The sequence below is a fragment of the Emydura macquarii genome, unplaced genomic scaffold (genome assembly GCF_026122565.2).
Source record: "Emydura macquarii macquarii isolate MOO-44397 ecotype Brisbane River unplaced genomic scaffold, CSIRO-AGI_Emac_v2 contig_719, whole genome shotgun sequence".
NCBI classification, from domain to species: domain Eukaryota; kingdom Metazoa; phylum Chordata; order Testudines; family Chelidae; genus Emydura; species Emydura macquarii.
In genome coordinates this window covers 10656753-11145697 of record NW_027130856.1, presented here as the reverse complement: position 1 = coordinate 11145697, position 488945 = coordinate 10656753, and the positions used below count along the sequence as shown (strand labels likewise).

Below are 488945 nucleotides of genomic sequence, written 5' to 3'. Positions count from 1 at the left end.
ACTGTTGTATTTGTAGTTGTATTAGTTATTAGTTGTATGACAAACACCATGCTTTAGAAAGTGTAACTCGCACATTATTTCAAGAACAATGGAGATTAGAGATAGTTAAACTAGAAGGGATAAATTTGGATATCTGCAAAAATGAGGTAATGAGAATCCCAAAGAAGAGTATTTATTTGACTGTCCACACACACTACTTTGCCACTAGGCTGAGTACCCTGCAGAGCTTGACCAAATTTCCCTTGGAGAAGCCTCACTTAATTAAAGGCTTCCTATGGCCACAGAAATCATTTTTCAGCCACCTGTGATCTCTCTTCTGCTTATCAATACTGACCACTAATTTACCAATTCACCTGAGGAAGAGCTCTGTGTAAACTTGAAAGCTTGTGTTTTTCACCAACAGAAGCTGGTCCAATAAAAGATCATACCTTACCCACATAGTCTCACTAATTCACCATACAGTTTTCTTACGTATGTCTGTGTGTCTCTGTTTGCAAAACAAGCATTTTTAGGTCTGTAGTATCAGGTAGGAAAAAAACTAAGAGCTGAAAACACTGATCTCCTAAAAAGGGTTATAAAATTGCTTTAAAAAGTTGTGTTGAAAAATATACATTCTATGTCTCCAAACAAGTTTAAAGCAGTTCATTGAGGTGGCTAGAGTACATGCCTTGCACTAATGGAAGAACCTATGCAGTAAGATTCTACTCAAAGTAAGTAAACATGATAGAATTGGGACCTACATTTGGAGGATGCTGCATAATATTGTACAACTATTACAGATTTTGGCTTACATGTAGTTTTCTACTGGCATCCACTCACTGTTAGGAAATAAGTACCAGTTAGGAAATAAAAAAACAGTAAAAAGTGAATGAATGGGTAATCTAAAAGAACAGATGAATCTAGGTCTCTTTGCAAACCAAAAAAGTTTTAGTCAAACTTAGCCAGGATGAGTCCCAGAAGCTTTCTGCAAGATTAGAAGCTCAACAGTAAGCTCAGAAGAGGAGCCGTGAAAAAAAAAACACCGAGGATTGTGATGTGGGACACTGTACTGCACAGATTTAATAATACTAGCAAATCACTGCAAAATCCTTATATCAATTTAGGCATCACTTCGGAGTTATGCATTGTTTGTACAGCTAGATGCAAATGATCAGGAACAACATCCAAAATATTGAAGAAGCAGCAAATAAACCAAAAGGAGAAGAATAGATTAAATGTCTGTTGCAACCCAAAAACAAAAAAAATCTTTTCAGGTGTATTGATATATACATACATGGCACATCACAGTACAAGAGTATGTTTGAAACACTATGCGTGATTACATGACATCAGTACATGTAAAATGAACAATGGAAACCCACAACAATATCAATGATAGTTTTTCAGTGGCTTTTTGGCCATGAATTCACATGTAATCTCTGTACAAGCAAGATTTTGAAGGTTTTCATGACAATCTTGTGTATGTTCTGCACCTTTCCTCAAAAAGTGAAATTTACAAATTGTTGTTAACTCTTTCTATTATATAGATCACACTGAGAATCTACTTCTGCCTTTCTAGTACACACATAAATGCTGAATGTTCATTTTCAGTGCTCAAGAGAGTTAAAAGCCACCTCCATGGTACAATGAGCAAAACTTGATTTAGTGATCTTGACCTCCTAGATATTTAAATTCATTGTACCAAGAGATTAGATTTAGGGTAAAATTTTCAAAATTGCCTCAGAAGCCTAAGGTCTCATCTACACTACAGAGTTTTGTCAAAAAAAGTCAGCTTTCGTTAACAAAACAGTGGAGGTGTACACACCACAATTTTCCTTCTGCTAACAAAACTCTCCTGCTTTGCCAACAAAATAAAACCACCTTGACAAGATGCGTAGAGCTTTTTGTGGCAAAGTTATATCGACAAAGTGTCAGTGTAGACACTGTGCTTGGTTATGTCACTGTAAATGGCCTCCAGAAAGTGTCCCACAAGGCTAATCCTGACTGCTCTAGTCAGCAGTTCGAAATCTGCTGCCATGCACCAGGTACACTGGCATCCGCCCCGCCCTCTTTAAAGACCTGGGAATTTTTGAAATTCCATTTCCTGTTTGCTCGGCATGGAGAGCTCACATCACATCTTCTCAGCTGACCATGGTGGCTCAACTCAGCAAACAATATCCTGCTTGTAGCACATTGGAGCTGTTGGATCTGCTGGGTAAATGGGGAGAGGAGGATGTGCAATTCCTGCTCCATTCCAGCCATATGAACTTTGATACCTATGGTCAGATTTCTCATGGCGTGTTGGAGAAGGGCTACAAATGGGACCTGCATCAGTGCTGTGCGAAGATAAAGAAGCTGAGGAAGGCATACCACAAGACAAGGGAGTCAAACTGTCACTCTGGTGCTGCACCAAAGACCTGCTGTTTCTATAAGGAGACGGACTCCATTCTCAGCAGCGACCCGACTTCTACCCCCAAGAGTCCCATGGATTCTTCAGGGGGGCCAGAGGCAGTGGATAGCGGACTCAACCCTGAGGACAAAGTTGTGGACAAGAAGGTCAAGTTGGAGAACGAGATGGGACAGGCAACAGGGTCATCCAGTGCTGTGGCGAGCCAGGACTTCTTCTTGACCCAGGAGGGTTCGAGCCAGTCCCAGCACGCTGTTTCTGGCATGCATTATGCAGAAGAAGGGAGCTCTAGTATGTGATCTTTTTGAGTTGATGCTGCTCAGTTATATGAAGTAGAGCTGTCCTTTGCTTTGTTATATTCTGGAAGTGGTGAAGGGACAGAAATGTACAAGACTACCTGTGTTTGCACGTGTTTCACATTCCCCTGTGCAGCTAAGCCGTGCAGTGGAACAGTGTGTTAATGAACACTGAGATTTCACAGGAATCCTCCAGAGATCTCTAGGAAACTTTCCTGGAGGTATTCGCGAATCCTCTGCCGAAGGTTCGTTGGCAGAGCTGCTTTGTTCCTTCACCTGTTGTAGGAAACTTTCCCATATCAATCAGCAATCACTTGTGCAGGGACCAAAGTGGCACACAGGCAAGCAGCATAGGGACCTGGTCTGAAGCTGCATGCATTCAGGACAGGCACCCTTGCATCCTGCTTACCCTCAGGAGTGAGACATCGGCTTCAATGACCCCAACCTGTGGAAAATGGTGGCAGAATTTACAATTTTGTCTCTAATCACCTACTGTGATCCCCTTAAAAAACCACCTATATCCTTTGCCCCATCTTGAGCACTCCCACTCTGCTGAACTCACCATGTTTAGGGTGTTCATCGATGCACTTGCCAAGGGACAGTGAGAAACTGATTCGTATTTAAAAAGAGGTGTATTTTACTTTAATGGTTTGATGCTGTGAATGCACTAAGAAGCATGCTTCTGTTCTCTTTTGTTTCTGCAGATGTGGTCTTCAGGGGAACCCCCTACACACTGGCAGAGTGCCCCTGCCAGATAAGGAAGCAACCGAGGATGAGCAAGGAGGACATGTTTTGAGAGGTGCACCAATCCTCAAAGGCCGAAAAACAAGAGTGCAGGATATTGAAAGAGACTTTAAATGAAAATTATAAATAGACAGTCAGGACAGAAAGGAGAGCCAGCAGCGAATTTTCAGAGGACCAAACGGAGATGTTGAAGTCCCTAAACATGCTGCAGGCAGAATACATGCATACTCGCTGCCCCCTCTGCAGTCGATACAGAACTGCTTATCTCCCACACATTCCTTGCAACCTCCCAGCCTGTCACGGTACCCCATTCACTCCACCCCTTCGGACAGCTTCCAGAATGATAGCTGGACTTACACACAGCTATTAGAGCCTACACTGCCCTTCACTGTTATCTCCCTTCCCACCAAGCATTTTGTGTGTGTTGTTAATTGGTCTTTAATAAAAACATACCCTCTGAAAGATAATCAATCTTTATTTGTCCCCTACACACAGTGGTTGCTGCTGAAATTAATACACAATGGCAACTGGATCATTTGCAGACTACAAATCACGGTCAGGAATCATCAAAATTTTCATGCAAGGCAGAGAGTTAAAGCATGGCAGAGTGCTGCTTAGAAAGACACATTAATGGTGCTCATTGTCAAAATGGTGCCTCAAGGCCTCCTTAATTCAAATAGCCCCCCATTGTGCTCCTCTAATAATCCTGGTATCTGGCTGCTCAAAATCAGCCGCCCGGTGATCCACCTTCGTGCTCCACCCCCGCGGGAAACTTTTCATCCTTAGTCTCACAAATACTATGGAGTGTACAGCAGGGTGCTATGGGAATATTTTCCTCATTTAGGTTTAACCTGTCAGAAAGGCAGCACTAGCGTGCTTTTTATCTACCAAACGCACATTCTACAGTCATTCTGCACGTGCACAGCCTATTGTTGAAGCACTCCTTGCTGCTGTCCAGGTTACCTGTTTAAGGTTTCATAAGCCATGGCAGTAAGGGGTATGCTGGATCTCCCAGGATCACTATGGCATTTCAACATTGGAATCTTTTGGTCTGGAAAGAAAGTCCCTGCTTACAGTTTTCTCTACAGGCCAGTGTTCATGAAGATGCATGCATCATGCACCTCTCCTGCATTGATGTCAGTGAAACATCCACGGTGATCCACAAGCACCTGCAATACCATAGAGAAGTACCCCTTTCTATTGATGTACAACATCACAAGATGGTCCAGGGCCAAAATTGGGATAGGCATGCCATCTATCGCCCCACCACAGTTAGAGAATCCCATTGCCATAAAGCCATCCACTATTTCACACATATTTCCAAGAGTCACAGTCCTTTGTAGCAGAATGTGATTAAAGACCCTGTACACTTCCATTAATGCAGCCCCAACGGTGGACTTCCTGGCTCCAAATTGATTCACGAGTGACCGGGAGTAGTCTGAAGTTCCAGCTTCTACACGGCGATCACCACGCGCTTCTCCATTGAGAGGGCAGCTCTCATTTTGGTGTCCTTGCACAGCAGTGCTGGGGCGAGCTCCATGCAGTTCCAGGAAGTTGGCTTTCCACATCCGAAAATTTTGCACCTACTGCTTGTCATCACAGATTTGCATAACAATACAATCCCACCACTCAGTGCTTGTTTCCCGAGCCCAAAAGCAACAGTGTGCATCTGCTCTGTGAATGCCAAAAGTAATCTGGAATTGTTTCTTTCCATGGCACGCAGCAGGCCAGGCACATCTGATTCCTGTTCAGATTGGGAGTTCATGATATAGTGCATGACCATCCGCAATGTGTTCATAAGAGTGACCACAACAGTGGAGAGCACTGCAGGATCCATCTTTTCAGACAAATGAAGTCGGAAACCCATGGAATGATGGGATGGAAAAATATGCATCATGGGACATTGAGCCCACACCCAGGAGGCACTGTGATCCACTCCATCCTTCCACAGCTCCTAGCTGCAGAAGGTGGCAAGTTGCACAGTGGGATAGCTACCCATCGTGCACTGCTCTCACTATCAATGCTATAGCACCAACTGTGGATGTGCTATGCCAAGAGAAGGAGAGTTGTGTGAACATGCACAAGTGATGCAATTATAGTACTTTTTGATTGTCAGTATAACTTGCATCGACAAAACTCTGTAGTGTAGACAAGGACGAAGTCTCATTTTTAAAGTGATTTAGGTATTTAGAAACCCAAGTCTCACTGAAAATCAATGTGATTTAGGCTCCTAAAGCCTAATAAAAAAGTGTGTAAGGTTTATTTTGCTGAAAAAAAATAATATAAAGTAAATTCATTTAATTAAGATAAACAATATAAGTCAGGTTACAAGAACTCAGTAGTAGCATCATGTAGCTTAAGTTCTTGGTTTAAACAGGGGAGGGCAGGGGGTTTCCAAATTCAGATTGGCACTGGGCCTCAAGAGACTTTAATCTCCATCTGAATTCCAGGATTATGTTCTACTCCAGACAGATAGTGACCAGCCAAGACGTTTAGATTCAGATCCAACTTTCTCCTAAAGTTGAGATCCAGGGTATTGGTTCAGGCCACTTCCAAGTAAAATGTTACATAAATGTAATGTTGTATTTTTATAAAGTGCAGTTTAATGTCCTTATATCAGAACCACCTGCCAGACCAACAACTGAGTTACAGAACAACAAGCTGCCAATATAACCTTGTCATTTCAATTTTATTTCACTTTTTTTCAAGCTCTCTTCTTTTCTTTGTGTCTATTATCTCAGCAAAGTCTTATCTCCCCAGTCCACTTCCAGAGGTTCATAGCTGATAACAAAGACAGTCTCAATCTCAAACAAAATGGAAATAAGGGGGAGAGAAATCACACAAGAGAGAGAATATGAATGGCCACAGGCCCTGCTCCAAATTCCGCTAACAGGCTCTCTGCAGGTCCTTCTGGTTCACTGAATAAACCAGAGTAAGAGAAGCCTTCTGCCTCCCTCTGATGCTCCTATTCTTGCTCTAGCCAATGTCACCAGTACACAGCCCATCAAAAGAACAACTCCTGAAAAACATCATGTCAGTGCTGACTTCCAGCTTGACCAAAATGAGGCATTATAATATTGCATGCTACCATTATTGAACTGCCACTGTCCTAACTGTTAAAAGACCAGAAGAGTCGCAGAGAAGACCCAGTGATGAAGAATTTGAGGAACGTGATGGTTAAGTATGCTAGAAAGAGCACCAGCAGAAGTCTGTCCAGATGGTGAATGCCAAGAGGGCAAAAATGAGTTGCTCTGTAAAAAGGTGTAGAGAGAGAGAGAGAGAGAGAGAGAGCGCGTGTGCACATTTCCCTGGCACTAATAAATGTGCTGTTAAATAAGTGCTTTTGTTTATTTTAAATATGGATGTTTTCCCCACTTATGCTGGCACACAGCCAATCCTGTATATCATTTGCAGCTGCTAAGACGAGGAGCCTAACTGCAATAGAATAAGGGGAATTTCTAGACATCTGGGTTGGCTCCTGCCTTCATTGAAAGTCTTTTGTGAATTTCAGTTTGTTCCTATGAATTTCCTACAACAAGGAAAAAGAGGGTCAGGAATTAGTGGATGTTGAAATACAACGGATAGCACGTGTTTGCAGGGGCGTGAGTGCACATGGATGCACTTCCAGGTGCCCATGTCACTCTTCCTCTTTCCTCTACTGGATAGAATCAGAAGTGCTGAATGGTGTCTCAGAGGCCATGCATTACTAACAAAGATTCTCCTTTACCTCGAGCAGGAGGATTTGAGATCTATCCCTGCTGTTGCTGTGGAATTCTGAGGGACCAGCATCCTGACAAACAGTAAGCCTTAGGTTTTCAGTGGTAACCTGATTTGAAAATTAAACGAATTGTAGCTACAGAGAATATTACCCAAACTAGGATTCACATACTTCTTACGCAGCTGCCAACAGTCCTGGTTTGCTCAGTATCCCAATTCAATGGCAGCAGGAGGCAGCAGTAGCATTGCTGAGCTCATGGAACATCCAGCTCTTCTGCCAGGTGCTCAGAAGCCCGTTAGCTGCTGTTCTCTCATAACTCCCTGTCTCACCCTCCTGTCCACCATCTATCAGCTTGACTCAGTAAGAAAATCTGAGAAGCAGCTGGTTGGTGGCCAGAACGTGGGATGGTTGGGGTATTTTAAAAAAGGCTTTTTGTTCTTTAAACACAAACACTGGTTTTTTATAAATAAAAATCCCTGGGAATGCCTCAATTTGGCCTCAGCAAGGGAGCCTGAAAATGTACTGTAATGTTTAGAAAATCAGAAGTGAACTGGTGATGAGCCAACCTACGTCTAGACAAAGCTGAGCTAAGTTGCAAAAGGGGCTGGTGCAGTTTGCAGGTTGGTTTAGCAATTTGATTTTGCCTCCAAAGCCAGTGCCCACTCAGATCACACCACTCCAGGGCACACACTTCAAACATGTTAGTTAGGAGTGGTTTAAGAACATGCCTAGGCATTTTCCTGTGCATGAGCATCTCCCTGCTGCTCCCTAGTTAAGCTCCTCTGGTTTCCCACCAACTCTCACTGACGATCTGCTCAAGCCATTCTGTGTTGTTCTGCCAAACAGCTCCTCTCCCTTCCCCACTTCTGAAACATATGACCAGAGTAGGGACCCAAGCTCAAGTCACTGTCCTGTACTCTGTTCACTATGTGAGCACTTCTGTGGCTGGAACTTTAACCATGCATGTCAGGCAGAACACAGAATGCTGATGATGTGACTGACCGAAGAAGAAGAATGGTCTGGAAGCTTTCATGTGTAAAGAAATCCCACACAACCAGCAGGACTAGCGGAAGGTTAGGAACAGGGAGAGATAGGCAGATTCAGTTGAGGAAGGAGGAAAAAACAAGGGAAGAAACAAAACATCTCCCCAGATATACAACTATTGCTCTCCAGGGCAATGCAAATCTTCCTCATGCCTCTGGCTGGAATTTGGCAGCTTTGCTACAGGCAGGAAAGCTGGTCAAAATGGCAAATTCAATCTCCATCCATCATCATTTCTGACAACTACTACTTTATACTGTGAATATACTGATGTGTTACCTCACCTGTATCTTAAAGGACTAGTAAATGACTCAAAGAAGCATAAATCTGCAATACTACAGATACTTCAAATGAATAGTTTCAGGGCATTTCATAACTTCTTATAACTGCATATGTAAAAGCAAGCTAGCAAAACAGTACCTTTCTACAGGATACATTATGCATGTGAAAATCAAAGACGCACAACCCAATGAATTTTGAAACACATTATCTATTTGAAGTGTTAAGTATTTTTGTTGCCTGTTGACTCCTGCTAGGAAAGGTGAAGTGGAACAGTTGGAGGACACTGCAACCAGCATGGGCTTAGTTTCCTTTGAGTGTAGCAGAAAAAACACACAACCTGTTGCAGAGTTCTACAGTGCCACCTGGATTTGATTTACATTACAGTTTATTCCTTGCATCCTATTATCTCCAGGCACCATACCAAGAATACTTTCACTTAGGACATCCTTTGGATTGCAGACTACAGATAAAAAGCCAAAGTGTTGACAATTTTGTGTTTTAAAAGCAAACATAAAAGAAAAAACTTTGTTGGTAATGTAAACTATGAAAGGAACTCGTGAAAACCCTTTTATGTATGGTCAGATGGGATTAGCTGGAATTAAGGTAGAAAGATCAGATGCAAGTCATCAAATGTATACGCATAGTATGAGTATAAGGGATTGATTTGTTGATTTTGCAGGCACTCTAAATTGTAGCAGTAACATCAATACTTGGTTTAGTTCAGACAAATGTTCAAGTGGATGCAGATTACTTTCCAAACTCTCCCCACCACCAAGCCATGTAAGGAAGATATGGTTTGACTCATGAAGCACCTCTGAAATATATCACAAAATCCCATGACATGTTATACGATGACTGCTAAGTATCTGTTAAGCTATATGAATAAAACAAATTCACAACAATCACGATCTGCTCATGGATAGCTAGCAAATTTTAAAAGGGCCAAATCTGGCAAATAAATTGTTTGTAATTGACTGTTCAGCCATCTCTAGCTGTAACCCTCATCCTCCTGCATCTCAGGTCTTTGGAAACTGACAACCTCCTCCTCTTCACATGCTGTGTGCCAGAGTTTATATGATATAGCATATTTCAGTATTATTCTCTTTTGGCTAACTTTTCATTTTACCCAGGGTCCTCCAATTCATAGCTAAATAAAGAGAACAAAAGACCAAAAACAAGACAGTTCTACCGAAGTATACAGTGTGCAATATGACAGATGTGCATGAGAGCTGATTTGACTGCAAATGGATTTCCACAGTTAGTTATTGCTTGTAAAGTGTTTTGAAAATGTACAGAATTATATAAGTGCAAGGTATTTTCACAGATGAAAATATAAATAAATATAAATCTTACCGTCCACTGCATTCAGAGGATCTTTAGGATCACCCTGAGGAGAAGAAGATTTATAACTCAGCATCTCTGAACTTGGTCCGAGCACTACAGCTCCAGGTCTCCACAGGAATGGCTGCTTCTTTTTAAAATCTTCTGTCTCTTCTTTGGCAAAGGGTCCATCAAAATGGCCAGTCTGAGATGGACGGAACCTATTAGCATAGAGGTGAGACCATTTAGTCCTGCCAATGGAGCTTTTATCGTTGTTCCGTGCTGCCGTGTTTTGAGTGACATAGGCATGTAGTGCAGCAATCAGAGTGTTTCTGTCGAGCTCTGCATCTGACTCTGGTGGGAAGTTGTCCATCTGAGGTTGATTGAAGGTCCTCACTGCGGGATTCTCAGTATACTTTTGATGGGTCAAAGCGGGTGTTTTTCCTTCGGACTTCTGTCTCATGTAGTCTATAATGCGGCCAGGCTGGATATTATCCTGGAGTGAAAAAAATTATGCTAGGTCATTATTGCAAGATACACTGTGTCATAATGCTTACTTGTTATTCAAAAACATGAGCACACATTCCATTGTATTTTAATGACTAGGCAAAATTAATCAAGAAATCAGAATCTGCCACATAACCACACATACAAATGTTCAAATTCTGATACACTGGTATTTTGTTACCAATGTTACTAATATCACTTTAAATTATTATTGTAAGTGAGGAAATTATAAAATTCAATTTGCTTGCAATTATGTATGCTCTGTTTATATTCACCTGGACAAAGAAAATGCAATAAAGTTCATTTTCCTTCTGTTTTTCTTCATCTCAGTTTCAGAACCTCAGTGCTTTAATGACTGGGTTTCAAACATTGCTGAGCAATGCCTGTTTGTTTAAAAAACTGTTTTCATTGGATTTTTTAAATTTGTTTTTTTAAATTACATTTTAGTTGTTGGTATCCCATTTTAAATTATAAATGGCATTAAACAATAATAAGAGACTCATCTAATTTCACATTTATTATAATTAAATGTTAAAAGTATTTTTGTTAAGATCATGTGTTCCCCCTCTAAAGGGTAGGCGTGACTTGAAGACAGGCTTATCAGTAACAAATAAAAAACAAAACAAGTCCATGGACTTATATTTATGTAGCATCTTTCATTTTAAAAGACCCAAAATATTTAAAAAACTTAAACTGAAATATTTAGATTGTAAAATCTTATTTAGATTATAAAGTCTTTAGGAAAGACTGTTTCATAACCTGTACAATGCTTTATACAATGGGACTGTGATCTCAGCTGAGTTACTAGGTGTTACTATAAAACAAATAAATACTAACCACAACAATAATACACTGGAATTCTCTGCATATATAGTATGCTGATCATTTTGGCTCCTAATGACATGAAACACAGCTGATGTGTTGGGTTGCTGTGAACTGCTAAAACAACAGTTTAAAACAGGAAGTGTAGCATTCTGAATCCAGATTGCAGAGGAATATATATACTCCAGAGGAATGCAAATAACTAGAATGTAATTATCCAAATTGGAATTGGGCCAGAAGGCCAGTATTAACACACCTCCTCTCAGACTTCATAAAGATGAAAGATGTCAGGAGCGGACCTTAGACGTTCAAAAGATGAAAGAAGAAACTTCAGCTTTTATCCAGTTCTTCATTTGAGGGCCATTATTTTATTCTTCCCGACAAGTAACTTTGTCCCCTCTCTGCCCTCCATCAGAGAGATGATTTTGCAATACCTTTCCTTTGCCAAGAGGTAAATTCTCCCTCAGAGTAATCCTCACTCCATGAATTTCCTAGAATTGTTTATACTTGTAGAGAACGGAGGGCTGTAATCTCCTTTGTCAGTGAAGAAAGTGCATCTGAGTTCCATGTCTGTGGCCCACTAGCACAAGCAGATTTACCTCTGAGCTTTACCTCTTGTGCTGATAGTGGCAATGCATTTAGCTGATGCTCAGCCTCTGGGCTAATCATAGAATCATAGAAATATCACGCTGACGGGACCTCAAGAAATCATCTAGTCCAGCCCTATGCTGAGGCAGAACCAAGTATAGCTAAACCATCCCTGAAAGGTGTTTGTCTAAACTGTTCTTAAAAACCACTAATAATAAGGATTCCAAAACCTTGCTTGAAAGCTTATTCCAATACTTAACTATACTTATAGTTAGAAAGTTTTTCCTAATATCTAACCTAAATCTCCCTTGATTCACATTTAACCTATTTCTCTACAGTCAAATAGGGTCTCTCTTAGGGAAATCACTTCTGGCTAATACAGGTACTGGATGTTCTTCCCCTTAAAAGTCCTGGGACAGCACCGCACCTTGCCCCACATCTGAAACATCCATGTGGAGTATGAACTGATGGGTGAAGTCAATGTGGAAGAGGACTAGCACTTTGCTCAGAGGATCTTTCAAGGTCCTGAAGGCTTTGTCACAGGCCTCAGACCAGCAATCTTCTTGGAGCTAGAGTTCTTCACTAAGTAAGTGAGAAGTGCTGCTATTGTGGTGAAGCTAGGTATGAACCGTCTATAGTTGCCAGCGAGGTCCCAAAAGCATCTAACTTGTTTCTTTTTCAATGGAACAGGGCAATCGGTCAATGAGTGGACTTTTTCAATCAGAGGTCTAAGTTTGCCCCTCCTGACAGAATATCCCAGGTATGTTACCTCATGAAATCCTAACCAGCACTTGGGTTGGTTTGCCATGAGGCCAGCTTGCTTGAGGACCGCCAGTACATGCTCAAGGTGTCTCTCTCAATTACAACTATGTGGGTCCTGCCAACTGACACTCCAGGCATGACACACAGCAATCCCTCACCTCATTGTAGATGCCTGAACAATGGAACCACTTGGTAATTCTTTGAAGGGTTTTCTCCCTTCCCAGGTGTTCAGTGCATGGTACTGAGTGTGTAAGCCAGTGAAAGGTACCATGGTACCAGAAGTTGGAACCGTACTTCATTAGTCTGGTGGTCATGAACCAATGGATAGAGTCATTCCTCTCTTATCTTAAAGTGTGACCATTGTTCTAGCTTCTCTTGGCTGATTATCACCCCATTGACAGCAGCCAGCTGTTCATGTGCCTGGCACAAGGTGGCCCCTATAAAATCCCTCTTCTGGGTCAGCCATTGTGTATCCAAATTGTCTTGGGTTTGCTGACCCCGATGGCCCTATGTGGGCCCTTCCTCAGTTTGTGAAGTCCCCTCCACCAGGTCTTCTCGCACTCCTGCATCAACCAGTCCCATGGACCCTGCCTCTTCCTTGGCCTCAGAGGTATGGTTATACCCTGCAAACAGATTCTTCTCCCACATCTGTAACACTTCATTAAAGCACTTCCAGTTATGGCCTAGGACCACTGGGTAGGCAAGAGAGGCTACCACTCCCACATGGAGAGTCTCAGTTCAGTTCCCCACCGTCAGCTGTATTTCCTTCATGGGGTCTGAAGTCATGTCTCCATCCATGCATACACTGTAAGATGATCATGGCAGCTGGTTACCTGTGGGCCTCAACCAGCTTTTCCCTTACAAAGGTCTGGCAGCACCCTGAATTGACTAAGCCCATTACTTTGGATCCATAAACTCTCACTAGGACTAGAACAATCTTCAAATATGTTTAATGTTGTTATAAAGAGGAGGGTGATAAATTGTTCTCCTTATCCACTGAGGACAGGACCAGAAGTAATGGACTTAAACTGCAGCAAGGGAGATTTAGATTAGACATTAGGAAACACTTCTTAACTGTAAGGGTAGTTAAGAACTGGAACAAATTACCTAGGGAGGTTGTGAAATCTCCGTCACTGGAGATTTTTAAGAAATGGTTAGACAAAAACCTGACATGGATGGTCTAGAATAATACTTAGTCTGGTCCGTAGCCCACGGACTGGACTAGATGACCTAATGCGGTCCCTTTCAGACTTCCATTTCTATGATTATTCAAGCAAAACAGCACAGAAACAATAATATCAAACATGGCCAGTAAAGGAAGAGGTGAAAAATGTAGATACCAAATTAGTGAATGAGACACAGGTAAAGCATATTGGACATATGAATCAGCAAGATCACTGTAACTGGAGTGATGAGGAGTAACAATGGCAAGAAAAAAATTACTTTGGGCTTACACAGTGCCTTTTATTTGAGGATCTCAGAGTGAAAACTGGAAAAGGGCTTGGTTTCTTGCGGGTCTAAACAGTGAGATATATAATGCTTAAAATCTTACAAACTTAAAACAAAAAATCATAAGTTGGGGGAACACTAGCACTGTTTACAAAATAAACCAAAACTGAAAGATTTAGGTCAGGTATCAGGGCTAGATTTTGAGAAGCTATGTATCTAATACAAATATGCTCAAATATTAGCAGATTTGTGATTTCCTGCTCCTTTTGTAAACAAACACACACACCTAGAAAAACAAAAACACCTCAAGCAATCTTATACAAATTGGATACAAGTGTCAACTTCAGGCTCAGAACTGATCCAGTATCAAGAGGGGACAGTCTCTCAACAGCTTGACAGGTCACAGCTCTGGTAGTTGGGGATACAATGCCAAAAGTTTTAATTAAAAATACAGTAACAGCAGCTCACCTGTCTTGAAAGTACATTCTGTTGCCAGGCAATCTGAGCTAGTTGGGTCTGACTTAATTAAAGAACCCTGCCAGCTGTGTGCAAGTCTGGTCAGCTTAAACAGAGAAACAAAACCCCTGAGATAAATTAACACCACAAGGACACTGTATGTGCAAATAGAAACATACAGTCTGAAATCCCAGGAAAGACAAGGCATGGGTAAGTAATGCAATACTAAAATACAGTGTCTAATAAAGAATACGCATTTGCTATGTTAATTGGCATGAAAGACAATCTTTTGATTTTATGGAAGGGGGAAGCAGCCGCCCTACACCATGGAGCTTTGAATCTGGTAACTACTTTTTTTTACTTTATTTTCAAATCTAATAATAAACATTACAGGCCACTGTGATAGTCCTGTTTAAAGTGTTGTTTTATTCTAGACTCATGCATATGGACACTGCTGGTTGTCTCATTTCAAAGTTAAATGAGTTTGATAGGGTAACACCTGAGCAGGGTAGTGATTTGTTTATTTTTTGTTTGCTTTTTTAATATCCTGAATTGCTATTGATTACAGGGATTTGTAAAATTCTTCTGTGCTGCTTTTGGATACATGACAATAGACACTGTTAACCATTATTATGGAAATAATAAGCATTGTTTTGTAGATATGGTACTATTCAATTCAGTCATGTCATTGCTGTAAGATCCCTAAAAATTATATTAAGCTGTCACAAAGCGTATTTATGAAAATTCTGGCTCTCCTGCTTTAAAGAATGTTTTTTTAATCCCATATCACCCTTCAAGCAGTGATGCAGATAATTCACAGGATGCACTATCAAAAATACTGTAAAACCTACACATTAACCTTTTTAAAGACAGAATTATCAGGGCAATGACTAGTGTGGTTTAGTTAAGTAAGTAAGTGACATTTTCCCTATGAAAGTTCACAGAAGGGCATATTACACACTTGTAGATACATACTGAGGTAGTTTATGGACTATGCATTTTCTTTTGCAAACGGCTATGAAAAAAAGAGAAAGCTGAAGTTGATAAATGTTAGTTAATTTATAGGTAAGAGATGGAATAACTTTTTAACTTCCAGTTCAGCTACATGAGGGAAACAGAAATCAGAGCAGTGGTGCATTGATTTGCCATTTATGCCTAAATATGCCGTTCTTTGGAGATCCATTTGCCCAATGTGGAAGAGAGGTACCATTGGTGAAAAGCCATTTTCAGAATATAGAAAGACACAACATCACAAAAAATAATTGTAGTGAGCACTTTCACTTTCAAAGTGCTTATAAATATTAATTCATCCTTAGCACCCATTGACTTCAAAAGGGCCACAATAGCTCATCCCATTAGTTTAACACCGAGTTCACAGTGCCTATTTGATAAGGTGGCAAAGTAAACAACATAAAACACATTCAAACCAGAACCTTTTGTACAATGAGAGAGAATAAGTTTTCCAAAGGCTATCAACAGCACAATAAGCTAAAGCTTTTCTTCATCATATACATTTAAATAGATGTACATCTTTCTGTTAGAGCAAAACTCAGTACTGAGTGAACTACACACCCCTGCATCATAGGTAAAAGCACTATGCCAGAAATATCATATACTCATATCAGAACACGACCACAAACTGTGTAGTCCAATTACTAGATCAGCATGTGGGATGAGAGTTTTACAAAAATGGTACTCAGTGTTGTGGTATACTTTCATGTGAAGAGAATGCAGGCTGATGAGACACTTTGACACTCTGGACCAAATTAGGCCTTAGGATGCTTATGTATAATTACAATTAAAGTCAACAAAAGAATCCACAGGCAGAATTTAGTCCTCTGGGCAAATATGAATTAAAACATCTTCTGTCCTCATTAATGACTTGCTTATATGTAGCAGTGACGTGACACCGTACAAGAAACTACTGCATTTAGTTCCAGTACACTGAAACGAGCTAAGGATCTAAAGCAGATCCCTGTTGTAGTCCAACTATGATGGAAGACAGATCACCATGCTCACTATCTATATAGATTAATAGATTTTAAGGCCATAAGGGACTATTATGATGATCTATTCCGAACTCTCATATAATACTAGCCAAAGAAGTTCACTAGGAATTCTGCCCTAAATATCTTTTGCTTTCTTTCTGAGAACTGTAGTTTTGAACTACATTTAAAAGCTACATCAAAGAATGTTAATTTATACCCTGTAGTTAACAGCGTAAAAAGCTTACTGATGATCAAGCAAAATGGCTCCACAGATCAGGCTCTCTTCTGATCAGAACTTTGCCTCTGAATCCTGATTGTGCAATTTCAGTGTAATAGGATGGCCTAGTGTCTGATTGCACATAATTTAGTAGTCTGCTCTGCTGTAAATGTAGTTGGCACAGATTTGATTGCAAACTATATGTTCTATCATTTTTTAAGCAAGCAAGCAAGCAAGCAAGCAAACAAACAAACAAACAAAAACAAAGAGAGAGGATAAGTACTCTGGTTTCCTTTGTGTACAAGTTCTTACTTCAGTTGTGTTACGAATTTTAAGACCAAAGAGCTTGCAGCCCTTCTTGACTTGTGTGATGTCCCAGCTCTCTTGTTGGCTTCCCAAGTCATCTCCACCAGCCTAGTCTTCCTAGATGTTCATCTTTCCTTCTCAGCTGTGCTTTCATAAACCATTCTGGTTAACTATTATGGAACTTCCTATTCTTTAGCCTTCACAGGTCTATCCAGTGATACTCTGTAGCTCTGTCTCTCTATCAGTTCTTCCTCCTATTGGCTAATGTTCTGGATTATAGATTCTTTAAAGGAATGACTTCTGCAGGAAGTGGAGGTGCCAGTTTGTCTTTGTTTCCATAGCAAACAGAGATGATGTGAGCCAAAGAATTGAATTGTAGGAGTTGTACATCAAGGTATTCAGTGCTGATATATTTATTAATATATATCAGTTCTCTTTCCTCAAAAGAGTTTGCTCAACTGTTGTAAGTCTGTCACAGAAGTGTAAGACTTTAGAGAATGCTGTTTAAACAGTTTTTCTGTAGGGATATCATGGTACTGGTACAGTGAGCTAACTCATTACCTAAAAGCTGATTTATTGTAGGCACCCATAATAAACAAGTCTTGCAGGAACATACACATTAAGGATTTGATTTGCCTAAGAGTTGAGCATTCTAGCCCTGATCTGGCAAAGCACTTCAGCACATGCTTAATTTTAAACTGAAATCAATGGATCTACTCATGTGCTTAAAGTTAAATGCATGCTTGATTACTGTCCTGGATCAATATCAGACTACTCAGAATCTTGCAAAATCAAGCCTTAAACTTATAGTAAAAAAATTTCCATCAACTATACAAAATTGTTTGCAATATGTTTTTCACAAAACCCAAACATGATGCTGTTATATTGTGAGCAACAACCTTTCCCCCAACACACACAATTAAACAAGACTAACATTAAAATTGCTGGCAACTTTACCTACTCCCACCTGAATCTATGAGCTAACACTAAATAAGGAAGACATTTTTAAATTTGCACCATCTCCACCATCTGCTATTTACTGAGCTGCTCATGGTGAAGCAGCCAGCCCTCAGCACTAAAGCACAACATGTGATGTTTGCATCATAACACAGCAAAGTAGTACCACATTACAAGGTACCAAACTCCAAATACTTGGGTTTAGCAGATTAGAAGATATAAGCCTGAGAGATGCCGAACAGCCACATAGATTGGCCATCCAACCAGACTGTCTGACTAGTAGTGATTTTAAAGCAAATCATTAAATCTGAGTAGTGTTCAGGAAATGACTGAAAATTAATTACTGGGCATTTTGAATTAGTGCCCTGTGTCAGGAGTAAGACCCTGCAGCTGCGCCATCTCAGTCTCCTGACACCTAACGTGTACAGCTGGGCTACATCAGCTACCTTCCCCCTCCCTCCCCCCGACCCTTATGAATTGCCCCTTCTGATTGCTGAGGAAACCAGCAGGCATCTTCTTAAGCCCAGCAGCAGCACTGCTTAATGCACATGCCTGTAGATTCTCTATTCCTGCCCTCAACCTTTTTCCAGTCCCAGCCTCACTTCTGTGTCAGAACCAGCCCTACTTCTACCTTTCTTGACTCAAGGTAATGCTTTGACGGGCAGCTCTAATTCCTGGGTCTGACTCTGGCTCAACCCTGGGCTCTGGCATTCAGACCCTGCTTTGCCTGCTAGGCCTTACTCCACCCAGTAGGCCAGACTGCCCATGACCCAATCTCCTGACACCATTAGCTGATACTTAGCACCTATTTATATAGCACTTTATATCTTCAGAACATTGTACATACTTTAATTAATCCTTATCTCACCCCTGTGAGGTAGGGTAAATTATAATTCCTATTTTACAAATTGATGAGCTGTGAAGTCTCCTCAATGAAACCGTAGATTCTTATGCTCAGTAAATAGAGCTTTTTCCCCTGAGTAGATCATGTTGTTCAATCTTTTGGGGGTAAAATGTTCAAAAATGCATCAACTGGCCTCTGACTTTCTGTACTCCATTTTTGTGCTCAAAACTCAGCATTTACATGTCTAATTGCTTGGTTTTCTTCCATAATCAGGTAGAGGTAAAAGTACTCAAGTCTGTAGCAGCAATTCTGCTGAAAGCACAAAAATATATATAAAAAAAATTCTCCCCTACAAAATTTGCCCCTTAAAGCAAAAATGAAAACAGCAGACAGAAGGAGGGCCCCGGGGCTAGGACTTGAGAGATGGATTAAATTCCCTGCTCTATCTCAGACTTCTTGTGTGACCTTGGCCAAGTCAATTACTCTCTCTGTGTAAAATGGGGATAATACCACTTCCCTACCTCACAAAAGTGTTGTGACAATACAGACCATAAGACATTCCGGTACTATTGTAAAGAGGGCCACATAAATATTTTAGACTGACAGACAATCTGTATAGTCTTGGGGAGATCCTCTGTAATTTGCATCCTTATATTTTCACTAAAGAATTCATTTTATGTAGTGATTACATTACATATTACTCATTTGTATTCTGACAGCTAAAAGCAGAATTTAAGTTCATGTTGCATAAGGGTTTTTGATTTTGCAACAGTCATTCAACAGCACACCAAGAGGTAGTTGAATACCAAAACCAAGTTCTGACAATTCTGACTCCGATACAGTGATCCACATTACATCAATAAGGGCTCTTCTCTTTTGAGTTAATGCTCTGGATTTTAAATGAGAATGCATGCCCCATAGTCTCTTATTACCCTATCTGTGTTAATGCTGTTTATTTGTGCACTCAGATTTTTTTAAGACAGAGATATACTAGATATTTCACTGAAGCATCCAGCAATTGGTTTTCAAATTAGGAAAATTAAGATTCATATAATCTGTTGTGGGTGGGTGCACTAGTAGGGAAAGAGTGCATAAGAAACGTTACCATTCTATTCCATGTAAACATCAGGCCAAGTGGTCTACTGAGCATTCAAGAAATCACAGTAGGAAGGAGGACTCTGCTTCAGCAAGCACTCCACAGTCCCATGTTACTGAAGTCTGCTAATCAGGTTCTGTAGTCAGATAAATTACCATACTCATGTTTGGTAATCATTAATCATTTGATTTCAAAACTGATGGTCTGTTTGCATAGTTAGAAATAACTACATACAGCACTGAAAACTGACAAACAAGTTATCAGATGCCTAGTCCACCTTCCAGAAGCTTCAAGGTTCTAGCAAATATGAGTCTCCCACCAACAGTTCACAACTGCACCCACTCCCCTCTCCAGCATCCAATGACAATGGGTCAAACTCTCTCCAGTCACCCATTCGCCTTCCCCTCTAGCTTCTGCACAGTTCTATAATTTTTCTTAACAGGCATACACAAGGATCTTGACATGCTAAACATTCTCCTTTACACTTATTAGAATAGCTGCTAATTTTATTTGCAGACCAAAATTAGGGTTTAAGGTTTCCAGTATCAAAAAACATTCAAATGTAGATTATGTTGGTGTAAAGACTTCTAGTGACATTTAACAACACAGAAAATCTGAATAAAACTCAAAAGCTTCAGTGTGTTAGCCACTAGGGCTACGTCTTCACTGATGGGAGCAAATTTGATCAACTTATCTAGATCGATTGAGCCGTCAGTGAAGACCTGCTCAGTCAATCCAGAAATCGATGTATTAAGACCACCTCGTCAAGTGGTGCAGGGCATTGAAGACAGAGTGCAGAACAGAAGCACAGAAGTCAACGGGAATTACGCAAGTTTTTTGCATAGTTTGCATAACTTCAGTCAACTGCTGCCGAAAGGTAAGTGTAGACAAGCCCTAGTTTTTTCTAGGAGAAAAAAGTAGTCCATTCTCTCCCCCACACCCACTGTGAATAATATGTTGAGGTAGGCAGTAGCACGCCAAGGGAAGAGGTGGACAGCATTCCAGAGCAGACACTGCATCTATTTGAAATGAGATTGGTTTGCATGCCAGGCCAGCCCAACATTGAGGCAGCAGATCAGCACAGCAGGATCATATGGTCTGCCAGCTCCCAAAACTCCTTAAACTCTAGCAGGAAGCCCCTCTGAGCCCAGATGCTACAAGCAAACACCACTGTAGGAGTAGCAGGTTGCTCTTTCATCACCATACTCTGACCAGCACAGCTTCCTTCAGGGCAAGAGAAATGGAACCTCCCTCCCCTTCCATTCTCCAGGGGGCTAAAGGAAAAGTGGGGATTTCCTCCCACCAACAAGGGACTAAAGGAGCAGTGAAGGCTCCCTCTAACTCTCATTCACCCAAAAGGGACTAAAGGACCAGCTGTTCCCACTCTTATCCCCTAGCATCCACGGGAGACATGACAAGAGAGCCTCACAGTCCCAGCAAGCACATACAGCACAAAAGCTCCTGAACAGCAGATGACTTCCTCTCATCTCACGCCCAGGTGGAAAACAGAGCATCTTTGCCCAGTACATTTACCTCTTTAAGGCAAATATCTATCCACCAGGTATATGGATAGCCCCCATCTCTCTAGTATCAAAAGCTAAAGAAGTGCTTCCATGACTGCACAAAGGCATAAATAAGCCCTACTTCCATCTACTCCTGGTGCCCTCCCACCATGGCAAATGGAGACACAACTGTCTCCACCTTATGTCCACTCAACAGAAAGTCATGAATCCTCAGATGCCCCTCTCTTCCTTCCGTTTCTTAGAGGCCCTTTGCCTCTGTAGTCTGGCACTTTTCAGATTCTGTCCTTGCCATGTTGGTCTTTGTTCCTTCCCCTCATTCACATTGGTGGAAGATTTCATTCCAAGGCTTTCCAGGAGACCCAGCTACAGGATTATTATAATACATATCCACAATATACCAGCAAGGCTACTGTGAACAGCAAAACATGTCCTTTAATACCAAAATGTCTTTAGTGATATCAGATATGTCCTGGGCATTCTAATCCAACAAAATGAATCACCTATCTAGGTTTCACCAGAAACAGGGATGTAAATTAGTCCAGTTTTCTCTGAAAGGCTCCAATTTAGGGGGGAAAAATCCATAATTTGAACTCTGTGATTCTTTAGTTTCAGCTACCTAAAAGCCATACCTTTTCAGAGAGCGAGTGAGTGAATTAAGTCCAGGATTTGATTGAAAGGCTTCACAAATACTGACAGCGCAGAAGTTTGCAAGAAAGTAAAGCCCTCATTAAGCCTCAGTGAAAAAAATGCCAGCTAATGCCTAAGGGACAAAAATGCCACCAAGTGCTCATTTTCTGAATAATCCCTTTCAACAGAACTGCAGCGAAATGTTCTTTAGATCCTTAAGCTCTGGGAAAAACACCCCACGCCTTATGGATGATTTGCTGTTTGCCTGCTGGAGAGGTCATTATCAAATACCAAAATATTGAGCTTGCAATGGATAGTGTCTAAAACAATGCTAATTTTTTTTTTAAAGTTATGACACCGAGGTAGTGGGGAACTCAAACTGCTCCAAGCATCACAGTCACTGGGGTTTCTGTAATTGAAGGTAAACTACAGAAAGTTTGCCCTGTCCCATGATTTAAGCTTCAATATGGTTATTACTGCTGCTGTTGTGTGTGAGGTGAAACTCCAGCTGATTGGTATTTGACCATGCAAAGCATGGAATGCTCACCTGTCTCTGAGGTATTTTGTTATATGTGCATTTTACAATGATGTCGTACACAATTGCTGAGTTGCAACTTGATGAATATGCAAATCAACCACTTTATTCTGCTTAATATAAATATATTTGGGAGATGGAAAGAAAACTACAGACCAAGATGGTCAAAATTGGGTTCCTAAAGTTAGCTTCATAACGTAAATCCCATAAATAAGCATTTAGGAGCCTAATTTTAGGCACCAATTTTTAAAAATCCCAAGACACTATTAGGGCCAATCAGAATATATTCAGGAACCATCTCAGACCAGTTTTTCACATCCATGAAAGCAATTTCACATTATCTTATTTGGCCTACTGTTAACAGTTGTTTTATTATATTCCATGCTGTTCCTACAAACTTCACCCACACCTCCCCACAGCCAGGAGAGGGAGGTAGTGCCAAAGTAGCTAGGCTTAGTGTAGTGCTCCCTGCCAACACTACAGGCAGGATGGGATGGCAGAGGACAATAAATAGCTTTTTGGGATCCAACTGGCACATGGAAAGGACATGGCTTGGTGCCAGGGACAGAAAAAAGAGGCCAGAGAGGACCATATATTTAGCAATACAGGTGGCAATTCTAAGTGAAAGCAGAATATGGAACTTCTAGTTTTCCTGTATTTTTTAATAAGGAAAGTGTAGAAAATGAAAAGTGGAGTAAAATTATTTAATGTTTGTTCATAATTCATCTATATTTGGAGAAAAAAATGAAGTTGTGGAGTTTCTATTGTAGTATGATATCAAAATTGAGCAAAATCTGCATGTTTTCTCAATTTGGTAAGTGGTTTGACTCTATTAAATACAGTTCTTAAAGTTACTTTCCTTTTCAAACCATGAAGTTAACAGATTCTTAAATACACTTGCTTGTATTTTGTTTAAATAATACTCCTTTTACACAGGAATACATTATATAAATATGGAATGTTCCACTTATTACTTTTTGAAGATCAGCTGCTGCCTTTGAATTTTAGAGATGAGAAAGGTCTTGAAAAGAGTGTAAAAGGGATAATTAGCCTTTGAGACATAGCTGCCTGTTTTTTACCTCTATTTTGTATTGCAGATAATGCAGCCTAAATCACTATCAGTTGTTTTAAAATTCTCTTCAATGGAAAGAATCCTACAGTTTGTTTCTGTATGTGCTTCATTTCCAGATTTTCTGCTCTTTATCCCACTCCCCCAGGCTTCTAAGTACCTATCTCCATGGCAACACTCAATAATGTTGGTGGGTGGTGTTATCACAGCAGGCTTCCCTACAGACGATCTTAGACATATGGATTATTTATGAACTTGCATGACAGCACCAGACCTACTGAAATATCTTTTGGGCAAATTTTCACTTCCTTGAAAGATAGAGGCTTCAAAGAATGAAATTCTCACTCAGTGTCCTCAAACTCAAAACCTGAGACTCAAAAAGCTGAGTTAAAGCACCGGGGGAGTGAGTCCATCATTAGTTCCCCACACCTATTTTGCTGCTGCCAAAAAAGTCTCCCTTACCCCCGATAAGTACCTGTTGTCATATCACATAGATTCTAACTTACTGCTGTTCACTTAACATTTGAGATATTTCTGATTTATAACCAGTATATTTCAATGTTGTTGTAGCTGTGTTATTAGGACATTAGAGAGACAAGGTGAGGGAGGTAATAATGTGTTATTGGACCAAGTTCTGTTAGTGAGAGAGAAAAGGTTTTGATCTTACCCAGAGCTCTTCTTCAGGACTGGGAAATGTACTGTGTCACAGCTACAATGTGAAACTGACTTTTTGGCATAAGATATTTCAAGGGACCATTCAAGGTCCTGTTACACTCCTCCACTGATATCAGGGAAAGGAAGGGGTGGGGGAAGGCAACTGGGGGGTGGGGTTAAGTGAATTAGAGATTGTTGTAATAAGCCACAAATCCACTGTCTCTATGCAGTCCATAATTTTTAATATCTAGCAAAGTTATGAAGTATGACAAGCTCCCAGGCTTGTCTTTTGAATGTGTAGTGCAGGTTTCCTTTGAAGATGAGAACAAAGATGTTGGATATAGAGTCATTCGCTTTGTGAAAAGTATTCACCCACAGGTGATATGGTGTTTTTGTCTTTTATCATTTGTTCATTGTGTAAATTCATTCGAGAGCATAGTGATTGTTTAGTTACACCCATCTTGTTACTGGGGCATTTAGTGCAGTGGGTGAGGTACACCACATGTTGTGATGGACCCATGAATCTTGAAAGGTGCATTGTGGGGGTTGTCGGTCATCATAGCAGTGGAGCTGTATCTACAGATTTTGCATTTGTTGTTGTAGCAGGCTCTGGTGCCACTTTGAGCTGGTGTGTCCTAGTTTGTGGGGAGCTTGCAACTGATGAGCTTGGCAAGTTTGGGGGGTTGTTTGAAGGCCAGAAGAGGGGATTCAGGAAATATTTCTTTCTGAATGTGGTCCCCATCAAGTATGGGTAGTAACTGTTTAATGATACCCCATATGGGTTCCAGTTTGGGGTGGTAGGAACATAAATTCATAACCTCACCCATCTTGTCTCTCCAGAACATTTCGGACATATGACAGTTAAATAAAAAGTCAACTACAACATGTACCACTGTTGGAAGTCACCAGATGATGTAACTGCAGATGGTCTTGCTAGTTCTATGTATATGAGTCATTAGATATTTGGGGGAGGGGAGGAGTTTGTCAGCTATGGCAATTTGGTTGAGACACCGAGCATATCACCAATAAAGTCTATTTTTCATGCCTGACTCTTTAATTCATAAGAGTCTTTCTTAGGTGCACGTGGTGCCTCCAGGTTGCATTCATGCAGACAGCCAACATATTAAGACTTTACATGGCGCCAAAACATTACCCACGAGGCCAAGAATATCTGCCTGTTTTTGCAAAATACCATATTGTATTGCATGAACTTTTCAGAGACAGAGTTTTTTTTAAATTGGGTATGCCTCTTGACTGTGGGCAAATACATCAGCCTTTATGTGTCTACTGAGAGTTTATTAAATTAGATTTCAGTTGAGGTATATTAATATGCAGGAAGCAGACCCTGCAACAATACAGCACATAAGAGGTAGGTTCTTAATCAGCTCAACTTTTTTGGTGGCTGCTTTTATTCAGTTTCCTATGTGTCTTAAATCAAGCAACAAAGGCCAGTAGCAGTGTGTAAAGGGAAAGGGCAGAGGAGAAGGAAGGAATTAAAATTAAATGTAGAAAGCATCTAAAGGTACAACCTTAACAGAAGCTTTGTCATTCTTCATCCTTGGATATAAATTTGGAGCTGCAGACTGGGAGAGAATACCTAGATATGCAAGATATTGCTGAAGAGACTTTGTCAAGTCCACATGCTTTTCCAGTTCATAATTCCTTTCATTATCAGCACTCCGCTTTGAAGACCTGCACATCAAAACCAAGGAAAAGAATGTTACCAGCATAAATGATATACACTGAACTCAGCAAAAAAAGAAAAAAAAAGTCACTACATTTCATATTTGAAGTTATAGGAGTCAGCTCTTTGTGAATGTTCTTAGCAAAAAATATCAAAAAGTTTTAACATGAGACTAGAAAATGTGGGAAATTTCTCTATTTCAGCAAAAAGAAAACATAAATTGACTGGTAAGGTAATAAAATAATGGTAATAATTAATGATCTAACCGTAAATCAACTACAAAGCTTGAGTCAGGACAAAGTTTCGTCAAAAGGGGGAAAAATTGTAAATACAAAAGAGCCAACATTACAGTGCACCCTAAAGAGAAACACAGCTGTGCTTACGACAAAATTTCAAAGAAGTTATTTTACAACTGGAATCCATTTCATTTCAACCCCACTGGTGGGTCCCACACCTAACTTGCAGAAGCCCCAGATGCCATGGGCAAAGGACACTGACACCCTGTGACTAACCAACCAGCAGGATTTAAATGAGGTTATGAGATGAAACAAGACTTTTTTTTTATCTGCCCCTGTAATCAGGATTCTTATGTGATATATAGACTACCTATTTTTATAAGTTATATTTATCTTGGCTCCAAACTCAGATTGAGCCAGTATGCTGTGCTAGGGTATATCTGTACCTCTTTGAAGGTATTCTCGTGTTCTTCACATTCTCGCTCCCTCCCCACCCCCTTTTTTTTTTTTTTTTAAAGTCTCCAACTCCTATAGCTGCAAAAAAAAAAAAAAAAAAAGCGTAAACCCTCAAAAGTGATCAAGTGTAGCTGCTCCAGAAGTTTTCTGTGAGTCTTCAGAGAGTCTGGAATAACAGCTCTGAGGTCTGAAAATCTCCACTCATCTATCTCATTGAGATGTTAACTTGAGTGCCTAACGATGATCATTTAAATGTCAAGATTGTTAACTATTTTATTCCTCATATAAGGAAAGAGAGGGAGGTTCTCAGATCTGCATTTCTGTGAGGGATATCTAATTTTGATTTTAACAAGTTGCATTTGGAAGATTCCACCACTCCCCCCCCCAGCCCCAATCAAGGAGTCAAGTCAAAGGAGCCCAGTGGCATTCAGGCTGTACGCATGATTTGAATTTGAACTTGAACATCTGCAGTCTCCTCTGTGAGCAGTATCTCAGGGCAGGTCTACACTTAAAATGCTACAGTGGCACAGCTGCACTTCAGTTCAGTTCACTTCAGTCACTGTAGCAACAGGAGGGTTTATCTTGTAGCTGTAGTAATCCATGTCCTGAGAGGTGGTAAAAGCTGTTTTATTTGAACAGTCCAAGAGGGAAAACTGAGGCAGGCTGCCTGTAGTGTGATCCAGTGGTATGAGGGGCCGCACAGGAGGCAGCTGTCACTACTGGTGTCCAATGAGATATGGTGATTCTGGGGTAATCAGGCTATTGCTGCACAGAGAACTATGGGGGCATTCCCGTAATTTACTGTAGTTCTTGCTAGTTTCACATGCTACTTGCATTCCTGCATAAACATTCTGGTACACCAAAATACCCTTCTCTTGTTCCAGAACTCTACATTGTGCCTTGTCAGACAGGTTGGATGTCCAGGTCAGATTATCTGAATTAGACTGCACGTGGGCATACACGCACGCACGCACACACCATTCCTCCTTATCTTAAAGCCAGTCTAAAATTTCGGCCAGTTTTGAATCAAGTCACTACCACTTCTGCTTCAGTGAGGACCAACTAATCCGAAGAGATAGAAGGCATCACAATGATCCATGCCAAATGTTCATCTCATCTCTCAATTAATCACCAAAGTCACTCTTCTCCTTTCTCCATTTACTTTAAGAAGAAAGGGAATGAAAACCGAAATGCAAGACCAAATTCTGCCCACTGATGTCACTGGGAACTGTACACAAATATCTGAAAACAGAATTTAGATTAGCCCTTTCAAATTCCTGCTTGTAACTGCTGCATTAAGACTCACTCTGATGATGAAAACAGATTTCTCTTTTTCTTAAGGAGATGGGAATTGTTTCACATTGTGTTAAATTCAGCACTAATTGTACTCTTTGGCAATTTTTAAATTTATCTTTTCATATAAATGAACAATTAAAAAGAAAAACAAAATATATTGCATTTTTGTTCAATGGGGACTTTTAAAAAAACTACAATCTTTCAAATAAGTCTGGGGGCTTTAAAAACTTTGCAGTTCACCTTAATATCCTTATTGTTAACTGTGTTAACAGAGAAAGTAAAATGTATTAAAAGAGCCAGTTATTAGCACATCTCTTTTAAATCTGAAAAAAGATATTCTGGAAACGAGATCTCAGATAAAGGCAGTTTGTGATTACAAGGAATAAATGCCAGTTGAGTGTCTGTTGTGCATTTTTTGATGTATTTCATTTTCTTTTAAAACAAGTAAATTAAAGGCAAAGAACTACAGTATATAAACCATGAAATTAACATTGACACAATAATACAAATTATATGTGCACAAGGGTAAGAATTTACTGTCTCTAGAACAATCAACTTTAAATTTTATGACTTCTTTGCTCTTTAATAAATTAATAGTTATTGTGATTGGTAAGTTGAAGCCTTTCTCCCTTTTTGAATGCGAAAGGAAACTTAGCACCAACTTAGTGTAACATTATTTATAAAGCCATCATTATTTTATAAACTGAAGTTTGTAGGAGACTTTTGTGGTTTTACCTAATTGCACCAATGAGCATATTTAACATTTATTCCTTCTGCAGCTAATGAATTTTTTTCTTTATCTAGAGTGCTTTTTCTCAGATTTAATAGGAATCCATGAAATACCATGTACACTACAGTTAACTTCCAAAGAAAGAATTTTTATCTTGAAACCAAGTTTCAAGCACCCAGTTTCAGTTATTTTCTTGCAGATGAAATTCCATGTCTCATTTCCATCAGATTTCAGATACATTAATGTAACCTAAGTCACCTTTCTAGTGCCAGAAAGCCTTGCTAACAACAAATCCAGGAGGTTGAATATGACTTATTGATATGACTTTACATTGTCTTATTACGCATGTTATCCATTCTAAAACTTTCTCTTATACCGTAATATTACTTTGATAATTAGATATATACAGTAAGGGGATTGTATCACTATTTAATTGGTGTATGACAATAGTGTTCAGCACTTCTGCTTGAAAGAGTGGCCATAGAGTTAAAAATAAATAAAAGAAGCAGGAGAAATGAGATCACTGCAGAGAAAAAGATACTGTTCATTAGTTAATATATTTTAATGTATGTATTGAAAATAGACAACCTGAACATCAATGAACACTTTAAACTGTTGCCACACAGGGCCGTATTCTCAAGGGCTCAGCATGTTGGGTGCTGAGAGGTTCATGGACTGTCATTTTGTTCTGTGTTTGTACAGCACCCAACACAATGGGGTCTTGGTCCATGATGAGGGCTCCTAGGTGCTGTGATCATACAAACAATAAACAATAATATATCTGAAAATCCAACCATGAACGTCACATCAGTAACTGATTAGTGCTTAGCACCTTTTAAAAATCTGACCCTTATTTAGGAGGTTAGGTAAGAATCGGGCCATTTTGAAAATGCATTTCTAATTATAAGGCTGAGCATGTAAAACCTGGCTCTCTTGAAAATCTGGCCTATGCTGTGTTACTCATATAAGAGTTTGTGAGATCAGGACATCAATACTTGTTTCAAATGAGAACCAACATTCCTCCTTAATAATTTAAAATGATTACTGACATTACAATGCATGTTAATCCACCGAGAAACGATAGCTAGTTAATATAAGTAGGGAAAGCAATTTTATTTAACATGTACAGGGATGTGTCTTCAGCCCTCTTTTAGTTCTTTTTGTTCAGCATCCTATTCAGAACATGCTTATATGCTAATGTGTTAAGTTAAATTTCTACGTTATTGGACCACTGAGGTGCACTGTCACTATGATTTTAAAAACTGCTATTTTTAATGTAATTTGAAACTAATTCAACTCAAACTTCTACAGAGTTTCTCTCTCTCTCTCTCACACACACACACACACACACACACACACACACACACACACACCCCAGTTTATTTTCATAAGCTCACTCCAGAAGAAAGTTCTCCTATGGGCAAGTTATTTTATATCTCTCCATTATGAAGTTTTTTTATTACTCCCTCTTATGCAGCTGATACTGGGTACAATTAGAGACCAGATACTGGACAAGATGGGCCACTGGTCTGGTCTGGCTAATCAAATTTCTTTCGGACATCAGTGCAATCAGTGGAGAAGATGAGGGATATATGTTTGCCACCAACATTTTCCTATCCTATTAGTAGTATTCAGATTGAGGGTGTCTGCAGTGTTCACTCAGTCTCACCCCTGTTCCTTACCAACTTTTTAAAATCCTGTTGCACCACTAGTTTCTGCTCATCCTGTGGACCGTGTTTAGTGATTTGCATAAGAATTTGGTCTTCAGGACATTCTATTTCTCTGCACATGTAACCCCACAACTACTGCACATAACATCACAGAAGACTTACCTTAATGTTTCGGACCCATCAGATAAGAACGAATCAGGGTGCCAGGGATGGATTTTATGAATGTTTGACAGCTCCAGGGCAATAATGTGCTGCATGTAATCATCTTGCCAGGTAAATCCTGTTAAATAAGGAGACACACAAAAAAACAAAGCTAACTATTTTAGCAACTTGCAAGGTTTGGCAAAAACCTGTCTTTATGTAAACAACTATAAATGGAAGCTCTGTTTGCTGAACTGTTTTTCACTCTCTGATTACACCAGGAGTTGAACTGCAGGTTCCCTACTCCTGCTGACACTTTTATTAATCAGGCCTTTCTAAGTACTATACAGAAATAGTGATCCTGGTGAAGTGCTCTCCTCTAGGAAGACAGTGGATGTTGTGATGAGGTTTAAGAGGAGATTATACTTAATAGAATTTTAGTGTGGCTAGACACTAAGGTGCTAGAAACCAGCTTTACTGTATAATAAAGAGTTATTTTGGGTTAGTTATTGAGAAGAGTTATTTCTAGCTCAACTATTGTGAAAGAGCTTTCAAACTGAATGGTGGTAACTAATGAAAAGTTACTTCTCACAGGCGATTTACTCACTTCTATGCACCTCACAATATATACAGTACACTGCCTGTTCCCTGTAACCTTCTCCTGTAAAGCCAACTATTTAGAATGGTAAGAGGATAGTGTTGTTACAGTGGAAGCAGTTATTGTGAGGCTTCATGTACCACATTTGGGGGCCAATTTCTGTTATCTTTATACTCAAATGTTATGACAAACAGCTTTATAACATGGATGAATTTAGTTATGAAGGCAACTTCCATGTGATTATGCATTAATTAGATGCACTCCTGATCACATGGTAATTATGCGTGGAATAATGATAACTCCAAGAATAATTGTTAACCAATTTGTAAATTTTAAATGTTATGGTAACACTTTAGTTTGTAGAACTACCCCATGCAATTATCTGTAATTATTTAATAATTAAATATCAGGTAACTGCAGAGATATTCTACTTTTATGCCTCACATTATTACACATAACCATAAATCTCAATAAGGGCTGTTATGGGTTTATTTACATTTACCCATTTATCAAGTACTGTGATCATTTGTAAGGAAGAGCCTTGTTATAAATGTTCTGTAACACATCTAACCTGCACACATAAAGGAGGGAGTGATTTGAGTTGGACTTGGAAGCACGATTTCTGTGTATAACACTTACCTATCTCACACACACATTATAAGGCTTAATGAATGTTTTTAAAGTGCTTTGAAATCCTCAAATGAAATACATCATATCCTGGATTCAGCAAGGCATTTTCTGTGCTACTATTCATGGTAAGCTAGGGCTACACTAGAAACATTTGCTGGTATAGCAATGTCAGTTAAGTATGTGATAATTTTGTGACATTTCTTTATCATCAAGTGCCTTAGTGTAGCACTTATACCAGCATACATGTACTTTTGCCCGTGTGGCTTATTTCACTCATTAAACCAGTATAAATTACACTGATAAAAGCTTCTGCCTAAGTACCTTATTGAATATGGGAACTATAGAAGTACAAAGCAGAAAAATTTCCAAACATTGTAACTATGCAGTCCTTCCCCCCTCCCCCTCTTGTCAGTAAAGTTCCTTTTTGGAACTGGAAACTTTTTTTTTTTTTTTTAAATGGAAGGTTGAATGAAACCCTTGGAATAACAACTGGGATAGTGTAAGGGTTTTTAGCAAATAGAAAACTACTTGGATCCATTCTCCATTTCCTCCTTCCTCTTCCATCCTCAAAAGAAAATGATACACAATTTTACTGTGGAAATACTTTGCTTAAAAACATCTTTGATGTTTATCGCTATTTTAAATGATATTGAACACTGAAATAAAAAACAGAAGTCCAACACTTTTTGAGATCTGCTGCATTCTTTTCAAATGCAAATACCACCTTTCCAAATCTGTATTGTAAGTGGCAGGATTCAAATCGTTTGCAGACCGCTAAACCTAAGATTGCTCAGAGAATGCATTCTTGGCTGCATAAATAAAAAATGAGTCATTGTGGGTTTATAGTAATTGCATGGTAATTAAATTATTTTAGGATTAATGTTCCCAATGTGCTCAAGTTTTTTCCACAATTGCTTAGAACTGTTTTTAAAAAGTCATCTAGAAGGGAAAACTAAGAAGAAAATCAGGTTTGGGTGATTATAGATATTCAGCACAATGGATCAGCCAGATATACATTTATGTTAAAGGCATTAACATGTCGGTAAAATGGATAATTTAAGAAAGTGTTTGTACATTTTAACCAGTGGTTCCAAAAGAATTAAGGACCCATCCTGCAACTGTTATCCAACACAAATAGCCCCAATGAAGTCTAAGGGACTATTCATGTAAGTCAAGATTACTTGCATGAGAAAAGGAGGTAGGATTGGGTTCTTAGTTGTAGTCTGAGATTGTGGAATAGAATTTCATCTGCAATACCTTTGCAGAGATATAAAGCTCACATCTGTGTGTTCATTTATATCTAGACGTATGTGTCACTATAGCTAATAGCTATTGCAACAAGCTTTCATCTACACCATCCTTATAAAAAATCAGCCCCCGGGCAAATAGTACCACAGAACAATAGAGTATTGTAATCTTATCTTAACTGGAGGTATCTTGGTCTTATCTGAAGGTTAAAAACAAAATGGGAATCTCCATCCTTGAATCCCTACACTTCTTTCTAAATCAGGTAGAGGTGTTGCATGAGATAAAGATTTGGGTTCCCCACCACTATCAGTTCAGAAAAATCTTCTCTCCTTACACATTAGTCAATATTGTGCTTTTTTTCTTAAATGTAGCTTCCTCAGGAATTTCAGTAATGTCTAAAGCTAACCTTATGCCAATCATGTTCCAGCATTTTTCAGTATAAAAAAATTCTCTCCCACACACCACGCTCAATAAAAAATAACACACACAAGAGCTCCAATACCAAGCTGACAGCTGCAATCAAAATTAAGGTTGAGAAGCAGTGTATGACGCCGTATGGTAATTTCCTGTCCCCTTTGTCTATACCACCACACCTAGTGGCTGTTCCTGGCTCACAACCCAATTATAACAATTTAACTCCACTGGCTGAGCAGGATCACAGTGGTGCTGTTGTACACACATTACTTCCATGTCACTAAAATGGGACACCCAGCTACAGATTAACTGTCCCTGCTGGAGCTCTGTCTAGGCTGTGTATTTTCTAACTGTGAATTCCAACAAATGGAGAATGCAAAACCATACACTCCCATCATGCAGTCTCATGACAGAATGATTCTGGGAGGTGATTAATTGTTGCAAGATCTCTCTTCACTGAGTAATACTGTAAGGGAGGAAGGTTTGAGCGAAAACCATAGATCTGATTTATTTTTCCTCCTGGAAGAAAAACATACATTTCCTCTTGCTGGGTGAGGCAACACAGGGTTTACTTCTATTTTTCCAAAATTGAAATTCCATAATCTAAATTTATGTGGAAAAGAAATGACAAGCCAGAGTCACTGAAAGCCATGGGCTGATCTCTCTCACAGCTGTGTGAATCTGGAGTAACTCCACAGAACCTGAGCTGGCCAACAAAGTGAATGAGTTACATCAATTAAAAGTTGAAGTAACACGGGGTAGCCGTGTTAGTCTGTATACAGTAAAAACAACGAGAGTCCTGTAGCACTTTAAAGACTAACAAATTTAATTTCTGCAGGCTAAGCTTTCCTGGGCTGTAACCCACTTTGTCAGATGTAAGGAATAGAAATCACATAGGAGGTATATATATACATATCCCAGGGTAAGTAACAACAATGGGGAAGGTAGATAAAAGCAAAGTCCATTCAGTTAGAGTAGTTGAGGCCTATCCACAACCATTGATTAGGAGGTGAGACTGTGTGAACAGTGACAATTAATTCTTGTATTGAGATAACCATTCCAAGTCCTGATTCAGACCCAGTTTGATTGTGTCAAGTTTGTAGATGAGTTCTAGCTCAGCAGTTTCTCTTTGAAGTCTGTTTTTGAAGTTTTTTTGTAGAAGTATGGCAACTTTCAAGTCAGCTACATCAGTGTAAATCTGGAAGTGACAGAGATCAGTCTGCTCCTTCCCATATTACCAGCAGGGGGATCTCTCTTGATATTTTCTTTTCAATGTGGAGTTAAACACACCATTACTATTATTATTTATATTACAGTAGCACCCAGAGACACCAGATAGGCCCTTCATGTGCTAGGTACTGAATACTGACTATGCAGACACAGGCTTTGCCTCAAAGAGTATACAATTTAAGAATTAAAACATTGTAAAAATAATGTTAACTTAAAAGCAATGGCTTTGCTATATATTGAAGATACCAAGGGTATTGGAGATTTACACTAGCATGGGCAATCTGACCCTAAGAGTATGAACTCAGTTGTCTTCACATTTGTATTGCAGTTTCATTGTTTTATCTCACATGATTTGCTTCTGCACCCACACTAGCTACCATTCAAATCTACAGAATTATTAAAAAATAATCACAATTCATAGAATCCTTATTTTCCTTGTCTGATTTTTACATTTTGTAACTAACGAATTCCATGTCTCTGTTCTCGGCCTCCTATCTTAGTAAAACTAGGTGCCCATCTAAATATACTGATCCACGTCCTGAGCTGATGTAAATCATCATAGCGTCATTGACTTCAATAGAGCTATGTTTATTTATACCATCTGAGACTCAAACCCACTAACTTCACTCCTGGGGCTAATATAGAAACAATGTTAACATTGTCAAAATTTGCTTACTCACTGCTCAATACATTCCTCTATTGCCCTTCCATCCCAAAACTATTTCTCATTCAGAATTTAAAATCTGCCTATTTTTTGTATTAATTTCATGTTGTGTTAGCCTATGAAGGAAAACTAATGTCTGATCTTGCAAAAGACATGCTGATGTAAATCGGCATAGTTCGGTCTAAGTCAATGGAACTATTCCAATTCTCATTAGATCAGGATCTGGTCCAGTGAATCTGCCCATTCATACTACTGAATTTTTCCTCTCACTGAGTGTGAAATTCTTAGGATTGTGTCCAAGAGACTGAGAGCAAGTCAAATGAACCTGAGTGGATAATGTGGTGGGATTACTTTGGCTTTTGTGCCAATTAAAATCCAAAATGATTAGTTCTGCATCAATATATTGGCAAGAGAGTGATTTTTACACATCAAGTCCATTCAAAGTGACAGGAGATTACTATATATTGGCAGCAACCTATAAACTAAAACCTGATCCTTTGATGTCAAACACTCCTCCTCTCTCTCAAAGTTGAACTACACATAAAGGAGGGAGTGCTTTCTAGTGCTTTGAGTTGAACTTGGTACCTCAAAGCTGAAGCCACCAGAACATGTTACTTATTCTATTTTTCAGTTGTGACATTAAATTATTTTCCACTTTTTGTCCTAATGCAGAATATAGTGAAACAGGTTTTTCTCTGAGTTTCTTTCAACTGCTACTTTATTTCAGTCAGGAAACCCTCTGTTTTGGAGCTCAGAGAATTTCAGCCCCGTGCTATGTGTTGCAAATTGTTAATGCCTCCTTTAGCTGTCCGAATGTTTGCAGAATTGTGTGTGATTGGCTTTCTTCTCTATTTTCACAACAGACAGGTCACCATATAGACATAACTTTCTGCAGGCTGCCTTTCCAGATTCCCTAGAAGAGCAGCACTTGTTCTCATCTGAGGTCTCCATTTTCAGAGCTCAAGGACACATCCAATGATGTTCACATATGTTTACTACTGGTTTGCGTTTAATTGCAACTTTACTGCCTGAGCTGTTGTATCTAAAGCAAGATTCATGCTTTCAGGTGCTACATTGTTGACCTATGAATGCAGCCAAAAATGTTTTCTATTACAATAAAAGAAAACTGGGACTTTTTTTACTAACAATTTTGCAATATAACCCTCGCTGGTAGGTTAATGGCAATAACAACTGTGGAGAAGCTATAACCACCTTTCCACACAGGTAAGGCGGAAGCTATTATTCTAAAGCCCTACCTTATTAGAAACGTTTACTTTTGTCTAAAGTTTCTTTGTCTCCCTTTAGGTTAAAAACACTTGGTTACTGATCTTTCACACTTGCCACAGAATTAAATCTCCTTGTAATTTTGTTCACCAGTTGGATTTTAATATAATTCATACTCATTATGAAAAGTTAATGATTTTGTTGTTTGTATTTTGAGTCCCGAGACTCTCTCCTTCAATTTCAATAGGCATGTGCTGAGTCTTGGTCCCATGAATGTCAATGGGAGCTCTCCTTTAGGGCTAAAAGATTACATTTCCAATCTGAGTTGTGTTTTTATTACGGATAAGTGGTAGACTCTCCATAATTAAGACTGTCACGCTTTTTGCAATGGCTCAAGACTGAGTGCCAACCTCAGGGTATAGTGTCAAGAAGCAGGGCAGAGACCTCAAACTGGGTGTAGGTTCTGTAATTAGATTTCACCAACCCAATAACAAGTGTGAACTCCTTAAGCATTATAACAGTTTTACCATGGAGTCACAGACAGTCCCTTGGGCATTCCAGTCTATCTTGTCACGCAGGCAGGCTTGACTTTGTGATAGTTGGTTGCTATACACCAAAGACCACAAAATAGTCAGGTTGCTTCCAGATCCGAGAGACCAATCACTTATCCCAGGTCAATTTGTACCTTAGATCTGTCACCAATGATAACACTTGTAGCCAATCCTGTAATAAACTAACTAAAGATTTATTAACTAGCAAAAAGAAATGAGAGTTATTACAAGGTTAAAGCAGGCAAACATATAGACAAATGAGTTATAGCCTATGGTTTCAAAAGGTGACAGAGTTGTAGTAATGTCAGCTCTGAATGTCTTTTAGGGCTACCCCCGGTTGACCCTTGGGATTTCTGCTTCGGTTTCCTAGCTCCGGTCCTGTGAGAGTCCAAACAGCAAAAGAAATGAAAAATGTTCTTGTCAGCAATTTTTATCTCCTTCTTCCAGACCTCAAGCTGATGGGATGAGCCCTTTTCACATGGCCTCTTCATGGTATGAGGGGGCAATTAACAAAGTCTTGGTATTATGATGTTCCACCATACCCCATTTAGTTGTGACAGTCCATCTTGATGGGCAGGAAACAATCCCTCCTGACTGGGTTGACAGTTTCAAAACAAATGTTTTTTTATAGTTATAAAGCAAAAACTTAAATATTAGCTTATAGCATGTGAGAAAGATATTGTAAGTTAGATTATTGCACGCAGCAACTCACAAGCATTTCATAAAGTCTCAACACTAATCCCATTGTAATAAATTCAATACCCATCTTAACCATACTATCATACAGGTGAAACAGACTAGTTTCCAGCAATGAATTTGTCAGTGCTCAGCTGAGGTCCAAAACATGACAAGATCTGGCTTTTGTTCTGCCAGCGTCACAAAGACTACAAAAGTGATCCTGCGCCTGATTTTAATTTATCGCTGGTAATACCAAAAAAAAAAAAAAAAATGTGTGGGTGTGGAGGAATCCTCTTCCTTTCAAATGTTTAGAAAGAAGCCTCACTGTTTTCTGGAAAGTTTGGTTAAATTGAGTAAGATATTTCATGAAATTAGGAGACAACAGCTCCTTTTTGAAAATTCTGCCATATTTAATGTTTGTTCCTTTGTATCCCTCCATATGCTACAAAACTGGACATACAGGTGAATCTCGAGACACTAGCTTATGCAAGAGGCAGTTTCCAAGAGCAGACATAGAATATGATTTCCCTATCAGTGAAGTTGATAGAAGTAAATAAAATACAGGAAAATATTTTCACCTTCTAACTCTAAACTTTTCATTTAGGCTACTTTTCAAAAAAACATGGCAAATTCAGTATCTGGAAAGTATAGTTAATTCTCCTCCAATCCCCACCAGTGTTCCCACCTGACTTAAGGGAATGTGCATAGGCACTTTACCTCAGTTGGTAACCAGTACTGCCAACCCCAAGAGTTCAAGAACACCAGATCATCCTCCCACACCCAAAATCTTGAGACTGAAAGAACAAAAGTATTGATATGGATCTGCTATCCGGTTTTTTGAGTTTTGGGAACTCAAAAAGTTGGGGAAACCACCAATCCCAGCAATTCATCCAAATCCCATGCAAAACAGATTACTCTGAATATGCAGTTACTCATTTGTAAGTGCAAAATCCTCTTAAGCATCTGTTTTTGAATGTGTGTCCTAAAGGTTTACATAGAAATATTTGTATCAATTTTATGTGTTGGACAGCAGCAGCAGTCAGACTGAAAGATTATGCAATATGTTTTCAGTGCAGAATATAGAGAAAGCTGGCATACTTAAAATTTTTTGTTAATGAGTGCTCGGCACCCACACACCATTTTCTACCTAAGTCAGCACCAGTGCAAATCAGCCTGGAGAATCAGAGATTAAACAACTGCTCATTTAAAATGATCAGAAACAAACTGCAATAGATATAAGTGGTCTATATTTCATTGTATCCTTCTCTCCCCCACCCTTGTCTGTCACTTTTCTTCTTAGACTGCATATTCTGCCATGTAAGCCGGTGGCATGGTCTGGCCGGGGTGTCACGACCCTTCCTTGGGCCCAGGCTCCGAGAGAGGCCACAGCACCTTCTTTTAGGGGAATAAACAGTGCCCGTTTACAAGTCTTTAGCCCTGGCCCCCAGCGGGGTGGGCTAGCAAGCGGTCTGGTGCCCCCAGCCCTCAGGCAGGGCGGGGCAAGCAAGCAGTTTACAGTCCCTGGTCTTCCCACAGGCGGGGCTGGTAACGCAGTCTGGTGCCCCCGGCCCTCAGGCAGGGTGGGGCAAGCAAGCAGTTTACAGTCCCTGGCCCACAAGCCGGGCAGGGCTGGTGGGGCAGTCAATAGCCCTCAGCCTTCCCACAGGCAGGGCTAACAAAAATAGTTTGGGGACCCCAGCCTCACAGGCAGGCAGGGCCAGTAGAGCTCGGTATCCTCTGCTTAGCCAAAGCAGAGGATCTCAAGCACTCCCGGGGTGGTCAGGAAAGGGGGGAGGAGGACGATGCAGGCCCACCCGTCTCCACTGCGTCCCAGACCAGGGCCCTATCAGTGGCAAAGCAGTTTTGCCACTGAATCAGCAGGCTCCAGTCGCAACACGCTGATGGGGGTTAGCCCCTGACTCAGCTGCTTGCTAGTCAGCTGTCCCTGGGCCACTTCTTCCCACCTGGACCCCAGGTACCTGTATGCATCAGTCTGCCTCTGGGTCGCTGGGGTACACTGAGAGCAGCAGGCACACAAGTCCTTCCCCGTTGACAAGCGGCAGGTCTGGGAACTCCTCTGCATCGTCAGTAGAGGGCAGCTCCTCCAGGTCAGGGCTGGCCTCAGGGGGTATTTTCCACCCAGGACTCCCGGGTGGCTCGTTCCAGCTACTAGGGCCTGGCAGCCCCACCCAATCACTAGGGCCCAGCAATCTGGGCAGGTTTTGGATGTTCCACTTGGTGGGGTGATTGCTCCAAACGACTGCTGGGTCAGGGTCAGGGTCAGGGTCAGGTCAGGCCTCAGCCTCCAGGAAGACACGTCTGCCTCCAGCAGCAGCTTCCTCCCTACTGAGCTGCTAGGCCGGCCTTTTATAGTTCCTCCTCCTGCCTTGGCTCCGCCCCTCTGTTGCTGGGCCTGTAGGGCCTGGTTCTGCCCGGTAGGGGCGTTGCAACCCTTCCTCAGGCCCAGGCTCCAAGGAAGGCCACAGCGCCTTCCTATATGGCTAAATAGCAGTTCTGCAGAAAAGGACCTGGGGGTTACAGTGGACAAGAAGCTGGATATGAATTAACTATGTGCTTTTATTGCCAAAAAGGCTAACGGCATATTGGGCTGCATTAGTAGGAGCATTGCCAGCAGATCGAGGGAAGTGATTATTCTCCTCTATTCGGCACTGGTGCAGCCACATCTGGAGTACTGTGTCCAGTTTTGGGTCCCCCACTACAGAAAGGATGTGGACAAACTGGAGAGAGTCCAGCAGAGGGCAACTAAAATGATTAGGGGGCTGGAACATGTGCCTTATGAGGAGAGGCTGAGGGAACTGGGCTTATTTAGTTTGCAGAAGAGAAGAGTGAGGGGGGATTTGATAGCAGCCTTGTTACCTGTCAGCTCTGTGTTCCTGGGGAACCCTGGCACAGTACCCCCCACCTCTGTCTGAACCAGAACTGATCAGAAGAAAGACTTACGAAAAAGCAATGAAAAGGCAGTGGGAGCCACACCTAAACCTCTCCGGACAATGGTGACAGAATTAAGGCAACTGCCCTAGTCTCATCTGCATCAAAGATGGGACAGGGAGGCATCTCCATTAGCATTCAAAGCAAAGAACAGATTCCTAGGCAAGGACAGCACTGAACTCTGGGACCAGAGAAGCAGGGAAGCACTGCATGATGCGGGATCTCTGCTCCAGCTGTTAATGAACCCATGCCTGAACACACCCAGTTCAGCATTTATCAAACCAATTCTAGTAATGAATTCTTTATTGGTATCCAAAATACTGGGTTTGCCTGATTGCATTGTGAGCTCCCTCAAAGTAACATCCCCCATAGCCAGGAATGATCAGGTCCTGTAGTCCATCTTAAACAAAACAAGACTGGTATACTCCCTTGAGTCATCGTCTACCCACAAATAAATCTAGTGTTCTCCCTTGAACTATTGTTGTTTCCCTACAAAAACCCCTATCCAAGTTCAAAATTCTGTTCTGGCGCTTGGATCCAAACGTTGCACCAGTTCCACTAGGACTTCACCTTTTTCTGACTGAAATACCTTCACTGATTGTGTTGGGGGCTCTGCCTGTCTCAAGCACTCCGGACCCTAAACTGAACTGCTTGTCTATCTGGGAACCTTCCACCCGTTCAAGCTGCGCTGAGTGGTGAGACCCCCAACTCTCTCTCTCTTTGGTTAGAGCCACTTTTTCCCCTCAGACCTAATTTGATCTCTCTCTCACTCACTCCAGGTATAACTTTCTAAACCTGACTTTTGTAATCAAACTTGTGCTAGATTTCCCCAATACCCCAATGAAATCTTGTAATATTGTAACTGTTTGGTTTGTTTGTCTCTCCTTGTACAGCTATTATTACTAGTATCATAAGTTTTATATACCTGACAATGAAATAACTTTTATGGTCAAGCTGGTTGCCAAACTCTCTCTGAAATTTGTTTACTCTTCATGTTCTCGGCTTTCCTATTTGCTCTGCAGCAACGCTTCTCTTACCTAAGCTAAAGAGCTCTGTAATGCCCCAAAATATTGTAGGGCAGGGGTGTCAAACTCGCTCATGGTGACGGGTCAAATTCGCATAAACTGCATTTCACAGGGGCCATGCAATACCCTCCGCCGAAAAATTCGGGCCATCTTCCCATTTTCTGCGGTGTGGCATCAGCCCTTTTCGGCAGCGGGATTTCGCAGGGGACCATGTTGCCAGACTGAGTGCTTTGCCGCTTTAAGGGATTTCTCTGCATCTGGCATCGACGCTTTAAGACATTTCACGGACTCTTAAACCGGCAATGCCGTAGGCAGAGAAATCTGTTTAAGTGCCAATGCCCTCACTTTGGGTGGCAGCACATCTCAAAAAAACTGGCCGGACGTGGGCCGGATCAAAAAGATTTGTGGGCCGGATGTGGCCCGCGGGCCGTATGTTTGATAGCCCTGCTGTAGGGTCTTGCTCAGCAAAGGAGTTACTACTAGGACAAGTGTGACCTAAGATTGGGAGAGGGTACTGAGCCTGGGGCATATGAGGATGTTAGCTTGGAGATGCTGATCGACCCTGCCTGCTCAGATGCTCTGTTAATCTGTGTGCGTATGTCGGACTGTATTTTCTGTTGCCCTGCTGAACTAAGTTCTGTGCTGAGTCTGAGGCCTATGAGGATGTCAGATTGGAAGCTGACTGACCCTGCCTGCTCAGATGTGCTCTGTGTGTGTGGGGGGGTTCGTTCGACTAATTCTGGGGCTGCAGGAACCCAATCCTGTTGAACTAAGACCTGCAGAGTAGATCCATTCAGAGGCAGGGACATGCAGAAGGGAGAAAGGAAGAAATAGAACTCCATATAGAAACACAAGTGACAAAAGCAGCACATTGTTAAAATTACAGAGACCCCAAAATGTAACCCTAATAAATGAGCGTACGCACCCCAAAGGTGACGGGCAAATCTGGTAATAGCCTTCAACTACCTGAATGGGAGTTCCAAAGAGGCTGGAGCTAGACTGCTCTCAGTGGTGGCAGATGACAGAACAAGGAGTCATGGTCTCAAGTTGCAGTGGGGGAGGTCTAGGCTGGATGTTAGGAAAAACTTTTTCACTAGGAGGGTGGTGAAGTACTGGAATGGGTTGCCTAGGGAGATGGTGGAATCTCCATCATTAGAGGTTTTTAAAGCCTGGTTTGGCAAAGCCCTGGCTAGGATGATTTAACGGGTTAGTCCTGTTTTGAGCAGGGGGTTGGACTAGAGGACCTCCTGAGGTCCCTTCCGACCCTAATCTTCTATGATATTCAGCCAGGTAGAGGCCTTTTTGTTGTATCTTTTTGTACAGTGCCTAGATAAAGATTCCCATTCTGATTGCAGCCTGTCAGTGCTACATTAAAAACAAAAATAACGACAATGCTTGTCGTTGTTGTTAATAATATAGCAAATGTAGAAATGAGGGATGATCTCCCTTTGGGAACCTGGGAAAGATCACAGTGGCCAAAAGCCAGAAACTTTCCAGTGAAGAATCTCGACCAAGTTGGTGTGCCTGAAGTAAAGATGAACCTCATGCAGTTCAAACTGCTCCAATAAAAATAAATTAAATACAATACTCGATATACTCCACACAGTTCAGTCTGAACTCACCTGATGCACAGGAAATGCACACTGAGCGAGCTTGTTCAACCCTAAAATGCCACCTACCATTCCCAGCCTGAGTTACTTCCGTTCTCATGTGCATATAATAAGAGACAGATTTTACCTTACTACAATTGCACCAGAGCAGGACACAAGGTACTGTACTACAATGCACTTTTCTTTTTTACTGAGGAATTCCTGATGTGCGTGTTTCAGTCGCCAACTGGTGTATTTCCTTATTTGAAGTCCATTCTTTCCCCCTTGACTCAGCATGGCTAGTAGCTCAGTAAGCAGCAATGGATGTGTCTTTTGGATCACTCCTGGCATTTGATTTATTGAGTGTTACTAATACTTTGTCAAGTGCACTCTGTCTGGTCCCTGAGTAACTGCTCCTTTCTAGCCTCTTTCACTAGTTATTGTCACTTCCAACTGAGTACTTCTAAAACTGGACAGTTGCTGAATTTTGGGTAGTTTACAATGGTGCCTAAAGTTGAGTTTTGATACCATCAGGTAACAACACGAACAACTCAAAGCTTGCTGAATCTCTTTATAGTATCCATATCAGATGAGGGACTGAGCTGTAACATACAGATGTGGAGCCAATCATTCTTAAAATTTGGGAGAATTTGCAAACAGATGATTGATGCCCATCCATGATACATCACTTAACTTTTAAGAACTTTATATTGAGATGCCATTTATTACTTACAACCATGAATTGATTCCTACGTTGTACAGCATTACTGTTAAATTTGAGATTAACACAGTGCTCAAAGTTCATTGAAAAGCTGAGGCTTTCAGGAGAAAATGTACCATATTAAAGTAAAGCAACATATGGCATATAAAGTACACAGCATTCTCAGGTGCATTTTTGTCCTGTTTATTTTTAATCCCTTTCCTTTGAGAGCTCTGTGTCTTTAGCTAAAAATGTAAATATTCTGGAATAGCTCCACTAAATCCAAACCGCTTAAGAACAACATGTTCTACCGAAGTCCAATATGTTTGGTATGAACTAGATTTAACCTGCTTGGATCAGGACTTCCTCTTTGCTACCAAAGCACCAACCACACTGAGGAGAAATAATCACAATCATAATGCTAGCAGCTTTTTTTAAGGCAGGTTATTATTCATTTATATTTTCAGATATTTATAACAGTCAAAATTTTCTGATACAGTTATTTCATTTCAAATCCAGTACTTCTCCCCTCCCCATATGTAATCTTTTGTTCCAGCTATCATTGTAAAAAAAAAAAAAATTGTCTATTTCTTTTAATTTATTGGAGCTTGTATTCCAAAACAAAAACATGAAATTAATATAAAAAAGGAACTTTCCCACAAACTTTTTTAAGGTTCTTCATGCGACTGTTGTGGCTGTGAAAGATGTTGGATTAACAGGTTTGGAAACCCAAGTCCTCATTTGCTCAAAAATTCAGTATAGACTTCCTCACACAGTCCCCTTCAATTTGCTATAAGTCTGACATGGAGAGACCACACCTAGGTGCGTCTTTCAGTGTCCAATCCCACTTTCTTTGCTGAGACTGTCAGCAATTATGCCAATTAATGCCAATTAAAATGGTGGCCTTTAACATGGATGCAGGTCCACTAGCTCATTTCAAGACAAGAAAAATACAAAAGGATTTGGCATCCAGTGAATCCACAGGTATTTTCCAGAATGCACAGCTTGTAAACAAAGCCACATTTGTCAGAGAAAGGAAGATAGCACGAAGTTTGTTCCCACAGCAAAGACAAACACTACAGATAAGTGCTATCTCCATAGCCCTGTATTAAACTGGGAAAATGCATCATGTTAAAACATGTGTTAACTAGCACAATGTTAAACATGTTTTGGCCCTTCATGTGTTTAACGAGGACCTGCTAAGATGTTTTTAGATACAACTGTTCCTGTCCCTATTAAATCATGTTTAACTCCATGCTAGTTAAGACGCGTCAGTCAATACATTTTCTAACACAATGTACTTTGAGTATAAATAAACCCTGTACTTTCAAACCACTAGCCTGAATCTGAAGATTGAATCTGAAGATAATTCCCATTCATCTCTGGTATCAAAATAGCAATAACCCATCACTGCACAAATGAATCAGTCATGTTCCGAAAAAAAGGTTTTACCTTTATGAAACATCTAAGTAATTGTTAAATACAAAAACGATTATTTTAATCTCTATAGTTTATGACTCTCCCATGAATCATTATCACTAGAGTAACTAGATGATATGATTAGATGAGAAGACAGATGGCCCAGTGGTTAGGACATTAGCCTGGGAGATGGGAGACCCAGCTAAAATTCTCTCCCCCACCACAGGCTTCCTGTGTGACTTTGGGCAAGTCACTTAGTCCCTCTGGCTTGGTGCTATTACCCTCATTTTGTAGATGTGGAACTCAGGCCCAGAGGCCCATATCCTCAGAGGTATTTAGGGCACCTATACCCTATACCTATACTGAACTCAATGGAAATTTGGTGCCTAAATAAATACCATTGATTTCAGTGGGAGTTATATGACGATAACAACATTGCCCTACCTCATGGGTTTTATGAGAATGAATACTGAGATACTACAGTAATAGAGGCTGTATAAAAAAGTCTAAAATAGATAGTTGGAACTCATTATCCATTTGGGTTACTGCATTACACAAAACTACAGTCACTGAATATCTTCAACCAAGCAGTAAAAGTTGGTGGTTGCTCTTTTCATCGTCTCAACTTCAGTATATTTCTACACCCTGAATAACAGCAACTAACATATAATAAGCGAATGTATTTCCAAAAATTCTGGTAGTTATAGGAGTTTGTCCTTCACCTTTCTGGATGAGATACAAGCATGCAAAGCTCCATAAGAGTGAAGATTGATATTATAATAATAGTTTAATATTTCAAAAGAGACTAACCTTGCAGATGCAGTTTCAAATGTAGCTGTTATGCTCTGTAATAATATGGATGGAAAGTATTTCTTATCAGTGGCTGCAAGTATTAAGGAACAGTGATATCTTTCTAGACAATCAAGTGCTACACTATTATCATACCTTTGATGTGGTAGAACAGTGTTTGCCTAATTTTCTACCTCCTGAGGGCTTCATGGTTAAATGCAATGTACATTTTTTCCCATGCTTGAGAAAAAAAACTGGAAAATTATTTAAAAGGATGGCAGAAATGTAATTAGGAGTGGCATTGGTTTCTTCATTTGTCTATAAAGCATCATCTTCACCAATGAGCCACATGAACAACAATGAAAAGTGTTAGGCACTTAACCAAAAGTGGCATTACTTCTCTGCATATAATAATGACAGATGAAACCTGTGGCAAATAATCTAATTGGTATGGAAGCTGTTTGAGTTAATATATGATAAACGATGCAAATTAAAATAAACCAGCCTCTCATACTTAAATACTTTACAAAATACTTTTATTTAAGTGCTTTTATTTAAAGTCAGATCTCTGGTTCACTGATTGTTTTAGCCAGTCTGTTTTTATAAGTGAGATTGCAACTATTTAATAACGGTACAGTGAGCAACTGTCAATCTACAGCACATCCATTAGCTAAAGTATCCAAGGACTCCATGTTTCCTTACATGACTACTCCTCAATAGAAGAATGGAAATTTGAAGAATTTCTTCTTCACTTCACAGAAAGTTAGTGGTTCAGGTCTCCAAATCTGCAGATCTGGAAGCTCTTAGCACCCTGGCTCTCACCAGCCTTGGTTATGCTGCAGGGTGACCACAACACACTCCCAGTCATGCCTCTTCCCCCAAAAATGCATATCCTGTACTGCCCAGCCCTCTCCTGGACAGTACACATATATTAAATCTAATATTCCTTTAAGGGAATAATACACCAGTTTATTATTTTAAATAGAGTACTCAGACATTTCAATTTAGACACATTGGATTAGATAAAACAGTAAAACAATTTTATTAATTACAGAAAAAGATTTTAAGGGAGTAAAAGAAATGAGGCATAAAACTTAGAAATGGTTACAAGAAAAATAAAGATAAAACACTTACTAGTGCCTACCTTAACAAACCATATTAGACTCAAGCAAAGTTTCTCATCTCATGTTCCAGCAGATTACTGACCAAACTCTCAGGTCAGGAACACCCCCCCCCCCCCCCCACACACACACAGAGTCCAATTGCTGTTTTCAATTGTCTTCTTAAGTGCGATGCCAGAGACGGACAGGGAGAGAGAGAATGGTGTCTTGGGGCATCTGCCCCTTCTTTTTATAGTCCTGTCCCCCTTTGAGCAGCATGTCTCAGTCGGAGCAAGGCGACAGGCAGACTACTGAAGAAAGGAAATTCCAGGCTGTTTCTTGGCTAAAATGTAGATTTTTGTCCCCGTGTACTTCCTTACCAAAGAATGGCCACGTAGCAGGTAATGGTCCATTAATCTTGTTTATACCTGGCTGAGGCCTCAGTTTGCCCTTTATCTCCAAGGAACTGATTTAGCATACTTCAGTCATGATTTCTGATTATGTTCATAACTTTACATAATGTTGCTATGTGTACTTTGTCATATTATTGATCAGAAGGTATGAATTTTTAAATGATACCTCATAAGACATACTTTGTACAAAGATTATTACAATAGCATGTAGAGTGCAAATAGGGGGGTATATACTGTCACAGCCTGCTTTCATTAATCACTCCCTAACTAAATGTCCAAGATTCAAATCTATAAACAGGCCAGATTTGCCATTCTAATTGTTTTTCAAATATTTTTTGGCACAACTACTTCTCTTGCATATTATGCTGCAGCTGGTCCACTTTAATTTAAAATTGGGTCAAATTTAATTAATTTTCAACTTATTCCATGCAATATCTGGGCCTGTCTTTCTTGCTTTATTTTAAGATAAAAATATCCAATCTCTTCCCAAAAGATTTATTTTTTTTCATCCGTGTTTGATGATGTTATGACTCTACATTCCACCTAAAGAGGATGCAAATATTCAGGAGAGAGAAGAAGATCTTGATATCAACACATATACCCCAACAAAGGAAGAGACCATTCAAGCCATCAAATCTTTAAAAAATGGGAAAGTTCCTGGCAAGGATAACTTGAATGCAGAATTGTTCAAGGTTAATCCTGAGTTAGCAGCATCTATCCTGGGCCTTCTATTTACAACAGTTTGGGAAAAAGAAAAAGTGCCGGATGAGTGAACCAATGGAGTTATAGTGAAGATACCAAAGAAAAGAGCTTGCAGTGATTGTAATAACTGGTATGGTATTATACTTTTTTCTGTGCCAAGTGAAGTATCATGTAAAATCATAGTCTAGCATATATCTGACGCAGTTGAGAGTGTTCTCAGAAAAGAGCAGACCGGTTTTTGGAAAGGACGTGGATGCACAGATTAAATCTTTACGAAACATATAACAGAACAATCCTTAGAATGGCAATGACAACATTACATACATTTTATAGACTTTGAGAAGGCTTTTGACAGCATTCACAGGATCAACCTATGGCGTATTCTCTGGGTTTATGGAATCCTCTTTGTATAATTAACATCATTAAAAGCTTCTATTCCAACTTTACATGTAGAGTTAGTTACATTGAGCTCAGTTTTTAAATGAAAACAGGAGTATGGCAGGGGTGTGTTATATCTGCAATCCTCTTTAGCATTGATTGGGTAATGTGGCATACAATAGAGGACATTCGAAAAGGTATTAGATGGACACCCTTCTCATCCCTTGAAGACCTGGACTTTGCAGATGATCTTGCTGACTTGTCACATACCCATCACAATATACAAAAGAAAACAATCCAATTCAACATATTCAGCCAGTAAATTGGACAGAAAATCAACTGCAATAAAACAGATATTATGACTTTTAATATTTCTTTTCCATTGCCAGTACAAATAGATGTTCTCACTAATGTAGAAACATTCACATACCTGGGCAATACCATCATTCAGGATGGTGGAACAAGTCAGAACATTCAGAACAGAATCAATACAGCCAGGAACTCCTTTAGTAACTTAAATACAGTCTGGAAATCATCAGAATATAACATCAAAACTAAACTTAAGATTTATCAGAGTTGTGTACTTTCAACACTATTTTATAGTGCAGAATGTTGGGGACATGTCCAAGCTGCCCTCATTTCAGACAATCTGCCTCAGGAAAATCCTCCATATCTTGTGGCCCAAAACAAATCAAAACAAGATCTATTCATACAGTGTAGCCAAGACTATATGATATCATAATTACTAGAAGGCGTTAGAAATGGATTGGCCATGTGTTTCTGATGGAAGTTGATTCCATCACCAGAATAGGAATAAGATGGACACCTGAAGACAAGTAAAAACCGAGGCTGTCTGAAAACAACATGGCAAATAGCTGTGGAAACTGAGCTGAAAAACCTGGAACACATGTGGTCAACCACTGAAAGACTTGCCAAAAACAGACAGGAGTGGAAGAGCGTCATTGGTGCCTTAAATGCCAGAGGTGTAATGGGGGACTAACTGACTAAATAACTAACTGTTTGATTGGCAGTATATTAATAACAGAGCCCAGATTTCCAGCCCAGATTTCCTTATAACAGAAGTGCTACTATGACAAAATATATTATTTTCAGGGCTTTAAGTAGATCTGTCTCCTCATCCATTATATTTATTACATCATTCACTTTTGTCCTCTATCATCCCAAATGTAATGTCCATGTTCTTTATTTAAAAGTTTGAGGTTTCTTGTCATTATTTGTTTATTTATATTTAACATTACCTAAGAAACTAAATAATATTGTACTAATGGAGCAAAATTTAATTTTTTTTATATGTAGAAATGTTGCAATACACCATGCAGACACCAGATGTCATTATAAGTAAAGCACCACACACGAGAGCATTGCTGTCAGAGAAATAAATGTCCACAGTGAACATCTTGAATTATTTCAGTGGCATCTGACTTGAAATAAAAAATTCTTATTTCCTGTGGCTCTCCTAGATGTGTAACAAATTATTCTGAAGTGGGGGCAGTGATCTGTGAAAATGAACACGCTGCAAAACTGTTCCACCAGTGTTGGTGAAATTCAAACACCCAGAGTCTGTACAGAGGATTCACATCCATCCTGATATAGCTAGAATCAAGCTGCTTTTGAAAGCATGAATCTTTTCAGTATATGCCTAGAAGCTGGATCCTGCTCCCACTGAAGTCCACAGTACAACTCCCATTTTCCTCAATAGGAGCAAGAGCAGGCCTCTGGTTTACAGGACATTAGAGGATTCTGAAGTCACTCATGCATCTGCATCTTCAGTAATAAGCTGCAGAGGTGCAACTAAGAGCAGAATGCAGCCATACAACTGGAATGCAGCTAGCAATTCTACCGATGAAGCATAAACCAAAACAGAATCACCTCCCTCTCCCTGTTGACTCTAATGCTAACCAGAGTGAAAAAGAAGACTTTTTTTTTCACTAAAGCAAGCAAAGGTGACTTGAATACACACAGGAGGCAGATCTGTTCAGTAAAAAGTTCCCATTCTTTCTTGAACACTTTCCAGAGTAGAAATGCACTGAAACTATTCCACTTTGGGAATTAGACAACATACCAAGAAAATAATTGAGTTGTGGGGCAGAGGAGGGAGCATGAAACATGATTCTCGTTCATGCTAATACCACATTACATAGTTCTGGTATTTAAAGGTGGATTAAAGTGGTCATTGATTATATTTATGCACTCTGTTTAATACCCCTTGATGCTGCCAAAGAAGTGTAAAGCAGCATTCATGTAGATGAGAATCAGGCTCATTTTTTTTTATGTTCTACTTAGGTTCTTACATCACATTCATCATCATGGTAACAGGATTTATCCTACTCAATATTACTATTTATTGCATATGAAAGGTGGGTTTCCCCACCATCAAAATTCTTACAGTTTTTGATAGTTCCACAGCTAATTTGTCCTTCATTCATGCTGTCCTTAATAACTTTCTCTAAGCAGCAGATGTCAGGATTTTTCATGTGGAATGAAGTAAAAGTGAAGCCACATCCCTAATAAATTGCTTACTGAATATTTTCTTTTACCTAGATGACTGATTGCTAGTGAATCTTCCTGCGCTAAAGCCCATGTTTACATGTTAAAGCACAACATTTACTGTAGCAGCTATTCTTGCCAAAAATATATTGCATTAATAAATCTTCAAAACAAGCCCTAGTAAATGTCACTTCTGCTTAAATGTTCTCCAGAATCAATGACAAGTGATGTTGCCATTGCCCTTGAAGAATCTCTCTGTGCAGCTTGTGCTTGGATCTGAATCCTAATGCTGTTTCTGCCAGAATCAATCCTAAACCATTCTAAAATCTTGCTCAGAAACATACAGTAAAAACAAAACAGGAATGCATCAAAAGCCATGTAGAAGGAAAAAGTGAACCTGGGAAATGGCAAATGCTGAAGTACATGCAGAAAAGCAAAACTCTTTTTCTACCCTTTCATTAGAAGCTCCATTACAAAAGAACGGTCATGAAATACATTTGATATTCTGCATGGGAATATTTTGCAATAGACTGTATATGCTACAAAACCCCATAATCAATTAAATTGACATCTTTTGTATCACATTAGACACCTTCATATTAGACTTGTAAAGATATAAATACAATGGCTAGTTCAGCCTGGTACTTTCAAAGTTATAATCTATTTCAGCATGATGTCAGGCAATACAATCTGCTGTGAATTTATTTGTGTATCCTTAACGGTTTTGTAACATCTTCCTTTTCTGTGCGGATTTTTTTTATTTTATTTTATTTTATTTTTAAAAAAGATGAAAAATGGAAGCACAAGAAAAAGGAGCTACATGACACAGGACTTCAAAGTTGTAGTCATTTGCAATAAATAAATGCTACATATGCAATGCTACATGTGATTTCTATAATTTGGAACTATGGAGCTAGGCACCACAGGATGCCCTGTCCTACATACCTTAGAAGGTCTACAGAATAGAGACACTGTCCAGCCTGTTAGGTGCAGCAGTCAGGAGGGCATTTCCAAGAAGCTAGTACAGCTGTCTGATTCTCTGGCTCATTCTGAACCAGCCACAGCTCTGAGGGTATGTCTACGCTGCAGTTAACAACCCACAGCTGGGTTTGTGGGGCTCTGGCTAAGGGTTTTTTTAATTGAGGTGTAGACATTCAGGCTGGGGCCTCAGCTCTAGGACCCTGCAAGGTGGGAGGGTCCCAGAGCTTGGACTGCCGCCCAAGTCCAAACGTGTACACCACAATTAAGGAGAGGAGAGAGGAGTGGAGAACCTAGCCCCATAAACAGCTCACAGTACAGAGCCCCTTTCCTTCAAACTGGACACGGGTAGGTCCTCTCTAGCCCCCTTGCACATGCAAGTTCTGTAGGGACAGACTCAAGAGCACATGTTGGGCTCTAGACTCAGCCTATGCATATCTTCAAATACACTTCCTTCATTAACCATGCCTGTGGAGCACATTTTTAAACACAACTGTTTCTCTATGCTAGGTGCTGTGTCGAATGTATTAATTAAATATGTGTTAGTTGTAAGACACACAATTTTCTCAGTGCAGGCCACGCCTGGGAATAATGCCCACCAAGGAAATCCAGTATTTTATTTAAAACCAAAAACTAAAACCAAGATTTCCTGGGGCTTCCTAGCAGAAATGGTCACACTCAAACAAACAAAGAATTAATTTCTCATCTTCTAGTAGCTGCTAGACTACTGATAGCCTGTGAATAGAACAAAGAAAAACAGCCCAAAATTACAGAAATCGTTCCAATCGAGGTTGTTGTTATGGAAGAATTAACTCATCAATTATGTATGCAGCAAAAAGAGAGGCCAAATACATACTTTAGGTATTTGGTTACCATTTATTTAATACTCAGACAAGATACATTTGTCTGCAAAAATTCTAACACATCTGTCATATTTTTTTTTCATATTAATGTTTGACAGACACATCTGTTTTGATAAATATTAGTTGAGTCAGTAGTTTTACTCAGTTTAATGAAATCTCCAGAGACAACACATTCTGGGTGATCTAAAGAGACTCATACTGTACTATGATAATACCCTGCACCAGCGAGTTTTGATTATATTACTGTATAGCGTTTCTCTAAACAAAAAGATATGTGTTGTAATGAATAACATCCTATTTCTAATGTTTACATGGCAGTGATTTGTAAACCTGTTAAATAAATAAATAAATAAATAGTTAAAATTCCCCCACTTGCCCCCATGATCTCAGATTGCACTGTACAATCTAATTACCTATCCTTGGACCTTTCCAGTGGAAATAAATTATATTACAACCATTCTAAAAACCAGCAAAACTATCAGACTTCATACAAGAATTCAGAGCATGTAATGAAGAGCTTGACACAGTCTCTCATTTCAACTACTCAGAGACAACTCCATTGATAGAATGAAATAAACCACTACTACTGTTTGTAAATATAAATCCTTTAAGGTATGGAGTTGAAATGCACTGGAGGAAGAGCTGGGAAATTGCGCTTTCAGTCTCTTTCTTTGGCTATGTTTCAATGAAATTAGAGACTGTTTGAAACATTTGATGTTTCATTATGAGGACCTTTTCAGCCTCAGTTGCTCAAACCCCATACAAAATTAACTGACAGGCTTTGATCTGGAGTATGTGTTCAAGAAAAATATTTTATGTCATTTTAAACAATGCACTTCAGAAGATGTGTAATACACTAGCAGGAAAGTGCCTTAAGAAACCACGTCAAAGATCTATTTTTAGTTTTGAAATAATTTATACTAAATATTTTGGACTGTTTCATAACTGTAGAATTATAACCCTGTACTACTAGGGTTCAGTCCCTACCTAGTGCTAGGACTAAAGAGCTCCTGAATAAGACCAGAAGAGAAAAGGAAATAATGTGTTTGCATTGAAGGTTGTATTGAAGCTCTATAACCTAATTTATATAATCATTTATAATTACATAAGGGGATGGTTGGTCCCTATTCTTTCCCTAAAAAGTATTTACGGTTGTATTTGGGGGAATGAAGGGAGAGATGACATGCACCTAATATTGTAAGCCAGCTGGAAAATGTTACTTATTTTTGTAAATAATCCCATATTCATCTGCTGTCCAGTGCCTAATTTAGGATTTACCAACTGGCCAGCCAGCAACCACATAACAAAGATTAACCCAGTGCTGTTTCAAAAGAGGAGACAGTGGCCAGATGTTATGTGATTTCTGGTGACATTCAGTTTTACTAATAGGGGATGAACCTCATATAGTTTGGAAGTTTAGTTCATATGTTTAGTCAAACAACCTCTGATTTAGATCTCCAGATAAGAATCTTGAGAAAACAGGTTCTCATAACAGTTCCATACGTCCCAGTTTCAGTTGTACCAAGAAAAAATATGAAAGTTTTCTCCTGTAATATTCCCTCTACCATTCTCAGTCAAAAGCAGAGATGTGTAGAAGCTAATTGAAAATTTAAACTATATTAATAACAACAGAAAATTTACCAGACTTTTCTGAACCTTGAAAATTATTCAGATTAAGTTTGAGTTTTGGGTGACAGATTCAATTCAATTCTTATCTCCTCCAAGCCCAGTTCATTCATCCCTCCTTTTTACCAAATAAATAGGTCTAATTAAAAGGATGTTGGCCATGTGAGCAGCAGGAAAAAACAAATATTCTGTACAGGCAATGTCACTTCATTAGGGGCATTCTCCAGGCTTTATTGTTGTGTATCACACACAAAATCAAACACAAATAGCATCCATTATTTTTCCCCGATGTTAGCTACTGTCGTTTATTCTGACTGAGAAGTCATTTACCCTGGAAATTATTTACACGTTTTGAAGACATATGTGGCTTTTACTTACTGCTACCTCACAACAACTCTACTTTCAACACTCTTTGTTTCCCCTGGAAAATATTAATGCACACAAAAAAATATCTGTAGCAAATGTTAAAGGTCTGAATTAAACCTGTAAGTGAGGAAATTCAGAATTTGCCTTGAATTACCTATAACTAATAACAAACCCCAGGTTGGTGTCTAAGGTTACATCCAGCATATAGAACAATGTTGCAACCTAGGCATAAGCAAGATAACCTTAACTTTGAAATCATTGTCTCTTGTCAGTACAGGTCTGGACATGAAAACAGACATTTTTAATGAATTCACTAAGGGCAGGTCTACACTTAAAATGCACCAGCAGCACAACTGCACTTGTGCAACTGTGCCACTATAGTGCTTCAGTGAAGACGCTACTACGCCGATGGGAGAGCTTCTCCCATCAGTATAGTTAATCCACTCCATGAGAGGCGGTAGCTATGTCCATGGGAGAAGCCCTCCTGTCTCTATAGTGGTGTCCATCTCGGGGCTTAGGCTGATATAACTGTGTCATTCAGGGGTGTGAATTTTTCATACCCCCGAGTGACATGATTATATTGATATAAGTTTATAGTGTAGACCTGGCCTGAGACACCGTTAGCTGAGATAGCAATAGGAGACACACGTCTATAATGTTGGAAGCAACTGCAATATTGTGTTTTCATCAGCAAAGGGACAAAAGCTTTGTTATTTCTGAAGACTAAATTTTATTCAGTGTAATAACTCAAAGTATCATTGCCTGACACTATTAGAAGATGGAGGTCAAATATGTCAATTTAAAAAAAAATTACTTTCACTGGCCACACAAAAGAGTAAATAGTCTCCAATTGTTATGAAGTGCAGTGCCATTATTTAAATGTCTTTGTTAATCAGGGTCCTGACATAAAAGATGATGCTCAGAGATATGTTCTTCAGACTCTTCTCAGCATGGCTCAAATCTGCTTAATATTCCTAACTTGCTGAGCCTAGACAAACTACTTTACCCTTATGTGATCTCTCCTTTTTTCCCTCCGTCTTCTCTGAATTCTAGATGCACTGGTATTTTCAGTTTTCATTGCTGCTAAAGGGCAGAGAAGCTACAGTAATACACAATGAAGTTATTTTCAAGCCTTGTTTATAATGATTTATATATTATACAGATGCTACACCTGCAGAAACTTTCACAAAAATGTCAGCATGCTTTCTAATTCAAAGGAGCTCAGGAATATTTACTTTCAGCCCTAATTTTATTTTTTAAAGTTGCTTGATAAGAGGGAAAAAATGGTATTTTTATCTGCTGATTCATACATAAATCAGAATAGTGGTTCTCCTTGTACACAGTTACAATAGCATAAAACCGATGTAAAGGGCCAGGAAAAACAGGTCCGTGGAGTATTAGCATGCAAATAGTATTATTTATATACCTGAATTAACATTCCAGTATTTACAAATGTGTCTCAGCCTCATGGAGGATGTGTCACAAACTCAGTTGCCACTTCAGTTTTTCATAACCGGGTAAGGATGGGCAAAATACTAGAGAGGTTCACACACTTCATTGCTTATGGATGATGCGATGTATAACCAGTGAGAGAGAGAGCACCATGTTAAATTGCTGCCGGTGACACATATAGACAGCAGTGGGAGGCATTAGAGAGATTCTTCTGCTTGCAGTGTTCAAAAAGGTACCATGTTACAGCCAGACAGAGAAATGCCATAGAGTTGAGTGTAGGGCCTCACTTCTTTTGACCAATTACTAAATTGCCTTCTTGAGTCATTCCTTCTCTCATATCACTAGCTGATCTTCTGTGGAGGAGGAGGAGGCCGCTTCAGCTCTCTCCAGAAAGGGGAAGAGAGCACAGTGGCTTTTTTTTCACTCCCTCTCTCTCTGGAAGGGTTTCAGAAAGCTTGGTGGTTCACACACTGCCAAAGTCTATCTACTCAGCACTGTCCTCTCACAGTTCCTATGACCAGTGCTCAGGGTGCTCTGCCCATGGTAAGGCAGACTGGGTGAAAAGGCCATCTGCATACTTCTGCAGATTGTCTGCGCCACTGGGGAATAAGACACAGTTAATAGTGGCTTAGTGGTAACTTCCTTTTGTTTACTGGGGCAGCTGTCTTCCACACAAGCTGACAACACCTAGAAATTCAGGGTTAAACATGAAAGCTCCCCTGCTATTTAACTTTCAATGCATCTCTCTCGCTGTGACTAGATATTGCAGCTGTTTTGGTGTACATAAGATCACCCTCTGCTCTAAGGCAATGATGTTCGGGTACTTCCCTACTTCCCAGGTTTTCTATCCCTGGTTTCTTTTTTCATAGCTTATGTAACTATATTGATAGACTTCTTAGACATGGCTAAAATAGATTAGATCAGATCAGAAGGTAAAAATTAAGAATTAGCAATTGAGTTTGGGTAAAATAAGAATCCATGTCTTCGGCTATCAATCAAACCAAAGCAAACTTTTCTCCTCCTACATTATGTTGTGAAAATTGGGCTGACAAATTTACCTTAATTGTGAGCTTACATGGAAAATGTATGTAAAAATTCATAAGATGTCATCATAACTGTAACTACAAATGTTGATAGGAAATGGTATGAAAGGGAGACAGGCTAAATTTGTCTACATAAAAGATCTACTGATCTAAGTCAAAGACTGTATTAAGATCATGCTTATTAAACAAGAAATAGTGCATCCAAAAATTAATAAACCAAAAATGGTGTGTTAAAAACTAGGCCTAACTTGTGGACAAAATAATGAGGGTATGGGCTATCCCACCCATCACTACGTTTTTGGATCCTCAAAGAAAATGACTTTGGGGGGAAAAAACAGAACAACAAATGGAGGCTACTGGGGTGAGCTTCACCATCTTGGTTACCACACCCACCATTTCCTGGGATCCTGAACCTTTGTCTTCCTGATCCTGAGAGATGTTCCGGGCAGACCAGGCCAGAGAGAAGGGTCCAGATGGCATCCCTGCCTCAACCAACTCCAGCTGAATCCCAAACACCATCCAAAATGAAACATGTTAAATGTATTGCAGTATTGCCACAAGACTTTGGTTGGAATCCTGTTGTACTAAGAGCTGTACAAACATATGTCCCCATGATTACAGTGTGAAGGCCCATACTCAAGAATGGTGAGGTTGTAGTAGTCAAGCTTAGATTTGACCAAAACAAGGACAAGTGTTTTAGCAGTAGGGATGGAGAGGAAAGGACAAATTTCAGCGCTATTATAGGTCATAGAATCATAGAAGATTAGGGTTGGAAGGGACCTCAGGAGGTCATCTAGTCCAACCACAACTAAATCAAACCAGCCAGGTCTTTGTGAAGCCGCACCTTAAAAACCTCTAAGAATGGAGATTCCATCACCTCTGTAGGTAACCTATTCCAGTGCTTTACCACCCTCCTAGTGAATAAAGTTTTTCCTAATATCCAACCTAGACCTCCCCCACTGCAACTTGAGGCCATTGCTCCTAGTTCTGTCATCTACTACCACTGAGAACAGCCTAGCTCCATCCTCCCTGGAACTCCCTTGCAGTTAGTTAAAGGCTGCTATCAAATCCCCCCTCATTCTTCTCTTCTGCAGACTGAACAAGCCTAGCTCCCTCAGCCTCTCCTCATAAGTCATGTGCTCCAGCCCCCTAATCATTTTTGTTGACCTCTGCTGGACTCTTCCCAATTTGTCCACATTCTTCCTGTAGTGGGAGGGCCCAAAACTGAACACAATACTCCAAATGAGGCCTCAACCAGTGCCGAATAGAGGGGAACAATCACTTCCCTTAATCTGCTGGCAATGCTCTTACTAATGCAGCCCAATATGCCGTTAGCCTTCTTGGCAACAAGAGCACACTATTGACTCATATCCAGCTTCTTGTCCACTGTAACCCCCCTTTCTGCAGAAGTGCTGCCTACCCAGTCAGTCCCCAGTCTCTAGCAGTGCATGGGATTCTTCTGTCCTAAGTGCAGGACTCTGCACTTGTTTTTGCTGAACCTCATCAAATTTCTTTTGGCCCAATCCTCCAATTTGTCTAGGTCACTCTGTATCCTACCACTCCCCCCAGCTTAGTGTCATCTGCAAACTTGCTGAGTGTGCAATCCACCCCATCCTCCATATCGTTAATGAGATAAACTATGCTGATCTTACATTGTTGTAAGATTTGAGAATGTGTAATCAAATGAATGAGCCCTATTCTTACATGGTTCCTTCTCAGACAAGGAAATGGATTTAATAAACCCACACAATACTGAAAAACACTGGTCTCAAACCTGTTTCCAGCATATCCCTGGCCAGAGTCACAGAGCAGCAACCTCTGGCTATTTGAGTTGCTCAGGAATGAATTCTTAGCTTTTAGCAATTACTGTTTATGTTTTTGGAATTTGCTGACTGAGATTCATGAGGGTTTGAACTCTGTACTTAACTCCAAAATGACAGCTTTTCTGAATTCGACTGTGAGAGGTTTAAAGTGAGATGATCTCACCAACTCTATATAGGCCAGAATTTGGCTTCTCAAGCACAACCCTCATGGGACAGCTGATCTATGGACCAGGCAGGAGAAATTCTGGGCATCCCAGCGAAAGCCTGCTGCAGCAACTCAGCCATCTTTTCAACGGGTGCAAGGTACACTCCAATGTTTGTCCAGTGAGAGGTCAGCCATCCACTCCTTCCCTCTTCTCTCAATTCTAGATAGCTAGTGCCCATAAAGATTTGAGGGACTTGATCCCAGCCCCTGCACAGAGAGGAGGGAGGACTTCCTGAGCTCTCTTCTCCTTCCTTACACATGCAGCAACCCAAACCACAATCATGTGTTATGTGTTGGCAGTGTTTTGAGAGTGTGCTACACAGTATAAGTTTTACTGGGGAGATAATACTTGTAAGTGAAGTTACAAAAGGGTATCTGGAAGTACTTCAGGCAGGTCTGCACTCTAGGAGTTATTCAGATAATTAAAGGGCTGCCCCCCAAAAAACGTATGAACAGAGCACAAAGGGTGAAGCAGTGGAAGAACAAGCCATAGGGAAAGTATGGAATAATGCCTAGTCAGAGAGCTGCACAAGGGAAGCGGGTAGCAAAAAGTGAGTAAGAAGAGAGGGAAGGCTTCATTCTATCATCACTTCTCTTCCTGCTCCCTCCCAATTTTCCTACCAGTTTGTTTTCCAGAATGGATTACTCTAAGCCAGAAGTGAAGAGGTGGAGAATTAGGGGGAAACTCTTCCCAATACGTAACCTGTTTTGCCTGATGCAATGCTGAGAGATACCATACTGTTACTATGTGAATTTGAGATGAACCACAAATAAGCTAAAAAGGTCATTTCTCTCACACAGACACCTTTGATGACTCATGAAGAAGTTTCCATAAAATGCAACAAAATAGATACAGTAACACATTCCTTCCCTCCAGCATTCATAGATATGGGATTTCGAAAAGGTTTTAATTCCTTGTTAAAAATCTTGACTCAGGAATATTAATTGCTTTGATTTAACAGACTCCCAGAACTGTAATTGTGGCTCTGTGCAGTTAGAAAATGCCAGAATTAAGGCAGGGATCCCTGCACTAAAAAAACAGTATGTGACAGTGATAATCTGCTGGAGTTTCCAGAATTGAAAGTTACTGTGTTATCCCTCTCAAGGCTAGTCTACACTAGATGTGCTACATTGGCATAGCTGCACCGATGCTGCTGGTCCATTGTAGCACATCTGGTGAAGATGCTCTATGCTGATGAGAGAGCATTCTCCCGTGTCAGCAGAAGAGAGTCTCCCTCTGACATAGCGCCGATGCGGACAGGCTTAGGTTGCTGTAACTTGCGTTGCTCAGGGGGTGGCTTTTTCACATCCCTCAGTGACATAAGTTACATCGACTTAAGTGGTAGTGTAGACTTACCCTACATCTCAGCAGTTGAGAGTTTTGCTGATGTTAAGCTATCTATCAGGTCCCTCACACATCCACTTCTCTGCTCTGCCAACAAACTCTTCAGGACTCTGCCAGTCCATACCTTGCCTGGCAGGTAACAACTCCCGAGTTCCTAAGAGACATTTCTCTGCAGTGTCCATCCCTCTCAATGAACACACACTCCCTGCTCCCTTAAAGAGACAGTACCCAGCAGTTTATTACCTTAACTGGTGTTAACAAATATTCTACTTTAATCAAAGCACTGAATTGGTTTTTAGTAAATCACGTTAATTAAACAACAAGCCATAGGTTTAAATGTTACCAAGTATTAGGAATAAAGATAGAAAGGGTTACAAATAAACAACAGTAAAATATGCTTTAAGACTAAAACCCAATGTAACAAATGAGTGTCTCTTATTCAAAGAAGTGATTCTCACCCAGTCTCTTTTGCAGCATGGCTGTCTAGACTCTCTACAGAGCCTAAATGCTCAGTTCCTTTGTCTCTTCAGGTGAAGAATAACTTCGGGGTTCTGTCCCCCTCTCTTTATATCCCAGTAAATCTTTGCAATATTTTCTTCTGAAGGGTACCTCCATATAAAGTTCCTTTCCCTTGCTAGGTGTAGATTCCATATTGGTTCCTTCCCCACTGGTGATTTTTACAATGCAAATTATGTTCTCCTTCAACCTCTGATACAAATGAATAGCCCATGGAATTTGGCCCCACCTGATTTGAGTTGCTGGCCTCTTTCCTTTGTCTGGAGAAAACGTGTTTAATCAACTCCCTCTCACATTCCCAGGTTAAACACATTTTAGTCACATATTTCCAACACATCTATAAAGTTATTTGGGGGCTTACCGTACATATATCATGCAAGAATATTAATGATTACTGAGTTATTAGTTTTCCAATTATATATTATTACATGCAACCTTTTGGGTAAATATCATGACAACAATGTGCCATTTGGCATTCGCTTTTAGGGTCACAATGACCATGCAGTTAAAGACTGTATCATAATGCATACACATAAGCAGGCCAAATTAAGATTGCACAGGCAACATTAATTCTGGCATATTGTAACTTCTGAGTACTTGGCTTTGCAACCTTAATTTTTTTTATTATAGTTTTTTATATGATACGATATATGATACAGGGTAATAATTAAAACTCTTGTGTGCAGCTTCTCCTCATTAATTAGCCTGGTATTTTTCTTACTTGCACATGAATATTTCTGTGGTTAATGATATATCTTCTGTATATCAGTTCACTCATGCGAGTGACCACTTGATTGCCTCTCATAGACCGTTTAATCCAATTATCATAAATACCGATATTGCAGGAATTCACTATAACTCCTACATATGCCATGCTTAAAACAGTTGTAACTCTCTAAACTGCACATAGAACCAGATCCTGATTTCAGTTAAAAATGAGGTAAAGCTGAGCTATGCCACTGAAGTCAACATCTTGATTCAAAACTGATAAACCCAATGGAACCCTATTCATCAATGTTCTGCACCTTATGTTGTCACATACAGCGGTGCAAAATGTAAAACACTGCCAAGTTCAAAATGGTAGTGTTTTTCCATCACCACCACAAGGTATAAGGCAAGCATAAATCAGTGGTGTTCGTACAAGCCAGTAGCAGTAATACCAAGCAGAATCTGTCATGATGTATAAAATATGAACACACACACACACACACACACACACACACAGTGGCCTGACTTTCAGTGGTGCCAAATGCCTGAAGCTCCGGTTTAATTAAACCAGAGTTCAGAGTGCCCAGCACTTGCGTAAATCAAGACCTTTATGTATATAAGATTGCAATGCTCTGCTGACTGTTCAACAGGAAATCACTTTTATCATCCCAGCTGTTAAAAGAGATGATAGAAAAGTCTATATTCAAAAATGGTATTTTTATCTGCTGCATCTCTCTGACTGTTTGTATAAACTATTTCTATAGGAAATAAATATGTAAAGGTGGCATCAATTACTAAAGTTTCAATTACAGCACAGAAAGGCAGGAGAAGCCAAGCACAAAGGAAATGACAAATCTGAAATGGGAATAAAGTACGTTTTCCAGATAAACTGCAGTAATTTCATTTCTGAAGAATTTAGGCAGGATATTTATTCACTCCCCAACAAAGGAGATGACAGAACCTGTGTATGATAAAAATCTTCTCACTTCCTCTTTTGGACAAAGATGCAGTCACAAGGCTGCTTTTCATATTCAAACCCTCTCAGTTATTAGCTTTACTACCTCCGCTCCCTTTGGCAATTGCCTCAGCTTTCCCCATAGTCTTCTGCAGATCAAAACAAAATATCCTGAAATACGTGGTCCACATTCCAAGGTTGGAGGGCAAATATCCAATTACATATTTTTTAAAAAATCACCAGAAATGATTAGACCATATATGTGAGATTGCAGATCTAATCCATGTTTTACACATGAAACAAAGGTGAAGAATCTGATTTATGCCATTTTATTTTGGTTCGGCAGGGGACCTAGGAAGGCAGCAGAATGATCTTGCAGAAATCACTAAGACACTAAGATTCTCTTCTCCATGACACCCCCACCCTGCAATAAGCAGCAATAATCAGAGGGATTGGCAGGCTGCCAACAGCTTGTCTGAGCTAGTGGATGTCTAGTTCTCAACAGTCCGACCAATGTGCAACTTAGGTGGACACACACACACACACGAGTCTCTAGTAACCTGAACTGAAATGCAAAGGGCCTTGACCCAGCCTGGCTTCTTCGGTTATGGTAAAGAAAAGATTTTTCCTCACTCCCCTGGTTTCATCTAGGGACTGCCATTTGATAGATGCAGCCAGCACTTTTTATTTGGCCTGCTGGTTCTGATTGGCTGCTATTTGCTCCAGCTCTTCTAGCTGCTGGAGGACCAAATCTTGCTGGTTCCACCAGTAGCTGACTCTGGAAGATCTTTCTAGGTAACCCGAGAGGTCCAAATATTGCTTCTCTTCTTTTCCTAAATGACTGCTTCCTGGGGAGGAGCACAACAAGGCAGGGGGGTCTCTAGCAAGGGGCAGTGAATGCCCGGTATACCCCATCACATAAACCAAATCCTGAAAATCATTAAATAGAGTGATACTCCATTAGGTGCAATCATTAGGTGGAGGGATATATAGTGCCTGCATCCCAAAAAAACTCCAAAGTAATTCACAAATTATACACACAGGGAATCCTGCTGCCACAGCTGGGGTAAGAAAGATAGCTAAAGTAGACACCCTGCTGAAAAAAATTACTGGTGGTGAAACTTTGACTAAGAACATTTATACTAAATTCTGCTTTTACAAAAAGTGCCATAAAATCTTTAATGGTCCAGTAGAAAAGAGACTCTCTCTGATCTCATCAGAAAGAACCATTTACATTTCACTCCAAGGAGCTCCATCTCCTCTCATGCTGAGCCTTCTTTTCCCTGCCTACTTCTCTCCAATTTTACTTCTTTTGCCCAATGTACTGCAAAAATATATGAAAGGCTTGATTTTCATGGGTGCTGAGCACCCTCCACTCCCACTAACGTCCATGGAATCTGCACATCAATCCATAGCTGTACAGGGGAAAAAAATAATCATCTTTGCCTTTGCTCCCTCGCCCCTTCTCTTTCCCTTTGTGACAATACAGATCACAGGCTCGCTAGAAACTGATTTATTTTAGCCACAATACTGGCACTTTACATTTTACAATAGCCAGTTCATTTTCACAGCCCTACAGCAAATCTCACTACATAGTTAGAATGCTAACTGCAAATAAATAAATAAATAAATAAATAAATAAAAATCCTCTTTACGCTTCAGATCATCAGAACTCTGGGTGGGTGAATGAAAACGAAACAATGATTACTAAAAAACAATACAGGGATGATTTTACTGTTATGACTAAAGCCGCAAACACAAATATACACCAGTTTACCGCTCCAGTTCAGGAAAGCACTTAAACACATGCTATGTTCATCTCTATTTAAGAAAATATTTAAGCACATGCTTAAATCCCAGGACCAGGGGCGTAGCTACAGGTGGGCCTGGGTGGGTTCTGGCCCACCAACTTTGAAAGCAGGCCCACCTAATCTGTTGCTTCTGCTGCCAACACTCTGCTGCTTTCGGCTGGCGGCTACCCGAATTTCCTGCTTTCGGCCATGTGACCGGAAGCAGGATGTTCAGGAAGTGACCAGTGGAGAATCACTAACCTGGACGGAAGCTCCAGTTGCCAAGGTAACTGGAACGTCTGGCAGCTTAGTTTCTCTGCCTGGTTGCTTCCTTAACTTACTGCTTCTAGTCACGTGGCCGGAAGCAGAAAGTGACCCAGGCCCACCCGAGTCAATCACAAGCCCTGCTGGAAGATCACTTCTGGCTACGCCCATGCCCAGGACTTAAGCAAGTAAATAAACGCTTTTTTTGAATAGGCAAGTTTTTCTGAATTGGGGCCTACTACTTTCTTTTTTCTTATTCAATTAGAAGGGCCCAGGCTGCAAAGTTCAGATCTGGATCCAAATTTCCCACAGTTCGGGAATATTCCAAGCTGTTTCAAGTCCATCATTATTTTTTTCTTAAGAGCTATAAAAGTTGATTACAGTAAGTGTGCCATAACTTACATGTCTTAGCTCACACATATTACAGCACTCATAATATAATGGCATTGTCCTATCCCCTGGCGTTGTATATTCTCAATAATTATGTCTCTGTAACATACAAAATTAATCATCAAAACATATTTTAGAGATCAGAATGCTATACATTTCATTTTGCTGCTTAAACTCTTTCATGTTCATCTCCCTCCCACACCACACTCTCCTATGTCTCTTCTGGAAGCCCCCCTCCACTTCCCAATCCTAGCGCAAAAGCTTCATTACCTCTTATTTTATTACATTTTACTCAATGAGAACTTGTAACCCGAATTTACCAACCTCTCCCCCATTAGTAAAAACAAAAAAATCCCCAACCCTTAGTCACTCAATTATTTTTCAACCTCATTTACTTTCCATTTAACAAATGGCTGGTGTAGTAGTGAGGCACTACAATAAGAACAAAAGTTGGTGCTCTGTTGCCATCTCTCCAGGGTAACATTAAAAGAGAATTCTCTATCACAGAAAGCCACCAATTGTCAATATTTCAATCACTGCATTATTATTATACAGCTTGTCTATGAAAGGGTCTCAGTGTCATGAACTCTCTGAAAATTTCTAGTCCACAATGCCGCTCAGAAAAAAGGAATGCTCCAGAGAGAAAATAACGTTTGTGTAAGGTAAGGTTTGTTCTGCAATATTTTGTGAGCACTGGATTTATGGAGAAGGGATGAATCTTCTCATTAGCATCATCTGGGTACAGAAACCAGCACCGAAATTACATCACATTGCACGACCCTAGCTATGCTGCTCTCTCCATTCTTCTCCCCTGACTGATGTACGGAGGGGCTGAGCATGATTATGGAGTGTATGATTCCTATTTAATTGATACAAGCCCATGGCAAAATGGCACAATGTACAAAGCTGAATCCTACAGTTGGAATAGTGTTTATTTTCAGTGATATTCTTTAAAAAAAATCTCCTTTGTGATGTCTCTTCTGAGATAGAATTTCAAGGATAAGGAAAGGGACAAGGCACACTGTCAGTTTCTAGTGGCGGATTGTTCTCCCATACAGCTGCCCCCAATTTTAAGTAGATTTAGATGCCAGCAGAATGTTCCATACTGGCTCTTGCAGGTCTGCACATAGCAGCAACTCATCAAACCTTAAGACAACAACACTTCTCTTAGCATCCTGAACTGCAAGCTCAGGATATAAGAAGGCAACCTCCAGGCAGATACCATCAATAAATACTGTCATGGGAAAAGGGGAGATGGGAAGAGACAAGAATGATACATCCTGCATGGAAGAAGAGGAAACAAGGAGGAACAGTCTCAGCTGGTATAAATTATTACAGGCCCAATGAATTTACACCAGCTGAGAATCTGCCCCAAAGAAATAAAAAATGTCTCTCAACTTGCACCTTTCTCCTGTTTCGCTGCCTGATTTTCATTACTCAAAAAGTCTGATTTTATAGCTAGATCTATCTATCTATCTATATACACCCAAAATTCACCTTGTTTTTATGTATTTAATTGGCCTTATCAAGGAGGCTTTAAGGCTTTTTGTAGGATCTCAGACATTTTCATTATTTGATGTAAATGGAGAAAAAAGAGTGTTGAAAATAGAGTACATGAAAGGAGGGTAAAAAAAAGCAGAAGAAAGGAATTGGGAAATGCAAAGAAAAGAAGAGTAAATGAGCCAGGAAAAAGGCAAGTGTTTATTTTCTTGCATATAGTTTCAAAGAGTAACATGATCAAATTCCATTTCCCCAACAACAATTCCAGACTTATCAGAGAAAGTGACAATTTTTACACAGTCATTAAAGATGTTTGCAAATTGCATTGTCATATTGGAAATTATAGGGCCAAATTTCACCCTAAAGGAAATGTGTATGGGCTTATAGATTAATGTGAGCCATCCTCACATATAGGGGGGAAGAATTTGTTCCTTAAAGAAAAATAAACCCAAGTAAACTTGATACTGTCAAATATGTTACCTAAACATTTTTCATAATGTGTACATATATTATTGAGTTATCCCCTGCCCCCACAAACTAATCAAAGTATACAGAGGTCATAAAACATTTTTATTTTGTCTTAGATAAATTTCCCTCGGTTATTGCAAGTATTCCATAGTATTTTCCTATCTTTCCCCAGAGAATACATAGGCTGCATGGCAAATACTCGTGTACTTGGGATATTCTTAGTGCAGAGAATCCTCAGGGTAGATGCTGAGGTAGCATTATTTAACTGTCTATAGCAACAGACAAGTTTTTAAAATGCAACTGCTATAAGTCAGTTGCACTTTAAAAATAGCAAGGCCAGGCAGGTGGTGAGCTGTGATTACTGTGATTACTGCTACTGATTGACTGCAAATTGTGCACACAGTGAGTCTATGGTAAAACAGCCTGTTATTTTTGTTACTGCATATTCTGTCTTTTCCTGCCGACCACCTTCATCCACTTGTGTGTTTCAGCTATCTGCTGTATCTTGTCTTTTAGAATGTACGCTCCGCGGGGCAGGAGTTGTCATTTACCATATGTTTCTATGGTGCTTCACACAGTGATTCCTAGGTGTGAACTGAATTTTCAACTATGAAGTTTGGTTATGAAGTCAGTGAAATTATTCTCACCAATAAATTCAGTCTCAGAAGCTTACACATGATCAATAAAAGATTAGTTATCTTTGCTACAATATGTTTCAAACCTAAATGCTAAGGATAATAAATTAATCCAGGAATTATGTTAGTGAAAGGAGGAGTCAGAACATACAGCTAAAATTCTAGGTTTAAAAAAAAAAAAAGCATAATATGTTGCAGCCCATACGTATGTCACACTTGTAAATTTTGCAGTCAATCATTTGTTAAATTATCTCCTATTTGTAAAATTATTTGAAGTTTGAATTATATAAAGGATGAAGATGGCTTAACATTAAAAATGCTGCCTAGAGCAGTTATCTGCCGCATCTCACCATTCATTTCCAGAACATTTTGGTTTTTGTACTATATGGCTCTTTTGTATAGTCGTGTGGTTTAGTACACCTGACCAGCTCATCATGAGGGTACTTCTTCAGTATGATTCAGGAGAAATCATAAGAGGCTTTTAAAGGGAATAAAAGGAAAGGTTTTCAGAACAATTCCAAAAAAGAGGGGTCCAGAAATCAATTTGTAATTATCTCCCAACACAAATCTAAAGGCTTTTCTGTGATAAGGGCTGTAATACACAGGACTGTAATGTGAATTATTTCAAAGAATAAAAGACTGATTGTCTTCATGACCTATACAGCTTTTAGTGAGCTTTAGAACAAAATTACATTTTATACTGCTCATGAATGGCTTTTTCTCCTGATAAAAATACATGGGTTTTGTCTCATCTAGTAGGCTTTCAGGTTTAAATAGGACTAACTTTCTTCCCGTGTTGATACATTTCGTTCCCCTGAAGGTGAAGGCTCTGGCTTTGCTAGAGAGATGACGCTTCCTCTGGACAAAGGCCACCCATTTCAGCATGTTTAAAAGCAGAGTACAAATCTTCTTGTTATGTTGCTTTTCCACAAAAACTCAACATTACGATGAAAATATTTTTCAGAGGGGAAACGTTTCATGTTTCAAAAAATGCAATCGATAAATATGTATAGGACAAGTTAAAAATATATTCAAATTAGAAATGCAAGAAACTCAAAGGCCTGGCATTTGCAATTCATTAATGCAGGGATTGAAAGTAATATTTTCAAAATGACACAAGCTCAGTCTCCTTGACTTTAAAAAAAAAAATGAGACTTAGGAGCTTTTGAAAATGTGTCTTTTAATGTTTGTTTGCAGGAGCCTCTGGGCTTCTATCGTATATTGAGTAATATTAAACTTAAACTCATTGAACCTGAGCTGGAACTTGCTGGAATGGCTGGTCTCATGGGTTTTCTTTGCCTGCTCTTTTGGTCATTCAAAATAGGAAGGTTACTTACCTTATAATAATTGAAGGTTTTCACTATGTGTGGTCCCTATTGGTATTCACTGCAAATGCTCATGCACTCCACGTGCCCAAGGCTGAAAACTCTTCAATAGCAGTGTCCATTGATCTGTATCTGCACCATCTGCCTTCTTGTGCTCCCATAAGGGGCGACATGGACTGACTACCTCTTCAGTTTCTACTTTACTGTGAATAATCCTAGTATTAGGATCTAAAGCAAAGGGGAAGGAGAGTGGGTCATGGATAGGGACAAATCTTGAAGAACTCTAGTAACTATAAGGTAAGTTACCTTTCTTCGAGTGCTGATCCCTACAGGTATTCACTATGGATTCACCAAGGGCAAATCATGCCTGATCAACCTGATTCCCTTCCATGATGAGATGAGTGGCTCTGTGGATGTGGGGAAAGTGGTGGACGTGATATACCTTGACTTTAGCAAAGCTTTTGATATGGTCTCCCATAGTATTCTTGCCAGCAAGATACAGAAGTATGGGTTGGATGAATGGACTATAAGATGGATGGAAAGTTGGCTAGATCATCAGGCTCAACAGCTTGATGTCTAGTTGGCAGACGGTAACAAGTGGAATGCCCCAGGGGTCAGTCCTGGGGCTGATTTTGTTCAACACCTACATTAATGCTCTCGATAATGGAGTGGATTATTACCCCTCAGCAAGTTCATGGATGACAGTAAGCTGGGGGGAGTAGTAGATACCCTGGAGGGTAGGGATAGGAGTGATCTAGACAAATTGGATGATTGGGCCAAAAGAAATCTGATGAGGTTCAACAAGGATAAGTGCAGAGTCCTGCACTGAGGACAGAATGATCTCATGCATTGCTACAGACTGGGGACTGATTGGCTAAGCAGTAGTTCTGCAGAAAAGGACCTGGGGGTTACAGTGGACAAGAAACTGGATATGAGTCAACAGTGTGCCCTTGTTGCCAAGACGGATAACGGCGTATTGGGTTGCATTAGTAAAAGCACTTCCAGCAGATTGAGGGAAGAGATTATTCTCCTTTATTCGGCACTTGTGAAGCCACATCTGGAGTACTGTGTCTAGTTTTGGGCCCCCACCTCAGAAAGGATGTGGGCAAATTGGAGGGAGTCCGGGAGAGGGCAACGAAAATGATTAGGGGCTGGAGCACATGGCTTATAAGCAGAGGCTGAGGGAACTGAGCTTATTTAGTCTGCAGAAGACATGAGTGAGGGGGTATTTGATAGCAGCCTTCAACTATCTGAAGAGGGAGTTCCAATGAGGATGCAACTAGACTATTCTCAGTGGTGGCAGATCACAGTATAAGAAGCAATGGTTTCAAGTTGCAGTGGGGGAGATATTGGATATTAGCAAAAGCTTTTTCACTAGGAGGGTGATGAAGCACTGGAATGGGTTACCTAGGGAGGTTGTGAAATCTCCATCCTTAGAGGTTTTTAAGGCCTGGCTTGACAAAACCCTGGCTGGTTTGATTTAGTTAGGGTTGGTCCTGCTTTGAGCAGGAGGTTGGACTAGATGATCTCCTGAGATCCCTTCCAACCCTAATCTTCTAAGATTTTGTGGATATAGTTATCCTTCAAAACAAGAGCTGCAAGCCATTCACCTTTGATTAGGGAGGGGATTATAGCAGCCAGTGTAGTCATGCTGTATCTTGAATGGCAGATGAACACATTCAATGGTCTTAGGTTCAAGATCCCCCAATTCCCCTTCTTTTTGTGGATTAGGAAGTATTTGGAGTACGAGCCCTTTCCCCCATGTTGGAGAGGTGTGGGGTCTTTAGCTGGATTAAGAAGTCCATCTCTTTTTGAGAACTCTCTTGTGAGAGGGATCCCTGAAAAGAGTCAGAGGGAGGTTTTGGAGAAGGGAAAGTCTTTAGGCCAAGCAGCCGCCAACCAGGATGGAGTGGGAGGACTTATTGGCATGGACTGGTTGACAATTCTTGAGCATATTTCTTGGTAGGCAGCTGGGTCAGAAAAGGGAATGTGTCTGGCACACTGTACCCTCTTGCACTTTCTCAAGGGCTCATCAGTCCTCTGAACACAGAAGGGCCGGTCCATACCTATGAGGTAGTGGCTTAGAAAATTTCCCACAAGGTACTGTGATGTATATTCTCAAGGAGCAGAGGGTGGCACGACAGTCATCAAGGGAGTTAATTGACTCAGTCTTTTTACAAAACAGGTTGTTACCCTTGAAAGGGAGATTTTCAATTGTCACTTTGACCTCCTTGGGGAGACCTGATGCAGCCAAGACGACCATCTCATAATGACCGACATCACAAATGAGCATGAATCCATGTCCACTGTATCAAGTGACACCTGAAGAGACAATCTGGCAATCAATTCCCCTTCATCCAACATGGCCTGGAATTGAGGCCTACATTCCAAGGATAATTTATTGCTGAACTCCAACAGCTTGTTGTAAATAATAAAGTCATTTTGACATGAGTGCCTGGTTGTTCACAATATGGAATATTAAGCTGGCTGATGAAAAGTTCTTTCTGCCAAAGATATCTAGTCTTTTGGCATCTTTGTTTGAGGGAGAAGACCTGGGCTGGGGCAGACTGTCACTCCATGATTGCCTGTACAACTAGAGACTTTGAGTAAGGGTAGGAAAACAAAAATTCCACTTCCTTGGAAGGCACAAAGAACTTCTTTTCAGACTTCTCCAGGGTTGGGACACAGGTGGCTGGAATGTGCCATATAGCTTTAGTAAGATCCAATATGACCTCACTGATGGGGAGTGCCACCTTGGAAGGAGCTGTAGAGTGGGGAACATCCAGAAGTTTATGTGTGGGATCTTGAACCTCTTCCAGGAGGATCTGCAACTGTCAGTAGCCCCATCTGTACATCTGAGGAGTAGGAGCCCTTTGGCTTTATAGGTGAAGTCAACATCTGTGTTGTAGCAGCATGGCCAGAAGCATACAATGGCAAATAGCACCTTGATGGTGTTGAAGCATCAATATCCTGGCTAGTACTTGGGATCAGTGAACGGCATGCCAATGGTGTGATGTCTCTCAATATAACTGGTTCCGTGAGGATCAATGACTCTGGATTGATATAAATGACCAGGTCCCTGAGAAGGCCTAGAGGGAGGAGAGCTGGCAAGAGTTTTAGATACAAATTGGTCCTCCTGTGCAAGCTTGTGCACAGCAGGATTGGTATGGTGCAGTACCACCTGTGCAGAAAATAAATGCTCCTTCCTATCCTTGTGCAATGGGTTGGTCCCAACTCCTTCATGGATGATTTTGGAGAGTATGAAGCTCCCGGTACCATTGGTGCCAATCCGTATTCCCAATGAGATCCGGATGCACCCATTCTGGGGCAGGGAGTCTCACTCAGTATTGAGGGGAGAGGAGAGGCAGTCCTTTTCTTGGAGAACTTATGAGGTGAGTTCTCTGTTTTTATGAGAATGTTTCTCCTTGCCCTCTTCATGTCTCCATCTACAGGAATCCCTGGGTTTATTGGAGAATTCCAAGCTGAAAAATATCAGTGTGGAGAGTCACTACCCAGAAGCTTGTGTCGAAGTGACAGAGAGCAAGAGGGACCCAGATCAGAAGAGGGCCTCATGGAAAGCTCCATTAGATATCCAAGGAATCTGAACTCCCAAGACTGCCTACTACAAGTGGGGAAAGGAATGGAATATATACTTGGAAGGAATGTGTGATTCTTAGAGGCAGTACAGGTAGCTCTCATGTAGGTCACTCACAGGGAAGCCCCGGGAGCAGGTCAGGCAATGTTTGAAACCTGGAGTCCTGGGCATACTAAGTCCCCATGAACAATGTGAAAACAAGGGGGGGGATACTTAATCTCCAAAGTATCTAAATAGAGCTAAACTAAGCTAACTATCTACAATAAACTATTTACAAAATTATTTATAAAATCAAAATTTGAAAGAAACACTAACAGGTCAGTTTGCATCTGGTTCCAGAAATGGGTAAAAAGCCATAGGGTTTGTAGCCAATAATTTTAGTTTATTATTCATTTATTGTATGATGTTATGATTAATTAACATGTTATGTCATGTGTAATCATTGGATGTTAAATACAGTTAAATTGTAGGTTTATAGATGTATAAGACTGATTGGAATTTAGATGGAATAATCATGTATGAGATATCTAAGTAAGGAAGGCTGAAACTCAAGTCCTAGAGCTGAGGCCTGGAAGATTTTAGCTTAGCTATTTTAGGCCTTGGAGATAAGAAATGCTGACCTAAGTAAGTGACTGAAAAATTGCCCAATGACCTAAAGATTATGGGAAAAGGTGTAACAAGGGGTAATATTGCAAAAATTAGCCAAAGTATTAATTTTGAATCACAAAAATGCTATAGAGGCACATATACCTCTAACATGTGTCTTGAGCATAGGATAAAGGTGTGCCCAGTGCTAATAAGAATAAAGAGAACCTACACAATCTATAGGAATTGGGGTAACTTAAGTTTCTGGGGACACCAGACCAACAAGAAAAAAGAGTTGACATTTTCATGTACATGCACAGAATGTAGGTATAGGCAGAATCACATTACAAAAAAGGGTGCCCAGAGTGGGAAAATTGAGCTTCCTATCAGAAAACTCCAACAGGAACCATTGCTCTACTGATGACCACTCCATGAGACCCCCATTGGACCTTAACATTATCTAGGAGGATGTGAGTGTGACTAACTAAACCTGGTGCATGAAAATATCTAAAAGTTGTATATGCTGTGACATTCATAACTTTGTTGGTAACAGTAATAAAATTGATAAAAGATAGTAAACCATGCTCTTGTGATTGTATGTGTAACTTCCCTATGGTTTCATGTGTTTCTATGAGTTCTATATCTAAAACAGGCAGAGATAACTCTGTTGAACTCAAGATTGTAGCCACCAGAGCCAAACCCATATGATATTACTAAATTTACATTAAATAAAAATAAAAGGTTACATGTTAAACAAACACTGATTTTTTTCCCATATTAGTTCACCCATCTCCAATCCAACTCTACTGTGAACAGCAACAGCAACAGCAAAGCTGACTTGTAGAGTTTTGCCAATCCCTAGGTTTTTGTTCCCTTTTAGGATTACTAAATTGCACCCCCTCCGTATCCCCCAGAAAGTCCTGCTAAATGGGAGGCTCCTTCAACATTTTCCTACGTCAGCAAGGTAATCTTCTCCTCTGCTCCCATATTTGAGACAAGAGCTGAGAATAGAGAACACTGACAAAGAGCCTAAAGAAGTCAAAAGGAACGTTTCCATAGGCTTCAGTGGCATTGCATCTGGCAGGCCCTAGATGTAATAAGACTGAAATTCAAAGAATACTGGAGGTCTTCTATGATTGACTGAAAAACCTATTTAATTAAAAATGCATTAAGAAAAAACTTACCAGATTAGGTGCAATAATTAATAAATTATAAAAATAAATGCCCAAATATCCACTACACATAACAGGGTAGGTTCTGAACTGAGACTTCACTGCTGAGTACGCCGGAGAGGTGGCTATGTTTCAGTGGTGTTGGACATATGTAGAGTTTGTAAAGAAGTTTCAGATTGCTAATGATGGAAGTTGCTATGTGTAAGGTTAAGTATTAATATTCAACATATGTTTTATTATGGTCACTGACTGCTTTTAAAATTGCACTGCATATTGGTAACATGTCTCATTGTATGTTTTCATAGCACTTAACATAAAAACAAAACCATTTTTTCTTTTAAAAAACGTACAACTTTTCTTGAATGCCAGCCAAGTGCTAGCTGTAGTACCCTATTTTGTGTCACAAAACTAGCCTTATACATATTATACAGTTGGAATTGTAATGAGTCCATGTCTATGAGAACTATGAGTTCATTGGTATTAATTCTTGCCACAATTCTATTGATTCATACAAAGTATTCTGAAAAGTATTACGTGTTCCTTGAATTACATTAAATTCAAACCCTACTGGCAGTCAGTAAAGAACAACTCACTTTGATAAATCTGTTGCAGAGCTGCTAGCAATCAGCTAGTTTCATCTCAGCACCTGTTTTAGCATATGTTAACATTTCCTTGCCTTAGCAGTGGATCCATCTTGGGTAAAACTTTATATATGATAACAGTACTGGGTTGCTTCTAATTCAATTTGTTTCCTATTCTGTGTACAAAAAACCTATCCCTATCTAATTTGCCTCCTGGAATTTGAGGACAAGCTTTCATGATCAAATATTCCCATTACGTGGGTTTTGTTTTGTTTTGTTTCTATTGATCAGTCAACTTTATCTACCTAATTGTGTCCTGGAAATAAAATAGCTCTTTATTCATCCACTCCTTGCAGAGATTAAACTAAAAGCTCCTTGCTGATATTTAGTGTAGCCCTTAAGCAGATTCTTCTCTTCCACTCAAAACCAGACTGGATCTTCTCATCCTTCAGCATCCACAGCTGCTCAGATTCTTCTGAGAGGTTTTTTTATAGTATCAAATTGCTTCTCCTTATACACAATGTCATATAACTTGAAGCATGTACCCTATACATTTGTACAATGCTTATGAATGAGGCCTTAATAAGAATATACTACCAACATATACCTGCCAACATTCCTACTACTGGCAAACACCATTCATTTAATAACTTTATTCTTCATAGTAGAATAATCAAATCCCCCAAAGACATATGTCTTTTTCACCATTTGTTCCATTTGAACTTCATTTCTGAAGGGACAGTACAGTACCTAATGTCACAACCACTAGCTAATGCTTCAAGCAAGATTGCACTGTCTGTTCTCAAACTCCAAATGGGTTCTGTTAGGACAAAAAGGTTGAGGGAAAGGAGGAAGGACAAAATAGCTGAATATTTCAACTTATTTCCCAGATGCTTGATGCAACCCGATACAAAACTACCTAAACGTCTCAGGTAAATTCTTTTGTGTGTTATGACCCCTTTATACTGACATAAAGAGATGGGCCAGGGGCATGTCAGGGTGAGAGGGAATGTGGCCAGAACACAACATTCTCTGGCTATACTCAGTTGGCAGACATCCCTTTGGGGGCTTTGAGACGTGGAACATTAATATAGTAGTAGCTCTGAGGAAGAAGCAAGGAAATGCAGCTATGCTAAAAAAAATTATAATGAAAACAGGAATTACAGCTAGCTGCTCCAGAGAGCAGAGGATTCCATTTGGATTGTGTTCAAATTTAGTTTCAGGTTAAGTCTGGTTATTTGAAGTAGCTCACCTACCCTCATCACCTGTGTTATTTAATTGTTTTGTTTATATGCCTTTTTTTTTTTTTAAAGCTGTTCTCTTTCATTTGCTTGGTTGGGTTTAGGCCTGATCTTTTCATAAATATGTGCCAATGCTGCCTTCTGCTGCTTTACAGGCTTCCAGCTATGCATAAAGTTGCAAGAGTGACAATAAGGCTGATGCCGAAAGCTACTGCACTCCTATTTAATTCAGCACCTCCCATGAAACACTTAGCATCCCATTTAATCAGGCTCACAATGTTCAATAGCAGCATTTCCATCCTGTGAATAGAACGAAACTATGTTCCCTTAAACCTTAATTACTTGAACATTCCTTCCAATAAAACTGAAGACAGCGTGCTCTCCTTAAATAGCACTTTATTCTATATACCAACACTATTCCATTGCAGTGATCAAAAGAGCTTCCTGCTGAAACTCTCAGTTTCAAGACTCCTTCTCCTGTTATATCCTATTTTTCTTTATACTTCTGCTTTCCTTTATCTCCACCATTCCTTCTGTACTTCAATGCTAAGTAGCTCATCATTTCTTTTGCTAAACAGTGTTTACTATTTTGTTTAAATCCTATAACCTCTACATAACTTTCCAGCTACTATAATCTCGCTCTAGATATTTATGCTGCATTTATCACCATGGTGTCTGGACTATGTTCTTGTTCCTTTCCATTTACTCTCCTGAAGTTGTCATCCTGAAACTCCCAACAGCGATGCAAGAGCAAGAATACCAACCTCAGGATGAACTGTTAAAAACAAGGGCACAAACCCCAAAATGGTTGAGAGTTCTAAACTTTAGATTTTACCAATCAAATGCAAACTCTTCAGACACTTTCACAACCTTAACACAGAGTTACAGACAGGCCCCTTCGTACTCTGGTCTGTCTTGCCACCTAAGTGAGCATAGCTCTGTGATAGTTGGCCCCTTATATCAAGAATCACAGCAGTACTCAGATTATTCCTAATCCCAAACGACCAGTCACTTACCACAGGTCAATTGCACTTTAGGTCTCTTACTAAAGATAATGCTTGTTGCCAATCCTGCAGTAAACTATACGAAGACTTGTTAAATAGGAAAAGGAAATTAGAGAGTTATTTACCAGGTAAAAGCAAGAAAACAGACACATGAATGAGTTACTGTCTTAGGTTTCAAAAAGTAATCAGCAAGCTCTATTTGTCTTTGAGGCTTAACCCAGCAGCTGGGGATCTCTTGTTTATGCCTAGAAACACCATGCCCTCCCCTTCCCCCAAATCCAAGCAGCATAAAGATCCTTAGTTCCTTTGGTTTTGGATTTTTATCCTCCTCCTGCCATGTGCTCTGCACTGTAAACTCGCTGATAGGAGGAGTCTACTTGTATGATTCATCTTCAAAGGGAGGAGAGCAGAACTACAATAAGAGTCTTTAGTTCTTTTGTCAACAATTCCTCAGTCCAAATGTAGGAAGCTCCAATTGTAAGATCCAATCCTAGCCTGTCTGGTATCAATAGGTCTCCTTTTTTGGGAGAGGCATAATCATTTTTGTTATGAAAAGCAACTCTTCACACTAATTAATATCCCTCTCCTGTATGATAATTCATACAGTCACAGAGGCTCACAATATAACTGTTCAAATATTATTCTACAATATGGAACACAGATACTACAAATAAGATTGATGCATGCAGCAACTCTCGAGCATTCAACAGAGCCTAAACACCAAACACTTTCTTATAATTCTAATACCTATTTTATCAATATTAATTCACAAGTCAGCCACACAGATTCCAGCTATGTATCTGTCAGTGTCCAGTAAGACATGGGCATCTTGACATGAGCTGGTACCTGGCCTGCCAATATCACAGTCATCCTCTTAGCATCACATTTCTAACTTCATCTTCCTGACTACTTCAGAGATTTGGGGAGCTGAGATAATAGAATCATAGAGTTGGAAGGGACTTCAGGAGGTCATCTAGTCCAACCCCCTGCTCAAAGCAGGACTAATCTCAGCTAAATAATCCCAGCCAGGGCTTTGTCAAGCCACAGCTTAAAAACCTCTAAAGATGGAGATTCCACCACCTCTCTAGGTAACCCATTACAGTGCTTCACCACCCTCCTAGTGAAAAACGTTTTCCTAATATCCAACCTAGATCTCCCCCTCTGCAATTTGAGACCATTGCTCCTTGTTCTGTCATCTGCCACCACTGAGAACAGCCTAGCTCCATCCTCCCTGGAACCCCCTTTCAGGTAGTTAAAGGCTGCTATCAAATCTCCCCTCATTCTTTTCTTCTGCAGACTAAACAAGCCTAGTTCCCTCAGCCTCTCCTCATAAGTCTTGTGCTCCAGCCCCCTAATCATTTCTGTTGCCCTCCGCTGGACTCTCTCCACATCCTTTTTGTAGTGGGGGGCCCAAAACTGGACACAATACTCCAAATGCGGCCTCACCAATGCCGAATAGAGGGGAATAATCACTTCCCGTGATGTGCTGGCAATGCTCCTACTAATGTAGCCTAATATGCTATTAGCCTTCTTAGCAACTCGGGCACACTGCTGACTCATATCCAGCTTCTTATCCACTGTTACCCCCAGGTCCTTTTCTGCAGAGCTGCTGCCTAGCTCATCGGTCCCCAGTCTGTAGCTGTGTATGGGATTCTTCCGTCTGAAGTGCAGGACTCTGCACTTGTCCTTGTTGAACCACATCAGATATCTTTTGGCCCAATCCTCCAGTTTGTTTAGGTCCTTCTGTATCCTATCCCTACCTTCCAGGGTATCTACCACTCCCCCTACCTTAGTGTCATCTGCAAACTTGCTGAGGGTGAAATCTACCCCATCCTCTAGATCATTAATGAAGACGTTGAACAAAACTGGCCCCAGGACCGACCCCTGGGGCACTCCGCTTGTGACCGGCTGCCAGCTAGACATGGAGCCATTGATCACTACTCGTTGAGGCCTATGCTCTAGCCAGTTCTCTACCCATTTTATAGTCCATTCATCCAACCCATACTTCTTTAACTTGCTGATAAGAATACTGTGGGAGACCATATCAAAAGCTTTGCTAAAGTCAAGGTATATCACGTCCACCGCTTTCCCCACAGATATACAAGTTCCATCTAGAAGTTAAAGTTTTCTCAGTTTGTGAACAATTTGCTCCATACAGTCAATGTAAAGTGAACAAAAAGCTGTATAAGTGATGACAAATTAGAAAACACGTGTTCTTTTCTCCATCGGTATCTACCACAACTGTAAGTGATCCCAACAATACCAGTTCAGACAAAGATTATTAGGTTTGAAAATACATCACACACTGTAAGTTCAAAGCTGCAATGCCTGTTTGATTTCTACTTCATCAGCCAAAATTCTTGAGCATACTCCCTGGCAGCTATTTGAACAACCTAATGAGCTTCTCTTAGGTTGTTATGATAATCAGTAGCTCTAGGGTTCCTCTACTCACTACTGGGAAAGTGTCACTGGCAGGGCAGTGAACTGGAAGACTGCCTCAGTCACTCTAGGAGTAGATCTTTTTCTCTCAATGAGTGGCAGCAATATCTCTGAATGGTCTACAAACCAATTGACATTTTTCTTAGTACTCTTTCCAGAACTCTTGATAACCTCATTCTACATACTCGTCTTCAGGACTTCCTGTGCATCTGAAGAAGTTTCACTTGTTCCAGTTGTTGTTGCTACTTCTTCATTAAAAAGCCATTTCTTGTCAAGATCACTGTTTTTGCACAAGTCAATACAAGGTTCTATGACAGTTTTATTATGGTCGATCTTCTTAGCTTGAAATTTCACTTTGCAGCAGACAAGAGAGTGGTCTATGTCACAGTCTACACTTTGGAAGAATCATGTATGCGAGATATCTTTCAAATATATACATCTTGTCAGTAACAAGTCCAGCTGACGCCAGAGCTTGGACCTCGAGTATTTCCATAATGTTCTTCTTCTGATGTTACCACCAAAGAATGTGTCAGTCACCAATACGTCTTGACTGACACAGAGCTCAAGAGCTGTCTGACCATTGTCATTCATATGTCCAATGCCAGAATCCCAGGTCACATCTCAGCATTGAACCCAACTCTTGCATTGATGTCTCCAAGTACTAGGATGGGTTCCTTTCATGGAATCCTGCCAATCAGTTCTTTCAGTTGTTGGTAAAAGCTATCCTTCTCCTCGTCAGTAGTCTGCAGAGTTGGTGCATAGTCACTGACAAGGTTAATGAATCCCTTCTGTAGACTAACTCAAAGTTTCATGATACGTATGGACACTGCAATCAGAGTTTCACACAATGGCATAAGTTCATTTCTGATAGCAAAATCTACACCATACTCTCTTTTCCCCTTCAGGTTTGCCAAGTCAGTAAATGGTGTAATCCTTCTCCGTTATCAAGCCTGTATCTGAGAGCCGAGTTTCCATAAGAGCTGTAATATCAATTCTCAAACACGCTTTTGAGGGATATAGAAAAAAATAGCCCATAGTTGCTCCCTGGAAGGAGGAAGTACAGAGGCCAGCAAACCAGAGAGAGGGGGGAGTGCCACATTAAGAAGCAGCCCAAGGAGAAGAGGAGTAAGCAGCAGGCAGCATTTTGCATCCCTTAGCTGGAACCTGGAATAGAGGATGGGCCTGGGTTCTCCTACACACTATTGGGAAAGTGTCCTTGGTAGGGCAGTGAACTGGAAGACTGCCTGGGTCACTGTGGGAATGACAGAGACCCTGGAAGAGGGAAAACTGGCCCAAGGGCTGAGCCATGAAGAGGACACTGTGGTTCCTGGAGTGAGAAAGGGGCTGCAGACCAGAGAGAGTGAGAGAGTGATGGCATGCAACCACAGGAAGGGGCGTTGACTTTGTGAGCTAATCCCCAGAGCAGCCAGGAGGAAGCACCAGCCTAGCAGTGAGTGGACCAGTCTCTGTCATGCCCTGGAATAAGGGGAATTGTGGATGTGGAAGGCAAAATTTATCTGTGAGGTAGCATCTTAATGAAAAGAACACATTAGCTCTCTGGAGTATTGCAGCTGGAATTGTGCTGCAGAACCAACTGTTCAGTAAGAATGGAAATAATTATGCTGATTTCCATTGCTGGAAAACTCAATCAGACTGTCTGAGTTTGAACAGAAGTTGTCTTGATAGTTTGTCTTGCTAAAATTGCTTCTGGGATCAATGAACTCTGCAAGCGCTGCTACATATTTGAGTTTCAGGTGAACATTAATGATTATTATAGCTCCTCAATAGTTTTCTTCCATTTCTGCTGTTTATTTCCTCTTTTGAAAACTTCCTTGTTGCCAGTGTACCACCGACCAATACTGCAAAGCAGAAAAAAGGGATGTGTAACTGAGCATCATACTTGCGATCACAAGGGTTGCTTATACAAAAACCATGAAAACCAGGGCTTTCTGCAGCATCCATATGATAGAATTCTTCATGTTCACTTATTTTGATCTTATTATGAACTGTGGACCTAGAGGTGAGAAGCTAGTGACTAATCCACTGATCTATTATATGGCCCATTCCCTCCATGAAGTCAGTGGTATTGTGACTCTTTACAGAGCATAAGGTATGTGCCAATGAGTTCTTTGATGGCTGCTGAGTCTGATGCACGAGTGACAGTCCCGTCCACAGGTAGGGCACACCCATTCAGAGCACTAGCAATGTTCTGAATCCAAGCAGCAGACTCTTAAGTGATCAGGGCAGATCTGAGTGGCCTTGGGCATGACGTTAAACTGCATCCTTCGCTGCCACGTGGATACTGCTTGGTTGAAGAAAGGCTAAGGAATCTCATCCCAACAGAAGAGGCACTCATACTGAAGTGATAGGCAGTTAGCAGCTCCCTAACCTTGCTGTTTCCTCCATGGGCTGCTTCCTACCCTGGCACTCCCTCCTCTCTGGGGTTTGCCAGCCTCTCTGCTCCCTCCTCCCAGGGAGCAACCATGGATTACTCGTCTCTATAGCCCCCAAACACACCTCCCTTCTCGCAGGAAGTGACTGCAGACTAGCTCCCTGCCTTTATAGAAGCTTTGTCTGTTCCTGCACAGGTGAGCTTTCCTTTATTAGGGCTCTCCGCTCAGCCTTCAGCCTAATAGGTTAATTAGCCCATCTGGCTTCCATTAACCACTGGAGGGCGAGTGTGGGGTGGACACCCCATCACACAGGGTCAGAAGTGAGGAATTCAATTTCTAATTCAATCAGTTTTTTACCTGGCTTTCCATTTTGCAGAAGTGCCCAACACAGTGTATGACAAGAGGTGACAGTTTAGACAGGATCCAAATTCTCCACCTCTTAAGATTAATTGCCGCTTCCCTGGTGGGGAGGGAAGCACTTTGTCTTTTAAAGACAATAAGTTGATTATGAAATCCTGAGGCTTCTTGTAGTTCCTGGATCAGATATGTGTTTGTCAAGTTAATTAAATAAGTGTGTGATGCATGTTTCTCAGGGGTCAAATTCAGACAGTTTCAAAGTCTCTTGCCCTTCCAAAGTTCTTTCCCCACTTGGGAACTTTACTTCAAGACTTCTTAGGATTTCCGTTGTGGGGGTGCTTCCTGTGCTAAGTTCTGTTCTGTGCTGTGTTCCTGTCATCTAATAAATCCTGCTGTTCCCAGCTGGTGGAGAATGACTTCTGACTGAGGGTTGGGGTGCATGGCTCCTTTGGGGGCATGTAAGGCTTCCCCAGGTGTCCCATCCAGGGGGACTCGCTGCAGGGAGCTTACGGCAGAACAGGGGTGGTGAACGCTCCGAAGGCAGACTGTGAAGCACTGAAGCCCTGGTGTTAGTGAGCTCTGAGGGGAGACCCACTTCACTAATGTCCTGACTGGCTTCATCAGAGCAGTTCTAGACTGTCGAGCCTGTGACATGGGTCTCCAGCTTATAGAGACATTCAGGCAGGGGCGTACCATGGGTCTCTGGCGCCCACAGGCCAATACATGTGTTTGCGCCTCCCTGTCAGTGCCAGTGGAGGCAGTCTGCGGGCCTGTTTCCTACTCTCCCCCACTCCCTCCGCTGTGGGGGCGGCGGGTGCTGCGTCAGTGGCGTACCGAGGGGGCCATGCATCCGGGCACCGGCCTTTGGGGGGCGCCAGCCAGGCCCTCTCCTCAGAGCCGTCCCCTGCTGACATCCCCAGCGGCCGCACCAACCCAGCCCGCAGCTCCCTAGTTGAGCCCAACGCAGGGGCAAAGAAGATGAGAGGAGGAGGGGCTCGTCATGAACTTGGCCGGTCACAAACTCTGCCAGTCAGAGTTTTTGGCACTATACTTGGTTGGTGCAGTCACTGGGGATGTCAGCCAGGGGGGCGGTTCCTCTGAGGAGGGCCTGGCCGGTGCCCTCCCCAGGCCAATGCTCGGGGACATGGCCCCTTTCTGGTGCCCCCATCTCCCTTGGTATGCCACTGGGTCAGGATCTGAATTCCCTTATAAGAGATTGCTTTGTATATGGCAGCCTGTCACATCTGGATTCCAGGTCAGAGTTTACTTTCAAGCCCCTGCTGCACATTGATCAGTTTATCCTTGGTCTGGTAAGTCCTTGTGGGCAGTGGAGGCTTGTCAGCTGTTTCCTTCTTGGCCATTCTGTAGAAAGAGTCAGATACTTCTGAGGCACAGCAGCTTTTCTCCCACTTGCCACCCTTTCCTGTGAGAAGCTCTCCTTCCTCCAGCTGGAGCAGGGTCTGTATCTATTTGGTACTAGTTGAGCCCAGAGGAACTCGTTAGCCTTCTCCTGATTGGGAGGGTGGGTTGTGCCCCATCAGAGTATTTGAGAGCCTTCCATTCTCCCTAAAAACACTATCTGATGTGAGTTAACAACTTGAACTTGAACTTCATGACCAACATTTAACATGAAAATAAAGGGAAGTCCTACATTAGGTGGCCCCATCACCTCATAGAAAGCAACAAAAAACATGACAATTATTTGGCTATTTGTTTGTCAAAGAACCCAGCACCTTCTTGAAGTTCTAGCACTAGAACCGTTCTGTTTATTTTCTCAGGAAAGGCAGTGTGGCCCGCTGGACAGGGCACTGGACTGGGATTCAGGAGATCTAGGTTCTATTTCTGACAGATTCACTGACTGAGTTTGTACAATGTTTAGGTACAATGAGGTCTCTAGCATTAATCTTCTTAGTTAATTAATATTTATAGTAACCATTACACTCATGCAAAACTTTTCCTGTAACACCTAAGAAGTTCCTTTTAGTTCATTCATATGCAAAGTTATGGATCTTGCCCTATCAATATACTTTAGTAAGACAGGTATAAACCGATCAGGACTACTTTTAGTAGTAATTCATTTAAGATTTTACCTAGTCCTACTGCACTCTTAATTGACTTTCAATAAAATGTTCATGCTCACAGCCAATTTTTACAGTGATGTCAATGCAGAACAATGTTGTTTAATGAGTGATGGCTGTTGATTGTTCAGTTTCTCAGCAGGATCAGTCTCAACATCCTAGACTCTAACATCAAGCCTTTGAAATCAGTATTGTTTCAACAGTGAATCTGTGGATTTTGAGTCATTGTTAGAAGATGACAAAACAAATATTAAATTGCAGAGAGATGTGAAAATTCTGTCTGTTGTATTTTTTGGCTTTTTGTACAAAGCCACACAAACAAAGCCACACACAAGACATAATATACTGTCATTGGAGGATGTCCCCTCTAGTAACTGAAGACTCTGATGGTAACAGCAATGCTTAGTAAGTTCCTGGTTTACAGCACAAGTTTATGTTTAACTATTGATCACAGTGCCACATAACTACCAGCAGAAGCTCAACCAAAGCATCGTCTACAATGGAGTTATCAAAAAGCTAGTCAGCAGTAAATTTACCATGAGATCATGGCACCATTATCACACCATTCTTGTTTACACTGCAGTATGATTACGTTCTAGTGATCTCCCCCCTAATCTGTACAATACCTGTTTTGCCTATTTTCCAGGCAAAATGCCTTGTCCGATACAAATAAAATTTAGAGTTTAATGCTCCTTCACACAGGGGCTCCTTCTCAGAAATAAACAGTTCTTTTTACCCCATTTTATTTGGAGCTCTATTTTATCTCAAGGCAATTTAACACACCTGAAGTGTCATTTCTCACCCACATTTGAGGGAATTGTTACAACAGGTCTGCAAGCAGACTGGTGAGACTTTATGCCACTATTTGACAAAAATGATCAGATAAATATAACACCTACGATTGCCCCTAAATAGATAAAATCATTGCTAAGCAGCAGCTATCAAATGGATCTGTTGTCTTGCAATTCATTCCGCTTCAGGTACTGCCATTATGGCACGACTTGATTTATTTATTTCAAGTTCAAGTGGCGGCACATTTTGATACATTACTCAGAATTTAGGCAGACAGCTAGATATATTCATGAGATCATAACAGTCTTCCCTTTGAATCATAATGCAAATGCATAGGTGTTCACAATGTGACAATAGCACAATACACTTAGAAGGTGAAATATACTTTTAGTGACAAGTTGGCTCAATTTTCAGAATGATCAATGAGCTCAAATCACTGTCAGACATTTATGTCCTTGTCCCTCTGCTTTTCTTCCCTCCCCTCCCCTCGATCTAAGCACACAAAAGTCTACTTCAGTTAAAAGAAAACTACAGCAGGAACAGCAGCAAGCACTATGAACTAGTGTACCTATTTTAACCCCCTGTTTTCACTTGCTAATGCCTTTCTGAATTTTTCATCTTTTGGAATGATATTTTCCAGGGTTGGGGTTTGCCCAAAGGAGTTTTTATTTTATATCTTTAAAAATATTTAAGGTAACTGATCAGCCATTTTTAAGAACATGTCAAATGGAAATAATCCCATCCCTCCTTTTTTCCCTAAAATATATACTAGCAAGGTTTGGGGGTTACAACTGAAATCACTGATTTGAAAGTTGAAAATTGGCACTGTCTTTCTGGATGCAGTTGGATTTCACCAGGTTATCATCATTTGATAATTCTGGCTGTGAGTATGCATAATATGTGTTTTTTGCTAGGTTTGTAAAATATACTCCTAACAAAGGATGCGCTAAGTAGATGTGAAGGGCCTTGGGATATGCCACAAAGGCTGCTCAGATAAATTTGTCTTGCTGCAATATCAATGGGAGTGTAGATGCATTTTTTTCAACAGCGATTTCAACAGTTTTCTGAGCCACAGCTACTGTGGCAAAGGAATTCTTAAGCAATCTTAGTGGTAAGACTACCTACATTGGATCAGACCAGTAGGTCTATCTAGTTTAGTATTTTGTTTCCAACAATTGCCAATACCAGATATTTAGAGGAAGGTGCAAAAACTCCGTAACAGACAATTATGTAATAATCTAGCCATAGAAGTAGTATAGTCCTAACCACAAGTCGTTACTGGTTGTCTTATGACTTGGAGCATGAGCCCTTTTACATTTCTATCCTCTCTTACATAACTGTGTATGTCCTCATTAGTCATATAAGTGTCTAATCCTTGTTTCTTAACCACACTAAACTCTTGGTCTCATTGGGAACGTCTACACAGGGACAAAAGACCTGCAACACAGCCACAGCTGGCCTGGCCTCGCAGGGACTGGGCTACAGGGCTAAAAAAAATCGCTGTGTAGATGTTCGGCTCAGGCTGGAACATGAGCTCTGGGGTCCTCCTGCTCAGGGACTAACCTGTGAACTTAATGGTCTAAGAAAAAACTGTAGACTGTTCTATTATTTGCGATTCAGTATGTGATCCTGTAATTAAAGACTGCATTGTAATGTATACTCACATTAAGGTCAGAGTCAAGGCTGCAGATGTAACTTGTATATTGGAATTTCCTGACCACTGAGTGCTTATTTGTACAATTTAAACATTGCAGGAATGTGATTTCTGTATTTAATGGGGTATTGGTTTATTATATTTTGTGAAGCCAGTTGGTTTGCTTACACTGCAATTTAAAAAAAAATGTATTTATAAAGGTGTGTGAAGAAATTGTGTACATGCATTCATTTGTATGAGAACCTTGATAAAGCTCACTGGTGTCCCTTAAGGCAAATTAGATGAACTCTCATTTAACAGTATTGATGATGGATGCAGTAAATAGATTTAGGCCTGGGAACATATTCTATGGCTAGTAAAAACTATTAGTGAGGCAAAAAGCTCATTTACAGCTTTCCGATAGCACTAGCTATCAGTCTATGCCATGTCAATGAGCAGAAAGAGGCTGTATGTTGGAATGCAGAGCATTCTGCAAAGAGTAAAAGGGATATACTGCTAATCAAGTCTCTCCCTGGTGTGTACTTTAGCTCTGCTGTGAATGATGTGAATAGTTGGATCAGTTATCTAGTAATAACACTGAATTCCTTGGAGACTTGGGGGGAGAAAACACCAATCGGTGTGAACACTTCCCTTTCTTCACATTAAAAAATTCAATATTATTTGCTCCACTGTAATTCTTCCAGATCTGAATTATATAGAGTGAAATTCACCCCTGTGTATTGGGACAACAAAAGGCCTATTTATCACTTATGTCTCTTTTAAGTCCTATTTTGAACTGGCCCTTTGAACACAAATTATTTAACAATCTCCTTAAATGCATTTATGACTGAGATCCATACTCATATCATCTGGAGGTTGATCTAAGAGATAAGATCTGTCCAACTCTAATGGCTACATGTGTGATCATGAGAATCCATAAATCACTAAAAAATAGTAAGTTTAAATAAATATAGAAAATTTAAAAAAATCAGGAAGGTGCCATCTTGAAAATCTAATATAAATTCAGACAAGTGCAGCTCAGCATTTGAATGCAGAAAAGAAAAGATGTTCTACAGTAAATTGTCCTATCTAGGAGGGAAAACAATTTGGTTATTTTAACAGTTTACTTTAAAATTACAATTCCATACCCCAAAATACGGAATTAGAGGGTCTATTATTCAGGAAGTACCCCAGGCACTTGAACTATTACATGGGAACTTGTTATGATTAGGATTTAGAAGAACTTTTAACAAAAATAATGAAGCTAAAAAAATGATTTAGAAAAGGAGGAAGAGTGAGAACAGCAAAAGAGCAGGCAGAGACTGGGGAGGGGGGGGGGGATGAGATTTTTTTATGCGCAGCTGCAAAACTGGCAGAGTTACATAGGCCATATCACTAAACTTTCCAGTGAAATCCCAGCAATGAAATGTGTGTGTTCAATTCAACATCTCTAACTGCTGCTGGGAAGTAGTGAAACGGCAGCTATCATTAAGCAACATCAGCAGCATACACAGCTTCAGGGATAGTGGCAGTTATTTTTGAAAATTGAGTATTTAATTACATGGCCACTATCGGGGGAGAGTGTGTAGGAGACAGGTTGGAACACTGTCGTAGGCGTGCTAGAAGATTGGGGAACTGTTGCAGAGTTGTCTGTACATTCTTTTTGTTTTTTAAAATGCAGGTTCTTGTACTTGCAGTTCTGGGCAAGCAGCAGCAGAGGGCACTAGACCAACTGCTCCCAGCACCAACCTCTCCACATCTCTCTCTCTCTCTCTCTGACCTTGCCATTTTCATTTAGCAAGAGATGGGCCGAGGCAGAAGGAAATACGTAGAGGGGCCAGCTGAATTTCTAGGTGCTTCTTCATCAGTAGGGAGAGGGGAAATCAAAATCTTGCCCAAAGCCAAGTATATTTTATTTTATTTTTCTTATCTTATCTTATCCCCTACACTTCAGAAACCAAATAATATTTCTTTCACTTATCACTTGTGTCTGTTTCCATGTATCAAACACTGGTCTTGGCTCTTGGGGAACACAAGCTTTGCTTAATTTGTAGCAACAGCATCTATGATGTCAGCACAGCCCAGGAAAAAGGTTGTATCAGTTTATCTGCCTGTAGTGGCTATCCCTGCTATTATTACTACTTGCCACTTAGAACTAAATGTTCCCTTGGCTGAAGTGACGAGACCTGTACCTATGGTGCTGAATCTTTAGGTTTCTTCCTGATAGCCATGGTGTCAGTGCAGTCATGGTTCATTAAAAAAGGTAATTCTTTGTTCATTTATTAATTTATTAGAATTGTTTGCAACAAAGAGGGGAGGGACTTTAAAAACAAAATCTTTCTGAAAGTCTTTTATAGCACCTATACAGTAATGTCAAAACACTTGGAAAGCTTTTTTAGAATCCAAAAGATTCACAATTAAATTACACAAATTTTACAAGGAGGCAAATTTTAGGCCCAATCTACTTAGAAGTTCCCTTTTTGATTGAATTTTTAGCTACACATGGAAGGATCCCTTCCCTTATTGTCTCTAACAGGTTGGTTTCTTTCATGCCAGCATAATGCTACCAACCACTTTCCTTTTGCAATGACAGGTCATTTTGAAAGCCTGCCCATCCTGCCTGTATCTGATATTCTTGACACCAGATGCACATACATTTTAGCAGAATTTCTACAGGGCTGTTGGAGAGAGTAACCTGACAGGAAGAGAATGTTGTTGCTAGAAATTTTTCAAGGCACTCTCCTGGGTGTTGAAAATCTGTCAGAATGCCACACGAAATCTACACATGCTGTTACAGCAGCCAGTAAAAACAGAAAATGGAGAAAGGGGGAATATGAAGAACCACCTGGAGGGGAAACAAGAAGTTTATCTACCCCCAAAGACAATCTAATATTTATCTAAGAATGTGATTACCTTTTATGCTATTAAATGTGTTACTGTACATCAGGATAAATAATTAATAGAGAAAATATTTTGAAACAATAAATATGCTGTTTGGTTTCACTTTACATATACTGCAGTGATGAAAAGGTGAAAGCAATAAAGCAATATCTAAGGATATTGAGCAATAAAGATCAGAAGATAAGGTACAATAAGCATACTGTACTGCAAAATTTAAAATAATTATTAATAGACAAATAACTAAAAATATATTTTTTTTAAATAAAATTATTTGGGAGTTTTTACTGTTACCCACAAATTCCACCTCAAAAAGCACTCTAAAAATATACAAAATTCATTTCACTGATGCCTGAAGTGCTGCCACCTCTGGGGTGGAATGCAGTGCTCGTCTAGCAGTGCACGGTAAAACTGTACAATAGTTAAGGACAAGAAATAAAGAAGAATACCGTATGCATAGAAGCATAGGGGGAATTTAGGTAGGTAAAATGAAAATCACCGAAAACTCAACTTGTACCAGCTTCTACAGTTACTCTTACAAAATGTGCATTAAAGACCACAAGTGATCAGAGCCTTCTGTCTCACAAAAATGACTGCACCTACAGCAGCATAGACCCTCCTAGAACTGTGCTAGATTACTGGTTTAAAGTGACTCAGAGGGGGAAATAGCTGATTCAAAGGGAACACAACCCTTTCTAGAGCAGCCTCGGTTTTCTTGGTGGTCTCCCATCCAAGTACTGTCAAAGACTAACATGGATTAGTAACCTTTTCAATATATTTTGATAAATCATACTCATAAAGAACCTCAGCAAACCCCTCCAGCTCAGGCCAAATATATTCCCTCCTCCTTACGAACGACATTATTTTTCCAGTGCTGTCACAGCTCAACATCTCTAACAATCAGTGCAGCCAATTTCATATTTTAGTTTTCTGCTCCATACTGTTTTTGGATTTCTTCATCTCTTCCCCTTTAAGAAATTATGGCACTTTTTGCTTTTGACATATTGTTCAATACTTTATGTGAGTCCTGCCAGGAAATAAATCCATAGCTGTTTTCATGACAGCAAATTACATGCCAAAGTGTGACATTTAAATGCTGAATTTTAATGGCTTGTCAGCAGAAGTGAAATGTATTTAAAAAAATTAATACGTGAGAGAACAATGTGTCTGTCTATAAAATAATTCTGTTCATAGTAGACAAGGATGGTAAATACAGTGTCAAACTTATTCTATTTTTCAAAGCATATCTTCATGTAGTGAGAAAGAACCTTTTATGAGTAGGGAGATAAAATTCTCCTCTCCCATCCACACTGTGAATCTCTACTGTACGTTCTGTAATCATACTGGTTGTGACGCTCCCATTGACATCAATTTTAATGAGAGTTCAATGTGCACAGAAATACACAGAAGGCAGTAAAGAGTAACATGCAGACAGGAAGGCAGAAGTTTACCCTGTATCCCTCATAAGTAGACAGGATTGTCACATATTTGCTACCTACTAAATTATTTTGGACTATAAATGCTCATCTGATTAGACAGTTATTCCAGACTGTGGAAATTAAAACCTTTAGGTTAAAAAAGATTAGAAAACACTAAGGAACTTCAGAAGGTCCCAACAAAGTTAGGTGAATAGGCAACATGGCAACAAATGAATTATCTTTTGACAAATACAAGGTAATTCACATTTCAAAGGAATAATCTGAACTATGATGGGTCCTAAATTAACTGTAGTCACTTTGGGAAAAAAACCAAAACCTGAGTATCAGTGTGGACAACTCAATAAAACTGCTGCTTAATCTGTGGCAGTGCTCAATAAAGCAAACAAAATGCTAGGATGCATAAAAGAATGGGATAAAAACAATACTAAAAATATTATCGCATTATATAAATCAATGGGATGCCCTCACCTTAAATCTGTGTTCAGTTCTGATCATCTGAGTTTAAAAAGCAGAAAAAGAAGAGGTTCAAAGTCAGGCAATCAGAATGACTAAAGGCGTGGAACAACTCCCTTATATAGTAAGTAGGGTTGGGAGAATTAGATTTTTATCATTAAATGTTGATTTCACCACCATATACATAAAAACCAACGAAAAATATATTGCCATTGATAATAATTGAAATCTACAGATAGGCAAAGTAAAAAAAATGCTGCTTGAGAATTTATTAGCATTTGATTTAAGGATATTTACTTTGTATATTTTGACATGATGATGATGACAATTTGTGTTTTAATGGTTGATAACATTTTAATGTTTTGAATCTATCTAAAGTCATTAAATAATTGTTGTCTGACCCACACTGTTGTCTGATTCCCCTCTGTAATTTCTGCAACTGTGAAAAAGTAAATCTATAAAAATTGGTGGAAAATGTTTAAAACCTATAATTTTACACAACTGTAAAAACTTAAATTGATAAATATAGGAAAAAATGTTGAAAATAATCAATGTTATCTGTTGAAATTATAAAAAAAAAATTGAATTCTACCAAACCTCCTTATAAGGAGAGATTGGAAATACTGAGAGAGTTTAGTTTAGAGAAATGACCAAATTGGAAGGGATATAAAAGTGTACAATAATAGTGACAGATACAAGGAAGGTAAATGAAGAACACGGGAATGGCATTATGTACTTCCCTACAGTGCCTCACCAATGCACCTCTATCGAGGAAGCATCTCATTGTAGCCTTCATGCCTATTCAACCCTTCCCCTTTCTACTGAGACTAACTGGCACCAGTTGTGATGGTGTTTTTTGTATTATTATTTTGTATTATTACTATGACAGCACCTGAAGGCCCCAAGACCTGGAAATCAGGACCCCCTTGTCCTAGGCAATTCACAAACACATAATTCAAAGAGTGTTCCAGCACCATAAAGTTTATAATCCAAGTGTGAGATCAGAAACAAGAGAATACAACAAACAGACATAGTGTAGGACAAAGTGAAGTGCATATGTGCAACAGAAACTAAACTAAGACCCTAATTTATTTCATGTAGACCAAACCATATTACAACTCAACTGATTTTTGATCACCTGCACTGGAGCTGATCTGGTTACCACCAAGATGAAAGAATTCAACTCAGATTATCAATCCCTAAAACAGCCAGACCTCCAGGAAGCATTTTCTTAATCTCCATCCCTCCTTTATTTTTCTTTAAACATCTATGCTGACTAATTCTATTTAGTTATAGGTTCCAATTTTTTATCAGTGCAGGCCCTGCATCAAGCTGTCCTATTATATCAGCCTTCCCACTGCTATTCTGGTACCCATCAACACCATTCCTAGGTCAACCAGAAAGGGTTCAATCTTATAAGAACCTCTCCCCCCTCTCTCCCTGCACTCATATTATACACACGTTAGGGCTGGATATGCTACTTCCACTACTTCACTTCTGGCCCATAAAATCCGAGATAAGAAATTATGGGACCCAAAATCAGATCTCAGTGCAATGAAACGTCATTAAACAGTCATTCTCTCTGTGGTGGCTTGAAATTACATTTTCACAAGATTTATAGTTAAAAATGTACAGACATACACCCACCAAGCAGTTAGCCAATTTACTAGCAAAATATCATTAATTCCTCTTTGAAAAAGTATGTTAAAACATGCATTACATAATTAGGCATGTCAAATTTCTGCTTTGCTTTATATTGCAAGCTTTCTAGTTAAGAACAGTGCATGGAAAATCCTAATTAGAATAATGTCTATTTTTTTTTTTTTTTTAGCATTCAAACTGCAAACCATGTTCCAGTGTCACTGGTGAAATCTGCTATTTGAAAAGTACAACTATTGGGGAGAAGTGTTGAAGGCAACGATGTCTAATTAAAGCAGCAGTAACCTGACAGAAATGTCTTCTCTACAAACCTCAGCCTCAGCATTATTTAGAGAACCTTCCTAACCTAGCACACATAAAGGCAATCCAGCTGTGAGGATGAAAAGTTGTCAATACAGTGACATTAGAAAGCACTTTTTATGTTCTTTACCTAAACAAGATTACACATTTTTAGCATTATAAAGGTAATATCAAGATATCAAACAAACAGAATCCATAGCAAAGGCAATGAGGCTGCTGAATGGAATTTTCACTATTAAAACTCACAAGCTGTCAGTTTTCTCCTGAACTTTTCAGTGGAAACTTGTTCTAAAAGTCCACAGGTGACCTATTCATTCTTTCACCAAGTCCTCTGGAATGTGTACAAACGACCGACATAGGACCCTGGCAGAGCAGTTGGGGTACTTTCCTTTCCTGTCTGGAGCCACAAGTTAAAGCTCATAGAGCATCAATTCATCCTCTCGGGTACATACACAGTAACTTGTACGGAATTATTTCAGAGTCTTTCAGCTCATCTACCAGGTCATTAAAGAGGCCACTTCCCTTTTCATAAGAGTACATCTAAAATGTTCCCTCCACCCCAGAGGTGGAAGTATCTCAAGAGTGCTGTACGGGCTGTGTAATAAGTGTGAATTTCTTTGCTATCCTTCAAGATGAAAAGGGCTGAATAAATTATTATTAGAGGTAGTGCAACATCATAATCTAAATGGACAAGAATAAGTCATGCATTATTTCCCTGAACTCAAAGGCCATACGTGGTGGCAAGTAGCATTTTATTTGACAGATATGCCCTTGATTCTGCTTTCACTTAACACAGAAAAGATTATTCCATCTCATGTAGGGAAAGAAAAAATCCTCATTATGACAATAAAAGTGACCTTATTAGCTTGCATTTTTTGATGTTTGCATTCCTCTCCAGAATTAAGGTAAGCCTTGCTACCATACATGTCCCTCCAACAAATGGAACGCGGAAGACTTCATTTATGTATTTATTTTTAAATCGTATCTGTGATCCCAACTCGGAAAATTGAAGGCTACTGTAACAGTTCATCATCATCATCATAGTTTGGAAGTCATTTTGATTGCATGCTACTGCCAATACTGTGAGCCTCCAAGCATAAGGGACAGGAATACCAGCAATATCTTCCTTTTTTTTTTTTAAAACTGATACTACATTCATTTTATCCCCCAACAGTGATTTTATAATATTCCCCAGAGACTTGATATCACATTCAGACCACCATCTTTCCAGGTGAAAAAAACCCAGCTCTATTTAGAGCCAATATCAATTGTACCATATGCTCCCCTAGAAGGCAAGTCATCTTGCACCCCGTCCTTAGGGAATTAGAGCTTAACCACCAACACATACTCAGCCTCTTTTGGTTTCAATTGTGCAATAGCACAAAAGAGATTATAAATATTCAGGGGCTATCATTCTCCCTCTCCCTCCCCGCCTCCCCCACATCTGTCCCTCTCTCTTAGTTCTTCTTGTATTGATTCTTTTAACAATAGGCACAGCAATTTTACTTGGATACATGGATTCTGCCCTGGAGCTGTGTCTATTCCAGCTTTTGATCCAAGAGCAATACCCATCTCCTGACTACTAAGTTGCTTGTAAATGCCTTCTTTATGTTATTTTAGTTCTACCATGCCTGAGGCAAATACACGTTTGAAGTCGTTAGTCGCATCTCCATCCCATTACACTAATACTGGCTCAGTGAGGATTCAGAATTAGACTCAACCAAATTCTAGCAAGTGTGAAATTCCAATAATTGTTATGCTTCCCTATTGGAAGCAATAAGATGAAGAACTGACAGAAGACTGAAGGGTGTGGACAGAGATGCAGAGAAGACTCATGTTGGGTGACCTAGGGAAATAAGATGAGAGTCACAGGAATGCAAGTATGAGAATACCTGTAAAAAACACCGTAATTGTAATTAGGCAAAAATAAAGAAAGAAAAACAGATGTCCTACACTGGCACTTGCTCCATACACAAGTTCTTATTTTTAGCAAGGATAGCCTAGTGGTAATGTGCTAACCTGGGATTTGAGAAACTGGGTTCTAATCCATGCTCTGCTATAGATTTTCTGTATGAGCTTGGGTGAATCACTGTCTCTCTGCCCCTCATCAGTGAAATGGGGATACCAATACTTCCCTATCTGGGAGAGGTTTTGTAAGAAAAAAAACACATTCAAGATTGTGAAGTGCTCAAATACTCTGGTAATACGGATCATATAAGTCTCTAAGATAGATAAGGAACTCACTAAAAGAAGATGAAAAGAATCAAATTTATGACATTGTCAGATTAGCATCAAGTAAATTAAGCATGCGCAGTAGCTGGGACAATGTAAACCTCCTTAAAGGCATAAGCACTTATTAAAAGGTACCTACCCTACCACTATGACTGTCACAAAGTTCAGTAAAATGTGGGTACCCACCCTGCAGTGTTGCCGCATCAGATCTCCGTGCTGGAACATGCACTACACAGTATGGGGCTCTACAGCCTCATGCAGACCTCCCAAATGTCATGAGTTTTTAACTGAACTGTGATTTTTATGGTTTTATCCCATTTGCTGGCTTGTCTATGCTGCCTTAAGCATAAGTGTTTAAAAATTGGATTGTTCAGAGGACTAGGGATCTGAAGGATTAGACAAGGCAGACAGGCTGGCTAGACAAGGTTCCTGTGCTTATTTAGTGTGCTTGCATCCTATTCCTTAGGGGTTTCTAGATCATTCTTCAGACTCCAAAATAATGCAAAAGTACCTATCTTAAGAAGGGGGGGATCACTGTATCACATTTGCCAGGATACCCATGGGTCCCTCATCTGGAAACTGGGCATGCTAGGTTATTAAATTGCATGCTGGGAATGCCACAGAAAAGTGGGATGCTGTCAGACTACCTACATCCTAGTCTGACACCAAGACACCCTACTATCCTCTGTAGGGATAGCACCTAGAAAAAATAGACACACTTTCTCCTGAAGTCACAAAAAATACCATCTCATCTTGTATTAATAAACCAAGACAAACCGTCTCCCAGCACCAGCTTTGATGGAGTTTCTTTACAGGACAGAATATAGACACTCAAAAGAAAAAACAAACAAAATCACACCCACATTTTTTTTAAAGTAATCAAAACTCCTTAAATTTCTAAGGTGAAATCTGACCCCAGTGATGTCAATAGAAATTTTGTCACCAATTTCAGTGGGACCAGTATTTCACCCTAATTCTTTCCCAGAAAACTATGATTAACAACAAATAAGAAATTAGGGGTGAAAAGAACCTATTAGTATACTGTGAATAAAAAAAAAATCTTACGTTTGTCTAATAGTCAAATTATATATAACATGGCACAGCCAAACTGAATCCCAAAGCTGCCTATCTTTAGTCTATGTAACACCTCTCAGTGAAAAGTAAGACGGCACACAGATTTCAAGACAGATGGAATGCCAGTTTCCAGTGACTCAGTTCATAGAAGATTAAGGGGGCAAATTATTGGTTTCTTTCCACAGCTGGATCGCAGTTAATCTTGGGATGCCAAACAGGCTTTGACAGGGATTCATGGCAGATTCTTTTCTATGGATAAACATTTCAGCAAAATCAGTCCACCTGTTTTACTACCCAATCAAAAGGTGCTGCTGTTCTTATCCATTGAAAGCACAAAAGCATGATGGATGAAAAATTCAGTGGTGATACTGACAAAACAAGAAAACAGAAGTTGCCATCCAAAATCTCTGTATGAAACCCTGACAATATGGAGGGACTGGCACAGGCCTTATAGAATACCACTATGAATACTAAAACAAACCTCCTAAAAGATGTATCACTAATTAGTATTCTTCTTACTTGTAAATATGATTTCAAGAACTCACTTATCTTCACAGATAAGCAAGATCAGTCAATATTTCTAATGGCCCAAATGACATTAGGGTAAACTTGTAGATCCTAGACTCAACTATGTCACATTGCAATAAAATAGACATTAAGGAGGAAGTGGCCTTCATTGGATAAGGCAATGGATTGAGTTCTATTTCTGGTTCTGCTACTAATTCATTGTGTGACCTTCACAAGTCAGAAGCTCTTTGCAACTAAGTTTATCCAACTAAAAAAAGGATAAAACAACTGCAGTATAATGCAGGGTCTCATGAGGCTTTATCAAGGAATGTTCACAAAAAGTTCTCGGAGTCTGCATGAAAGAGTAAAATATTAGTTATTATATGAAGCATTCTCATGGAATACAAGGCAGCCATTCCAAGAATGTGCTGCAAGTTTTTCTTATGGGAACATAACAGTCCTCACGCATAGAATAATAAGGATTATTGTGCTTCAGGAAAAAGCAGTACCTCAGAAGATAGTTCTATGGCTCACAGATTGAATTGGAGCCAAAGACCATGTTAGATCAAATTAAAATGTGACTTTTAAGGGAATGGTATCGATACTGATTGGCCCAATCTTTTATCTACTTTTTTTCCTTTCAGGCATGGGGTTACAAAGTTCATTTGATTTAGGACTGTTTTGCTTTGAACAATGAGAATTTACAATTAAATTTAGATTCCACAGCAGGATTACAAACAGGGCAAAGTTTATTTTAGACAACATACGATTATAAAAAGAAAGTCCAATAATGTGATGGAACTCCACCATAAATCCTCTACTTTTCCTTCAACTGCCCTAGGAGCAGAAATATTTGTGTCTTTCTGATATCTTCATATATTACTGACAAAATCAAATTTTTACTTTTCTTTGCCGATCAGAAAACAAGCTGAATTTTATTCCTCTTTCGTCAAACTATTAGCTAAGTTCCAACTACAGAATCTAGAACAGATGTTTATGCATGCAGCACAAAGAACACAGTTTGAAAAATCTAATCACAGGCTGAGTCTACAGTGCTGGAAGTTAAAAATATTGGGTGAAATCCTAGCCCAATGAAATCAATGGCAAAAGTCTGGGTATGTCTACACTGCAACATAAGCCCAGAGTAAGTAGGACTCAAGTCAGTGGTGCCTGGGTTTGAGAACCCAGGGTTTGAGCATCTACACTGAATGCCAACCCTAGGGTAAGAATATTTTAACCGAGGCCCAAACCTGGAGCTCTGGTGTTCACACTGTTGTATGCAGACCCAAGTCAAACCAACTGCATCTCAAACCTCCTAGTGCCCTCCTGAAAGACCGCTTTAGCTTTACATTCATAGTACAGTGTAGGAAACTTACACTGTCTACGCCACACGATGCATGATGTTTGAACAGCTGACAAACACATCCTGCCTCGTCATCATTTGGTCTCTGTGTTCCCAGCAACCAAGCCAGTAACATGGAAGAGTCATCATTTCAAGAACTTCTCTTGCTTGGTCTTGCACTTCTGTTTCAGGTCACAGGCACAGCTTCTACGAGACACTAGTGGACAGTTCAGCCACATTTTCTGACCCATGGAAGGCACCTAACCGGGCTAATGACAGGAAGGAGGAGGAGGACGACACAGACATGGCAGACTTGAACTGGCCGATACTGCTCATGACTAAAGATACGATTTTGTCATAGAGATCATGGATTTCATGACTTTAACGGACCTCCATGACTTCCATCCCTGCCACTGCGGGGCTGGCGCAGCAGCAGTCAGCCCCTGGGGCCGGAGCAATGGCTGGCCGTCAGCTCTTGCCACAGGAGCAGTGGCTGGGCTGGAGTAGCTGTGACACTGTAAGGAATATGAGTGACCATTTATAATATTATTTATACTAATATTACAAAATTGCATTGACTCTTATACCAGATATGCCATGTAAGATATCAATGGGAAAAGTTATGATTTGCTAAATATGATAAGCTTATTTATATGTACGTATCACTTTTGTGTCATGAGCTAAAATATATATGTGCAGTATATTGATATCTCAAACTTGTGCTGGGTATCTGGGTGACACCCCCATACAGATCGTTATCAGCACTACCTAGTCTCCTTTATGGCCCATGAAGGGCAATCAGCTGTACAATGAACCCATTGAAAGAAGACAAGGGCTAACCTTATGAGTCAGAAGGACATATAGGGACATACCTATGGACAGGGGACTCAATACTTTCCCATGCCCATGTGCTGTGTGCTTGCGTTTGGGACAAAGGATGTACAAGTCACATAGCAGAGAATATGCAGCTGCATCACCTCCATTTTGTCTTCAATACTGCTTCTCACCTCTGGAATAACTTCTCTACAAACTGAAACTTTGAACAAATGACTAATTGAGCCATCCAAGCTTTGGATGTGTTCCAGAGGGAGTTTACAAGCCAACAAACTCACCAATGCTGCTAAGAATCTGATAGCTATGGACTTTGGAGTCATATGTATGTATCTGATTGCTTTGACCATATAACAACTCTCTTCTCATTCTTTTCTAATAAACCTTTGATTTTAGATACTAAAGGATTGGCTGGTAGTGTGGCATTTTGGGTAAGATCCAAATGAATATTGAGCTGGTAATGTGGCTGGCCTTCCTGGTATCAGAAGATCATTTTGTATACTGAATAGAGTTTTAGGTAACTTCTCGCTTTACTGGATTTATTTACTGATTGGAAGCCAGAGACTGGAATGCAAGAGGGCTATGTGATTTTTTTCCCCAGCTACTTGATTACCACTGTGGGGGATCAGGAGCACAGTTTGTGACTGGTTGGTGAATCTAAATACCATGTTAGCCACCAGTCTGGGGGGGAATCTGCTTTCCTTTTTGCAGACTGCCCTGACCTTGGCATTTTCAGTGTGGCCTACCCTAGGCACTTCGGGTCACAGCAACGGCCAGCGGTTAGCTCCCAAGGCTGGAGCCACAGCTGGCAGTTAGTTCCCACGGCTGGAGCTGCGACTGGCAGGCAGCCCCTGACAGTGGGGCTCAGATTGTTGTTCCCCTCTCCCCAGTATTTTTAGTAAAACTCATGGCCAGGTCACGGGCTTCCATGCATTTCTGTTTATTGCCCATGACCTATCCGTGACTTTTACTAAAAATACCTCTGACAAAATCTTAACCTTACTCATGACACTCAGAATAGCTGCTGATAATTCTTACGTAGACTGGCGCTTCTCGAGCAGGACCATCAGCACAGACTGGTGGGACCACATCCTCATGCAGACCTGGAATGACCAGCAGTGAGTCCAGAACTTTTGCATGAAGAAAGTTTATTTCTGGGGCTTTGTGAGCAGCTTTTCCCAACCCTTCAGCATAAAGACACACACTAGAGGGTGGCAATGCTAGTCCAAAAGTAGGTTGCTATAACCGGCTGGAACTTGGGCTTCAGGTCCCTTGCCAACTACTCTGGTGTTGGAAAGTCAACTATGAGTAAACTGGTGGCTGAGGCTTCTGAGGCAACCAGGTGTGTGGTTTATCCCAAGATAGGGTGCATAAAAGATATTCCTGAAGTAATTGCTGGCTTTGAGAAAATGGGGTTTCCAAACTGCGCTGGGGCCATTCATAGGACTCATGTGCCCATAGTTTGCTCTCCCCAAGAAGCACCTGTCCACAAACCACACAGAGTAATACTCCATAGTTATGCAGGCCCTCGTGGACCCCACAGGCCGATTTATGAACTTCAGTGTTGGAGGCATTTTAAAAGTTTATGATGCCAGGATTTTCTGATGAGCAGGAGTTTATATTCATGAACAGCCTAAGATACTATTCCCATTACATGACATCATCATAAAAGGAGTTACTGTTATTCTGGGGTACCCCTTTTTGCCTTGGTTTATGAAACTGTACCCTGATCTCAGAAGCCCTGGCAAAAGAAAATTGAATTATGCTCTCAGCAGGTGTAGAATTGTGGTTGAATGCGCATTTATGAAATGCCACTGGCAATGCCTACACAGACCCATTTGGATTCCAGTGTCGTCAGAGCTGCCCACATTCCTGTGGCTTGCTGTGCTCTTCACAATCTCTGAAGCCAAAGGTTGAGCCATTTCCCCATGAATTGACCTATGATAGTGAGGGGCCACAGAGCCGGTACACTCAGCCAGAAAGTGCAACTACCGCAACTGGAGCAGTACGCACTCAGATAGCAAATCAGGGACGCTTTGTGCTCCCACAGAATGGGTTTGCATAGACCAACAGAAAGGGAGAATAGTACCTTTATTAATGTGCTGCGAGGTAGGAGGCATGTTGATTGCTTATGTGTGGGGGGAGGGAGGGTTGATTACCATACGTTGTTCTTTTGAGGACATCACTGCTTATGAAATAGGAATGGGGACAAAAACAGTATGTACTGATGTAAATAATGATGTATGATTGTACGGATTGATCTATATAGTTGTACTGAGACATGGGTTTTGTATACAACCCTCCAGTTATCCCTGATCATATGTTTACCATTATTATTTGAAATACAGATTATATGATGTGTTGCGGTGATAGCAATACAATTTCTTTATAAAATACATATATTTGTACACAATTTTGGGAAAAGTACAATATTAAACCATTGCCTGGCAGGCCAGCTGCCATTAGCACACCAAAACACCAGCAGTACCAAGTACCGTATTGTATAAAAATAACCAAGAGTAAAGTGCAAACCACTTTACCAAGTGCAAACCATCAAACTTTGTACAAAGACATGCCCCTGAACTACTGCATGTTCTCTGGCCTCCCAGTCTCCTTTTCTTTCCTTCCACGCTTGCCACACACATGGCGCCAGCACAGGGGGTGGAGGCATCCACAAGGGAATGGTTCAGCACTGAGGACTGCATGGGGCACATTTGCCCTGTCCAGCCACTCATAGGGCCATATTGCATGAGCCACCCAACCCTGGAGTTGTCCATGCTGTTTCTCGAATGCAGTCCAGGGTACCATGAAGAGGACGCAATCCATGGTGCAGGTATGGAAGATGCCTGCACTTTTCCAACCATTTGAGACAGCAGCCACTACCCTGTCCTCAAGCTGCAAAGCCAGCCTTAGCCTTTCCACTTGCCCTTGGCAAGTCTTTCCTCTTGCCACAAATCCCTTTGTTTTTAGTCCTCAATGTGCTTGTTGGCCCTGTCCAGAACTTCAACCATAAGTTCATCATAGAAATGCTTCCTCTTGGAATGGTCTGTGATGGTGGATAAGCCAGGCTTCCGCAGTGTGGGCGAGCTGTGGAGGTACTGCAGCCAGTAGAGGTTGAGGTGCCAGGAGAAGGACAAGACACAGAGGGTTATTGATTCGAATAGCTCAGTGCAGGAGCAGGGAAAAATAATCTTGGAATGTCAAGGACAGAAAATGTTGCTTAGCTTCAAAAAGTTTCACTATATTGGTAGAAGGCTGCTTCAGACCCCATACAGCCGGGTTAATCACAGTGAGAGAAGTGCTGAGAGAATGGTAAGTAAGTTAAAAATCAAAAAACACAAAAATGGAGCCAGAAACTTACCAGAGTCTTGGGCAGCTTCTCCCTCTTCTGTTTCTGCTGCTGGTTTTATGAGAGGCTGTTCCTCCAGGGGAGCATCAAAAGCTCCTCCAACTATAGCCCCAGGATGTGCTGCAGCTGAGGCAAAGCTTCCAATGGGACCAGTTTTATCAGCAGAGCTACTTCATTTCCCTCATTCAGTGCCTGATGCTGGCTCTCATCAATTCCGATGCTGGCTTCTGAGGCTAGCAGGTCACCATCCCAGTAGTTCAGTGCAATCCCCAGCACCTGCTCACACTCATCATAAAATGTTCCCAGAGATGTAGTTCTGGTCCCTGGTTTTCCAGTACCTGGTCTCAAGCCGCTTAATCCATTCCCTGCACTGGTTACTTGTCCACTAAATTACCAATGCTACCAGCTTTTTCGCTATTTGCTAGTATGTGTGGTCATTTCTGGTACTCTTACTAAAAAAAAAAAAAAAAAAATCAATTGTTTTGCTGGCTTTGCACCAAAGATTAACCAAGATCTGGCTGTGCTCCCACAACCACAATGCAGCGCATTTTGTAAAGAACTATTTCTGGTCTGTAGCCATTGTAAATGCCAACAGTTCTTCTAAGGTGTGTTTGCACCTCAACAGTCAGAATAAAATGGAAGGGTTAAACGCCAAGCTGCTCTGCTAGAACAAGGGGGATGCTTTCATTTCCCTGAAGTCAATTGGTGATTCTTGGGAGAAAAAAGGACAAAGGAAGTCAGCTCATAGCATTGTGGGAAACTTTAGGCAGACTCCAAGGACCAGTATCTGGGAGCAGGTGTGGGCTGCGTCTACATTGCAAAACAATAGGGCTCAAATGCTGCGTCCTGACTTGACTCAACCTCAGATGCTCCATCCTCACAGGGTTCTAGGACCCTGGATCCAAGCCTGAGTCTGAAAAATGTGTGCGTAGATGAAATGAGGTTAGGGCTAGAGTCTGAATGTGAGCCTGGATTTACATTGCAAAATAGACATAGCCATTGCCATCATCAGGAACAGGATTTTACCCATCATTTTTTACTTTCAAATGTGACTAAACAAATTTGATATATCAGTCTTTGAAAAAAAGAATCTAGGACCTGATAATGACATTTTTACAATTTTTATCCTAAGAATAACAACTTTATTTCTAAAGCTATCAGTTAAGAAATAATAACTTAACTATACACTCTGAACTTTTAGAGGAAATTTGCATGGACACAGAACAGTTACGAGAACAATTCTCATGAGATGCACACCTATCGCTTACCACCAATGCGCTTGGCTACAATGTGAGAAACCCATCATTGTTCCCAATAACATATTTAAACTGTGTAATTAATCAGGAGTTTGTGACATCTTTGTTAAAAAACTCGAATGATATAAAATTAACATAGGGCACATTAAATGGACTAAAGAAGGCTAACTGATAGGTATTATAATGTAATTTGTAAACTGGGAATCTCATTGAGCAGGGATTGGTTTTTGGCCCAGTGCTTTTTAACATTGATATCGATGATCCAGAAGAAAACAAAAAATAATCACTGATAAAGCTTGCATAGGACACAAAAATTGGGAGAGTAGTAATTAATGAAGAGAACATGTCACTGAAACAGAGTGATCTGGATTGCCTGGTAAACTGGGCACAAGCAAACAATGTGTTTTTTAATATGGGCATGCATTTAGGAACAAAATGTAGGTCATACTTACAGGATGTGGGACTCTATCCTGAGAAGCAGTGATTCAAACAGATTTCAAACATAAGCTCCCAATAAGATGTTGCAGCTAAGGGGCAAATGGGATTCTTGGATGCATAACCGGGAATTTCAAGTAGAAGTAGAGGGGCTATTTAACCTTTGTATTTGGCATTGGAATGGCCGCTACTGGCATACTGTGTCCAGTTGTGGTGTCCACAATTCAAGAAGGATGTTGATAAATTGGTGAGGGTTCAGAAAAGAGCCACAAGAATGATTAAAGAATTAGAAAACATGACTTACAGTTATAGACTCAAGAATCTCCATCTATTTAGCTTAACAAAAAGAATAATAGAAACACAGAAATGTAGGACAGGAAAGAAGTTCATCTAGTCCAGTTCATCTGGTCCAGCCCCCTGTGCTAAGGCAAGACCAAGTATACTTAGACCATTCCTGACAAGTGTTTATCTAACCTGTTCTTAAAATCTCCCTTGGAAGCCAATTCCAGTGCTTACCTATCCTTATAGTTAGAAAGTTTTTCCTACTATGTAACCTGTATCTCCCTTGCTGCTGATTAAGTCAATTACTTATTGTCCTACCTGCAATGGACATGGAGAACAATTGATCACAGTTCTCTTTAAAACAGTCTTTAACATATCTGAAGATCATTATCAGCTTCTTTTCTCAAGACTAAACATGCCCAGTTTTTTTAATCTTTCCTCATAGATCAGGTTTTCTAAATTTTTAACATTTTTGTTGCTCTCCCCTGAACTCTCTTCAATTTGTTCATATCTTTCTTAAAGAGGGGAAACTCTATACTGTACTCCAACTGAAGCCTCACCAGTGCTGAGTAGCGTGTGACAATTACCTCATAAGAACATAAGAACGGTCATACTGGATCAGACCAATGGTCCATCTAGCCCAGTATCCTGCCAGGTGCTTCAGAGGGAATGAATAGAACAGGTAATCATCCCCTGTTGCCCATTCCCAGCTTCTGGCAAACTGACTCTAGGGACACTTTCAGAGCATGGTTTTGCATCCCTGCCCCTTCTGGCTAAGAGCCATTGATGCACCTATCCTCCATGAACTGATCTAGTTCTTTTTTGAACCCTGTTACAGTCTTGGCCTTCACAACATCCTCTGGCAAAGAGTTCCACAGGTTGACTGTACGTTGTGTGAAGAAATATTTCCTTTTGTTCGTTTTAAACCTGTTGCCTATTCCCATGTTTTAAATATGACACTTCTATTAATAAACCCAGAACAATATTAGCCTTTTTTGCAACTGTATCATACTGTTGACTCATATTCAATTTGCTATCCACTATAACCCCCAGATCCTTTTTTAGCAATACTACTGTCTAGCCAGTTATTCCCCATGTTGTAGTTGTGCATTTGATTTCTTCTTCCTAAGTGTAGTACTTTGTACTTTTCTTTATTGAATTTCATCTTGTTGAACTTAGACCAAATTCTCCAATTTGTCAGGTTGCTTGATTCTAATCCTGTCCTTCATAGTGCTGGCAACCCCTCCCAGTCTGGTGTCATCCACAAATGTTATAAGCAACTCTCCACAACATTATCCAAATCATTAAAGAAAATATTGTATAGTACCAGACCCAGAACAGATCCCTGCAGGACCCCACTGGGTACGTCCCTCCAGTTTGACAGAGAACCATTGATAACTATTCTTTGAATATGGTCTTTCAACTAGTTTTGCATCCACCTTATAGTAATTTCTAGACTGCATTTCCCTAGTTTGCTTATAAGAACGCTATATGGGACTGTGTCAAAAACCTCACTAAAATCAAGATATATCTCCTCTACAGATTCTCCCATCCAGGAGGCCAGTAATCTTGTTAAAGAAGAAATTAGGTTGATTTGGCATGATTTGTTCTTTTAAAATCCATGTTAGCTATTCCTTATACCCTATTATCTTCAGGCTGCTTATAAATTGATGATTTAATAATTTGCTCTAGTATCTTCTCAGATATCAAATTTAGGCTGACTGATCTATAATTTTCTGGGTCATTTCTGTTCCCATTTTTAAAGGTAGTATTATGTTTATCCTTCTCCATTTCTCTGGGACCTCACCCATCCTCCAGGAGTTCTTAAAGATAAATCACTAGCAGTTCTGATACTGATTCAGCTAGTTCCCCAGGGTGACCTTCATCAAGCTCTGCTGACTTGAATACATCTAACTTATCTAAATACCCTTTAAACTGCTCTCTCTCTATTTTGACTTGTATTTCTTCCCCCATGTTGTTAATGTTAATTTTCTGGTCACAATTAACCTCTTTAGTGAAGATTGAAGCAAAATAGAAATGAAACAACTAGATTCATAGATTCTAAAGCCAGAAGGGACCACTGTGATCATCTAAACTGACCTCCCATATAACACAGGCTATAGAACTTCCCCAAAACAATGTCTAAAATAGATCTTTTAGAAAAACATCCAATCTTCATTTTAAAATTGCCAGTGATGGAGAATCCATTGTGACCCTTGATAAATTGTTCCAATGGTTAATTAGCCTTATGGCATCCAAGAAAATACTAGACTCCATAATCAATTTCTTCTCCCAGTTGATATATCCCATAGGCCCTGAACTTTGACTAACTGCTTGGGTCAAAAAGGGGCAACAATGGTGAGAGAAAAGGATCTGCTCTGCACTGGGTGTCGATCAAAACCTTGAGAGGGTTAAAAAAAATATAACTAAATACTAATAACCTTAATAACACTATTTACAGTACAGAAGAACATAGTCCACTGAGAGACATTACAAATGCAAGAAGAACAGTTCCAGTGACCATCACGGGTGGAAAAAGGAAGTGAAAATGCTCAGGGTCAGCTGGGCCCTTTATACCGACGCCATTTGTGCATGGCAGCAGAGGGCACTCGAGCCTCCGTGACAACTAGCACTGAGAGAAAAAATTTCTGTTAACTGCTTGCAGAGCATGTGCATAATTGTGGAATGCATATGTGCAAACACTCAAAGAAGAAAGAAAAAGCTGCTAACCGCCACAGTGCTCATAGCTTATTTGTTTGCTGGTTATTCAAAGTTTAATTGATTTCACATGTACTCTACATTTGCCACTGATTTTTTAAAATAATTTTAACCTTTGGAGACAAAAAGAGGGCAAATGGAAGGAACCCCTCCCCCCATATACTTGTGTTTGACAGAAGACAGAGGTTGTTAATGCCTTTCCTATCTGAACATCACCAGACCTCAAGTGTAACTTACTCAGTTAAACAGAAGGGAGTTTTAGCACTATAAGATGGCAAGTTACACTGTAAAAATTAATGCCTCCAACAACTCTGCAGAGAAGTGGTGATATATATATAGAGAGAGGCTGGAGTAATATTTTGAAGTTAATGAGATAGCACCAGATAAGGGAGTTCCAGTCCTACTGTGTTTAATGGCAGGGAAAATGTAGTACTTATTGCACAGTTTGACTGCTCCAGTAAAATCAGTTGCACAAACTATAAAGCCACTGAAACAACTTTTATCACCCAAGACATTAGTTATTGCTGAAATGCCCAGGTAGCTGAACAAAAATCAACTGAATCTACTGCAACAGCTGATGTGATCAGTTCAAAGAAACGATTAGAACAATGCCAGAAGTACAATGAGAACTGGAATGATTGGAATACAAAGGTGTATAATCAAGTGTAGCTAGTCCGTTTTAGAGAAAAGTGGCAAATTACAAGGGCATAGAGATTTCAAGTCATTACATTATTAATTCAGGGTCGAGAGGCAAATCTGCTACCATGAAGATACTTTTGCATCATTAGGTGTCAGGAAAGGTGCACTAAGACTGTCCTGTCAGACTTCCTTCAAACAGAAGTTAAGATGAATTCAGGACCTGCAATCATGAGTTACACTGAAGAGTTTATGCCATCATAATAGGATTCTATATAGGATGAACATCTGCTATCCAGCAAAAGTCTTTGGACCAAGTATTCCAGAAATTCAGTGTTGCTTAGATTATGCTATTACAAGGATAAGTGATGAGCACCCAGGGGATTTCAGCAAAGTCATGGAAGTGTCATACGAGGAAGAGAGGTACCATAGATGATTTATTCAATGCTCCAGGCATTGTGGGTATGTAAATGTAAATATTTCTTAGGCTTAGCACAAATTGCATAGGAACACTAAAGCTGGGCTGGATGTTTCTTACGCATAAAATGCATGCATCCAAATGTCAGCTTGTCTGATAGTCGCTCTGCTGGACCTGAATCAATGCTGAACTTAAATTTCATGTGTTATGAGGCAGATATAGTTAGAGTGCACACATTTTAAATTCAGCTGCAGCATGGTCCAACACAGTGCTTAGACACACTTGGGCTATTTACTGATGCCAAGAAAAGCATGGAGGAAAATGGACTAACTAGTCTTCATGCCAAATATATGCTGTTATGAAGGGGAGTAGAACGCGCGTCCTCCTCACAAATTTAGCAGACAAGGAGGAGGAAAAAGCAGACTTCAGGTCTCCTCTCCTCAAATAGAGATAATGTGCTTGATCTTCCTATGATTAGCCGCTATTAGCTGCTATTCAGAGACTAGGAGATGGATCTCAGCTCTTCCCAAGGTTCAAAGGTTGCAGAGAAAACTGGTCACATGGGAGGGACATGGGACAAAGTTCATGGAAGAATCACTGGAACTAAAAAACCAAGGAATGGTCCAAAAGGAGGAAAAGATAAGGGCCGTAAATAGCTTGAGATAGAAACAACAAAAACAATACTTTACACAACTGTTAGAAGTATAGATTGTCATTATGTGGAGAAAACAGTCATGCCCCTAAAATTTTATAAACACAGAAATTGTAAATAGACCTTGATGTCCTATGTTTATATATTTAGAGTAGGTGTGGGTCTGGAGATGTGTATTTATAATCCATCCGTGAGTAGTGTCACGTAAGTAATGTTTCCTGCTTTGCTATTGATGTTTGGCTGAACCTTCTAAGGCATCATGGCTTTTTGGCATAATGCAGAAAGGAAATCTTTTGGTTCCTAGAACAGCTGACTATACAACCAGGGGTGAAATTATTAATTATTTGAAAAGAACTCAGCATAACTGATAAGTGTCCAATCTTGTCTAAAATCTTCTGACTGAAACATAAAACGGGATTTCTCTTGAACCAAGAATAAAAGTTAAATGTCAATAAATAAATAAATAAATAATAAAAGTTGGTCAAATTTGGGCAGACAGAGCTTATACATTAAACCATGGATAAACATACACCACAGTCAGACACTGCAGCACTAAGACTAGATAGGATGATGATGGCCAATATACCTTTTAATTCAAATGTAAAAGTAGACACTTTTGTGATGACACCAAGGAAAGAAGCTTGAGTTTCCCCATGCTAGTTTCAAGCTTACTTTCCTCTTTTGCTGAACTGAAATTAAAATCGTGGCTGCCAAATATTCTGCTTGGTCTCTCAGAACTTTTCCATTTTAAGCTGTCCACCCCTGAGGCCACAACTCCAATTTTTATTTATTTATTGGCAGTATTGCCTGATGTGCTACAGCTAACACACAACAGGTGGTGCTACAGAGTCTTTAGTCAAAATCCACATTGACTCCAGCCTCGGGTCAAGTCAGCATTAGAGTGTTCTCCTCTCCCTGTTCAAACCCTCAGCCAGTGGCAGAGCAAAGTTCATTCTGATGGAAGAAAAGAGAAGAACACAAAGCCACAAAATATCAGGACCAGCCTTGCAGAGTTTCTGAACTGCAGATTGTTGGCGGTGACAAAGATGAGAGTTAAGAAAATCAAAACACAAAGTAAAGCATTTCTTTGTTCCTCTGTAGACCAGGTGATTTATTAATTGTTAATTTTATGGTAAATTTAGCCCTTCTTCTGTCCATGAATTGTCTTCACTCCAAACCTGATTTCTGTGAATATATTTATTATTCATAAGTATTCGATGAATGGGTTAGGTGAATAATTTTTAACCTATGGACTGTTTTCAAATATTTCTATTGATTGTTTGTTTGCTGGGAGTGGTTGGTAATACACTTCGCACAGTATTGTTTTTGCTATCCAATTCAGTAAAACATGTATGCACAAGCTTAAGTACATCATTATTTAGCAAAGCATTGAACATATGCTTAATTTTAAACATCTACTAAAGTCCCATTCTTTAATAAAACTTCAACCTGTGCTTAAAGTTAAGTATGTTCTAAAGTGCTTTGCTGAATATGGATGGACTACTGAAACAGGGCCTAAATGGATAATAAACTTGTCAAGGTGAAAAATAATAAATGACACTAAGCAAACAGCAATTTTTGCTGGAGACTAAGTGATGACCAAGGTCATTAGAACTTGGCCCTTTAAAAAAAGGGGAACTATGAAGGGCAGGGCAATGTGGGGACAGGGGGACATGTAGTCCAAAAGAGGTCACATGATACACATATGTTGTGACAACCCAATCCTCATATAACAGGAGCTGCTTGTGCTCAGTGGGTGAGAGGAGATGGCAGGAGAAACAGCTGATAGGATCCAGGAGAAACCTGTTGTGAGCAGGAAGGACTGGGAGGCCTAGAATAGTAAGGCCATGTGGAAGTGGCCAAGACAGGAGTGAAACAAAGATTCAATAACAGTCCACATAGCAATTCACAGTCTAGGGACTTTGGATAGGAATCAGGTTCCCTGTGCCTCAGTTCTGCCCAGGGTAAGGCAAGCTGATTGCCAGCAGGAAACAACTGACTGAAGAATTATATTCCACAGCCTCCTTTTTTGTTGATTCTTCAGAAGCCGAAGGACTTTTCGAAAAGATTCAGTCACAGGACTACACCCCAAGTCGCACTGAGGCAGCTGACTTGTGACACAGTGAAGGAAGCGAACCCTATTACAGGGAGAGATGTTCCTTGGACATTCATACCTTTGTTCAAATGTGAAAAGAGGAATTTGTGCAAAGAACAGACATTCCCCATGAACATTTTGCAAAGAGCATATAAAAAGTACATGATTGAATCAAACATCTGAATCAATGTTTTTGAACTTTTTTTGCAGTATTATACCATCTATTTCCATATGAGATGCTGAATATAACAGGGCAGCTGGTTGCCTGCTAATGGAACCTGTTAATAAATTCAATACAAAGGTTTAAGACACAACACCATGAGTCTGTTAATGCAAAGTATTCTCTGAAATGAACATACATTTGGGTAATAGCCTACCTGCAGGGGCTGGAGCCTCACCAGGCTATCTGAAAATGCGAAGCAGGACTGCTGAGATCTTTTCACTCACCATTCTGCTTTTACTAATTAAAGAAAAATCTCTTTCAAATATATAAGCCGCTCCCATAAATACTGGAGAAAAATAAAACCACATCCCTACTTATCAGCCCAATCAAGCATTTATTATGGGGCAATCCAACCCAGGGACTGTCCATTGGCATTCATTAATTAACACAAACAACAATACCATGGAATAAAAATCTTTCTTGCAACCATGTCCACTTATCTATCATTTATAACTTGCGTAACCCCTTCTATCCAGAGGGGGTAGTTTTAGCACTACACCAGCTCAGACCCTTCTATCCATCTTATAGTCCATTCATCAAACCCATACTTCCTTAACTTTCTGGTAAGAATACTGTGGGAGATTGTATCAAAAGTTTTGCTAAAGTCAAGGTATATCACGTCCACCGCTTTCCCCACATCCACAGAGTTGGGTGCAAAGTCAGTAGTGTTGCTTTTGACAGCTGCTGCATGCATCTGAGGTACTACATCAGCTGGGATCAACTAGGCAATCACAGTCTTATGCTGAAGGATCATTTTTTGAACAGATACATTTCTAACAGTAACCCTGATCTTCCTAGCAGACACAACAATAGCTGCTTGCACCTCAGGTCTGACCACAAATCCTCCAAATCAGAACGTTTCCTCCAGTGTATTCACTAGCAACAACTGATCAGTAGGCCGAACAGGAAACTTAGGGATCCCAGTTGCTTGACAGGTACCACCAGATAGTATGTGAACAATTCTTTTCTGTGCATACCATACATTGCCATATCTATTAGCATCCTCTTGAGAAGCAGAGGGAGATTCTCCTGGGAAGCATTTATAGGCATCACAGATGTTAGGGTGGACAGATAAGATATGGATTCATCATTCCCCCACGGCTTCTCTGCATACTTTGAAAAACTGCTGGACCAGACTGGTGTTGGTTCCAACGAAGATTTCTACATTACTCTTGACACAGAAGTCTGGGCACACTAGAACTAAAATGTCCGGCTTCTCAGGAACTCCCACGATGGACCCCAGTAACTCAATCTGAATGGACAAGTACCCCTTATATGGGTATTTTTGATTACTCAACCCCCCATACTTTCAAATTATCTAAGGGTTGGATGGGCAAGTGACGAAGGTAGGTGTTGTAAAATGTCTTATATAGAATGGTGACCCTGTGTTCAGAAGGGAATGAGCATAAATGCCTTCTACTTGAACAGGAACAATAGGGGCCCTTCAGGCAAATCCCTCCAGGTATGAGCAGCATTTAGCAGAGCATGTCTTCTTTGAAGCACCAGTTCGCTCCTTCACTGGGCTTCTCTGAAGTTTCCCGAATTCTTTCTGAATTGGATGAGCTTGTGGGTGACTTTCCACAAATCCTCTTCTGCTTCACAGTCTCGTTTTGTATGACCATCCTCCCCACACTTGAAGCAGCAGATGTCACTTCTATAAGTAGTTTCAACAGAGCCTCTTAAACTACAGGTGGTAATACCAGCCACTGCATCACTGGTTCTCACAGGGGCATCCCTCCTTTGGAATTGAGGGGATCTGTCAGGCTTTTCCACCACAGTAATCAGCCAGAGTAGCTGATTAACTTGGTCACCTAGATATAGCAGGCCCTTCTTGAGATCAGCTATTTCATCATAAGGAACAGCAGAGGTGAGCGTGCAGACAGAAACCACAGGTATGTGACCAGCTTCCTGAGCAGTCAGTCAATCCTTCTCTTCCCTGACATCCCATACCAGGCTGGAGAAGGAGGGAGGATTCCAGACTGAATCAGAAGGCTACAACTTCAGAGTTATTAGATTGCCAGGACAAGCACCATTCAGTACTTGCTACATCCTCACCTGATCCAAGCGGGTAACAAGTTACCCCTTCTTTACCAGTACCTTAGGTGGCAGCCTGTACAGATGGCACATGTACTGTGAAAGTTTTTCACCTTTTTCTTGATACATGGACCAGAAGTGCAGGTACCACTCTTCCCACTCTCAGTAGTCTCATACATATTATCCAGAGCATTTAGATACTCCATAGCACCAGCAGAGTGATTATTTTTGCATAATGATCTGAGTACATCAGAGGCTGGTCCCTTCATACTTTCAGCTAGTCATTACCTTTTGATATTATACGGGCATTGCCATTCTTCCATCACTTGGGGAGCTTGGTCCATCCAAGATTCAAAGTCAATCTTATCCCAGAGAAGATTCTTAGTTTATGGTACTCAGCTCCTTCATAGGGTGGGCAAGTACACTGCTCCACAAGTTGTCCTAATGCAGTTATCAGACCTTCATTTGTAGCAGCTGAGGGAATAGATGTTGGGGTAACAATGGCCCTCAGGTCTTCCAGTTTCTTTCCTTCTTACAGCAGCAAAGCATTCAATTTAGCCACAAAATCAGTGGTAGACACCCCACATGATGGGCAGTGCTTGAGGTTTAGCGAGCACATGACACTGGAGCCTCACACCAAAACTAACAATCTAAACAAATAAAACAAGTAAGGAAACTAGATACCGAGTGCTAACTACTAACAAGCTAACTATTAATTAAGCAAAAAGGCAGAAATCTAACTCAATGACCGCATAGACAAAAAACCATGAGGTACACCACACAGGGAACTCGGACTCAGGAGATGGTTGCTGAGAAGGAACTGAGGGAACAGAGGCATATATAGCCTCTGGAGGGGCCATCATGCTGCACAGGGCACATGCGCCACCCCAACGGGTACTGCTCCAGTTCTGGCACACCAGCTGCACATACTTCTGAGTGGAACACACACGTGCAGTCACTCGAAGAATGAAATATGTTCTACCTCCTTCTCATGGGTTATAGAAGGATCAGTGGCACAAGCAGTTTATGACATAAGTTTCAGCCACCATAAAAGGGCTTTTTACCAGCCACATTCGAGTTCATAAAATTTTGAGAAAATCTTCATAATGGGCATTGCCAGAGTCTTGACAAGAACAGTATTAGTGAAAATGCTATGAGCAGCAAAAATTTGCGGGATTACAGTATTGTAGAAAAACAAAAATTCCCAGCAGGGCACTGCACTGCACTGACAGCTGACATAGACAGAAATACACTGCGTGGGTAAAGAAGCCATTAAAATTGTACCCTCATGAAAATTTAATTCAACATAAACTCAAGATCCTTTATTAAGGAGATTAATATTAATAGTCTGACTCATCCAACTTTCTTTTGTATGCTTTGCTAGTGTATTGTACATATCTAAGAGTAGCAAAATAAACTGTGATGTGTTATTTGTGCTACATTCTACTTTGTGAAAAGTTCCAGAGGGGTAGATGTGTTAGTCTGTATACAGCAAAAACAACGAGAGTCCTGTAGCACTTTAAAGACTAACAAATTTAATTTCTGCAGGCATAAGCTTTCTGGGTTGCAGCCCATGAAAGCTCATGCCTGCAGAAATTAAATTTGTTAGTCTTTAAAGTGCTACAGGACTCTTGTTGATTCTACTTTGTTTTATTGTATCTGAAAACATAACCTTTCCTTTTGCTTTGATCACAAACATCATTTGAAAGTAATTACCACCACCAAAAATAAAGAAAAGTGATGATACTCTATTAGCAATAAGGAAATAGAGGTAGGCACTCTACTAGCAAAGGAAAATGAGGAAGTTAGTACTGACAGAATGTAAAATCAGGAAGAAAAAAAACCAACCAAGACCCATTGTAAAAATTAAGACCAAAGGTACTAGAAAACCACTTAAGATAACGAGCAATAAAAAAAACCCTTAATTGACAATATGGCTGATGCAGTTCCTAACAGGAGTTTTACTCATCCTGAAATGAATTATAATTGAAACATTGTACAGTCTTTCAGGTAAAATCTGTGTGGCATGTTGCTATGCCAGTAACGAAGGGTGACGTTTGATCCTGCTCCTTTCATGATAGATGTAGTCTCAACTGAAGTGGAGTTAGATAGTAATGCTGCTGAAGGACAGCGCAAAACTGGAAATTAGAACTGCTCATGGAGTGAACTTTTGGAACAAGTTAAGGCCTTCTTTGAGTATTTCTGGACCATCTTTGTGGCCTTAAATGGGTAAGTTTCCTTTATGTCTGTATTGGATTAAAGGGACATGATATTTTGCAGAGCGCACAGAAAGCAATGTTAACCATGCAAATGATCATCGCTACAACTGACACACATGGGTTGGAAGTATTGATCTTCATAGCTATTAGGGATGTAAAAGCCTAAACGTTTAAACAGTAATCAGCTGTTTAAATATTTTAAACAGTTGGTTACCATTTAAACTAGGGCGGGGAGGTGAGCGGCAGCTGGACTTGAGCGAGAGCAACTGGGCAGTTCTTGCTCGCGGGGAAGCAGGGAGCCACAGCTGGGCTCAGCTGAGCTCCCTGCAAGTGAGAGCTGCCCAGCTTCGGCTCTGCATGCGTGGCAGGGGGGAGCGGAGGGAAGGGGAGCCACAGCTAGGCAGCGAGGAGCCAAACCCAGCATGGCTCCCCCCTCCCCCCCCCCATGCTTGTAACCGTTTAACCATTCTACTTTTAGAATGTTTTAACAGATTCTTAATTAAAAGAATTTTTACATCCCTATAGTAGAAAACAAGGACTGCCCTCTAAGCCTCATTATAAGTGTAATAGATTGGGTAAACATTGCTAAAACTAACCTAGCAGAATTGTCATTACAGTGGTTGTATTTTAAACAGTTCTAACAATTGAAAAGTTTTAATTGGTTCTGTTGGCCCAGTTCTTTGTGCACAATGAATACTCCAGCATTTGCCAAGGATGGGCGGCAGGGGAATAGGGAAGAAGGTTATTTTAGCATGACAAGCACTGAATATGTGTATTCTGTATATCTGTTGTAGATATTTTTAAGGTGCCTATGGTACCTAAGTACTGAGAACTTTAGACAAGAGAGTTCAAACTGACATGAGCGCAGACAGGCATCTGTGTGTTTGTATAAGGTTCCTGAACCAATTTTAATAGTGAAAGACCCAGGGAGCTTATCTCTTCCTTCCCCCACCTGGTATATAATATGCATATTCTATGCCAGTCTCTTTCAATGCACTGAGCAAGGGGGAGTCCACACTTCATTCACAAGATTTCTTAGGAACAATTACTGCATGCCCCTTTACAAGGATAAAAGTGCAGCAGAAATGCCAACATATCTTCTGGGAGGATAGTGGGCTACAGATAGAGATCCTGTGCAGAGAAATTCTGCATCAGAACAAGCTCAGTGATGGCTCTCTGTAGAAGACTATGGGGATGGCAGGTAGATCAAGGGCAAGTTAGAGAGTGGTGGGGTCTGGCAAGGGGTCCACAGACAGTGGAGATCCACCAGTCCCAAATCCTGCAGGGGGGCTGAGAGACAGAAAGTAGTCAGTGGGTACCTGGCTACACAGTTGCCTCACACCATACTCACAGGTGAGGAATCCATCTCCCTTGCTCTTATAAAGCTTCTCTGAACAAAGACCGTTGCCTTGGGCTTTACTTGCAAGACCATGATTTAGCCCATAATGAAGGGCAAGCTAGGGTGACCCAAGCTATATTTGTCCATTGACATCCTCCCACTACATGCAACCAGGCATTGATCAGTGCTCACATCAATAGGAGGCAGCTGGACAGGAAATAAATCCACAGGCTATTTTTGAGACCTGCAGGGGTGTATAATAAATCATTCCAACATACATTTTGGAACAATTAAAAATTAAAATGACAAAGCTTTCCTGTTTTTACATCTCTCTCCAAAACAGATGTTTATTCACTTATGCACGTAAAGTAGTTTGTTCAAGTTACTGTTCTTAATTTTGTTCAAAGTTTTGATTTGTTAATTCCAATTAAGCCGTTCTGAGACCAGATCCTCCCTTTTCAGCCTTTCCATTACCTTAGAATGAGTGTAGAGATTATCTCAAGGAAGATTCACTAGTCATTACTGGAGCCATGCTAGATTTAGTTCTTAAATGAAACCAGAACAATTCAAATAAAGTGCAGGAATTAATTAGGTTAGGAATTTCTCCTAGCTGATGGAAAGTTAACCTCTAGCAAGTTGGGTGCCTCATACATTTTTATCCTGCAATGTGCTATGATGCATTCAAATATATGCAGGCCCACAGATGGGGGGGAGGGCAGCAGCCAAGGGGCCCAGCAATTTAAAAGGGCCCAGACAGATGGGAGGATAGATAAGTATTCTCCTCTCCCACAAAATCCCTTTATCCTGAGGCCTCAACCGCTCATGCTCTCCATGTCTCCCCTGAGCCGAGCTTATTTGCAGGTTCCCAGGCTGCTGAGGAGATGGTATCTGCTACTCAGCTTCCCGGGTTCATCAGTAATCTCCCTGGGGAGTCCAAAGGACCCAGGAAGGTGAGTAGCAGATACGGCCTCCTCAGCCGCCCAGGAACCTGCACATGGCCATAATAAACAAGTACAAATTTCTGGCAGAAGCCCACTCAGACCTCAGTCATCCCTTTCTAGGGGGGCCATTGACTGTTCTGCCCTGGGACCCAGAATTGCTGTTGGTGGGCCTAAATGTATGACAAATTATTCCTCAGCCATTAATGATTGACACTAGTGTGAACCATGTCGACACTTGTAGAGGTACAGCAATGGCTAACATTTCAGCATAAACAACATTGCAGGCATAAACAACATTGCAGGCATTGCAGAGGAGAGACAACCTTCCTTCAGATGCTTCATCAAAACACTGCTACATATTCACTGGCTCGGGGTGTGATCTGCCTGGTTAAGAACTGCAGGATGAGGCCTGAAACATACTGCTCTAAATTTGCTGTATCACACTATACCAAAACCCACAGGAAATAACATTTCTCTATGCCACTGACTATTGCTCCTCTGCCCCACACATTTCTTGGGTCCACTCTCATTCAATTTGTACTGTACCTCTGTGTGAAAGCTTCTCTAAGATGATCCTTAGGTGCTGAAGAATGGAAGGTGAAACTTCATATTTATATACATTCATCACCGACACCCGCTGACATCTCCCAAACACTCCATCTGCAGAAAAAGGCAAAAGGGGAAAGAAAAAGAAAAAATAGTTCTCATTCTCTGAAAGGGAGAAACACATGATGAGATGCGCACTTGCAATATGTCCTAATTATATACCACAGGAACCCTTTAGAACACAGCTTTAAAAAGTCATCAAAGGACTACTGGAATTTAGAAGGAGTCATGAAGCAGTGCATTTTCTATCAGAATAAATAATACTGGAAGAAAATTACCCTGGTGGGAGTAGGGGTGGAAACAGAGGATCCACTGTATATTATATAAGACTGCACTTTTTAAAAAAAAAATAGTAATGTCAGACTTCTGGCTTCCAAATCTTTTGATGTAAGGCTTCTTTTCTGACAATTGTGTGTGGGGGGAGGGAGGAGGGAGAATTAATGTTCAGTGTCTCATACTTTCCAGATGAAAAGCAAAGCACCCAGAAAATATAAATATTAATTTTCAGGAATAATGAGGATTTGTTGAAATATTTTTAATGTAGAAATTGTGCGTTAGGCATTGGTAAATGCATGCTGAATCCATAATGGCCAGCAAAAGCTCATTTCAAGTAGTACCCTCTAATGAATGCAGTAAAAGAAAACTGCTCACAGAACAATGAGATATTAATGGAGCCTAATTTATTTAGCTCCATTCTATTTGTCTAAAATGACAGACTTCTCATCAATGTCTTTTCAAATCACACCTTCTAATTAATTTAGGCCCTAATTAGTCTTTATTTAGAGAATTGTTCATTTTGAGACAAGCTTCCTGTGTATGTGTGGGTGGAACCTTCAAATTACCTCTCTCTCCTTCATATAAAAGAGTAATTCAGAGTGTAGGTGCTTCACATACACTCTGACCATCTGCAGTTTTAGGTTTCAGAGAAAAAAAAGAGGTTTCATTTATTGTTGAGTACAGTTTTGCTCTGTATAGTGATCCAAAGGAAGCCATTCAGATGCAATGCATTTAATTAGTAGAATATTCTGCATAGTGCTAGTTTTAACTCAGTAATTATTGCAGGTCTGATATCACATTTATGTTAAAAAAAGAACAGCTCCATCTAATTAGCAGAAAACAATACTAAGTATTAATTTGCAAGCATCCATTCATTTCTTTGGAACTTTGCAAAGCCAAAAGAATACAGAGAAACAACTGGCCCAGTTGCTAACAAAACATAAGTAATGCTCATATAGTATTCTAGAAAACAAGCGACTATGTGGGGTAGAAGAAAATATGTAGTATTTGTCTTCATTATTCCATGTAAATAAGTAATTGAGACAACAGATCAATATATACATATGGTTGTCATTAAAATGCTATAATTTGTCAAGCGTTGCCACTAGAAGTATCCCTTCATTATCATAGTTTCCCCCTATACTTATACAGAAATATCTGTGTTAACTGCATGGCATATGTTGATTTTTAGATGGCTTCTACTTTTGCTTCCAGAGGAATATTTCCATCCAGATAGATGGAGAGATGCTTTTTATTGTATTTAGTTGTGAAAGATTTCACTACCAACTGAACATAAACCCTTAAAAGCCATTGTTTAAAAGCCATGGACTAGGACAACCCTTAGAATACAAAGACTGCTGATGAGATCACAAAAGTAGCAAATTAACATAAACCAGGCACCAGGTAAAATTTTTGTTATGACAGATTCATTATCTAGGGCACATGTATTCAGAGCATAAAACAGCATAGAACAGGATATAGAAACACAGGTACATATGCTTACTGAACACCTACCAATCTCTACAGAAAAAATATAGAAGGTGACATGAAACTGTGATCATGACAAACTACAAGTGCTGCAGGGATGACTCTTGAGGGAAGGAAGGAGGCAAAGGGAGAAGTCTCATCCCCAGCTCATTATTACTGGTCTGTTTGTGATAAATTAGTGTATATTGGTGATTCAATTCTTACAGAAAAATGGAGATTCCATTCACCACTGAGGAGAGAAATGCTATGTTGCATTCATGAGGAATATTTAGGTACTGAATTATGTGAAAGGAGAGCCAGAAAAATCAGAACCTATGGTATGGTTTTGTCATGTTAGTTGTGTCAAAAAGTTTCAATCACAATAAGCTAAACAATCGTCATCACATTCTCAACAGGTACCAAAATAGCTTTTGGCAAAATCTATTGAGTGACCTCTTTCAGCTTGAAGGCATATCTATTTTTAGTGGCATCTGACTCATTCAGTTTATTTTAAGAAAAGTCTCCTAAAATATACCCTGAATGAAATAATGATTCTCCATCTGAATTTTCTCTTCACAAAATGTAAGCAATTCTTGGTTAAGTGTTTTCAGATGATTATCCACCATATACCCTGCAAAGTTCAAAGCTTTTGTAAAGCATTCAAGTTCTGAGCTTGTTACACTGAGCCTAAAGTTAACCAAGGTAAAATGAGCTAGCAGAAAAAACTGTTCAAACTATCTAAAAACACAAAAACACAAGAGCTGTATTAATCAGGTTCCTTCTTTGGCTATCCTTGTGTATGAGAAACCAGCCTGAAATCATTCTTCACTTACTAATGGCTAGACATCTAAAAATTGTAATTCATTTAGTTAAATCAAACAACACTGAGTCTCTTAAAATGAGGAGAGTTCATAAATAGATGTAGTAAAGCAATTATGATGGGTTTCTGCACACAGGGTTCTGTATAGCACCAGTAAAACTGATCAAAGTATTGGTACATCGACTTTGCTGCTGCTGAGCAATGTTGAGCATCAGCAGAGGCCCTGGAGTTGTCAGTCTGTGTCTATCCCTTATGCCTTCATTTGACTGCAATCAGTAATTGATTACTTATGTCTCCATATAGTACTGACATGGGAGTTAATTTTGCAAGCCCTTAAATTAGGAACTTTGGGAACTTAGGAACAATATAACTTCCTGTAGTGGTCAGACAATTAGTAGGCCTCCCAGATAAGAGTGATTAATCGAGTTAGAGGGTATAGGTGGACCAATGCCCTAGCTCGTTTACTAGAATTACCTGATGTTATAAAGTTAGAATATGTGTAAAACTGAAATTTGTACTTGTGTATTATTTATAATATATACACCTAAATACACAAAACCACATACAGTGATGTTGTTATGCACATGACAAAATGTATGTGTGAACTTGACTATCTTACCTGCACTCTGTCCTATAATCAAAGGACTTATTCTACTATTACAAACCTTCAAGCAGTTTCAAAGAATGGCCATTTTTTGGTAATTCAATCAGCCAGAAATATGGATTTGTTTTTTCCCCCCTAAATGAGGAATTTCTCAAAAAAATGTACTGGCTATGGTGGCAGAGACATTAATGTTCTGTCCTGGACTAATGACAACGAAGGGCCTGATATAACATGACCCTACATAGTTAGAAACAGAACTTTTATACAACTAGAAAGGGGAGATCATTAGCCTTCCATCAGAACACTCAGTACCTGTTTCTAGACATGGAAGATATTGGACTTTAAGGTCATGAATTTTCTACGCAGAGAACAGCAATTATAGGAAATTTTGAGGTTATTAAAATATATATTATTTTTCTCTCTCTTTGGGTTCTGTATAGTAATGTACATGTTTTTAAAGTTTTTTATTAAAAGGACTGAATTATGATTTCTCGCACAGGACATTAACCTTGCATGTCAATGGCTTTTTATTTCAAAAGACAGTGAGCCTACAATCCATATTCAAGATTTACAAGTATGGTACACCGTAAATGGCATTCTTATAATGTTTATTATAAGATAATTTATTAAAACATTTTGTTCTAGAGAGAACAAAACATATTTTGTACATCCATTTTTAAGTACACTTCACAAGAGAGACGTGCATCTAATACCTATTAAGTATCCCCCGTGCAATGTTCCAAAAGCTTACCCCATGATTTTAAAATGCAAATGCTTTAAAGTTTCATACAATACCTCTTCAGAGTAACTCATGCTTTCAATCACTGAAGCTGCATGCCATACCTGCAGAATTTTATCATATAGTGCTTTGCAGAGAATGCTTACTTCCTAGGAAGCACCTTTCCATGTTAAACTTTTAAAACTGATTTATCATTTTACTCTGCTTTTTTCTAGGTTCAGCCTCGTGCAGCCTCAGTAGTCCTGTTTTGCTTCCATTTCTGAACAACAACAGTGGCACCTAGTGGACAGCTTCATCCCCAGGGCTCAATTCTGATGTCAGGCTTGCAGGGGAATATTGCAGTGTAGCTTATAAACTTAGCTACTTGAGAAATATGTGGCATTTCATCTGACACCTATAGGTATCCATTTACCCAGATCCAAACCTTCGCTAACATGTATGGTAAACAGACTTGTGAAACAGCGTTTAATGTAGCTGTGTGATTATAAACATGAAAAAACTTGGAAAAAACCACATGTTGGTTGATCAAAAAAAGGAGGATGGCATTAAAACGACTGTGGCCCATTCACCCACTGACTGCTTTGCTAAGACTGCCTACAAAGTGTATATAATGCTAACTGCGTCATTTGTTTGTTTTAAAACAGCATTTAACAGGGATCTGACTTTACTATCAATGGCATAACATACTGCAATAAAAGTTAAAATCACCCATCTTAAAAACGGTCAGTAAAAGAAGGCAACAGCGCAAAAATATATATTTCTGTGTTAAGAATGTGTGGGTATTTAGAGGAATCACTGAGGCAAATAATGCTTCCATAAAAAGAATCCTAAATCTCTGAGAAAAAGCCTTGTTCCTCAAAAGCCACAAATGTCCACCCCACCAATATACTCCAAAACAGAACTTTGGAGGGGAGGGTCGCTCTACATTTTGAATGATATTTCATTTGTTTTCTCCTTTCCAATTTCACAAGTGGTTTAGTCCCGCTCCCATTCACATTGAAATGGCTGCTGGAAGGGCCACAAATTCCGAGTCAGAAAGATGACATGGCAAAGGAGTGGCTTTGGTGGTAAAAAGATAAAACTTCTGTTAGCCAGAGTATATGTTATACATATTACACATCACATTAATATGATATACATTATTATTATATATGATGTCAGCACAAAGTTACGCTAAGTTCTATTGGGTTCATTCTTGCTCACTTATGTCAGGACATATATATCTCACAATAATTTGCAAAGAATAAACATAGCATTTGGCATTACACAATATAAACCTTCTAAAAATCAAGAAACATTAGTGTTCTACTCTGTTACAAGGTAGGAAGAGTCTTCATGGCCCAGCTGTTTGGCATGCTATGTTCAAAAACAAGAGATAAGGGGTGTGCATTGGAAACAGAGAAATGCAGAAAAACAAGGTAAAAAGCTGATTGTTGAATTTTAGACTTGGGTGATGTATAGAGGATTCTCTAAGATGTACAGAAAACTCTTATAAATATGGCTAATTTTGAATGTATGTATTTGGGGAGCGCACTTTCTATGTAAGATGAACTGACACTGAGAAACAGCTTCCCAGGTGGATTGGTAACAGTAGCTTTTTCTTTCCTATACTGTTGTTGATTTTTAGCAATAAAATTGGCTGTTTGGTTATTTGGTCTCAAACGTTTTTCATAATAAATCACATGTTTAATCAATCAACTGGCTATAATATTAATCAACACCTCTCTAGGGTGACTTTACGCAAGAGTTGAAAAGTGCCTAGTTCCTGAAAGGTCAGTATTCCTGGTACTGTAAGGGTAGTAAAGCACAAAACACATTCATGGATAGGCATCCAGTATCTTTAGAGCTCCCTGGACTTCTATGAACCATTTCAGGCAACATGTGGAGAAACTGAGGAACTGAGTGCTTTATTAATCAAATAAATGTTATTTACAGAAGTATGATAAACAGCCACATTTCTGATTAATATGACAGCATTGTATGATTAGCTATATAACCAATATTAGGACCCCAGACTTTGTCCGAGCAGTACCAATGTCCAAAAGCTACAAACATACTAACAACACTGGATGGATTGAAAACAGACAAATCTGTCTTTAAGACATGTAGTTAGCTCACTGAAATCTCCAGATTCAAAAGATTTTTTTCTTAATATAATTATCCTTCTCTATTTCATCATAGCATCCAAACTCATTAGTAATAATCAGGATGATGAAAAACATCCAGCGGACCCCCTATTAGCTAGTATCACCAATGAAACAGGAATATCAGCAAGTACTTGTTCTCTCTGATAAGCTAGGTACTGTTGTCTGAGGCAAAAGTAATATTTAAAGTGATACTACTGAATGCCAGATCCCCTACAAGTCCCACAAAATGGCTTATGCAGCGCTTAATGGCAATGGCTTTCCTAATCTTCTTGGAAACAGACATCCTGAATATTTTGGGACTTAAAAATAAAACCTTGTGGTCTGTCTCCAACCATTATAAACAAATAACAGTACCAATGACCAAACCTAAGAAAAACAGGCCGGCACACCTTGGTGATTTTCAGCATGCTGATGGTCAAAGCTGAATGCTGGCACGGAAAATATTACAATTTAGCAATTACATAAACACTATTGTAGTGCTGAGTGTTGGCCAAAGATAGTCACTAAAAAGGTGTGGCTCCTCTGAGATGTGAAGGACCCTTGTCTCAGGAAGTAACTCCTGAGGAAGTTCATGGGTGTACGTGTTCTTCCCGCCTCTTCCTGCAGTTTTTAGCTGCAACATCAGCAGCAGGAGGACTGGCATTCTGGGGACTGTGCTGTTTGCGCTAAACTGCTAATAAGCAGTTTGCAAGGTCCCATAACACTATACAAACAGTACCTCAATTAACTGAAGAGAGATTTTTAAGGGACTAAAGAACTATGTGCAATGGCAAATATCAACTGTAAAATGCTGAAATGTTAAATACCAATTGTAAAGATCTGGGACCTCTCAATGAGGGCAACAGATGGAGAGAAGAAACATAATTCTCTGTGTGAGAAAGGTTTTCATTATCATGAGAAAGGAAGCAGCAGTTTAAAAAACAGATGAGAGAAGAGTAGGCTGACCAGACACCTGAGACACACAATGGTGAACTAGATTTTAAGGCTGCTGTTTTTTCACTTGAGAAGACACTCCAAACAAAACCACTTGTTCACTGTAAACGATGTTGGCTTGCAAAGGCTTATAGTTAGACTTACCTGGACAACTGCTCCCTACTTTCAGGATTGAGAGAGAGAAGAACAAAATGGGAAAGGATTACTCCAACTTATCCAACCTGCTACAGGAAAGATATTATAAACTCCGATATGAGATTTATTGGTAGGCTCACAGTGAACTTGGCCTATGCATGTCTTCTGTAAAAGCACTTTCAGCAGAGATAGTGCAAGACTATTGCTAAAGTGCATGTTTCCTTTTCTAATTTACAGTTTCAGGATGGATCAATACTCAATGGAGATAAGTTTGAGGAACCTGTAACCAGTTGGCAAAAATAAATGAGAATGAGATGTGGAGGATACTAATTCTTTCTGGGAGAAAGCCCATATTGAACTAAGTTATGGGCACCTATTACCAGAAAGATACAGACAAAGTGGATGGAGAAGACAGACAGACAGACAGACATTTAGGAGGCTGGATGGACTGATATGAAAAAAGGTCAAGAGAGAGAAATATGTATAAGTTGGCTAACACTAACTTGATTTAAAATAACGAGGGACAAGATACAGTCTACAAATGTTTGAAGCGTGTAAAAACAAAAGTGGGAGAGGAATTATTCATGATATTATTAGGAGAAATGGAAGCATATTACAAAAATGAACAAACTGAATATCTGAACATGCTTCTTGACAGTGAGATCTATTCCAGAGGCTGTGGAATAGTCTCCCATGAGAGTAATGGGACCCCCATTGCTTAGAATATTTAACTTAGGCTAGACTGTACTGGAGAATGATGAACAGTGAATAATCCACCCTCTCTACTAGCTATAATTCTATAGATTCTATATATAATTGTAAGAGGTGCTGGTAACTGTTAGAGCAAGCTGGAGGGACACCCAGACTAAGGATTTATGGAAGCAATAAGATGTAAATATAATAATGATTATTTATGTACACTAATTTTTCCAAATATCACTAAAATGTACTTCAATCACTTCAAGGATATCCATTAGATTTTTGGTTGGTGCCAATGCTTTGGTGCCAAGAAATACACTGGAACTGGCAAGGCCTTCACTGTGTAGTCAAACTGTATCTATATTCCCAGGGCAAAAACACTTCTGCCAACTAACTTGCTTAGCAATGTGAAGTATTATTTATTTCATTTTGTATTAAAAACAAACTAGTGACTGCAGCACACGTCAGCCAAAGTTCATATGTCAAAAACTATTATTCTGGACATGCAAGAGGGAGGTTCCCCTCATGTTAAAGCTAACCTGAAGAATGTTGCCTTCACATCCCACACAAGTGGCATCCAATATTTGTGGCAAGCTTGTTTCACTTCTGACTTAAGCCAAACTTGGATCTTTCTATATCTTCAAGGAAAAATGCCTAGTGCAGCAATCTACAAGCAGCTGTTAATTGTAAACTATATTAGTGAATTTACTGCTCAGGAAACTAAGGAGCTAAGAGAAGTGGCTTGAGACATGCATAGTTCAGGCAAGTATTGTTGAAGATGAAAATTTCTCCATATAGTTCTGCCCATGTACTGCATTGCAATACCAATCTGCAAAACCTTCTGTTCCTGCGCCATTCTTCAGCAGAACCTGTTAGTTACGCTCACTTTTATTTATTTATTTATTTTAAGGGAGCCATTAGAAGCTGACATAGGTTGGAGTAGACCAGAGCTTGCTTTAACTTACATAAGGTTTATATCTGCTCCTGGCAGCCCTGAAAAGTAAAATGCAAAGGTGGCTTACAGCACAGCTCTGGCGCAGCTGATAACCCAGGCCTAGAACATTGTGTTCTCAAATGTTGGTGGAGTGGGAATAAGAGCAAGGACAAGGCAATCAAACAGAACAATCTGGGTAACTTAGTAGACTGAGCCCTTTCAAACAAAATGAGTTTTAATACAACCAAATGCAAAGTTATACATCTAGGAACAAGGAATGCAGGCTATACCTGCAGCATGGGAGACTATCCCAGAAAGCAGGGACTCTGAAAAGGAACTAGGACTCACTGTGGACAAACAACTCATGAGTTCCCAGCGCAATGCTGTGGCAAAAAGGGCTAATGAGATCCTTGAATGTGAATGGGAGTAAAAAGGAGGTTTTCCCTCAGCATACGGCATTGGTAAGACCAATACTGGGATATTGCATACATTTCTAATGTCCACATTTTTAAAAGGATGTTGAAAAATTGGAAAGGGTGCAAGAAAAAAGCCACAAAAATGATTTGAGGAGTGAAGAAAGTGCCGTACAGTGAGAGATTTAAGAGCACAATCTGTTGAAAGGTGACTTGATTATGGTGTATAAGTACCTTCACAGGGAGAAAATACTGGGTACCAAAGGACTCTTTAACCTAGCAGAGAAAGGCATGACAAGAACCAATGGCTAAAAGCTGAAGGTAGGCAAATTCAAATGGGAAAAACATCACCTTTTTTTTTTCTTCTTCTTAAACAGTGATGGTGATTACACATTGGAACAAACTACCAGAAGAAATAATTTGGTCTGGCCCTGGCGGCGGGGGGGAATTCAGCGGCAGCGCGGTTTCCCGGCGGTGGTGGGGTTCCGTGGGGGGGCAGTACCCGCCGCCGAAACCCTGCCGCTGTTTGCCCCTTTTCGGCGGCGGGGGGACTTCAGCGGCGGGCACTGCCCCCCCCATGGAACCCCGCCACCGCCGTGAAACCGCGCCGCCGCCGAATTCTCCCCCGCCGCCAGGGCCACCATCAGGCCCTTGATAGAAAAAAGGTTCCCCACCCCTGGTCTAGATGATCTAGTGTCCTTCCTGGTCTTGAACTCTATGAATCTATGAACTTGCGGTGCCTCCCCAGAAAGTGTGCAACCGTCTACTGTGTAGGATACTTTTTTATCATGTAGAAACAGACTATTGTGATCAATTTAAGATTTATTTAAAAGTTTTATTGATTTCTAAACTCTTTAACTGAAAAAGTATAAATGTTGTAAACATATCGAACAGTGGAGAAGGAAGAGCAAGACACACCATTTGTAGAAAGGACTCATTCAGGCATTTTATGTCTGTCAGCCATTCTCATTTGCCCAGGAAAAAGCTAAGGCTTTGAACCATAAGGAACTGGATTTCTAGCCTATGACCTAGACTCGTGGTAGCTTTCACTCTGTTCTTCCTTCCATTGATGGCAGCAGGGGGTGGCGCACAGATCAGGAACAGGCTTCTATCCTCCCCTCTATTCTTCCCAGCTCTTTTCTTTGTTAAAGAAGGATGGAAGGAGCAGAGCGGTTTTCAGAATTGTTATTGTTCTCATTAAGACACAAAGAGCTTGTGTTTAACAACTAAATTATTTTAAATATTATATAACACAACAGTCAAGGCCTGCTGAAAACTTCAGCCAGCTACAGTCTGTTCTGCCCACTCCAGTACAGAACCTTGCATTCCAAAATTAAAGATGAACTTTATCATCCGCAGCCATATGCTTACATAGTAATAGCAGCTGCTCCACACAGAAGTTATAGATGGAAAGGAACCAGGGTTATGGGCAGGTTTCAAAGTGTTGAATTCACATTGGCTATTCTCCTGAATCATGCATAGTGGGAGTCTTATGACATCTGCCAGCATCTGGAACTATAGCCACCAAGATCCCAGAAAACAGGCCCTTTCTGGTTTTGCAATGGATACCCAAGCTTGCAGGGATGTGGTCTTGATTTGAATCTGAGGAATCTAATTCAAATTTCCCTGCTCCTCTGGTCAGGGTGGAGGAGCACCCGGCTGAGGATCCATTTAATGCCATTTATAAATTGTTACAGGCTGTAGAAAAATAATGTATGATATTACATTGCATAACTGAATAAATCAAATGGGAGCATGTAATTAAAGACTGTTGTAATAATAATACCGCCACTGAGCTTTTAAATAGCATTTTGCATCAGTAGATCTAAAAGTGCTTTAATGAAAGCGGTAAGCCTCTTCTATTCCGTTTTACAAGTGGAGATACTGTTTTGCTTATGTACACAAGGGGCAGAGTTGAGGTTAATCATCACTTTGGCATTTCCTGACACTTGAGTGTTTAATTGTGTAATCTTAATGTATTTTTTAAAACACACAATAAATAATGCCATATAATGTTGCACAATACAAACACACAGAAATCTGAGAGAGGACATAGCTCACCATAGGTGCAAAATAATGGTGTTCGGTTTGCTCTTTTTTTTATTATTATTATTACAATAGAAGACTTGAAAGCCAGGATAATAAGATTTGAAAGGAGTTCCTAAGATGAGAAAACACTGGAATATTTCATTTAATCCAATTAGTTCCTTATTTTGCCTTTCCATACACTTGTGCAATACCATTACTTCCATAGTATTGGACAAATGGAATTAAGTGCAAAATGTGGCCTTGTGGGTATTGTTATTCCATAGTACTCTTCTCATCTCTCTCTCTTTTTTTTTTTAAATACCGTTTCAAGATTTAAAACATGACTATCGAAATGTGAACCAGACTACAATAGACAATTTCTTTTTCCTATATAGCATTAAAATCTGATCTTTTAATTCACATCATACAAAGAAGCAAATGTTTTTGCTAACGTTATCTTTGTGATGTTCAACTTAAATGTGATACAATACTCAGGAAGATTTGGATTTTGGGAGTTACTATCGAAATGTAGGTTCAGTTTGGCCAGCTTTGAGTTTGGGGGTCACAAAAAACATATAGAAAAATGTATATCCACCTGTTGTCTCTTAACTTAGACTGAAAACTCTTTGGGACAGGGACTCTCTCTTTGTTTTATGTTTTTACCATGCATGGCACAAGGGGGCTGCAGCCTCCATGTAGGCCTGGGACTTAACTCACCCCCATACTAAACTAGCCTTGACCAGTCTTGGGTGAGACTCAGGGATTTCACCACTAAAATTAATAAAAAAGGCACCCCCGCCTCAGGAATGCCCCTAACAAGTGTTATAACACCCAGGGTTGTAAAGTACAGGCACCCAGGGGCCGGATAGTTTTAGGGGGGATACAGAGAAACCCAACAAGTGGTCAAATAGATAAGATAAGCTCTGACCAGTGAGCTTATGCTGACCATCTGCACAAACAAAATAAATAAGCTAGAATTTGGGCATGAGAGATAAAATGTAAAAAAAAAACTTGAGCAGGGAGGAGGAAACATAGGTGCCAGTGTGTGATTGGTTCCATTTTGTTACCTAGGAGAACTGAATAATGTAATAGGTTTAGTAAATTTGAAGGAAGTAGTTAGTTTTACCTATATAATGTAAGTGAAAAACAATGCTTTTTGGGGAACCATCTCCGGACTGCAGTTCAACATCAAGCTGCCAGAACTCTTACTCCTCTGTATGCCCGTGATGTGCAGAGGCATCACCAGCACTCCCAGATGAGTGGATCCTGACTGGCCATCAGGTGAAGTCCGTTTGTATATTGGGAGTGTAAGCATAATAGATGTGCTTGCCATATATATTCTCTCTTTGTTGCTAATAAATAAATGTTTAGAGCACAGCCATGTAAGGCTCTTTCACTGGGAAAAGGTTCCACAGGCGCATACAGCCGTGAGCCCTGTGGGTAAGGGTGAGTGCCTTATACCCCAAGCCCTCGGAAGAATGGGGCTGCCTAAATTGACTGGGTCACGCCTTGAGGTCTCGGTAGGGTATAGGTGGGGTGCCCTAGATATTTACACGCAACATCTAGGCCTTCCATCAGTTAAAATAAGGAGAAAGATTCCCGCCTGCAGATCTCATTCCAATAGAAGCATCACAGTGTTTCATATTCTTTAAGTTAGGCATATGTTTAAATATTTTGTTCAATTGGGATTGCAGCATGAAGACCACTTCCCTTGAGTGCATCTACCTGTCACAGCTGGGCCATAGGCAACCAGCATGCATCAGTCAGTTACCAAGTTGCAATAAGGAATCAAGTAGCAGGGACAGTGACAAGCTGGGTCAGGTTACAGGTTACAGATAGATCAAGCAGGAAGTCAAGGTCAGGTACCAGGTTACAAATGGCAGGCAGGTAGCTGAGTGGGCTTTAAGCCAGAACAGGATATCAGGGAGTCAGAATTAGGCATCAGGTTACAGACAGCAGGCGAATGCAGAGTCAGGGACAAACCTGGGTCAAAAGCCAGAGTCTAGGGCCCATAGTAAGCAAGGTCTGGAGCAGAAGCAAGCAGGTGGTCTGCATCATTGCTCAACCAGTTGCCCATGATGGCTTCCTGGATTACATACCAGCATGAGCCAGTCAGGGGGGTGGGGGAGCCTACAATGCTTCCTGCAGTGCCTAACTTCACAGGGTCCTCCAGCAGAAGCCCAGCCTAAGCTTCTAATGACAATGAGGAAGTATCAGCTGCCGAGAACCCCACTGTCCCAGGTTCCAGTCCTACATGTTATTACACTACCTAAGAATTTCATTCCCTTGCCAGACCTTTACTTGCTAGACTAGTGAAGTCTATTTCTTTCCCTCATAGTTGTCCATCTTTTACTCAGGATGAGGCAAGTAGAAATGCTGCAAAAGTACAGCTCTGAGAGTTCACCTATCCGTGCTTGACAAAAGATTTCACCAGAGGTGAAATTTTCTACAAAATTGTACAAATGCTAATGAAAACAAAAATAATAAAGCAGTATTTCTTAAATAAAAAAGGAATGAACATTCTGAGGAGGGAAAAACTAATGTCACAAAATTTGTGATTTATGTTCATCAACAACAAAATATTTTCCCATAAATATAACTTGAAGGGATTAAAATTAGAAATCTTTGAATGATTTTTACATCTATTCATTGTCATCTTTTCCAAAGCCAAGGTTGCATAAGCCTGACTTTTCTTGGTGTCTTGTCTTTGGTAAGTCCCTATACTGCCAAGCACCTCTAGTCTAACACACATCTATAGATTTAACCTGAAGTAACATTTCCCACAAACCCATCAACCACAACGTCTTTTTATGCCCCTTAATCCATCTTCTGCATGTAGGCACCCTCTACTTGGGGCCTTTAATTGGGAGTTTTACAGTTGAGAAGATCCTGGGAGACTACAACTCCCATGATGGCTTGGGGAAAAAGGAGAGAGACTCTTCCTCTTGCAGGGAGCTCGGAAAAAAGCATGTGTGGACTTCATTTTGGTGCTGAGGTGGAGCTGGAAGCTGCTGCTGACGGCAGCTGGGGGTCCTGAAGCTGCTGCTCAGAGTCTGCTGGAGTTTTTGATTGAGCAGGGAGCTTCGGAGGTTGGTGGCATTGGCCAAGCCAGAGCAGGGACTGAGCCTGGAGCTGATTGAGGTGGGCCTGCAGTGATGGTGAGTGCCTTTGTTTGGGGCAGGGCTTGTAAAGGAAGGGGCACAGCAGAGCGACTTTAACTGGGCCAGAGAAGAGGCAGAGAGAGAGAGTCCCTTCAAGCAGGGCCAGGACTGCAGACATTTGGTTGGGCCAACTCCAAATTGCCAGCTTGATACCTGGGCTGAACTGATACACTGAACCAACAGAGTGCTGTCTCCGTCTTCAGATCTTCAAGCGCGCCCACGCAAGCAAGGGGTTAGGGCTCTCAACTCTCGGGGAGTACACACTCCGGAGGTGGGGTAAAGAGTGGCAGTGTAAATGGCAGCTAGACAAGTTTCATTTAATACTGTATACTGTATTTATTAATTGATTTATTCAACTTCCCCTGTGGATTTAAAATAGTAGTGATGTTTAATTTCAGTCTGTTATGCCATATTTCCTTAATTTGTTAAGTAAAGGTGTGTTAACTCTAACTTAAGTATATTGGATGTATGGTTTGCATAATTGGTATTTTTGAGTTAGACCCATGCCACAGATTATTATTATTAGCAGACTAGGTTTAGTCCTAGAAGCTCCCAACGCCCGCTATTGAGCATGTACAAGGTCCAGCCAGGTGGAGGCACCACCAATGTTAAATTCTTTTAGAGATAAAGGGACTGCAGCAGAGGGGTGGATAGAGGATTCCTACCTATCCTACATTGTCACTGGGATACTCAGGATCTCCTTTGTTGTCATCAACCTTAAATGCCCTTGCAGACAGGTGAGTGTTGCCTGTTCCCAAGTAACCGAGAAAAAAAGGGGGGTTACATGCATATTTAGCAACTGCATTAATTTTAAGATATGCTTCATTTTGCTCTTTAGTGGCCAGCATGGAGAATCGAAGCCATGAGTTAAAAATATTTGCTTCCTCATTTCAGTGTTTGCAAAGGGCAATGTAGGCAAGACACCCCCTTTTCATCACAACATCTGGAGCATCCTCCTCCCAAATCAAAATGTTCACTCTGAAGCTGTGGAAGGACAGCCTAAAAACAACCCACACATTTTGGTAAATGTAAATATTTTAAAGGCACAATTCTAAATCTTTTGTACAAACTTCATTTGCTCCAAAGTTAATATTCTACCTAAACCACAAACTGCTGTCATTTTTGTGCAACTTGTTATGGATAGAAAGATAGCAGTAGCTCAGCAAAAAAGAAGTTTTATCTATGGCAGCTAATCTCCTCAATCAACAGCACTCAGCTCTGCTCAACAGTCGTTGCCAAGTAACGGGGGCCAGCTTCTCTTATCTGCTTCATAATGTTTCATTGACTATTCAGACAAGAATAGAGAGCGGTGACACTCAGGGTTATAAGCAGCACAAAATGAAAATGGCACATTATGTGGGATGAAGAAAAGAAGTCTTTTAGCCTTCACCTTATCTGGACTGTGATTGTTGCTTAAAAAAAATCACCTCTCATTTTCTGCTCTGCTCATTTAAATACTACAAAGCAAACGTACATACATACATATATAAACAAACAAGATTTTTAATGCTCCTTGGCAAGTGCTTAGCAACTCACTGACATCACGGATAACTGCCATACAGAGAGGCAACAGTTTCTCACTTCCCTATTACACTACCTAAAACCAGATATTCACCAGTTATTCTTACATTATTGCAAGCAGATTCAGTGGGTTGAAAGATGCTCTCTCACAGCAGGTGGAAAATCCTTGAAATCTTGACAGCCATTTTATGTGTGACCATAAGATTATGATCATTGCGAAACTCAAAATATTAAATTTCATTCACAATATCATCTCTTTCTCACAGAGAAATTCTGATTTACAATTCAAACACTGATACTCTTTATATTAGCTTATTTCTCCATTCATGCATCATGTTAGCTGCAGGGAATTCTCATGCTGCCTTCCTCAGAGCTGCTTTGATTGTACACGAAGGACTAGAAATTTCAGAGCACACGCACCAATCTTTGAAAATCAAGCCTTCAGTCTAAGCCTGTCTCTAAATATGATGATTCCTAATTGTCATTCTCTTTGCAATGTTACAATATCTCAAACATGCACCTTGACTCGTCAAGAACCAGTGTCAGAATGCTTGCATCATCACAGTCACAACATCCATCTTGAAATAATTCTCTGAATGATATAACAAAATAATTTCTGAAGCTTTAGGTATGTTCATTAAATAGAAGCTATTTCCTCCAATGAATTTAACTTTCTTGGAATTCTCTGTCTCCCTAATAAAGTTTAGGTTTGGATTCAGATGTGAGTATTTAGTGCAGTCCAAAGACTGCAAACACATCTAAACAGTTTCACATTATTCAGTCTCCTACTGTACAGTATAATTCTAGAGTTTTATCTGGCTAAGGTATTTATATGATATATGTTACCATCTCTAACATCTGCCCTAAATATATTTTTGTATTCAGATACACATTTATTTAAACACCACAGCAATAATTTTATCAGTATCACAGTCCAATGATGTTCAGTTATTTGTATGCTTTTGAGGATGGAGAAATTTTGAATAAAGCAAGACAATTAGCTGTAACAAAAAAAAAGAAAGTTAATCTTTTGGATTTAACTCATGAAGACTGAATTTTAGGGAACTGATACCTCAGGGTGCATAAGACCAAAATGCTTTAGTGCAGTGGTTCTCAATCAGGCCATAGAGATCTTCCAGGGGATATTTCAATTCACCTAGATATTTGCTTAGTTTTACAACAGGCTATATAAAAAACATTAGTGAAGTCAGTATAAACTAAAATTTCATACGGACAATGACTTGTTTATACTCCTCTATATACACTATACACTGAAATGTAAGTACAATATTTATATTCCAATTGATTTATTTTATGGTAAAATTGAGAAAGTAAGCAATTTTTCCAGTAACAGTGTGCTGTGACACTTTTGTATTTTTATGTCTGATTTTGTAAGCAAGTAGTATTTAAGTGAGGTGACACCTGGGGTACGCAAGACAAGTCAAACTCCTGAAAGGGGTACAGTAGTCTGGAATGGCTGAGAGCCACTGCTTTAGTGAATGGAAATGGCCTTAACAAACAGCAAATTGTAAACACTTTTCAGTTCAACCTTAGTGTTATTTCAACTATCATTTTTCAATCTTGCTTGACTTTTCAACCAATAAATATTTAAAGAGAAAAAAACAAATATTTAATTTCACTAAATTAGAGAAAATAAACCAATGTAAGAGACAGCTCAAACTTAGACCACAAAGACATTGGTATCCTCTCAAATAAAATATAAATCTGCAAATTTATAAAAATTAAATTTGGTAATTAATTTCAAAATAAAAATTTTAAAACAAAAAAAGAAATGGGATCAGCAGTGTAGTTTTAACACATTAGAGACTGCACTGACATATCGATGTCCCTCTAAATATTAATTTGGGTGGCAATCTGGAAAATACCTATGAACTAATTAAGTAAAATTTGTACTGCTTTAAACTGGAGCATGTCAGTAGCATGTGAATTCATGTTTACAAAATTAGCTCTAGCCACACCATTCACCATGCTTCTATGCAAATATTTAATATATTTTTAAAATAGACAAGTTACATCATGGAACAGTGATTGTCTTGGTTCCTTCTCCTCTTCTGTTTCTTCCTCTCAGCCAACTGTGTTGTGATCTTAGTCATAGCAAATCTGAGGAACTGTCCCAGATTGAGGCATCAGTAGAATAGGTTTTGGAACAGATCAATAGATTAAACAGTAATAAGTCTCCAGGACCAGACGGTATTCACCCAAGAGTTCTGAAGGAACTCAAATATGAAACTGCAGAACTACTAACTGTGGTATGTAACCTATTGCTTAAATCAGCCTCTGTACCAGATGACTGAAGGATAGTTCATGTGAGGCCAATGTTTTAAAAAGGCTCCAGGAACAGTCATGGCAATTTCAGGCCAGTAAGCCTAACTACAGTACCAGGCAAAGTGGTTGAAACTATAGTATAGAACAGAATTATCACTCACACAGATGAACACAATATGTTGGGAGAGAGTCAACACGGCTTTTGTAAAGTGAGATCACGTCTCACCAATCTATTAATTATTTGAGTGTGTCAACAAACACATGGACAAGGTTTATCCAGTGGATATAACGTACTTGGACTTTCAGAAAGCCTTGGACAAAGTCCCTCATAATCTTACAGTACAAGAGGGAAGATTCTCCCATGAATCAATAAATGGTTAAAAGACAGGAAACAAAGGATAAGAATAAATGGTTAGTTTTCATAGTGGAGAGTGGTAAATAGCAGGATCTGTACTGGGACCCATGCTGTTCAACATATTCATAAATGATCTATAAAAATAAATGAACAGTGAAGGTGGCAAAATTTGCAGATGATACAAAATTACTCAAGATAGTTAAGTCCAAAAGCAGACTGTGAAGAGTTACAAAGGAATCTCACAAAACTGGGTGACTGGACAACAAAACAGCAGCTGAAATTCAGTGTTGATAAGTGGGAAGTAATGAACATTGGAAAACTATAGACACAAAATGATAGGGCCTAAATTAGCGGTTACCACTCAAGAAAGAGATCTTTGAGTCACTCAAGATAGTGTCCTGAAAACATATGCTCAGGGCCGGATTAACTCTCCTGTGGGTCGGGGGCGATTAGATATTGTGGGTCCCCCAAGTTGGGACCGAAGGGAAAACCGGAGCGGAGAGGAGGGGGAAGGGAGAACTGGAAGGAGATGGGAGGGTTTTTTTTGTTTGTTTGTTTGTTTTTTAAGGGAAATGAGATCTGGTAGGGGCAGGTTCAGGTGGGGAGCTCAACCCCTCCAGCCCACTGCAGCTTGATCGCAGCCCTGCCAGGAACCGGGCCGGCCAGGGCGCCTGGCGATGTTTTGCAGCACAACTCCCCAGCAAGGTGGCAGCCTCCCTTCGGCATCCCCGTGGAGACTGGCTCTGGAACTCTCCACACTGTGCTTTGGAACCATTGCCCAGGGCAGCCCCTGGGCTACCTCCCGGTCACATGGGCTCAGCTGAAAGCTGGCCGGGCAGGCTACATCCTGGAAAATAACAACCCCCTGCCTACAACCCCTGCTGTCTGCGAACTGAGTTCCCAAGAAGCCGGTGAAACTTCTGGGGCACAGTGGCGCTTGGGCTAGATGCTCCCCTGCTCGGGTAGGCGCTGGGAGGAAATTCCTGGGATCCAGCCATGACGTGGGTGCAGCGTGTGACCTGCCTAGCAAGGCCTCTGGGTGAGGTAGGCACCAGCTGGCGCCCCAGCAGCCAGTGCTACAGCTGAGCTGTAGCTGCCCTTTCAGTGGCAGGTTTCTATAGGGCGGCAGCTGGTGGGGTCTCAGCCCTGCCGCTGTGAGCTGATCTCTGAGCTGCATGGCCCTGGAGAGCGCCCTGCAATGGTCCAGCCCCATGTGGCTCCCTGCAGCTGAGCCCAGAGAAAAGGGCAGCCATAAGCTGCAAGAAGCGGGAGCAGCCACCTCTCAGCCTCTTGAGCCCCCTGCCCGTCGTGAAGGGCCGGCCTGGCACACCGCACTTACTCGCCCCACAGCCCAGCGCCAGCTTGGATGGGGAGGCCTCTGGGCATTGGACCAGCTCTTCACAATGCGCAGAGGATGGGGAGTTCTGGAGGGGCTGGTGCCCCCTGTCCCCTGTATGTCATGAATGGCCAGCCCGGCGTCCCCCACCAGCAAGGTTCCACAACTGTCTCGCTGCCCCCCCGCACACTGTGAGTGGGACCAGCAGTGGCCAGCGCCAGGCTCCCGTCTCCATCCACAGGTCCTTCTGGGGCACCCCTTAGCCTGAGGCCCTGGGCTGCAGGCCCTAAAGCCCCTGTGTCAATCCTGAGGCCCTGTACACAGCTGCAGTTTAAAAAAGCTAAAAAAAAGTTAGGAACTATTAGGAAAGAGATAGATCATAGGACAGCAAAGATCACAATGCCACTATGTAAATCCATTGTATGCCCATACCTGGAATACTGTGTGTAGTGGTAGTTGCACATCTCAAAAAAAGATGCATTAGAATTGCGAAAGGTACAAAGAAATGTAACAAAAATGGTTAGGGGTGTGGAACAGCTCCCATATAAGGAGAGATTTAAAAACCTGGGACTGTTCAGCTGGGAAAAAAGAGGACTAAGGGAAGATATGACAGAGGTCTATAAAATCATGAACAGTTTGGAGAAGCTGAATAGGGAAGTATTATTTACCCTTTCACATAACATAAGAGCCAGGGATCACCCAATGAATTTAATAGGCAGCTGGTTTAAAAGCAAACAAAAGGAAGTACTTCTTCACACAATGCACAGTCAACCTGTGTTACTCATTGCCAGGGGATGTGATGAAGTCCATAAGTATAACAGGGTTCAAAAAAGAATTAGATAACTTCATGGGAGAATAGGTCTATCAGTGGATATTAGCCAAGATGGTCAGGGAAGCAACCCAATGCTCTGAGTGTTCCTAAACTTGACTGCTAGAACCTGGGACTGAATGACAGGGGAATGGGTCACTTAATAAATTGCCCTGCTCTGTTCATTTCCTCTAAAGCATCTGGCTCTGGCCATTGTTGAAAGACAGAATACTGGGCTATACAGACAACTGATCTGACCCAGTACAGCCATTTTTATGTTCTATTCTTAGTCATGGAGAGGTGACAGGATTCATTGGAGGAAATGATTGTTTGTTGAAAAGGGACAAATATATTTAGTACTTTCATTTGGGGCCAGGCCTGGTGAAAATGGAATGAATTCCATCATCTATAATGAAGAAACAGTATAAAAAAAAACCCTAATCCTTCATCCACAGTACATAATGAGTATCTTAACTCAACAATCCGTTCAAATAACCTTTTCAGAATAAGCATCGTTGTTCCTTCATGCTCATGTAGTACCAGAAATACTAGTGATATTAATTTGCACATTTGCAAATTGATTTCTAAGGGCCAGATATCAACGTGTACTGCGTATACTTCAGATACTTACATAGGCACAAACATACCCAATATGCAGGGGTGCTGGAACAATTTGTATAGTGGGGGTGCTGAGAGCTATTGAACCAAACTGTAAATCCTGTATATGATAGAAACCACTTCAAGCTCCCACTACCCCAGACTCCCTAATTCCAGCATCTATGCTGCGTGCAACGCAAATCAGGAACGTTTGCATGCATAAAGCTCAATAATGATGATATGGGAGAACAGATATTAAGTCACATATGTACTTCATTGTGCACCGCAGTTTGGCAAATGCAATATATGCATGCACCTAACTTTGAAAACATTTTATGACATCGTAAGTCTTTCATGATGACAGGACATCAAAAATTACCTTTGAGACTTCACTAGTAGCTGTACATATTAGGAACAATACAGGTACTCAGAAAGTGAAATTCATACTTTAGGTTGGGTTCCCCTATGATTTAGAGACATTCATCTGTTATGATATGCAATCTGAGCAGAACTTCTAGGCCTAGAGGGATTATGGGCAGAGTTCACGGTTACTGTTTTGGTTTTATCTGTTTTTCCTTCTCCATGGGGATTCAGAGCTAAACCAGTAATATTTTTGGAACTCTCCAGTGTTGTTTAAATTATCACACATACAAAAGACTTTCAAGCACTGGGAGGGGAACTCAACTCTTGATATTACTCAGTAGAAAAATTGGGACAAGGGAAAATAAACTGGTCTGTCTAAGGGTTTTCTTAAATGCTAACATACAAATCATAGTTAAGACAACACATGCTTCTTTTTTTTTAAAGACTTGAGAACAGGGCTGACTGGGAAACATTTTAACATTCTGATGGAGAATAATTTGGATCTGTCATTAGGGTTAGCTAGTCGAGAAGCACCATTAGAAATGCCCCCTTTTTACATACAAGCAAAACACTATGTTAAGAGGCATCCATATATTAAAAGTACTGATTTAACAGTACTTCGTGTTTGTCTTTTTGAAGATTTAAGAATAACATCTATAAAATCAATATGGATCATCTTTAATTATGGCACTGCAACTATGGCTATTTAAAAATCCAGTCTCTCAGCAAAGTAGATGACAAACATTAATGAGCAGTAATGCACACATGGTAGTGTAAATGAAAGGATAATGAAAGCAATTTATTTGAAAATTAAAATATGATTAAGAATGGCAGCCTGTACTAAGGCCCAGATGCCGAAGGAAAGCAACCAATGTGTAACCAGACTCTCATTAATTTAAGAACCTTATGAAATTGATTTCCTTTCTTTGACAGTTTTTAATATAAAGTAAGTTAACTAATACACAGCGTATGTGCTCAAGAAGTCCCTAGACCCTTGGAGATGTTTAGAAAAAAATGTAGTACAATACTGGGAAAGTCTCCAAAGTACTGGTCCTGTTCAGCTAAAAATCAGTTGGCTCCCTGCCATCTGCCCCATTTCTTGAGTTCAGGGTAGTGAATTCTTCAAAACACTTTCAAACATTATCTAAATAGTCCTCACAACACTTCTTGGAGGAAGGTATTTTCACCACCATTGAGTGGCTGTGGGTCATGCCCTAAAGAGAGGCACTTACACTCACTTCATATTCAAGCATCTAAATAAAGATGCCCTTATTTTTACATGTGTTGATAATTCATAATTTCCACTGACTCCAGTTTGTGCTCAGGGTGTTTAGCAGATCTGAAAAAACTGCACTTTTTATTTAAGTGCCTAAATATGGATTCAGGTGCCCAGCTTTCTACACCCATATTTGTAAATGTTCACCTACATGACTTGCCAAAGGCAATAGTGGGAATCGGTGTCAGAGCCAAAGTTAGTACTCACGAGCACCCCATTCCCAGTTAGTAAGGTGCACACCTGTCCTTATGACCAGAATTAAAACCCTGAGAGGTTTCACTTTTACCAATTCCTTGCTGTAAATAATGACTTGAAAGAAAAGGAAGACAAAAAGACCTATATTGACAAAAGAATGAAGGACTAGGCAGTAACGTTGATACTAAACTGGCCTCCCTGGTTCAAGTTCTAACATGATAGGTACAGACTTGACACCCTGATCACACTGAAATCACAGACTCAAAATTAAATATGGGCCCTTGAAAAGCAATTCTCAGGGAAAAGCAGGTCCTACTAAACACTATTTTCTGTTATAAGAGCCCAGTTCATAAAAATATTAACTAATACATAAGACTTGCATCTATTTACATCAATTTCCAACTCCCAGGGAAAAGAGTGTGCTGCGCTTCTATCAGCAAAATAGTTTCACCATTTGCATTGCATTCGGGCACATAGTTACAGATACAGAGTACAAGCCAATGCTTTTTGTACCCATACTTAGTTTCCTTTATTGTGTACAGAATTTGAGCTCAGTGTTCCAATCAGAAAACTAGGATTTACACACTCCAAAACCAAATAACTAAACACTCCACAAAGCTGTTTGTATAGGTCTTGAATGTCTTAAACAAACACAAACCAGCCATCTTATTTAAAACCTGGCCACTGGATATTGAAGCTTTGGCTTTTAAAGCCTTTTTACAATATATCAAAATCATGATTTAATGATCTGTTTGTTTCAGATGATAAAAAAGAACCAAAGGAAAAATACAACTGTCACTACCAAAAATACGGCATAATGTCATTACTTAGACTGTAAGTTCTCTTGGGGGCAGGGACTATCTTTTTGTTCTGTATTTGTACACACCCTAACATAATCGGGTCTAGATCCACAACAAAGGCTTCTAGGGACTACAATAACAACAAACTATAACAACAATGTGCAATGGTCTAAGCAGTATTGTTGTTTAAGATTCTGGTTTATATCTCATGGACATTTTTTATTTTTTGATGATAGCTCTAATTTAGTCAGTGTCTAGTTGAAAATTTTCCATCAAAAAGTCTTTCAGAGGGAGAAAGACAATTTTGTTGAATCAAATTTCTGTAGGAAAGGTCTGTTGTCAATTATATTTTTCAAGTTTTCATTGAAAAAATGAAAACCAGAATTTTTCCAATGTTCAACAAACAAAAACTGAAAAATGCCAGCTGTTCAGAACAAAATAAAATTAAATAAAATTAAAAAAAAATCACTAAATCCAGAAATTTTTGCCCAACTGGCTGGCATTTTTTTTTGGTTCTTCATAGTTCATGAGGCACAACTTGCTTGCTCACTCCTGACATGGTCTTGAGGAAGAACAAGGCTTGAAAAATCTGGACCATCTACTTGTAAATCTCAGTAAAAAACAAACAAACAACCAGTGCTTCCCTGCTCCAAATTCATATATATTGGGACATTTTCACTTCCACCCACCACACAAATAAATCAGCCCTGCTCCCACCAAATAAATCAGTTCCTTTCCTCCTACCCTCCGAAATAAATTTAATTCTCCCAGTATAAATCAATTCTGTCACAAAACTGAAACAATTAGTTCTGCCCCTTAAAACAAACAACAAAAAATAATCAGTTTTGGACACCAGAAAACAAAAACAATTAATTTGTCCCACCCGCTACCCCCTACATTTTTCTTCCATGCACCAAGATGGTCAATTTTGCCCTCCTCCCTCCAATCACTTTGCAGCACTCCTTTCCTGTTTTTCCTATTGCATAAGTATGCATGGCCTCTAGTATCTCCTCCCCACTTGAGCCCTGTGCTATTCACCCTCCTTCTCCTTTCCTTTGAAAACAGCAGCATCTCTGTGTCTGCTCTGCTCATTACTCCTCAGTCCTAACCTGTGAAAAACGTAGCCATTCTCGTGTATTCTGAAAGTGAATTTGAGCTGCTCTGTTTCCACCTTTCTTTTCCTATCCTTCTACAGGGATAGTATCCATAAGTCCTCTCCTTTCTTCCAGAAAGAAGCCAGCAGCTGCCTACACGAAATTTCTGCTTGCATAACTCTACCTTCTTGTGAGGGACTGGGTCCTTCTCAGTCTGAAGTCCCTACCATTACAGGTTGCATTGCAGCATGTGTAAACGAGCCCCAGCAGTGGGGTTAAGAGAATTAGGTGCAGAACTGGGCATTAAGTGATTGTAATCCAGGGTCTGCCACTGACCTGCTGTGTGACCTCTGTGTAAGATAACTGGGAAGCATAAGTGTTTCTAAAGCACTAAAACACTGAGTTCCTCAGCCAAGAGAAGCTATACAAGTGTAAAATATTATTACTAAAACCCCCCAGGGTGACAAAGACAGGAGCAGAACACAGCCATACCCTGAACCAGGCAGGAAAAGGATGAAATGACTGTACAGGTTACAGATATGAGACCCCCACCAGGTAGGAGAGGAGGTTTATCATCTTGCCCATACGGCAAGGCTTGCTGGAAGATTCTGACTGCAGCACCAGCACCAGACCCTCCTATGGACAATCAGGGTGAGTGCCTACGGCTACATCTGCATTTGGGCCTTGAGACGGTGATTCCGAGCTGGAGTAGCCACACTCAGGTTAGCTCTCACGAGCTAGCAGGCTAAAAATAGTAGTCTAGCCACAACGGCATGGGTAGTGGCAAGCAATGGCACAGTCTAGTCATTCAGAGTATGTACTCACAGGCTCTGGGCAGGTTTGTACTCAGGGCAGCTACTTGGCACTGTCCATTGTGCTACCACAGCTACACCACTATTTTTAGCACGCTATCTTGATGACAGCTAGCACAAGTATGTCTGCTCGAGCTGAGCATCACACATCCCAATTCCAAGTGTAGTTGTAGCCTATATATACTCTAACACCCTTTTTCCTCAGAGCAGACTCTGCCTCAGTGTTAACCAAATGCTGCTGTTTTAAAACCAGTACAGCGATTTCACCACCTTTTGTTATAAACAAACAGTAACCCTTATTATCTAGCCAGGAGATGTGCTCTGGTCTACCGTTTTGCCTTAGATTATTACATAGGGAATACTACAGATACAGAAGTAAACATCTAATTATCCAAGAAAAAAACTGGCAAGATTTTAAGGGCAACAGCTGTACTACAGTTGATCTGCAAACAACACCTTTCCACCATTAACGCCACAATAAAAACCAAAGAAAATTGCTCTGATCTACTGAACACATGTGCCATTTTATATTTTCATCTCTTAACAAGAGGCTATTTCTTTAGAGGCAGCATTGCTTTAATTAATCCAGGATATGACTAAATTTTACAAAAGAATCTTAGAATTTGCTACTGCTAACTATTGCTTTTTTTCCTGACAGTCAAGCCAATCATTCAATACATCGCCTCACAAACTGCTTCAGTTTCCAGCTAAACTGGAACAATACCACTTTAAATTAGGTGACAAGGGATAATCATCAATGGGAGAAAAAATAGAACCAATAGCTGCTTAAAATGTATATTTTAATCCTTAAGAAATCCATTGGGATATTAACAAAAGGTGGTTTTGTCTGCAGAAAGACATTAACATAGCCATTTATAAAACTAATATGAAAAAGAGCACAGCTCTAATAATAAAGCAAGTGCACTGCAGAATAACATTATGGAAATAGAATGACAAATTGACCTTGGCTTATCCTGGATGAAGACGACTTGTGAAATGAAAATTTGGCTGTAATTTGTTCTTGCTTTTCCTAAAAGGTTGAAGGCATTTCTATTTCAGCTGACTAAAAATACTGTTAATGTCAAATCATTGGGCAGGATGCACTTAAAGACAGTTATTTTAGTGCATTCAAATAATTTTCAGACTTTTTTTATTCTTAGAAACACTGCACTGCTCTGCTACTAAAGAAAAATGAGTGGGTGTGAGCTATAGTACAGCCAATTCCTAACACTTAATTTTTAAACCACTTCAAAAAAAGGCATATCTGCTACAACTGAATCATTTGGGTGCTCTACACCTATATATCAAATATTTCTTCTTGACTTTACAGGATCCAATGGTTTCAGCATTGGAGGCTCATTGCAACACGGAACAGGATGACAATTCCTTCAAACAAATGTAGAAAAATAAGCAATTATAGATTCTTATAGGGGAAGTGTAGATTTTTGAGTTTTCAACCGTATAACACAGATCCCTTCCCTCGGGGAGATCAGCACATCCATTTCAGAAAATGGATTCACTTTATGACATATATCCTGGTGACTAGCAGATTTAGAGTTAGAATTTACGAAAGGGAACAGAGCAAAATCTACAGATGTACTGTACCAAACAGACATTCCAACTTCTGCATTCAGTACTGTCCTTGAGGACAACAGACATACACCAGACAGAATCAGGAACCAACAAGAGGAAGACATGCTCCATATGACCTAGGAGCCTTCCCACCAGTGCTACTTAACTCCATGCATTACTAATATTATTTATGTGTAATGTGGTAGTACACAGGGGCCTCAGTCATGGATCAGAGCCCAACTGTACAAACAAAAAAATGTCCTCCTGTAAAGAGTTTACAGTCAAACTATAAAAAGAGAGAACAGGTGCATATAGCAAAATGGCCAGGGGCACACAAGGAAATAATCTGACAAAACTCACCAGCATGATAGGCAGCGGTGACAGCACACCAACTGTCTAGCCATAATCAATTTTTTTGCAGGCTTAATGGTAAAGGAGAGTTTCAAGAAAGAATTTGAAGGATAACAATGAGGTAGCCTTGCAAATGTTTACAGAGAGCTCCTCCCATGCACGGAGGCAGCATGGGAGAAAGTGTAAAAGTGCTTGTTTGAAATTTTAACACATGAGAAAACTATCAGAGTGTATTGGGTTTCAACTTAAAGTGAAAACTCATAAAGTCAGGTCCTTAAACAGTATTACACTCTAAATTTCTGAGGTACTATATCAACATTTCCAAAAAAGAGATTATTTTTCCTGATTAACAATTAAATTACATAGTCTTGCGATTTAATATGTCCTCGCAGAAAAAATCATTTAATTATCTGGAACCCAACAGAAATTGAAAACTGCTCAGAAATCAAAGAGATAACTCAAAAGTCAATAAGAGCTTGTCAGAATTTCTTCTGTTTTCATTTTTTCTATTGACAATTGATAAATATTTTGACACATTTGTTTACAACAATACAGATAAATATAAAACACATTATTCATACTATGTACATTTATGAGATCAAATTTGCATACAAATAGACCATGAAAATCTAAGTTATACGAGGGTAACTGAGATCAGAATTTGTTCCAATATATGTAAACATGTAGTTCTAATACTGGGTACTAACAAAATAAGATATATAAAAGATTTAAGAAATACTCCCTTTCAAAACTAATTGGTATCACTGAAAAATATTAAGCGAGATGTAATGGATAGTAGCATTTGGGTTCAAATGTAACAGGAAATGTAGTTGGATCAGTCAAAGAAACACTACACACAGACTGCAGGAACCGAAACGTTACAGCTGTCAACCGACTGTCTGGTGGCCTCCCTTCAAAACCTCCAGCTGCCAGATGCAATGCACTTTGTAAACTTACAGCTACACTTACCAATTGGGACTTTTTCTGAAGCACATTAATTCTGCAAATAATATACATTCTATTTACCTGCTTCTCTGCCTCTATGATGAAACCTTTTATGTCCAGAAAATTAATTACAGAAATGTTTCAATAATAAATAAATTGAGTAGCAGCAATTAGCAATGCAGAAGGAAAAAATAATATATAGTCTGGTGACTATATTAGTTTTGCCTACTCATCCCTATAATTTAGAAGAATCATCAGAAAGAATAAGGAAAGAGAAAGATGAAGGAAGCCTGGGTAAACAGTAGAGAAGTTTGTCACCAGACAGCAAATGCAAAAATAAGAAGCTGGAAAGCATTCTGTGCTTCACAATACAGGAGGTTCGGACCTATTCACTCAGCAATACCACGCTAATCACCATTCAATCATTTTCAAAATACTGCATCAGAAGCAAAGTCAAGACAGATAGCAGCTTGCCAATTTTGCACACCTACAACTAGATATCTTATAATCAGCACTTACCATAGCTACTGATTTCTCATATCTAGAACTATGATCTTGATGACTATTAATCTTGATACCATTATTTTTATGCTTTTCCTATGCTGCAGTGTTTGGGGATATTTCAAAATTAGAGTTATGCCTTTACCAGTTAGAAAAAAGTACAGCCCCTAAATACAAAAAAAACCAACAAAACACTTGTAAAAAGAACAAAATTAATAGAGATCAAAGAGGATTTTCAATGCAATTTATATTATTCACTGCTGGAGGATAGTATTGAGGCAAATCACTTTTAAGAAAGGAATTAACTGCACATGCTATTTGAATCATCTTAAATAGGGTTAAAAATACAAGAGCTATAAATCAAATTTCATCTAAATATAGCTATGGTCAGGAAGAATTCTTCCCTCTGAAATTTTCAGGTGTACTACACTTTGGTTTTGTCTGTGTATTTTTTTGTTTTTGTAAGATTTATACATACTTTCCTATGAAGAATCTCCCCAGTAGGAGAGGGGATAGGGTAGAAATGGACAGTTGTTCTTTGCCAATTTGATATTTCATGAAGACCACTATAACATATGCAAAAATATAGAAAAAAAGATATTAAACTGAAATAGAGAGGCAACTTTTTGTAACATTTTCTTTACTAGAAGCAAGCTCAAAGTCCAACTAAAACAAAACAGGAAATCTTCTGAAAAACAGAATTGACAAAAAATAAATGACATAAAAAAGTCTCTCTTCAATGTTTAGATCAGCTAATTAACATATTTATTGAATTACTCTGGCAATGAAGACAGCAATATATTGAAATCCACTGATTTTTCCCCTCTCTTGATTTAAAAGCAACACAGATGCCTGTTACAAAACAGCAGTTCCTCTTCTCATTTTTATCAACCCTTTTTTTAAACAGCCTGACATTAACAGTTTCAAGCTTAATTGTACATTCAGCATGTACTGTTAATTACATTAGATAAATGGATCCCATCAGAAGAGTGTATTCAAAGGAGATCATGTGCCAATCTTACAAATTTAAAATCAAACAAGCAACTCTGTAGACCCCAACTCTTGAAGCTGTTTATCAGCTGAGTACTAGAGAATATTTTGAATGTCATTATACATCAAAAGATGAAAGACGTGTCTCTCCCTACCATAGTTGGTGTTACACAATGCAATGTAATTATATGTTATAGTAGTGCATGCCTGGAACCACAGTAGTTAAGAGGGTATAGAATGTCAGTTTTTTATCCACTGTATACCCTCTTTTTCCAGTCATGCAAATTTACTCTTTTATAAAAGAGAGGCATGTCTGTCACACCTGGTGATACTTACTATAGTTGTGCTAACAAAGAAGCAGTTGAACTTATTTGCACGATTGGTGGAAGTGCTATGTATGTTGAAATCAGCATCAAAATTGCTGCCATGCTGAAATTTAGTACAGGAGACCTCAGATTAGGAGCAGTTATGGCTAATGTAGGTGTTTGTTTGTTCATAACTGTAATCAACTCTCCAGACATAAAACATCCTCACCCTCATACAACATTTGCTACACCATACAATAGCTATAACATTCTCTCGGTCTGATACCACCCCTGTTATCCACACAAGTGGGGGTCTACCAAGTAACTGGGAACTTCTGGGACTATGATATATGGGGCCTGAACAGCAGGATGTCTGATCAAATTTTCACCTCATACAGGTGGTTGCAAATTGCAACCCACTGTACCCCCATGAGCCGCTGAGCAAAAATACAGCAGCTTCAGGGAAGCAGCTTTAATATAGTGTCTGTGTTCCACAGGAGCAGGCAAGAGACTGCCTTGGAGTGGTGCCAAATTACCACATCTCAGATTTTTACACACACTCACACTCACTCTTCCTGTCATTAACATTATCCACCAATTTGTCTCTTTGTGGGAGGCAAGGGAATTGTAATCCCAGTGGAACAACAAGTACCACTGAAATCATACTGGGTAAGAGTGCAGGGGATTTTGAGGACCTCGTTATTGGCAAAATGGTATTTTTCCTTTAAACAGATGTACAAAAGCTAGCTAATACTAAACAAAGCTAAAACTTGAACCTCGGTCCACTGAATTGTGCATCTGATTTGTAGCACCCAAGACTCAATCACCTAGAGTGGAGTGAGCCTGCTGTACCTAGACACAAAAGGAGAAACCTAAGGACAGGTTCAGCAGACTTCTATTTTAAACACAATGTTTTTTGTGTGTGATCAAATCAGTATCAACCCAATTATGCCTAGGGTCTTCTATCTTGTTAGGTGGCAGGGTCAGTCACAAACGAGCAGCCTCTTGCAATTTTTCATCAAATCAACCCCCGTAATTTGATAGCTAATGCAGACAAAAACACCTCATCAGACAGTATGGTGTTTTTCCTCCCCACTCCAACCCAAGCATTCTGATTTTTTTTTAAACTACTCTTTTTCATGAAAACCAACACAATATAGAGTAAGTAATAAGAGGGTTGTCATATCTAGACCTCCACGTAAATGCCAGATACTTGCAAATATTTTTTCACAGCAAGTTTATTTGGTTCACTAAAAGGCAGATTACTAGTTTTAAGTATAATGCACCCTCTACCTAACCGATTTGTGGGAAGCGAGGAATCTGCATGAAATTGCAAAATGTGTAACATATATTTATAAAGTCCTTTGCTGACAGCAATCTATAAATGCATTAAAAAAATACACAAACTTTGTTAGAGACTCCTTGTAACTCAAGAAGATCTTAAAAGATTTAGAAAATGTTGGGTTACTTTCAAACAGGGGAAGGATGAGACTGAGTAACCAACTATCAACAAGCATAAAGTTATAACTATCTGTACATTCTCCCAACCTCTATCTAACGAAATGAGCAGCTGAATCTACACATCTAAACTGACAAGGAAAACAGTGGAATAATAAGGAAGATTTCTAAATTATTCAAAGTGGTTTCCATGCTTCAAAAGATTCATATACTTTGTTCCTTTATATATCTACAGCTATTTAAGTTTGCCTCTGGCTCTGAGACAGGCAGCATTGTGTCTGTGATGTTGAAAGAGAGAAAAATGATATTAAAAGTTTGTGAAGACAGTCTTCCCACTGGGATGCTGGTGCAGGGGTAGAACAAGTTGGCTGGTTTGGCAGGTATTGAAATGCACGAGTCCTAACTCTAAAGAAATCAGTCCCTTTATGTTTCTCACCCCTCCAATCCAATGGCACTTGTAAGTATTCCAGACAGAGTCTGCCAATCTCTCTCTTAGGAGAGCAAAAATCAGGGTGTTACTAACACAACTTACAGCTTAATAGCATACATACGAGAGCTCCCAATGGGGCTTCCAGGCTGGTAAGGGGAGACAAAACCATGGAGTCAAGATGCACTCTTCTGAGGATCTGGGAGGAAGATCCTACTCTAATTCACAGGTAAAATAACTGGTAGAGACGCTGAAGGATATGCTGCTTTACTTTGCTTTCCCTAATGACAACAATTTCACTTTTAATTGCAGATAATCGGCTGATAGAGACAAAGTATGTGAAAGAGTAGATGTTTCAAGTGCATAGCCTGTGGGATATGGATTCCAGTATTCTCCCTTCCCAAGTTAACAACAAGAAGAATACTCTTCCAAGATCTGCCAATTACTGGCAAAGGGCTTGCATTCTTGCAACCTTTACTTCCCTAAGTTGTTTCACTTAAGTCAATGGGATGACTTGCATATTTAAAAATGATGCACATGAATACAAGTTTCTGGATCAGGCACTCAATGGCAATTGCAAAACCAAGCACTCATCTGCTAATTAACTTAAAACTCTGATATGAATCGGAGAATGTACCTCTATGCATGCTGCTCATGTGGTTCCCATAACGCAGGACCAAGCTGTGACTTTAAGACGCTGGCCACCTTAGGAGGTGTGGATTAAGAGAGACTATGCTGTAGCAAGAGCATCTAAACGTTTCTGGTTCCACTAGCATTGCTTCCTTTGGAGAGGCAGTGCTACTGGCACTAGCAAAGTCGCCGCCGTCAGATCGACTTATCTGGATTGATTGAGCAGTCAGTGAAGACCCACTCAATCGATCCAGAAGTCGACACTGGTAAACCACCCCCCTCAAGTGGTGTAGCGCTGAGTCAACAGGAACGCAATTCCCGTCAGCGCAGTGCAGTGAAGACGCCGCGCAGAAGGGAAGCATAGCAGTCAACGGGAGTTACACAAGCTACATAGCTTGCGTAACTCCTATCGATTGCCGCAGACTCACCAGGTAAGTGTAGACCAGGGCTTATTCTAGCATACGGCCTAGACTTTTCAACTATCTGTGGAAGTCCCATGCCCTGTAAAGCACCCTCCACACACACCTCAGCTCCACACATCCTAATGATCAGCTTCAGTCTGATCTATCGAGAAGATGGAGAGAGGTAACCAAAGAAACAATCCACAGGACCACTAGGCTGCAAGTATTTTTGTTTTCCCATTGTTACTTTCCTTTATCTCCTTTTCCTTCCAATGGTCCTATTTTCCCTCTAGCTTCCCCTAGGAGTAATTTTGATTAGCTAATGCTCATTCAAAGCCACAAGTCATTTTCAAGTGATAACTGTGGGCTCCTAGCACCTGATCTGCCAGAAGGTCATTGTGTTGTTTGGCATTCATGGAGAAGTGAGAGTGAGTACTGACTGGATATTTCAGTTCCAGACTTTGCTAACTGCAATTTTACCAATGTAGCAAGAATATCTCCACCACTCTTCTCTCAGATTTATTTGATCCTTTTCATTCACTAAGCCTTTCCTACAATGCCCTGATATTTTATAGTCCAGTATTTATATTCAAGTGCAGTAATAAATCTATCTAAACGTTCCCAATGTACCTGTCACAGTAGTTTGTAGGTCCAATATGTGAATACTATATATTCTTATATGTATTGATATACATACATATTGTATATAAAAACACACACAGACACACAAAATAATGTATATTTCATACACAGAAATAGCATACCTACAGAATATTGTGTTGGGGCAATATACATGTACACCATGATGTAGCACAGTAAAAGCATTTTAGCAGCATCAGCTTGGGAAGAATCAGTTCTACACCAGTGACTGCTTTTCTATGCATAAAAACGATGACTTTAAAGTCTGTTCTCCAGTAGGCTAGAAACTGGAAATTTGTACTATCCAAAAGGGGAGATACTTACTTCTAGATCTTGAAGGACCTCAAGATACATGTCAGATCTTAAAGAGGTCACATTTGTAAGGACAGAAAAGCTATTATAGATCTTTTTTGGAGATTTGAGTCCTGGATTGTAGGATGCAAAGCAACTAAGACACATAAATTTACTACACTTGTAAAGCTAAGAAATAACCTCCAAAAATGTTAAGGCTCTCTACAAAAAGCATTTCTTAAACAGGTTTTGTGTAATGTGTGACATATACTGAGCCCATGATGGAGAGGTATGGTATAAAGGTTTTAACAATGCTCATTTGAGATGACCTAATTTCTACACACCTGAATTATGCACCAGGAGCTAGCAGAGTCTCTGTGGTCATGAAGATCACTGCTTCCTGCCCAAGCAGACCCAAGAGCACAGTTTTTCATCATGACCCCTTTCATGGGAAGGAGAAAAAAGCTGGAGGATTTCACACAAGCTTCAGGGGCAGGACCAGTCATGCGGGCTCTTGTCCCTGCACCAAAAACCATGTTTCCATCTCTGGACACTTGGAATAAAATGAACACTATCTGACTGGCTGTTTGTTTATTCACATGGAGACCTAACCTGTCGGGTTTGGTGAGAATTGTGGAAGAAGGGCTTATTTAACATGAGCAGGCAGGCCAGCAGGACCCATACATAAAGGAAGGAGATTTCTATTTTTTAAAAATTGGACAAATATGTGGTATGCTTCAAATGGCCATAATTGCTTTAATGCCTATTGTTCGCTTTAATGCCTATTGCTTCCCAACATTAATCTTTTGTCTTGTCTACTTAGGTCCCAATCCTATAATCAGATATGTGCTGCTGGACATGTAAGCTTACATGGAGCCTTGGTGAAGCCAACAGGATGCCACAAAGGTTCACACATGTGGATCTGAATGCAGGTTCAGGGCCCTTGACTGGCTCTTTGCGTAATTCTATGTTTGTAAGACATGTAGCACACTTATGGGCACCAGATCATAAATACCGCCCGCCCCCACACACATATGTGATGCTGAGAGCCCTGTCAAAGTGAATTTGTCACACCCCTTTGGGCACCCTACCAAGCATGCATATTTGTCTGGATTATTTCTAACATTGCCTACAAACAGCCACCAAATGTTATTACAAAAGGAACTAGTCCACAAATGGGATATCTAACTGCAAAATTACATTTGCCTAAGGCACAAAATGGAAAATAATCAGTCTTGGACAAATTACATTTTCAGGTTCAAGATCTCATGACCCAACAGATCTGAAACTGGGAACTTTATTTTAATGAACAGGGGAGATTCCCATCTTACTAATGGTATATGCAATATGGGATTTTAACCCTCAGAGGTCATAACCTACCTAACAGGGACATTGTGAGGATAAGCCCATAAATACTTGAGAAACATTCAGACAAGAACCTACATAGATTTTAGAGTGCTGAACTTTATATTAGTGACAATTAGATGTTTTGTGGGAAAATTATTTCAGGTCACTCTAGGGATATTTTAATTGTATGCAAAATTTGCAAAAGCTAGCTCACTGCCTGTAACAACAACTAAAACAGAAATAACAACATTAATAAAAAAAACCTCTTTATCAGAACCACAAGCAAGACTGTAATTCTAGCAGATTATGCTGCAGAAAGAGCTAGAAAGCACAGAGTGATCAGTTTGCTTGCTCTGTCTCAGATCCTCTTTCCAGTATGTTGTATGATTATCACCACAATATCAGCTATTTTTCAACCCTTTGAAAATGAGAGAAAAAAACTCAAAAGAACAAAAACTTCTCTTGATTGCTTATGTTAGAATTTTTCAGTTTTTTTAATAGCTTCTCCTTTGACTAGAAGCACTGTCAGTTCCCCAAGGGCAGAATTCAGTCCTCAAATATGCACACAGAATACAAATCTTCCAATAATACTGCCTTTAATAGTTTCTTAAATTCTGGGATGTGTCATCTATTGAAAAGCATATATGTGTCAAGACAAACACTGATGTTGTTTATATTGAGACATTGCAGCCCTTTATTAGGTACATAGAAAATGCCAATATTTTATATAAACAGCAAAACCTCGCTATCTTTCCTTTTGAATATGGTGACTGTCAATTGCAGTTATATTTCCCTTAAACTTTATATAATAACAACTCACTGGACATCTTCTCAGTCTCTATATCTCTGGTATGAATCGAGGTTTTGTGCATTCATGTGTGACATTTTATGCAAATCATGTTAAGGACTAATTTGCATATCTGCAATTAATTTGCATGCAACAATTAATACCAGTTTTTTTAAAATTGTGTGGATCTACTTCTAATGCAGTTCTAGTGAATAAAGACCTGGGTTATCCAACGAGGCTGCAGCAAGCCTATCTTCCAACACACGCACCTGGTCAGCCTACCACAACCCTGAACTTGGGGAGGGACTTCCTCTAGTGATCACAAGGCAGTAGTTCAAAGTCCCATGGCCTATGAAGTTCTCAGACTCTGCTGAATCTGCCAATGAATGCAAAATGTGGTAGTGAGTTTTGGAGCTGGGATTGAGACCTACGAAACTAATCTCATTATTGAGATTACATCTCTACATCTATTATATTGGAACAATTTTTAATTCTATGGAATTAGACTAGAATCAAACTCCTGACCTATAGGAAATAGGCAATGTATCTCATTAGCACTAATGTGACACATCCAGTTCCCTAATAAGTGCCAATACTGTACCATCAAAAGTGAAGCTTTTTTTCTGGAAAGGAGCTAATTAAATCAAGTTCTGACCTCTTTGAAGCTTGCACAGGCAACATTTTCTGCATATTTTCTCCGTCTCTTAAAACTAACCCTATAATATGTGCCCCAACCTGAATCTAAAAGGGACCACTCCCATTAAATACAATAAACTCTAGCCTTTTATTGTATTTAAAGTGAATTGAGTGATGTTGTATTACACCATCATGGGTTCAGCTCCAGTTGCCATAGGTTCAATCTCAACAGAGTGAAATTGCCTCTGGTGCTTTTCTCAAATTTGGAGACTGTAATGTTAGGAACACACGAAGTTCAAGGATAATGACCACAGAGACCATCATAAGTACAGAGAGTCTTATCTGTACTACAAGTTCTATTAAAGCAATAAGTAAACTTACAATTACCCATGCATATAGAAATCCCACAAAAAACCTATGGAATAATTATAACTGTAGTCACACTCACATCCTCAAAGACCTTCAAGGGTCCGATGAACCTCTCAATAGATGATCATTGCTAGAGGGATGGTTACTGATGGGGTTTCCTATGGAGTTGTCCCTAGGGTCTTCTCACTTTTACCCAACCAGAGAGCCCTGTTTTATATTGTAGTTCTGACCAGACCTAACACCTATGCATATGCATGATGATATAAACCCTCTTTTCCTTATCTATACTTCTACACCCCACTGGGGTGCCCCCTTTTGATAGTTTGTAGTTCCTCTTATTCTCATTACCATGTACGCATGTACCCTGCGGTCAGGACAGACATTCAAAGATGTTACAATCAGGTGTCTTGTGGCCTTGGACAATACACGGCAGTCTACTGCAATCTATTTTTCCATAATGTCACCTATTTTGGCATATTTTATGCAGCAACCCTGTGACCTTGCTGGCACACAGTTATTCCTATATCACCCGCTCATGTGAAGTATTCTTATGCCTATAGCCTAATATGGCTAAGCTATAATATTACAGGTCTCAACCTGTAGACCTTACATTTCAGCCATGCTTTACTTATATACCTAATACACATTCATCACTCCTAAATACCTATCATTTCTATAATCCTACAACTTAAATCCATTTGGCATACATTAATTCTATATGAAATTGCATATGAGTAGACCATAACATCACAGAACACAATGATAAATGAATGGTAAAATAACCAATTGGCTACAGTACAAACACTAAAAATGCAACAAAATAAATATTAACAGAACATCCAAATTCACCTCTAAATAAAATGTTGTTATATAAAATCATTTCCCCAATTATTCCATGGTCTTCGCACTTACAAAGTATCTACTCAGCAAGTTACTGTATGGCCAGCCAGGTTGTGAATCTACAACGCACTAACTTGCCATGTTCTAATTCACCATGTAGACATTAAATCCCTCCCTGTAAAGTTGAGGTACAAAAGAGAAAATAGGAAATGTAAGTAGAAAAGCAGAGATTAGCAATCATGAGGCGTGTCTACGGGTATATCTACACTGCGGAGTGAAGTCGCAGGAGCATGATCACACCACGCTCATTGTGTTTGGGGATTGCATCCCCCCTAACCGTGCTTGGGTTGACAATCAAAGTAGTGCACCACGGGTAGCTATCCCACAGAGCAACTAGCCGCAGAGGCTTTTAGGAAGGTTGTCGCCCTCCCATAATGCAACATGCTCCCTCCCCCTTCCTTCTTGTCCCAGTCCAAACAAACAGACAATCACCTTTTTGTGTCATTTTTTCAAACCCTTCACTCTCTGCCACGTGCACGCCATTGCCTGAGAGGAATGGAGCCCGCTCAGGTATGCACTATTATTGTGAGCATTGAAACACCTCATGACTTATTCTGCAATATTTTCAGGGGCGAGACAGGAGCCGCTGAAAACTGCGATGTTACAGAGGCTGCCTTGTTTCAAACCATAGAATGAAACAGTTCCCATTTGTGCAGGCTGTCCTCCATCATCTGCAGTCAGTGGAGCACAACTTCTGGTCCTGGGAAACAAGCAGTGATTGTTGGAATTGCATCGTTATGTAGATGTGGGATGATGAGCAGTGGTTGCAGAACATTCGAATGCGAAAGACCACTTTCTTTGAACTTTGCAGAATGCTCTCCCCAGCCCTGAAACACATGAATACTCGCTTGAGACCAGCTCTGACAGTGGAGAAGAGAGCAGCCATCACTCTCTGGAAGCTAGCAATGCCAGACTGCTACTGGTAAACTGGGAATCAATTTGGAGTCGGTAAATCCATCGTGGGAACAGCTGTGATAGAAGTGTGCAGGGCCATTAATAGACTTCTGCTAAGAAGAGTAATGATTTTGGGAAACGTGGAGGACATAGTGGAAGGCTTTTCTGCAATGAGATTCCCAAACTGTGAGGGGGCCATAGATGGCATGCACACCCCTATCTTAGCCCCAGACCAGCTTGCCACAGAGTATCAAAATGGATACTTCTCTATGGTGTTGCAGGTCCTTGTGGATCACGGGAGATGCTTCACTGATATCAGTATGGTGTGGTCTGGAAAGGTGCATGACACATGCATCTTTAGGAACTCGGGTCTGTTTCTTCCCTGACCAAAAAATAAATATTGGAGATGTTGAAATTGCTAATAGTGATCCTGGGGGATCCTGCCTACCCCTTGCTCCCCTGGCTAATGAAGCCCTACACCAGGCATCTGGACAGTGAGAAGGAGCATTTTAATAATAGCTCAGCAAGTGCAGAATGGTGGTGGAATGTACATTTGGATGTTTAAAGGCGCGCTGGCGCAGTCTGCTCACTAGGTTAGATCTCAGTGAAAAAAAAATCCCAATAGTTATCTCTGCCTGCTGTGTGCTCCATAACATCTGTGAGACAAAGGGGAAGAAGTTCCCATTGGGTTGGGTTGTGAAGGCAGATAGGCTGGCTGAAAATTTTGAGCAGTCAGATGCCACTGCAATGCTGAGAGCCAATCATAGAGCGCTGCACCTCAGGGAAGCATTAAAAACCACTTTTGCAATGAGATAACAGTAACGTGCATCGCTTGTCTGTGCTGTGCTTTCACTTTGCATCCCTGACCCAACCCCCACCAATCCAGTTCCTCCTGCCCCCTCACCCACCATTCCAGTCCCCTCTGTTTCCCCCTTCATTTGTTCATATATTCCCCCATCCAATCCCTTCCCCCCCACACAAACACTTCCTCCTCCCTTTATTCCCTTTTTATCAATAAAGAGAGTAATGAATTGTAAAGCAAGGATTGTGTGGGGCCAGGGATACAGAGCCCATTTTGGCTATGCACACATGAAAAAAAAAATCACACATTCCCACTCCTTAAGGGGCCATCTCCTCTTTCTGCTCCCCTCAACTGGCGAGGAGTGCAACACATACTGCACGCTGCTCATCCTCCTAGACCACTTGGTGGTGGGGACTAGGAAAAAGTGCGTTAGCTCAGAGTTCTACAGGGGCTGCAGAGGGAGTCTCTCTTGCCGCTGAGCTTCCTGAAGCCTAACCAGATGCCTCAGCATGTCTTACTGATCACGTATTATACGCAGCATCTCATCTTATGTTGAATGCTCATGCTACTCTGCTGCCTTTCTGTTGTCCATGTCCATCAGCCTGTCAGATAATGAAATCCTCCATGCTCTTAGCTCTATGTCAGCAACCGTGGAGGTGTTCATTATCTCATTAAACATGTCATCCCAAGCGGGTTTTTTTCCTGCCTTCTTATCTGTGACTGGTGCTCTGCTGGAGTATGAGACAGTGTGTTGAAGGCCACGTTGTCCACCGTGAGGAAAGCAAAGCACAAGGCACCCATTGTTAACTTGTCCCATGGATGAAAAGCAATGTTACAATTTAAAAATAACTCCCCTTAGCCTTCCCAAGAGAAGGCTACAACCACATGCTATTGTCTGACTATTGCAGGGATCGGAGTGCCATTCCAGCCATGATAGGTAAGGGGCAAGTGCATCTATGTTAGGGAAATCCCTGGTGCCCATGCTGCACAAGTCCATGCCCCCTAGAGTAGCATGGATGTTGGGCTCCCATTAATCAGGATTTTAACAGGCAGTAGAAAGTGTGAGGGGTGGGTATGGGTTAACTGTCTCTGGAGAAAAAAAATTGGAACCAGTTTGCGGATGCCAAAGGCCCATAGCAACAGTGTCCTGCTTAGGGACTTGCGTTGTGCTGAACCAAGAAACCATCCGTGGCTGTGGAATAACACACACTTTAAAAAGCTTTCTTGGGTGGGTACTGTAAATGTGTGCCATCTTCCCTAGGTAAGCATGAGTGATATCAGCCTGCTGAGGGTCACACAGGCAGAAAGGGAGGATTTGCTGCAAGCATCTGGCTATAGGCCTGACCCTTATGCTGTGTTCCAGATGCCTGCATAATTAATAACAGAGTGGTGGGGGAAAGTGTCCTATCGTGGTGGAAGAAATAATGCTGCCCTCTCAAGAAACCTTCTGCAAAGGATTGCAGAGTACCTGCATGAAAGCTTCCTGGAGAAATGCATGGAGGATTCTCAGAGCATCCCCGTGCACATAAATAATCTTTTCCGAGGTGAACCCAATGCTTAAGCACACCAAGTACGATGAAGCACAGGCCTACTGCCACACACATACCACTTTTTCCCGCTGGTACAAAATTACGGATTGGGGATATAACCAAAGACATACAATTTGCAGTACATACTCACCAGATGTGCTTCCCCCGGCATCCCGGTCAATCCTGCATCTGGGTGGGCTGCTTCTATGTTGCAAACAGCTCCTGGATTTCAGTGAGAAGGGATACCCCACTCACCTGCCACCTGTTCTCCTCATCCTCCTCCACAGATTCGTTCTCATTCATTCTGGCTTCAGATTCCCCCGAGGTATCAACCCTGTGTGGTGGCATAGGGGTGGGGTCTCTGCCGAGAATCGCATGCAGCTCCTCATAAAAGTGGCATGTTTTTGATGAGGAGCCAGAATCACTGTTAGCTTCTCTATTTTTCTGATAAGCCTGCCTCAGCTCTTTGATCTTAACATGGCACTGCTGCACGTCCCTGTTGTGCCCCTTCTCCAACATGCCACGAGAGATCTTCTCATAGATATCCAAATTTCTTTCACTTGCTCAGAGCTGAGCGAGAACTGTCTCTTTGCCTCACAGACTGATGAGATCCAAGACCTCAGGTCGATTCCAGGCTGGAGCATGTTTGAGGCATGCAGTCGCATGATCAGTTGTGCTCACAAGCTCTCTCCATGGTGACCAAACAGGAAATCGGAATTCAAAATTTCCTGGGGCTTGAGGGGAGGAGTTATTTCCTATTTACGTGGCCACAGTGCAGCAGACTGTGAAAGTGCAGAGCGGTCACACAGAGCATTATGGGATACCTCCCAGAGGCCAGTGATGTCAATTTAGGTTGCGCTCTGCCTACACCGACGCCCATTCGACCCACAGAATTTGACTTCAGCACTACGCCACTTGTGGGGTGGCTTTGTTGAGTCAAATTTTATTGTGATTTATGTCAGCAGAACTGACATGCCAGTGGAGATGCATACTTTATGTGGTTGATGGAAGCTGCATTCCATCAACCTGCATTATCAGCGTACACCAGGCCTACACTGCATCCTTCTTTCAGTAGTGTGTAATGTACATACACACACAGTGCCCACAGCATAAATCAAAATAGCAATATAGATAGTGAGATATAACTTTGGTGAGAAGAGTGAAGACACATCTGAAGGGTGTGGATATGTGGGTATATTTACTTGCAAAGTGTCTGCCTCAAGCTGAATTAAAAAACAAAACAAAACAAAAAAACAACAAAAGTTCAGCCATTTCCAAAAACAAGGTTAGAAGAAAATATCTTGTCTTGACAACGTTAAAAATTCTTACCACCATTTTGTTGGAAAGATCTAGCAATTGCATTTTTTGTAGAGGGAGTTGACATTTGCTAGGGGGCCATCCTGGGCTCAGAGACGTGCTTTTGGCTGTTCTCATGCAGATCCACCCAAATATGGCTGAAGTTGTAAAAAAGCCTTTGAAAATCAGACCTTACAGATGCTCATTTTTGAAAATTTGACTTTTATGTCTCTGTGCCTCAATTCCCAATCTATGAATTACAAAATTACCTCACAAGAGTGCTGTGAAGATAAATTCATTAATGCCTGTGAGTCACTCAAATACTATGGTGATCAGCACTAAAGAAAAGCCCATGAGGAAGTTAATAACTCTGTATTCAGTACATGGTTTAGTGTGTGGTATATAAGATCTAGGTTATATATTGAATAAAGAGAATTAAAATATGAATTTCATAAGAAATATGAAATAACTACCCATTCAGTAAGCAGTATAAATGAGATTTAAGCAGATTCTTAAAGTTCAAACTCAAGTGCTGTCCTGAAAAGGGATAGATTTACTACATAAATCAATTGCTTTCATGAAACAGGACCAGACATCGCCAGACTTTCTTTGAAAATTGGGATTACTGAACAGATTAGCACATTTACTCCCTTTATCCCACTCATCCTCACCCATCCCTTCTCCTATACTCATGCACCAAATCTTTTCTATAGGTTATCCATTATATAATCAATATAGTTTATGACGACATTCTAACGGGTAAGCAGCTGTTTAAATTTATGACTAGACAGAGAACAAATGTGGCCTTACATAATATTCTGAATGTCCTCATCTGAAAACCAGAACTCTAAAATTAGTAGAAAAATCCAGGGTGGGTGGGGGGTTTGCAAAACATTTTCCATAAGCGTAACTGGAATCAAAACGTACACTTGATAACATTTGGGTTAGATAACTAAAAAGATTTATCCCTTATGCTCCATATTATCTTTTAAAAGGACAAATGTCTTGGATTCCCTATCAAATATCAAAGACTTTTTTGAAAGTGCAAAAATATAGTTTTTCTGAACTTCTAAGTGCTGAGATTATATTAACTCCATTGGACTGATTTGGATATCAACAGTATAAAGTTTCAATATCTACCTCTGCCTGAACTGTGAACTCACTTTGGTTTGGACCCATATTAAAGTAAATTCATTTAGGCAGGCTTTGCAGCTTGATTTATGGTTGGGGCTGGGGATTCTGGACCATGGTTTTGCATCAGTCAGGTAAGGATGTGTAGAATCAACCCTCAGAAGAGAGAGCAGTGAATGTTTTGGAATTTTTTTTAAAATAAAAGGTTCCTTGCCACTTTCATTAAAACAAAACATCCAAGGCACAAATTTCCGTAACATTGTTCGTTATAATTCCCTCTTTTGAGATTTTTAGACATAGACAATTCCAAGTGAGACCATACTGACTTTCAAGCTGAGACAGAGAAGAGGGAAAGGGGATCTGGGTTATAGCCAGACAAATACCAAGTAATGAAATGTTATTGTTCTATGCCTTGCTATAGACTTACTGACTGACAGCATACAAAAATTATTTTGCTACGTGTTGGGTTTTTGTAGAAGTTTAACAACCAGAAATCAAGAGACTGTCTTGTTCAATCCAAATTGTTTCAAAAAGTAAAACAGAAATTAAGACTTGTGACTATCATGATGAGCATGAGAAATGTTTTGGTATGAAATAAAATGAAACAACTGCATTAGTAGGAACATTGCCAGCAGATCGAGGTAAGTGATTATTCCCCTCTATTTGGCACTGGCAAGGCCTCATCCGGAGTACTGTGTCCAGTTTTGGGCACCACACTACAGGAAGGATGTGGCAACAAAAATGATTAGGGGGCTGGAGCACATGACTTTTGAGGAAAGATTGAGGGAACTGGACTTGTTTAGTCTGCAGAAGAGAGGACTGAGGGGAGATTTGATAGCAGCCTTCAACTACCTGAAGGGGGTTTCCAGAGAGGATGGAGCTAGGCTGTTCTGAGTGGTGGCAGATGACAGAACAAGGAGCAATGGTCTCAAGTTGCAGGGCGGGAGGTCTAGGTTGGATATTAGGAAGAACTTTTTCACTAGGAGGGTGGTGAAGCACTGGAATGGGTTACCTAGGGAGGTGGTGGAATCTCCATCTTTAGAGGTTTTTAATGCCTGGCTTGACAAAGCCCTGACTGGGATGATTTAGTTGGGGTTGGTCCTGCTTTGAGCAGGGGGTTGGACTAGATGACCTCCTGGGATCCCTTCCACCCCTAATCTTCTATGATTCTATGAGGGGGAGAATTTTGTAGCCCCTGTGTTAAGTTCTTTTTCTTTGTTAGTTTGTTTTAGATGTTGGGGGAGGGGGGGGTAATATTAATTTTGCCTTAATTCACACAACGATAAGGGAGAAATATGGGAGCTCTCTGATTACCAAAATAATTCCCCTAAATTTCAATAGTTCTTAACCAAAGACTTTGTAACTTGGGGGATAAAGTGTCTGTGAGGTACTTCAGTACCAGTGAGTTCAAATCCTACTGGGATTTTATTTTTCACTATATATTTTTCATCTCATGGCCAAATGGCTCACTATGTTTTTAACACGCCAACATCTATATTTTCCCATGGCTACTTTATATTTAATGAGAATATTTTAAAAAGGCCTTTTGTTCAATAAGCAACAGAGAGGAAAGAGCAGTGAATAGAGGAGAGAAGAGGCAGCAGACACAGCCAAGCAGAGAAATCAGAAGCGCGAAAGACAACATTTCCCACCAGAAGCAGGATCTCTTGTCATTCACACAGGCAGCACTCTCTCCAGAAAAGCCAACTCGGGTATTCTGAAGAGGCAGAAGCAATACGTCCAGTGACCTGAAACTTCCTTAAGGTAAGAAAAAAGAGAAAACAAAAAAAAAGAAAAGCAAAAAAAGAGGAAAAGGGCCCTGAGCCACATTTACACATTCTGGTTCTTACTTTTCATTGTAATCACATTTAGTCCCTCCTTGACATGTTTGCGAAATGGACCCTGAAAGTGTCTAGAGTAGCAGAGAGTAGCAGGCAAGCAGAGAGTAGCAGACAAGCCTTTGCACAAATGCCTGCCCCTCTCAGGCTACACCTGAGCTGATGGTTGCAAAGCTTCTTATTTTGGTATTGGGGCTTCTTGACCATAAATGTGTTGTACTCAGCTGGGTTCCTAAACTACATGAGATCTGCTTTGTTCTGCTCCCTTTGCATGGCTCAGACAGCATAGAGGAAGCAGAAACCACACACCAGTCCCCTGCTGGTGTAGGGTGTCCCCTGTGGATGCAGAGTCAGAGAGTCAGTTCCTCTGCCACCATCCCTACAGTCTCCAACTTAAAGGACAGGGAGGGAGCATGGAGGAGTGAGGGGAGGGTGTCCAGACTGCACTCCCTTGATGTTCCATACCTTGCTGCATCCACAGACTTTAGCCCCTGTGATGGGATGCCCACACATTGAAAGAGTTCATGCAGCTGAGAATGGGGTCAATTAACTTGAAAAACTGCATCTGAAGACATAGGTACTGGATCTAGGTGCTGGTGAGGGTGCTGCTGCACCTCCTGGCCTGAAGTCGTTTCCATTACATACGGGGTTTACAGTTTGGTTCAATGGTTCTCAACACCCCTACCTGAGGGAGACCCAGGGATGGAAAAACTGATTGGAGATGGAGCCCTAGCTGAGAAGGAATGATATAAAGCTGGTATAAAGATAGGAAGTTGGCAGAAGAAAGGGGCTGCAGATGAAGTAGTCTGCAGTCAATCCCTGGGAGGAGGGAAGTGTGTTTGGGGCTACAATGCCAAGTAGCCTGCAATTACTCCCTGGGAAGAGGGAGTTTGGACTGGTAAACCTGAGGAGGGGGAGCCAGAAGGTAGAGCTAAGATATAGGAAGGAGTCCAGGAGAAGATCAATATAGTCTGGGTGTGAGCAGGCCACCATTGCTAGAGATAGGGTCCCTGAACTGGAACCTAGGGTACAGGGCAGGCCTGGGTTTCCCTACCAGCCACTGGAGGAGTGGCACAGTCGGGGTAGCGAAGGGAAGACTGTCATTTTGTATAGAAGGACTTTGATACCACAGAAGGGCAAGACTCTAGTGACCTGGCTGGAGGGCTGAGTCATGAAGGAGCACCCCAAATCCCAGAGGAAGAGACACATCACGGAGAGAGGAACTGACCGAAGGGGGTGTCAGACATGTGAAGAACTAATCCCTAGAACAGCCAGGAGAAGGCACCCTAGTGATAAGTGGACCCTGTGACAACCCCATATGGGTGAAATTCAGGCCCAACTCATGTCAAAGAGAGTTTTGCCATTGACGTCAATAGAACAAGGATTTCACTGAATGAATTTTAAAGCAAGCCTAAGCAGGCATATCAATGTAACCAGACATTTATGAACTTCCATATCATTTTCCTCCTAACGGCCAAATAAAAATGTTGTATAAAGCATTTCTTCAAACACAATGAGGCCTCATATGGCTGCCAAACTGTCTGCTATGTCTACTGTAGTTTCTTTCATGTGTAAATTAAAGTTTATATCTTACTAGTGAAATCCAAGGAGAAAGATGACTTCTGTTATACTGGAGAGCTCCATGAGCAAAGAAGAACCAGTGTTTGAACACAAAAATAGAATATTCAGGGGATAGAGGAAAATCTCAGAATGTTGCTATTTTAGAGCTCAGTCTAGTCATCATAACATCTAGTCATCTTCCAGCCAAAAAATGGAATAATTGACCCAAGAATAAACATCTGTCATATACTTCAATATGAGTGATAGAGGCTCAGTTCTCTCTCATTTTCTCTGTTGCAAGACACTAAACTAGAGTTCATTAGGGGACTGTAAACATCTTGGGGTAAGTACACGATGGTCAAACTGAGATGGCAAACTCAGTCAAGTATGGCCAGTGATTTATTCTACCTCCTATTCATGTCAAAATCACCATTTACAGCAACCTTAAAGATTTTATTTTGAAACATGGCTGATCTCTACAGCCACCACTGCTCATAGACAAAACCCATCGCAACTTCCACATGTGCTCATGTAAAATATTACTGATGATGACAGGAGATCAAATTAATTTCTATTGGAACTTCTTTGACTAAACATTCTTATATACGGCTGGTATAATTTTAAAAAAATACTCCTTGTACCTATTCTCTTTCTTGTTTAGAACACAGACTGGCATGCCATTTTTTTTCAGACAAACTAAACCACAAATAAATACCAATCTCCTTTCTATTTGTACAATACATAAAATGTTATCTTAAAAATATAAGCTTGAAACTAAATGGCTGGAGAAGACTACTCAGTAACTTCATTAACAGGATGAAGTAAAAATTATCTAATTAAAACATTCAATAACCTCTGCTCTAAGCTTTGAAAACGCAAGTTTATTATATAGAGATTTATACTATCTTCTTTGTACCCTGGCACATCAATTAAATCCCCTGGTTGCTGAAGAATGGAAAATATCAAACTGTGGAACTTTTTTACTTTAAGATACCAAGTAAATGTGACTGGTCACAACTTTGATCTGAATTATGAAATACACACCCTTTCCTTATTAAATATACACTTAGTAAAACAGTTCTCAGAGATCAGATCAAAGGAAGAATACTCAGTACAAAATGAGATGCAGGGAGAGTGTGAGCTAATTTGCAACAAGTCCTTTAACGGAGTTTCACGAACAGGATACTGAAAATGTTGAAAATCACTGAAAGATGGCAGTAGGATTTATAGTTAAATTTTCATTAATAAATAAAATTGTAACATTCATAACTGACACACAGAATAGACTTTCCATAGGGAGAATTATTCTTTTGGATTTTACCCCCTTTATACAAAGTGATGAGAGTGTCAGAATCTTTCCCCCATTACCCCCAAAACAAAAACAAAAACAAAACAGCCACAAACAGGGTTATTCAGTGGCAATGGCCAAACCTTCAGAGGTCTGGAGGGTCCATTCTGTTTGGTTCTTTTAAACCTTTCTGGTCTGGGTATTGGGATGGAAATCTGTTATGAGATCTAATGACATAAGTTTTCCAGTAGTGCTCCTGTTTTCCGCAGGGCTCAAATAATAGGAATAGCCTTGGGGTGGTATTTATGGTACTCTTGCTTCTGATCTGATGCAAAACCAGAAAGCACAATGTGAGGGGAAATGGGGGTGGGGAGTCAGGAGGAATCAAACTTCATTAAGTTTTCAGTTTGGTCTGAGTTGATTTTTATTTGACAAAACCTGATTCAAGCATGCCCATTTTCTATGCAGACTTCCAATCCGCCAAATTCACTCAACTTTCAAATTAAAAGCACGTGGGTCTAGGAACCTGGCTTAGCCTAGCCTGGGCGTAAGAGTCTAATCACACTGGAGCCATACCCAAATTGCCACATCCACACTGAGGCTGCACTCACATACGAGGTACTAGGTCTTCTTGGGTCACACCCTGTGGGTCTTAGCATTTCACTGCACCTCATCACTCTGTGAATTGTTTCACAGTGTACTGTTAGATAACCTGTCTGTCCTTTGGCCCCTGAGCAGAAGTGTTCTTAGCTCACTAACTCAGTAAACAACTTCCAGCTTGGCACGCTCTAGATTTCTGTCTGCAGCCTCTGTTCCAACCGGGTTCTGCTAAGATTGATGGCTGTTCTGTTGCTGAAATGAGTTGAATGAACACCAACATCCAGGAGGCAAATGCAGGACATGACACGCAGTGCAGGGCATTATGACAAAAGCTTCTTACCTGGTGAAGGCAGTGTCTTGCTAAGGAGATAACAGAGGCTACATGCAGATAGCAGGGTGGAGACAGCTGATGCAGGTTTGAATGGGTGTGGATTCCCCCTACGCTGTCACCTACTATAACACTATTTAATATGGGTACACCCAATGTTGATGTACAGTTCAATTTCTTGATGTTAGTACATTTTACATTTTAAGAATAACTGAACATTTCTATAAGCTTAGAGGCAATGTTTTAATTTGCTTATATATGGCATGCATAAATATTGATTTACAGATCCTAGTATGCAAATTTATCTTATATGATGGGGATAATTATGCAGGCAAATCATGCATCAAAGTCCTGAAATGGGCTACAAATGCAATAAAAAATAAGGTATTCAAAAGTTTAACAAATGGAGGGGGTGCGCTGAAAACTGATAGAGCTTGAGATAGAGCTCAAGATCCATTTAGAGATCCTCTGAGAGGATAAGCTTGACTTCAAACACTTTTTGTTGCAGCGACAAACAGCCTGAGAGAGCTTCTGATTGGCTTTTATCCTTCGCAGGTCAAAAGCTAAGGTTCATTGCACGTCAAAGGAATGAAGTCTCCTTGCTTCTTCAGATTTATGTGGTTTCAGAAAAAAAACACATAAGTGGAATGAGTGGTTGAGGTGAAAAACTATTTTGGGGGTGAACTTGAAGATGTAAATGTAGTGGAATATAAAGGTGTAAGATGGATCTGCCATCAGTGCTCTTGAACTTGCCCACTCTCTTGGCTGAGGTGATGGTTACCAGGAATATAACATTCATAAATTGGAGAGAGATGGAATTTGTAGCTAATAGTCTGAAAGGAACCTTAGTGAGCACCAAAAGAACAAGCTGTAAATCCTGTTAAGGAGTAGGTTTCCTTGCCAGTGGAAAGGTTCTGATGAGGATGATACGCGCCCTGTCCTGACACATTTTCTGTAAGACCTGAGGGAGGGGTGATAAGGGAAGGAAAGCATAATTCACATTGTCTGACCATGGAAGAAGAGTGTAGTCCTAATAGTTAAGTCATAGGGCTTGTCTGGAGCTTTATATGTTGCACTTGGTATGTTTGAGAGATGAATAGATCTTGCGGGGGTTCACCACACAACACAAATACTGTTTATGATGGAATTGTGTAACTCCCATTCATGGCTGATAGCGAAATGCCTGCTGAGGGAGTCCACCAGCATATTTTGATTCCCTGCAATATAAATTGCCAACAGGGTGATTTGCTTGCTGACGCACCAGTTCCACAAAATTACCACTTCTGCACAAAGAGGACTGGACCTCACTCCTCCCTGCTTGTTGATGTAAAAGACTGTAGTCATGTTCTCTGACATAATGCCAGAAAAGCATCGCAAGTCTACTGGACTGCCCACAATTCCAGAATGTTGATGTACATTCTGTCCACTCAGGAATGACCAAGTGTTCTGCGCTGTGCAGCTGTCCATGTGAGCTGCCTTACCCAAAAGGGAGGCACCTGTATTGATCACACCATCTGGTGAGGGGAAAAGGAAAGGAAAGCCCATGTATATCTAGAGCAGATTCTTCCATCATAGTAGAGATGATTTTACTTTGGTAGGAACAGTTACTATGACAATCATGAACTGTTTGTTTGGTGAGTATATTGTTTGAATCCATGCTTGCAGGCAACAAAGATGGAGTCTGGGCAAATGGTGTGACGTAAGTTCATGAAGCCATATGTCCCAAGAGAGACAAAATTTTGATCAGTGTTTGAGGATTGTTCATTACCTGATCTAGAAAGTCATTCATTGCTTAAAACTGGTCCATTTGCAGATAAACCCTTGCAGTGACTGAATTAAGGGACACTCCAAGGAAGTCTGAAGTCTGTGTGGAATGCAGACAGACTTTTCCAAGTTTACATTGACCGCAGGGAAGACAGGAGTTGAAGCACTGACCAAGTCAGCTTGTAGGCTCCTTGTCATGTCTTGGCAACAAGAAGTCAGGCATGAAGATAGGGGAAGACAGCAAAGCCACAACACCTCATATGGGCTATTACTACAAAAAAGACCTTGTAAAGACCCTGGAGGCAGTACCAAGGCTGAATGGTAACACTGTATTGAAAAAATGATCAGGGCCCATCATGAATCTAAGAAAGCATCTGTAAGCAGAGTGACTGTCCACATGAAAGTATGGGTTCTTCACACTGAGAGCTGTAAACTACATGCTTTTTTCCACGTTGGGATTATAGATGCCAGTGTGATCATGCCAAATTTCAGATTGTGAATAAAGTGGTTGAGGTGGCAGATATGGAGGATGGGTGTCCAGCCTCCCTTCTCTTTGGGTACTAGGAAGTATGTTGAATAAAAACCCCTTTCCTTGGTACTGAAGAGGTAACTGCTCCATTGCTCCTCATTGTAAGATAGATTCTACTTCTTAATTTGAGGATCTCCTTATGAGAATGGCTCCTGAAAAGAGATAGGGATGAGAGTTTTGGAAGGGCAGGGAGGTAAATTAAATTGCAAATCCAGAACTGACTACATATAGTACCCACTTCTCCATTGTTATTGCACTCCAGATGTGGAAAACGAGTGGTACACAACCCCCAAATGGTGCATGGGAATCAGTAGGTGGCAGCTGCAGTTCTCAAACTTCTGCCAAAAATATCATATCATTTAGCAGGGGGCTGGGATGATGATGATGTTGCCTCGGAACATGCAGGGAAACACAACTTCTGAACCCTTTGCATCTTACAGGGTGGCTCATAAGGCCACTGATGTTAAAATTGTTGAGCCCACTTCACCTGTTCCCCCTGTGCCGCTCTCTGCCTGCTCCTCTCTGCCTTCTCCTCCCACGTCACTTGTCCTTAAGACAGGAAAAAAGTGGGAGGGCCTGGCCCTCCCACTTTTAAAAATGATAGGGCCATGTCCCCCCTGTTCCAGCACCTCTTAGCTTAATTGCTCCTGCATCAGCACACATAGCCTCTCACTGGCAGGTCCAGCTGTGGGATGACTGCTCCTGCACTGATGATGCCAGAGCAATTCAAGTAAGGGGTGCCAGAATGGTAGGGGCAGGGGCCATGACCCCACAACTTTTTTCCTGCCTTAAGGGCAAGGGATAGGGAAGTGGGGGAGAATAAGAGGGAAGAGGAGCGAGTGGTGGAGCAAAGGCGGGGCCTCGGGGGGAAGAGCATAGGCAGGGCCTCGGGGGTATGGACACAGTTCGTGCACCAGTGGCCCCCCACTTCTAGGGAGCTTCTGGTTCTTGCATAAAGCCTCCCCCAAATGAAAGGGTCAGGCGCCGCCCATGGTTGCAGTTGCACCACTGTACTGCTTAAGGAAGACACTACCTATGCCAATGGGAGAGCTTCTCCCATCGCCGTAGGTACTCCACCTCCCCAAGAAGCAGTAGCTGTGTCAATGGAACAAGCCCTCCCATCATCATAGTACTGGCTACATTGGGATGGGGGTCAGGTTGATATTACTCGTGACACCGACATAAGGTTCTAGTGTAGACCAAACCAAAAAGACTGTAAGCTCCTCAGGGCAGACACTGTCTCTTATTTCATGTTGCACAGTTCCTTGCACAATAGGGCTTCCATCTTAGTATCCTCCCGGTGTTACCATATTACAAACAGCGCATCTTTCCGTTAATGTCTAGGGAAGCTGCCCCCTTCAGACAGAAAGCAGGCTCTTTACTTGAAAGGGAGTTGAACAAGTGTGGTTCTGCTGTGAAGTGGGAGGGGAGAGATAATTTGCATTCTGCATGGAGTTCAGCTTCGTAGTGGCTCCCTGTGCATCACCACTCTGCTTCCAAGGGGAGCCAGGGCAGCTCAACAGGATCACGAAGGAGCACATTAAAACAGATGCAGAGAGAATGAACAGCTTATTTTATGAGAGAAGACTGAGAGAGCTTGGTGTGTTTAGTCTAACAAAATGAAGGCTGAGGTAGAGAGCAGTCCTGTCTCCCAAATAAATCAGGGGGCAGAGAGGTGGTAAAATCTAGAGATGAAGAAAAGCTATTTAAGCTAAAGGACATTGCTGACAGAAGAACAAATGGATATGAACTGGCCATAAGTAAATTTAGGCTGGAAATTAGAAGGTTTCTAACCATCAGAGGAGTGAGGTTCTGGAACAGGCTCTCAGTAAGTGTAGAGGGAGCAAGAAACCAAACTGGTTTTAAGATGGAGCTTGATATATTTATAAATGGGATGATATGATGGGTTTGCCTACAACAGAAAGGGACAGGATTCAAAGACCCAGGAGGTCTCTTCCAGTATTATGTTCCTACATAGGAAATATAAAATCTGCAGTAGGGTAGTGATTACACACTGGATTCACAGTCTGTGAAAGGGGGAGAGAGACAGTTTCTGACTCCCTGGCCCCATGTGAACGATTATTATTTGTACTGTGGTAGCATGGATGAGCCCCGTCGTGGACCAGGATTCCACTGTGCTAGGCACTCTACAGACTGGGATATACCCAGCACACAGACTGCACTTGAGCTGTTTGCTGTATGGGGGATTTGAGCTGAAGGGCATAACAGGATATTGTGGGGGGTTTTCCCCAAACACTGAATGGTTCCGTTTACCTAATTAATTCTTTAGAGTGTGCACCAGCAAAAATTCATGAAGTAAAAGAAAAAATATCTGGGCAATACTGGAGACATCATGCCTTTGAGGAAATTTCAGTACATATACTTTGGGAATGTGATAACATAAAAGATCTCAGACAAAAACATATAAGCAATGTAGGGAAAATATAATAAAGTGAAGTTTAAATCATACCATCATTGGCAGCAGTGAGGGGGAATAAAAGCACAAAATGATTCTATAATAGGTAGGTATTTAGGCTGTCACATACTCTACTAGTCCATGCCAGACAGTGTATTATGAAGCACAGGAGGATTCAGTATGTCCAAAACCAAAGCGCATTATGGAGACACAGCACACTGCTACCTAATGAAAAAAAAGACCACATGAGACCAGGCGATAGATAGTACTTTACAATCTGCCATGAGTGGTCAGAGTTAATGGAAATATCTTAATTGGTTAAAAAAATATCTGACCACCAAAACTTTGATGGAATTAACACTGAAAGAAGTCTGCACAAAAGAAAGTGTGTGCTGTTCCGTTTGATATGTATATTAAACAAAAGTCGTGTATTTTCATGATAGTATGCCAATCATTCTTAGAAATATCTGCAGGAGAACCAACACATTCACAAGTGCGACCACAGTGAAAACTCTAGGATATGTAAATAATAATTCACCCCAAAGGATCCCAAAGAGTTTTACAAACTCTGCAACCAATTCTGCAACTCTGACTCAGGAAAGTAGCCCCATTAACTTCAGCAGGACCCCTCAAGTGAGCAAGGATTGCAGGAGTGTACCCAACAGCACCCTCAGAAAGGCAAAGGTAAGACTCTTGCATGAGGTCTGTTATGGACATTGTGATATGGATCTCATCTACCTATTCAAATATTAAGATAATATATTAGCGGGAAAACCCCCTAAAATACATTAGATAGAAATAAAGCTACTTCTAAGGTAGAGTACAACACATTGGTGTATGTATGTATATGTCTGCATCAAACTATGACTGTCCTTTAATGGACATTGTAACCACTGTTTTCAAGAATGTGACCAACATTTTCAGTATGTACCTGTAGCTGCCTAAAGCTGTCAAGGACAGAATCAAGGACAGCATATTGTAAGGCCTGGTACCCTCCCTGAAGGGCTAACACAGTCAAGTGTCATCAAATTATTGTCCTTCAATCAAGGGGGTCCTCCACTCCTAGAACAATGGTTTCACCACAAAGAAGAGCCATGGTGAGGAGAAGTGGATGTCAGAGTTTGTAGTACAGGGCAGCAAGACTTTCTGGCTAACCACACAACTGGAGATCTGCAATTGATCAGTTGATCACATGACAGACAACACTCGACAGAAAATTTATTTAAGGGCAGGATCTGCTCCAGGCTTCTGGTCTCCCCCAAGCCAACCATCCCCAAACAACAGGATGACTGCAGGTGGCAGAGGTCAGGACACACCTGACACAATGACTGGCCTGGGATTCACAAGAACTGGTGAGTCTAGACTGAGGGACAGAGTGTTATAGGCATTTGTTGTTTTTTCTTAATATCTGTAACTCTTGTATGCTTTTAGAGTAAGAGTTACTGTGGTTAAGAAAGCCTGTGTTCCTTGCTTTACCTGCCATATGGTCCCCAAGGAGTTAAACTATAAATCAGAGCACCCATGGCAGAGTGGAACTCTGGGGAAGTGTGCATGAGCAATTGGTGAGGCATCAGCCTAGTTTCCAGTTCTAGGACTGCAGAGTCCAAAGCCGAAGGAAGGGTGACAGATAAAGAGTCTGCACTCAGGAGTGTCCCGTAGGGTACATCTACACTGTGAAAAATACCCCACGTCTGCAAGTCTCAGAATCCTGGCCAACTGACTTGGGCTAGCAGGGCTCATGCTACTGAACCAAAAACAGCCTTGTAGACTTTCCCACTCAGGCTGGAATCCAGGCTCAAACTCAATGAGAGGGGACACAGACTCCAGCCCAAGTAGGAGCAACTTCACTGCTAATTTTAGTCATGTAGTGCGAGCCCCGTGAGCCTGAGTCAGTTGACCTGGCCGCTGAGATTTGCTGCTGAAGTTGTGGGGTTTGGTTTGTTTTTTTGTGTGCAGTGTAGATGTAACCCTTCAAGGCCCAGAGCTAGAAACAGTGACTGGACTCTGCCCAGACCCAGCAAGTTTGGAGGCACATGGGATTCAAAGATCAATCAGGTCCAATTACAAACTAGTGACTATCCAGTAGAGGGACTCAGCAATGTCTATAACAGAAAGTAGCAGCCAAACGATCCATAATATACCACTGTGCAGTTCGAAAAATTATGATATGGAACACCAAAGTAAACCCCTTTTCTATAAAACGTCGGGGCAGAAAAGAGTGGACCTCTCTTTCTAAACACACCCGCACAGTAGTCTGCATGGAGCTTCATTTTATCTAAGTCAGAAGAATAAAGAACTGAATCAACTCTGCTGAGATTTGAACCTGTGGCTGTTGGTATAAACCTCTGTGGCATGCCCATGGCTTTCCACAGGCATTCTGCAAAGTAGAGAGGTTTTGCCAACCTCTAACTGTGATGCTACTGATAGTAAAGTCACCTTCTTAAAACAAACATTGCTGTAATGATCCAAAATGATCCCCACTGACATTACTGCAAGCTGTAGTGTTTTAGACCATGTACACTTCTCTGAAATTAATAAAAATAACTGAAATTTATTACTACAAACATCTGAAAATAAAAAAATAGATTTTTAAAATGGTATATACCACAGTAAAAAAAAAAAAAAAAAAAAGGTAGAAAGTACCTGGATGCTAACGTAACTGATTCTCTAGAATTCCCATAAATAGATTACATATAGGTCTTGTCTACATAGCCAGTTATTGCACATCAAGGCAGAGTGTAAATTTAGAGCTTACCACTCCACCATGCACTAATTGGATATGGGGACTTTGGAACCATGCCCTAAAAGTTCTGTGGTGTGCTTTGATCTACTCCCATTTCAAAGCAAAGTCGGTCGAAGCACACCGTGCTTTGAATTTTCAGGGTATAATTGAAATTACACAGCCAGGTACTGCATGATAGGCTGGTGCACTGCAGATTTACACCCCAGCTTGCCATTCAATAACTGTGTAGACAAGCCCATAAACAGCCAGAAAGAAAAAAAGACACCACAAATTCAAAGTCCATTTATTGTTGGGGTTATTTGTTTGTAACTAGACCCGGCTGTAGCACTGGAATGATGCAAAGAGATTAAATTAATCCAGAGTCTCCTTTAGGAAATACTGTAAAACTTTCCCATTTGATTTCGCTCCACACCCCTCTCCCCCATAACCAAAAGGACATTCTCAGCATTAACCATTTCCCTCTTTCACCATACAATAGAGAGACCCTAACCAAGCAGAGCTTTCTATAACCAAAACAGATAGAGCGAGAAACTATAAAACCACAAGTAATCTGGCTATTGCTAATCTATTTTATGTGCAAGGTGCACAGATACAATGGTGATGGACTTCAGTACAAAATCTTAGATAGATTAGAAAACACATTAATTCAAAGGGGAACAGGGGAGAGATTTTCTTGCTCAAACCTTAAAAGTGTTGCTCATAGAAAATTATTATTTATTTGAACAGGGAGGGAGGCACCTGATAATAATTGAACACTTCATCCTTAGCACACGTTTCCATTTTCTACTCTGCCTTTAGAAAGAATGTTGATATTGTCCTGTGCTCTATGCTGACAATCTTACAAAATGGAATATTGGCAGGGTTTCTCCGATTGAAAACAGCCCATTCTAAATCCAGCCTGTGAGCTTGTCTGATGTTTAACATGCAGTAGCATCTGATTGTTGCAGATAAAAAAAACAGTACATCTTGCAAAAGCTGATGGCGTACCAGGTGCTTTGTGAAGCTGTGACAAATAGCCCACTCGATTCCTGACAAAATACTCCCTCTGCTGTACAACATACAATGTTGCACAAGCCTGAGGCACACACATCAATACCCACATACATACTAGTACATAAAATAAGAAAAGGTCATAGTGTGAAAGCGTATAGATCAGAAGCCTAATTCATACCTCCAGATTTTTCTGGTTGGCCTTTGTGAAAAGAGAAACACTGTCTGCTTCTACCAAATAGCCTACTGAGTATAGGGAAGTGATATCTGAATGAGTCAACCAAAATAGGCAAGAGGTTGTCTTTTGGTATAGCCTGATAAATTAAGGCGTGGTCTTCAAAAATACACTAACAATAATAGATCAAATTAATAAATTATGATTATACTGTATACAGATACTGGTCCAGTCAAAATAATCAACTCAACATGGGGTTAGGATTATATACAAGTATAAATATATTTATGTCAGCAATATCAAACTGAGAATGGGTATGAATTTAGCCACGGGGTTCTTGTGCATGTGTAATTATAGTACAATAACTGGATTGTATTATAAATCCCTTCTGTCACATTTCATCATCTCTCTACAATAGACAGCTAATTTGAAAATATTGAACAGTTCATAATGTTTTGGCGGAAAAAGAAAAGAAATCCATAGAAAATTCTACTACAGGATGTGATGTAATATAAACTACAAAACATGATGCTGAAATCCAAAGAAAGTCAGGCAACAGTTTCTAGAACAAATTGAAATTGTTATGTTGGATGAAATCAGAGCACGGTATTACCACCTCCAGGAAATAGCCAAACTTTCAGCATGTGAATTCTTGGAATTGCATGCAAGCACCACAGATGTATAAGGATCTCAGTTTTATGGGGTGTGCAACAGCTCTTTGAAAGATGACACGATCAATAATTGTTATCCTTTTGAGCACATAAAACAAAGCAGCAAGCTCAATGTTTTCCCAGTAATATCTGCAAAGTGAGAAAACTTAAGGAAACCAAAGTAGAAACAAAGTACATTTTAAAAATGATCCAATATTACAACATGAATATGTAATATGTGGATATTTTAAACTGCAAGTTTCAATTATATTTTTACATTTGTGAAGTTGATAAATCATGTCATGAACATACAACCTGCAAAATTTGGCTTTTGAGTTGTACAAGTTGAAAAAGACACCTGACTGGAGAACTTCCATTTTAAAAAGCATCAAACTCAAAAGATGGATTTTATTTACCACTCATAATAATAATTTTTCTTGGACTCTCACACCAACTTAACATGTTCTACATCGGCTGGCTTCACTATATTCTATATATAGTTCCTGACATCAAAATACTTGAGAAAGCAAAACTGCCAAGTCTAATCAGTGGTCTCAGACACAGATGTCTCTGTTGGATTGGTCTTCTGCACCAGATGGATGAGGGCTGCATTCCAGAAGATGTACAGAGACCTTGCAGATGGACTAAGGCCACTAGTCCAACCTAGGTGCGGGTTCAAGGTCATTTACAAGAGGGACTTAAGAACTTTCAACATCAACACCAGAAGCTGGGAAACGTAGTTAGCAACAGGCTATACTGGAGGGCAGTGCTGCTCCAGGGAGACAAACAGGCTGAAGAGAGGTAGATGAGAGAGAGGAAAGTGTAGCAGGCCTAGAGCACTGGTAGTGCGCTGACTTCCTTCTGCGGCATTATTCCTGCACTATTTTTGTCAAGGACAGTAGCCTGAGAATTGGACTTTTTAGCCACACATCATGCTGCAGCATGACACAAAGAAACCTGAACTGCTTTGGCACTTTCACCATCATCTTTCAAGACAAATGGCTGCTATACTGAATGGATGTATCTAATAGTAATCTCAATGGGCAGGAATTTAAGTACATAAACACCTTAAACTATAATTAGAATTATCCTACATTTACTGCTATTTTTCCCCTGAAAAGTTCTTTTTAGAAGCAGTTTAAATTTTCTAATCTGAAATCTATGACTGATGTGTACAAAATTATAGTAAAAAAATCAAATATATCTATATTTAGAAAACATCTAATTGAAATTAGCAGTTTCAGGGGCAGGGAGGTAGAAATTCAGTGAAAATGACACTGGTCATAGATCTGGAATACAAAAAGTGGGTAAAGGGTAGTCTTTCCAACAATTCCACAATAATTTACATTTTAATATCCATTAACCAGTCCCAAAACTCAAGATCAAACATTTCTAACTGACTTACTAGTAATGTTCTACTTTACAATGATCCTATAGAGTTACATCATGCATATATATTCAGTAACTTAACAATTGGGAATACATAAACTGTCAGTACAGGAATATCCAAAACAAAAACACAATAAACTGTGTTTTCTTTGAAAAAACAGTTATCACCATTTGGTTGCTGAAGCACACTAGGGCAGACTATCAGCCAGCTGCAGACTGTGATAAATTCTTTATATAGGAAAACATTTCCACAGCATATATAACATCTGACTATATCTGTCATATAAAACATACTAGGAATAACAACTGCCTCTGTTCAAAAAAACAAGCATCTGTGCATCATTCAACTCAAGCACCAATATCAAATTATGGCCCATATCTAGACTTGACACTGTGATAACATTTGTAGTACATCAAAACCACCACTGGATGGCAGGAAAACCAGTTGATAATTTCTTCAGCTTCATAAACTCCCAAGATGCTAGTGAATGACTGAAATGGCAGAAGCTTACACAATATTGTAGGAAGCCTTAAATCCCATAAAAATGTTTTTAATTTTACTCATATTCAAAATCATCATTTGTGAACAGCTACAACAAACAAGCTGTCAGTGGCAGGGTTTGCATGGTAATCTTGTTATGTACCACAGAATAAAAATTGAATTTTTAAGTCATCATTAATGAGACCAAGGCAGATGTGGCACCTCGCTGCATACAGTACTGCAAGGTTACAGCATGTCTCCTAGTACACAGTCTCACAGATGAAAAGCTGCCAGACATACCCAGAGGACTCGTTTTAAAGGAATATATGTTACTTCTATTTAAAGAGAGGCAGCTTCCAAGAGGAAACAATAGAGACTGAATTTACAGTGTACATAACACCAATCAGCATTCCACTCTCTCCAGCTGAAAAAGCACACTATAATTTACTTCCCCTGTATATGCAACTTTGCTTAATGCCACCAAAACTCATTCAAAAGATACAGAGTGACCTAGAGACAATCCACTGGTGACTCCTTGGAACAAGGCAGCTGGTCCACTCAGCCCAACTTCAATGCTACTAGAGCAATGTATAAAACATTCAATTTGTGAATACCTGGAGGATAAAGGGGTAATCTTGGTAATTTACCAAGAACAAATCATGCCAAACCAGCTTGATTTTCCTTCTTTGACAGGGTAACTGGTTTGATGGATAGGGGGAATATGGTGGATATAATATACCTGGAGTTCAGCAAGACTTTTGACACTGTCCCACATGACATTCTGATAAGTAAGCTAGAGAAACATGGGCTTGGCAGAACTACCATTAAGTGGTTAGACAACTACACAGTAAATATTAATGGAATGATGTCAGTTTGGACAGAGGTCTCAATGGAGCTCCATAGAGATCTGTTCTGGGGCCTGTGTTGTTTAACATCTTTATTAATAACCTGGATGTAGGAAGAGAGAGGATATTGATAAAATTTGCAAATGACAAGTCTGGGGGGAGGAGGGATGCCAACACTTTGAAAGACAGAGCTAAGATTTAGAGGGATCTTGATAAACTGGAGAACTGGGCAATAGACAACAAAATGAAATTCAACAAAGACAAATGTAAGGGAAGAAAAACCATATGCACAAATACAGCATGAGGAATAACTGGCTTGGCAGCAGCACTGCTGAGAAGGATCTGGGAGTTGTGGTGGATCACAACCTCAGTGTGAGTCAGCAATGCGAAGCTATTGCAAAAAAAGCAAATGCAATTTTAGGTAGCATTAACAGAGACATAGCATGCAAGTCACAGGAGGTGATAATACCACTCTACTCTGCACTGGCTAGACCTCTGCTGGAGTACTGTTTCCAGTGTTGGTCACCAATGTACAGAAAGGATGCGGAGAAACTGGAGAGGATCCAGAGGTGAGCGACACAGATGATCAAAGGGATGGAATGCAAGCCATATGAGCAAAGGCTGAAGGAACTGTGTATGGTTAGTTTGGAAAAGAGGAGATTGAGGGGGGACATGATAGCAGTCTTCAAATACTTGAAAGGCTGCCATACAAAAGATGGAGAAAAGTTGTTCTCTTCTGCCACTGAGGGCAGGACTAGAGGCAATGGGTTCAAACTACAGCATTGCAGATTTAGATTAAATCTCAGGAAAAACTTTCTAACTGTAAGAACGGTAGGAAATGGAACAGACTGCCTCGGGAGGTTGTGGAAGCTGTTTTGATGGAGGTTTTCAAAAAGATGCTGGATAGCCATCTGTCTTGGAGGGTTAGACCCAACAAATCCTGCATCTTGGCAGGGGGTTAGACTAGATGAACCTTGTGGTCCCTTAGAATTCTATGTCCCCCTGAAGGAAAGATTAGGCCACTTGGCAGCTGTCTGAGCCTGAAGCCTTGCACAGATCGCTCCTGCAGTCACCTCATTAGCAGCTGCCATGGGATCTGAGAGGGAATACAAGGTGGCTTTCAAAGAGATGGCCATCACTTTGTCTAGAGTCGTGGGTACATGTTTACAGTGGTGAGATGGAGTGGATCAACGATGGTGCAGCAGCTGTCTCATTTTTCTCCACTGTTCCATGCCCTCCCCGTCTCACACCAGACTAGTCTGGCACCACCCCATCGGTTGAGAAACCTTAGTTTAGAGGTTCAAACAAGTAACTTTACCCAAAGCTTGCTGGATCATAGTTGAATCTCTCTGATCTGGAAATCACGCTGAAAAAAAGAAAACCATGAGCACTAATTCTGGCATGAGATTTCTGGTTCTTGCCATAATGGAAGTCGTCTTTTTATTATGTCATTTTGATGCTTTAGATCAAGATCAAGAAATAGAGAGGCACATAAATTAAAATCCAAAGTGTTGGTCCATGGTAAAATCTCCCTTTCAAGAAGGCAAGTGGTTCCAAGTATGTCTGCTGGAAGTGCACAGTTGAGGCACACCTGCCTTGCTCACGTTGTCTCAAATAGCAGCCTGCACTCATTCCAATTTTCCTTTTTTCCTTTGGTCTCCATCTGTGAAGGTGAAGAACTGTAGCAATGGAGCTGCTACATCTCTTCCCTACAGAGGCAGAGAAATAATTGGTCAAGGAGATTACAGCTCCACTGTGACATGGTGATGAAAAGTAGAAAGTCCTTTGCTTTGGTTACTCATAGTTGCTGCCTACTGGAGGAAGAAGGATCTGCATTAGTCTCTGAATCGAGGTACAGGACTGAAGATGAAGAATGGTTCAATTCAAGTTTTGGGCAAATGTTGAGGTCTGGTGATTATTTTACCCAGATGAGTGAAACCATCCCTACAGCTTCAGGTGAGTAAAGCTGGGTTTCTATTTAATCTACTAACAGACTAGTTTTCTGAAAGACAAATGTCATATCCATGTCACTTATTCGTTTAAATGTTAAAGAAACCCAGAAACCCAAGTCCCAGGAGACTTGGAATATAAGAGATGATAGTTATCCTATGTAATATTTAAGATAAAAGTAAGCTGTCTATTAAATTTTAATGTTTTTTTACAACAAAATATAACTAAGAAATCACCTCTCTCTTTTTCACTTGTCCATTTCTTAAAATCCTTGTATTTGTGGCTTAGTTGTTAAGCATTTATTGATTGCATGCACTGTCTTTCTAATTACACAAAGTAATCAATACAAGCACACACTGCTGTGTGAACGCCCTTTGTTTGATCAACACCTGGGCAAAACATTTTCCTATGTGTAACTTGAAGTGTATATATGACAACCCCATGCTGCAGAAGTCTACACACCTTAATATTTCATTTCTTCAGTGCGGAAGCCAAAATTATTTTTGTTTCCAAGTAAGAAAATTATTTTTCAAAAAAATCTGTCAAGATTGTTTTCTATACCGAGTGGTAGTTTAGGTCATTAAACTATTAAATGACAACTGATAATCTATGAGTGAAATTAAAATAAAGTGGGTAAGATTTCATAACCAGAGTTTGACTGCAAGACACTGAAGAGGGGTGAGAAGGAAAGTCATCACCTTTCTCTGCTAAATAAATTCTCTACTCCTGTCCTTTGCTTCTTCTGCTATCATGCTAGTATATGTTTCTTACAAGAGCTAGCAGACCAGCTCTACCTTTCTTTACCTTCAGAGACTATAGCAATAAGGGCCATAAATGCCTAGAGAAATTAAATAGGTAGGCCTGCAATTAGAGATGGTCAGGAACCTTTTTTTAACAACATGGTTTATTGTCTGGTAATGCCCATTTGTCAAAACCAAAAACTTTTCACCAGATGCTTCAGAGGGAATGTACAAATCAGGGAAATTATTGAATGATCCATTCCCTGTCATCCAGATCCTGCATCTGGCAGGCAGAGGCTTAGGGACTCCCAGACCATGGGGTTGCATCCTTCACCATTTTGGTAATAACCATTGATGGACCTATGCTCCATGAACCTATCTAATTCTTTTTTGAATCCAGTTATACTGTCGGACTTCACATCATCACTTGGCCATGAGTTCCAAAGGTTGACTATGAGTTGTGTGAAGAAATACTTTCTTTTGTTTGTTTTTAATCCTGCTGCTATTAATTTCATCGAGTGACCCATGGTTCTTGTATTATGTGAAAGGGTAAATAACACTTCCTCTTCTCCTCCTCCTCCACACCACTCATGATTTTAGACCCCATCATTTTGTATGTATAGTTGGGATTATGTTTTCTGATGTGTATTACTTTGCACTTATCAACATCGAATTTCATCTGCCTTGTGTTCCCCAGTCATCCAGTTTTGTGAGATCCCTTTCTAACTCTTCGCAGTAAGCTTTGGACTTACCCATCCTGAATAGTTTCGTATTGTCTGCAAACTTTGCCACCTGACTGTTTACTCTTTTTCTAGATCATCTATGAATATGTTGGACAGCACTGGTCCCAGTACAGACTCCTGCGGGACCTTGCTATTTACATCTCTTTACTGTGAAAACTGACCATTTATTCCTACCCTTTCTTTCCTATCATTTAACCAGTTACTCATCCATGAGAGGACCCTCCCTCTTATTCTAAAACTGGTTACTTTGCTTAAGAGCCTTTGGTGACCTTGTCAAAAACTTTCTGAAAGTCCAACTACACTATATCCACTGGATCATGCTGGTCCACATGTTTGCCAACCCCCTCAAAGAATTCTAATACACTAATGAGGTATGATTTCCCTTTACAAAAGCCACATTGACTCTTCCAACATATCGTGTTCATTTATGTATCTGATAATTCTGTTCTTTTCTATAGTTTCAACCAATTTGCCTGGTACTGAAGTTTGACTCATTAGCCTGTAATTGTCAGGATCACCTCTGGAGCATTTTTTAAACATCGTGGTTACATTAGTGATCCTCCAATCATCGGGTATAGAGGCTAATTTAAGCAGTAGGCCACATACCACATATCTCCAATTTCACATGGGAGTTCTTTCAGAACTCTTGGGTGAATACCAGCTGGACCTGGTGACTTATTACTCTTTAATTTAATTGATTTGTTCCAATACCTCCTATATTGACACCTCAATCTGGGTCAGTTCCTCAGATTTGTCACCTAAAAATAAATGGCTCAGATGTGGGGATCTCCCTCACATCCTCTGCAGTGAAGATCAATGCCAAGAATTAATTTAGTTTCTCTGCAACAGCCTTGTCTTCCTAGAGTGTTCCTTTAGCACCTCAATCATCCAGTGATCCCACTGATTGTTTGACAGGCTTCCTGCTTTTAATTAACTTCAACAAAACATTGCTGCTAGTTTTGTCTTTTGCTAGTTGCTTTTCAAAATTCTGTTTTGTCACACCTAACTATATTTTTACACTTGACTTGCCAGAGTATGTTCCTTTCTATTTTTCTCAGGACCATTTGACTTCCAATTTTTAAAGGATGCCTTTCTCCCCTTTAACTGCCTCTGTTCACCATGGCAGCACTTTTTTGGTCCTCTTACTTTTTTTTTTTTTTTTTTGGCGGGGGTGGGGGGGTGTATTCATTTAATTTGAGCTTCTATTATGGTGTTTTTAAATAGTCTCCATGTAGATTGCAGGCATTTCACTCTTGTCACACTTCCTTTTAATACCTGTTTAACTAGCTTCCTCATTTTTGTGTAATTCCCCTTTTTGAAGTAAAAATCCACCATAGTAGCATTCTTTCTCCACCACCACAAGGACGTTAAATTTCATTCCATTATGGTCATTACTACTGAGCAGTTCAGCTATATTCACCTCTTGGACCAGATCTTGTGTGCTACTTAGGACTAAACCAAGAATTGCCTCTCATCTTGTGGGTTCCTGGATTAGCTGCTACAAGAAGCTGTTATGAATGGTGTCTAGAAGTTTTATTTCTAGATCCCGTCCTGAAGAGACATGAACCTAGTGAGCATGGGGAAGGTTGAAATCCCCTATTACTGAGTTTTTTGTTTTTGTAGCCTCTCTAATTTCCCTGAGCATTTCACAGTCATCATTGCCATCCGGATCAGGTGGTCGGTAGTATACTCCTACTTCAATACTCTTACTATTCAAGCATGGAATTTCTATCCCTAGAGAGTCTATGGTACAATTTGTTTCATTTAAGTTTTTTACTATATATGACACTCTGCTTTCTTTCATATGTAGTGCCACTTCCCCACCTTCACAATTTACTTTCATTCCTATATATATTACCCTGCTATTGCCATGTCCCACTGATTATAATTGTTCCACCAAGTTTCTGTGATGCCTCTTCTAACAACCAACTCAGTTCATTCATCTTAGTATTTACACTTTAACATTTGTACACAAACACTTCTAATATTTGTCACTATTTAGTTGTCTGCCTTCATGTGATGTAATTGAATGGAACTCTTTCATTTGACTGTTTCTCTTCAGATCATAGCTGTACTTTTATCACCTTCTCTCCTTTTATTTTTACTAGGATATAGAGAATGCCTCTTAATAGATCCTCCCCAAGGGATGTCTGTTTGAACAATGTGCTCCTCAGGCTTTTCCCCACCGCTTAGTTTAAAAATTCCTCTATGAGCTATTTAATTTTACATGTCAGCAATCTGATTCTGTTTTTATTTAGGTGGAGCACATCCTTCCTATATAGACTTCTCCTTTCCCAAAAGGCTCTCCAGTTCCTAAAACACTTAAAATCGTCCTCCCTACACCATCGCCTCATCCATGCATTGAGACCCTGCAGTTCTGCCTATCTAACTGGCCCTGCATGTGGAACTGGAAGCATTTCAGAGAATTCTACCAATGAGGTCCTGGACTTTAATCTCTTACCTAGCAGCCTAAATTTGGCCTCCAGGATCTCTCTCCTACCCTTTCTTACTTCATTTATGCCTACATGAACCATGTCCACCCTCTTCTCCCCAGCACTGCACATAAGTATGTCAAGATGTCTCAAGAGATTTGCAACCTGTGTACTCAGCAGGCAATTCACCATACAGTTCTCCTGGTCATCACAAACCCAACTATTTCTAATGATTGAATCCCCCATTATTATCTGTCTTCTCTTAATAACTGGGGTTCCCTCCCCTGGAGGAGTATCCTCAATCCACGAGGATACTATGCTACCATCTGGAAGAAGTTTCCCAACTATGAGATCATTTCCCTCGGTTTCAGCTTGAGGTTCTGCTTCCCCAAGACTTTCATCCTCCCCAAACACATCAAGATTGTCAGACTGGGTGGGGGACCGCTCTCCTGTGTCTCTGAAAGTCTCATCTATGTACCTTAGTCTCTCTTAGCTGTTCCACTTCAGTCTGCGCAGCTTGCACTGAATATAAACATATGCCACTTATGCTACATTCCGTGCAATAAACTGGATAGCCCTCACTCCACTGCTGGACTTCTGCCTGCATTATTTTTACTGCAGCAGGGTGTTTTTGTTTTGTTTCATTTTTTTGGGGGGTGTTTTTTGAACTAAGTTTAGAAGAGGTTTGTTAGGTGTATCTGGCTCTCACACTCCCTATCTAAACTCCTCTGCAAAACTCCCATTTCCTAGCTTCTCTGGTCACTTATAAGCTGGCTTTTTAAATGCCTCTTCTCCTCTCAGTAGCCCCACACCCTTGTTAAGAGATCCTAAAGGGATTAGGGATCAAAGGATAGCAAACAAGAGACTCATTAGGAAACTCTCAGCCTTGCCTAGCAGGCCACTAGACTCAGCACACAGCCCTCCGAACAGACACATTATAAACTTCAATCAAGCAGGCACATGGCAAGCAGCAAGCTAAGTAACAGACAATAAATGCACCCCAAAGGTCACATAGTCGTTCCTCCTTTACCTGGAGAATTTTCTCACAAAACGTCCATTTGCTCCTCCTGTTCACCATCTCCAATAAAAAAACCCTTTCATAGAGGCAGATTGATTCAATGTGCCTACTTTTTTTGTACTTTAGATTTCTGCCTGGGTTGGGGCCCAGTCTCTCATTTTGTAAATGCAATTTGCACCCAGAAATCGGTCTCAGCATTTTTCCTTTTGCAAATGTTAGCAAATGGATAGACTCTCCACATGATTTGCACCAGTAGAAACAGAAGCAGGGCAGAATTGGTTAAAAAACTGTTCCCAGAGAGTAGTTATTAGTGGTTCACAGTCAAACTGGAAGGGCACATTGAGGGGGTCTGGGTCTGGTTCTGTCTAGTGTCTTTATCAATTATTTAGATAATGGCATAGAGAGCATACTTATAAAGTTTGTGGACAATACCAAGCTGGGAGGGGTTCAAAATACATTGGAGGATAGGATTAAAATTCAAAGTGATCTGGACAAACTGGAGAAATGGTCTGAAGTAAATAGGATGACATTCAATAAGGACAAATACAAAGTACTCCACTTAGGAAGGATCAAATCAGCTGCACACATACAAAATGGGAAACGACTCTCTAGGAAAGAATACTATGGAAAGGGATCTGGAAGTCATAGTGGATCACAAGCTAACTATAAATCAGTGTAACACTGTTGCAAAAAAAAAAAAAAAAAAAGCAAACATTCTGGGATTTAACAGCAAGAATGCTGTAAGCAAGACAGAAATAATTCTTCCGCCCTGCCCTGTGCTGATTAGGCCTCAACTGACGTATTGTGTCCAGTTCTGGACACAAAATTTCAGGAAAGATGTGGACAAACTGGAGAAAGTCTAGAGAAGAGCAACAAAAATGATTAAAAGTCTAGAACTCTAGAAAACATGACGCGAGGGAAGATTGAAAAAAATTGATTTGTTTAATCTGGAGAAGAGAAGACAGAAGAGACATGATAACAGTTTTTGAGTACATAAAAGGTAGTTACAGAGAGAAGAGTGAAAAATTGTTCTCCTTAGCCTCTCAGGAGAGGACAAGAAGCAATGGGCTTAAATTGCAACAAGGGCGGTTTAGGTTGAACATTAGGAAAAACTTTAAGCACTGGAATAAATTGCCTAGGGAGGTTGTGGAATCTCTGTCACTGGAGATTTTTAAGAGACGTTTAGACAAACATCTGTCAGGGATGGCCTAGATAATACTTAGTCCTGCCATTAATGCAGGGGACTAGAGTAGATGACCTCGAGGTCCCTTCCAGTCCTACAATTCTATGAAATCACAAATGTGTGTTTTTGCAGGAGAAAGCTTTTCCACATCTATCAGATATGGGAAGAATCTTGTACTGCAGTCTCTGGGCCACCCCATCAAAATCCCAGGGTTAGTTCCATACCATTTTGCAACTTTGATATAATACAATTACCTATAAATGTAAACAATGTCACAAGAATAACCCCACTGATCAACATATGTTATGTGTCCCTCTCCTGTGCCTGATCCACAATGGATATAACTCTCCTACAGCCCCAGCAACAGATTTTGGTTCTTCAATGCAAGCTGTAAATGTTACTATGTTTTGCAGTAGCAGTGCCCAATTCAGTCACCAGTGTGGGCCAGGATGTGGGCCATCACTTAAGCATAATAGATACATTTTAACGAATCCAACAACATTTATTTTGGACACCCAGAAAAAAGTGTTGAAGATAAACAAAATTAGAAGAGGGGTATGAACCAAAGCCCACAAATCTGGAAGGAAACAGATCTTTGTTAAATTTCGCTCTGGACCAAATTTTACAGCTGGCACTTTTTCTTTAGTGGGACAAGTCAACACCCCAGATCTATTTATCTCACAGCTGGGGGGAAATAACCTGACCCCCCCCAACTATGGCTTTTTAAAATAAATCCAATACTCCAGCATGGTGATCTTCATATTGTGATCACCTGCTCACAGCTGCCCTGTGCCCTCTGATATGCAGTGGAATAGTTTGACATATACATTATCAACACCAGGCTTCAGGCTTAACAGCAATCTGAGAGAAATTGGGGCAGTTCACATCTTACCAAGCTATCATGTGAGGCTATCCACAGACTGAGGAAGACTGCACTGCATTGATTTATTCTAGATTCACAATTTAAAGGGCATCTTCACAATCATAATGAGTAAAGTCAGGTTTTTTTTAAATGGAAAGATTTTTTGAACACAAGATGGCATCCTCACAAAAAAAAAAAAAAAAAAGGAACAGCAAAACAGCAAGCTGGCCCATGTCTTGGCTAACGTTAAAGGGCACTTACAACCTTTTTAATAATGTAAATATGTTTGTGTGCACGAGAAAGTTAAAAACTACCACCACACTTTTCATCTCTCTTATTCAAAGCAATTGCTGATAAAGCCTAAAAAAGAGGCCAGTCACATTTTGGAAAGGCTTTGGGAAAAGTTGGCATGTGAATAAGAGAAAATATACAAAAAGAGCAGCCCATAACAAATCTTGCATGCCTCAGCGTGATCTGTCTCTAAAAGGTTTCTGTGAATTTGATTGTTGCAAGAAAGGTCAATTTTGACACCTCTGCAATTTGTAACTAAAGACCTTGTTTTCAAAGAAAGTGACATACTAAAAAATGCAGACAGCTCTGATTCACAAACAAAATTGATGTATGGGAGCTCCTACACCTGCACTCAACTGCATTCAAGAGCTGGGGAATAAATAGCCTCTCTTTTAAAATGGCCAAAAATATTATAATCCTTGCATTTTGAGGGCCTGAATGTGACAGTACAAACTGGGCTAAGCAGGGGCACAGAGGGAGGGAGACCGGGACTCTCACTCAAAATCTCTCTTGCTTTGCCCGCTGAAGGAAGAAAGGAAACTATGTCAGGCATATATCCAGCACATTGTGCGTTCCCAGGCATGCCAACAAGGTGAGTGGAGTTCCACCAGGCATGAATGGGGCTTATAAGTAGCACAGTGTAATTTACAGAGAAACCAGAACCTTTTAGAGTCCAAAATGAAATTTATAACTCAGACTGACATGTTTGATTCTACAGCCAAATGCTCAGATGCTTGGGTGATTAACTGAGTCTTCCTGTTTTGAGGCTGTGTGATAGGTCTCAAAGGATACATCTAAACAATATTTTGGAGCGAGCCTCCCCGTGCAAGTTAACGGATTCAGGCTGGATAGACAGCACTTAACTGTTTCTGCTCAGGCTGGTAGGGGGAGCCTCAAAGCGATGTCTTTAAAGCTGTTTTTAGAGCACTAGTGAAAGCCTTTCCAGCCCATGTCTGTCAACCTGGGCTAGGAGGTTCACTCCAAAATACCCTTTGGGAAAATTAAGCACAACTGGCAGCATCTGCTCTGGTTGGCTCCAGTACTGCATGCCTTCTAGACCAGGTTTACTAGGTAAACCATGTAATGAAATGCATAGCACCTTCTCATACAGTAATTTATACAATAAGTGTATACATTTCATGAGAACTACATTTTTTTTAAGTGAATTGTTTCAAGGCAGCCTCTGAGCCCAAAGCCTATACACATCACTGAAGGAGCACAGATGGTAGCAACAGGGAATGAATGAAGATTGTTTGAAGCCCTAAATCCTAACTATTAAAAAAATAATTGCTATTAATTACGAGATCAAAAAACTAGTTGCAATTAATCACAGTTTTAATCACACTGTTAACAATAAAAGACTAAGACCTGAGGCTTATTTTTTTAAATTTATTATCAATATTTTTGGATGCTTTTCTACATTTTCAAATATATTGATATCAATACAACACAGAAAATGTAACAACTCATTGTAGCCAAAACACACTTATTCTGATCAAATCTCTTATCTGCCAAAGAGAAGAATAAAAGATTGCAGTTTCTTATATATTTTTATTGTAGCTCATGGACTGTTAGCAGCTTCTCTCCCACTGAATAATGGCTGCGAACAAGATTTTTAAAATACACATTCTGCAGGGGCATTTTCCCTAATCAATAAAATTAGGATTAATAGGGCTTTACTCATATTATCTATAAAAAAAATTTTTTTATTTGTTCCTAGACTCCCCAAAGGCAAAAATTAAGGAGTAAAGTAGATGTAAGAACAAGGAAAATACAGATTGCAGATTACAACATTCCATATATTCCCTCCAGGTAGGGAATGATCTACCTCTAATTACAAAAGGTTCCAGTAATCAGATCTAGAGAGGGAGCTGATACAGATCAGACCAAACTAAGACATGGAAGGAAAACAGGAGCTTACAGGTCTGTTTCCAGTAAATCAGCTGGGAGGAGCATCTCTCTCGTATGATGCCACCACCAGATTTGATCAGCTGAGGCTTTTACAACAATAGTCCCCTAATTTAAAATGGAAGGTGCTGGTAGCAGGGCATTCCCTTTGAGGCATTTTCAACTCAGACTCACTTTCCCTCTTAGTCCATCAGGATCCTCATTTGGTAAACTTTCAGGACACCCTGCAAGATGCATATGATTATGCAGATTTTCCTGCAACAAGGGGGAAATAGAAGGTAGCTAGCTGGGAATCAGGAGTGATGAAACATGCAGGTCTGTTGTGTGAAGGGCCATTTATTACCAGTCTGAACTTTTGGCTTGTTTTACATTTTTGTACCACACGCAGAGCACTGGATAGGTACTTTGTAAATGTAAATAAGAACATACAATAGCTCAAGGCTTAAATTAATGTTCATTGCCAAACTGCCCAAAACAAAAAGATGAATTTTCTATTCAGAAAGTCTCTGAAATGGGAGAGCTGCTTATTTTTGTGAATGAATAATGATCCAATCTCACACTTAGCCTGCCAGAGTAAAGAAAGGATTTAACTGGTCTCTCAAGCTGCATATACAGGACACAGTATTACAGGAGTTGCCATTCTTCCTCCTGTAAACTTCAAGCAATCTGAGCAAGCCTAAGATGAAAACTATTGAGCAGTTTATCCACCTTTGAATTCTCATCACATCATACTCGCTCAGTAATTATTGCAGAGAGGCAGATAAAAGTTTAGGCTCCTTTTCCAACTCAATTACTTAGTCAAGCTCTCCATTCCAGCAGGCATTCGAAGAGGTTATCAAGACAGGCTCACTTTAATCACACCTAAACCTTCAAAATGGATTCAGCACGGTCCGCTCCAGCTGCTAGACTGTCATCCGAAGTAGAAGGATAATTACTGTAAGAGAGGGACACATGTCCCCCTAAATACTGTCAGTCTGTGCTATATGCACATGCACCCTTGTGTGCGCCCCTATGCACATCATGTGTATGTGCACATGTGACAAACCCTAGAATGTATTTCTAAGAGATGCCTGATCATTCATTCTTTAAGGATTTTTAAATAGCACTTGAAAGAAACCAGAATAATCAAAGAAAAGCAAAATTTGTAAATTAATTATTAATCTTACTAGTCAGAGTTTAAGAGATATAAAAGCACTGCTTATAATTTCAAGTTAGAGGGTTTTGGATGTACAGATTATATAATAATACCTCTAGATTCAATATGTATGAGCTAGGGATACTATTCGCCGACTTGTTCATCCCAAACATCCTATCTTACAATATAAGGTATAAAGGAACAAGTTCAGATCATTTCTGGAGAAAACAGACTGATGCAACAGATCAGTTTTCAGATGATAAAAATACCTAATCGCTTGCTATGCACTTTGTATTATTGTTTTTTAATAGTGACAAAATTATATGGAAGAGCTTTTGATAATCTAATACCCAGGGGGCTTGGGGAAAAATGAGGGTGTGTTCCTCAATAGGACAGGGGATCAGATACCTTTCTCAGGCTTTTTATCTAATTATTTAATGCATCTGGCTTGTGGAATTCACTTGTATATTAGTTGCTGGGTGACTATCATCATTATACGTTTAATTATTGTTAGGGCATGAAGTGCTTCTGTATGGACTTATTTTATTAGTTAATTCTAAATAAATAAAATAGCAGCAAGAGAAAAACTGCTAAAGTGAATTGCAGAATTTTCACAATGGAACATTTAAGAAAGTAATATAAGAAATTGGCAATCAGTTACTATATCACACACTGGTTTCCTTGTAGATTCAGGATATATAAAGAAACAGAAACTTGGCTCCAGCTGTTCTGGTTTAATCACTGCTCTCTCAATGAAAGAAAAACTACAGGTAATTGTCTCATAGCAAAATTACCCTACACATCAGTACAAGAACACATCTTTCTCATCATTGTCAAGACATTCTTTCCTTAGGCTTCAGTTTGTATTATACAGCACATTGAATATGAACTCTGTTTCCACCATTGCACAGCAACTGCTCTTGTCTACATAACTGGACAGAGCAGAGACTGTAAACTCACCACAGTTGTAATTTTAGTTATTGTTACATACAAACTGCTTAAACACCCGCTGAAATACACGGGAGTCTTTCAATGGATAAATAGGAAAGGGATTGAGCCCGATGCAGACAACACAATTCAGCTAATTTCCTTCTCTGTCAGAATTCTTATTACAACTGTGATTATGAAGAATACACAGACTACAGTAATGTAAATGGCCTGAAAGAAACAACTCTCCTAAAGCATTTCATTATTTTGCTATTAACCACAATCTTCTTCACTAGCAAAGCTCTTATTTAAAGAGTTTGGCAAGCTTATCTTTTGAGAAACACGTGTTTAATTTTTTCTTATAACAAAGGTTCTAAAAAAAAAAAATCCAGATTTGTAATTATGACCAAAAATGTGCTCATCGCAACTGAATGTGGTAAGTTTTTACCTGGGCTGCAGGAAAAGGTGGACAAGGCTCCTTTAAGAATCCCTACTGCGTTTGGGATACAAGGGAGCGGCAAGGGGAACAGAGTTATCTGAACAGAGCTGAGGGGGATACTGGCAGTGGTTGGACAAGGTGGGGGCACTGACCCATCATGTGCACTGGAGAAGGGTATTTACATCCCATGCATTCCAGAAGGGCCTCTCAAACACCAGTCAACAGCACCCACCTTCCCAACCCTGGGATCAGAATAGAACCGGGTTTTATGATCTGCTTTGGGCTTGTGCTAGTTGCCTTTTCTCTTTTGGGGCTGGGAAGCAATTTTCCCTCACCACCTGACTTGCCAAGGAGGGGAGGTTTTTCCCACCTTGCAGACCTGGTGAGATAGGTAAGGAGATTAGGTCCAGGTACTAGAACTCCCAAGGCAGCAAGTGTGGTAGGTGTCCAGCACAGGTATTCATTACAGAGGGATACCATTCCCTCCTAAAACAGGAATTGGACGTGGATTTAGAGGGAAACATCCCCTAAGGAAGTCAAAAAGGGGGTAGGATGGGGCTCCTAATGTCTGGTACAGGGGGGAGACAACCCCCTCCTCTTTTCTAGCTCTGCCTTGAATGATATCCATCCAGATTGTAGTTGCATCTGTTAAAAATGCACCATGTGGACAATTTTTTTTTTTTTTTTTTTTTTTTTTTTTTAAGATAATACACAGTAACTTCTAGTGACTTCAGAGAAATGAACGAAACATAAAATTGCAGGGCCATATGCAGTATTTGCAAAAGCATTAGTATCAGGTTCCCGTTAGCATTCAGTGTAACATTACTAGATTCAGGTTATAATGAACCAAAAGACATATCTGAGGGCATGTAAAACTTGGGAAAGCTATTGGCATACACAAAAACAAGAGCTGATAATGTTAAATGAAACTGAACTGTTAGACAATGGTTGAAATAAAATCAGGTGAGAATTGATCTGTTTATCAGCCCAAAGCTCTAGATATTATAACGCTATACAATTACAACACACTGGTATTCAAACACAAAGTCTCGTCTGCTTTCCTGCACAATCTATGCTGCAGGTAGGCTGGAAACAGTAAGTGTAATTGGGAGGACATAGAACAGGAGGCTAAGATTTAGGGTTCAAGTCTCACCTTTTTTATGTGCTGTACGCTGAGTATCAGGTTTTCAATATATTTTGAGTTTAAGAATTGGCCCTATTCTCCTTCTTATCCAGATTAGATTAACTCGTTTTATGTCTGACTAGAATTTGATGCAGATCTTGAGATAGCAGATCTGACAGAGAAGGGAGTGCTCAGTTCACATGCCCAAAAGGGAGAAGAGAAAGTGGTTCCCACTCCCCCCCAAAATCACTTTTTTCTAAAAATATCCTAATTTTTTGATAAATTGATTGCATAAAATGAAGCTCACTCTTTCTTTCCCTACTTCTTAGATATAAATATACACAAGCAGCACTTAAAAGATCTAATTTAATTCAAGTACCTCAGACACTATTAACTTTGCATCAGCACTTCTTCACCTTCCATCTATTTTTCTTTAAGAAAATATCTTCCACTAACAAGAAAAAAAAAAAACCTACCCTCAGAGTTTGCATTAAGGTTTGCTTTCCTTCTACTAGCTATGTAACCTTGAACAGGTTTGCCTGTTTGTAAAATCGGGATAATACATCTCAGACACCCTATTGTACTACCAAGGTCTTAAGTTTAAAAAAAAAAAAAAAAAAGCAGCAGACAGGCACACAATCCTTTGATAAGCAGCACAGATTTATAACCCCTGTTTCAAAAACAGCTCTAGGAGAAGAGCACAGCTGTTTATTCTGTGACATTAGTGAGTCAAATGTGCCATCAGTGTTAAGTGGACACAACTCCTCTGAAGTCAAAAGGGGTTGTTCTCAATTACACCAGCAATGAACTTGACCCCTGGGGGATTTTCACCTTTTCCAACAGTGTTCATTAGCACCAGCACCAAGAGAGACAAAGGCAGCAGCACTTCAGGCCTCACAAACCAAAGAACCACAATCCCCAGTGCATCACAGACTGTGGATAAAATCCTGACCTTATTGAAGTCAATAGGAGTTTTGCCATTGACTTCAGTGGGGCCAGGATTTCACTCTGGGTTGACCCATTTCTACCCCCTAATTTCCTATGGATAAATGTGATGGGGCATCTGCCCCACACTGACAAAGAAGGGATTAAAAGCAGCCTAGAGACGCTATTCAGGGAACAGCCAATCTGAGAGAGGCTGCAAGGAACAGCCAATCAGAGCCCATCAGGCCCATACAAAACAAGTTGCAGGGCCAGAGGTGGTCAGTTACTCCCTGGAATTCAAGGAGGGAGGATTGGGGGCCTTGCAGGTAGAAGGAAGCTAGCACTCTGGACAGAGTGGTGCTTGGCAGCAACAGAAGCGCAAGAGGGAGCTGCTGGCTGGCTGGCTGGCTGCTAGGACTGGCATGCTGAGGCCCTTGGTGCTTGGGCCACTAGGGAAGTGGCTGGACTCTAGAACTGAGATATTTCCTCTTTCACTTCCCTCCCCCCCGCCCCCAGCCCACTTCCTCCTGAAGGGGGAAAAACATGGACAGTGGCACAGCTGGAGGGCCAAGTCATGAAGATGACGCCACAGAACTTGAACTGAGGAGGGTCTGCAGGCACTGATGACAATGGGCAAGGCAGTACCAGCAGAGGGTGTGCTGGCTAGCAGAGCTAATCCCCATCACAGCCAGCAGGAGGCACCAATGTGGTGAGTGGAGCCCCGTCAGAATATAAGAGTCTCTGTTACATTAGTGGAGGTTGCTGTTTATGGGGACTACTGAATGCATTTTGTGTGGGAGACGCTTGCATTGTTTTCTATCATAAAAAATAGGAGGAGGATACCTCTGTGCTCTCTGCCATGTCAGAAAGTGTCTACGAATAAATTGTTGGCCAAACCCTATTTAGAAGAGGCTGTTGTGCAGAAAATTTGCAGGAAGTAAGAGGTGAATATATATGTTAGTTTTTAAATGTAGTAATGTTTCTAATGTGTGACATACCCTTAAAGTGAACTACATAGGCTATTGGCAGAAATTGCACATCTGCCATAAAAATATCAGATCTAGTTGACACTGGGGAAAAACAGTTATTGGGGCAGCTGGCTGTAGATGAAAATCCTATAGAGTGTTCATTGCAAGATTAATTAGTGAATGCAGTATCAATCAAACGATAGACCAGCTCACAAATTCTTGTACTAGTCCTTAATACTGGTACTTCCAAAGAAGTGTAACCAATATTTTACATGCATTTTGCCAAGATGAAAAATGTCAAATTTTGGAAACTTAGTTTTGCAGTTAATGTTTTGAGATTCACATGATAGCTAAATACAGAAGCCTAAAAATGGCCTCTTACCCATTTTCGGTGAATGGTGAAAGCATTAAGAAATCCTAGAATCCCTCGAGTAAGATGTTGTATAATAGACAGAAAAATTAAAAATATTGGCTACCTTTTCCAGACCTGAAAAAGGAGCTCTGAGGTTTGAAAGCTTCTCTTCCTCCAACAAAAGATTGTTCCAATAAAAGATGTTACCTGACACACCTTGTCTCTCTCTCAATTGCTAAAACATAGTGGCCTAGTATACACTTAAAATTCAGGTCAACATAGCTATATCACTCAGGGGTGCCATATGGCACACCCCTGAGTGCCATAGCTATGCTGACCTAATGCCCAGTGTAGACACAGCTGAATTGATGGAAGAATGCTTCTATCAACCTAGCTACCATTGCTCTGAGAGGTAGCATTCCTATCTGTAGTGAAGGAAAAACCCTTTCGGACACTGTAGGCTGTATCTACACTATGGCATTACTCTGGTATAGCTACAGTACTATTATACCTATGCAGCTATAGTCTCTGTAATGTAGACATAGGCTTAGGCCCTGATCCTAAAACTTATCCCAAGGGGGACACAGTTTTTACATTACTTATTCAGCTAGCTTCTTGTAGGTGTCACAGATGAAGTTGGCCTGCAACAAATTAAAAGGAAACTTCAATGAGTTTAAACACAAAAAGGAAGCTTACAAGAAGTGGAAGCTAGAACAAATGACTAGGGGGGAGTATAAAATATGGCTCGAGCATGCAGAGGTGAAATCAGAAAGGCCAAAGCACAATTGGAGTTGCAGCTAGCAAGGGACATGAAGGGTAACAAAGGTTTCTACAGGCATGTTAGCAACAAGGTGGTGGTCAGGGAAAGTGTGGGCCCTTTAGGTTGCTTCCCCCATTCAGTAGTGACAGATGGATGTGGAAAAAGCTGAAGTACTCAATGCTTTTTTTGCTTCTGTCTTCACAGACAAGATCAGCTTCCAAACTACTGCACTGGGCAGCACAATATGGGAAGGTGGAGCTGACCTAAGTGCTGAAAGATCGGGTTCAGGACTATTTAGAAAAGCTGAACATGCACAACTCCATGAGTCTGGATGCAGTGCAGCCGTGGATGCTGAGGGAGTTGGCTGATGTGATTGCAGAACCTTTGAAAACTCATGGTGATCGGGGGAGGTCCCAGATGATTGGAAAAAGGCAAATATAACGCCCATCTTTAAAAAAGGGAAGGAGAAGGATCCAGGGAACTACAGACCAGTCAGCCTCAATTCACTGCCCAGAAAAATCATGCAGCAAGTCCTCAACAAATCCATTTTGAAGCACTTGGAGGAGAGGAAGGTCATCAGGAACAGTCAGCATGGATTCATCAAGGGCAAGTCATGCCTGACCAACCTGATTACCTTCTATGAGGAGATGACTGGCTCTGTGATGTGGGAAAAGCGGTGGACGTGATATACCTTGACATTAGCAAAGCTTTTGATACGGTTTCCCACAGTATTCTTGCCAGCAAACTAAAGTAGTATGGGCTGGATGAATGGACTATAAAGTGGATAGAAAGCCGGCTGAGTCATCGGGCTCAGTGGGTAGTGATCAATGGCTCAATATCTAGTTGGCAGCCGGTATGAAGCAGAGTGCCCCAACTGGTTTATTCAACACCTTCATTAATGATCTGGAGGAGGGAGTGGATTGCACCCTCTGCAAGTTTGGGGATGACACTATGCTGGAGGGAGTGGTAGACATGTTGGAGTGTTGGAATAGGATACTAAGTGAGCTAGACAAATTGGAGGATTGGGCCAAAAGAAATCTGACAAGTACAGAGTCCTGCGCCTAAGATGGAAGAATCTCATACACTGCTACAGACTGGGGACTGACTAGCTAAGCAGCAGTTCTGCAGAAAAGGACTTGGGGGTTACTATGGGCAAGAAGTTACATGAGTCAATGTGCCCTTTTTGCCAAGAAAGCTAATGGCATATTGGGCAACATTAGTAGGAGCATTGCCAGCAGATCAAGAGAAGTGATTATTCCCCTCTATTCAGCACTGCTTAGGCCACGTCTGGAGTACTGTGTCCAATGTTGGGCCCCCCCCCTACAGGAAGGATGTGGACAAATTGGAGATAGTCCAGCAGAAGGCAATAAAAATTATTAGGGATCTGGAGCACATGATTTATGAGGAGAGGCGGAAGGAATTGAGCTTATTTAGATTGCAGAAAAGAATGAGTGGGGGATTTGATAGCAGCCTTTAATTACCTGAAGGGACTTTCCAAAGAGGATGGAGCTAGGCTGTTCTCAGTGGTAGTAGAGGACAGAACAAGGAGCAATGGTTGCAAGTTGCAGTGGGGGAGCTCTAGGTTGGATATTAGGAAAAGCTTTTTCTAGTAGGAGGGTGGTGAAGCACTGGAATGGGTTACCTAGGAAGGTGGTGGAATCTCCATCCTTAGAGGTTTTTAAGGCCTGGCTTGACAAATCTCTGGCTGGAATGATTTAGTTGGGTTGGTCCCACTTTGAGCAGGGGATTGGACTAGATGACCTCCTGAGGTCCCTCCAACCCTAATCTTCTATGATTCTATGAAACAAATAGGGCTGCAGAACAAATGTTCAAAGCATCCTGTGAAATTAGAAATGAGCCTCTACCTTGAGAATGGATATTTATTGGGAAAAACTCTCAAAACCAAGACAGTTAGAAATAATCTTAGCACGCAATCTCCTCAGATGCTTTAAGAACTGGAACAAATTTCATATTCAGTAATTGCATCAGGGAAAGCAAGACAAAGCATGAAAGATCAAATGACATCAAAGCCCAGATGTAAGTAGTGCATCAGAGCCACCTACTGAGAATTTCCATTAAGAACTCACAAGCTCAGGATCTGCTATGAATGCACAAGTTGGAGACAACCCCTCCTTTATTTCTTCACAAAAGTGTTCAAGTCAGCAGAGCAGCACAATAGTTTCTCTCATTGTGAAGCTATCATTGCCAAGTCCGCATCAATATGGTTATCTATTTGAACATTCCATGTAACCATCTACTTCATGCTAAAAAATGACAACACTACAATCGATTAGCTGTTAAGAGCTATTTCTATTGTACCTAATTGGTCATGTTAATTGACCAAACCGTCTTGTTTACAGGAAAACTTTATTAGCCATCCAGTGTCCCCTTCTGCTGCAGTGACAACAAAGCACAAGAAATTAATAGTTTCTGTTGGGCTAACAGGTTTATTTAACAACCACTTGGCAGTTTAATAATGCTAAAAAATCAGTCTAGCCCAAAAAATTGTAGGTATAGTTTTAACTTTTGATTTCTTTTCTCCCAACAACTCCTAATTATCTATGTAACAGAAATAAAACACAGTGTGGGAGGAGGAAATGAGGAAATGAAGCACTTCAAGCATTTGACACCTGGCCATCTGGTATCTTAGAAATTCTTACCAACAAAATGGAAGGAAAATAGAGCTTAGAGAGGAGTATTCAGTACAGCGAGGAAGTGTTTATTCCACCCAAAGAATGTAGCAGGCAACTGATACAGAAGAATGTAGCCATAAAATATTAACTTAATGTTCTACTTAATAAAGAGATTACACCAGTACAAGTAGCACATAAGAAACCAGTGGTAGAGGGCTGTCAAGAAACTCTCTCAACTTTCCTGATGTGCTTTGTGGCTCTAGCTTCCCCTTCAATTGCTCTGGGACTGTGAGAAGGAAACCATTTATGTAGCCACGACTCCTCCTTTTCACCCAAAGTCAAGCCCAAGGCAGTGGTACTAAAATGGATTGCACATCCTGAATTAAGTTTTCCCAGTCTGCTTTGATCTCAGTGAGATTAGCTGGACTATATTAACATGTCTCATCCATCCCTTCAGTTGCTGAGGGAACTCCAGTCCACCCTACTCTGGCATAAGACCTTGGAGTCAGGGATAGAAGAATGGGATACTTGCATGTACTACACTGAATCCCTGAGATCATTTTACCTCCATCAGTGTAGAACTAAATTTCATTTGGACAAAGTAAACGTTCTTAAAAAGAAGCAGCAGAGGTCTTTGTGCAAAAAATGGTATATTGCAACACCTAAACTTTCCATCAGTTCTACATGCTAATGACATTTCACATGTAAATAGCAATTTAAATACATAACTAACATATACAAGTAATTAACTGATTTATACATGCAGTGTGTGTGTGTGTGTGTGTGTGTGTGTGTGTAAGCACTTTGGGGGACAATTCTGGGCCTTTTAAAAAGTGTGGCCCTAAGTGATTGCTGAACATAAATATTAAAGTCATTAAAATATTATTTTGATTTCTAATAACACAACTATCTGTAGGCAATGACTTTTCCAAGCACTTTTGGGAGACTAGCTATAAAAGATAGCTGAAGTGGATAGTCAAACTAACGTCTTATTTACTCCAGCTTACAATTCCTAAACGGTTCACAATAGCTGGAACTTTTTACTATTCAATTTTGCTGTAACGGGTGCCATTTTGCAATAAAAAATGGTGATAATTATCAAACTGCAGTTTGCATCAAGATGAATCTGCCATCCTGCCATAAAAAACAATAATGTACAATAAAGTTTGTGGTCTGAAAGAATCAGTCTGGGGAAGCAGGCTCATTATGGAGACAGGTTATTTTTAGAACCCAGAAAGTAACTGGTTGAGTTAAAGTAACTTTAATAGAATTTTACTGATTGTTTAAATCTGGCAGCAGGTGTTAAATTCATTATTTTTCTCATGAGTCTCATGAAATTTGGTCTTTTTCTTAAAGCCACAGGCTCTTGTAATCATGTGCTGACAAGAGAATCTCACCTTTTATTTTTTAAAAAAGGTAACTTTCTAGCCCTCAGCTGAAGACAGAAGCTTGAAAATGTGGATCCTGAAGGCTCAACCACCAGTGTTCAAATAAAAACCTGAATTTTTATTTTAAAAATCTCATGCTTTTTGGGGCCTAACATGATTTTTGAATGCTTGGGCTTAGAAACACTAAATATTGTTGAAGGACTTCTGGCAAGCTGAAACTGCTTTGATCCACATAAGGTGGATTTAGAAATGCCATGCGAAAGTCTTGCTTTCCACTGGCAAGAGGGTCATGTTACGAAAGAGTATAATTTTACTTCAAATTGTAGATAGACAGCATTTGCATCATACAGTCTTTCGTTCAAATCTTAGCAGATGTAGATTCCTCACAGACAGAGAAAAGGCATTTTTCAGATTAGCAGGGACTGATTTAGTGATGGTAAGTCACTGTTATGCTTTGTATAAGCCTTATGGAAATAGTGTTTCATGTAAGGTGTCAATGGAAAAGTGCTAAAAAAAGCTAAGTATTATTATCCTTTATATGCATGTATCATCTTTGTATCTGAAATTATGAATATTTGCTGTGTATTGTATTCCAGATTGATTTTGCATCAACATATAGCTCTCACAATGGGTCATTGAAGAATCTCATCCCATCCAGGTGACTTCCTGATAATGCCTCAGACAGTGAGGAGCCAATGGCCACCTCCTGAGAGTCAGCAAACCATGTAAGGGCATGTGATATGATCATGTGACCTGAGACTCCATCTTGGCCCACTAACTTTCCAGAAACAGCAGCTCTGGGCTTTGTATGGGACAGTAATATTCCATGCACATGGTAGAAGATATAAAAGACTCTGAAACATTTTCATTTTGTTTTCATTTCCTGCTTCAGTTCTCTGGATTGGACTAACAAAGAAGCTCTAAACGAGGATTGAGGACCCCCAATCCGTTTGGGTGATTCCAGAGAGACTTTTGCAAGCTAGCACTGTATTGCATTACTGCTGTGATCCTGATCTATGAACACTGAAAATCACGTAACCATTTATAACTCCTTTTCTTTTATTAATCTTTAGTTATGTACTAAAGATTGCATGATATTTGTAAGATCTGAAATACTCAATATGTAAGTGTCTGATCCTTTGGGATTAGAAAGAACTTTACCTATGATGAAATGGATTTTCAATAACCTCTCACTATACTAGACTGGGTTGCCTGGATGGGAGCCAAAGGCCAGAATGCCTAGATGGTGTTTGGCTTCTGGTTAACCAGTGTGGTGCTGCAGAAGCTCTCGTTACTGGCTTGGTGAATCTGATTATAAAAAAAAAATCACCAGTTTCGGGGATTGTCTGCCCTATTTCTTGCAGTCTGCTCTGAGTGTGGCATTTTCAGTGTAGCCCATCCCAGGCACCCGGTCACACCAGCAACAGCAGTGGCTCCAGAATTTATTTATAATGCACTTTAAATGAGTTAGGCATTTTCCAAATACACAAAATGCCTGCTCAAGCAAAATGAATATTTTTCATGTGTGATTCAATCATGTTGCTTAATGCACTTCTGGAAGGCCATCAGAGGAGGGCAGTATAAAAACCTGAATAGATGAGAACATAATACACCCTAACAAGAACAAGAGGTTAATATTAAAATAAAGGTCTGGATCCAGTTGTGGGTGCATTATACTCATATTGTTTTCATATGAAAAGATTATGTGCTGTTTCTCTTGCAGCACTATTTCCTTCTGAGATTGCCACAGGGCAATATGGGGATTTATGCAGCACAATGATTTCGCTTCTGGAGTTCTCTTTCTAGGAGGCTAAGTGTTTTCTGTGCTTTATAACAAGCCAACAGCAGCATAGTTCAAATCATTATACCAATTTCATGAGATTAAATTTTAAGATATCAAAAAATACCCAATTTCCCAGCTGTGATTTGCAGTTTAGAGCTAAATTTGGGCTTATGTTCAGACACAGTACACTACACATTAAGTGATACATCTGAGCTAAACCTCATTAAAATTACCCATCGCTAGCTTCAACGTCATTAGTAGGAAGCAAACATTAACCTTCACTATGTTTGAGTGCAAAACAATTGAAGAATAAATAAAAGTCACTTCCAGACAAACTTTTTTGCACTCAGTGTACATATATACATTTGTGTGTATGTACACATCTCATATATATTTACACTGCCACAGAAGTTTCTTTTCTAGGTTTCTCCTGAATATTAACTCCACCAAAAAAAGATTCCATTAAAAAAACCACAAAACTGAAAGCAAAAGGGCACATATAACTATTTGATACCTCCTAGACTATGATACAAGTTTGCCAAAGGTCATCTGTATGAACATAAACTCCATTTCCCTTGTAATTTATGGTCAAGGCACAAATACACAGTTTAAGGTATAGAAAAAAGTGTTAGTTTTTTAAGGCTCAATCAAGTAATTAATATACATTCATATGAGTTGAACACCCAGATATTCCAGTTTAGCTGAGCTGTTCTCAACACGGTAAAAGATTAGGTTGGGATAGGAAAGGTGTCTGCAATCTTCATGGTCTACTGATCTTAGGCGAGTGGAAGAACAGCCATTCTCACTACCGAGGATTGCTGTCACATAAGGAACACTTTGTGTGTCAGAGCAAAGAACAGCGTAGAAGCCACAAGGGCAAGCTTTATGCCATCTGAGGATTTCCCCTACATAAGGGAATCCTTCAAAGACCATACCTACAGTTGTGGCTGCTTTGTGCCACGCAAAGGAACAGGGATGGGGACTAGGTTCTGACCCATAATAAGGAAAATAAAAGTTGGAATTTCTTGTAACATTCCCAATAATAGAACATACTGTGCCTTGGTATGTGACAGAGGTGTGTGTCCAAATTTGGATCCATTTAATAAAATTGATATGCAAGAAGAAAATTGGTTTTGGTATAAAAAGAGTTGAACATTTCCATTTAATCCAGATTTTGAAAAATTAAAAAATTGTCTCGAGAAGATTCAAACCACCTTGAATTATTCTATTTTAGAAAAGGTCTTAAAAGCTCCTTTTTAAAGAACTATATACACTGGCAAACTGAAAAACTTGCACCACGTAAAATTGACATTATATGTTTTCCCTAGTTCCTTAGAACAAAAGTCTCTTACAACCAATCTGATCACGTTTATAAGAGGTATGAAATGAAAAAAGCAAAAATATAAAACAAAACAAATACACCCCATAAACCACTTTCTAGTCAAGATGGAACAAACCTATTACCTGACTAAGCTTCCAGAAAGGATCGATCGCTCAAAAGTGGACTCTTAAAAATAGAAAGAAATTATTGCATTTATTAGAAATGTGTATGGTACAAGATTCATACAAGTTCCTGATAATTTTTATTCCAGACATACTTCACTACACTTCAGATAACTGATCTTTGAAGAGTGGACTTTGATCTCTAGACAAAATACTGTACTTTCTTTAAGAGGCTTGATAGTTACTGTTACAGAAACAAAACTTTTTAATACAAATGATTTCTTTTGAAAAAGTTTATTCCAGAAATTCAAGAAACATCTTCACTGTGATTTGCCCCATTTAAAAATAAAAGTGAGAAATGTAAACAGATGGCTGGGTTGTATCTGAATAGCAACATTTTTTTTAGAATAGTTGAGTACCGCACACTCTGTAATGAAAATATGATTATGAATTAAAATAGGGTTTGTGATTTCCACAAAACAGAAAAGATTGAATCTGTAAAGTAATATTTTTCTTTTAGTTTTCCACCTGATGCGCCATTTTGGAGCCTGTCAAGTGGCATGTTGGACAGCTGAAAAATACTGAACATCCCGACCCTGATTATGCTCTTACGGTTTACACTGGGGTCGCACCACTGACTTCAGTGTAGCTTCTAAAATGAATGATTTCGATCGAATGTGGCAACTGAATCTACACGAGTGGACGCTGGCACTCAGAGGTTCAGTTGCAACATCAGAACCTTATACTGGTGTGAGAGAAGAATCTGGCCCCCAGACCTTTCAGAGCATTGCCAGACAAACATGTTTTAGCCCTTCTTTGTATTTTTTATAAGCACCTGTGATTATAAAGATGAAAGTTTATTTATTTAGTTTTAAAACTGAAATCTTTGCAATATAAACTACTTCAGTTTCCCATACTGTGATCTACAGAAGAATAACTAGAAATCAAAAACTAAAAAAACCTAATCCCATCACCAGTACAAACTACCCTTTGTGGTCTTGAGCAAGTCACTTTACTTTTCTTTTTATTTTATAAATCTGCAGAAGAGGCTGCAAGGCCTCATTTATTAATGTTTGTAATGTGCTTTGAAATCTTCTAATGGCAAGTGCTGTCTCAGATTGGTCAGTTTATAGTTAGTTCTCATGTACTAACACAGATGCGCTTGGTTTTCCAACACCAACCAAGTTGGTTTTCCAACTTGGGAATGTTTACCTTTTTTAAAAAAAAAGTTTTAATTTGCTATATATCTTTAGTGTCATTACTTTTTTTAAAAACCACAAAACCTAAAATTACATTACGATGCTCTCTTGACAAATTTACTTATTTCATTTACACTGACATTACTTCACTGATTTCAATTTAGTTAATCATGATTTACACCAGTGTGATAGAAGACTCAAGCCTGAAATACAACATTTTAAATTTATATTATGCACCATGCAGAAGAATGAGAGGAAATTTACACCTGGTCAGTATATTATTTAGTGACCGCAAATAAACAAGAAATCCCAAATCATCCCTTCTGATATTGACTGCAAAGATTCCTCTGCAGTGTTTCCTCTGTTTTGTTGGGAATTGTCCAGGCAGAGTTATTGTTCCTGCTGTAATTTGACCTCACCAATTGCCAATTAACTTGAATTCAACACAATTATAAACAGTCTAAACTCCAAAAAATGTTTGTTCCAGGACACAAATGTTTGTGGTACACCCTAGGTGTTCTGATGATAGACAACAAATGGTTACATGGAGTCAGTCTGATCCAGTCTCATCTCCTGTCTATCAAAGGCTACGGTTACACTGACGGCAGCAAAGTCACCACCATCATGACAATTTCTCTGGATTGACTGAGTAGTCAGTGAAGACCTGCTCAGTCAATCCAGAAATTGATGTACTAAGACCACCTTCGCAAGTGGCATAGCGCTGCATTGACTGGAACACGGTTCCCATCAGCGCAGTACAGTGAAGATGGCGCACAGAAGAGGAGCAGAGAAGTCGACGGAAGTTGCGCAAGTTTTTTGCGTAGCTTGCGTAACTCCCGTTGTCTGCCACCAAATCCTGGAGGTAAGTGTAGACAGGGTCAGAGACCCATAAATTGCCCCCTCCCTCCATTCCCATTATCACTGTAGTAAGCCAAATAAATTGGGTTTAACTAAAGCATAATGTGTTTGACTAAACCACATTTTCCAGAAAGGCACCCAGACTTGATCTGAAGACCTCAAGAGATGGAAAATCCACCCCTTTCTCAGTATTTTGTTCCAAAGGCTAATCAACCTCACTGTTAAAATTCTGTGCCTTATTTGAATTTGGCTTCCAGCCATGGGTTTGTTATACTTTTCTTCACTAAATTAAGGAGCCCAACAATATGCAGCAATTTCTTCCCATGAAATGACTTATATGCTATAATCAATCCCCTCTCAATCTTCTTTTGGATAAAGAGCTCCATCTGTTTAGCACAAAGTTGCACACTGTAAGGCCATTTCGCCAGCCACTGAATATTTTTGTGGCTCTTTCCTGCACACATTCCAATTTTTCATTATTTTAAAAAAAATGTGTTCACCAGAACTGCATGCAGTATAGCAGTTATTAGTCCAACGCTGCATACAGAAGTAAAATCACCTCCTTCTCCTACCTACCACTCCCATTTTTACATCCAACAATCACATTAGCCCTTGATTCCAGCAGCAAAAGCAAGGCAGGGAGTGAAATGAGCTTGAAATGAAATGAAATAGCTGCCTTGGGAGCACTTCCCTGAACCCAGAATTGAGCAGGGTAGACACACCCCACTCTGATTTTGGGGGCACTAGGACCCAGGTGGCACCTCCCCTTCCTGCTGTGTAGAGGATAACAGCAGAGAGAAGAGCCAGCCAAAGTCCAGTCGGTAGGAAGAGAAGCAGCCAAAATAGGGATCTTTGGTCATTCAGAGAACTTCTCCAGTTTTAAATGGACAACCCCCTGCACTCCTCCCTCTACAGTCTCTTCACTCCACAGCTGCCCCTCTTTTCTTCTCCCCTGCCCTGTCCTATCACAGCCCTTCTCTTCAATGTCCCTTCTCCCTCCCCTTCTCTTTCCATGTAGCTTATCCCTTCCTAACCTCACCCCACCCCCCAAAACCACCCAAACATTGCAGAACTATCACCATCACGTTGCTCACTCTGCTTGTGTGTATCATAGCCCTGCCCCCATCCTGCATCTCTCCTGTCTATTTAAATTGTCAGTTCTTCAGGACAAGGACTGTCTACCACTCAGCATCTGAGCAGTGCCTAGTGCACAATGGGGCACCATTCTTGATTACATCATGGGCACCATCTGTAGTGTTAGTTCTGAACATTTAGAGTTGCCACTAAGAGGCATAAAGCAAAGAAGGAATTCTGTGTAAACAGAAAATAAAGACAGGCCGGCAGTCATGCCAACCACAATGTGCCGTGTCTCTAATCTCTTACACTACTGTCCTAAAAACATGATTAATAGTACTAATAATTTGTTGTCACATCACACTGGAAATTCACATTGAGTTGTTTGTCCACATTTACCACTAGATACTTTTCAAAGTCATTGTTTTTCCGGGATCCAGTCCCCCATTCAGTAAGTATGGTATGCATTCCTCATTCCTAGATGTATAACTTTGCACTTGGCTGTATTAAAATACATGTGTGTGAATGGGCCCATTCTACTAAGCAATCCAGATTGATTTGCAGGACTATACTGCCCTCATTATTTACCATTCCACCAATATTTATGTCATCCACAAATTTTATACTGTATATTTACTTCCAGATCATTGATAACAAATGTTGAACATCTGGCTGGACTCTGATTCCTGCAGAGCGCCCACTAGAAACACCCCTTTTCAGCAAGATTCCCCTCTGACTATTACTTTTTGAGAACCATCAATCAGCCAGTTCTTAATCCATTTAACATTTGCTTTATTGATATAATACAGTGCTAATTTTTCTTCAGAACGTCATACCTTTATAAAAGTCTATTACATCTGTGCTGTTCTCCTTATTCACCAAAGTTGTAATCTCCTCTAAGAACTAAATCAGGTTTGTCTGACAACACCTATATTCCAAGAAACAATGTTGATTGGCATTAATTATATTCCTACACTTTAAATTCTTTATTAACTGAATCCCATATCAGTTTTTCCATTATTTGCAATAGGATTGGTGTCAGGCTAACTGGCCTATAATTACCTGGATTTCCTGCTTGCCCTTTTTTAATACTGGCACAACATTTGCACTATTCCAGAATTTTCCCAGTATTCCAGGATTTATTAAAAATAAACAACATTGTGACAGATCTCCTCGGCCAACTCTCTTAGGACTCTTGGCTGCAAGTTATCCTGGCTTGTGAGTTTAAAAAAATATTTATTTCTAGTAAATGTCATTTAACATCTCCTTGGTTACTAATGGCTTGACAAGTACTTCATCATCCTTATATGATAAAATATCACCCTGCTTCTTTCCAAATACCTAATAGAAATATTGAACATTTCTGCTTTTTCTGCATTATAACAATATTACAATCTCCATCTAGTAATGGGCCTATGCCATTGCTATGATTTCTTTTGTTCCTAATATACTAGTCTAGGTTTCCCACCATTGTTACCCATGGTGGAGCTGCAACTGTGAAATTTTTTTTTGCAAATGACAACTATAGAGACAGCCATACATTGCAAAAAGGAAAAGAATATTCTGTACTACAGGAAAAAAAATACCTTTAAAAAGAGGTGGAAAACAGAAGGTAAAAACAAAGCAACAGACTGAGACCTGGTCTACACTTACCTTAAAATTCAGCAGCAGTTGACAGGAGTTACGCAAGCTATGCAGAGTAACGCCTGTCGACTTTTTAACAGCTGTTGTGTGTGGCATCTTCACTGTGCTGTGCCACTTGAGGGGGTGGTTTTAACAAGTCGACTTCCAGATCGATTGAGCGGGTCTGACTACTCAATCGATCCAGATAGATCGATCTGACAGCAGCAAATTTGCCGCCTTCAGTGAAGACATACACTGAGATATGTGTATTCGTGTGTCAATCACTACCGCTGGATTAAGTGTCTTGTCCATCACGTGGGTTATTACTCCTGAGTTTTGTATTTTTCTTGAAAATAATTTTTTAAGAGTGGATATTATATTTAAGTGAAATAAAGTTGCAAGTATGCTATACATTTGTTCATTCCACATTTATACACATGCACACGCGCATACACATACACTATAAAAATGACTGTAGGTAGTATTAGGTGAACTTCAGTTGTCAGAAAAAATAAAACCAGTATCCAGTTTGCTTCTAATTATAATCCTTGCTAGAATTTTCATATTTGTTTAGCTTCCTAACTTGTTCTTTGAGACTTAAGTTAGTACTTAACTTTAATTTAGGGGAGAAATCTCATTCAGATGTTCTGCATCCAGCCCAGGCAGTGCATTTGCAATTAATCTGTAGGTCTATACTTAACTGTCAGTTCTAATGTCAGTAAAGCAGAACTAATGTCTGACTCAATGTCATTCCTGCCCTCTTGAATTATGCATAAATCCAGCTTTTTGCTTTATGTTAAAAATAATCAGTACAACAGCAGCAAATTAATGAGTGGTTGTTTTTTTTAAATTTGAGCTTCCACACTTCAGTGAGAATTTTTTTTTTTTTTTTTTTTTAAATTTCCACACCTGGTCATTCGCACAAAAATGCTTGTTAAATTTAATTATGATATTGTGCACCTGTGCCTCTTCCTGCTGCCAGGAAACACCAAAAACAAGGCAAGCATACAAAAAGCTGTTTACTTTTTTAAAAGTTATTTTTTGGCACTTTTGCATTGCTGGCAATATTTTCTTGTCATTATGGCACAGCCTTTAATTAAAACTGAATTGGCAGCTCTGTGTTAAACTTTAGTGTCCCTCAGGAGTGAGCTCAGCTCCTATGGTGGTATAGTTTTCAGATCAATAGGGTGAAAGTTACATTTTATGATTCTCTTAGAATTGGAGATTCTTAGGAGAACAAGAACAAATACAGTGACCACAAACACAGTTGTATTACAAACAATTTTTTTTACTTGCAAATTATAAGTTACATTCACATACCCATCTGCACAACCCGAGAAGCCAAGCAATAGCCAATGCCATAGTCGTACTCACTTACCCAAAGATGTTAACGAGTCTGGTGGATCTCTCAACTGGTGGTCATCGACAGAGAGGTTGTTTCTGCTGGGGCCTTCCCAATGTGGTCTTCCCACCCATCCATACCACACCTAACATCTTATGCATATGCATGAGGGTTCCAACTTTGTTTTCCTTATCTGTACTTCTACACCCCATAAATGTCGGGGTGCCCCTTTTTCATAGGCTGTTCTCTTAGTTCCCCTTATTCTCATTAGCATTTACATAAACATGTTGTTTCCTTGTTAACTTGTGGTCAGAGAAGAATTTTCCATGATGTTACGATCAGGTATCTTGCACTCTAGTTGAGTACATTGTGACGTGTTTTCCTAGATCATCACCTACTGGCACATCCTTTACAGTAATCTGGTAACCTTACTGGGACAGGGTCATTCCTGGGTCACCCACTCATATCAAGTTTTTTTAAACCTGAGGCCTTGTGTGGCTAAGCTGAAATCTTCTGGGCCTTAGCCTGCAGTCTTGCATTACTCCTTGCTTTATTTATATACCTAATACACACATCACTCAAACACTTGTCAATCTTATACTCGTCTAATCCTGTAATTTAAATATATTCATCAGACATGGATTATGTATGAAATAACATGAATTAAGCAGGACAATAGATAACACAATTAAATGATAAAATGAACTCATTGGCTACAAAGTGGGGTTAGACCAGTTTCTAAAAACCATAAATAACTGAGGGCCTGATCCAAAGCCCACTGAAGTCAAACTCCCATAAACCTCAATGGCAGATGGTTTCCATGGCAGGGATGGATCACATGTTGATAGATTTCAATGGGATCTAGATTATACCATGAGAGCCTAGTCCATCCATTATCTTGCCATTTTTACAATTTATTTCACTTTGCCAAATGTTAAAAATAATGAAAAAAATCAGATGATCATCTCTGCTTGATCCTAGAAGAGATCTTCTCCCTGCTACTGCCGCCACACCAAATTACAACTGGCACTAGTTTATTGATAGTAGATGGTTCAATGAAGGCCTGGGCATGGAAACTGAACTACCCTTTCATTTTTGGCAGGGGACAGGATTAAAATCAGAGCATTTCATTGCACTCTTACCATCATCTATCACAACCGTTCCCAACCTGAGGGTCACGACCACAATTGGGGGTCACAACAGCAGGAGATGGGTTTGCTGAAATCCCTACTGTGCAGAGGACACCATTTTGCTCCACACAGCGTGATCTTGCATGTACAGTGCATGTGAGGTCACAATGTCTGGAGGATGCCACTTTTGCTCTAAAAACGGTATCCTCTGCACAGAATGACCTTGCACGCACTATATGTATGAGGTCACAGTGTGTGGAAGATGCCATTTTATAGAGTATCCTTCATGAAGTGTGACCTCGCACAAACAAAGTGTGAAGTCATGCCATGTCTGCAAGGTCACATTGGGCAGAGGATACCCTTTTGCTCTTCAAAATGGCATCCATGCTGTTTTGGGGTCCCAGCAGGAAAGACATCATTCAAGTGAGGTCACACCAGCAAAACATTTGGAAGCCCCTGGTCTATTGATTTAGGAGGTTTCTCAGAACCCAGACATACAGACTTCCACTAAGTGATGAACAGCCACAAAAACTTAGCTACAAAACCAAAGTGAAACAATGAAACTCATTCTAAAAATAAAGTGTATCCATTCAACGACCACAGAAAAGTTTCATTTTGAGTTTTCAAAGGGGTCTTGTTTCTTTTCATTGTTTAGCTTCAAACTAGCTAAATTTCACATTATTTCAGATTTTGAAATTAAACCTTGTACTGGTTCTAAGGCTGTTCATTAATGAGATGAGGGGATATATTAGTCAGCATTGCAAGCATACTCCCCCCACATCACCTCTTCCTGTGAGCCAACGACATGGGTACATGGTTTAATCATACTCTTGGGGGGAGAAAAGGGGAGGAAGGAGTAGCAGTCGTCAGAGCCTATGAACTACGTACTGGATCTCCAAGGAATGAGAAAATTCCATATCATACTTCATGAAAATACACATTACTTACTCTGCTTATATTACGGAGAGATTCTATTCTAGGAAACCAAGATTTTTTCAAAATGATTGATAATTTAGGGTTCCAATTCTGGGGTGCTCCACTTGAGACCTCCTAAAAGGACCTGTTTCTAGACAGTGCAGAGCATCCATACTCCCTGAAAATCAGGCCCCTTTAAAAGGTGTCTTTTGGGTTGAGCACCCAAAAATCATTAGTTACTTTTGAAAATTCTGACCTAACATTCTGAGCTGGGTCCTCTTTTTGGTGTTCTGGTCAGAAGCTTTCAACATGATTGATTGTTAAACCAATCTTTAACCAACAGGTACAGCTGATTTTCCCCACAATGTAACTATGTATTCCTTCAACACACTCATTATAAAGAACAAGGATACATGGCTTCAACAATGGAACCCAAAGAAAACTATACACAAAAAACACTTGTGGAACACCACACTTACCTTCACAGATCCAGTAACCACTCCGAGACACACCAAGTCATCTCTTATCTAGAGCCAGGCCCTCAAACAACACTGAATATACTCTGAGGAGAAGGTTTGGGATACACACCTTACCACACTTAAAACCACTTTCACCAAACAAGAACGTTTCATCAGAGAAATAGATTGGACAATGGAAGAGGCCACACAATTATCCTAAAACCATTTGTTCAAAACAGAAATAAAACCCCCCTCCCCCCCAACCACACATCCCTAGTTATCACCTTCCTCCCCACACTGGAACCCATATGGGGTATCATTAAACAATTACGACGCATTCAGGATGTGGTTCCCATTGAGTAAGATTTTTCCTGAAGCCCCTCTTCTGGCCTTCAAACAACCCCTCAACCTCTCCATGAAAGCAAACTCCCCGTAGGCCAAGATACACCAAATCATGGTGGCACCAGACCCTGCCAGAACAACAGATGCAAAACCTGCACGTATATCTCTTCTGCTGCAATGGTCAATTACCTCCTACAACACACCTTTCAAGATCCAGGGGTCCTACACATGCCTATCATAACATGTGGTAGGCACCCAGTGCACTAAATGCCCCAATATCAACTACGTGGGTGAAACCAGACAATCACTAGGCTCTCAAATGAACTCAGAAAAGCGATAAGACAAAAACACCCTATCTTCTATGAGTGAACACTTTTCACAACGTAATCACTCTATATCTGACCTATCCGTTCTCATCCCCAAAGGAAACCTGCACAACACCTCCAATAGACAAGCCTGGGAGCTTAAATGCATAACTCTTCTAGATACTAAAAATCATTGTCGTAAGCCATAAATCCATTGCTTTTATTATTACAACAATCTGTAGCCCATTAACCCCCCTCTTTTTGTCCTATGACAGCAGAAGCCACTTCATCTTGAATGTCCCTTAGAACTATTTATGCTAGGCAATCTGCTCTAGCTTGTATTTAGCTGTGAAACTGCACATTTCCCAGGCCTGAAGAGAAGCTGTGGGTAGCTCAAAAGCTTGCCTTGCATCAAGAGAAGTGGGTCTAATAAAAGACACCATCTCACCACCTTGTATCTCTAAGGATACACTGTGTATTAGCCACAATTCCATCAAAATCCATCATTACTGCAGAGAATGATTAGCTCCTGAACATGTTCCCCACCTAAAGCGGTGTCCAAGGCAAGGAACTGAAAACCCATTTTTTAAGAGCTAGTAATGACCTAGTTTATTGCTTAAATCTCTTCCATTCACAGCCTCTGAAAAAAGTGCAATAATCAAAATCAAATTTCATTCATTGATCTATTTCACTTATACCAACTATCTTCTACTTGAAAAAATAAATCCTTAGATACCAGAATTCCTTTGGCAACACCAACACTTTATAATGCAGATTAATAATCCAGCTTGTTTTCCTATTTGTTTCCAATTAAATTGTGTAGTCTTAGGAGCAGGGACTATGTCATCCTATGTGTGTATATAGCACCTAGCACACCAGGGCTACAATATTTACCTGGGACACTATTGCAATACAAATAGGATTCTTTCTCACTGGAAGAAAAGTTAAATTGGCACAGACATAACAAAGCATATTCCTGGTCTTGATTTATTGACTTGAATAAAGATCATAGGTGACACAGGCAAAGGGAACTTTGCATCTGGCAGATGTAACACAATACTTTCAGAATTCCAACAGAGTTTAAATTCAGCCTTCAATTGCTGCTTCTTCCAAGTCACTTCCTCCACCCCTGCATCTCTGTGTCATTCCCCCAATTAAAGTCCTTTGTGTTAAAAACAGATACTTTGTGTCACTCTAAACAAGACTAAACTTGTATTGGCATCAGCTTTTTAAACATATGGGTATGCATTGTAACTTACTAAAAGACAATGGGGCAATGATGAATGGTGAATTTAGACAAGTTGCAGTGAGGGAATATCTACTGCGGAGTGAAGTTGGTTTATTTTAAATTGACTTTAACCAACCCCCGTCAAATTTTAGAAGTCGTAGGAGTGTGATCACACTACACTCATTGCGTCAGGATATTGCATCCCTACCAGCATCGATAATCAAAGCAGTGCACTGTGGGTATCTATCCCACAGTGCAACTAGACACAGACATTTTTGGGAAGGTTGTTGTCCTCCCATGATGCAATGTGTTCCCTCCCCCCCTCTGTTCTTGTCCCAAACAAATGGGCAAACACTTTTTTGCGCCGTTTTCCTAAACCTTTCAGTCTGTGCCATGCACACGCCATTGCTGGAGAGGCATGGAGCCCACTTAGCTGTGCACTATTATTGTGAGCATCACAAACACCAGAGGACTTATCCTGCAGTACTTTCAAGGCCAAGACAAGAGCCACAGCATGGAAAATTGCGACGTTAATGAGGCCGCCCTGCTACAAGCCATACAGTGAAATAATTCCCATTTGCTGCAGGCTGTCACACAGCATCTTCAATCAGTGGAGCGCCAGTTCTGGTCCCGGGAAACAAGCCCAGAGTGGTGGGATCACACCGTTATGAAGGTGTGGGATAATGAGCAGTGGCTGCAGAACTTTCATATGTGAAAGGCCACTTTCCTTGAACTTTGCACAGAGCTGTCCCCAGCCCTGAAGCGCATGAATACTCACTTGAGACCTGCTGTGACAGTGAAGAAGCAAGTGGACATTGCTCTGTGGAAGCTAGCACCCCCAGACTGTTACCGGTCAGTTGGGAATCAATTCGGAGTTGGTAAATCCACTGTGGGAGCTGCTGTGATGCAAGTGTGCCGGGCCATTAATAGACTTCCCAAAGTCACTACTCTTCTTAGCAGAAACCTGCAGGACATAGTGGACAGGTTTGCCGCAATGGCGTTCCCAAACAGTGGCGGGGCGATAGATGGCAGGCATATCCCTATCTTAGCACTGGACCACCTTGCCACATAGTACATAAACCAGAAGGGATACTTCTCAATGGTGTTGCAGGGCCTTTTGGACCACAAGGGACGTTTCACTGATATCAATGTGGGGTGGTCTGGAAAGGTGCATGATACACACATCTTTAGGAACTCAGGTCTGTTCAAAAAGATGCAGGTTGGCACTTTCTTCCTGACCAAAAATAAATATTGGCAATGTTGAAATGCCAATAGTGATCTTGGGGAGTCCTGCGTATCCCTTGCTCCCCTGGCTAATGAAGCCATTCACCAGGCACCTGGACAGCGATAAGGAGCATTTCAGTAATAGGCTCAGTAAGTGCAGAATGGTGGTGGAATGTGCATTTGGCCACTTAAAGACAAGATGGTGCTGCTTGCTCACTAAGTTAGACCTCACTGAACGCAACATCCCAACTGTTATCTCTGCCTGCTCCATAATGTGTGTGAAACAAAGGGTCAAAGGTTCCCCCAGAGTTGGGTCATGGAGGCTGATAGGCTGGCTGCAAATTTTGAGCAGTCAGATTCCAGTGCTATGCTAAGAGCCAACCGCAGAGCGCTGCATCTCAAGGAAGCATCGAAAACCCCTTTTTGGAATGAATCGCGGTAATTTATGTCTCTGTCAGTGCTGCACATTCCCATCCCCCACCCTCACACCATCATCTTCCTCCCCTTCTTTCCCCACCAGCAATCTCCCCAAGCTGGATAAAGAGAAATGTTTTTTAAAGCAGTAAAGTTTTATTGGTGATCAATAAAGGGGGAGAAGGAAGATAATTTAACAGTCTCATTAGGCTGCTTGGGCAGCCATTGCAAAGTGTGACTGTGCAAACAGCAAATCACGCACATTCCTAGTTCTGAAAGGGGCCATCATCTCTTTCTGCTCGCCTCCACCGGTGTGGAGTGCAGCATGTACTGCACCCTGCTCAACCTCCTCCTAGAGTGCTTGGGGGTGGGTGCTGGGAAACAGCTTGTTGGCTGAGCCTTTTTCAGGGGCTGCAGAGGGAGTCTGTTGTGCCACTGTACTTCCTGGAGCTCTACTAGTCACCTCAGCATCCCTCATAATACGCAACATATCTTCTTGCATTGCACGTTCCTGCTCCTGGGCTGATTTTCTGTGTTCCATGTTCAGTTTTTCTGACAAGGACATCCTCCAGGCTCTTAGTTCTGTGTCAGCAGCCATGGAGATGTTCATTAGTTCAGTGAACGTGTCATTCTGAGTTTTTTTTCCCCCTAATCTGGAAAAGGCACTCTGCGGGAGTGGAAGATGGGGTGAAGGCCAAGATGTACACTGTAAGGCAAGCAAAGCACAAAAAGTTTCCATTGTTAGCTGGCCCCATGGATGAAAAATGTTACAATGTAAAAAACTCCCCTTCATATTCACAAGGCAAAGTCAGACCTGCATGCCAATTTGTACCTATCACATGGGTTGGAGTGCCATTCCAGACATCATAAGTAAGGGGCCCTGGCATCCATTACAGGGAAGTCTGTATTGCACTAATTTCCCCAATCCACACAATCAAGGAGAATGATCATTGGGCTCCCCTTTACCACCCAAAGACTGGTTTGGAAGGAGTTGATCGAAAGGGATTGGAGGAGAGTGTGGGTGAAGTGTCGCTGGAGGAAAAAAATGGGGCACCAGTTTCCGGACCCATAACGCCCATGCCAACAATATCATGGCTAGGAATTGTCTGTGTAGGGGCCCAGGGGCACCGTCCATGGCAGGGGAATAACACGCAGTGACTATATTGGTTGGGTACTGTAAACTTGCACCATCTTCCCTAGGTGACCATGTGTGATATCAGTCTCCTGAAGGATAACGCAGGTGGAAAGGGAAGTTCCTGCAAACATCAGGGTACGGGCCTGGCCCTTATGCAGCTATGCTGTGTTCTGCAATGATGCCTGCTGATTTAATAGCAAAGTGGCAGGGAAAATGTGTCCTACCACGGTGGAAGAAATAAGGCTGCTCTCCCCAGAAACCTTCTGCAAAGGATTGCAGAGTACCTACATGAAAGTTTCTTGGACATATCCATGGAAGATTCTCAGAGCATCCCTGTGCTCATTAATAGTCTGTTCAGGATAACCCTCTACTGAATTTTACCAATCCCCAAGAAGCTCATCCCCACAAAAACAAACTCCTTTTTCCCAAAAAATATGAAGCTGGACTGCGGACGTGACCACAGAAATGCAATTTGCTATACACACCCACCAGATGTGCCTTCCCCGGCATCTCAGTCTGTAACGCTGTCCTGTTCCCGGCTGTGCTGCTCTGGGGTAACGAATAGGTCCTGGCTCTCAGGGAGAATGGATACCCCACTCTCCTGCCCCCTATTCTCCTCATCCACAGAGTCCTCCTCATTCATCCTGGACTGGGGTTCTTCAGAGGTATCAATGCTGCATGGTGGCACAGTTGTGGGGTCACCACCGAGAATCGCATGCAGCTCCTCATAAAAGTGGCACATCTTCAGTGACGAGCCTGCCTACCTCAGCTCTTTGATTTTAACATGGCATTGCTGCGCGTCCCTGCTGTTGCATTCTCCACCATACCACTCTATATCTTCTCATAGATAGCTAAATTTCTTTTGCTGGCTCACAGCTGAGCCAGAACAGATTCTTCACCCCACAGGCTGATGAGATCCAAGACCTCAGGTCTACTTCAGGCTGGAGTGCATTTGAGGCGTGCAGTCGCCATGAGCAGTTCAGCTACAAAGCTCTCTCCATGCTGACCAAACAGGAAATGGGAATTCTAAATTTTCCGGGGCTTGAGGAGAGGATCTATTTCCTGTTTACATGGCCATGGTGCAGCAGAGTGCGAATGTCCAGAGTGGTCATAACAGAGCATTATGGGATACCTCCGAGAGACCAATGACGTCAATTTACATTGCGCTCTGCCTACACTGACGCAAATTCGACCCATGGAATTAGTTTTCACTGCTACGACACTTGCGGAGGTGGTTTTATTAAGTTGAATTTTACCGTGATTTAGGTCGGCAGAACTGACATGCCAGGGGAGATGCACACTTTCGGTGGTCAATATAAGCAGCGTTACGTTGTCAGTGTAAACCAGTCCTGAGTCAACTGCATGAATCCCTGAGACTGGGAGAGTCCTTTTTTAGATGAGAATTCCTGCAGAAGGATTATATTTACAGCTAAATATATTTACTTAAAAAAGGGTATTTACCACTTTCAGGGACACAGGACTGGAACGGTCCTGCTGGGTCAATGAGTCCAGTCCCCTTGTATCACAGGCAACCCTGTCATATAATCCTATTCATAAACTTATCAAACTCCATCTTAAAACTGTACACCACAAAGTGTACATCCAACAGCAAGTGTTCATTTATTATAGAGAAGTCAAAGATAAGACTCGCTTTGTATTAAGTTTTAATCAAATTAAAAAAGCTCTGAAAAAGAAAATCATCAGCCACCTCACTTCTCATTCAGGCCCAAATGTCAGCACCCACCATACAGAAAAAACCCAATCAAGGACTGGAATGAAGAAGAAACGTTCTTCACAGCAACTTGGAACAAAACTATTTCTTCAATCAATTACTATTACTATTTATACTACTACTGTGCCCAAGTATGAACAGCCATTAAACTATGAGGCAGCTTCCGGGTTCAGAGGGGTGATTATACATCAATTAAAACATGAAAGACTTTTGTTTTTTTTAAAAAAACAAACTCAAATCCAAAGACAATTACAACCATTAATGTCTGTAAATTCACATTTATCTCTTGCAGCCCACATACTTGTGATGTCAAGACAATATCTTTTTAAAGAAGCAGCCATTATATCCCATTAGAGAAGATGTCAAACAACCTAAAGGACATGTTCTATGCAACAACAGTATGACAACTATTGCAATATCTCCCAAGCTATATATCGGCTATCAAAGCTACATTTTAGAACCATCCAAGGGGCTTCAAACACTGCAAAGATGTGATGATATGAAATGAGTCATTAACATTTTAGCTAGCTCCTTCACTGTAGTCATTAATTGTTTCCAGTTAAATGGTTAATTGATTGTATAAAATTTCCCAAATGGAATTTTAATGTAAAAAAAATATATATATGCATGCAAGCTAATACATTGTGCACACATGAAGATGTACCCAATAATTGGAATATTCTGAAATGTACCTACTGTCCTGAATGCACTAACCGTCTCAGCAAAGGAATTGCAGTAAAGACTCCTTCAAGGGCAACCTTAGAGTGAGTGTTCAGTATGTAAATCACGTGATGGAAAGGAATGTGTTTCAGGTCCAGCAGGTGCTCTACAGCTAATGAACCTGAGACCCACAAAGCTCTACTTTCCTCTATTAACATGCCTTTTCCCAACCTCTCCAGTAAACAAAAAACACCTGTTCAGGTGATTAGCTGCCTTATAGTCCTGAGATAGACATTTATGAAGCAAGTCAGAACTTATATGGGAAACAACTCCTCAGAGGAGTTTATATTCAGTGGAACCATGTTATACAGCTAAAAGAGCAGGAACTGCAAGTTAATACACTTACACCATGCATAGTAATTTTATTTGCAAACCTACACTTGATCTAATCAAATGCACCTCATTCTGAGCCACACTATACTATTCCTGTTGCACCCAAAAGCTACATTAAAGAATATTAAGAGTGCAAAGTCAAGCGCTCAAAAAAGAAAATGTCAAAATTAAGGTTGACTCTGCACCCCTAATTAGATCCTCTTGGGTGTATGCATTTTCATTCAGTCTTTAATCACATGATCACACTATTTCGCCTCCCTCCTCCCCTGGATCCATCTTAGTTAGTGCACAGGCTGGATGGTGCTCACAGAATGAGCCAATATTTGGTTTTATCTTCATTGTTCGATGTTTGGTCTTATTTAATACATCATTCAAATACTGTTCTGAATTCAAAATACTTCAGAAACCTTAATTTATTTTCACAACATCACTTTGAGTTGAGGAGCTATTTTTATTCCTATTTTACAGATGGGAAACAGAAGCACAAAGGTCAAAAGGGTCCACTAATTTTGGGTGACTGATTTGAGGCATACAGAACCTGATTTTCCCAAGTTATTAGCATTATATAGTATTGTATAGATGCAAAATACAACTCCCATTGACTTCAGTTTTCAGCGGAGTGCTTAGTACTTCTTCAAATCAGACCCCGGATGTCTAAAGTCAGACGTCCTGAAAATGAGGAACACTCAAAATAAACTCTTCACACATGACAATCAAGTGACATATCTAGCAAAACTCTGCCTCTGTGGCAGAGGCAGGAGTAAAATCTATTTCTCCAGGAGGGCATTAAACTGCCTCAGCCACAAAACCATCCTCTCTCTTCCTACTTTTCCGTGTTTCATTCATTATATACTTTCCAGTTTCTGCAGTAAAGAAGACAGGGGACCTACAGACAACAGCCTCATTCACCACACAACTTTGATTGATTCCCTTAGCACCGGGCAACATGGGCACATGGACAACCTTAATGCTGGCATTTCCTAACTTTAGAATGAACTTTACAACTTTAATGTAGTGTGTGGTTTTTGTTTTAATTTAATTTCCTAGGTTTTTATAAAGCTTACTAAAACAGAAATTCCATCACGTGGAACCATATTAACTACCACATGGTTCACCAGCAGGGTTGGAACCTTTAGATTCACAGCTCAAGTGGCAGAAGTCTGTGCTAAAAGAATAAATGACAGCAGTAAATAGATTTTCATCTTCTGTCTGAGCTTGCCACTAGAAGGGTATAAGACAGAGACCCATCTACGTAGGCATGCCATCCATCCTGTTTTAAGCCAGACAGTTCTCTTTCCCTGTGATTTGTCCTCCGTCTGGTATTGAGGCAAAACTGGATGTGGTTTTGTCGGGTATCATGGATGCTGACACCATTTAGAAGACAGTGCCACTCCAGCCTGCCTGGCATGAACCCAGTTTTGAAAATTCATCCCAGAGCAATACTCTTTGCCACACAGTGTTGGGGAGAAATGTGGTTTAGTGCCTCTCCTGGCTGTTCAGAGAACCCCTTCCAGCATCTAACTGTAGCCTCTCTCAACGTCATCCACTGCATTTGCTCCTAAAACCGTGCCCAGCTGAGCAGGCGCACAAAGAGGGCAATAGAGGGGTAGTCAGGAGAGCAGATTACCTCAGTGCAGGCAAAGAAAAAGGCAGCACCCAGGAAGGGATTAATAAAAGGGGAAAAAACAGAAGAGAACAATCCATTGAAGGGGGAAGAACAGAGGAGCAGCCTGTCAGACAGGAAAGGATCTTTTCATAGAAAGTTATGCAACTTCATTTTCCTCCTCTTCTGCCACGTTCATGTATTTATTATGGTATTTTGGTAAAATTTCATGGAAGCTGAAATTCTACTCTGAAAACATGAAAAATCAGAATAATGCTTTTTCTGATGCAACAGTTTTGTTTTAAAGTGTGCTTACTTTCACTGGAACTTTCACTTGTCCTAGTGTAAAAAAAAAAAAAAAAAAATATGAAGTCAGGACCCATTTAGAATTCTCAGCATGGTAAAAAATGCCTGCATTCTAACCATCTGAATTTTGTTGGAAATATTTCAGTCACCTCCTGCTGTTACACACACACACAGCAAGTTGTGAAACAGACTGCATAATTATAACAGCATACATATTTTTGATTATATATTAATGCATTTCAGCAGACAATTGTTTTTTTTCTAATTTTTTATTTGTAATTCTATTTATGATGTAAAGTCAATAACAAAACAAAGGATTTCACTCATAATATAAAGTTGTACTCCATGTGCACAGCTGATCACCAGAAAGAATATTTGAGCTGGCTAAAATAAGCTTGTATATATTCCTGAAAAATGCCAACAGACCCTTAACAATGGCAGGTCTGCTACACACCAGATTCTAATAAATTCATCTTACTTAAGAAGAGTGCCATCTCATAAGCCAGTCAAGCTGAGAGATGCAAAGCAAGCAGAGCATCTCTGATGCCGCAACTGCTCCCAAGAGAATGCTCTCATCAAATATGAGGTAACCATTATCCTATGCATAAATGTATTATAGAATAAATCATTTTAATTTTACATTCTCCAGATACTGAGTATAGCTATAATTCTTCTTAAAAATAAATGGGTTTGTTAAAGCCACAGACTGAGCATGAACACTGCACCCCCTGGAGTGTCTGAAAATGAAACCTTCCCATTTCAAAGTCTGCAACTATTACGGTAAAACAAAACTGCTTAGATGGGGGATGGGAAGTGAAATCTGGATTAGCTGAAGGGGACACATGATTGATCAAATCAAATATACTGGTAGGTACAACAGTTACGTCCCAAATTAAGCTCCCTAAACAATTACCAGAAGCCATCTCACTGCCTTTTTGGTAGTTTTTGTATTTTTCAGTAGGATAGATAACACCTGCAACCCAGAGACTTACGCCTCTCCCTTTGTGCTCCTTCATTATTACATATGTATAAAATGAGCCAGAGAATTGAGACAGACGTCATATCGTCTGCTTTCTTTGCATTTTCATTTCTTTCTCAATGGGATTATTTGTGATATAAGGAACTATTCAAGGTGAGCAAGTGTATCATGATTTGTTCATTTGCAGTCATTGTGAATTAGAAAGGGTTTATTATATCCACATTGAATCCCAATATCATGCATCTTTCTAATCCGAAGGACCAGATTTTGCTCTCAGCTACCTATATACAACTTGCATTGAATCTGAAGACAGAATTCAGTGCACAGTAATATACATAATAGCAGGCCCCTCCCCACCAAATTAATTGTACTGTAGTCCCCCTTTTGATCGAAGGGCTACAAAGCCTCAAGGCTCACTGACTACATTTGTGTCCACTAGGAGGTGATCAGGTCACGGTCACACAAGACTCATGAAGGCAGAGAAAGAGAGCGAGGTCTGCACCTGAGAGAGATCACTTTCCTGGTACTTTTATTATTGTTTTATGTGGTTAAAGAGCTGTTCAATAAAGAAATGGTGAACTTTTGGAAACTGCGCCCTCTGTCTCCACCTGGAATAGTGATATACTAAATCCAGCATCGGGACACATGGAGACCACTCTCTTCTTATCCATGACACGGTCAACTTATTAGTTAGTTTGCAGGGGGAGGAAGGAGCCCGTATTTTTAAGTGTTCCAAATGTTTGGAGAATAGAGTTATGAATCCCAATGGCCATAATGGGTTTTGTCACTTGTCACATTTCCTTTTATTGAAATCAGTCTTTTTTTGAGGCACTCAGAATAGATAAACTTTTGTTTGAAATATGATTATTCAAATTAGCTCCCAGGATCGTATTAAATAAACCTAAGTTTCAGCCAGCACCACATGAAGAGAAATTATAGGCCCAGCAGCAGTTTATGAAAAGTGTTGCTAAAACTAGCTTTGATTATTTGAAATATAATCCTTTAACAATTAAAAAGAAGGGAACCAATGGATTGGTTTACTTTTTAAAGTTTATTACAGGATTCATTTAGCTATAATGTAATCTTTTAAAATGTTGCTGAAAAACATGAATGATACAAAAAGTCATGCTATAATTATCTTTTAAATGAAACTGGGAGAACTAACAACCTATAATTTATCCTTAATAGAGATAAATTTTAAAGAGCTATAGTACTGATTATATCCATTAGCGGAAATAGATATACTTAGTCAATTGCATCACAAGCTTTCTTGTCTTTTGCCTTAACGTAAAATCAGCTATATTCTTGAAAAACTTTTATTCGTGCCTCTGTGCTGTGTTTATAGCAAACATCTTTGCCAACTTCTGACCAATATTTTCCATGGTATGATCTCTTTGCATCTTCATTTATTTTTCAAAATTACCATAGTACCGGTTATCCAAGTTATTGATATAATATGGACATATTTTCTACTGGCTGAATGTCCCTCATGGAAATGTAAAGGCTACGCTGATTTGATAGCTGAGTAGCATAGGTATATCTGGATGTTATTTAGGTAATGGCTCGTTTCAGCTGTGTGGGTTATCAAAACCCTTAGCCCCTAGATATTATGTCATATGTGTAGACAACACAATATGTAGAATACAAAAAAGCCATTTTATACAGTGAGTACAGAACATGTATATCTTTATATACAATAGTCAGACTGGTCACATATCACGCAGCACGTACCTGTGTGGTTATCAGTTTATAAACACAAATTTTATAAAGGATGGCGTGTTATAACATTTTTTAAAAAGAAGTTTCTTTTCATGCGATTCTTAAGGCACCAAGGACTTGAAAAACTAAATTTCCCTATAGCAAGGTTATTGGCCATATTCAAATGAATCAAATATTTTATACAGATGCTCACACTGTTCATGATTCAAAACTCAGCCTCTCTCTGCTGCTGCTAGCAGTTCACACTACCATATTCTGCATTACAAAGTTTAGTAAAAGTACAGCTATGTCCACATATCTAATACACTATCGGTACTTAGATACTTTCAAGATGGCTAAGGTTACAAAATTAATTTGCTTTCAGCTTTCACTTCAGAACCTCCCAGCTCCTTTATATCAGTATACAATCTCTTGCAATCACTGAAACTTTGCCACCTCTTTATCACCTGCTAAAGCCCTCCAAAATCTCCTTGGTCCCCTAGTCTTTCTACACAAAGTTACCTTACCAGTCTCCATTATAGCTTGCTGGTTTCACCAGCCTCTCTACCATCATTGCCTAATCCATTCTGGTCATTATGGAGGAACCCAGCACAGGACAGGGAGTATGGTAAATTAGGTTCTAGTTCTATCAGATTTGCTGTGTAACTTTGGGCAAGTCTCTTACCTCTGTGCCTCATGTGTACAACCAGGACAAATAATATTTACCTTACCTGACAGGGTTACTGTGAGGAAATATTAACTTATGTTTGTAAAGTGTTTGCATCCACCAATGGAGGGCACTGTAGAACTGCAAAGTATATTATTTATTATTGTTGTTCAAGCTCAATTCCAATCCAATTAATAGCATATGCATGTATTTTAAAAATTGGAATAAAGTCTGCAGGAGTAGCTGAATTCTTCTCTTCAATCTTCTCTCTTGCCATTCTCAATCTGCCCCCCTTTTATTGAAATCTTGAGAAAAATAGGAGGAATCTTATAAATAGGATAATTTCAGGCTGGAGCTGTGCTTCTGCCTTTTTCCATTCATGATAGAAAACTTGGAATATAGGATTCACTGTAATAATGATGGGAGTTACACTTGTGACATGAACTGCTAAAATCCAAGCATTGTACTAGAAATAGCCCCTCTTGGCATGAACTGTGCTGGAGTGAAAACTAGTTAATTTTGGAGAGGTGCTATTATTTATATCTCACTTATGCTTCTCTTTAGAGGGGCTTCAATCAAACTCCCAGCATGTCAGCCTGGTCTTTCTGGCTGACAGATCTTCATTGCTAATACTTCTCATTTTTTCTCTGCAGCCTAGCAAATAAGTTGTTTGGATGGGTATAAACTATTCAGGAAGGACAGGCAGAGGCGAAAGGGTGGAGGAATTGCACTGTATGTAAGAGAACTCTATGATTGCTCTGAGATCCAGTATGAAACTGGAGATAAGCCAGTTGAGAGGCTCTGGGTTAAACTTCGAAGCAAGAACAAGAAGGGTGATATTGTGGTGGGTGTCTGTTACAGACCACCAGATCAGGAGGACGAGGTAGATGAGGCTCTCTTCAGTCAACTAGGGAAAGCTTCCAGTTCACAGGACCTGATTCTCATGGGGGACTTCAATCATCCTGACATCTGCTGGAAGAGCAATACAGCAGAGCACAAACAATCCAGGAAGTTGCATCCAAGTGTTGCAGACAACTTCCTGGTGCAAGTGCTGGAGCAACCAATGAGGGGCCATGCTTCTCTTGACCTGCTGCTCACAAACAGGGAAGATTTGGTAGGGGAAGTAGAAGTGGGTGGCAACCTAGGCAGCAGTTACCATAAGATGGTCAAGTTCAGGATCCTGACAAAAGGAAGAAAGGAGAACAGCAGGATACGGACCATGGACTTCAGAAAAGCAGACTTTGACCCCCACAGGAGGCTAATATGGGAGGCTAATATGAAGGGGAAAGGAATCCAAGAGAGCTGGCTGTATTTTAAAGAAGCCTTATTGAGGGCACAGGAACAAACCATCCTGATGTGCAGAAAGAATAGCAAATATGGTAGGTGTCCAGCTTAGCTTAACAAAGAAGTCTTTGGTGAACTTAAACACAAAAAAGAAGCTTAGAAGAAGTGGAAGCTTGGTCAGATGACTAGGGAGGAGTATAAAAATGCTGCTCGAACATGCAGGACTGAAATCAGGAAGGCCAAAGCACAATTGGAGTTGCAGCTAGCAAGGGACTACAGGTATGTTACCAACAAGAGGAAGATTAGGGAAAGTGTGGGCCCCTTACAGAATGGGGGAGGCAACCTAGTAACAGAGGATGTGGAGAAAGCTGAGATACTCAATGCCTTGTTTGCCTCTGTCTTCACAGACAAGGTCAGCTCCCAGACTACTGCATTGGGCGGCACAGAATGGGAAGGAGGTGAACATCTGGCAGTGCTGAAGGAACAGGTCCCAGACTATTTAGAAAGATTGGACATATACAAGTCCATGGGGCCAGATGCAATGCACCCGAGGGTGCTGAGAGAGTTAGCTGATGTGATTTCAGAGCCATTGGCTATTATCTTTGAAAGCTCATGGCAATCGGGAGAGGTTCCTGATGACTGGAAAAAAACAAATATAGTGCCCATCTTCAAGAAAGGGAGGAAAGAGGATCCAGGGAACTACAGACTGGTCAGCCTCACCTCAATCCCTGGAAAAATCATGGAGCAGGTCGTCAAGGAATCCATTTTGAGGCACTTGGAAGAGAGGAAGGTGATCAGGAACAGTCAGCATGGATTCACCAAGGGCAAGTCATGTCTGACCAAACCTGATTGCCTTCTATGATGAGATGACTGGCTCTGTGGATGTGGGGAAAGCATGGATGTGATATACCTTGACTTTAGCAAAGCTTTTGATACTGTCTCCCACAGTATTCTTATTGGCAAGTTAAAGTAGTATGGGTTGGATGAATGGATTATAAAATGGATAAAAATACGGCTAGATCATCGGGCTGAATGGGTAGTGATCAATGGCTTGATGTCTAATTGGCAGCCGTTAACAAATGGAGTGCCCCAGGGGTCGGTGCTGGGGCCAGTTTTGTTCGCCATCTTCATTAATGATCTAGAAGATGGGGTTGATTGCACCCTCAGCAAGTTTGCAGATGACACTAAGTTGGGTGGAGTGGTAGATACACTGGAAGGTAGGGATAGGATACAGAAGGACCTAAACAAACTGGAGGATTGAGCCAAAAGAAATCTGATGAGGTTCAACAAGGACAAGTGCAGAGTCCTGCATTTCGGACGGAAGAATCCCATACACAGCTACAGACTGGGGACCGACGAGCTAGGCAGCAGTTCTGCAGAAAAGGACCTGGGGGTTACAGTGGAGAAGAAGCTGGATATGAGTCAGCAGTGTGCCCTGGTTGCCAAGGAGGCTAATAGCGTATTGGGCTGCATTAGTAGGAGCATTGCCACCAGATAGAGGGAAGTGATTATTCCCCTCTATTCGGCACTGGTGAGGCCACATTTGGAGTATTGTGTCCAGTTTTGGGCCCCCCACTACAAAAAGGATGTGGACAAGTTGGAGAGAGTCCAGCAGAGGGCAACAAAAATGACTAGGGGGCTGGAGCACGTGACTTATGAGGAGAAGCTGAGGGAACTAGGCTTGTTTAGTCTGCAGAAGAGAAGAATGAGGGGAGATTTGATAGCAACCTTTAACTACCTGAAAGGGGGTTCCAGGGAGGATGGAGCTAGGCTGTTCTCAGTGGTGGCAGATGACAGAACAAGGAAACAAGGAGCAATGGTCTCAAATTGCAGTGGGGGAGATCTAGGTTGGACATTAGGAAAAAGTTTTTCACTAGGAGGGTGGTGAAGCACTGGAATGGGTTACCTAGAGAGGTGGTGGAATCTCCATCTTCAGAGGTTTTTAAGCTGCGGCTTGACAAAGCCCTGGCTGGGATAATATAGCTGAGGTTAGTCCTGCTTTGAGCAGGGGGTTGGACTAGATGACCTCCTGAGGTTCCTTCCAACTCTATGATAAGCTAATTTTGGTCATCTAGATCCACAGTATTGAACAGTAAATGGTTTGAAGCAAAAAAATGGAGCATATGGTATGTATAACAAGCTCTTTGCTTGCTAAAAAGACACAGCCATAGTGGTGGTCAGCTGCATAGCTGAGCTGTGGCTGCCTACAGATTTGACTCATAATAGGGAGCATTACTCCAGCTGCTTGAAGGCTAAAGGGAAGACAACATTAAAATACAAACAGGCAATGCCGCACCTATGAGGATTTTTATTCTATTGTTCCATGTTTGTACAGGACCTACCACAATGGGGTCCTGGTCCGTGACTGGGGCTCCTAAGCATTACGATAACATAGATTATTAAACACACAGATCATCTCTTGTAGGGGACTGTGAAAAGGCATGCCCTCACCGTGTTGAAGAGGAGACCAACAAGCTCTTCTGGGCCTGTTCAGCCCTAACGAACACACCTGCAACATGTGTTCAGCCTGGAAAGGAAGCAATTTAAACAGAGAAACCTGCCACGTGAAGGGGTGGTGAACAGGAAGACGGCTGCTCCACCACAGAGACTGCTGAGGAGAGTTGCAGGTTGCACTGCTCAAGAAGCTGCACTGACCAGTGGCAAAGCAGTACCCCCAAGAGGAGGGGCTGGAGGTAGGCCCCACTAAAAGGCAATATACACCAACATCTCCTATAGCTGAGTCCAGAGACTGCGTGAGTAACAGGCCACCTTTGCCTTTCTTTGTTTTCACCCTGATTCTCCTCTCCCATAAGGGAAAGAGGGGAAAAGACCTTTCTTTTGCCTGTTTCACTCAGATAATCCCTCATATGCTTCAAACTTGGGTGGGAAGAGTATAAACAATGGACAGTGGAGGGGGTCACGGCAGCCCTTACCCCCCAAAGGGACCAAAAATAACTAGGTTTGCACTTGCCTAGTGTCTTCCTGATCATCTCTCAGGGGCAAGTTTGCACACGCACGTTCACACACCCTCCTGCCCTCAAACAAGGAACCCTTGGATCATCTGTGCATTTCATAACATCTGTGGACAACAGACCTGTCCATGCAGCAGCTCTGTCTCGCTGCCACCTGGTTCTTTATGAGATGTGCTGCCATGAACTCCCATCCCGGACACTGCCCAACAAAAGAGTAATATACATCATCGCCTCACTTCCCAGTTTCATGTGTTTCCAGGGGTCAGAAACGGTGACTGCATCCACCCGCAGGGCCTGGTTACGTTCATGCAGAACACTAAGTCTAGGAGAAGACTCAAGTTTGAGCCCAACCCCGCTTCCATCCAGATGCAAATCAGTCTGATTCATATCATCAAGCACTTGGTGGTGGTGACAGGGATTAGACCGGATTAGCCCTGCTTAACCACTCCTACCTATCTTTAAAAAAGGAATTTACATATAATTAGTAAACAAGTTTCTTCAGACAGCAAAGGGGCAGGAACAGACCAATCTGCATTTTAGGAAACTACAGCAAAGAACTTATTTGACTGAGAATCCTTGTCTTCATTCTCACAGCGTGAGTGAAATTTATCTACGAGTAACCCTCAGGAAAATGCATTTCAAAGGATGACTGGACTATAAAAATGAAAGTCAAAAAACACCCCATGGTATCTCTCCCTATCCTCCTCTTTCATTGAATAACACAAAAGAAACCTCACCTTTGGGGGAAGATCCTAACTTAAGAATTTGGTCAGCAATGTCGCTGAGAACTTGAGTTAAGAATTGTACTTTGAAGCAAGTCTAGTTCATTAAGTTTAGTGGCTAGAAAGCATTTTATCTGTCTCTTGTAATCATTTCTGATTTTTATGCCTTGTACTCACTTTAAATCTTTGTAATTAAATAAACTGGTTTTATTCTTTAATCAAAATTAATCCAGGGTTGTGGGTAACTCCATTTAAGATAGCAGACTGTGGGATAGTGTCCCCTCACAGGGACAACAGACCTAAAATATCTGAACTGTCCAGTAGAGGGCTGGACAAAGCAGAAGAGGAACTTGCTACTGGAGGTAACTGGAGGTTCTTCGATATGGATGGTCCCTATCTGTATTCCACGTGGGGGCGCATGCATGTCATGCATTCAAGTCTAGAAGTTTTCTCCAAGTAGTATCCGTTGACCCACACATGTGCAGTGTCTCTGCTCATGCTCCCAACTGAGGGTAGAAGAGGCGATGTAGGTCAACATCACTCCACTTCCCCTTCTTTCCACAATGTAATCAAGTCCAAAGCAAAGGGGAAGGAGGGCGGGTAATGGAATAGAGATAGGGACCACACATCTTGAAGAACCTCCCCAGTTACGGTAACCTACTTCCTCTTTGAGTGCATGCCACGTACGGGTGACTTGCGATCATTTGTGGAGGTGGCTGCGAGGAGGCTGGTGGCAGAGCAGTTTGCAATACGGGCCTTCCTACTGCTGCATCCACAGTGTCACTTGAGTCCTTGGATTAGAAAGGGGTTAGAAAGGGGACTTCCCCAGACTGGGAAGAAAAGAGGGATTCTATGCTAACTATACAATACTAAGAATCTATAAGCTATGAATAATTATTTACAACAACTCTTATTGGCAATAAGAGTGAAAGAGGAACATGGTTTTGACTCAGGCCATGTGGTGGTTAGAGGGAACTGGAGTAGCGTGCACTCACACTGCCCCTTATATCCTCTGTCAGAAGCATGAGGGGAGACACTGTGCACATGAGGATCAACAGATGCTGCTTGGAGAAAACTTCCAGACTCAGCCACATGGCACACATGCACCCACATGTGGAATACACATAGGGACCATCATCACTTGAAGAAGAAGAGTTTTTGGGGAAAATTCTGGACTGGGAGTGTGGTGGGGTCACCCTGCAAGTAGTAACAAAGGCTGGTGGAAAGCAGAGTGTGACTGACGTGTGGCTAGCAGACTCAGGTTGTTACCTGCATATTGTTTGAGAGCCATCCAGGTGGGACTTACAGCAGCAAAGCATTGTAAAGCATGCAATGTTGCAGGGCAGGTGGTGACAGTCCTTCAGTGGTCTGGATTGCTCCCAGGAATGTCATAACAGAATTAAAGGGGAACACAGTGCAGTGGATGCAAGTCTTTTCCCCCCGTGCACATCTCTATCTCAGAGGTGAGTCCTCTACACTTCTGGAAGTGAAGGGGACTATTCTCCCCAAAGAAACTAAAGACCTCAAGCTACAGCCCATATTCACACAAGCAGGAGACACACTGATTCATGGAAGGGTTTGTACAATCAGTTCCTAACTCTGTTTATGTATACTTGAGTACTCTACCGCTTTAGTCACAAGATGCTTTGCATTTTTCCCCAAAGCAAGGAACTGGTTTTAAATCCATTTCATGTAATTTTTTTAAAAATTGCATCTCACATTTTACCACAAATTTCAAGAACCTCTTCAACTTCTGTTATATCCTCAGCTACATCAGAGGTATCACGGATTCAAATATAAAACAGTATAAAAGTCAGGGCACTGCTACAGCAAACAAATATCCATGGGCTTTTCATACTGTTCCCAAAAGTATACAAGGAGTCTCAATAACTTATCTTTTACGGATTTACCAAGTGTTCTCTAAGATTGCTGGTGAGGAATAGTTTTAACAAAGTGTTATGCATCCCCATAGGCACATATAAACCTTCCAACCCCTTGAACTTATACATCCTGCCATTCTGCTCAGCTGGAAGTCATGATGTAGTACAAAAAGATACATTTACTCCTGATTTGTGGGGGACTCCTATGAAGATGGAGACCAAAGGGATACAGATTCCAAGTGAATGTTAATTTGGTCAAGAACAGGTTTATCAAAATTATTTATCTTTGGTCATGTGTGTGGGAGAGGGGCCCGCAGGTGAGACACTTGTCCTGGGCTTGGGAGGCGGGCTGATAGTACCACCAGAGTTTGGTGGTGGACAGAAGCAGGGGAATGTGGCTGAGGCCTGGCCTGACATGAGTAATTAACATGAGGGGTGGGGGAGGAGAGGGGAAGGAGGCTCATTTTCTGGAAGATAGCATTAGGGATGCAAATGAATCATCAGGTTGAAAACAAAATCTTTGTGCTAAATAAGATAAGTAAATAGGTCAGTAGGCTAAAAAGACCAAATGTCTAAGCCAGCTAAGATACGAGGGAGAACACGCAACAAACTATCATGAACTAGATAGCAAGAGAAGTTAGGAAAGTAGAGATGAGGTAGAGAGGAATTCAAACCATAGTCAGTGAGTGGGTAGCACATGCTGCATAGAGACTGGTTCCTGCAAAGTAACCAAGCTAATCCAAAAACGTGTATGCAATGTATAGTAAATGCAATGAAATGTGTAATGTATATCAAGGGAGAAGGGTTCTGTGCAAGTTGGGAGTTGATACGTACCCTGCATCCATTCCCCGCGTTAGAGTCTGATCAACTCAGCATAGCACTGCTGTATGTCAATAAAGATAACTCAGTGACGAAGGCTGGAGGCGAACTGAGTTCTTGGGAAGCCGAGTGGAAAAGATCTCCGAGGGAATCCCAACAAGCACCAGGCTGCCTGCTGCTGCAGGTGAACAGAAGATCTGCAAACAACGCAGCTCGGAACAACAGCCAGTAGAGATCACTTCTCTGCCCTTGGACTTAGTGAAACAAGCAAAGGTTCCTCCTGTCTGCCCTGTAGATCCCTATTTCCTGCTCCTCAGTTTCTCTCTTTTCCCTTAAACTTCCTTTTAAAAACAAATATTCATCTTAGACACCCGCAACTTCCCTAAACTGGATTCTGAAATCCCATTGATTTCCATGCCTTTACATTCTACTGAAACCCCTTTACCTCTGCTTCCTTAGAATCTCTTCCATGTTGTCTTCCATGCAAGTTATCACCAATCAATACGGGCTGTCTCTCCAAGCTCTAATGGCACAGTATGCTTAGACGCTTAGTCATTCAGGAAGAGTTAACCATTCAGATCAGAATGCTCACATTTTTGCAGAACTCTAGGATTATCACAAATGTTCAATTCTGCAGCACACAACTATTATGCACAGCTATACCTCATGATTTTTTTAAAATATGTTTTTCCAGAAAATGGTTGACAGTGGAACTGCAGTGCATCTCCAAATCTGTATCATCCTAATTCCAACCAGTATTAACACCCACAGTTATACAATGCTTCACGTTCTCATCTTATTCAAGGCAAAGGACAACACTGCTGCACTGACATATGGTTCTGCTCTTCTGTGGGTACATAAGATTGCCTACAAAATCTCCTAGACTAGGAAGTGATAATGCCTTTTAAAATCAATGACTTGTATTAATTTGCATTTCCACTGAGGTAACTTCACCTATCCTAATAAGTCTTCCTAAACAACAAATAGCTAATAAACATGATACTTTTTTTTTTTTTGTATTTTTTAAATGGGAGTGTATTTACAGAGCATCACAGATGGCAGGGCTACCAGAATTTTTCTTCAGCAAGAAAACTATTCTGAGGGTAAAAACATGAAAAGCGATTCATCTAGATAATTCCTGATACAAAATTAAAAAAATGGTTGAAACAAAACAAAAAATGGCAAGAAATGAGGACTAACTATGGTGAGCTCTGAGTGACTGTGCCTTTTTAAAAAAAAAAAATGAGAACCCCAAACACAAATTCATATTCTTACATGGGGTGCAAGAGAGGAACACACACACACTTATCACTGGTACATGATCATTACTTAAAAATGTTACTAATCCCGAAACCATTTCCACAGTACAGAGCCAACCAAATTCTTTATAGCCCTGGTAAGACTTTTTTTTTTTTTTTAAATCACCTAATTCTTCCTATCTCTTATTTTAAATTCAGCCATAATTTAAGCAGCAATATAAATAACTGGAAAGCCAAGATTCCAGGTTTTACAATTTTATACAACATTCTTCTTTATCCCTCATGGTTCATAAGGTATCTGAATTAAAATTGTTTTGTCATCATCACTGGTCAAGGATGTGACTATAGAAAGTGTAATTTTCATTCCATTATCTATTTCTGCACACCTGAGTGGTGAACGTGAAAAACCTAAATAAAAACCAAAGACCAGATTTAATAAAACCACATGAACAGAATTTTCAAAAGCTCTCAGCATTGACCTATTTTTGACCCTTGACTAAAATGGGAGCAGATTTAGGCTAAAGATGAATGCTTTTGAAAAATCCCACCCTACATAGAAGTATAAGACATATGTACACACTTAAACAAATACACAAAATAGACAATTACCAAGAGAACTGAGGTGTTCAAAATGAAGATAAGTCATGATTAAGGATGGCTTAACAATCAATTTGTTCTATCTTCTATGATGATTCAAAGTCCCAGAACACTGAAAACCTTGTGTAGGGCTTCCATGGCTTTACACATCCAGACTGAACAAACATCTTCATGGTACATGTCTCTCCATTCCCCGCCTCAGACTAACAAATTGCTAGAAAGTGTATTTCTCTTTAAAAATGTTGTCCTGTAAAATGTTCCTATGATAGTAAAAGAACAGCCTTTCAAAAGGAGGCTTGCAAAAGTCAGAAATCCCTAGTGCTAGTCCATTCTTGTGATTTGGCGTGGCACAAACTGATAAGTTCCCCGAGTATGAAGGAAGAAATGGATAGCCACAGGAGTGCTTGAGCCATAGTCGTATCCAAAGCGTTTGATGGTGGTTTGCTCCCAATTTAAAAGCTAGAATTTTAAGATTCTTAGTACCCTTGTTTTAGAAGGATGATGGTCTGGTTTCACTTCTATAATATTTTAGCATAGAAAATTGTATGTCAGCATCACTTTAACCACTGAGAGGTGTCCAGGTGTGACAGTATTGCATGCTTACTAACAAGGTGAAATTCTGCCTTCAGTTACCACCCTGCAATCTGATTAAAACTGGAGTTGCAAGATGTAGCTAAGGACAGAGACTAACCCAGTGACAAAACGTGGGCACGGAATATTGTATAGTGAGGCCTTTGTAACTAGGGGGATACATGGCATGCAAATGACCTGGGTCTTAAGTACAGCCTTGTACAAAAGTAGAGAATTGAATTAATAATTTATTCTAGCATGACAATTTGCTAATCCTATCATATTAATTTCCCCAAAATAGCAAAGAACAGCTTGATATTCAAAACCGAAATGAAACAATTACATTTTTTTTGTGGACAGAGACCTAAGAAAAATCAACACTATGTCTAATAGAAATAAAGTGCCTTTATTTTTGATAGCCAGTAAAGATACAGCCGTATCAAATTTCAAAACTGACAGTATATTTAGCTGTTTTGCTTTTGACAAAACCAGGTCTGCCAATGCCAACAACTCCCCAGTGATAAACAGGATTGACTCTGGATGTCAGACAGAAGCAGATTTGGTTTAGCAAATGCTTAATGTCATTGTCATGGTTTCTGAAAATGCAGCTAGTTGCGCTTACTTTACCATAAGTAATAAAATGCCCACTTCCTATTTATGTCCAGTGCAGGAAACTTCATATAGAAAGGAAATGTTTACTCTGGCACTACAGTACTAGCATGAACTAAATGCCTTAACTGTTAGGTAAATTAGTCCTGAAATTCACAGATAGTCTTTTATTCTGGTTTACAGTGACAGAATTCACCTGACTTTACTATAAAGTTTTCCTTTACAGACAAATCCTCGTCTCATTCAAGTCAATAGAATTCTGAACTCAATGGATTTATGATTTAGACCTTGGTTCTCAATACTTCATTATTGCATTAAGTGCCATATCAGAGGTAGGCATTATTATTAATATTATTATTATTTTATTTATTACACCCACAAAAATTGCAAGAATGGCAGAAGACAGTTACTGAAGGCACAGAAAAATGTGAATAAAGCAGGCAGGATCCATTACATCAGCCTCAGAAGTCTTTAAAGCCAAATAGGGCATAGCATCTGCAGGATTTAGTGTTTTAGTTAAAACATATTGGCAAAGAGACAGCTGGAGAGACAGAAAAGGCTATTTTTTAAGGCAGAAAGGCTCTCTGTAGATTTGTGGAGTGGGGTAACCCTTAAGATGTCTAAGGCATTAAACATTCTAAAATGCACTACTGACCCCTCTTTCATCCGTAATTTATATACAATTACCATGCCAACAAAATGAATTGGACTGTCTAGCTCTCTGTGGCATCATTTCTAGAGAAGAATATTTAATCAAATGCAGAAACAAATTTCCCAAATATGTAATTCCAAAAAAGAGTTGCTCTGTGATCATATGTAAATCTTTTCGGCTAGATTTGAAATGAAACTTGACATTCTAACACAGCAAAAAACAATTACATACAACTGTAAGCACACTAAAACCATAACTGAGCTACTGAAAAGAGTGGGGGAATTTTAATATTAAACCTGTTTTCTCAAATATAACGTAATGATTATAATGTAACGATTAAGTGGACCACAAGGATTTAAAACAAAATTTACTGTAAGACAAAAACAAAAGCTCAATTCAAATTATTTCTGAGATATGTAACACATGACATTTCTGTGATCTGTGTTGTTGTTAAATAATTTTATACTTTATCAAACACAATGGTCCATTTATATCCAACCATTAATCATAGGGCTTTCTGCACTGAAAATGAAATGGAAGCATTAAAAACTAAGTTACCTCCTTTGAGTATTAGTAATTTGGAATCAGCTCCTTTAATGAGCAATTTGAATGGTCTGCATTTACACATGCAACATTAAATAGAAAACAGAATGTACATTTGTATAGTCTGTAGAAGAGCAGTGTGCTTTTTCAAAATATCTAGCACAATTTGCACAAGCCATCAACAACACTTACAATTCTCATTGAACTTGAAGATACTGTATCACCGCTAAGCAGGAAAAGGAATTTTAACTTATTCAAAAAATCAGCTGGCCCTTTGCATCTGGAAATCTGAAATCAACTCATGATTCAGGGAATCAAACTTTTGAAGAAGGAAATATTAAGGAACAAAAAAGACCAAAAAGATTAAACTGGAGAGGATTACTAGTTGGAAAGCATGATGTACATTACATATAAATATTGTACAAACACCACAAAGAAACATTCAAGACCATGTTTTATATGATCACAAAAACACAAAAAGGTAAAGGGTCTGACTCCACTATGCAAAGTAAGAAAATTGAGGAGTTAAGTTTAGGACTCCATCCTTACCTAGCTCCATCCTTGCCTAGGTATCGTAGTTCCTTTTCTCTCCTCATGTCTCTGAAGGTTTGTCAGTAACCATAGTCTTGTTTTCAGGTTGCCTCTGCTATTGCCCCAGCTCTCTTTAAAACTCTATATGGGGTTCATTCTAAGGCCAGAACATTAGATCATCCACTCTGACCTCTTGTATAATACAAGCCACAGAATTTCACCCACTTACTAAATGTGGGTTTGACTACAGCACTTCTTTCAAAAAGGCATCCAGTCTTGAGCTGAACACATGAAGAGAAGGAGAATCCATCACTTCCCTTGTTAGTTTGCTGCAATGGTTAATCACCCTCACTGTTAAAAAATTGCCTTATTTCTAATTTTAATTGGTCTGGCTTTAGTATTTCACCCCTCTAAGTACCTACAATGTAATAATAGAAGCTCTTCAGTCTAGCAGACAAATGTACAAGAAGATCCAATGGCTGGAAGATGAAACTAGAAAAATTCAGACTTGAAATAAGGCAGTGTCAGGTCTCGGTGTTGGCAATCTAACTCAATGGGTTGGAGCTGGGAGTCAGGAACCAGAGTGGCAGGTCAAAGCTGGAGTCAAGAGCTAGGATTCAGGCAGAGGCAACACAGGAGCAGGGCTAACACAAAACAGGAGCAAGATCAATTGCAATTACAAGGCAAAGCATTGAGCAACCAGCAACTTGCTGCTGTTGCTGAGCTTAAAAGCAGGCCCACTGGCTCCCCTAAGGCAATCAAGCCAGCCAGCCAACCAGGCAGTCCTACCTAGTTGAGCTCATTAATCTGCCTGGAAGCAGGGATGACTAAACCTCAAACTCAGCTGAAGGTGCTCACTCCTGACACAGATTTTTACCAGTGAGGCTAATTAATCATTGGAACAATTTACCAAGGGGTGTGGTGGCTTCTGCATTACTGGATTGGATATTTGTCTAAAAGATATGCTGTAGTTCAAACAGGAATGGCCTGTGTTATAAAGGAAGTCTGATCAGATGATCAAAATGGTCTCTTCTGGCTTTATAATCTATGAAAAAGGCAATGGAGCCATGGCCATTTGCTCCAACAGAAGATCTGCCCCATGGTATTTAAGAATGACAAATGCATTAAATGAAGCAGTTGATTTGCTTGCTTGCTATACATTTTTAAAATCTATGCAGACAGTTGCTTGTTCATATTCAATGTCATCTGTTATCAGTATAGGTTCTCCCAGGTCTCAATTCTGCAATAGTTACTCCACTGTGTATACACTGTATAGTTATATCTTCGTGGACTTTATCTTCAGTAGGACTCCTCATGGGAGTATGACATGTGCAAATGTAACTATTTCCAGATTTGGCCCTTAAAGTGTTATATTAAAAGAGATTTTCTAAATGTTAAAATGCTTTGCAGTGTGATGGAAAAAATCATTAAAAAAGCATATTTTGGTTTTGGTTATTCCCCCTTCTATTTTTTTTTCAACTGTGCTCCTGAACCTGTCTCTGCAGCATCTTGTGTATTCCGTGTTTAGACACTACTTTACCTGTTTACATCTAGTCAAGTGTTCACCTTACAATTCCCATTATAAACTCAAAGCATTAAAACATTTTCAACATAAAAATTAGTTTTACACCTGCTGAGTCACAAAATTATTTTCTCTATAACTTGCTGGAAATACCTCTAATGATACAATTCATTCCCTAAAAGAATTGCTTAATCAAAAGCTTTGACTGAATTAAGCTTGGAAGAATTAGACTTTTATCGGTAAATGTCAGTAAACATGGATTTTGTGATACATACACAAACCAATAAAAATATTTCCATCAATAATAACTGAAATTGACAGATAGGCAAAATAAGAAAAATATTCCGTGAGAACTTATTTGTGTTTGATTTAAGGATGATCACCTTGTATATTTTGAAGTGATGATTGCAATTTGTTTTAATGATTATACAGCTTTAATTTTTTAATCCTAATATCTACTGTCATTAAAAAAATATTTTCTAACCCCCTCATAATTTTCCACAATTGTGAAAATGTAAATAGATAAAAATAAAATGATGCTTAGAATAAGGAAGTAGACTGGCTGTGGCTATGATTGAGTCTAGATGTGCCCCTATAAATTCTAGGGTCTGTACTGGTACCATGACAGATTTTTGATAATTTATCTGTAGGCCTAGCTCTTGTAAAGTATTTATGGTTCTCTGAGTATTGTATTCTGCCTCTCTGTAGGCAGAGAAGGCAGTCATCTAGGTAGGGAAAAATTATCACACCTAAGCGTCATAGGTGTGCCATGACCACAGAAAGCACTTTGGAGAAGACACATGGTGACAGTGGACAGGCCAAAGGGTAGTACTGAATATTGGTAGTGCTCCGTATCTGCCGTAAACCAAAGGAACTGTTGATGAGAAGGGTGTATGGTAATATGAAAGTAGGAGTCCTTCAGGTCAAGGGCTAAGAACCAATCTCCCTATTCTAATGCAGGAATTATTGTTGCTAAAGTAACCATTTTGAATTTTTGGACCCAAATGAACTTGTTGAGTGCTCTGAGATCTAGAATTGGTCTCCACCCCCCATTCTTCTTCTGCGTAAGGAAATACCGGGAGTAGAATCCTCTGCCCCTGTATTGAGGTGGGACCTTCTCTATCACTCCCAATTGTAGTAAATGGAGCACCTCCTGCTGCAGCAGTTACTCGTGGGAGGGGTCCCTGAAGAGGGAAGGGGAGGGTGGGTGGGTGGTATGGATATGAAAGGGATGGCATAGCCCTTGTTGATGATTTCTGGGGACCATCTGTCTGTGGTAATGTCTGTCCACTTGGTGAAAAAGGGGTGTAATTGGCGTCCAAAAATGGTTGATGTTCCTGCTAGTGGGGTGTGTCTCAGACCTCAACCAAGCCCTCAAAATGACTCTTTTGGGTTGAGTTGATTGAGAGGAGTTGGAATTGCTGGACAGTTGTCTTCTCCTCTGTGATCTCTGCTTCTCCTTTAACTATCATATGGCCTTTTTTGCCAGTTGGAAGAGAAATCCCTCCTCTGGTATGGTTGATACCTTCTAGGTTTGAACGATGGGTATATATCCCCAAGGTTCTGAGGGCTGTCCTGGAGTCTTTCATGGAGTGTAAGGTATCATCAGTTTTGGCAGAGAACAGTTCATCCTTATCAAACGGTAAATCTTCCACCTTCATTTGAAGGTGTCTCGGAATGCCAAAAGACTGGAGCCAGGAGGCGCAGAGTATAGCAACGGCTGTCACTTTCATGTGAGCTGCCGTGTCTGCTATGTCGAGTGCTGCCTGCAGAGCTGTTTGTGCGATCAGCTGGCCCTCGTCTACCAGTGACTTCAATTGTGTCTGCTTGTCTTCGGGTAAGTATTGTTTCAGTTCGTTGATCTTCCCATAATTATCATGGTCATATTTGGCTAATAGGGCATTATAATTAGCCACTATAAATTGTAAAGTTGCCGAGGAGTATACTTTGTGCCCTAGCATCGGTTGTCTATCGCCTGGGGTAGATTTAGACTGTGATTTTTAGATCTGTGATGTACCACATCTATCACAAGGGAGTTGGGAGGAAGGTGAGTGAATTGGAACTCACTTCCCTTTGATGGAATTGTTCCAGAGGGGTAGCCGTGTTAGTCTGTATACAGCAAAAACAAGGAGAGTCCTGTAGCACTTTAAAGACTAACAATTTTAATTTCAGTAGGCATAAGCTTTCGTGAGCCTCAGCTCACTTCCTCAGATGCAGTTGGTAGAAATGATACAGCAAAATAGGAAATATAGAAAATATATAGAAGGCAACATTTACATATCCAAGGGCATAGATAACAATGGGGAAGCCAGGTACTTGAGGCTTGATGACAACCATTGAGTAGGAGGTGAGAATGGGTCATCAGAGCAAATTACTTCTTGTAATGAGAGAGCCGTTCCAAATCCCTGTTTAAACCCAGTTTGAATGTGTCAAGTTCACAGATAATTTCTAACTCAGCAGTTTCTCTTTCAAGTCTGTTTCTGAAGTTTTTTTGGAGAAACTTTCAGGTCAGCAACAGAGTGCCCTGGGAGATTGAAGTGTTCTCCGACTGGTTTATGGATGTTATTATTTTTTATGTCTGATTTATGTCCATTTATCCTTTTGCGTAGTGATAGTCCAGTTTGGCCAATGTACCTGGCAGAGGGGCATTGCTGGCACATGATGGCATATATAACATTAGTGGATGTGCAGGTGAATGAGCCCCTTATGGTATGATTGATGTGGTTAGGACCAGTGATGCTGTCACTAGAGTCGATGTGTGGGCAGAGTTGGCAACGGGGTTTGTTGCAGGGATAGGTTCCTGGATTGGATTTTTTGTAGGGTGTATGGTTGCTGGTGAGTATTTGCTTCAGGTTGGGGGCTGTCTGTAAGCCAGGCCTGTTGCCTGTTGGCCCGTTGCCAACTCTGCCCACACATTGACATTTAACCAGATCCTTGAAGTGCAAACAATTCTGTAAAGAAGAAAATTGCAAACTGTTCAATTCACCCAAAGTTAAAGAAACTGAACACCTTATTCAGGTTTAAGAGGTAAGCTACAACATTTCCTGATGCCAAAGTCAGATGGAGAAGGAGGTGACGTGAAGGTTCTATAGTACATCTATCTTATTTCAGTAATACTACAAATCAGTGTTCCCTCAGTCTTTCCACATCACTGCCAGCACATTATTCTTTGGTGTTCTGTTCTGTCTCTTTAGACCACATTGTCCTTTTCAGACTCCTGTGTTTCATGATTCATCAGGCACAAATTTTATTGAGACTCCCTAATCTCCTTTCCAAACTGCCTGTACTTTTTCACAGCCTCCCAGATGTCACATTAAGGTTTATTTTTGTTTGTTTGTTCTTTAAGTGTAATAAAACAACAATAAAATTGAAAACAGCTCTGTATATCAATCTTGGCAAAGGCTGCTGAGTAACGTGCTGAGTGAACTTTTTCATCCCACACAGAAGTAATTAGTGTAAGCGGTAAACACACACTAGTACATTAAAACTATTAACAAACCTAGTATTTCCAAAATATTTTAAATTATATCTATTTCATACCTTACAGGGCTTTTCTAAGTTACCCAGCTAGCATGGATTCTAGAAAGTAGCAAGTACAAGAGAATCACATGTTATCCTCTAGTACAGTGTTTCTCAATTAAATTTGGCCACGGAACCCTTTTGAACTCGATAAATAATTGCGGAACCCCCCAAACTCTTAACGGTATTTTTACATATGGGGCCAAAAAAAATGTCGAAATAAGCAAATTATATACAAGCAACTAGGTCAGCGTTTCTCAGTTAAATTTCCCCGCGGAACCCTTTAGGCTCCGCGGGGAAATTACACTCATACTCGATACCCTCCGCCGAAAAATCCGGGACATCTTCCCTTTTTTTGGCGGCGCGATGTCACTTTCTCGCGGAACCCGAACAGTGTTCCAACACCAATTGAGAAACACTGCTCTAGTATCAAAATGACGTACACTTCTGAAAGTGAGCGTCTCATAGCCACCCAAAAAACACTTAACGTCTAGTGCTTAGGCAGTCGTAGTTCTAGCAGAATAGTGCACTTTAAAACATTTGAAATTCTGTCCTAATCTAAAATGACACTAAAATTGCTAGGCTCAGTCTTGGGTGCTCATCTACATCACAATACCACAATCCCTGGCAAATTCCGACCAGGAAAAGACCTAGAATTAGTTGGGGATGGGGGAGGAGTGGGAAGGGGAAGAGGAGGAGGAGAGGTACTAAATAATTCCACATTTTTATTTTGTGATGCCCTATGTTGAAAAGTCACTGGACAACTAATAAAAATGTTTTTAAAACCCTTAAAAACCAAAGGCCTAATATAAAGCCAGTACTGAACCAAAACCAAGACTCCTTTAAACACACATAATCAAAAGACACAATAAATGACGCACCATTCCACTCACCAAAACACTGTCCCACCCAACTCATAATTTACCAAGACAGACTATACGTTCCATGTAAAAAACAAAACTCAGAAGGAAATGAAACCTCCTGGAATTATATCACAATTGTATTTTGCATGTGCCCTTGACAGAGCAGGCTCTGCCTCCCGTCCACTTGAAATAACACTGTGGAGTGTTTGGCAGTAGTTTCAAACATGTCAAGTTTAATCACTAGGACAAGACATGGGGATATAGAGGAAAATTAAGAGTGACAAATGCTATGTTATTTACAGCTTTGCATACTCCTTTAATCTCACTTGCTGCTGCATAGTGGGCAGTCAGTGCAGCTCCTGGAGCATGGGTGAAGGTCCATCAATAGTCATCATGCTGTTGTGTTCTGCAACAGTTACAGCTATGCGTGATTCTCCAAAGTAATTCCAAATAAAATATATCATATGCTAGATGTCACAGAGGGCCTCTCTTTAAGATCATAATTTTCAAATATTTTAGGAACACCATTAAAACTGGGTTTCCTCTTTCAGCTTGTGATCAAAGATGATTCCTGAATTTCTACCCCACTAGTGACATCACTGTCTTGCATCTAGTCAGTTTCAGCCAGTCACTGAAATAGCACCAAGAAACAAACTTCCTGTTTGGAAGAGACACAGGCTTTATCTGCATTGCTAAAAATGGAGTGTTATTTTTTTAACCTAGGATAACTAATGGGTGTGAGCTATCTCCAAGTAAAAACACAATGAAGACAAGCCACCTGAGTTTTACAGTCAGGTAAGCGCTCTGAGGTCAACCAAAAGTGGAGGTATAGTGCTGATTTCACCTAATTTACCTCATGGTAAAACTAAATACTTTAGTTTTAGTTCACTGTGTTTTTACCTGGGGATAGCTCATGAACATTAGTTACCCCAACGTTAAAATCCAAACATTTTAGCATAGCATACTGAGGATAAATGAGATAAAACCATTTTATCAGTTCTCTGAAAGTCTTCACATACATTCTGACCAGCAATAATGACAAAACTGACCTTGTATAACTCAGTAAGAGAGAACAGAGGGCCCTGTAAATAGAGCAGATGGTGCTTTGGAACAACTGAAGAAGAACCTTCTAGAATGACCAGCCAATCAGACACCTAGGTCTAAAGTTAGGCATCCAACATTCAGAGACCAGTTTTGAAAATCTGGCCCAAAGTTAAGTTGAAGATCTCAAGCACTATGTAACTGCTAATTATCCTTTAGATTTTACCAAACTAATGTGTGATCAAAATTAATTTTCAGAGATAACAGTAGACACACAAGGTGCCCCTTTCCTGAATTTAATGTTGTATTCTGACAAGTCTGCCCCACATCCTGTTTACTCAAAGAACATTCAAAATTATTTGAACTCAGGTAAGACTGCCTCCTGATCTCTGTGGATCACAAGTGATTACGGGAGAACCTCCATACGTAAATGGCTTCGTTTGGATACTTATTCTAAACTATGTGTACTTTTGTTCTGAAAGTTACATTGAAAATCTCAACATCAGATTTACTTTTGAGAACTCCCTACTTCCTGAGCTAGTGCTAAACTTCATTTATATCAGGAAAGCATTCTGACATACTTGATGAAAAATGTTGTCCTGTAAGATCAAAGCATGTACCAGTGCTATTTGAAGTATTTCAATAGAAGCTTGAATTTGGATTTTACAAACACGGATGATTCCTAAGAAGCTTTGAAAAACTCATACACAAATTTATACAGTCATTCTACAAAAAATCTGTACCTTTTCTAATAGTAATGCTTGTCAATACAGAGATAGCTGTAGACATCTGTTAGCTAAACAATGTTGAGGTGCTTCTCCCTCCACAATGCCATCCTATTAGCTGATGATCAGGAAAACCTCAAGCACAACACAGTAAGCACAAGAAACTGCTTCAGGGATCCTTACTTTACTCCCTTATCCTCTGTAGCACATGTTTACCATTTATGGCTTGTCATCAACACAATCGCCAACATCCCAAAATATTCATGGAAGCCCTGCAGCTTTGGAAAAAAAAGACATTAATATTCTAAACTATTTGGAGACATCCAAACTTGGAAAGGCTCATGACTCTAAGTTGTCATGCTTGGAAGACTTCAATATATTGTACTAATCTAAGTCCCCCCTAACAAGTGCAGCTTGCATATATATAAGCAATATTGATTCAGCTGTGTTTAATTGTTTATACAGGCTTTCAGGGACACAGCATCTACAAACACTATTTCAGACATTAGACCATGTCTTCCTGTGAGAGGTTTAGTTGCTGTCAATGAGGCTTGACTTAATGATACAGTGTGCCAGCCACTATAGTTAATTAACTTTTTTGGTTCGCCTCACAGAGCTATTTTCTGCAATCAGATCTTATCTGCACAATCCCTGTTATGGTTTCACGCTGCAAGGAGGTTTGTCACAACTGCATCTTCCATTAATAAAACTCTCCTAGCTTTATAAATGCTCCCTTGGTGGGAAGTGAAGACATTGTGGCATCTAAGGATATGAAAACAGAAATATACTGCGACTGACACAAATGACCTGAATATTAGCTAGAGGAAATAATGCCAGTGCGCTATATGGGCAACTCGAATACTAGAGAGGAACACAGAAAGCTGGGGGTGGCTATTTTCAAACTAGCAGCCTTGTCTGCACCTTATGCGGTTTACCTCAACACCAGTATACAGCACATGGTGTTATTTTATAAAAAAGGACAGGACCTGCTTGGTTGCTGTTTTCTATCAGCCTCTAAACTTTTGCTTTAAATCTTGTAATTTGATAACTGCACAGCAGCAGCAAATTGATGTGTTGAATAACTGCTTTACTTACCTGCAATGCAAAATAGAACATGTCATTTTCCAAATATCCAATCAAAAAACTGGGATTAGAAGAACTTAAAATACACAGCTACAGGAAAATTTCTGAACAGATATATATTGAATTTGCTTTCAATGTTCCTCTGAAATCTCCTTCCTGAAGATTCACTCTATCTCTCACATGCGCACACACATACACCCTCTATTCAACTACCTCCAATTCCTGATCTTATTCGCCTTGCTATCCATTTACTGTGCTTACTCCAACGTCTCTTAGCCTCAAGATGTTTATCCATCTGCTTCTTTCTTCATGTAACAACTCAGATGCTTATGTGGGAACATCCGTTCTCCAGCTTTACAGAATTTCAAATAATTTTCTTCAGTTTTCTATTAGTGCCTATAAATAATAATACCATCTAGCTCTTACATAGAGTTTTTCATCCATAGATCTCAAAGCCCTTTACAAATGTGGTAAGTATCTTATCCCCATTCTATAGATAAGGAAACTGAGGCACTGAACTGACTTGCAGGATGTGAAATCAAACAGCAGCTAAACCTTTTTACCCCAAATCCTGCCTCTCAATGAAAAATCCAGAAAGCACACTCAAAGTCTTCTTCCTTGGCTAATCCTCATACCATTAAGGCAAACACTTCTTTTTAACCTCTTGTTGAGTAAGTCCAGTTCAGGAAAACTGATAAAAGGTTTCTGGAAGAAAATGAATACAGCTTGAGTGCTGCAGGAGCCCCTAAGCAAATGTAAATGGGAACTCAGCATTGAGGCCAAAAATGGCCTTTATGCAATATATAACACTGATTGCTACACAGACAAATGTATATTAGCTCCTGCACTGAAAAGTGACATATGGCCTAACAGATGTATGTGATGTGATGAATGGACGTCTCTCCCCTCAGCTATTTTCCACCAGATCTTGTAATCCAATTGTTATTTTTTAACAATACAAGGATATTTTTAATTCTCCTTTTGTTTAATACAGGGGAATATTTGTTACAAACTTGCAGGTATTTCATTTTTAGAAAAAAATCCACTTGTGTTGAAAAACTAACCAAGTTTTTATTTTTTTGGGGTGGGGGGAAAGGGAGAATTTAAATTTTGCAGCTCTCAGTGCTCTGGGTACCACTGTAGTGCACAATTTGCAGAAAAACACAGTTGTCCAAAAAACAGCTTGGGGGAGAGGGACATGCTCAAAAATAAGTAAATCCTCATGTTTTCCATTAAATATAACAAGAGGCATTGCCTAATATATTTTATTTTTAATTTGCCCAATTCCTGTTTTACTTGAAATTTCCAATATCCATCCTCTTCAGAGCCTTGAAACCTTGAAAATAACATTAATTTCCTTAATGACTTTGATCCTGCTCTTTTACAAACTTTGATGATTTTCCTTATGTTTTAAAAATAAGTTGACTTCTTTTTGCCTTTTTTTGCTTTGATTCCAATTTTACTTAATAGCTTGGTTTACTTCCCCACAAGCATTATTGATGACATCAGCACAATTCTGTGAATACCATTTATTAACTGAATCCAGACAAGGGTGCATCAGTTGAAAACATTTGTGTAGGTCCCTCAAAAATATTGCTGCTAAAGTTGTTTTATGAATTTCTCAGCAAAGGTGGCATTTCATTTGTTGCACAGACATTTATAATTTAGAGACTATTCATCCAGATTAGGGCAAAATGAGACATACATTGCAGTGGTTCTAAACAAACTGATGATGTCCCTGCACATTTTTTAAAATTAAAATCAGTCATTGGTGAACACCAATGAGTGAGGTGCTTAATCATCACTGACCTATTTTTATTGACTTTGGCTAAAATAAGAAAATGGAAAAAGAAGAATAGGATTTTCAAAAGAGCGTGGTTGACCTAACTCTGCTCCCACTGAAACCAAGGTAAAACTCCCACGGACTTTAATGCAGCCAAAGTTAGTGCTTTTCAAAATCTCACCATTAGTCACTACATTGGGCATAGAAAGGAAATAAGGCACTATAGATACAGACACATTTGCAATTTTACTGCACTTTTTTTTTAAATGAAGACATGAGTGCAGTTAAAACTGTGTTCCTTTTTGCATAAATCTATTGCGTGCGGTAGACTCTCTTTGCTAGATGTAATAGTCAACAATCTCACTACCCAATTAAAGGTAATACTCATTTGGAAAACTCCATCTAGTCACTGGATAAAAATGAAGTGTAAGATATGCTTGAAAAGCCAACACTGTACAAAACTGTGGAGCTATGCTCTGGATCAGGCACAGAAATCTGACCACATGCTGTTCTTTTGCAGATTATTTTAATTGCCACAAAAGACCAGGTAAGATAGGAAGTTTACTAAAGAATTAACCTTGAGGGAAGTTGGGGAATTTTCTCATCCCTACTTTCTCTGTATTTATTTTATCTTATTTTTTCCATCTCTCTCTCTTGTTCCCTTCCCGAAGTGTAAAAGGACCTGATTCAGCAAGGTATTTAAGCACATGCCTTAACTTCAAGCACATGAGCAGTCACCACTGACTTCAATGGGAGTACTTCATGTGCTTAAAGTTAGGCCATGTCTACACTAGAGAGCTTACAGCGGCTCAGCTTTACTGTGCAGCTGCACCACTGTAAAACCTCCAATGTAGCCGCTCTATGCCGATGGGAGAAAGCTCTCCCATCAACATAATTAATCCACCTCCAACGAGCAACAGTAGCTATGTTGGCGGGAGAAATTCTCCCATCGACATAGCACTGTCCACACCAGCGCTTAGGTCGGTGTAATTTATGTCACTTGGGGAGAGTAGTTTATTCACACCCCTGAGCGACATAAGTTATACCTATATAAGGGGTTGTATAGGCATAGCCTTAGACACATGCATAAGTCTCCTTCCTGTATCAGGGCCTACGGGCTGTGTTATATTAAAAAGATAAAGAGTATTGACTGATCTGATTGAATGCTTAAAACAGACAAGAGATCTCTCACTCTATTTTGTGACACTCATTCATGAAGACAAAAATCCTATGTATTATACTCTGTAAGTAAGCTATATTTATGAATCTATGTATTGTACCATTTTACAGTAATAAAAATATTAAGAGGCATCCCTGTAAAGATACTGCTCCCTTAGGACAGCAGTGATTTCATACAGCACATTAACAATCCTGGAATGAGACCAAAGTGGTTGCTGTTACCACTCTAGTGGACTTTGATCTGCAACCACTCACTGACAGTGTTGCGTCTGTTTTCCTGTCTCACTGCAGGGAAGGTAGGAGGGAGAGAAGGAACCTGCTTAATGCAGCTGTAGGGTGAGCTCAAGCAAAATGAGGAGGAAGCAGTTTATTTTTAAGAAAAAAAAATGGTAGCAGCATGAGCAGAGGGAGAAAGATTCCTTTTGAGCCCTCCTTTTTGTTGTGTGAGGAACTTGTCTTGAAAAAACAAAGACTGATAATTACTTAACATTCTAGGCCAAAAAACGTAAAACTTCGACTGATGAAACTGCCACATTCAAGCTGAACTCTTACGGTTTGAAAAGCTAAGATATTTTTATTTCAATGTATCTAATTTTATTTCTAATTATTTTCAGGAAAGTTTCTTAGTCATTATATCATTTAAAGCCAAGAGGAATAAAAAATATCCATTTAACGCACCTTAACAACTACTTATCAGCAGTCTAATATAGACTACTTCACTCATAATTTAGTTTTTCCTTATTAAGCTGATCATACATGTAATTATACAGAGGACAGAAAGGTCAGTGAAACAAATCACTCAGACTTACCGTTTATGCAGTTCTCAAAAGGTTTGCAAAGGTCATCCTCAAACAGGCAGCCTAAAAACACAACAGAAAGGTAAAATCAATACAGTTTTCAAACTGTGGATAATTGGTACAGAGTACAGACTTCTCAGGCTATTAAATCCTCAGTGAGACACAGACATTTGGTTGATCTTAGGTTTCTAAATGGGGCAGTACAGAAAATCAAGAACATGGAAACAGCCTTGTCAGACAGCTCCTCTCACTAAACATCCACTTGCAGAATAACACTGGGCCCACTTCTCCTCTCCCGGCTCTACAAAGGATTGTATCTTCCTTGTTCCTGACAATAATATGAAGTGCCTCATATTCTGCTCATCTGTTAAGGTGCCATCACAAATTAGAGTATGCTGAGACCGGCACAGTGACCTAGTTGATAGTATAACACGCTACCAAAAGGTAGACCTGAAATTCAGAAGTCCTCCCAAGCCACTCTATTTGAGGTAATCTGAAGCTGGTAATCAGATAAGTATTGCTTTCAGCAGGTAAGGAAACAGGAAGAGGTGGAATGCAGCAGGGCTGGATTTAGGCATTGACACCATAAGGCCCCAGCTCCTGGAGTCACATGATTATATCAGAGTCACATGAGAGTCTGATTATATCAGAGTCACATGATTATATCAGACTATCTGCTGTCATTTAAAAAAAAATAAAAGTAAGATTCTAACCTATATGGTGCAGAGGAAACCTTGCCAATGCGGATGAGTGTGCCAATGCAGCAATGCCTGCCTCACTGCCTCATTCTGCAGACAGCCTGGAACAATAGCTGTGACACAGGTGAACTTCCCCATTCTTATTTCAGTGGGGTTTTAACTCCCAGAGCCATGGTTCTGATGGACTCTGCCATCAACACCCAAACAGAGGACTCTGTATGTGGTTGCAAAAGCAGTCCCAGTCCACCCACTCATGAAAATAGATCCTAACTGCTGGGGTAAGTACTGTCCCCCACCCCTCTCTGCCCCCCATTGACACCATTCTCAGTGGTGGGAGTCCAGCTACCATCCCGGTTGCTTCCCTTCAGAGAGGCCCCTGCTGCTGTTCCTGGAAGAAGAGAAGGGGTCTCCCCGATTCTGCCCAGGCCATGGTTATTCCAAGTAGGGGCCACAGTGCAGGTGGAGAATCTCAGTGTAGTGACCTCATGCTGTGCCTAGGGCCCCAGTATTTTTTAGTCCAGATCTTCAGTGCACTAATTATTCCACCTTCTGACAACCAAACCTGACAACTAGATAAGGAATTGGGAAGGGATGCACTCAAAAATGCTATACTCTGAACTTAGGTCATGCCTTCCACACAGATCTCAAATCTCTTGACAAACATTAAGCTTCACAGCATATCTGAGAGGTAGATATTGCCTTAAATGCACAGATGGGCACGTGAAGTCCCAGAGATTAAACTGACTTGCCCAAAGCCTCACAGTGAGTCAATAAGAGAACTGGGCATCTAACTCTCAGCACATGATCTAACCATTGAAGGAAATTCCCTCTATTCCCAACTCTGCTTGCCTCCCCAGATGCAGAGTGAGTGCAAATATCATCACTACTACATTTCCTTGGTTAGAGGGAGCAAAATGGATTAAGTGATACCTGGTGTTGGCTGCTCTAAACTAGAGTGAGTGAAAGCCTAAGTGCAGGTGAAATCCTGAGTCCCTTCCCTGAAAGGGAAAGGGTTTGGAGGGATATTAACCCTTGGTGAGGGAAAGCTCATACAATGCTCTCTCACTCACACACACACACACACACACACACACACACACACACACACCTCTGCTCAACTATGCTCCTAAACTTGGTATCTCCTGTAGGCTGAGGAAATGGGATGAAAACACTGAGAGCACTTTACACACAACAGATGGAATCTGCATGCACAATATGACAGAGTGGGGTATATCAAATTATGAACTCCATTTTGTATTATGTGTTGAACATATCTTAATTTGCCCAAGGCAAACCTATTTTGATGCATTCTAGACAGATGTCCTACCCAGGAAATGTGTTTGAGCCCTCATTGAAGGACTAACACAAAGAGCCATCATAACAGCAATCTGGAATCATCAGCTGTCTTTCAACTACCAGCCCTGTGGAATAACTGATTTTCTATTCAAGGGCACACAAGATGAGGATGAGGTGGGATGAGTCTACTTAACAGCAGGGTCCTGCTCTGTGCAGGGAGCCAACCATCACTGCACATAACAAGGACTTCCAGGAGAGAGGGGGCAGGAGGGACTCTGCCTAGCCTGAAACAATGAAAAATTTGGGATTCACAGAAGGGTTGAGATCAGCTGAGGGAAGGGTGCATCTCAGGGCTTAAGTGCTCTAAGAGTAAAGTTTCTGTGGTTAAGGAATTCCTTTGCTAAGTGGTTCTCACCTTCTTGCCATGTTATCCCAGAAGGGTTTAAACTAAAATCCTGGAGTGCCCACAGTCTAGGTGGAGCTCTGGGAACAAGTGTAAGTAAATGGGGGGTTCAGGAAGTCTCAGATGCTGATTTCTGGGCATAGGGCACCAGTACCCCACATCCCAAAGAAGGGTGACAGACAAGAAATCTGAATCACAGGAACATGCTCCATAGACCTAGAGCTAGAAAACAGTGCCTAGACTCTACCCAGTTGACTTGGAAGCATGGTGGGACTATGCAAGTGGATCCATTCGTAACAGAATGGTGATTGCACAGTGAGGCACTGAGTCAGGTTGTATCATATCAGCATTCTTAAAAAAGTGGAAAGGCCCAGAGAAGGCCCAAATTAAGATCAACAAAGTGAACAGGTTAAGAGTGAAAAATGGAAACAGCAAAGCTCCATAAGTATGGATACATGACTCAAATGCACTTTGTAATTTTGCTTGATCTATTTTGCATAAAGAGCACGGGGAAAACTAATTATATAATGCTTTACATTCTCTTTTAATAACAGTTGACTATTAGATGCTGATTAGAATGAGGCATCTGATGCAATTAACCCTGAAAGCCTATGTCCTGAAAAGCAAATTACTAAAGCCAGTGTAGGACAAAACATATCCAACCGTGATTACTGTAAAAAGTCTACAAAGACCTCCAAAGCTCCTTGAAAAATGTGATATTTCAATTATTCATTACCAGAGTTGAATGCTAGACATACTTCACCCAGCCAGTCAATATGCTAATTTAACTGCTAATTTATTTTTGTTGTTATTTGCTGTAACATTAAGAAGCACCATGTTTCATTTTAAATATCATCTACCTACTAATACTAATGATGGTAATAAATCACTCTTGAAGAGTGAAGAGGCATTATATCCAGCAGACTCTTCATTCAGCTCATGCATTACAGGATCAAAGATACATTTCATTTTCCAGCAAAACAATTCCCCTCCCACCTAAACTTTCAGCGAAACACGTGAAAAGTTGATGCAGTTACCCCAAGCCCTAATGAAATAAAACACTGTCAACATTTTGTTTAGACACCAGCACTTTAAAACCAGGCTCACCATGAAACTATTCAGCTGGCTAAGGAGGCCCACCCTTCAACTGGCTGAGTAGCATAATGAAGAACCTTTGACAAAAGTCCATGTTGCTCCAGCCGCTTCTCCATACATGCATGAGTACAATGTTCCCATACTGTACAGAGAGGATGAAGGAGTCTGATGAGTGTGGACTGAGGCAATTAGGGACTTCTGGTATTCCTGCCCCTTCAGACATCCCCATTGGGCACTTCTGGCATCCTGGCAAAATTAAGGTTGTGGTGTGATGTTTGGAGTTCACCTATGCGCTTTGTCCTCACAAGAAAATTAATAAGAGTGTTTTTATCATATGTCAACAAATGTGATAAAATCCTGGTGGGTGAGCATGCTGAAGTAAACCCTGGGTGTTAAAACTACAGCTGCCTTGTCTATACCAGGATTTTAACGTTGTTTGTTATTTAACGTGTGTTAAAAATATATCTTTTCTCCTAATGTAGATAGAGCCTCAGTGGTGAGGCACATGTCTCTGGGAAGAGGCAAAGCCGATAGGAAGGACAGTCTACGAGTGGAAAGGGCCCTGGTCTCCAACTCAGGAGACAGGGGTTCAATTCCTAGCTTACCTACTGGCTTCCTTTGTGTTGTGGGGAAAGTCATTTACACTGTGCCTCATTTACTCATCTGTAAAATAGGGATAGTAATTCCCTGCATCACAGGGGCATTTGTAAGGCTAGAAGCCAGTAATGATTGTGAGGTGCCCTGATGCAACAGCAATAAGTACCTGGAGAGATAGGTATGCATTTTTAGATGGCTTAACTTTTCAGTCCTTTGCGTCTAAGATTTTGTGATAGGTATGCTATGTGTATAGCAACCTGCACTAACACAATACAAAGACTTTATGTATTAATAACATAAAAACAGTTAGCTTCTCAATGATTTACAACAGTGAGTGTCGGAAGAGTTTATGTGCTACAAGTAATGAGCCTCTGACAGATCAAATAAACCAAAGCCAATTACAGAAAGTACAACCCTCATTGTGAAGTTCAGATGGTCAATCCAAATCACACAGGCCAAAGGGCTTCTTGCACCCAGAATTCAGCAAGTGAAAAGGAACAGCCAGATTCTCCCCCCTCGATGGGCCTGGTCCTCTGTCAAAAATCACTTGCTCTGGGGGTTTGAACAGTTCATAGTTTTTATAAAACCTTCCGATGGAGGAATTTATGTCGGATGAGCCAAGCATAATCCCTTTCTCTTCTCCCAGCTGGGTTCCCTCAAACTCTCTACAACAAGGGCAGAAGCCTGTGATACAGATTACGCTCTCTGCTCAGGGAGAATCCCCCTTTCTCAACTAGCTAAAGGGCGGAATCAACAGGGCCTTTTACTACACCTCTTGCAACCTCTCTCTTCACCTAGTCTATTTTACCCCCATATATTTTTGTTACCCAGTATTTCAATATATCCAAAGTCATTTCATGGATACAATCAGCAAAGGAATACTGGAAAGGGCTGTTTGAAGCTCTGCAGCTCCTGAGTGCAAAGATTTGGAATTTGAATCTCTTTATGCATAACACATTCCTCTTACTGGGTTCTGACAAAAACAATCCCTTCTAAACCGGCCAGGTCAAAAGGTGGGTCAGAACGTCCTAAAATTTAATTCTATTGGGTTTATTATAGATCTCCTTTCTTAATAAGAAACATAAGAAAGGAAAGGTTTAGACGTTTTTATTAAAAACTAGAATGATATAAAATTAACATGCCACACATTAAATGGATTAAAAGCTGCCTAACTGATAGATCTCCAAATGTAACTGTAAATGGGGAATCCTCACTGAATGGATGTTTCTCTAGTGGAATCCTGCAAGGATCAGTTCTCATCCCTAGTCTATTTAACATTTTTATGAAAGACCTTGAAGAAAACATAAAATCATCACCAATAAGGTTCACAGATGACACAAACATTGGGGGAGTGGTAAATAAGGAAGAGGACAGGTCACTGACACAGAGCAAGCAGTATCTTTTGGTAAGCTACACACAAGCAAGCAGTGTGTTTTAATATGGGTAAGTGTATACATGTAGGAACAAATAACGTAGGACAGCGGTTCTCAACCGGTGGTACGCGTACCACCGGTGGTACTTCACAGAAGGCTGGGTGGTACGCGAGTCGTACCGTGCCGCCGAATCCGCCGCTGGAAGTGCCCTCCCACCCACCCCCGGGAAACCCTGCCGCCAAAAAGGGGAAAACAGCAGAAGGGTTTCGGCGGAGGGCATTGTTCCCCCCAGGTGACCCGCTGCCGCCGAAAGTCGTCCCCCGTCCCCCCCCCGCCGCGGCGGCGAAACCCCGCCGAAAGTCCCCCCCCCCCCCTTTTTTTCCCGAGTGGTCTCTATCCTGGGAAGCGGTGACTGAAAAAGATCTGGGGATTATGGTGGGTAATCAGCTGAACATGAGATCCCAGTGTGATGCTGTGGCCAAAAGGGCTAATGCATAAACATCCTTGTATGCATAAACAGGGAATCTCAAATAGGAGTAGAGATGTTATTTTACCTCTGTATTTGGCACGGGTGACACCACTGCTAGTGCTCAATCTACTTAGTTTAACAGAGAGAAGGTTAAGCATTAGATTACAGTCTAAGTATCTACATGGGGAATAAATATTTGATAGTGGGCTCTTCAGCCTAGCAGCAAAGATGTATAATGTGATCCAATGGCTGGAAGTTGAAGCTGGGCAAATTTAGACTGGAAATAAGGCATACATTTTTACCAGTGAGAGTAACGACCCATTGGAACAATTTACCAAGCATTGTGGTGAATTCTCCATCACTGACAATTTTTAAATCAACCTTGGAAGTTTTTCTAAAAGATCTGCTCTAGGAATTAATCTAAGAAATCCCTGCTATGTTAAAATGTAAGATTATAAACTCTCTGGTCTAAAAAGTTTCCAAAGTAAAATAAGAAGAGATTTCCTGTTGCTGCCAAGATTTCCCTGTCTCTAAATTGCTGTGCCTTTCAATTATTATTCATACACATTTATTTTGTATATTGAAATATGATCCAAGCTTGAGGAATCCACTATGGAATAACTCTTTTTCATTTAAAAAAGCAAAATGTGAGTATTAAAGCTTAAGTCACTGGCTGCACTCTGAAGCCTCAATCACAATATGTATTAGTCCCTTAATTACTTTCTCTTTCAATATTACTCTCCCTTCAACCTGTGCTGATAGGAGCACTAAAAATACCCATGATAAATAGATAGATAAAATAGAATATAAATGCTACACTGCTGCATGCCACAGTGTCTGAGTATATTTCTCAATATGTGAGGGGGCTACTAGCTGAGCTGACAGGTTATTTTCAGCTTGTATGAAAAACTGCTTTCTCTGTTTTCTTGAGTGGGGTTAGTACTGAACCGCCTTTACAATTAAATAATCAAAGAAAACCTATGTGGTGACAATATTATTACAGTTACTTGATTATTAGTCTATTAATACAATGGTGATTACATCAATGTAGTGCCTTCCTGCTGAAGAGCATTGAGAAAAGGTCACTATTAACAATAATTGAAAATGTCAGCAGTAATAATAGCTTCTGAAGCAAAAAGGTGCGATAGGATCAGTGCCAACAGAGCTCCAGCCACACTATTTATATTTGCCCAGGTTTTAAAAAGCAGATGGTATTTTGTGGGTAAATGTATGCCCTCTGGATGGTTCTTTTGTTGCATTTGATAATACATGTTAATATACTTCAGGTTTTTTTCCCCAACCAAAACTAAAGGCCATTTTAATGTGCTTTATCCAAGTCTTTTCTCTGGTGGAGGCCACCAATAGCTCACACGCTTTAAGCAAGCGTATAGCAAATATGGAATCTTTTTAGAGAGGAAGAAGAGAGACCCAGCTCTGATAACATTCTACCTATTAGACCTCTAGATATCTACCTCTAAGAGGCTGGACTCAACCTTTCCTTTAGAGAAAAATCACTGTAGAACACTCTGCCATTGAGGATCACTGAGAATATCACTCTAAAACTCTAAAACTAAAACAATTAATTATTAGAATCAGTCTCGAATTATTGAAAATCAGCCTAGAAATCTGTGCCTTTAACCCACACCTAGTGACCACGCACGACAGCAGGAGTGAAAAGGTGATTTAATTTCACTAAAGCAACCTAGCAACTAAGGAAAGATCTTTATATATTAGTGGGCTTATTGGTAAGGAAAGAAAAGATCAGTAGCACTAGACTCTAGATTGTATGGTCCATTTCTTTAAAAACTAGCAGAGTTAATCAGAGTGTTAAGGTGGTGTATCTCCAGGTTACTGGTCCAAATCCAGGCCAAGTTCTTAACAAGTGTCAGTCAATACCCGCTGATTGCTGTCTGGTGTTATTTGTGAAATGAATTTGGTGAACTCAGTCTAGTTCCCAGTAAACAAATACTTACATCATATAAATCACTACTTCAGACTGGCATCTTTTGTGCACTCTCAGCAAAGAAGTCAAGGGCTGGAGAGGATAGCCAAACACAGTGAACCCTCTCACCTCTAGAGAAAGATTTTCCAGTTCAAGGTTTAAACACATCAATGGGAGAATTTGAGAAACTTTTGCTGTTACTGCCAATTCCATACCTATTCTGTGGAAAGAATACTGTAGCCTTGATGGCTGTCAGTCTAAGACTTTCCATGAGTACTAGATTCTGTCATACACACATATGAGAAATGTACTGGGAGACCATCTTTGGCCCTTATTTTAAAGAGTTCATTGTGTGCTAGAATTTCAGGTTCTAACCATGAAAAAAGAATACTTCTCTCCCATAGTCATGGTTTGGATAATTTGGGTAAGAGAAGTAAGTAATCCTTGGGCAAAGGATGTAAGGAAAAACTGCTCTGGGGCTGCATAGTTTGAAAAATGGGGGGTTTAGTGTAAAATTTTCTAAAGTGCCTAAGTGATTTCAGAGCCTAAATCCCATTGACAAAAGTGACTTAGACACATAGGAGCCTAAGTCTCAATTCACTGAAAATTTTATTTGAAATAATTAGTAGACAATTGTCAGATTAATTATTATTGAAGTTGCCCCTTATGCATTGGGAGAACTCCCATCATTACTAGCCCAAGAAGGATCAAGAACAGAGATACAGTTTATGGACTTTCTTCTATAACTCTATTTTCATTTTGTTATAGGCAATCTTAATTAGTTAATATTTGCAAAGTGTTTAAAAGATGTAAATTCAATTTAAGTGTAAACAATCAGTATCTAGATATCTCCTACCAGCTCCAAAGGAAAGTAATTTACTCATGATGTTTGAGGTTGGAGCACCTCTCCCAATTTCAGTGTGTGAAGTCTTTAGAGAGAGATTTGTAAAACCCAAATTTTGAAAGATGTTTAGTAGCTATGCATTCCAAGTTATTTGGGATCTTATCCTACATCCTTCACTGCCACACCTGTGCACCTTCCAGAAGTGCAATAAGTGATGGGACTATCATCTGTGACATGTTTCCGTTTTTCCCCTTCCTATCTTCAGGTGGAATATTGTTTGATTTATTTTTTCTCTGCTGCACAGGCTAAATTTTCAAATAAATTGGGAAGCAGCAATTTGAGAGAGTCAAAATATGTCTTAGACTTTAGTGGGAAATGATAGGATGAAGATTAGACCAGAGCAAGTCATCAAATGTGTGTTTGTTTCAGGAAAGTGGTTGCCAGACAAGAACAGAACCAGGTTGGCAGTAGGAATGGCACACTGAGTGCTACATTTCACAGCTGAGTATTCTAGGAGAGAGAGGTGGAGACCAACTAGAGCCCCAATAGACAAAATTAATTTCAGAATTTATATTATAATTTTAGAACTCCAGATTTATAGGTCCACTAATTTTAATTCAAATATAGTAAATATTTACCAAGAGCATTTTAAAAAACAGCTTTGTACCCCTATCATATGATTTTGTATCCTTTTGATACTATTATATATAGTGCCACACTCACTTAGATTTAGATATTATCAAATCATAGAATCACAGAAGATTAGGGTTTGATGGGACCTCAGGAGGTCATCCAGTCCAACCCCCTGCTTAAAGCTGGACCAACCACAACTAAACTATCACAGCCAGGGCTTTGTCAAGCTGCACCTTAAAATCTCTAAGGATGGAGATTCCACCACCTCCCTAGGTAATCCATTCCAGTGCTTCACCACCCTCCTATTAGAAAAAGTTTTTCCTAATATCCAACCTAGACCTTCCCCACTGCAACTTGAGACCATTGCTCCTTGTTCTGTCATCTACTACCATTGAGAACAGCCTAGCTCCATCCTCCCTGGAATCCTCTTTCAGGTAGTTAAAGGCTGCTATCAAATCCCCCCTCATTCTTCTCTTCTGCAGACTAAACAAGCCCAGTTCCCTCAGCCTCTCCTCATAAGTCACGTGCTCCAGATCCCTAATAATTTTTGTTGCCCTCCACTGGACTTTTTCCAATTTGTCCACATCCTTTCTGAACACAGTACTCCAAATGAGGTCTCAGCAGTACCGACTAGCGGGGAAGAGAGGGTTACTCACTTTGTGTATAACTGAGGTTCTTCGAGATTTGTGTCCCTATGGGTGCTCCACTGTGGGTGCAGCAGCACCCCTGCGTCTGGAGTCGGAGATCTTCAATAGCAGTGCCCAGCGGACTGCACATTTGCACCTTCCATGTATTGTACATCATGCAGGTAGTATAAATAGCGCTGTGCGGTCCGGCCACCCTTGGTTCCTTCTCTGCTGCAGAGTCATAAGTTAAGCTCCAAAGCAGAGGGGAGGAGGGCAGATAGTGGAGCACCCATGGGGACACACATCTTGAAGAACCTTAGTTACTGCACAAGGTGAGTAGCCCTCTCTTCTTCTTCGAATTATGTCCCCATCGGTGCTCCACTGTGGGTGACTATAAAACAGTGCACCTAGTAGGAAGTTTGGGGCTTCGGAACAGCTGGTGCAGCAGTGGACAGTACTGTGTGTCCAAAGATCATGTCTACCATAGAGCCTTGCAGAATGGCGTAATGTTGAGCAAAGGTATCTGAGGATGCCCATGTAGCTGCCTTACATATGTCAACAATGGTAACATTGTTCAAAAAAGCGATAGATGTTGATACTGCATGGGTGGAGTGTGTTCTAATTGAGGTGGGAGTCTCTGTATTGTGGAGTTCATATGATATGCGAATGCATTGTGAAATCCATTTGGAAAGGTAGGTGTTTGATATGGCCTCGCCTTTGGATCTCTTTGTAGTGGAGATGAAGAGGCGCGGCGGCTTTCTGAATAGTCATGTCTTGTCAAGATAGAAAGATAAAGTGTGCCTGACATCCAAAGTGTGAAGAGCTGCTTCCTGTGAGTTATTGTGTGGTTTGGGGGAAAAAATAGGAAGATGTATAGGCTGGTTCAAATGGAATGAAGTTATAACCTTGGGTAGGAATTTAGGATGTGCCGAAGTGTGACTTTTCTCTGTAAAATACAGTATATGGTGGGTGAACCGTAAGAGCTGAGATTTCTCCCACCCTTGGAGCTGAAGTAATGGCAATGAGGAAGGCTGTTTTCATAGCCAAGTGCAGGAGTGAACATGTTGCCATCAGCTCAAAGGGTGGCGTCCCAGATAGGAGTGGGGGCTCGTACGTGTGGATAAAGGTTCTGAATACCTTTTAAGAAATATTTAACAAGTGGATGGGTGAATACAGAATGTCCGTCTATAAGATGATGAAAGGCGGTGATGGCTGCTAAGTGTTAGATAGCCCACTATGTCTGAGGTGGAGAAGGTAGTCTAGAATAAAGGACAGTGAGGCCTCAGTCATCTGGATATGTTTTGGGGCACACCAGTTTTGGAATCTCTTTCATTTCTGGGTGTATATGCGTCTTCTAGTGTCTCGCCTGCTATGTAATAGGATAAATTTTACTTGGTCAGAGGAATCTGTTTCCAGACCATGGAAAGAAGAAGAAGCCATGCGTTTACATGGAGTGTTTGTGGATTGGGGTGACTGATACCCATTGTTCTGTGATAGGATCCGTGATGCCTGAGGGAGGTTGATCGGTCAGCATACGGACATCCATAGAAGATAAGTGTACCACACTTGTCGGGGCCAAGTTGGGGCCGTTAATATGATGTGAGATTGATCTTCTTGTATCTTGTGTAGGACTCTGAAAAGAAGGGGAAAGGGACGGAATGCATAGAGCAGCATTCCACTCCAAGTGATGAGGAACGCATCCCCCATTGATCCTCATCCCAGTCCTGCTCTGGAGCAGAAACATGGACAACGAGAGCTCAGTGCGGTGGTGAATAAGTCTATTGTGGGATGGCCCCATTGACGAAATATGGGACGTAACACTCTCATGTCCAGTTCCAATTTGTGCTGTTGGGGAAAGGTTCGGCTTAGCATATCCGCAACAGTGTTTTTCTGTTTGGATAGGTATGTGGCCAAAATGGAGATGTTGTGGTGGATACAAAAAATCCAGAGTTTGATTGCTTCTGAGCACAGAGAATGGGACCTCTCTCCCCTCTGTCTGTTGATATTAACCATGCAGGCAAGGTTGTCTGTCATTACTCTTACTGTTTGGTGTTTGAGCAGTGGCAGGAAATGTTGGCAAGCATTGCGAACTGCTCTTAGCTCTAAAAGGTTGATATGAAGAGTGGACTCGATGAGTGTCCATCTGCCTTGAGTCCTGTGTTTTAGCAGGTGGGCTTACCAACCGATGAGTGAGGCATTGGTAGTTAGAATCATAATAGGAGATGGCTGAAAGAAAGGGACCCCTGTGCAAACATTGCTGGGGTTCATTCACCAGAGTAAGGAGTCTTTGACCCGTCTTGGCACTGATAACGGTTTCTGGATGTTGCATCTGTGGGGAATGTATACTGTATGGAGCCAATCTTGGAGACAGCGCATAGGCAGCCTGGCATGTCTTACTATGAACGTGGCTTTTGCCATATGTCGGAGAAGCTGAAGACACGTGTGTGCTGATTCCTGAGCACATACGAGGACATTGGAAATTATAGCCTTTATAGCCACAAATCTGTGGGGTGATAGAAAGGCTCTGGCTCGTATGGAATCGAGTTGAGCTCCAATAAATTCCAGCATCTGAATGGGTCTTAGAGTAGATTTTTCTAGGTTGACGAGGAGGCCCAAATTGTAGAAGGTATTCATGGTTGTGTGAGCTGCTTGAAGAGCTTTGGTCTCAGATGGAGCTTTGAGGAGGCAATCGTCTAAAAATGGAAAAATAGTAATTCCTATCTTCCTTAGGTAGGCTGCTACCACTGCTAGCACCTTGGAGAAAACTCACAGTGCTGTCGATAGGCCAAAGGGTAGAACCTTGTACTGAAAATGGTCGTTGCCGATGTTGAACCTTAGGAAGCATCTGTGGGCAGGATGTATGGTGATGTGGAAGTAGGCATCCTGTAGGTCGAGAGCTGAGAACCAATCTCCTTGTTCCAGTGCTGGTATGATGGTGAATAAGATGACCATCTTGAAGCGTTGTAGTCTGACAAACTTGTTCAGATTGCAGAGGTCCAAGATAAGGCACCACCCTACAGATTTTTTTCTGAACCAAAAAGTAATGGGAGTAAAAACCTTGGCCCCTGCGTTGTGTGGGGACCGGTTCTATGGCTCCCAATTGTAGAAGGTGGTTCAGTTCCTCCCTGAGAATTGTCTCATGAGAGAGGACCCTGAAGTGTGACGGGGCAGGAGAGGGGCAGCAGGATGGTAAAGTTAGGAATGGGATGGAATAATCTTCCTTGACTATTTCCAAGACCCAGCGGTCCAAAGTAATAAGACTCCAGGATGTTAGGAATGAAGCTAACCTGTTGCCAAACTTATAGTCTCCTTGCGGCATAGACTGGAACAGAGGGGGTGTTCTCAGACCCTTGCCAACACCTTCAAAACTATCGTTTGCTAGGGATGTGGCACCTTCAACAGATTGTCTACAGTTGTTGTGGTTATTTGAAGGGTGTTGGCAGTGGCGTTGGTTATCAAGTTGTCTGTGTGCATAGTATGGTTGAGGTCTGGATCTGGAAGTGAGCTGATATTTTCCTGATCTTCTCTTCGGTTGGAGTGGATGCCCAAAGATCTCAGTGTGGCTCTGGAATCCTTCAGAGAATGAAAAGAGTTGTCCATATGCTCTGAAAAATGTTTTTGGCCCTTGAATGGTAGATCCTCAACCATCATTTGTACCTCCTTTGGGAGTCCTGACTGATGTAGCCAGGATGCACATCTGATTACTACAGAAGTGGCAATTGATCTGGCTGCTGTATCGGCTGAGTCCAGGGAGGCCTGTAGAGCTGCGCGAGCTCTGAGATGGCCTTCTGAAATCAGAGGCAAAAATTGATCCTTTTTTGTTAGTGGGAGGTCCTAACATAATTCCTCCAGTTTGGAATAATTCTTATAGTCGTATTTGGCCACGAGGGCCTCATAGTTGGAAATCTGAAACTGGAGTGTGGCAGAAGAATAGGATTTTCTGCCAAATAGGTCGAGTCTCTTCCAGTCTCTATCAAAATGAGAAGATCGGGGTTGCTACGGATGATTCTTCTTGTGCACAGCATTCACCACGAGAGAGTTTGGGGTAGGGTGAGAAAACAAAAATTCTGCATTTTTTGCTGGCATGTAATATTTTATATCCACCCGTTTCCATGTGGGGGGAATAGAAGCTGGGGTCTGCCATAGGAGATTGGCTGGTTCCAGGAATGCCCCATTAATGGGTAGAGAGATTTTTGAAGTAGAAGAGATGTGGAGGATGTTAATTAGTTCGTGTTGTTGCTTCTTGACCTCCTCCAGTTGTATATTTAAGTTGCCGGCAACCCTGCGGAATAGTTCTTGGAAGTATTTAAAGTCATCACGTGCCATAGGGGGAGGTGGCATAATGGCCTCATCCAGTGAGGATGATGAGAATTGTAGCATAGGTGAGGCCTCTTGGTCTTGTTCATCCTCCTGCTCTCTCTCTTGTTCTTCCAGGTGTTCTTGTTCCTCTTGTGTTTGAGTCTGAGGAGGTCTGGAGATAGCTGAGGATGGGATAGACAGTGGGCATTGTGCCTGTTGCAGTCGTGGAAGGATGCCAAACTGAGCTCTATACATGGCCTATGGATCCCAATAAAGCCAAGTTGGTGGGAGGGGAATATGAGGCTGCATCCAAGGGGGACCCTGCCAAGACTGTGTTCCTTGAGATGTTGAGAGGTAGGTAGGTGGGACCAGTGGTAATTAGCCTGAAGTTTATGGTGCAATGGATTCTGCATCTTCCACCTCCTCTTCTTCAACATCGCTAGGAAATGGAGGAGCACTGCCTGCAGGTGAGAATGATGCGTGACTGGAGTTAGGAGATGGTGAGACTTGCATTATGGTACATCTCAGAAGTGGGGATTCTGAGATGTCAGATACTCTTAGATCCAAAGAGTATCTGAATTCTGTGGTATATAAGGCATCCATGGTGTAAGAGGATGTGTCATAGTGTGGTCAGCAGATGGGGCTAAAGGTCTGCTTGGAAGCAATATGTGGCTGATGTTGGTGCGTTGTTTTTATCAGAGCTGAGGCTTTTGCCAGTGCCGGGTCTTAATCGGTGCCAGGGTTTTCATTGGTGCTAGGGCTTTTGGCAGCATGGCTGCTTTCGGTGTCGAGGTTTTTGACAGCGCCAAGGCTTTCGGTGCTGAAGATCTCATCGGTGCCGAAGTCTTTATGGTGGAGGATTTAGACAGTGCCGAGGTTTTTGACAGTGCCGATGTTGGTGCCGGTGCTTTCTTTGCGGTCAGAAATGTCATCGGACCCAGAGGCTGCACTTGAGCAGCATAAGTAGAGGGTGATGCTGGTATTTGTAGATTGGCACTAACGTGTCCCTCAGATCTTCCACTAGAGACTGAGGGAACAGGTATTTTCTCGCCATTGTGATCCATATCAGAAGCTATTGACACCAAGGGATGTCAATTCTAGCCAGGGATGGCATTCTGGAGGCTCAAGCCTCAGATGCTAAGAAGGGGTGGCTTTCTTCATACCCTCAGCCCGGTAAAATGATATCTTTCCCTTTGTCAGGTGTGAGGCAAGAAGGTCAGTGGAAGATCTTGCTGACCATGCGGGTCTCTTGCGGGAGGACTGATACCTGGGTCCAATGCTGGATGAAGGGAAATTTCCATTAGAATGAGTTTTAGTTTAAGGCACAATAGGCACCTTTTAAACCCTGGGGAGCTGGGCATGGGGGAGAGATTAGCCTCCCTATAGGGAAGGTAAGGCAAAATGAAATGCTACTCTAAACTAACAACTGTATAGTAGAAGTATAGTAGCTGAGAGAAAAAAGGTGGGTTTGGGTGGGGCGGTTTATTTTAGGAGGAAAGGATGGAGAGAAAGAAAGAAGGAGAAGAAGAAGAGAGGAAACAAGATTTAACTATATAATTTAAAGGTAAGTAAGAAGGTTTCTGAGGGGGAAAATGAGCTCTGCTAAAGTTCCACTCCAGACTGTAGGTGGCAGAGAAGGAACTGAGGTAAGCCAGACAGCACAGTGTTATTTATACTACCCGCGCGATGCGCGACAGTGGAGGTGTGCATGTGCAGTCCACGGGCACTGCTATTGAAGATCTCCAACTCCAGACAGAGAGGTGCTGCCGCGCCCACAGTGGAGAACCCATAGGGACATCACTCGAAGAAGAAGAATCACTTTCTTCAATCTGCTGGCAATGCTCCCACTAGTGCAGCCCAATATGCCATTAGCCTTCTTGGCAATAAGGGCACATTGTTGACTCATATCCAGCTTCTTCTCCACTGTAACCCCCAGGTCCTTTTCTGCAGAACTGCTGCCTAGCTCATCGGTCCCCAGTCTGTAGCTGTGTATGGGATTCTTCCGTCCGAAGTGCAGGACTCTGCACTTGTCCTTGTTGAACCTCATCAGATTTCTTTTGGCTCAATCCTCCAGTTTGTTTAGGTCCTTCTGTATCCTATCCCTACCTTCCAGGGTATCTACCACTCCCCCTACCTTAGTGTCATCTGCAAACTTGCTGAGGGTGCAATCCACTCCATCCTCCAGATCATTAATGAAGATGTTGAACAAAATGTTGAGCACCGACCCCTGGGGCACTCCATTTGTTAACGGCTGCCAATTAGACATCAAGCCATTGATCACTACCATTCAGCCTGATGATTTAGCCAGATTTCTATCCATCTTATAATCCATTCATCCAAACCATACTTCTTTAACTTGCCAATAAGAATACTGTGGGAGACAGTATCAAAAGCTTTGCTAAAGACAAGGTATATCACATCCACTGCTTTTCCCACATCCACAGAGCCAGTCATCTCATCATAGAAGGCAATCAGGTTTGGTCAGACATGACTTGCTCTTGGTGAATCCATTCTGACTGTTCCTGATCACCTTCCTCTCTTCCAAGTGCCTCAAAATGGATTCCTTGAGGACCTGCTCCATGATTTTTCCAGGAACTGAGGTGAGGCTGAGCAGTCTGTAGTTTCCTGGATCCTCCTTTTTCCCTTTTTTGAAGATGTACACTATATTTGCCTTTTTCCAATCTTCTGGGACCTCCCCCAATTGCCCCGGGTTTTCAAAGATAATGGCCAATGACTCTGCAATCAGCCAACTCCCTCAGCATCCTCAGATGCACTGCATCTGTCCAGATTTTCTAAATAGTCCTGAACCTGTTCTTTCAGCACTGAGGGCTGCTCACCTCCTTCCCATTCTGTGCAGCCCAGTACAGTAGTCTAGATATGTTATTGAAAAGGAAAGGAAAGCATTATGTACATGTAAAATCTTGTAATATTTACATAAAAGAACTTAAAGAAAAGGCAGCTTGGTGTGATCCCATCAAATGCTCAGGAGCAGGGAGACGTATATGTTGCATGAAGACTATAGAGAAGAACAATGAAAAACAGGGTTATTTACCAGTAACTAATGTTCTTTGAGATGTGTTGCTCATGTACATTCCACTATAGGTGAGTGCACACCTCCGTGCACGGTTCCCGGAACTTTTTTCCCCTTAGCAGATCCCATAGGGCCGGCTCTGGCGCCCCCTGGAGCCCCGCGCACGTCGCGGTATATGAGGCACTGCAGGCCCTATGCCCCCTCAGTCCCTTCTTTCTGTCAACTCTGGCAGGGGGTGGGTTGTGGAATGGACATGAGCAACACATCTCAAAGAATATCAGTTACTGGTAAGTAACCATGTTTTCTTCTTCGAGTGATTGCTCATGTCCATTCCACTATAGGTGACTAATAAGCAATACCTTGGAGGTGGGTAGGAGTTACCGGTGAGCTGCCCTCAGCACCGCTCTGCCGAATCCCACGTCCTCTCTCGCCTCCTGGATGATGGCGTAGTGGGACGTGAAGGTGTGCACCAATGACCAGATGGCAGCTTTGCAGATGTCCTGCAGGGGCACTCTCTCCAGGAATGCTCTAGACGAGGCTTGAGCTCTGATTGAGTGTGCTGTGATGGTTCCCGGAAGTGGCATCCTCACCTGCTCGTAGCAGAACTTGATGCATGATGTAATTCACGAGGAGATGTGCTGGGTGGAGACAGGTGAGCCTTTTATCCAGTCAGCCACTGCGACGAAGAGCTGCATCAATTTCCGGAACGGCTTTGTATGCTCGATATAGAATGCCAGGGTTCGTCTCACATCCAGCAAATGCCATCTCCTCTCCTCCTCCGAATCGTGCAGTTTGGGAAAGAACACAGGGATAAAAATATCTTGGTTACAATGAAATTGGGAAACTACCTTTGGCAGGAAGGCTGGATGCGGCCTCAACTGTACCTTATCCTTATAGAATACTGTATAAGGGGGCTCCGATGTCAAGGCCCTAATCTCGGAGACCCTCCTAGCTGAGGTAATGGCCACCAGGAAGGCTATCTTCCATGAAAGCAGGAGCAGAGGGCATGAAGCCATGGGTTCGAAGGGGGAGCCCCGTGAGTCTCGAGAGGACCAGGCTGAGATCCCAGGGAGGCACCAGGTCACGGATCTGAGGATAAAGCCTCTCCATTCCCCTGAGGAACCTGACTGCCATGGAATGGGAGAACAGTGATCTCCCCTCTAGCGGCTGATGGAAGGCTGAAATGGCTGTCAGGTGTACCTTCAGAGAGGCCAGCACCAGACCCTGGATCTTTAGCTGGAGCAGGTACTCCAGGATCGCCTGTATAGGTGAGAGGCTGAGCGGAATGCCCCGGGACTCCGCCCAACAGGTAAACCGCCTCCACTTAGCCCAATACACAACCTGTGTAGAAGGCTTCCTGCTGCCAAGCAGGACTTGTTGGACCTGCATCTAGCAGGGTCTTTCTCCTTCCATCAGCCACAGACCATGAGGTGCAGGGTGTCCAGGTCTGGGTGCAACAGGCAACCATGGTCCTGGAAGAGACGGTCGTGCCACCTCGGAAGCTCCAGGGGCGGGGCGATTGAAAGGTCCAGCAGCATGCTGAAGCAGTGCTGTCTCGGCCAGGCTAGAGCGATGAGTATAACATTCGCCCTGTCCTTTATTTTCAACAGGACCTTGGGCAGGAGCAGAATGGGCGGGAACGTGTACATGAGGGTCCCCGTCCAGTCAATGAGGAACACATCGGAAATCGACCCAGTCTCGTGAACTCGGAGCAAGCAGAACCTCGGGCACTTCATGTTCCAGGCCAACGTGAATAAGTCCAGTTGGGGAACACCCCACTTCTGGAAGATCGTAGTCACTACCTCCGGGTGCAACGACCAGTCATGGCAGGGTAGAAACGACCTGCTGAGGTGATCTGCCTCGTCGTTCCTCACTCCCGGGTGAGGTGAGAGGCAGTCAGGTGGAAATCGTGCCTCACGGCAAAGTTCCACAGACGGACAGCTTCCTCGCAGAGGGCTGATGAGCATGTGCCCCTGTCTGTTTATGTAAAACATGGCTGTGGTGTTGTCCATCAGCACCTGCACCACTCTGCCTGTCAGGAATTGGAGGAACACCTTGCACGCTAGGCGAATGGTCCTCAGCTCCTTCACGTTGATGTGCAGGCGCCTCTCCTCCCCCGACCAGAGCCCCTGAGTGCCTAGGTTGGCGCTGATTTGGGCTCCCCATCCCACATCTAAGGCGTCGGAGATTAGGGTGACCGATGGGACCAGTTCCCTGAATGGAATGCCCTTTAACACTGCCCTAGGAGTCCACCACCAGTTTAGGGACACTAGGACGGGCGGGGGAACTGTGACCACCCAATCCAATGGGTGTCTACTTGGCAATCTGAGCCTCAGGTGAGCTAGTTTCACTATGTACATGCAGGCCGCCATGTGGCCTAACAGCTGTAGTCAGTGCCTGGCTGTTGTCGTGGGGCATCGGTGCAGCTGGGAGATGATAAAGACCATCGCCTCAAAACATTGTTGAGGCAGGAAGGCTCTGATCTGGGAAGCATCCAGGGTGGCCCCAATGAATTCTATATATTGCATTGGGATTAGTGTGGATTTCTGCTCATTTATAAGCAGTCCCAGCCTGCTGCACGTGGAGCAAGTGAGGGTCACGCTTTCCTGCACTTGGGACCTGGACCTGTCCCATGTCAGCCAATCATCCAGGTAAGGTAAATTTGCACACCCTTTCGCCTCAGGTGGGCAGCCACTACCGCCATGCATTTGGTGAACACCCTTGGAGCTGAAGATAGACCAAAGAGTAGGGCTGTAAATTTGTAGTGAGAGCCAGCCAGCCATGAAGCGAAAAAAGCACCTGTGGCTAGGGAGGATGCATATATGAAAATATGCATCCTTGAGATTGAGGGCGGCATACCAGTCTCCTGGGTCCAGGGAAGGGATTATGAAGGCTAGGGAAACCATGCGAAACCTGAGTTGTGTGAGATAGTGAGGGCAGAGGACAGTAGGAGAGTGCTGGAAGGGAGGTATATGAGCCCAAGAATGCTCAGGGCTCTGTTCCCTGCAGATTAATTAAGTGCCATTAGGGGGCAATTAGGGGCAGCTGGGGCCAGTGAAGGAGCAGCCAGGAGCCTCATAAAAGGCCTCCGCCCCAAACAGTCAGGGTACAAGCAGGAGGAGTGTGCTGTGCTGTGCGTCGGAGTGACGTGGATCGGATTGAAGTAAAGGGGAGTGGTGAGCTGACTTAAAGTGGAGGAGCAGAACGGAGTGCAGAGGCCTGTGGACAAACGGAGGTATCCAGCTCAAGGAGCCTGAAGGAAGGGGAAAAGTAGCCCAGGGGAAGACAGTGCAGCTGGGAACACGGTGCCAGCAGCACATAGCTGCCTCTCCTAGGGCCCCTGGGCTGGGACCTGGAGGAGCGGGTGGGCCCGGGTCCCTACCCCCCTCCTTAGGGAAGACGGGGTGACTGGACACGCCTGGCCCACTAGAGACAGCACAAGCATGGGACCCACTAGAGGGGAGCTGACGGCTGCCACAGTCGTTTGACATATTTGTTAAGATGACGCAGCTCTAATATGGGTCTCAGACCCCCCTTCACCTTGGGGATGAGGAAATATCTCGAATGGAACCCCTTCCGCTTTGAGGGACCATTTCCACTGCTCCTATGTTGAGGAGGATGTCCACTTTCTGCAAGAGTAGTTGCTCGTGAGAGGGCTCCCTATAGAGGGACGTAGGCGGAGTGTTGATGGGTGGGGTAGATGTAAACTATAGGGCATAACCCCCTGAGATTATCCCAGCGGTCTGACGTGATCTTTGCCCATTTGGGATAGAAGGGCTTTAACCTGTTTAGGAAGGGGCGGGGCGGATCCAGGAGAGCAGTCTGGGCGCCACCCTCAGGCACACCATCAAAACGCTCTCCTCCAGTTGCTCAACCCCCTGGGGGGCCCCTGCTGGGGGACTGAGGACAAGCTGGGGGGCTGATTCCTCCTTCTAAGCCCCCTATTTCTGTCCCTATTTCTATAGAGCTGAAAGGGCCTAGGCGGAGACCTTGGCTGCTGCTGTGCCTGGGGCCGTGACGGACGTCTGGAAGCCTGGGGCATGTACAGGCCCAGGGAGCAAAGCATGGCCCTGGAGTCCTTCAGACGGTGCAGCTTCGCATCAATCTGGTCAGAAAATAGGGCCGACCCATCAAAGGGGAGATCCTGAATCAATTGCTGCACCTCCTGGGACAGGCCCGAGGATTGCAGCCACGAGCACCTTCTCATGAAGATGGCGGAGGCTATGGCCCTGCCCGCCAAGTCAGCAGCATCACTGGACATCTGGAGCGCTGCCCTAGCCACCGTGGTTCCTTCCTCCACGACGGTGGTAAAGTCTGTGGCCTGGTCTGCAGCCTGCGGTGGTAAAGTCAGCGAACCACCTTAGGGAGTCCCACAAGTTGAAATTATATCTACCCAGGAGGGCCTGATGGTTGGCAGTCCTGAACTGCAGGTTTGCCATGGAATAAACCTCTCCCCCAAACAAATCCAGCTTTTTGTTGTCTTTGTTCTTGGGAGTGGACCCTGGCTGCACTTGCCTGTCCCACTGGTTGGCCGCGTCTGCCACCAGGGTTCCTGGGGTGGGGTGAGTGAACAGATACTTGAACCCTTCGGCCGGGACATAATACTTTTTCTCGGCCACTTTTGATGTAGGGGTGACCGAGGAAGGGGTTTGCCACAGGGCCTTTATGATTTTGAGGACCCTTTCGTAGACTGATAGGGCCACTCTCGCTGGGGCAGCCGCCACCAGCACATTAAAGAGGCTATCATTGGCCTCATCTAACTCCTTCACCTCCAGCCCCAAGTTGGAGGCCACCCTCTTGAGCAGCTCCTGGTGCGCCCTGAAATCCTCCAGTGGCGCCATGTGGTCCCGGGATACTGCCTCGTCCAGTGAGGAGGAAGGACTGCTGAGGTGTGTCCTGCAGGTGCTCGCCCTCCTGATGAAGGGTTGCACCCATTGAGGATCCCTCCATGGGGTCCGATTCCTCGTCTGAGGAGTGGTGTCTACGGGCCTTCTCCTGTGCCGGAGGCACGGACTGCACCCCCGATGACAGGATGGATACCCCATAGGGCCTAATAAGGCCATTGTTGTAGCCATTGACCCTGGGGACCGCCCTCTCAATGCCTCCGACCTGGAGGACAATGAGGACTGCCTCTGTCGCCGCAAGCGGTGCCAAAGACCAGAGGTGTGCTCCAAAGAGTTAGAGGTACTGAAGTGCCGTCTCAGTACCAATGACTTCCAGTGGTGCTTGCCTTTCAGTGACCAAGACCGGCGCTGCTCCGAACTCTGGCCATGCTGGACTCTGGCGACCGGGTTCCACATCGTGGACTGCACGGGGCCGGGTCCTCTGATGGTGACCAGGTTGTGCGCCGCCTCAGTGTGGACGAACTCCTCAGTGCCGGGGATCTCGAGTGAGAGCTGTCCGAGCACCGCCTGGCAGACCTCGACTGGTGCCACCTCCTGGCCTGTGCTGTCTCCGGTGCCGGGGATCGATGTTGGCGCCAACAGGGAGACTCCTTGTCCTAAGTCAAAGCAGGCTGGCTTGACGACGCCAACCTGGAGCGACTGCTGGGGGAGCGTCTTCGCTCTACCCCCAGTGGCCGTCCGGCGGGAAATCTTCCTCCCTGTACTGGGGATCTCCACCGCACTTCAGGGGGACCCAACGTAGGTTTCCCCCATGACACCAGCCCCTTCTCCCCGGTGGAGGAAGGGGCAGAGGTGGCGTACGCAAGGCCAACAAGGCTCTTGCTGCCTGAAAAGCCTCCGGTATCGACGGCATCGGCAGGGGCACTCTCCCATTCCCAAGAGTCGGGGGAGGCTCCCTGACCGGAGATGCAGGCACTGGAGAAAGTCTCGATAGGCCGAGTTCAGTGCATCTCTGTACTCAACCCTGTCCGTACCAATGGCGCAGGGGAGTATCCGCGCTCCATGCACTGCTTCTTTCTCCTTAGTGCCGGTGATGTTGCTCGGTGCCGTGTTGAGGCTGGTGCCGGTGGTGCACTCTGCACCGAGGTCACGCTCGGACGCCGGGCAGAGCGCTGCCCCCATTAGCAGGGTCTTTAACCGGATTTCTCGGACCTTCTGAGTCCTCAGTTTAAAAGCCCTGCAGATCTTGCACTTGTCTTTTCTGTGTGCCTCCCCCAAGCACTTAAGGCAGCGGTCGTGGGGGTCACTGAGTGGGAAGGCCTTCTCACAGGAGGCACACAGCTTGAATCCTGGCAACCGGGGCATAGCCCAACCTCTCTAAGTCCCTGCAGGGATTTGTCTTATCTCTAACTACACTTAACAACTACTTAACTAACCAAACTACTTAGAATAACAAACAAGTTCAAAGGAGGGGAATAGTACTCGCTGAGAGCAAGACTAGTTCCAGCAACCACCATGGGCACAAAGAAGGAACTGAGGGGGTGTAGGACCAGCAGCGCCTCATATACCGCAGCATGTGTGCAGGGTTCCAGGGGGCGCCGGAGCCGGCCTACAGGATCTGGTAAGGGGAAAAATGTTCCAGGAACTGTGCACGGAGGCATACACTCACCTATAGTGGAATGGACATGACCAATCACTCGAAGAAGAAGTTCTTGAGAGAGAGAAATTATTCTAGGCAGGTATCTCAATGCATTACTCCACTGAAATGTGTCTATTTAGCTGAACCTGAGAATATGAATGATAAATGGAGCTGCAGCCTTTCCTTATCAACAACAATATGCGACTGAGGAACCAGGAAATGGGTCAAATAAGGATATGGGAGAATGCCAATGCTAACAGTGCCCAGTGAGGAGGAATAAACCTTTTGCCTTGCCACAGAAAAATGAAAAAACTTGGTAAATGTTTGTGTACTTCATATTTTTAAAAAGCTAGAGAGAACTCAGTTACTCTAATTCAATATGATTGAAATATCTCTTGACAGATAATCAGTATTCACCATCATGTATTTTGTTCAAGTTATGATGTTACTATGGTGTACGTGTCGATGTGTGTATATATATATGATTCATATTGCATTTATGGCTGAGTGAGATTTAGGGGAAGATTAGGGACCATCCTGTACTGTGCTAATGCAAAATTAAGTCCATCTCAGACAGATTCTAACTACATTCCAGATTTTTCTCCAAATTCACTGCAAGTGTAAATTGATGAAACTCCACTGATTTCAGTGGAGCTGCACCAATTTATACCAACAAAGATATTGGTCCTCTGAGTGAATGGGTCTGATTCAGAGCTCCCCCAGTTGTTATTCCGTTGACTTCAATGGAGTAACTCCCAATTTACACTTATATCTGAAATCAGAGTCAAAGCCCAGATTTCCCGGGATACAAAATTCTGACTCCTTCAATTTGAACTCCAGCCCTGCGAACACCAAGTGATTGATGTTCCTTCAACAGACTAACAGCTGGAAGGCAGGCAACATAGAAGCACATATCAGAGCAGTAGTTAAGAAAAAGACTAGAGATTAAAGCCAAGAAAATTAGAGATGATTTAGAAGTGTAAAAACCTGATGCATGCTGAGTTGCAGTAGAAATCATGTTCTAGTTTCTTCCCAAAATATAAACAAAAGATAAAACTATCTCTTTGTAAAAAAGAATAAACCTCCCAAATTTTAGAAGCTCACACAGCTTTTAAATGGTTTTTAAGCCACCCAAGGAAAATGTATCCTTAGGCAAAATTTCAATTTAAAAGGAAAAAAGTACAGAGCTTGGACGGCTTCAGTAATTGCACCACTAAGAGTAACCAAGAGCAGTTATTACCTAAAAGTAGTTCTAAGTCCTATATGTGGGGGAAAAATACCCTAATACATCTGTCAGTTTTACCATTTGAATTTCTCCCTCCTGAAAACGACAGTCTTCACATCATGGGTGTGAAGAATTAACTTGACACATCTTGGGGAACAGAGGAAAGATATAGTTAAAAAAGAATCCAGTTGCAGGACACCAGGAAAAGGATAGTGCCAATCTCCTTTCCCCCAGCAAATGTGGGCTAGTGGGCAATGCACTAGACTAGCAATCAGGAGACTTATGTGCTGTTCCTAGACCTGACCTTCAGTGTGACCTTGTGTAAATCACCTCACCTTTCCGTTTTCCTCCCTGTCTGACTTGTCTATTTCAATTGTAAGCACTTTGGGTCTTATTATGTGTTTATAGATGTCTGGTAGAATGGAGCCCTGATCAGGATTGGGGGTTTCTAGCTGCTACTGTGATATAGCTAATAACCTTCCTGACAACTTTATTCAGCTGTTGTATAGCCTCTAGGGACATCTTTTGAATATGAAAGAAAAAGAAAAAAATACATAAAAATATGCCCCAAGGCCATGCAACAGCTGAATAAAGATGTCAGGAAGGTTTCAGTACGAAGCAAACAGGCATTTTCCTGCAGACTTTTTTTTTATGATTATTTAAACAGCAAAGACAGTGCCACTCCTACTCCTGTTCAAATAAAGCAGAACAATCACAATAGGAAATATGCAAAAGCTCCTTGCCAGCCACTGCACTGTGGACTGCTTGAGCTTTTTATATCTAATCCACAAGAACGGCTGTGAAAAAAAAGGAGAATGAAGGCATCTCTGGGACATTTCCAAGGAATTCTAATTAACCTCCTGGAGAGGGTGAGCTGTAGATTGACAAGGAGACAGCCAGCCTCCAAGTGACGTCAATTGCTCATGTTCCTGGGTTGCTTTCGGAGTGCTACTGCTCATTCTTTTCTTGACTTATTAAATAGGCACCTCTGATAAAGTGATAGATTTTTCCCTAAGACCTACCTCTGATGTTATCATACTGTAAATTTGAGTGACTTATCTAAAACTGTTTGATCTTAATTGAAAGACGAATCAAGGGCAGCTAAAGTGTTTTTCTTTAAAAATTAAAACAAAGAAATAGCTTGTTTCAGGCATGCAGCCATTTCTTATTCCATTCTTCTCCAACGAGAGGGAACTGCAGCCAGTGAGATTGTACTGCAGTGGCAATTTGTGAAGTGGGTACAGTGCACATTATATCCAGCACATTGGAGCTTCCTGCGGTCCTGGCTCAGTAGTAGATCACAACTCATTTCTGGGAACAAGTTAAGGTTGCACACTGTTACTGTCCAAAGCTATAATTAAGTTGCAGGCTGAAATCTGCACCATTTATGTTTCTTTCCCACTACCCACCCTCTAAGAATCATATCTTCCAAACAAATATTCCATACAGAAAACATGAAACTCTTGCCTCCAAAAATGAATCAATCAATCAATAAATGAGCAGGTGCACTTCATTTACCTTCTGTCTACTACTGTCACAGCATACCAGGGTAAAAAGTCAAATAAGTTCTTCTTACTCAGCTTCCTACATCTCTGCTCACATCACATCACCTACTCCCTGTCCAATTTTGCTCCTTCTTTTCCATTCCTCTTGCATCCATCTCCTCCCCTCTCTATTCATAGAATCATAGAAGAATCATAGAAGATTAGAGTTGGAAGGGACCCCAGGAGGTCATCTAGTCCAACCCCCCAACAAATCAGGACCAACCCCAACTAAGTCATCCCAACCAGGAATTCCTTCTGTGCTCCCCCTTTCTGCCTGCCGATATAGGAAAGCCAGGCCTGAATCCACAAAGGGATCCTGGAGTTGCAATGCTCGGACTAACTCCATACAAAACAGTGAGGTGGCTACCCTTTAGCTCAATGGTTAGGTGATTCCCCAGGGATGTGGGAGATCCCAGTTCAATCACCTTTGTGACTGATAAGGAGAAAGTATCTGAACAAGGCCAGGGAGGAGATTGGGAGAGACTTTTAACCCTCAGGGAAGTGGGACAAGTGCCATAACCTCTGGACTATAGAGTCACTCTCACTGTCTCTGGCCCAATTCTTATTTCATTATTTATATAAAGTGCAAATGTATCATTGGAATCTTCAACAGGGGAGACTGAGAGAGACCCACCCCAGAATATCCTGTTGCCCAGTGGTGAGGATACTGACCTCACATCCACTGGGGCAAAAATCTCTCCCAAACTCCTCTACTCTCCTTACAATGGCTCCCTGAACTCAATACCACACTGCCTACTGACTCATCTCCCTCATTAGCGCTAGTTCAGTCCCTGTTCATGGTAAACAGCCCTAAACTAGTAATGGAAAGTCAGTGGATGTAGCATGAGCATAATGCAGAGGGAACTGAGCCCCGCTTCAGCAGGATGGGGGAACAAACAAAGCAAGGACTTTGGAATAAGGAGAGGCAGAAACTTGGGAGAAAAAAAACAGGAGACGGAACAGGTTTGATAGAGGGAGTGGAGGGAGGAAGAGTTTGCTCACTGGAGGAAAAGGGGAGTATCGGTGGGGTGGAAATGGAAGGGACAGAAGAGATGTATGAAAAAGCATGAAAGTAACCTTCACAAGAGAGTTGTGAGGCATAATAATGGATTTAAAGTGTGAAATGAGTCCCAAATATGAAAGGTTAGTCAGTAGCAAAGATAAGAGTGGAACGCAACACGTCCTGGAAGTGTGCTTAACCGACTAGGCCACATGACTGGGGGCAGCACGGCTTCCAGAACTCACAAGTGTGCCCTTTTGAACAAAAGGAGCTTTTTGCATTTTTTACAAGCATCCAGAGAACAAAATGTATTTCACAAATAATGTCATCAAAACCTTTCTACATTTCATATAACTGCTCCAATTTCAATGAAGTTTCATGAATTCAAATTTTCTCAACATATATTTTGTGATAAATATTTGGATTCGTTCTCGTTGTGGATTCTAGTCCTATAAATGGGTATAAAGAGGCAGAGGGGTGAGGTAAACATATTTGCATAGTCACATCTCATATGAGACACAATATTTAATGTGGTGTAGTGTTAGCTTGGCAATTCATGTGTGCACCCTCACAAGAATCCTCAAGTTATTTTAATGAACTGGCATAGTTCAATAAGAAATTTATTTTTTTCAAAACGGATCACTGGTGCTGGAACAATTTTTACAGTGGGGTGCTGAAGGCGGAAACCATGTATTTGGGTTGTTGTTACTACTTCAAGCTGGGGGTGTGGCAACAGCCCCAGCACCAGTACCTATGTAAAGGATCTAACCTGAGCCAAAACACTAAACAGGAATCTTTAAAGTATAGTAAGAGACTCCCCATTTTACCAATATCTTGCAAGTCTAATCTTGTGGTATTAGCAGGTCTGGAATGTAATGCTCTGCAGACAGCAAAGAACAATGTGTATACACAACGTGTAGATTTAAATTATAGTGATTATAAACACAAAGCAAACATCTAGTTATAAGACGCTCCCTTTATGCAAATATTTTGTGAGCTTTACACTCAGGCAGCAACAGCAGAGGAACAAGAATAAAAAATATCCCAAACAATTCAAGTGGGGATTTTACAGTGCCACCTTCCTTTTGAATTACATTGCAAGTATGTTTTCAGGCTAACACAAGAATTCAAGGGGAACATTTTAAAGCTTTCAGCTCTAAATTTGTTTTACGGCAAATTATATCAGAGATATTAATGTGGAAGAGTGTTCTGATATTATGAAATACCGTGCAAGTGCCAGCACACAGTACTCAGCCACCTCTCTTCATTTCACTTTCTTGTGAATGAAGTTTATCTAGTGAATTCACACCAACGTCCTAATCTTTGTCAGAAGCTGGCTTCTCTCTCCTTACAAGAAGTTGAAATATGTGGTAGGATCAAAGTGCAGAGCATAGTTGCTATGTCTGCAGTTTAATTTTCTTTTCTGAAAAGAATCCCTAGCTCTTGTACAGATGCCTGGAACACATTTAATTAAAAGACACTTAGTCTGTAAATTTAAATTATTTTCCATGAGTTACACTGTTACTCTTCTGAGGACAAATTGTACGCTGGCAGAACCCAATTCAATAAATTATCAGGATCATTACACTTAAGAGGTTTCTCCTATCAATTCAATCTCTCTTTAGCTGTTAGCGGGAGGTTTGAAGAGCAGAAAAAATACATTTGCACAACGTTTTATTTTATCAGTGCACACACTTCACAGCTTAACAATTTGTCTGTATTTTTGTAAATGTTATTCCTATTGCTAGTTATCTTTGTGTATAAATCACATGAGCCAACCAGACTGGATCACTACAAGGTATAAAACTCGGTTCTGGAACACCAAGAATCCCTGGAAACCACCAGTTCAAATACCAGCTGTAATAAATCAGGTCTTCACCCTTCCAACCTAAACACAATAATGTACAATTCATCCTCTAGAGGTCTTCCAATGAGACCTTAAAACCCAACATCATAGCAGGTCAGTGTAGAGGTTAAAGATGACACTGCAATTTTTATACAAGTACGTGTGTGCTTCAATGACTTTCACCAAATTTTCAAAAACCTGGCTCACAGTACGGTTTGCTGATGCATTTCAGTAGCACTGTATATAATTTGTTAAGTGGTTTGGCATGAAAAGGAGTATATACACATATAAAACATTATTTGTAAATTATTCTTGATTTTAGATTTTCCTGGCTCTCCATGAAAAGGCACTGTGTGGGCTTCATGGCAGATCTCAGTATTTAAATGGTATATGTTTGTAAATAAATCCAGTTAATGCACCTAGTCAAGGCACCTGGTTACATTGCCATTATCCTTTGACCAAAATACAACATAGTTCCAATTTGCAGTGTATATGGAACTTGGTCCAGGTCCCATAATCTAGACATAGCCATTTTTAAAACACTTTTAGAAGTCTGTCTACATTACACATTTAAAACTAGGTGCCCTGGCTCAGTTGCATTTGTTATGTAGTTAGGACCTTGAGGTGCTACCAGTTCCATTCCCACCAAAATATTTTAGTTACCTGTGCTCCCTGGTGGGTGACAGAATGTCCCTATTTATACCTGTATCTCTGTTGCTATTTTAGTGCATAGCTAGATAGTAATAGCAAGCAGCTTTGGAGCAGTCTCTCTTCTCCCAATATTTCACAGTATTTTTATTTTCCACTGGACAGCTAATTCTTTACAGGTGAGAAGGAGAAAATGGGACTAAAATATATATATCTGAAAGAACAGATTCATTCAAATTCATTACAATTCAAAGTAGTAAGGGTAAAGGTAGGTGAATAAAAGTTACTCGTTATATTTGCAGAAAGCTACCTGTAAGATTTTTAAAGGTGACTTGCAAAAGACCAAGAAAAATGTAACAGTGTGTCTTTTCCCCCTGCTCCCTTTCTCTATTATGTATAAAGAAGGCATGAAAAATATCATAGAGGCTGTTAGGGGTGAGGGGGGGTTATTTGGTTTGGGTTTTTTTAGTTTCTCTGCCTTTTTGTAATGTCACAAGTACAAAGAATGTCAAGAACAGTACGGTCTTTCCTGCTCTTCCAGGAGGACCTCCTGATGGCTCTTCCTCCATCTCAGTGGGAGAGGCTGTTGGTTAGTTCAGCAGGGATATGACACTACCCAAAAGGGAGGGGAGAAGCAGGAGTGCATGCTTGGTGAGGCAGGAGCCAGGCTCCTCCTCCTTCTCAGGCCTGAGCCTCTCATTGGCCAGGCTGCAGGGAGCGAGCAGGCTGACTGACTCTCATGCTCACCACCATCTATTTAAACTCTTCCCAGGATTTTCAAGAGCCCCTGAGCCCAGAAGAATGTGAACACTGGGTCTACCAGGATAATTTTGGAAGCAAGTAGCTCAGTGACCACACACAAGGACATCCAATAGACTGGGCCTGAGCTGTTCAGGGATGATGGAATCTACCGGTTGGATGCAGAGCTGACACTGGGCTCCAAGACCTGCGTGGATGGATCCAGCAGGAAACAGATAGCCAGCAGTGTCGGTGGGAGTGCACGCAAGCTAATGGCTGGTACCCCCAGTAGCCAGGGCAGAGAAAGGCTAAAAGGACCCACTCCGGAGGTAAATGAGACCCAGGATTTTGTTGGTGGTCCTTGTACCTAAAGGAGAAGGGGAAACCTGAAGTCTTAGCAGACTGATGTCCCTTTATTCCCCATGCAGGTGGATGGAAAGAGGAGTCAGAAGTGAGCTGAGTCCAAAGGGTAGGCCTAGGAGGGTTGACCCTGCATCATTGGTTATATGGTGGGAGCCCTGTAAGCCATGCTGGACCCAGTTAAAAGCCTGGTATGTGAAAGCATGGGTGAGTGGATAGTGCCCCTCCCCAGTGTTTTATTACTAACGTTGTGGACTGCCACTTAAATCCATCCCTGTGTTTGTCATTCATTCTCCTCCGTGTCCCAACCAATGTATCAGAGAATATTTACTGTGAAGTCTCACACTTTAGTTGAAAGGAAAGGGGGGTGTTTAGTCTTTTACAAAAGCTTACTTTATTAAAAGGATAATTAGTCATTGACATTGCACAGATTTTTTTTTTAAATTAGAGCATTTTAAACAACCTAACTAAAAATTATTCTCACTCCCAATCACTCAGTTTTAACTCTCAACTCATATGTCATCACTTCATTACTTCATTTGTTCTATAGTCAGAGAGTCTTTCTGGCCAGCTGAAACCTGAATTTCTAATGTAAAATAGCCCCAAGAAGACTCCTTTCACCTCTCTTTAAATTTAAAAAAAAAAATTAAAAATCAGTGTTGTCAACTCTTGTGATGTTACTTTGAGTTTTGTGATACTTGGGGGGAGAAGGTGGAGGTCAGTTTTTTTTGAAGTCGTAGCTCCTGGAAATATGTTTTTGTGCAAGAATCTCAGTTTTCATATTAAAAAATTCTAAATTTTTAGCCCTCATAGTTCCAATAAAAAGTTTGAAATTGTGATACTTAAAGGCTCAAAAATCAGAAGGGAAACAAAAAGAAGCTAAAATTTATTATTTTGCAAACTCTCATTATTTTGAAGCCAATCATGACTTTTGAGGTCTGACTCGTTTATTCTAAACATTTGAGGTTTGCAATAGTAAAACAAACCTTTTAGTCTTGCTTTATATATTACAAAAAAGAAGTAAAACAGGTAAAAGGCTCCTTCCCACCCCTTGCGTATCAGATAACTCGTAAACTACTAATTAACTCAGTATTTTTTAAAACAAATCATCTTCCCTCTTTCAGTCACTCCCATTCACTTTGACAATTCAGAATTACTGCCTCTTTTTTTTTAAAAAGCAGCAAAGTACCACACAGTACCAGTACATACAAACGTGTATGAAACAGCTACTCTATTGAATGAGAGGCAGGCCTGTAACTCTCATTGACAGGTGGAGACTGGTTCAGCAAATTCCCTTGCTGAAATTTAAAAAAAAATTGCACAACAAATTGCAGAGTGGGGTTGACATTAAAGGAAGCAGCGTTGGGCTCGAAGGGCTGTGGAAAGGAAGCAGTACATTGAAACAGGAGGAGTACATTGAAACAGGAGGAGACTTATTACTGCACTAGGCAGGGCAGAGAGGATATGTTGCTCAGCCAAGCCAGGGAGAGAAGCTATCCCTTTGCTTTTATATATTCATAGATTCCAAGACCAGAAGGCCCATTCTGATCATTTATTCTGACGGTCACACCTATATAACACAGGACACAGAACTTCCCCAAAATAAGTTCTAGCGCAAATATTTTTAAAAAACCTCCAATCTCGATTTTAAAATAATCAGTGATGGAGAATCCACCACACTCCTTGGTAAATTATTCCAGTGGTTAATTACTCTCATTGTTAATTTACACCTTATTTCCTGTCTGAATTTGTCTAGCTTCAACCTTCAGCTGTTGAATTGTATTATACCTTTCTCTGCTAGATTGAAGAGCCCATTATCAAATATTTGCTCCCCATGTAGATACTTGTAGACTGTGATCAAGTCACCCCTTTAACCTTCTCTTTGTTAAGCAAAACAGAATGAGTTTGTTGGGTCTAACACTATAAGGCATAATTTCTATTCCTTTAGTCATTTTTATGGCTCGTCTCTGAACCCTCCCCAATTAAACAACATCCTTCTTGAATTGTGGACACCAGAACTTGACATTGTATTCCAGCAGTGGTTGCACCAATGCCACATAAAGAGCTAAAATAATCTCTCTACTCCTACTCGAGATTCCCATTTATGCATCCCAAGATCTCATTAGCTCTTTTGACCATAGAGTCACATTGAAAGCTCATGTTCAGCTGATTATCAACCATGACCCCAAATCTTTTTCAGAGTCACTGCTTCCCATTGTATTCCCCACCATATAAGTATGCCTACATTTTTAGCAGAGGAAGCTGTGCTGTTCTCTCCCTGCACTTACTTGAGCCTCTGAGAGAAAGGGAATGCTTTGTGTCATTTAACAGCAACTACTATGGCTAATGAAGATCAATTCCATATTAAACACACCCCAGTCCTTGTCTAGAAGTACACTGGGAAAAAGGAAGGTCTAGAGCAAGATAAAAATGGGATCCTCTGGGAAGAAGTAGGGAAATAAACCTGAACTTTTATCATTATAGTCTTCCATTGAAAACACTTGGAATTCAAAGTGAATATGAAGAATATGCATAAAAAAAAGAAGTCTGAAGTAGTAAATATGTGTATTTGTATTAAAAACCCAATGCTAAGAATTACACTCATCCAGTAAGGTCATTGAAATATGCCAAGAGACCTGTGTACCCAAGCAAAACACTCCCACCAAACTCAAGAGGTTATTCACCTTGTGCAATAACTGAGGTTCTTCAAGATGTGTGCCCTTGTGGGTGTTCCACTTCAGCTGATTGTGTGCTCCTGCGCCTCCAGAGAATTTCAACAGCAGTACCCAGTTGGGCCACATATGCGCTGTCCCCATCTTGCATCTGTGGAGGTGATTAACTAGCGCTGTGTGGCCAATCCCCCCTCTGTTCCTTCTCTACCGCAGAGGATATTGTGAGAACTGCGAAGTAGAGGAGAGGAGGATGAGTTGTGAAGCACCCACAGGGATACATATCTCGAAGAACCTCACTTTCTACACAAAGTGAGTAACCTTCTCTTTTTCTCCGAGTGATGTCCCTGTGGGTGCTCCACTTTGGGTGACTGTACAGCAGTGCCCCTCAGTGAAATAAGGGGCTTCAGTGTTGGATCTGTGCTCTATGATAGGACCTTGAGTCCTAATAAAGTGTCAGATGTTGAGTCTTGCTCGATTGCATACTGCTGAATGAATGTGTGGTCTGATGCCCAAGTGTCTGCTTTAAATATTATTAAGGAAGGCTACCAATGTGGAGAGCAACCTGGTAGAATGTGTTCTAACTCCTGGTGGGGTTGTAGTTCGTGTTGATGGTAGCAGAGATGAATGCACTCATAAATCCATTTGCAGAGTCTTTGCTTACATATATCTTCTCCTTCAGATCTCTCCATGGTTGAGAGAAACAGTTTTGGTGCCTTCCTGAATGGTTTAGTCCATTCAAGGTAAAAGGCTAGTGCCTTTCTAACATCTAGAGTACGGGGTGCTGCTTCTCACCCATTCTTATGTGGTTTAGGGAAGAATGAGGGAAGATGGATAGGTTGTTGAGGTGGAATAAAAAGGGTACTTTAAGTAGAAATTTAGGATGTGGTCTTAGAGTGACCTTGTTCTTGAAAAAGATAGTGTATGGGGGGTATGCCATGAGGGACCCAAGTTTTCCTATGTGTCTTGAGGAGGTGATGGTGACAAGGAAGGCCACTTTCATTGATAGATGTAATACTGAACATGTAGCCAAGGGTTCAAATGGACGTCTGGTAAGAGAATGAAGTACTAAATTAAGATTCCAGCGAGGCGTTGGGACTCTGAGTTCAGGATAGAGATTCCAGATACCTTGTAGGAATCATTTTGTAATTGGATAGGCAAAGACTGAAAACCCATCCACTTTATGGTGGAAGTTAGTGATGGCTGCAACCTTCTGAGTGAACTCAGTGAAAGACCTGGTTTTTTTTTTAGTTGAAGTATACAGCCTAGGACTAGTGAGAGCGCAGATGGTGGCTCTGATTTGTTTGTTCTGGCACCATGTGTGGAATCTCTTCCATTTGTGGAGATAGGTCAAGAGTGTAGTCAACCATCTGCTGTTTAGCAAGATATCCTTCACCTCTTCTAAGTAGGTCATCTCCTTGCCTTAGAACCATGGAAGAGCTATGCTTTCAGGTGGAGTATCTCCAGGTTTGGGTGAAAATATGGCCTGCATCTTGTGAAAGAAGATGTGGAAGAAGCAGAAGAATGCATGGTGAACATACTGATATGCGCTGCAGATATGGGAACCAAGTTTGTCTGGGTCAAGTGGGGGTTATCAATATGACCCTGGATTGGTCGGTCTTGATCTTTTGTATGGCCCTGGATCACAACAGGGTAAGAAGGAAAAGCATAAAGGAGAGGTGCGTCCCATCTGAGGAGGAAGGCATTGGCCATGGATCCTGGCCCCAACCCAACTCTAGAGCAAAATGTTGGGCATTTGCTGTTCTGACTTGTGGCAAATAGATTTATGGTGGAGAATCACCATTATTGGAATATGTCCTGTATCACCGAGGTATTTATTTCCCACTAGTGATTGTGGGAGAACTTTCTACTTAACATGTCCACTGTGGTGTTCTGACATCCCTGTATATGAGGCTGATATGGTGATGTTGTGATGGATGCACCAGCTCCACAGTCCTAATGCTTTGGTGCAGAGGGAATGTGGCCTCACTCTTCCTTGTTTGTTTATATAGAACATGCAAGCAACATTGTCCTTCAGGATCTGTATGGTTTAATTTCTGATCATGGGCAGAAAGTGTGCACATGCATTGTGAACTGATCACAGTTCCAGTATGTTTAGATGCAGTACTGATTCCAGAGACCACCTGCCCTGTACTATGAGGTTGCTTAAATGGGTGACCCAGCCCACTAAGGCGGCATCCGCTGTGATTCTCATTAAAGGGGGGGATTTGTAGAAAGGGGACTCCTGCACACACTGTAGCAAGTCCTTGACCTTTCGCGATATGTTGAGAGGCTTGCTCAGACTGTGTTCGTGTAGGATATACACTGTTCTAAGCCACCTTTGTAGACAGCACATGCATAGTCTGGCACATTGTATAACATAGGCAGTTACTAACATGTGGCCTAATAGTTGGAGGCAAGTCCTGGCAGATGTTTGTGGACTGTTCACTGTAGTATTGATCAGATTCACTTCGGCGGCAAATCTGTGTGGTGGTACTGAAGTTTTTTACTCCAGTGATTGTAGGTGAGCACCAGTGAATTCTAGTTCTTGTATTGGTGTCACCGTTGACTTTAGAATGTTTATTTGGAGACCAAGTTTTGTAAAGAGTGACATTATCTTTCATGTGGTTTTGACGTCTTCTTCCTGAGTAGGGGCTTTGAATAGACAGTTATCTACATATGGGCATATCATCACCCCTTGCTTGCGGAGGTGGGCTGCCACCACTACTCGAACTTTGGAAAAGGCTTGGGGGACCGTGGAGAAGTCAAAGGGCAGTATCTTGTACTGATGATGATCTTGTCCCAAAACAAATCAGAGGAACTGACTGTGTGATGAATGTTTGGCAACACGAAAGTATGCATTTTGCAGGTCAAGGGCCAAAACCAGTCCCCTTGTTCCAGTGCTGGGATTATTGTTGCTAGAGTAACCATCCTAAACCTTGTGTTTTGATTAATTTGTTTAGGTTTCGCAAATCAAGAATGGGCCTCCAACCCCCAGTCTTTAGCTGAGTTAAGAAATAATGGGAATAAAAGCCCTTCCCTCTGCGTTGTACCGGTACTGGTTCTACTGCACTCAATTGCAGGAGATGGGCTACTTCCTGTCTGAGAAGGTGGTCATGAGAGGAGACCCTGAAGAGGGTCAGGGAGTGAGTATGGCGGGGGGGAATGGAGGTGAACTGGATAAAATAACCAGTAATAATTCACCGTGCTGGGAAGAATGGTGTCAAACAGTCTGTAAAGGGATGGTTGGTAGAAAGTGGCTTCAGCAACTGGAGTTGAGGGAGGTCACTTGGGCCCTTGACCAAACCCTCAAATTTGATGTTTTGATCCAGGTTGTTGTGAAGTAGGAGGTTGAGATGGGAGTGGCCTATGTCTTGTGGGTCTTTGCCTCCACCTCTGGGTATCATACTGCCTCTGTGTCTGTGGGTAAGGCTCTACTTTTGAGTGTTGTGATGGATAATATCTGCCTTATTTTAATTTTTGTGCAGATATGTAGATGTCTAAAGACCAAAGAGTCACTCTAAAGTCTTTCAATGTGTGGAGTGACTCATTGGTCTTATCTGAAAATAATTTTGGACCTTCAAAGGGGAGATCCTCTATGGTGGATTGCATCTCCTTTGGGAATCCAGACAAATGGAGCCAACGGGCCCATTGCATCATTATGGTGGTTGTGATGGATCTTGCCACCGTGTCTTCTGAGTGCAAAGATGCCTGCAGAACTGTTCTTGTCAGTAGATGGCCTTCAAAGATGATTTACCTAAATTGATCTCTTTTGTCTTCAGGGATGAAGTCAATAAATTCAGAAAGTTTGGAGTAATTTGTGTGAATGTATTTTGCCATCAAGGCTTCACACTTGGCCGTTCTGAACTGCAATGTCGCTAACAAATAGGCCTTGCAACCAAAAAGATCCAATCTTTTCCACTCATTATCATATGGGGTGGTCCCTGAATGGTGTTGCCTGCCCTAGTCATTGACTGCCTCTACCATCAATTAATTTGGCTGGGGAAATGAAAATAGAAAATTATGAAAAATGAATGAAAATTACATCTTCGATGAGACGTAATACTTTTTATCCACCCTTTTACAATAAAGGGGGATTATTGCGGGTGCCTGACAGATGGTCTTGGCAGGATCCATGAGTGCCTCGTTTATGGAAAAGGCAATTTTGGAGGAGACATGTATAATATGTCCAGCAACTTGTGTTGGGACTCAGAAACCTCTTCCAGGAGGATTTGGAGCGTCTGCAACTTTTAAACAGCTCCTGGAATTGTTTAAAAATCATCTCCTCTTGTAGGTGGTGCAGGCACCATGATTTCGTTTGGAGAGTAAAAGGTGTTAGTTGCAGGAGTGGCTTCCTGATCTGGGATAGGAACAAATTCTAATTAACTATTCTATTTTCTACACTATACTGCTATCCTATATGTAAAGATAAGTCATGCAAAGGCACTGCCGGAACTCCAACTTGGACTAAGGGCGGTTGAGAAGGAACTGAAGGGGGGTTAGTCACACATCACTAGTTAACCACCACTACAGGCACGAGACAGGGAAAGCGCCTGTGTGGCCCAACTGAGTACTGCTGTCAAAATTTTCCAACTAGAGGCATAGGCGCACACAATCACCTGAAGTGGAGCACCCACAGGGACATCACTTGAAGAAGAATTTGTTAATACCCATTGTTCACAACAAAATGCTTGAGATCAATCTGCAGCCTGGAATAATTCAACAAAGTTATCCAGGAATAATTTCAAATAATGAATAAATCTGTGAAAATCCTGAACTCTTGGACAATTCATGGACAAAACGAGAGAAGAAGTTAGGTAGATCAATTATTAATTCACAATTCTCCCCCCAGCTCTACCCAAATCCTGTGGTTACTTTGTGATTTTTGTGCCTACAGATACCCAATCCATATAAAATCTCTATAGGAAAATACCTGCTGCACAACAGAGTCTCTGGTAGTGTGGAGATTTAGGGCTTTGCTGTATCGTTAGTCTGGGGCACTTAGACCAAGGGGAGTTTTCTTTTGCTTTGCATTCTAGAAGTGTCTTCTTATCTTTATCTCCTTTCCCCCTCAGGTAACTATGCCTGTTGGATGGAGACCCTGACTATTGACGTCAATATGAGTTTTGCCATTGTGTCAATGGGATCAGTCCTTTACCATGATGACTGCTTAGTGATACCATGAGTAGTATCATTATTTACTCACTGTAATAACTCAGTAACTTATATGCCTATCAATAATCATACTATACTATTGTGGTGCATGCAGCATTTTTTTTAAAATGTATGTGTTTAAAATCTAGAAGTACAGAAGTACCACGTCCCATCTCAAACCAAGATGGATACTGCCATCATTGTCTGGATAAATACACTGAATTTCAATAATTTTCCCCTCTCTCTAGTACTCAAATGTACTCACTGAGGGTGGAATCCTGGCCCCATCAAATTAATAGCAAACTCTCACTGGGCCCAAAAATTCATACTGAGTTTTTATTTTACTCAACCAGTTACTGTCAGACCTCAATATTTTTCTTCTAGCTGTACTGAAGTGGTAAATAAACAGAACATTGTCAATTGTAGTAAAAATCAAACTAGAACCATTAAGTTTTGTGTATGACAGACTTCCTGATATTTCTCCTTTTCAAACACACGTCCATCACTTCATTTACATTTATACTACACAATTTTCAGACAATGATAATAACTACTAGTGGGATACAGAAATGGGGCATGAGTGGGGTGTTCTAGTTAACCCCGGTTTTCTTAGTTCAAAAGAATAAAAAATTGAGTCCTAAGGATGAATTTTTATTTGAAAAACAATAGGCTAATTCTTTACCTCTGTACCTGAGCCTGACTGAGTCCCTGAATCACTCCCACAGAGAGGAGAGCAAAAATGTAATATTCATGTACCTTTAAAGGAGATTGAAAAAAAGATGCAGTCAATCTGAGTTGAGATACTGGAGCAGGATTACCTTTTAGTCTCCAGAACTTCATGCAAGTGAATACAAAATAGGAAGGATTTAAATGTGTAACACGTGACGCTGGCTAGATTGGGGAGCGGGGGGCATTTATTATGTTATTTAACATCTATACGTCAGAATCATAATAATTCATGTGAGATATGCCATGTCGGATACCATTAAAAAGGCTCTAATGTGCTAAATAAAATGATGATGTTTATGTTCATGTGTTATGTGTGTAATGGAAGTTATGAATATGTTTGATATATCTGTATTTCAAATTGTGCTGTGTTTGGGCAACCCCCCCCCCCCCAGACAGGATGGCTGCAGCACTAGCCTGCTTAATGGGTCATTAAGGAAATTTGCAGGTACAATGGGCCCAGGGGGAGAAGCCAGGGATATACCTGATAAGTCACCAGTCACTCATGTGACCCTGGACTCCATCTTATTCCTGTACATTTCCACAAGCAGCATGGCAAAGGGCAAAGGACATAAAAGGCAGCTGCACCACATCCATCTTGTCTTCAGTCTTTAGTCATCAGTCTTTACCTACCTCTGGATCAACTCATCTACAACTGAACTGAACTTAAGCTGTGAAACAAAGGACTGAGACCCATCCAGGTACTGGATATACACCAGAGGGACTATACAAGCCTGCAAATTCCACAATTCTACTAGAAAACTGATATATATGGACTTTCCAGTTATTTGTATGTATGTGATTGCTTTAATCCTTTAACATTTCTCTTATAGTTTGTTTCTTTCTTTTTATAATAAACCTTTAGTTTTATTTACTAAAGGATTGGCTGGCAATGTGGTATTTTGGATAAGATCTATACTTATATTGATCTGGTACCGTGGCTGACCTTTTGGGGTCAGGAGAAACCTTTTTGGTAAAGAGCAGAGTTTTAAATAACTGATCTCTTTACTGGACCTAGTGGCCGATTGGGAGCCAGAGACTGAAATGCAGTAAAGGGGGCTGTGTATATTTTTATTTTGGCTTCTTGATAACGAGTGTGGGGAATCAGAAGCACTGTTTGTGGCTGGCTGGGAAGTCTGACTTCAATGTTACCCACCAGTGCTGGGAGAATCTGCTCTCTTTTTACAGCCTGCCCTAACCTTGGCATTTTCAGGTGGCTACCCTAGGCACAGACGGGTCACATAACACAGTCAAGAAGAATATAAGGAACAGTGACAGCCTGAAGTGAGACAGAAGTCCTTACAAGAAAAGGTGGTCTACAAATGTTTCATTCCTAGATTCATTCAGACATAGAAGACACGTGCCCTTGCTCAGATTTACCTGACGATCATGTGACACAGAAAATGAAGGAGAGGTCCATGATCCCACTTCACAAAGAGGAACATATATAAACCCCTTGTTCACTCTACGCCTATGCATCAAATATGGTAATGACTGATGGCTAACTTGTATTTACGCTCCCAGCAGCCGGCGGTCAGCCCCAGGGCTGCCGGAACAGCTGACCAGTGGTCAGCCTCAGAGCTGCCGGAACAGCGGTTCCTGGAACTGTTGGAAGACCGGGATTGGGTCAACCCCACTCATGGTGGAGCAGCAGTGGTCAGCCCTGTCGCAGGAGCAGCAGGACTGGAGCATCTGCAAGCCCCCAGCAGCACTCTATTGGTGTCCTCTCACCCCCAGTGTATTTTTAGTAAAAGTCAGGGACAGGGTGCGGGCTTCCGTGAATTTTTGTTTATTGCCCGCAACCTGTCCCTGACTTCTATTAAAAATTCTGTGACAGAATCTTAATCTTAACCATATCCAAAGAACCTCCGTACAGCTCCCAAGGTCTGTGGAAAGGAGGAGAGTTGAGATAAAGGGCAGAATGTTTGTCCTCCCCTCTTTGCAATACCCGCCATCTGGCCCTCCAAGCTGTCATGAGCACCTAATGATAAAAATTGTACTCACAATTGTTTTGTTTCCCTGAACACTGCTTCAAGGCTCCTCTGTAAGGCCAGTAAATAAATATTATCCCCATTTTACAGAGGAGAAAGAGTGGGACACAGAGGTTAAATAACTTCTGCAATGTCATCAGTCATTGTCAGGACTATTACTGGTATGTATTATTTGGTAAGTGCCAATAGCACGTGCAGTGCTGTAACAGATGTAAGGAGTCAGTTCTTGTACCAAGGAGCTAGTAGTCTGAATAGACATACAACACAGAAAGCATGCTGGGAAACCAGGAAAGAAAGTTCCTAGCTTGAAACTTTAATTAATTAATTATTTTTGGTAAGAATAGGTGACTATGTTTTTGTTAAGTGTCAAGTCTCCTGACTGCTATGGTGATTGCCTGAAACACTAGACAACAGAGCTTCCCAAGCATGTCACTAATCTTCTCAGTATGCCACTCTTCCCCCATGTGTAAAATTAGAACAACAGTGTAGATGTATGTTTTCACCTGTAGAGCTCAAAAGCACTTTATAAATGGGTTAATGTTATTACCTGCATTTTAGCCCACTTATATCATCAGTAAAATGAAGATACTATTATTTGCATACCCCTTTGTTAGAATGTAAATTAAGTTAATAAAATGCTGTATGAGAGCTAAGTATTATTAAGGCCAAAAAGTGGAAGAGGAGGGACTAGAACTCAAGATTTAATATATCCTTTTGCTTTTGAGCAGCAAGATCTCTTTAGATAAAACCAGAGTTCAGCTTCTGGCACCAGAACTCCAGGAAGATTTAGCTCTCAGTGGTAGGACATTTCACTCTGCCCTAGGAAGCTAGTTATGCGTCCATGCACAGAATATCTGTAGTTAACACTGCATCTTGAATGTTAATGGGTTTTTTTACTGTGTATGCACTGGGGAATATTTACAATTGCTCATAACTCAAGCCTTTTACATCTGAGTTTTCTGAGACTTATCCAAGCAGGCATTATATCCTAGGGACAATTTACATGCCCAGTTTCCTGTTTCAGAATTTTGCTGTTGTTTGAGTTATGCTAAAGCTGCAACAATCTTTTTCTTTACAATGGAGAAATGTGTATAGACACACAGAATTCAAACATCTGAAAGGATTTGCTTCGGTCTTTCCAAAAAGTTTAGTCTTCAGGGAGAAATTAAGCTTGGAGAAAAGATTCCCTTTCGAAAATGTATTAGTGTCACAATTTTGGGGTAACTGCGCCTCTGACTCCCTCTGAGATCTGCTTAAGAGATGGCCTCTTAAGTCACAGGCCTCTAGCCATCACCTCTCTCTGGTTAGGGACCAGCATCTCTCTCTCTCTCCACACCCAGGTTTTAGGCTGCAACCCTCTGTAATTCACTGATTATCCTAACTGATCTGACCTAGCTCAGTAACTGAAGTTTCTCTTGCTCTCTCTTTCCAGGGCTAAGCCAATGGTTTACCAGAGACCAGACAGCCTTACCAAGAGCAAAGTACATTTATTTTAGAACAAAAGCATGACAAAGAAAACACATCATAAAACAATAAAAAGTCTAAAAGCATACTTAAGCTTACCAGATGTCTCATTCCTTTGGCAAACCTGGCAGGTTCCAGTCCTTCAAACCCTTAAAGAAGGATTTAACCTTTGTGGTTAAAGATTCAGGTAAGTTTGCTGGATCAAAATCAGGAACCCCTCTCCCTAGTCAGTTCAAGCTGGCCTTTTATACCATAAGCTCTTTCTTTGTCTCCAGAGTCTCTAGAACCCAGTCTGAACCAATATATGCAATTCACCCCAGGGGGTGGTACTTCACCTGTCCTAGGTTCTGCAGTAATTACTCCCCACTGATTTTAAGTTCCTGGACAGAGCTCAGTAACCCTCCCCAACCGGTCTACATACAATCCCTGGCTCACAAAGACACAAATAACTTTTATAAAGTGGATACAATAATCCCAAAATATGCCTGTGTTCATCAGATCTGTCACAATTAGCATATGAAAAAAGTGGGTTAGGATGAAAGCTTTTTTGCCCTTAAGCCTGTGCCACCAGCTTGCACTGTAAAACAAATATTATTAGATATGGCTCTGTACTGTCACACAAGCTTTTGTAATCAGAAACTTTTTAATGAATCTGAGATTTAATATCGGAGTTGTACTGCAGTGGTCCAAGGCATAACCAAGTTCATACTTGGATATTAGAATTCTATGGCATTTTGGAAAGGCAGCTGCTTTTATCAAAGAGCTCACTTTATAGTTCAGTGTCACTCAAGAAAAATGTTTTAGGAAATAATAGGTGCATATAGTTATGTGCATGCTCTCTCTCAAGCTGAGATTCAATAGTAAAAACAAACAAAACAAAAAAAAGTAAAGCTATAGTTGCCAGCATGATGAATCAACTAATAAGGACCAGCCATTCGAATCTGAGATTTTAATGTATATTTGAGGATCTCTTCTCTCTGAATGTATCCAAACCTCATATGCAGATAAAACAAAACTAAAGTTTTAATCAGATCATGTATCCCCCAGATTTGCCAGTGAAGAGTGAAAATTGTTTGGCATATTTCTCTAGTCTTTTTTTTCGTTTAAGAAAAAAATACTATGGGAACCATCTTCACAGTTGCAAATGAATGCAAAAGAACCATCTTATATTTTAGCAGACAGCAAACAAGGCTCCCACCGAGAGAAATAATAAACATTGACAATGGGTATAGTTCAATACATTCACTTGACTTCTCACAGCAGGAGCCTCTCTCATGGACTGCTGAAGAATAACAGTGGATAATGTTTATACCGACTACTACGTATGTGCCTTCTCTGTGCAGATCTGTCACCCACAAGGAGATGTTTTCATATGCAAAGGACAACTGTAAGGATACTATAACAGCTCATTTATTCTGTGAATATTAGTGGCCTCTTTGCTATATGATTAGAATTAGATTTGGGAACCTTGGATAAAGGTGAAAAACATTATTATTAGCAAATTGGAACTATTTAGACTCCAGTTATTTTTAGGTGTCTGTATTATTAATCATGCAGCATCACTGACTTGCATGTTCTACAAAGCATACAAAAAGACAAAGTCCATGCCACTAGACAAACAACATGTGATGATAGATCATAAGTGGTCAGAAAAATAGAGGAGGCAACAGTAAATAGTTGAAAGGATATAGCTTATGGAAAATCCTTGTTTTACAAGGAAAGCAGAACACGCAACATTTTTGGTACATATCCTATCTATTATGACTTTTTTTTTCAACTGGTCAGAAGAGCAGAAGTTGAGATTAGCAAGTAGAAAGAAATGAGTTCTGAGGAAGAGCTTGAAGGAAAGTGAGGTTAGGTGATGCATAGGAAGATATGAGAAACAACCAAACTTTGCCAAGTGTCATTTTGGCAACTTGTGAGGAACACAAGTACTGCAGTAATTTTTGTATGCTTTTAAATAAAAAATGAATGTGCACAAGAATATTATTTGCTTTTACATCCTTAATTAACTCAACAAAAAAAAAACCCAAAATTCAAATTTATCAACAATTACAAATCTGCAGCTGAACAGCTTTGTCCTCACCCTTAGCTACAGGGTGCATCTGGCCTTTGGACTGCACCTTGGGGAACACTACTGCTACCCAAACATATACAAACACACACAATAGAATGACAAATTTTGTCTTGGCTTGTTGCTGAAGTGCATTTTCTAGTAAACCTTTTCTTTAGAAGTACATCAATATGTGAACAATATTTTTCTCAGCATTCTTTGACCTTCATAGTTCCTCAGATGCAAATGTCAATGTTTTATTTTCATCAACCTGTGGCTTGCTCCATGAGAGTTGCTAACCTGAAGCAATTTACTAGGATCTTTTTTCTTGCAAGCAACACAAAGCCACATACTGAGAACAGTAGGAACAAAACATGAAAGGTGCTAAATAATACACACCCTGTGAATGTGACGTTAGAAAGTACAATGATGTCTCATCATACTCTTCAGTACTTTACTGTGTTAAAACCATATTTGAACTCTAAGTGTACTAGTGATGTTGGCATGAAGACAGAGGGAACTATTTCAGAGGAGAATTGTTCCTAGTGTTCCCTTTTTCCAAGTCACATATTAAAATTTTACATTTGTTTTCTTAATTCATATAATTATCTCCCATGAACACAAAGTTGGTTATGACAGATCCAATTACTTTTCCATGCCAAGAGCAAAAATTAATCTATAAATAAATAAAGAGATAACACTTTTGCTTGTGCTGGAAAAAGAAGTGCCTTGTGAATCTAAAGCTACTTGAAATTTTTACATCCTGAAATAAACCCAAACAGTCAGCCCAATAGCTTCTTAGAATTAATATGTGGGACACTTGGTGTCAACCTCCAATCTTTCCTTCTGTGGGCCAGCAAAGCTGAGAGCAAGATTTGCTCACTAAGGGCCTGATCCGAAGTTCACTGAAACCAAAAGGGCTTCAAGACCATGTCTAAACGAGACTGAATCAGTCTTTGTCCAGAAATATGGTGGGGCCAAGATGTCAATTTCGGAGAACACGAGATCTCCAGGACTTTGGAAGGGACTTTGAAGACTCCTTGGGAGATGGTAGAGAATTAAGTCTGCAATCATCACCCTGGTCAGTCCCCAAAAATTTGTGGACTGTGCCAAATTCCAAAACCTACTTATTGAAAACTCTACCCAATCTAGAAGCCAAAGTGTGAAAGAATGAGCAAAACACTATAAACGCTCCCTGATGGTTACTATCGACACTCCACTGCTGAAAACCCCTCTCTGACCTCACTGACTGCATAGATTGCCATGGTTCCCAGACAATGTCAGTGTTATTTGAATTACCAATGAAACTGAAACCCAGAAAGAAGGTGGTAAGTTTGGACTAAATACAGCGTTAAGATTCTGTCCACAGCAGAGTGGGAACTCAACCTGCTTACAGGCCCATTCACAAATTTAGTAGTCATTGAAGTACTGATGATAATCTGGACTATCAGCTGTGATTCTAATCCTTGCCTTTCTTGGCTGATAAAATGACAATAGAACACACATCTAGGACCCCTACCAACTCTTCCTTTTTTGAGCGGGGGGAACTTCTACTGCAACAGAACAGTCCTAAAGAAACTATAGTGCAATAACAAAAAACATCACAAACTATGATCCTGTGTCTAATCTCTCTTTTTCAAAAGAAGCTATTCAGGAAGCGAGCAAATAGCAGCCCCCAGTACTACTTATTCACATGATTATTTTTTAACTTTTGATTTGTGGCAAGCTGTAACGTAATGAAAAATGTAAAAATTAAGACTCTGAATAAATGTAAGCTATTTAATTGCTTAAATAAATGTGTATGCTCCTGGTTAGCAAAAAAAATTTTTTTTAAATTACCAAATTTAGCGTAAAGGCTATATTTAGTTATAAGTCAACACATTTTAATGGTTACCAACTAATGAGAATCAACCTTTCTTCAGGAAAACAACTAAAATGTAAAACATGATTAAAATAAATTATTTAAATCAAGGTTTCCTGCTTACTGATTTAGATCATGTATAAAAGCAGGATTTAAATTGCCTGGATTTAAATCAATCCACTCTGGTTTGTTATTTTTTAAAGAAAAGGCAAATTTTATTATATGCAATCATAATAAATCACTTTCATGTGTTTTATCATTAGCAATCCACACTGTAGTGCAGACCTCTACCACTTGAGTTACAGGGTCACTATATTAGTTGGAAGCAGGAGAAGGTTGTTATATCAAAACAGGAAGGGACCACTGTGGTCAGGAGCTGGGGATGGGAGGTCATTTGTGGGATTCTGGACAGGCTCCCTCCATCACAAATTGTCTCTGCAGCTACTCTGGCAGCTCCCAAGCATTCCCAGTGCACTGGCGGTGAGATGTTGGACTTAGGATGTGAATGTTTAGTTATTTTGCCATGCTGATGAAGTTTTCATGAGCAACACAAAGCCATGCAAGGAAATGGCAAATCTCAGCAATTTATATCTCAGCTAAAACAAAACAGAATTTCATGGGGCAAAAGAAATGCACTTCTCTAGCCCAAGAGCTTTTCCTCATCTGTTTTTAAAGGCTTGTGCAAATGAAGGAGGTGTTCGAACTTCTTCAAAAAAATTGCAAAAATAATTTATAATGAAAAGTATAATGAACAGTAACGAATGCAATCTTCTTATTGGGATCACTACCAGCTCCTCCAATAATTGAGGATAAAACTTAATAGGTGAGAGCAGATCATAACAAAGGAAATGGTGGTGGGTGAGGAGGGATAAGATAAGGGTAATAGTAATTAAAATTCATGATTACATAGACTAGCTTATACAAAGTTTGCATGTTTCTATTTTCTTTGCTTCCTCTACTTCAGCCTCCACTTCTCAGGATATTGGCCCTCAGATTATTAAAATGGTCCCTCTTGTCACCGCAAGGCCATTGAATTCCCAAATAGCTATGGCAGCAAAACAAAGCAAACACAAATGGTTTTGTGATTCACAAGAAGACAGTGCCCTTCTATCAAACAAGGATCTAACCATGGTGCTAATCACAACAGATTCATGACCTCCAGGACTGGCAAAACTAAAGACACTTCCAGAGCTAAATGCAACACTTCTCTTCAAATTAGCTTGCCTTCAAAATGTGGGACACACTCACAACTTGAAACCAGATCAAAATATTTCTCTGCAGGCTGGGAAAGATGAAAGTTTATTTCCATTTCAAAATGTTTAGTGATATTATAGTGATGTGGGCATACATGTTCGTAGAGAGCTTTATGATGAACACTCCCTCCCCAAAAAAATAATAAAATATAAATGCGAATTTCAAATAGAGTAACATGAAATCTTTTTCTAAATTGTAACTACAGCTAAAATAATTCAGTTTACCCTCTTGTAAAGCTCTAATGATTACCTGACCTTAGGAAATGCAGAATAGTTTATGCCTTTCTTAACAAAAATTTTAATCTGAGTGCTCTGCTTGTGCCTCTGCACTTTATAAATTCAACCCATCTGCTCTTTTGTATCCTCCAACTTATCGTTAGCATGATACCGAGTACACTATCTCTGTAATTACTAGTTAGCCAAAAGCAAGTTCTAGAAAGATGATCGACGCCATGGGGCAGCCTCTTACTTAACGAAGTTTTCGGAGACAGCACAGAACAATCAAATATATTATTGTGCTGGGCTTTTTCTTCCCTGAACTTTTTAATTTGTTGGTAAGAGACAGACTCTTTAAAGGAAACTTGAGATTAGCAAATACTTACAAGCCTGATTGACCCCTTCACATCACTCAAAAATAAAAGTATTCCAGCTCTGGAACACAACAGTTTTCACCTTTAAAAGATAACCTCTCTCACAGATGGGCTTTGAATATTTTAGACTCTCCATGAAGGGAAAACCTGGCCAGTTTCCAGCACTGACTGTTACTTACAATATTTTAATGCTTTGGAAGAATTTCTCCCAAGGAAACAACATCACTTCTTGCTGATGATGATCTGTGGCCCTATTGCAGGGGCAGGCATAGCTAAATACGTTTTTTCATGTATCTTTGGGTAGGAGAGTCGGTCTAGTGATAGGAGGGGAGCAGCTTACTAGACCAGAATAAGAAGTACCCCCACATGGGTTTTCCTTAAAGGAATATTTGTTTCAGCATATTTCAGCATGAAAGGACACGGTCAACTTGATACAGTGCCTTTTAATTAACTTTTATTAAAAAGTTTCATACTGGTTTTTCTGTTCTCCTGCTAATGTTGATAAAGGTCTTTCCATCAGGGGAGAGTGGTAAGGCCCTAGAGAAATACCACCACCAGATGACCTTGGGCCCACCTTCTCTTCCCTGCTCTCTCTTCAGTTTCAGTAGCCTGGACCGCAGCTGAGATGTAAACACCGCAACAACCAAACTTCTTCTGGGGACCTCAGGAGGAGGGAATAAGGACCCCCTTTCTACAAGCTCCAACTGAGCTTCATCTGCTCTTTGGGACCCAGGCAATAAAGGCCTCCCCTCCTACTGCTCCCCCAATACAGCTTCTAATGTTCTCCAGGTCTTGCTAAGGAAGCTACATCAGGCAAGGGTATCCCTGCTACCTCCATTGCTCTGCAGGGGCAACCACTTCCCTGTCCTGGCTTCTGCAAAGGGAGCAGAGGCTCCCTACTGGTTTCTCTTCTGACTGTCTCTTGCAGTTGAGGAGCAGGGTGAGAAGTCTTCCCTCTCTACCCTTCTCCTGGCTGGGAGAGAGAGGTCCTTCTAGTTCTCCCAGCTCCATCCCTCTCCTGGCTTTTGGAAGAGGAAGTGGGCCATCCTCCTGGCCTGCCTTCTGTAGATCTTTCTTCAGGAGGCAATCCTTCCTCCTCCAATCTGGTGCCTCCTACCTCCCTCTCTGTCCTGTAGAGGGGGCTTATGGGATCCCAGCTACCCCCTGAGTCAACACATCCTCTCTATTTTTCCAAGGTACCACAGAGCAGCATGGGTGCACTTCCGACCAGGTGCTCCCCAGCGACATGCAGAAGTTCAGAAACTAAAGAAGAGAGATCACCAGAACCTTCCACAGGCTCCTGGTGCTCTTTAGCTCTATACCAGAGAGAAAGGATCACAGAGCAAACACCTCACTTCCTATTTGCCCCCCATCAGGCCAGATGATCATACCTGGGAGTGCCCAACTCCTGTCAAGTTCCATCACACCCAACAGGATTCTAGTAAGTTTAGTGGGGACTTCCCCCAGTCCATGCAGGGGGTCTAGAGGATCCCAAAGGGAAGAAGATGCCAAATCCTGATAAACAGACTCTTGCAGGGCCTGTTGAATAGCTGCAGTGCGCAAGAGGCAGAGGTCAGTGCACAAGAGAACTGAGGTCATCAGTGTCACTAGATGTTTCCAGTAAAATGATATAATCTCTTAAGCCTCTGAAATACCATTCCATTTATATTAGGTATGGGCCTACAGCAAAACCCATCCACCCCCCACCCTCTCATTTAATCTAGCCACATGGACCAGGATAGGTAATAGGTACTGCTGGACAATTTGCTTTCCTGCAATTCTTTCTTGATCTCTATAATACTCGCAACCTCTGTCCCATCAGAAAGTGCAAGAGACCATCAACAGACCCATGTACGTGACTATACACAAAGTGTTGTCATGTGCACAAAGTAAAACTGCAGAACCTAACATCAGGAAAAATATTTCTCCCACTATCCTCTTTCAGTTATAGTGCTCTTACATGTGCCTTGTAACTATAGTAGGTTCAATTTTTTCCAATGAAAATGTGATTTTCAAGTTGAAAGTGTCCCTTTAGCCTTCTTTTATATATTGTAATAAAAATCCTTTTAACATATTAGCAGTACGGAGGAGGCAAAAGCAGATAATTGAAAGGGTACTGCTATTCCTGAATCAAGGCAACTCAAAGGAAAGAGCTACCTCCCTTAGGGAGATTCCCACTTGTCACAATAGTTCCTTATTTCTCACAGCCTGGCTTCTGCCAAACTGCTCAGAAATAAGTTTGCCATTTTGCACATCACTGACAATTCCCATCCTTCACACTTCATTCCATCAATATCCTTTTGCATTATACATCAAAGCACAGATTTTCTCTTAACCAGCATTTTAAAAAAATATGAGACATTCTTATATTACTTTCATTTCCATCACACTGTTACACCCTGCTTCAGATTGTCCCTCTCTTTGGAATCTTATATTGATGTGACACATGAGGCCTTGGATTACAGATGCAACATGGTTCCTAAGAAATATAAGGCACCACTTCCAATGCAAAAATGCTTATAGGAGATCTCCAAGTTTGTCGAGTCACATCCCTGAGCTATTTCTTACTAAAAGGTTGTCTTAACATTTATTTCTTTAGTTTTCACATACCAGAAGAGTGTTGTCGATAATGCTTTCTGCGCATTCCCTAACCCTAAAGTCAAGGGCATAACTCAGCAAGCTGTTGCTGCCCCCTTAGGTTTAGGAACTAGACTGAAATAAAATATCTCTTGAACTTTTGGTGCTACATGCTAGATTATTCTCTTCGCACTGTTTTCTTGTAATAAGTGGCAGGTAATCAAAGACAATATAATAAATTAATAATATAATGGGAATTTTTAAAAAGAGAGGAGACTGGCAATTCCTTTCTGGACTGACCAGAAAAAAAGCAGTAGAGGAAGAGGAAAGGACACAGGCAAAACAAAAATAGTGCTGATAGCTCTGAACAGTGGGGATATGCAAGTAAGTGTCCTTAAATTCCACAAATGTGAGGAACTCCCCTGGGCTCCCACAGAATTTCCATCTTAAAATGTTGGCACCTTACAAACTAGCTGATCCAGTTCTTTACATTACTGTAGAAAGGAAAAGAGCATGAAGCAAACCTTCTTATAATTTGGAATGTTGCATATGTATATGCCCTGATGGTAAGTAGCCTTGAGAAAAGATTTTACTGTGGCTCTGTTTCACTGAGAGAACACAACTGTCCTAGGAGTGGGAAGGAATGAATGATGCTCTGCAAAATAACTCTTCTATTATTGCCAGAATCAAATAATCTTTTATTCTGTAGGCCTATTCCTATAGGAAACCCGAAATTCTCCCCTCAACAGGGCCTGCAACAGTGCAGAAATTGTCCAAATGAAGTGGTCCAAATCCTTGACTATTGGTCATGGCCAGACCATGACTGGAACTTTAAACCCATCTAACTTTCAACTTTATTTATGGTTTTTTCTGATTACCCTACCTTCCTGCTGCCACTTTTCACTCTGTTCCACCTGCAGTCTCAATCCCTTGAGTGCCACATGCCTGCCACACACATCTAGGTCCAAAGGAAAGATATGATCAAGATGTGTCACTCCAGTCCAATTCCTTTTCCAATTCACTGGCTGCAAGCAGTGCTGAATGAGAACTATGAAATATTCCATGACCATTTTCCTGACCGAATTTCAACCCAATCAGTGCAGTTGGTATGTTTGTCCACAAGGAACTTAGATGATCTACAATGATCTTGGCCAGTATCATCATGTTTACAAACCTTTAAAAATTAATGGCTTCTGTTGAACAAATAGCCTTTCTTCTCTGTGTCAATTTACATTACTGGGTAGAGCAGTTATAATTTTGCTTTAAAAACAATTAAGCAACAGTATGAGATATTTGCAAAACTGCTATATGAATGATAAAAAAATATGTGCTGTAGGAGGTCAAAGCATTAACTCATCTACTGTGTGTGTTTCTGCTAAATTGTAAATTCAATAACTAAAGTTAACACTCTAAATGATGTGTTCAGAATAAGATGGCAACTTATCATCTTATCTGTGACATTCCTGGAGGGATGAAGCAAAACACAGAAAGGTCTCAAAGCTGTGGAGATCAAGAGATGGTAAATAATGTTGTGTCATAATACCTTTAGCAAGTAATAATGCAAGTTAAAGAAAATATAGGGGGTTGGGAATACATATCCTGCCAAGGAAGTTAGTAAATATTTAGAGCCAGGGAATTGATATAGTAATTTACTGGAGGTTGTAGGAAGAGCAGGGGATTTCCATGGCTTCCCCCTAAAAATAGATCACTGGTCTTCATGCCAAATAATACTGGGTTATTCCATGCAACTGCTTCTGAGCTGCATTTCATTCATCACTATAATCCACTTCCTCCCACTTTGGAAAAAAAAGTCTTTGGTGCAAAATTTACACTATGTTATAATCAATGTAACCTTTCTCTTAAATGATTAAGCATATCTACTGCTATAGCTCTGTTGAAGCAAATGTTGCCAATCAAATAATAGCATAAGATATTGCGACACATAGGATGAAGACTAGGATGAGTCTCTCACTCCCCATGCTGAAAGAAGATAACAGTATTGCATAGGCAACATGTTCAACCCTTAGGAAGGAGAAGGGACAGGTGAAGAGATAACAGAGTGCGCCTGGCATGGCTCTGTAGTGCAATCCTCTAGCTGCATCCAGCCTCCAGTTTGGCCAATTTAAGGCTTTGGAGACTGGAAATAAAGTGAAGACTCCCAGGGGACCTCCCAAAAAAAGAAATATTATAAATCACCAGTTACTAACTCATCACTGTCAAGCACTCCATTACAGCTCCAAGGTAAGTATATGTCAAATAGAAACAGATCAACTACTCAAAGAAGCCATACAGTCAAAGAAAATACGTTAAGTAATGCATTATATTTTGGATATACCTCAATATTAAAAGAAAGGGACAGTTATTTTTATTTTAAGCAAAATTCTAGTTTTTGTTCTATTTAGACTCTTAGAAGCAAATAAAAAAATACAACCAGGTATTTGGATTACTGTAATAATTCCAGTCAGAAATACAACAAAGTAATATGAAACAAAAAATGGTGCACATTAAGAGAACTGCAGTTTTTACATTGATGTTATCTCTTTGTTAGTAAAGCAATCTATAGTCTCTAGAATTCCCAAGAATGCACACATAATACCACTATTCTCTGAGGGCTCACAGACCCTGGAATCCTTATTTATTTGGACAATTCTGCCTTGTGCTAAATGTTTCCAGCTCAGAGCTCAGAGTACACTAAGCATGCTGTGTATCAGATCCTCTACTTCCCAGTTATTTCATTGGCCCTATAATTTCACCTCCATAAAGCATGACTTCTACTAACCCAGGCTTTAGGGTTTTCTATTTTCACAAACAAAGTGTAGTTCTGTACTCTCAAATTATATTAACCAAATTAGGCAGCTGTATCTTGGCATTTTTAAAGTCTCTAATTTTATTTGCCAAGGCAAAGTGCATTCATTGTGGGCATGTATTTATTGGGGGTTAGGATCAGCATCTAAATGTAACTGGTCCTTTGTCATTTTTATAAATTACAAACAAGAACAATACTAATTTCCAGATTAACATCACTAATTCATATAAATCCTCTTCATCTGGAAATTACTCATATTCTGCAGTAATAGCAAGAACCAAAACATGTCCCTCTCTCATGGTAATGTAGGAGCCTTAAACTGTGTGAAAGACTCCTTGGTCCAGATTCTTTTGAGATTGCCTATAACTAATACATACGAAATTAGATCAACAACATTTAGAATTTACATAGTGCTTTGCAGCATCAAAGTCTTGACAAATATTAACTAATCTATCCTACCAACACAGTGATGTAGTCATTTTCCACAATTTAGATACATAGAGATTAAGTGACAGGCCCAAAGTCACACAGAAGTGAGTAGATGAACTAAGAATATGAATCAGGATACTGAGCTCCTAATCATACTAAATCCATTATACTTTTCAATTTCACGGTAGCATATGGTTACAAAAGTCCAGATAAATAAATGATACTACCCCACCCACCTTGTCATGCATATCCTGGGACCCACAAGAGTACAGCAGTACTACAAACAACAGATAAATACAGAAATTACTAATATGAAAGATCTTATTTTAACATGAAGAAAAATTCAAATGGGTGCTCAAGGTTTTATAGAACTAACATTGAATTCTTTATTTATATGTCAGATATTTATATTGTTAACTGACATGGTGCACTATGAAAAATCGACAGTTCAATGACAGAAAGGGATACAGCATTGATTCCCAGAATGAGATTTAATCTACATTGCCAAATTTATCTCCCGGAGTCTTCCCTTCTGAAGGGTGATTGAGTTTGTAGTAGCTTGGTAACTAGCAGATACCTAATGATTCAAATTTTCCTTGACTTTTTATATTTCAGGAGGCCATTTCCCAATGTTTTAATGTCTTTACTATCCTTCAGCCAGGTTTTGATTATTAGTGCCAATTTATCTTTCCAGTTAATAGCTATTTGATGCGTTGCCAAAAGCAAAATCATGTGTATAAAACATTTTTGTTGAAATGATTGATTCAGGACTTATTTTCAAGATCACCTCAACCCAATTTGCAGATGCTTTGCAATAGGAATGGAAATATTGATGTGTCCTGCTAGAATATTATCACCTTTTACCCATTATTTCCATCTGCATCTTGTCTGGAAAAAACATACAAACCCACCAGCCTTCACTTTCTTCTGAGTCAATATCAATAACTCCTAATCCCTATTCACTTTCACATTAAGGCTGGGAATTATAGAATCATAGAAGATTAGGGTTGGAAGGGACCTCAGGAAGTCATCTAGTCCAACCCCCTGCTCAAAGCAGGACCAATCCAAACTAAATCATCCCAGCCAGGGCTTTGTCCAGCCACACTTTAAAAACCTCTAAGGATGGAGATTCCACCACCCCCGTAGGCAACCCATTCCAGTGCTTCCCACCCTCCTAGTGAAATTTTTTTTCCTATTATCCAACCTAGACCTTCCCCACTGCAACTTGAGACCATTGCTCCTAGTTTTGTCCTCTACTACCACTGAGAACAGCCTAGCTCCATGCTACCTGGAATCCCCTTTCAGGTAGTTAAAGGCTGCTATCAAATCCCCCCTCATTCTTCCCTTCTGCAGACTAAACAAGCCTAGTTCCCTCAGCCTCTTCTCATAAGTCATGTGCTCCAGATCCCTAATCATTTTTGTTGCCCTCCACTGGACTCTTTCCAATTTGTCCACATCCTTTCCGTAGTGGGGAACCCAAAACTGGACACAATACTCCAAATGTGGCCTCACCAGTGCCGAATAGAGGGGAAAATCACTTCCCTCTATCTGCTGGCAATGCTCCTACTAATGCAGCCCAATATGCCATTAGCCTTCTTGGCAATAAGGGCACACTGTTGACTCATATCCAGCTGCTTGTCCACTGTAACCCCTAGATCCTTTTCTGCAGAACTGCTGCCTAGCCCGTCGGTCCCCACTCTGTAGCAGTACATGGGATTCTTCCATCCTAAGTGCAGGACTCTGCACTTGTCCTTGTTGAACCTCATCAGATTTCTTTTGGCCCAATCCTCTAATTTGTCTAAGCCACTCTGTATCCTATCCTTACCATCCAGCATATCTACCACTCTCCCCATCTTAATGTTATCTGCAAACTTGCTGAGGGTGCAATCCACCCCATCCTCCAGATCATTAATGAAGAAGTTGAACAAAACCAGACCCAGTACCGACCCCTGAGGCATTTTGCTTGTTACTGGCTGCCAACTAGACACTGAGCCGTTGATCACTACCCATTGAGCCCAATAATCTAGCCAACTTTCTATCCATTTTATAGTCCATTCATTCAACCCATACGTCTTTAACTTGCTGATAAGAATACTGTGGGCGACCGTACCAAAATCAAAAATCAAAAGCTTTGCTAAAATCAAGGTATATCATGTCCACCGCTTTCCCCACATCCACAGAGCCAGTCATCTCATCATAGAAAACAATCAAGTTGATTCTCAGGAGATTCTCAAAGAAGCCTTAGGGAATTAGGCTCCCAAGTCTCTGAAAATCAATGGTCATTCAGCTCCTTTAGGCTCCTTTGAAAATACCAGATGTATATAAGCTTTTAGAGATCACAACTTTCCAATTCTGCAATTCTGATTTAATAGTGGCAATATTCATCAACAACAGACAATCATAGCCTAAAGGGGGTTACTGTTTCCGCAAGGTATCTAATGGCAGATTTTTGCTGCAGATAGAAAACATTCCCATTTACTCAAGTTGCAAGCAGTTATACTAACCTCAACACAGTCTTTGACAAGAAGCTATGTACTGACCGGCCCTCTGAAACTACTCTTCATGATCAGCCAAGGCAAATGTCACACTACATTCACCAGCCAAACAAATTGTGGGTAAGATTATTATCGTTTCACTTCATTACATGATGTTTCTCTGTATGTAGCTCAAAACTACATTGGCTCTTTTGCTCCATTCTACATTGCAAACTCATTGCTGTGTGTTGTCCTCTCTCATTGTCACCACACTGCATTATACAATGTTGTCCGATATCAACCTTTCAGCACTACTGCTTTCCTGGTCTCTCTGTTCCATCAAGTATTTGTGTTTCACCCCAATATATTATTTTGTAAGGGTCTGGACTCATGGAGGACAATTGGGGTCTGCTTGCCAGGATACATTTGTGGGATTGGGGTCATACTCTTTACTTCAGAAAACACAAGTATTTTGTATATTGAATCTAACAGGACAATGGAACACATCAAAATGAAGTTTTACCCACTGACAAATTTTACTTGCAAAATGCGTTCATCCAGTACATTACAAATACAATTCTATCCTATACCAGCTTCTGCCAGTGTGCATTTTAATTCAGAATGAGATTATATCAGTAATTAGGCCAGGTTATCTGATATAAATCAACATTGAAGTCAGTGAAGCTACACCAATTTACACTAGCTGAGAATCTGCTCCAATATTCTATAATTACTATGTAATGTAATGAATGTAAAATAAAATTTAAAACTGTTTCAAATAATTATAATCTGGTTTCAGTCCATTCCTACTGATTTTCTGATCTGAACAGAGTATCAAATAGTCTCTAAAAACCAAATAATGTCTTGCTCAATGCTCCCTCTACTTCCTCTTTCTTTCCATTAGCTCACTCAATGGAGTCCTTCCTCTTAATCTTGATTTCCTTATTCATTTTTACATTTGTAATTTGAATTCTCTATCACCTTCCCTTGATCTAGAATCCCTTGCATTTCATTCCACCCTAACACCTACCTTTGATGCTACTGCTCCTTTCACAGCTCAAACCCTTTCTCTTTCCATCCTGCAGCCCTGTTCTTTGAGTTCAGTGCAGATCTTAGTCATTTAGAATGCCACTGGCAAAATGCCCAGCATGAAGACTCCCTTTATGTTTTATAATCTCCCTTATCTTCCTTTCTGCCTTATTGTCATTTCAAGATGAGCACATTTCAGCTAAACAGTCTTTTTACCAAGTCCTAATCACATCTCTCATATAATCAGTGTCAGTTTTTCACCAGATCCAGTTCTCTCTTTTGTTCCATTGTTCCCCTGACTTTTTTTTTGTCCAAATCAAATCTCATCTCTAACAACTCCCCCCAATACCTTTGGATCATAGTCAGTGTTATTCACAAAGAACTCAGTTATCTTGCTCCCTTTCCTTTGCCTACCTCAATCATCATCTTCACCTTTGTTTCCTGTGCTATTCTCACTTCCTGTCCTTTGAATTCTCTCTTATCACCTGGGCATGTTCCATCACCTGTTCCCTAGATACCAAGCTCCCTTATCCTTGTTTCTCCCTTTTACCTCTTCTTCTCCTTCTGTTGTGTCTCACTTGTCTTAGGCGCTGTCTCTTTTCTCTTCCCCTACACACTACAAATGCCACCTCTTGCCACTTTTGATTCTGATATCTCCCTTCCCACTACCGCCATCTAAATGGTGGAATGGGCAATTTATATTCAAGTTCTGACGACATAGCACTCACGTACTTATTGTTAAATGACAGAGAACTAAACCCAATGGGCTTCACTTCTATTCTTATTGTTCTTGACTTAGCTGCTTGTGATGCTATAGATCAATCTTCTCTTTTATGACAGAGGAGGGCTTGTTTTTTCTAAACTCTGCCCTCAAATATTTTTTCCTGCTTATCTCATTGATTTTTCAGAGTACCTAGAAATGATAACCTCTCTTGCTCAGTCAGTGGGTGTCTCCCAGGGCTTTATTCTCTGTGCTTTTCACTCAGCTCCTTTTAATGTTCTTTATTCTTAAAGGCTACAGTATGATCTGTAAAGCTGATGACATTGTATTCTGCCTTTCCAAAGTTGCTCTGACATATATCTATCATTCTTTTTCTTCCTACTTTGTCTCTATTTGTTGTTAAACAAAAGCCAACAAGCTTAAAGTAAATAGGAACCAAATAAAAATTCTATTCTCCCCCAATTTTCTCTCTCCTTTTCTACTACCCACTCTTTTCTACTGCCAATACCACTCTTGTCTTTCAGAAGGTTATTGTCATGTCCAGGCCTAGGAGTTCCCAGACAGCCACCATATCCTGGCTTCCAACCAATAGCTACTGAAACCTGGTGGGCTGAGAAGCTACTAGGACTGTTGCCCTAGCCAAAGCAGCACCAACAGGAGCCCTGGAGGATCACCCAGTTCCACCAATTGATCCAACTATGCTATTTAAGCCAGAAGGAAACACAGGAAGTTTGTCTGAGCAATAAAGTGGTTTCCTGTTGTAGCTACATTGGCCCCTGCTTGTGCTTGCATCCAACCCTGTTCCTGATTCCTGCTTTGCTTCTGGCTCCAGTTCCCACTGTGCGCCTGCTCTGTGCTTGATCCTTGCCTGCCCTTAACCTCAGTTACCAGTACAGGTTCTGACCCCAGCCTCTGGCTTTTGACCCTTGGCTTTGGCATGTGGCATCTGACCTTTGCTCTGGCCCTCTGCTTCAATTCTTGGTTCTGACTCTGGTTTGACCCCTGGCTCTGGTAACTGGCAATTGACTCTAGTGCTGACCCTTGGCTTCGTTCCCCAACTTGGAGGCTTGTTCTGCCTCGTAGACCTGACTCCTGCTCTGACTACTAGGTCAGACTGCTTACATCCCAGTCCATAATAGGTACAGCTAGGTGAATTAGTCATAACATTTGACCAACAACTAACTTTCTCCATCCATATTTTTAATTCTAAATCTTGCAGCTATTTGTCACGTATCTCATGTATAAGGTTTCTTATTTCTGATACAACAAAAAATCATAGTCTATATACTTTTGACCTCCCAGCTGGATCTATGTATTGCTACTGGTCTTCCAAATTTGTCCTCTTCATGCACTTCAGTCAGTCCAAAACCATGGAATTCACCTAATTTTTACTTCTCCTAGCTATTCACATTCCTCTTTTTTTCTTCATTTCACTATCCTCTTATCCATCTGCCCTCCACTTTAAAATTCCCTCACATTTAATACTATCATCAGATCTGGACTTCTCTACAGTATATTTCTTTTCTTATCACTTTTTACCTTCCTCTTTGCTCCCTTCATCTATCAGCATGATCTTCTAACAACAGTTCAGTCTGCTACTGCCATTTATAAATATCATCATTTTTCTCTCTTCCTCTCTATTTTTCTGTCTCCTCACCATTATAAATTCCATCTCAAAATCTCTTTCTCCCACTTGTTTAATGACACTTCCAATGACTAGGCAGTCAGTTGCCAATTTGTTCTTGATGCAATCAATTTTTAGTTCATGCTATGGCCTTCTCTTACCTTTACTTGCTTTGAATCAAAGGCAGAAAATAGATAACATTTAATTTCATGCAATATATTTTAGTGTGCATCTCAGTGTTTCCCCCATCTAAAAGCTGTAAGGGTTTTCTAAAGCAATGAAAGTCATTCCATCCACAATGTTACTTTTTCTTTAAAGTTCATTTCTGATGAAGCAGAATACTTATGCAAGAGGGGAAAAAATAAGAATGTAAGTGTACTTTATATTTTTTAAATAGGAACCTCTTTATAATCTGTTAAAGTACACTTACAACCTCATTTTTGTGTGCGGGTTGCATAAAAAGCTGGTAACTGGGCCCTTAAAGTATGTCTTTATTGATTGCGTTTACAGTCATCAATGATTCAGACTTTTTATGAAAGAAATACTATTGTTATAATCTATAATTGTGTAAAATCTTTTGGTATGAGTCATACATGCATGGCCACTCTCCAAAACATTGGATTTACTCACCACAAATCTACTGCAGTGACAAAATTATATATAATGGATTTATATAGCATATATTATGGTTTGAGTCATGAAATGTATACCATAAAAAATACAGAGATGTAAAATGCAGCAAATTCCCAGAAAAACTCTGTAATGAGCTGTAGCTTGCAAAATTTCAGGATATTTATTTTAGGAAACCAGGCTTATTATAATGGATATCTAGCATTATCCTTAACTATCGAGTGGCCACCGATACTCCTTAATAATGTTATACACTTATAAATCGTTATTTCAGAGTACTGATATTTGTTCACTGCCTTGAACTATTAGATGGTTGGAACTGTATCTGGACAGGTGCAGGCAAAGATCAAGCTTGGAAAATGTAATCCAAAAGGTGACGTGCTTTTACAGTACATACAGATATAATATGTATATATATATATAATATACCACCCAATATTCTGAGAAAACTACAGCGCTTATGCACAAAGAGGTAACAATTTATGAATCAAATGGCTACTGCTACTCTGACTTTCTTGCTTTTAAAGTTTAAATTAGACCCTCATTTTAAGATCCTTTTATATATTTCCGAAGCATTCAAATACCATGGTGGTGAGCCCATTATCAGAACTGGAATAGACTATACAATAATATATTTCTGCTTCTTTAAATAAGCTATTTTTATGTCTTAACATATTGTGGCCCAGCAGCATGGTGAGTATTAATTAATGTCTTTTTTTGCACACACTTCTTGATTAAATTAAATTAAATATTAGAAGAAAATTAGTGATTTCTGTTAGACTGATTATATTGTTTATTACCACCAATTATAGAACTAGAATCTAACCTTTTGCAGCTATCTACACTGTGAATTAACTGTCTCTCTTTAAACCTCCTAGTAAAAATCCTAAAACATCTCTGTGTTGTTTTTGATCAGTAGTCCAAATTACACATTAACGCTTCTAGTTTAACAATTGTAGCATATGCATCAGGAAACAGCTGGCCTCTGAACACTATTAAATCAACAGAGGAAAGTAAATGTGTTGGACTAAAGAGAACATTTATGTTGATCATTGGGATTAAAATAGATCAGATTTTGCCACTTTGAGCCAAAAACTATTAAATATTTGGGAAAAAGTGAGGAAAGATGCTGGTGGCACCCCCTACATATACATTCATTCATTAATGCCCAAGAATGTCACCAGCTGAAGAGGGATACACTTTATGCATAACACCTCATGCTGAAAAGGCGGTGTGAATAACGGGGGTACTCTGCCGTCTTTTCTAGCTTTTGTATATATGTTTTTATGATACATGTCTGAAATCCTCCATAGCAAGGCAAACCAACATAAATTTGAAATTTCTACACCAACTCATTTTGGGATACTTGCCAAAAAGAATGCACACTTTCAGAGAAAGCACTTTCTTTTGGGGAAAATTAAGGTAGAGGCCTGAAAATCAGGTTTTTGTAACAGGAAGCTAGTTTCATGCCTTAATTATGAAGCAGCTATTCATAATTATAATTCTTAACATTTACAGATTTAGCTTAACAGTTTAGAGCATTAAACAGTATAGACACATGAGCCCACATAGCTACCAAGTTTTGTGCAGGTCCAGGTGTAGTATCTGATACAAACTATTTAATTATCTAACTTGCATGTTTGAAAAATTGCTATTAATCAAAATGGTGTGGATTTAATGATGATGAAAGGTGTTGGCTTTACAGCCTTCTATTTACCTATAGGGCAAGCCTCCTCTACACACACATTCTCTCTCTTTTCTCTGACAGAATGCCTGAACCCTACGAGGGGAGGTAACAAAGAGTTTCCATGGCCCACGCAGCGCTGACTCTCACCAAACTCATTTCACATAGGGGCCACCAAAACATCTATTAGATGGCAGCAACTTTTTATCTCTGTTGAGCTATTAGATGTAAACTAGTGACTAGTGATGGTCAAAACTTGGAACCTCCATTCCAAGGGAAATTCTGACTTATCAAAATTTCATTTTGTCCTAAAGGAGAAGACTTTGAAATTCCAGCAGAACTGAAATTCAAAAAAATTTCTTTTCAGAAATATTGAAATGGTCTTATTAAAGTGCTTCTTTTCTATAAGGTCCAAAGCTCATTTTGATAAATCTGTCTGAAGGGGTGTGTACAGTGCTGCAAGCTCAAGGGAGCCAACTAGTGCAACCAAAAATGAGACAAAGCAAAACCAGAGAGGAGACACGTTGCTTTGAATTTCCCAGGCAGCCTCAGACACAGATCACATTTCAAGGCTCTCCTTCTCCTGGCTGCACCAGTGGCGCAGCGCAATAGCCCTGTTGGTTGCCCATGTCCAGGTTGAATGCCCTCCCGTCTCTCATGCTCCCTGTCTTCCAGCCAATTGACTAACAATCATGAAAGCATTTTTATGAGCTACTCCTAACAGTGTGGATGTGAAAATCTGATTTTCTCATCTTGTTATTAGATGCCATAACAGCACCACCCTAAAACATTAAGGTACAAGTCACATAACAGAAACATTCTCATCTTAAACAAAAAGTTCTTGTCTCTATAATCTTAAATCATGACATTTATCTCCTCTGTTGCTGAAGACTTTATGTAAACTGTATAAATAAGGCAGAAACTCATTACTTGTTTCTAGCCTTTGGATAGTTTACATAGTTGAAGACTTTTTAATACAGGCTTTTTTTGCAAGATCATAAATTATTCAGTGATTGATTTGTTATTGGATTTGTTCCACAGTGCAACACTGCAAATTTGTTACTTCAAGTAGGAATGGCAATTTGTGTAAACTGCAAAATTTAATAAACTGTTTTAATTGTCTATAGTCAGTTACTGTAGGTCTCATTCCTAGTTCTAATGTAGACTATGATAATTCTGATTTGTTGTACATTTGAGAACCAGTTTCTCATTCATTTTTAGTCAATTTAATGAGCCATACGAGATCTCTTATATATTGAGGGTTCCATGATTTCATTAGATGGTAAGATTTCCACAGGAGTTCATTAGCAATTGATAACCACATCTAACCTTAATTTTCTATAATATTACACAGTTAGTATTCTTCTAAAGATTGGTCTTCATTTCACTAACACTTCCTCTTTTCTTCCCCTCCCTCCAAATATTTTTGTCTTACTAATTTTTAAAAGATTAAGAATTTTCTAGTCCCTACATGAAGATGACTTGCACAGAGATCAATATTGAAATAAACCTCCAAGTGAATTTGTCCTCCAGCAAAGATTGAATTGGCATCACTTGCTATAAAGGCAGATTAGTATTTTCATCTTCAGCATAAAAAGAAAAATTACAAAGAAATTACCAGAACATGACTTATAGATTATCTTAATGTTCATTTTTGCATATGGCATATACTACTATGCAGTATACGTCACATACCCGATATCATCCATAGTTATGTCCTTCACTAATCACAAGTGAAAACCGCAGTATCTTAGAATCCTCTTTGTGGGCAATTGTTTATGTTTAAAAGGAAACCACTGTAACATATCAGAACATATCCTAGAGTAAATGACTATAACACAATATAAGAACATAGAACATAAGAATGACCATACTGGGTCAGATCAATGGTCCATCTATCCCAGTATCCTGTCTTCTGACAGAGGCCAATTCCAGGTGTTTCAAAAGGAAGGAACAGAACAGAACAGATAATCATCAAGTGATCCATCCCCTGTCACCCATTTCCATCTTCTGGCAAACAGAGGCAAGAGACACTTCAGAACATGATTCTGCATCTCTGCCCATCATGGATAATAGAGTTTCACTGTTTTATCATGCGTTGTGTGAAGAAATACTTCCATTTGTTTGTTTTAAACCTGCTGCCCTAGTTTAATGACCCCTAGTTCCTGTGTTATGAGAAGCAATACATACCACTTCCTTACTTACTTTCTCCACACCAGTCATGATTTTATAGACCTCCATCATATCCCCCCTTAGTCATCTCTTTTCCAAGCTGAAAAGTCCCAGTCTTATTAATCTCTCCTCATGTGAAAGCCATTCCATACTCCAAATAATTTTTGTTGCCCTTTTCTGTATGTTTTCCAATTCCAATATATCTTTTTTGAGATGGGGTGACCAGATCTATACGCAGTATTCAAGATGTGGGCGTACCATGGATTTATATAGAGGCAATGTGATATTTTCTGTCTTATTACCTATTCTTTTCCTAATGATTCCCAACATTCTGTTAGCTTTTTTGACTGCCGTTGCACATTGAGTGGATGTTTTCAGAAAACTATCCACACTAACTCCAAGATCTCTTTCTTAAGTGGTAACAGCTAATTCAGACCCCATAATTTTATATATATGTGCTGGGATGGTTTTCCAGTGTGCATTACTTTTGCATTTATCGACATTGAATTTCATCTGCAATTTTGTTGCCCAGTCACCCAGTTTTATTAGATCCCTTTGTAATTCTCCACAGTCTGCTCTGGACTTAATTATCTTGAGTAGTTCTGTATCATCTGCAAATTTTCCCACTTCACTGTTTACTGCTTTTTCCAGATCATTTATGACTATGTTGAACAGTACTGGTCCCTGTACAGACCCCTGGGGCACCGCTATTTACCTCTCTCCATTCTGAAAACTGACTATTTATTCCTAGCCTTTATTTCCAATCTTTTAACCAGTTACTGATCAATGAGAGGACCTTCTCTCTTATCCCATGACAGCTTACTTGGCTTAAAAGCCTTCGGTGAGGAAACTTGTCAAAGACTTTCTGAAAATCTAAGTACATTATATCTATTAGATCACACTGGTCCACATGCTTGTTGATACTCTCAAAGAATACTAGTAGACTAGTGAGGCATGATTTCCCTTTACAAAATCCATGTTGACTCTTCCCCAACAAGTCATGTTCATCTATGTGTCTAATAATTCTGTTCTTTACTATAGTTTCAACCAATTTGCCTGGTACTGAAGTTAGGGTTACTGGCCTGTAAGTGCTGGGATTACCTCTGTAGCCTTTTTTAAAAATTGGCATCACATTAGCTATCCTCAGATACAGAAGCTGATAGAATTTAAATAAGAATAACAAAACAATCAAATTTAGGAGAGTAAATAGAAATGTTTGCCATACCAAACTCATTACAATAAAATCTTTTTGCCACGTAAGCCCATCATATATTATCTCTCCATCCAAATGACAATATCTGTTACACTCCTGGGGGATGAGATTAGCACAAATAGATAGGAAAGGCACCCTTTCCTTTTGGATTCCATGTTGTGACACATTCAAATTGCTGAAAGAAAATTGAGTTCTGAGGGTCCCTTTCACAGTTCCATGTGTGATTTGTACAGTCCAGTTGTTTATTAGGGCTATTTTTACAAATTCTTGCTGTGCATTTATTTGATTTAAGCAGAATGTAACATTCCACGTATTTTATTTAATTTGATATGCTTTAGATCCCTTTCGTTTTGTGCTTCCTTTTCATTTTAAACTGTTTTTCCTGATTATTACATACTGTGTTCTAATGAGTTCATTAGAATTCATATTTTTCTCATGCTGCTGCAATGAATTTCCGTAGTTTTATTTTCCTTCTTCAGCTGATCTATAATGCACTGCTCTCAGCAATGAAGATTAAAACTGTGTTCCACTGCACAGCACACACATGCTTCATTGGGTGCCAATTATTGTTGGTTAACACATTCCATGCCTAACAACTCTTCAGAGGCAAGGACATGAAAAGATAAGCTAACAAACAATATAGGGCCTCTGTTCCTCCACGCAGACAAACACCTCCACCACCAAAACAATATATCACAGAGAACATACCACCACCTTAACTCTGTAAGTAATTCTACTCAGTTTTCCAGTATTCTTTTCCCCAAACTTGAATGAGGCTTCTCAGAACCGTGTAGGCAGGATAGAAGGCAGAGGAGTCCAGTGGTCTGTTTGTGGCGGTGAGAGTTAGGGGAAGGTTGGCATCCCTGGCAGAGTTAAAGTTGCATAGATAACCTTAATTTTGTAATTTCCTCACTTTTGAGCACTTACAGTGGTGATTTTCAAAAGGATTTACAAGAGGTAAGCAATCAACTCCCATTGAAAATTGAACTCCTATAGGTCCCTGTGACAATCTTAGACTAAATGTGCAACTTTAATATTCTCTTAATGCATTTTAGTAATAATAACAAAAGATGGCCAATTTCCTTTATTACAAAGATCATGAACAGACAATCACATATTTACTGAGGAACAGAAGCAGACAATTGCTGAGATCATTCAACATCTGCCAACTATTTAAAAATATCACATACGATTTTTGGGGGGTGTTAGCCTGTCGAGTGAGAATCAAAAATATATGCAAAACAGCCAATCTAGCATTCTTTTTTGCTTCAGGCCTCACACCTAAACAGACTGTATTTTGCATTCCTCTTTCTCTACATTTCTTCAAACAGATAAATGAACATAAAGCCTTTAAGATCTATTTAATAAAGGGCTGCTTTGATTAAAAGAGGTTAATTGCTAACTGGAACTAACAGTTCTGTCTCCCTGCAACTTATTATTGTCCCTGATTACAATTGGACAGGAAAGATTTGGTGTAAATGAGAATTTTGTTTCCTGAAGGGAGAGAGAAACAAAAAAAGAGTGGACATAAATACAGGAAACTATATTCCAATCTAATTTATTGACAAATGTGTGTAATCTGAACAGGGAGATCGGGCAACAGAAAGGAAGCACAGCCTGTCATTCACAAACATAACAACACATTCATTACACCTGCAAAACATTTGTCTGGGCTTTCATCTAGTCAGTGATTTCTCTGAATCTTGTGTTGCTATCAAGACACTGCTTCAGATTGCTATGTTTCTAACTCCTCTCCAAGCACAGTAGAGTTTTTTTCAGAATATGTGCTTGAACAGTCAATAAAATATTTATTGCGCCAGCCAGGCAGCATATATCATTCTCTCCACTTGGAGATGGTGTGTTTGCTAGGCCTTGTCTAGGAAAATTAGTCTCTCTTTTCCAGCAATGGTGCAGCTCCACCATTGCAACCAACAGTGTAAGTGCTAGTGTAAACATGACACAGGATTTTTTGCTAAACAATAATGAAAATTTCTTTTAAAAAGCTATGCTGAAAAACATGCAGCAATAGTCCTACCGTAGGTGCACCGTTGGTGTGAAGCAAGTGGGTTTGTCTAATGTTCTGTAACACAAAACAAACCCACTTAAATGCCAGGCTTGAATGAGGTGGTCACTTTAGTACGTTTGAGCTACTAACTCACTCGTGAGCTGGTTGTATCCACAGTGACCATCACTCCTTCTACTGGTCCCTATCTCAGATAATTTATTTCAACAACATCACTGATCTTCTATCTGTACCCCTTTCCTACACACAGTTTTGAAAAACAATCCCAACTCCATCACCTTCAGGCACTTAAAAGGTTCCAACCAACGTAACATTTAGGCACAAAATACAGTTTTCAGTGAAGTATATAAAAATCTTATTCAACGCTGCTCTTGCCATCCAAGGGTTTGGCCAGTTTTGCTCAATTTCTTCTTTAATCATCTCTCTCTTTGCTCTGTTTTTGCAAGTAAGTTTCTTCTCATTGCAGAACCTGCCTGTTAGCTGTAAAAACTGAGGGTGGGTCTATACTGTAGCTGGGAGTGAATCTTCCAGCGGGGTGGAGAGATTCGGATTAGTGGGTCTCAAGGTAGCGCACTAAAAATAGCAGTGTAGAAGTTGCGGCACCAGGGGAGATTCAGGCTAGCCACCTGAGCTCAGACTCAAAAGGTCAGATGGCCTTGAGAGCCTGACCTGCCATCCGAGCCACAACATCCACACTTTATTTTTAGACTGCTAGCTTGTGCAAATCTGGCTACCCGGGCTGGGAGGCTTGCTCCCATTTGCAGTGTAAACATTCCTTTATGGTCTGCAGCTGGTTCTGATCAATGCCAGTAGGGTTCTCTGTCTGCAAGTTGTAGACTTCCTGATTAATTTATGATAAACTGAGATAAGCCAGATTTAAACAGAAATAAGAGTGTCCACCCTGCTTTTTGTACTGGTTTAACTAAATCAATTTAAAGTCATACCTTAATTTAAGCTCACGCTCATACTCGAATTCAAGAATTTCCTGTCTCTAGCTCCTGCAAGTTACAACCTGGACACTTCTACTTTCTTGGTCTCCAATAAGTGTACCTTTCTTGGTGGGCTACGTGTGGTGATGCAGTCTCTGAGAATACCTGATCACTCAGGGCTTTGAATGTTAGAACGAAGATCTCAAATTGGATCTGAAAATGAATGGAGATCAAGCTGAAGACACGCAGCACAGGTGTGATGTGCTGCCAATAGATAGTCCTACTCAAGAATCAGGCTGAATATGGTATAAGTTGGAGATTTTTTATTAGCCTTGACTTAGAAGGACTAGGTACAGAAAATTACAGAGAGCCAAAGATGTCTATTATACATGGAAACCTGCTCACGTACCCCATGATTTTGATTCTCCATAAAGCAGCTTTAATAATATTTACAGAAAATACTTGTTTTTCTTTTTCTCCTACACTATGATTCCCAGTCTCCTGACTTCCTCTGTTGAGCTGCCTGAGAAAATTTCAAAACTCTGCCCCAGCTGTTTTAACTTTTCAGCCTAGCTCTGAAGGGGAATTCACTGTGAGGCTATAAACCAAATCCAAGCTCTGGCAAAGGCCATAGGTGTTAGCTAAGAACTGACAAACTCATAACTGGAAAAAAAAAGCAGCTCACCTATATATTAGTTTTGTTCAAAATAGGCATTAGTCATATAAAAATGCATTTAGTGTTTAGACTCTATGAAATGCTTGTAAATTGCTGCATGCATTAATCTCATTTGTAATGTCTGTATTCCAGGCTATAAGGAAATATATATGTTGTACTTTATAGCTTTGAAAATGTTTGCTTTGAACCTGCGAATCCAAGCACAGGAATCTTCCCCGCCCCTTGCCCATTAAGGAGGCATATCAAGATTAAACAGGCCATTAAGGAACATCACGTTACAAAGGATTGGTGAATGGCCCTGTCACATCATGGAAATGCTATGTGCCAGGGAGCTTGGCTCATGGATGGGAAGGCTAAATGTATAAGATAAAAGAGAGTCACAAGAAACTGTTTTCATCTCTTTACTGTTTGAACTGTCACAAGGCCAGAGACACTAACCTAAGGCAGAAATCCCCAGGGGCCACCCCTGGATACACTCTGAAAGACATTTTGAATTGGCAAATTACTACATCTCTGTCACCTTTAGGAATCTTAGATGGTAACTCATTTATGTGTAAATGTGTGCTTGCTTTAACCTGTAAATAACTCTCATTTCTTTTTCCTAGTTAATAAATCTTTAGATTTAAAGGATTGGCTACAGGTGCTGTCTTTGGTATGAAATCTAAGATACAAATTGATCTGGGGTAATTGAGTGGTCTCTTGGGACTGGGAATAACCTGAATACTTTGTGATTTTTGGTGTAACCATTTATCACTAAATCCAGATTGCCTGGATGGCAGGATAGACTGGAGAGCCTAAGGGGACTGTCTGTGACTCCATGGTAAGACTGTTACAGTGATCCAGGAATTCACATTTGTTACTGGTTTGGTAAAAGCTAATTATAGAACGTACCACCCGTTTGGGGTGTCTGCCTTGTTTCTGACAGTCTGTCCTGAGGCAGGCACTCAGGGTGGTGATCCACTCCAGACAGCATGATATTGACTACTTATCATGTCCCCCTGTGCCTACCAAGAGGCAGCCACCAGTCCATGTTTCAGTACTTCCTAAAATCAAGCCATAACACATGGCTTCCTCTGCAGCCAGATTTCTAGTTTGGTACTGCATTTTGGAAAGATGAGTTATGAGAACTGAGGGAGACACTGCAAATATTCTATAATACTCTGGTCCCACCAGCTTCCAAAAAAAGCAGTCTGAAATAACCCTTAGGACTCTTGAAAGAGATGCATACTGGAGTATTGGCTAAAGATGGCTGCTCAGGAGGGGGTCTTTGGGGAAAAAAACAATAATGAAAAAGAGGGAGATTTACTAGCTGAAATCGCCCTTCCTGGAAAACAGGGAAGCAGATTTTATGGTTTAGAGCAACAGAGTCTGTCAATATCAGAGGACAAATATGAAGTGGGTCACTGCCAACAGATGTACTAATACAGATACCAACTTTTAATCTTTCTAACTCATTTTTTCCTGCCCAGATTATTATTTGTATTAGTTCCTAGAGACTCCAACCAAGATCAAGGACCCATTGTGCTAGGCATGTAAAGATACAGTGTAAGAAACTATCCCCGCCTCAAACATCTAACAATCTAAATAGACAAGATAAAATGTGGATAGGAGGGGAAACAGACACAGAGAGATGAAGTGATTTGCCGTAGGTTATCTAACAGGTCAGTGGCATGGAAAGGAACAAAAGCAGATGTCCCACCTCCCAGTGCTGTGCCCAATTCACTAGACAACATCAGCTCCTCATAACTTCATCTACAGATAAATAAAGTGGTGTTGTTCTTCTCCCAATCTCAAATAAGCAGAGCATTGTGTAACCCTAAATACAATTTACATTTGATTGTTAATACTGAAACAATAAGTGCTGATTGTACATCCTGGGGGACGAGATGAGAACAGAAGAGAAGAGCTCTACCTTCAAGGGACAAAGAGCAAATAGGTGGAGTTCAGCAACCCAACACTACAGTCACAAAAAAGAGCAGGAGAGAGGCATTGATTCCCACCCCATAGCAGCAGATTAGCAGGTGGGGGTGCCAACTAGTATAAAGGGATAAGAGCCCCTTGACGTAAGGGATATTGTGATGCATTGTTACACATTCAAGATATATGTGCTTTAAATATGCTACATGGCTCCATCTGTGACACACTGACTCCTGAAACTGGAGGTAAAAACTAAAAAACTGGAATCTAAGCTTGAAAATGAAAACCTTTCCTGTTGAGCTATGATCTCTCAGATGACAGATCTTGCACCTTTTTTGTGATATCAGTGGGCTTGATTTTTTTCAAGCACCTAACATAATTGGTTTCATTCTTCAGTTCTTTGTTCTTTTTTGTTCACTGTACATTTCTGGTTCTCTTTCAACTTTTCTTGTCCCTAACAGAAACAGCTGTGGCCCTGATGTGCCAGCATTTCAAACAAGCATTTGCCTACCATGGCTTCTGAAGATGGCTGCGCATTAATACTTTTCTTCTATAAAGGCACATCTCATTTAAACCGAAAGTGCTAGAATGGCACAACATTCTGAAATACCCCAGAACTGTGTTTTAATACTTTTGAAAATGACAGAAACATTTCAAAGCAATCACTGTGAAAGAATTGGGAATGGAAGAAACCTTTGCTGTCTCAGAAATAGGCTTGCTTTTCGCTTTTTCACAGAAGCCTTTTGTATGTTTAGGCACCATAAAACTACAAGATTATTTTTGCATTCTGAAGGCTGATGACTTTCTTTGCATCAATACTTCAATCTCAACAAATTTGCACAGTGCAAAAATAAAGTGTAACTCCCTTGGGGTTTAGCAAACATGGCCCCCTTAAAACCTCATCCTGAGACAGAGGCTGGTTGTTCCAGGAGGAGGAAGTACTGGTTGCTCCAGGGGGTGGAGAGTAGTAAGAGGGAGAGCAACAGGGGTATGTAGGTGGCTGTATAGGTGTCAGTAGTGAAGCAGCCGAAAACCAGCCCAAAGCCTGGGAGGGACAGAGCATTCAACCGGGGATGTCCCAGGATGGGAGCAAGGAGGAAACCCATGCCCAGAAGGAATCACCTGAGAAAAACAATTCGGAGCTAGACACAGTATCACTGTCGTCCAAAAGTGTTTGCACTGGGAATAAAGGGGGGAGATTGTAGCTAGTTAAGTAGGGAGTTTTTCACTCTGTGTGGGTTTGCAGCACAAAAGGGCACCCACGGGATTTGTTGGGGAAAGTTTACTGGTGCTGAAGATGTCCAGGAGGACCTTAGACTCACTAGAACTATGCGCAGGTTTCCAATTCTGAGTCTAGACACAGTACTCAGCATCTATCGTTTTATACCGTGGTACCACTTAGCCCGTAGGTCCTCATGTTGGATGTAACTCTGTTTCACTGCTCCCCCTAATTATTCCCTCTGTTGTTTTTCTCCATCATTCTTCTGTAAATAAATATTTCCCTTTCCTATGTTTGCTGTACTATTCTACTGTGTGTGTACCTGTGTTTACTCTGAGTGGTTTGGAACGGGTGCCCCGGGGCTGGAAGGGAGTTTTCCTGCTGAATTTCTGAGCATGCCTTTTCTTGGCTGAAGCTCCCTCAAACAGAGCAAACTCCATGTTGGCCATGAGAGCACTACAGTTACAAAAGCAACATAAAGTTAAACTATTTTATACAATCAACTTTATTATGCACACAGAAAGAAAAATTTACCGCTACAGAAAAGCACTTAATCTATTCTTGCAAAACACAGCCCGAGCTGCATATAAATTAAACGACACCTTCTAAAGACTGGTCTTCAGTTTTCCTTAGTAGCACACACATGGAAAGGAACAATATTAACTTTAAAAAATCATATTTGTCTGATTTTTTAAACTTATTATTGTTTCAACATCTATGATAATAACGGGAGAAAATATACTTTTCTTTACACTTGGTATATAGCCACTGTTTTACTGTGATTGCTGTATCATTAATCAGTCTGTCATTTTCCCTGTCATTTGTGTGGCTCTTGCACACAGCAACAGAGGAAAGAAGAGCCATTTAAAAAAAAACCCAGAAAATGCAATTGTTTAAACACAGAACTTGGCAGAGGAGCTCAGGAGCAATTACTTTTCATTCATCTTTGGAAGTTGACTTGATTTCAACTTTCTAATGTCCCATTAAGACCTCAGCAAGGTGCTCAGAAGCAGTTGTGAACTACTAAATACAACTGACGGGCACAAAGGCACTCTTATCTGCAGGCTATACATGGACACTTCCTTATTTCCTTTGCCTCAATGTGCAATACAGGATTTAGCAGTGATTTCAACTGAGGAAATACCAAGAGTATAGAGTCTATATAAGGCAATTTACTTACATATGGGGGCTGATCCTGTACCCACTGAAGTCAGTGAGAATCTTTTCATTGTCTTCAGTGAGCAATGAATCAGGCCTATGGAACGCTGCAACACAGCAAAATAACAGGCCACAGGAGGAGTGGCCAGAAATTCACACTGTTTAAGAAGCAAAATCCATTCAGTAAATTAAGATCACAAGGGGTTGTGTTTGATTGGTTTGGTTTTTTAATTTTCCAACAAGTCAGATCTGTTTGTATATAATTTTGTTTGTAGTCATCTTAGAAACATCCAGAACTTGATTCCCCCAAACATTGAATACTGCAAAAGGAACAAAACAGAGACGTACAGAAGAAGCAAAACAGTTCTCCAAGACTTGCCCCAGTTAAAAGCAACTGCTAGGAGGAATATTGTTCTATATTTTTGTAATAGTTTATCACAAGCACTGATTTTTCTCTCATTCATTAACTAGCTAAGATAATTTTTGTTAACTGTCATTCTTAGCCACTATGAGAACCTCAGAAGATCCCACTATAATTTATACAGCAGTATTAAGTAACATTTACATATACTTATTTATAGGCAAACAAGCAGTTATTCAATAAATTATAAATGCAGAATACAAACAGTAGTTTGCAAGAACCTCCTATAACTCATGCCATTACAAGAATATATTAAAAGAAACAGCACTTTGTAATAAAATTAATTTTAATAGAAGCAATGAAGCATTTCCATCTTTTACAACATAATTGGTCAGACTTCTCAGACACCATTATGCAGGATAAATATAAACTGTTTTATTCAAATCAGATGACACATACACATAAAATAATTTTGATGTGGAATGGTTTGCAGATATGTATCAATGTTCATACTGCAAATAGGACAAATAAAGAAAAAACTTACACAGAACAGCATATTTTACCAGAGTTGCATGCGGACATTTTGCCTTTTCTGTTCTTTCGATCCAAAGCATCTGGCATTGATCACTGACAGAAGACAGGATACTGAGCTAGATGAACCATTGGTGTGACCCTATATGGCCATTCTTATGTTCATGTAAGGAACTGTAATGGACAACATTAACAGATGTGTAGATTTACATATTTTTAGGCCAGAAGAGACCATTATAATCATATTGTCTAACTTCTTGCATAACAAAAGCTATAAAATTTCACCAAGTGGCTCCTGCATCAAGTACATAACTTATGATTGAGCTAGAATATATCTTTTAGAAAGACAGAATTACTCTCTGTCACAGGGCAACTCTTCTTTAAGGGGAGTTTGGGTCCAGTCTGCCCTTTACTGCAGATAAAGATCCCACCTGGGGCTAATTAACTGTCCAGGTGGGTGATTAGTAAATGAGTACCTGAACCTAATAAAGCTCAGTCAGAGGGAAACTCTAAAGGGAGACAGAAGGCTTCCAGGAAAAGCCTGGGCTAGAGGGCTGAGCAGGGAGCCTAGAAGGTGAGTTCCCTGGGGAACCCACCAGGATGGGTGCCTGTAAGAGATACTCCTGGAGAGGGAAGCCTCCTAGACAATTAGCTGCAGTTAGCAAGCATCCAAGAGGGCCTGATTTCAGCCAGCTGTCTCCCAGACATTGGTCAGACGTCCAGCCTGACAAGGCTCAATTGCTGTCTCCAGAGAAGAGTTGCAGTGGATGAACCTCCCCAAATCCCTGATTCAGGAGAAGAATGTTACTCTAGTAGTGAAGAGAAGCCTAATTTCAAGGACAGAGACTAGAATCAAAAGAGGTGAGTCAGGTGGGGGCCATTGACTAAGATTGACCAAGTCACCCTGCAGGGATGTTGAGGTGATGAATGTTTTGTTTATGTTCTGTGTTGGCTTTTCTGTGGAGGGGCTCTTTAGCATTTAACTGGCAGTTTGGACTTGTTAATGCCCTGGGTGAGGGGAAAATCAATTAAGGGCTCACGCATACCACTACACCTGCCTGCAAGCTGGTGCGCTGAGTCAGGATGGAATGATGATATCTTTGTTTAATTTTGCACCCTCTTTCTACATTGAGTTTATCTAGTTTTAGCTTCCACACACTGGATCTTGTTATGCCTTTATTTGCTAGATTGGAGAGTCTTCTACTATCAGAAATGGTCTCCTCCTATGACGCTTCTAGCCTGGGATCAAGTCACCTCTTCACCTTTTCCTGGTGAAACTAAATAGGCTGAACTTCTCAAGTCTTTTGTATAAGACAGGTTTTTTTCTAGGCCTCCAACCATTCTTTCAGCTCTTTTCAGAGCTCTGTTTCCCAATTTCCAACAGCCTTTTTAAAGTATGGCCAACAGAACTGGACACATTAATCAATAACTGTCTCACCAATGCCATATTAGGCATACTGACTTCATAATCAATATTCCCCTGCACATATACCCAAAGATCATATTGGCCTTCTTAAACGCTGCATAGCAGTGCGACATAATGTTCAATTAGCTATTCATCATGACTTCTAGATCCTTCTTAGAGTCACAGCTTTCCAAAACACAGTCCCCTATCTTTTCAGTCGGGTCACCCTTATTTGTTCCCGAATGTAACATTTGGCTCTATTAAATTGCATGTTGCTCAAATAAGCCAAGTTTACCAAGCAATCCAGATCACCTTGAACTGGCGAGTCCTTGTCGTCGTTTACTGCACCAGTTAATGGGTCATCGGTAAACTTAATCAATCATTGACTTTATCTTTTCTTCCAGATCAATGATACTGAATACCACTGGGTCAGGAACAAATCCCAGTTATCCAGACAAACATTTAGATTCCGATAAAGATAGCTTAGCCCCAAAATCCTTTTGCCATTAGACAAGCAGCTAAATTATGGCCAGATCAGTAAAATCCATGCTATGCTTCCACAGCTCTAAAGCTTAGAGACTGTCAAGCAAGCTCCCACATCTCCAAATCCATTTCTTTCATACTGGAACAGGGAGGAGCTGCTTACCAGACAAAATGTTTATTGCACATTAGATCATGAATAGACTTCCGCTCACAGACAACAGCATTAGAATTTTCATAAATACTATACTAGGAATATTAACAGCAACTATTTTGCAACAGCCAACCAGAACAGAACAAAATTGTTCTCATTTTAATTTACTGTAGCCACCATCACTTCTATCTTGTCTCAGCTATAATTTCTGTTTTCAAACCTTTTATTTTATTTATTTATTTATTTAGCATCAAGAAATTCATGTGTGGAAAGTCTAAAAGACAGACTTTTCCAAATGTTAATAAAATGGTCTCTTTCAAAGGTGGGTTCTACTCTGTTCTACATACAGGTTCTTATACCACCTTAATCCCTGTAGTATCTGATTGCCTTTCAGTAGTATATTAAGCAATGTGACTATATATGTCACATGCAGTTATGTGCTCGTTCTTGCTTGCTCGCTCTCTTATCCTTTTCCCTGAGGAAAAAGTGTAGTGTGCAGTGTAGTCTTTTGTTCTGCTGGGGTATTTTTGTGTTTTTAATAAGTCAGATAAGCATTGTATTATCTGATTATATTAATGACGGCAAAGTCAAAAAATGCAGCTTGCACTTGGAACAAAAGGCAAGGAGATTTATGATGATTCTTAGTCTTTGTGGGAGTTTGTTCCACAGTCTTGGACTGGCTCTTGAGAAGGCTTTGTCTCTTTCTCAAATAAGTTTTACCTTTGAGAAGGAGTTGTTGATTAGTCTTCACCTCATAGAGATCTTCTAGGTATCCTGGATTCACACCATTATGTACCTTGAAGATAAGGATCGAGGCTTTGAATTTGACTTGGTGTTCTATAGGTAGTCAGAGTAGTATTGAGAGTGGAAGGCAGCTGTGATGTCATCTGTGTTAATGAGAAGATGCACTGCTGTATTCAGCAATGGTTAGCATTTCCTAAGGGCTGATGACTTCATGCCCAATGATATTGCATTGATGTAGTCTACATGGGATGTGGACTAAGACATGTAAAACTAAGGTCCAGTCATTGTCTGCCAAGATGGGATGGAGTCTCCTATCCAACTAGTGATGGTAGACCGCATTATTTGTGGCCATTGTTATTGGAAAGCTGTGTAATCGAGGAGCACTCCTAAACTACAGACTGAATTAACTATTTGTTGGTGTCTCTTCATTTAAAGGAGACTGCAGTGTGCCTGCAAATTCATTAAAGTGCTTTCATTTTATGAACTGGACCTTTGATACAAATTAAAATTAGATAGAAATATTTTCTTTATAAAACTCAAAAGGAGTACCTTTTGACAAAATGAACATGTGCTCATATAAGAATGCTAGAAGTCTAAATACTAAGATGGATGATATAGAACACCTGACATTAAATGAGCATATTGATATAATAGGTCTTGAGAAAATTGGTGGAATGAGGATAATCAATGGGACACAATAATATCAGGGTACAAAATGTACAGGAATGACAGAATAGGTCATGGAGGGAGTGCCACCATATGTGAAAGAAAGCATAGAGTCAAATATAGAAAAAATCTTAAATGAATCAAACTTTGTCACAGAATCTCAATAGATAGAAATTCCATGCTTGAACAATGAGTATAGCAGTAGGAATATACTATTGACTGCTTGACCAGGACAATGCCAGTGACTTTGAAATACTTAGGGAGATTAGAGAGGCTACAAAGGCAGAAAGGACTGTGGTCCCAGACTGAGGTGTCAAAAGAGGAGGTTTTGGAACAAATTGACAAATTAAATAGGAATAAGTTATCAGAACCAGATGGTGTTCACTCAAGAGTTCTGAAGGAACTCAAATATGAAATGAAGAACTATTAACTGTGGTAGATAATCTATTGCTTAAATCAGCCTCAGATCCAGATGACTGGAGGGTAGCTAATGTAATGCCTACTTTTAAAAAAGGCTCCAGAGGTGGTCCTGGCAAATTCAGGCCAGTAAGCCTAACGTCAGTACCAGGAACCTGGTTGAAAATATAGTAAAGAACAAAGTTATCAGACACTTTGAGGATGTCAACAAGCATGTGGGTGAAAGTGATCATGAAATGGTAGAGTTCATGATTCCAAGGAATGGTAGGAGGGAAAACAGCAGGATAAAGATAATGGATTTCAAGAAGGCAGACTTTTTAAGTTCCCATGGGAAGCAAGTCTATGGGAAAAACAGTTTGAGAGATTTTGCAGTTTTTCAAAGAGACATTATTTAGGACACAAGAGCAAACTATCCCACTGAGTAGGAAAGATAGGAAGTATGACAAGAGATAACCCAAGCTTAACCAGGAAATCTTCAGTGATCTGAAACTCAAAAGTCCTTCAAAAAGTGGAAACTAGGTCAAATTGCAAAGTATGAATATAAAAAACAACACAAGCATGTAAGGACAAAATTAGAAAAGCCAAAGCACAAAATGAGATTAAACTAGCTATATATTAATATACCAACAAGTGAATTTAGCAACTTGTTTCTAAAGTGTAAAATTAGACTTCACATGTATCAAAACCACCCCTGGGACATAGCTCTGAAAGACCTTTTTGTGATTAACCCTGCAAGGTTCACAAGAGTAGCATCTTTTTCTAGTCAACTTTTCTATACCGTTACTAGCTGAGAAGCAACCTGAGAGAGGGGAAGCAATGCTCTCTCTACACAGTTCCTGGGACTACACTTCTACAAGATTTGGAAACTCTGCAGGAAAGGAGAAAATAATCATTTTACCTGATGTGCCTCAGTTCTGCAGTAGAGGAGAGTCTCCTAGCGTAGATTAGCCCATGCTGCTTTAACATTTAAAAGGCACTGAGAGGGAGGATCTGGGGTTTTAGAGCAGCCTATTACAGAAGTGTCAGTTGTGAAGGTAAGATATAGTTCTGAACTTTCCCAAAGTTCGGGGGCATTCAGTGCTAAGATATTTGTTTCAATCCTATCTCTCTTGTTTCAATCCTCTCTCTTGTCTCATTGAGGCGACCCCTCTCATCCACGGGACAAACTCCAGCTACTCAGCACCCAGTTGGGGGCCTTATTTATGAGTGATGGTAAGCAGGAACATGAGACTGACTGGCAGATTAGTGCAGCAGCTGCAGTGATGTGGGTGCTGTCCTGATCCAGGGTAGTGAAGCAGGAGCTAAGTTTTCGTACGAAGCTCCAGGTTTACAGGTCAAACTACATCCCCATCCTCACCTATGGTCACGAACTTTGAGTAATGACTCAAAGGAGGATATAATGGGTACAAGTGACGAAAATGAGGTTTCTCCACAGAGTGGCTGGACTGACTGCGAGATAGGGTGAGGGGCTTAGCTATTCAGGAGAGCCTTGGAATAGAGCTGCTACTCCTCTGGATCGAGTGGAGTCAGCTGAGGTGGTTTGGGTACCTGATAAGGATGCCCCCAGTAGGCTTCCTTTGGAACTATACTGGTCATGTAGGTCCTGAGGCCAACGCAGGACATGATGGAGGCATATCTCCCAGCTGGCCTGGGAACGCCTGGTGATCCCCCAGGAGGAGATGGAACCTATTGTGGAAGAAAGGGAGATCTGGTCCTTCCTACTCTCCATTCTGCCTCATGACCCTCACCAGGAAAAGCAGCGTAAAGGAAAAAAGAAGTCCTATATCTGTTAATACTATAGGAGATACAGTATGAAGTCTGTGACTATCAATTTCCTGCTGTAAATTTAGAAGTAGAACATTGCCAAAATGTCTTACTTTAAAAAAAAAAATAAAAAATGGTAAAAACAAAACCAAACCAATGTAAATGTTAAAGGTTAAACTCTAATGCTGATTCTTTAAGGAATATTACACTCCTACCTCTGAAAAAGCCTTTGCCTGCTCATGTGTGTCATGGTATTCATAGAAAAATACAATTTCAGATCAGTGTACGATTTGTAAGTAGTTAAACAAATAGTTATAGAATCTGATTTTGTTCTGTTTCCTTCTGCAGAACAGGTACCTACATAGCTGTGTGTGCTGTTGAAACCTTTTTTGAAAAAAAAAATCACTTTTGTTGCAACCAATATAGTCTTGCCACTTTGGAGACAATAAAAACAGATAACCGGCTTTTTAGTGCTGACAATGCTATAAAAACAAATATTACAGATGACATCTCAGAAAGGTAATGTAATATCTTAGAAATACCATGTCTGCACTGATTCCATTTGCATCCTTCCTACAGCTAAACAACGTGACTGGCGTATTCTAAAAAAATAAATCCTTCTGAGTTTCTTTCATTATCCTAACTTAAAAACTAGAGCTGGTCAGGAATTGCCGACACTTTTTTTTAAATGGAAAATGCAATTTCCATCCAATCAATATTTTTTTCCAAGGCAAACTTGATTTTATTGACTTTTTTTATTTTTCATGGGCGAAATCAAAACAAAATATTTCAGTTTGTCAAACCAAATCAAAATGTTTCATTTCAGGTCAATTCAACACGGCACTGCATCTGCCTGAGTGATGCTTCCTGCAGTGCATCATGGAAACGGCAGTTTGGGTTTCACGTGCCCACGTTCTCCTCTGTGGGCCAGGACTCTGAGGTGGCACCGAGTATTCTCTCTCAGGTGCTTGGCTGACTGGTTCTTGCTCACATGCTCAGGGTCTAACTGATTGCCATATGTGGGGTAAGGAAGCCCACAGATCAGGTTGGGCAGTGACCTTGGGATTTTTTGCCTTCTGAAGCATGTGGGTGTGGGTCACCTGTCAGGATGAGTTGGTTATATCTCACTTAATCATTTCCCTGCCATTGCAGGCATCTCGGGCATTAGTGAACTTCAGTCCCACCTATTCTCTGCCTGTGGCACATAAAAGTTAGTCTCCTGAGAGTTCAGTCTAATTCCAGTCATTGGGTTTAGTGTGCAGGTGCTGGGTGGTGTTGGTGGCCCGTGATATACATGAGGTCAAACTAGATGATCTGGTCAACACTTCTGGCCTTAAACTCTGACTCTAGGAACAGAGTTTCCTGGCTGGACCACATTTCCCATGAAGCAATGCAGTCTCCCTCTGGTTGAACTACTGTGGTGTACTGTGCATCAGGGAGGAGTCTGGCTAGGGAGCCTGGCCCATACAGAAGAATGGGGGCAGCACCCAAACAGGACAAAAACAGATGTCAAAATATCAGAATTTCCTGTGGAATGAAAGTTCCAATTTGTGACCAGCTCTATTTACAAGCTCTCTCTCGCACAAAAATTTACTTTTCACTACAGCTGGGAAATGCAAAGGAATGTACAGAGCCAGAACCATCTGAAAACAACACCTTACAACAGGGGTGGGGAACCTCCGGCCCACGGGCCGGATCCGGCCCGCGAAAGAATTTGATCCGGCCCGCGGGTGGGCGGGAAGTGCGCGTCGCCGAAACCCTGCCGCCAAAACCCTGCCGCCGTCTGCCCATTTTCGGCGGCGGCGGGAGCTCGGAGGCGGTTACTGGCCCACGGCACCCCATGGTCACTGTAAAACCGCGCCGCCGAAAAGGCGGAAACGGCGGCGGCATTTCGGCGGCGAGGGGGTGGAGTTGGCGGCGGCGTGGTTCCGTGGGGGGGGCGGGCAGTTCCCGCCGCCGAAACCCTGCCGCCGTTTGCCCCTTTTTGGCGGCGGCGGGGGGAATTCGGCGGCGGAATCGGCGACATGGCCCGCGAATGAAGGTACGAATATCAAAATGGCCCTTGGCAGGGAAAAGGTTCCCCACCCCTGCCTTACAACAAGCACCATGCCTGTCTCTGTGGGATCTTGCATAACACAACCTCAGCAGCTGTTGTGGTCAGAATAAGAAATACAACACAAAACTAATGGCTCAAAATGATCATAAAAGTTAGCAGTAGCAGCAATGCCTGCATGTCAGAGCAGAACCAGGTTTGGGAGCAACTTCAGCTAGCTTCTTCCCCTAGCAAGAAATGATCACAACCATTGTGAAAGCGACCTGTGGAGGAGCCCAAGATGTGAGATAGGCTATACTCATTTTTTGTTTATCTAAGCAGCTAATAAGCACAGAACATCTTGTTCTGGAATTTATTCACCTGTATTATCTTTATTCTCCATGATATAAATGTAAGTATTATTTTATTTATTTTAGTAGAACTATCTTACCCTGTCCAGGTTAATTTGGTAGCAGTAAAGCAGCATTCAGGGAAGAAGGGTCCTTGCTCTGTTTTACAATCTGCACACGTAGGATATGTCTATACATACAGCACTGCAGCAGCGCAGCTGTACCAATATATAGCTGCACTGCTGTAGCACATCTGCAGAGCTCTCCCGACTGCATAAAAAACCAACCTCCATGAGCAGCATAAGCTATGTCAGTGAGAGAAGCTCTCTCAGCGATATAGTGTTGTGCACATGAACGCTTATGTCGGTGTAACTTATGTCACTCAGGGGGTGTAGAGAGAGAGCATTTGCCAACATAGGTTGTAGTTTAGACATGGCCTTAGATAATCAAAGGTAATGTTACACAAAATGAAGACTCAATATCTCAGTTTGAGATTTCTACCTGTCATCTATTTTTCATCTTCTTGAAAAAATAAATAAATAAACCTGTTTATTAAAGTGACTGTGTTTTTGCAGTAACTACATATTAGCTGTTCTCTCTGTGACTGTTTCTTTGTTTAATGTTACCATCTCTTATCTGCCAGTCTGCACACCGAATCGTTGTAAGAGTTTCAAAATGAACAGAGGCAGTAAGAAAATAGATTCACCCACTGGTTATACTCTCCATAATGGATCTGACAGCAGACAGGCTATTAAAATATGTTCTTGAATAAAATAAAAATGTTGTTCACAAGAACATATTTTCCAAATGCACAACAGATCCACGACATCATTAATTCTAGTTCCTTTTGTATAGTTTAATCTCCCACACACCCGTGTTAATTTTGTGCATTCATAAAGATTTTTTTAATTTAAAAGATAGTCTCCATCTCATAGAAAATGCACAGTAAGTGGCCAAAACTATAAATGATAGAAACTTATTTACTTTGGGGGCAAAAGCCAGCTAATGGGGAAAAAATCCAATTGTGGACTGCTTCATGTTCAATTACAGGTTTTTCTTCTATGCCCTACTACAGCCCTGGCTAAGAATGGGCTCATGAAATATCATAAACTGAGTATGGATGGGTCTCATCAGCACTTTGATGGGAAATGTCCAAGTTAAATTCAAGTACTGCAAGAAGTGGTGGTTGCCATTCTACAAATGACATTCTTATTTCTGAGTCTGTACTGAAGCAGTACTCCAACACAGGACAGGGTCAAGGGGCACAGTCTTTGAGCTGAACAATAAAAGCTCCTGACTACTTCTGGCCCTAGCAGAGGCACAGGCGCTTTTCATGAGACCAAGGTGGTTAGCTGTGATGCTCTAGCCAAATTCCATTTCGAGTCATTCTATTCCGTTATCCCAAAATCCCCGATAGCTCCATTAAAATGAAGTAATCTACACATAATGTCCTAAAACTATGATATAGTGTTTCTGTACATTTTTTAGATTCTGCTGCCTCTCATGCCAGTAGTGACAGCATTTCAATGGTGGGAGCAGTGATCTCTCTACAAATGCAGCTTGTAATATTTGCCATGTGCTTGGGGTCCTATATAGTGCCTTTTCATCTACCTTTCCCTGTCTTTAGAGTTCAAATCATAATATCTAGACATATTTTTACTAGCAATATTGTATATAGTTTCCATGTCCATTCCAGACAGGGAGGAACAGTTTTTAAAAACTAGACACTTGTACTTCTATAACAGTTTTGAAAAACCATTGAATGTGGTACGTGCCCCATCTGTACTAGCAAGAGATCTACTTAATGGTGCATTAGCACTTGCTATTAAAAACTTGTTTAAACATGGTTCTAGCCAATATGGTTTCACCACCAGCATTCCCAGGGCCTAAATACTAATCATTAACATAATTTCTTCAAATATAACATTTTAATTTTACTAAAGGAATACTCTCATAATTTAAATCCAAAAATTTTGCCTCATTCAAAATTGTTGTATTATATCATGATGAAGAATATCTTCAGGACACAATGTCCTTTTCACCCCCTCAATGTATTCCTGTGGGAAAGATGGGGATAATCTAGGGTTGGGGAAGGAAGAGGACCTTCCCAAAAGAAAAAAACTTTGTTCTCACACTGTTTTTTCTAGTTAATGGACATGTACAGACAACTTCAGTGAAGCTGATCAACTCATGAAAATGTAACATTCGCCTTCATCTGACATTCAGAAAGGGAGTACATTGTTAAAGAATATTTTAAAGCTTCAAACAATGGGGGGGAGGGAATCCTTGTATATAAACATTTTAAAAACAAGAATTATTGTATGAAATTATTCTTTTCTTTTTTGTAGTAAGTACCATTAATACTTTCTTATCATTTCCTCTACAAGTACAATATATACCATTAACAGGTTCTTACTGTGAAATCTAGAAAAGAAACAGACAAAAAGGACACTGTGGATTTATATCAAATGTGAAAAATGTTACTTAATGGTTCTTATAATTACCTTTTCCTAATAAATGTTCTTAAATAATTTTTTTGGAGTTTTGGAGAGTGCTGAGGGAAAAAGTGGCTAAAGCTCTTAGTTATTCTAGCAGCAATGACCCCAGAGGGCCTGCAGCACCAGCTGAGGGTCTGTTGGAGAACTGTGTGCTCCACCCCTGCCCCACCATCTTTTTTCCTTGGCACATTAGTTCTGTGGCCACCGAAGAACTCTCATCTGCTGGGGGAATTCTCTTCTGCTTTTTTAGGGCAGCTTTACAGCTACTTTGCACTACAGAGGCACAGAGAATCTGGCCCCATCTATTTTTGGAAAAGAACAGTAACTTACCTGTAACTGTTGTTCTATGAGATGTGTTGCTCATGTCCATTCCCAGATTAGGTGTGTGTGCATGCCACATGCACCGGTGCCGGACAACTTTTTCCCCTAATGATACCCATAGGAGTCGACTCTAATGACCCCTGCAGCAGTGTGCACATGCGCCCACATATAGGGGCTGCCGGCTCCCCCTCCCTCTCAGTTCCTCCTTGCTGTAACTCTGACTGAGGGAAGGAGTGTCGGTGTGGAATGGACATGAGCAACACATCTCAAAGAACAACAGTTACAAGGTAAGTAACTGTTTTTTCTTCTTCGAGTGCTTGCTCATGTCCATTCCCAAATTAGGTGACTCACCAGCAGTGTCTCCGGAGGCGGGCAGGAGTTCATGGATGTGACACTTGAAGCACCACTCTACCGAAGCCAGCATCGTCCCGAGCTTGCTGCGTTAAGGCATAGTGGGATGCGAAGGTATGTACCGATGACCAGGTAGCTGCCCTGCAGATGTCCTGGTTGGGGACATGAGCATGAAAGGCCACAGAGGAGGCTTGCACTATCATTGAATGGGCTGTCAAGGCACGACATGGAGGCATGACTCCGACCTGCTCATAACAGGCTCAGATGCAGGCCATAATCCACTTCAAGATACGCTGTGAGGAAACTGGTAGCCCCTTCATCCGGTCTGCAACAGCCACAAAGAATTGCATTGAACGACGAAAGGGTTTGGTCCTGGTGATGTAAAACACCAGGGCCCGTCTCACATCGAGAGTATGCAGGCACCTCTCTTCACTGGAACTGTAAGGCTTGGGACAAAAGACAGGTAGAAAGATGTCCCGGTTAAGGTGAAAATGCGAGACTACCTTAGGCAATAAGGCTGAGTGAGGGCACAGTTAGACCTTATCCTTATAGAACACCGTGTATGGTGGTTCTGATGTCAATGCCCTGATCTCCAAAACTCGTCTGGCAGACTAATAGCCACCAGGAAGGTGACCTTCCAGGACAGATATATAAGGGAGCACGAGGCCATGGGTTCGAAAGGTGGACCAGTGAGCCTGGAAAGGACCAAGTTCAAGTCCCATTGAGGATACGGCTCTCTTATTGACTATAAAATCCTTTCTAATCCCTTAAGGAACCTGGCCATCATCTTGTGTGAAAGGATTGTTCTACCTTCTACCAAAGGGTGGAAAGCAGATATGGCCGCTACATGGACCTTGATGGACGAAAAGGCCAGTCCCTCTTGTTTCAGGTGGAGCAGATACTCCAAAATTATCAGGATTGATGCCTCCATCAGGGACACTCCACGTTCGGTCACCCGGCTGGTGAAGCGCTTCCACTTAGCCCTATAGGCTGACCTGGTCGATGGCTTCCTGCTTTCCAAGAGCACGCGCTGAACTTGCGATGAGCTGGCCTGTTCCTCCTGACTCAACCATGCCATCAGATGTAGGGAGCTCAGCTCTGGGTGGAGCAGGTGACCTTGATCTTGAGACAGGAGATCCGGGTGCAGCAGCAGGGTCCAATGCCTGGGTCCTGCCAGCTCCACAAGCATTCTGAACTAATGTTGTCAGGGCCATGCTGGTGCTACAAGGATGACCTGTGCCCTGTCCCTCTTCGCTTTCAGGAGAGTTTTGTGTATCAGAGGTATTGGCGGGAAGGCATACAAGAGGTTCCCCAACCAGGGGAGGAGAAAGGCATGTATGATAGAGCCCACACCGAGTCCTTGATGGGAGCAGAAATGAGGGCACTTCGTGTTGTCCCTGATGGCAAAGAGGTCCACTTGGGGATTGCCCCACCTTTGGAAGATGCGGGTCACTAGCTCCAGATGGAGGGACCACTCATGGCAAGAGCAGAAGGACCTGCTGAGTCGGTCCACCGAAGAGTTATTGACTCCTGGGAGATGCATTGCAATTGGGTGAATGTTATGAGTTATGCAAAAGTCCCAGAAGCTCATTGCCTAGTTGCACAGGGCCGGGAATTGGGCCCCCCGCTCATCTGTTGATATAATACATGGAGGTCATATTGTGTGAGTATCTGCACCACTTTGTTGGTAAGATGTGGCAGGAAGACTGTATAGGCTAGACAAATCGCCCTGAGCTCTTTGATGTTGATATGTAGTCACAGTTCCCCTGAGGTCCACATGCACTGGGTCTTTAAGGAACCCAAGTGAGCTCCCCATCCCAGGTCCGAGGCATCAGAAATCAGTGTTACCGACAGCTGGGGCACTTCAAAAGGCATTCCCGAGAGCACCCGACATGGATCCAGCCACCAAACCAGGGAGGTAAGTATTTCCGGAGGAACCATAAATATCCTGTCCAGGTGGTGCCTGACTGGAGAATACACCGATGCCAACCACATCTGTAGGGTTCTGAGGTGCAGTCTGGCATGGGGAATCATGAAGGTGCACACCGCCATGTGGCCCAGAAGGCTAAGGCAGACCCTCGCTGTTGTGAGGAGGTGGGACGAAATGAGGATATATGGAGGGTCTCCAGTGCCCAGGGGCCAAGCCTACATTTGTGCCCCCCCCACACCTCATGCCCCCACCGTACAGGGCAGGAGGGGTCTTGAAGACACCCCCCCAACTGTCCCAACTGTACCTGTGGGGCAAGGAGCACAAATGCAGGCTTGGCTCTGCCACCTCCCCTCCCCATATTTACTGGGCGCCTCTCCCACTATAGTCCCACAGACCAGCGCCAGCTTGGATAGGGTGGCCTTCCCTCCACCCCACAGCCTGGGGACTGGGGTGGCTCTTCACGTTACACGGGGCGGAGGCACTGAGGGGTGCCCCTCAGAGCCTCCTGCACCCTCCACCCATCGCAAAGGGCCATCCCAGTGCCCCCCCACACACACACTTACCCGCCGCTCCAGCCCTGCAGCCCAACCCCCTAGATGGGGGCAGCCTAATCCCCCAACCTGTGGGGTGTGAACCGGGCCAGCCCTTTATGATGCACAAGGGGGGGTGCAGGAGCAGAAGCAGGAGCAGCTGCCCTTCAGCCTCCTGCGCCCTCTGTCCATCCTGGGGAACCTCTTCCATTGCTCCCACCTGCACAAGTGCTCGCAATTCCTGCTCAAGAAGTTGCTCATGAGAGGTCCCTGAAGAGGGACAGGGAGGGAAGGTGAGAGGGAGGGAGTGAGACAAACTGGAGGGTATAGCCAAACACCACCGTGCTGAGCACCCACTGGTATGAAGTGATGGTGGCCCAGGCTGGGAAGAAGCAGGCCAAATGAAAAGAAAACATAAGGGGGGTTGGATCCACAGGTAAAACTGGTAGGTCGCTCCTGGGCGCACCTTCAAAAGGCCTGTTTTCCACCCCGATTATGGCAGCTAGATCCCAGCTCTGAGCCAGCTGATGACAAATGGTCCTGGTATCTCTTATAACCCTTGCCCTTCCTCTTATAAGAGTCCTTGTGGGAGTATTTCCCAGACCGTTGGTGATACGGGGGTTTGAAGTGTCTCCTGGAGGAAGACGGGGTATAGAGTCTAAGGGATTTTAGCGTTGCTCTCGAATCTTTCATGCCGTGCAGTCTGGAATCCATCTGCTTAGCAAAGAGGGCTGTGCCATCAAAAGGGAGATCCTGTATTGACTGCTGGACCTCTGACGGGAGGCCGAGGACTGCAGCCACGATGCCCGTCTCATCAACACCACTGAAGCCACTGACCTAGCTGCTGAGTCCGCTGCATCAGAAGCCGCCTGCAGAGATGCCCTGGCTACCGCTCTCCCCTCTTCCACGACAGTCTCGAACTCCTGTTTGGAGGAAGGGGACAAAGAGTCCATGAACTTGTTTAGTGACTGCCAGATATTGAAATGGTATCTTCCCAGCAGCGTCTGTTGATAGCCACCTATAGCTGTAAGCTAGCTGTGGAATAAATTTTTCGACCAAAAAGGTCCAGTCTTTTCGCCTCTTTCTTCTTAGGAGTCGAGTTCACCTTCCCCTACCTGTCCCTCTCATTAGTGGCGGTGACCACCAGGGAACCCAGCGTGGAGTGGGTATAGAGGTATTCGAACCCCTTCACCGGAATATAGTATTTTTTCTCTTTTCAACATGGGGCCTAGGGGGCCAGGGTTTGCCACAACACTTTGGCTAATTTAACCATCCGTTCATGGACCAGGAGGGCTACTCTTCTGGGAACTGCTGAGGTCAGTATTCCAAAGAGCTCATCCACTGGCTCATTCAACTCCTCTATCTTAAGGCCCAGATTAGAGGCAACCCTTGTCAGCAAGTCGTGGTGTGCCCTGAAATTGTCTAATGGTACCGCTGATGAACAGCCCATGACTGCCTCATCCAGCGACGAAGATGAGGAGGTTGGTAGCTGAGGTGGGGGAGGTGCCTCTGCTCTGGGAGGGGTAGATTCTCCTGGGCATGAGTCCTCACGGTCAGATTCAAAGTCCAAGTGAGGCACCGAACCTTGAGGGATGGAGGACTGTGGCACCGAAGTTCCTCTCCCAAAACCGTGTTGTGGAATCCCTGAGTGAAACCCCCACCAATAGGGCCACAGTCCGGGCCACTGACCTTGTGGCCATGCTTCCATTGGCAGCACCATAGGGAAGCCGGGCATTGGTGCCGCAGTATGCCTCGTATGAGTAACCTCCTCACTGTCCAAGAATGTGCCGCTATCCAACAGCCATGGTGGCACCAAGTCCGAATATCGCACAGGGCCATGTGAGGTGCACTGCTCCGGCACCGGTGAATGGTGTGGGGATCCTGAGCGGTGGGGGTGCCAGGACCTGCTCTTGTCCTTAGATTTCCTGTACGGACTTGGCAAGCGAGGCTGCGGTGTCGGGGAGATGTGCCGTGAGCCCAGTGATCTGCGCCGCTCTGGAACTCTGTGGCAGTGTTCCACACGGTGCCAGTCCTCCAGAGACCAACATGGGGAGCCCAGTCTGACACTGTCTTGACCCGGAGAGTGTGGCCTTTGCTCCAGGGACTGCCTGTGCACCGGTGAACAGTGCCTTGAAGAAGGGGACTGTCGAGCAGATCTGTTCCTCGATACATTGCCCGTCATCGCCGGTGCCGAGTCTCAGAGCAGCCAACCATCCCTTGGCATCAGTGGCATGGGCAATGCCAGGAGGTCTTTCGTAGCCTGGAAAGCCTCTGGGGTCGATGACACCACCAGGTGGTGAGGGCCTCTACGGCTACCCAGAGTCAGTGGAAGGCCAAGTGCCGGGGTTGACACTTGCAGCGGCGAGGGACCCTTTTGAGGTGCAGAGGATTGGCAGCCTGACCCGGGTCTCGCCTGGTCCCCTTTACCCTTTTCTGCAGGGGAGTGACTCCGCGCGTCTTCTTTGGCCTCTTCTTCGGTACCAGAGATGGCAAATGGTGCCGAGGCAGAGGGCGCCGGAGGAGTGCAGCACGCCAAAGCTGTCGTGCTTGCTACCGAGTCAGATCTACCGGGCTCCAACACCAGTCTAAGTGCTGACTCCATCAGGATGGCCTTAAGACAGATATCTCATTCTTTCTTAGTCCGAGGACGAAAACTTCTACAGATTTTGCACCTCTCACTGACACGCTTCTCCCAGACACTTTAAACAACTTTGATACGAGTCGCTCCTCGGCATAGGCTTCTTACACGAAGTGCAGGGTTTAAACCCTGAGGAACAGGGCATGTCCCAACCCTGAGATTCTAACAACTAGAACAACTAAACCACTAGGTATAGCAAGAGGACTTGCAAAGGCAAGAGACGTCCCAGCACCGTTGCTGGCGGCAAGAAGGAACTGAGGTGGGGGGGCGGCAGCTGACTGCACCTATACACGGGCGTATGTGTGCGTCACTGCAAGGGCTACTAGAGTTGGCTCCTATGGGTACCACTAGGGGGAAAAATTCTCCGGCACCGGTTCATGTGGTGCGCGCACACACCTAATTTGGGAATGGACATGAGAAAGCACTCAAAGAAGAACATTAAATTATTCCTGCAGATTAACGCTTGCGTCCCTTGATAGCATCCAGACCAATAATACAAAGATGTTTTTCACACCACTGACCTATTGAAATTAAAACATTATAATGTCTGAACTGAGAAACTGCAGCGTATGGTATAAAATCCTTCTAGAAGTATCGGGGGGGAGAGGAGCGTAGATAGGGAACAGGTTACCACAAGGAATTTTTGTTTGTTTGTTTCATTAATATATGCCATTTGTTGCAATAGCTGGTGCATTCCAAAGACCAAAAAATTGTTCTTCAGTTTGATCTTTATGAGCTATGCATGAAGTAATTCTTGCCAGGGATGGTTTGGCATTATCCAGAGAGAGGATGAACTCCAGAATTGGAGAAATCACCACTTTCAATTTGCATACAGATAAATAGTACCAGCTAATGACTTTCTTGGCACATGCCTAGATTCAGAGGAGCTCTAGGTCATTTTTTTCCCCTACTAATGGGGGAATTTACATAACTTCCCTATGGCAGAATATATTTCAGAGCTTCTAGCTAACTCAGGCTAAAATCTTTTACTGCATTCTTTTAAAAAACTGAGTGGCCGACAGAGACAAGTTATTGCAGGACAGTCCACCCAACACCCTATGACAAAGTGAGTTAGGGAATGCTTTAAATATCCAATTGTTTAACTGAAACAATGTTGCTCTAACTTGATTTCATAAATACTCCCTAAAAGATTTGAGCAGATGATAATGCTAAAGAGACTACCACTGAGATTTTTCATTGTGCAAAATTTAAGAATTTCAAAAATGTTCCCATACCATGGAGTTGAGTACAATAAAAGGCCCAGATCCTGCAAACACTCAGCTACACTTAACTAACTTAAGTTAAAAATTCTAAGGTGGACTAGCCTTTACCATGCTTAAAGCTAAGAATTGGTTTAGTCTGATTTACTTAAGTGATGATACTCCAAGGTTTAACTCCAAGCATGTGCCAAAGTGCTTATGTGATCAGGGCCTAAATTAAATAGACAGACTTTATCATAGCCAGCTCCATGTGTTTGAGTATTCAGAATGACTGTTCTTTAGTGAATTACAATATGCACAGATAGTATCACCATAACAATATCTGGCATAAATTATTCACAAATGAACTGTGACAGGAGAAATAGAGCATAAGAAACCATAGTGGGGGCATGACCCAAACTGGCATGACTAAGCATTAATAAATGACATAACAAAAATAATCTCTTTCCAGTAAATTGCCATCTGGTGATATTTTACAGCATGAAGTTTAGGAAAAGAGATATTGCATGTTGACCCCAAGACAAAAATAACTGAGGAGAAAATCTGTTAAAATAATAATTTGTTAAGACTCAGCTTTAAACTGAGCTAATCATATTGTATTCAACCCATTTCAAGCAAGGCCTATTAAAATATATGATGCCTTGGATCTCCAAAATCCTCAGACTGATATCAGGGCTAGTGGAAATCTGCAAAGCACTAATGGAACTGAAAATCCTCATTCACTCCAAAACACCTAAAGGAGCATGAAGAGAGCTGGTGGGCTGTTCATGAGAGGGGCTTTGCCTTGTGCACTTGAACAACTCTCATAGTTCCCGTGTGTGATGATTTTTCAACTGAAAATAACTTCTGAACATCATTCTAATAGATGGAAAACAAAGATAATGAGAAGAACAACAGCTTAATATTCAGTGTAGATCACTCTGTTAAAAGGGAATTAAATGGCTAATTGTATGCCTTGTCATGTACCCACTGGGGTCCAGTAATCCTTTAAACCACTAAATCATCAGGGCAGCACTGAGATGCAGCTGTTTTGATTTACTTTATCTTCACTATGCACACACATCATTTTAGTTATTTCCTGGTACGTATCATATCAACCAACATGACATCTGCTACCCTGTTGCTTGTATCCATTTTCACCACCCTTTCTCTGATATTTGCCTTCAGATTGTAAACTCTTCTGAGAGGGCATGACAGCTGGACAGACAAACAGAGAAATGCCATTGAGTTGAGTGTAGCATCTCGCTTTGCTTGGCTAACTTTAATACCTGATATAACGTAGTCATGGTGCTATGAAAGCTTCCCCACGCTCCTCTTCCAAATACTACTCAATCATCACAGATAGCAGCAATTTCTGTTGCTCAATAAAAAAGTGTTTGAGTGATTTACTCTGATTGCCACATAAGAATATGATTGAGTGATCTTAATGTCCTAGTCTATCGATAGTTGATAAAATGCAAATGTAACAGTATTCTACAGAATATTACTAACTTTGCTTTTTTCCTTAGAAATCTCTGATTTGACCATTGTCATTTTGATTATAAATAAGTAATTTTTCAACTGTCATTAGTCAATGGGGAAAGTCTGCATCTAATCCAGGGTGCAGTAGTTATGCCAAAAGTAACATTTTAGACAGACAGAGAGCTAGTCAAAAGCTTTTGGAAAGCATGAAATTGCAATCAAAAATTAGGAAAGGGGGGAAATTGCACAATTTTTTTCATAGAAATCTTTTCCCATTTTCAACCAACTCCAACTATATATAACATTAAAAACAGGTTGGAAACAATGGGCCTGATCCTGCTTCCATAGACGTTAATAAGAATTTTACCATCCATTTGAGAATTAATAGGATTAGGCCCAATATCATAAACATTTTAATCATATAAGGACAATGGGACCTAGAGCTCCAATTTTATCAGTGCTACCTTTATAAAAATGTCTCTTCTGCCTGCCATATTGTTATAAACCTCATTTTTTAAAATCACTTTTCCTGTTAAGCTTTGTGCATAACTGGTGAACCTAACATTTCAGTATTTGTAAATTATTTGTAAGGTTCAGTCCTTCAAAATGCTAATCTCTCTGGCCTCAACCCAGCATAGCACTTTAAGCAGGTGAGTAGTCCCAACTTCACTGGGATTATTTGTGCATTTAAAGTTAAGCCACATTTAAACGCTTAACTGGATCAGGGCCTAAGTGCTCAACAGTTTGCAGGACCTTTCCTTTTGTTTGCTGTAGCTGGAAAAGACTGAAGGTCAATAGAAATGTCTTGGGGTCTAAAATATAGTTTAAATAACGTAATCTTTTGCAATATTCTACATTCCTTCATGTGTTTTAGCACTTCAGTGGAATGAACATGTGTACAATTGACTTTAGCTTTGTATGATATGGTACATTACAAAATTGCTTTCTTAAAGACACATTTACTTTACTTTAGTAGCCATGAAAAGAATTTACCAATACCAACACACCAGCAAGATTCAAGCATAATAGGATCATGGGGTTGTGCAAACTTCCCCAGAGTGCTATTCCAGTGCAACTCAATCTTATCCCTGCAATTCCATTCCTGAACCTACTTTGAGAAAAGATTGCAAACTGTAAACAGCAAATTGATCTCAGCTGTGTCAGTTTTTAAAGTAAATTAATTTATTCTTGTGATATCTGCCAGGATGGGAGCTCTGGATAGCAAGGTCCTTTATTGGTCTACACTACAGGTAGGGTATGATTCGGAATAACGCAAGCCTTCCCACAACATTCTGTCAGGCTGTTTCAAACTAAACCTGGCAGACCGCTCCTAGAGAAAGAGTGTAGCTCAATCTACAACTGAAACATGGCCTCTCTGATAAGATTGGCTATTTGTGCCAACTGTGGTGGACATTTTTTTTGCAATGTGGGATCCTTGTCCACTACAAACTGAAGCAGGTCCAATTTATTTCACACAAAAAAACTATGAACAATCAGATAATGATTTCCAGTCATTATTCAGCTGAGCTAGATTTGAACCAGTGATATAAAGGCGAAAGGCTCCATGGCCCAGTATCAACCCAATGATCCAGCAAACCTCCTTTGCTCCTTTTGGAATGAGCTGTAAGTGAAAAATAAGTTTAGTAGTTTTAGTGCAGTACATCACAAATTTTTTTTGATTTTTGTGATGTACTGCACTAAAACTACTAAACTTATTTTTCACTTGCAGTTCATTCCAAAAGTTCTGAATGTTGAGATTACATACTTCTCTCAAGCCATATGTGCAACCACCATTCATTTCTGTGTGAGTTCCATGCATATATTGAGGGCAGCATGTGCTTCCAGGTCTGCATGTGGAAAAACTTTAGTGTATTAACTGGAGATGGCATCAAATCTAAATTTTGGATCTGAAATTAAAACCCTCTTCAGAAAAGCTGCTTGGACCTATCTCCACAAATCAACTGTGATACCAAACCAAAAATGTGTTCATGTGATTATTTGTTTTGGTCTGATATTTTTTACTCCACACTAATAATAAATGAATACCTAAAATGATACTTTTTAGTTTTTCCAAACATTCCATCAGACTGTTAATGTTGCCTGTGAGCCTTCCATTCTGCAAAGATCCCCAAATGCTCTTTGGGTCATGCATTCCAATATTTTATTTACAGCATGATTTTAACGTTATTATGCAAGACAATTCAGCCCTGGAACTTGGATTTCAAGGCCTGAAACCTTTTACTGTCATGCCAAAAAAGACCTTTCATCTTTGCAACCACTGTGGCCACATCAGACCTTGTTCTACTAGCTGTCATGGATGACACATCCAGTCCACAACAACTGAAACACCATCAGTATTGCCAACTCTCCCAATTTTATCGTGAGTCTTGCAATTTTTGGTGCATTTCCTAAAGCCCTAACTCCTGGATAAAGAGACTGCATAAGAATATCAGTTTTCATTTAAAAAGTAAAGTAAGTTTCTATCACTCATGGTTCTAGAGAAAAGCTTGAAAACATGAAGCCAGCACACCCTAAATGCTCAAACTAAAAAACATATAAAAAGAACCCAACATTTATTTATTTATTTATTTTTTTTTTAAATCTCATGATGCTTAAACCAAGCTCATGATTTTGGGGCGTTTGACTCATAATTTTTTAATGTTTGAGATTGGCAATACTGCACCATATATTCTTGATTTCTTATCTCCACTCACATCTAATTCTATGGCAAAAAGCCACCATAGACATTTAATTCCTAATTTCACCATCCTCATTTTTTTTTCTTGGAACATTTGTTTTGGCTCCACATCTTTACTTCCTACTCCATTTAGTGGGGTGAGGAATGTTCACTAGTGAATATAGCATTTCTCACACAGGTGGAGAGGGGTCTTTACCACCTGTAGGTGGTTGCATTAAACCAAGAGACAGCCAATGATTCTTGTGAACACATAGATGCGGAGGAGGGAAGAGGGTTGGTGGGAGGGAATCTGGTCATATTTAGCAAGGACTAGGTGGAGTCTGGCATGTGTTATTTCAAGTAAGGTTCTGCAATATCAAAGCAAGCCCTGAGCTATACTCGGGTATGAAAGAGATCAAAAGCAACAGCAAATGTATAACATACTGCATGATCAAAATTGAAGTTCTATAGACCCACCTTTGCCAAGACAAATATAGTGTAATAAGATATTTTTAAGATTCAGAAAACAAACTCAGATTCCCTGGTGATGAACAAATTGAATTAATCTTTGGTTGTCACCCTTTGAAGCCACATTTTAAATTCAGAGCTGAGAAAAGTAAAACAAAATTAAAAATCTTACTCTACCAGCCAGACATTCTTTCCAGAGCAGATCCACCTCCAGTGGACTTCCACATCATAATTTCATGTTGATCAACCACAGTGATCAAACTTTGTACCAACTACAATGCATGACTGAGCAACACTTGCCTCATAAGAGACTTCTCCCTTCAAGTAAGGTTGGAAATGTACTAACGCAATATGAAGCAGCCTATGCAGTACTTACACACGTTTGTCTAACTGGACTGTGAATGAACGAAAGACCTGGTACCCTCCATGACCCATTGAAACACTCATAGAGTCTCCTAGTAAAATGGTTTTACTCTTTAAAATTTATGGAATAATCTAATTTATAAACATTTTGGTCTGAGGCAAAATGTGACTAGATAAATAGTTTTTAGTATTTCATTAAGACGCATTCTGCATCAGTGAATTATCATTAATACCAAGAAAGCATATTTGTACTAAATGAAAAAAATACAGAAAACAACAGGATACTGTAATTTCCTACAGCGTGTTTTACTTTTCAAAAGGGATGGGTTTCTTAAAGCTAAGCCTCTTTAATCGCCTTATTAACACGATTCTAAATTTTATAATTATTGTTGATAATATAAATATTCTTCTTCTTCTGAACTGTATAATGAGTGTTATCATGAATGCTGAAGTGTATAGAGATTCATTTACACTGGTTGGGATAAATATATATATATTACCACCCAAAGAAATTAAATTAAATTAAATTGTCATCCACTCACATTCATTTCCCTTTCCTCCTCTCCCTGCTTCATCTTTATAGACCCAATCCAGCACCTCTTCTTTCAGATTCCCCTTCCTTCTATCCTTTCCCTCCCCAGCCTTTCTTCCTGCCTTTCAGCCTCTCACTTTTATTCCTACATGCTGCTTATCTCCCTACTATCCTCCCTTCACCTTCTCTTTCTGAAATGTCTTTTTCATTTCTAACATATCCTATGCTGTTCATGACCCTTATTTCCATGCCTTTCACTCACAATCACCAAAGCCTAAGTGTCTCAAAATAGATTTGGTCTAGGGCTGCTGACGTCCATAGATTACTTCACTTTCTCCCCACCTCCTCCCCCCATGTTGTGGACCACAGGACTCCCCTCCTTTTCTTACCACTTTCAAACCTTCCTTTTAACTTTGATTTTGAAACAACACAATGTCATTTCTCTCTCCCTCCTGCCCCAAATTGCCGTAATTTATACCCATCACCTGAATCCACCTTACCACTTCTCTTGGCTTCCAACAATGGACTGATACTTCCAATCACTTGGAATCTCTCAACCTCACTTTCACCATGCAAGGCTCTCACTCTGACTTCTCTGTTTTAGAGCTGCCCTCCTCCTCACAATGGCCTGATTCTCACATCTTTCTTGACATCCTGTCCATTGCACAATATGATTTTGTTGATGCCGTTGACTCTCTCCAAACCCCTTTGTCAATTCCATGGTACCTACCTACAATTTGACCCACTCATCATGTCAGATCTTTGCTACTCTATCCCATGATCCTGTATATCTGTCTAACCCCCAGCCTGGCTTTGTCCGCCTCTTCAATACCTCTGCTTCTGCATGTAGCTCATTGAACATACCAGGAGCAAAGCGTTCTCCCATACAGACCTGACTTCCTCTGGTAAAAATGTGTTGTCCCCTGCAACTCCACTCTCCCCTTTCCCAAATATCTACATATCTTCCACATTTACATTATGCCTCTATTCACTGGCACCTCTCCCGAACTTCTGACTACCAGCACAGAAACAAGCCACTTACCCACATTCTTCTACCTCTGCCCAACATCTAGCTGATTTCTCATATGCAAAGTTAAGGCCACCTATCAGAAACTTCTCGTCCACCAGTCCTCTTCTCTCACAGTTTTTTCTCTAAAACAATCTCTCATTTCTTCTCCCATTTTCATCCAGTCCCACAACCTACCCCTTCCTAAATCTGCCTCTAAACCCTAACGGAGACTTCAGCAATATTAAGGCAGAATAACTATCCAAACGTATAGAATATGTGACAGTCAGAGGTGCCAATCTGTTGATACAAGCACATCTGAGGTCACTGCTAAGGTTTCGTGCTGGAGCGCAAATTTGATGAAGCTGGGATATATATATTGCTTTGGGGATCTGCTGGAGATGGAAGTGGAAGTCTTCTGGAGTCCATTATCAGCAGTGGCACAGACAATGTAAAAACATAAAGGAATGCAAGAAATTTTTCCCTTAACTTGCTATTTCCGTAGTTTTCAGTTTGGTGGGACATGTCCTGATGCAACCTTAACAGTCACTTAACAAAGATTTGTGCGTGTGTTTATAAATTATTTATGTCTTCTTCCGTAAAATAATTTACAAAACAATGGAATAGGCCAGTATATAATTTCTATTGTGTCCAGTTATTTTCTCTACCACTTTTAGTCAAGTGTTATTTTCATCAAAAGGTTCTACAAAGAAGGCAAATCAGCTACAAATGGAAACCCTGCACAATAAAGATGATGGTGGTGAACCTGACAACAAAAAAATAAACTAGACTTTACATGGAAATTAACATTTTTGAATATGTAATTGTGTCATTAAATAAATCATAAATGATCTAAGAGCATTTTACTTGCAAATGTTGGTTTCTTGTAAGGGTAAATGAGTTTGGCATCTCAAAAACTATGGCTACATCTATACAACAGTCCTTGTGGCGGTATGTAAGGATATGTGTAGTTACATGCCACAGTGAAAAGCAGGTTGTGTCCACACTGTGGTGTGTAGCTACACTTGTCAGTGAAAGGCTCTGGGAGGCAGGAAGCACCAGGGAGCTGGGAACCACTGGAGCCTTTCCCTACTGCCTCCAGGCTGCCAGAATCTTTCCCCACTGCCAGAGTCTCTCTCAGCAAAGGGAAGGGCTTCAGTAGCTCCCTGCTACTGGAGCCTTTCCCCACAGCAGGAAAAGACTCCTGCAGAAGGGGGCTGTCTCTGCAGTGTGGAAAGGCTCTGGCAGTAAGAAAACAGAAGGACACTACACTGCTAATAGTGTGATAGAGAGGCACCGCTTGGGTGAGTATACAGCCGTGTAGGGTACATGCCCAGATATATACCTATAGGGTTCAGGAGTTTCTTTACTTGCCTAATCAGTGCATCACCATCTACAATGCTACTTATACCTGTGCTGAGGTGTGTGCAGTGCATGTACTGTACAAACTTCCCAAAAGAGTATGCAGTGTAGATGTACCCTGTAAGGCAGTGGTGTCATGGACCTCTGTCCACTAGAACATGGGGTAAAATAAACTCAGTTCTCCACCAGAACACAATTGATAGTAATCAGCAGAGTTGTTATCTGTCTCAGTACAAAGACTGAATGGTCACAGAGACTGAACTCTCCTCTCATCCCCAGTGGTAATTCCTCTGGGTTGGTGTTTAAAATCATTGCTGTAAACTACAACAATTTAGCAAAATGAGATGTTGATTCTAAAGCCTAAGAACAACAGCTTATTATTAATAGTGTATCAAAATTACCCAATTACCCTAGGAGCTTGAGTTGAGTACCTCAGCTGTTTTCTTCCTAATTCAATGCCTGATTTGGTGGTATGGTAAAGTTCATACTGTGACCATACATGTTTTGTGGCCACAGAGAGGAATTAGTTTTCTAGCAATTTGAGACCTTTCACAAGCACTAAACAGTCTGTGTGGTACAAGCATGGATACCAAACAAAGGGACAGTATAGTTTATAGCTTACAGTTGAAAAAACACATTATTTACCACGGGTCATAGTGGAGTCTCCATCACTGACAATTTTTATATAAAGACTGGATGTTTTTCTGAAAAATATGGTCTAGGAATTATTTTGGGGAAGTTCTACGGCCTGTCTTATATGGGAGGTCAGACTAGAATGATCACAGTAGTCCCTTCTGGCCTTGCAATCTATGAACCTATGAAACAGATAGTATAGAGTATGATGATAATTTATGGACCAATGCTACAAACATGCATATGACTTCAATGGGACTAACTCACAATGCATAAAACTAAACGTGTGCAAAGCCTTGCAAAGTCTGGGCCTATTTTTATTAGTATTTACATTTAAAAACACCTCTAAGCTCTTGCAGAATATAAAAAAGTTACAATCTACTCCAATTAAAAAAAAATATAGGCTTGCATTAGCAGGGAAAATAATGAGAGAAAATGTCCCCTGTCCCTTCCCACTTTTATATGTTATATAAAACAAACATAAGGTATATATTACATTTGAATGTAAAGTCCCAAAGAGGCCAAAAAACCAAATAGGCCAAAAAACAAACCCCAAACCTTTAACATTTACAACACTACAGATGTGGAATCCATTACAACAACCAAGATTGTTTCCCTTGATTTTGTTTATTGTTTAATATTTTGATTGTATGTAGAAGACCCAGTTATTTTTCTTTCCTAATCCTGTTTAAAATGCTCTATACGTGATTATTTTTGTTTACTATTTTTGTTAACCTACCTGAAGACTTAAGGTTTTTGAGCATCTAATACCAAAACTAATTTACATTTTGTGTTTGTTGATATTTGTATTGATTAGTATTTTCTTCAAGTTAATTTAGTACCCATGATGGGGTCCAGGTTAACATCACTGGAAACTGAGGCCAATGTATCTGCAGAACAGGAAATAACAATGCAGGTTTCCCTGCATTAGTCACTCAGTCCTGGGCTCCCACAGAATGCCACCTGAGTCAACTGAATCCCCTCCCTCTGGTCCGTCTCTGAACCGTGCCCCAAGTACACTGTACACAGTTGTGCTCCAAGCCATCCACTTCCTTGCCCTCATAGTCTGCCCTGACACCAAGTGGTGGGACCTGCTGCCATCTGCAGAAGCCAGGGAGCCCCAGTGAGCCAGTCTTTACTCCACTCTGGTTCCATGGCCCACCAAGGATATTAGTTGGCAGTTCCTCCACAGTGCCATGATCACAGGCATATATTTGGTGCAGTTCATGGAAGCCCCTGACACCTGTCCCTATTGCAATGAGAGGGAGATCCCAGCACATATCTGTGTTGGCATAGATGGCCATCCACAAACCAGGAGGAGGAAGCTTAATAGGTGGGTGCTTTGTGACTGTGGGACCTATTTCCAGTAACTCATGCAATCATGCCTCCAAGCAGAATTCCTCTGGAAAGTGTCCACTGACTACTTAGACATCTTTGAGGAGCAGTGGGCATTGTCAAGGGTTCCCTGCTTAGTGTCCTCCTTTGAAGCCCTGATTTTCAATCTTTGACCTTCACTCCCGTCCCAGCTCGTTTTTTCATTTGTTGCCCCAAGAATTAATTTGTGGCCTGGGTTCAATGGTTACTCCCCTCAGTTGAGGGTGCATACCCACAACAGATCCTAGAGGAGGAACCAGGGAGGAGACCCTCATGACAGGTAGCTGGGAGCTTTTTCTCTTGGGCTGAGGGAAGCCTGGGGGGCTGAGCCCTGAGCTGGAAGCCTGACTGGAGGCAGGGACTGACCAGGTACTGCAGTAACCTGCCTAAAGCCCTGGGCAGAGGCAGAATGTAATGGTTTTGGGTAGTGGAAGTGAAATTCATGAATTTGGGCCAGTTTGCAGCCAGAGATAGCCTGCAAAGAAAAAGGTTACCAACTGAGCCCAGCTGGGATGAAGATTCAATTGTTTATGCTATTTTCTGTTGGACTTTAAATGAAAGACTTTGAGACCCCAGGGGAAGTGAGTGGTAGGAAGTGGATCCCAGTGAGGCAACATCAAATCACTTGGCCTTGGCTCCCCTACCAACCTCCCTTTTTGTGGAAGAGGCTGTGATGGAGGTTGGTTCTTGGTGCAATCTAGACTAGTGAGTGGTTGTGTCACCACTTGCCCTGTAACCCTCAGTGCCTTACAATGCTTTGCCGCTGTAGCTCCCAGCCTGGGAACTTACAGCCTACAGGTATATGTGCTATGCAGCCAGTCTTGGTTCAGCACCTCTGAGACCAGCAGCCCCACTCTAGCTTCCATCAACTTTGATTACAGCCAGCAAGATGACCCCAATACATTCGCAGGCCTGAATTTTTCCAAAACCATGTTCTCTGTAGTGGCCAGTCCTCTCCTGGCCAGTTCAGAGAAATACTAAGGTTTGCTAGTTCTGTAAACAGACAAAAGCACATCACAGCTTATTAATGTATCTGGAATTCTTAGATGTAAACACAGCACTGAGTTGGTTTACTGTAAACATAAAACAAATTTATTAACAGTAGGACATAAGTTAAGTGATGCCAAGTAAAAGGAATAATGTTAGAAAACATTACAAGCACATAAAAGTGAAAACACCATATCTAGAAGTCTAAAATTTAATCTAGCAAGGTAAAGGCTTTGTTCAAGATGGTTTCTCACCTATCTTCAGTTTCCAGAGACTTCAACACCTCCCTACCCCTGGTTGAATGACCCATCTTTCTCAGCTTGCAAGAGCTCTGTTCCCTTATCTGTCTAGTGATGGATCCCAAAGATGGCTTTTGTTTTTGCTTATATCTTCCAAAGTTCAATTATCTCAGTTCAAGAAGCAGGATGACCATACTGTTCTACCCTTCCTCTGGGCTTTCCATCCCCCTGTATGTAAATAGGGCTTCCTTAGTCTTGATTCCACCATGCTTAATTTATATAGGAAATAGGTAAGTAGGTGCCTTCTCTCCTGGCTGAGGAGGAACCTGTTTCTCCTGTTTGGCCACAGATTTTAAAACATAATATCATTAAGTTTCCTCATATTTCCTCATACAATGTTAATACTGTATATACTTTTCACAGTGATATTAATCACCAGTGTGTCATTAGCTTTCAGAAAAGACCTCACTCTATAAACTTTTATAATACAGTAATATTGTATACAATCAGTTGATTCAATTGCTTATCACTTTAGACCCCATGTCTTTATAGACCAGTAAACCTATTAAATGGATTTTTCTGGGGGTAACCCTATTCAAACTGTGAGGAAGCCAACATGGAGTATGGTGGTGAAGGAAGCTCCATGCTCTTTTGTCCCCACTTGTTAGCTTAAATGCAAGTGGTTCTGTTTCCCGTCATCTCCTTCTCCTGCTGTCTTGATGGTCCTGTTTACTGCGTACATGCAAATATGGACCTTCATTGCCTTTGCCTAAAGATCAGGCTGATCAGAGACTCAAATATACATTCCTTTGTCTAGGTGAGACCTGTTTACCAACACCCCTTGACATGCCTGGTTTAAACACACTTTAGTCATAATTCTAGTATATACTCTTATCTCAGGCCATGTCTATACTGACGGCGGCAAATTCGCCGCCGCCAGATTGATCTTTCTGGATCGATTGAGCGGTCAGTGTAGACCCGTTTAATCGATCAGGAAGTTGACGCTGGTAAACCACCCCCTCAAGTAGTGTAGCAGTGCGTTGATGGGAACAGCGCGCAGTGTAGACAGCACGCAGAAGGGAAACAGAGCAGTCGATGTGAGTTACGCAAGCTACTCTGCGTAGTTTGAGTAAGACCCGTCGACTGCCGCCGAATCTCCAGGTAAGTGTAGACCAGGGCTTACTCTCATATCTTTTAATACCCACTGCATACATATATCACACAAAAATATTAGTTAGTTTTCAAATGATACCTCAAGGCGTATTTTATGCAAACATTATTACAATTATTACAGGGTGTGAATGCAGGGGTGCTTAGAGTTACAGAGCTATTAAACCCCTTTCCCCACCTCCCTTGGAGAGGACAGACACACTTGTAATCCCTGAGCCAAGGGCATGCCACACACAGGGACCCAGAGGTGGGCTGAAGACCCTTTCTTTTGTGGGGATGTTGGACTATATATATTTTGTTGAACTCTATTACCCCAGAAGCGGATGAACCCAACTGGTGACCCAGTCAGAGGGCCAAGCTGCTATCTACCAAAAGGTGAACCGCCATAGCGTTGGAGTGATTGCTGGCAAGGGACACCGATGACAGGGGAGAGCTGCGACCAGGTGACCTAGCCACTAGGAAGCACCACTGGTAAGCCTAGCCCTCATCACAAGTGGGTTTGGTAATGTCAATACCTGTTCACTAAGTACTAAACTGAAATCAATTGATTTGCCATTCCCCAATAATTATCAGAGGGCAGCAACTTTCAGCCACTAATAATCCTAGACTAAATTTAAACCACTGACCCAAAAAGCAAAAGGTTTTTGTGTCCTTTCTTCAGTTTTGTCAGCCATTTAGTACTCTTGTAATTTAAGAATCAACATCTGAATGTAGAACTGACTAATTGCATATTCATATAGACCCTCCTCCTCCTCCTCTTTTCTCTCTCTCTCTCTCTCTCTTTCTTTGTTGGAAGGGGCAAGGGGGAGCCCAAGTCCCTGATCTGACAATCATTCAGCATGTGCATAACTTTACTCATGTAAGTAGTTCCAGGACCAAAGCCCAAGTTAGTTTTGTTTAGCAAAGTGTGTTTTTTATGAAACTCATACAACTAACATGCAGCATTATCTAAAAGTATATAAGTTAATGTAACCAGTTTCTACCTACCTACCATTTTTACAATTAACCTGCAACTGAAATGAAATGTAACTTATTGTTCATTCACTATATGTGACAAGCATGAATGGAACCTACAGTTACTGCTTTATCAAGAAAAGGATCTTTCCTATTTCTTCTAAATTGAAATGCTGCAACATAAATTACAGCCCATTTGATCTTGGTTTACATTTACCACAAATGTTGATAAAATAATTTTCATAGCACTTAGAAGGCAGCTCTTATTATAGGGCACAAGGAAGCAAATGTTTCCAACAATTTACTTTCCAAAACAACACTTTGATTTATTGCAGTGATATTAGAGGGCTAAAAATACAAAAACAGAACTCAAGTTTATAAACTACATTAGAACTACATTGCTACATTCAAAATGCATCACAAAATATTAACTTTTTTGCACAAATAACCACATCCATTCACTGTGGTTCACAGATATCACCTTCTGCATTACAAAAGTATAAAGTCACCATATCTAAAATAAGATTAAGCATAAAAATACAATAATTACTCAATACCAATATTAAGGTGATTGCACTCACCTTAAAATGCTGAACTAAGTTTAGTGTTTTAGTACAAATAAAATACCATGTCTTCAATGTAATATTGTATTAAAAATATTGAGCATTTATTTTGTTACCAAGTTTCCCATAGCATCTAAGTCTAATGTGAAAATCAGATCCAGCTGTATCTTTTTAAAAGGGACTGTCAAATTGAAAACAATTATGTAAGAAAATATTGTACCTACTGTAGTTATAAGCAACACCCAAGTTTAGTAAAACTGCTTGATTTATGTATTTGAAAATATTTTGTGCACATACCAGTCAATTTCACTGTTTCTCTTGTGTAGTTATTTAGTAAGGGAGAAACTGACTAGTTGAAAAGATCCATATAACCACCAGTCCAGGAGCAGAAAAAACATTAAAACAATTTTTCAAGGGAATTTAGAAAACATAATAAGGATTGTTTGTAGGATGCTCTGTCAGAAACTGTTAGTTGTTGTTCTTGTTTTTTTAAACTAGTTAACCTCCAAAAATTCAAGTTGACAGTATCCCTTTAACATATAAGGACACATTTAAAATCTTAATCAACTCTGATTTTTTATCCCTCTTCTTTACACAGTGTATATACTGGATACAATGTACTCAGCTGTTTTCTTTCTCTGAGAAACTGAACACCTTGTTGGAACAGATAAGACCTTCTCTTCTTGGCTTAATCTAGTTTTTTGCCATATGTTTTCACATTTAGTTGCATGAAAAATGCTACCAGTAAAGAAGCATTTTAAATGTCAAGAAGCAGTATCAGGCAGTATGTTCTCTTGCTGATAATGGTATCTTATAAAAACACATTCTTACAGGAGGAACTTGCAAAAATATGTTCAGTATGGGGCAGAGGAAGAGAAGGAGGGTCTACAGATCTAATATTTGATCTTGTCTTTTAACTTGTCAATCCCCCACTTCTTGAAACACCCATGTTCATTACAAAGCAGATAGGTCATCATTAGAAGATGATCACTGTATTTTAGTTAATAGTTTATACAAACATTTTGCACTCAAAAAGGTCCTGTGAGGTTCTGCAAGGGGGTATATTTATATTTCTAAGGAGTCAGTCTATAGTGAGACTTACTGGATCACCTTACTAAAGACAAACTAAATATGATTTATTTCTATAGGTAAATTGCTTTTTAAGTGGACTCCAGCATTTATTATAGAGGTTTTATAGTGTATGTGTATATTTGCACTAGAGTGTGTGAAGAAAGTGGGTTTGTATTGAAACAGAGGAAAACAAATTTATAACCTCCATGGCAACTAAAAAACTCAGACATCTTGTAGGGTTACATTTGTTTTTCTTTCAGTAAGTGTTGCCTACAATTGTACAAACCCTTCATAAAATAGCCAACATTAAAGTTTTGAACTCAAGATTAACAACAAAATACTGAAAATGATGTTCCATAAAGGGATTAATAAAACTCTAAAAGAACTGGCGATTTTAAAATTGTTTTCCACACCCAGCAGTGCTAGTCTGTTTATTTTCTTGGCTCTTCTGAAAGGCAATAAATCCTTTCCTCCTTTTCAAACAGATCCATACTTGCAAACTTTTTGTGATTCCCAAAAAGATTTTAAAACTATGTTCAGGGCAACTGAGGATGCTGCTGCTATCATCTTCAGTCCAAAATCCTTCTCTCTAAAAACACCTGTCTCATCCACGCCTCTCATGGCAAGCACTTAATGTCTTATTCTCTCTGGCCTGAATACCCTTACAGAAATCATTAGCTTCATTTTTAATCCTTTTTAACAAATAATATTAGCATTAGGAAAACTGTACAGTTTGGTTTTGGGCGCTCCTTTCTTTTTAATTTAATTATTTTATTACAGAAAGGGGGATTTCTCAGGGAAAGCTAATTTAGCTATGACATTCTGATCTCACTAACCACTCCAGGCAACCACTAAGATGATACCAAATGCAAAACTCTCCAAGCCACCACCTTCTTCTTGCAAGGTTAGTCACTATAAGAAGCTCCACATCAGGGTGACTGTTTGGATAGATATTGGGGGTAGCTTTGATGGGGATTTAGTTATGAGAGTTTCAGTGAAAGGAGAAGGCTTGCTGGGAGGGTGTTCAGATAGGAAGATTTAGAGTTTAGCTGCAGTGCAGGGGGTAAATTGTGAGAGTATTTCTGAATAGATTAGGTTTAGTGTTGTGGTCTCATGATTAGGGGGGCTGATTTTGGGGAATTCAGGTGCAGGGTTTAATGCTTGGAAGTTCTCTCTGGGAGGTTTAGTTAAAGGGAATTTTAGTAAGAGGGAGTAGCTTGAGATGGTCTCAGCATGATAAGGCTGTTTGATGGTCTTCATGGGATATGGGTCAATAGTTTGGGGGCTCTCAGTGAGTTAAATTTAACTTGAGTTTCAGTGTTGTGTCAGTGGATGGGTTAATTTGGGATATCTCATTGGGGGAGGGGTTGGGAATTTCTGTGTATAGGTATCTCAGTGTAGGTTTAAAGCATGTGAGGGGTCCAGTGGAATGAGTTTAAATTTGGGGAGGTTAAACATGTGGAAGCCTTGCTGCGTTTAGTTTGAGGTGGTCCTGGTGGGGTATTTTTAATTTTGGGGTCTCAGTGATTGGAAGGCTTCAGTGGAAGTTTTAAGTGGGGGGGAGGGGGCTCAGTGGGATGAATTTAGATGGAGAAGCCTCTGTGTGGGGGGAAGGGGTGTCTCACATGAATGGTCTCAATAAAGAGAGATTGGTAGGGGGGTCTCAGCAGGATGAGGTTAATTTGAGGGGTCCCATGTAATTGGTCTCCGTGGCTGCATTTTATGGGGAGATAAGGGGACTAGCGTTGGGAGTGGGGTCTCTGTGGGAAGCCTCACATGAATGGTCTCAGTGAATCAAGCACAGGTAGCACATTGGGAGGTGTCCCAAATGCTCTTGGAGGTGTAATCTCTGTTCAGCTGAATGTACCATGAAAGCCCTCAATGGGGAGGTTTCCCGCAATGGTCTCCGGGGGGAGGGTTTGGCAGGGAGCCACGGGGTCAGGAGAATCTCAGCGGATGGTCTGAGGGAGGTGAGTTTGGAGGGTGTCTTTGATCCTAGGGGGGATCTCACACCATGGTCTCGGTGGGGTGGGTTTGGCAGGGAGATTTCACTCACATGATGGTCTGAGTGGGGAGAGTTTGGAGGGGGTCTGGGGCGGGGAGACCTCACAGGCGGTCTCCGTGGGGTGGGTTTGGCAGGGAGGTCTCTGGGAGTTTGGCAGGGGGCTGGCTCTGCGGTAAGTGGAAGCAGGGCGGGCTGGGGGGCAGGGGTCTCAGACCGGGCGCTTGGGAGGGGGTCGACGAGAGGGCTCCTGCCGAGGGGCTCACAGGAGGCGTTCAGCCGAGCGGCTGGGGGGGCTGACACCCGGCGCTCGGCGGGGCGGGCTGGTGGACACGAAGGGGCGAACGGCGGGGCGGGCTGGGGGCTCACACGGGGCGCGCTGGGGGCTCGGCGGGGCGCTTGACGGGGGGGGGCCTGTCCCCGGTGCTGCCCCGTTTACCCTCATGGGGCGGCCCTGCTCACCTGTCACAACCCAGCCCCCTCCTGCCCGGCGCGCTCAGCCCGGCCCCTGCTCCGCGGCCGCAGCACTCACCGAATCTGGCCTCGGCGGCGGCGGCGGCTCCGGCGGGCGGGAGCTGGCTCTGCGGAGCGGCCGCGAGGACCGGCAGCAGCAGCAGCAGCGGGAGGATGGAGCCGAGCGCCCCCATCATGCCTGGCCCATCGCAGGCGGCTGCCCGGTCCGCTCCCTCCGGCGCTGCTGCCCCGCCTGGGCTGGCTTCGCTTCCAGGCGGCTCCCTCCCTGGATCCGGTAGCTGCAGCTTCAACACCCAGGACAGCTACCAGCGCCGCCCGCCCCAGCCGGCCCCTCCCCGGACTCCCCGCCAGGCAGGCAGCGGGAGGGGGAGCCGGCGCACAGGCGCCTCCTCCCTGCACATGAATGAGCTCGGCTCTGCCGCTGCTTCCCATTGATCCGCACCGGGCAGAACTCCCGGCCCGGACCCGCCTCCTCCCCCAACCCCGGACTGGGGTGAGGGGCTCCCCGCCCGCCTCTCTTCCCACCCGGGGCTGGGGGCGGGTGGGCTTCTCTGGCTGCCTCTGCTCACCCCAATGCTTCTGAACCGTCTCTGCCCCAGAGTGAGGCACAACCAAAAGGGGCTTGTGGGTGAAATGGGGCCCAGACGCCCCAGAACATCAGCTTCCCTCCGTCGCCCACAAACACCCTTGACATTTTGAGCTGCTGCCAGAAAGAGCTTTCGCCATGCAGTCTCCTTTCCCCATTACCACTCATATTGCTTTACAGCATCCACACTGCTTCCCGGAATAAACTCGAGCGAATTAGGTCCCTGCCCCCCCTCCCCCCCAGTTTAGGATCTCTCTGCCCCTCTTCTCTTCCCTCCCCCCCACCACCTAACACATTTTTGCCCAATCTCCCCTTCCTCCTGTGGGCACTGCCACCATTTCAACGAGGAGTCCCACCAACATCGCCCAGCCCTACAACCCCCACCTCCCCCCCCCCCAAAAAAAACAACCCCAAACACACACCCTATCTCAGGGGCAAGCTCGGTGACATCGGAGGGGACAGAGTAAAGAACCTGAGAATCTCTTTTTTCCATATCATCATCACCACCCAAGGGGGGAGGAAACAAAGTTATGTCAAGTGCATTGACTGGCTAAGTGTGTAGTAAATATCTGAATACAGTAAGAACAGTTCCGCCCGCTTAATGTCGAAGGGAGAGGGAAATCGTGGTGGATGATGTGTATCCAGCTCCAAAAGAGGTTCTCAAAATACTTGCAACTTCTCCGTGAAGACGTCATGTGTCAGTCAGAAGGATTGTATGAGCCACGGAGGAAGCATATCCAGCAGGGCTGATTTCGGAGTATTTGGCTAGGATGTGCCTCCATCAGAGAGCCAGTCATCCCCCCACCTCTCTCTTTAACTGAATGGCTGGCTATTAACTAGGGGCCAGCGGGATCTCACTAGGATCTCCAGCGGGAAAATCTCTGCCTTTATTTCCCCTCCTAGGCTCTTGTCATCACCTCACGGCTGTTGTGGATCAGTTGGTCTATTTTAAATCCCCAAAATCTTGCATTCCTCGGCTCAGCCAGTTGTCTTGAATTAGGCACTGTTATTGTTCACTGTTTAAAGGCTCTTGCCACAGGGGTGGATACATTTTACAGCTAGGATGTATACAGAGAGCTGGACCCTAACTCCACCCACTGTTAATGACTTAATTCGTATATTGTTGCTGAGCCTTTATGTAAATGTTCCCTCATCTTCAGCCTTTATGCAAATGACCTTTCCATATATTTTATGACACCTCTTCTTACCCTTTTTACTAGGCTACAATTATTCTAGCCTCTCAGCCAAGAGCTTGGTAAAGGTGGAATATCCGTAAAGCCTTAGCTGTCTTGTCATAGATGTCAAGCTGCAGCATACATCATGACAGAGCGTTGCATTCTGGGACCCGTAGTCTCTCCAGCTTGTTCTTCCCTATTAAAGTTTAAAGGAAGTACAAGCTCTTCTTTGTTATGCAAATTATTTGCAGAGTCCAGCTTTCCTACAATTTTGCCCTCACAGCAGTTTGTGAGCCCCTCCCTCAAGAGGTGAAAGTGAGAGTTGTAGAGGTGGGTACAGCGTTGCTTCTTTACCTAATGGTGGTGGAGAGGATGCAAAGAAAAGGACAATTCATGACTTAGTTTTAAAAAAAAAAAAAAAAAAGTTTGGAAAGTAGTAGGCACACAAAACTGAAGAACATGAAGATATTTAATTTCACAGAACACCCTAAAAGAAATCAGGGTGTTTCAGGAGGTGAAAAATAAAAAAAGAAAGACACGGAGATATGGAAGTGCTGAAAGATAAGTTAGGGTATTCTCATAGGTCACACAAACCATTAGGCTTTAAATCCAGAAGTAGAGAAAAGAGTAAAAAATACTTTATGAATGTACAAGGAAGTGCAAAATAAATAAATAACTGAGTTAAGAAGGGGCAAGTGGCAGGCCTAATGATAATTAAAAAGTTTAATATATCACATGATAACACTATCATTTACAGTGAACTATCTTCATAGCTACTAAGCATTTATTAATGAATACAACGTAGTGTGTCAGGGAAACGCAACACATTTGTATGCATAGTGTGCAGGTGACTGGAAAGAGTACAAAATAAATATTAAAAAAGTGAACTCGAGCGAAGTAGAAGGCAATTCATCACAGAAAAGAGAAATAATAGGAAATCTTTAAGTACACAAGGCCACTGAAGTTAGGAGTAAGGCCTCAAAGAAAGGAAAAAGATGGTTAATTGACAAGTGAGGCAGACACTTTCAAAGTTGGTAAGCCTAAAATATTAACAAAGTCCTATTTACCTTAGGACTAGCCCTTGTTCTCTAGTCCTGATTTTTTCCAGAAAATACTTCTTTCTTGCAGGATTTTTTACTCCCACATATTTTTCATGAGTTCTACCCCCCACCTTTATGAACACAAAAAATATCTGAGAAGGTTGGTGGGCCTAAACATTAACCTACATATTCTTTCCACTGAAGAATTCCTTGCTCGTACGTTCTGTAGATTAAGTATTTGGTAAATCTAGATAAATTATATTTGATGTTTCCACTCTCAATACTTTTTACTGTAAAAAAAAATCAAGTTTGTTAGACATGATCCCTTCCCACGTAGACATGGATATACTGTAAATCTTAACTTTCTAGCTATTTTATTTTGTCTAATACATGTTTTCAGTATTTTCTCCAAAAAGGACATTATAAAGGCATAAATATGTACATCAAATTACTCACTATTTCATAAACACCCGTCTAAGAAAATGTAATCTACAGGTCAGTAAAAATAATGTACAGATGTGTGCTGCCTAAAGGGATAAAAAAATCTAGCTCAAATATTAAGCAAGGAACTTGCAGACAGGAGTTTCAGATAATGTGAAATGACCAATGAATACTACAGGGATAAAATCAACATTAGGACTGATTTGGTTAATTTTATACATTTTGGTAATGAATGTACAATAAGTTGGAAAAATTTATTAATAGAATTTGGAAGGATGCAGGAGTAGAGGGTGGCAAATTGATGAAGAAACAAAAGAGAAGTTGTATAGTTAAATCTAAACAGAAAATGTCAAGGGTAATAGATCCAGGGATAAAAACATGAATAGGGAAAATATTCTGAACAATCACATACCATAATACCAAATAGTTTTTTAGGGAGGAAGGGGCAAACAATATGAAGGAGATTAGAATAAATATTTAAAGGTATGAGAGTGTTTGATAGTTAAAGAATAAATATTCTAGATTATGTAAATAAAACTAGCGTCATGGGTAGATATTCTTTCACTATGTATTGGACTAGTGAGGTAATATTTGAAAATCTCTCTGAAGTCATTAAATTTGTTAGTCTTTAAAGTGCCACAGATCTCTCGTTGTCTTAACACATTAAAGCAATCAGAATGCTAGAACCGTACACATACATGAGGATCATAGGGGCTGTGTGAATATGTTTGTGTATGGTGGAGTTATGTGTTCCACGTACTTCAATCTAATATCGTAGAACAAATATAATTGTCAGTTAATACAGGTACAATGAAGTAGAGTTTGTACAAAAGGTCAGTTTCAGCTACTAAGTACAGCAGTTAACATAAACAAATACTCCCTTAAACAAATAGCATCTAAGAATTCCATTCTTCACTTTATTTGTTCCAGCTAATCAAGTCTTCTGAGCAGGTAGAGTGTAAATTATCTGTTCTGTTAAGATGTCCAAAAACTGCAGGGACCTTTCAAGTAGTTTCTATCTATCACTTAGTTTATCTTAGATAAATTATACGCTTTAGCAACCTATATATCTCGTCACAATTTTAAGATTTTGGCATGAGAGAGTGCACATGGGAGAGATTTATGGTATACCTCAGTCCAGTTGAGACAAAAGTTAGGTCACTCAACATACTTTTAGACTTGCTGAGGCCCAAGTGTAGAATGTACAAAGACCCAAAATGAAAGACTTGGTGGCACCTTGTCCACAGTTTGATGGCTTACAGAGATGATAAGGTTGTTTAGGTAGTGCATTGAGGATGTGTTGACTGTCAGTATCTGCTCTATTGAAATCTGTAAGACAGGTAGTAATGCCATACAAGCTAGCCTAATAGCTCTAAGTTGCAAGAACTTCATGTGAAGTCTCATGAATTCCCTTGCATTTGTAGGTGGTCCAAGTGGGCTCTCCAACCTGTGACGGATGCATCTGTGATGTACTTGTTGGGAAGGAGACAGAGAACGGCACTTTTCATCATGAGTTATTGGGTTCTAGTCACCATTCCAGTTCAGCAAGGACATAAGATGGCACTAAGATTTCTCTCTGTCAGGTGTCTCCCAGGAGATAAGACCAATTAGATCCAGAGTTGTAGGGGCCACAGGTGAAGTTTGGGAAGTGGTATCACATACATGCTGACATCCCAATACATACATCCCAATACCCCAAGCAAGTCAGCACCATAGTCAGATTTGATTTTATCCTGAGTAGCACTAATTGCAACAAGAGGAATCTCTATTCAGGAAGATTTGCTCTCTGTGAGCCAGCATCAATCATAGCTCCTATGAACACTATCACACGTGAGGGGGTATGAGACAATTGTTAGTGAACTACAAACAGGGAGAGAGTGTATTCCAGGTTTGTCATTGTCACTGCTGGTATCTGCCTCTGATGAGCCAATCCTCTAGGTCAGGGTAGATGCAGATGCATTATCTTCCTAGGTGTGCAGCTACCACCGCTAGCCTAAGACTGCCTACCGCTGCTAGGCAAGGACTCTCAAGTGCTCTGGAAAGTCCAAATGGCAATACCTTGTACTGAGTGATTTGGCCCCACTGTGAATCACAAGTACTCCCTGTGGGCTAGGTGGATGGCTATTTGGAAGAATGCGCCCTGCAAATTGAGAGCCATGAACCAGTCTTGAGCCTGCAGAGATGAATGATGGAGGCAAGAATTACTGTCCTGAATCTGAAGCAGCATATGTATTTGTTCGGTCTCCTCAGATCTGGGATAGAATGAAAAACTCCTTCTTTCTTTGGGATACAGAAGTATCTGGAGTAGAAGTCTCTTCTCCTCAGGTACCTCTTCTATGGATCCTAAATGAAGCAATAAGGCCACTTCTTTCAGTAATAGGATCTCGTTAGAAGACCCTGAAGAGGGATTGGGAAAAGGGGAGAATAGGAGGTGGAAATGAATAGAGTAGCCATGGGCAATGATGTCTAACACCCACTTGTTTGAGGTGATAATGGAGCAAGTCTAGTGGAAAGGGTTATGCTGGTTTCTCAAGATAGTAGCAGGCTTTAGATTGGTTCTGATGTGACTTCTGACATTCTCACCAAACCCACCACCACTGAGATGGTGCCAGGTGTGTGATGGAAGAGGATAAGAATAAATGTCTTCTGGACTACTGGGATGATTTTACTTGTAGGTACTCAAGCCACCTACTCTGGGAATGGGGTAGTCTCCTCTGCCTTTGAGGTTTCAGTAAGGAGCCAATGGGTTGGTCCTTAAGGATCAGCAAAGGATCATCTCTTTTGCTGGTAAAGAGCTCCATCCCTTCAAAGGGCACGTCCTCTGTGGTGGCTTGCCCCTCCTTTGGAATGTGTGATGCAAGCAGCCATGAAGAACTCATGATAGCTCTGGCCATTGACCTACAACGACATCTGATGTATCCATAGTCACTTGCAATGCTATTCTGGACACCATGTGGCCCTCTTTTATTGTCTCTTTCAGTTCCTACCTATTCTCCTGTGGAATTTTGGACAGGAAGGGAATTACTTTTTCTCAGATGAGGAAACTACATTTTCTGAACACAATGCCTCGGAACATAATTTGCACCCAAAGTCGTCCAGGGCTTTTTTGGTCCCTTTTCCTTCAGGGTGCTTTTTGTGGACCTATACTTCTCTTACACAGAGGACACCACCAGATATCCTAGACACACCTGATACTTCTTTTCCACTCATTTACATATAGGGGGTGCGACAGGGTGATGGCTGAGCCTTGGGAGTTAAGCCAGCCTGCTGCCACCAGAGCCCTAATTAAGAGGGGAGTGGAGCCAGCTGGGAGAGCCTGTGGGGTTGGGGCTAGCGAGGAGCAGCTGGTAGGCTCACTATAAAGCCTTAGGGGAGCATGGCAGCAGGGGAGCCGTAAGGGAAGGGTTGAGTACTCAGCCTGCAAAGGCGAAGCTGCAGTTGGAGGCAAGCTGCCCTGATTAGGGGCTGAGGCTGCGTGGCCCTAGCCTGGGACTGTTGCTGTATATAGCTGGTGATGGGGAAGCCTGTAAATAAAGAGCACTGGTAGGAACACGAAGCTGATGACTGTGCATGGTTTGTGGGTGCAGAGGACCTGACCATCAGGGGGGCCTGCGCAAACCTACCACCAGGGGGCAGAGTGGCTGGAGTGTGCCACAGTTCTTTGCCAATTCAAACATGCCCGCATTGATTGGGAGGGTGATCCTGGCCAGCATTATAAAGCTCAGTATGTCAAAGAGCTTGTGGGACTTTTCCTGGATTAGTGTGGTTTCAGTGCCCAGTGTTTCTACGCTCTGGGACAGGAGGCCCTGGAAAATTTTGAAGTAATCAAATGCCAATGCCAGGGCCAATGCACTGCCTCATCTGATAACGATGATGATTCCTTCAGGGGAGATTGAAGTTGCTGCTGTCCTTCCATTGTCAACTGCTTCTGGAGTTTGACATCTGGCTCTCAAAAGAGTGGCCTGACTAAAGATGTCAGCAAGGAGCGGGTTCTTCTCTTCTCTGACATAGGGAGAGACAGGACCTGGCGCTAAGATATGTGTGATGATGGTCCCCAATGTAGCCATGTTGTAAAGGCTGCATGTTGTAAAGGTTGAGGTTGGCTGGCCTAGTGCCACTCACATCTTGCTTAAGGTGGAGCCTGGAATGGGTGGCCTCTGGAACCACCCCCGGGGTCACTTTGAAAAGATAGGGGAGAGGGATCCCTACTCAACAATCGGTGAAAGCAAGTAGGTCGGCAAAGGTGCTGAAATGTATTCTTCCTCAAATGGTGGGTCATAGGATGGAGCAGCTCCAGTGCTGATGGTGGCTTGGCTATCTGTGCTGGTAGCTAAGGTCCATAATGGGTTGTCTTTAACGTGCACCACAGTAGTGGACCAATTTGTGTCTTCAAACTTTGAGAGAATTTGAATCTGAAGGTTTTGTAGAGCATTTGGAGGTTTTATCTTTGGAACAGTGGTGTTTTAGAGTCCTCCTTGTAGGATGGACCCACAAGGTGCTTGAAGTTGTGTTTGTGCTCTATTTGGTTTTGCTTTGCAGCATCATCCTTCGGTGTTGGGGATGCTGCGGTAATCTCTTTTTTCTACAAAGTATAAAACATGTTTTCATTAGAAAAAGTGCTGAAGGGTTTGCTAATCTGCTGGGGCCGGTGCTGATGTTATCAGTGATGAAGCCATTGGTGTCAAGTTTATTGATATTGATGCCTTCTTTGTGATCCTAGAGTGCCTGCTTGAGGGAGTGCTGGCTGACTATTTCTTCAGCTGCAGTCTGTTGGTTAGCATTTCCTCTAGGTCAGAAGTGGCCTGCATAGACAGCTCTAGCACAGTGGTTCCCAAACTTTTTGAGTAAAAGCCCCACTAGTTAACTAGGTAAAACATAAGCCCCATCATGTGCCCCGCCCCACCTCCCTCACCAGCCATAAACATATACGATAACACTAAATAAAATAATAATAATAATAAATTATTCTTACCTGAGCAAGAAAGCTAAGCCTTCCCTGGCACAACTGCCATCACACACCCCATGTGGTCCTGCCTCTTCCCATCCCTCATGGACGGAGGGAAATGGAGGTAGTGGGCACTAGCAGGTTGGCCAGGGCTGCTCCAGGCCTCCAGCAATGCAGGGCTCCTCCACTCTGGTCTGGTGCCTGCCCAGCTTGGGGCTGGGGGTGGTCTGATCCTCCACTCCAGTTGGCATGGAGCTCGGGGCTGCTGTGCCCAGCCAGAGTGGAGCATGGGGCCGCTGCTCCCTCGCTTCGGCTGGGTGCCCAACCATTACAGGGCTCGAGGGGGATGCTCCTCCGCTCTGGCCAGCGTGGGGCTCGGGGGCCACGTGGGGGCTAAATGACCTCAATATTACTGAAGCCTCATGCACCCCTTCTAACTTTGATGGCCCCCCCAAGGGGGTTGCACATCCCAGGTTGGGAACCGTTGCTCTAGCGGATGTAGTTTGAGCCAAGCATCCCTGTAGTTGTGAGTCCTTGAGGGGAAAAACCAGCAAACAGAGCACCTGTCCGTGATGTGGCCCTCTCCAAAAGCAGAGCTGGTATCAGCTATGCCCATCTGTGATGGGAATGAGGCTGCCACAGAACAAGGAGGGTTTGAAACCTCATGACTTAGACTCAGGCATGAGATGTAGTTGTTGGCTCAGTGTATGGCGTGCAATTCTGAATTGCAGCCGCTGTGCCCTTTATTCACTTGCATAGGAGCATAAGGAGGCACAGGCCACATGTGCAGCCCTAACAGACACTGCTATTCAAAAGATTTCGATCTCATGCGCATAAAGTGCATGTGCACCTACAGTGAGAAGTGCAGTGGCCCATACCCACAGAATCATCTGAGTTTCATGTTTCATTATTTCTAATATACATTTTCCACAATACAAGAGGAACATAGTGGTACCTCTGAATCTTATATAATTAGATTTTTAATTGTTTTAATCAATATCCAGGTATATAAGTTTTTTCTGGGTACAAGGATTGATTTTGTTTACTTATCATACATTGATGTTTTAAAAAATAAAATGTCAAAAATGAACTTTGAAATTTCAAAATAATTAACAAGGAGCTTTTATCCTCAAATGGGACAACTCACACTAGTAAGCATTTTGCCTCACTGTGTTTGCAGCATCACAGCCTTATTACAAGATGAGAGGTAAAACAGGGGCCTTGATTACTGGCAGTCACTAAAAGCACATGATGCTCTTCCCAACAGTAGGGCCTGGTATCTTTTCTTATCTAGATTCTATTGGGTAGTTGCACTTTATCTAAAAATACTAATTTTGTTTAAATAAGGCACAGTTCACTTAATTACTGGGCCAGATCTTCAGTTGTTGTAAATAGGTGTCGCACCACTGAAATCAGTGGAGTTTCACCTGTTTATATCAGAGGATCTGGCCCTCTCTCTTTACAATTATTAATTTTGTAGTGTTACTTTGTGCAATTTAAAGGCTTTGCCATTCACTCCAGAGGTAGCTGAATTTGGGTGACAGAGGAAGTGATCCCTGTATATTTGTCAGGCTTTTAGAGATCTTTGGATGGACACTATGGTCCCAATCCTGTGAACATGTATGCATGTGCTCGATTTTAGGTATATGAATAGTCCCGTTGATTTCAATGGGTTAAAGTTAAAAATTAGCCTTAAATATTTGCAGGATTGAAGCCAATGGGATATCAGTTGTTGACATCATGCGAGTACAAAATATACTACAGTTTCTATGTCAATGCATAGAATGCTCGTTTGGCAGTAAAGTACATTGATAGTGTTGTGAGGCTGACTAAGCCACTACTACATAATTGCAAATTAGGTCCAAATAGTCCTTGGGGTTTGGGAATTTCTTATAAATGGGAAAACATTGAGAAAAAATAAAAGATTCACCATAGTATCACACTATCAACATTTTGTGCTTTCATAGTACAATGCCATTAGAATAAGGGAAGTGCGTTTACTTGCTGGGAGATATTACAGGATTATTCTCATGAGGGCTCAGCAGTTTCATCAGGGAGATTTTATAGAAATCTTGGGGAAGAGCCGGGGAGGGGGTGGGGGGGTTAACTTCCTATTTGATTTTACTGTTGTTTTTGACTAATATAAAGAATAACCTCTTTTCTACTATCCAGTACAAATATTTGCATGACAATGTGCTAAATGTACTTACACTAAGTACTTCCAGGTAACAGAAGAGGGAGATGAAGACGGAAACAAAAAAACTCTTCCAGGACTGAATGAGTGACGGAGCAATGGAGCAATGTAAAAAAGTAGGCTGATTTTAGTGATAACTGGTAGGCTCTAAACTGCTATTTTATTCCCTATGCTGCAGCAGAATGATAATAGTTTTTATATGTTGCCAGAGCAAAGCAGTTGGAAAGGAGCCTAAAATGGAGTGTTCAGCTCCTGAGAGCTGAAATGCAGCTAAAGAAGATTACCTGAGAGAATAGCAATAGATAAGACTTACGTTAACTGAAATCTATAAATGAGACTTGCTTAGGTCTTCAGTTAATTTTTCTGCTTATGTGAGTGTTTGCTAGTGTATTTTGAGCTGATTCAGAGGCTACACAAATCCTCCAGGGGTTGGTACCAGACCAGCCTTACTTAGTTTGTATGGAGGTTTGGGTTGTGCTAAAAAAAAGTCATAATCTCTTGTGCTAGATTGCTAGATAAGCCAAGTGCAGGGTAGCTCTTCTCACTATAGGCTTTTTGTTCACAGAACCCAAATCCACTGTGATTTGGGGGGAATTGAGGATTATATCTGAATTATTTACGTAGCCGTTGTGGAGATATTGGCACAGATTAAATGGGACTATGGGAGGTGCACTTGATATAAATCTCATTGGTGAGAGGTCAAAGGTGTCATTAAATCACCTTTGTAACTTTCCTGATCCTGTGGATGGCAGGCACAATTGTCTGTCCCCAGCCCAAGAGAGAGCAACTTCAAAGCTGTCTATCTTAACACAGGTCACCTCTGAGTGAAAGAGTCTGTTGTAGTAGCCAGGCATCAGGCAGACATAGCAGCTCTCCAGCAATGACCACTACAGTAAGTATCTGTGGATGCTCAGAACATCTGAGAGGTGTCCAGTTCAGGCCCCAACAACAGACATCCAAACTCAGTGGCCACTTTTGAAAACTTTGGACTAAGAGTAGGTCGGGTAGGCCTCAATGTTGAAGGGGATAGCTCCAATGAGAACAGGGTCAGACTACTTATGTGCCCAGAAAGTGGCTCCCTTTAGATCAAAAAGGGAATTTGAGAAGCTTGGACATTCTCAAAGGTAAAGGGATGGCTTCACTGGGAATGGGGAAAATAAAATACTCTTTAGAGAAAAGGGATCAGAAAAAGATTAGGCAGCCTCTGAAGCAAAGGATCAGGGGTTGGTCTCATACAAAATGAGTAGTATGTGAGGGGCTAATATAAGAGGGAAAGGAGTCCAGAAGAGTTGGCTGTATTTTAAAGAAACCTTATTGAGGGTGCAGGAACAAACCATCCTGATGTGCAGAAAGAATAGGAAATATGGCAGGCAACCATCTTGGCTTAACAGAGAAATCTTCGGTGATCTTAAACACAAAAAGGAAGCTTACAAGAAGTAGAAGCTTGGACAGATGACTAGGGAGGGGTATACAAATATTGCTTGAGCACGCAGGGATGAAATCAGGAAGGCCAAAGCAAAACTGAAGTTGCAGCCAGCAAGGGACAAAGGTTAACAAGAAGTGTTTCTACAGGTATGTTAGCAACAAGAAGGTGGTCAGGGAAAGCGTGGGCCCCTTACTGAAAGGGGGAGGCAACCTAGTGACAGATGTGGAAAAAGCTGAAATACTCAATGTTTTTTTCCACTCTGTCTTCAGACACAAGGTCAACTCCCAGACTACTACACTGGGCAGCACAGTATAGGGAGGAGGTGAGCAGCCCTCAGTGCTGAAAGAACAGATTCAGTACTATTTAGAAAAGCTAGACATGCACAACTCCATGAGGCTGGATGCAGTGCATATGTGGATGCTGAGGGAGTTGGCTGATGTGATTGCAGAGCCACTGGACATTATCTTTGAAAACTCATGGCAATTGGAAAAAGGCTAATATAGTGCCCATCTTTCAGAAAGGGAAGGAGGATCTGGGAAACTACAGATCAATCAGCCTCACCTCAGTCCCCAGAAAAATTGTGCAGCAGGTTCTCCAGGAATCCATTTTGAAGCACGTGGAGGAGAGGAAGGTGATCAGGAACAATCAACAAGGATTCACCAAAGGCAAGTCATGCTTGACCAACCAGATTGCCTTCTACAATGAGAAGGCTGGCTCTGTGGATATGGGGATAGTAGTGGACATGACAGACCTTGACTACAGGAAAGCTTTTGATATGGTCTCATACGGTATTTTTACCAGCAAGTTAAAAAAGTATGGGTTGGATGAATAGACTATGAAGTGGATAGAAAGCTGGCTAGATCATCAGGCTCAACAGGTAGTGATAAATGGCTCAATGCCTAGTTGGCAGCCGGTATCAAATGGAGTGCCCCAGGGGTTGGTGCTGGGGCCTGTTTTGTTCAACATCTTCAATCATGATCTGGAGGATGGGGTGGATTGCACCCTCGGCAAGTTTGTGGATGACACTAAGCTGGAGGAAGTGGTAGATACACTGGAGGGTAGGGATAGGATACAGAGTGACCTAGACAAATTGGAGGATTGGGCCAAAAGAAATCTGATGTTAATAAGGACATGTGGAAGTGCAGAGTCTTGCATTTAGAATGGAAGAATCCCATGCACTGCTACTGACTGGGGACCAACTGGCTAAGCAGCCATTCTTCAGAAAAGGACCTGGGTAACTCCCAGTGGAGAAGAAGCTGGATATGAGTCAACAGTGTGCCCTTATTGCCAAGAAGGCTAATGGCATATTGGGCTGCATTAGTGGGATCATTGCTAGGAGATCGAAAGAAGTGGTTATTCCCCTCTATTCAGCACTGGTGAGGCCACATTTGGAGTATTGTATCCAGTTTGGGCCCCACACTACAGGAAGGATGTGGACAAATTGGAGAGAACCCAGCAGAGGGCAACAAAAATGATTAGGGGGCTGAGGCACATGCCTTATGAGGAGAGACTGAGGGAACTGGGCTTATTTAGTCTGCAGAAGAGAAGAGTGAGGGGAGATTTGATAGCAGCCTTCATCTACCTGAGGGTGGGTTCTAAAGAGGATGGAGCTAGGCTGTTCTCAGTGGTGGCAGATGACAGAACAAGGAGCAATGGTCTCAAGTTTCAGTGGGGGAGGTCTAGGTTGGATACTAGGAAAAAAAATATCACTAAGAGTGGTGAAGCACTGGAATGGGTTACCTAGGAGGGTGGTAGAATCTCCATCCTTAGAGGTTTTTACAGGCGGGCTTGACAAAGTCCTGGCTGGCATGATATAGTTGGGGTTGGTCCTGCTTTGAGCAGAGGATTGGACTAGATGATCTCCTGAGGTCCCTTCCAACTCTAATCTTCTATAATTCTATGTGATTTGGGAGTTTCAGTGGGACTAAGGAGAGTAAGAGCAGACTGAAAACATGTAAGGGTAGGAATCACTCTGGAAGCAGATGGTAGAAACCATCTACCATAGCTTAGTTTTCCTTCTGTTGCAATCCATATAGAAAAAAACAAAGTGGAATATCTGGAATAAACTCCCCTATCAGCTTCTAATCATCTGAGCCATTCTGTCTATTGAATGTTTAGTGTTCTACACAAGTTCCTGAATCAATAAAAATTGTTTTAAAATAAAGATTCTAGGATCATCTGACTAAGAGAAAAATGATATACAAAAGAAACTCCCAAGAACACTTTGGAAAAAATGCCATGTTTCTTGTTAATGCCCATCATTAGTGCAAATCAAACATTCTACAGATTTTACCACTGTAGTATTTAATATAGAAGCATGGTGATCATTACACCAGAGCTGCAAATTAAACCTCTTCCTGCCAGGTTGAGCAGTTGGCTCATTTTTTATTTTAAGGCAGAATGGGATCCTTTAGCCTTTAGCTAATAGAAAGAAAGCCACAAGCAAGTCAAATAATGCACCACCTAACAGACAAGAATTTCAAACTAACCACAGTATGCCACCAGAGCTACTGACATACATATATTGCTGCAATCACTGCGTATCAATCACACCTGAAAATAGGATGAAGCCTGAAGCCAAACTAGTGACTGAAGGAGGTGAGCACTAAAACAGGAAGCACTGCACTTTTAAATGCTTTTCATTTTCTAAAAGATTAAAGGCGAGAAAGAGAAAGGCAATGAGTGAGAGAGACAGAAAGAGGAAGAATTGAGTCATGTAAAAGATTATTTTGAAGTATTTTCTCTTTCCCTACCTCCCAAACAAAAAGACACATGGAAAGAGATTGGAAGGATGTTTATGGGAGTAAAGCACATACATACTTTTGAAAATCCCATTAAGCAACTATCATAGATAGGCACCAAAATAACTAAAATTTGGCCCTGGGTGAAAGACCCTTATTGCCCTTTATCAATCCTCTGAGACAACCCACTCCTCCTGCAATTAAATTAAAGAATTAATGAGATTAATGTACTGATCTTGAAAGAGTAGTCCTTCCGTTGATTTTACAAGGGTCTAGGAATTAATAGTTCTGAAAAACAAGAGCATTATAGTCCTATCTCCTATGTATAATAGCACAGATAATGAATAAAGCAACATTATACAGAGCTTTCTCTCTGTGGTAGTCAAAACTCTTTTGTTTAGTTTCCAACTATCTTCTGCTTTTCACTGGAGATATGGATAGTTTTAATATATTTCTTTATCTTTATTTAGATAAATTATCATTTTATGCTAATCACCAAATCACACAACTTTCTTCTACCCTTTTAGGAATAGAAGGTATTTTAATGTCTCTTATGCAACTGGGTTATGAAACATTTATTCCACCATTAATGAATCCAGGCGACATTCTTTCTGAGTATTTTTTTTAAACTGAAAGACAATTCTGTTTTTATTTATTAGCAAATTAAAGCAAGTTTGTTATACTTATTACCATTCAAAGAAGTTTACTAAATGCAGATTTTTTGGATGGCTAATGTAATCTGTGGATCGAATAAATGGTAACCACATACCTTTATTATTGCTTTAGTTTTCCCAAATCACCCTCATCCTATTTCTTTTAACCATTGCTCTAATTTTGGGCATTTTTTCCTTTTCCAATGAGAATAAATTAACAATATCATATGAGAGAGAGTTTTTATGAAGCGTAGAGGAGGCTCCCTCTTTGATTATGTGGTTTGAATATAGCTCTTAATAAAAATGCTTTTTCTGATTTCCATCTTAAACATTATTGCTCTAAATGCAACAATCAATTTTACATGTATTATTTATTTTATAAGTCTGAATCAGGAAACCAAGCCTTTTGAAAAGGATACTTAGTCTAAAATAATCCTATATAATTGAAAGAAACAGTTACTTTTCCCAAGGGTCATTCTTTGAGATGTGTTGTCTATTTGTACTCCATGGCTAGTGCACATGAGCCCCATGCACTCAAGTTCAGTTTTTTGTGGTCATCAGTGTCAGTTGGAGCTGCACTTGTACCCTAAGCATACTTACTGCTCCTACACGAGTGAATAAAAGGAAGAGCAGACCCAACAGTGCATCAATTTCTTTTGCCAATACAGAATCCACGTGGTATGGGACTCCATAGTAGTGGGAAGAAAAGGAGGGTTGTGAAATGCATATGGATAACACATCTTGCAGAATCACAGTTACTGTAGGGTAAGTAACAGTTTCTTTTTCTTTGAGTGCTAGCCCATATATATTCCACTTCTGGTGACTCTCAGCAGTGACCTGGAGTATATGAGGTGGGGACTTGGAATCTATTTGAACAGTAGCCATAGGACAGGTCTGCCCAAAGTCAGCATCAGACCGTGACACCTCTCCCAGGGAATATTGTATAAATATATGTATTTAACCCCACAAAGCTGCCCTACAGATCTCAGAGATGATATGCTTCTTAAAGAAACCACAATAGCTGCCTGGTTCTGATGGAGAGGGCTCTAATCTTTACTAGCGGATCTAGACTAGCTGGTACATAGTATCCTCCTTTGCAATTGGAAAGCCAGTGAGATAATCTCTAAGTAGATACTGACAAGTTTTTATCATCAGCAGCATCATGTCTGTCTTCCTTTACGGAGCACAGGTGTGGAAATCTCTAACAGAAATTGGTAAGACAATCAAACATGGTAAGAAAACAAAGATGGACATATTAACCACATGCTTAAGGATGCCAACACAACTGGCATGACAAACGATAATATGGACACCACCTGGGATGAGGAAAAGAGAGCAATCTAGGGAAATATGCAGAGTAGAGAAAGAAGGCATATCCATCAACCTGACACACAGAAGCCTCAACAGACAAGGACAAGACCAAAATAAATGGCAGAAACTGGCAAACACCCTATGTATCTGAGGGTGCGGGAGGAGAAGGAAAGAAAGATATTGCCTAACCCTTCATTCTATCTGTGAATGCTATATTGTCTCATGGAATTCCTGAGCAGTCAGTCCTATCTAGATAGAACGACAGCACCTTAAGCACTTCCAGAACGGGCAGAACTTTGGTTGAAGGGGAGCATAGGGAAAAAAGGCAGGCAGGTGGACTACTTGATTTAGATGGAAGTCAGACTACTTTCAGCAAGAATGTTAGGTGAGGCCTAAGGGTCACCTTGTCCTTATGCAGTATGGTGTTCGGTGGACCATACCCATAAACACCTATATCCTCCTACCCTTTGGGCAGATGTTATTGCCACTAGAAAGGCTGTTTTCATGGATAAATGGTGAAGTGAGCACATAGGTAGAGGCTTAAAAGATGTGGGTAGTATTATGTTAAGATTCCAAGGAGGGGGAGGCTCCCTAATTAAGGTAAACATGCATAAGGCCTTTAAGAAATCTAGTTACCGGCAACAGGGAACATCAACTCCCGAGAGCCCCTTTGCAGCGTGGATTGTCTCTGAAGCACCATACCTCAGTTTCCCTTCTTAGATGCCTTAAAAACTCCACACAGACTTTTTATCTTCCACTACTACCCTGCTATATTATCATAAATTGTTCAAATTAAAATAAAAGCTCTCAGAGTCAAAATGTCATCCTTCCCAGCCCTAAAGGGCCAGAGTCATCTTCTCCCCTAAAGTCTGCTTTCAGCTCCAATTCTCTCTCTCTCTCTCCCAGGCTTCTCTCCCTACTTCCCTGGGTTGATAGTTCAGTGGGTAGCCCTTCCCTTGCTGGCATCTCCCTTTTTATAAGGTCCAGCTCTGTTCTGTAAGACCGTTTAGGCAGCAGGTAATTAGTGATAGGTGCATTAGACCTAGCATCCTCTTAAAGGGGCCAGTTACCTTGTGACACCACTGTTGCATGAGAGACTACTGTGTGACCCTGTAAGGGGGGGGAAGATTAGTTGATATTTCTGCCAAGTGGATTTTTAACAAACTTAACTCTGATTTCTTCAGCGATAAAAAATATAGCCAAAATGGCAGGTAGCGGAATCACTAGGGGAACTAATTGATGGTGACCAAAAGAATCTAAACTCGAGCACATGAAACATCTGCATTACAAATGGAATAAGTAGGGTCAAGCACTCAAAGAAGCAGCTTGTATCATCACTTTTATTGTGTCCCACTTTTGGGCCTTTGTAGCTTCTGTGTCAACGTAGATTAAACATTTTGATTAGGCTGGTCTATTAATTAATAGAAGCTGTCTGATCTGAAAAACACTGTTCTTCTGTTCACTGTGGCAATCATGGCATTGTATCACTTGTTAAGTTACTATCTGTGTGCACTGTATGTGACCATTGTCTCTAACACAAAATAGCTGTAGTGAAAAAAATAAAGACAATGATGACTGTTTTTTCCTAGCTGGAATACTCACTATTAATTTATAAAATTTCTAATGGGGAATCCAACAATGTTGTCAGAGACTTCACAAATAAAATCAGGGAGGGAAGGTGGGAGGAGGTGAGCAGCCCTCAGTGCTGAAAGAACAGGTTCAGGACTATTTAGAAAGGCTGGACATGCACAGGTCCATGGGGCTGAATGCAATGCATCCGAGGGTGCTGAGGGAGTTAGCTCATGTGATTGCAGAGTCATTGGCCATTATCTTTGAAAACTCGTGGCAATTGGAGGAGGTCGCGGATGATTGGTAAAAGGCAAATATAGAGCCCATCTTCAAAAAAAGGGAAGGAGGAGGATCTGGGGAACTACAGACCAGTCAGCCTCACCTCAGTCCCTGGAAAAATCATGGAGCAGATCCTCAAGGAATACATTTTGGAGCACTTGGAAAAGAGGAAGGTGATCAGGAACAGTCAGCATGGATTCAGCAAGGACAAGTCATGCCTGACCAACCTGATTGTCCTCTATGATGAAATGACTGATTGTGGATGTGGGGAAAGCAGTGGATGTGATATACCTTGACTTTAGCAAAGGTTTTGTTACGGTCTCCCACGGTGTTCTTATCAGCAAATTAAAGAAGTATGGGTTGGATGAATGGACTATTAGGTGGAAAGAAAGGTGGCTAAATCATCGGGCTCCATGTGTACTGATCAACTGCTCGATGTCTAGTTGGCAGCCAGTAACAAGCAGAGTGCCTCAGGGGTCGGTGCTGGGGTCTGTTTTGTTCAACATCTTCATTAATGATCTGGAGGATGGGTTGGATTGCATCCTCAGCACGTTTGCAGATGACACTAAGCTGGAGGAAGTGGTAAATACGCTGGAGGACAGGGATTGGAAACAGAGTGACCTAGATAAAATAGGGGTTTGGGCCAAAAGAAATCTCATGAGGTTCAACAAGGACAAGCGCAGAGTCCTGCACTTAGGATGGAAGAATCCCCTGCATTGCCACAGACTGGGGACCAACTGGTTAGGCAACAGTTTGGCAGAAAAGGACCTGGGGGTTACAGTGGACAAGAAGCTGGATATGAATCAACAGTATTCCCTTATTGCCAAGAAGGCTAATGGCATATTGGGCCGCATTAGTAGGAACATTGCCAGCAGATCGAGGGAAGTGATTATTCCCCTCTATTCAGCAGTCATTTGGAGTATTGTGTCCAGTTTTGGGCCCTCACTACAGAAGGAATGTGGACAAATTGGAAAGAATCCAGTAGAAGGCAACAAAAATGATTAGGGGCTGGAGCACATTACTTATGAGAGGCTGAGGGAACTATGCTTGTTTAGCCTACAGAAGAGAAGAATGAGGGGGGATTTGATTGCAGCCTTTAACTACCTGAAAGTGGGTTCCAGGAAGGATGGAACTAGGCTGTTCTCAGTGGTAGTAGACGGCAGAACTAGGAGAAATGGTCTCAAGTTGCAGTGAGGGAGGTATAGGTTGGATATTAGGAAAAAACGTTTTCACTAGGACAGTGGTGAAGTACTCGAATGGATTACCTAGGGAGTTGGTAGAATCTCCATCCTTAAAGGTTTTTAAGGTGCATCTTGACAAAGTCCTGGCTGGGATGATTTAGTTGGGGTTGGTCCTGTTTTGAATAGGGGGTTGTACTAGATGACCTCCTGAGGCCCCTTTTAACACTAATCTTCTATGATCACAATTCAGTCAGAACAACTGAGCGTAGTTCATTGGCAGTAGAGTTCTATGGGTTGTTGCTTGTTGCCACTGGTCTCTTTTAATATTGAGAAATAAAAACAGTACAAATAGTTTCTAAAGTAAGACAAAAGTTAGACCGTCCTGTTTAGCTTGGTCTAATATCCTAGAATACAAACCTACTTGTGTGTCTGCACGTTTTTTGTCTTAAAGGAAGGATAGCTAGGATTATGTTGCATCCAAAAGTACCATAGGATAAGATTGTGGCAGTGACAGCTGGAAGTGGGAAAAGTACTTGGATTGCATTAAAGATTACACTGTCCCTGTAAATGCACGGTTGAGTGAGGAAAAAGTATACAGCATGGAAAGACTATTAAAAGCTGAATGATAATGGAAAAAGCAGGGTGTTCCTTTTCCATTCTGAATCACTAGCTTGAAAAGTGTTCCTTTTGCCCTCTGATATAGTTCAGAATGTTCTTGCACAGCATCAGAGACTGAACAAAAATGTTTTATTTGGTCTCTCAAGGGAATCCTGTGTTGTGGCTAAGTATGGAACAAAAGAGAATGACAGATGTTCTATGAACTCTGCTGCTCCGTATAATAGATGGGGTTCCAATTCCACATTGAGTAAGGGAACTACTCATACAGGGCTCTTTAATTCCTCTTTGCCTGATTTTAAGATGTGCTGAGGACCCACAGTTCCCACTGAAGTCCACGGGCACTCAGAACCTCTGAAAATCAGGTCATTATTGTAGAATGATGTCCTAAGATGATTTTTAAATGATTGTTACGAATACTGTTATCACTCTGCACTTCAGAGTGCCTTTCATCCAAGAAACTCAAAGCATTTAATCATTAAATCTCCCATTACTCCAATGAAGTAAAAAATATTGTGGTGCACAAGTGGTAGAGATATTATTCTTTCTTATTAGAAGAAATAATTATAGTGTAACAGAAGTTGGGAATAGTATTGAGGAAAAAAAGAAAAAGTATTTCTACCATGGATTTCAGTTCATAAGAAGGTGAAGAATCAAATTGGAGAGAGAGAGAAGTTGGTCCACAGTTGTTGCAACATGAAGACTGTGGGTTAAAAAGGAAAATACATAGGGTTTGTGAAGTAGGAAGTGAAAAGTATTCTTAACCCAGCCAAAATATACCTATGTACATGATATACAGAGTTAAGCTACTTTTCATGTTAATATCTGACCCACTTCACTTCACCCCATTCCTCCTGAATTTTGTTTTTTTACTAAATAATATTCTAAATGTATCAAAACAGAGTACAGCTATTTTAAAAATGTGATAGTGCCATCTACTGAATAATCACCACCACCATCGGGTTTTTCTTTAATATAGCCAATACAGGAACTGACTATCCTGCCCTACTTTGTTTGGTAAAATGTAATGTGTTTGTGTTATAGTAACAGCTTCTGGTACAAGTCTCCCCACTCTCACTGCAATTTTCCATTGATAGTTCAGCTTCAACTCCAATCAATATACATTTTAATCATTAACAAAAGTATCAGTATAATTGGTATCTAGAGTTCCACATGATCACTTTATAGCATAGACAGAACTACTAAATCAAGATATTGAGGTGTGAAATCTTTTTAGGGCATTAAACTATCAGGTACTGTCCTTACATCACAATCTTATGGCCAATTTCTCCCATTGTCTTTGATGGGAATTGTGGGTACATATTAAAGGGAAAACTTGGTCCATATGCAAGTGGAATCGGTCTTTATGCAAAATTCTATATACTTATTGAAGTAAATCAAGATCTGAGTGTCATCTGCATTGTTTCAGTGCACTTTCAGACAACAAATAAGTCAGAGGTGCTTTTGCACACTAGTTACACTCTTATACAAAGGCATAGATTAATAAACTGCACATAAATGTTAATATTCAGGGAGTTTTGGTGCAAAGATTTTATATTTGAGTTAAAATTCAATTTGCCAAAAGGTAATAATTCTCCTTAATCAAAAAAACCAAGTTATCAGATCCCTTTATCTCTAAACCTTTGGGAGCTTTGCCCGTGAGTTTTAACATTTCTGGAGCAGCCAAACCTCACATTTCCCTTTCATGAGTCTTTTCTTAACCATTTAAAGCAGTGGAGTTCCAACTAAAATTTGATATAACTCTGAAAATACATTCACTCTTACCTTGTCAAGATTCATGTCTATTTGTATCTAATTTGTTCAAACTATTTTACTTTTGTATAATGTTATGGCAAACTTGAAACCAAGGAGCCCAAATCTAAAAAGAGGCTAACTCATCTTACAACAACAGATGTTCTTTTAGATATGTTGTCTATATGCATTTCACTCTTGGGTGTTCGTGTGCCCCAGTGCCAGAGATCAGAATGTTTTGACAGAAGTGCCTATAGATCCACACCAAAGACATAAAGGGACAGTGCCAACCACCTCTCTAGTTCCTTCACTAACCCAAATCCAGTTCATTCCAGACTTTGATACAGTGGGGAAGATGAGTGGCTCATGGAATACATAGACAACACACCTTGAAGAATAGCAGTTACTATAAAGGTAAATAACCTTTCTTTCTTTGAGTGACTGTCGATATGTATTCCACTTTTGGAGACTCCAAAGCAGTGGTCCCATAAGAAGGTGGGGATATCAGTCTTAAGTAAATAAACATTGAATAACTGTCTTACCAAAGGAACCATCAGTCCTGAAAGCCTCCCCTAGTGTTTTGAGAATGTAGGATTCAATTCCATCTAGCAGCCTCTCCATGTTTCTGAAATGGGAATATTTCTGAGACGCCCCAGAAGCAATATGAGTTCTAACAGAATGAGCTGAACAGGAAGATCATGTTTAGCCGTTGAATAACAGATGGATACATCCTGAAATTCAGTTGGATAAGAAACTGTTACTAACCTTCCATAACTGTTGTTCTTCGAGATGTGTTATACCACTCCACTCTAGGTGTGCGTGCGCTTCAAGCACAGTTGCTGGAAATTTTTCTCTCAGTGGTACCTGTTGGCGTGACTTGAGCACCCCCTGCCAGTGTGTGCTGACAGTGCTAGTATAAAGCATCCAGCCGACCCCGTGCCCCTTCAGTCCGAAAAATTTCAATGTAGAGAGGCAAAAAGGCAGAATGTGAAATGGACATATGCAATACTTCTCAAAGAACAACAGTTACAGAAGGTGAGTAGCTATTCATTCTTTGAGTGATTGCCCATGTTAATTCCACTTTCCCAAGCAACTGAATAGGTGGAAAGATCATGGACACATGAACTGCAGAATAGCTCGACCAAATTTGGCATAATCTCTGGAATGCCAAATGATGGCATAATGGGAAGAGATCATGTGCAGTAATGTCCAGGTTGCTGCTTTACAAATATCCTGAATAGGAATCTGCGGTAGGAATGCTGTTGAGGAGGCTTGCAACCTGTCTGATTGTAACAAGTATGAATACATGAAGTAATCCAGGATGACATTATCTGTGAAGAGACAGAGACCCTTCATCCTACATTCAACTACAGCTATGAACAGTTGGGTAGACCTTCAGAATGGTTTAGTTCTTTCTATGTTGAAAGCTAGGTCTTGTCTAATATCCAATGAATGAAGACATTGTTCATTCCTATTTGCATGAAGCTTCGGATAGAAGACAGGTAGGTAAAATAGCCTGATTGTTATGAAATTGTGAAACCACTTTTGGGAAGAAACTCGGGAAGACTGAGTACAGAGGTTCTGATGTGAGAGCACAGCGTTCCGAGATCCTTCTGGCCAAAGTGATAGACACTAAGAAACCCACTTTCCAGGAGAGGTTATAATAAGGAGCACATTGCCAAAGGTTTTAAAAGTGTTCCCATAAGCTTTGATAAGATCAAGTTCAGGTCCCAGGGGGGAATGGGCTCTTTTACTTGATAATATAACCTTTATAGGCCTTTGAGGAATCAGACAGACGTGTCATTTTAAAAAATGGACCTGTTATCAGGGTGGATGAGGGTGGATAACCGATATCGCTGCAAGGTGAACCTTGATAGAGGAGATTACTAAGCCTTGCTGTTTCAGGGGCCATAAATATTCAACTATGTTTTGTATGGATGAATGCATGGACGAGATTCTGTGTTAGGACTCCCAAAGAGAGAGAACCGTTTCCACTTTGAGAGGTAAGTCACCCCAGTGGAAGGCTTTCTACTAACTAGTAGGACCTGATGAACTTGCTCTGAGCAAGCCTGCTCTCTGGGATTTAGCCCAGGAGCTTCCAAGCTGGTAGATTAAGGGAGTTCAGGCTCAGCCAATTGTGGTCCTGGGAGATCAGTTCTGGGTGCTATGACAGCAGGATTGGAGTCGCTACTGAGAGGTCTAGCAGAATGGAGAAAAAGTTACTCACCTTATGCAGTAATGATGGCTCTTCGAGATGTGTCCCCCTGTGGGCGCTCTACTGTAGTGTGCTTGCGTCCCTTCACTGCTGATCAGTAAACTCTGGTAGCAGTGTCCGTTAGGCCTGGACATGTGCTGTCTTTGCTTGTACTGCACCATGGGGCTAACCCCCCTCAGTTCCTTCTTTACCGCAGAGTCATTGACAAGAACTCCAAAGTAGAGGAGTAGAGGGTGGGTTGTGGAGCACCCATAGGGGACACATCTCAAAAAACAATCATCACTGCACAATCTGAGTAACTACTACAGGTAGTGTCCCTATGACAGTATGACATTGTGGGAGATACACCAGTTCCATCACCTCTGCACAGAGGAAGGATGACCTGGCTCCTTGTCAATTTATGTAGTACATGCAGGCTATGTTCTCTGTCAGGACTCTTGTGTTCGATCCTTTGATCAGCAGGAAGAAGTGGATGCATGCATTCCTGACTGCCCTTAGCTTGAGGAGGTTGATGTGAAGGGATTTCTCTGTGGGTGACCACTTGCCTTTGTCATGAGGCCGTTTAGATGTGCACCCCACCCTATGAGATGCGTCGGTGGTGAGAAGCAATGATTGGGGGTAGGGTTGAGAGAAGGGGATCCCTTTGCAAATGTTGGCTGGGTCTTTCCACCAGCCTAAGGACTTTTTGACCCTAATGGGTAGTGACAGGGGTTTGTCTAGTCTGTCCCTGTTTGATCTATAACAGGGGTGGCCAACCAGTCAGAGACGAAGAGCTGCAAAGAGCCACATTTACCTTTTCAGTTTCCCCTCGTCTCTTAACCTCCACTGAAAAACTTGTCAATTTCAAAGCCACAGCGAGCCGCATTTGTATGACCAAAGAGCCGCGGGTTGGCCACCCCAATCTATAAACTGAGCTGAATCACATCTAGAGTCATTACATGTGAAACCTGGTATGTGGTATTACTGCTGTGCCTGCTGCCATATGTCCCAAGAATTGTAGGCAGTGTCTGGCTTATATTTGTGGGCTGTTTTGAATGCCCTCTATGAGTATGGCCAAGGAGAGGAATCTGTGCTGAAGTAGGAGAGCTCTGGCTTGAAAAGAGTTGAGGTTGGCACCTATGAATTCCAGGTGCTGCACTGAAGTGACGGTGGATTTCTGGGCATTGATCTATAAGGCCAGTTCCGTAAACAAGTGCATTGCAGCTTTGGTGATTCAGTGAGCCTCTTGGAGAGACCAGGCTCTGAGGAGACAATCATCGAGATGAAGGTAAATCATGATCCCTTGGAAGCATAAGTGTGCGGCCTCTACTGAGAGAACCTTAGAAAATATTCTTGGAGCCGATTATATCCCAAAGAGGAATACTCTGTACCATCTTGTCTTTGAGTGAATCTGAGGAATCGTCTGAGAGTCAGTAGGATTGAGATATGAAAGTAGGCATCCTGAAGGTCGAGATCTGAAAACTTGTCTCCCTGTTCCGATGCCGGAATGATCGTTGCTAGAGTGACCATCTTGAATTTTTGAGCTTTGACAAACTTGTTGAGAGCTCTGAGGTGTAGTATGGATCTCCAACCTCCCTTCCTCTTGGTATTAGGAAATAGCGAAAGTAGAACCCTTTGCCTCATAGATGTTGAGGTATTGGTTCTATGGCCCCTAACTAGAGGAGACAATCTAGCTTTTGTTGTAGTAAACTCTGGTGAGAAGGATCCCTGAAGAGGGACAGGGAAGGGTGTTGTGGAGGGTTTAGAGAGGTAAAATGGATAGAGTATCCATTACGAACAATCTCTAGGACCCATCAGTCTGATGTTATGCATTCCCAGGTGCTGCCTACTAGGGCCCAAATACGTGGGTAGTGGTGATCAGCTGTAGAAGTTGGGGAGAGTGGTCTATCGGCTTCTTGACTAACATGTCAAAATTGGTATGTGGACGTAGACAGCTGGGACAAGGAAGGTTGTGAACCAGATTGTTTATGCCTCGAAAATTTATCATTCTTCTTCTGTGCCTCCTAATAATGTTGAGCTGGGTATTGGGAGGTGTGTGGCTTGTGCTGCGGCTGCAGACTAAATTTCCTTTTCTGTCCTGGCATGTAGATGCTCAGTGAATGGAAAGTGGCCCGAAAATCCTTCAGGGTATGAAGGGAAGCACTAGTCTTTTCCGCAAAGAGCTTAGTGCCTTCAAAGGGAAGGTCTTTGACAGTTTACTGTACCTCTTTCAGGAAGCCCAACAGCTGGAGCCAAGATGCATGTTGCGTTACCACCACCAGGGAGATGGACCTAGCCACAGTCTCAGCTGCATTGAGGGCAGATTATAGCGATGTGTTTGCTATTAACTGTCCCTCCTGAATAATGGCTTTAAATTGGTCATGAGGAGACACAGGCAGCTGTTCAATAAAATCGTTCATTTTAAAATAATTTATGTAGTTGTATTTCGCTGTGAGGGCATGGTAGTTGCAATTTGAAACTGAAGTATGGCAGAGGAGTATGCCTTCCTCCCAGAAAGGTCCAAATGCTTCTAGTCCCTGTCAGAGCATGGTCCTCATTTGGTGTTGCCGGCCATGGGAGTTAACGGTGTCCACGATGGAGTTGTGTGGAGGGTGGGAGAAGAGGAATCCTGTCTCCCTTGCTGGGACATAATATTTTTTGTCTATTCACCTGCAGGTAGGTGCCACCGATGCTGGGGTCTGCCAGATGGCTCTCGCTGGGTCTACAATGGCCTTGTTAATAGGTAGGGCGATCTTTGAGGAAGAGGATGAGTGGAGTATGTCAAAGAGATGACGGTGGGTGTCCTTGACTTCTTCTACCGGTATTTGGAGAGTGTCCACCACTCTCTTCACTACATCTTAGAAGAGGCAAAAGTCATCTGCCAAAGATGGTGGGGAAGGCACAACTGCCTCTTCTGCGAAGGAGGAGGATATGGTCCTCAGGGTCACTTCTTCCTCAACACTGCCCTCTTGTTCCTCCATGATTGCTTCTGGAGGTTCCAAAGCACTGGATGCTGCAGCCAAAGAGGTGCGCCGCAAGGCTTCTTGGGTGGAGCTAAAAGCTTCAAAGTCATATTGGTGATACACAGCCCAAGGGTCCCAGTATGGCCACTGGGTTGGTGGTAGCATAGAAGTTGGTTGCGGTGCCCATTCTAAGATGGTGGTGACAGGGCCAACTTAGGTTATGCTCAAGGGCCCTGTTGATATTGGACACCTTAGGGAGTATTGTGATGCCACCTCCTCGGGTTCACCATTCAAGCCCTTGATGGAGAGCAGGGTAGCATGGCGAGGCATCAGGGAAGACCCCTGGCACTGAGAAGAGGAGACTCCAGGATGTCAGCTACATGGAGGTCCATAGAGTGTCAAAATTCCAGCAGTGCCAACCAATTTAATGTCATTGGCAGTACCAGAGGGGACATATATCTTGTCTGTACCAGTCGATCTGGTGCCGAATAAGGTATTGAGGACCGTAGCAATATAGGATCACATACCAGTATTGCCTTCTTAGGAGGAGTGCTTACTCCTGTCCTTGTCCCTTGATGCTGTTGACTTGGTGCCATGCCCATTGGGGCCATAGGCTTGTCAACAGTACCTGCCATTGAGGAATTCCGTGAATAATGGATAGGACTCGGTGCTGACAGTACCGAGAATACAGAGTGTGCTGGAGAGCATTTGCAGCTATCTTGGGGCTTACTGTAGGACTTTCCACTCTTTTTTGATGATTTGTAAAAGGGGTCTGCAACTTGTTTTTTCAACCCAACCTTTAGCTGTTGAGAGCTGTAGGGAAGACTCACGTCTGCCAGCTGACTCGTGGAACTGGTCAGAGAGTTTCATCCACGAAGATAGTCTTCTGTCTGAGCTGTCCTATCCTTACGAGACCGGGCCTGAGGTGTTGGCAGATACCACACTTTTGTCACTTCCCTCAGGTAGCAAATGCACTGGGAGTGCTTATATGTGACAGGGATTGCCTTTTTGCAGGAGAGGAACGTCTTGAAGCCGGGTGAACGAGGCATACCTCATTGCGGGGAAGGATCCCCAACAAGGAGAAGTAGTGTGTGTTGGGGAGGGGGAACTAAAGCCTTTTTAAAAAAAATTTTAGGAAGAAAAAATTTAAAAAGAATAATTACAACTAGAATTACATTTAAGAACAAAGAGGCTAACTACAGAAATGCAAATCGAAAGTAATGGCCCAACAGACTGTGAATAGCTCTGTCTCTAGCCGGGGTGGTTGAGAAGGAACTGAGGGGAGTTAGCTCATGAACACTGACTAGTCTTGTGTCACAGCATGAGGAGAAACTGCGCATGAGCAGGTCTAATGGACACTGCTACCTCTTCTAAACTGTCTAAAACTGAGGCCACCCTTTTAAGCAGTTCTCGGTGAGCCTTGTAATCCTCTGGTGTTGAGAATTGCTCACCATCTCTATTGCCTAATTTGGTGATGAGGAAGAAAATGCACCAAGATGCTGAGGTAATGGTTGGTCTGCCTCTTGTGGTGGAGTAGCTGTCTGATCAGTTTTCAGTCACTTAGTACTGATTCTAGTACTGGACATCAGAGAATGTTGTCTGCAGTGCTGATGATCTTAGTGCACTCCTGAGGAAGTCAACTCAGATGGGTGAAGAGAGATCCTAGCCAGGGGGACATCTCAGTGTCCAGAACGGCCACTGACATGGTGATGGAGTGCCCCATAATTGTGCAGGCTATTGCCCCTTGCGATGTGCCTGCTGTGACATCTATGGACTCCACAGCTCTGATGCAGGGTAAGCTTCCCATCAAGTACGGCACATAAAAGACCCCACTTCCAAATCAGACAAAGATGATTGAGTCCTGTGGTAATGATGGAGCAGAACCTGTGTGAACAGGAGGTAGATAAGCCAAACACGGAGAAGATGGTAATAAGGATATTAATGGCGGCTTGCACTTGGAACGTTCTCACCTCTTACACAATTGGAAGTGGCATCAGTACTTCATGTTCTTGCGGTGCTCACGTAGGGATTACAGTTGCCAGTACCAACTGAAACCATTTCTGCACCACTGGGGACACTGGGACTGGGAGGTTAAAGTAATTCACTGGTGGCGCATATGCTTCCGGCGTCTTTGGTAACCAAATTAAGTCTTGGGTCTCACATATAGAAACTTAAGGATTTGGTCTCGATGGACCTGGCAGAGGTTCCAGAGTCAATTAACTCCCCTTTGTAGCAGATGAGCGCTCTAGGGAATGCTTCCCCTCAGAGGCCCTTCCAGATTTCTTGCTTTTAGCTGGCCTCAATATCAAAGGTCTACTCCTGGGGGAATTCTGCACCACTACGCATGCGCAGAATTAATATCTCCCGCAGATCTTTGCTTCCCCACAGAAAAATGACTTTGACAGGGAAGCCACAAGAGCAGTCACATCCCCTCTCCAGCAGCATGGGCACATCATTTCAGGCACCTGGAGCAGCTGGTGGCTCCTACCCTCTGCCGGGCTCAACTGCTAGTCCAGGCTGGGGGCAGACAGGACTTCCTCTTCCACTGCAAGAAGCAACCGCAGCAGACCCCCCCCCCCCCCCCGACCTCCAGGAACATCCCATCTCCATACCCCCCACCTTGCTTCCTGCCCCCATTGCTCCTCACCACAGGGAGAGGGGTCACTGTGCAGGGAGCTGCTACCCTGTGTCTGCCCAACTCCTGTGCATCCAGACACCCTACCATACCAAGACCCCCTCCCCACCACCAAACCTCACCATCCCACTGAGCCCCCTGCACCCAAACCCCCACTTCTGCATCCAGACCACCCCCCCATTGAATCCCACTCAAACCCCCACTCTGTCCTATTGAGCCCCAACCAGCTGCACCCAGACCGCCATCCCACCAAGCCCCATTCCCCAGCAACTGGACCCGCTGCTGAGTCTCTTTCCCTCTTCACCCGGAACCCTTCAAGCCCTTGCGCATCCAGATTTCCCCACACAGAACCCTCTCACCCCACATTTGGATTCCCCCACACTAAGATCCTACCAGGCTGAGCCTACCAGCCCACACCTGGTGCACCTGGCATGGAGAGGCAGGGCCCCAGGGTGTTTCTGGGGTAGGCCCAGCCCTTGCACTATGTCAGGGTTGGGTGTAGCCTTACCGCCAAGTCTGTGTCCTGGGGCAGGGGGAGGAGAAGGAGGGAGTTAGAGAGTGATCTCCCACCTCTGTGCAGCCAATGATCTGTGCTGCTCCCTGCTATGGTGGAGCCTCCACCTCTATTTATTGACAAATAAAATTTGCAGACTTAAAATTGTGTGCAGAATTTTTATTTTTTTGGTGCAGAATTTCCTCAGGAGTAGGTCTTGCTGGACAAGGTACTGTGTCCTTGGCAGATCTGTCTCTTTTCTTCGGTACTGGAGATACAGAAGGCAGTGCTGAAGATAAATCAGGAGGTGCACTCTGTACTGATAGTGCCACACTCAGAGAATGTTCTGAACCCAATGGCTCCAACAGAGGGCGAAGTGCTGCCTCTATAAAGAGAGATTTAAATTTCACTGCTCTAGACTTCTTTTGAAGGAGGCTTAAACTGTCCATAAATGTGATACTTGTCACTGATGTGAGACTCCCCCCAAAAATTTTAGGCAGCTGGGGTGGGTCACTGCTCAGAATCAGTCTGGCATACAACAAGCACAACAAACTCCGGAAAGAGGCGTGTCTCTACTGCCAGTCCTGATCCTATGAAGTAAATTTGGTTTGGAAAGGATCTAAACATTAACTATACACTGATATACTATATCTCGATATAGTATATCTAAGTAACTGCTAAATTAGAACGATTATATACAAAGAATGGAACTTGTGATAGCAAGACTGGAAGTGCTCTAACAACCCTCACTGGTGGTAAGAAAGAACTGAGAGAGGTTGGGACAGCGCTGTCCTCTTATAGTAGCATGCAGTGGCATGTAGTGAAAAAGCACTCAAGCTGCTCCAACGGGTACCTCTGGGGGAAAAAGTTCTCAGACAACTCTGCACAAGATGCACACACACCTACAGTGGATGGACATGTGCAATCACGGAAAGAAGCAGCTTGCATAACTTCTGTAATATCTGCATCAGCAATGTGTGTTCTTGTTCTTTCAGCAGCATCCTTCATAGTAGTGGTACAGTACAGTACAAAGTGAAATTGCCACCACATTACTAAACAAAAAGGTAACTCTGCTCATTATAAAAAGTAGACAAATGCAAAAATTATCTATTTTTGCATGATTCAAGTTAAAGACTTAATATTTATAGTATTCTTCCAATATACCTATCATGTACTGTTTATTGGTATGCACCCTTTGCAGAAGTGATACTCAATGTATAGAATCTCTGCCTTAAGTACATATGCATTACCTTTTAGGGAGACCCATGACATTCAATGTTAAAGAATAGAAGAAAATGCCATTCAAAGAGATAGTTCAATCATTTTATTAATTCTTTTTTTTTAAAAATTATAAAAGGTATTGATTTTATTTCACACAAAATGCTTGGATCATATCTACAAGCCCTTCCTCATAGCCATTCCAAAAATCTTTACTAATATATTATCTAGGTATATACAAAACATTTCTGCATATTTCAAAAGATGTTTCTGCGCAATTGTTTTAAATATGAAAGGAATGTAAAACTGATTTGTTTTTTAAAAAACAAGGTTACTTACCAGTAACTGATGTCCTTTGAGAACATCAAAGAGGGAGACTCCGCGTCCTGCGTCGAAGCAGGCCAGCTTGATGACGCGGACCTGGAGCGACTGCTGGGGGAAAGTCTCTGCTCTAGCCCTGGTGGCCATCTGGCGGGAGATCTTCCTCCCCATACCGGGGATCTCCACTGCCCTTCAGGGTGACCCTATGTGGGTTTCCCCTGTGACACCGGCTCCTTCTCCCTCAGCGGAGGGGGGATGGAGGTGGCTTAGGCAAGGCCAACAAGGCTCTTGCCACCTGAAAAGCCTCCAGTGTCGATGGTGTCGGCAGGGGCACTCTCCCACTCCCAGGAGTCAGGGGAGGCTCCCTGACAGGAGATGCAGGCACCAGAGAAGACTCGACGGGCCAGGTCCGGTGCATCTCCATACTCGACCCTGCCAGTACTGACGGTGCAGGGGACTGTCCGCGCTCCACACACTGCTGCTTCCTCCTTGGTGTCGGTGATGTTGCTTGGTGCCAAGTCAAAGTTGATGCCGGCGGTGCACTCTGCACCGAGGTCATGCTCGATGCTGAGGTGGAACACTGCCTCCATCAGTAGGGCCTTTAACCGGATTTCTTGGTCCTTCTGAGTCCTCTGTTTAAAAGCCTTGCAGATCTTGCACTTGTCTTTTCTGTGTGCCTTCCCCAAGCACTTAAGGCAGCGGTCATGGGGGTCACTGAGCGGGAAGGCCTTCCCGCAGGAGGCACATGGCTTGAATCCTGGCGACCGGGGCATAGCCCGGCTGCTCTAAGTCACACGGACTTGCCTTATCTCTAACTACTTAACAACATTTAACAACTACTTAACTAACCAAACTACTTAGAATATCAAACAAGGTCAAAGAAGGAGAATTGTACTTGCTGAGAGCAAGGCTAGTTCCAGCAACCGTCACGGGCGGAAAGAAGGAACTGAGGGGGCGTAGGGCCGGCAGTGCCTAACATAACGCAGCACTTGCGTGGGGTTCCAGGGGGCACTGGAGCCAGCCCTACGGGATCTGCTAAGGGGAAAAAAGTTCCAGGAACCGTGCACAGAGGGGTGCACACACCTATAGTGGAATGGACATGAGCAAGCACTCAAAGAAGAATTATTCATTTGCTTGATAACCTTGTCTATTATATATGTACAATGCATAAGCTAGCATAATACAAACATTCCAATACGGTACAATTCACTATAATATTAAATATATTTTTCATGGTAACATTCTGCTTGGCTTTATAAAACACAATACATCTTTCTTCTTTCTATTTTTCATGTCTTGAAGGCAATTGTACAGTCAAGGATTCAAGATGTCATCCAAAATTTTCACAGATGATTCATACAGGGTTCTGAAACCAGAGAAATCAGTGAGCAGATGAATAAGACGTGGAAAAGAAACACCTTTGCCTATTTGCTTTTCAATAATAGCTACTGTCCTATTTCTTTGAAAAGTTACACATTATTCCTTTAAGGAATTAAAGAAGTTAATTTACTGAATTACATTTAAGAGGAACAGTCCTGTTTGAATGATTACAGATTACAATATATGTAGGGATGGAATTGACAAAAAAGTCTTCAATTTGAATGAAAGGGGAAAAAAAAGCCTGAATTTTTCCCTTTTGACCAGCTTTAAGTATTGCATTAAATACGATCTAATTTGTTCTCTACTTTCAAAAAGGTATAAGAACAATTAGCGTGTCCATTTAAATCTGTATTGTTACTGTTTCCTAATATTTGACCTTCTACATACTTAAATCACTGTTCATTTACTTCTCTGAATACATGATTTACTGCCCTTTTCTATCTGCCGTCTTACTATCACATATACATTTATCTCTGAAGTCCAATCTTGTCCCTTCCTCATTTCCCTTTCTGCTCTCCTCCTCCTATGTTGTCTTCCCCACTCATTTTCCCCATTCCCTGCCAATCCACATAATTTCTGCATTCTCCTCTGCCTCCTCACCTCAGGTACTGTAATTGTTTTCCCTAGTGCTGATCTTCCTGCAGCATTATCCTTGGTACTAACAGACACCCATCTATCACTTCAGCCCCATATATACTATCCTTAGCATCATTCCCACCCCTGCCCGCTCTGGAATTCTTACACAATCTCAGAAAAAAAAAAATCATTGTCATTCCCAAGCTTTTAATCTATCTCCATTTAATCTCCACTTTCCTGTATCCCCCATCCAATATTGCCCCGCAGTTGCACTCTCCTGCAAAACTTCTCACACTCACCCTCTGCCTTCAACTGTCCTCAGAAGATCATAGTCAGGGCATTTGGCTTCTCTCCAAACAAATGCAATATTTATCTTTGTAGATTTGATTTCTTCATGCTTGAATTGTATTTTGTGACAAATTGTCAGCTTTATTTACTATGTATCATCTCCCCAATATTTGGGATGTTAGCAATTTGTAGGATTCTAAGAACACCCTACATTAGCAATGCTAATCATTAACTTAAGTTTTGTGCCTGGTGTCCCGAAGAGCAAACATACAAGGAACAATTCAGGTATTTTATTTAATGTTTGGTTTTCCTTTAGATCATTAAACTGTGATGTCCTTTCACTGTGAGACTCATCATGCCCTAAGCTAATGGATGTCCAACCATAACAGAACTCAGAATGACTGTAAGGCACCCAAAAGAGGAAAAAACAAGTCAGTTGTACTAAATGCTCTTTACCTTTACTATTTTGGGTATTGCTGCAGAAAATTCTACACAAATAGTGAGAAGCTATTTGCAAGTATTCCCTGAAGTACCAATTAACGAGAAGATAGTGGAGGGTTTGCAAAGACATCCATGTGATGATGTGAGGGAAACATTAAATGTTTCAGCATAAAAATTAAATAGGTTTAACTTTGGTGCCGATATACTGAAATGCTAATTATACTAAACAAAGATGAATATTTATATATATTATAAATTATATCATATCATTTAATATTTCATAGCTCATTTGTTCAATGGGAAAATCCATAATATTTATTTTTAACCTTCAACTGAAACTGCTAACTCAACTGAACAGAGAAGACTAGATTCTAGTAATTAGGAAAACTTTTACTTCTGGTATACTGCTCTAATTCCTGATTCAAGGACAGCACCTGAGGTACTCCAATATAAAAACTTCTACATATTTCTTACTGTGCTATCACATACAGATTTTTCCTGATGTCCCATGCCCAAAATTAAAAGGCTGGGGCAGCATGCAAAATCCCTTGGAAATTTAGTCAGGTCTCAGGCTACATCCATCTGGTATAAACTAATTCCCAAACGGTTGAGATTTTAAAATAACACACAGATGTAAAAAACAACAAATTAAACTTTGAGAAGAGTCAATTTATTATAGTTGATGCTAGCATATATAAATTAGTACATTATCTAACCATATAATGAGCTGTGGACTAATTTACACACAATTCTGACTAAAATCTATCTGAATGCAGTAAATATTCTTAGTGTTAATGAAACCATGAACTTTTGTTTCAGACCATACAGTAAAGTTTAAATGTAAGTGGTTGTAAAGTTAGCATTTTTTACCTCTAACCTGTAAAACAGAGAAGGTTAAATTTTTTTTGACAATTGTCTAAATTCTGCAGATTTCAGACAATGATTACAATGTGCAATTTAGCCATTCACATTTGAAAAATGTGTCCCAAGGAATTTAGTCTAAAGCCGACCTCCTATAAAGCTGAAATTACATCAAAAGCAGAAAGTAATGACTGTGGTATGGCACTAAAATAATTGTTTCATGACCCTAGATACATTTTTAGTTAGAGAGATCCATATTAGCGAATACAAAAAATGCAGAGAAAACCCTCAGCTCTAGTGCTGTGAAACGAAGAATGCTTGCTTCTCTCTCTGCAGTTCTTAGTGAGATTGGACTTTAGGAAGTAGACTGGAGTATTGTGGATTCTACAGTATATACAACAAGATGTAAAAGTTTAAATTTAAAGACCAAAACATGTGAAGAGTATTACCATCAGAAAGGGGGAGTTGAACCAGGAAATTTAATTTCTTAGGGCTTGTCTACACTTACCTCAGAGATTCGATGGCAGTTGACCAGAGTTACACAAACTATGCAAAAAATTTGTGTAACTCCCATCGACTTCTGTGCACCTTCTTCACTGCACTGCACCAACGGGAACCGCGTTCCCGTCGATGCAGCGTTACACTACTTGAGAAGGTGGTCTTAATACATTGATTTCTGGATCGACTGAGCGGGTCTTCACTGACCGCTCAGTCAATCCAGATAAGTCAATCTGACGCCGCCGTCAGTGAAGACATAGCCTCAGTTTAGTTTCTGGACTAAACTTCTTCACCAAACAAGTGAAGAGTCTTGCATCATTTTTTCATCATTTTCTCTACAGCAGATTTACCTTTCAATGCTGTTAGGTTCTTCCATGGCAACTTCCCTACATGTCATCAGCTTCCTTTGAAGGGCACGTGCAATATCCTTAACAAGTGAAGCTTTGTGCTTACCTATTTGAAAGAATATTAAAAAAAATAAACAAGTCTGCATATTCCTGTATGGCGTCTATACAACAAATTAACTGTTTGTTAAAGACTGGTGACATATTTACTTAGATTTTCATTATCCAGGTTAAGTGTGTAAATTCATGTTATGCAAATACTATAATATTCCTATAAAACAGGATATGGAGGAGGACTGTTAGCCTAGCAGATAAAGATTTTTTTTTAAAAAAGACCTCACAAAGTTTCAGGTCCAATATATAATAAAATCCCTTACAACTTTGCCTTTTTCTTTTGAATTCTGTATTCCTGTAAAGTGACTGCTTCTAAAATTCCACAGCTAACTGAAAAAATATAATGTAAAATTTTAAAATTAAGTTGGAATAAAATCTACTACTGACATAAGCCTACATTGGAGACAAAATGAATTTGACTGACCTTTGATTATAACAACTATGTACGCAGCAGCTGTAAAACTAATAATTCCTTCAATTTCTTCAGCAACAATGCATTCCATTAATTCATTTAAAAATGACCTAGGAGAAAAGCAAAGACACGTGGAAAACTTGTTCCTTTAAAAAGAAACAGGACTTTTAGTTGGTCCTACTCCCCCCCCCCCAACAATGGTAGCTCTCCAAATTATCAGATGGGAAACTATGATCTAGGATCAACCATGAAACACCAAAACATACAATTTAAGTGTGAGAATCTCAAACATATTTCTTATAGAAATTGTTTACTGGTTGATCTCTGGAGCTTCACTGCTGATAGTTCCAGAGGAAGCAATGTATTCCGTACAATGGTGGCTGCATAGGAAAGGAGCAAAGGGAATTTAGGTGAAATAATTCATATGAGAAGAGGAGCAGTAACACAAAACCAAAGATTTTTCACTGTATTCAGAAAAGAAAAAAAATCCTTAAAAGTTAAAAATACTGGCTCAAAAATAAAATGGAATTATAACTCATTTAATTGTCTTCCTTTTGCTGTGGAAGTCAAAGTGGATGATGGTGTGACAAACTCTACGTAGCTGCTCTACCAATCTCAGATACTGGAATGCCTCAGAGAAACAGCATAGGCTGCTTGAGCTCTGGTTGAATGGGACCTGATCAATGTAGCTTGGATCAGATGGATCCAGACACACTAACGTACAGCAATTTTTAATACAGTCCAAAACTCATTCAGGTATTTGTTTTATCATAGTGCCCAGATGCCACAGTCATGGACCAGGACTCCATTGTGCTAGTTGTACACAAGTAGAACAAAAACAGTTCCTGCCCCCAAAGATTTTATTATCTCAATAAGAGATTAGGAAATGAGTAAAGACTCCCTGGTTCTGGAACTCCACAGGTAGCTCCAATGCTCTCAGTTGCAGAAGGGAAGAGTCTATTTCTTTTCTTAGCAATACCTTGTGAAAGGAATCCCTGAAAAGAGACAGGGGAAGAGGGTAGCGAGGGACTGGAACTGGATGGTGTAATCCCTTGTCCACTATTTCCAGGACTGACTGGACCTAGATTATCTAGTTCCAGGCCTTCCAAAAAACAAAACAGTTCCCAAAATGCAGTGGGGGCAGACCTCAGACTTTACCACACCTTCAAACCTGCTAATGCAGAATGTATGGGTTCTCACCTCTGGAACCTTTGCCTCTTCCTCAGAGGATCTTTACTGGCTGTAATAGTGTTAGAGGGATTGCCTCTGTTTCTGATCATTCTGAGGCCTGTATTGTTTCTTCCTGGAAGACACAATACTGGCTCCCAGATCATAAAATGGCTCGAGTCCTTTAACATGTGCAGGACTTCATCATTATGCTTAATGAAGAGGCCAGAGCCCTTAAAGGTGGTCATTTAGATGTCCTTTGGTATCCCTGAGAGCTGCAACCAAACAACTTGCATGATTGTGGTGTCAGAGGTGTCAATGGCAAATTATAGGGAGGTCTGTGCAACTAGAAGCCACTCTAACAGCAGGGACTTAAGCTCCTTTCTATACTCCTGCAGAAACTTTTGAATTGGGCAGTTCACTGAAAAAGTCGTATTTAGCCAGGAGTAGTTGGTAGTTTAATATGCACACATCTGAAAATGGCTGAGGACTATATCTTTCAGTCAGAAGTCAAGCTTTTTAGGAACCTTGTCCCAGGGTGTTCACTTGGGTAGTCCCTGCTGATTAGACCGCTCTTGGACAGCAGCTATGACCAAAGATCCAGGCATCGGACAGTTGCAAAGGTATTCAGCCTCCTTGTATGCTGGATCAGTTGGCCTTCCTGGGGTCTATGGAGGAAGGAGACCTAGGTCTAGAAATCAGATCAATGGATAGAGCCCTTCTGCTGGGATGCACTCCCCAGAATTCAAATGTCCTTTCTTGTAGAAGTGTCCTCTGGACTCCCCGTCTAAATAGCTCAGTTCACAGGGCAGTGAGTGAGGCAAATACATAGGTGACACCTTCCCAGTCACTTCAGATGTAGGACGAAGAAAAGAAATATAACTCCTCTATAGGAGCAGTACTTCCGTGGGTCCTGGAGCATCCTCTACTGGCACTGAGGAAATAGGGCACTTTGTTCCAGGACAACAATATCCTAGTGGGTGCCAGCAACAGAGACTCTGGCAGCTCAGAAGTGGTCAAGCTGCCTTGAAACAAACATTGGTTCTGAGGCTGTTTCATGTGTCTGGAATCATGAATGGTACTGCAGAGGAAGGTACAAGATACTTCAATGTCTGTGTCAAGAGATTTGGTACTAGGGCTGGGAGCTCAGAAGCTTGTGTCAGGTTCTTTAGTATTTATGCAGGAAGCTCTGATGAAGTTTTGGTTCTGAGTGCTTCAGGATGTGTGCTTAGGGGCCAGGTGCTTCAATTTCAGCTCATCGATACAGGTCTAAAAGGAGGGTGGCTTCTTCAAGAGGTGCAGAGGTCATTTAGTGGCCCTTAGTTACAGAGGCATCAGTGGGACCCAATGTGGGACTTAAACTGCCTCTAAAACTTAGATCTACTGTGTGCTGGAGAGAGAGAGATCCAAGTCTCCATATACCATAGATGTTATGCTCCTTCCTTCCTCTCTCTGCCGAGGATTGATTTGAGGAGTGTAAGGAAGCTCTGGCTGACTCCATAGTCAAAGAGTGGCACCTTTCTCAATATTGAGTCCTGGAACTTGAGCTAGACCCTTGGTTTACCAGAGTGCTCTCAGAGACTGTCTGGTCCGATTTGGCTGCTTTCTCCCTCTCAGGAATGGATGATGCCCTCATAGATCTCTCTCAGAAAAAGCTTGAGTCGAGATTCCTTTGTTTTTGGGTCCTTTTAAAAAAGGAGCATATTCAGCATTTATGTGGTATACGTGCTTCACTGAGGGAAAAAGAGGCACTTAGAATGTCTGTCAAGAGCTGTCCCACAGGAAAGACAGGATTTGAATCCTAGAAGCTTTGATTCCACCATGTGCAGGGGTATCTGGCACCAAGGCACCCCAGACTTGAAGACTTTTCCTTTTTTTGCCAACAGACTCAAACTATATATTCTAATTAAACTAATTATAATTGGAAAACTAACTAAACTAGTCAGAACAAAATCATACAGTGGGCAGAGATGTGGTGTTCAGTTCCTTTTTACCACCTGTGGTTGCAAGACAAAAGGATGGTTGTGGATGCCCTGTCTTTTGGACCTTAGGCTATGGAGCACAGGAGGGTGTACAGGGCACAGGCATGGCCCCTGACACTGCTATTTAAAAAGATTCTGATCTGGGTGCATATACAGCAGAACTGGAATATATGTGGTTAATCACTTGAAGAAAAATAAGTTGTGAACAATTTTTAAAAAGATTATTAAAATGAAAATTGAAATTCAGCTGAAACTGCAGCCGGCTCAACTAAACTCCACTAAAATAGCGTTAGAATACATAGCAAGCATCCACTTTACATCCTACAGGAAAGGCATTCAGGAAAACTGCAGAATGCATACTAACCTCTCTTTCAGGGCATACTTAACACTATATATATTCACCACTAAATAATGTATTTATGCTATTTGTATAGTGCCATCAGTGTGAATTTTAAAGTTGAGTATTGGCATGTATGTTGTTAGTTCTAGGTTATATGATTGGTGTTGTTTCTGGTAGAGACTTTGGCCTCATCCAAACCATTCTGTATAGGAAGGACTAGGATTATAAATACCTTCTGAAAGACGTATGTTTTGAAGTGTGATTATGAGGAAAGAAATTATCAAAATGAACAGTCATGTGATTCTAACACAAGGACAACAGAGAAAGCAAAAAACTAACAATCAATGTACCAAAAAAGTAAAGGATTATGGGATATTACGTGCATATGTAGTAGGTAATCAGGTATTCACTGGCTAATTACACAAATTTAAATTTAAGAATTAAAAGTTTGTTTGGTAACATTACTGGTTTCACATTAAATAAACCTTGTGGAAACTGAAAGACAAAGTTTACCTGACCACATTTATTGATTTAATTATCATTGCCATTAAACTGCCTGAAAGTGGAGGAAGGTCTGCAATGGACTCTGGAGGTGCAAGTTCTTCTGCATTTGAAGCCTGCAAAGACGACAGCTCAAAATCAAAATAAATGCAGAAACACATACAAATTCAGAAAAACAGAATCTGAATAGCTACATTAAATGAATACATGTTTAGGTGATTCAGAGAAACATTTAAATTTATTTTTCTAGTTTGTTTAAGAAAAGTACTTGACAGTTTAACTCAGTGGTATCAAAATAAACAAAGCAAAGTTTGGTTGGAAAGATTAAAACTTTTAAGCAAATATACAGCATTTACATTAAAGGAAATAATTAATATTGCACATAGTTGATCTTTAGCAAAAATGTCATTTAACTGTATTGTTAATTAGTATTTATAAAGATGGCAGCTCACCCACATACAAGATGTTAAATAAAAATTTCCACTCCATCTGTAAGAATATGTATTAGATCAGTGGTTCCCAAACATTTTACTAAGGCACCCACCAACTGCCTTTTGTCTGTTGCACCCTTGATCCCCCCAATCCCTTCTTCAGCTCCCTGCAATCCTCTCCCTCTTTCCTTTCTCAGCTCTCAGTCCTCTGTTCTCCCCTTTTCAGTACAAGCCTCCTTCTCAGCACCCTCTAACCCCTTGCTCTCACTCTCCCAGCCCAGCATCCTCCTGAAACCCTAGTCGCCCTCTCTCTCTCTCCATGAACAGGCCCATGATCGCTACCAGGCTGCTGACTGTCCACGCTTATTGGCTCTAGCCCAGATCCTGCTTCCTATGCTGCTGCCAGCTGCCCAGGCCCAAGTGAGAGTGGGATCCAGGCAACAGCAGCATGGAGGAAGTGGCCAGAGCCAGCAGCTGGACAGTCAGCAGCCTGTATGTGCACTGAAGGGTGCTTTTGCCATGCTGCTGCCACCCAGATCCCACTCCCTACGCTGCTCCCCGGCTACTCAGGGGAAGTGAGAGCAGTAAGTGGGGCGGGGGACGCACACAAACAACCCTCCTAGACCTTCCCACACCCCATTAGTGGGTTAGGAGCCACCATTTGGGAAACAACATTAGTTAATAAACAGTTTTTGTAACCGAGGAAACAGTGATTTCCTGGTTTGCTGCATAAGTTCTTATTTGTATCAAGTTCTGAGTAACAATAAGACTATTTAAAAAAAGCAAATTTGATTTAATAGCAGCATAGCCTGAAAAACAAAGATGTTTTTTCCCATTAGTTTTGAGCAAATAACTATGAATGATTGACTCCTTTCACAAAATGTTTTTAATCATGGAATTCTTGATTGCCCACTTGTAGTCTATCTAGAATTGCCTGCTTATATGATGTGCTAAAGCACTTTGCAGTCCTGGAAAGTTCAGCACTATAAGGGAAACTCGAATATCCTCCTGGCATATGTGAGACAATTGGGCTCCTGTCAAGTTGACAGTTACGATTCATATTGTCAGTCCTTGAAGCACTGGTAGAAATGCTGTACAGGCGCAACAAATTGCCCTAAGCTCTAGTAAGTATACAGTCAAATTTCCTGACAGGCCTGGAGGTAGTACAGGTGAGCTTCCTCTGAGGAGGGAGGCATCTGTAAATAAAGGCCTCAATGGGAAGAGGTAGGGAGAACAGTACTTCTTTTCACACCTGATCAGGATCCTTCCACCAATTCAGTGATGACGGACCTAGCACTATCATATCTATATGGTTCTGTTTGGAAGGTATACAACTTCAGCCACTACATGCAATACTACATATCACCATGCAACAAAAGTGAAGTCTGAAATGGTACATGATGTATGCAGAAAGCCTTGTGACTGAGCAAACTTAGGCAAGTTTACACAGTAGCGTATGCATGAGTCTGCAATTAGTTTATAAGGATTACCATGATGTCAACATGTTCTGAGGTAGAAAGGCCCTGGCTGTCATGGAGTTTAATACTGCCCCTATGAAGTCTGTTCTCTGTATACCCAAGGAATACTTGTCCCAGTTGATTTTTAAGCCCAATGAGACAAAGTTAAGGAATTGATTAATTCTAGTTGCTGTGGTAAGCAAACAACCAGGTATACTATGGGTACAGAAATGCCAGGGACAGCCCCTGGTACCACTTAGCTGCCTTTTTGGAGGTTGGTGCAACTGATGTCGATGTTGCCAAATGTTCTTTGCTGGCATCAAAAAAAGCTTCATTCACTGGTAATGCCAAGCATGGGAGTACATTTAGTAGCTTAGGAACTGTTCAGTACCATCTGCACAGGAGTCTTAAGTGAATCCACTATACAGCAGATCAAATCTTGGGAGCTTTTGTAATCTTCTGGCTGAGAGGGTGTTGCAGGAACCACTGCTTTGTCCAGAGATAACGAGATAGCAGTTGGCGTGGTTTGCTCGGGAAGATACTTCTCCTCTGACCTCTTGACATGCTGAACTGCAACCTGAGACAACCAAGCTCCTTGATAAGGTGTAGGAGACTCCTAATTCTGGAAGGGGGTGCAGATGAAGGTTGTCTAATGTGCTGCAAACCACAAGGGACCCAGGAGTATATATTAAAGGGGAAAGGGGCTGGGGTCCATTGAGACAGGTACCATGGTGGGGGGGCGGGGGGGGGGGGGGGGGGAAGAAGAAGAAGAGGGGACTTGCCTATTCCTGTAAGCCCTACATATACAAAATATATGTAAGGTGTTCAACTCCCTATCTAAGCCATAAGGGTCACATGAACAGGATGTCTCCATACTATTTTTGAGTTAGATTAAGAGAAAAGCAATCTTCATCCAGGGCAGGGGCAACTCAAACTGGGGTCCCAAGATATACCACAGAATGAACCTTAACTGGTACCAAAGAGGTACATGGCATCACAGTGATGGAAATACACTGCACTGTGGCAGAGACATTTACAGCAGAGGATAGCAATGGTGACTCTGTCTCAGAAGAAACCTAAAAATCCCCTGGTACTGTGAATGATCATTGTACCAAAAAGACTGTGCTATGAGAAGCAGAACGGGGGTTCGTGGCAATAGTAATGATGGTGCAGAAGTGATCATTACCAAGGTATGCCTTCTAGAGGAGCGATGCTCCTTCCTACTCTGTCTGAAGCTTTACTAGAGGACTTAGTAGTCCTACCAGAGTCTGCAGCTGGGACAGACTTGGAAGATGGAGCCTGGAAGCTAGAGCTCATCAAAGCACTTTTGGAACCAAACTAATCCAGTGAAGTCTTGCTTGGCTGGATCCAAGGCAGGCCACACAGAGTGATCTAAAAGGAAAAGTTTGAGGCGAGACTCTCTAGCCTTCTGCAACCTTTTCAAAAGGACCTGCAAAGGAACATTTATTGGAGATGTGCCTCTCCTCAAGACAAGAGAAACATCTTCTGTGGCACTGTTAAGAAGACTAACTGCTCTATAGAAGGACAGATTTTAAAGCCTCAAGACTTAGTTTCAGTCATGACTAAATTTTTTGTCAGTATCAGGACTGTTTCCTAAAACACGGGTGAGTGGGGAAGAGTAGTAACTATACCTGTAGATTACCCAATGGCATTTATGTCATCTACACTACTAATCCTAACATTATCTAAAATACTATTTAAAAAATTTGCAAAATGCATAGCGATCCGGACACAGCCAGGGCTCTCTTACACCCCTCTGGCCCATAAGAAGAAACTGGAGAGTGGGGGCCCACTCTGCTCTTTATCTCCTTAATAAAGGGCGCGAAGACACTCAGGGTTCACGTGTAGCCCCAATGGACACTGCTGACCAAAGATTCTGATCAAGCATATGGGGACACATGCACCAGAAGTGAAATACACATGGACAATCGTTCAAAGAACCTCATTTTGGTAATGTGTTAGTGGGACATCTTTTCATTTACGTTAAATTATGCTGACTGCTGTCAGATAGGATACTGGACTAGACAGACTATGCCTAGGGGATGCAACCTAGTGACAGATGATGTGGGAAAAAACTGAAGTACTCAATGATTTTTTTGCCTCTGTCTTCACAAACAAGATCAGCTCCCTGACTACTGAATTGGGCAGCACAGGATGGGGAGGAGGTGAGCAGCCTTCAGTGCTGAAAGAACAGGTTCAGGACTATTTAGAAAGGCTGGACATGTACAAGTCTATGGGGCCAGATGCAATGCATCCAAGGGTGCTGAGAGAGTTGGCTCATGTGATTGTAGAGCCACTGGCCATTATCTTTGAAAACTCGTGGCAATTGGGAGAGGTTCGTGATGACTGGAAAAAGGCAAATATAGTGCCCATCTTCAAAAAAAGGAAGGAGGAGGATCCGGGTAACCACAGACCAGTCGGCCTCACCTTAGTCCCTGGAAAAATCATGGAGCAGGTCCTCAAAGAATCCATTTTGAGGCACTTCGAAAAGAGGAAAGTGATCAGGAACAGCCAGCATGGATTCACTAAGGGCAACTCATGTCTGACCAACCTGATTGACTGTGGATGTGGTGAAAGCAGTGGACATGATATACCTTGACTTTACCAAAGCTTTTGATATGGCCTCCCATAGTATTCTTATTGGCAAGTTAAAGATGTATGAGTTGGATGCATGGACTATAAGATGGATAGAGAGCTGGTTAGATCATCGGGCTCCATGTGTAGTGATCAACTGCTCGATGTCTAGTTGGCAGCCAGTAACAAGCGGAATGTCCCAGGGGTCGGTGCTGGGGTCTGTTTTGTTCAACATCTTCATTAATGATCTGGAGGATGGGGTAGATTGCACCCTCAGCAAGTTTGCAGATAACACTAAGATGGGGGAGAGTGGTAGATGTGCTCAAAGGCAAGGATAGGATACAGAGTGACCAAGACAAATTAGAGGATTGAGTCAAAAGAAATCTGATGAGGTTCAACAAGGATAAGAGCAGAGTCCTGCACTTAGTATGGAAGAATCCCATGTACTGCTACAGACTGGGGACTGACTAGGCAGCAGTTCTGCAGAAAAGGACCTATGGGTTACAGTGGACAAGCTGCTGGATATGAGTCAGTGTGCCCTTATAGCCAAGAAGGCTAAAGGCCTATTAGGCTGCATTAGTAGGAGCACTGCCAGCAGATCAAGGGAAATGATTATTCCTTACTATTCGGCACTGGTGCGGCGACATCTGGAGTATTGTATCCAGTTTTGGGTCCTCCACTACAGAAAGGATGTGGACAAATTGGGAAGAGTCCAGCAGAGGGCAACAAAAATGATTAGGAGGCTGGAGCACATGAATTATGAGGAGAGGCTGAGGGAACTAGGCTTGTTTAGTTTGCAGAAGAGAAGAAGGAGGGTGGATTTGACAGCAGCCTTTAACTACATGAAAGGTAGAGAACTAGGCTGTTTTCAGTGGTAGTAGATGACAGAACTAGGAGCAATGGTCTCAAGTTGCAGTGGGGGAGGTCTAGGTTGAATATTAGGAAAACCTTTTCACTAGGAAGGTGGTGAAGCACTGGAATGGGAGTTGGGAGGTGGTAGAATCTCCATCCTTAGAAGTTTTTAAGGTGCAGTGTGACAAAGCCCTGGCTGGGATGATTTAGTCAGGGTTGGTCCTGCTTTGAGCAGGGGTTGAACCAGATGACCTCCTGAGGTCCCTTCCAATCCTAATCTTCTAGGATTCTATGACATGAGTCAGTTCCAGGATGGCAATTCCTATGTCCCTAGTTTTTTCATTCCTAAACATGAAAAATGCATCTCAGTATACATACATCTCCAAATCAAATATGGGATTTCAGTTCCCATGTTGAAAGATAAAATTGATTTGTGGAATGAAAGCTGCACTTTGCGAAAAGAGCTTCCATGGTCTCAGCATGTTTGATATACGTACCCAAGAATTATTTTTATTATTCATGCTACATTAGCATCTACATGCCTAGTAAAGGATCATAGCTCCGTTGTGTGAAATGCTGAACAAACAAGTAATAAAGAATCAGTCTTTCCTCAAAAAATTCATTTACATTTAAGATCTGAAAACAAAATTTTTTTTTTCTTTGTGTAACAGGAGAACTAACAAAGCTTGTTATTAAGCCCTAAAAATGCCAGTTTTATCCCTGCATAACTCCCCTCCTTCAATAGGTCAGGTTCTCTGGCTTTCCTTTGATGTACAATCAATGGAGGTTCAGATCAACCAGGGAAGCACACTACTGTACAACTCAAAGTTTGACCACTGCCAGCTCTGTTTTGAATTTCTTTGATTTAAAGGTTGAACAGTTAGTATAATAAACTAAAAAAGTACAGTAGATTATTTAAACTCTTTACCTTTCGCAACGTGTGACTCATCTCAACCAGTACTGCAGCTAGAAGAGTAGACAGTACATCATGGTGAACTGTTGGACAAGTTGAATGCCAGAACTGGACTGTGTGTATGAATTCTCCAAGAGGCATTTGAATAGAATGAATTAACTAAAAAATAATAAAAATATAGATCAGTTACAGTATTTCCAGTTTGGAAGCATGTTAGTGCAATTAAAAGCCTTTAGTTAGGGGTTCTCAAACTTTCACAGAGTTGACTACATCTTAATAGAGTGTCTCTCCCCCATCTGTTATCACATAACACCTCTACATCAATTGCTTACCTAGAAAACTAATGTTAGGAAAATATTTAATGTATTTTAGCTGTCTTTTTAGTGACTCAGAATAAGGAAGAGAACTAGCATTATGTGAGTAGCTGGGTCTCTGTGAATCTATATTTTAGGGCCTAGTCAAAGGGGTTGAAAAGCACAGGGAAACCCTCTAAGGGCACTAAAGGCAAAGGCTTGGACCCTAATGCTATGTCTACCTTTGGGCTGGGAGATGGAATCATACCTCCCAGCTCAAATGCAGACTTAACTTAAGAGAGCTAGAGGAAAAGTTCTTTCTATTCTGGAGGATCCAAGACTTCCTAGCACTGATCCACTGATTTCAGCATCAGGAAGTAACACTGTCCCGATCCTGCTATAAGCATATCAAGTTCCTTTTCTGGAAGGAAAGTAGGTTCTGGAGGACTTTGATGCTAATCCTTTGGGCAAGATAGTATATGTCTTGCAACTGTTCTAAGGCCAAAGGAGTTAGGGATGGAACAAAAGACCAGACCCAGGACAACAGATCTCTCTGCTCTGGGAAAGAAAAATTTTGTCACTGAGAGAAGGTTCATAAAACCAGGCCCACCAGAACTAGTTCTGGGCCATAAGTAACAGAGGGCACTTGTTTTTCTCGTCTTTCTCTACTTTCTCAAGTACCCTCAAAATCAGCAGAGAAAAAAAACAATTCTCTCTCCTGACCAAGTTATTTCCCAAGGGAAGTGCTGCAGTGCTTGGAAATTCTGAAGTTGTTTCAAGCAAATGGATTGGTAGTCAGAGCTAGAGATTTGGAATCTGAACTTACTCCTCAGCATCCCTTTACACTCCTGCCTTCTACCTCTCCTCTCTTTCTCCTTTCCTGGAAAGTCATCAACACTTTGGCTTGCAGGGCTTCAGAGCTTGCAGTTTTTGCCTGTTACATCCAGACCTGATTTACCATGCAGAAAAAATGATTTGCCCAACTGCCCCAAGACAGTTTTCTTATTTTATTTCAACCACAAGATCTCTATTCCTCTTGAATCCTAATCCAACAGCCAGAGTTGAGATTAGGCAACATTCCTTAAGAGCGCTACAGAGTCTGTGTATTATTTCTGCAGAACAGCTTTCTTCCAAAAGCCCCATTCTTTTTTCACTATTTCTTCCCATAAGGTTGAAAAAATTAAATCAGGTCATTTAATTTGGAGCTCACCCTGTATTCAGCATTGACATGTTTTATCAGGCCTTCCCTGTCCTGGGCTAAAGATGGGAAGCCTTTAGTTCTGAAAGCCAGTTAGTGCTTAATCTACACTTTCTCCAGGCAACACCACTCTGGGTATATCTATACTGCAATTAAAAACCCACTACTCCCCAGGCCAGCTGACTTGGGCTCAGGCTAAGGGGCTGTTTAATCACTAGAGCCCAAACGTTTACACCACAATTAAATAGCCCCTTAGCCCAAGCCAGCTGGCATAGGCTAGCCACAGGTGTCTAATTACAACATAGACATGCCCTCTGACTTGGTAGCATTGTCTAACACTACCTTTGGGCAGAAGGCACAGACAGCAGCTGAAGGCTCCTCTCAGCAAGGAGGAGACAGCCACTTATCTCAATCTTACTGACTCTTTCCTCTCATCCAGTACTCAGTCCCATCCTCTCCTCTCTCACCAAATCTACTGTTTTTAGTTTCCTTCCCTCCCTATGTTTATAGCACTGCCAGTCTGACTCAGTACACACAAAGCTGGCAGCCACATCATGGAAAAACATTTCTTAATTTGCTCATTTTTTTCTCTAGGATGGGGCAACACCAGTATATATATCCACTCAAGGTATTTGACAGGGAGCATTTGATTCAAGCACAGAAGCTTTACTTGAGCATGCAGGGCAGGCTAAACCTTTTATTATTTCTCCAGCTTTAGATCTTAGCTGTAAAGAAGAGACAGACTACAGAAGGAGGTAGTAGCATAAAAATGCCTCATCCAGTTTGGCAGCCCTCATTTACATCATATATGGATGATTCCTTTTTTACTTTAGTATTTCCACTAAGCAGGACTAACAGTGGGGAAAACCCTGTTGATGGCAAAGCTTAGAGCAAAAATGGCACAATGTCAAATCAATTATTAAACTGAGAGAATAATCAAGTATTTATTGGGCCAGTAAACCAAATATGTCCAACTCACATTTGAATAAAAGTCAAAGTCTGTGAAGTTTAACTATAAGCACTATCACATGGCTTTAAATGTGTATAATAGGATGACAAATACCTGAAGCCCTTCTTCCTGTTGTTTTCTGAGCCTGCGTGCCACGCATTCTAAAATTTTCTGGAACAGAGCCTGAACAGCATGGAGAAATGTTGCCACTTCATCTGTACCAATGTTTTGAGCCAAAGAAGCTTCAATAATCTCTTTTAGAACACAAATTAATGTAGGAATACAAAAGCAGCATCTCTCTAGAAAAACAAATACCGTATTAGATATTTTTAAAAATACAGATTTTTAACTAGATTAATATTATTTAGCTATAAGCTTAGAATGAAATTCATTCATACTTTATAAATAGCTGTAATTTACTAGGGTAAATTGCTTTATATTTAGCTAGTGAACACCTGATTTTAGATTTCTTACTGATTCAATCATTGTTGTGATTACTGTATCAATTCTTTTAGGTAACAGCTTAAATGTTTGGCAAAATTTAACCTTTAAGATGTAAAACAGTATCATGAACTTTTGTAGATGGTGTCATCTGACTTTTGTACACTCGTTTTAAAGCTAAAAGCTAAATTGCAAAGCCATGCAGGGACTGGGGTCCAGATATAAAAAAGTTTAACTGCTTTCAAATAAACATGCCTATGAACCCGTTTCCTCTCCCCTCTTGTAAAATAGCTCTTTTGCACATTCAGAGCCGCTACTTCATTTTCATGAAAAATTGAAGTTGAATTAATAAAAATATGTTTTAATAAAGGAAACTGTATAGTAGAAGGAAAAAGTGGGTTTCAGAGGAGTTCTTGGGAGTTCAGGGACTCTGTTTTTTTGTTTTATAACAGAGTTTGTAAAATTCACTCTATATATTATAAAAAGTTGCATTAACTATTTCAAAACATCTAAAGGAAAGATCAAGCAAGAGTCAACAGACTAAGTCACATCCTTCCTCTGTTTAAATGGCAGCTCACACAAAATCCTGTATGGTAAGAGACCATTTAGAGACCTGATTTATGTCAGGAATATTAGCCTGATCACTTTTAGTGTCATTTTCCTTTTTTTAAATGCAGCAGAGTTGTGCTTGGTGTATTTCCAACACAGCAGTGTAATATTTATTTCTATATTATATGTGAGAGGGGCTGGAAAATTATACACACAGCCTGAAAAATCCACTTCCCCCCTGCTCAGTGGAGTTTTCCCTGATGAGCATTGGGATCCTGTGAATACAGGAGTTTATTTGTGGGGAGAGAAGATCCAAAGCAGAGGCAGAGGCTATGCTAATGCAGCAGAAATTTATTTCCTGTAAAGCAACCAGAAGGCTCGTGGAGAAAGAATAAAGGAGACAAAAATATCCCTTACAGCAACATAGGACAAGAAGATTACCACAAAACATTGTGATTAGAGCGTACCTGTTTGCATAATCGAAAGTGTAACATCTAAAAGGTGTGCCTGAAACTCTAAATCTCCAAGGCCAACCATTACAGCATCTTTACACACTGTCAGATATGCCTAGACAAGGAAAGCAAAAATATATCAACCCTAGATTATATTTAAGAGCAAATATTTTAGTATTAGCTAAAAATAATAAAAGCAACAAATCAAGTTAGGCATTTAAAAAAAACATTTGTATTTTATATTTTTCAGATTGAGGCCAGATCTACATGATAAATTTACATTGGCATAATTACATCGCTCAGGGGTGTGAAAAATCCACATGGGCGAGAAAGGCTGCAGAGGCTGCCTACGATGTGGTTGAATATGCTAGCATCCTATTTGATGGAGCTATGGTAGCCATGCCATAGCACAAACAGATACAGGAAGAAATCCAAGACAAAAGTCTTTGAGAACAAACTGGAAGGCCCTTCATTCTGTTTGCAACTGCCATGAACAACTGCAAGGACGATTTAATTGTTTTAGTCCTGCCAAGTAAGACACTAATGCTCCCTCTTCTTATGAGCATGTTTTTGAAGTTGGTAGATATATTGCCTGATTGATGTGGAAGTGAGAAAGCACTTTGGTGAGAAATTTTGTATGAGGATGTAGGTATAACTTGTCCTTGCCAAAAAAACAAAAACAAACAAACAAACAAACAAACAAACAAACAAACAAACAAACAAACAAACAAACAAACAAACAAACAAACAAACAAACAAACAAACAAACAAACAAACTGTATACAGAGGGTCAGACACCTCAGCTCTTAATTCATCCATTCTCCTGGCTGAGGTGATTACCACCAAAAATGCTACATTCAGTGAGATCTGGAGCAATGAACAGGTAGCCAGCAGTTCAAAGGGTGTACCCATTAGTTTTGTTAACACCAAGTTCAAGACCCTAGGCGAACAGGATCCACTCTACTTGGAGAGACAACTCATTCAAAGCCTTCAAAAACCTGAGCAAAATGGGATTGGAAAAAAGAGATTGATCAATTGGAGGGTAGAAAGCCAAGATAGCTGCTAGGTAAACCCTAGTGGAACTAATAGTAAGACCTTGCTGTTTCATTTATAAAAAATAGTTCAGCAATGTGTATTGGCACGCCAACTAGGAGAATGCCTTTCTGCTGGGACCAGACAGAGAACCTCTTCCACTTCATCAGGCAAGTATACCTTGTAGAAGATTTTCTATTATTTAAAAGGATGTTTTGTAACTCCTTTGAACATATTACTCCTGAGGTATTAATCATGAAGCATCCAGGTTGTGAGGTGAAGGGTCTCCAGGTTATGATAAAGGAAGTGACCGTGGTCCTGTGAGATCTGGGGCCACTGGCAGAGTCAACTGATCCTTGGTTAAGAGATTCAGTAGAATGGAAAGCAATATTGGTAAGGTCATGCTGGTACTACAAGTATCACTTGAGCATGATCCTGCTTGATTTTTATCAACATTCTGGGTAGAAGTGGAAGTGGAGGGAACGTGTACAGGTCTTTCACGTTGGACACCACCTGACTCCTGGATCAGCCTCTCACTAACAGTAACTCTCACTAACACATCCAGTTTTGGAAACACTTGAACTCTAGATTTTCTCAGGAAAGCCGCCACCATGCACTTGTGAATACAACACGTGGGGCTGCAGACAGGCCAAATGGCAGGACAGCAAAGTGACAGTGAGGTTGTTTGACCATAAATCTGTGGAATTTCCTGTGGCTTTGATGTATCGTCACATGGAAAAAACATCCTTTAAGTCGGGCAGCATACCAATCACCAGGATCCAGGGAGGATAGAGGAAGCAAGAATGTGATGTGAAACTTTATTTTCTTTAGGTATCAGTTGAGCTCTCACAGATCTAGCATGGGTCAGACCTTCTTTTGTTCTTGGATTTGGAAGTAGACAGAATAAAACCCCTTTCCTCTGTGTAATGGAGAAATTTCCCCTTTGGCTCCCAACAGAAGAGATTGTACCTCCCAAAGAAGAACTTTCTTGAGAGAGAGGTCTATGAAAAGGGATGGGGAAGGGAAGCTAGAGGTAGCAAAACAACTGAAAGGTATATCCCAATTCCACCATACTTAAGACCCACTCAGCTGAAGTGATGCAGATCCAACCACTTAGGTAGTGGGACAGCCTGTGGAAAAATGCCAGGGTAGGAGAAGCTGGCAAATGGGAAACTGGTCATTTGTACTCAATAAGCATGTCAAACTGACTGCTTGGTGTTTCTAGGCTGTCTGGATAGGCAGACAACAGGTGAAAAAGTAGGTGAAAGTGGTCTCCTCCTGTAACTGTTGCCTTTCTTCTTTGGCTGGTCTTGGGGTGAGATGCAAAAACAGCATACTGATGAGACTGTTGTGGACAGAACTTTTTTGGGAGATGCATATAAATGCCAAAACACTTAAGCATATCCTTAGAGTCTTTATGGCTATGCAACTTGTCATTGATGTGCAGCAAAAAGAGCAACGGTCCCTCTAAAGGAAAGTCCTGTATGGTTTGTTGCCGGGTCTTAGACTCTTTTTATTTTATTTTTTTTATTATTTAAACACACAGCAAGGAGGCGGTGGCCAATTTTCCTCCTCTGCTTTCCTTGCTTGTAAACTTTTTTTATTGTAAGGCAGAGGATTAGTAAGAGAAGGATAGATTTTTTAAATAAATTTATGGACCTTGTCCATAAAGTTTAAAACACTGTCCCAGAGGAAAAAAGCATAACACCCTAGCAAAGCTTGCTGATTAGTAATACGGCGCTGCAGTTCCAGGTGTTGAATAAAGTTTCCTTCCAAAAAAAGATCAAGCTTCTTCGCATCCTTTGATTTTGAGATAGGTACTTGCTGACCCTGCACTTTCTCTCATTGTCAATGGAGACCACCAAAGACTCTGGGAGCAGAAGTGTGCGAAAACATTAAAATCCCAGCAAAGTAACATCTCCTCTCAATTCTTTTTGCTATGGGCAGTAAGGAAGAAGTTTGCCACAATATTTCAGCAGGCTCCAGAATAGACTGATTTGTTAAGAGCATCACTTGAGAAGGTCCCATACATCCCAAAATAACTCATCTATGAGACCTCTCGAGCCACTTACACCTGAATATCTATGGCAGAAGCCATATTCTTTAGAAGGTCCTGGTGGGCTCTATAATCATCTGGAGGAGCTCAGGAGCCCTCCAAAACAACTGCCTCATCTGGCAATGAGGAGGAGGAAGCCCACAGTTGAGTGAGGTGAAATCCTCCTCAATTCTTGCAAAGGGGGATTCAGCTGAGCAGATTACTCCTGTTGGCCCCAACCCCAGTACCAGGAATGGCTTCTTGCACCTCTTGATTGCCAGGATTGTGACGCCTACTGAAGTATGTAGAGAGGAGATGATGCAAAGATGATCTGGAGGCAGGAGAAAACCCCCAAGAGTTCCAATATGGCCACTGATATGACCCTGGAACACAATTTCTTTCTGACAAAGGCTCTCTACCAGCTGGCTAACGTGATGCTTCCACTGGAAGCCAGAGTGGAAACTCCTCAGAGAAGAGTGGTGGCTAATATGACGAAGCTGTGACAAATAATAGCCCACTTCTGACTCCAGCAATGAACCAGAATCATCTGACGAAGCAGATGTGGCTCCTGCTGATACCAGGAGTTTGAGGAAAACAGCCTTGGTGAAATAGTTGTTGGTTTGCCTTTCCATGGCACTGTACAAGGAAGAATTATAGTATCTGGAGCTGCCCATGGTACTGGGTAGCTGGCAAATCCTAACAAGTGACTGCCAGTATCAAGCACAAAGATTACTGAATCACCAGCAAAGCCAGTACTGAGAAGCGCAGCAAATCACATGCCAAAGCATATGCCTCAGGTGTTGCTGGCATCAGGATAGACTCTTGCTGCTGGTAAGCAAATGAAAACTGCACCATTGAACTGGTGAGGGTGCAGCTACAGAGGTCGGTCTCAACAGGGCTGGTACCAGGGTCAGAGTCAATGAACCGCTATGAGATGCTACATGCGCAGGAAGTGTGCCTCAGCCTTGAGTACACTATATTCTCTTCTCCTGCATTCTTCCTGGATTTTGTTGCCAGGGACCTGTATTTCCCTCTTCTTCAGTACCGGGAAGGAGATCAGTGTTGAGACGTTGCCAGAGCAGAAGAGATGCTTCAAACTGAAGCAGATGTGCTTGGTACAGACCCCAAAATTGGGAGGCTCTGAGGGTGGACAAAGGGCTGCCTCTATCAGAAGGTATTTGAGCCTAACCTCCCTGTTTTTTTTTTTTTTTTTTACTTCTGAGCTTAAAAGCCATGCAAATTTAGCACCTGTTCTGACATGAGTTCTCCTAGGTATTTCAGGCATGTGGAGTGCGGGTCACTAACTGGCAAAAGCTTCTTGCAAGCATCACAGGAATTGAAGCAAAGGGAACAAGGCATGCCCCGGCACTAGTACCCAAACGGCAGGAATTGCAGAGTATAAAAAAATACAGTGGAAATCTAATATTAAAAACTATCTTACTACCCAAATTACAATTATTAATGAGTACCAACTATATACAACACTAACAATAAGGGAAAACTTGCAATAGCAAGGAAGAACGTTCCAATAGCCGTCATGGACGGTAAGAAGGAACTGAGTGGGGGTCAGGGGAGGCTCTGCTCTTTATAATATCACACTGGAGCACAAGGAAGCAGAGGGCACGTGTCACCTTGATGGGTACTGCTGAAAGAAAAACCTCTGACAACAGTGCACTGGGTGTACACACACTGAAGTGGAATGGACATGTGCTATCATTTGAAGAAGAATGAGATTTTAAATCCTTCACCTATATTCTTGTGATCTGGGACATTCTTACTAAATACGGATAAAAATTCCTTTCATAGTATTCTCTGAAAAACAGTTGACCAACATCTTTGTAGGTAGAAACACTGTTTAACACTTAGCTCTTTTATGTAATTTTTTTCATACAAATATGAAATCAATATTATCCCATTTAATAGATAATGAAACAGAGCTTGAGGGTGAAGGATGATGCAGTGGTTAGCATATTAGCCTGAGACTTTGGAAATCCAGGTTCAAATCCCTGCTGTGCCACGGACTTCCGCTACGAAATTGGGCAAGTCTGTCACAGCTCCACATCTGTGAAATGAGGATAATATTTCTATCTCACAGGGGTACTGTGAGGATAAATACATTAAAGCTTGTGAGGTGGTCCAGTACTATAGTAATGGGGGCCACATACCTAAGATATATAGACACTTCCCTCCCCCACATGACCAGGGGTAAAAAATAAAAGCCTTGACTAGAACTCAGGAGTTCTTGACTCCCAGTGCCTGAGCTAACTGCTAGATCACACACAGTTTTGCCCATTAAATTAATCTACCACATTAGACTAGAACTAGATAAGGACTTTTTAAAGCTCTATTTGTTTGGAAAAAATCTACTACATTGTTAGCTTACTGGATATTTTTTTAAAAGTGTATTCCTGCACAGTTGTTGTGCTTGACAGTATGATGATCCTGCATTTAAACAAGGGAATGCAGTTCTTAAAAATAAAAGCTGTACAATAATTAAAATAGGGTATGACATAATAAAGCAGCTATGGATAGCACTGGACTGAGATGTATGAGATCTGGGTTGCGTTCGCTGTTCTGCCAGCCTTCTGTTTTCTAGGCCAGTCACTTAGGCCTAGACTCACAAAGATATTTAGGATGTTGTGATGCTGCAGCACTTTAACTTTTAGGCACCTAGAAAAGTCACAGGAAACAACACTGCAATTCACAAAGCCGGAATTAGCTGCCTAGGTTTCCTAAGCCATGAATGAAAAGAGGCAGGCACCTTAGAATGATTTACAAAAGCCACTTAAACTAGCTAATGGGAAATGCCGACCACAGGGGTGTGTGCTGAAGTCCCACCACTAACATGGAGACAGACGCTTACGTCCAGAATGCAGAGAGGTGCCCATCTCTGCTAGCAAATCTCAGCTTGAACCCACCACTCCTGGAGTTAGGCACCTAAGATTTTTTTGCAAGAAGCTGCAGGGGCAGACGATGGAACAACAATCTGACTCATAACTTTTAGCTCAGTGGTTAGCATACTCACCTGGGATACAGGAACCCCCCAGTTCATGTTCTCCCTCCCCCTCAATGAGAAGGGATATAAATAGGGATCTGCCACCTGGTAGTTAGCGCACTCACCCATGATGTGGGAGACCCAGAATCCAAGTCCCTGGTCCATAGTGGAACAGCTGCAACATGAAAGATTGAGGAAGCCCACATCAGAATATGTCATAGACCAGTGGTTAGGGGACTCACCTCAGAGGTGGCAGATCACTGTTATTCCCTTCTCCTTATCAGGTGGAGGAGTGGGGTTTGAACTGGGGGTCTCCCACATCTCAAGTCAGCACCCTACATGCCGGGCTAAAAGTTATGAGGAAGTCCTTCTCAACCATATGGCTGTTTTGTGTGCACTTATGTGCAGGGCCTGATCCAGTAGGCGTGCTCAGAGCATGTCTATCAGATTGGGCTCTGGATGTGAGATAAGCAGGTGAACGTCTCTTCTCCAGTTCATGAATTGTTCTGGGGTTTAGGTGAAAGATAAGACGACTAGATGCCTAGAGTGAAGCTGGAGTGTGCATGCCCAGAGGCAGAAACATTGGTGCGGAGGAAACATTTTACTTCAAATAATTAGGCGCCAAGTGAATTTAGGCACTTACAAGGTTCAGTGGGAGTTTTGTGAATTGCAGTGCAGCCTAAAACTGGGACTTAAGTCTGGGTTTACATGCCTAGGTGCTAAGTACTGTTGTGAATCTAGGCCTTAATCTCTTGGCACCTCTGCTCCCCATCAATAAAATTTGAATACTTCCCTACCTCACAAAGTCATTATGAGGATAAATTAATGTAAGGTGCACAGATATTTTGGTGATGAGTGTGCTACATGAAATCCAACAAAGAATGAAATTTCCATGAACTGAATCCTCCCTCTTAGCTATACAGTGCACACAACTCTATAGGCAAGTTTTCACTAATTTACAAATAAAACCTCAGATAAAGGGTTATAGAATCATAGATATGTAGGTCTGGAAAGGACCTCGAGAGGTCATCTAGTCCATCATCCATGATGAGGCAGGACCAAGTATACCTAGACCACCCCCAACCTGTTCTAACCTGTTCTTAGAACCTCCAGTAATGGGGATTCCTCAACCTCCCCTGCAGACCTGTTGCAGAGCTTAACTACCCTTATAGTTAAAGTTTTTCCTAACATCTAACTCAGATCTCCCTTGCTGCAGATTAAGCTCATTACTTCCTGTCATACCTTCAAGGAACACAGAGAACGATAGATCAGAGTCCTCTTTATAACAGATCCTAATATATTTCAATACTTATCAAGTCTCTGTTCCTCCCCTCCAGGTATTTTTTTCCTCAAGACCTTCCTCACAGGTCAGGTTTTCAAAATCTTATTTTTGTTGCTTTCCTTTGTGCTTTCTCCAATTTGTCCACCTCTTTCCTCCAGAATGGCACCCAGAATTGGACACAGCACTCTAGCTGAGGCCTCCCCAGTGCTGAGCAGAGAGGGACAATTGCCTCCTGTGTTTCATCTACAACACTTGTGTTAATAAGCCCCCAGCATATTAGTCTTTTTTTACAACTGTATCACATTGTTGATTCTCATTCAATGTGTTCCACTATACCTCCCAAATAATTTTTAGAATGACTACTGCCTACCCAGTTATTTCCCATTTTGTAGATATACATTTGATTTCTCCTTCCTAAGTGTATGGCTGATGTACACACTTGGGAAGTTGGTGTGGGCTTCAAATTTTAAATAATGCTATGGCACTGGCCAGTGGAATGCAATTACTGTACCTAAACCATAAATCATATAATTAAAGCATTTAAAAACTATTGTAAAAAATGCATATTACTGTCAATTACATTTGAAGTAATTAAAGAGAGACCTCTAACCTGGATGATTAGCTGAGAAACTTCAGTGTGCTGCTCTAGAATATTCTCTTCTTGTTCATGCATTAGAATAGAAGGTAGAACATGACTTTCTATCCAACCACCTGTTTCCTTCAAATGTGACAAGTAAACTTTTCCTTCAGAAGAAAACTGCAAAAAAATCAGTCAATAAAAGCAGAGCTTGATAATGGTCTTTTCCCTCCCATGAATACCTCCTTAAATAACAATACCTTGTGCTGAAGATGAATACTTAATCTGCAGTACAGAGTGAAGGCTCTTATGGCTGTTGCTTGATTGAAGCTATGAGACCCCGCATCAGTTGCTTTCATAATCGAGCCAAGAATCTCCTGAAATATTACAGCTTATAGTTACATTTAAAAACAAAATGAATTTTCAGGAAGTCCTGTTCTGCACTTTGCTTTTGTCTAAAGACTGAAATTCAACTTCAAATATATTTTCAATAAGGCAAAGATTTTATTCCTGGGGGAATTCTAAACCACTGAGCAATGCAGAGTTTGTGCAGAATTAATGTTCTGCAGAGAATTTCATTTCCCACTGCAGAATTGGTGCTGCAGAGCTGCTGGCCACCACTAGGGGACCCAGCAGAGCCTAGCTCTCCAACTTACAAATAGAGGCAGGGGCACGGGTTCCAGGAAGATACTGTTCCCAGCACATCCTGAAGAAAGAAAGTAGCATGCAGGAAACGCCATACAAGCTTAGGACCCAGCCTCAGGCTGTTTCTCTCTCTGGATCCCTGGGTACTGAGAAATAGGGGGTGCAGGTACCTGGGCTGGGGGGCATTCTGTGACTGGGCTTTGGGAGGCTATGGGATGGAGGAGCCTGGGCTGGCGGGGGGGATGTGCACCCCACAGCTGGGCTCTGGGGAGGTAGAGGGTATGAGTGTCTGAGATCAGAGCGTCCAAGTTTTTCCTCAAGATGTGCCCAGCTGGCACAAGACACACACCCAGACTGAGGTGCCCAACAAAAACATAATAGAGAAACAGGAACTAGGTTGTCATAGGGATTTCTTTAGCTCTCTACTCCTGGGGGAACCTTTTCTGTCATTTGTATTGTTACAGACATACTAAAAATAAATTACCAAACAACTGAAACATGTGATTATATTGTGTTACTTTGACAAATAAAATAATACAGAATTTTTAATTTTTTGCCACAGAATTCCCCTAGGAGTAAGATTTTCAGAAAGCAACTGGGGTACTTTTGACCACTTCATTTTTTGGGTGACCAGCTTCACTCTTCAAAAGGGGCTTAAATTTTTTTTAAAATGCTCTGCACCCACCATCTGGAAGTCAGGCTCTTTTAAAATGTCAAAAGCTGGACAAGTTTCAGGCACCTAAAACATCATTAGATATTTTTTTAAATCTCGGTCTAAGTCTTATAGTCCTAGAACTTATTTCTATTCATGATCTCAACTGTTAGTCAGTCACAAAGTTCAGAAGTATGTGAGTTTTAAATTACAATAGTTACATTTGATACAATATTGAGGTGGTGCTAACCCAGCCCACAAATAATCCACACAATCCCTACATTTTGATGGCCAGTGTTTCTCTCTTTTTGTAAGGTTGGAAAGAAGAGAAGTTACTTATAACAACTGTATTTTGTGTTTCTGGTAGTATTATTTTCTATTGTTACCCTTAGTTATGCAACTTTAAGGGTATTACTGTCTTGTGCTGTGGCACAATGTCTGGAATGAAACTGTTAGTCACAACTCTTAAAGCATCAAACCTGCAGAAGACAGTTCCCATCTGAGTTTGGTCAAGTTCAGACAGTACACTTTCAGAAAGGGACCGTTAAATACCATGGATAGCTTTTTTATTACTCTTTTCATTGAAGTATTTCATCAGCTCATTGTGTGTGTAATGTCAGAAGATCCAAAGGAAGGAGAGTGGTGGACCTTACTGAGACTTTTGAAGAAAAATGTAAAATCTAAATTTCAGTAGCAGTACTGTGACACATTAAATATAGCTTTACATTCAATATTCTGTAAACATTACCTTTACAGCTCCAAGTACTTTCAAAAGCTGGTTCAATTTCTTTTTGGGGACAGAGAGCAAGCAATCTCGATTCATGGAATGAGTCAATAAATATTCTATGTAATCAAGTGCTAATTCTGGCTTTGATTCATGCGTTACTTGGATACGTACTCGCCGCTCTGATGCTGTTTTGCACTAAGTGAGTGGGAGAGAAGAAGCCCATTAATCAATGAGATATAAAGGACACTACAATAAACTTTAATTTGGAGAACAAGTAATGTACTTTAAAGGAGAAATAGAATCAGATGATATAATACAACATAGCTGTAGAATTCAGCATTTTCTTTGCAAACCTTTCTTGGGGTCAGCTCATCAGACATCCAATCACAGATTAACTCCATAATATGTCCGACTTGTCCCCAGCGACACAAGCAATCTATCAGGGTGGAGTATTTATTTTCATCAGCTCCCTTCTCAAGATTCCTCAGTTTAGAGATCACACCACAGCTAAAAACAATTTCAGATATATCAAATGTTTTTATTAATTAGTGCACCAATGACTCAGATATAAAATGAACTGATATGATACCCGAAACATTAACAAAACGGTTTATAGGCTTATCTGCCCCTACAGATGTTACTGTTATTTTCTTGAGTAGATAAATTTGCCTGAATTGATGTCATTCATTGAGGGTATTTTAATGTATTAGTAGTACCAAATCAAAAAATAAAATTAAAAGTTGAACAACGGAGACCCCACCCTCGTGCAATTTTGGTATTAAGAAAACAGTACCTGAATGTAGGAATAGCAGAAGCTGGCATGTAAGATGCCAGGATAATTAATGGAATCATGCAACGATCATCCTAGGATTAAAACATAGAAACAAAATTATAAAAAGACTGAACCCATCTGACTAGTAGTCGCAGAAGGCAACAAGAATCTAAGAATTTTTTTTTTCCAAACAGTGAATTCTCTTACTGCAGAATCTTCATACCCATTAGAGAACCACCAGAAACAGCACTGAAAAGAAACGCATACCTGTACTTAGAGTGATTCATATACTTGGGAGTGCATGTGTTCTTGGTGGCCATATACATGCTCTCCTAGCAGAAGCAAACATTCCCTAAGCTTATATGAAGATGCATGACAACGACTCCATCCAATTCTTTTCCACTTAAACAGTATCTTCAAAATAGAATCAAAAGAAATAGGTATACACAGGATCAGGAGTGTGGCTCTATATTGGCAATTTCTTCAAACTAGATAAAAGATGGTCTTATCTAGTTTGAGGTAAATTGCCATTATAGAGCCTTCTGAAGATGTTCTTTGAGATATGTTGCTCATGTCAAGTCCAAGTAGGTGTGTAATGCCGCCGGGACAATAGCCAGAAGGTTTTTTACTATAGTGGTATCAGGAGCAGCTTTGCAGCCCCTTGGAGTCATGCCTTCATGGCACCCTATAAGGTTCTGCTGACCCCCCCCGCCTCTTCAGTTCCTTTTAACCACCTGTGTCAGTGAGTCCCAGTGCCATTGATCCGAGATTTTTGCGGCAGTGGCTGTCTGGGCCATGCATGTGCAGTGGGTGTCTCGTGGCACCATTGGCACCTCAACTGTCGCTCACGCGGCCCCAACCACTCAATTCCTTCTCTTCTGTGGAGCTCTAGTTACAATGTCCAAGAAGGGAAGGGGTTGTGAAGCACCCACAGCCACACACATCTTGAAGAACCTCAGTTACAGGGTGAGTAAACCTCTCTTCTTCGAGTGCTGTCCCTGTGTGTGTTCCACATCAGGTGACTGAAGAGCAGTGTCTCGCCGTACATGGGAGGGGTCTTCGGAGTGTTTAGAGTAACTGCTGTTAACATTGTAGAGTTTAACAGTGTGTCATGTTTGCGCTCTAAGTGATTGCATAATGATTTTCAAATGTGTGTTCAGATGTCCATGTCACCACTCTGCAAATGTCTGCCAGAGGTATGTTGTTCAGGAAGGAGATGGAAGTCACCTTTTTGCCTTTTAGCCTTTTGCCTTTTAGCAGAAGTGACTAAGAATGATACCTTCACTGGTAAGTGAAGGAGTGAGCACGTGACTAGGGACTCAAATGGAGGACATGTAAGAGCTTTTAGTACCGTATTTAGATCCCATGCGGGTGAGGGGGTTGCAAATTTCCAGTTACATGTTCTGCAGTCTGGTTAAGAAGTGAGATTGGTGATCGGATCTGAAAATATTGGTACCCTTCTATTTTTTGATGGAATGTGTTAATAGCTGCTATGTGTACTTTAATGGAGCTCAAAGCCCAGATAGGTCTCAACTATCTATTAAAACTAAAACTAATCGGAAGGGGAGCGGAGATTGCGTTAATGAGATTTGCTTGGCACCATGTACAGAATCTTCTATTTTTCGGTATAGATTTTACATGTAGATGGTTTCCTGCTATAAAGTAACATGCATTTGACCTGTTCCAAACAGCTTATCTCTAGTTGGTGGAACCAAGCAGGAATCATGCTGTCAGGTGAAGCATCTCCAGATTCGGATGAAGTGTTCTGCCCCTGTCCTGGGACAAGAGGGGTCTCTGCCTCAGGAACTGTTGAGGAGTCCAAATCAACATCCTCTTCAAGTAAGGGTACCGTGGTTGTCTGGGCCATGCTGGATCAATGAGTATGACTGAGGCCTGGTCTCGGCGAATTCTGTGTACCACTCGACAGTAATGGGATTGGTGGGAACATGTATAGCAGTGTCAATTCCCATTTGAGGAGGAAGGCATCTCCTAGGGATTGATGTCCTATCCCGGCTCTCAAGCAGAAGTGAGTGCATTTGCGGTTTGTTGTTGTTGTGAACAAGTCTATTGTTAGCACTCCCCAACATTGGAACATATTGTGTAGCACTGTGTCGTTCAGTGCCCAATTGTGCTCTTGACCAAATTTCCTGCTCAGGGCATCCGCCATTGTATTCATATGCCCAGGAAGGTATGAGGAAAAAATGTTTATATTGTGGCCTATGCACCAGTTTGAGTCTTATGGCTTCGGAGCATAGAGAGTGGGATTGGGCACTATCCTGTCAGTTTATGTAGAACATACAGGCTATGTTGACGGTCATTAGACTGATATGTTTGTTATTTGTGGTGGGAAGTATGAGCAAACCCTACATGCAGCCCTTAGTTCAAGTAGGTTGATGTGCAGGCGGGTTTCGGATGGCGATCATTGCCCTTGGATAGTAAGATTCTGCATATGTGCACCCCAGACTACTAGTGAAGCATCTGTTGTGGTGATCATCACAGATGGTTGTTGTTGTTGTTGGAAAGGTATGCCATTGTAGACATTGTCTGGGTTTGTCCACCAGTGCAGAATCCTTGATTTTGGGGGGTAATGCCAGTTGTTTATTTAGACTCTGCATAGTAGCTATCCTTGAAGGCAGCGCATGTGTAATCTGGCATGCTGCACTACAAACGTAACGGCCATCATATGCCCCAATAGTTGAGGGCAGGTGCGTGCTGTGATGTACAGACTGTTTGTGACTTTGGAAATGAGGTTTGTCAGCGTAATGAATCTTTGTGTTGGTAGTGACACTTTTGCTTCTACAGAATCGAGGTGCGCACCAATAAATTCCAATTGCTGAGTGGGTGCTGTGGTCGATTTCTATTCATTTATTTGAAGTCCTATGCTTTGAAAGAGGTCTGTGGTCCTTCATGTATTCTGTAGTGCCCCTGAGCATGTGGAATGTCTGAAAAAGCAGTCATCCAGATATGGGAAGATGATTATCTCTTGTCTGTGCAAGTGTGCTGCCACGACTGCGAGTGTCTTGGAGAAGACCCATGGAGCAGTGGAAAGACTAAAGTATTTAATTTTGATAATGTCCTACTCCAACAGTGAACCAAAGAAAAACGCTGATGTGACTGGTGTACTGTAATATGAAAATAAGTGTCTTGCAGGTTCAGGCCTGAGAACCAATTTCCAGTGATGGAATTATTGTGGATAGGATGACCACCTTCAATTTGTGGACACAAACAAATCTGTTGAGTTTCCTGAAATCCAATATTGGCCTCCAACCTCCACTTTTTTGCTGGATCAAAAAGTATTGGGAATAGAATCCTCTTCCTCTGTATTGCAGAAGGACCTGTTCTATTGTCCCTATTTGTCTATTGTCCCATCTCTTGCTGTAGCAGGTGCTCATAAGAGCGGTCCCTGAAAAGGGACAGGAAGGGGGGTTGGGTAGGTGGTATGGTGTAAAAGGGATAAAGTAGCCCACTCGGATTATCTCTAGGGCCCAGATGTCAGTGGTAATTGACGCTCAAGTATTTTAGAATGGGCATAATCGGTGTCCAAAAAATTGCGTGGTGATGGTAGCTGGAATTGGTGTTGTGGGGAGGTTTCTCATGCCCTCAACCAAAGCTTCAAAACGATTTTGGCTGTGATGGTTGAGATGAGGGAGTTTAGGTTTGGTTCAGTCTGTATCTGAGGTTTGTGCTTCTGTCAGTATGTGTCAAATAGTCTTGGCTGTCTGTTGAAAGAGGGTTCTTTGCGTTGATATGGTCTGTATCTTTTATGCTTTTGGGCAGGTGTATAGATCCCGAGTGTTCTCAGGGTTGTCCTCGAGTCTTTCATACAGTGAAGTACTTCATTTGTCTTTTTGGAGAATAATTTCTCCCTGTCTACTTTTAATTGCAGATCCCTTGGAATGCCTGACGACTGCAGCCATGATGTGCACCGCATGACCATAGCTGTTGCTGTTGTCTGAACTGCTGTGTCAGTGACGTCCAAGCTTGCCTACAAAGATGTTCAGGGAATCAATTGTCATTCTGTCACCAGAGTCTTGAACTGATCATGTTTGTCCTCTGTTAAGTAGTTGGTGAAGTCATTCAATTTAGCACAGTCATCGTAGTCATATTTCACCAGAGTGCATTATAATTGGCCACTCTAAACTGTAGTGTTGCTGAAGAGTATATTTTACGCCTAAATAGATCAAGCCTCTTACAATCTTTGTCCTGTGGTTTACACCTATATGGTGTTTGTTTCTTTGGTTAGCAGCGTCTACAAACAATGAGTTTGGAGGACGGTGCGTAAATAGAAACTCAATAACCTTGGCAGGAACATAGTATCTTCTGTCTGCCCTTTTGTCAGTCGGTGGGACACCTGCTGGCATCTTGCCAGATGACTTCGACAAGTTCCATTATAGCATCACTTGATTTATATCTTGGTATTTCTTGGCTTATTGCCACTCTCTAGAACAGATCTTGAAACTGCTTGAAGTCATCTATTGTAGTTGGAGGCAGTGGCACTATCGCCTCATCAGGCAATGAGGAGGAGTTATGGGGTGGTGAAGCGTCCTGGTCTACACCTTCATCTGTGTCCTCTACGGGGTCCTCTTGTAACTCAGAGGCTTCTGGACCAATTGATGGTGGAGGTGATCTTGGTTCATTTTGTCCTACATTGGTGTCATGGGACGGCTGAGTTGTGCCCTATAAATAGCCCATGGCCCCCATGGGGGCCATTGCTGAGGAAATAGCATTTGTGGAATCATCCAAGACCATTTGAACCACTTTCTCATCATCTCCTCCATTTGGGATTTTGATCTGGATGAAGCTGCTGAGTCCCATCTCCTAAGGAATGAGTGGTGCAGTGAGAAGTGCTCTCATATAGATTGTCCTCTTTGTCGCTTGTGAATGGGGCCGCAAATCGGTGATGAGTTACACTCCATTATGGTGTGGTCCCGTGATGCATTGGTACAGAGTAGCCGTGAGTGCAGTGCCGACAGTATGGTACAGTATCCCGCTTTGCACAGCTGTTCTTGTAATTTCGATACTGTTGAAGTTGATGTGGTTTTGTCGGCCAGAACGGTAGGCAGCGTCTTTGTCTTGCGTACAACTTTCCTTGGTGCTGACTCTCTCAGTATCGAAGCCACTGGTGCTGAGGGGGAAAGCATCGGTGCTGTGTTGGGCTTCAGGGCCAATTTCGCTGGTGTCGATAGTGCTGTGGCAGACTCAGATCTGCGTCTCAGCTCCGCTGATTATCTTGTTGGCACTGATGTCTTGTTGGCGCAGACTGTGCCAGAAACATCGAAAGTGCTCACCTGTGAGGCAGTCAGCACAGGGGGCAGAGACCTGGCTGGAGATTGCTTCTTTTTGGGCACATCTACCTCTGGCGAGGTTGGGTCTCTTTTCCCTGTTCTTGTGGAGGTGGAGCTTGGTTCTGATGCGGGTCTAAGGAATTTCTCAATTAGAACAAGCCTCAGGTGGAGATCCCTATCATGCTTTGCTCTTGCCTTTAGGTTAGTGCAGTGAATGCACTTTGCCGAGATGTGTCCTTCCCCGAGGCATCCGATGCACAGAGTGGCCATTCAAGACAGGAATTGCTTCTCTGCAGGATCCTCATCTCTTGAATCCCAGAGAGCCAGGCATTTTAAGTATTGTCTAGTCCTCAGTGTAGAATTGATTATCTACTAAGGGGGGACCGGGGAAAAAGAATTTTTTTTTTTTTAATTTTTTAAAACAGTTGAAACTTGTGGGCTACTCTACCACTAACTTATTCTGACTGAACTATCTACCTGAAGTATTTCTAACTGTAATTCATTTGTGTTTTCCTGTCAGAAACAGTGCTGGTCTCAGGTCAAGGATGGTTGAGAAGGAACTGAAATGTCAAGCTGCACGAGCAATGGTTGAGGCACCAACGGTGTTGCGAAACACCTGCTGCGCATACGTGGCCCAGTTGCACGCAAAATCTCCAGTTGACGGCACTGGGATGCACCGACACCTGAAGTGGAGCACCCACAGGGACAGCACTTGAAGAAGATAACATTTAAACCCAAAGGAGCTGGGCATACCCTTTCCAGATTCCACTTCCCCAGAGAGAAGAAACAAGAAAAAATAACTATGGACAGTGAAGAGTTTTTTAAAATAAATTGTTATTGGGATAGCAAACTTGAAAGGAAAGGAAAGGAAAAAGGAGAACTAGAACTAACAGATACTCAATGAACGAACACTATCTCAAACAAGAGGAAAAAAATATAAGTGAGGTAATCTTACTGCTGAGGCTCTACTTCAAGCTGAGGTATCTGAGAAGGAACTGAGGGTGGTTCGCCCGCACAGTGCTATTAGCCCTGGTGCAGGGCACAAGATGAGGAGAGCTCATGTATGGGCCAAACAGGCACTGCTACCTAAAATTTCTGATATGAGGTGCAGGGGGCACAAGTGCACCTAGGGTGCAGCACCCATAGGGACACTACTCGAAGGAAGGGTGATTCTTCCGTTAAGGAAGCTTTAAGATGGCTTTTACAGTCCTTGAGGGCAAAAGCCACACAAATAAGAGAAACTTTCATTGGTTGATCCTTCCAAATGTATCATAGGCAGCACACAGACTGTATGTAACAAACAGAATTTGGCAGCTTTCATGAGAAATACCACAGGACTGGTTGAACAGATCAACTGGATTAACACTATGAAGATTAATAGAACCAATTGAACCAAACATGTCAAAGCCTAACAATGAATAAGTGCATCAAGGGAATGCTCACCACAAGGTAGAATTAAGATAGCAAAAACAGGTGCGAGGAAGAAGAGTCTGGTGTTTTCAAGTTGTCTACTGAAGTAGAGAAAGAGGAACTGGGGTGGTGATTATACAGAATGGTGGGGGGAAACTCCTCATATGAATATTTTGTTCTGCAGGGGAACCTCAACAGCCATTGTTTTCCAGAGACTTCCTACCTTGATTAAAAAAGACCAAGAGCACATGTACTCCCAGCAGTAGAGATCTATGATGATAATCAATGGAAAACAATTATATATTTGTTTCTGTTTCAATACTTAAAGTTATAGGGGCTCATGTGAAATTATACAGCCACTCCCTTGATTGGGAAATTCCAAGGACTTCACTCCAATCACTTATAGTTCATGGCATCATCCAAACACCATATGAGAACACAATTGCAGACAGACAGGGGACATGCACACATATCCCATGCAAGCACTAGAATTAAAAATAATTAAAAATAAAAAAGATACAGGTTTCTAGGAAGTCATTAATTTATATTTTAAATTTGCCACAATTTTTAATCTACGGTATTAAAGTTTACCTTAAATACTTTAAAATATTCTGGTAGTACAGAAGCAAACTTTCTGATTGTGTAACCTTTGGCTTCTTCATTGTGATCCAGTGCTTTGTGAATACTTCTCCAGAGAATTACAGTAACCTCCAGTAAGCTTGCCATGGAAGCCACATCATTTATTGACAACACATTATTCAGTATCTGAAATGCAAATTTGGGGATTAAAATATCTAACACTGTACAATATGAATGCAAATTAAAATTAGGTTTAAAAAATTAAAAAACCATTTTCTGAACTCTTCATTTAACAAAGGAGCTATGTTTACTGTAGAGGGATGTGAATTCCACAATTCAGACTTAACCCGTACAGTCATTTTGATAGATCCCTATTTGAATAAATCCAAACGCAGAATCATTTCTACCATTGTATACTTGGTATACATTTTAAGTATGCCTGGAATTCCTCCCAGGTTACTTCTGCTATTTGATCTACTTGCCACTCTCTCACATCACAGTTGCAGCCTTTTTTCCTATAGCTACTTTTTCTTGCCTTAGAATCATAGAATTGTAGGACTGGAAGGACCTCAAGAGACCATCTAGTGGCTTGGGCCCAGTCCCTGCACTTACAGCAGGACAAAATATTATCTAGACCATCCCTGACAGGTATTTGTCTAATCTGCTCTTAAAAATCTGCAATGATGGAGATTCCACAACCTCCTAGGCCATTTATTCCAGTGTTTAACTGCCCTGACAGTTAGGAAGTTTTTCCTAAGATCCAACCTAAATCACCCTTGCTATAATTTAAGCTTATTGCTTCTTGTCCTATCCTCAGAGGTTAAGCAGAATCATTTTTCTCCTTCCTCCCTGTAACAATCTTTTATGTACTTGAAAACGGTTATCTCCCCTCTCAGTATTTTCTTCTCCAGACTAAACAAACCCAATTTTTTCAATCTTCCCTCATAAGTGATGTTTTCTAGATCTTTAATCATTTTTGTTGCTTTTCACTGGACTTTCGCCAATCTGTCCACATCTTTTCTGAAATGTAGCATCCAGAACTGGACACAATCCTTCAGCTGAGGTCTAATCAGCACAGAGTAGAGCAGAAGAATTATTTTTAGTTGTCTTGCTTATAACACTCCTGCTAATACATCCCAGAACGATGTTCGCTTGTTTTACACCAGTGTTACACTGTTGACTCATATTTAGCTTGTGATCCACTTTGACTTCCAGATCCCTTTTTGCAGTACTCCTTCCTAGGCAGTCATCATCCATTTTGTATGTGTGCAACTGATTGTTCCTTCCCAAGTGGAATACTTTGCATTTGTCCTTATTGAATTTCATCCTATTTACTTCAGACTATTTCTCCAGTTTCTCAAGATCATTTTGAATTTTAATCCTATCCTCCAAAGCACTTGCAAACCCTCCCAGTTTGGTATCATTTTCAAACTTTATAAGTGTACTCTCTATGCCATTATCTAAATAATTGATGTAGATATTGAACAGAACTGGACTCAAAACTGATCCCTGCAGGACCCCACTTGATATGCCCTTCTAACTTGACTGTGAACCACTGATAACGTCACTCTGGGAATGGTTTTCCAATTAGTTATGTACCCACTTTATAGCAGCTCCATCAAGATTGTATTTTCCTAGCTTGTTTATGAGGTCATGCGAGACAGTATCAAAATCCTTACTAATGTCAAGATATACCACATCAACTGCTTCTCCTCATCCACAAAGCTTGTTACCCTATCAAAGAAAGCTATTAGGTTGGTTTGTCATGATTTATTCTTGACAAATCCATGCTGTTACTTATCACCTTATTATCTTCTAGGACAGCGTTTGCAAATTGATTGCTTAATTATATGCTGCATTATCTTTTCAGGTACTGACGTTAAGGTGACTGGTCTGTAATTCCCTAGGCTGTCCTTATTCCCCTTTTCATAGATTGGCATTATATTTGCCCCTTTTCCAACTCTCTGGAATCTTCCTATCTCTAGAGATCCCCACCTCTTCCTCTTATGGTCTCCCTCCATCATGTTCACTGTCCTGCCTGTCTCAATACAAGTGTTATTTTAAAATGTTGTTAGTGCTCAGTGTAAAGTGAGAGCCTTATTTTACTTTCTTACACTCATATTCTCTTTTTCACTTTCTTCATCATCATCTTGATTTTCTTTTATTGCTCTCTGGATGCAGGCATTCAAGCAGCGCCGAATAGTGAGCATCAATTTAGCTAAATTTTAAAAGTAGATTATTTAGAAAAATATTCCATTTAAGAACATTTTACCAGCAACAGATAATTATAAAAATTATGTTGGGGAGTGGGAAATAAGAAGCAGACATAGCTGGTATATAAGATACCAATTCCATTAAAAGTAAATTTGATATATTCAAATATGAAATAGTTGTGGCTTAAGTAATCATCACCCTCTATGATCAAAAAAAACCAAAAACCAAACCAAAACAAAAACAACAAAAACCACCACTCCCTCACCTTGTGTGGTATTATTCTCCAGGGAAAGGATCACAGGAAGCTACTGAATTTATTTGGAATCACTTTGGAATTATTTCAGTGGAAATAATTTGGAATTACTTCAGTGGACTATGTTCAAAACACTATGGCTACTTGGCAAAGGGTCCCCTGTTATTTGCAAACTCTCACCTCAGATCTGACAAATTCACTAAACCAAGGATATTTATCCATGAGTAACGTGTAAGATATCTACAGAAAATTCCTGGACAAGACTCAATCATTGCAAGATGTATGGATGGATATTATTTAAAGAATAATGTATTTATATTGAAAGTATGTTTCATGGACTAAGTAAAAATAGAGCCTGGTCTACACTAGAAAATTAGGTTGCTGAGCTATGTTGGTTGGGGTGTGAAAAATCTACATCCCTGAGTGGCATTGTTAAACTGACCTAACCTCCATTGTAGACAGCACTAGGTCAACGGAAAAATTCTTCTATTGACCCAGCTAACATCTTTTGGGGAGATGGATTACCTATGCCAACAGGTAGCATTTTAAATATAGACATACCCTTATTCACTGGGGTAAGGTGTCTCGGTGAGGAGCCATTCAAGCAAGAGGAAGTTGTCACCTCCACCCTAGTCAGCTGGCAAGGTAATAAAGGCTCTATTGTCTACCCTTGCCACAACCCAAAATAATCAATGGAAAAACATCAAAGACAATAGCAAATGATATAAACCACTTGGGGGCGACAAGGAACATTGTAGCAGACAGAAGGTCATCCTGGCTGTGAATAAGGACAAAAGACTATGTCAGTATCATCAAGTGTAGGGAAAGATTCTGTATACATTCACTGAAGAAATCCTCTGAGGAACAGGGGACTTTCAGGAATGTTTGCATCCTGATTCTTGTGAAAAAAGCCAGTTCTGCACCCGTCTGAACTTCGTGGGGGAGAGCGGAAGAGCTTACTTTATTATCTAGGAAAGATAACTACTGACAGGTGTAGATCTAGGTTCACATTTTATTTTGTGCTGTAACCAGTTGTTCCCATCACACTCTCTCACTTCTAGTTATATCTTTATTCTTTCTTAAACAAACCTACTTTTGTTTTAGTACAAGTGCCCATAAGTGCTGTGTGGTTTACAGGAGTGGTGGTTTAAGATAAAACTGGTAAACTGGGTATACTACACTTCTGGGCATAGATCTGGAATTTCTGTGAGTAGCCAATCATGGAATCAGTCAGGGGCTCAATATCAAAAGAGAACAATTTGAAGGGACTCGGGGATTAGGGTGCACCTACTGTTAACCTGCAAGGTGAAGTTAGGGCTGGCATAGCCCAAAAAAGGAGTAATAAAGAAACCGAAAGGGAGCTGACACTCAGATACCACAAGGAAGACTCCCTCTTGCTGGAGGCAGCAGGTAAACAAAGTGACTTTCAGTCCTGGGTGCCCTGAGAACCATCAAACTCTCCTAGACATAAATCTATAACTACTTATAGAAACCACAGTAGCCCAATCATCTTTGAAATCTCTCAGTGTCCACACAATCACTCATTTCTAGAATGTAGGGATTGTTCTTTGGGTGACCAGAAGACTTGAGTGTGGAATCGCTTTGTGTAGATTACTTATTTATTTCTGACATTAATAAGTAAAATAAGTAAAACACTCTCCTGATCTGCTTGCTGGCATGGGTTCAATAGCAGTGTTTGCTAGAAAGAAAAACTTCCTGCAATGTATCTCCCTGATTCTCTTGAGACCAGAAGTATTTTCAATTAGGGAAATTTGGAAGAATTTGAAGAGACTTTTGTAGAGTCAGCCACTTGACAATACTGGGGACCCCCAAGCGTAAGGTATCTTGATATTAGAGGTAAAAAAATTTCATTTATACAGCATCTTCCACATGACTACATCAAAGCAGTTAATAAACTAATATATTTAACTTCACTGCATCCCTGTAATGTAGTTAATCAGCCTTATTTTAAGAAAGAGGAAACAGGGATATAGAAGTTACCACTACCCCGCATGCATACACACACCCACCCACCCACCCCCAAGCATGGGTTGTAACCTGTGACCTCTGGGATCTTCATCACCATTACTATAAAGAAAATCACTGACGACTGCAGTCACTAGATGCACTGGAGTTTTATAGCTGATGCTGGAATGTGACCTTACTGGAATTAAGACCTTTAGAAGTTCTCTATTAATTTTATGTTAGTAGCAAAGATACAACAGTCCATTACTGATAAAACTAATGGAGACACATTAAACGTTAAACAAGTAATATAAAATTGACATTCCCAGGACTCTTATCGTGTCCAGTACTTTACCTATGTTGGTGGGAGCAGTGTATTCATAAGCATACCGATAGAACTTTCTGGCTGCTGCTGGATTCATCTGGATTAGCGTAACACAGCGTTCACACCATACCTCCTCGGGTTGATTAACAGGCAAGAAAGAGTTGAATAGGAGATTTACTAAGCGGCGTGACACAGGGCGTGAATCAACTTCAAGGCGAGTCAAAAGATGCTCCATGGGACAAATTTTCCAAAACTTTTTTTTTTTTTTTTTTTTTAAAGGGAGAAGGGGAGGAAGTTAAAGTGGAAGAGAAAGAGAAACATATTACAATCTTTTATGTTAAAAGTACTTTCTTCACCAAAACACCCAATCTGAACAAAACTAAAATGTATTGTCTAAAGTGAAATAGTAAAATCCACAGTACCAGTACCATACCATTATTCAGATGTACTACATGACAGCTCTACTGTACTAATCAAATTCCAACTTTCACAATTACAATCGTGTGTACCTAAATTCTTTATGCAGTTTCAGTTGGATAATGAAGAATTACTTACCTGCAATAGTAATACTTTGAAAACATCAACACAAATATTCAGGATCAGTGGTTCTCAACCTGCGGCCCATGGGCTGCTTGTGGCCCAATCAGCACACAGCTGTGGCCCATGTGATATCCTCAGGGCCATACAGGTAGTATTGGATGGAGCTCACAATCATAAATAGGTTAAGAACCACTGTTCAGGATTCTCACTCAGGTCTCACACTCCCAACCTGAGACAGGGTAGAAAGATTTTATGTTTTGAGGCAGCTGTACGGATGACAAGTCCACATGTTTACTTCCAGATATAGCCACCAATGGTTACCCCATGTCATCAGCTGCCGCTATTTCAGTCCTGTCAGTAACACAGTAGTTGAGATATGGAATACAGAATTCTTAATTATGCCAATAGTAATGCTATTGATCTACATCAATCATTTTTGTGGCAAGGTTTTGAATTAGTTAGGTCTATATTTTTAGATCTGGGATTCAAAAAATTTTTGGAATTGTTATTAGGCACTGAAAAATATCCTTCCTTCTGGCTCACTGATTCCAGCAGTATTTCCCTTGTGGTTACAAATACAGTGTTACTACATGCAGCTGAGTGGACCAGCCTCTCCTAATAATCACTTTAATAATAAGGGCTTATTCAAAACATCTCTTTTCCAACATCCAGGACTTAACAAGAGTACATATTTTCCTATTTATTTAAAAAAATGTTATTAAACTTTCATAACTGTTGTTCCTCAACATGTGTTGCACATTTCTGGCATACATGCATCCTGCACACAGTCACCAGAAATTTTTCCCTCAGTGGTACCTGCTGGGGCAACTTGAGCACCCTCTTCTGCCACGCACCAGTGCATGCCAGTATAAAGAGCCCAGTCACCCCCAAGCTCTTTCCAATTCTTTCTTGCCAGACAACTCTGATGCAGAGAATTAGGAGGGCGAATAGGGGAAATGGAAATGTACAACACATTTCTAAAACAATAGTTATGAAAGGTTAGTAACTATTTTTTCTTTGGGTCATCGTACATGTACATTCCACTCGATGACTCAAAAGCCATAACGTAGGAGGAGTTCATGTACATACAGACTGGAGTACAATTTGTCCATCACTGGAGTACTCAGTAATGGCATAATAGGACACAAAGGTGTGAATACGTTGCTGCCCTATAGATGTCCTAGATACGGACTTGATCTAGGAAAACCATCAAGACTGCCTGCCATATCGCAGAATGTGCCATCAATTTGCCCAGCAGGGAAATGCCTGCCAGATCATAACAGACATGAATGCAGAAAGTTACCCAGGACAAAATTATTTGTGAAGAAACAGGATGACCCTTTATTCTGTCTGCTGTGGTCACCAATCTATGTAGGATGCCAACACATTTCTAACATCTAAAGTGGGCAGATGTTGCTCCTCTATTGTCTTGTGGTTTGGGTTAAAATGTAGGAAAGTAAATTGACTGGTTAATATGAAAATTTGATACCACTTTTGGGAGAAATCTTGGATGCAGGTGCAAGTACACCTCATCCTTAAGAGGAGTATTGTATAAGGCAGTTTGGACGTCAGAGCACACAATTTGGCCACCTCCTGTCCAAAGCAATAGCTGCCAGGCAAGCCACCTTTAGAGACAGGTGCAGTAAGGAGGACGTTCTTAGAGCCTCAAACGGCAGCCCCAGGAGCTTTGTCATATCTAAGGTCAGATCCTGGAGGGGACAGGTTTCCTTATTTGAGGATTCAACTTTTCCAGGCCCTTCATAAATCTGATTATCATATCATTAGAAAATATAGAATGGTTATTTACATGGGGATGGAAAGCTGATATTGCTGCCAGGTGGAAGAACATATAGAAGAATAGCTAACCCCTGCTATTTTAGGTGCAATAGCCCAGGATATGCTGGAGAGAGGAGTGTATTGGAGAGACCCCAGATTGACAAAACCAGAGGGGTAGAAATAAATTGGAGGGTATATCCCACTTCCACAGTGCTTAATACCCATCAGTCTAAGGTAATCCAGGACCAAGCAGTGGACAAGTGGGAAAGGTAGTTTGCAAGTCTGGGGAAAATGGAAACTGGCATGGCAACCTTAAGCATCCCATCAAAATGCTTAAACCACCTGTTTAGCACCCCTGGGTGTCTAGATGGTGCAGACCGTTGTGCAAAGGCAGAAGGAGAAAAAGGTCTGTATATACAACCCCTATTTTTTTTTTCTCTGCAGATCCTGCCAAGGGGCAGGGGCAGAGTAACAGTGGGTCTGCTGTGGGCAGAACGCTTTCTGGAGGGGACTGGAGTGTACAACCCCAAAGACTTTAGAGTTGTCCTAGAGTCCTTCAAGCCATGGAGCTTAAAGTCAGTTTGCTCCAAAATCAGCAAAGACCCTTCAAAGGGCAGGTCCTGTAAGGTCTGTTGGATCTCTTGTGGAAGACCCAAAAATTGCAGCCAAGAGTTCCTGCACATGGCAGCTAGGTATATGGTTTCTGCAGTGGCCGAGTCCAGTGCATCCAGCACAGCCTGCAGTGAAGAACTTGCTACAGATTTCCCTTGGTCAACTAATGAGAAAAACTCCTGCCTAGAATCCTCTGGCATCATGTCTCAACTTAAAATGGAGTCCCAAACATCAAAATCGTATCAGCACAAAGGTGCTTGCTGGTTGGCAATCCTGAGTTGCAATCGCCCAGTGGAATAACAACTTTTCTACCAAACAGATCTAGTTTTCTTGCATTTTTTGATGTGGGGGGGGTTACACCTTGTTACCCTGGTCATTCCCTTTCATTGGACACTGACACCACGAGAGAGCCCAGGTGTGATGAGAACATAGGTATTCAAGCCCGTGAAGGCAGACAGTAATTAGGTGAGACCCTCACCTAAACTGGAGGTAGGAGGAAGGGATGAAGAGGTCTGCTAGCAAGCTGTAATAGGATCCATATTTGCCTCATTAATAGGGAGAACACTCTTGAAAGCTCTACTGTAGCCAAAATATCAAGGCAGTGTGAAGATTCTTTAAATCTTCTCCACCTGGATCCTGAGGGTTAAGGCCACCCTCTGTAATAGCTCTTGGTGGGCCTTATAGCTGTCTGGGGGAGGCAAAAGTGCCTCACCAGGAGAAGGCCAGCACAAGCTGACACTGCTCTTCCTCCACTAGTTGTCCAGCAAGGGCCTCCTGAATAACCTCTTGCTGCTTAGCGTTGAGACTGGTACCAGGCTCAGGAACAAAGTGCCTGGTGAGTACATGCCCCACACCTCTCTGAGGACATAGAACAGGAACATCTGTTCAAAGCATGACTAAAGTGAAGTTAATGGAAGCTGTGAGTGCTCAGCACTTCTGCAAATGATACCCCAGGGTCACAAGTCAGGCACCCAGAAAATGAGGAACACAATTAGTGGCCATCTCTGAAAAATTTGGTTTAAGTGACTTGCCTACCATCACATTGGAACTCTGTGGCAGAAGCATAAATAGAATTCAGTTTTCCAGGGCAGCATTCAGCTGCCTCAATCATGAGACCAACTTTCTCTTTCTGCAATCCTCTGTCTCATTCACTACACACCTTCCATCTTCTGCAACAAATGAGGCAGGAGTCCTACAGACAACAGCCTGTTTTACTATACAACTTAATTCATCCCTAGAGTCCGTCCATCCTGTGCACTGAATGAGACGGTCTTGTAGAAAAAAAAATAATGTGACCATGTAATTAAGGATTACAGGCCGGCTTAATTCCGGCATTTCCTAACCCCAGAGTGCTTGACTTTGCAGGCTTAATAATGTTTTTATATTGCTTTTTTAAAAGGCTAGGAAGACGTGCACAAAAAACTGAAAAAACTCCATACAAATTCTATCACATGCCATAATATTAACACCTATATGGGTCATTAGGAAGGCTGGAACCTTTAGATCCATGGCCCAGATCTCTTGCAGTTGAGCTGATAAATAACAGAGCAATAGTAGGTTGCCACCCTCTACTTGAACCAGGTAGTAGAATGGGAATGAGACACTGTCAGTAGGCTTCCCAGATATCTGTTGATGGCCAGGAATGGTGAGACTTGGAATCTTGGGTTCCATTCCAGGCTCTGGAGAGGCATGTCCTCAAATGAGAAGATGTCTCCCCATTCTCCTTCAACCTGTCCCTGGTATGTATATACAGTGTACACACACACGTACACACACACACGTACACCAGCTCATCACCTCAGTCTCATTTGTCTTACCTAGCCAGTCTAAGTGTCTATTCCTCAGGCTTCTCATATGAATCCCCGTCTCCTTGCCAGCAAGTCCTACTTTCCTCATCCCAGTCTTCCCCATTTTCACTTCCCTAACCAGCCACTCTGATTCCCCACCACTACCACCACTTCTGGCTCTTCATCCAATTCATCTCACTCACAACCTTCAGTAACCCCATTCCACATCTCCTCAGAGGCCCAGTCTCCCAAGTCGTCATCCCCACATCCTAGCTCCTCCATCAGATCTGCCTCCCCTCTCCCTATCTTCTCCCCTCTGGCTACAAGTTCCTTTCCCTCCACACTGCCTGGGCATCAGTGGGAGGGGGTAGGGGGTAAGGAATAGTGGCATTGAGAACACAGATCAGACAGGCTTCCAGTTCTCAGTTCCAGTGGCTGGATCTGGCACAGCCTGGTCCACCAGAAACTGCAGTTGCAGTGGAAGTCCTGGTCAACCAGCTGTAGTTCTGGGCTGCAGCACATTCTTAATAGGCAACCTTAACAAGAGGCAGTGCTATGAGCCCCTCCTATAATAAATGTAATAAAATGAATGATTCATACTCTAATAACAATAGCCACATCAGCATGGACAGGTGTTCTACAGGATATTGGTATATTTTTTAGATGGCTGTACCACATGCCTCAAAGCAAACCTAAAAAGTGTGTGCCAATGCATGACCACTGAATTTTCATACTGGAAACTAAAATACAGCCCCATTCCCAGAAATTGCTGCTCTTTGCCCAAGATACATGTTTACATGAAATCTGCAATTTGCTGCCTTTGAAATTTCAAAATCTTATTCAAATTTAAAATATGAAGAAAAGCATTTTGATAGATGAGATTTGCAAACAGGTATAGAATCATGTCATCTGAGACCAGTAATGAAACATGGAGTAATGAAACATGGGCAAACTTCCAGGACACCAGTGCTGAGCAATCAGTTTGTGTCAGATGAATAAGATTTGCACCGAGGCATAAGCACAAGCATTAGTGTCACGGTGATCTTTTTGCCACTCCATGTTAGCTCTGCTGAAGGGAGAACTATTAGGAAATACTGCCTTTACATCAGGGCTTACTTAACCAGTATTTTAGCAAGACCCAATGTGACACACTGTACCTCATGTACATCCCTATAGTGCGATTTGTGTATCATTCATGTTCAACCTTACAGTGTAACTGTATTGTCTGATGCAAAGTATGCCATGCAACGTGTTTTTGGAATGCTCGTGGCATACTGAACATTATTGTTATGGTAGCAGATTTCCTGCAATGTCATACATATGTACAGATATGAAACTCTGCTGTGTCATATCCTCATGTGTGCGTCTCACATAGCGTGAATAGATGTAGACGAGCACAAGGCTGTGTTTCCATGCCCCGCAAAGGCATGTATATAGGAAGAATGGACTGGCCACACCTGTGAGCATTTTGGCTCAAGTGAGAGAAATCATGTCCATTGCTAAACAGGGCTGATCACCTGACCGCAGGGGGCATTGGGGAAAACTTGTTAAAAGCTGACGTGTCTGTCTCTTGACTCTCCCTTGGAGCCCACCAACACCAAAGACTGAGAATCTACCCACAAGAAGAGGGGGCCTGGTTGCAAGAGGCATCGCAGCCAGCCTGTGTGGTAAGTGGAATACAGACTGACATATTAATCTTAGGTTAAGATGCGAGTTACTTTTAGTTAATTGTGATTAACTCCTTGACTTATTAATAATTTATTTAGAGTCACTTAAAATCTTGCTGTAGTCAATAAACTTGTTTGTTTTATCTAAAACAGTGCATGTGGATTGAGTGCATGCAGAGACCTCACTTTGACATGCACCAGCTCTGTCTGGCAATTTATCAAAGAAATAGAGTGACAAGTGTAAATGAGCTTGCAGGGTGCAGTATGCAGCACTGAACCCTGCAATATGGGAGTTCCCGGGGTTGCATCTGGGACTGGAGATGTTTGCTGGATGTCTATCCCATGAATGGTTGGCCAGAGTGCTCCTTCACTAGGTGAGGGACCGATTACATGCAGGAAGCTGGGCGTGGGCCGACCCAGGAGTGGGTGGTTCACACAACAAAGCAGGGTAAATCAGGGCCCAGGAGTGAAGAATTGGGGTGACATCTACACCACAGTCCAGATTACAAGGGGAGGGAGGGGAACATCACACCCAAAGTTCACAAAACTTTTTCAGAGTGGGCTCTATCTCAGTGATGACCACCTCCTCTATGTGGAACTATGCAACCTCATTGTAGCAGCTACTGAACGGTTTTATTTTTCTTTAAAAATAAAGAATAATCTTATTTCTCTCTCTCTCCCCTCCATGCTCCCTTACACATTATTCTCTGCAACTTGGTTCCCTTTATCTCTGATCTCATGGGACATTCTTTCTCAACTAGTGGCCTTGCCACATAAGCAGCTTCCAGTTTTTCTTTTCCTGCCAGTTCTGATCCCAGAGGGCTGATTATGTATCCTCTTTTTTTCTTAAGTAGCAACTGGCCCAACAGAAAAAGGCAAAAGCTGAAACTGTTTTTGTTATTGAAAAAGGAACTGAGAGGTACTAATCAAGAATACACTAAAGTTACTAAGAATCTAAGAGGAAAAGATTAACTTGTCATATGGAAAGTTTGATCCTCACTTGAGGCAATATAAAAATTCTGCTGCAGTAATCTGACGTGGCAGTATTTCTCCCCCATTAGCCTCTTTACAATGAAACAATCATGGAGAGGCAGGAAGATCACAGGACACTAGATTTAGTCCCATGGTACTTAAGAATCTAGACAACAATATTAACAATTCTCAAATGTATAGCAGGAAATGCTTAAATTCCACTACCCAGTTTTTACATCTCAAACCTTTAATGGGACATACATAATCAATAAAAATCAATAAAAACAATTTCCTGCAAGTCTCTCCAAATTATTGGTTAAGTATTCTAACAACTGACTGATTGCAGTATTGATAAATATACATCTTTCATAATAAATTGCCTTGTTCTACTTACATCTCCTGTCTGCTGCCTAGCAAGTTCTATTTATCCTACCTTGGCAGCTCTGACAGCCTTAATTTTCAGCAGCATATCAACAAAAGCCACTCGCACTTTCTCAGAATTGTCATGGAGACTGTATTTTACTGTTGGCAGGAGCTGTTCCAATAATGGATGGCTTAGTTTGTTGTTCAAAATTATAGGCAGACACTGCAACAGAAATATCACACTGAATAAAAAAACATCAAAACAGCAGACGTACAAAAACTGAACTAAAATTATTAAAATTACTAAACTTAAGGCTAACTGTAGTGGCAGATGTTTAATTTACATATGTTTTCTATAACTAACTATCTTTTAAAAGAAAGTGCTAAAGATCATCTCAAAGTATCTTATTAATTCCTTTTATTTCAGATGAAGTGGTTTTAGGTTGTAAGATCTTCAGGCCTGGGACAGTGTTTTTATTCATGTCTTGTACTTGAGGAGTACATGTTTCTGTCCAGGAAATCAGTCTGACATTTGTTAGATGGAGTTGACTAATCAATTGTGGTATACTTAACAGCTATCTGGGAAATGGCCTTCCCCATGACACAGACAGCAACATATGTATCCAACCATGGAAAGACTGAGTGTGGGATACAAAACAACACTTAAACCCAGTCTCTCTCCCCAGGTCTTTTTCTTTCTCTTTCTTTCTTTCTCTGGGTCAGGCATGATGCCTTGGAATCAAGTTGAAAACAGTTGTATGTGAAAACATACAGGGTTGTATGATTAAATATACATTTTTAGTTATCTGAAGAAAGTCTGGTTAAAATACCAAACCAGAAGCATGGAGAGGAGGTCTGTCCACTTTTATGTAGCCACAGAGAGGAATTGAGGTGGTTGGGGATCACATAGCTCAGCTCTAAATGTTTGCTGCCACATGGGGTATATCTCAAGAAAAATTACACAAAGACCAACTTGAAAAATCAAAACGTTTTACAAACAGCAAGCCTTCTACTGAAGTTGACCCATAATAACCTCCCTATGCTTCAAGGAAAACGTAAAAATTTACTATCAATGCAAGTTTTTAAAGTGTGCATATTAAACTTACCTTAAAAACAGAACAGCGAACATCAGCTGAAGTTACGTCAAAAGCCAGATCTCCAATTAGTTTTTTTAAAAGCTCAGCAAGGATGGTTGCAGGAATCATCTCCCAGTATTTGGATGTTATTTTACTAACACCAAGTACCCCTGTAGAGCGGACCAATGGTTGAGGATCTTCTAAAAGACTCTATAAACAAACAAGAGAAGGAAACAAATTTCATGTATGCATCTTCATGCTTTCTGTTGATATTTCAAATAAACAAAAATAATCGCTTTAGCATTTAACCAAACCACACAAGATGTGACAGTATAGAATACTGTCATATAGTAAAACCTCTGAGTTACAAACTGACCAGTCAACCACACACCTTATTTGGAACTGGAAGTATGCAATCAGGCAGCAGCCGAGATCCCCCCCCCAAAAAAGCAAATACAGTATAGTACTGTGTTAAATTTAAACTGGTTTAGAATGCTTGCTCCTGCCTTGAGTTCAGGGCACTGGAGTAAAAGACCTCTCTCAAGGTCCCTTCTAGTCCTACAATTCTATGATTCCACTAAAAAAAATAAAGGGAAAGTTTAAAACAAGATTTGACAAGGTAACAAAACTGTTTCTGTGTTTGCTTCATTTAAATTAAGATGGTTTAAAGCAGCATTTTTATTCTGCATAGTAATGCTTCAAAGCTGCATTAAGTCAATGTTTAGTTGTAAAGTTTTGAAAGAACCACCAAAATGTTTTGTTCAGAGTTAGAACATTTCAGAACAACCTCCAATCCCGAGGTGTTTATAACTCTGAGGTTCTATTGCAGTGGTCCCCAAAACGCGGCCCATGGGGGCTTTCAAAATGGCCCGCGCTCCCCTCCTGCTAGCTGGGAGGCAGGCTGCAGCCGCCTGTCTCCCGCCTGGTCCTGGTGCACAGCTGGAAGGTAAGCTAAACCACCCGCCTCCCGGCCAGTCCCAGCACAAAGCTGGGACCCTGGCAGCAGCCAGGCGCCTCCCGCCTGGTGCCTGCTCCCAGCAGGGAGACGGGCTGCAGCCTCCAACCTCCCGCCTGGTGCCCACTCCAAGTCAAGCAGCTGCCAGTCACCTTCCTAGTCCCGGCTGGTCCTGGCACAAAGTGTGGGGCCCCCAAAAGCAGGGCCCCAGGCGGTCGACCTGATTGTCTATCCCTGGACAACTCTGGCAGTTGGCCTGGGTCCCAAGTGCTGGGGTCCCTGCAGGAGTCAGAGGAGCATTGCCTAAAGACCCAGGCGAGTGTGTTGCTGCAGGGCTAAAAGATGGTGCAGGCTCCTTGCTGCAACCAGGGGGTGGGAGATCAGCAAGAAGGCACCCTCCTCGGTGAACTCCTTCCCTCTGGCTGCAGTACGGGGGTTTAGGGACTGCTGACAGAGCAGCCAGGACCCACCATGCCTGAGGAGGGGCAGGACTCTAAAAATCAATGCCTTCTGGTTTGGCCTGCATTTAGCAGACCACCCAATCTGATTTAGCTTCCAGGCCCTGTGCTTCTGTAGTGACAGTCACTCATCTACAGTGGTGCTTTGTGAGTGAGACATATTGTGCATGATTTGTAGATATTCAACAGTTAATGTGAAAATGAGCACAGCACCATCAAAAGAATAAAAAAAGCTAAAGTCAGAGGACAGGGCAGCTGGAAATGCATCTTGCTGTGAGTTTAACATGTATTTTTCTTTCCACTCACTATTAACGATGGGAGGTGGAAGAAAACCAGTCTGAGTTTTGTGTTTCTGTGTTGAAAAAGTATAACTTGGAACAGCACTACAAGACTCAATCACACAGACCTTGATGTGAAATATCAAATCGGTTCTGATGTACAGCGGGAGTATGTTTCAGGAAAGAAAGTGCATTGAGCAGTCAGCAGTCATTATTTGTGAATAAGTATGAGCAAAGCAGAAGTGCAATTGTGCTTCCTATGAGGTAGCTCTACTGTTGCCCCCCCCCCCCCCAAAAAAAAAAAGCCTTTTACAGATGGAGAGGAAATCGTGAAGCCTGCCCTAAAAATAGCAGCCAGAATGTTGGGCAACAAGCATGTCGAGACCAAATTTAAAGACATACATCTGTCAAATAACACTATGACAAGACATGTTGAACGACTTTCTGAGAATGTTAAGGATCAAGTGGCTTTTCATGCCTCAAAGTGCAAGTTCTTTTCACTGGCTCTGGATGATTCTAATGATCTCTCTGACACAGCACAGGTCACAATTTTATTCGAGTTGTCAGTGAAAATTTTGTGGTAATTAAAGAGCTGCTTGGGCTTCAGTCAATGCACGGCCCCATAAAAGGGACAGATTTCTTTGCTACCCTGAAGACATGTGTGGAAAGAAATAATCTGGACTGGGAAAAGCTGGATAGCGTCTGCACAGACAGTTCACCTGTGTTGACAGGCAGATATGTTGGGTGTCTCTCTCTGTTGCAGCAGTTTCTTGAACAACCACTGTACCACTGCATCATTCATCAAGAGGCATTGTGTGGGAAAAGTTTGAATCTCAAGCCTGTGATGGATGTAGTGCTGAAATGTGTGAACAAAGTTCATGCCAGGGCTTTAAATAGTCAAGACTTCAGACAGTTTCTTCTTGATGTGGAAGAAGAGTATGGTGAGCTATTGCTGCACTGCGAGATCCGATGGCTGTTAAAAGGTAAAGTTCTCTCTCGTTTCTGGGAAGTTAAGAATCATGTACTTTAGTTTCTAACAGAAATCAATGAGTTGCCTATGGAACGTGCATGTCTTGCAGACAGTGACTGGCTGAATGACTTGGCATTCTTAGTCGATATTATTGCTCACCTTAATACTTCGAACCTGAAGATTCAGGGAAGCAACAAACTTTCCACAAATGTGTAATGATGTTGCTTCCTTTAAAATGGAGCTGCAACTTTTTATTGGTCAGCTAGCTTGACAATTTTGAGCATCTGAGAGAGAGATCAGTGGACAACGGAAGTGACACAGACAAGTATAAGAGTAAAGTTGAAGTACCTGTGGAAATTTTTCAGTCCTGATTTAGTCAGTTTGAAGCAGAGGAGAACAATGTGGCTCTCTTTACAAATTCATTTGTTTTCCAAAGACAAGATCGGTTCACTGCAGGAGAAACTGCAACTGGAAATTATAAATCTGAAGTGCAACACTGCTCTGAAGGGCCGATTCACTGAACTTCCAGCTCTTCCCACTGCGGCAGATATGATTGGGAACCACTGTTCTGTTGTATTTGGAACATTCTCCAAAGGAGTGTTTATTGCTATTACTAAACAACTTTTTAGTTAGAAAACTAAATTAAGATAAAAATATTGGTCAAGATTTTCAAAAACACTACCCTAAAATTAGGTTCTTAATGTAGGATTTTCAAAAGTGAAAGTCACTTAGACACTTGAAAAAAATCTCATCTTTAAATTCCCTTTTATGCACCTAACTGTCAAGTCTCATTGTCCACTGTTTGTGAGGCAATGACCTTAAAAACCTGGAATTTTCAGGAATCTTCTGTGATCAAATATTTATTCTTGTGAATACAACGTTTCCCAGACAGAATAAAACATTTGCTTTAGGAATAAACTGACCAACTCTTGTCATTCTAATTCATTATTTTAATTCTTATCTCCATCATATTTCTGTTCAGATACTCCATCATAGGAGTTGTAGATACTTAAGATTAGGTATTCTTTTCAGATGTTTCATCACAAAGTCAAGTCATCAAGTGTACAGCCCTCCTCACCCATTATTCTAAATAAGTAAGTGTGTCTTCAATGTCTGCAACTAGTGTAATCTGGCTTTCCTCAGCTCTTTTAGGTTTTTGAATCATACTTCTAGCTCAGTTAATATAAACGCAGACCCACACATCATTAGTAGTTAGGCCTCTTTCTAAAACATTGCTATTCCACCAGATAGCAGAGAGTTCACGAGATTAAAGGAATCTAATTGCATATTTCTGCACTTTTCCCTGTAACATTCTCAATCCCCTTACTTCATTAATTGCAGTATATTTATTTCAAATGGTCTTATTGCCAAGTAAATTTTGCCAAATGTTTAACTTCACATTTTGTTTTCACGTTCTATCTTCATGAAACTTACGAAAAGTTCTTCAAACTGTTTCTGAATTTCATTATCCATATCCACATTGTTAAAATGGGGATCACGAATAGGAAATGCTTCAACAAACAACAATGCTGCATTTGATCGAACTTCTGAGTTTCTGGCCTGTTACAATGGAGAAGAAAAGGAATTATTCATAAAGTTGGTACTCTATTAAAACTTATTTGACACATTCTTCAAATCACCATTGTCAGTTTATTATTTTTATTCAAGTAGGAATTCTAATCAAGTAATCATATTAAACATAAAAATGGTAGCAATTTATAACAACTTCCGCATCACACATTTCAAAGTTTTGCCCAGCCAGTAAATTCTACGTAAGCTGTAAATTGAGTTCTCAGTGCACATTGGCTTCAAAGACCCAGCGAAGTCACACTTGGAGGAGTGCCATCTTGTGTAGACCTAGAATAGTTAAACTCAATTAGCACTTGTACAGGCCTCCAAATGTACTCTGTGGTAGAGAAGCTGCAGCTATAAAATGTGATACTTTGATTGAAGGGTTGAGACCAGTTTCCATATTCTGGACACTAAATTCAAGCAAAGATACTTAAGGATAAGTGCAGATGCAAGTAGACAATATTTGGAAAACTCAGTTTATGGTAAGCATCTACAGCAATCAACTACTTCATGAAAACTGGCCCTACTTCTGGAGGTCAGCAAACAGGGAACACAAATTCTGCGAGGAAAGACTGAGGAATAAATTATTAAACATTTGAGATTATTTTGATACAGACGTATAACCGAATAAAGTTACATATTGAACTCCAGTCACTTCCCTAAATATCTGAAATGGAAGCATTGCATATAAAATAAAAGTCTTCAAAGTCTCCCCAACTCTGGTGAAACAAATCTTACAACTCTCAGATTTTTGCCTCCTTGTAGTAGATTTCAATGCATTATATGATCTATTCAGATAACATTTGGCTCCAAGTAGTTCTCCTGCATGAACCTTTCTCCAATACAAACGTAAAGATTTTACTACTATAAAAATCAAGGTACATTTAAATATCAAATTTGTGAAAAAAATAAATTGGGGAGGAAAAGAGGAAGGCAATGAAATGGACTGAAAGATGAAACTCAAAACTACTTAACAGAGAAACTTGGAATTTGGCTATGAAACTACATTATCTTTATAGAAGATGGTCGGCAAGGGAAGTGACAAGAGCCTGCCCACTTGTCTTCAAGGGGTATAAAGGAACGTTTCCAGGTGTTATGACAAGTTACTACATTTTGGGGCACTGAAAAGTTCTTCTACCATCCATGACAGTTGTCGCCTCTCCTGCTCTGATAACTCAGTCCCATCCTTCAATTTCTGGGCCAGTTTGTTTCTCCAGTTTGGGCCCAAGCTTACCTGAGAGTTTTATACATTTCTACATCACAGTTTAAGTAATCTTTATCCAATTGACATTTAGCACATTGGGTTTTAAGTAATCCGTGCATTATGAATGCACCAGTTTCTATTAGCCAACTTCTGCATTTTTCCTGCCAGTTTTCCAGTTTGTAAGTCATGTTGTTTTGTCACCCTGCCTCGGTCTTCCCAGAAAATGCTTCTTGTTGTTACTGGTATGAATGTTTCACCTCAAAACTTCCAGTGCAACTTATTACATTTGCTTTGCCAACAGTAAAAATTTTAAACAGATTAGCAATTCTATGTGAAAGAAGAATTGGCAAAAATCACACTTATGGCATCAAGGTCTTGGCCAAAGTGTTACTTCAACTATACTCATTCATTATACATAATTACAAAAGTATTAAAGTATAACTATCAAATTTTTTAATCTTGCTATTTAGCAATCCTTCATTTTTATACTTCAATGCATCTAATTCAGTATGTATTCTATTTAGCATCCTATTCTATATTCCTTAATCTGTTTAGTTTGTGTGGGTTTAAAACTAAAAGGTTTCTCTCTTGCAAAAAGGAAGGGAGAAGAGACCCAGTTTTATAACTTAGTTGACAGCTCTAACACCACACCCAAATATCCAGAATAAAACGTATCCTTACACTTTTTTTTTTTTTAAACACAGCTGGGTCTCAAACAAATATTTTAGGAAGAAACTGGGGAAGGTGTCCTGTTCTTTGAGAAGACATGCTTCTTGGTTGTTTGCCTTTTGACCAAATGGTTTCTAGGATTTACAGCTTACTGTTTGTAGTACGTTTTTTAAAAGCAAATTGTAAGACTCCTATCAAATATTTTACACAAGGCATTAATCACAACATTTATACATCTTTCAAAATATAATATAAAAGATATAGAATGCTGAAAAAAAATAGAAGCTATAAAGCTGAATTCCAGAGTGAGTAACACAGCCGGAGGTAATATGGTTTTATGGCAAAAAAAGAGGAGTCATCCTGACACTTTTGGTGTTTGTCACTGCTTGACAAAAAGTAGAGATTTCACAGGGATTTCTAATTAGTTAGGACATTTCATTTAATTAAAAACAACCAAAAATTTAAGTATATCATCCATCATATTCTCCAATCATTATGTGTATGAAAATAATTTTAAGTTTAATTTACTCCTTAAATTCAATAAAGGCAATCTTGTAATAACCTAAAATTAGAATTTGCAATAATTAAAAAGCATTTTTGCATCAGTCTCATGGTCTATCCCCTATATCTGTCTGAAGGTACTGAAAATAGCCCTGGTCCTAGCAAAGACAAGAATGCAAAAATCCTCCATGGCTTTAAAAGGAGGATCAAGCAGTAACTCCAAAATTTGACTGAGAAAGAGACCTTCACATCACTTTGGACATTTACAGAGTGCTGCCTTCCATCTGAGTATCTAACAGAACTTTACAAGTATAGAACAGAGCCTCAAAGAAACTCCTGAGAGCTAGACAAGTATAATATTAATTTTACATGCAGTGAAACAGAGGAAAAAATTAAGTTACCTGTCCAAAGATCACATAACAAATTACTGGCAGATCCATATTCTTGACACCTCCCCACCAGTCACATACTTCTCATCCATTATAAAGCATTTTACTGGTTCCTAAGTAAATGAAGACTTTCCTTCCATGACTCATAACATATACGGATACCTGCCAGATGAAACTTTTTGAAAAATATCACTGAAACCTGACTTGAGAAGAATAGATTTCCTTGATACATTACATTAAACTTTCAAGGCAACTGTTTTTAGATACACAGAGGGAGTCAGAAAAACAGTCTGAAAAGTATGCACATTTTCCTACAAAACCTACAAAAGTGAAAGGTGCCTTAGAAATTCAGATAGGCCTCTGTTACTTGTTGTAGTGATGGAATTATTTGAACTGAGAATTAGGAATAGCAGCAGCATTAACAATATATAAAAGAAAAGGTAATGCATTTATTTAAATATCTAGTCGCACAGCTGTTCTATTGCCACATATTCATCTTAGATGTATTTCATTAACGAAATGTAATTCTGCACATGTTCAGTACACTATTTTCAATCACTTGTAATGCATGCTTTTCTGAACATTTTTATTTCCAGACTGAGCAAAGATTACACTCTAAGCCTTTAAGATTTAAAGTTCTGATATTTAGTATTAGTGCAACATAACCCCCAAAACTCCATAACTATACAACCCTCAGAAGTGTAAAATATATATTAATTATTATTTGTATTTCCACAGTATCTAGAGGCCAGAGTCATGGACCAGGACATCTGGGCTAGGCACTGTATAAACAGGAAAAATGTGACAGTTCCTACCCCAAAGAATGGAACTGTTCAAGTATAACAGACAACAGATGATACAATACAGATGGGGAGTACAAGAAAACAATGAGACAATACTGGTCAAAATGGCAAGCAGTGGTCTCAGCAGTGATCTAACTGATGTCATTTTTTGTAGGCATCATGGAAAAAGGAGTTTTAAGGAGCGTTTTTTGAAGGTAGATAATAAGTGAGTTTTGCAGATGTGTACTGGGAGAATCTCCCAAGTAAGAGAAGCAGTATGGGAGAAAGCACGAAGATGTTCGTTTGGAAATTTAACCAGTAGGTGATAGAGGGGAAGGAGGGAGAGTTGTGGAATGACATGAGCAACATCTCGAAGAACAATTATGAAGATCAGTAACCATTCTTTTTTCAAGAGCTTGCTCATTTCCATTTTCTGTCAGGTGACTCACTAGCAATGTCTCTGGAAATGGACCAGGAGTTCATGGACATGCCAATTGTAACACCACTCTGCCAAAGCCCGCATCGTCACGGGCCTGTTGAGTAATGGCATAATGGGATGCAACGATCTGAACAGGCGACCATGTCGCAGCTGTGCAAATGTCCTGTATTGGGACTTGAGCTAGGAAGGCTGCCATAGACACTTAAGCTCTTGTAGAATGAGCCATCAGGATAGTCGGAGGTGTGACCTTCACCTGCTCGTAACAGGCTCAAATGCAGGCAGTGATCCAGGATGAAATCCTCTGGGATGATACTGGCAGTCCCTTCATCCGTTCAGCAATCGTGATGAACAGCTACAAGGATCTGCAGAAAGGCTTAATTCTGTCAATGTAAAAAGCCAGAGCTTGTCTGACATCAAGCAGATGAAGACACCTTTCCTCACTAGAGTTGTGGAGCTTCGGGAAGAAAACTGGCAAGAAAATAGCCTGATTGACATGAAACTGTGATATCACCTTTGGCATGAATGCCAGGTGAGGGTGCAGCTGGACTTTATCCTTGTAAAACATAGTATAAAGAAGTTAGGAAGTCAGGGCCTTGATCTCTGAGATTCACATTGCTGAAGTGATCACTACCAAGAAGGGCGCTTTACACGATATGTGTAGAAGAGAACAAAATGCCAGGGTCATAAAGGAGTGCCCAGTGAGCCTTGATAGGACCTGATTGAGATCCCACAGAGGGACCGGGTCTCTTTCCAGCGGGAAGAGCCTTTCCAGGCCCTTGAGGAATCTGGCTGTCATCACATATGATGCAAAAGATCTGCCCTGAACAGCAGGATGTAAGGCAGCACGCCATCCCTGTCTGTCTGGGAGGGAGACCACACCCCCTCACTATGGCACTCCTGTGGGTACCAGCTCAAAAAGGAGGGATTAGCATTGGGAAGGGGATGCAAGCCCTCTCGACTCCACTGCGCCCCAGCCCAGGTCCCTTCCAGTGGCTGAGTCACTCACTGACGCGGCTGCAGGTTACAAGACCGCCGGATTGCCGTCCAGCTCCCCTGAACTACATCCTTCCTCCTTTCCCTGGAGTACATGACTCTGTGGGTCGTCTTCGGTCTCCTCAGGGTATGCGGCCAGGGGCAGGTTCCACAGCCCTTCAATCTTGTCAGCGTGCAGCAGATCCATCAAATCCTCAAGGTCATTGGCGGATGGCAGCTTCTTTAGCAGGTGGTGTCTCCAGGTGCCAGGCAGTTCCTCCTGGTCGCAGCTGGTCGGGGGTTGCTCTGGGTCCCAGGCAGCAGGTAGCTCCGGGTCCCAGGCAGCAGGTAGCTCCAGCAGCCCCTCGGCAGGGTTGTGGGTGGCTGGTAGCTCCAGCGGCCCCTCTGGGGCCCAGGACACAGGCAGCCTTCCCATGGTGCAGCGGTCAGGCGGGAGCCTCAGAGCAGGTGGAAAGGCATCCTTCCTCTCCAGCAGCCTGCGCTTGACTGAGGGAGAGGCCTCCCCTTTTATACTTCCTGCTCCGCCCCTCTGCTTTCAGTGGGGTGGGCAGGGTTATTCTGGCTCCGCCCACCTAGGGGCGTGACGTACCTCCCTGCCCATTTTAGAGGGAGGCCACACCTCCTCGCTACAGGGGATGAAAGGCCGATATAGGTGCACCTTAATTGACAACACCACCAGACCTTGTTGTTTTAAGTGGAGCAGATATTCAAAAATGGATTGAACAAATGACTTAGCTGGGGAAAGATTCAATTCAGATGCAAAGGTGAAATACTTCCACTTGGCCAGGTATGAGGCTCTGGTGGAGGGTTTTCTGCCTCCTAGCAGGATATGTTGGATTTGGGTGGAGGAGGCCCATTCCTCAAGGCTTAGCTATGGAGCATCCACGCCGTCAGGTGCAGGGAGACTAGGTTTGGATGTAGCAGTTGATCATGATCTTGTGAGATCAGGTCTGGTCAGTTTGGGAGGGCCCAAAGTGGGGGAGGAGGAGTCACCAATCAGTCTAGCAACATTCCAAACCATGGAGAGGCCATGCCAGAGCTATCAAGATGACTTGCGCTCTGACCCTCTTGATCTTTAGGAGGACCTTGTGAATGAGGGGAATTGCTGGGAAGGCGTACATCAGATCCCCTGACCATGGTAGGAGAAAGGCATTAGAAAGCAAGCCATTATCGAGCCCTTGCAAGGAATAGAAGCGATGGCACTTTGTTCTGTCTGGTAGCAAAGAGGTCCACCTGGGGAGTTCCCCACCTCCAGAAGATGATTTTGGCAATCCCCGGGTGTAGGGACCACTTGCGGCAAGCGGAGAAGGACCTGCTGAGATGATCTGCCAACGTGTTCCTGACCCCCAGGAGATGTGCAATCTCTAGGTGGATAGCATGACCCACACAAGTCCCATAGGCGGAGGGCCTCTTGGCAGAGGGTTGGGGAGCACACTCCTCCTTGCTTGCTGATGTAATACACAGGCTGCGTTGTTTGTCAATACTTGCACTACCTTGCTGGACAGCTGGAGAAGGAACACCTCGCAGGCCAGTCAGTTTGCCCTGAGCTCCCTGACATTTATATGTAATGCCAGCTCCTCCTTGGACCAAAGGCCTTGGGTTCTGAGGGTGCCAAGGTGGGGCCCCCACCCTAAATTCAAAGCATCTGATGCTAAGGACAGCGTCAGCTGCAGGGCCGCAAAGGGGACCCCCTTTGACACTATGCGAATTCAACCACCATGCTAGGGAAGTATTGTGGAGGGATCATGAGGACCATGTCCAAATGGTGCCTGGCAGAGGAGTAATCAACACCAGCCACATTTGTAGAGATCTGAGATGTAACCTTGTGTGCTGGACCATGTAGGTGCAAGCTGCCATGTGCCCTAACAGGCAGAGGCATATTTTGCACCAGGGTGAGCTGTGACCTGGGATATAAGCTCCAATATGGCCAAGAACTTGGTCTTGGATATGGCCAGGAATCTGGCATCGGATAAGAGTGCTCTGGCTTGGGTGGAGTCGAGTATTACCTCAATGAACTCTATCTTCTGTACCGGTACCAGTGTTGATTTTTGTTCATTTATTAACAGACACAGCGCTTGACAGGTAGCCCGTACAACTGTGATGCTGTGTTGGACTTGAGCTTTGGAGTGGCCCTTGATGAGCCAATTGTTGAGGTACAGGAAGATCTGTATACCCTGCCGGCTGAGGTAGGCCACGATCACTCCTGTGCTTTTTATGAAAAACTTTAGCTCTGTTGATAGGCCAAAGGGAAGTACTGTGAACTGGTGGTACTTCTTTCCAACTACGAACCTGTAGGAATCTTCTGTGACCCTGAATGATAGAAATATGGAAGAATACATCTTTTAAGTCAAGGGTGACGTACTAGTCGCCAGGATCCAGGGAGGGAATATGGAGAGATCATGCAAAAACTTCAACTTCTTGAGATATTTGTTGAGGCAATGCAGGTCCAGAATGGGCCGCTAGCCCCCTTTGGCCTTTAGGATCAGAAAGTAACTGGACTAGAACCCTTTCCCTCTCCGGTCTTGGGGAACTTCCTCTATAGTGCCCACCCACAGGAGGGCTTCACCTCCTGGACCAGAAATTGCTCATGAGAAGGATCCCTGAAGAAGGATGGGATGGGGGAGGGTGGGAAGATGGAAATGAAACCAGCTGCTACAGTACTTAACCCCCATTGGTTCAATGTTATTATAGAAGTCCAGGCCAGGAAGAAGGGTGCAAGACGGTCCAAAAATAAAGAGGAGACTGGATCCTGGGTAAAGGCTGGTAGATGGCCTCTGGGTGCACCCTTCAAAAGGCCTGCCCTACCCCCAAAGAGGTAGGAGCTCAAGCCTGATTGAGAGGTGGTAGCAGGAGCCTACCCCTGCCATCTGTTATAACCCTTATTTTTCTTTCTGTAGGGCTTGTTCCTGGACTGGCCCGCGAATCTCTGAGGCCGTTAGGGCCTGACATGCCTTCTGAAGGTTGATGGCGTGAAGAGACCCAAGGAATGGAATGTGACTCTGGAGTCCTTTAAATTGTGCAGCCTTGTGTCTGTTTCATCTGCAAACAAGGCTGCACTGTTGAATGGGAAGTCCTGAATGGATTGTTGGACCTCTGAGAGCAGGCCAGATGACTGAAGCCATGAGGCTTTTCTCATCAAGACAGCTGATGCCTTGTCCTAGCCATCGAGTCAGTTTCGTCAGAGGCTGCCTGGAAGAGGCTCGGGCCACTGTCTTACCCTCTTCCAGTATAGCCTCAAACTCCTGTTTGGAGTCCTGAGGTAGAGAGTCTGCAAATTTAGCCATGTAGTGTCAGATGTTATAATCTTATTTCCCCAACAGGGCTTGCTGCTTTGATATGCGTTAATTCCTGGCTTGCAGTTGAATAAAAAACTTTCTGCCAAAAAGGTCTGGACTCTTTGCCTTGATTTTTGGAGGTTGAACTCACCTGTCCCTGTCTGTCTCTTTCATTGGCAGCTGTCACCACCAACGAGCCCAGGGAGGGATGGCTACACAAATATTCAAATCCCTTCACGGGTACATAATATTTTCTCTCAGCCTGCTTAGGTGTAGGGGGCAGGAAGGATGGACAATGGAGAAGTAGACTCTGAACTCAAACAGGAAGAAGTCTCCAAACAGTCTGAAGACAAAATGAGGAGCCATCATGCCCAGATTCATCAGAAGCCTAATATGCATCAGTATCAAAGAAGGCAGAGCAATCAGCGTCCTAGGGAGCACTAATGTCAGTACCAGAATAAACATTGCTAACGAAGTAGAATGCAGTACCATATTCATAGCTCTGGCCCATAACAGAGCTGTAGAAACCGATGTTTCCAGGGCCAAAGATGCAATCAGCACCAACAATGGATCCCTCGGTGCCAAATGGGAGAATGGTCTAGACCAGTGTTTCTCAGTTGGTGTTCCGCGGAACCCTGGGGTTCTGCGAGAAAGTGACATTGCGCTGCCGAGAGCAGCTGTTCTCCACGCCGCCGAAAAAGGGAAGATGTCCCGGATTTTTCGGCAGAGGGTATCGAGTACGAGTGTAATTTCCCCACGGAGCCTAAAGGGTTCCGCGGGGAAATTTAATTGAGAAACGCTGGTCTAGACTAAGAAACCTGATTTTTAAGCAGTGACAGAGTAAATGACTACAACAGCACATACTGTGAGGCAATCAACTCAGAGACATCACCGCAGCTCAGAACTCCTTTATCACAGATGAGTCTGGCACAGAGAGGCAGTAAACATGAGACTGCTTGGAAAGCCAGTCGGTGCCAACGCCAATGTTGTCAGTACCAGACTCAATGTCCGTCCCACAGAATGTACCGAGTCAACTGTATGGTGCCTGAATGATCTCGTCTTAGTATATGAGTGGGTAGAGAGCCATGCTCTATCACAGGTATGTGAGGAATTCCAGTGCCAGACAACATTCCTCTTAGAAGAGGATGAAGAATCTCCCAAGGTTTTAAAAGTGAATACAGTCAGTTATATGAGTCCTGTTTCTTTGGGGGGCAGGGGAAAGAGGGAGAGAAAGGAACGAGAACAGTCTCTCCTTGAAGAAGAGTCTGAATCTTGTGGTGTCTCCAAAGGTTTCTGTGGGGCCAGATGACTTGATCCTGGCACCAAAGCAGGTCTTATGGCTTGCTCCATTGGATGATGCTTAAAGCTAAGTCTCTAGCCACCTACATCCTCTTTTTGAGGGACGTATAAATGGAGTACTTCTTAACATGCCTCTCTCCCAGACACAACAAACAATGGGTATGAGGATCACTATTTAGGATGGTTACCCTCGAGGGACAATGCTTGAAACCCAGTGAAGGCATTACACCCAGCAAAAACAAAACTAAGGGTATTAGTACAAATTATAACTATATACAAAAAAACCCACTGACTCAAGCTGCAGACATCAAAAAACTGAAGGGAGTCAGGGCAATGTTGCTCTTAAATAGCTATGGGAGGGGCTATGAGGACAGAAGGCATGAATGCTGCCCCAGCAGGTACTGCTAAGCAAAGTTCTCCAGCTTCAGTGCGCTGGGTGCATCTGCACCTGAGTGGAATACACATCCACAACCACTCAAAGAGCAACTGGAATGGCGGCCAGTCCGTCCCTCCCTCTATGCCCTCATACTGGAGCACAAGGCACAGACCCACAGATGCTGTTGATAAAACTCTCCAATCCAGAGTGCCAGGCATGCACACATCCTGACATGGATCACCAACAGAGATGCTATTTGAAGAATTAGATGAACATGACAGCATGGCATTGTGGCCAAAAGGGCTTATGCAATCCTTTAATGTATAAACAGGGGAACAGTAAGTAGGAATAAGGAAGTTTTATTTCCACTATACTGGAATGAGTGCAAACACTACTAGAATAGTGTTTTCTGAAGTCTACAATTCAAGAAGGATTTTTGAAAAATCGGAGCGGGTTCAGTGAAGAACCATGAGAATGATTAAACTATTTGAAAACATGCCCTTATAGTTAGGCTTGAAAGGATTAAATTTTTATTGTTAACTGTCAATTTCACCATGCACACAAACTAACGAAAAAATATTTCCATCAATACACCAATTTACCGATAGGCAAAGTATGAAAAATATTGCTTGAGAACTCTGATCTAAGGATATTTACTTTATATTTTGACAAGCAACGTTGACAATTTGTGTTTCAATGGCTATAAAGCTCTAAATATTTGAATCTCAGTGTCTATCAGCAATTAGTCTGACACCCCTCCCCCATAATTTCCTGCAACTGTGAAAATTTAAATCAATAAAAATAAATCATGCTTAAACAGTATCTGTTGACATAAAAAATTAAAAATCAAATTCTGCCAAGCTTTCTTATAAAGAAAGATTCAAGGACCTCAACCTTTTTGTCTTAAAGGAGAAAAGATTAAGGGGTGACAATCACAATCTAGAAATATCTACATGGGAAACAGAAATTTGACAATGGGCTGTTCAATCTAGCAAACAAAGGAAGAAGAGCCAATGGCTAGAAGTTGAAGCTAGACAAATTCTGACTGGGAATAAGGTGCCAATTTTTAACAGTGAGGGTAATTAACTGGAGCAACTTATCAAGGATTGTGGTGGATTCTCCACCACTTACAACATTTAAAATCAGGTCTGAATGTTTTTCTAAAGCTACATCTACACTGCACACTGTTGTCAGCACTGTGTAGGGTACAAATAGCTACACGTCACAGTGAAAAGCAGGCTGCATCTACATTGCAGTGCATAGCTACACTTGTCAGCAAAAGGTTCTGGCAGGGGGAAAAGCAGATCCCTGCTGCTCGTCTTTTCCCGCTGCCTCCCTTCTGCCAGAGCCCTTCCCTGCTGATGGATTTTTTCTCTACAGCACATGAAGGCTCCAGTAGCAGAGAGCTGCTGGAGTCTTTCCTCACTGCTGGAATCACTCCCCACTGCCAGGGTCTTTCCCTGCAGCAGGGGAAAGCTCCAACGGGGAGGCAGTGACACGTTACACTGCTAAAAATAGCAACGTAGACAAAAGACTGTTTGTGCTGTAAAGAGCCATATAGGGTATATGCCCAGGTACATATCCACAGACTTCAGGCATGCCTTTACTCACCTAAGCAACACTCTACACTGCTATTTATAGCCATCTTAGGGGGCCTAGCCATGTATGTATTCTACATGCCCCCATAAGAGTGCAGTGTAGACATACCTTACAAGATATCCTCTAATTCAAACAGGAAGAAATTAATGAAAATCTAATGGTTTATGCTATGCAGGTCAGACTAGATGATCACAGTAGTCCTTTCTGCCTCAAACTATGAAACAAACATAGAAATGTGTGTATATATTCACATTTAAAAATTCCAAAACAAGGCAATAAACTGCACACACTTCTCCCTCTGGGAAGAGGATGAGAGAACAAACATGTGACAGTTTTTAGTCACATTGCTTTATACACTAGTGGAAGGCACAGTGTAAGAACCACTGATGATTACAGTAAAAGAATCTGTATCGGACACTATTATATAAGGCTCCATTCCTTTTAGGTCTCCATTCTTTAAAGCCACTTCAGATACAACTAAACTCGTAGTTGTGCAGGACCACATTTTCATGGACATTTTGTTTTGACAACTATTAAAAACTAACATTTTAAAGAAAAAAAAACAAAGCAAAACGTTACGCCAACTACAATGTAAAGGAGAATTACCTTTAATGCTCTCCAAAGGATAGGTTGATACAATCTGTACAGCATTTCTTCAATTCCCTGACGAACTTTACTTTGTTTGTGAAAGTAACTCAGCAACTGTCAAAGTAAAACCAATGTTAATGCATGAAATACATTTCATGTGCTAGGTTCAATACATTTGAGAAAGATAGCTTGTTTTATTCCAATGTGTCATTTACAAAAGAAAATTGACTTTTTAAGCATGTATAAATACGATAGAACTACATAGACAAGGGAGACTAGCTTGACCTAAAATACTTTTATGTATTAAAGCGTTCTCATTTTAAAGTAGGAAAAGCAGAAAAAGGTATTGTCTCATTAACTCAAATCTATGCAGATGTGCAGTTAGGAAGGACAAAATTATGGCAAGAGTGCCTTTTTCTCAGCTCCCATTCATCCTTTTTATTTATTGTCTATAATTTTTCAAGAGAGGAGAAAGACAGTAACTTCCATGTTACGGAAGTATAAATGGGAGACACAAATACCCCTTTGTAGTATTAAAAACAAAGGAGTGTTTTTAGTAGCTAGCATCCTCTAAGTACATTACCAATGTATATTGTTATTAAAGGACTGGAGACATGCCTTGGTCAGAAGAGGGCATTTTCACCCCACACAACACACAAGATTTAAAAGATTTATCAGTGTCTTTAAAATTGAGGTACTCAGCTTTTCCCTAACACAACTATAAAAAAAAATCCAACTAAAAACAGAACAGCACAAAGAGAAGGAATGAAGACAACACTGCAGGACTACTTGTGTGACTTGCTCAAAGGTGTTACAGGGTAGCTCCTCCATTTGAAGCATTGGGTCAGAGCTTAAAGCATTTAACGCTCAGTGGAATATTTCAGGTACTCATAATGAAGGTCAGCCACACAAGTCCACAAGTGGAAATCATCAGAGGCAATTCCATAACAGAGACCTCTTTATATTTACACACACACCCACCACAAATTTTGGTTGAGGGAAGGAGAGGTTGGGGGGTGGGGGGGAAGAGCACTGAATCAAGAAGGCTGTGAAACCTCTCCAGATCTGATGATGACAGGACTAATCTTACAGCCACTGTAATCCACGGAATTTTGTCATTGTTTTAATTAGGAAGAAGCCCAACATCACTTATTTTCAGAGTGAATAAAATAATGATTTTTTTAAAACGAAGTTGAATTCAAGTTTAAATCAGATTTTTGTATTTACAGTTTGGTAATTCTTTACCTTCTTCCAATTATATAGTCAAATTATTCAGGCAGATTATTTGTATATATTTCTTTAATTTCTTACTAGAATTTCAAATTTTTTAAAAGATATTTTTCTTCCACTAAGAAGTTTCATTTAAAAGGCTAATCTGTGCTGAAAAAGACTAAAGCCTCCCTAACATTCTTACTGTAAAATCACCACAAACAAAATTTATAAGCAAACAGCACATGCTTTATTTTCAACCACCACCATCACCTGATATTTTTAACTATCACGAGTCTAGAAAGCTGAAATGCTTTGACCAGACTCTATAGTCCATCATGTTTGCAGTTAGAAGTCAATCGGACTTACACGCCTAAGTCACTTAGGTCTCTTTAAAAAGCCCCACTCTTAGGTTCCTAAATATGGGCTTTTGAAAACTTTGGTCTATGTGTATATAAGTTCACAATAACTTCATTAATGAACTGAAATCTACATAGCTTTTTGTCATCATTTTGTCATTATTTTAATAAAAAAAATTTAGCTTCTGAAGCTGCAAACACTTATGCAGGTGCTTAATACTAAGTACACAAGTAGACATATTGAAGTCAATTGCATTACTCATGTGAGTAGTTATATACCTGTTTAAGTGCTGCAGGAATAGGTCCTTAATTTTCAATATTTTGTTTTTTGGCTATGGTGATTTTGGAATATTGAAATAAGATATCTTATCAACTAGTAGTATTTTAAAAACATCACTTATAATTTAGTTCATTATAAATTTTGCAATCTAATATTGCAAAAAAATAGCAAATTTTAAAATTAGTTTTACAAAGCCTCAACCCAATTTAAAGGCATTTTCTAAAAAAAAAAAAAGTTATTTAAATAATTATATCATAGATGCCTGCCGTAGATTGAACCCTCTCTACAAAACACAGGAAACAGCTCCTGGAATTATTATTTTTATTTTTAAGTATGTGCAGATCACTTACGGAACAAAACTCCCCATTCCAGAGAGCCCAGCTCTATTCTGAAATGCTGGGTGGAGTCACAACTGCACCCTGCCATTATGAAATACTGTACAGTGCATTGGATGTCAAAGCTTTAAGCTCAGACACTCTTCTGGCTGATTTGATTGCGACCAGGAATGCCACCTTCCAGCAGAGGTACAGGAGTGAACAGGACACTAAGGGCTCAAAGATGGGTCCAAAGAGCCTGGTAAGCACCAAGGTCAGGTCCCATGCCGGTACCGGAGTCCTTGGGCCTGCATACTCCAAGCACACAGAGAGAACACTTTAAACTGCAACCTGCCCCACATTTTTATCTATTTCAGAGGTAGGACTACTCTAGAAAGAGGGAAAGGAGCAATAGCTACAGGACACCACAGCCCTCTCCTAACCAGGGTTGGAGCTCAGTGGGACAATCTTTTAGCTCCAAACAATTATTTTGAAGGTGCGCCCGAGGGTGAAACACCACTACACACCCTGGATCCTTTGCTCCAAAAACAACCCCAAGCCCTTGAATGGCAGGTCTTATATTGTCTGCTGAACCTCCAGGGGGAGGCCTGACACCTGCAGCCATGAGCATCTTCTCATCGCGATTGCCAAGGACATTGTCCACGTGGCAGAGTCTGCGGCATCCAAGGCCACTTGCAGTGATGTTCTTGCTACGGCCTTACCTTCCTCAATAATTGCAGCAAACTCTTGTTTGGAGTTGGATGGGAACAACTCCTTGAGTTTTGTCATGGCCTCCCAGGAGTTAAAATTGTAGCGGCTCAGAATGGCTTGCTGGTTGGCTACACAAAGCTGGAGCCCTCCGGTACAGTACACCTTCCTACCAAAGAGGTTCGGATTCTTAGAATCCTTGGATTTAGGCATTGGTCCTAGGCATGCTGTCCTTGTCTCTCAATCATTTGCTGCTGCCACCTCCAGCGACCCAGCTGCGGGTGTGTAAAAAGATAGCCCCATCCACTGGGCAAGAGTAAGTACTCCCGCTCTATCCCCTTAGCCATTGGGGGAATAGAGGTAGGAATTTGCCACAGCATCTTAGTGGTGGCTTGAATTGTCTTGATAAGGAGTAGAGCTACCTAGAGGGGCCCTCTGGTGTCAGAATGTCTACCATAGGATCCTCCGACTTCCACACCTCTTCTGCTTGGATGCCCAGGTTTATAGCCACCCTCCTAAGAAGCTGCTGGTGGGCTCTATTATCCACCAGAGATGGAACAGCTGAAATCCCCACTACCGCCTCATCTGGGGACGACGATGACAAGCCCCTGGGTAGGAGTGGATCCTCCTGTCCTACTGGGTCCCATGATTTCCATGGAGCATCCCTCTCAGTACCGGGATCTTCGCTGGTACCAGACTCTAGGCCTAACTCTGTTCTCCCTTCAACGCTGGAGTCGTCATCCCTCTCTGTGTCTCAGGGAGATGGTCAGGTCACTGATGGTCATGAGCCCTTTGCTTAGGAGGTGACTAAGTAGGATCTTCTGGACGAGGAACCATCAGGCCCAGGGGAAGTCCATGGAGTCCAAAAGGGCTATTGCGCCAGCATCTGACACTGTGCTGGCCACGTTCCTGTAAAGGTATTTTGCCCCTGCTCCTATCTATAGTTGCATCTGTGTGATCGATGCAGGCTGCACCTAGAGAGACATAGAATTCCATCTTGGAGCCCAAAGACTAAGGCTCAAGAGTGTGGGGACCACAGCGGTGCCAAGCAGGACGGATCCAGAAAGCGGCACCCATCGCCCTCTCATCAGCACCGTGTCATGGCTGGCTTGCCTTTAGATGGTACCACAATGTGCTGTGGTGCCGGAGGTCTTATCTCTAGCTCCTCCCTTGTGGCAGGGGACTGCTGAGCCATCATGGCTCTCAGGTCCCTAGCTGCCCCAAATGCGTCCAAATGCGTCAAAGAAGAGTGCAGCTCCCGCACATGGCTGTCCCTGTCAGGTGAGTTCAATGGCACCTCTTGCGGAGCCAAAGTCAACAGAGCCATTCCAGATGGAGAAGGTGCCGAGTGTCCCAACACGGGATATACCCGGGTATCACCTTTCCCTGCAGCCTTCCCTGTAGTCGAACGTCCCCATCCCTCTTTTTCCACCTCTTTTGCGGCACCGGAGAACAGGAATGGTGCCAGGTCTTCGGTGCCAGAGGAAAGCCGGTGCTGTGATTCCCTCATTGCATAGTCCCTCTTCAGCGCCACGGCCTCCCTTAGAGGCGGCACGTTCTGCACCAATGTGCTGGGTACAGAGTCCAAATAGCTCGGTTGAGAGCGGAGAGTTGCCTCCATAAGGAGGTGCTTGAGTTTGACATTCCTGTCCTTTTTAGTCCTCGGCCAGAAATCCCTACAGATCTTGCACCAGTCAGCTTGATGGGTTTCCCCTAGGCACTTGAGACAGGATTCGTGGGGATCTCCCTTCAGCATAGGCTTGTGGCAGGTCCTGAAAAGTTTGAATCCTTGGGTCTAAGGCATGCCCCGGTTCCGGGGAGAAAACAGTGGGTGGGGCACAAATTAACTAACTCCCATAAACCCAACTGCACATAACTTTATTTCTAAACTAATGGAAAAAAAAAAAGCTTTTAAAATTTTATCAGCATTCAGTTGGGAACTACTTGTTCTTAAAGCTGACTTCTTGAAAACAGTTTCTATGTAATGGGCACACCTGACATCATTTTAAAACACAGGGGACACCAAAATTCTCACCCATGATACTAATGCAACATTGAACACTGAATAATGAACTTAAATCTAATTTTCACCATGTCTATTGTCTACCTTTTCATTTCACTCATTTTAAAATAAGTTAGCAGTATGACAATTTCTAGTCAAATTCACTGTGCTTTTACATAAGATAGAATGCTTAGGTGCAAATAGTTCAGGGAAGCATGTAAGTACAGACAAAAACCCTTTAAACCGATTTTATTTTAATATAATGAAATTGAACAAATTTATATTAAGTTGAGCAAAATCCTTCTGGTTTTGATCTTGAACACTAAATCTAAATCTGTATCTAAACTGTGTAAGTGCCCCTTTAGCATGTTCAGATAGCTTTTGTTAACTGTAAATATTGGCTAAATAATAGATTTTTCAGAATCAATACACTATTCTTAATAGATATACTTTTAAGACAAACAGAATATTCTCACATTACAATAATCTGATTTTGAAAAGGACTTTACAAAACATGTTGTGCTAGTATTTTATGTCGTGTTTTACAGTAACATACCTCTCTCACTTTAGGATGCACTGGAGAACTCCTAGGAAGATGAATTCCATGATGCATGAAATCCTGAATGCAATTATGCTCAAGAACCTAAGTAAAAATGCATGTACAAGCTACAGTTAACATACAGGATTATAGGCAGCACAGATAGTGATTTTACTTAAGGTAGCCCGATACGTTACACTTTAAGACTGTTTTTAATTACTTATTGCTAGCTGTTTTGGACCAAAGTTTTCCATGCTGGGTGCCTGCCTTGGAATGAATTTTTTTGATGTTTCATCAAAAATTAATCAGCCATTTCTCAGAACAAGATTAGAGATAAAAAATGCCTCCGTGCTTTTAGAGCAGGAACTTGAAATTTAGGTAGGACATCACTCAGCTATCAAAGATGTGCCGTTTGCTGTCTCCTTGAAAACGTCCAATTTTGGCCGAAATTATGGGCCTCTGAATCTCTCTGTTCAGAGATGTTCAGTGGAGACTTGTTCAAGTTTGGCAGCTTCTCCGATGACTGTCTACACTAAGCACGCTCAAACTCAGGATGAAGGGGTCAATCTACTTTCCCTGCAGTTGTTCCTCCCAGCTGTTAAGGGCTGCTGTGGTGCTGAGCACAGGAACAGAGAGCATGGAGACTCATGGTATGCCCAATGCTCCCTTTGCTGGTGCCCAGGCAGTGAAAAAGAAAGAGAAGCTGAGCCTGTGGTAGTGGCAAAGCAGAGAGAAGACTGAGGCTGGGAGAAGAAGCTAAGGAAAGTTTGGAAGAACAGAGAAAGGAGCTAGAATACATCTTCCTTCAGAACCCTGAACTGAACCAAGATTTCGGAGTCTCAACATTCCTCTGTTGTAAGCAAATAAATGTTAATCCCACTGTGCCACACCTCCCTACCAGTGGTTGGTCTACACAGAGGATGATAGCAGTTATCAGTTATTATGTTAGCTAAAGTGGCAGAGGTTTAAGCTTTTGAACTAAAGGTTCTAGCCCTGTTTAACAAACAAGGAAAAGGCAATACTGTGCTATATAATAAAATTTGTTTCTTTGATTTTAAAAGAACTCAAAAGTTAGGAAATGAAGGTTATCCATGCAACCTTAAGGTAATTTCCTTTTTTCACAAACTTCATATCAAAATCACGTCAAGTTTAAAAATATTAACTGCCTACATCTGTTACACATATTATATTTATGTATTGAAAACAGAAAAACTCCAAAATGTTGCAGAGAAATATTACAAAAACTTATCAGAAATGTCTACATCTAAAGGTAGAGCTTTATTTCAGAATGGCTAGAACGTTAAAATATCTTTAAAAAACAAGGTTACGTACCAGTAACTGACGTTCTTCAAGATGTGTTGCTCATGTCCATTCCACTATAGGTGAGTGCACACCTCTGTGCACGGTTCCTGGAACTTTTTTCCCCTTAGCAGATCCCGTAGGGCCGGCTCTGGTGCCCCCTGGAGCCCCGCGCATGTGTCACGGTATATGCGGTGCTGCCAGCCCTACGCCCCCTCAGTCCCTTCTTTCTGCCACCTCCAGTAGTGGGGACGGGGGGTGGGTTGTGGAAGACATGAGCAACACATCTCAAAGAACATCAGTTACTGGTAAGTAACCTTGTTTTCTTCTTCAAATGCTTGCTCATGTCCATTCCACTACAGGTGACTGACAAGCAATACCTTGAAGGGGGGTCGGAGTTACCGGTGAGCTGCCCTCAGCACCGCTCTGCTGAATTCCGCGTCCACTCTCGCCTGCTCGACAATGGCATAGTGGGACATGAAGGTATGCACCGATGACCAGGTGGCAGCTTTGCAAATGTCCTGCAGGGGCACTCTCTCCAGGAAGGCTGTAGAGGAGGCTTGAGCTCTGGTTGAGTGCACTGTGAGGGTTCCTGGAAGCGGCACCCTCGCCTGCACATAGCAGAAGTTGATACATGAGGTAATCCACAAAGAGATGCGCTGGGTGGAGACAGGTGAGCCTTTCATCCGGTCAGCTACTGCGACGAAGAGCTGCATCGATTTCTGGAGCGGCTTTATATGCTCGATGTAGAAGACCAGAGCTCATCTCACGTCCAGAGAATGCCATCTCCTCTCCTCCTCCGAACCAAGCGGTTTGGGAAAAAACACGGGGAGAAAAATATCTTGATTACAATGAAATTGGGAAACCACCTTGGGCAGGAAGGCTGGATGCGGCCTCAACTGTACCTTATCCTTAGAGAATGCTGTATAAGGGGACTCCGAGGTCAAGGCCCTAATTTTGGAGAGCCTCCTAGCTGAAGTAAGGCCACCAGGAAGGCTACCTTCCCTGAAAGCATGAGTAGCAGGCATGAAGCTATGGGTTCGAAGGGGGGCCCCCCATGAGTCTCGAGAAGACCAGGTTGAGATCCCAGGGAGGCACCGGGATGACATAAGGGATTGGGGCCCCGGTCCCATCTGGATACCCCAAAGGGCCCAATAAGGCTATTGTTGCAGCCATTGACCCTGGGGCCAAACCGGTGCTGACTGTGCCACAGGCTGTGATGCTTTGTGATGACTGTCCCCCATGGGAGACCCCGAACCACTGGACCGGCGGTGCAGTGTCCGTCTTCGGTCCCGGGCACCCTTCAATGCCGGGGACCACCCTCTCGATGCCTCCGACCTGGAGGACGGTGAAGACTGCTTCTGTCGCCGTGAGCGGTGCCAACAAACGGAGGTGCGCTTCAAAGAGCTAGAGGTACCGGAACATCGTCATGGTACCGATGATTTCCAGTGCCGCTTGCTTTGCAGCTGTGCAGACACCTTCGGTGATCGAGGTTGGCACCGCTCCGAACTCCAGTGACCAGGTTCCGCGTCGTGGACTGCGCGGTGCCAGGTCCTCCGATGCGTCCGGGTTTTGCGCCGCCTCAGTGTGGGCGAACTCCTTGGTGCCGGGGATCTGGAACAGGAGCTGTCCGAGCGCCGCCTGGCAAACCTCGACCAGTGCTGCCTTCTGGCATGCGCTGCCTCGGGTGACGGGGATCGACATCGGCGCCGAAAGGGAGACGCTGACCTGGAGCAACTGCTGGGGGAGCGGCTCTGCTCTACCCCCGGAGGCCGCCCAGTGGGAGATCTTCCTCCCCGTACTGGGGATCTCCACTGCCCTTCAAGGGGACCCAGCGCAAGTTTTCCCCGTGACACTGGCCCCTTCTCCTTTGGCGGAGGGGAGAGGGAGCAGAGGTGGCGTAGGCAAGGCCAACAAGGCTCTTGCTGCTTGAAAAACCTCTGGTGTCGACGGCGGCAGCAGGGGCACTCTTCCACTCCAGGAGTTGAGGGAGGCTCCCTGACCAGAGATGCAGGCACCAGAGAAGACTCAATGGGCCAGGACCAGTCCATCTCCGTACTCGACCCTGCCCGTATCGATGGCGCAGGGGAGTGTCCGCGCTCCACACACTGCTTCTTCCTTTTCGGTAATGGCGATGTTGCGCGGTGCTGAGTCGAGGCTGGTGCCGGCGGTGCGCTCTGCGCCAAGGTCATGTTCAGTGCCGAGGTGAAGCAGGCCGTCTCGGACACTGGGCAGAGTGCTGCTTCCATCAGCAGGGCTTTTAACCAGATTTCCCGGTCCTTCTGAGTCCTCACTTTAAAAGCCCTTTAGATCTTACACTTTTCTTTTCTGTGGGCTTCCCCCAAGCACTTAAGGCAGCGGTCGTGGGGGTCGCTGAGCAGGAAGGCCTTCCCGCAGGAGGCACATGGCTTGAATCCCAGAGACTGGGGCATAGCCCGGCCACTTGAAGTCCCCACAGCGACTTGCCCTTTAGATCTTACACTTTTCTTTTCTGTGTGCTTCCCCCAAGCACTTAAGGCAGCGGTCGGTCCACAGGAAGGCCCCCGCACTTGCCTTATCTCTAACTACTGTAAACAACACTTAACTACTTAACTAAAATTAATTTAGAATAACAAACAAGTTCAAACAAAGGGAATAGTACTTGCTGAGGGCAAGGCTAGTTCCAGCAACCGTCACGGGCGGAAAGAAGGAACTGAGGGGGGGCGTAGGGCTGGTGGCGCCTCATATACTGTGGCATGCGCACGGGACACCAGGGGGTGCCGGAGCCGGCCCTACGGGATCTGCTAAGGAGAAAAGAGTTCTGGGAACCGTGCACGGCGGCGTGCACTCACCTATAGTGGAATGGACATGAGCAAGCACTTGAAGAAGAACTGGTTCTTACCATAGTGTCTTAAAAGAAAAAAGAACAGATTACACATAAGAAATGCACCCCAGGCATGCAAATTCAAGAGCTTCTAGCAAGCACTTTCCTTAAGGAAATATGTGCATACTCAGCCACTACCCTCATGCTACAACTCAATATAAAAGAGGACATGGCCCAACTGTCCTTGATTTCTTTCCATTAAATTAGGAATACTGCATAAACAACTGAACAGAGAAGGCAGACATGCTATTTGGGATCAAAGAACTACAGTGGCTAAATTAATCATACTTTCTCCTTCCAGTATTACTCTTAACAACAGGAAATTAAGCAGCAGTTTTGTCCAGAAGATGGATCAGAGGAATATTTCTCTCCCAAATTAAGCATCAGATTTAGAGGCCAAAGATGAAGAAACTAATACTGTAGAAAGATGTGTGTAAGAGCTATACAATTCTCAAAAGGAAAAGTTAATTCTCAACCTTTACACTGGATCAATTTAAAAGAATCTTGAGATGAACTAATCTTAACAGCAAATTTAAAGAAGAGAATATACCTCTAAGATCTCCCCTGAAGCCTTCTTCCAAGCCCTGAAATAAATTTCCGCAATGTATGCCATCAGAGATCTGTGTTAACAAATTAAGAGAAAACAACTAGCAAAATTCCATACCATCTTTACAGTAAACTTTTCATAAAAAGTTTTTCTATGTTGAGTGGCATTGGGTATTGAGGGTATTATATGTTCTCTCTTTCAGCATTGTTTTTAAAACAAACACACACTTTAAATCTAATTTAGTAGTTAATACACCAACAGAAGAATATAAAGTTTGCTCAGTTACAGATTTCAAAGGAAACCTCCATTAAAATTCTATAAATTTTAAAGAGAAAACCAAGCATCCACTGATTATTATTGCAGGTCCTGTATATTACCTGATTTTTTTAAAACTTATTTTAAGGTTTACATTCCAATATATGAAATTAGATATCACACAGTACAGCGCAGTCTGCTTTGACAGCAATACATGCTGTAATCTTATATTAATGAAATAAAAACTACAACCAAAAGAACTAAGCACTATAATCTTAGCACATTCCAAATAGTAAGAAAATGGACATATTTGCTATAGAATAAAATACTTGCACTGAATTCCATGAGTGCTTTAAATTATTTGAAAAGCAAATCTGAAAAGACAACAGTTCTAAATCAAAAGTATTATGCAGATTCTTATTTTAACCTAAAAATAACTGGGTATCTTTACTGAATAATTTGGCAATTATTCTCTGCAAATATCTTTAAACTGCAAATATCTTCAAAATATTTAGTTCGGCTGGCATAAGCATCCATATATTTTGGAGATTCTGTGAAATTTTGGCCATTTGGCACCTATTCATTTTGAGAACTGTACATAGCTAAACCACCCATTGCTAATCATTGATACAATTAGGTTCACAATAAGTATAATACAACATTAGTTTGTAAAACAAGCGAGTCCTTAGGTTTTTGGACAGCTAAGAAAGAAAAAAAAAATACCAACATTAAATATACATTCTTCATCCACAGATCAGGCCTTTGGGCTCCAATCCTGCAGCTTATTCCTCACAGGCAGACCCCAATGCACAACCTTTCTGAAGTCAATGGGAGTCTCCAATGAAACAAATACTATGCATCATTATACAGTACATTCTACTTATTAGCTACCTCTCAGTTCCCAGCAAAAGTTGCTATTATCAGAAGGCAGCCAATAAGCAAAAGGCAGATTTGCAGGGCTGCAACCAAGGAAGGAAGCACTAGAATATGCCTTCCAGGATGTAGCCCTGTACCCTACCTACAGCCGATGCTTAGCGCATCCCAGCACTTCCTGCACTGGCTGCAGGTTCACAGGAAAGTTTGTGGGGCTGCAGCCAGGCACAGTACCTCTTCCTGCAGCCCTGAAAACCTGTCTGTAGCTGGGAGGGGAGACTATAGTCTGGGCAGCTGCAGGGAGGTTTATTGGGCTGCCACCAGGGAAGGCACGTCCCAGGACTTCCTTCACTGGTTGCAGCCCAGGGGACAGATTTGCAGAGCTACAGCCATGCAATGAAGCTCTAGAATGTGCCAAACCCAGGCCCACAGAGACAGAGCAGGGCACAGCCTGGAGAGCACAGAGAGGTACCATGTAGCCCCCAGTGTCCCTGCTCCCCATAGAAACCCCTGCTATCCAGGATGCAGCACCCTCTTCCTGCAGCTTCCAGCCTGCAGCTTCCCCTTCGCGCTGCAGGCAAGTTGGCAGGGCTGCGGCCACAGAAAACATGTAAAAAAGTTGTCAATAAGTGGCACGACTGACTGTTGCCAATATTTGCATTCCATTAACATTAAAGTCAATGGAACAGAATTGGTTCCTGACAAAATGTTGCTATTAGGCAGAAGTTAATATCAGAATTGCTGTTGTTAACCAACATCCACTGTATAGACAAGGTATACAGTTATTGAAGCAATATGGAAGTTATTCAGTATATTTGTAGAACCTGATCTTTGCATTCAGGTATATTTCATTCATAAGCTAGGCATTTCATCTCTGAAAACTGAAAGCTAAGTTTGGCCAACATTCATAATGGCAATCACTGTAACTGTGATACATACTTTGGAAAATACTGCAACTGGTTTCTAATAGTCCCGTGGATCATTCTAATAAAGTTTACATTCCAGCTCAACAGAAAGCTCAAGAATCTTCTTCCCTGTAATGGAAATAAGCCCAATAAGGAATTGTCAATTTAAGATCCATTTCAAGTTGTTAACTGCAAAACTTCAGATCACAGGTAATGTTTTTTAAAGAAAAATATTGCATATAGTTAAGTGATATTCTCAGTGCTGAAGAAAAGAAAGAATCTTAAGCATTTAACTGAAGAATTACTTAGTATTTATTTGTACTGCGGTAGTGCCTAGGGACTGAAGATCAAGAACCCAATATGCTAGCCACTATATACAAGTTGAGGCTAAGTTCTCCAGGTACTGTACAGTTCATCTGGTACCAAGAGTGCCTTAAGAAAATTGTCAGGTGTAGAAGCACGTTAATGCATTATCTTTCAAAAGACAGAGAAACTGCCTGCACATAGCGGTGATTTTCTAAAGTCTCTTTTAGTGAGAACACAGATTTGTTCCATAGTCAAAACAATATTTCAGCCTGAGGAAAACTAATTGTGGTTTGTCTATGGAATAACACGTCTGCAGTAACAAGTAAAGGCCTTATAAAAAAAACAAGATCTGGAGAAACAAGTATGTTTCTTGCCAAGCTGTTGCTGAAAGATAGTTATACGGATGTAAACATTTGAATAACAACTTGTTTTCAATGCTTGTATTGTCCATATATAAATAGGCAACATTCAAGCAAACCAGGTCATTTAGAAACAAACAATCTGACTACAATAAGAAAATTATTTAACATGGCTAATGTTACAGTAACTAAATATAATTATATGAATTAAAGGTAGCATATGACGTGGACAAGCTAGCACTCTTCTCAGACTTTCAATACCTTAGAATGCATTAAGTTAAGAACACAGCAACAAATTTAGAATTTGTTTTTGCTTTAGTGTCAGGAAAAAAAAAATCTAAGCTTGTCCTCCCCTTCCAAAATAAAAACAGCTACTTTATTATGATGCTTTCTCCATTGACTTAATATATCTCAGTTTTGGTCCGTGCTATGGCATTTTAAGGAGTGTAATGTATAGACCTCAACATCCGTTAGTGTGCAAAACAAAGGAAAAAGTTGAAAAAAATTCTTCACTGAGAAGAGATCAGGTTTAAGACTTCTGCAAATGCAGTACAAATCTGAGTTTGCAGAAACTGATCTTACTTTCAGAATTTCAAAAATGGGCTATGATGTGGAATCAGAAGGGTAAGAATTATACAGTAGTTGAAGGTTACTCGCCTGAGTGTTTTTTTCCTTTCCTGACAACGTTCCTGAGGCACAGAATGTTTTATCTGTGCTAAGGGAGACGCAAGTAACGGATGAGGCAATGAGAACTGGAAAGCCTGCTTCACAATGTGTATACTTGCATGATCACAGATAGGGCCAAACCCTGTTGCCTTTACTCAGCAAAAAAAAAAAATAATAATAATTTGGGGGGTGCGGGAGGGGAGGACAGAACCCTACACATTGGCTCTTAGTATCAAAACCTGAAATCAGTGGTGAATTGTCTCTCTAAGACCCTGTCTACACTTACCTCCGAGATTCGGCGGCAGTCGACGGGAGCTACGCAAACTACGTAAAAAACTTGCATAACTCCCGTTGACTTCTCTGCTCCTCTTCTGTGCGCCGTCTTCACTGCACTGCGCCGACGGGAATCACATTCCCGTCGACACAGTGCTACGCCACTTGTGAAGGTGGTCGAAGTACATCGATTTCTGGATCGACTGAGCGGGTCTTCACTGACCACTCAGTCAATCCAGAGAAATCGATCTGATGGCAGCGACTTTGCCGCTGTCAGTGTAGCCATAGTCTAAAGGTCACTGTACAACTTGTTAAGAACTGGTACTTTCATAGATGTGTCACAAAAAGGCATTAACTCCAAAAGAAGTTAACATTTAAAATATTTTAACACATATGGAAAAGCATATTGGGAAAACGGCTGTTTACCTCTTCTTTTTTTATATGGTTAACACTCATAAAGCACTGAAGCAACAAATCCTTTACTTCATTACTCTCCTCCAGGTCATAATCAAAACACAGTAACGTCTGATGTAGATGCCATAGACGAACTATATCTGCACCCTAAAAAAAACCAAAAACATACAACTATGCTGTAGTGAAAGTAAATGTAATTACACTTTTAGATTTTGCTGTCTAAGAGCTCTCCTGTCAACCACATTTTAATTTCAGGACCTGAATCACTCCTGTGCCATATAGGCAGCAGTACTTCTTCAGACTGCACAAACATTAATTTCCTTGATGTAGTGGAAATGAAAAAAAATTAAAGCAACTAGCATAACTGCAGAAAAAAGCCTTGCAGTGAATCAGAGTCCAAGAGGAAACCAAGGAAAAGAGACCGAAGATCACTAGGATAAGGGGAAGAAACAGACAGTGTTGCAGAGGTGGGATGAGCCATGACAGAAGCAATTAGAATGGCAGAGAGATGACAAAAATGAGGATGACTATAGAGGAAATAATTTCTTGGATTCTACCACAGATGTGCATGGTGCTTTACAATAAAAAACAGTTCAGACAAAAACCTTTCCTGAGAAAATTAATCTAAACCAAAATGGAAACAAGCAATTAAAAATGACATGTGAGGCTAGGAGTTAAGAACAGCAGTTAATGAACAATGCGAAGCTAAGCAAAAGGAATGGACACACTTTTGGAGCGCTTTGGGTGTGGAACTGCAGTTATGTCTCTGCCTCAGTTTCCCCTAGTGGCCTTTCAATAAATTCAGTGAGGCTTGTATACAGTGAACAATGCCCTTCAGGGTTCTAGTTTATTAAATCAACCAACGAACATGGTATGTAAACGAGCTTTCTCCCTTAGCTGTAACTCCCCAGGCTTTTCTATTCTCCACTCTCCCTGATGACTCAGGGCATCTCCTCTACGCCTTCCTGTCCACACAGCTCTGTAATCTTTCCTCCAGAACTCACTCTCTTTGTGTTCTGGGGCAGTTCCTCTCCCTAGGAGCCTCTGCTTTCCAGGGAATCACCATTGGGATGATTACTAGTCACCACTACTAGTCAGCTCTCCTGATAAGCTCTCTCCAGAGGAGTTCTCTGTATTCTGGCTCTTGTCTGAGCCATCATAACCCTTTATAAGGCCCAGGTGTTCCTTCACGAATTAACTGCTGTCCCACAACCTATCCCATTAACTATCCAGAGGTGGATCTGGATTGGCTCACCCTCCTTAGCAGAGCCTGGCATAGGGAGGCTCGATGCTTGACCTGTCAGAGGGCCAGCCCCCTGGACATCACACAATAAAGCCTCATGTACCATGAGATTTAGTTAAAAAGATATTTTTTTGGAAAGCGCTAAGCATGTCCTCTGAAAAATAAGGCGCCTTTAAAGTTTTGCAGGAAGGACATCCCAAAAATCGAGTCACCCAGAATCATTAGTCACTCTATAAATACAGACCATTAACTTTTTTGGGGGGACGGGGAAAGAGTGGGAGGGAAAGGTTGCAGAAAGAGTGGCTAATTTATCACGTGATGTCATTTTCAAAGGATTCAAGTTTGAAGCTCATTATACACCAGATAACAATTTAAAGCACAAATTACATGACAAGTGTCCATTGGAGATAGTTTAGACAAAATAAGCATTGAACATATGTTGGATGAACTATATTAGGAGGCCTTAATGACTGAGAAAACCAATTAGCTCAAACAAAAAGAAGGCTATTTTAGAGACATATCAACTCTGGATATTCAATAATAATTATCAAGTTATCCACATAGCTTCAAAATACCGTAACAGTTTTGCTCTTCAGACTTTTTCTTAGCAGCATAATAAAAGCTGTTTTCCCCATTTGTTCTTTTCCTTCCAGTCCTTTCTCCCACCACATTTCACATAAGTGCTGGATGGCACCCTGTAGGACTTTTTCAGATTCAGGTAGTGCATAAAGAATACCTATAATCAATACAAAGCAATTATTTACTGAAAGTATAATCAAACTCCTGTGGCACAACAGCCTATTAAGTAACTTGAATCTGTCTCATGATGCCTACCTCAAAGTTCTGCTCTTCCTACAATGGTGCCAACAAAGAAAAATCAGTTGTTTAGGTTTACCTAAATGGTTCTATTAAGCACCAAGCTATGTCAGAGTATACTGGCTCAGCATTCTTGGAATTGTACAAGCTTCACCTATTTTAATAGTGACCAAGAGAGATAAGGGTACTTACCTGCTAATTTACATGGGGCAATTAGTTAATGTTTGCACAGGATTTTGGGGATGAAAATGCACACAACTTAGCTTTGGACACATCTTTCAATTATAACTCCCACCCCTTTCCTTTTTCCAGCACATAACTAGAATTCTAGATGCTCTACACTTTAGAAAATACCAATCTCAGACAAAATTTAAAATCAAACACTCAGAACACTTAGTACTATATTAGCTTATACAAATGCACTAGAAGGCCACAAATCATCAACAGAGGAACATAAAATTAATTGGTGATAAATTTATATCCAGATAGTACCTTGATTCTGGACCAAAGACTCACTTGAGCAATAGTTATATCTATATGAAGGAGAGATTACTTTTATTTTTTGAATTCTGAAGTTGGTGGATACCTACTCATAAGAGAGGCAATGTCAGAGTATGACATACAAAAATTATCTAGTTGGTGGTCAGCTCCATAAATGGCCCTACTATGTTATTGATTTTTTGGTACAGTGTCCATAAGTCTAATAAGAGTAAAAACTGTTGTAGTAGTATATCGACAATATGATGTGTAAAGAACTTCAGCCCATATCACCTCCTTCATACTAAAGGGAAGCACGTAATATGAATGTTCCTCTCCTGGGCTGGCTCCATTTCCCCGACATCGTTGTACAGGTGGAGCAGCAGTGTGTTAGCTGGGAGGAAATAGGACAGAGTCACAGAGAAGCTAAAGACACAGACCCACAGGAGTAGGAGTAGGCCCAAGTATCTTGACCTACTGATACACAAATGGCTAGATTCACAAAGGGATTTAGGTGCTGAGCATCACAACACCTAACTTTTAGGCACCTAGAAAATCACAGGAACAGTGACTCCCATCCTTCACAGTCAGCTGTCATATTAAATAAGGCCTGCAGGCCAAAATATCAAGTGTCACTGGCATCAAAGTTCACCCTTTTATTCAGACAACAAAAACAAGACAACTAGCGCACTGGTCTGCTGCTAATGGTTTAAAGTGCTGCCTAAAATCAGCATACCATATAACATTGCACATTAAGAAAAATACCCACCATTTAATATTAGAGCACATTCTAGGAGAGCTTTGTAGTTTATATTTGCATCTACTACAGGTACCGAAGCAGAAACTACAGTTGTCACCCCTTGGATCACAGGTATGATTTGTTTCTGAAAGTTAAAAAGCAATTCATTTTAAGTAAACTGAAAAATAGTTTTCTTCATAATAACTTGAGAGGCTTCAAAAAAGCTATAATTCTGAAAGAACGAAACAGCCTCAGAAAATAAGCATGAGCCACAGAAAATTAATCTGCATGGGTCAAACTTAATGTTCTGGACATACATCCACTTACTTGCCTCAAAATTAAATGGAAACTATCAAGTCAATTGTGGCACAAAATTTATACCTACAAAACCAATGTTTTTACAAAATTTAAATCCAAACAAAAGGCTTTTAATTTGTATTATTTAATTCCAACTAAATACAGAATTTTTGTTTGGATTTAAACCACAAACCTGGTTTGCAATCCAAACTTTGCAGCATGTCCTCATTTGAGAGAAAAGAAATAGTACTTACCTGGCAGGGTTGGTTTGTGGTTTAATTCACTTATAATTTTAAGTTGTTTTAAAACCACAACTGCAATATGCTATATAAGGTAAAGCATGTTAGTGTAGTGGCTCTCCAGCTTTTATAATTTGTGGACCACTGCATAAAATCCCTCAGGGATCACCTACTCTCCCTGCTCAGACTGCCCCCATCCAGATTTCTCAGCATTACATTCTGCAGAGGCCTGGGGGTAGAAATCTATGGACCACAGTCCACTGTATTAGTGCCCAAGCCAGAAAGGCAAAGACCAGCTTATTTTTGTCATCCATGCTGAAAAAGTAAAATTGAGAAATTTATATTTTTAATTTTGTTTTAGACTTAATAAACTGAGGTATTAACAAAACAGACAAGGAATTTTTAAGCTAATTTAACTATCATTCCTTTAATAGTTTTAGGAATTTATATAACTTTTTTCAGGCATTAATTAATGAAACACACTCATTCATTTGAGGACTAAATACATACACAAAAAGTTTACCTGTCATTCTCAGACTCAGCCAGTCACATTCTCTATATAACACTATTAAAAAGGATAACCTTCCTTTATTAAATTTGTAAAAGACTGAATTTGTAATATTTTATTAATTAATACAACGTTAGCATCACTTAAGAAACTTTCAAAACTTCCAACTATAAAGAGAGTGAGAAAAGATTGATTCTGAAAAACCCCAAATTGTTTTCGGAAGTTGTACAAACCAATTCTGTGCCATCTCTAAGTGGACACATCTGTTGGTAGAAGAACGTAAGTCAAAGTACTTAGCATCTGAGTAGCATATTGGAGGATTTCATATTTTAATTTTACCATTTTTGGATTTTCCTCTACTTCCATATCATCTTCATCATCATCTTCAATCCTCTGCCATCCTTCCACTGGGTTCTCTACTAAAATCTGTGTTAATAGATGCGTCAGCCTCTCCCATAATGTTTCCTTCTGTTTTCTTGGTAATTCCTGAAGCAATTCATTCAGATCAAATGGATCAACTGGATCCTTCTGTAAAGTATTCAGAAAACATTACATGGCACAAAATAACTAATTTATTCTGTGTAAGTGTAGTGGTTTACATTGGTACAGTCCTACTGCAATACATTTTTTTTTTTTTAAACAAAGCTCCATTTACCAAACACTCAGTTATAACTTCTGTGAACCCTTCATATTATTCCTATTTATACCTAAAGGGAAAATTACTTGTTTGAAATCTTGCTTCTTTGAACACATCACCTTGAAGGGATTCCTGCTTCTAAGTCTTAAATCCTTATAAAAAAAACAACAGAACTTCCTTAACTCAGTCTTTTAACCTTTGAGGGCAACAGTAAGTGGGATTGATCATGAACCAGGCTCCCCACTGACCATCACATGATACCATCTGCTGAATATAAATGCTCCAAAAGGCCCTATCAGGTCCTTCTTGATCTACAGCTAGGAGTTTCACCATTCTCACATTACAGAATTAGAATCCAGAAGTAAGAATCCTGCACTGATGGTATTTTTAGGGACAGAATTCAAAGAAGTAATGAGTGAGTGAATGAATGAATGAATGGAGTGAAGCCTAACAGAAGAAATTCCAAGATAAACAGAAAGAAGATGGAAATAAGTGTGAAGGTCTACAGGAATAGGCTCCCCCACTCCTGCAGAACTTAGGTGTAATGGGGAGCTTGCAGGAAGAAAAGAAAGAATGTCTTGTGGTACTTTGCACTGCCTTTAAGTCTTGACATCCAACTCTACCAGCTCCAGAGCACTTTAAGAACTACAGAAATCTTACACGTATTCACTTCCTAAGCTCTGTAGAATGGGAGACAAAATGCCAAGGACCTTGAGAGGTCTGCAGGATCTAAGCTCTTCTCCATAGAAGAGTCGATTGGAACCAGGGTTAACAGTGGACTTAGCAGCCACCAGGCCAAGTACAGTATTCCTCCTCCCTCCTGTGTACCTCTTAAGGGCTTCCCTCTTGTGGAGCTTCTAGGCTTTATAGAACCAAGACTCCCCTCCAACAGGCTTAAGAATGATTAGAAAAATAAAGAGAAAGTAGGAGAGGTAATATCTTTTATTGGATCAACTTCTGTTAGTGAGAGAGACAAGATATTACCTCACCCTCCTTGTCTCTCTAATATGCTGGGACTGACATGACTCTACATCGAAAAATAAAGAAATTCCTAACAAAGGTTTTGTCTAAAGCTAAAGGTAAAAGACTATATAAATTTTATGTGTAACTTAAGGGTAAATTCCTTTCCTGACTGCTAGAATTGTATAAAAAGCAAGCATTAATAAATAGCACAATTCAGAGTTGAGGTTAATTTTTTTTTAAATGAATGCATTTGAAAGCTGTATCAATGTTAGAGGACAAACATCTCATCATGATGTCCTAACAAAATATCAACTGAGCAGTCTGTTGACAAAATACCTTTCCTCTTCACAGCCCTAAACCCTAACAGGATCCATTACCTTCTAAATGCAGGCTAGCCAAAAAAAGATAATTTTCCCTCATATAAGATTTGTATCCCAGCTTCATAAAAAACAACAAATAATGGTCATTCTCAAAAGCCTAACTTGGACACACATGCATGCACATCTTAAAGTCCTTAGCTCACCCAGAGTAACAGTCACCCATGTGGGAAATTAATTCAGAACAATTAGTTTAGGCAACCTCAATGCAATTAGAGAACTCCTCAGTTCAGCAGTGTATCTACACTATGAACATAATTTAAAAGTGACCAAGTTTTATGTAACACACCAGTGTTTTATAAAACATACATAAAACATTGTAGTTACTTAGTATTATGTCTGCAGTGAATCATGTTCCATTTGAGAGTTAGGATTCAAACAAGCACATTTTCAAAGTGAGTACACAGCCATCCAATTCTTTATCAATGGGAATCACATGGTTAAATCATTTTGAAAGTCTACTCCTGATTAAGTTATTTGGCAATTAAGCTTCTCAACTGAAGACAGTAATTTATGGTGTTTGCCATTTGTAATACCTAATTCTGAAGTCTATTTAATAGTTCATAAAATTTATATATATATAATTTTATGAAATTATACTGTGATTCAGTATCTCTTTATGGCATTCAGGGGTTTATATCTGGCATGGGAGTGCAGATAGCTCACATTTAAAATTCCCCTGTGGAGCAGACTTAAATAGAAGGCTCTCATAACAGCATAACAATGAAATTGAGCAGAACCCAGTCAGTTTTTTGTTGAGAAGTATCCTATGCAAATGAATATGTTGATGTCAGATTCATTGAGATTCCAAACAGCACATGCTATATCTTAGGGGAGAAAAGATAGAACAAATGGAGGACATACAGAGGGTGACAGGAAGTAAAAAAAAAAAAAAAAAAAAAAAAAAAAATACCAGAAGGAGAGACAAGAAGACAAAGTAACTCAAAAAAGTGGGGAATGGGAGAAGAAAATAAATAGAAACAAATTAATTTTAGCACAGAGAATTTAAGATCCTAACATATAAATTAACTGGATTGGTAGCCAGAAGAAATTCAGTAATGTGACTAAGTTGACAATGCACCTATAAGTGCTATTTTTAAAATTAATATTTACCACAATAATTATTCTAAACATGGCTGCAGTTACCAGCATGGAAGACTTTAAAAAACCCAAAACCTAAGTATTGATAGAGTTGATAGAATTTCACTACTATTATCCATATTTATCATGGCTTACTTACATGAAGCTGCATACAGTGCAAGAACTCTTTAACAGTATCTTTAGATACAACTTGTAGAAATGCTTCACGTTTTGTCATGATGTAATGTTTTTCCTAAGTTGCTTAATTTGTGAAGCTAGGGGGAAAAAAGTCAGAGTTATAAAAGAAAATGTCATCTGAAAATAAACTGATTTTTTAAATCAATGTATAGTGTAATTTTGCAGATAAAGAGGCATTATGGAAACAGGAATAAGATTAGTAAATTTCTCATCCAAATCAAGAAACAGACCACATCATTCATCACCCCAAATTTTCTGGTTTATAATGGCATATACTTTCAGAATCTGTACTTTGTTTGTTTATTTTTTTTTTTAAATCCCTTAATTTAGTAGGACATTTTTTCTTAAATGGGGATCATTACTTTTTCCACCATACACTCCTTTTACCTAATAACTGACATCCCAGCCAGTGATATTTACTTACACAATGCCAAAAACAGTGCCAATTAAAGCTTTTTTTGATGCAGCCTCAACAAATTGTTCCAATCCTGACCTGAGAAGCAAGACCTAGAACAGCAAGAGCTAAGTAGCACCCAATTAACCTACAGTTTACACTACTAGATATGTGCACTAGTCCAGTCACCTGTCTTTGGCAGGAATGCCCTTTTTCTAACAGCTTTTAACTAGTGTGTTGCCCAAGGATTTCTTTGCTGAAGCCTCCCATTCATCTTTCATATCTACCTCTGATTATTCTTCTGGCTAGTAAGCCTCAAATTTTTCAGGCATTGAAAATAATCAAAACCTTTAGATCAGCTGAATAATTGACATTTGCTTCCAGCCTTAAAAAACAGGGTAAAAATGTATCATTGATATGGATAGTCACTAGTTCAAACTTTACGCAGGGTATATTTTTGAAGTTTTGGAGATCTTCTATATAAAGCTTACTCTAGTAGTAAAAAAGTTCATTTTAATAAATTAAAATAATTGAGTAACACTAAGGGGAGAAACATAAATTTAGACCTCCACAAAAAGGTAAGATCTAACGGGGGAGAGGGCAAGGGTGCAGAGGAAATACCTGTGAATTTTGACAAAATTCCTCATTTATATTAATTTGCTGACTGAGTTGGCAAACTGCTGAAGTGTTACATTATCCATTCCAGAGACAACATATGCTAAATTCTATGACCATGTCTGTAGCACAGGCTTTGGTCAACGCAAGTTACATGGGCATATTGCTCTCAAAGTTTGCGTTTCTTTCATTCGTGTGTATACTTGGCTGCTTGTGTCAGTGCTGTACACACTCACCAGGAGTATGTGAAATAATCAGTTTAATTCACCGACTACAATCTCTGTGTTTAAAAAAAATCTTTTAGTTGTAAATGTGAAACATGTTTTAGTAAAGAAAGTTTATGTATTCAAAAATATTTAATTTAAAATGTTCTGTTTAACAATTAAACATATAACAGTGTATACAATTTAAGTTCCATTACCATCCTAATGCAGCTTGAGACAAATCATGAACAAAAAGTTAAATACTGTATCTAATAAATAAGCACTATAGCATAGACCATTTTCTAACACGCTAAAGATACACAATTAATAACAATCTAAAAACATTAAGCTTTATAATTGATTAAATAAATGTATATAGCTATAGTGTATCCTCCTAGGCAGCAAAAAGATATACCAAATACAGTGTAAAAACTATGTTGTTGTAAATCAACTTGTTTTAATGCTTCTATCAACCAATGAGCACCTTTCGTTAGAAAATAACTGAAGAACAAATAAAAAAGTTGATTAAAACCAATGATTTAAATTGAGACTTTCCATTTGATGATTTAAATCACGATTTAAATTGCTGATTTAAAATCAATTCACCCTGCAACTGGCAATGCAAGCTATAAACAAGTTAATGGCATGGAACTTTGAAATTGGAAAGGAGTAAACATTTGTCCATTTCAGTGCACAAATGTAGTCTGTTGTGGCTATACATACAATGACCTGTGAGAACCATGGTTGATGTACATGAAATTCTGGTTTTCCTTGCTATCCCCAAGCGTGAAGTGGTAAGGGGAAAAGGACACTGTCCGTGATGCCATATGGAACACGGGGGGGAGGGGGGCGGGGGGATATGTAGGGAGGTGCTGCTGTGGATTTCTCCAAGGACTGCTGCAAGGGGAGGGGATTCTGAGATTTTTGGATCTGCAGGTCAACCAGGTTCTGCAGCATTTGGGTTTGCTGACTGAGGAGACCCATTATGCCCTAGTGCATCGCCCTCTCCTTTTTCTGCTGGAATTCCTGGGCCTCTCCTCTTCACTCTTTCCTTCTCATGCCACCTCCCATGATGACCTCCAGGCCCTTTTTTCACAGTCCTATGCAGCACTAGCTTGCAGGATCTTGCTGCACATGTCCTCCTTAGTCCTCTCCTTTCTCCTCCTCCTCAGGGTCAAGGTATTCTGAAGGTGTGGAGAAGGTCACAATGGCAGCAGCTGATAAAAACAGACAGATGCATCATTGCATTTACAGTCACAATGAAAAGAGAAAGAAGTTTCGAAACTTCCTTTCCTTATTCGCATAAAAACTTTTCAGATGACGTCTTATTGACACTTCAGCTTTGGAGCGCCTCTGTACACTGCCACTCTCCAGCCCCAGCCAGCAGCAAGGAAAAATGCGGGGAGAGGGAGGGAGGCATTTCAGTTGCATGAAACAATAAAATTTTGGTCCCTATTCCATGGGTATGAGCATGGAGTAATGGCACTGAATACTGGTATTGTTTTCCACAGATGGTGGTGTTGGTTTTAGCTGGTATCTCACTCCTGAGAAATAGCACAGCTGCTACTGGCATCCTGAAGCTGCCTAGGCCCATATGCTGCTAGCCTGTTTTGCTGCAAGGTCCAGCTGAACTCATTGCAGACCAGAGTGGGAAAGCATCCTACTCCAGAGGAAGAAATAAAGAGCCATCCCTAGAAACCTTCAAGAGAGGATTGCTGAATGAAATTTTGAAATTCCATGAAAGTTTCATCAAGATCTCTCAGGGACATCCTCTATATCCTCCTATGTACAGAAGCAAACTCCCCCACAATGCAAGAGGGGAATGAAAAGCAGATGCCAACTCTACCTCTGTTTGTTGAGCCACTACCTCAACTCATATGAGTAAAACAATAACAAGTTGATATCTGTGTCCTGTTAACTTGGGGGGGGCGGGGTAGAATGGGATGGATATCATCTTTACATTTAAACATGGTAAGGAAAAACATATGTACACATTTACCAGAGGTCCCTTCCCCTTCACTAGGTTCCTCCATGCTTGCTGGCATGACAGGCTAGACTGTGGTGGAGTCTCTGACAGGTTCTGGCATGTGCCATGGCTGGAACTTCCCATCACATCTCCCCCACATCCCACTCCTCCTCACTGTTCACAGCAGAGGTCTGTCTCAGGCTCCTCCGAGGTATCCACAGTGATCTGTGGGATGCTGATGGAGTCTCCACCAAATCTGACATGTAGCTCATTATAGAAGTGGCAGGGCCGTGGCTCAGCACAAGGTTGATTGTTGCACTCCATGGCCTTGTTGTATAACTGGCCTAAGTCCTTTGCTTTCACATGGCACTGTTGCTGATCCGTGCCATACTCCTGTGCCTGCATCCCCTGTGCAATCTGTTCATAGATATCCATGTTTCCACAGCTGGTCTGTAGCCATTCTTGCACAGCTGCTTCTCCCCACAGGCCCAAGAGATCCAATACCTCCTCTCTACTCCAGGCAGGCATACATCTAGTGCATGGAGCTGGCATGGTCAGTTGCACACAAGGGTGAGCTGCTAGACGTGTTCACCAACCAGGGCCATTGGGAAAAGGCATTTAAAAAATACAGAGGTGTGTGTGTGTGTGGTGGGGGTGTTTCTGGTCTCCATGACCCAGGGCTCTGGAGTTTACAATTGTGACCAAACCAATCACTATCACAGGAAATGGAGCATTCTGGGATAGCTGCTGGTGGATCAGAGAGTCAACACAAGTCACAGTTCTACACTTGCACTATTTCGACTTCAGTATATTGACAACAGCTCCACCCTGCTCTGGGGAAGCTGTGTACTGCATTGCCATAATGGAGCACTTATGTCAGCCAGACAAAAAAGTGTGAACACATGCATAAATAGGTCAACACAAAAGTTTTAGGTGTAGTCCAGCAAAGTAGATTCAATTCAACACGAAAGCAGAGCGAAAAAATCTCTCCTACTTCCTTTTTGAACTGGGATTATTTTCTAAAGTATTTTGTTCTGTCATTGTGCAATTTACGTATGACGACGTTAAGCAAAACGAAGCAAGAAATACCCAAACTAATGACTTAAGTGACACCTCGCTGATCTGAATGTTTCTGCACCATCTAAACTAGAATCCAGTAAAAACAATCTTGTAAGATATACATGTTTAAATATAAATGTATTATAATTTTTAAAGAGACTGAGGAGTGTGGTGTGAACTGATTTTAAGTATCTAAATATAAGGATGAATTTCACAAAATTTTGAACTAACAAAGAACAGAACTTCATCCTGTGGTTGCTAACAATCAGAACTAATTTGAGCCACAGTTGATGCACCAGAGGTATAATACTGTATCATCTTGCAAGAATGTTTAAAGAATCCAGCATTTAGTGGAGATGGGTATACGACTGTACCCTCAGTATCTGAGTGTAACATCCATAATTAGCTTTGCATTCTCTGCTTATTTCTGAAGCTCATTAGATATTGTTTATGGCAACAACAAAAAAATAAAAACAAAAAACTGAGAGCTGTAATGAGTTTAAAATGGGATGCAGAGTTGAATGTTTAAGTACCTTTTCTAGTAAGGAAACAAGACAGGTTTCCCACTTTTCATGTCTATCTCTTTACACTGTATTCTTCCTTTTACAAAACTACCTACAAGATTCAACTCCTCTCTACCACCATCAGTAATGAAGCATTTTATTGTCATTAAGGATAGTCACCTACCCATCCCACATTGTTTTCCTCTACATAATTTGCAAATATTCCCCCATCAAACTTTCCCATAAAGAAAAACCAGAGAAAAGTTATTATTAGTTGGGTTTTGTTTTTGTTTTTTTTTTTTTTTTTGGGGGGGGGGGGGGTTAATTTAGAAATAAGTGGGCTACAAAGCTGTAACAATGTATTAACGGAGGTGATGAACAAAGACCTATGGATATAAAACAAGCTGTAGCAATAAAATCATATACCAGGGCAGGAAGTCTGTGAGGAAAAAGTGAGGAAGGAAATAAACCGAATTCGACATTTCAATTGTTAGTCAGTGAAAACAGAAATAATTTACAAAACCCTTCACCAAAAGAATGTGCAGAAACAGTAGAGAAGGAAGAAGACTCATTTATTATCTAGCCTTGTCCCCAAGGCACGGGGTAGTGACTGGTACTTGCAGCATAGATTAGGGTTTTGACCAGTGAATGGTACAGGTCCTGGGTGACTATTGCATAGTCTGCTACATGTCAGCGCTATGAATCGTCACCCCTGTTTTTCTATTATTAAGGTCACCCGACTGACTGCCCAATGAGACTGAACAGCCATTTAAATCTGAGAGGCAGCAAGCAGCTTCGGGAAGAAGCCAGACCCTGTCTGGGGGGCTGGGACGGGGCACAGCAGTGCACAGAATACGTGCAACCTCGCTGTCCCCCCCGCCTGCGCCAGAGGCCTAAGGATGCCGTGCCTTGCCCTGGGTCGCCTCTTCTCTGAGGTCCAAGCGCAGGGGCAGGAGCCCTTCCTCTCTGCACGGGCGGGGAAGGGTTGGGACTCAGGCCCCTGGTTATTCGGACAGTCTCCCACCCCGCCCGGGAAGGGGAGCACCGCCGCCCCGCGCGGCCCTCGGGAAGCCAGCCCAGCGTCCCATCTCTCCCGCTGAAGGGTCCCGCGACTCCCACCACCCCGGACCGCCTACGCCGCACTCTCACACGCGGCCGGGACAGAACCAGAAGCGCCCCCTGTGCCGGCGACGCGGGCTAGCCCTGACACTGGGAAAGCAGCAGCAGCAGCAGCAGCATCACCCCTCGCTGGGCTTCCTAACGTCAGACCCGCACCCCGCAAACTCACGTCGGGCCGAGGCGCCAGAGGGCTCCCGCTCTCTCTCCCTTTCGAATTCTCCCGCGGCGGCCGTTAACCGCCCGCCCCCGCCACTACTGCCAGCTCCCCTCGTGCGCAGGCGCCCGCTCCGCCGCTGCGGTGCGTGAGGGGAGGAGCGAGCGCGCACACGTCTCCCCTGCGCCGAGCCCAGCCGAGAAGGGGCGTGGCCAGCGGTGCGCGCGCTGCGGCAGTTGGAACGTGAAGGGAGCGGGAGGGGACACAGGGTTGGCGTGGGAAGAGCCGGTTAGTCGTTGCTGCCTCTAAGGTGGGGGAGGAGGGAGTGCTCCTGTCCGGTGCCGGTCCGGCTTCGATCCCGTTCTTTCGTCCTCCGTCTGGCATCTGCTGGCCGAGCCAGCCGGCTGGTGGCGGGCGGTTGCGCCTCAGCAAGGCCCCTACAAGTCGAGGAATGTCTATGAACTGGAGAGGTTCCCCGGGAAATCCCCACACACCTTCCATCACTGCCTCTC

The 488945-nt window shown here is 41.2% G+C and overlaps 2 protein-coding genes across 2 annotated transcripts; both read right to left on the bottom strand.

Moving 5' to 3' along the window:
- Window positions 1-25577: 25577 nt before the first annotated feature.
- LOC137149239 (receptor-type tyrosine-protein phosphatase N2-like) lies at window positions 25578-362269 on the bottom strand. The gene is made up of 5 exons (XM_067542701.1): window positions 362081-362269; window positions 252115-252165; window positions 119210-119323; window positions 30422-30539; window positions 25578-25879 (listed from the first exon to the last, which is right to left on the bottom strand). Exons 1-5 carry the CDS (start codon window positions 362196-362198, stop codon window positions 25687-25689), a joined length of 594 nt encoding a protein of 197 aa, XP_067398802.1. The 5' UTR covers window positions 362199-362269; the 3' UTR covers window positions 25578-25686.
- A 32690-nt stretch (window positions 362270-394959) lies between these two features.
- On the bottom strand, window positions 394960-488539 carry NCAPG2 (non-SMC condensin II complex subunit G2). Its single transcript, XM_067542798.1, has 28 exons — window positions 488449-488539; window positions 482383-482497; window positions 479505-479693; window positions 478152-478266; window positions 476665-476825; window positions 474859-474993; window positions 472863-472957; window positions 470799-470868; window positions 466105-466191; window positions 460695-460790; window positions 448425-448550; window positions 444360-444539; window positions 443324-443476; window positions 435567-435789; window positions 432894-432997; window positions 430792-430965; window positions 423527-423597; window positions 423087-423240; window positions 422755-422928; window positions 420970-421086; window positions 420743-420889; window positions 412804-412903; window positions 411461-411645; window positions 408922-409065; window positions 402671-402774; window positions 398681-398778; window positions 398149-398251; window positions 394960-395120 (listed from the first exon to the last, which is right to left on the bottom strand). Exons 2-28 carry the CDS (start codon window positions 482458-482460, stop codon window positions 395069-395071), a joined length of 3435 nt encoding a protein of 1144 aa, XP_067398899.1. The 5' UTR covers window positions 482461-482497; window positions 488449-488539; the 3' UTR covers window positions 394960-395068.
- Between the last annotated feature and the right edge of the window lie 406 nt (window positions 488540-488945).

What these genes read in the sequence shown, in the direction of transcription:
- NCAPG2 (XM_067542798.1), bottom strand. Translation starts at nt 482,460, where the DNA reads ATGACAAAACGTGAAGCATTTCTACAAGTTGTATCTAAAGATACTGTT. An exon ending in CACTGCTCCCACCAACATAG is followed by an intron (nt 432,998 to 435,566) that starts GTAAAGTACTGG and finishes TTTAAAATTTAG; the next exon opens with CTAAATTGATGCTCACTATT. An exon ending in TTTCTCAGCTAATCATCCAG is followed by an intron (nt 412,904 to 420,742) that starts GTTAGAGGTCTC and finishes TTCCTTGTCTAG; the next exon opens with GCATATCTGACAGTGTGTAA.
- LOC137149239 (XM_067542701.1), bottom strand. Translation starts at nt 362,198, where the DNA reads ATGATGGGGGCGCTCGGCTCCATCCTCCCGCTGCTGCTGCTGCTGCCG. An exon ending in TTTTGAGAACTGCATAAACG is followed by an intron (nt 119,324 to 252,114) that starts GTAAGTCTGAGT and finishes CTTTTTCTGCAG; the next exon opens with ATGGAGTGTTTGGGAGATGT. An exon ending in GATGGGTCCGAAACATTAAG is followed by an intron (nt 25,880 to 30,421) that starts GTAAGTCTTCTG and finishes TTTGATGTGCAG; the next exon opens with GTCTTCAAAGCGGAGTGCTG.